This window comes from Natator depressus, chromosome 16 (assembly GCF_965152275.1).
Source record: "Natator depressus isolate rNatDep1 chromosome 16, rNatDep2.hap1, whole genome shotgun sequence".
Taxonomy (NCBI): domain Eukaryota; kingdom Metazoa; phylum Chordata; order Testudines; family Cheloniidae; genus Natator; species Natator depressus.
Window position 1 is genome coordinate 19000368 of NC_134249.1, and position 576716 is coordinate 19577083.

Here is a 576716-nt window from a genome sequence, read left to right on the forward strand (position 1 = left end):
CATCTGCTCAGTGCATGTCACAGTAACCGGGAGCCACGCCAGCCACCCTTGAAGGGAGAAGGAATCCTTTCCCCTTCCCCATGCCAGTGCATGGCTGATATCACACAACCTCAGTGCTGCAGCAGCCCCGGCCGCTGGTGAGCTCCACTCAGTGGTGGGAGCAGATCTTTGTACTTGTCAGCACCCCAGACTCCTCCCCCGAGTGCACTGTTGTAAAGATCGCTGTCATCTCTTGTGCATGTGTCCCGCGGGGGCTCGGGGGGGGGGATTGAAAGCAGCAGCCTTATGCTTACATCTGCTCAGGGGTGAATTTTGCTGTGGGAGAGAGACCTGCATTAGCTCTTGAAGATAATGCTGCATGACCAAGACCTCAGGCACCTCTTGTAAGGTGATCCAGTCTCATCCACTTAGCTGATCGGACATGGGACTATGACAATAAGAGAGACATTAAAGTACAGAGGTTGTGTGGCTGACATCTTACTTTAGGGTATGAATTTACAAAGATCTTCTTGGAAACCTGAAACCTTTGTATCTTCCCCTTGCTGCGAGGGGACATCTTCAATTGCCTCTTTACCTATGATATTGCCAGATATCAGTTATCAAATCTTCCATCCCTATCACAAGATAAACAGTAGCAAACTCCCATCAGAGTGCTTGTTTCCTGTTAGCCCAATAGAAAGTCGCTCCTCATCTTGTTTATAGGTTCCAGCTGCCGGAGCTATCCAGATTGCACATGCTTCTGGTGGCAAGGACTTCAAGATGGAACCACTGACCATGGAGCATAGAGCTTTGGCCAAACAATCTTTGCAGCAGCCCATTATTATAAACCAAGTGAGGATTAAGGGAATTATTATATGCACAGATTCTATCCAACAAGCTGGATCAAACTAGAAGTGAGATTTTTTTTTGCAATTGGACTGCCTGCTTCTTTCAATGCTTTTATATTCAGCTTTAAGGAACCCCATGTGTTGAAGTAGGGTCAGATTTCAGAGGCTGAGGAAAGGGGACCACCTGCCCTAAATGAGCTGAACTTTGAAGGGGACATGCTTAGGTGACATGTTACTTGCAGGTAAGGAGAGGTAAGGGGAGAAGTGAGGCCAAGGAGAGGAAAGGGAAGAAGGCCAAAAGTAGAACTGGGCTCAATACAGAATTAGATAAAATTCATGGAGGACAGATCCATCAATGGCTATTAGCCAAGATGGTCAAGGTGACAACCCCATGCCCTGGCTGTCCCTAAATCTGTGACTGCCAGAAACTGGATGACAGAGGATGGGTCACTCAATAAATTGCCCTGGACAGTCCATTCCCTCTGAAGCATGTGGTACTGACTGTCCTCTAGTCCAACCCCCTGCTCAAAGCAGGACCAATCCCCAACTAAATCATCCCAGCCAGGGCTTTGTCAAGCCTGACCTTAAAAACTTCTAAGGAAGGAGATTCCACTACCTCCCTAGGTAACGCATTCCAGTGTTTCACCACCCTCCTAGTGAAATTTTTTTTCCTAATATCCAACCTAAACCTCCCCCACTGCAACTTGAGATCATTACTCCTCGTTCTGTCATCCGCTACCACTGAGAACAGTCTAGATCCATCCTCTTTGGAACCCCCTTTCAGGTAGTTGAAAGCAGCTATCAAATCCCCCCTCATTCTTCTCTTCCGCAGACTAAACAATCCCAGTTCCCTCAGCCTCTCCTCTTAAGTCATGTGTTCCAGTCCCCTAATCATTTCTGTTGCCCTCAACTGGACTCTCTCCAATTTGTCCACATCTTTTCTGTAGTGGGGGGCCCAAAACTGGACGCAGTACTCCAGATGTGGCCTCACTGGTGCCGTCAAGAGGGGAATAATTACTTCCCTCGATCTCCTGGCAATGCTCCTACTAACTCAGCCCAATATGCCGTTAGCCTTCTTGGCAACAAGGGCACACTGCTGACTCATATCCAGCTTCTCATCCACTGTAATCCCCAGGTCCTTTTCTGCAGAACTGCCACTTAGCCAGTCAGTCCCCAGCCTATGGCAGTGCATGGGATTCTTCTGCCCTAAGTGCAGGACTCTGCACTTGTCCTTGTTGAACCTCATCAAATTTCTTTTGGCCCCATCCTCCAATTTGTCTAGGTCACTCTGGACCCTATCCCTCCCCTCCAGTATATCTACCTCTCCCCCCAGCTTAGTGTCATCTGCGAACTTGCTGAGGGTGCAATCCATCCCATCCTCCAGGTGATTAATGAAGATGTTGAACAAAACCGGCCCCAGGACCGACCCCTGGGGCACTCCGCTTGATCCCGGCTGCCAGCTAGACATCAAGCCGTTGATCACTACCCGTTGAGCCCAATGATCTAGCCAGCTCTCTATCCACCTTATCGTCCATTCATCCAGCCCATACTTCTTTAACTTGCTGGCAAGAATACTGTGGGAGACCGTGTCAAAAGCTTTGCTAAAGTCAAGATATATCACATCCACCACTTTCCCCGTATCCACAGAGCCAGTTATCTCATCATAGAAGGCAATCGGGTTGGTCAGGCATGACTTGCCCTTGGTGAATCCATGTTGACTGTTCCTGATCACCTTCCTCTCCTCCAAGTGCTTCAAAATGGATTCCTTGAGGACCTGCTCCATGACTTTTCCAGGGACTGAGGTGAGGCTGACCGGTCGGTAGTTTCCTGGATTCTCCTTCTTCCCTTTTTAAAAGATGGGCACTATATTTGCCTTTTTCCAATCATCTGGGACCTCCCCCGATCACCATAAGTTTTCAAAGATAACGGCCAATGGCTCTGCAATCACATCAGCCAACTCCCTCAGCACCCTTGGATGCATTAGATCCGGCCCCCTGGACATGTACATGTCCAGCTTTTCTAAATAGTCCTTAACTTGTTCTTTCACCACTGAAGGCTGCTCACCTCCTCTGATTTTGTCTGTGAAGACTGAGGCAAAAAAAGCATTGAGTACTTCAGCTTTATCCACATCATCTGTCATTAGGTTGCTTCCCCCATTCAATAAGGGTCCCACACTTTCCCTGACCTTCTTCTTGTTGCTAATATACCTGTAGAAACCTTGCTAGCTGCAACTCCAATTGTGCCTTGGCCTTCCTGATTACAGCCCTGTATGCTCCAGCAATATCTTTATACTCCTCCCTAGTCATCTGTCCAAGTTTCCACTTCTTGTAAGTTTCCTTTTTGTGTTTAAGCTCAGCGAAGATTTCTCTGTTTAGCCAAGCTGGTTGCCTGCCATATTTGCTATTCTTTCTGCTTATCAGGATGGTTTGTTCCTGCACCCTCAATAAGCCTTCTTTAAAATACAGTCAGCTCTCCTGGACTCCTTTCCCCCCCATATTAGCCTCCCAGGGGATCCTGCCCATCAGTTCCCTGAGGGAGTCAAAGACAGGATACTTATCTAGATGGACCACTGGTCTGACCCAGTATGGCCATTCTTATGTTCTTAGATGAGAGAATGGGTGCGCTATACCACAGCTCAGGTTTTCCATGCTTTTATGGCTTACCATGACAAGGTGTTGCTGCTGGTTCCCTAACACTGACCCAGAAAAGCCAGGCTGGAGTAAACACAAGGGAAAAAATGCAGACAAAGCTGACTTTCCTCTCCATTGAGATGCCTCATTCCTGCTTCCCCCAGACCTCAGCCATTGTGGTTATGTCATTTCTGAAGAACACCTCTCCAGACCTAAATAATAATAATCACAGCCTCAATGAGGGGCTTTGTATGAGGGGCTGATTGGCTAATAAAATAAGGGGATTGAAACCTGTTAAGAAATCTGGCTCATGGGGACAGTTAGTCATAGGAAGTGAAAAATACCAACGCACTGTAAACAGGAGTGCCCCGTAAATACTGCTGATCCATGCAAATGGCATTGTGTTACATGTGGGAAAGTGTGCATTAGGGCAGGCTATAAATTAACTTGATCTAACCATATCTCTGGTGTCTGTTTGTCAGCTGAACTATGATGCTGAGAGACAGATATTGCTGAAAAGCCCCCAAGTCCACAGTCAGCTGTTTCTGAAACTTATCTGTGATTTTTATTCCTTAATGTGGGGCTAATACTCACACAGGGCACTGATTGAATATTGATTGATAATCGTGCCTTTTAAAAACCTCAGTGCACTTATAGAATTACAAACTAGGTGTGTAAAGGAATCCTTCTGCTTGAGCCACCCCTGAAATGCAGCCATTTCGGGGGTGGATCACAGCACGATTGAACAGCGCAGCGCACAGCAGCACTGTAGTGTTCAAAGCAGCACATAGGAAGCAATTTGTAATGCACAGTAATAACTTTATTGAACCTGCAAACTTATGACCAACACAACAGAGGCTACAATTCTTCCATGCCACTATGTTGTGATCTTTAGACATTGGTATTTATCTCTGCTCTCCCATCACACTACAGGTTTGGGAGAGGTGAAGAATAATTCTGTACCCAGTTACACTGCAGGCTGAATTTGTATCTGTGGAATCCAATTCCCCAAAATGGAATTTAACTCTGATGTCCTGGCTAACACTGCTGCTCTTACTTAAAGTACCAGGCATTCTTAGTGCAACCTTTGCCTTTTATAACTCATCAGGAAGAGGGAAACTTCAGCAGTAGGGAACCCTGTAACAGGGCCACTAGGATACATGGAGATGCCGGCTTCTTCTCATCCCACCCTGTCAGAACCCTGTATGAAGAAGCTGCATAAATTCTGCGGAGCCATTGTGGAGGGTGAGGCTTGTTAACTCTGCCAAGATATAAGAGATGCAGGACAGGAGGGTCTTAAAAGAAACCTTGGGAACAGCCAAGCTTGGGGAGAGTGTTCAGGTTGAGCTTTAGGTTCCATTATTAATACGTTAGCTACCAATAAAGCCAAAGTCCAGGAAGGGGGTGCAATTTTGATTTTTACACAGCGCATGTGGACTTTATTTGGAGCAAGTTGGGAACGCCACCTGCTCTCAGCTCCTTTCCACCACGCTGGGACATTGCTCCAGGGCTGACTCAGAGGGGAGGGTGCCAGCTCATGACTCGCTAAGGGCCCCACTCCTGTAAGTTTACTGAACACCTGAATGGTGCTGAGCAAACTCATCTCCCACTGACATCACTGGCAGCTGGGAGTGCCCAGAAGATGTTCATCAACAGCCACTTAGGAGCAAGATGTTCTCAGGAGGACTCCCACACAAATTCTGACCTTGCCAAATCCCCCGTAGCTGGGGAGAGGTGAGGGGAGCACAGGAGGTGCACGTTGGGGTTCCCCCAGGACCTTTTTCACTCAGTTCCCCAAGAACTCAGTCCCATTCCAGTCTTGTCCCTCAGGTTCGTTTTTCTGGCATACAGCAAAGCTATACTGAGACCAGACTCAAGCATTAGGGGATGTGTACAGGGCGTGCCACAAATCCAAAGTTACACAGGAAACCTCTTCCTTTCTATACATTTATACATTACATGGCATCAAACATCTTGGGATGGGCTTGGTCACGTTGTAGGAACCAATCCCTGCACAGCATGCTCTGTCCACGCATGACTTACTCTTTACCCCATCTTACATTCGAGGCTCATCTTACCCATTGTTATCTTGTCCATTGTAAATGGTTCCCTGAGAATTCCCTCTTATCTTAGCTAGTACAGGCATTTGGTTTCCAGCCTGCGGCTCCATTCCCCCGCCCCCCAATCCCACCTCCCAAGAAATGAGCCCTCACCCATGTCCAGTTACCCATGTCAAGCCAGGCCTACATTGCACTTCTGACTACAAGAAGCCTGCCAGCTGCCTGCATCATGACCGGATGTCTCCATGAGTGGAGCTGACTATGGACGTTGCCAGACCAAGGGGTGACATGTAGAAGAAACCATATCTTTTGAAGGTGGAGTTAGCTATTCAATATGAGATGAGACAAAAGGAGCCTCATTGTTTCTGCTGTGGGCTAGATTAAATTTCTGGGATAACAACAGGCTAAAATTCATGAAGAGCCATATGGAAGCAGCTGATTGGATGCCACAGCATGTGTCAGACCAACTTAGCTACTAGGAAAGTCAGGGGCCACAAATGCACTCACAGATCGAGAGAGATGCTAATGGGAAAAATTGTTACTTATGTAGTGGAATATATATATACATACATACATTGAGTAGCACTAGGGCCCCCAGGCATGGACCAAGTCCCCATTGTGCTAGGCATTGTACAAATGTAGAACAAAAAGACAATGCCTGCCCCAAAGAGCTTACAATCTAAGTAATACATACTGTATATACGTCACCCATTTGGGCCACACGAACTTTTAGAGGTGTGTGTGTGTATGTGGAGGGGTGTTCTTCTGTCCCTAACTGCTAGCATAGGATGCTCTTATCTGCAAAACTAAATTCCACTGAAAAAAACAAGGGGAAAATGATTATACCAATGTCAATGAGAAAACTCTCATTAACTTTGACGATGGCAGAATTAGACTCCCTAAGCAGCACATATGTACAGTGCATGTGCATATATGTTTGTGCACACGTGAGGGTGTACTAAAAATAAGACCGAAACTTGATCTAACTTCAGGGAAAGTCAGTGCCAGTTGCTAAGATCTGGGCTGAATTTCTAAGGAGCTGCAAAGAGACATTTATAAGGCAAGGAGGTAATATTAAGCCTGAACAATTAAGGAGCAACTGTGACATAATCACAGAACAACATTCCAAGGTGCTGGAGGCACCATATCTTCTTCCTCATTAATTAAAGGAATCCATAATTACCATGTCTGATTATTTGCGGAGGAAGATTTAGTGTCTGTAACACAATGATGCTGATTGAAGTCCGTACAAACTCCTCAAGTCCCACTGTGATTCAACCAGCAGCCCCTTGTGGTGTCACTGAATACAATGTGCCTTTGCGAATAACTAAAGCATGTAATTCTGAATTAACAAAGAGGGATGGATGGTATGTCCAGAACCTTGGAATGCTGTTCTGCTGATCTTCCCACTGAGGATTTGACATCTATTCTCATAATTATCTCCTCTGCTCCCAGCGCCTCATAAATTAGATCCAGCTATTACCATTAATTGCTAGCTTTCATTGAAGATAGGCTCAGTTTTGCAGCCGGGAACGCTGAAGTCAGAGTTTCTGCAGGCTTGCACACAAAAAGGACTGCCAACAAATTGCATGTGCATCCGTATGCAAGTCACAAACCTGCATTTGTGCATGCCACTGGCACTTGCAAATGCACATTTGGATGCACGAATGTCGCTCTTGTGTGTGCAAACCAATGCAGAAATGCAGTGCCGGATTTTGCAGCTGTGTTTGTAGAGACATGCTTCATATATGGAGCAAATTTTTTTTTTTGGTACGTCTCAGAGGTAACTTTTCTACTGCAACATCTTCTACTCAGCCATTATCAGCTGACACCTCCCCGGGGGCAGCAGGGCAGACACAGGCTTTGAGGAGGGATTTGGAGGAGGAGACGGTAGCGGTTGTTGAATGTTTGCGGGGAGAGCCTGCTATGCCTGGGAGACATAGTGAAGGTGCCTACTGGAGAAACAGGCAAATGGGCCAGAAAGGCTGGCAAATGGACAATAAGAACAGATAGAAAAAATAAAGTCAAGAAGCAGCAGGCTAATTTCCCACATGTGTTTCCATTTCATAGATAAAAAGGCCTTTGAGAATGGTGCTACAAGCTTGTGGAATTTAATTCAGAAATTGCAGGGGAAAATGTGAAGCTGATGGCAAGCATGCAATCAAAAGTGTTTCCTCCAGCATTGCTAAATAGATGGAACCTGAGCTCTTTTATATCAGAGACAGCTGTTGCCTGTCAGGAGGGCTTCCACGCCGATGATACACCAACCATAGATCCATGCTGACAGCAACGTTTTCCTGCACATACAGCAATACTCTCTAACGCAGACACAGGAAGGGCTTCATTTTACCCATTAAACCTACCATGGAACAGGATTATCATGGTGTCGTTTTGCCGCCTCCATTAAAACCACTGCGGTTGGAATGTTGGCATTTGAAACCCTCTTCTTACATATAGCCTGGCGTTGTGTCTAGACAACGATAGTCCACTATGAGGTGTGTGAGCATAAAGACATGGCCAAATTCAACAAAGCTGGGGTAGAACAGCATAAAGTACAGCTCTGTGGTGCTCCTTATTCCAGCAATGCCCAGTGCATGGATGGGAGACTCATCCTTTTAGTGATGGGGAGGATGTGAAAACGAAAGTAAGGATGGCATTGTGATTAAAGAGCTGGGCTGGCATGAAGGCGGGCTGGCTCTGTCATAGGTTCCCTGTGTAATCTTGGGCAAATTACTTAATCCTTCCGTGCCTCAGTTCCCCATCTGTAAAATGGGGATAAAATACTTTCTGACTTATCTATTGCAGTTGTAAACCACTCAGGGTATGAACTGCCCCTGACTATGTTTGTCCAGCACCTCATGCAGTCAGCCCACAAACTTGGTTGGTGCCTCAAGCCACTGCTATACTATGAATTATAACCGCGCTCTCAGTCTTCAGCCCTAGCTCTGGCTGCTTTGCACTGCCTCAGCAGCCCCCCTAAATGTACATAAGTTTAAAAAGCCGCATAAGGCTTTGGATTCAGGTCTTAAGACATCAAGCACATCTGAAGTTATTCCATACCGCTCCTGTTGTCTAATCCCAACCTCTCAACTGAGATATAACACACAGAGTCCAGACCCATCCCCCAGCCAATACAATGTTCCACTCATTAATTTTATAGTTTGTGTGTCGCCTCGCTGTTCTTGTTGTCCTACTTTCCTGTTGAACAGTCTGTTGATCAGTCATCAACATTAACCATTACCAATTGCACAACTTCTCCCCCAATGACTTCATGCTTAGATAACTCTTTAATCATCTCCAGGATCATGCAAGCCTTTTGTAAATCTTCTCTGGGCATCACTATGCTGTAGTTTGGTGGAGGAAAGACTTTTTTATTTTATTTTACAGAGTAGCCTGTTCCTATCGTAAGCCAAAAAGCAATCTTCAAAGTTACCATACAAGAAAAGTCACAGTCCAACTCATTCATTACGGAGCCAAGACATTAAAATGTTCATCAAGCTACACAGAAGACAATGGAACAAAGATGGCCAAAAGCCACCAAAACATTTTCAGCATAAAGCCTACCATTCTAGGATCTCTCTCCCTTCATCCAGCCATGGGGCATGAGGAATATGTACAATGGAAATTTAAAGTATGAATAGTTACAAAATCTTTTTCAGAAAGAATATATACTAATGGAAGCAATCCCGTTCCATCATAGGTTGTATGGTCTTGTATCTATATCCGTCATGTGTCGATCCAACAGAGGCAACATTGTGTATTGGAGAGAGCACGAGTCTGGGGGCCTGATCCTCAGCCAGTGTGACTCAGCATAGCTCCATTGATTTAAATGGTTTCAGAGGAGCCACACCAATGTACATCAGCTGAGGATGTGACCCTGGCTCCTAGTTTCTATTTCCAAGACTGTCACTGACTTACTAAGTAGCCTGGGCCAAGTCACTTGAACCTCATAGTGCCTCACTTTACAAATCTGTAAAATTGGGTGCAGCTCCCTCTTCACTGATTGGCAGTGCTGTAAAGCCTGGCTCTGCCCCCAAAACCCCAACTGGCTGTGGGCGGGCAGACAGGAAAACATGGCCTCTCCACCACCACAAAGCAACTGGTAGGAAATCCCACCCCTCAGTCATACTACCGGCTCTCCTTTGATTGGAGGGTGGGGATGCCATATGAGAAGGGGCTACATGGGCTCCAGGAGAGGGTGTGTCATGCTGGACCAGAGTCTGAGCTTGGGGCTCTGGGACAGGCCCTGGAGCACCTTCCTATGAGTCTGCAGTGCATGTAAGCATCAGCCACCGTCTACAGGGAAGGAGAAGCTTAATCCAGGGCAAAGAGCAAAGGCTGGATGGGTGGGAAGTGAAGACTGTTCGGGTTTTTTATGCAGCTCCTTCAGGGATCTTGGATTTCTGTCTACTCCCATTGACTGACTGACTCTTTTGCAATGACTCGGGGTTCTGTCTGTTCTAATGAAGGTGTTGAGATAGATCTGCATGCTGGAGTAACTCCTGCCTCCCCAAAAGTTATGAGAGTTTGGAGGGAGGGGAGTCCCCACCACAATGACTTGAGTAATATTAATCTTCCTCACCTCCCTCATCTTTCTCTGGGGTTAGGAGTCCTGTTGTGATGGTGTTTAAGGAATAGTCAAATATGAAATAAACTTTGGGTAAAAGAAATTATATCCGGTGGTTGCCGTGAAAAGGTCAATATTTGCTGAGAGTTAACGCAGAGAAGGATCTGAGTTTCCAGAGTTTTCTCTTGTATTTAGATCAGGAAATCAGTGTGCTGGCAATTGTTAACTATTTAATGACCACCACTGTAAATACTCGGTATCATTATGGACCTCCTGCAGTACGACACAAGAGGTTACCAGAGCACAGATACCAGGAGGGCATTTCCATAAGAAACATTTGCTCCCAGCTATTTTTAAGTCAAGTTGTTCAAACGCAAGTGGTGTAAGCAGCCTTATAAACAAAGGGGGACTTTTTTCATCCTGACTCAACTCCTGTAAAATTTATAGAGATGGTCAAATGGCTACAAGTGCTTTCAGCCAGACATGACCAGGTTTGGTTAGTTCTTCCAATGATTTTCATCAAATTTGTTGTTGTTGTTGGGTTGTTTTTTGGTGGGGTGGAGGGAGTGTTTGTGTATTGCCCTTAGCCCAGCGGAAAATACAAATGAAAAAAAAATCACAGTCCAGGCTCTGCCAAGTCAACGGAAGAAAGAATCATCCTTTCTGCTTTGCTTGTTTAATATTCTCCGATGGCACTGAAGGGGACCAGCGGAGAACTGAAACAGTTACTTACTCTTTCCAAAGTTTTTGGACTCTCTTTTGGCCCCGGAATGCCCCAGAATAATGAAGTCTATTTACAGTAGCAAAAACTCAGTCTGGTCTCTTCTGGGATACATTAACTATGCTAAGATTTCTGAGAACACTGTTTTCTGTTTGAAAAGCCAACACTGGCTTGGCAGCTTCTTGCTGATGCCAGTCAAGTTTACTCAAATGCACCATATGATGTGTTTAACAAGATTTTTGGGATCCTTCTTTTCCAGGGGGAAATCCTTGTATAGTATTTATAAATGAAAGACAGTAGCAGTGATACAGAGGTACCAAACTTCCCAATCTATCCCATTTTTGAAGCCAGTCCAGATTACGGGTGTTATACACTGGAAGAAGCAGCGAATCCTAGGTTCCAGTGTAAATCTTTTCATAGTCAGAGAGTTATTCATTTAACTTTTACACCAGAGGAAACTAACTTCAGTTTCTTACACAGAGAATTCTGTGGCCTGAATTCTCAGTTACTCTAAGGCCCCTTTAAACCACACAGCAATGCAAAGGGACACGTAAAGTGAGTGCAAATGAGAACGTCTGTCCAGCTGTCTTCTTTCTGCCTCTTCACTTCCTATTGGATATATGCTGTGCCCACAAGATGGGACTGTATCAAAATGGGCCAGATCCCCGGAAGGTGTAAATCAGCCTAACTCCAGTAAAGCCAATGAAGTTAGGCTGGTTTTTACCAGCTGAGGATCTGGCCCCAAATGATCACATCAGATTTGCAGTACTTATTGCAATGGTCCCACTGTACTTCTTCATCGGTCCTATTTCACTCCCAAACTTTGATAGTAGGGCCTCAATTTAGCTAATCAAGGTGGAGTTAAAACACAGAGCAACAATGTTAATCATCACGCAGTATGTGCCAATTAACAGTGTCCCGCCCTTGTGGTATACACAGCCAATGGGAGCTGTGTTCTTGCAGTGTGTTTCATTGGCTGATATAATGCTCTTGCAGTGTGTTTCGCTGGCTGAGTGTGGGGTCAGCTCATATCCCATTTGGGGAGGAAATCAGAGAAGACACAGTCTCAGTCATAGAGTTGAATTGAGGTTGATAACAAAAGTCATTTCTAAATTTTCCAGTACCCCTCCAGACACCAGGTAACCATGCGCTGGCTAGTCACTGCTCTTGCAGAGGTCTACAAGTTTGGGAAGCAGAAGATGAGAAATCCCTTCCCCTTCTTTGCACTAATGCCCAAGGGGCAGCCAGAATCCTGTTGCTTGTTGTCCCGCTCCTCAAGGTGCAGGAGAGGGCCAGAGCTACTTAGGGCAGCCAGAGACAGCACCCCTGACTTCTGCCCCATTAATTAGTGCAATCCTTGCCACGTCAGAATGCACACATTGTGTACGTATTCTGCTGCTGCTTTTTACCAGGTAGGGTCTATAGGAAGAGTTCTGTTTCTGGAGGGATGAATTTTCCAAACACCAGGGAATATGCTGTAGTTTGGGGGTTTTCTCTGTTTGGCTCAGGAACCCAAAATCCTGGTAGAGAGCAGGGTGTTCTCACAAGATTTAGTTAATCTTACTAAATGTTTGCCATCCTGGTTTTAGTTCAGAGAGGAAGGATGGTGCAGTGGGTAGGGACTTAGTCTGTGACTTGCAAGAGTTCAATCCTTTGCTCTGTCACAAACTTTCTGTGTGACCGTGGGCAAGATACTTAATTGCTCTGTGCCTCAGTTCCCCTCTATGAAAGGAGAATTATGGTACTTTCCTGTCCCGTGCATTAATGATTACGAGGTGCTCAAATACTAATACAATGGGGGCCATATTGAAACCACAGATATGTAGCAAAAGTTTGAGAAACCCAAACAGTTCAATTTGGAGGCCTTTAAGATTGCACTGTGAACAATACACATCTTTTTAATTTGTTTCTGTAAATCTTTCCCTTTTGGAAGTTGCCTGGTTTATTAAAGTTATTATTTTCCTTACCGTACACTCAGTGACATTCCTACACTGATATATTTTTAGTTTATTGTGGCTACTCCGTGGAGAAGTGCCACATATTTTCTCTCTGCTATCCCGATTCATAGATCCATATGATATTTTCCCCCCTACCCCCCACCCCAACTAGATCCTAAAATCTGTGTCAGGAGCAAGCACAGTATGTGAACACTTTCCTCTACTATTAAAATGCCTCTAGCCAACAGTGTGTGTCCTTTGCCTCTATACATACCCCTAATACAGAGTTGTGGCCTTAAAAAGCCACAATATATCTATATTACTCCAAACACAACAACTGTGTGTATGGATGGTGGGACCTTTTCCGTCCCAGCACCATTCACTCTCACAGAGTATTGAAGTTTATGACTTTGTTTGCCCATGCAAAAAATGATCATAACCAACTGACACTAAACCAAAGGGAGATCAAAAGAAACAGGTATCATTTATGCTCTAGCATTCCAGATCAACCGTATTGCATAGCATGCAGACTCCTGCCCTTCCCATCCCCAGCTCCCCACCCTGCCCACCCTGTGGCTTAGCAGGAGTACAGCTTTGCTAGTTGATTCACATCCATAGACTCAAAACTTGACTCTGAGCTCCTGGTACAGCCTCGGTTCACAAAATTCCAGTGATCACCTCACTGGAGGTCTCGAAAGCAGTTAAAAGAAAGGCCTGGAAGAAATGAAATAATTAAATAGCTGTCTCTGTCCTGTAGTGGGGGGTGCCAGGATTTGATATACCAAGTGACAACTGTGATTTCACTTCGGTGTGTGTACCCCAACCGCAGCACACCAGTCCCCAGACTGCTAAAATAATGCAGAATTCTTCATTGCTGCTCATATATTCTAAAGCAAGACAGACGATTTTCCATTACTAAGAAGGCCTCCAGACCGCAGAGGGTCTCTGCAGTTAATTATTCCTAGGGCTAACCAGCTCATAAATTTCATGTTTCATTAAAACGGTTACTGTATTCAAAAACAACAACACCCCAGCTGTTCGCTGTGTCACCTCTGTTCTAGCATGGGAAAGGCAAAAGCTGTCCGATAGATTCTCATGGAGTGTGGCTTTTCCATATGATATCTTCTCATGCTTCAAAGGTCTGGTAGACTCATTACAATATCTTCTAGCTCCAGTGTTTGGCAAGAAGAATGACTTCTATTTCTTTTTGCATCAAAAGAAAGCAATGGTATGCATGTGAAATGCAAAGAGCTGGCTAATTTTGGAAGGCAGCAATAAAGGTTATTGATTGTATCCCACAGAGCAGGAATCAGCCTTGGATATGATCCTTCATCTCATGCACTGTCAGCAGTGATTGTACCACTGTCAAAGCTCCAGACAGACTAAGTGATTAATATGGTAAAGCCAAAAGTTATTCAACTCTTTGGAGACAGCTGCACTGTACTTTCTCTTTTTTAGTTAGAGATTTTTTAAACATAGCTTTCTCCTGGATAGTGTAAATTCTCATGCATTAGTCCTTCCTATGCCAAAAAGGATGAATAAATACACACACACACAGAACTGGCCGATGCATTTTGAATTTTCAAAATTTAGATGCAAAATTTTCACCAGAAAATTTCATGACAAGTTTTTCACCATTTCCTCACATTTTTTGACCATTTCACAAAAATTTTCCAGTTTTTTATGACAAGGTTTTCATTATTTTCACACACACACACAAATCAGCATTTTCACCCCCAAAACATTACCATTTCCTGACCATTGGGAATACAGAGGTGGAAAGCAGAGAGGTAGACTGTAAAATAAGAGCAAAACACCTAAAATAGCAGCAGAATGACATTTTCCTTTGGCTCTTTGGTCCTCGAAAATGTTAATTGTCAAGGTGTGGTTCTATCAGTGATATCAGCCCTGTGTTTACAGACTGGTGACCTGTGGCTGCTCTTCCCCTAAAGCAGTGGTTCCCAGGCTTGTTCTGCCTCTTGTGCAGGGAAAGCCCCTGGCGGGCCGGGCCGGTTTATTTACCTGCCACGTCCGCAGGTTTGGCCGATCGCGGCTCCCAGTGGCCGCGGTTCGCTGCTCCAGGCCAATGGGAGCTCCTGGAAGCGGCAGCCAGTACGTCCCTCGGCCTGCGCCACTTCCAGCAGCTCCCATTGGCCTGGAGCGGCGAACCGCGGCCACTGGGAGCCGCGATCGGCCGAATCTGCAGGCGTGGCAGGTAAATAAACCGGCCCAGCCCGCCAGGGGCTTTCCCTGCACAAGCGGCGGAACAAGTTTGGGAACCACTGCCCTAAAGTATATCCTTACCCTGAAGAGGACACAGGCTAAAATTCAAAATAGACAGCAGCATATTAATTTAGGTTCTCAAACTATTCCTAATTTTCAGGTAGAATCAAAGCTGTTACATTCAGCATCAACAATGGAACTGGGAACGAAGAAAAAATGACACAGTCTTTCGCCGCAAAATGCCACTTGTTATCTGGAAGTAACTAATGACGAATGCTCTAAAATGACCATAACTGCATTTCAATGGAGCCTTTAAAAGTCTCTCAGATCAATCTGATTTGACAAGCCCATTCATAGAATTATTGAAAACTACGGAGAAAGCTTGCAGTTTATAGCCTTGCTATTTACTGACAAAGCCCATAGATTGTCTGCTCTTCATATTACTGTGCTTTAAAAGAAACCAGACCAAGAGCCGTAGAATGCAGCTCTTCTTTTCCTTATCCCCAGGGCCATCAATGCCAGCATTGCATCTATGGAACAAGGGAGCCCCTGTTTAAGCTCATAATGTTAACTCCACAGCATAGCCTAGCCACTAAGAGGTATGAATAACCCCTCTACAATTAATTGCTATTTGACTTACCCACAATGATGAAAACATGTTGTTTTATCACGCCACTTTTATCATGCACGCAGGACAATTGACAGAGTGATGTTCCCATGCGGTCCGGGGCAGGGTGTCGAAAGACAGAGCACTCCAACGGGGGAGAGAGGTCCTTGTTGGCATGAGAACCACAAGGTGAGCATTGTGATGCTAACAATGACCCAAGCATTCTGTTTCCAAACATTGCGGTCTGAGCAAGAGCTTGTAAGAACAAGATGCTACCTGAGGAATATGGCTGGAAAGATAGCGAGGCCTGATCGGAATTGCAGAGTCCACGGTTAAATGGATTGTCTGCAAATGCTGCGGGGGGGAGGGGAGGCGCAGGCGTGTCTTTCAGATGTGACTGTGCCATGCTGATGGCTGGCGTTCTCATCTCCAGGACGGATCAGGGGCCACACTTAGGGTGAGGGATGCAGGGTCTTCAGAGTCATCAGCTGCTGGAGAATGAACCTGCCCACATTGGCCTAACCTAGTTTTCTCTTTTCCACTGATGTCGCCGCTCTCATTACACAATCCTTTTTTTAGGTTCCCTCTCATCATCACAACATAAAAACAGCCCTACTGGGTCAAACCATCTAGCCCAGTATCCTGTCTCCTGAGAGTAGCCGGTGCCAGATGGTTCAGAGGGAATGAACAGAACAGGGCAATTATCGAGTGATCTCATCCTCTGTCATCCATTTCCAGCTTCTGGCAGATTTAGGGACACCCAGAGCATGGGGTTACCTGATCATCTTGGCAAATAGTCATTGATGGACCTGTTCTCCATGAACTTATTTAATTCTTTTTTGAACCAAGTTATACTTTTGTCCTTTACCATGTCTCCTGGCAATGAATTTCACGGGTTGAATATGCATTATGTGAAGAAGTATTTCCTTATGTTTGTTTGAAAGCTTCTGCCTATTAATTCATTAGGTCACCACTGGATCTTGTGTTATGGGAAGGGATAAATAACACTTCCTTATTCACTTTCTTAACCCCATTCATGATTTTATAGACTTCTATCATATCCCCTTTTAGTCATCTCTTCGCGAAGCTGAACAGTCCTAGGCTTGTAAATCTCTCCTCGTATGGAAGTTGTTCCATACCACTAATCATTTTTGTTGCCCTTCTCTTTTGTTCCCTTTTCCAATTCTAACATCTCTCTTTTGAGATAGGGTGACCAGAACTGGACACATGTTCAAAGCATGGGTATACCATGGATTTAGATAGCAGCATTATTATTATTTATCCCTTTCCTAATGGTTCCTAACATTCTGGTAGCAATTCTGTGTGTCATTCTGTAAATTTGCCTCAGTTATTACACTAGGAAGATGGAGCCTTCATATGCCCTGCCTCTATTCCATGTGCTTAACAGAATAAGTTCAGATTTCTGCAGAAATCGGGAGCCATTTCTTTTCGGGTCGCTGTCCCTTGCATTTTTAAGATTCCTATTTAAATTCACTTTTGTCACATAGAATCAGTCGATGTCGTGTATCCCTTTTTAGCAGCAAACAGGGACCTTGACTCTGACCTTCTGCCACTGATATGAATTAACGGGCCTGCTCCTGCCAGGTGCTGAGCATCCTTAGCTCAGTGGGAATTGCTACGCATCTCAGAAGATCAGCCCTATCTAGTAAGCGACAATGCTTCCTGTGCTTTAGTGCTTCATGGCCTTTAGTAAATGAGGAGCCAGAATGGGATGACAAGGAAGATACCCGCAAAAAAAAATGAGGAGTACTTGTGGCACCTTAGAGACTAACACATTTATTTGGGCATAAGCTTTTGTGGGCTAAAACCCACTTCATCAGATGCATGCAGTGGAAAATACAGTAGGAAGATATATATACACAGAGAACATGAAAAAATGGGTGTTGCCATACCATGAAAACTTATGCCCAAACAAATGTGGGCATTTAAGTGACAGTTAAGAGCACATAAACTAGATGCTGGCCAGATTCTTGCCATGTCAGGTGGGGTGAGTATTGCACACGAGAAGGGGAAAGCACAGGAAGCGACATGTCTTTGGTCTCAGTGGTTTGCTGGGGGACATTTAGATGCTGCCTACAAGTGTCAGGGCTTCCCTGAACTATCTTCCTTTAAGTGATTGGGAGAGTTTAGCTGTTTTCTTGCCACAGTTTGCTGCTTTTATTTATGACAGGGGGATGTAGGGATTATGGTTTTCCAGTGGCTCCTAGGCCAATATTTTCCTATCGTGCTTCCAATTAATCTGAGGAATTTGCTCACTGATCCATGATTCAACAGACTATGGGCTTGAGAAACACAGACATTCAGAGACATTTAAACTTATTCAGCTGGGGATGCAGGAGAGCAGGCATTGAGGAGACTAGAATGTATGGTTTTATTAAGCAATGACTCAGCTGCTACCCAGAGATGCTCTTCCTTCCTAGCATTAAAACACAGCTCAATTACTACACCCCATGGGGATGGGAAAGCACTCCAGCTAGGATTAGAGGTGAATGAACTGGTTCAGATTCAGTAAATAACAGGGAGAGAGAGAGAGAGAGAGAGAGAGAGGCTGAACCTTTACTCCAGATTAAACCAAAGTTTTTCAAACATCCAAAAGCTACATTCTGATTCTCTTCTCTCTCACACCAAGTAAACCAGGTATAAGTCCACTAAAGTCAATGGAGATTTATCAGGGTCTTATTATCTCTGTTTTGCAGATGGGGACCTGAGGCAAAAAGTGAGTTGCCAACGGTCAGGCAAGGAATCTGCGCAGAGCTAGGGCTTGAATGGTTAGCTTACTGCAGCGGACTGAGGAAAGATGATCTTGTGGCTGAGCTAGTTGACTGGGCCTTAGAAGATCACTGTTCAAGTGGCGAATACCTGCGCTTTGTTGCTGGAAGACCACAGTTCAATCCCTGCTCACTTCTGCCAGTGGTGGGCTGTTACACAGGGATACAACGCCTCTTGCCACCCACGAGGTAGTCCCTTGAGGTCATACTGAGGCGCAGAGCAGAGTGGGTTAAGTGCTATATCTGTTTTGTGACAGAGGAAGCTCTTCATTATCCACAGCCGTCAAGGTGGCAACTACTACAGCACTGGACTTGATATGGTTACTATTCTTATTTATTTTAAAACGAGGTGGGGAAAAGACACAACAGGATGTTTCCCAACGTTTCTCATGAGGTGGCCGCAGCTCGTTAGTTGGCATCCCTCCCTCCCCTGTAAATTATATTTTCTCAGGTGCATGCAATGTAAATTCCCGGGACAAGTGATGTCAGGCCAGAGTGTTCAAGAGGAACTCCAATATTTTTCTGGAATGTTCTGGAACGTTCTATTAACTCCTATGACAGGGTGTATGAACCCCCTGCTAGGTGAGAAAGGATTAATGAGAGCCTCTTGGCTCAGTTAGCTCCAACCTGCTTCACCTGTGAGAAGTGCCAAACCTCAAGGGAGGTGTTAACAGGGGAAAAGCCCAGCTCAGTTAACGGGCTGACTGGGAAGAGAAGAGGCCCTTTTGTCCTAACCCCTTGAAAGAAGCTCTGACTGGGGCCAGGGTCTATCCTAGGACTGCCTGAAGGAAGGCCTGGCTGGGGCAGGAAGATAATCAGACACTGGTAGACACCTGAGCCTCCTTAGGGGCAGGTAGGCCTGGCAAGGGACTCTTATATGTCCCTTGTTTTCCAGGACACAGGGTTTTTCCCTTTGGGATCTGCGGAGGAGGGGTTGATGGAAAGGCCTAGAGGTAGACTGTGGTAGGAAGTAGCCCAGGAAGGAAGCAGTGGTTCTGAATAGGCAGTCCTTAGCTGTTTATTACAGGGTCACTGGGAGGAGCCTTACCAGCCCACTGGGTTTCCTTAACGGCCCGCTGAGAAAGGTGGTGCAGAGACTGGATATGTCTGTAGTCAGGCTGAAGACTTGGGTCTGATGCTGATGGGCTCTACACATGAGTGACTCTGTTTACCCAGAAAGGAGGGAGGGAGGGCCCATATGTGAACCTGCCGAAGGGCTGAGTCGTGAAAAGAGAGACCGCCATGAGGCCATATTGGTGTTGGCAGGGGGTACCAGATTAGAGCCTGCTATGCTGTGCCCAGCTATAAGGGGTCATGCCAGCAACAATTTAACACTCAGACAACTCCCCACTCCAGTGGGGCCCAGAAATGAGAAGGAATGGGTCAGTGAAGTGACAGATTCTGCCTGTTACTGACACTACATGGGGAAAGCTGCTATCCTGGTATTGCCAGCTAAACTAGAAGCAGGACACCTACCAAATTGTCATGGAGACTCACTTTTCTTGAGATTTCCAGCTGTGTGCCTCATGAAGGTCGGCTAGCTTGGGGAAGCAGCTGGTGTTGTCTGAGGGTTACCAGAGGCATGTCAAATTCTTGCAATGAAAGGCGAGGTTACTTGACATCTGAGAGTGTGTTTGCATTCGAATACAAATTTGAATGTTGCCTGAGTTGGCCATGCTTCCTAAATGTTCTTCTCAAAAACAGGCTCTTTCCCCCTAATTATAAAGGGAGACCTTTGTGATGTGTCATTCCATATTCTTTATGAAAATATGCTTATGATAGGAATATGACATAACTGAGATATAGTTTATGCAAGATGGCTCATGTGAGATATCATTGGAAAGGTTAACCAATTTATTTGAGCATAAGCTTTCGTGAGCTACAGCTCACTTCATCGGATGCATACTGTGGAAAGTGTAGAAGATCTTTTTATACACACAAAGCATGCTACACTTTCCACAGTATGCATCCGATGAAGTGAGCTGTATGCATCTGATGAAGTGAGCTGTAGCTCACGAAAGCTTATGCTCAAATAAATTGGTTAGTCTCTAAGGTGCCACAAGTCCTCCTTTTCCCTTTGCGAATACAGACTAACACGGCTGTTACTCTGAAACCTGTCATTGGAAAGGTTATGATTTACTGAATGCGATTATCCTGTTTGTGTGCATGTATCATTTCTGTATCTGAAATTAGGTATACTGAGTATGTATCTGTATTTGAACTATGCGACTTTGGGTGATGCCCACTGTCAACACTTCAGGTACAACAATGGAAAAGCCAGACAGGGCGGATGGCCCATCAGCAAGGACAATGGAGCTTAGTCTTCCGGTGAACCCTGTGGGTCAGCCTGTGAAGAATGGCTACAAGGGCCCTAAAGAGTCAGGTGGTTTTGCCACCTGATACTAAAACATGACCTGGGACTTCTTGTAACTTTCCACGGTAAGGGAAGTTGGGGTGGGGGGAGGGTCGCTTCCTCACTCCCGCCTTATATAAATCCTATTTAAGGGTGGGGAGTGAGGTAATCCTGGTCCTCGGTTCTCCCCTGCTACCCCACCCAAGATGACTGCTAGAAACAACTAACACTGAACTGGGGGAAAGAACTGGGCCCAGGCTGGAAGGGAGTCTGGCCTGTGAAGATTATTAGACCACATTTAGGGTGAGAACTCACATGTAACCAGTTTCTTTAGTGTATTAAGGTTAGTTTGCGTGCTCTGTTTTATTTTCTTAGTAATCTGCCTTGTTCTAACTGCTACCTCCTTAACTACTTAAAATACATCTGTTATAGTTAATACATTTATTTCTGGTTTATAATACAACCCAGTTTATGGGATTTCTAACTGGGGTGGGGGGGGGAAGAAATTGTGCATATCATACCCTCTTCCACATTGAGGGAAGAGGCGAATTTCATTTATCTTTGAGTCTGTCCTCCAAGGGAGGTGGACATCTCAGTGATGGAGCAAGTCCCTTAAGCTGAGTCTTCCCAGAGCTGATCTGCAGCTGGGTGTGGCCCTGCCTGTGTGTGTGTTCGAGGAGGTTTTAAGAGCCTGGCTCAGCAAGACAGGTTAAAGGGGGCCCACGCTGGCAGGACAGGGAGACTCAGTGGTATCTCTGCACATCAAGTGACTTCCCAAGGGGTTCAGCCCATCACAGCCACTTCTGAGCAGAATGGGGCCCATTCTGAATGAAAGCTGGTTTCATACACCTAGGTTCTCTCCTGTGGCACAGGCAGATACTGGATACAAAGACAGGATCACCCAGTAGAGGGACCCTTCCCTAGTGCAGAATCAGTATAGAGGTTCCTATGCATATATCCTCTCCCAATGCGGATGTAGCAGCATAGCCAGGGAAAGGCGGCATGACTCTGGTGATTCTACACCCCAGTAATCCCCGATTGCCCTGTCAGCCCCTTCGGGCCAGTGCAATTGGCACAAGTTTGAGCAACTCTAAGGCTGCTGTAATTTATGCTGGGGGATTGGACCTTGTGTGCAGCCAGCACAAGGACCACAAAGGCGACTTAAACGCTGCTTTGCACCCCTATCCCACTTCCTGAGTTGTTCTGTGTACTCCTCAGCAGCAGCAAGCTTCTGGCCTATAATCTGATAGAACATTTTCATCTTTTTTTAAATGCAAAAAAAAAAAAAAGAGAGAAAAACCTGACTCCTTTTGTCAACGTTTTGTGGAAAAGCAAATCCGAGAGGTACGAAAATCGCCAGAAACAGAAGAGCGAACATTTCCATGCAATAGTTGTCACCAGTGCTGCACAGCTCTCCCGCTGGTCAGGCTAAATGTGGCTAGCAGGAAGAGGCAGTAAGCTGGACTCACTGGGTAAAAGAATGGTATCATCCGCTTCCCAAATCCATAAGCAACTCTTCAGCGTGTCGGCAGCAGCCGCTGAGTCCTACGGAACAAACGTGTCACATTCTGCCACGAAATACGACACAGGCTTCTTTGATTCCTCCTAATTGCATTTTAGTGTTTTGCGGCACACTTGGACCATTTCTGCAGAAGTTCAGCAATTTTGGTTACTGGCTTCCTCCTTTTGCTGACCTACAAATACCAGTTTGCAGAGGGCGATTTACGACCGAGCATGAAATTACCATCTTGTCAAAGCCCAAGTAAGAACTATAAACAGGGCTTCAGTAGATGCACACAGACAATCCCAAGGGTGGAGTGCCCCTCCTGCTTTGTCTGTGCAGCATAGAGGCATGGTGACCGATATTAAGAATCGGGGACTCAGCTGATGTAAGCTGGTGTAGCTCCATGGAGACTACACCGATTTACACTCGCTGAGGATCTGGCCCCAAATTTATGGGCACAAAGATGGAAATAACAGCTGGTTAAAATGACACTTGTCAGACTTCAGAGTAACCATTAGCACTTAAAACTTAATCCTCCCTAGTCTCTCAGCCATTTATTATGTTGTCCAAAACATTAATGAGACACAGTTTATACTTTCAATGAAATATTTATCAGAGAAGGGATTAGCCTCTGGGCTAATGCTGATTAACCCCTAGATGTCGATTAATGGATTAGTCATGCTTGCTGATGATCCTTGTCAATTTCAAGCCCGGATTTTAAGACTTTCTCTCTTCCTGTTTTTAGACACAGCTATATAAAAGTGGTCTTTTAGTGGCATAATGTAGCTCAGAGAGAAGTATGTCCTAGTGGTTAGAGCACAGGTCTGGATGCAAGCAATCTCTGAATTTCTAATTTTAGGCCTAACGTTGATCTTGGGCAGGCCACTTCACCTCTCTGTGCCGTTTATAAAATGGGGCTATTAACATGGACCCAGAGGATGGAATGGATAATGTTTGTAAGGCAGTACCTAAGAGGTAAGTATGAGCAGGACAAGCAATGGTGGTCCGTGCATCAAGCATTTTGGGAAAGGGACTGAATTTTCCTCGAGATGTCGGATGCCTCTTGAGACCATGAGCCCTGCAAAGGGTTGTCAGCTGCACTACGATATGCTGTCACACAGGAGTTGGAATCAGAATAATGTCAAGTTAGTTGGGTGAACTGTGCAGTGTTAGAGGATAGAAACCCAGCAGGTGTAAATCGACTGAGCTGAAGTGACCTCAGTGGAGTTACGTGGATTTACACCAGCTTAGCAGCTGATCAAGATTTTTTTTTTTAATGTACGAAATAGGTATATGTGTATGCCAGGCCTGCACAAGTCTCCATTAAGTCTCCATACCGGCAAGCCCTAAGTCCCATTGGACGGCCATGAGCCATGGGCTTCTAAGTCACTTAGGCACTTTTGAGCATTTTACCCCAGCTCTTTTGCTATGTAGGACCCATGAACGGCTCCCTGGTAGAATCACAAAGCTTGTTGGAAATGGAGGCACAAAGCCGAAAACACCCGAGATTCTTACACCTTGATTTTGTTGCTAGGTGGACAAAAGGACAATGTACGACATGCTCTGGAAGCTAGGGGTCTACAGGAGAAACTGAAACTCTGTCATATGGGAGCCACGTGTGACATAACTGAAAACTAGCAACAACCTGCTGCCTTGTAGCACCGCGCGATGCTTGGGGAAAGTAAGAGAGGTGACAAGTTCACCCAGCCACGATCTGCGGAGCCCCCCACTTCTGCAGACCAAGTTCAAGGGCTGCATCCTGCTCACCTCGCTGACATATGCAATCCCACTGAAGTCAGTAGCCTGAATTCCCACTCATACTATGGCTCCACTACACCATATAGGTGTAAATTACATTTACATCCACTTTAAGGCCTCTTTACACTGCCAGAGCAGTTTAAAGGCCCCTTAGTGTAAATGAGAATGGGGCCCAATGGGACTAGGCCGGTGAGTAGAGGACAGAAGGATTTCACACCAGATCATCCGCAGACCAAGCGCTGCCACAGAAAAGGCTGGTAGGTGAAGAATGGAGGGGTCGTGGGGGGGCTCCATTAGCCGCATTTAGTGGTAAAAGAGCCGCATGTGGCTCACGAGCCACAGTTTGGCCACCCCTGCCTTAGATTAATGAGAGAGGAAGGATGGTTCAGTGGTCAGCAAGCAAACTGGATACTTGGGAGATCTGGTTTCAATTTCTTGCTCTGCCACAGACTTTCTGTGTGTGACCTGGGACAAGTCACTCGGTCTCTGTGCCTCAGTTTCCCATCCGTACAATGGTAATAATGGTCCTGCCCCACCTACCAGGGGAGATTGTGTGGGGCTTAAATTCTATGGGAATATGAGTACCTAATAGATCGATTTGGATGAAGGAGAGGTGCCTTTTAGGAATGGTGATCTTTACATTTGTGTTTCAAAAGTGTCTGAGTCTGTGACAGAGAGTGGTCTAGTGGCTAGCGCAGAGGACTGTTGGGCTTGTAGTCCTGGCACTGCTTTTGACTTCCCGTATCTGATTCTCCACTGCCTGGCATCATCATTTACACCTGTGCAAAACGGGCACAGAATTAAACAGTGGCAAATAGAAGCTAGAACAATGGAGGATTCGGGTGAGGTAGCATTTTACATCTACTTTGCATAGGTAGAAGTGACCTTATAAGGTGCTCAGCAATGCAGGATCAGATCCTGACACTCAATGGCAGGACTAGAACTCAAAGAGCATGCTCTTACAGACCAGTGTATTTCAGAAACATAAACCAGAAGAACTCATCTTGCCATGATCAGCTTCCATAAAAAGCACCTCGCTCTACCCAATGGCTGCTTTGTTAAAGCCAAATATATCCCAAGTCAGTTTGATCACTCTAAATGTTAATTATGCAAATATCTTTACTTCTCGATGCTCAAGGGTTGACTATATGAGTTGGACGTCTGGAAGGCAGTTACTGTATATGGCACTGCCAGCAGAACCTTGAATAAGCATAATACAATCTCCCAGAGTAAATCAAACCACAAGACAAAAACCTCTGATAGTCTAATTGCATACTTCAGTCAGTGATAGTTTTGAAGTTACATACACTAGTACAGGGAACCTGATATAACCTAGCAGGACAATTATAAAACTCCAGGACAGACATACAGGACTTCAAGGGCTTTGTAAAAAGTTCACTGAAAAGATTTGCTATCTAGGTTGGGGGTATATACAGTCACATCACTTATGATTACAAAACCGAGAGGAACAGCTATGCATTCATGACAGGCTGAAGAACAGTAGACCTAGGGCTGTCTAGTGGCTGTCCCCTTGCCTTTATTAAGACACTGATAAAGAATCACTCTGCTGACTGTCCCTTCAAAATGCCAGGAAAGAACAATTAAATTGGCTATGTTATTCCAAAGATATAGTTAAGTATGTGGTGCCAATATTCTCCCACTTGCTCTTTGGATCAGATCCTTGAAATGAAATGAAACACTGCCAGGGAAGTGCTCTGCATCGTTGATCTTGAAAATATAACATGGTCAAACCTCTCCTGGTTAGTCTGAAATGTGCCCCAAGCCCCCTGAAACATTTGAGCCTCCATGCATCTTTTGGCCAACCTCACCTGAGTTTCAAAGTTTAGTTAATTAGTAGCACGTTCCAATCAGCAAATCTACTTAACGTTTTGAAATCTTGCAGTGGTGGGGTGGGGTGGGGTGTGTGTGTTTGTGAGAGAGAGAGAGAGAGAGAGAGTAGCCATATCTAAAGGACATTTTTGTTGCTGCTGTTCTTAATTGCTTAATAAAACACTTTTTGGTAAAGAACAGTATTGCTGAAGACCAAGCACCACTAGGACATACATCAAGTATGTTGTCATGAATATGGGAAATATCTGTATTGTTTTTAAAATTAACTGTCTGTGGACCTCTATATATTTCGTTACTATCATGTTGTCTGCTATATGGGTGCAAAGAGTGTGTGTTTTTTCAGATTTGCAGGAAATCAAAGGTCAGGCCTTTAGATAGCCCCAGTTACCGGAAATTAAGAAACAATTCAGGTGTCAAGGCCTTTGAAGTTTTGTCTCTGTCCAAGCTGGACACAGCACCCCCTTGGCTTGTGGAAAGGGTTGCGGGGAAGGCAGCACATGAAAAAAGAGAACAAAGATGCTTGCTTGGTTTTTAAAAGACACACTCCATGAAGTTTAGGGGACATGGAGAGGCAGGACCTGCAGAGAAAGAGGCTGTAACCCAACCTCAGAATAGTTGTAGTACCAGGGCTAAGTTGGGCCTACTAAAGTCTTGAGGGAAGTGCTAAACTTTAGGGAAGACTAATATGTGTGTCAGCCTTTTGGTTGTTTTAACCCTTTTCTCCTGATTGCTATGTTCCTGTGGATAAATAAATAATACTTTGTTTTCACTGCATTTACTACTGTTCACAGCTCATGAAGGGAAGTCTATAGCAGGGGCCAAACCCACTTGGACCTGCTGAGGAAACACAGTTGGTAAACAGGGGGTGCTGTAGCCTGCAGACCCAGTCTAAAAGTGGGGTCAAACACAGGCTTCCACTCTGAGAAAAGTGCAAGGTGCTGGGCCTGTCACTTGAAATATTGCCCCTGGAAAGACTGAGTGAGGGGGTCAAAGGTACAGCTAGCCCTAGAATAGGACATGCCATCTTTCTGTCTTTGTCAAGAGATCCCCAAAGCAAATATACCCCTGTTCTGGAAAATTCATCAGTGGGGGGTGGAGGGGGGGAAACATCAGTGTGGAACTGATGAAACACTGCTGATGCATCTCAGAAGGTGGTTTTTTGGAAACTGTGAACAGACAGAAGCACAAATTAGTCATGGCAGAGACCACTTGATATCTGGATCTGATTCTTCGAGTGATTCATCCATAAGAAATCACCACTTTGCCTCACATTTTGCATTTCCCTCTTTATTTAGAAAGTAGCTCAGCTTTACCAAGAATATGTGACCTTTTGTCTGAACTGCTTTTTGATGGATGGGTGCTTGCACCATCCTCGAATTATCATGATTTCTAAATCACTGGTTGCAAGACACAAAAAAAGCAGCAAATTGTGGGTTTTATCACTCCCCAAGTTCTTGGTGCAGTAAAACTATAATCTTGCAACATCAAAGGGGGAAATCTATAGCATGTGTCATTTTCAATATAGATTTTAACACAGCGAAGTTATACATGGAAAGGAGTAGCCAAGTTCTGACTGTGATTTGGTCAATTATTGATTGGAATGCTAGAGGAGTGAAAGAACTGAGTACATAACTGCTTGGAGAAATCTGTAGGTCTGAAATGAGCGAGAATTGGCAATTCCCTTTCTGTTTCTTTTGAGAAACGACTGAAGGAAATAAAAACCAGCGGATCAGATCATCAACTGGTGTAAATGAAAACATTCCATTGATTTCATTGGAGACACACCAGCTGAGGATCTGGCCCAGACAGAATAGTGGTAAATGATGCTTACTTTGGACGTGTTTGGTCACAGAAATTATTTTGCAGCATTTTTCTAAATTATTTCTTATATTATACTGGCATCAAGGCCCCATTATGCTGGGTGCTATAAATACACATGAGAAGAAACCGTGCCTGCCCCAAAGAGCTTACATTCTAAATAAAAAAGACAGAGAAAGGGATACAACCTGCATCATAGCAGAAGATTGGGAACCAGGCACAAAGAGGTTAAATGACTTTCTCAAGGTCCGTGGCAGAGCCAGGAACTTAGTGCATGTCTCCTGAGTCTCTGCTTCTGTGCCTTGACCATCAGAACATCCTCCCAGCTGAAAGTCCCACAGATTTCTCAATGATCATTGAATCACAGAAATCAGTGATCGGTTATTTACTCCATCCTCCTGCTAGGGCAGGATTATTCCCAACATTGCAGAGCTTTGTCTTGGCTAGCTTGAAATGACTCAAGCGATGGGTATTTGCACCACTTCCTTTGGGAGATTATTCCAGAGTCTAATAGATTTTGTTTAAGGATTATATTCCTGATATTTAGCCTCAATTTTATGTTCCTTAACTTCCACCAATAATCCTGTTCATACCCCAATCTAAGTAAGTCACCCTCTTTGGTGTTTGCATCCTTACACACGGTTAGCAAACATACTCAGATCCCAGTTAGCCATCGTCTGGCTAGGGTAAATGGATATGGAATGTATTCTCAAAAGCATGAATGGGGTTTGCAGAACTATGAAACTGCTGTAATACCAAAAACACACAGAAGCTCTTTAAAAGCAGCTCCTCCTTCTAGGAAATCTCTACAGGGCAGAGGGTTGGATTGCCCTCTTTTAAAGCCATACTGGCTAATTTTATTCTAAATGATTTCGGCTAGTATTTGCAAGTGATTTCTGCTGACTTAGACTTTTCAAGATTTGCAGCAATTTACTTTTCTAGTCCTCAGTCTTTCACCGTGGGAAGCAAATCAATTCTTAAAAAAAATTTGTCCATACCCTGTTGAAACAAAGCATAAATTTGGACAGTAAAGTGAGTCATGATGTAATGGGTATGGAACACTTGAATGCTGGTTACCCATCAGCCATGACACAGCACTTATCTTACATACCAGCATTTGTGGTTTCTAGTACCACATAGCCATTCATCAAGTATTTGGCAAACTGAGCTGGGTGGGGACATGAAAATGATGGGGGGAAACTGCTGGAGATAATCAATGGAGATCTGTCTTGATCACTGTTTCAGGCCAGGAAATCTAGGCATGGAGCAACTTAGCTCCAGACTCTAGTTCCCAGAAGAACTGGGAAAGCTTCTCCTTAATATTCTTGGAATAGCAATGTGCAAGAAGCCAGCAGTTGCTGAGAAAATATGTATTGTGGCCTTGACAGATGATTTGCTAGGTGAACTTGTGATCGCCATTAACATGCAAGAAGTGGAGTTGCACAAAATTGTAACATGTAAGCTATCATCTGCTCATTCGGCTGCTGCCCATCCAGGTGGATCCCTGAGGAATGTGATAACAGCCTTTTTTTTGTGGCCTTGTTTAATAAAACAGTTAGAGAATTGCCAAATTCCTCCAGATGAAAAATTTCCCATCAAAGACACACCCAAACCGAAACCCGGGAGAAGTTAGACCTGGGTCTAAACTTTGTGGCTGTGGGCCCACATCTAACCTTCTCAGGCATGATGATGGACAAACCAAAACTAAGAAATGAACCCAGCAATTCTAATTCAGCCAAAACTTTTCAACGAGTTCAACAGGAGTTTAGTCTAAAATACAGACTGAAGAAGAATCGTTCGAATACCTATGCTTGCTGCAGCCATTTGGGCAAAGTCATGAGTCTCTGTAAGGCTATTGCTAATTGGAACTCGGATCTCTGGAGTCCCAGTCCGGTGCCTTAACAACAAGGTCATTCCTACAGCACCTGAGTTTGCCCCATACATATTAGAGAGGCAAAACCCTATGCACCCTGAAAGATCTGACCAGATCACAGTGTATGGGGGTATGGAATACCTGAAAAAAAGTGATGAAGTTCATGCAGATCTCCCAGATTGCAACAAATCTTTGCATTAATTGTAAAAAGAAAAGGCCACATGGAAATGCTGAGAAGGTGAACTGAATTCCGATGTCCCAAAAGGTCATCTTTATGCAAATCACACCTCTCTTGCGTTCTGTACACCAGCATGCTCCAAACACACAGTGGACTTGAATTCATTAGCATTTGGGAATAAACCAAAAAGCAGGCAATAACACTGGAAAGAAAGGAGGAGTGGAAAATCTGTTCTCTTTATTCAACTATTTCCTATTAAAACAAACTTCTTTGATTAAGAGAAACTTCAGCATAGAGAAAAACAAATGGTGCCGTGTTATTTACTGGCTAGAGCATGCTTTCTGTACTACCGATGGGGCATGTCCTGGTGTCACACAGAGGCAAGGACCAGACTCATTTCATCCTAAATCTGGTGCAGCCTAAATCTGGAACTCTCGCCACCGTGTGGCAACGCAATAATATTATAAAGAAGTTGGACTGCAAAGCAAAAACAAGTGTCTTCCAATGGCGATGATGAGTTGGGGTTTTTTATTTGTTTATAATTATCTTCCTGGAAGATGGACTTGAGTCTTCCAACATTAGAAACCTATTAATTCAGTTATATGTTTTCTACATCCTGAGTCTGCGTGCCATTTTGTACGTCACCAGTTGGCTTAAAACTGGCCTGGATTCTCGCAACTTTTTAAACTATTCAGTTCAATACCATATATTTTACTACAGTAATACAACTAGGCCACTCTAGGGGAACATGGGCCTGATTCACTGATGCCCTGCACCTTGGGTAGTTCTATAAATCAGTGCAAAATGGGTGTTAACTGCTACTGAATTAAACCAGTCGTGTTTTACACCCACTTTGCTCAGACGTAAATGGACTGTACAAGGTATAGCGTGACCGAGAATTAAGCTCTGCTTTGAACAGCATCTAGCATGTTTTCAGTACTACTACAAGGGGCCCTATTCTACCACTCTTTACTCAAGTTGCATAGTATTTAAGTCCATGAGTAGTCCTGTTGAAATCAATTGAGTAAGTTACTACACGGTGTAAGTTACTAATTGGTGTGAGTAAGTGTAGCAGGAGGAGGCGCAGTATTAATAATAACTACACCTCTTGCTTCACCTAAAGTTTGTGGAAATTCAGATTAAGATGGGAAGCTGGATACAACAGATATTATATTTATTAATGATAATGTCTGATTAATAAAGAAAATTAAATCCACATGACAAATGGGATTTCATTCATTCCAAAGGTTCTCTGCAACACCATAGCATAGGGCCAAGTCATTCTAATTCATTTCTACCAGTTTTCAATGTGTTTTGATCTCCCTGATTTGTAATACCCTCTTGGCAGCTTGAACAACAATGGCCTTGCCAGCTGATTTTTTATCATTTTACATTTGGCAGATGTGGATTTTTCCCCCCATTGTTTTCAGGGGAACTGAAGGTAATGTTGTTTTTGTTTAACAACCACCTCAGCTGGATGCCAAGCAGACATCTTTCTTTGTACATCAGGAGCCCATGTGAGGCCAGTGCAGATGTGGCAATGCTGACTGATGGTAAAATGGTGCTGCACAGCCAGCAGGGGGACCACAAAGCACTATGATTTTTGTAAGCCCTACAAAAATAGGGATTTTTGTTTCGTTTTCCAGAGATGGAGAGGTAACTTTTGAGAGGGAAAGTCGCTTCACATCTCTGTGTCTGGACTGACCATTCTGTAAAATGGGGATAATACTTTCTTCATTGGGAAAGGGATTTTGATGCTTAATTAATCAATGTTTGTAAAATGCTTTGAATAAAAGGCAATTATAGAAGCAAACTTTCTTTCTAGTCTGGAATCTGCAGACCTCTTGCTAGTGAGATTAGAACACAAATTTGGGACCTGAAGTCTTGTACATTTCCCTTTCAATAGCGTACTTGTCATCAAGAGAACTAATTTTATGTCAATTGGAATGCCTTGATACAAGTACAATGCCCAGGATCCGCATCTGAGCTCATTGGCAGTTTTGCACCATTGGCTTTTGTGGAGTTACTCCTCATGTACACTGCTGTGAGAGGAGAATCAGGTCTACAGTCTGTGTGGTCATATGCATGCATGGGAAGAAAATATATTTTAAAAGAAACTATATTAATGTCACGCAGAACCAGAGGCAAAACAGAGTAGGCAAAACTATCCAACATCATCAGGAAAGGTCTAGGAATGTTTTTTCCATCAATGTAATCTTTTTTAGACTCCTGGTTACATTATAATGGCAGCCGTGTTAGATTTACGATTTTCCGGTTCTTGCCTTGGTTTGTAATTCAGTGTATCTCAGACTTTCCTAAAGTACTTTCAATGTCATAGTATAGACAAGAAATCAGAGCTAGCAGAATTAAAAATCAAGTGATTAATGGATTGATTAAGATTAATTACAAAAAACCATGCACATATGCATGCGCATACCCCTCCCCCCCAAATTGGGTAAAGAATCCTTGTTCTGATCTGAATATTGCTTTTCCCCCCTTCTCTAGTTCATAGATTCATCAGATTTTTGGCACTAGAGGGGAACTGTTAATCCTTTACAAATTGTGTTTAAAGTCACAGATCCGTTTGCAGTGACAGCCGTGTGTTATTTATATAGTTGTCACTATTGCTAATAATCCACAAGGTTTATACATAAACAGCCACATTTTCTCCGTCATCTTCTCCCACCTAATCCAGCAATCCAGTCCTATGTCTGAATTGTTGTTCACATCACATAAAACCATCGTCACACCTGACACTACTTGGCAGGGTCAACAGAGGCCAAGGAATGAATGGGGCCATGGACACTGAACTCCCCACCAATGCGCAGAGGTGGTCCCTCCAGGAGATGGTTGAGATCTTCTGTGGTTATATGGAGGGCTTTAATTTCCAAGGCTCTTAATCCGGGGCCTTTCAACAGCACTACATTCACATCATTTTTTTCTTTAAAGTCATAAGGCTGAATTTATGACAGCAATCACTTCCGTGGCAACAAGGTATGAGGTCATAATTCAGGATGATGACTTCACTGCTGGACAATGTCTAAAGAAGAGCTTGGACTAGTTCACATATGTTCAGGTGCTAGCAATAAAATCAGACAGAAGGCATATAATTGCAAAGAAAGGGGGGGAAAACGGTGCTTGTCTATTTCGCTGTGATATTTATTACAATAGTGCCTATCTGAATAATTCCTGAACGGATTTATTATTCCTAATAATTCACCAAATAGCTCAGAAGACAATTGTCAGCATATGGGATGTGCTTAAAGTATTCGCAGCAGCTGTTTGCAGTGTGCAGTTGGTTACCTAAGTCACATAGCATTGTTTCTGCTACCTGATTGGCTGAGTATAACTTTTCAACCTGCAGAATAATGCAACCATGCAACATTTCATTACACGAGTGGGGTTTGCAAATGTTTTGGCCAATACCGAATGGTTTTTCCAAATGCTACCAAATAAAGTGACCCCCATGAATAACAGCGAACTGAACTCAGTGCGGTTATATGTGCAAATATTTGGCCGATAAAGATTTTTTTAAACAATGTAAATATTTGACCATCTCTAATCAATATTCTCTTTTGCTATTCTACGTTACCCAGTTTGACCCTGGGCCAACTCCCAAGCTGCTGTAAATCAGCACAGATCCCCTGACTTCCATGAAGCTCCATCAGTTCGCACCAGCTGACAGTCCGGCTCATTCAGTCTTAAAGGTTTGGCTCTTTAATCTTGGCACATTCACTTTGGAATTTTCCAGTGTGCCACTGCAAGGCTAAATTCTGTATCTCTCCATTCCTGTTTAGGAGGAGCAAACAGGTCTGCACAAGAACTTAAATCACCTGGAAAACTGCGCTCATCTGAAATCGGGCTGGTAACTACAGCTCCCCCTGTTCAGCAAGATCTTTCAGGCCCAGACCCTCACATGGTGTAAATCAGCACGCCTTCACTGAACTCAAAGGAGCTACTCAGATTTACACCAGCTGAGGGTGTAGCTTGGTTTGATCCCTTGGTTTCCTAATCCAACAGTCAAATTCCTTGGAATGCTGGGTAAGTTTCACTGTTGTATTGCACCATTCTAAGTGTGCCTCTTCTTTCATTCCCCTGTGATATGTTCTTAAACATACTTAAGAAAATATTTTTTCTTCCCCTGGCTGCGTGCCATTGAAATTGCACAGATTTTCAACACAACTGTTAAAGAGACTATTAAAGCCCTAATGGGACTTTCATTTGCAGCTGGAGCAAAACAGAAAAGGTCTCGTTTCAAAACAACGAGCTGTTTGTATGATCAGAAATGCCAACCACACCTGGGACAAGAGAACTAATGAAATTCCGGCATTCAAGTAACTGAGACCAAAGTCAGACAGCACCTGTAGCATCATTCAAACGAGCAATGGTTTGAAGGGTTTGCTGGGGCCTCTACTAAACAACTATCCAGACATTGCTTCCACTCTGGATCAAGTTATTGTTTTGTTTTATTATTATGGTAAAAGGGGTTACTGGAAAGGAGGATCCTGCCGTAGGAGGCTCTTTGCAATCACAGGGGTCGCTGACCCTTCTAAGTGTCCTAGTTACACAGAGAATGCCCTAATATATTGCTTGTTTTCTTCTTCTCACCATCACTATGTGATGAGCGGGGTGTGGGGGGGAAGTGAACCCCGCTCATACTGTTGCGGAGTGTTGCTGTGAGCGGTGACATGGCTCCTGAGCTCCACCCCAGGGACAGCTGCAAATCAGCGGTGAGGAAAGGTAATTCCTGTATAGGATGTCTGTCATTTCTAAAGCACTTTCCCTCAGAAGGAAAGGAGCAATATAAACATAGGCTACCATTATTGCTGCTGCAGCACAAGTGTGCTGAATGCTCTGAAAGCCCCCAGGATTTTTAAGGCTGTAGATGTAACACCTCTCCTGAAATACCAACAGCTCCAGGCGCCCATGAGGTACCTGAACAGTATTCTCTTAATTTGTCCAGTCAGCACCTACTCATTAACTAAGGGGGTTGCATCTGAATAATTTTGGAGGAAGTATCACTGGCATCTTATCAAACCTACACCTGGCTCCATCCAAAGCATTTCTCACTCTTTTGAGCTAATGCATCAAGGGATTTCAGCTAACGCACGTTTCACCTAATCCTTCGTTCAAGTCAGAGGCCACTTTGTCCCCAGTGTCCTGTTTCTCAGGTAGCTTGTGCGCTGGCAACTCCAGTTTCATTGGGGCAAGGGGGGTTGGAATGTAGGGAAAACCTAGCCCCGCAGGTCATCAGCAACGAAGGACAGGGGCCAACCATCACCACGATCACCCTGCTGCTACGGCTACATCTACACTACGCACGAGGGGTATGAGTCCCCGGCTCATGTACATACTTGTGCCAGCTCCCATCCAGCTAGAGCGAGTATAAATAACCGAGTGGCCGCTGGGTAGCACGGGGAGCAGCCGTGGAGCCGTGCCAAGAACAAACCAGCTTGAAACAGACACATACGCCCTTGGCACAGGTCAGCTCTGCCTCCGCGGCTGTTGTGCCATGAGACCTAGCAGGAGTATGTGTACAGGAGGAATCCCACCCCTAGCTTGTCCTATAGATGTGGCCTCTGTTGCATCCTTTTGTCCGGCTTGTTAGACTATCAGCTGTTTGGGATAGGTACAGCACCTATCACAATAGCACCCAGTTTTGATGGGGGCCTCTCGTCTCTACTATAATAAGAATGACTCCACTGGGTCGGATCAATGGTCCACCTCGCCCAGGATCCTGTCTTCCGACAGCAGCCAGTGCCAGGTGCTTCAGAGGGAATGACCAGAACAGGGCAATTATTGCCCTGTCGTCCAGTCCCAGCTTCTGGCAACCAGAGGGACATGCCCAGCAAGCGGTTACTACTGCCAGTAAAAGCTGCTGTAAATGACTTGTGTCCATTTTTATATGAAAGGGGGCAGGAGCTACTCGGACCTACTGAATACTCCAGGGCATCAACACTAACTCCCAGTGTTTCAGAAAACGCTCTGTGTCCAACTCATTCTCAGCCTTGTCGCTTTCTTTCACAGGAAGCTAGGCCATAAGACAGGAAGGAACCTGTGGGGTCAGCCAGTCCAGTCCCATCACAGGCAAGCCCATCAGATAGTCCCATTCATAAATGTATCATGCTCCATTTTAAAAATAGGTTATTTGGCCCCACTCTTTCTTCTGGGAGGCTGTTCCAGAACCTCACTGCTCTAGTGACTAAAAACCTTTCCGGAGAGTAATAAGATCTTAAGTATCTCTCAAAGGAGGCAGTGTGGTCTAATCAACACTCTGATAATTAGGGCCAGAGGACTGCAGGCCAGAAGTGTCCCACCCCCTAATCTGGAATGAGCCATTGACTCTCTTAGCAACCTCAAGCAAGTCACTTGACCTTCTTGTGCTTTGAGTCAAGCCAGCTGTAACAAAGGCTAAAAACAGACATCAATTGACAAAGAGCTGCGGTGGGTGTCTAAATTAAGCTTCAACCTGGCCAAATATATTATAACCCCCTCCACCACCACAAAAACAAACAAACAAACAAAAAAAAAAACCAACCCAGATGCTAGAACCTTTATGTAACTCGTGGTGTGGGCTCGGGGCAATCATTCTGAAACAGGGAAATCTGGCATATTTTCTATCAGTGCAATAATGGTGGGCCATCTCACCTTCTACACAGGGTTTCTCCTAATTAGGGGACAAGAGAAAGTGCGGATTCCTTCAGGTGCATAGGATTATGCTCCCTAAACCATGAGATCCCTCAAACTGCACATGATCTTAGGGGATGTGTGCACAAGTCCTGCCTCCCTTCACTGGCTCTAGGTTCTCATAGGAACCCTATAACCCCCGGACAGTATGTTGCCTGTGGGTTGCACTGGCAGTTCCTCCCCTGAAGCTTCCTTAGGGAGGGGTCACTTGTAGAAAGGGAAAGCAGCTATATGAATGCTGACATGATCCATTTGTGTTTGGTAGTGGAAGAAAATACCCTAGAGAGTTGCTATCTTACCAACCTCACTACCTGCCAGCCCTTTCCCACGGATCCAGCCTGTGCAGAGGCACCTTCTCTGAGGTGTGTGTGGGGAGGAATCGCTGCTTTCCCATTCCTTACTCCTGGAGATCTGGTGGTTTTTCTGCCTGTGTCACTGGAGGGGACCATCTGGCCCAGGAGTGGCCAACCTGAGCCTGAGAAGGAGCCAGAATTTACCAATGAACGTTGCCAAAGAGCCACAGTAATATGTCAGCAGCCCCCCATCCGCTACCCCCCTCCAACCCCGAGCACATCCCGCCCACCGGCAGCCCCGCCAGTCAGCGCCTCCTCTTCCCTCCCCACGCCTCCTGCCTTGAGGGAAGGGGTGGAGTGGTGGCGGGACCTGGGGCAGAGCAGGGGGTTGAGCAGTGAGCAGCCCACAGCACATTGGAAAGTTAGCATCTGTAGCTCCAGCCTCGGAGTCATCGCCTATGCAAGGAGCCACATATTAACCTCCGAAGAGCCGCATGCAGCTCCGGAGCTACAGGTTGGCCACCCCTGGTCTGGCCCATTAATAATACTTGGCACTGCCCAACCCCTTTCATGCCAGAAAGAGCTTTTTACAAACAGAAAGTAGCTAAACCTCTCAATATGCCTTCATTATTCTAGACATTGTCCCAATGGGTAAACTGAGGCGCGGAGGTTAAGTAACATGTCCATGAGCATATGAATCTGGAACAGATCCTAGAAGCCCTGGCTCCCAGCACAGTGCTCTAAAATGCATAAACTACACTACCAACAGCAAAATTACCACAGAGTTGACTAGCTCTGACTATAAACTGCAGGTCAGCAAACCAGTATTGCATAATTACAGCAGAGCCAGGGATCATATCAATACCTAGACAGAGAAGCAAGATCTGAGTCTAATACAGAAGGGACCACTCCACAAGCCAGCAAATCAATGGGAGGTTTGCGAGAGGACGATAGTGGTGAGTTCATGGAGACAAAGGGTGAGATCTCCAAACAGGTCAGTCCCAGGGTCTGTGGGTGAAATCCTGGCCGCACTAAAGTCAATGGGAGTTTGGCTGTTTACTTCAGCGGAGCCAGGATTGCACCCAGTGGGCATAGGCACAACCTAGGTATACTGTAGAGCAGTGAGTCCCAGTGGCAGTGGGAGTGGAGAAGCCTTTTATTGGATACAGTGGCAACCTGTAATAAGTGCAGCCCTACGGGCATGTAAAAGCTTTAATGCCTTTCACAGTTTTTCAAAGTTTTCTTTCTTCCTCAGTCCATTTGCCAACGAGGGTCCGGCCACACTGAACTTGGTGGCTGAGGTTTCACATGCTCAGTTAGCTGTTCGGCTCATAACTGCGATGGGTTGGCAAAAACCGTTTCCCCATTTGTTGTTTGCAGGGTTGTTGATTCCCTGTTGGGCCCAGGATATTACAGAGACAAGGTGGGCCAGGTCACATCTTTTACTGGGCCAACTTCTGTTGGCAGCAGAGTCAAGCTTACCCAGTGCTCCGTGTAAACTCGAAAGCGTATCTCTTCCACCAACAGAAATTGGTCCAATAGAAGATATTACCTCCACCACCTGCCCTAATTCCTCCATTTAACATCCCCATTCACCTTCCACCCACTCCCCTGTTCACCTGTTGCAAACCAATCTTTTACAACTGATCTACAAATATTGCTTTTTATTATGCCTTTCCAATTTTGTTTCTTTTTGCTCTGACACTGTTTACCGCTTGTCCCAAGAAGCACAAAGAATCAAGCAACACTGAACCCAGAATTAAAAAATCTTTAGGCTTCTTGTAAGTCCTTTGGACTCCTGGTGCCGGGGATGAAAAACAAACCAACCCACCCTGCAACATCTCCCACGCACTGACCGCGAACTCGCTGATTCGAAGGACTAACTTAGCAAAAGGGCCCAGGACAGCAGCAACTTGTTTGCAACAGCTCGATTTCCTGTCTCTGGCTGCATTCAAACTTGCCGCTGGGACCTGCCTCCCGTGCAGCCCTCGGATCTGGTTGGAGACAGGCTGGGAAAGAAATCAAGGCTGCCGGAGGAAGGGAGGAAGAAAAATCTCCCCATGCCACACATTCAATTTTTTTTCTCTCTCTCTTTTAAAAACTTCTTTCCCTCTTCCCACCCCCCCCCCCGTTTCTCCTGGACTCCAGTAGAAGGGGGCAGAGCTCCGCCGCCTCCTAAACTCTGATTTGCTGCATGGGATCTCGATTGACAATCTCTCGCATCTGCTTTAAAAGAAGAAGGGAAGAAAAAAAAGTTTCCACTCCTCGATTAGTCAGGGGAAGGGGGACATCACTTGAGAGGGGAGCCCGAGAAGAATCAGACCAAGAGGAGGAGGAGAGACGGAAGGGAAGCGAAGAAGGACCTGCTATACCAAGAAAGCAAGACAAGCCAAAACAAAAATACAGTCACAGAGAAAGTTCAGACCCTCATCCTAGTTAATAGCAATCAAACACAAACCTCCAGCTCATGGCTTTATAAAAGTTGCTTTTTCTGGGGGGAGGGGGGTCTGAGGCTTTTCCTTTGATTTTTCTACCCCAGACCTAAGGTCGTGTGAGCATTTGCTCAACCCCCTCTGCAAGCTGATCCCCCTTTTATTGTGGACCATGGATACACACACAAGGTGGAAAAGAAGAAGTTGGATAAGGACCAAAACGATAGCAATATTTCTACTCTATGCAATTTCTCAAAGCAGAGCAGGTAAGGCACTTTTGTTTATATGGTTCTTTGTGTCCTTAATAAATAGTTTGCCTTCAGGCTACAGAAACAGCTTTCTCTCTCCCTTATTTAACTTAGCCTTGTTAAAACATGATGGCTGTTGACTAATGTGCATGTCATCTATGTCTGGAGCAAATATATGGGTGAGCTGCCCGAAGGCTTCAGAAAACTTGTAACAAGAAAGAAAAGCTTGCTTTCTATTGTGCTGTGCAAAACATTTGTCTTTTCTTACCCAATGCATTCCAAAAAAAAAAAAAAAAGTTCTAGCTGCCCAAGTCCTGTGAATGCCATTTGTCAGGGGGCCCATACAAGGGAGAAAACTTAAAACACAATCTTCCCCCCCCCCCCACCCCTTAAAACAGATCTGCCAGTTGCCAGGCTCACTTTAAAAAAAAAAGAATCAAAATGTATTTTTAATGACTTTTTTGTTGTTTCCCTATACAGATATTTTGAATTAATTGTAAACGTCTCTTCTTTGCATAGTTTCTGCTGGAAGAGAGCAAACTTTTGTCAAGAAATAATCAGTTCTCTTCTCTCCCGGATCAAAGCAAGAGATCTTGGTGCAAAAAGCTTTTGCAAACTTTGCTTTTAGAAACTTTTACGCCCTCTGTTGTATGCTGCCTGTACTTTTGTTAATTCAATCTTGCATTCCTCCCCCCTCCCCCCCCAAATCACTGTTGCTGGGTTTGGTAAAGGAGAAACTACAAAACGCAACTGTTGGGGCAAAAACAACAGCTCCAAGAGTCACCTTTTTTGCATTCTAGAAAGCGAGGACTGAGTACTTGATTTTGTTACTTACTTTTTGAGAAGTTTTTTTATTGTTAATTTTAATATTGACTTTCACAATTATTAACTCTGGAATGCATAGGCAGGATAAAGGAATACTGATGAATCTACCTTGAAAGTTCTTTGAACTTACAATAGCTTAACTCTACTGAGGCTCTAAAGGGCACCTGCAGATGTTTGTGGTCGGCAAATACTAAAGAGCAATATTTATTTCTGATTTCCTTTTACAGTACTGTGGGAGGAAGAATAAGAGGAGGTTTGGGGGCAAAGCCACTTTGATGATTTTAAAAGGTGAGATAGGAACCATGATGGAGTTTTGCAGGAGAGCTGGGGCCAACTGAATGGGTGGCAGCTAATGTCAAACTGAGATTCCAATGTTACTGACCAGTAAAAGCATTTAATACAGTCTGTCTGAGCTTCAGCCTTAATTCTGAAGTTTGCATAAGTTCTTTTGGAAGCCCAACCACTATTTAACAGATTGTGTGTTACCAAGACAAGTCGTGGGGGGATTCAGACCATAATCGAATAATTATCAATTATTGTCATTTCAAGGTTCTTCATTCTAACCCAAGAGGACCTATTTATAAAAAGGAGGGAAGCGACTTGTCAAAAATTGCAAGAAAAAGTTCTTAGGTGAGATAGAAAATATTTTCTTTACTGAAAGATAAATATCTATAGATAGAACCTCAGTGGAGGGAAAATAATTATCACCTCAGAGGTACTCCCAGATGTTCTATTGCATTGCAAATCTATTGGATTATGACCTGGAGCAATTGTCTTTGGCCGGATAAGGACCGGATCTGATGTCCATCTTCATATTTAGATAGAGGAAAGAATATTTTCTGGGACCATCCTCTTTTAAAGCAGTCAGCTCCTCAGATCGTACTTCAGTGGCTACTGTACTACCTTCTTTTGCCATTTGTAGACTGCTAAATCTTTGTCAATTTCAGAAATTTAAATGGAAAGAATACAAAGTTTTTTGCAGTCCTGTTGCAGTACAATTAGCCAGGGATGTATTTCAGTAGTGTCATAGCAGCTTAGACATACTGTCAGTCTCTATATTCTTTGCAGTGCTTTTAGGGAGACTACCCATTGGCTTCAGGGAGATTTGGATCAGGAGTGTGGAGGTATGTCCATCTAAAACTCATTATGGACTAGGAGGTTCCATGCATCTATAACTGTCAGTGTATAGAAATCTTGCTGTTCTGAGTAGCATCTCTCTTTGAAGTGAAAGGTATTGAGTATTCCCAGTGAGCTTCCTGGTATGATATTGGATTACTCAAATGTGGGAGGAGCCAGATTTGGTCATTTAAAGGCAACGTCTAATGTTCTTTTATCTGGTTAACTTCCCCCCCCACCGCAGTTAAGTTCTCTTTCCTCTTTTATTTAATCCCAGTTTCTTAAAAGGACTAAAATAAAACTGAAATAAAATGCAATGAAGTGAAAACTCACTTCTCCTTTGTCCTGCTCAGGAGCAAATACACCTCTACTATTCAAGTGGGAAAAGAAACCTAACGAAAAGAAAATTATTTGCAGACGTTGATTTATTCTAGAGGCTATGCCATAAGTGACATGAGCTGGGCTGTCTCAGTGATTCCTTTCCAAGCCACAGTGACCCCTGTTCTTTTACAAGTGGTGTCACATTAAATTTAACTGACAGACAAAGTTGGAGTCTCTCTTTATTTTTACAGATCCTCATAAATGTGAATCAGGTTTCTGGGCAAATATTTTTGGGAACAGCCATTTCCTTTAGTGGTGGAGAAAAGTGTAATAAGAATACACAGTGTGACCTTTAAAAAGAAATAAAAATTCTGGAAATTATGAAGTATTTTGTTACCATCTGTTGCTTCTCCTCTTGGCTGTTTATAGTAGTCTAGAATGAGCTAAGAATATAATATTCTTAGTCTCTGGCCAGTTAAGACAGTTCAATATTTTTACAGTTGAAAAGGATAGGAGTGGCTATTCCAGGAGAAATATGACCCTGTTAGTCTGGAATGGATGTCAGGTGACAGTTCTGTTGTCCAATGGAAAACGTGCATTGTGGTCTCATTGTTTGTGACACGTTGGTCGAGAAGGGGGAGAATTATACCATCTTGGAACAGAACTTTATGGATAATTTGTTTTTTTTTAATAAGCTACAGTAATAAATGACCCATTCAGAAGTTGACAGGGATGCATCTGTCAGTTGACTAGCATTCAGTGAAACTAGGTATTTTCCGAAGGCAGGATGCAGACTCTTCTCAAAACACTCTCCCTTCCCTATAGTAGTCTCTTTCCCATTGTCACGTAGAATGGCATGTGGCCTGAAATACAGTGTCAATGCCACAGCCAAGGGGCCAATTCTGCCAGCTACCGAGTGGCTTCAGCGCCCAACAAAGTCAATGGACATTGAGCACACTCCATATTTGGCGTTGTTAGGTGCCAGCATCATTATTTTTGCCTTGGCCCTAAATGACCATGGATAAACCGTTGACATGGGATTGGAGAAAGCCCCTTTCATCGCTGGTTTTCAGTGCATTGCTCCTTCTCCAATAAATGTACTTAGGAATTGTCGGTTTTGTGTTGCAAGCAGGCCTGTTAATCAGGGCCTTTTAGCCGCCAGTACTGGACTCTTTACGCCTTTGAGCTGATTTCTGCTCCTCATGGTTTGAAGGCTGATGAGTCATTTGGGGTATAATTATCCTAGATCTGCAACACTGACTCCTACTGGATGAAAAGCCCTTTAATAATAAGGTTAATCCTATAAACAAAAGTATTTTGCCCTTACACCTAGGGCATGCAGAAATAACGGCTCTGTTAGGACCAACAGAAAGGAACTGCAAAGGGAATATGAATCTTTACTATGGAAAAAAGGCCCAAACCTTCTTGTTTAAAGGGACAAAAACTCTCCCTTAGCGGGTTTTTTTTTAACACACCAAGCAATCGAAGCTAATCATTAGATTAGCATGGTGCCTCCTGGTTACTCTGACAGGTCGCAGCGTAGTGATAGTCTGTTTGCTGCAGACATCTGTCAGTTAAAAGTCTTGGCATGAGTTGATAATGTGGTTCCCATTTTCTGACTTTTCATACCCTTGTGCTATGTGCCAGGGATCCAGATGTGAGAGATGAAAGGATAAGAGTGGGTGTGTGCACTAACAAAGGCAGCCATGGAGGTGAGCTTAGATTCCCAGTTTGTGGCATTGGTATGAGGATTAACAGCTTTGAGGATAAAGAGAGTTCTTTCAGCCACCACAAAAAAGTGCTTTTTGTAGAGGAATCATGTGGCTTGTTGGAAAGTCCTGAAGATGGCATAAAAAGTTTCTATCCTGGGGCCGGTCAGAATCAAACTTGCCTTATTAACCAGGTATAACCCACTGCTTGAAACTTAATAGGATGTGTTGTGGGTGGTATTTCTCTGTATGTTGCATATAAACATCTGTACTATACCTGGCATTCCATGTAACACTCTGTAGTTACTGTGTCTGGATTCATCTTTTTTCCTGTGGATCTTGAACTATATATTAAGAAAGGAAATTTTGGTGTGTCTGGTGAAGTCTGAAGTCCTGTAAATAAACGAAAGTGGAGTTAGCCCTTTGTCATGTGACAATGGCAAGGAATCACAGAACTAAATGCTTTCCACCAAAACTCCATAAGGAGTTTTATTAAGATTAGGAAATCAGCATTATCCCTAAGCTATCCCTTTCTCCTCTTCCTTGTAGAGTGCCTGCCTCAAAACTTCCTCACCCTGCATGTCTTCCGGCTATAGATTTAAAGAAACAGTACATATGATCCTCACAGCCTCTTTGAATTTTTTTTTTTCAGAGGGAGGCACTGGCATAAATACAGATATGAATAAGCAAAATACACATGTGGCATATTTACTCCAATACCTCTGCATTAGTGAAAGTACCCATTTGTAGACACATGGCTTAGATAATCCAAGGTTTCTGTCTGGACTTGAGAAATAAATCTGTAAGAGCAGACTTTCCAGGAAACGGCTCTTGGGTCTGTTTTTAAAAATAGGAGATTTGGCAATTTATTTCCTACATCTGTCTCTCTCCCTCTCCCCGCCCTGTCACCTCACTTTCATCTTTGTCCAAAGTTTAAGTATACTTCCTGGAGCAGAAGTTTAATGTTAGTGATAGGAACATCCGTTCTCAGAGAGCCTGATCCAGCTTCCATTAAAGTGAATGGATAGATTCTCATTGATTTCAGTGTGTTCTGGTCCATAAAGCATAACATATCAGTAAATATTTGTGAGTGTCGAGTTTGTTTTAAGATTTCAGGTAGTCTGAGTAATAACAGTGAATAAATTAAAAAAAAAAAGATCACTTTTCCCTTATGATACCCATTCCTTCTTGTTGGATGGGACACCTGCTGGCACTTCTAACAGATTTATCTTTAGACAGCATGAACTTGTCTGTGCATAGATTGTTAGGCAGAGATTTTTCCAAAGCCCTTAGGAAATATGAGTGCACCGTACCTATTCATTTCAAGGGGGGACTGTGTGTCTAAATCTCCTAGGTGGGTATGAAAATCTCAGCCATAGATTTTTAAGACCAGCAGGGATAACTACTCTGACCTCCTGCATCACACAGGGCTTAGAATTTCACCCAGTGATTCCTGAAAGGGAGGGAATTGTTCTTCCCTACTACATTATTGACTGCTCTGGGACCCTATAGTTATTTAATTCATTGTACGTGTTTGCTTGTATACTGTAGACAAGTATCAAATGCAGGAATAATTTAAGAACAGTGCCAACAAGTGCCCTATGTTGCTGATCATTGGAGAGTGGGCAGAACAGTGTCCTGTAGAGATGGAATGGTAGAGTGGGCATACAGGGGATCGGACTGGGAGTCAGGATTCCATTTCCGAGTCTGCCATTGATTTGCTATGTGGCCACGTCATCCCAACTGGGATTTCCAAAGTGTCCTAAGAGGGTTAGACACCTGTCTCCCATTGAATTTCAAAATCCCAGTCATAGTTCCCGAGTGCTCCATTTTATCCATTTGCAAAATGTCTGGGATGATGCTGTTTGTTTTTTAACTTCCTTGCAAGTCATGTTGGAGGGAATGTGGGAGCTGAGTAATCCAGAGATCCCCAGGCCAGAAGGGACCATTGTGATCATTTAGTCTGACCTCTGGTATAACACAGGCCAGAGACCTTCCCCCAAATAGTTCCTAGAGCAGATCTTTTTGGAAACACGTTGAACCTTGATTTAAAAATTGCCAGTGACAGAGAATCCACCATGCCCCTTGGTAAAATGGTGCCAGTTGATAATTACCCTCGCTGTTAAAAACTTACACTTAATCGATGTTTGTGAAGTGCTTTGTGATCCACAAATGGAAGGAGAGTGATGCAGATTCTATTATCGTTCTTGTAACTGCTGCTAGTTGAAAGATCTGGCAACCATCTTTTGGGGTGAAAAAAAAATCTCAAAAATCTGGAAAGCCAGGTACAATGACAATATTTTGTGGTCTAGGTTGGGGTCCATTGCCAGGGTGAGACCCGTCAAGTGGCAGAGGCCAGTGACCTCCGACATCTTCGTTCTCTCCTCTCATTATGCACCATAGTGTGACTCCACTGACTTCAGTGATTGACACTGATCTTAAGTGCGAGGGCAATGAGGTCCTTTGATGGGCAGCTTTCCAACCACACAGCTGCTGAAACAAGCTCTGCTCTGGGTGTTGAGCCCCAAGGCAGAGGAAGGAAAAAAAAAACACAAGTGTCCAAACCTAAGGGCCTTGCAGACAAGAGAAACATCCTTCCAGGGACATGAGATCCTTGTTCTGTTTGATGCAACTTGCAGACATGATGGCTTTGTACTTGAACAGCCTCATTTGCCCACAGGATGGTTGTTAGGAGTAATCATTAGTACAGCCCCATAAATCCCCAAGATGCATTCCTTGCCCTGAACATTTTCTACAACCTAAAACAGGAAAACGGGGACAAAGGTAAGGGAGGGCATGCGGAGAGTTTTGAGAATCGCCTTGGAGGAATAAATTAGATCTCTTAACTAAAAATGAAATTAAGGCATTTAAGCTTAATGTTAATTTGGGATGGTATGGGGCATGTTTAATTCCTCCAGATATTAATTATTATTTGTAGTGAGCCAACAATGTGTGAGGTAGATGGATATGAAGACCAGGGACCTGATTCAGGTCTCGCTTGCAATGGTTTTCCATTGCCGTAGACCCATTGATGTCAAGGGAGTTACTGCCAGTTTGTTTCAGTGCAAGTGAAATCAGAATGGAGAAGGAGATTTCCACTCCAGCTCTTACAGTCTAGCTAAACATTGTGCAACTAAGTATATGGGGGTGAAAAAACCCACCGAAGAGGAATGATGCAAGTGGGGTGAATGAATGCTGAAGTTAGGCAGCATCTCTTTAATTCCATGATTTAGCTCTGTGTGTGTGTGTGTGTGTATGTGTGCGCGCACCTGGAGAATGGGGGAGGCGAGGCAAGGGGTAGGAGGAAAGTTGGGGTAGGGATTGTCAGCCCTTCTGAATAAATCTGTTTGCAGGAGGCTCTTAAAGGAGGAAAGATTCCACGATGTATTTTCCTTCGCAAAACATCCAGAGTGATCAGCTCTCTAGTTCTGTTTGTGGTGTATGTGGGTTGCAAGCACGCAGCGTTAAAGGTTAGATTTGGTATCCTAACTGTTGAGTGAATACCATAGCCTTGTAGAGCAGTTCTTTGTTGTCCCGGTTGTTGTGAATGTCAAAGGGAGAATAAGGGCTTGTCTACCTATGGCATTATTCCAGACTCGGTACTCCAAGTGGATGAAGCTAAACCAGAAAAGGCACTCTTCTTCCAGAATATGAGTGTCCACAGATGGCGTTATCCCAGAATAGCTACTGTGATTTTAATTCACACGCTACCTTAATCCGAATTGCCTTTTGAAGTTTCAACAAGCCCTAAAAAGGAGGGAAACCCTGGCGTGTGTCTGATATGCATGCACTCAGACACAGCCGCAAGTTTGTCCCAGCGTATACTTTTACAAACACGCCGGTTTCTTCTAGTTTTTGGGATGCCGGTTTTCCCCGTTCTATCTTGCATTACCAGGAGCTCCTTTATTCAAACCACTGGGACTCAGTGCCGAGCTATGCAATCTGAGCGTTACCAATCATGGCTGCACTGCATGGGTAAGCACAGGGCACGGATGAAACGCTCAAAGCCCCATCTTGGCCTGCACTTGGTGTAAAAACCGGGGTGGAGTCTCTTGGGGTGAGGAGGAGTCTATCCTGTGGCTGTTCCAAACTCCAGGACAGAACTCTAGAGGGGATTCCCCCTATGGTATCGTATCCCACATGTACACCCCATGGCTCTTTTATAAAAGGGAAATGATCATTCCTAGTCAAGGGCAGTGACTCATCCTATGAGTCATGCAGAAAGAATCCAGCTGTGTCTGGAGTCCTCTGAAGGAGGATTTCCTCATTGGCTCATTGTGATCAGTTGACCTGCTGTTGAGGGAGTCCCTAGGGAAGCTCCCATATAATAAAGAGGGATCTCTTTTTTCCTTTGTTTCATTCAAAGCTGTGCTCACTGAACGTAAATGACAGCGCTTGCAAATTCCTTACTATTTCGCTAAGTCCCAGGGTCAGAGCCGCTGTTGCCCTTTGAGCTGCCTGAATTACTGCTGCTTTTTATTTTTTATTTTTTTAGATCGGAATTTCTCTCCAACGTAACCCATCTAGGCGGTAGCTGGAAAACTGGCAAGAATAGCAAATTGGAAGGCACTGAACAGTCTTTTGTCCTGGTGGTGCGGGTGTGTGTGTGGGTGTGGTTTGGAAAGCCTTCGGCACAGATTGGCCCTTTAAAAGGTCTTAATTCATGAGCTTGTTGGAAGATCTTCAAGTCTTGGTTGGGACCTTTGCTAAACACTTGGAGTCAGTACGGGTGACATTCAGTCCTGTGCAGAGAGCCTTCACAAGGCCCATGTGCCACTGAAATCCTCATTTGGGGAGACTGTATTGATACATAGGCCCCCTGCTGTCTCCCTGCATGGGGGTGAATTCCACCCAAAGTCCAGCAGAAGGTCATGTGGCACAGATGGAGATGCTTTTAGCTGTTAAAAAGTCCTACTGAAGATCTGTGGCCGTAGGGCACTGTATCCAGGCATGGGGGTGTATGCTAAATGGACATGTGCGCTCTGAATTGTCTTCTGACCTAGAAAAGGCCTTTGGAAGATCTGGACTGTTTTATTTTTATCAGCTCTTCCTCCCAGCATGCTCCTGATAGCCTCCCTACATCACGCCTGGTAGAAGGAGGCTATTGCTGGCAATTCAGCGCACTGGGGCAGAGCTGGAGAAAGAGGCTCATCACACACCAAGAGTTTCCGTAGTTTCTCAGTGGGCTTCAGGCGAGAGGAGTATTCCGAGGGCTGCGTATTCCTGCTGTAACATATGCGGGCCCCTCATTCTCTGTGCCTCACGGGGGTCCTAGCATGAACATGAGGAACAGACCTAGTGCCAACTGACAGCCCAACCCTGCAATTGTCTACTCATGAAACCCACACCAGCTTGGAGTGGCTGTCTGTTACCCTCTGGGATTGAGGAGCCTGCTACAACCTTGGGGAGGAGAGCTGGGTTTTGTAGCTCAGGCAGTAAAGTCTCTTGTATTCAGATCCAGAAGTCTCAAGTTCAGTGCCCCCTGCGGATGACCCACCCAGAGGTGTGGCATTACACTCTGGATTTCTTTGGGGGTAAACAAGGACTAAGAGTCTGATCCAGCAGACACTGACATCAATGGCAATATAGCCACTGACAGCAGGGTCAGATAGATGAGTAACAGCTTGCAAGACCGGGCCTTTAAATAGGATTGCATTGAGGCCTGATGAGAAGCCCACTGGAGTCTAATGGGGAAACTCATGTTAACTGTAGTAGGATTTGGATCAGAGCCTGGGTGCTTCAAGGACCCAATCTTACAAGATGCTGAGCAACTTCTGGGAGGTACCAAGTGTCCTCAGTTCCCATTGACTTGACTGGGAGCTGTGAGTGCCCAGTGTTCCCAGGCATTGCTTACACCTTGCAGGATTGATCCCTTCGCTGCTGTAGTGACTTCGAAGTTTTGGTTAGGATTCAGCCTGGTGCTTTTAGGAGAGAGAGAAAAATGCCCAGACCGACAATGAATAAACGAAAGCATTTCTATTGCAGTTCTTCTCCCGCTCTCATCACTGTGGTATCTGAGCACCTTCCAGTTGGGCATTAAACCATGGGACTAACATCTGCCACAAGTGGCTTGTTCTCTCTCTCACCCTCTCCGCAGGGGGGAGAATTGTATATGCAGTGGAGACTTTTGATTGGGTAGGGTTTTGTTTTGGGTGGATTTGTTGTTTTTAGATATCCATGCTGCTCATGTGCTTTACGTGAGAGAGGGCCGATCAGAGAAGCGTAGCTGGCACTGGGAGCAGGTGTGATTTTGATGGTCCTTAGGTCCTGTAGGAATTTGTTCCATAGTCTGGGACTGCTTGAGAAAGCTCCATCTCCTGCACAGATGAGGTTTATCTTGATGGTCAGAAGCTCCATTGTGCCAGAGGAGCAGAGTTCATAGAATCATAGAATAACAGAGTTGGAAGGGACCTCTGGAGGCCATCTAGTCCAACCCCCTGCCCAGAGCAGGACCAATCTCAACTAAATCATCCCAGCCAGGGCTTTGTCAAGCCTGACCGTAAAAACTTCTAAGGAAGGGGATTCCACCACCTCCTTAGGTAACGCATTCCAGTGATTCACCACCCTCCTAGTGAAAAAGTTTTTCCTAATATCCAACCTAAACCTCCCCCACTGCAACTTGAGACCATTACTCCTTGTCCTGTCATCTGCTATCACTGAGAATAGTCTAGATCCATCCTCTTTGGATCCACCTTTCAGGAAGTTAAAAGCAGCTATCAAATCCCCCCTCATTCTTCTCTTCCGTAGACTAAACAATCCCAGTTCCCTCGGCCTCTCCTCCTCTCTCCTATGGTTGTCGACCATAGTCCTCATCTCTGAGCTTTAGGCCCTTTTAGAGATGCTGGGCCCAGGTCACTGAGCACCTTGAAGATAAGGATGAGCCCTCAGACTTGCCTGGGTATTCTGCATGGAACCACACAGAGAGCGGAGGATGGGTGTGATGAGTGTGCCGTCGGCCATGCTGCTGAGGAGACGCACTGCAGGGTTGTGTGCTTGCTGGAGTTTCCTAAGAGCTGAAGAGTTCATGCTCAGGTCTATCGCATTGCTGTTGTCCAGACGAGGTGACAAAAGTGTGAATAATAGTCCACCAGGAGGGGATGGAGTGTCCTAGGCAACCGGAGGTGTGTGCTGCTACGTGAGAGCTCCGCATCAGCGAGGAATGTAGGAGCCCTCCTAAACTATGGACTATATTGAGTATGTGCCTTCAACCAAAGGAGACTGCTGCATCATAGCTGCAAACGCTTCAAAGTCCTTTCCTCTGCTCACCAGCATCACCTGGGTCCTGCTCAGGTTCAGCTTCAGTTATTTGGTAGTTGCATTTTTCCATGCAAAATGTTAACCCTCTCCCTCACCTTGCAACCTCAGCTTGCTACAGAGAGCTCCTTGGAGACTGCATTCTCCAATTGCCTCACTCTACATAAAAGCTTTGATTCTTACTGGAGTCAAATTCACTCAGCTATGTGCTGAGTCTGCAAGCTGGCAGTTGTTTTTTTTTTTTTTTTTTTTAAACTGTCAATGGAGACCTTTGTATGGAAAAAGAAAAAGAGACAAATGTGGGAAGAGCAAGCGAAAGCGGCAGGCATGGACAAGGGAAAAAAAGAAAGGGATGGATGGAAAAACTCCTTAAAATACAAAGATGATATATGGGAAAAATTGAGGTTGGCAGCATGCTGTAATCAGCCACGTTGTTGTTGTTCATTGGTTTCAGGTCCTTGACACAGAGCTGAGCACTGAACGTGCAGTTAAGATGATGTTGTGGTTTCCCTGTGGACATGTCTGGAACCTCATCAGAGCAAAGCAATAAAAAAATAGAGGAAGTGCACAATGGGCATTTTTTAGTTTAGTTTTTCTGAGTTGCGACTTTTTTAGAAGCAAGAAGCTCCTAGCATTGCTTGGGAGTCTTCAGGCTTCTCAAAGATCACAGAATCAGAGAAATGTAGGGCTGCAAGGGACCTGGAGAAGTCACCAAGCTGAGCCCCCTGCACTGAGGTGGAACCAAGTAAACCTAGACTATCTGTGACAAATGTTTGTCCAATCTGTTCTTAAAAACCTCCAATGATGGAGTGTCCAGAACCTCCCTTGGAAGCCTGTTACTGGGTTTTGCAGATGAAGACCATCACTTCTTGTCCTACCTTCTGTGGACACAGAGAACAATTGGTCACCGTCCTCTTTAGAACAGCCCTTAACATATTTAAAGATTGTTACCAGGTCCTCCCCTTAGTCATCTTTTCTCAAGACTAAACCTGCCCAGTTTTTTTAACCTTTCCTCTTAGGTCATGTTTTCTAAAGATGTAGTTTTATGAAACACAAATCTATCATGGCTTTTATATATTTACGGGGCTGGAGTTTTCCTAGTAGTTTAGACAGTAAACTGCATGGAGAAAGGATGGTCTGAGAGTTAAGGCACTGAAATGAGACTCAGGAGAGTTCATTTCTCAGCTGTGGGCAGACTTCCCGTATGACGTAGACTAAGTCACTTAATTTCTCTGTGCCTCAGTTCCCCATCTTTAAAATGGGTATACTACTTCTTCTCTCTTGCTCTTTGTCTTATCTGTTTGGGCCAGAAACTCTTTGGGGGCAGGGACCATCTTACTCTGGGACAGATCCTCGTCTGGTGTAAATTGTCAAAATCTTTATTGACCTTGGTGGACCGATGGCAAATTTACAGCCTGCTGAGGATCTGCCCTTTTTGGCTGTACAGTGCCTAGAACAACAAGGCCCTGATTTCTGGGGCAGGCACTGAGAGAATACAAATAATAATACTGAGCACCGAATTGGCCTATTTATGGCCTATTGGTATGACTCATGTGGGCAGTGCTAGAAATTCAAATCCCAGGAGAATCCTGGCTGCGGGAGTGAAAATTATGACAGCTACCCAGCAGGCCAGACTAGACGATCCCAGGCCTTCTATTTTATGTCACCAATTCATAAATTATATCTTTCTTTAAAAAGTGAAACATAATTTTTTTTTTCTCATCTCCAACCCCGCCGGGTTAAGTAGCTGGTTATATTTGAAGAGGTTGAAGGTTGTTCCTTTGTTGTAGGAAGAAAAACATAGCGTGCTCTTCTGTTAACAGAACCTGTCTCTACGGTACGCGTTGTGTCCCCAAGGGTAACTTCTTTGATTTGTCCGTGTCACTTTACAGCTTTTCTCTGTGCGTTTGATTTAAACAATATATGAGAGCATGGTGCATCGTGCTGTTAAAGAAAAGGCACTATTCTTAGGGCAAATTGAACCACTAAATATGACCAAGTAATTGAAAACAGGTCAGGGATTTCCTGAACAGCATGGTAGGTACCTTAGCTTGCTGGGGAAAAAAAAAAACTCAGCAAGCTAGAGTATGTGCATGTGTTGCAAATGGAAATTGGGGTACTTGATACTGAAGCATCCTAGCATGCAAAGGCCAGTGGGGATATTCTAACACTGGGCAGCTATAAGCCAGGAAAAGAAGGCAAGGAAAGATGATCCCAGTATGTCTTTTAGGCAGTTTTTAGTTAGTAACATCCAACTATTTTTACAAGTGTAAGAAGGTTGGGAAAACGTCGCCAAGGCATTTTGGTTCGTTTCCATCTACTCTTTGGTAATGTGGATGGCCGTAGGAATGCATCCACGCGCCTGGCGATAGCCCTGATTTGTCTGAAAGGGCTCAGCTCCCATGTATCATGTTGCAGTAGGACCCAGAAGCCTCACTGTGGCAGGTGTGGTACAACCATGGAACAGTCCCTGCCCCGCAAAAGTTTACAGTCTAAGGGTGAACTCCTGGCCCCACTGAAGTTGATGGGAGTTTTGCCCTTGACTTCAGTAAAATCGGGATTTCTCCCTAAAACACCTAACTTGAAAATCGAATCATGTCAAAGTGCTCAGAAAGAAAAGGAGTACTTGTGGCCACAAGTACTCCTTCTCTTTTTGCGAATACAGACTAACACAGCTGTTACTCTGAAAAGTGCTCAGACCAACTGTTGTTCTGAATGTCGGGGGAGCGGAGGGATTCTCCATTGTTCTCAGTGAGAGCAGCAGGGTGCCGAACCTTCTTGACAGTCTGGCCACATGACTCTATTTAGATCTCCGCCTTAGCTCAGGATGACCCTGACCTTGCATGCCTGGGTCGGGCGCTACATTTGCAGCCAGAGGGACAGAGAGGGAGATGCTAACGTTCTCAGGATCACCAAAGCCATAAAGTTCCTTTCCTGGCTCAGCCTGGAAGTGAAACGTTCTCTCCGCAGCGTTCTCTGTCCTCGCCTTTCCTGCAAGGTGTGGTTAGTGCTCCCAGGGAGTAGCACGGGCAGTTCCTGCTGTGCTGGAGAAGAAAAGCTGTTTTTGAGTTTCTGGGGAGAAAACGAGACACCGAGAGAGATGCGAGGTCAGCAAGGGGGCTGCTGGAGTGTTTGACTGAAGGGATTGTTCTACAGTTCGGTTGCCAGCGATTGATTTAGAGTTTCATTTACGTGTCAGCTGGAGCTGCTATTATTTGAGCGTGTCCACACAGGAAACATATCAGTCCTGTGGCCGAGCCGCGTAGTGGAGCCTTGCAGAGCAGTTTACTGTTGTGTTTTGTTTTTAAAGACGATGCTACAGTAAGAATTCCAGGCAGCCAGAGTTTTGGTATCAGCTTCCCTGTAACCCCTAGGATGCATTGCAATGTGCACCTTACGCAGGGATTCTGGCAGTAGGGGATGCAAGACAGATCCATGCAGTTGCACCCTTCAGACTCTGGATGGGAAGCAGTGAGTTTGAGCATGCAGATGTGGGTCCTTGTGGACCCATCCCCAAGATGTCCAGTGATGGAATACTAACGTGTCCGCCACATGCTTCGTTTTAGAATTACAACCCTCCGGCTGCATAACGCATCCATCATATGTGTACCTCTTTTTGTAACCCGCACTGTTAAAAGGTGACTAGAAAAGCCCTGGGTGATGAGTCACTGTGAATACAAGTGGAGTGCTCTGCGGGAGGAATAGAAAAAGTGATTTATGAGGTGGGATCCTCAGCAGGTAGCAATCAACGTTGTTCAGCTGACTTCAGGGGAGCTGCACCAATTGACACGAGGTTAGCAAAGGTCCGAGATGGAAGTCTGCTGATGTAGCTGCCTTGATCTCCCTAGCTTTAAAGTAGGATAGTGCTAGATTGAGGGAAGCGCACAAGCGGTAAATAGAGGCCACCGTTTCAAAGGTGTGCAAAACTTTAAAACATGACAGCAAAGCATTAGTAAGCCCTCTCTTGCCCCTTGTTCCCTCCACCAAACACCCCCCCCCCAAAGAAAGAGCTCGGTAGCATGAAAGCTTGTCTCTGTCTTCTCCACCAACAGAAGATTGGTCCAATCAAAGCTGTTATCTCACCCACCTTGTTTCTCTCTCTCAGACTTCCCAACAGGGTTGTTTGTAGATGGTTACATTGCCCTGGCCTTTCATGATTGTGGGGATAAAAGTCTCACTCCCCCATTGTCCCTTGATTTTTTTTTTCCATTGAAAAACAGTTTTGATTGGAAATTTTCTACCAGCCCTCGTAAAGGCCCATCTGTCTTTTCTGCCCAGTGCAGGGTTGTTCCCGATAGCCCATCTCATGTCCTCTTCCCCGCACAGTGTTGATCAGAGGTGTTCCTAAGAGATGCATCTTCTTCCTGAGATACCAGGAAGACAGGTGGGCAGAGCAGGTCAGATCAGGAGGATCCCATGCTGGGCAGACGTCATAGCCAATTAAATATTGGCAGGGCCACAAAAGATTAATCCGCTGGGGCTCCTGCCCTCAGAAGGGTCCTAGCAAGCTCAGCCACTGTAAGGGCCTCCCTTGAATGCTGTAGGAAAGGCCTGAGCATTGTGACATGCTTGGTCTTAACTGAGGGATGAAGACCTTTGGCAACACCGGTGAGCCAGCAAAATTCCGGGAAGCAGCAGCACTGATTCTTGTGTCCGCCACCCACAGCTCACCCCCATCCCCTACCCTGGCTCTGTATTAAATGCCCAGTTGTAAATTAAGCTTTTACATTTCCTGCCCGAAAGCTTCGTTTTGCATGCCCTGGGCAAATGGTTTAACCACATGGACAGAGCCCTGAAAGGAGAAATGTCCCTAGCTGCGTAGCGTCTGATTAAAGGGGATTAGCGAGTTGTGGATGGGCGAGTGCCAAGTGTCCGGGGGGATGGGATGGGGACCTGGCCAGGGTTTTTCTTTAATTGATGTTGCTGAGGTGACTTTAATAAAGCAGTCGCAGGGGCCCATGATGCCAGCTCACAGAATCCCAGTCCGGATGTTTTTCACTTTTTCTTCTTAAGGGACTAGTCTGGCTTTAAATCACAGGCACCTCTTGTAACAGAAAAGTTCCCTTTTCATGTGGCTGAGGGATCTCCGGGGATCTCTGGCACCTGATTAATTGCTTTCACTATCAAGGAGGGAGGTACAGGGGCTATATGGCAGTTCCTGCCTTGTGTCTCAGTACAGTTGATCCAGCAGGGCAATGTGGAGGAGAGACTCAGGACCACTGGCTTATCTAACTTACGTCACGTCCACATGTTCAGATCCATTAGTGATGGACTCTGAAAAGGAGAATCCCATAAAATCATAGGAGCAGGAAAGGAGAAAGGCTAGAGGTGGTCAGGAAATTTTTTTTTTTTCATGTTTGTCAATGTTTTCTGCAGGGAGAAAAAAAATCATCTCAGTTTTTCCATGGAAGATTTTGATTTATTGTTCTTGGTGGAGATCTGAATACTGAACAGTTGTAGCCAAAACCAGAAATATTTCATTTTTTCAACAACAAAAATCCAAATTTTCCCATGGAAAGCAGACACCTTTGATATAAATGTCATTGAATTAAAAACCTGATTTATCTTTTCCCCCATCGAAAAAGAGTTTTGATGGAAAATTTGCAACTAGTTCTCAAAAAGACCCATCTGTCTTGTCTGTCTAGTGCTGGATTGTTCCCAATAGCCCATTTCATGTCCAGCACAGTTTTGATCAGAGGTGGTCCTAAATTGGAACACCAGATCCATCCGACTCCAGAAGACTCTGAACCTGGCCTCCGTCTTCAGTGAAGACAATGAAGTTACCAGCCACGAGTGGAGTAGAGTCACAGAGTTGAAGGCCAGAAGGGACCACCAGCTACCTAGCCTGATCTCCTGTAATACAGCGGTGAACCAAGTCCTAAGGATATAAGATGGATTTGGCTCACAAGTTAGAAGGAACAGGGCCCATTTTGCAGATACGCTCCTTACACTGTATTGTGAGCTCTATTGTGGCTTTCACCACAGCTCATGGGATGTATGGGGTTTCAGACACACATCCTTCAAGATGTGCTTAGCAACAAGGGCATTCCCCTCCCTACTGCTTTCTGTTGGTGGAAAGAGAAGCGCATCAGCAATGAAGTTGAGGAGGAATTGCACAGAGCCTGCCCCATACTGTACTATACAGTGGGATGGCACATGTGGAGGAAGGGTACTGGGATGCTGCCGCGTGGAGTTCAGCATAAGAGAACCTAGCTGGAACAGAAACATCACAGCAGTTGCCATGTAGGATTAGACCACTGGTCCACCTCATGTGACACCCATTCTATGACTGTGGTCAGCGCAGTGTCTGCTTTTGTTGATCAGCTTGTTGCCTGGAGCATAAGGAACAATACCCATTATACCCATATCCTATGGAAGTGGAACCACAGATGCTGTTCTTAAGGATGCCCATGTTATCTTCCTAAAGGTTTTTGTTTGTTTTTGTAAAGGGCAGTCAGGTCACTTAGGATCTCTGTCGCTCTCAGTCGGAAATGACATGGCGGTGGGCAGAAATGGCATTTCTTCTTGTGTGCCAAAATGATAGCAATCTGGTCAATTTCATATCAGAAAACTCCTTGAAATGTTCCCTCCCAAGGGTTCGTAGGCAGCAGGAGAAGCATATTATCATGTCCTTTGTTTTTCTGTCTCTCTCTCTCAAGACTTTAAATGAAAATAATCTGTCTTCTTGCAACAGTTGGAACCCTTCCCTCTTGACCTCAAGAGCTGAGATTGGAAGGAGGAGCAAACAGCCCCTGGTGCTTAAATCTGGCTCTGTTTTTTTGAATTCCAGTCCTGATTCTCAGCAGGATGCAAAACAAAAGACAATAAGAGTCATATTTGACAATATCAATGATCCCAGTGCTGCATAATAAAAAAAAAAAAGGCTGTCAGGAAAAAGGGTGGTCTTCCAAGGCAAAGATTTCCATTCTGCACTCTGGTGGCTATTGTCCCACAAGGGATATGTATAAAAACAGCTCAGTGGGCACACATAACGAAACTCAGACGATCCATGAGTCCTCTGAAACTCTGCACATCAAACCTAACCAAACCACTTCAGTCTCCAAAATTGGGGTGGAACAAGCCTTCTCGTGAGATTTCTGCAGTTCTGCAGAAAAGGAGTTACAGTGGATGAGAAGATGGATATGAGTCAACAATGTGCCCTTGTTGCCAAGAAGGCTAACAACATTTTGGGCTGTATAAGGAGGAGCATTGCTAGCAGATCGAGGGACGTGATCATTCCCCTCTATTCGGCATTGGTGAGGCCTCATCTGGAGTACTGTGTCCAGTTTTGGGCCCCCCACTACAGAAAGGTTGTGGACAAATTGGAGAGAGTCCAGATGAGGGCAACAGAAATGGTTAGGGGGCTGGAGCACATGACTTAGGAGGAGAGGCTGAGGGAACTGGGCTTATTTAGTCTGCAGAAGAGAAGAATGAGGGGGGATTTGATAGCTGCTTTCAACTACCTGAAAGGGGTTTCCAAAGAAGATAGATCTAGGCTCGTCTCAGTGGAAGCAGATGACAGAACGAGGAGTAATGGTCTCAAAGTTGCAGTGGGGGAGGTTTAGGTTGGATATTAGGAAAAACTTTTTCACTAGGAGGGTGGTGAAGCACTGGAATGGGTTACCTAGGGAGGTGGTGGAATCTTCTTCCTTAGAGGTTTTTAAGGTCAGGCTTGACAAAGCCCTGGCTGGGATGATTTAGTTGGGGATTGGTCCTGCTTTGAGCAGTGGGTTGGACTAGATGACCTCCTGAGGTCTCTTCCAACCCTGGTATGCTATGATTCTGTGATACTAACAGATTAAAGATGGGGTGGAAATATTAAGAGAATAACCTTTCTTGGAGTATTTCAATAAACCTTTGCCCAATCCCTACCAGCCTCGGAAAATGCTGTGCTGGGTGAAAATGAAAAACAGAAAATGAAAGTTATCCATCGGTATAAAGATCATTTTTATTATTTACTAGAGAGCGAAGTCCTCTATTGTCTGTTTCTGCACAGAACAGGGGTGACATGGGTCACCGTATTGGAAGCTTTTGAACACAGTTTTGCCCATGTGCCTCAACCTTGGCTTGGAGGGGTCTCCTGTATGGTGGAAAAGAGAGACCACTCCATCCTGGACAGTCTGAGCAGAAGGTACCAAAGTTGTCAAGCAATGCTGGTTATAATAATGAATTTTGCCTTGTGGACACTTCTTCACTGGGAAAATCTGAGACCCTCTTTCACTTCCCTGACTTAGGATGGTTTTGAATCAAGAATTTCCCATGTTTTCACATTTCCAAATATACATGCGGCTAGGTTTAGGTGGAAGTTTGGGTCAGTTCTTATTTTATCCAAATGGGTTCACTAAACTGCCATAGCAGAAGAACATACATTTTCATCATCATGGGGCCTGGAAAGGGAAAGGCACCAGCATATGCCTGGAGAGATGTGGGGTCACTGTTTTAAACCCTGATTGAAAGGGGAGAATTCCAGTTGGTGAATCTCCAGCATCCTTGTGTGCTGCAGTCACTCAAGTGTTAGCTGGAGAGGCTCTCACCTGAGTACCAACCTAGCCAATTCATGCTTAGTGGACAAGGTCTGACGATACTGCAGCACAAAGCTGTCTGGCTGCAGGTAGTTAGTGGCAGGAGATGGAACTGCAGCCTTTTGGTCCACAGGACAGTTCTTCCACTTTATGTGCAGTCTTAATAGCACAGTGCTTGCCATAGCATGATGTGGCTGATGGGACTCCATTATCTGAGTCTTGCTTTTTAGATCTTTCTTTAGAGAGAAAAGGAGGACTTGTGGCACCTTAGAGACTAACCAATTTATTTGAGCATGAGCTTTCGTGAGCTACAGCTCACTTCATCGGATGCTGTAGCTCACGAAAGCTTATGCTCAAATAAATTGGTTAGTCTCTAACTAGTGCCACAAGTCCTCCTTTTCTTTTTGCGAATACAAACTAACACGGCTGTTACTCTGAAACCTGTCTTTAGAGAGAGATTGCAATGGCCCGCTTGTCTTCAGAAGCTTGTTTCTCACTCTCAGCTGCTTTTCCTAGAGCCCAATCGATGTACCGGCTAGAGACAGCACTCACAAGCCAGTGCTGCCCTCGCCCAGACGAAAGTTGGCAACACAGGCTCACTCAAGACCATTCACAGCCTAGTCATGGTGCATGTCATGGTCAGAGGGGGTTAGGAGGGGGACAGTTGTAATACATTTCATGGGCTGTTGACTGTACTTAGTTGGGGAAAGAGAGCTCATAAAACAAACTCCTAACCAAATACCAGCTCGGTCCCCTTGGGAGAGATCTGATAACCGTCCAGAATGTTAAACGGTGGAGATCGGACTAGAGATAAATTTTATTCTGCTTGAGACCCAAGACACCAGATTTTTAGTTTCTTTCAACCATGGCCATTTCCCACAATTAGGGCCTGATCCTCTGAGGTGCTCAACTCCGACTTGCCGCAATGAGAGTCGAGAGCCCCAGCACCTAGCAGGATCTGTCCCTGGACGGGTTGGAACAGATAGGGTCCAACAGATAGGGTTGGAAATTTTCCATCAACACTTTTTGTCCCCAACAGAAAAGAGCTGCTTTAAATACACAAAAATGTTCTGCAGGAAATGTTGTCTTCCCTTGAAAATTTCAGATTTTTTTTTCTATTGGAAAACTGAACAACTGAAAATCATTTTGTTTTCACTCAATGTTTTTTTTAAATCAAAAGTCAAAATTTTCCATGGAGAAAATAACCTCGTTTTCTGACCTGCTCCAATAATAAGCATCACTCAGGAGCCGGGACCGTTCTAAAGGCATCTGCACAGGCTGGGAGGGACCGTACCGCATAGCAGCAGTAGAGCTGTGCACAGAGCTGATTTTTGGTTCGTTGGCTGGGGCGGGGGAAAGGGGGTGTGTGTGATTTGGTTCGAATGAAACATTTGGTTTTGGTTTTCAGTTTTTAAAACTCTTTTAAATAGAAATCAAGCAAAAAAGAGAAATGAAAAATCAAAATGTTTCATATTGAAAATGGCTAACTACAATTTTTGATTTTCCCCCCTCTCCCCCCCGCAACTTAAACAATTTGGCCAATTCACGAATTCGCAAAACATTTTGGTTGCCCTGAATCTGTGCTTTTTTTTTTTTTTTTTAACTGGAAAAAAAGGATTCATCTGAAAAATGTCACCCCGCTGTAAGTAGAAGTGGCTGGAATTGTCGGCTAACCTGTTGCAAAGACAGTGAGATCCTACTCACTGTAAACAAAGGACTAGATCTCCATGTTCTCTCAGCTCTGACACAGCCCTGCCCACTGGCCAAGGCATTCTTGCAGCTTTGATCCTTGTATCCTCTGCCTTGCCCACCCCAGCCAAGTCCCTCCCTACCTTGGGGGCAATCATTCCAAATTCAGAACAGCTGCTGTGCTAAAATGAACACGATTCACGAGATCCCAGAAATAGCTTTGAGCGGGCTGCCTGAGCAGGGCTGTTTACTGGGGTGGTACGTTTTATGGAGTTGAAGGCAAATCAACCTCAGATTTCACTGAGGCTGAAATCTGACCCACCCGGGTCCTCTTCTTGCAGACTAGCTACAGAGAATGGGTAGGATTTTGGCCTGATTTGCCTGCCCTTTTCACTGCAGCCGAGGAAACTGGATTAGTAATTTTTCTAATATTCAATAAATGTACAGTCATGGAACGTCTGTGTTACTCCAGGGAAGGATCTCCAAGATGGGGTTTTATAAAGGTGCAGAACTGTTGATGTCATTGCCCTAAAAAAATAAATCCGATGCCAGCACCACAAAGTTCTGGGTCTGTCTCGCAATATATATCCGCCCCTCATCCCATCCTAGAGGGGCCTTCACGTCCTAAAAGATTTCACTTTCATATTCTTCTGGCTCTGAACAGGAATCGCTGCAGCCACCTCTGTGCGGAACATGGCAGTGGTTTAACTGTGCAAAGTGTAACAGGTTAGGACATGAAGCGCTGAATGATACGGCATCCAGTTCATCTATTGTTAGGCATGGGCTGGTGCTGATCGACTTCTGCATCCCAGTGGCTGCGTGGATCGCTCTTAGTCATGGCTGAGTGGTGGGTGGTAATGGGATGTGTGTACTGAGGAGGAGGAGCATGTTCTGTTTCTTGTGCTGGTTCTACTGAAAGCCCACCACCCATCCCCACTGTTTGTGGGAAAGGATTCCGTGTACCACACTTGGAAACCTTTCCTTTGTACAGGACATAGATTTAGGCTCAGATGTCCAGCAGAGGAGTGGAGATGCCTCACTCCTATTGACTTTCCATGGGATTTGAGTGCCTGACTCCGTCAGGCTTGCTGGAGAATCCCATCTTTCAAGGCTGGGGGGATGGGTTCTCAGGGTTAGGCACAAACATCCCATTTTTGTTAGGGCGACAGATCTGGTCTGAGTCATTCTTTCCATTTTAGTGAGCAGCCAGTGATAGCACAGGGATTAATGCAGCCAGGTAACACATGTCTGGTTCGTGTCAGTTGACACATGATTATATAAGGCACGTGGAACATTCTGCTATGAAGCAAAACATAATAAGGAAGAAGAGGCCTGGAACTCAGGAGGTAAAAGAACCCCTTCCAGGCAAACCACAATCATCCTTGGTGCCAAAAGAATGCGGTTTACTGGTTTGAAGACATCTTGCATCTTTAAGATAGCAGCCCGGCATTGTTGCTCTCAAAACCGACTTATAGCGTATAAAGAAAAGGAGGACTTGTGGCACCTTAGAGATTAACAAATTTATTTGAGCATAAGCTTTCGTGAGCTGCAGCTCCCGTGTGGGTGAGGTACGGTGACTGGAATGGATACACTGCTGTTAGCCAACATATGGGCTCATGGAGCCACGCCCCCTGGAACATAGGGGGAAGGAGGTTTTTGCCAATAGAAGGCCTAATGCAAAATGTTTTGGGGCTGCTATGCCTGACGAGTTAATGTCCCAGGAATGTTTTCCCTTCTGCTGAATGTTTTGATTTGTTTTTTGTATGTTGGTTGAAAAAGCAATGGAATAGTATTTTTAAAACAAAATAAAAAACCCGAGAGGAAAGGAGAGATGTAATTGAAACGACATGTTACGTGTACGCAAAGGCTTGAAGGAGCAGCAGATGGTCGTCTTGTATAAGTTTAATCAATGGTAATATCTATGTATAAATTATGCTCTTGATGTTTTGCACCATTCCAGCAATGCAAAGCAGCCACAGCATTGAGTTAACTCTTACGCTTGGTTCAGGGCCACATTGCATTTTGCAGAGTCACAAAATTGGCCCATGTACTCTGTTTTGTAATAGAGTTATTTTATTTGCACTGTCATCTGGGTAGAGACTTAGAAGAATCCACGGAGCGGCTACATGTTTATCATGACTGGTTTGGACTGACATGGACAGCAAGAGATGAGACGCGAATGTTTGTGTTTTGGAGAAGGAAGGGAATCTGCCAATCTTGGGCAGATTGTGATTCCTATAATGCTGCCGTTGTGGACAGTTTTCTTGCTCAGAATTTGTCTTTCTTAAATGAAAATGAATGTCTCCTTCTTAAAAGAAAGGAGATCTCAGCAGCTGCTTTTAAAAAGAGGTCTGTTAAAGGGAAGAGGGCACATACTGTAAATGACCCCTTTACACGTTTGTAGTAATAAAATGCATTTTCTTGCAGCTGTGACAAGCTGCTCTCCATCTGGTGGATTAAATGACACTGGATTCAACATATACCTAGCACCCGTAAGCTACTGTATATACTCCAGTGTAGGGTAATCCACAGATAGCTGATTTAAGGGACAGTTAAACCGGCAGACATGAGTGAACTTTGTATATAAATCGATCTCCCTAAAACATGCTGAAAACTCCTCTCACTTTCTCTTGTCTCCAGTTTCCCAATGCTTGTCTGACCTCATATGGCTTTTCCCCAACTCCACTGCTCAACTCTACTTCTCTCACTTACATGATGGAGTGGTATCTGGAGTATCGTAATTATTCGAATAGACTGAGCCAGGCAAAAGCAACACCCCCCCCACACACCCCATGCATACACACATGAATGGTGTGAAATGTTGGTGTATATTTCTCAAGTTTACACAATTGTGTTTCTGCCTCCACGTCTTAAAAGGGAAACTCAGTGAAATTAACTGCTGTTGGATTTTCATGGAATTAGTTGAGTGATTCTTCTCTGAGTTACACTAGTCTAGAACTGGAGTAGCTCTGCTTGAGTACATGGAAATTCCACTCAGTGGTGTGAGGCAGGGGGGTATCGGCTCTGAGAGCATGAGCAAACAAGGGCTATGTTTGTTGAGGGAACTCAACACAATCTACACTAAAGAGAAATGCTGCCCATTATTAAGCAGCAGTGATACTCAGACCTTCCAGGTGAAATCCTGACCCATTGAAGTCAATAGGAGCTTGGCCATTGGCTTCAGGAGGCCAGGATTTTACCTGTTATGTTTTGGCTGGAGAGGGGATGGTGGTCGTTTCATTCGACTCCTGCTGGAATGTGGCAAATGGTCTCGCTCAGATACTTAACTCAATCACTTAAGGAGCTGCATGGTCAGCAGCAGGCAGTTACGACTGGACACACCCAAATGTCTGGTTGATTTCAGTCGAGGTCGTCTTGTTGATTTCAGTCGAGGTACTCTAGGAGAGAAAGCTCTAACAGAGCAACTTGGGAGCTTAGTATACATGTAAATGTCTGGATCTTGGCTTTGTCGTGGTCAAGAAGATCTTGGCATGTCATAGATTTGGAGAATAAAACTTTGTGTCTGTGCCATGGCTGGGCAAACCCCACCTCTTTCCCGCACTGTAACACTTAGGAGGAAACTATAAACAGGATTTTCTACTAAAGTTGCATTATGTACACTGATATTAAAAATGAGCAAGGGGTGAGGGGATAAAAAAGCAAATAAACTCGACGGTGCTCGACGGCCTGGTCACCAACAGGCATTCATTAGACCATCCCAACTAACCTTATGAAAAGCATTCAGGTCTGTGAAAGCTCTCCAGGCACCAGGCTTAGCCGTAGCCCTGTGTTCTCCTGTAGTCTTTTTGGTATCCTGGATGGTGGAATCCCTACAAGCTCAAGTCAGCTACTGTACTGCTTCAGAACTAAAGTGATCCGTTGAAAGGCGGGGGAAGCAAAAAGAAAGTTAAGTTGGGCAGGGAACATATTCCAGCTAAACGGTAGGAGAAGGGGACAAGGTTACCCTCTGAGTTCCCCTACTCTGCGTAGTGCATTAACATTCAGTGCTCCTACTGCCCCCTGTTTTGTAAGCAAGGATTGAAAATGTAGGGGAAATTAAATGGAAGAAACCAACACTCCGCAAAAGCTACAACAGGAGCTGCTGGCAGGCTGGAAGTGCTGCAGCACAGTTGAATGCCTGGGCACGAGTTCATCCTCCCCCAGGCCGTGTAACTTGAGTCCTGATCGTACATACACTATTGCTGAGTCCAGTCTGGTTGCTGCAGGAGACATGGGGGCTTCCAACACTTCTTTGGGGGTATGATTCACATGGAAAGACATCCCACGCTGAGGAAGCTGGGCCTGATATTCAAATTGAGTTCCCTTTCTTACCTCCCTCCCAACAATCCCTATGCCATCCTGAGAAACTTCATCCCTCCTGTTAGTGGACACCCTTCAGATGCTTAGACACCTAAACCACTAGGTTTTTGCCACCCACTTTTGGGAAATGGACTCTGTTATCGGAGATTTTCCCATAATGGCCATGCAGGATTCACTCATTTCTAACCCCACGTCTTTTAAAGCATCTTGGGGCTGTGTTATCTGGGCCTGATACTCAGTCTCTCTTAACAGTGTTCAGTTTTTCCACAAGCACTCTCAGTGCTATATACACATTGACTCCCTAGCCTACCTCAGCAGGAAAAATAAATAACCCCTCTCCCCTGGCTCCCCATTCCCTCCCTCCCTTCCTCGCTAAAGGCACAAGAGCTGCTGAGTTAATCTGCCCATTCCTTTTCCCATTCTCCTTTTACATTTTCTCTCTTACTTTCTGATTGCTGGGATTCCGTGAATACGTCCCAGGTTCCCTTCGTTCTTCATGCAGATATCCTCTCCAATTCTATAGTTGTTTATTTTTGCTCCTTTAATTGGATTCGCTCCTGCTTATTTTTGTTAGCTCTCCTGATCCTTCTCTTTACCCCACTGGGTATATTTTGAAAAGCCCTGCTGCTCCTTCGTTATGTGACTTTTTCTGTTGGTCTGTCTTCAACCAAGTTGGCCCATGCTACCCTTTTCTCTCTTTGGATTGAGTCAGGAGGATTTTTAATGGCAAGAGCCCAACTGTTCTCAAATATTTCCCACTTTGCTACAGTAAGATTCTTCTGTTGTGGTGGGATCACACACTGGGCACTTCATATCACCATGCAGTCTGCTTTCCTAAAGCCGGTTGCTATTTGTGTGGCTCACAGAATCATGGAAGATGAGGGTTGGAAGAGACCTCAGGAGGTCATCTAGTCCAACCCCTTGCTCAAAGCAGGACCAACACCAGATAAATGATCCTAGCCAGGGCTTTGTCAAGCCAGGCCTAAAAAACCTCTACGGACGGAGATTCCACCACGTCCCTAGGTAACCCATTCCAGTGCTTCACCACCCTCCTAGTGAAATAGTTTTTCCTAATATCCAACCTAGACCTCCCCCACTGCAACTTGAGACCATTGCTCCTTGTTCTGTCATCTGCCACCACTGAGAACAGCTGAGCTCCATCCTCTTTGGAACCCCCCTTCAGGTAATTGAAGGCTGCTATAAAATTCCCCTGCACCCTTCTCTTCTGCAGACTAAATAATCCCAGTTCCCTCAGCCTCTCCTCATAAGTCATGTGCCCCAGTCCCCTAATAATTTCCATTGCCTCCGCTGGACTCTCTCCAATTTGTCCACATCCCTTCTGTAGTGGGGGGCCCAAAACTGGACACAATACTCCAGGTGTAGCCTCACCAGTGCCGAATAGAGGGGAATAATTACTTCCCTCAATCTGCTGGCAATGCTCCTACTAATGCAGCCCAGTATGCCGTTAGCCTTCTTGGGAACAAGGGCACACTGTTGACTCATATCCAGCTTCTCGTCCACTGTAACCCCCAGGTCCTTTTCTGCAGAACTGTCGCTTAGCCAGTTGGTTCCCAGCCTGTAGAAGTAAATGGAATTCTTCCACCCTAAGTGCAGAACTCTGCACTTGTCCTTGTTAAACTGCATCAGATTTCTTTTAGCCCAATCCTCCAGTTTGTTTAGGTCACTCTGGACCCTATCCCTACCCTCCAGCATATCTACCTTTTCCCCCAGCTTAGTGTCATCCGCGAACTTGCTGAGAGTGCAATCCATCCCATCATCCAGATCATTAATGAAGATGCTGAACAAAACCGGCCCCAGGACTGACCCCTGGGGCACTCCACTTGATACTGGCTGCCAATTAGACATCAAGCTGTTGATCACTACCCGTTGAGCCCGATGATCTAGCCAGCTTTCTATCCACTTTATAGTCCATTCATCCAATCCATACTTCATTAACTTCTGGCAAGAATATTGTATAGACCATATCAAAAGCTTTGCTAAAGTCAAGGTATATGACATCCACTGCTTTCCCCATATCGACAGAGCCAGTTATCTCATCATAGAAGGCAATCGGGTTGGTCAGGCATGACTTGCCCTTGGTGAATCCATGTTGACTGTTCCTGATCACCTTCCTCTCCTCCAAGTGCTTCAAAATGGATTCCTTGAGGACCTGCTCCATGGTTTTTCCAGGGACTGCAGTGAGGCTGACAAGGTCTGTAGTTCCCCGGATTCTCCTTCTTGCCTTTTTTAAAGATGGGCACTATATTTGCGTTCTTCCAATTGTCCGGGATCTCCCCCGATCGCCACAAGTTTTCAGAGAACATCAGCCAACTCCCTCAGCACCCTCGGATGCATTGCATCTGGTCCCATGGGCTTGTGCATGTCCAGCTTTTCTAAATAGTCTTTAACCTGTTCTTTTATCACCGAGGGCTGCTCACCTCCTCCCCATACTGTGCTGCCCAGTGCACCAGTCTGGGAGCTGACCTTGTCTGTGAATACCGAGGCAAAAAAAGCATTGAGTACTTCAGCTTTTTCCACATCATCTGTCAGTAGGTTGCCTCCCCCATTCAGTAAGGGTCCTACCCTTTCTCTGACCACCTTCTTGTTGCTAATATACCTGTAGAAACCCTTCTTCTTAGCCTTCATGTCGCTTGCTAGCTGCAACTCCAGTTGTGCCTTGGCCTTTCTGATTACACCCCTGCATGCTCGAGCAATATCTTTATATTCCTCCCTAGTCATCTGTTCAAGTTTCCACTTCTTGTAAGCTTCCTTTTTGTGTTTAAGCTCACTGAAGATTTCTGTATTAAGCCATGCTGGTCACCTGCCATATGTGCTATTCTTTCTTCTCATCAGGATGGTTTGTTCCTGCACGCTCAATAAGGCTTCTTTAAAATACAGCCAGCTCTCCTGGACTCCTTTCCCCCTCATATTAGCCTCCCAGGTGATCCTGCTCATCAGTTCCCCGAGGGAGTCAAAGTCTGCTTTTCTGAAGTCCAGCTCCCTCTAATTCTTGCCCTCATGAGTGTTTTTATTCTCTTGGCACTGTCATCTTTGGATCCTAAAAACTCCCATTCAACTGTATCTTTGAAAAGTAGCCAAATAAGATAGATAAAGATCGTGTCCAGACCTGAGGTTGTGAACTTTGGAAGAAAACAGTCCTGTTTTCTCCCCAGGAATATGGAGATAGATGCCCACCTGGAGTCATTTGCAGTAGTTTAGTTGATTTTAGTTGAGCTATACTGATTGACACGAGCTGAGCATCTGGCCCATGGTGGTCTTCTATCAGCCAAGCTGCTTCCCATCTAGTCAATATCTCATTAGTCAAAATCTCCCTCCTCCTAATGATCAAAGATCTGGCCTTCTTACAAAAACAGTCTTATTTGTGAAAACATTTCTGGATCTGGTTATACCACCTACTGTAGATGTCTAGAGTGCCGCAGCATCCCCAAATCACCCGACTGCCTTTATTGTCCTTAGCTCCTATTCATACCGTCTCTTGCCCTGTCAGCCAAAATATTTCTATCATATCTTTCATTTCATTGTCATCCCTTGCCAACATTGCCCTCTCCTCCTCCTTGCTGCTTACTTTAACTTCTTTGTAGACTCAGGGCTGCTGTTTTAAATTCATAGCTATGTTCATGGTTACAGCCGTGATATGTCGGGATCAGTTATTCTAATAATCGCACTGAAGTTATCCTGCAAGGAGAATTAGCTCTTCCTTACTGTTCTCTTGATTTGATTTGTATACAGCACTGTTTTCTGTCTCATTCTCCTCTGGATAGCTGTGATCAGCTCTTCTTTGCATCTGGCTAGCTGTCCTTTTGCTTGTTACTTTCTGTGTATGAGGGTGGGGGAAAGAAAGCTCTTTATTGTGTTCTCCCCAAGCCCTTTGGGTAAATTACATAACAATCTCCTTCCTGATGTAAAGTGAACTGCAATCTCTACAGGATAAGTAAGTGCCAGAAGAAAGGAGATTCTGCCAGTGGCAGGCTCCCCTGTGTTGTGAACCCATTAGGTCAGGGGTAGCTACAAAGTTCATGGGCTATGTAGGGCCCTAACGTGTCCCATCTCACTGGGGTAGCAATTTTCCTGCTGAGAGGACGCTCCTCCTAAGTCAGGTGAAGTGATAGCAATAGCAGCAGGATGCAGAAGATGGGTTAAAAATTGCAACAGTCAAAACCAGTCCCATGGCACATCCCTGTGAAAAGGGAGTGTGGATCTCCTGAGATACTGTGGCTGTAGAGACTGGAAACAAACAAAACACGCACATCCAGGTCTGCATGCATATGGGAATTAATCTTGGCTGTACAGTGCTGCACAGCTGGGGTGGTTGGGCCGCATGCATTGCCTTGGTATCTAAGAGCTGCTCTTTATAGACAATGCATGCCAGCAGATTCCTGCTCGATGACCTGGTGTGTTTGAAGCAACCAGGGATCTTGTTAAAAACCGTTAAAAGAGCAATACAGTGTGTTAGTCATACTCCTGATCAATAGATGACTGACACATCAGTACCTCGGTGAGTTGTTTGCTGAATGACTGGTGAGTTGAGCCAGGTTAAATTCCTAATTTTTTAGGATAGATTTGGGACTGTTCAGAAGTAGCTTACAATGTGAATGCTTAATTAGGGTCTAATTGCTATCAATGTAACTGATTAATGGGGAGAAAGTCATTTTTATTTTAAAGCAATGGCAAGGCAGGGGACTGGAAGTCACATTACTTGGTTCTGTGCCTAACTCTGCCACTGACTGCTCCTGTGACCTTGGACAAGTCACTTTCTTTTCATGTCAGTGTACCTATCTTTAAAATGGGGCTAAGCATCCGTATCTGCCTCACTCATACTATATGAGTGGTATCTTACTAAGCAAGTTGCTCCCCAGAAATACTGCAAGCGACAGTGTCAAGCTAAATGTAATATACTGTGTGAACATGCCTACACATGTTTTTAATAATCTACTGTGGTATTAGTACTTGAATTACTCTCCACTATTTATGCTGCCTTTACTTTCTGCATTTCTCTCTTGTTGCAGAAGGAACATATCCTAGTCAGGTTCGTTTGTTGTTGTTTCTAGTCAGTTTCTTTACACTTTCCCATTCTCAAGCTATAGCACAAAGCTGCAGTATTTTGGTTAGTCGGTGGTGGGGAATATTTATTTATTTTTATAAAATTGATATAATGTTTTTTAAAACAGGAAAATATTTCTGTTCATCTTAGAGTGTGTTCGAAACAACGCTTTTTGCACAAGCAACATTTGGTGCTTTGGATTTCCTCTTTGTGAAGCAATTCTTGTAGGACAAGGGAAGTGGAAAGGTTAAAATGTTCACCTACAGACTTGCTCCAGTCCCCACGATGGGGGCGAAGGGGAAGAGGCTTATTGGGTATGTCTGCGCCGGAATCTGAAGGTGTGATTACAGCACATGCAGGCACACCTGAGCTAGCTTTGATTGATTTAGCTCCCTAAAACCGGCAGCCTAGCGTGGGCGGTGGCACGTGATAGTTGCCAGAGTACAATCCCACCACCCGTGCTGCTGTTACTGAATCAAGGCGAGCTTGTGCACGCCGACATCTGATGCGCTGTTTGCAGTGCAGACATACTCATTGTGTCCTCTCTTCCCTCTTGCCCTCTGTGCCGTGCCAAGCACCAGCACCCCTTGCATCAATCTGACATGAAGAATTACACAAATTGCATTTTGGTTGACGTAATCATTTCGGGCCTGCTTCTGCCACTCTGACCCCTATGAGTAGTATCTTACGAAGCAAGTTGCCCCCCAGAAATAAATAGGACGACTTGCAAAGCAAGGTGCTACTCAGTTAATCAGCGTGAGTAAGGGCTGACAGAATGGTGTCGGCATGTATGTTAGGATTCCTAATGGAACAGGCTAGCTCTGTTAAATCCGGCCTTGTAACGCTGGAATTGACCGTCCCGTCCCTGTGAGGACTTCAGTCCTAATTTGAGGCAATGTTGTTCTGCAGCACTGACAAAAACTAATCTTCAGCGGTTAGCCTGCTGAGGCCTCTGCTCCGCCCGACTTAGTTGGCTCTCATTGTAGCTGTTTAGATAGACGTTTGTTTAATTGTCTGAGATTGGGTCCTTGTCGCCAGAGGCGAAAGTAAGCTGGTCCGGTCGGGTATGGCGGCCTGGCCCGGCCCGGCTTCCCGGCTGAAGGGAAAAAATAGTTCTGGGAATATTCAGATGCAAAGTGAATTTTAATTCAGACACCTTGCGATGTGAACAGAACTCAGGAGTTTCAATACGCTGCTCCCTGTTCTAACCATAGAACGGACTATTCCAGCCCTGTGGTGGGATGTGAAAGCTGATTTGCTGTAGCTGCAGTATCTGACTTTGTTAACAGGCAGTGATCAGCAGTTTAGATGGGAGTTATCCAAAGAAGCTTCATGTATATATTTATATTTATTTTCAGTGATAAGCAAAGGCTGTTATTTTTTTGAGGACATCACTGAAGGATCAGGTGTGGAGTTTCAAATATAGTGTAATACATGCAAAAGTGGCTGAGTCAAAAGGCTTTGTTGGTGCCTTGGGACTGGTTCATGGGTAGGTTACACAATGTTTATCATCCTTCACTTTACCAGGAAGGATCATTGAATGCCTTTTTGCTTGAGTTGAATGAGCTCTCAATAAGTCTATTTCCCCGTGTGTATGTGGACACAGAGAGGGACCCTTTTCCACCACTCATTCAAGAAGTGCCCAGTGCAGAGAGAGTGTCACTCTACAAACTCAAAAATAAGAAGACAGAGGGTTCTTCTAGTGTCTTCTTATCAATCAAGGTAAATATTTTCCAAATAAAACAGTTCCTGGCTAGCAAATCCAAGGGCTTTTCTGTCTTAACCTCTGATACAGAGGCAGAAAGATCAATAGGGGTGGGGACAGAGTTCCCTTATTATATCTCCAACTTAGCTTTATGGCCAGAGATAACGTCATTTCTGTTCTTCCTCCAGACAGCTCTTTTGCACTACCTCACTTGCAGTCATCTGAATCCCAGCTCTAGAAGCTATGAGAAAAGAGAGGGCAAAAGATAGCCAAGAAATGATTAGGTTCTGAGACATCCATTGCCAGATATCAGCTAGCCGTCTGATGTGGCAGTGTGTGGTGTGTGTGTGGGGGAAATAAAATATTCATTTGTGCTGCATGTATACTGTGATAGCATGTCAAGAGGCAGATTGTTCATTGTCCCCTCCCTATGCAGCTGCGGTGGGACCTTAACTAGGATATTGTGTTTTGTTCTCACCACCCTGATATTGCTTGAAAGATCAAGTTGGAAGGAGCCGTCCAAAGGGCTGGGAGGCTGGATCTGCGAGGATTGATTCAAACAACTCAGTATGTCTAGCTTAGTATAATGTGAGTAAAGGAGGGGCTGAAAAAAAGGTCAACAAGTGCCTGAAGGGTGTGAACACGGGACAGAGGAAAGCCCAGATCCTCAAAGGTATTTAGGCTCCTAACAACTATCGAGATCAATGGGAGTCAGTTTATGTCTACACTGGAGAGTTCACAACAGCACAGTTATACCAATGCAGCTGTGCTGCTGTAAGATGTCTTGTGTAGCTGCTCTATGATGACGGGAGAGAGCTCTCCCATCAACGTAATTAAACTGCCCCCAACGAGCGGCTGTTGGTGGGAGAAGCTCTGTGCACACTGCCACTTATGCTGGCGTACCTTGTGTTGCTCAGGGGTGTGTTTTTTCACACCCCTGAGTGACTGCGTTTTGCCGACATAAGTCGACATGGCCTTAGACACTTAAATGCCTTTGTGGATCTGGCGGAAGTGTTTAGCGTGATGCAGCAGGATAGAATGCTGTCGCTAAGGGGCCCGTGGACCTTTGGGTGGTGAGAGAGGGAACTGAGAGCTGTGGAGAAAAGACGTGTTGTCACGGGGATTTGTAGAGAAGTGGTGGAAGACCTGCCATTTGAGACATTTAAAACTAGTGGACAAAAATACAAAAGACTAAACTGTTGGAAACAGCTTTGCACCAGCCGGGGAATAGACTGGATCACCTGACAGATTCCTTCCATTTTAGGCTGCTCGGGCTCTGCGGATGCTCAGGGTATGTCTACACTGCACAGGAAGGGTACGTCTACACTGCAAAAAACCCCTCCCGCAGCAGTGAGTCTTGGAGCCCGATCTGCTTGCAGAGCTCCTGCTACAGTGCTAAAAATAGCAGTGTAGATGTTCCCACTTGAGCTGGAGCTCGGGCTCTGGAACCTGATGGGGGTGGGGGTGGGTCTCAGAGCACGAGATCCAGCCTGAGTGTGAACGTCTGCACTGCTATTTTTAGCACCACACCAGGAGCCCGAGTCTCTAGACCTGGGCTCTGGGGTGACCCGCCGGGGGCTTTTTTTTTTTCTCTCAGTATAGACGTGCCCTGAGCCCAGGCTCTGAGCAGCTTTGAGCCCAAGACCCCCTTTCGCCTACACACACATCAGTCTGACTCAGGCCTGGTTCCTAGGACCTGGCTAGGCATGTGGATCAGAGCCCAACGCCTGCTGCGACGCGGGTCCAAGTCCTGTCATTTTGCAGCGTGGATGCTGCTCAAACGGGAGACCCGAGTGAGGAGGTCCCAGTGTGGTTGTGTTAGCACGGCTCTGAGACCTGGGTCCAGCAATTGTAAGCCTCGGTTTACAGCGCGGTGTGGATGCTGAAGCATGGGCTGGCAACACTGAGTCCGCAAGCCTGGGTCCCATAGAGCTGCGTTTACAATGCAGTGTAGACATACTCTTACTCCTCTGGCTCAAGTAACTTTTTTTTTTAATTCCAAGGGGGTCCATCGGGGTATGCGATGAGTTTGCAGGTGGGTGGGGGTTTCTGCCTGGTTCCAGTTCATCATCATTCCTTTTCCATCAGGGAAATGGTAGAAAAGGGGGCAGGGTTTACACCCTTCGAGTACTGAGAAAGCTCTGATGCTGCTAACCTTGGCGGCGAGGCCCCGATATGTTATCTTCGTCTGGAAAGCAGAGACCGAAGTGGCTCAGAGTTGACTTTTCAGTTGTTTCCTACCCCTGTGCCAACCAGGGATCGTTCTTGTCTTGCACGTCGTCATTTATACTCGAAACCTTGCCCTACACTTGGGTGGGGCACGTTGTTCCCATTAAAAAGAGCTGTCACTACATCAGCGCACACTTCTTTCCTCCACTTCCCGTGCTAAGGGGGTGACTTCGAACCATCCTTATTCACGGTGCTATCACACTAACGCTTGGAGATCTCAGTCGGGGCTGGGTACAGCGCAGAATCATAGAAGGAGACAGACAGGGCCCCAGAGAGTTAATAGATAAGACAGACCAGGGTGGGCAGGGGAACAGAGAGGTGAGATGGCTTGCCCAACGTCACCTAACAGGTCAGTGTCAGAGCCTGGACTAGAACCTGGTCTCCTGAACGCCATGCTCACGCTCCATCCACTAGACAACCTGGCCTCTCCAGCTCCTTCTCTCTCTGATGAGAACAGAGGATTGCAAAGCAGTTGTTACGTGCTGCAGGTTGTGAAAGACACCACTCTGCCATTCCATCCTGACGCCTCCCTTGGTTAATCTCTCTCTCTCTCCGTCTCTCGAGGGACTGGTAATAAGGGCTGTCCACCGCCCATCAGTGATGTCCCAGTCTCCTTGGCAAGTGTAATGCCAGGGAGCATAGCCAATCAGTAGCCACGAGTGCTAAGTTAGGGCACTGACTTAGCAGAGCTTCTGGGCCTTATAGCAGGCATGGACACATTGACTTTTGTTTGTTTGTTTTTTACTGGGAAGAGCAGTTCTAGCGAACACTATCTACCGATACCTGACTGGACACATCTCCAGTATTCCAGGAGCTGGCTTGTAGCCAGTCATTTAGAGGATGCTGACAGCTCCATTGCTGCTGATGAGTAATGAAGTCCTCAGTTTTTCCCTGTAAATGTGTCTGGAGGATTTGTAGCAAAATTTAAAAAGCTGCCATTGGCCCCTTTGAGGTGGTTGATGCCAAAATTATAACAATAAAAGGATCTTTATTTAAAACAGATCTGTGTGAGTAATCACACAAAGATTTGGCTGGGCCAGCCTTAGTTCAGTCCCTGGGAATGGGTATTTTGGCTTTTGGATGGGCGTCTGCTTATTAGCTGTTTTAGAAGCAGAATTCGACGTGGGGAATGAAGCTGTCATAGGGCTGAATTTCTCTACTTCTGCCATAACACAAGGCAGGCAGTGGCATTTCACGGATTAATCGCTGCAGCTAGAGCATTGGCAAGAGGAGCCTGGGTAAGAATTACATTACAACCAATTAATGGAAACTTTAGGATGGAAAACAATGGTCTTGTGGTTAAGGCACTGAACAGAGATTTGGGCTCCGTTCCTGGCTCTGCCAGACTCCCTGTGTGGCCATGGGCAAGTCACTCAATCTCTGTGCCGTGGTTCTTCCCTATTTATAACATAGGGATAATGGTAATCATGGGTATTGTGAGAATAAGTCCATAAGTAAATGGGAAGTGCTTTGAAACTCCCAGTGATGGGGAGCCACAGAAGTGCTTACCTAGAGAGGGGGGCCAGTAGTACAGATCTTCATTTCAAGGACGCTAAAGAGTACACGATCGTTCGTGGCTGGTAGTGTGATGGGGTCAGTGGCATGATGTGCATTAATTGTTATATATTGATGATCTTGTTTTCAGTTCACGGTTCGCGTGGTTAATAGGGACATCAGCCTTAGCACTGTAAGGGGAGGAGTGGGTTAATAAGCTAGCTTTTCTCCTCTGGAGCCCAAGGGTCAGAGATCACAGAGGTCACTCGCAGTCAAACAAGAGTGTCTTGGTATTGCCCTAATCCCTAGCCGACATTTGCTTGGATAATTAAAAACCCGTCACACAATTCATTGGTATTGGCAGTGTCTGCTCAGGGCTGTGGGCCTGATCCAAAGCCCACTGATGGCAATGGAAGGAGGAATGTTACAGGTCCAGATTGGTGACTGGAAGAAAGAGAGAAGGTATTGTTAACATGAAAGCCCCTTTCTGCAAAACCTTGCCGTGTGTCACTTAGTCATTTGGGTAGCAGGGCAATACGCTATGTATTCCTGGTTTGTTTACAGGGAGATTTGAAATTGGAAAGGAACAGAGGATGGAGTGTTGTATTTGGATGAGTGTGCCTTTTTGTGAATGTTTGGACGTCGGCAGATTATATATTATTGCAGCTGGTCCAGGAAAAACTGTGAAATGGCCTGAAATAAAATAATGTTCTTACCTTACTGCTTGTAACAATGGAGTCCATTTAAACCCTTTGTGAGGGATGAGATCTGCTAAATAAATACCAGAGCCAAGAAAATAATTTACGAATAATAATTGATTCACGGAACTTTTCCTCTCTTTCTGCTTGTGGGCTGCCCATCAGCGCATCCCAGTTCCCTCTAACTTATTCCACTCCCATTTATGTGACCAGTAGCTTCACTGCAATGTGTTTGTTGTGATTGTTCCTGAGTCACTTGGGCAGTTTTGAAAAGTCCTACCTTTTAGAGCTTGTTTTCTGGGAGTTCTAGCACGCAGGGTTTTGAAATCTGCTTTCTTCCAACCTTTGTGGCAGTAAAACACAGTCGCTCAGATGTAGGCGTAAAGTGAATGTGAAAGTCGTGTGGAAGCTCATTCATTTACACACGTGACTGGAAATGTTTAGTCTGTAATTCACCCCAGTTCCAACATATGCAGATACTTGGCAATGCTAGAGATGCAAAGAAAGATTGCCTGGCAGATCTAAGGTAAAATGTTCAAAAGCGACTATATGCCGTAAGGACCAGATCTTCAAATCTAGTAAGGGGCCTAACTTCCCATGGGGGTTAGGCCTTTAACACCTTTGTGGAGCTGGGCCCACTTTTGAAAATGGCACTTAGACTCCCAAGTAACTTAAGTGCTTTCTACCTCTAATCTGTCTCTAATCCGGTGTAGGATAGTTCTGTACAGCAGTGGTTCTCAAAGCCGGTCCGCCGCTGGTTCAGGGAAAGCCCCTGGCGGGCCAGAACGGTTTGTTTACCTGCCGTGTCCGCAGGTTTGGCCAACTGCGGCTCCCACTGGCCTTGGTTCGCCGCTCCAGGCGAATGGGGGCTGCGGGAAGGGCGGCCAGCACGTCCCTTGGCCCGCGCCGCTTCCCGCAGCCCCCTTTGGCCTGGAGCGGCGAACCAAGGCCAGTGGGAGCCGCAATTGGCCGAACCTGCGGACACGGCAGGTAAACAAACTGGCCTGGCCCGCCAGGGGCTTTCCCTGAACAAGCAGCAGACCGGCTTTGAGAACCACTGATCGACAGTTTATTCTCCAGGGATTCTTTTTATTCCAATTTTTAAGCGCCTACTAAAATGTTAGGTTCCAATGATGTCTTTTTAGCTGACAAATGAACTTCAGTGCAATGCTAACTCTGGTGGAAATCATCATAATCACGTGGGCACTGGCATTAATGCACTGAATTACCCTGATAGATGCACAATTTAACTGGCAGCTGCACAACGGAAGTAACGGGGGTGGGGTTAGGCGAAGGCTTCCCAGAACCCGGGTTGATTTTCAAATTGCGGTGGGGAAAGCGTGCGGTTTGGTGGTGGCGATGGTGCGACAAACTCTTAACTCAATAACGTGCTCACCCCTTCAGTGTCTCTTCGTGTTCTCAGCACAGAGCCTTGTGAAGCACTGAATGTTTATGGACAGGTGATATGCAGCTCCTTTTCCCCCCCGGGAGGTGATGAGAGGGAGCAGCTTATTGTCTCTCTAGCGATATGAACTTCACAGCGCAAAATCTCATGTTAAGAACTGGAGTGATGGTGGTCTCATTTCACTCAGCACAGAATGTTCTGTGTACAAAGGATTCAGGGGCCTGATTGACTCACCCCATTAAGCCTTTCTCCATCTGTTTTTCTAACCTCGAAGACTCGAGGAAGGACATGGCTGTGGCCAAATATTGCACAGATGTGGGCCAGTTGTATACATTCCTGCTCTGCTAACTCCTCTGCCAGTCAAAAGCAGGAGGGGGAAAAAGACCCCCAGAAAATTGCTTATTTTATTCCGTAGCACAATGACAGATTCTCAGAAATCACAGCTTTTAAACACATGTGGATTAGCTGATTGTTTCCATATGTCCTTTATGCATGGAGGACATGATGTAGTTATGGCTCAGAACTGCGAGTCTGTCCTTGCTTTCGTTTCCAGCTCTATCCCTGACTTTCTGTGTGACTTTGGGCAAGTCGCTTATGTATCTCAGAGAGCCGTTGTGAGCCTGAAGTAATTACGCTTGCCGATCCTTAGATGGAAGGTGCTGTGGAAGGACATGAATGTATGTGTATCTGCATCTAGAAATGCCCATGTACAACGCGCTCCTCCTGCCACCAATGCAAACAATCACCATTCAGCAAGGTCTTAAAGCGTGCGAGTTCTACTGATTTCAATGGGACCATGCCAAAAGTTTCGCACGTGTGTCAGTACTTTGCTAAATAGGGACCCATGTGTGCAAAATTTCATTGCTGCAGGAAAAAAATTAAACCGTAGTAAGGAGACAAACTTCCACCCTCCCCCCACCCCGTTTTGGGTAAGATTTTGAGGAGTGCTGATGGGATGAGGTCATGGAGAGTGGACATCGCCCTGATGACCTGAAAAAGCTCCTTCCCCTCACTCGTCTGTAGGTACTGCTCGCTTTTGTGTGGTGCTTCCATTATTTCTGTCCTCCTCATTTGATTTGGTGCCGAGCGTTTTGAATACCAATTGGAGTGCATGTGATATGCCTTGTGGTCCTGGGGGTTACTCTCCAAAGCATAGACGGAGCAGTTATCAAAGCCGGAGGGCGGTAGCGGTGGTCCAGGCAGTGTGAGCTAGCTATTTAGAACAGGGGACTGAGAGTCAGGACTCCTGGGTTCTCTTTCTGACTGTAAGTCGCTGTCATGTCATCTGGTTTTCATTCTGGAAGCTGAAAAACGCCTAGTAACTTACATGGTGGGTTTCTGCTGTTCAAAAGGGAATGGAAAAATGGAAAAGGCTTTGCTCAGATTGAATAATATAGGTTTACATACATGTGTAACTCCTGATATCATTTGCATGTACCTCCCGAGGGAAGAATACAGCCCAAAGCCTGGAAGGCACAGAAATGAGGGCCAAGGTTTTTCAAAAGTGACTAGCCATTTTGAAAGTGTTTTTTGTGTGTGCACAACTTGGGATCCCTTTAACGGGGCCTGTATTTCAGAAAATCAACCCCCCTTTAAGGCTTCTCACTTGGGCACCCAAAAATGGAGGCACCCCAAATGACTAGTCATTGTTGAAAATCTTGGCTGATAAGTCAGTTTGCAGAGCTTAATAAAGAAGGGTGTTAAAGCCTCCCAATGTAGGTTTTACTTTGTTTCTAAAAAATTCACTTTACATATCAAATGTTCCCTGGAATGTTTCCTGAAATGTTTTAAAAGCAATTGCATTTATAACCTATTGTCTTGGGGGAACACTGAAATCCTGTAGTGTTTTAAACCCAAATACAAGCGGTCCCTGAGAACTAGAAAATCAAACCAACCAGAAAACAGTCAAGTCTAGTTTCAGGGTCACAAAAACAAAGTAAACAAACACCATAAATGGTGAAAAGCAAATCAGATGCATCTCGTTCGGTATGGTGCTCTGTCCCCCTCTAGTGGTGGCAGGGCCACAGATAGTTTATTGAGCTTGCTATATTCTTGGCTGACAAGATGGGTGAGGTAATATCTGTTATTGGACCAACTTCTGTTGGTGTGAGAGACAAGCTTTTGAGCTACGCAGTGTAGCTTGAAATCTTGATTCTTTCACCAACAGAAGTTGGTCCAATACCTATGGTTGAGGATGACCTACCTAGGGGTATGGTGTTAAACAGATTTTAACATCCTTTCAGTTTTAATAATCTCAGGTTCTATGAGTAACAGTTAAGGAAAAACAACCATATTTAAAATACTTGAATTTTATCCTCACCGTCTCCCTTTAAGGCAAGGAGGTGACTGTCATTTTAAATTTCCCTTTGTATCTACAAATCCACAAATCGCACCCAAATCTACCTCCAAACACCGGTACTCCCACAAAATTTTTTTGAAATCCTAAATGGGCTCAGGAGCCATCTGAGATGAGATCCCCAGCTCCGTCTAAACTGGGCCTTTAACCAAGTGAACTGAACCGTTTTAAAAGTTGGTTTAAACATGTTTCTCCCCCTCTCCCCCAATTCATTTTAAACACCATTCAGCCAGCTTGAATGGTGTTTAAAAAGAGTTCAGAAACTGAATGCCAGAGTCTCAGCTGGCTGAAATCCCCCTAAGTCCTTTGAAGTCAAAGGAGAGATGCTAATTTACACCAGTCGAGAATCTGGCCCCATGTCCTGGCCTACAGCATACCATAGCATGGCTGGTTACATACTGCTTGGTCAAATTGTATTTAAGCCAAGTTTTAGAGGTCCAGTGTAGAGTAAGCCGGAGAGCGATCCACTCCACCTAAATACCTGAGCTAGCTGTACGGGGAAGCAGCATTGTCCCAGCAACTCTAAACTGCATTGGGACGTGCCAGTGTTGGAAGCCAGCTAGAGCCATAAATGTCATGCTGATCCAGGCGTGCATGATCCAAATGGCTGGGAAATAAAAAAAGACACCAATGGGGAAAGAAAAACAAATTGGGCCCCCAATCTTGGCTTGTTGAATAGTACACCAGGCAGTAATTTTAGACAGGTTGGCTTTCCATTCAAAGCGGAGCTAGGCCAGGCCGTGGGCAGAATGGTATGCGAAGCGTCTCCTCTGGTGCTGTGGAGACGATCAGCAGAGGCAAAGACGGGGATTGCAAAGCTGTTGATTCACCTTGTTCTTTTGACCTTGCTGACAGAACATGGCCCCAGATGGAATCCCTTACCACTGACCAGTGTCCCTAGGGAACGTTCTGGGAGACACTCAGCCTGAGGCAGGGCGGGGGTATGTACAGCTGGGAAAGCTTGCTACAGTCCTGCCTTAAAAGGGCTTGTGTTTCCCTGTGCCTTCGCCAAACGGATGTGGTTTTGTCAGGAGCCTGGCTGAAAGCAAAAAGCCATGTTAGGGCCCCATCCTCTGAGCACCCAGGGAAGTCAGTGGCAAAAGTCTAGTTGATTGCAGTGGGAGCAGGATCGGGTAGGTAATAAGCAATAGGGGAAGGATGCTGGTTGTGTGATTATTGTGACCTCGTATCTTCGATGATGCTCACTTGTGTGATTCTCTGTCTCTGCAATGTTCCTGGGAAGGGCTGTGCATGGCCCCTGAGGGAGGTGCCTCAATGTGGAATGTGCTCCAGCCCTTGCTCAGGGCTCAGACGCTCTGCTTGCGTGTCATTTGCCTCTTCCCATGGGATTGGGCCTGTGAGAGCAGGGACAGGAAGCACCTTTGGGATGATGCAGGCGATCCTTCAAGCTTGACTTGTCGTATAATGAATTGCTTTGTTCACAGGGGGAATATTTGGGATTTTTAAAAATCCCACAAGGGATGATATGACTCAGTGGAGAAACATTCGGTCCAGCTGACATAAATCAGCATAGCACTGTTGAAGCCAATGGAGCTGAGCTGATTTGCACCAGCTGAGGATCTGGCCCTTCAGAGCTTGGGGTTGTTATATGGCTTCCCAGGAGGGGAGAGTATTTAAGTGCCTTGATAACAGGGTGCAAAACTCCCCAGCTTTACTGAGTCCCCTTTTTCGTTGGCTAAATGGATCACTGAGTTCATCCAGCTGGTGGAATGCTGAGTAATTCCAAATGGCCCCTGCAATAACTCATAACATGGTCCACCCGAGGGCAGTCTTACTGTCTTACAAAGATAAGGGAACAGTTGCAGTCTGTTGAGGAGCTTGCTTATTTATTTTCTCTATTGTGATTTAGCAGCTTCTGTCACCTCATTTGGTTGACCTTGAAATTGGAATTATTGAAGAAACGTGGTTCAGAATCGGGCTGGGGTGCTGGGTTGTTGCTTGAGAGCGAGTGAATATTGCAATCCCATGGGTATGAGTGAGCCTACAGGCTCCAGATAAGTCCTTAACTAGAGAGCCAAATTCAACCTTGGTGCAAGGAGAAGCATTTACATTCAATGGGAGTTGTATCCAAAAACACCAGGGTTGCATTTGTCCTCTCTGTCTGCTTAGGTACTTATGTGGATCTCAGAACTGTGATATCTGGCTAATGATCATGGGATTTAAGTCATTTCCCCTCCAATCTAAGGCATCTGTTTAAACACATAAGCATTTAGCTAGAGAGTGCCAAATCCAAGCCTGGTGTAGAAGAGTATTGAATTCAAACGCTCCTGCTTACTCCAGGTCTGGATTTGGTCCTGTCCCTTTGAATCATGGTAATAATGGAGGCAGTGAACTACATCTGCGAATGTGAGGAAAGAATTTGGTGTTTATTAACTCAGTGCTAAACAGACAAGCTTTTAAAAGTAATCCCCCCTTAAAAAAAAAAAGGGAAAAAGAAAGAAAGGGAGAGGGGAAAGGGAGTCCATTCCTTTGACGTTGCTCTGGCTGTTTGATTTCTTTAGCCAGTTTCCGCGCAGAGCTGTAAGGCATTCAGCATGTTGCCCTGACAGTAGCTTTGTCAGTGAACAGGAATTTTAGCTTGAATCTTCCCCTGCAGGGGAACAGGCATCCAGTTCTCTCCCTTTCTTAAAAAAAACAACCACCTGGTGGATTGACCTCATCTGATCAGGCCAGTACTTCAAAGAGAGTTCCATTATGGGGGAGATTCCAACTCTTTCCCCCTCCCTTGTGACTGACAGCCCATTGGGCTGTGGGTGTGGGAGATTCCCACTCTGGAGTCCCTTTCTGAGGGCACATGCCCCTGCTGATGTGTACCAGATTTGGAGGAGAATGCTGAGTGCCAGCTGGCTGGTCCTGTATCTTGACCCGCTGAGATGTCGCTACAAGTAGTCTTGTCTGGACAATTTTTAAGCACTTTTTCCTTTTAAAATAAATAAAAACACCTCTTTCATCTGTCCACGTGAAGAAATTCTCCCTCTGTGTTCAGACTGAACTGTGGCCCCCTTCCCGTCTCCTTGAAGAGACACGAAAGCAAAACTGAACCTTAGTCTCTAAGGTGCCACAAGTCCTCCTTTTCTTTTTGCGAATACAGACTAACACGGCTGTTACTCTGAAACCATACAGTGCATAATGTCTTTCATGCAGAATAAAAACTTTGAGGAATAAAAGTGAATAATAATACTTTGCACCTGTCATCGGAGGACCTCAAAGGGCCTCACAAATACTAATAAAGTAGCCGTCACAACACTCCTGGGGGGAGGGGGCGGTATCCTTTATTTTTAAAGATGAATGAACTGAGAAACAGACACGTTATAGCTGCTGAGGATGTGGCTCTTAAACAGGTACAGCTCCACTGAAGTAAGAGGAGCTGCATCCGTGTATATTAGCTGAATACCTGGCTCTAAGTGACTTGTATAAAGTCACATAGTGAATCAGTAGCAAAGCCATGTCTCGGAGCCATATCTCTTATGGCTGAATTCTGAACTCAGTTCTGATGAAAATCTGGAGCAACATCATTGAAATCAAAGGACTTTGAATTTATACTGGTGTAACTGGAATCATAATCTGGCCCTTCATTTCCTGTTTCCCCCCAAGTCCCTGCTTTAAATGACACATGCAAAACGTTAATTTCTCTGTCCCACAGCTATTTGTTATGATTTAGGAGGCATCTGCAAAGGAGAAAAGATGTGTCTCCAAATAAGATCTGAAATGAGATGGAGAGCTGCTGAGGCAGAGAGACAGAGGAAAGCTGTTCCAGATGATACAAATATGAGTATATGCTTCCAAGCATAGCAACATCACACTTAGCAAACTGTTGGAACAGTGGGCTGGGAGACCTAGATTATTTTCCTTAGTCTGCCACTGACTCACTAAGTAACCTTGGGCAAGTCACCTAACCTCTCTGTACTTGTTCTCCCTATCTGTAAAATGGGAGTAATAGCCACCTTTCTAAAGCTTGAGACACTTGGATGGAAGGAGCTATATAAGTTCAAAGTAATTCTTCTTTCTTCTTCTTTGCTATCATTTATTATTATTATTTACGATGATAAAGTCAGTCCCAGAGACACTTTTTTGGATATCCTGCAGCTGTTGGAAAGTAAAGGACGCCTTGGTCTAGGCTGAGCATTGTTTCTCAATCTCTACAGTTTGGTGACCCGTTATTTGAAAACAACATTTTTCACGACCCCTTGATATTTACTGTAAAAAGAAAGAGTGAAAAATGTCTCGATGCTAAGCCTATATAATTGATTTGGGTGTGTTTTTTGAGGGGCTGACAGCATACTTGACCTTGAAAGGTAAAGATGTGCGGGGAGTGATGGGGGGGTGATATGATCTTCTTTAGGTTGTAATAAAATTTTCAATGCCCCATGACTCCGGCGTCTCTCCGATTGCCTTTAATGACCCCCCCCCCCCACCCCCGGGATCATAACCCACTGGCTGAGAAACACTTGTCTGGAACTTTCAGGCAAGGATTCAGGTTGGAACAGACCAGAACTCCACCCTCTCATGCCTCTGTGGGTTTCTTTTTAACTGTTTGGAAAAACAAAGCTCTGTTTCATTCTTTGGTTGGCATGCATTTAAAATGCACAGGTTAGTCCTGGAAATAACCCACGCCATCAAACAGTGCAGAACGAGCGATCTGCATACATTAGAATCAGAATGGTATTAAACCAGAGATGAGAATTTTAGGAAGGCCAAGATTTCATGGGTGTTCCCAATGGACTCCCCCTCTCTTCCAAAAAAAACCCCAACCAAAACCCAACAACAAAGTATAGTTGGCATTAATTGGCAATGTGGCTGGCAAACTCAGCTGAAAGACTGGGACAGGAAGACTGAACTGTCCCATGAACCAGACAGATAGTCCTTCCAGGCCAGCCCTGAAGGTAGGCAGCAGGGCACTGCAAGCTTGTCCTGTTGCTTTCATTACTGCAAATGTTTTTCAACAGATGGCTTTGATCTCCCAGAATGTCAAGCCAGCACCTTTCACAATCAATGAAATGAACTCGACAGTTTATAAGTGCACACTGGGATAGGTTTTCCAGATGTGTCCCTTTTTTTTTTTTAAACAGAAATATAGTTTGTCTTTTACTAAACACACCCTGTGTGCCCTGTTTGTAAGCAGCTAGTGTCTCAGCGTGGGTAAATTCCTAGTAGCTGTGAGTACTCAGGGAATCCCAGTGAGAGTCTCAGCTCTTCTCTGTTGCTAAATGGGCACTGTTTTATTTCAGAAATTAAACTAGCCTGAAATTATTTTAAGAATTCCTTATAGAACTGAGACTGTTTAGATGCAGGTCATCATTGTGGTATTGCCAGCTCTTGTGATTGTATCCCGAGTCTCATGACATTTGGTGTTTTTTCTTAAAGCCCCTGCTCCTGGAGTCATGTGCTCATCTCAGCTTTCATTAAAAAAGAAAAAGTAACTTTCTAGCCCTCGTGGATGGAGAAAAGTTTGAAAATGTGACCCCTAAAGGTTCAAGAAGGCAAATAAAACCCCCAGAATGCATTACTATGGGCTTAAAAATCCTGGGATTTAAAAATAATCTCAGGATTGTTTGGGGGATTCATGATTTTTGAGCACCTGGGGTTGGCCTTACTGGTATTGTATGCTGCTGCAGTGCAGTTTATACATGAAAACTGATTCATAGGGGTGACTACATGTAGGGTTTGAGTGGAAAACAAGGAAAAGGAAAAAGCCAGTGCCAGTAAATGGCACCATGTAAAGCAACGAAAAAGCAACTGGAAATTACGTCAATCAGTAGCATCTCAGAGCGACAATAATTTAGTGTTAAATTCAGTCACGAGTCTCAGATATAATTGCTTTCCTTGGGGGATAGGCATCTGGGGGCATTATGTATCTGAATTCAATGCCTAGAAAAATAAAGGGAGAGAGAATTGTATAGTGGTTTGTTACTGGTAGATTTGTCATTTTTCAGACAGTGGACTCAGCTCCCTACAAGTAGTTTATAAGTGATTTATGTGTTCTAGCCCTTGGTAAAAAGGCCCGTCAAAGTTCATAGCTTTAAGTAATAACAAATATTACAGGTAAAAATATTGTTTGCTGGGAGTTTCAAAGGGCTCTAGGGCCCATCTCCCACTGAATTTCAATAGAGTTTAACTCTCTTAGTGTCCTGTGAAAATTACACTTACCTCTGTTTCCAAACTGATTCTGATTTGCATAATCTCACTTCCTCCAGCTATTGGCCACAGGCACTGCAGTGTTGATGGTCAGAGACACAAAAAGAACTGGGAAATGTCCATGCAAATTTGGGCTTGATGGGATGACATTTCTTAGTGGAAACACCAGTTTTAGAGAGCATACAAATACCAAAAAATGCCACACAGTTTCCTCAAATGCAGTGAGAAGAGGGATTATTACAAGTGAAATGGGGCATAAGATAAGATGCTTCCACAAATAAAGACATAAATCGGACAGTCCAGTTCTGATCTCAGTTACACTAACATAAATCAGGAGTGGCTCCACTGAAGTCAATGCAGTTTCACTGATGTATGGGAGATCAGGACCATGCCTAGAGAGAGCTGTGTCTAGCTGAGATGGGTGGATTAAATTAGAATCTGTAGGCTCATTCAGGCTTCCCCCCGAACTTGAATTGAACCTGTTTGGAGAACCAACATGCATGTCAATGACTATTTACTCCTATTATTTTTCATGTACACAAACGGCCATTGTGCTTCTAGGCTGTGTCTGGGCCCAAAAAGTTTGGTGGAAGAGGGGAAACTGTAAAGGTGTCATAGGATTAGGAAGGTCTTTTCTCTCAAGATTTCCAGCACAGATTTGCAGGGACCCAAGAGAGCTGGATAGATTGGATCAGCATCCAGACTGTGTGGTCATTAGCCAAACTTAGACTGCAGATCACTAGCGTCTATGTCTCTCGCGATAAATGAGCAGCGATGAAAGCCATTGGATCAAATCTTGAAGTCCTAACACAGCTTTTCCTCAGTTCTTACTTCAGCAAAGCTCCCACTGACTTCAAATCTAAATGTACTGATTTTTAGATTGTAAGCTGCCTGGGGCAAGAACTGTCTTTTTGTTCTGTGTATGTACAGCGCCTGGCACAAAGAAGTCAGTGACTGGGGCTCCTAAGTGCTACTGCAATAGAAATAAATAATAATAATTTCCTAGGTTCAGGCTCAGAGTAGAATCATCAGCATTTAATTTATTGTTAATATCTTACTCCTTGTCCCCTTGTTACATGCACAGGCCTGCATTTATCTGAGCTCAGCTAGGTGTGTGCAGCTAACTGAATGGCATTCACTGTCATAGCTAAACCAGGGTTCTGTTAGAGTTTTAGTCTATATTTTGCTCCTTGACTTCCAATGTGTAATGCCAATGAAAAAATCCCTTGTTATTGCATATGTCCAGAAGGATCAGAATTACATTTTCCCTGCCTAAAATTATATTTACAGTACAGTCAAGGAGGGGGAAAGGTTGGTATTAACAACTCAAATGTGTTGGGTATGGTGTTTACATTCCAGTCGTGTGAATTCATAATGTTCCAATTTTCACCTTCAGACTTCTAATGATACTTTGGTTTCCTTTATAGTTCATTATAGGCTCTTTTGTGATCAGCCTTGAAGCACCGCTACCAAGTCGCATCTGGTGGTTTTGCAGTATTACAGGGGATTACTGTCCACCAGGGGTGGGGCAGGTAATGCAAACCGCTTGCATTTTGGCTGGAGTCTGTGTTCCGACCACCAGCCCAGAAGTCAAAGGACTCCGCTCCAATAATGTTTGGCATCAACACTGCTTGATTTTCTTAAATAATCTTGTTAAAAAGGGCATTGTGTGCATTTGTGTGTCTGCAGCCCGAAGAGTGGAGTTAACTAATTTAATAGTAGCTCCTTCTAACCCCAGGTTTAGCAGGTAATTAACTCAGGAAGGTTGGCCTTGTGGTTAAGGCCCTGGCCTGGGACCTGGGAAAGTTGTTTTATTCCTACCTCTGTCACAGTGTGAACTTGGGCAAGTCACGCAGTCTCTCTTTGCCTGATTTCCCCACAGGTAAAAAAGGGAAATAATTCGTCCTTTGTCTGCCCCCTCTAGAAGCTCTTTGGTGCAGGACTGTCTCTACAGCATCTTGTACAATGGGGCCCTGATCTCAGCTGGACCCTGAAAGACGCTACCATAATACAAAGTAATAATCATAACAATGATTCTTCTCTCATTCACGCCTGTTTTTAAACCAAAGCCAGTGTAACTCCCTCAGCATTCAGTAGAGTTACTCCTGATTTACACTGATTTAAGAGCGCAAAGAAGCCGGATATATTTCTGCTCTTTGCATCCTCTTGCCTGATCTGGGTATGTTTATCGCCCTTTTAAAGTACTTGTGAAAACGGGTAGATTTTAGGACCAAAGCTCGGTTGTCAGTTTTGTTGGCCAGTCTTGCTGCATCTTGATGGAAAGGATGATCTTGTGTTTAATGTTGCATAGTAATGTTATTCATGAAGAAGCAAGCAAAAAAAAAAAAAAGAGACCATTTAGAAGACAGTAGCTAATTCACTTCGAAAATCAAGGCCAATCTCAGTGCCACAAACATAAGAAATACACTATCAAGTCAGTTTTGATTCAGTCCAGTCACCATCCTTCTGCCTCTGGTTCCATTGCAGATTTTGCCATGCTTCTGGGTTTCTCAGTTTTGTTTACAGTGGGCCCCAAAAGCCCAGTGAAATAAAATTATTGGTTCACTGATGTTGAGGGACGCTGTGTCTGGGTGAAAATCACCCCTGTGCAGAGAGGTAGCATTAGGCTTATATACCGCTTAAGCCTTATTTCAAAGGATTGAGTGACATGCAAGTGGTCCATAGGCCCTTGTGCTGCCCCTCAACATGGCATGAATTTCGTCCTCCGTGTGCTGCTTTCAGATATTAGAACCAAGAACAGAGTGAACTGCAACAGAATTGCATTGAGTGATATGGTTCCAGTCACCCTACATCTCTGGACCCTGGTGTAACTATTGGAGTCAGTGGAATTACACCAAAGGTGATTTTGTTCCATTATTTTTAGTCACACCATGTACTTTGAACCTGAAAATACAATGGGTAACTTTTTTTCTCTTTTCACTGACTCCTTCTGCATGGTGCAAAACACCCTAACGCTATTGTTTGTAATAAAAAGACAAGATATTAAAAAATAAAATAAATCAGTTTGTTTCTAAGAGCGGAGAAGTGCTATCCTAGGAATAGTTCTGACCTTTCATATTTAATATTGCTCAGTCTTGCCCCTTTAATATTTTTTTAACTCCTATGGAGAGACAGTATCTTCATTACAGGAAGATCATAAGATCATAGATCTCTGGCCCATCAGCAGGGATCCCAGACCTGGCACCAAAATGATTTCCCCTGGTGCCCACATGAATTGTGAAGGATCCACCTCTCCCCTATGGCCAGCAATTCCACATAGTAACTCAGACCCCCCAAACTAATAAGGTTTCACCAGAAATAGAAGATCATAGGTGTCCATTATGGGTTCTGCTGCCTCTCTTACATAGTTACCTAGGGAACAAAGATAGTGTACAGTGACATCCTTAGGAAGCTGCCTAGGATGTAAGATGGTACTGTAGGCTTTATGGGTGCAAGGAGAGGCAGGTTTAAACCATACAGTAATTCTTGCAAGAGTCTTCATCCTATATAGGAAATATGCCCTACTAAAAGATCATGGGCTTGATTTTACCTTTGGTGTTGGTGCAGGTACTCTCTGTCGCTCAATTTATATACAGCACCTAGCACAATGGAGGTCTTCATCTTGGTTGGAGTCTTACTTCTGTAACACACATAATAACACAATAATGTAGAGCTCATTAACTATTGGGGGACTTTGACGTTCTCATCGAATGATGAACAGATGTCTGTGCATAGTTAATTCATCCCAGAATGGTGGTATTCAACAATCAGTCAAAGGGAATTTTCATGGTCCCTGTTTCAAAGGAAATCCATTTTTGATCAGCATGTTAAAGGCACATGTCATGTTTAACTTCGGACGGTGCCCATTGCCTTGCTTTCTTGTTATATTTAATTTTATCTAGTAATGGTCCAGATATCCTTGAATGCCTTCCAGCTGATGAAAAATCATGTCGGTGCGTGCACTCCTAGCAAATAGGCTGCAAGCATGAACTTTTGATGAAAGCAATCATGATGGCTGGTTATAGAACCTTTCGTTTACTCCAAACACTGCTTCTCGTTGGTAGTCATTTTTAAAGGCATTTGAAAGGAAGGATGGTCTTATGGTTAAAGTTCTGGACTGGGAGATCTGAGTGCTAAAGACTCCTTGTACAACCTTGGCTAGTCACTTCATCTTCCATGTCCGTCCCCCAACTGTGAAGTGGGCTTAATCCTGCCTTTTTCTCACCCTTGGTCTGTCTTGTCTACTTCGACTGGAATCTTTTTGAGGAGGGTCTGCTTCTCCCTATGGGTCTGTACCATGCCTGGAGCATTGCAGCCACTGGAAGCTCCTTTAACAACCCATAGCATTAGCAAGAATGATTGGTGCGATGTTCTCTGGCACAGCAAGTCTCCTTCACAATTTATATGAATAATGATTGGCACTTAGGGCCTTGCGAACATAAAAGATTTGAGCCTCACAACAGCCTTTTGAGGCAGGTCAGTTTTAGCATCTCCATTTTACAGATGAGGATAGAAAAGTAGATATTGATCTGAGCCAATCACCTTTTTGTGCACACTGGAGAATGTGATATGCTATATTCAAACCCTGGGATTGCCACATATGAGTCCCTTTGAAAATGTACACAGCGGGGAAAAGGTGTTAATTGTCAGTTTGCACTTTCCATTTGCCGTAATATTCAAGTCACCAAACTGGCTGATATATCACAGAAATCAGTGTTACTTGAAACGTTGGCTGCTGTTTGATTAAGAAATGACTGCAGACGGAATTGTTCCTAGCAGGAAACCAATCAATTTAGGCCAGTGGATTAATTAAGAAATCACAGTGGAAACCTCCTGTCTCCAATTCGGCTCCTGGAGATGACTTGTTCTCATTGGAGGTAATGGCACCTTTTAAAGATATTTACACTTGCTCCAGATGGCCTTTTAGAGTATCCATTATTTTGCAGCCATTTCATATCTGTTGCGGATGATATATCAGCCCCTCTGCTGCTGTCTTTCCTGGGCAGCGCAGCACACAAATTGTTTTCCCTAGTCAGTCTGGGAAGTTAGTGAAGAAGCAGAAAGAGCCACAGGGTATGTCTGGGTGTCCAGCAGCCTCAAAAAAGAATCCACTTTGTATTCATTACAGCCAAGTGCTACGTCTTCTCTACTGCAAGGAACATTACACAGCATAGATGTGCTTTTCTTTGGTGGTTTTTTTTTTTTTTTAGGCTCTTCTCTTTTACATCCTCAGAAATACCAGGAACTCATGGATGGTTCAGAATATTTCTGGGCTTAATGAAGATGGTCCCCTAATGGTAAATGTCTGTATTCTGAAACAGTGTAAGGTACCTCCCACCATTGCTCATCCCTCGGTCTAATTTAGGCATTTTGTTGAGTACTCCTCAGAGTTTTATCTAGATGCTTTCATGGCATTCCAGGCTTGGATACAGCAGAAACTGGTGGAATAATATTTTCAGGTGGTGAAAACCCTGAAAAGGGTTTTTTTTTTCTAGTGTACTGTACATTAAGGGTCTATTTGTCAATAGTTTTATACAGAATTAATAAATGATTACTAGATATTAACATACCACAGGCAGGAGTGGGGTGTGTTATACAGATGGGTATGAGCACATCAGTAGAGAAGGTGTTATAGACTGGTAGATAAAGTTGGTGTTATAGGCTACCTGTATGTTATAAGCAACTGGTTGGACTCTATAAATCTATAACAGTTGATAAAATGATTTTTGAAAATGTAATCATGAATTAACCCTTTATAAATGACTTATAAATGTAAGCTTCAAATAATATGTGATTTCCACCCAACCCCCTGTAATTTATTTATTTCTGAAAGGAGGAAGAGGGTGTGGGGGTTTTCTATTTATTTGTCATTTTCATCTTGTGTACTGCTCTGAAGCATGGACATAATTTATATGTATAACCTCTGATACCAGAAACATGGGGGTCTAATTTCTGTCTGGGAATGAAAAAATCATTTAACAATTTATGTAGTCTGTAAGTATTAGCTTATCTTATTCATTCATAACTGGTATATGTTCCATTTAAAAGACTTATTTGTCAATCTCTTATCATTTATCTGTGTATTTATTTTGTTCAGATTCTCAAAGTGGTAACCACAGATTATAAAATAGGCTTGATCTTGATATAAGGTGTGTTTTTTCTCTCTTTCTCTCTCCCTTTCCCCCCCTTTGAAAGGATTTCCCATACTTTATTTCTCCATGTCTCTAATGTTGGGAGATCTGTCTTCTTCCAGAGAAGGAGCTATCGCATATCAGGCTGCTGGTAGTAATTGTATTTATCATTGGATCCTTCCCTGAGCTAATAACAAATTGGCACTCTTAGCCACATATATCACACTGCAACACTGTTTCAAAATGTCTGTGGATGCTGGATGCCAGTTTGCTAGAGGTCATTGCTTAGGATGTCAATATCAAGCAAGCTAGCTGATATTTGGTTGCGTCCTTGAGGGTTGAATAAAATATTTCCTCTGGGAAAATAATTTGCTATGAGAATAAAATTGAAATATACTGTCTTGGCAAGGCTAAATAAGGCTGTCAAGCAGAGATTGCTCTGGGTATTGCCAAATCTTTGCTGAGTTAGGTGGTTCATCTTTTTGACAGCTCTTGGCTCAGAGTATTGGGTCAAAATTCACGACAATTTATTGTAAATGTTTATGGTCTGTTTTTGGTGAATCCAATTTGCTTTGGAAATGCCATCTCTGCTGCTGATGGGAAAAATGCCGGATTAGCCAGTTAATGGTATGCGCCAGGCATGCTATGTCACTGGTGTTTTCGAGATTTAACATCTGGATGCAAACTAACCCCCAATTAGCGAGGACTGATAGCTCTGAGTGTAATATAGAACCCTTCCATTAGCGATTTTTTTCAAGATTTTTAGCTAAAGCAAATGCTAAGAAGGATGTGATCCTAATGAGATATGGTAAAAAGGCCCTCTGGGGCATTACACCTTTTGCGTCATGTTGTTAGCAGGAATGATTCCATTGCTTATTCTGATGCATCATTGCACACAAGACTATAGGCAGTGAATTCCACTGAAGATCGTGCTCCAGACTGTTTTATCTGGAAATGAGAAAGCCTTTATCCCACTGTCGTTTATGCTTTTTGTGCGGTATGCACACCTGCTGCAGTCTGCCTTCCCTGCCAACACAGGTACCTGAACTGCATAGTTTTCTCTGAATTCACAATTGAAGTGGCAGGCTCCATGCTGGGGGAGAAAAGCAAGAAATGAGCTTTTCCAGCATAGACAGTAATTGGACATTTCTTGTCTTGTAATGCTCAGGTCCTTTCTATTAATTACAATAATTGTATAATAGTAGCCAGAGGGGATTGATGTGCGGAGGTCAGGGCATGTCGTTACTGTAGGGCCTGTGGTGAGACCTGATTAAGAGAGCGAATTTTATGGTGGTCTTGACTTAAGTGTATGGTCAGACACAAGGCTGAAATTCCATTGCCTTCGGACATTGAAAATGTTCACTATTGCTACTACTACTCAAAACCCACTGTCTGGAGTTTCCTTTGGAGCTGTACAAAGCATGGGACAGGATTTTCAAGAGCACGCAGCATTCGCCTAACTGCTCTCATTGAAAGCAATGAGAGTCATGCCATTGACTTCAGCTGGCGTGGAAGTAGGCTGGTGTTGTGCACATTTGAAATTTCCACCCATCGTGCTTTCAGTTTGCATTGCTTTCTGCAAGCCTTTTTTACTTGGCGAGGTTTTCACCCCTGAGTTTCTTTGAACCAAAGCTTGCAGTACACTTGTACACATAGAGGATTTTTATTAGCTTATAACAAAGGATCAAGAACCTGAGATTTGCTGCTGACGATACAGCATGTCTTTTTCACCCTATAAAATCTAGACACACCCAACTCCTGGGTAAGGATTCTGGGTATGTAGTCCAACAAGCGTTTCTTGTACTATACTTAAAAAGACCACTAGAAGGTTGTCAAAACACTGTGTACACATATTTCAGTTTTACAAAAGTTAACCAAAAACTTCATCTGAAACCAAGTTTTGCCTGACCTGACTAACTCGAAACCAAAAGCTTTGCAGGTCTGGACAAACCTGGCTTGAGTTTCAGATTTCTTAACCTAATCTAAAACTCCATGAGTGTTGCCCGGTTTAAATTGTTACAGAAATGTGCACAGCTCCAGTGTCACAGTTCTCGCTAAATGACCGTGATTGTGCTCAGTACAGTAGCACCTGTAGACGTTTTTCAGGCTACATTTGCAAGACTATAGCAGGGTTCAAAAATAACTAGATAACTTCATGGAGGATAGGCCAATCAATGGCTATTAGCCAGGATGGGCAGGGATGGTGTCCCTGGCCTCTGTTTGCCAGAAGCTGGGAATGAGCGACCGGGAAAGGATCACTTGATGATGACCTGTTCTGTTCATTCCTTCTGGGGCACCTGGCATTGGCTGCTACCACTGGAAGACATGATACTGGCTAGGTGGACCTAGTGTGGCCATTCTTATGCTGGTTTTGTTGGGTGCTAAGTCATAACAGTGGGAAGACAAATACATCATTCTAGGAGAGAGAGTGATGGCTGGAATCTCTGGGGGTCCCTGTGCTCTATCACTGGAAGGGAGGGCGGAGGTTTTGGCAAGGAGAGAGATGAACCAGAGAGGAGTTAGCCCTAGAGGGATGAGTCACTGAGTTGGACCAAGGCTGTGGAGACCACTCCAGCCATTTGGCGTCCAGCTTCAAGCTGACATTGGGAGCGGTCTGTCTCCAGATTTGAAGATGCACAGAATATGCATCCGAGTGATACCACAGACGTACAGTGCAGACAGCTCTTTAGGTTCTATAGTACCTGACCGGAACTCTTTTCTAGCACGACCAGTTAATACACTGAAGCCTGATTATTGATAAGCCCATTATCCTAACTAGTGTGAATGTAGATGCTATTGTTATACATGTATAAGTGCCTAAACTATTCCTCTCTGCAGTGAATTAGCATCTCAGACCAGCAGCTTGTTGTTCTAATTTTGCAGATAGCATTAGCAATGCATTTGCTATACAATTATTAGAAAAAAATCTGTTGTGGTTTAAAACGATTATTGATGATTAGTATTATTATAATGGATCTTTGCAAACACGGATATTTTTGCCTGCTAATTCTGGTTTCTCCTCTTTTCTTGCAGCTGAACCTGCAGATCTCTTGAAGGTATTAGATTTTCATAATTTACCTGATGGTATCACTAAAACAACAGGTTTTTGCACAAGCAGAAGATCTTCAAAAGGTGCAGATGTTGCTTTTCGAGTAACAAAAGATGCTCAGCTCAGTGCACCAACAAAGCAGTTATATCCTGGTAAGTGTAACCTTTTGATTTGGGACTGCCTACGAAACTATCTGATCTTTTCCCCCACGTTCTGGAATTGCACTTGAAACACTGCATGTTTTTTTCATTTTGTGTGTGTTTGGAAGGGAAATAGTCTACTATTTTGGGGAGATACAGACTGTCTAATCATCTAATAATGTTAAAATAACTACACTCATTTTTTCCTCACTTCATCTGAACGGGGTGGTACATTATCCAGCGAACATGCAAACATGGGCTAATTACATCTGTTCCCATCTCCGTTAACAAGCTGGTGTTTCTCATTATCTCAGGGTGGTATCCAGTTGTGAATAGAGACTTGGAAGGTGCAAACATTAAATCAGAACACCCCCCCCCCGTGAGTCCCAGTTCTTGTTGGAAGAAATGTTTAAATTTTAATCAGAATCTTCTTATAGAAAGAAAACAGCATTACCCCCCATAAATCCAGTGAGTAGCAGGGTGCTTATTAAAAACCAGCTACACTTCTGACACATTTTAAATTTTGCATTAGGTGATGAAGCATTCATTACATTTCAAAAACAAAAATTTCTGTAATCTGAGAGCATGTGGTCTTTGCTTTAAAGAAAAATGGGCTAATGAATTAGGACCGAAACTGTCTAGCTAAAGTACTTATATGGCCCAATTTCCTGTAGTATCTGAGTGCCTCACAGCCGTGAGTGTATTTATCCCCACAACACCCACACGAGTGAGGGAAGTGCTAGTATCCACATTCTACACATGGGAAATGGAGGCACAGAGAGAGCAAGTGCCTACAACTTCTTAAGTTCATATAGGAAGTCTGTGATGAATCAGGGAATTGAACTCATGTCTCCTGTGTCCGGGACGTGCATGGTACGCACAGTGGTTGGAGCAGGAGTCATGCCTGATGGTCTGAGCAAGAGCTGGTAGCCAGGAGTTGGAGCCCAGGGTCAGAAGTGGAGTCACAGGCCAGTTGGCGGAACCAAGGGTGAGTGCCAAAGTCAGTGGTCAGGAATTGGAGCTCAGGGTCAGAACTGGGTTACGTGGAGTGACAAGGCAGGAGCAGGACTGGAACAAAGCTGGGAACAAGCAGGCACAGGAGTTATCACAGCCATGGGCAGATGCTTTGAGCATCTGCTGAACTGGTGCTGGGCTTGAGAGTTGGTCTGCTGCCTCCTCCAACAAGTCAGGTGGGGTAGCCAATCGGGCAGCCTACTGCAGGCCAGCTGTGCTCCTCAGGTTGCCCAGAGACTGGCTCTGCTGCAGGTCCTGATTCCTGACATCCTGAGCCCTAGGCTAGCAGCTTAACTGCTGGATCAGTCATCTTCTGTATAGTGAAGCCTTTTCTCTGGTTTTACTGAGTCCTTACTCCGACCAAATTCTCATTCATGTCAGAGGTTGAATCTGGAATTGCCAGGGATCAGTTTAGCCCGCTGTGTTTATCTTGGCTTGTATAAAGGGTGTCATGTGGATTTCAGCAGCAGATGGGATAAATAGCAGCATGAACATTAACACAATCATCCACTGAGAAATACATCTTCCTTGCATAAGGCCTAACAACGAGTAGGAGGGAAAGTGTGTCTGTGTGGGAGCATGCACATATGCAGTGGAATCCTTAATCCAAGGAGACCGATACATACATCCTTCAAAAAGTTTGTAAAAGATTTGATACAAAATCCACTAGCTAAATCAATGGCAACATGGGATGCCACTACCAGTCCTTTTAAATGAAGATGCTATTTCTATCACACCCAATATTTCACTGGTCTAAATGCAAGCCAGTCCTATTGGTGTGACCGTCACTCATGTCCTGTAGAGCTGGATTTGCTTGATAGCAAACTCTAAAATGATATTGGGAGTTCTGTTATTATTCTCATATGACAGAATGCAGGGCTCACTGGTGAATAAGGGATTAACTGGAGTTTAACTTCCACCTTGTCTTGCACAAGAACTGGGGAGCAAAGAGTGGCTGGGTACCGGAAAGAGGGCAGAGGATGCCTTTTAGGGGTTGGAGTCTACACCCAGGGTCAGCAATGGGGAGCTGTTCTGTTTACCTAAGGTCTGATCCAAAGCCCATTGTACTCAGTGGATCAGATCCTTATTGCTTCTATTAAGCTCTTGTTAAAAGAGAAACGCTATCCATTGAGGAAAAGACCTTGCTGCCTGCATCTGAGTTATTCCCCTTCGAACCTCACTGTAATCATTCCATCCGCTCATGCCTCTGTACTCCAGTCTTCATAACAATATTGTGGTGAGTGGCTGAATGTGGGGATATTGGCCTTGCCCTCTTTAATTGCTGTGGAACATATCCAGAAGTCCTTCACTCAATTGCTACTTAGCTGTTACTCATGAAAAGTGCCACTGAAGTCAGTGGAATGTTTTCCTGAATAAGGAATGAGTAAAAGCTAAAGAAGGGCTCTATGGATATTTTGGGGCTTATCAGAATTTGATTTTTTTAAAAATAATTTTGGTGGATGTTTATTTTAAAGCATTTTTTCCAATTTGTGTTGATTTAAATTTTCAGAGTTGTAGGGCCAATGTGGACAGGGGGCGGGGAGGTCAGACCATAAATTATTTAATGAGAGTAGACATTGAAATTAAAAAAGTTAAAGCTGTATAACCATTAAAACACAATGTCAAAATATACAAAGTTAATATCCTTAAAACAAACCCTCATAAGTTCTCAAGCAGTATTTTTGTTACTTTGCCTGTCTGTAAATTTCGATTATTGATGGAAATACTTTTTCATCGGTTTGCGTGTGTATGGTGGAATGGATGTTTATCGACATTTACTGATAAAATCTAATTCTTCCAAGCCTAAATATTTTCAAGCCAAGAAATGCAATGTCATCGCCAGTCTGGAATAATGTAAAATTTTTACCCTAGCTGTGGACATTGTATACAAGAGCCACATTCAAAGGACACTTTTCTAGTGTGCATAATAGCCTGCTCTAACCCCTGCACAGTGGGTTTTGGCTTTCATAGGTTTCCATGCTATGCAATTCAAGTGGCACTTTCAGAGACTCTGGGCTTAAGCAGGTGGACGGGATCTTCTGGGCAGTGAATGCACATGGCCAATGCAGCAAAGGGATTGAATAATGCAGTTTCTGGCCTGTTAATACAATTTTCTCTTGTCCTAAGGAGAGATTTTGATATCCTGGTGGAGTCCTTTATATTTCCCCACCACAGTATAATTCTTTTCACCTACCCTCCTCTCATTCTTGTTTTTCATCCACCATCCTTCTTAGCTGATAAGACCTGGAGGGTATTTCCTTGGCATCCACCAATGCAGCTCTTCAGTCACTTGAAGGGCTGGCTCCCACTCAAGGACATACTAACGTCCCCATCTCTCTCTCCAAAGGCTTCCTTTTGTCTGTGGCTGGGAAAGAGAGTTTAAGAACTGGGTCTCCTGGATACTGTTCCAGAGCACCATGACTCCATGCCAGCATCTTCCCTCTGATCTAGGTGTTGTCTCAATACAGCCCCATAACTAGCTATGACTTTAGGTGCCCCCAGCAAATGAGTGAGAGGAAATATAAAGATAATGAAGTAATTGTAGAGCAATTTACCATGGGAAATGAGGTTTTTGTGATTTCATGTTACTAAATGGGTGGGTGTGGGTAAAAACCTTTAAAACATAGCTTTCCCCTTCCGCTATAAAGGGCTCTAGGCAAACAGATAATATTTTGTGCTAATTAGAAGTTTGTGTTTTTTTAAGCCGGTAATTTTATGGGCTTTCCATTCTGCGTCTGTAGTTACAGCCAACAAAGCAGATTTATTTTTTAAAGTGCATTTGTGCTTTTAAACCCACGAGAGCGAGGAGATCTGCTGAGGTGATCTTTCCCCAGCTCCCTAAATAAATTCTTCAACTTCCTTTGCAAAACCATTTTTCTTCCAACCTCATGCGAGTGCAAGAAAGACAGAGGGAGACATAGTCTTTCAACAGCAGCAACAAAAATGCAGTAATTTGCATTCCTGTTGCAAACTTAACATTCTCTGCATTATTTGTGCACGTATATTTAAGGGTGAAACACCCTAGATGATAGCCAGGACATTTCCTCTAGGAGGAAAATGAATCACACCAGAAAAATCCGGGTCCCCTCAGACGCACTAATAGCAAAGGATTAAATTGGGCCTTTAAAGAACCATTCTGCTCTGAAAGGTGATGAGAGAAATGGTATCTTCTGATGCAGCAGGTACTTGGGGGTATCCAGAGTTGGATCTGCTGATTTTGGTGACACAGAATAAGTTGGGCCTGCTTTTTAATCTGTTAAGCCACACAAAGCCAGCATGGCTAAGAGAAAATGAGCAAGTGGGGGGAGGGATAGCTCAGTGGGGGGGGGGGGAATAGCTCAGTGGTTTGAGCATTGGCCTGCTAAACCCAAGGTTCTGAGTTCAATCCTTGAGGGGGCCAGTTAGGGATCTGGGGCAGAAAATTGGGGATTGGTCCTATTTTGAGCAGGGGTTTGGACTAGATGACCTCCTGAGGTCCCTTCCAATCCTGGTATTCTATGATTCCAGGTTAATCAGCAGAGTTCTTTACTAGGCTCCAGTTAGTTACACCTCTGCAAACTCCTTGGGGAACTTCCCAGGTATCACCGAGGCTATATTTAGAAGACTATGAGATTGAACAGTTGTCACTTAAAGGTCTACTTTGGCCTTAATTACTGACCATGACTTCTGAGAAGGAAAGAACCCAGTCCAACTCCACAGGCTCGAGTCTGGTGGTTGTAAAAAGATATTTTTCTTCGTTATCGGACTGCATTTGACACAGATATCATGAGGGAGACGGAGGGGAAGAAAGGAAGGAATCTCCAGTGTTTAGTGTTTAGAGCCACTCTGTTTCTTTTCAGTGCTCATGCACCAGTGTTAAGGGACAGCCATATGGGATCAGGGGACATGGATGTTAGGTGGAGGCAAAGTACCCTAACAGGCATTCACAGACCTATTATGCCTTGTTCCAAACGCCAGCCTGCCGTGGTGGAATGTGAATCTGTTCTGGTCCCGGAAAGTGAAATGCCAGAGCATGCCGAAGAGGCTGTCGCCAAACTACTTGCTGGCAGCTAATTGTTCCAGCCCGGAGATGGCTGAGTGCAGAGGAATAATCTGTGACTCACTTGTGCCCATCCCCCGCTCCTTCCCGCTTCAATGGCCTTTGAAAAGAGCTGTTGAAGATCAGGGATATTTCAATGGACATTGCCCCATCTGTACAACGGTTCATTCTCATGCTGTTGCTTGGACAGCACAGAGGCTACCACATGCTGTGTGCATCCCCATCATGTTCTGTCCTGTGCCAAATCCGGCACGTTATGAGGGAAGGTGCCTATGAGGGATAGGTGTCTGCTGATGCTGTCCAGCCATTGGGTTTTAGGTCTTTTGGGGCTGAGGGACGTTCATTTTTCCATTCTGCTTTCATTGGGTCAATGATTCTCACAGGGCAGTTGGTGGACAGTTGGATCAGGTGACCGTATCACCTAAGGACGGTTGGACAATACTTTGAGAGAGTGGGACCTGTTTACTTAGAAAACGGTTACCTTTGTTTGCCTTGGGTGGTCTGAAATCTGTAAAATGGGGACATTAATACTTAGTTTTGGCATGCTGCCAAAAGCAATTTATAATGGTCTGAGCTAGAGTGGCACTCAGCCTTGAGGGGATATTGATACAATGGGCAAAATTCATTACTGGTGTAATTCCCTTTATTGGAGAGATGGGTGCTCAACACCTTTCAGCATGAGCATTGCTGAAAATGTAGAATGATGTATAAAGGCCTGTCCCAGAGCCTATTAAAGTCAAGGCGTGTCTTTCCATTTATTGCAATAGAATTTGGATCACGTTCTACGCGTTATTTTGTTATTAGTTTTATTGCATTCTGAATGTAACCCCCTCCACATATCATTGGGTAGCCTGGATCATTTCTAACCAAGACAGTAAATGCATTGTTACTTTGCCAGGGTAACAGAGCAATAACGGATTCATGTCAACCATAATTTATCAGTGATGGTTATTTGAGCTGAGAAACCCACATTGCCATGGAGACATTTTAATAATAATCATAATAATACAAAGTAAATTAAAAGCAGCTTTTTAATGAGTTGGCAAGTCATTGAGGTTGAAAAGTTCTGTACGGAGGGTTCATAATGAAATTCTCCATTTTTATGGATCATTTTGGATGTGACATATTTTACATAAAAGACCCCAAATTGTTCTCCATAATTGTAAGCAGGAACATGTCTGCATTTGATTTGAAACAGCAGTGATAGGAGTATACAGGCGGAAGGAAAGGGACAGCATAAGTCATCCTAGGGAAGGGACAGTTATCACATACCTTCATTTTTGGGACCATGTCTTAGCTAACGTAAGTGTGGGAACTGGGATCAAGCACTGGGCTTGGTTCTCCACTCTGTAACAGTGGGGTTAGGCTGGCATAAAACCAGCGTAACAGTGCAGGGAAACAACTTCCTAACTACATCTAGGTACTTTTAGGGAAAACTATCTCCTGGTCCATATCCACAGCTGGTGTAATTTTGGTGCAACACCCTTGATTTCAATGCCGCTGCACCCCTTTACATCAGGTGAGGATCTCGCCCCATAATCTTTGTTGAGTTACTTTTCAAGATTCTGATCAGTGGTATCCACTTGCAGCGGTATTACCAAAAGGATTGATGTTCCTAAGCTGAGCCAGATCCTCAGCTGGAATAAACTGCCCTTGTTCCAGTGAAGACACCAGCTGGGTGGACTTGGTGACACTCCTGTGCTGAACAGGACCATTTAAGTGCAGGGGGCAGACCTCTGCCTGGGGGCTGAATTTCATTTCACACCTTGCAGGACAGTAATTGTTTTCCTTTGTTACAGGCTGTTCTTTGTGGATTTGGTGGCTTTCTACTTTCTCTTTTGTACTCTGATTATGGCTGAGCACCTAGAGTGGGGGTTAGGTGCTAAAGGAAATGAAAATGAATGAATGAAAGGAGTTTGATGCAAAGGAACTGGCAGATGCAAATTCCCCAGGACATGGAGAAAATTATCTGAGTGTCTCTTTCTCTTATGACAGGTTTCAGAGTAACAGCCGTGTTAGTCTGTATCAGCAAAAAGAATGAGGAGTACTTGTGGCACCTTAGAGACTAACACATTTATGCTCAAATAAATTTGTTAGTCTCCAAGGTGCCACAAGTACTCCTCGTTCTTTTCTCTTATGACTTCCTTGCCTCTGTGTTCAACAAGCCCTGCTGTGGTCTGATACACTCCCCACACTTTGAATAAGGCCCACTGTAGCCTAACTAGGTCAAATCCCTCATTCAGCCCTGGGGCTTCCTTTAAGAAAAGCATACAGTGGGGAAGGAAACTTGTGTGAAGCTGCTGGACACTTGGGTTAACATTTTTTGTGGTTTAGATGGCTGTGAATTTACAGCTTAAAAAATTAGCCACAGGGCTATTACTTCCTCAGGCACTGCCAGGCACCACACAGAGATGTTCACATCGCACACACGACACATCACAGCAACACCCTGTTCCATTCTGGCACTCCTTCACTTAAGATTTCCTCAGTGGTAGGAGCAAGAGGACAATTATGTCCTTCTTTGAAGGCTTTAGCCCGAGGGACAGATACCCTTGCAAGTGTTGTTATATTGTTAGAATACAACATGTTAAGATGACAAAAGTACACACATTTCAGCAGTCCCTATCTCGATAATAATCGGAAAAAGTGACCCAACCCCTCCTTCAGTTAGCAACGCCCCCTACATATTGGAGGAATTAATTTTCGGAGGTGGACGTGGGTTTTGCAATTTGGATTCATCTCTAGAATCTGCAGTGCTGCTGATGGAGGGAGAGGCAGGAAACCAAACCAACCGAGATTTCAGATGCCATAAGGCGTATGCATCTCTGGCAGTTAGAAAACTCCCATGTGCTGCCTTGCAGCCTTGGGTTAAATTGATCTGCAGTCTCTGAGGATGGAACACACCCCTGTCCAAATGACTGGATCAAGTCTATGTACTACTCCAGTCCCACTGAAGCCCTGTTTCCAGGGCTTAATTACAACATGGGCTTTGCAAGAATAAAGATGGGATCCCACAATATCATTGTGCTCACTTTCCTGCCTGTAATCACACTTTAATCCCCATGTGCAGGAGGACATGGGCCACGGTATCCCTGTGGACAATTGGCATGAGAAGCCGTCTTTGCCACTCGCTTTTCAAAGCTCAGTCAAACCAAAGTCTCCATTTTATTGTTGGATTTATTTTTGCTTTTAAATTTTTGCTGCCCATGCTAACATGGTGAGCCAAAGCCACAGAATGCTCTGTTCTTGCCTAAATAGACAAAAACTGATTTAAAAAGCCCCAGCAAAACAACAAAGCACCTAATACGTTGCATGTGTCTACTTAACAGGGGACATTTTATAAAAATAATCCCTGAGTTTCGAGCGTCTCTAGACAACCTCTGGATCCTATGGCACAGCATATCTTGTCTCCCAAGAAGTTCCAGGGCCTACCATGGAACTAAGTGGCATAAAAGCTAAAGATTTACACCCATCACTCGCAGCAGCAACACCTTAGTCTCCCACTGGAGGTCTCCCATCCAACAACATCGAGGCCCTCCTCTGCTTAGCGTGGGAGTTTGAATGTGGTGTGGCTGTAGTTTGAACGGTAGAGGCCAAAAAGGGCTCATTGATCGTTAATGAATGATCCCTAGTAAGGTTGACTGCTGAACTGGAAGACTGACTGAGCCCTTAGAATAGATAACTCTTTTCCATGGTTTCAGAGTAACAGCCGTGTTAGTCTGTATTCGTAAAAAGAAAAAGAAAAGGAGGACTTGTGGCACCTTAGAGACTAACCAGTTTATTTGAGCATGAGCTTTCGTGAGCTACAGCTCACTTCATCGGCTATGCATCCGATGAAGTGAGCTGTAGCTCACGAAAGCTCATGCTCAAATAAACTGGTTAGTCTCTAAGGTGCCACAAGTACTCCTTTTCTTTTTTCTTTTCCATGGGAGCTGCTTTTCACCAAATTTTCTGCTGTCTTCTCCCTGGGCTTAATCTAAGGGGACCAGATGTCCCGATTTTATAGGGACAGTCCTGGTATTTGGGGCTTTGTCTTATATAGGCGCCTATTACTCCCGTCCAGATTTTTCACATTTGCTGTCTGGTCACCCTAGCTTAATCACATAAGGGCTCCTAATCACAATGAGCTGTGTGACTGGGTGGAGCAGTTGAGCCTTCAGAGCGGGCCCCCCCTGCAAGAATCTTTGAAGCTCCATGCTGTCTGAAGCCATTGTCCTCCTTCATTATCGAGTTAGAATCCTGGTGGTATCCGTACACAACACTTTGCCATTTATTTAAGTGTCTTATTAGTGGTAATGGAGGCTGCAGGTCACATTCCTGTAGGATGCGTTGTCCTCATCCACAGGTAGCACTGACATACCTCTCTGCCATGGGCAGCAGTCTGGGGGTTGCTACTATGGACAAATCTGGAAGGAGGAGCAATCGCTGGTTTCTCCTCTGTTCACCAGGTTGCAGGGTGTATGGATTGTGGGCACACCATCACATCCAAAAGAACAGCTAACCCCTTTGCCTTTCCCCTTCAGCTTCGGCCTTTCCAGAGGACTTCTCCATTCTGTCCACTGTAAAAGCCAAGAAAGGAGGTCAGTCCTTCTTGATCTCCATTTACAATGAGCAAGGGATCCAGCAGATCGGCATGGAGATGGGTAGATCTCCTGTATTCCTGTACGAAGACCATACCGGGAAGCCAGGCCCAGAAGACTATCCTCTCTTTCGAGGCATTAACCTCTCAGATGGCAAGTAAGTGCAGCGTCGTGTATTGAGAATGTGGGGTGCACGATAAAAGCAATCATCAGTCTATATGAGTACCTATATGAACACCTAAGTGTGTATAAGATGTGTGTGCTATAAATATATATATATATATATATAATATATATATATATTTTACCAGTGCTCTGTCTCTGCTAACTGAGCTCTTCCATTCTGCCATATAAATAACAGGTATGCAAAAAACCCTTGAACATTAGTGAAATATTAGGCACTTCAAGTCAGTGGGGACTTGTGGCTACAGGGATGACATTCCCCCTGTGCAAAGGGCTTAAACAAACCTGTGTGACACTTAAGGTCCATGTAAATCACCCAGTGTTGGGCTTAAGGAGGATAGAAGAGGGGGACGAGGGGAAAATTGGGGCTCCACCAGGGCCACTTCTCCCCCCAATGCGCTCCACAACTGTGCAAGGGAGATTCCCACTCTGATGGATTAGGAGCCAAGTGGTCCTACCTGTTGCCCCAGCCGTGTGAATTCCTGTCTTTTGGGGATTTAAGTGATGCATGGGCCTTTTACTGGCCCTCTGCCCATCAGTGAATTTCACCCTGATTGGGGACAATGATTGGCCCGTAGTTTTATATCAACATCCTTTCATGATCAAACTAGTTGTTATAAACTGTTGGCTCATTTAATGAAAGCAGAAGGCTCTGTTTAACTAGGTCGCGGGCTGTGTTATTTCACAGGTGGCACAGAATAGCCATCAGTGTACAGAAGAAAAACGTCACTTTGATTCTGGACTGTAAAAAGAAGGTAACTAAGTTCTTGGACCGAAGCGACCACCCCATCATTGACGTCAACGGCATCATTGTGTTTGGAACCAGGATACTGGATGAGGAAGTCTTTGAGGTAAGACACGGATATAAGCAGTGGCCTAGGGGTTTGAGGAAGATGCTGTACAAAGCCTTTGAGCTGCTGTTCTGGTTGATGAATGGTTTATAAAGCTCATTGCTGGGACTAATCATGGGGATTGTTGGATGGTTTTTGTTTTTTTTTGGAAGCCTTATTGTTAAATAATGTCCTACTCTCGACTTATTGGATGTAATGTCTATTTTAAGAGTGATCAGAATTGTGGGCCAGATCCTCAGCTGAGTAAATTAGCTGATTCCAACAGAGTGACACTGATAAATCTGGCCCTTAGAGGGGTGTTTTTTTTTTTTTTTTTAAATTAAGCTGCCTCTGAATCTGGCTTTCACATTCATATGATCCTGTGGAAGGTAAAATCGGGATTTAACTGGCACTGGGGGATCTTTCTCAAGCATTGCATGCATTTGAAACTCAGCAGCTAGGCTGAATGCAATATTTAAGCAGAGTTCAGTAATGTAAAGCCTATAAACTGGCTGTCTGGGCCAGTTGATCGAGTGGCTTCTCTTAAAATCAGAATCCTCTTAAGGCTATAAGGCCTGTCTAGGGAGAGGTGCTACCTCTTCCATGTGCATGGCATTGATCCCTGATCTGGTGCCCTAAGATGCAACAAAGCTGTCTCATCGTCATACTGAATGGGTACCTCCCTTCCCACCCACAGCTGTTGCATAGGAAAAAGCTAAGTAAAGCTGGGTGAATAATTCATGAAGAATTTCAACAAAGTGTAACCTCTTTTTCCAGTCACAAATTGTCCACAAGCAGAGAGCGGCTTTCTCTTAGTACTATTAGAAGTTTGAAACGATTGGCCCAGTAGTTTCTGTAAATAGTTCTTTGTCTGTGGAATATACCTCTGAGCATTTGCTATTCCGGGTTGTGACAGAGACAGCCAGGTACAGGAGTTTAGTCAGATATGGGGGAGATGGAGATCTGTGATTCTTTCTATAGTTCAGCAGCTGGATTGAGATGTGAACGTCACAATAAACCTCAGTCAAGCTGCCGTTTCAGAGATCCTGTCTACTCTTTTGCCTGTATGTGTCCAGGAACATTGGATTCTCATTTGCACAAGAAACTAAATATATAAAATATAAATATAAATCAAGAGTAACACTACTGAAGTCATTGGAGCAAAGCTGTTGTAGGTGGATGCAGAATTAGGTCCATTAAGTTTTGCAGCTCATCCTTCATTAGTTTATTGCATTTGTCTGGAGCTGGAGTTGAGTGCACCTCATGGAGCAAATTGAGCATTGCATGCAAGGTTCCTGCAACAATATGAATAATTATGGTTCAGTGAAGTCAGTTCTAGTCAACACTGTGCTATCTGTGACTTGGAAAGAAAGTCCTACGGCTGTTTAATGTTACTTCCATTTGGAAGGTCGTCTGCTGTAAACAGTTCAAAAATGCATTGACCCAACATCACCAGAACTCAGCTAGAAGAGGGTTATGACTGTATCTCTAACTGCATTAAATTAATAGACATTTGCTGGGAAGATTAACAATTAAAGAGGAAAGTAAAAGCTGGCTCTAATGGGCACTGAAGTTGTTTTTCCAAAGTGTTGGATGTGCTTCCAAAGAAGGTCAGTAACCAGACTGAATGCTGCATTTCAGCAGATTTGTTATATAAAGCAGAGAACTTTACTGGAAACCTGGCCCTGTGCACATAGTAGATCCTCTTAAAGAAATCAGAGTCTTAGCCAAGCTCGGTAAGAAGCTCGCATTTTTATTGATCTCTTTTAGCCATTTGAAAAGGCACATCCGCGCCATTGTTATAAAACCAAACCAAACCACTCCTAACAAACCAACAGAAAACCCACCTATGAAGTAGCCTGGTAAAAAGGGCTCCTGGGTGGAATTGCATATTCTGTTTCTCTGCATTCTGCATTTCTCATTAAACTGTAATGGGATCCTCCATGGTAGTCAATTTATGGGCTTTCTGCTGTTGATATGAAACTATGCACACGAGAAGATGAATAGGACTGAAGTCCTGAGGTTTTCTTTACTGTCCCAAAAGCTTGACATATCTCCAAACAGGCTGGCTTTAATTGTCAGCTGGAAACAAGACTTCACAGCCACCCTACTAAACAACAAGAGCATTCATTTTTGTAGCTGGCAAAGCTTTGCCAATTCCACTGTCAGCCTTTCACAGGCGGTCAGGCATTAGTGCCATCACTTGTAATGAAGTGGCCTTGATTAGAGCAGATTCTTGGGACAAACAGACCCAGTGCTCCTCTTAGCCAACAGCTAAGGAGGCTGTTTCCATGGTGCCGGCACTGATTGCAATATACATATGCTAGATGATTGCAGACACAGAGAAGCCCAGAATAATTATTATAGCAGAAGAGGACAATTTATCAGAATACAAAAGCCTCTCCTTCAAAATATGCTTTTAGTTTATTTTTCCTTTTTTGCCTTGTCTGCCTCGCAAGCAAGATATTTCAACATGCACACACAAAAACATCAAGATGCCAATAGCTATAAATTGAATGTAATTAAAAGGTTTCATGAAGGCAGCAGACTGTAACCTAATTTCCTTCATTTCTCAGTAACCTAATTTCCTTCAGTTTCCCCTTCCCACCCCCGCAATCTGCAGCTGTAAGCAGAAAGTATGTATGAAGACAACCTTGGTTTGGGGCAATGGGAAAGAGACGTGAATCATTAAAAAAGCACATATTTCTAGAAAGTTTCTAATTTCTGGGCCCTGCATCCAGTTACAATGAGACTGAAGCTTCTGTAGCTCCTGTAGGTAACAGTTTTACAAACCTCAAGGAACTAATAGTACGTTTTAGGTGTTTTCTAGTGCCGTGGAGTTTTGTGGCTGTTACAAGTTTGTAGTTTGTGCTGGGAACTTAGAATGACCCAGTTAACTGGGAATGGCAGTGTTTGGAGGGCTTAGGGCCTACGCTGTCTTTTTTTCAACATGGTTCAGTGGGAGCTGAAAGTTAAGGGAGTTCATATCATGTGCTTGTCTGAATCTTCATCAGGACAAACCAAACTTGAATAGATTTTTGTTTTGGAAGCTGAAATTACTTAACTCGGAGGTGGACAGGGGTCACAAGCAAAGTGGAGCATGAGTGGTGTCTTATGAAAAGGGTGGCTTCCCATCGCATACTATGTCACAGGAATTGATTTAGGGGAGTTTTCAAAATATTTCTCTAGCACAGCATTCTTCCAGGGGGAAAATGACTTCCTCTCATTAAAATTCAGTTAGTTCCGAGGCTGTGTGTATCTCTCTGTAAAGCCCTCTGAATGCTGGGTAGGCTTGACAAAGGGCCAAGCCCACAGCCAGGTTACACAAGTTAAGTTTTGTGCTGCGATGTTGTTCAAAACAGATGTTTACAAATGCTCAGAAATGTCAGGACAGGCTGTCACGCTGGGGTTGGAAAGTGGCGGCTGGCCTCAGGCTGTGAATGAGAGGACGATGTTACGAGACAGCAGAGAACCTTGCATGAGAGAGAGAGAAAAGAAGTATCATATGCAGAAAGATAAGTGCTTCTATTTTCCCTCCGGGACTATAGTAACCAATGTTCCTATCGAGTCAGTAATACTGAAAGACAGAAGCCACGTTGCCTGTACCTCCCCTGGTGTTTTGTTTGCTCGGGAGAATTTTTTTATGTACGTTAGAAACGCAATGCTCCTTTTTTATTAGATGCAAATCCCTCTATGAGCCACAGGTTAAGAGCAGAGCTTATTGGAAATTACCCTTTCACCCCAGCCCATAGACATTTTTGACTTCTTTTTTTTTGTGAAAAATCAATTTTTGGGGGCTGAAAACCAAACATTTTGATTCAGAAATGCTGCTGTGCATCCTCACAGTAGTTCAGATTCCTGTCAATGGAATGGGCTTCCTGGCCAGACCACACTGCCCATGATGCACCCCGATCTCCCTTCTTGGTGAGCCGCCATCATGAATGATGGGAGTCCCATGGCTTCAGGGAATCGTGTCAGCTCTGGTCTTTGTTTGTTATGTGCACAGATTGTGGGGAAAAGGAGAAACCCTGATGTTTGAGGACTCTGGTCTGGCCAAATGGTCAATGTTTGGCGCTGATGCTGCTTTCTCAAATGCTACATTTGTGCACGTATCGTGGATAACTGGGTGCATGCCGGGCCGACGCGAGAAGCCCTCAGTCAGTTTTAATTTTTTTGCACCTGCAAGGCCGCCATGGACTTCAATGTGAGTTTTGCCTTGAAAACTTGGCCATTGTGGCACTGTGTGCACCATTGTACTTTTTGGAATGTTATGCAACAAAGTTCTCAGTGCCGTTGCTTGTGTAGCCCAGAAAGTGTATGCTGTTGCCAAGGAATTGTCACCTTCTGCAGCAGTCTCTCCTGGGCTCTTCCTTTCCCATGAGGCTGCAGGGATTTGGCTGGAATGTTGCCTCACTTGACCAGCCAAGGATTGGCAAGGCTCTGACCTCACCCAGGTGAGCGGTGGGTTGCATGCTCCAGGATCATCCTGATGGGCGTTACTCAGAGGGATTCTTTTGTTGGACTTGCCAATTACCATGATTTTTTGGAAAATCAGCTAGGATGGCTCCTGTTGGACCATGTCGCTTTTAGTTGTGGAGAACAAGAAACCCTAGGAGGAAAACAAAGTTTATCGCCCATTATTCTGTAAGGTTTATGGCACTAGGTTTCCTTCCCAGAGGTGGCTGTATTACAGAAGTGGATGAAGTGATCCAAGCCCATACACTTCAAGATCTTTCTGAATGAAACATGCCACAGGATGGCACTGGAAGCCAAGTACGATGGCCATCAATGGAGTGGATCAGATTAGTCAGAATGAGCATGCAGTGCCTTATGAAAAACTCCTACAAAATTTAAAAGAAAATGATCGTCTTTGTTTAGGTGTTTTTGAACCAGTCTTTAGAATTTAATAAAGAATTATATCCCAGCAATAGCGTGCTATTAAGAAAATCGCTACAGGAAGTATATCATTTGCTATTCAATTTGGTGGGCTAGATTCTAACCACACTGCATGATTAGTAATACAACTACACTGATTGACGTGACTATGCTAGGAGTAACTTCTTGTGAGTACGGGTGGTAAAATCTAGCCTTGTAAAACAATTTCTGTAAGACCCTACTAAAGAAGTTCTATTCCATAGAATCTTATAGGGGTCATACCTATTACATTTTGTAGGGCTTTTCCACAAAGAGTATGGTGGTGTTATAACCACTAGACATGCATTTCTTGTTTTGGCATTGTCTTGTTAGAGTAGATCATAATGTTCGGTTCTCAAGACTTTAGTGCTAAATGAAGTTAGTGGGTAACATTAATACACAGAAAAGCGCTACGTGTGTATATGTTGTTGTTAAGCTTAATGTCTTTTACAGTTGGCTTCTCCAGAAACAGAATAAGCTGATTCTGGCCAGTTGAATATTTTAACTGTATCTCATTGGTCTAGTCGGCTCTGTCACACCAACCGTTCCCTTCTCAGTCTGCCAAACAAGGTGCACAATAAAGCAGATGATTTTGTGTATCTACGTACCTTGTCCTGCCAAGGCAGGGAAATTGTGAATGGCTGATGCGTGGGGACCAGCAGAAATGTTTTGTCATTAGCTAATACCAGATCTTTGTCCTGAGACAAGAGGTGTTGTGCTGCTGTTTTTTTGGATGATACTAAAAGGATGGTGCTTTTTATTCCTTTTCCTGTTCTTACTTTTTCTAAGAGCACTAGTGATCTCAAGACATCAGAAATAATGAGAAGGCCTTTTGCGCCAGGTTAAGCCAGAAAGTCTGGGCAAGATGCCAGATGGGCTTTTAAGGTGTTCAATGTTTCAGGGAGCAGCAAGACGAAACAAAATAGAAACGTCAGTGTTCTTAGCTGAAACCTTGGTGCCTTTCAGGTGCTGGGCTGCTATCTCATTGAAATGCCAGTTTATCTTTAATCTTGTGCTTTGGTAACACTTAAAAAAAAAAAGACTGCTGAAGTTGATAATCCCTGCTTTAATCTCACTGTATTCATGGTTCCTGGAGAGCCCCTTCACTCATGCTGGATTTTTAGCATTTCAAACTTGAGAGATGTGTCATATTTGAAGACGCTTACTTGGATTATTTTTGCTCCCCAATCTGCCAGGTTGGTGGCTGGTTACTAAATTAATGTGACGGTTTGGTTTTGTTTCCGGCGCTAGTGCAATGAGATACTTCAGAAATGAGTGCAAACTGAGCTAAGGAATCCTGGCCGTGAAAGCTATCTAATAGGAAACAAGGTTAGAGGATGAGACAGGTTCAGGACTCCATGGTATAATTCCCAGTTCTAATACTGGCTCTTCAGCAAGTATGGAACTTCACTGTGCCGCTGTCTTCCCAAATGGAAGATAATAATACTATCCTCACAGCGCTGAAGGGATGGTTAGATCATTAATATTTGTAACCTGAGAATCTCTGGATACTTTACAGAGGGAAATACGATTTATAAAAGGGGCTCCAGCTACAGGGTTTGTGTCCTCGTCAGATCTGGATCCCAGCTTCCCTAAAGTTTGGGTCTCTTCTGTGTTACCGTTGCAACCATCCGTCATATGAATATGAACAGAAATTGTGATTACAGAGGCAGAACAGTAGGAAAATGTCCTTCTTTTAAAGTCCAATAACAAAGGCCCAAATCCTGTGAAGCCTTACACACAGGAGTGGCCCCGTTGATTTCCAAGAGTATGTTTGCACTTGCGCTGGAGGTGTGAATTCCTGCACAAGGAGACCAAGCGAGCACAGTAGAAATAGCAGCGCAGCCGTGACAGCACAGGCGTCGGGAAGGGCGAGCTGCCCCGCGTCCGATCCCGTCCGAGATGCTAGGCCTGCACTTGGGTGGAGAGCTCCTCCCACGGCTACAGCCACACTTCTATTTTTAGTGGGCTAGCTCTGCCAGGGCTAGTCGTGGGTATGTCATCTTGAGCGGAAATTTACACCTGCTGATTGAAGTCTAGACATACCCAAAGAGGACCCCCCAAGCATAACACTGAGCATGTGCCCACATTTTTGCAGGATTTGGGGCTAATTCTGGGGGTGGAGGAAAGTTGGTTGAACTCTTGCTTATTCACTTTTTGTGAGCCTCTGTAGAGGGGTTTTATTTTTTAATCAAAAATGTACTAACCTAAATTTCTCTGTTAAGATGGACCGCAGAGACATACTCCAGTGTATTTTTCACTATTTCAGTAGACTGCTGCAAGAAGCTAATTTACAGCTCTGGCTACTTGCTTTATTGGTCCTGCCAACTCTGATTTCACCTCTTCTGCTGCAAAGCCTTTAAGGGAATGCGAGGGGAGTCAACATTTTAAGCCACAAGTATATAACATGGCACGGAATGACGGAAAATAAAACATTCTGAGCCAGCCTCTTTTGGGGCTCTTTATTAAAGATGTCTATAACTCTCCCCAACCTCCTAGTAATTCATTATTTTAATAGCTGGATTTCTCTTCACTTGATCTGCTATTGTTATTTTAAGGGAGCCTTTCTGGTGCAATGGTGTGCTTGTAGCATATGGATTAAATCACCAAGTTAGGCTCTTTCTGAGTCGTAGTGCTGCCTAGAAAATGTCGACAACCATCTGAGTGTCTGTCACTGGACAGGCTCACGATTAAAGATGACGTTTTCGTGCCACAATCCAAGTAATGTTGTCAATCCAATCAAAATCAAAACATGTAATATTTGGCCTCAGCTGGTGAGGTCTTACATACAGGATTGCCTTACAGAGGGACAGTGTATTTTTTTTGTCAGTGTGTGTGTGTGTGTGTATATATATATATATATATATATATATATATATATATATATATATATATATATATATATATATATATATATAAAGCGAGAGCTGAATACAGTGCTAAAGAAGAATTATGACTTTTGCCAATTGTTTTCTGGTAACACGGACTTCAGATTAATTGTGTTTGAACACCTAACGTGACACCATTTCATATTACTTGGATGAGCCTATGGACATGAGGCACCTGTGGAAGAGAGAGTCTTAATTTGGGTGGAAACATTAAATTAATTGTCTCTTACTACACATGTTTGCTCAAACTTTCCATTTTGTTTTGATTTACTAGGGGATGAATGGTTTTGAACTCTGGGCTTAAGTAAAGCTTTGTGATTGACCGAGGCAGTCTGTGATGACATAGGCATGTCAGTAATGGTCAGAGAATGTCAAGATATAGGGTTTTTTCTTTGTACTTCCTGATTTTGAGTTATAAAATCCATTTAATAATCTGTATAAAACACTCCATGTTGTGCAGGTGTGGATAATTACTGCCGCTCTCTGGGGCTCAATTCCTCTTGGCCTTTGTGTGCTTATAGTGCCAGTTGAGACATGCCTTATTGTTCAAGCAGATCATAAAAACACTCTTATTAAGGTATAATAATTAGGTCGTGGATAGTTTACCATTTTATATGGCCAAGTTGTGTGCCTAGCCTAGCAAAATAAGTGATCGTATTGTTGTTTCCCTCCTTCCCCCTTCTCTTCTATTGTTTTCTACCCTCACTTGCTGCATGTTATCTTAAACTAAGCCCTAGTCCTGCAATAAGATACGCATGGGTATAGTGGTCAATGTCCAGTATCTTGGGTGGTAAGGCTCTTCTGCAGGGGATGTTTCTTAATGTGTGTCTGCGCAGCACCTGGCATAATCAGGCTTCAGTTGTGATTTAGGGCCTCAGTGTGCTACCACAGTTCAGATCATAAACTTATGCATAACTATAATGATGCATAGAAAGAGAAGGGAAACTTGTCGAGTAGTTAGAGTGCAGAACTGGCGGAGAGGAAATTAGACCTGGCTGAAAAGCGGATTGCCACTTTCGCAAAAAAAAAAAAAACGTAGAAAATTGATTCTTTTTAGTCAAAGTTGGAATGTTCTAAAACATTGGGCCAGTGCGAGAGGGATTCGGGCTTTTGTGGAACCTTGGGAAAGTCACTTAAGAAATCTTCATTCTAGAATGCCCTCCTTAAAGATAGCAAAGCTTACTGCCCAGGTCGGGGGCAGGCGGTGGGGGAGAGGTCTAACGGCTGACATTTTCAAACGCACCTAAGGGAGTTCTGAGTAGAAGCCCCTCTCGCTTTCAATGAGACTTTTGGGGGAGCTTTTCAAAGGCCAAAATGGCATTTAACTCCCATTGAAAGCCTATAGAAGTTAAGCACCTGCCTGAAAATTTGAGTTTAAAGCTCTCCCCTATGCTTTTGACTCCTTTTAGCCCTTTGAAAATGTCATCCTAATGCATGAATGTTCTTGGAGTGCTTTAGGTGATATAGAAAGCATTATTATTTATTATCTAAACCAGTGATACTCGGAGCTCAGTGGTTCAGGAGCCAAATTAGCAATCAGCATTACCCAAAAGAGCCACAGTCATGTGAATTCATGGTTTCATTTACTATTTTATATAGAGATATATATAAACATTTTCTCACAGCAAAATGACTGACCAAGTGTTCTACAGTTAGTTAATAACATAGTAAAAGCATCCTGACTGGTTGTTAATTAAATCGCACAGTGTTTCCATATGTGCTGCAGAGAGCCACAGGAGACCCATTAAAGAGCCAGAACTTGGTTGGTTGAGCTCAGGGTTGTGTCGTCCCCCCCCCCCCCCCCGGTTTCTGGAACGTGGTATATTTGGCAACAGTCTGCCTGCACACTTTCATTTGGAAATTGCCTAATTGGAAAACAAACAAACAAGAACATTCTTGGTATAGCAGAAAGTTTAAGCCTAATTTTGCTTCACTAGCAACCCATGTTGCCCAACCAATGAGCAGTACCAATGAGCTCCATGCAGTCTGGAGGAGATCCATACAGGCATGTGTGAAGCCTGCTAACAGGGAGGAAGCATGGGGAAAACAGTAGTACCATCCATGGTGGGGTGCAAGAACCTTCACTGCCTCTCCACCTCTGGATAATATGATCCAGAGTAGGTTAACCGTCCCTGGAGGCTCACACTTGGGCTGGCCTTTGTCCAGAATTTCCTGAGGTTCAGGATGTCTCCTGCTGAGAATCATCTGCCATGTGAAGCTTTCTAAAACGGTAAGTTTACTGGTTTCATGAAGTTAAACTTCATCCTTCAAGACTACTTCTGACCACCAAAGGGATTCTAAGACTTGGGCAGCAAAATCCTGTATGTTTACTCCTGACATTTGCCTGGCAGAATTCTGCATTTGAACACTGGCTGTTGGCAAAAGATAACATCTGCAGGCTCGTTATATTTGATGGATAACATTAGCTGTAGAATCGTTATTCTTTCAGCCGATGGTTTCATTTGTAATCCACTTTGTCCTGTTAATAATGAGAAAGAGAGAGAGGGTTTAGTTTGTTCCATGGAAATTATGAGATGCAGGATTCTGATCTTCAGCCCAGATGGGATGATGTAATGTTGGAAACCTGTCCCTTTGCAATGACATCATGCTAAGGTTTACAGTGGAGTTTCTGATCTGTATGTCCCTGAGGAGGAGGAGAAGGCAAAAGGGGCTCCCGGGGTGGAAGAGGTACTGCAAAGTGATCTGATGTATTAAAATAACACTGAAGAAGAGTGCAGTTAAAGCATGTTTGGGGTTTTGGAGAGGTCGCTTTTCTCAGTTGAAACAAGGGGGGAAAGCCAAAAGCTCTCGCTGCTGGAATGAGGTTTCCAGCTGAAACTTATTGGCAGCATCACAACGTGATACTTAAAATCTATTATTGAGAGTAACAACAGAGATACCATTACTTTAGCCATAGGGTCAGTGTGTGTTTCCCATTTTTGCTAATTTGGGTACCTCGTGCTCTGCAGGAGGTCTTCATAAATTACTGTTATTTGCATTAAATAGAATTTCTGGAGCATAAGCCCGTTCATTGGAGATACGCCCCCTTTTTCCTTACATTGGAAGAAGTGGATGGACCCCTTTAGTGTACTCACATTGCTGTGCCTACTCTAAGCATCTGCTACAATCTCCCATGAGCTAATTGTCGGGGGTTTGGCAGGAGGAAAAAAAAAAGATGAAACGGAGAGTTGGGAAATGAAGGATAATTTACGACAGCTCAGTCCAGCTATGCAGCAGTGCTTAGGCTGATATTTCTATGGGGGTTTTAGTCCAGGGCTCAGATTTTTGCAGTGCTGTGCTGAGGGCTTGGTCCTGAAGTGGTTGTGCATACAAAACCCGTTGTTGATTTTAAGTGAAAGCCTCCCAGAAGGAGCCCTGGGTGTTCTCCCCATTTCAGGCACTGGTGGATGGAACAGTAGCTCTGGCACTGAGCATCAGGAAGGCTCATTGTGATGCCAGAATAGTACAGGCTGGTAACTTATCATTGTTGGGCCACATCCTGAGGTATTCCCTCAGGGCTAGGTTGTGGTGATGAGAGGACAGCATGGAGCTGCATTGCCCCAGAAGAAGTAGTGAGGTTTTTTTGGTCTCAGTTCTTCTCCTTGCACCCAGAGGATGTGTAGTTTGCCCCATTAGACTGTCTCTTGTTCACCTGTCCCATGCCCCAGACTAATGCAGAAGGGACCCCTCCTTGCCATGTTCCACAGTAGAAAGAGGATTGTGGGGAGCATGAATCAGCCCCCCAGAGTGCAGAGCCTGCTGCTGTGGGAGAAGCCCTTTTGCATCCATGCATGTGGGGGTAGGGGTATCTTTTACATGGCCATGTACACGATGGCTTACTTTGTCTGCAAAGAAACTCCCATTGACTTTAAAAGAAGTTTGCCCTTTGTAAGGACTGAGTAAGCATTGTGGGCCCGATTCTCCCCTGCCTTGCCCCAGCATTGAATTCATTTATACCAGTGAAAGTGGGTATAAGATGCACCCCTTCTGATCGGCCAGCATTTCATACCTTTGTTGCACAGCTGTAAGTGAATTCCCAAGGGACATAACAGGGAAGAATCAGGCCCTGGATCAATACCTCAGAATTTAGACTACTGTTGGCTTAAATCCTACTTATGTATTGAGCTCTGTTGGTTTGTTCCAGTGTAAGGCTTCTTGAAGGTATTAATTACCTAGTAACAGCATTCACTGTATGTGATGAGGAAGGGTGCACACAGTAAGTTAACCAGCAGTTTCTTATCAAAGACATTTGATCATAACAATACACATGGAGTGAAATCTTGTCTCCTTTCTTGCTGGATCCTGAGTAAGTAACCTCCCACTGAAACAAGGACTGAGTGAAGACATCAAGATTTGACCCAACATAAATAAGCTGTGCTTTGTAAGAGCCTGTTAATTGACAGTGTTCTGCCCACTCCCCATGCATTTTGGTATGAACAGATGAAACACATGTTCATTTCACATGGTGGGTTGCTTTTTTTTAAGCAGTCTGGGCTCCTTGCCAAAACGCAAAGGAAAGTCATCGACCACTCCAGACGTCCGTAGCTAGCAGATGTAGTACTTACTCCTAATGGAGACAGTCAGAATCGAATGTATCTGTTTGCAACAAGCACACCACCCCAGGGATGGGAGCTGGAAGGGGATATTCCTAATGAGTTGTGCAGAATATTGGAAAGAACTTGTTGGGGGTTTTGTTGTGTGCATGTGTTTTCTGAATCACCTCCAAGAACATGGAAAACATGGCTCTAGCTGAGCTTGTTGTTTTCAAAGCGTAGCCACATATTGGTCATGGATGAGGAGGTTCATGGCTGCTGCAGTGAAACATACATAGAGATGAGAGAATAACTGGTGGTGAATAATATATTTGCCGAATCTTGCCTTTTTCTCCATGTGGAATGTCTGCAAACAGCAATATTTTCCCTGGAGTTTACGCATCATTTGAGCAAATTTTTTTCTGCAAATGTTGATGACTCGTTACCCCCTTGTTGTTCTGTATATTGAGATCGGAGCTGTGTCGCTTAGCTATGATTCACCACGTAAGTTACGTGGCAGTATTTATGTTGGATGTCACTTTTATAACCAGATTTCTGATGTAAATTTACCAAAGTAATTTTCTTGAGTTTTCAAGCGTTCAAACTAAAAATGCTCTTTTTGGAGGAGATTCACCATGTGTAGAAAAGTGTATGCATTGCTTAAGCCCTGTTCTCACTGGTATCTCGGGATCTAAACAGGATTAGATGTTTAGCCAGGGGGATATCTGTTGATATGTGCAGGGCTGAACATTGCCAAGTTTAAATGGGACTTAAGGGATGTTTGGGTCTTGATGCAAGCCCACTGTACAGGGGTGGATTTCTCCCTCAGTGGACATCAATGCTGCTGAAACTTGATTGAATGAATATTTGTGAACATCCCAAAGGGAAATCATTTAAAAATTCAAATGAATATTTCTGGAATCTCCCTGTCCCCTCCCCTGTGTTAACTCAGCTGTAAATATACACTCCTGTCTCTGTCTGCTGGAAAGCGCTGGCCAAATAGTTGAAATCATAGCAGCATCTCCTCTGTTGGTGGCCATAGCAGATGATCTGTGCTGAGCACTCTGTAGTTAGGTGATAAACCCCTAGGTTCCCTGCCAATATGCTACAGAAGAAAATTCCTTCCTGACCAGAACTTTTGCAATAAATTCAGCTCTGAGCATGTGAAGAGAGAGATCCCCATGGCTAAGCATCTAATCCTCTTTATATCCCGAGATAACTTTGGGAGCCAACTCCCCCCCACCCCCCACCTTTAATCCGTGAAACTGGATTCTGTCCTTTTCTCCTGGCGCAGAAAATTCAGAGCACTGATTAAAAGCCTCTGTGTAGATTTAAAGCTTGATCCTGTGCATGCATAAACTCAAGGTAACAAGTGATGATCAAGCCAGGAAGCTCAGGGGAAACCCATCCTGCAGGGATGAGTGTGCTGCTGTATAACTTCCGAATTACTCCTGTCATAGCAGGATTCAGGCTGCAGAGGGGAGCCAATAGCTAAATGCCTCATTAGTGTGATGAGGACCTCACTCAAGCCCACATCGCCTGAGAGAGGCCCATTGCCTACCCCTTTATAACGTGGCATTCATGAATGCAAGGGGCCAGGCTAGAGGCACACAAAGGACATTGCCTAGTGCTTAACCATATCTGCCCCCTCGCATAGCTGGTGCTCACGCTTGCACTTGGGGTGCAATGACCTTGTTCTCTCTGCCATGTGCCATGCAAGGAGTTGAAGGACCAGTGCTCTAGTGTTTAAGTGTATATGCATCAACACATAGCCTTTGCTGATGCTTGTGGTGCAGTGTAAAACCCTTGCACTCCCAACTGTGCACCACATAAACACTTGCACAACCCAAGCCCTTAATATCACTCCTCCCCCCTCCAACCCCCCCCCCAAAACACCCACCAGATAGTGATTTTAGGGGTGGGAGGGAAGGAATAAGTGAGCAACGTCTAGCATGCTGCCGGCATTATGGATCCACCATTTGCAAAGTGGCTACAGGCCCAGGCATTGGGGAGTCTGAGGCTTTCCAAAAGCAACCACTGGCTTCAGACCTGTCTGAGAAATTGGCTGGGTTTTAATATTGCTGTGTGGGAAGTTCTAGAGTCTTGGAAAAAAATCAAACCATTTGGCTCCATCCGTAGCTTATAGCATGGGCACTACTGACACATTCGCTACGAAGTATTTTCTATCGCCCAAGAAGTGAGCTCCGAGCACCAGGGAAACATACCAAGATGTTTTCTGGCAGTCTTGGGTGGTTTTTTTTCCCCCGCATACACAACCCAACTCAGTGTCTGTGTGACTCATTGTAGAAGAATGTCCAAACAAGTGGAGGGATTTTAATTTGATTTGGTTTGGGTAATGGGAACCTAGGAAACTGGGAATCAGATGCCATGGAGCAGTCGCATTTGTGTTGAAACTCAGGCCTGAAACAACCTGTTGTGCTAGGGAGAAAAATTCTCCTGTTGCCTGGTAGGTTGGTTTTTTTAAACTGTGTGCTAAATGGATGACCGGGGACTGGAGGACTTGTATTGAGCAGTGTTAGTTGGGGGTTTTGGTGACTAAACTTAGCTGACCGCGAAATTAACGTGGCTTAACTGGTTGTGGCGGATGAGAACATACTAGGTGAAATCCATGTTTTTAAACTGTTTGTGACAGACGCTGTCCACTCTGTTTGAAAATGTTTGTTTTTTTGCAACAAACCATTGTCACAGCATTCATCCCGGACAAGCATCGGTCGGGGTGGTTGTTTCCAACACCTGAGAGGAGGTCTTTAGCTCAGGTCCAGCTGAACAGTCACGGGAGCTGTCGTCTATGGTATGGACAGCATCTGCGTCAGTGTTGCTGGTCCTCCTAGCTTCATTCCCCAATGCTGTGCTTTGTCTTTGGCGTCAGCACTGGTACTATGCGTTATGGGACAGCTCCAGGAATCCCAGGATGCCGTGCGCCGCCCGTAGTTACAAGGCAAGCTGTATGCGAATGCACCAAAATGGTTCTGTGAAAAACAATGAGGATTGCAGTGAGCAGCACTGCCAGAAGAAGTGAGACAACAACCCATCTCAAGCAGTCAGTGTCCCTTCAGTGTCCATTTAGTATAGACACACCGGTGGAGGGGTAGATTCCTTATTAAGGAACAGATAAAGAGGGAGCATGATGGGAGGTGGAGGTAGGGAGCTAGGGCCTGATTCTGATCTCACACTGGTTTTACAGCTGTATGATTCTACAGGCCTCAGTGGGGTTACACCTGATTTACACCAGTCCAATCAGATCAAGCCCTGTCACTTGAACGCAGTTTTTTAAAATGGACTAAATGCTACCCCCAGCAGGTGTGGCAGAACCATGATTAGATCTTGGGACTTTCTGCCTCCCAAACTTGTGTTCATTCTTCCGGAGCACACCGCATGCATTGGCGTAAGGAGTGGTGTAACAAGGCAGTAATACCTGTGTGAAACTGGAGTAATGCAGCGCTGAATTATGCAATATTGTTGGGGTTCATATAGCTGGTGCTGAACAACTACTCTCAAGTCTTCTCTGGTCTCTCACTGGCCTCTCTTGTGTCTGCTTTTGAGGTGACAGGGATATTACACCTTTCCACTAGCTATGGCAATGGTGGGTCTGTGACTCTTTTCCTTCTCCAAACATCCTTGCTTTTCCTTATTTTTTCCTTTTGAGCTCTCACCCTAGCCCCTTCATTAGCCTTTCACCTTGAGATTTCACATCTGCACAGTGAAGCACACGTGCAAATATGTTAGCTAGCATTAGGCCATATCCTGCGGTCCTTTCTCGGCCCTTATGCAAAGACTCTGAGCAGCTTTTACTTGCTCTACGGATTCAGTTCACACACCATAGAAAGTCCAAATTCCCTCCTTTCCTGGAACTGGTCTTTGTGCACCAAGAAAACAATAAGATAACATATATATTAGTCTTCTCTTCAGGACCGACTGCTCCTATGGTTCTTCTCTCAAGATTGCTCAGCCCACACCCTAATTCCTCTCTCCTTCTTAGCTATTCCCAATGTCTCTTATATCCAGGTGGGGTGGTGACCTGCTGCTTGAGTCAGCAGAATCCATTTAATCCTTTCCTAGCAGGTCAACACCTCCTCACAGGTTGGGGTATTTCAGGCAACCACTGCTACCCTGTTACCTAGATCTGAGTAAAAACTGAGTGATGACCTCCGCTTTGGCCCCTGTAAAGCATCAGCAGATCTTCAAACCCATAACTTATCCCAACATCTTCTTTTTTATTACATACTAGCCACTGTGTAAGAGTCCCACTTACAGCGACCTCCCATATTCAGCTTTGTGTGGATAGTGTCGCTAGCAGAATATGATCTTCTTCCTATTTTCCATAAACTAAAGGAAAATAAATCAGTATAAAACTGAGGCCAGAAAATGCAAGCAGTCAGAATGGAGCTAGAGGATACATGTTGTTGACCATATTGCCTGCGACAACGTGTGTGGTAGTTTGTAACAAGAAAAATTTTGCTTCCCAAATTGTCCTTCCCTTATAATTTACATGCATGTAATGTTCATGCCATAATTGGGAAATAAAATCTATCGGTTACTAGAAGCTTATTTGACTTGGATACTGAGTAATCAACATTCAGCCCAAGACTCGCTGTAGACCAGTGACATAAAGTGATTAATGGAATGGTAAAGAAAATATAGAACTTGAGTATGTGGTCAGGCGCTGCAGGGCCACAAGAAGCAATGTAAGGCCGGGCAGCCTTTGGCAGCAGTGGTCTCTGTAATTTGGGCTCATTTGGAGTTTTCAGAGGCTGCCTGCTCCCTCAAGGTTGCATCTCCTCTCCAATGAAAACTTTGCAATTTCCTTAGTTCATAATAGAAAAGTAGCCTGGATAAAATCTCATTATCCAGAAAGACTGAACTGATTCCCTCAGCAAAACACCGCAGACAGCAGGGTGCCAACTACAACATCCAGCTCGTTGAGTCAGAGCGAGCTGTTTCCTGCTCCCATGAGCCCGACCAGTGGAAAGGGAGGTAGTATGCCTGGGGAGCACCAGAGATGGTGGAGTCCAATGAGTTACAGGTAACCCTTAGGTAAGGCTTTGGTGGACTGATCAAGGGCTTGTGCTCCCAGGCCCCAGGCAACCCCCACGTTCAAACTAATCCATTTTTGGAGGTTGGAAAATGTTTTGGACCATTTTGCTTCATTACTTTTCACTTAGTGACATTCCTCAGGGTTTGCTAGCTCCGTTCAGGCCAGATTCAGGAATGGAAGTGCCTTGAGAAGAGTCACTTATGTAGTATTTTCAGTCCAGTCAGACGCAGGAGCTAGGAAAAAGTTGGAGAGTTTGTTCGCATGGGATGCTCAGCCAAATCTTTCAGACTCAAAGGTTCTGATATCTGGTATCTCTTTGGGGCTCTTTGTTTGGTGTCTGAACAGCCCTGAGCACAAGGGGGTCCCGGTCCACGACTAGGGCTCTCGGGTGCTACCACACTACAAATAATATGAAATAATCACGCAGGCTTTTGGATGCTCATCCAAGTAAAGTTTGAATCAAAATTGCAAATTTGTAGAAGTTCAGCTGTCACTAACTGGCATAGGTACAAGCTACAACGTTCAGTTTCTGAGCAAGGGCCAAACTTCCCCAGTTTGGACAGGACCCTGAATCACAACAAACAGATGTCGATCTGGGTCTTCAGAAAGTGCCAGGAGCTTTGGACCAGGAATTCCAGTTTTCATTCTCTCTTTCTTTAGGTCCATGAGTGGCTCTCATCACTGCAGGATCAGACAGGTGGACAACCCTCTTTATAAAGATGGATCTGAACAGCAAGTTCAGAACCTGATCTGAACTTCCCCAAAGTTGGAGCTATTGTTCAAGTTCAAGCTCATCTTTGGTGCAGTGACTTGCTCTCCTGGGCTGTTGCCCCATGGCTCAGAGAAACAAAACAGTAATGCATTGAAGGGTTTGACAGTCACAGGGGTTACTGATTGAGTTGGCTTTACATGCTAACCCATATTAATCCATTTGAGGGCTAGATTGTGGGGCATGAGGAGATGACAGTGCAGCACCCAAGAATATTCCTCCACCTACAAAGCCCTAATACAATAGCAGTCCCTATGAGCAGAAATAGGGCCAAGAAGAGGTGGGCAGTAATTTGCTAAAGGATGGCGCTTGATGCCACTACTCCCGTATGCACCAAGCAGTCCCGTGTGAGATTGTGTTTCCTGACAAACTGTGTTTCGCAGTCCTCCTCCCCAAGGGGTATCATGGGTCTGCCTCTGCCACCACAAGGCTTTGTATAAATTACACAATCTAGCTCCTGGCTGGTCAGATGTCAGGGGTGAAGCTTTTCCATTACAGTGCCCAAGCTTCCACACTACATAGATTCATGGAGGATAGGTCCATCAATGGCTATTAGCCAGGATGGGCAGAATGGTGTCCCTAGCCTCTGTTTGCCAGAAGCTGGGATTGGGTGACAGGGCATGGATCACTTGATGATAACCTATCTGCGCATTCCCTTTGGGGCACCTGCCATTGGCCATTGTCAGAGGACAGGATACTGGGCTTGATGGACATTTGGTCTGACCCAGTATGGCCGTTTTTATGTTCTAAACAAATTCTCTGGTTTGAAAGGCTAAGAATGTCCCTGGATGACGGGGCAGCTGCAGATCTCTTTCCGTTTCCCTCATTGGTATATTTAGGGTACCATTATACAGGCCTGATTCTTGTTTACACTAATGCTGCGTTGCATGGCTCTAGCAGTGCAAAGGGGCCTAACCAGGGGTGTAAATAGAACTGGAATGAATTCTGACTGATGGAATAAATTTGACTGATTGTACCTCCTCCCCGCTCTTCCCCCCATCCAGCTGCCACACCCCCTATTCAAAGGGAGGAAGGAAAAAAGAGGTAATGGGAGGACTTCCACGTTCTAGCAACTGACACAACGGGATTCCCAGACAGCTAGATTCATATCTTTCTCTCTGCTTCCTGCAGTCGACCAGTCTCTTCCTGGTGGATAGTCCTGTATTTCTTGATGGGAATAAAAAGCCTACTGAGTCACCCTCTTAGAGACCCTGCTGAGCACTGGATATAAAACCCAGGTCATAGCCACTTGCATTGTGGCACAATCAATGAGCGTACAGAAAGCGGAGGAGAATATTATAGTTCAGAGCAACACTCCCCTCTCACAAACTAGGCATCAAATTTGCCTACCTAAAATGTATCCAGAAAGCCATGTGCCAGCCTTGGAATAAGGTCAGCCTTCATTTATGAACAGTGAGCCCCGAGAGGCCTAAGGGTTCTTTTTAACAGCATATAACCTTGAAAGGTCAGGTGCTGGTAACATGCTGCTGTTCTCCATCTGTTGGTAGCTTGCATTTTTGCTAATGTGTTTCAAAAGACACGTTTGGTCTGAGGCATAATCCCACAGACTTGCAAGACTTCAGAGTTGACTCAGCCCAGTTGTCCTTGGGCATCTGAGCTGAGTGGATCACAAAATATTGAAGAGGTGGATGGCATTGTGGTGACATAAGCTCCCTGTAAGTTTCAGCGCAAAGGGCTCTTCTCAGATAGATTGTGACATTAGCACGAGGAAGGTGCAAGGTTAGTATTAGGAATGGGTAAATGGATCTGGGAAGATGTGGGGCTGGATTTGGAAGGGCTCAGCACCCAAAATTTGGGCCAGATTTACAAAAGAGTTTGGCCCTTATTTCGGTGCCTGGATGGGAACCAGACTTACTAGGGCTTAGCAGCCAGCAGCTCCCATTGTGACCCTTGTGGCTGCATTTTTCCCCTTTTAGATATGGTCATTCATTAGGGCACTGGTTGGATCTATGCAGAGAGAACCAGGAAGTGGGGAGGGTCAGGGATGAAGTAATGCAAGCCAGCACTGAGTTAAGGACAATTATTTCTTAATGAAGTTAATTACTGGAACAGATTACCAGAGGATGTGGTGGAGTCCCTGTTGCCCAGAGTCTTGACCTGGAGATCAGATGTTTTTTTTTTTTTAAAAGGTATCTGTAATTCACCCACATGTTGTTGGTCTGGATGAAGGAGTTTCTAGGTGGAATCCTCTGGCCTGTGTTATGCAGCAGGTCTGATGAGATGATTCCACCAATCTCTTCTGGCCTTTAGATGGATACATGAAATAATGTAAATGTTGACAATCCAGCGTTAGAGTGGGATAAAATTAACATAGAAAAGAGGTGTGTGTGTGTGTGTGTATGTGGAGGGATACTTCTTCTCCCTCCGAAGAAACATTCACGAATGAAAACCAACTGATACAAACCTTTAATCAGTGAGCTGTAGATTGATATTATCTGTGCTAGACATGAAACAGGGATGTCATTTTAGCATTGTCCATTGTTCCATCTTTTCCTCTTTCCCTCTCGTCCCCTTGGCTCTGTTAAACGCTAGCTAAAGTACGGACAGATCATAACAGACAATGATGCCCATTCATTTTGTGCCATTTATTTCTCAGAGGCCTGTTGTTTTTTTTTTTCTTAGTTAGAAGTTGGACAGCAGAAGGTCAAACGGAGACTCCTCCTTTTATGTAAACGTCTGCCACCAATGTGCAGACTGTCAGTTAACTTCTCTTCAACCATCATGAATGCACGTTTTTGTAGGTAAACCCGCCCATGCAGCCGTTGCCCCGACAACACTGACTTGCAGCTAGTCCAGGGGGAGATTGGGCTCATTGCAAGAACAAAGCAATTAGCAGCTGATCTGGGATGTCAGGGCTGGAGTTGCTGCGCTACAGAGCTCTTATCACTGTTTCATGTGTGTGCTGCCTTGGGGTGCCTGTTTCCTAATGAGTGGCAGGCTCCCCTCTTGTTTTCCATGCCCCTCCTGGAGAGGAAAATTAAAATCCCTCATTTCTGACGGCAGTAAGTAATGCTTTGCCCTTATGTAGTAACATTGCTTCTCATTGTGATAATATTGTGGTCGTGAAAACAACGATCACAAAGACACTGTCGCCCCAGAAAGCACACACAGTCTAGGATTTGGACAGTACACAACAGGTGAATATACGGACAAAAGAGGAGGGGAGGGGGAAAAATAGTTTGGAGGAGAAGCTAATGCTAGCGACGAATGCATTTGCATAGTACTTTAGTAATCACAGTGGTCGCGGTAGTCACCAGTGATCACTGGCCTAGCCAGTGGTTAATGTAACCATTTCTTATTTGAGAATAAGAATGGTCAGACTGGGTCAGACCAAAGGTCTGTCTAGCCCAGTAACCTGTCTTCTCAGATGCTTCAGAGGGAATGAACAGACCAGGCAATCGTCAAGTGGTCCATCCTCTGTCAAAGAATCCCAGAGTACTTTGGCAAGATGAATAAAATGCATTAATCCCCTTTTTGTGGATTTGGAAACTGAGGCACAGGAGAGGTGATGGGGTGTATTTTTAAAAAAAACTGCCTCCTTTTCACAAGGACTGACATCCCATTAATTTTCAAGCTCCCATTGGGAGTGGGTACAGAAACGCCCAGATGCCATCAGAAAGGTTAGTTTCCTCATGGGATTTTTCACCTTGACCAGAAGCAGCGGGTACTAGAAAATCTCATCCGACAACTAGGCTGTGAGATTTCCTATCCAGCTTCGGAGACCCAAGAGGCTCGGGGAGTTTTTAGAAATGTGAACCCTGAAAAGCACATGTGTGGGTTGTGGCAGTGGCTGGAGAAGAACTCGCTCCTCTTCAGATATGAAGGCATTGCCTTCTCTGCCCCCAAACGGTGTGTGTCTACAGTAAGATGACTCAATCTAGCGATCTCACTATAAAATCGTCGAGGAGACCAGGCTGTGTAATTTTTACTGCAGAGTAGCTATGCGAGATCAATCCAGGAGGGTGAGGGGGAGTTGAGACCTCACTTGGTTACAGTGTGGTGAAAACTACCTGTGCCTTGTATCCACTGGGATATTACTATGCATTCATGTACGTTACCCACGTCACTGTAAAAAACACCTTCTTTGGCAGGGAAGACTTGGCAGAGAGGAGCGTGGAGGGGCAATGAAGCTTGCCAATGCCTTTGCTGGAGCAGCACTGATGTCTGGGTTGTTTTTGTTGCTCATTTTTTCTCTATCTTAAATCAGTCTGAGGTTCCCTTTGGTTCAATGTGGCAGAAGTTCTGTGCTTACGAAGCAAAGATTTATACTCTGGTTTAGTACATATTTATGAGCTTTGTGAAATCCTAAGAAATCGTCTGTGAATATGATTTTGAATGTTTTCCCTTGCTGCCTGTAATAGTATTAATGCCCTTCCTGTGTTCATTTTCTATGAATGTTCTCATAAACAAGCAGGAATGTTTGTGGAAACAGTGATCTTTTGGCAAATATTGCAGAATATAGTTGGGGGGAAAACATTCAAATTTGTTACTTGCAAGTATTTGTAACAGTAATCTGATTGGATAATCTAATCAGGGAACAGGAACATACCATTTGAATATGTACCCAATCAAAACAGCTCAGAATATCAAATATTTACAAAGAACTGCTTGCAAGCAAGCTACTACTGGACAATAATTATTCACCTCGATTATTTTGCAAATAAATCATTCTGAATAGCTAATAACTTAAAAAAAGAAAACTGTGACCTAACGGTGCATAAACTGCCAAGAGGGATCTTGAATTCCTTAAATAAATGATTTGTTATAAATTGTTACTCATATCTAGTTCTATAAATACCTAGATGGATTGTGTTCGTTAAGCTTTCTGTGAACTCCAAAATCCAGTTTCAAAGCATCTTTAAAGATTCATTTAGAAGGTTCGCTCCAGATTTATACTGTTACAGAATAAACATTTACAGCCTGTCCAGAGAAATATATGGGGTGGGGTGGTCAAAAGGTTAGTTCGAGGCCAGAGCTTAAGACAACGACGGCAGAACATAGTGACTGTGAGGCCACTATTTATAGAGGCACATGCTGTAATTTGTCTAAGTGGAATATGACATAATAGAAGCCTTTTGATTTGAAGTCACAAAATGAAAAGCTTGAGGGCAAAAATCACAGTGCTACAAACTGCTGTGCGGTCTTTTAGAAAAACTGACTTCAAAGGTTTGATCCGAGCATGGTGGGTGGAAAGCCAAGGACGACTAGAAGTCTATTGAAAAGAAAAGGAGTACTTGTGGCACCTTGGAGACTAACAAATTTATCTGAGCATAAGCTTTCGTGAGCTACAGCCCACTTCATCGGATGCATGCAGTGTCTATTGTGATGGGTTAGGTAATTCATTCTCTCTGATAAACAAAGGCTAGTTTGAGGTCACCTGGATGCTGCTGCTGGCCATGAAGGTGGCTGATGCTGACAGGCTAGAAGAGACAGATTACGTGCGGCTGTACAAAGAAGTGCATGTACGTTAGTGATATGGTTACATGTCATGCCGTGTTCTGCGAGTTTCCTATGAGATTGTGTGACCTGTGAGGGACAAATCTCTGAGCATTTGGTTGATGATGCACATAGACGTCTGGATGTTTATCCAGTCCTCTCAGGCCTGGAAAACTCTAGAGAACAGAGGGGTAAGGCTGAGCTGCCATAAGAACCACCCGTCTCATGGTATTTCCTCTCTTCTGCTTCAGACTGTTGTGGGAATGAGAACCTGCCAAGGCACTTGTGAAATGAAAAATGCTTTTAAAAATGTATCTTTGTCCTGATGGGTTGCACTAGAGGATGCTTCTTCCTCTGTCGCCGTGTTAAACACCTCCAGTAAAGAACCCCTCATGTTTTTTTCTGGTGTGCACAGACTGTGTAAAAACTTGGGTGTTGATAGTGTGATATTATATGTATCTGGCTGGGATTCTGGATTGCTTCTTTGGTGACGTTTCCCCTTGAACTTCCTTGCAATGCAAAAACTGGGTAGCTGTTCTAAAGGTGTGTGTGGTGATAGGGCACCTCACAGCGAAGAGATGCTGTGTCATACCAGTTTTGTTACTGCTACCCATACTGGCAAAAGGTCAAGGATTGATTATAGATGGATGATTCAAGGCATGAAAGGGTCAATTAATTAGTCAAGATTTGATGCAAAGAACATAAAAATATCAGGCCTATAAAGTACTTAGTCTGTTTATGACTCTTGCATCTTGCATATTCCAGATGACCTGGCATCAGGCATACCCATGTGCTTGCAGTTTTGCCCATCTGGCCCTGTCTGCAGGGTCTGATCGCCTGTCATCCCAGCTCTTTTCAGAACCAGGCTTCCTGCTTTTCAGTCATAACAGAAAATAAAGCTTCTGAACAGCCAGGTTCTATGTCACGTTCGTGGGAGGTTTGGTACAGCCAGAGAAAACTCAGAATCACTTATGGAAGGGTTTCCTTCAGCCAGGTTTTTTTTCTCCAGAAATAGAAAGAAGAGCTTTTCCAAGCCTGCCTCTTGAAAATCAACCAGGAAAGGAGCTGGTTCTTCCAGCCAGGTCTGCGTCCTGGGACAGTCTACATCAGATTTCCCATCCCACACCAGAGCCCCATGGGGCTTCGGTAACTCATGTGAGATGAGCTGAGGCACAGTTCCCTCCTGGGCAGGTTTTCTGGCCATTTCTGCATTGAAGAGAGACAGCTAAGCCATTTTCTTTTCTCGGGAAAAGTGTTAATCATGGATGGAGGTTTGCACGCTCCCTTATGAACAGGTGAGCATCACCTGGGGATGGATCCCAACTGGTCAGAGGAGATGGGAATGGATCTATGTGGATCTTGGAAAGGGAATGGATTCTCCCTGGAGTTTGGCTATTGCCTTTGATTGGGTGGATGTTGTCCCTTGCCCCTTGACCAGAGGCTCTCACTATAACCAAGATACAAGCGGACTTTGTTCAATGCATTGTGGGGATGGAGGGAGCTGCAATACCAGAAACAGATTTTGTGGTGTGGCATTGTGTCAGCAATGGGTGAGACAAATCTCACATGGAAAATTAAAACATCGTTTGGGAGACCGGTGAAGGGACAGGTAAGCATTTCTCCTGTAGGTAGGTTTACCTCTGGCCTGTTTCAGTATGGACTGAAGCATGTTTGGCAGCCCGTGTGAAAGTGGCTTTGTGGTATCAGTCCAGTGCCCAGTCGGCAGGTGGACATCAAACCATCACAACCAGCCCTGACTGATGTCACCATTGCTGGCTATCCTAGCAGAGAGGGCAAGGAGTGAATGCAATGGGACGCCATCAGATGGTCTTGGGACATCTGCATAGAACACATCACTGGATCATCGTCATCATTGGCAATACCAGGAGGGATGAGCTAGAGTGCTGATGAGAAGCACAGTAAGGAAAGTAACTGAAAGATTTCCCTGATAGATTGTATTTCCTAAATGGACAACCTACCCTCATTCTCAATTACCGAGGGACAATCTCCACTCATTGATAAATTTTGCTTTCCACAACCAAATCTCTGTACAGCTTCTCATGAGTGTTCTACCCAAAAACTTGGATGCTAATATCTAAACTGTATTCTTAAATGTATTCACCTAAATTTGGGTTATTGCTGATTATGTACTCTGTGTCATATGACTTTTAAAAATAAACTCTGTAGTTGTGGATAATCTAAGCACTATACCCAGATGTTCAGACATTCTGTTCTCAAGCTATGTCTAACATAATTTTTGTTTAACATTAGCTTTAATAAAATTTTTAAATATGGAAATGGAATTATCCTCTCACTTTTGCAGGGGTTTCCTCCAGATCAGAGGTGAGGCAGCATGCTCTCCAGTTGTGTCTGCTGTGCATATTTCCCCTGTGGTTAGCTCGAGGAGTCCGATCCTCGGGGCTGTCAATCTGACGCACACGAGAGAGCGTCTGTGCCTGAGAGTTGCAAGACAGCAGGATGGTGCTTCATCCGTTCCCTAGATACCACAGTGCCTGCAGCAAGCGACTCACAATGCATGTTAGGGAAGAGTCTGGCAAAGGATATTTGCAACCTCAGACCTGGATCTGGTGAAGTGGGGAATCCAACCTGCCAAGGCTGTGGAACTGAACTTGATGCTGGCAGCCCATCTTGCCAACGTGAAACAGTTAGAGGGGTCCAGCATTCCAGGCAAAGGATCCGGGCAGGGTTGGAGCGCTGTCATCCTGTCCTGTGAAAGCACTTGCTGTAACTATACTCAAGTGAGATTAGGTTCAGTCTCCTTGGACATTAAGTACCCTTGACATTCCATTGGGAAACTTGCACCCTGCTCTAGGGGAAATGTGCTAATGCTCTGTAAACACACTGAGATAGCTACGTTTGACAGGTGGTGGCCTCCACAGGAAGAGATAAGGCGTGAGATAAGGCTTAAGACCTTGGTTCAGGAAAGCATTTAAGCCTGTGTTGAACCATAAGCACCCTTCTTGAATAGGGATGCTTTCCTGGGTTAGGAACCTAAATGATTAGGGACTAGGAATCTCTAAATTCTCCAGTTTGTGTTTTGCTTCCCATTTCTACCCCACATCCGGTTGCTTTTCTGAATGATGGTAACCCTCTGAGCTTTGTTTCCCTGCCCTGGTACCATGTCTATAACAGGAGTAGCTTCAATTCTATTCAAGGAAAAGGTTGCCCTGACAGCCAGTGAAGGTCCCTTGACTAGGAGGTGAGGTTTGGAAATCAGTAGAGCCACATCATGCTTTCAAGGGGCCTGAGTGTTTGGAGTCAAATCCTTTCTTTAAAAGTGGTCGTGCAAATGACACAGAGTCCTGGTGGGAGTCTGGTCTAGAGTTTCCTTACCATCTTTTGGAAATCTTTGCTGTTGCTCCTATGTCACATATTGTGACAGCAGTGACACTGCCAGTATTTTCCCTTTTGAAGTTCAAGTCCCTCTTAGGTCCGAGGTTGAACCAGATTCGGTGCTCTGTGATAGGATTATCTATCCATTTCCACTGGGCTGTCAAGTAAGTTCTGCACAACTCACAATATTGTTTTGTTTTTACACATGGCTACATTTAAAGGGGAGTTTCTGAAAGTACTTTACCCAAAAACAACCCTCCCACCCTCTGTCTATAAGTTCTCAGCTGGTTATAATTGATATCTGCTTTCTTGCTGTAGTCTTGTCTGTAGTGTGCACATTGGTTTGTGCTATGCAGTTCTCTTCTGCACACATGGACTTGTTGTAGGTTTGGTCCTGAGAACTCAAAGGTTCTGTGTTGCATATGCTAGTTTGTTTTTGTAGAGTTTCTCCTGTCTGATGGGCTGCTGTGCACGGGTTTGTTTGTTGTGGTAGGGTTGCTGGCTGATGCACGCTGGTTGCTTGCTGTAGAGTTGTTCCTGGCTGACATTGATTTTCTTTTTTAATGGGGAGCTTAAAATAAAAAAAGCTGAAAACCACTGGTTTTGAGAAAAACCTCACAAATAATTTGTTAAAAATATAACTTAAAATGAAAGTGTGAGCTCTTCAGAGATGGTCTTGACTTTCTCTTTTTTTTTTTTTTTTTTGTGAGTTTCTGGGATTCTGGAGCACAACGATCCATTTCCAAGAGAATCAAGAAAGATTCCACAGGTAGTCAGTCACTCTTTAAAAACTTGCCAGTTGCCTTAGATGACTAAGCAATATTCCTGCAAGACTTGCAGAATTCTAGTTAGAACCTACAGACTAGCCACTCTTTTGAGAAAGGGGCAGCATGTAGCAGACCTGGGACCAGCTTGCCTCCTTGCTCTGTAATCTGTGCCAGCCCCAAATGCAGCTGGCTCACAGGTTGTAATGGGAATAGTTAAGGCTCTTCTCTCTCCCTGTCTTCCCAGCTGCATGGGCATGGGGAGAAGTAGCCCTGCTAAAGTTGTACTCGCCTTGCTGCTGTGATCCGTGACATGGGTAACCTAAGCATAAGGGGGCACTGCATGGATGTGTAACACAGGGCACAGTTGTGCCCTAAGAGAAGTATAGAGAATGCTCTAAGTACTGAGGCAGTTGTATTGATTTTTCTGCAGCAAAACTGACAACAGTCTTAAGGGTGTCTCCGACTGATGTTAGTAAACGCCTGCATAATTAATTTCCACTTGTGACCTTGGTCCTACTGTGAAAGATTTATGCACTGTTCCTACTCTGCACAAGCACCTTGGTTAGCTGTCTTGACTTGGATTGACTTTCTTGTCAGCAGCAGAGCACAATTACAGAACTGGCCACTGAGGGTTTTCTTGCACCTTCATCTGAAGCATTCTGGGGCTTATGTCTGTTGCACGCAGAATACGGTACAAGACGGACCATTGGTCTGATCCACTCTGGCCGTTCTATGTTACTATTCTGTGTACATACCTTTGTATGTAACTATGGGCCTGAATCCTGCAATGCATAGAACAGCTCTTGCAAAACTCCGGAGCATCCTCAGAATTCACTGGACTCATGTACCAGATCCTCAGCTGGTGAAAATCAGCATAACTCTGTATCTCTAGCTACGTATATTATGCACGCATGTGAAATATTTATGGTAAAAGGACATTAAGGTGGCACATTCAAGCACTAAAAGGCTAGGAAGTGGCAGAATTAAGGTTGCCAGTGGAACTCTAATTTAGCCTGCTGGTGTGTATGTTGCAGTCTTTAATGACATGAACACATACAATTTTTTCCATATTCTGGCCACATGTAAGAACTGTGAGGGGATGGAGCACGCTCAGTCACAATGTGGAGTCTCCAAAAAAACAACGACTTGAGGCAGACACTTGGCATGGAAAATTTCAGCCCAAATGGTTAAAGTTTGATGAAGTTATAAGCAACTGAAAACAGGTCCTTATAATGGGAATTGTTGAGTAACCTTAATAATAAGTTCTATCTGCTGCACCTATGACATGGCTCACCATATCCCATTAGAAATTTTCTCGTGCGTACTTGCATATCACGCTTTCACAGCTCTCTCTCTCTCTCACACAGACACTCACAAATATCTCTTAACTGTCTCTTGAGGCTAACATAAAGTAACGTTGCCAGTTGAAGAAGAAAATATTTACTTGCATTTGATGAAATTTGAACTAAAAATCATGCCTCTTAATAAAAACCTGGGGTTTGGATTCTGTGTTCTTCCCATATGTTTCTAATCTCTTGGGGGTTTTCAAATATGTGCCCAGAACACAGAACTCCTGACAAATGCTTTCAGAATGCTGAATTTGCAGATGTAAAGAGATTTTGCTGTAGGAAAAATGAAATTTGAGAGTAAAATCCTTCCTTTACTGGGACAGAGGGCAGTGGAGCCTTAAATTTTTTTTTTTAAAGCAGAGCTACGAGCCATTAATTTTTTCCTCTAGGTGAAATAGCTATAGAGAAACCACTTGTATTTTTCTTTGCCTGTTTTACCGCAGCCATTGGCCCAGTGATGGAGAACTAAGGGAATACAAAGCAGCTTTTTGTCAAGCTTAGTAATGCAGTCCTGGCCGCTGATGATCTTACCTTACACTGTAGAACTGTGAGTTGAAGTCGTTGATGGAAACATACCTCTTAACCCATTGTTTTCATAAAAGTCCAGAAAATGGATTAGGGGTTGTTTAAAATAAATATATAAAAATGGCCATGGGAATGAGGTTTCTGAGCACATTGTGCAGTGCTGGTTGTTGATTTAAGGCGCACTCTCTCTCTCTCTCTTTTGGGTATTTTAATAATCATTTTTGATTGCTTTACATCTTCATGTTGGGCTGGCTTTTCCTTTTTGCAGCCCTTTCTACTTTGGCTGCTGCTGTGTTCTGGGAACGAAGTCCTATTCCAGCAAGCGGGTTATAATGTTTATACTTGCACAAAAGGTCAAGAATGCAGGCAAGTCCATATTAAAAGTGTTTGCACTTAAGAAGGCTTAGGTTTACATGCAAGCTAGGTTAGAAGTGGAGCATAGAGCTTGAAATAGAAGGGATCTTATGGAAAAAAAACTTCAAAATTTGCACTATTATTCCAAAGTGCTACAGCATACACTAGTGATATTGTAATGTTTCAGCTGTTGCTGTAATTTTGTGTGTGTGTGTAAATATATAAAATATGTTCATTTCCCCTTCTTTGTATCAATAAACCACATGCCCCTCAGACTGGGCATTATGTGAACCGCTGATGGAGTTAATTTAAAGCATCGCATTCATCCCATGTAGTATTATATTTGTCATTTGCATGGAGGGCGTGGAACTGCTTTTCCTAGACTGTCCTACTGGGGTCTTTTTACCCTTTTTAGACTCTGTCGACATTGCTGTTAAAATAATTCCCAGTTTAGTAAGCTGGGTCATTTGATAAGCAGACAGTGTTCTCTATCGATGCATAGAGAACACTGATTTAGTTGGGGATTGGTCCTGCTTTGAGCAGGGGGTTGGACTAGATGACCTCCTGAGGTCCCTTCCAACCCTGATAGTCTATGATTCTATGATAGTACCGTGCTTGTGGGAGCTGGGAGGAGCATGACTGCTCTAACGTGGTCAGTGCTCCCAGTCATGTTGCTTTTGGAGGTGTTCGTGTTACTTGCTGGAGAGTATTTTGTGTCACCCTCTCTGATGATCCACAGAGAATATAAGCAAAAACAACGAGGAGTCCTTATAGCACCTTAGAGACTAACAAATTTATTTGGGCGTAAGCTTTCGTGGGCTAGAACCCACTTCATTGGATGCATGGAGAATATCAGCTGTTCCAGCCACCAAATGCAGCGCCTTACCTCAAGCTCTAGTAGATTATGCTTTTAACTCTGGGGATCTGCTGTGTTGGCTGAGCTGATGGGCATCATATCTACACTAAGCTGTATTGTAGCCAAACGTTTCCCATCGTTGTTACCCACATGTCAGCCCCATTAGAAGTAGCAGTGATGGGGTCACTGCTGTAGGCAGGCCTCCAGATTTTATTCAGCATTTTAAACATCACTTTCACTCACTTGTTCAGATCAGGACTATGAGTAGACTTGGATGGATTAAATTTTCATCGGTAAATGTTGGTAAACATCGATTTCACCAAACACACACAAACCCACGAAAAACTATTTCCATCAATAAGAACTGAAATTTACAGATAGGCAAAGTAAGAAAAATGTTACTTGGGAACTTATGAGTATGATTTAAGGACGTTAACTTTGTCTATTTTGACAATTTGTGTTTTAATGTTTACAAAGCTTTCATTTTTTGAATCTCAACATCTACTGTCATTAAATAATTGTCTGATTCCCCTTATTCTTTCCCAGAACAGTGAAAATTTAAATCAATACAAATAAAAAATGCTTAAAAATAAACATTGATATTATCCATCAGTTATTTTTAAAAAATGGAATTCTGCCATGCCTAACTATAAGACACAGCACCTAATACATCAGTGGTTGCCAGTATTTTGCATCAGCCCTTCCACCAGTGAAGCTGAACCACTGGGGAATCATAGGAAAATTGATCTAGCGTAGATAAGGCCAGAGAGAAATGTAGACTGTCTGGCACAGCAGAGAAACCAGATGCCCCTTGTAGTCCTGCCAGAACCACCTGTTTTCTAAGCAGCATGTTTCTTAAGGACTTCTTTCTCCACCCTGCTCCCCTTTAAATTCCTGAATCTTAATCAAGCAATAGGTCGTTAATCTGCATCACCTGAGTTCTTCCACTGGTTTGGTAAATTTCTGAACAAAAAATGTCCTCCCAGCCCTAGACACTGCTTGTTGACCTGGAAAGACAAGTTGCCCACTGTAAGTAATGTTTATTAATGTATGATCATGACAGCCACTGATTAAACATAATACACATAACCTTGCATCTAAACACTGCATCCCTTCAACAGCCAGTGAAGTTCAGGGTCAAACAAGGTTAAGTACCATTGCCTCAATACATAAAACAACCCCAGCGCTTTTCAGGGTCTTTAAACTGGTGATTAGACGTCTCTTCTTGAAAGGATGAAAGTTTCACATTAGGCAAAGTGTCTGGGGGATAAATCAGCTTTGGCATCAGAGGAAGCTTAAGTTTCTGGGATCCAAAAGCAGAACCAGAGCAAGGAGGATGGAGACCAATTATCATTTTTAAAATACCCTAAATAGTCTGAGGATTTGAAAAGATGTTTCACTGTTGAGACAGGACTTGGGAAAATGAAAGCATTTTGTTATGTGCCATATCTCACCCCTTCTACCTTGTTGCTTCCAAGGATGCTATTGGACTTCTTGTTGTCAAGAAAAGCAGATGCATGTAACAAGCCAGCCTCTTTGAGGCTGAGCTCAGTTAACTTGGAAAAAGCATAGCTTGGTGGCATTGTCATCCAGTGGATTGGGTACTGGATTGGGAACTGGGAGACTTGTTTAATTCTTGGCTCTGCCAATGACTTGCTGTTTGAACTCAATCAAGTGATTTCATCTTTCTAGGTCTCTCTAAAATGAGGATACTTCCCTTGTTTTCTAAAGTGATTTGAGCTCTATAGATGAGCTGAGTATTGTCATGGGATGATGGTTAGGTGGTGGAAAACAGAGTGGAGGGATGATTGAAAAGTTTGGATGGGGGCATTGCCTGTGGTGAGAGGAGGATTTGGGCTCTGTGGGGCTAGGATTTTATTAGGATCTCAGGAAAGAAATTGGGAATGATGAATGGGTTTGACAAACTCAACTGTTTGGAAAGGCAACCAATTTTTCATCCAAACTTTTTTGGAGAGGTGGATGGGCCCTTTAATAGTCTGGAGAGCACCATTGTATAAATAATCCATAATCCAGATGAATACTCTGGATACTGTGCTTGAAAGGGGTGCTTGGAATGAACTCTGCTGTGCTGTTTAAATCAAGCCCTCACCTTAAACTCTGACTTCAGATTCAAGCTCCTTCAAGTTCTGAGGCTGTCCAGAGCTGGGGCTTTGGCTTGATCCAATTGCTGGTTGTACATTATTCACGGGGTCGGTCAAAAATGTTGTTATGAAAGTTGAGATTGCAGAAAATTCTGCTTATCTTGAAGAGGGAGGGATAGCTCAGTGGTTTGAGCATTGGCCTGCTAAACCCAGGGTTGTGAGTTCAATCCTTGAGGGGGCCATTTAGGGATCTGGGGCAAAAATTGGGGATTGGTCCTGCTTTGAGCAGGGGGTTGGACTAGATGACCTCCTGAGGTCCCTTCCACCCCTGATATTCTATGATTCAATGAAATTAGCCCCATGTCAATCTGCATGGTTGCTGTACTAATTATTTCCTTCTGTCCCTCGTCTTGAGTCCATGTTCCACATTAGGCTCTTGGCAGGATGAGAGGTTTCCTAAGAGGAGATTACCAGAGACAGAACAAGCCTCTTCTTCTCAGAAAAGAGTTGCTTGTCCTTTGATGCCAATAAACCAGTCTGTTGCTATTATGATTATAATTTGTGTTATAGTATCACACAGAGGCCCCAACTGGAATCAAGGCCCTAACATGCTGGGCATTGCGCAAACATGTAAGAAGACACAGACCCTGTCCTGAAGAGTTTGCTGTCTAGGGTGACAAATGGGTCATGACGGGTGGGAGGAGAGGATACCTTCCAATGCTATTGATAGAAGCAGCTATCAATAGACCAAGTGCTAAGTATTGTCATCTGCCCCTCCAATTTAACTGGCCTAAATTGGCTGTTTTCTTATAGGCCTCACAGAAGAGTTGGGTCTTGAGGAGTGATTTGAATGAGGGGAGGGTAGAGGCCTGGAGGATGAGGCAGGACATTTTATGCATAAGGAACAGCATTGAGGAGAGCATGAAGATATAGGTGTGAGACGCTGACCAATGGGCAGATGAGGCTGGCATGGTTGGTGGAGGAGAGTGGTGATGTGAGACAAGCAGATAGGTATGGAGGGTGGAGTCATGAGGAATCCAAACACCTCCTTGCACAAAAATAAGAGCAACTCCACCTCCAGGCGTGGGGAGACTTTGGCAGGAAGAGGAGGCTGCTTATGATGTAACTGGGGTTTCGTAGCTGGCAAGGTGGAGAAGAATCTGTGAGCTGGGGGGGACCATCTTCTATGGGAGGGGAAAAGATGGATTTCCCCGCTCTGCTGAAGACTCAAGAACCACAACCCAAAGGAGCAAGGAATTAATAGATCCCACTGCCATAGGCCAGTGGGCTGTTCTCTGGGATTACAAAACAGGAATGAAGAAAAGAACCCGGGAGTCAAAGAATGTGTAGTTTACTTATCTTTAAGGGGGTCTTTGTTTGACCAGGTCATAACAGTGCTAATGTAAGGCAAGGCTAGGGTCAAAGCTAATGGGGGCGGGGCAGGGTTGGTTCAAAATAGGGATACAAAAATAGGTTGGAAATCTAAAGAGGACTGGGTTTCACCTGTTTTTTTCCCTTCTATGTCCAGCTGCAGCTCGGCTCTGCAGAGGCAATGGGAAGAAAGGAAAGGTGTTTAAAATAGAGCTATCCCCACCATTTACAGACTTCAAAGAAAGGTTCCATATGATGCTATTGTGGTTTTAGTCAAACTAGCCCATGCATCCCCATTGGAAACGCCTTGATATGGTTCCTACAAAAGAAGAGGGGCAGAGAATAATTCTTTATTTTAGTGCCAAAAGGCCAGAATGGAGGCCATTTTTTTTGGTACATCCAGCCATCTGGGAAAGGGGGAATAACCGAGATCTCAAGATAAAGCCGTTTCATCCAGTTTGTTCAGATAAGCATGCAAACATCTGGGTTCTATTTATCCAAACCTCTGAGCTTTTTGAAGTTCACTCATGGCTGCTTCTGACTCATCAAGTTTTCAAGGCTGATTTTTCATACACTGGCTTCCGTTTCTGTACTCTCATTGATCTGTGGCTCAGTTTAGGTTATTTAAATGACATTGCAGCATAGGAATTTCCACAGAGTGGCAAATGGCTCATCTACCTGCCTCCAACAATTGCCAGTAGCAGCTGATCTGGAGAAAGATGCAAGAAGTCCTGAGGAAGGCAGTTATGGAATATCCTGCCCACAGGAATTGTTTCTTCCTAATCCCATTAATTAGAGTTTTGCTTATGGCCTGGAACTGGAGGATTGGCACCTTACTGCACCTGCAAATCAGGTGTTTAGACATCGAACTTATTCCCACAGAATTTCAGCTTGATAAAAGGAGACTGGACTGAGATCATGATGAGAAACTGGCTCCCTGTTTCCTTCTCCATTGACTTGTTGGCTGTCAATTTAACTCTGATGGGAGTAACACTTGTAACCACTCACAGCCCTTGAATTATCACAGCTGTTACTTCCCAGGCAGAGGGAATCTCTATCCATAAGCCTGTGCTAATGACACGTTTTTATCAAGTGGAACATCAGAGGGCTGGCAGAGAATCCTTGAGACATGGATTAGGGTTTAAAGAGAATCTCCAGTAGCTGGGTTTTCAAAGCATTCACTTAATCGTGGAAACACATTGATCCACTGCCAGTCTGTAGCCATGTGACTTGGGCTGCATTTATAGAACTAATATGTCTTCCTATAATGATGATAATTAATAAAAAAACCAACAAAATCTAAAATCCTTCTAATTCCTTTTCAGATTATTTTTTAAAAAGTCATTATGCTTCTTAGCTCTGTGGTTATTCAGAGAAACTTAACTTAAATATGGGAGTCTAAAAAACCACTTCAGGCAATATTTTTTTATTGACCTTAGAGTCCCTAAAACTGTTGTGGTAATGCACTAAAACAACAGTCCCGTTAATTACTAATAAATTGCAGTGAGAGTCCCAGAGAAGAGCAGTATTTATGACATGGGCAGCAATGCCAAATGAAGTCACTCCTGTTATTCTCTCCAGTTGTTTTTGTTGAACCAAGGTGCGGGTGTTGATATCATTGGGAGTGATGTGACACTGCGGCACACATGTAAGATGAGCACAGAAAACGATCCAAAAAAGCTGTTTTAACATTTTCCAGCACTGTCTGGGAGCTGCATGATGGGAACTAATCCATACATGAGTCACCCAAGCATACATGGGTATTATACAATAAATGTCAAACAGATCCATATTGGTCAGACCATCAGTACAAGGAGCAGGGGTGGGACTCTGGTAGGGTACGTTTTTTTTTTTTTTAAATGTATATATATATAATTTTCAAAGTGCTTTTTTTAATGGAAATTCTGTTCTACTTTTTTGATGAACTTGAAATTTCTATGAAAATATCGTCAACATTTTGATTTTCTTCCAACCAGTTCTTCAGCTGGTTGGGAAATGGGACTTGAAGTTGACCCTTTTTCCCTCTTTAAATTGCAAAATTTTGTCAAAATTGCAAAATTTTGAATGTCTTTGACCCTGACTGCTGTTGGGTCGTCAGTTTGGTGGAGTCCATCCATTTCGCAGCAAAGAAGAAACCACACCAGAACAGACACAGCTGCAGTTGGCACTACCTGGCATCCTTGTTGGGAATCTCATCAAAGACCAAACGCTGAAGGAACCCTGGAGACTCATTTACCTTTATACCCCTAAAACTAGCCTTCCTTCCGGGACGTCGAGGGGGTGGTCTGAGCACTGCTGCTACCAACGCTGTCCCTGTTTGGTGCAGAAATAAAGAATGCCAGTGGTGCCAGGTGGCACTTTTCACCGCTATATTTGGCAGTTACGTCACTGTAGTGATCATACTGGGCTTTTCACATGTCACTGCTCTCGGATGCAACTTTCAAAATCACCTAAATCATTTCGGACCTATTCTTTAATTGTGACTTAGGGCCAGATTTTCAAAGGTTTTCAGGTGCCTAAAGATGCAAGGAGGTGCCTTATAGGATTTACAAAAGTACCCCTGGCTTTCAGTGGGAATAAGGTGTCTAACCTGCATAGAGGCTTTTGATAATCCCAGTAGCACCTATCTCTGTCTTTAGGGGCCTGAATACTTTTGTAAATATAACCCAGAAGGGCCTAAGTCTCACTGACTTTCACGGAGATTTTGACTGCTATGTGCCTAAGTCACTTTTGAAAATAGCACTTTGGCTCCTAAGTCACTTTTTATTTTTATTTTATTTTTTTTTACCCATTGTTACCCCTTCAGCAGCATTCCAGCACAAATGTAAGTTATACATCCTGCAAAAGAGGTAGAAAGCTTTAGGCTACGGCAGACAAAGTTAATCTGTGGCATCTTCTTTATCACTGCTCCTGTTGAAGAAAGCTGATACTGACATGGAAAGAGAAGAGGTTTGGATATTCTGTGCAACTGTAACAGTCAAACAAATTGACTCTTCAGAGCAGCAAGAGGAATGGGAGCAGAGCCGGCTTGCTGCTTAGCCCACAATAAGGTGAGGGAGGCAGCTATTGGTCTGCTAGTATTTATTAGCGGCATCACACTTGAGAGGACACAAAGGGCCTCTGAACTTCCTAGCACGGCTTGCGCCAGTTAAAGTCAGCTCCTTAAATCAAAGAAACAGGGCTCCCAACAGCTGAGCTGTGTGCATCTTTTGTGAAACCCAGCTCCTTCGTTTTTATTGCAGGCTAAATTAGCCCATTTTATTGTTTGGCACTGAGGGATGAGGTCAATTGACTGGGATTCCTGCTAACAAGATTTTAGTTCTGTCTGCCTTTTATGAGTGTGAACGTGGGGGGCTCCATTAAAGCCTTGCAGTTGTCACTTGCAAAGCAGAGAGAAAGATGAGATACCTAGGAACACCTTGGGACTCTCTCCCCTTCCCCACAATTAAACTGTTCAGCCCATCTTGGTGCACCTGAAGTCTGGTTAGTGTCCCAGCACTCCGATGCCTCCCAGAATATTATCACATGGAATTTCCCGCTGGCTTCATACAGTTGAACACTACTGCTATTGGACCGAAAAATAAGGTCACGGAGGAGAGGTCAGCAGAGCTGGGAGCAGGATCTGGTACCAACAACAAGGGGAAAGTGAGAATGTTAGGCAGAGAAGATTGGGTTTGAGAAGGACGTTAGAAAGGAACGGACACAGTGAATTCTAGAGGAGTTTAGGTTGGCAAAGCTGACACCTCCTTCTGGCCCCTTCAGTGTGTTAATTACACCAGTCTAGACTCAGAGATTCCCTTAGACTCTGAACCTGAGTCTGACTTCAGAGGAGGCTGATCTGGTATGCATTATGTGCTGAGGGGACTCGAAGAAGGTGCAAGTTACATCAGCTTAGATTCATTTCTGACCTTGGCCCATTAATGCATCTACCGGAAAATTGGCAGCAGATCCCCTTGATTCGTCAGACTAAAGAACTGACTTTAAACCTCCCTTTGGCTGTGGAAAAACAGCTGAGGATATTAGCCAGGGTTCCTCTCCATACTTAGCTCAGCATTCCTATGCCACTCAGACTAAAAGCAGAGTGAGCCTTAACAAACGCTGCTCTGCTTAACCTACTGGTCTGTACTTAGCTGGCGAACCCTGCTGAGGTTACCTCCTTTGCGTTATCTGTCTCTAGGGGAAGGAGAATTTAGCCTGTATTCTATAAGTGGCTTGAACTATCAGCCCCCCTTGAGGTGTAAATCCATGCTTATCAGAAAGGAATAGCTTTCAACTTTCCTTCCCTGCCTCTTGTAGAAGAACATCAAGTCTGGGTTTTGTTGCTGGTTTACTATTAATAACAATCAATAATTTAGTTATATAAACTTTCCCGGGCAATGCTAGAAGCCCAAACCCAAAGCCTTATGGCAGTGCATGGGAACCAGTTGTAACAGCCAAGCTGAATGAAGTGCAAAAGGATAAAAAAGAAATAAATGGTCATTTATGGGCCTGATTCATCTGGGGGGGGGCTTTCCCAGATTCCAGTGTTACTGAGAAGGGAGGCAGGGATGGAGGGTTTTGTGGTTAAGGCACTGGAGTGGGAAGCAGGAGATGTGGCTTCTGTTCTTGGCTCTGCCGCTGATTCCCTGTGTAACCTTGGCCAACCGACTTTGCTCATTCAGTGCCTCATTTCCCCATCAGTAAAATGGGGGTAATATTCCCTGCCTGACAGTAATGTTATGAGTAGAGCTGGTTGAAAACTGGTAACAATGTTTGCCTCTGAAAAAGGAGGGCAAAACAAACCCCAACATTCTGGCAAAATAACAGAACACTTCAAACATTTATTCACCAAAGTAGAAAGTGGGGGGAGCGGGATAAGATGGGGGTGAGTGAGTGGGGAAAAAAACAAAACAAAATTCACTTTGGAAAACCGTGTGTGTATTATCTCATTGAAAATTCAGGAAATGTTGTTGATAAACAAAAATGTTCATTTTTTTTAAAGAAAAGATTTGATCAGAAAGAAACTTACAAATGATGAAAAATTTAAACGAGCACTAGTTATGAGAATACGTGTGTGAGTGTTTCAGAGCTGCTCGCATATGCCTATGAGGTGACACGGAAATGGATATGTTCCCCCTTTGCTGGAAGGCCTTAAACTGCTTGGGGCAATGTCAAATTAGGGCAGGGTGGGGCTTGACCAGCCAGCAGATGCACAGAATCAGCATATCTCCCAGAGAGCTCTCTGTTGGCTCATCTCCAGTGGAACTCTGCCAGAAATTTAAGCTGTGTCCTTCTGGAGGAGCCCATGGCGGCTGCAGGGCGTGCGTGCGTGTGCTTGTTTGCATTCGGCGGGTTTGCATTCCTCCTCTGGCACAGCTGCTCCTGTGAATGCAGAGGGTTCAGGCTGCATTCACAAAGGCAGATCTGGCCCTCGGTGTTTAAAAGCATGTTCCAGTTTTCCTAGGGGTTTTCAGACATCCTGACTAGACTCCATCCCTGGTTTCTGGTTCCCATTACAGGACCACATCATCCGCCCAGGTTGGTTTTTTTTGGTAAGGCTCTCTTTTTCTGTAGCTTTAACAATGTTTTCTGCTATTAAATAAACCCTCTTTCCCTAATTTTAAAAAAATCAGTTCTAATCATCTGAGCAGCAAAGCATCTGTCTATTGATTAAACTCTTGCTCTGTGTTTCAAAGTAAAATGGTGGTTCTCTATAAAAGTCAGTCCTATGTTTTGAGCTCATTTTTAGGCTACGGATATTGTGTGCCTGGTTCATTATGGGCTGAACGGTCCTTAAAGCAGGCATGATTCCTAACAAACCTGCAAGGTGCCTGATTTCAAACAGGCCATGTCTAACTTGTGAAGTTTTTTTGGATGTCAGTGTTTCTGTTCCTAGTGGAGCGGTGATAATGTAGAAAGAGACTGGAAATAAATGTCAGTCTGTTTAGAAATCCCTGGATGACTCACAAGTCCAGCTGGATGAGCGACATGATTAGATCCAGACTGGGTTGCGAAGGAGGTCATTTACCTAGGACACTCCTCATCCAAAGCACAGGGAGCCCTTTGACAGGGAAGCTTGCATGTCCCTTGTCTGTATGGTACCTGTCTTGTGGATGTCATTGTCAAGGGCTGTCAGCAGCACCAAACTAGCAGGGAAAGGGATGAGGCTGACCAGGAGATGCCGAGGTGGTGACCTCTCTCTAGATGCAATATCTTCTTGTGATAATGCACCTGGGAATGACAAGCAAAGCGCAGTCACTTCACACCCTTGTGAGCAGCAAGGGCTAAAGCAGATATTCGATGTGCACCCAAGGATAACGGGTTTTGCTGGCTGGCCTGTCTCAGACCAAGTTTCTGAACAATCCTACCTTACTTGAGTGGGGGAGACTAGGTAGCCTAATAGGACTCTTCCTTCTCTAATTTCTTGGTCCATCATTGGGTCTTTTGTCTGCATAAGGACTGAGTACAGACTTCAGTCTTTGGGCCTGTGGTACTGTGACTACATGTGTCTTTGTTGTCTCATGCTTCGGGCTTCAGCTGGTCACCTGTAGGGGTCAAGAAGGGATTTTTTCCCCCCTCTGTGTATTCTGAGGTTTTCTGTCTCCTTCCTCGGAAGCATCAGAGATGGCCACGACTGAAGATGGGGCACTGGATGGGAATTCTCTTCCTTGGGTGCCTGGCTGGTGGGCCTTGCTCATGTGCTTAGGGTCTATCTGGTCACCTTATTCAGGGTTGGGAAGGAATTTTCCTCCTGCTCAGATTGGCTTGGCTGTTTTGTTTTTTGACTTCCTCTGCCACATGGGGCGCGGGTTACTTGCTAGGATTATTTGGGTATATCTCATGTAATTCCCTGCCACTGCAAGGGCCCTCCTGTTCTCTGCCTGTGGCACACAGTTGTTTAGCCTCCTGAGGGCTGTAATACGTCAGTGTAATTTCGGTTGTTGGGTTACTGTGCGGGTGGTGGCGGTGGCCTGTATTATACAGGAGGTCAGACTAGTTGATCCAATAGCCCCTCCTGGTCTTAAACTCTGACTCTTTGACTTATGTCGGACTTCTTTCTTGTTTTTATTCCCCCAGGGGGACATCCAGCAGCTCCTGGTCGTGGCAGACCCCAGGGCAGCCTATGATTATTGTGAACATTACAGCCCTGACTGCGACACAGCCATTCCCGACACCCCCCAGTCTCAGGACCCTAACCAAGATGAATACGTAAGTAGAAAGGAAGAACCTCCACTTGTGCAAGCATGAAACCTTTGGGGTAACTACGTAATGCTCCCACGAGGTATCCCGCCTAGAAGGGACACCCAGGATGGGTACCAATGCACCACGCTCTGTAGGGGGAGTTTGTTCAGGAGAGGAAGAAGGAACACAAGCCAATAGTGGTCAGGGCAGAAGCAGTCGTGATCAAAGACGATAAGGAAACCAGGAAATGTAAGAATAATGAAAAGCAAGCAAGGGTTTCCAGGGACAACTGCAAGGGAAATAAATAGTATTAATTGGGGAGCAGACTAGCCGTAAATAAGCTGATGCACTGTTGCTATGAACTGAGATAGCACGTGTGCACTGTTTCATATTTAACTTCCCTTTAGTTTTACTGTGAGTCTCTCAATAAGTCACTGGCCTGTCTTGGATTGCTTTCCCCACCCCCTGTGGTTGCAAAAATCTGTTGCCTAATAAAACAGTGGAAGGGATCCTGGAGCATGGAAGGTGAAACCCTGCCAAGGTAGGTCAACGTTTTGGCCTTGTAACCTTGAGAATTTTTTTCTTTAAGAGCTTGAATCCAGTTTACAAGACTGGGCACCCAATGCTACATGTGAGTGCTTGGAACAACCTCTGAAACCTCATGGTCAACATGGCTTAGTGGATCAGGTACAGGGCTAGATCTCAGGAATTGTAACTCAGGAGTTCTCAGGAGAACTCAGGAGTTCTAATCCCAGCTTCGTTGCTGATTTGCTGTGTGACTTTTGGTGTATCGCTTCATTTTTCTGCTCCTTGTTTTCCCAGAGTGTGAAACGAGGGCTTGTCTACACGGTGATATAGTGCGTGGCAAGCCATGGTGTGAATCTACAATGCATAAGCTTGTCGCCTTATGCTACCATGCACTAAAAGCTTTTATGCTGTAGATTTACACCCTGGCTCACTGCGCACTAAATCGCCATGTAGACAAACCCTGAGCATTTGAGTGTGCAGGTGCCCATAGGAAGCAAAATGTGTTACCCTACGTGTAGCAGCCCAAGTTTGAAAATTGGGCCCTCACTAACTATTGCAACTGAATATAATAATCTACATATATCACTTTCTAAATGCCAACAGATGTTTCAGATCAACAGTTTTAATAAGATCAACTGATTTTTGAAATGTCAGCTATTAGGGGTGATCAAAATCCGTGGGGGAAAAAAAAATCTCAGTTTTGTTTTTGGTTTTTGGTTGAAATTTCATTTTGACCAAAATGTTCCAAGCAGACCTATAATTATCCCATGAGTTCTTGGATAAACACTCAGCTGTGCCTAGTTAGGAGAATCACTAGAAAGGGTTAGACCAGGGGTGGGCAAACTTTTTGGCCTGAGGGCCACATCTGAGTATGGAAATTGTATGGCGGGCCATGAACGCTTACAAAATTGGGGGTAGGGGTGCAGGAGGGGGTGAGGGCTCTGGCTAGGGATACAGGCTCTGGGGTGGGGCTGGGGATGAGGGTTTGGCGGTGCAGGAGGGTGCTCCGGGCTGGGACTGAGGGGTTGGGGTGCAGGAGGGGGTTAGGGGTGCAAGCTCCAGGCGGCACTTATTTCAAGCAGCTCCCAGAAGCAGCGGCATGTCCCCCCTCCAGCTCCTATGTGGAGGCGTGGCCAGGCAGCTCTGTGCGCTGCCCTGTCCGCAGGTGCTGCCTCTGCAGCTCCCATTGGCCGTGGTTCCTGACCAGTGGGAGCTGCGGGGGTGGCACTTGGGACAGGGGCAACATGTGGAGCCCCTTGGCTGCCCCTATGCGTAGGAGCCGGAGGCGGGACATGCCACTGCTTCTGGGAGCTGCGCTGAGCGGGGCAAGACCCTGACCCCGCTCCCCGGCTGGAGCTCCAGGGCCAGATTAAAATGTCTGGAGGGCCGGATGCGGCCCCTGGGCCGTTGTTTGCCCACCCCTGGGTTAGACCAAGATTTTCAATAGTGACTAGTGACTATGGATTCCTCTTATGTTCTTTTTTTTTGGTGGGGGGCGGGGGTTGTCTTGAGACATCTTAAAGGGGCTGATTTCCAGATACTGCTGACACCTACCCTCTGAAAATTAGGCTCTTTGAAGGTGTCTCAAGTTTGGCACTCAGAATCATTTTTGAAAATTTCAGCCACACTCACGCTCTCATGCATGTACAAAACCCTTGGTTTAGTCATATACCTATGTCTGATCCAACTCACATTAAAGCCAATAGGAATCTTTCCATTGACTTCCCTGGACATTAGATCACCCTCAGTGCCCTACTTCTGTCTAGAGAAACATAAAGGCTCATTTGTTTTTTTATATTTAATGTGCTCTAAAGAAGTGGAAACAATAAATAAGTACAAGCAAATAGGCTCCACTGTGGTTAAAATCTGGGGGGGATGGTAGGGAAATAAACCTATTTTTGGACCCAGTTGCTCACCAATCAAAACTAGTTGCAAAGGGCTTGTCTTGGAAGGGCCGTGTTACTCTGTAGAATTTTGTACAAGAATAGCTGGTCCATGAATGGCCTTTAAATACCAATAAAATCAGTGTACAGTGTAAGAATTTGTCACACCCAACTGTAACAAAAAACCTTGTTTGTATTTCATTTTAAAAAACAGCTGATGCCTTATGGAAAACTCTGAAAATGTTGTATTTTAGAAGTCATTTCTCCTACAGGCTGCTCACTCTCTATTAATACAGATACAGGCATGAGAACCGAAACATTGCTTCTTTAAGAGCTCGTTTGTCTCAAGTCGCTTTTCCCCCATCTGAGTTCATGACACAAAACAGGAGGTTCTGACTACTTTGAGTTATTGAAAATCCCTATGTACTTTTCAACATGAGTGTTAACTCTGGTGTACTGGCCAAATTCCAGTTTGGGTAAATTCATTCCACCTCCTTAAATTCCCCCCAAAATTAAATTAAGTTAAACAGCTGCCAACTTCTTCCTCAGAAGCAGCTGTATTTCAGTGGTGGCTGAAAGGATTTTATGCAATCTGCAAAGCATGTTGGCATCTTTCAGGGCAGAATATGCCACAGGAATATGAGAGATGATTCTTCTTTAGTCACAAATTTCTCAAAAAAACCCAAAAATTATGCCCCAAGTATACATACTGTAGGCAGAATATCACAGGAGCTGATGAACACTGAAAAAGCAAGAACCTGGTAGAAAGCAAATATCCGTAGAAAGAAAGGGTGAAGGAAGAGAAATATGGAAAATATGGAAGGCGCTTAAGTCCTTCAAGCATAGGAGTAGATCCATTGACTTCATTGGAATGACTCACATGCTTAAAATTAGACAGTTGCTTAATTAGCTTCCAGAACCAAGGTCTATATGACCCAAATTTAAAAAATATTTAGCAGTACAAAAGTGTTTGCAAAATATTTGTCTAATCCGCCAACGAAAAGTGAAACTCTGACTCCGTTGAAGTAAATGGCAACGCTCTGGCTTCTGTAGAATGAGGACGTCGCCCAGAATGGGTGATTTGCACATACAAATGCACCTAGATAACCATTTGGACATAACATTAATCCATGCAATTGCTCACACTGTTTGTATTGGCAGGCCTATCTTGTCTGAATGTGTTGTTCAATACTCTGCAACATGCAAGCCAAACTGAATCTGGGTGTCCTGCTCTGAGTTTTGCATGAGGCATCAGTGTCTCTTACAAGACTGATTTTCAACATGCGTTTGTGAGTGATGGCGCCTGAAGGGGTAGTGCATGCAGGAGTGGTTGCTGTATTTGTCTTTGCCAGGCTGCTGAACCAGGAGTCGCCATTTGTTAATTTTTATTTTTTGCAACTTTCTATGAGTGACAGCGGGGGTCAGGCCAAAAAACATTATTAGGACCACTCTGATCAAGGCCACTACATCTCAGTTAACCTATGTTTTATCAGGATTGCTTTTGGAAGATGCTCAACTAATGGTTGCAAAGCTTAAATGAAACTTTAGAGCCTTTTCTCCTAAGGTGCATGGGAGTTTTTTGCTGTACACATCTAAGGCAATAATATGACCACAGTAATCCAAACGATGATCCTTTCTCAACTGCGTCTCTAGGGAATTTACATCTTTTGACGTGTCATTTTTGTCATTATAGTCTGTTAAATGGTCCAGAACCATTAGTCAAGGTCACCTCCAATGGTTTGGTGGCCCAGTGTGGGAGCAACAGGTTCGGGAAGTCAGCTAGGACCTCTGGTATCTTGAATTAAGAGGCGGTCCCCACCGCAGTATATGGACAGGTGCTGTGAGTTTTACATTCAGATGAGTATAGGGTAGCAGACGGAGCAAAGCAGCCAGTGAGGATAGAGGGAGAAAACCATCATCTCGTATGTGGTCAAATTGCAAAGCTAAATTTGTTACAAACATGTTAGTGGCTTAAAAATCATTCCTTCCCCCCAGTTCTTTTGTGGAAATTTGGATGCAGTCTTTCATCAAATCTCAGATTTCTGCAAACTTCAGCCTTCTTTATTCAAGACCCTTTTGTGTTTGCTTTCCCTGTGCTTCACTGTCGCAGATGCCAGTGGAAAGAGTGTCACTCTACATTTGAATATAAAATTCACATGGCCTAGCAATAGCTGGCAAGGAACTTACTTAAGGAGTTGTCTGCCTTCACCTTGTTTCTTGCTGTGGTTCCTTTGCAGTACACTGAGGGGGATGGAGAAGGTGACACCTATTATTATGAATATCCCTACTACGAGGACACCGATGACACAGGAAAGGAAGAAGCACCCACTGCCAAGCCTATTGATGCTGAAGAAGCTGCTAGAGCGGTGACTGAAATTAAAGAGGTAGGTGACTGGGGGGAGGTGGCAAGCTCCTGTTTTGTTTCATCTTGTGCTTTATTTAAAAGCTTGCCATTCTGAATTTTTATAGACCCATAAATGGCATGTGGGTGAAAGGCTGGAGACTTAAAATGGAAGAAACTACTGTAGATATATCTGCATTTGTGCTTTGTGCATGCAGTGTGAGGTTTCCATAATAAGTAATGTGATGCCTGTACTTTGAGCTGAATAAGGATGGGTAACAAGCTTGGTGGTTTATGACACCTTGTCTCTCCAGCAGAGCTGGAAGAATGCGGCTGTGATCTTGCAATCAGAGCATGATTAGCCATGGTCTGCACCTGAAAATATACTTGAAGCAAGGTCTTGCATATGTGTCTACAGGGAAGGTTAACTTTGTGCACTAAGGATGTGTCTACGCTGCAAGTGAACGTGTGATTGTAGCACAGATCGGCATATCCGTGCTAGCATTAATCCAGCTAGCACAGCTAACAATACTAGTGTGGACATGGCAGCACGGGTTCAGCAGAATACATACCCAGGGTCCCCGGTGGGCTTGTACTCTGATTGCTGGCCTGTAATGCCACATCTACACTCGTATTTTAACCCATGCTAGCTGGATTAAAGCTAGAATGAATGTCACCCCATGCCACAATCACACCTTCACTTACAGTGTAGGCGAACCCTACATCACTTCCACAATGGTAGTTGCTTTTGCTTTCAGAGCCTTTTCTGTTGTGCATTTTGAATTCCTGAATCTCAAGGCCTAAATTTTCAGAAGTGTCCATCGGCTTTGGGGCACCCACTCGGGCTGGATTTTCAGAGCTGCTGAGCACCCCCAGGCTCTACTGCCATCAGTTGCTCCGAACACCTGAAAATCAGGCCCATAGGTCTCACACTAGGCACCCAAAATTAGTAATCACTGCTGATGGCGTAGTTCTGAATCCTTACAGCTTTTCACTGAGCTATCGATCAGCTGCCTGCTTGGTTTTAAGGAGCCTTCCTGTTTTAGACAAGAAAGGAATTTTCAAACCCACATCTTAGCTGGTAAGAGAGCGAGAACATCCTCTACTTTCTCTAACCGGGCATTGTTTGTGTTTTGCAATAGGAGCTCACCCCTCTGCCCACACAAGCACCTACAGTGGTGGAAAACGTGGAGGAGACGAAAGAGGATGAGAAGCTGGATGACCCCATCGTGGACGAATATAATTATGAAACCATTAACGAGGAGTACTACACTCCTCTCCCTTACGAGGACCTCAACTATGAGGATATAGACACTCAGGATACCCTTACTGAAGAAGCCGTCGAAGCAGAAGTTCCCGCCAGCACAGTCATCACCCCCACCGCAACCAATGTAATTTCCTCCATGGAGTCTTTGATTTGTCCTTTTCTTTGTTACTTTTAAATCTTGACAGCAAAGGATCTAATGTGATAGTCGTTATGGAAAAACTTGAAGTGTCCAAGGCACTTGTAGAGAAAAAGGCCTCCCTGAAAAATGTAATCCTCCTGCATTTTCCCTGTGTGAGCACAGCACTGCTGCATAGAACTGGTTGAAATTTTTCTCATGAAAAAAGTTTTCCTGTCAGAAAATCTGGGTTTAGTCAAAATCGATGTTTTGTTCAGAAATATGTTGGTTTTGACGATTTTGTTTTTATTTCCAGTCGGGAGAATCAAAACATCCGATGAAGTGAGCTGTAGCTCACGAAAGCTTATGCTCAAATAAATGTTAGTCTCTAAGGTGCCACAAGTCCTCCTTTTCTTTTTGTGGATTCAGGCTAACACGGCTGCTACTCTGAAAACAAAACAATTGTTTCAAGTCAGAATTGTCAGTTAAATTTAAAAAAATTGTTGATTTGATAGAAAATGTCAATTTTTTTCATTTGCACATTTCCTGTTCAATTCTGAGAAATTTTTCAGTATTTCAAATTTTTGTTCCCATTTGGAATGGAAGCTCATTTTGAAATGTCAAAATTTCTCATGGTTTTGAACATTACGTTTTCCTAACAGCTCTACTAATAGTCAGGTGAGATTCAAGCTTCCACAGTGAACATGATGTGGAGTGATTAAATTTTCTGGTGACCCTCTCTCTCTATGTTTTGGATGAAATGTACTGCACTCCCTACAAGTTAGTTAATATTCAAGCAGGTCTATTCCCCTCCCCCTCGCAAATTCTACAGTTTCAGCCCATTTGTTCTTTGTGAAAAATTGTCACCATTTTTTTGGCCAGTTTCTGTTAAATATACAGGTATGGGGAAATTCTTACATTCCCAAAAATAAATTAACTGAGATAAGGAGGGAAACCTTCATCCCAGAAGTTCAACAAAACCCTGCTGCAGAGCAACCCAGTGGCAAATATCTAAAGCTGGTAGAAATTTGAAAAATATGAAATTAAATAAAAAAAAATTCCTCTTCGTTCTGCAGCTAGCTGTGTCACTGTTTGAAATATCTGAATCTTAAAAATTTCAAATTTTAAAGGGTAGTATTATATTTTTTTTTCCAAAATTGTTTCCTTTTTGTCCTGACCTGCTCTAGCAATAACTAGCTGAGTTACTGGGCAGGTCTTGATAGACATTTAGGTAATGTAGACAATCAGTTTTGTGCTGTCTCATTTCGTGGCACCTGTTATCTCAGAGGGGTCCGTCTGTCACCTTTTGTCCAAGAAAGGCTGGCTGTAAGCTTGAACACAGCTGCTTTCTGGAGCTCTTTGGGTTGTTTCCTGATAGCATCTGTGAATATTCCATATTTAATGTGTCCTGCCCTTACCATCTAATATTCATGTTGAGATGGGTCCCTATTGATGTTGTCGTCAAATTAGTCTAGAAGTGTCATGTCTGTGCCTACTAAATTTCTCTACCAACCAGGAAATAACCCTCTTCTGGACTTCTTCTCTGCCCAGAAGCCTTGACAACAAATATCAGTAGTAGGATAATATTTCCCAGGAGAACTGGCAGAGATTTTGGTTGCTTCTTGAATAGAGAGGGAGAATTTAGTTGTCATACTGACAAAAAAACACACCTCTCTGGGAAGCAGCGAAAGGTGTCAAAGATGCAACGAAGGCTGGCCAAGAGAATTAAAGTTTGGAATAGATTCTTCCTTGAATGAATGAAAAGGTGTCATGGAAGCTGGCCAAATGGAGATCCAAGCAGCTGTAGCAAGACAGGAGAGGAGCCAGCAACAGATGAAGGAAAATCTCAAGGCAGAGATCAAATCCAATCAATTGGGAATAAAAAATACAGTGAAGGAGGAGAGTGAGGCTGTATGAAAAGATACAATGGCCTGGGAAAATGTGTTGAAGAACCGAGCACCAGTCCTGAACAAACAATAGATGAGAAGGTTTCCCAAGAAATATAAAATGGCCAGAATTCTTTGGCCAAACTGGAACTCTCTAGGAGAGAAGCTAGAGATGGGATTAGATGACTTTGGATGAGGAAATGAGAGGCTCAAAGATCAATTTAGTTGTTAGGATATGGAATCAGAAAAGAAACAAGCTTCAGGTAAGGAAACGTTAAGACTTTGTGCCTAAGCTCTAACACCAGGATGCTCTGCAGGGCACATGGAACAGCGGCCAGTCTATGCTCATAATATGGAAGCATTCAGTGTTAGAAGGGAAAAAACAGCTTCCGGAGAGGTTTATTTTTCCCAATTTAACATCTTGATGCAAATGAATTGTTGACAAAATGAACAGGGAGTCAGCAGGCTTAGCAGCTAGCTTGAACTAATCAGACTGAATGATGCAGCTGGAATTAGCCCCAGAAAAGAGAATGAGTTATCTTGACCTGATGAATGCCCTTAATGTGAGGTTCGGGCTATCTCCCTATCTGAGTTGATCCAAGTTTGTTTAAAGCCAAGGAAGAAAGAACAAGGAAAATCCATCAGCGCAAGTAGAGGACTTTCGTAGGTTAATGTGTCTGGCATATCTTCAGACCAAGGTAGGCATGCCAAATAAATGGGCAACAGGCCAGTTTATTGGTGACCAAGAGGATCACTTGAAAATTAAAATCAGTGGGTGGAAGCCATAGGCCCTACATGCCACAGTGGACTTTGAAGGATTTGAATTTCCATTGCAATGCAGCAGCGCTCTGCTCATGGGAGAGGTGGAAATGGGGCCCTGCAATCTTGAAGCCTAAATCTGTGTCTAATTTTCGTGATGAGAAATGGAATTCAGGTTGGAGACAAGTTGAGAGGTTTGCAAACACATCATGCTCAGTTTGACACACAGAATGTCAGCAGCAGCACAAAGGCTAGGGGAGACACTTCTTGCAAGCCTTGATCCTGTGAACGAATTGTCAGACATTCAGTCCAGCCTTGCCATCACTCGTGATGTAGTGATCACTCTTCATCCACTTCAAGAAACAGAATGGCACTCAGTCCGAGGAGCAAACCATGGAGTTACTTGGAGTAGCTATACAGTTTTTGTTTACAGCCAGTGGTGGCTAGATTGGGCCTGTCAACAACAGAAAAGGGCAGTTTGCCAGCTGTTGAATACAGAAGTAAAAAGTTGAAATAATATGGGAATTGGGGAGAGTGGACAATAAATCCCACAACCTACTGGAATTTTCTTTTCCTGAGGCAGATGGTACTGGCCCCTGTTGGAAACAGGATATTGGTCTGAATCCAGTGTGGCAATTCCTAAATTCCCATCACAACCCTTTAATAAGATCAGGAAATGTGTGCTGTGAACATTAGTCCAGGCCTGTTAATAATGCTGGGGGATAGGTATTATAAATTTGGACTCCGATGGAAACTGTGATTGGAGAACTATCAGCAGTTCACAAATTGGGTAACTTGGGTTTATAAGAATGAAACTTTTGGAGTCTGAGCCTGAGCTTTTGGAAGCAGATTTAGTCAATGAACTCACATTGGGTTTAGATTTCATTGTGGCTAATAACTGTGTGATAACTGCCAGTGAAGCAATTCTGAACATTCAGTATGGAGAAATACGCCTGTGAAAGATGGGAACTAGGTAAAAATATGCTTTTTTCGATGACTGCTCTGCAGGGAGCAAGCTGTTCTCCTCCTCCGGAGGCAGGTGTCACAGTTTCAAATTCGTATCTGCCTAATTTTCCAACAAAGGGAGTGGTGGAAAATCTGGTTTGAATGAGGCTCTTTGAAAGTGACAAAAGAAATTGACTAACTTTTGGGGGATTTTTTTCAGGCCAGTTTGTGACCCAGATTATTTGAGGGGGGGGTTTCCTCAAAATTTCACCAAAATGTTCATTTTTCACACTGAACCCCCTCCTCTGTCAAAAATTTCAAAAAAAATATTGCTTCTTTTTCAAGCAAATTGATTTTTTTTAATGGAAAAAAATATGAAGACTTCAGTGTTTGAGTTTATAGCATTTTACATTTCAAACAAGAGGGTCTTCCAGGATGTTACGTGTTTATGGCAAGCAACAGGTTCTAATGTCTGAAGAATTACCGTTAAACTGAATCTAGTGAAATGTGAACTCTTGCTAAGAGAATGCCCTGGTCAGCTGATCAGTGAGAAAGACATTTCCACTGGGTGAAGGAGAGGAAGAGGTGGTGCAGAAGTGGCTAAATTCCTTCTGGCTCACAGATATATAGAGTTTTCTAGGACTCTGTTTTCATTTCTGGGTTTGCCAACATAGCAGAATGTGCATATGTTAAGTGAGAAAAGAAAACCCGAGAGTGGAAGCTAAACTGTGATTTCATTGGCGAATACTTGGCCTTTGCAGAGTTAAAAAAGGCACTTCACTGTGTCAGTGTTAGCTTACCCATGTTTAAAACCCCTTTCAGATTAGACACAGATGCTCATGCTTATGGAATATGAGCAGTTTTGGCCCAAGAACAAAGATTGGAACTGATGGTGGCATATTACAGCAGCTCTAAATTCTTCCTTTCTGGTGGTGAAGTAACTTCTCTCTGAACTGTTGGAAGTAATTAAGCCATGGACCATAAAAAGAAAAGGAGTACTTGTGGCACCTTAGAGGCTAACAAATTTATTAGAGCAACCATTTTAATTATTACCTGCATGGGAGAAAATCTGTGCTCAGAACAGACATACTTCTTTACAATGCTCTTTAGATTCCAGAGTGCCATGGGACAGTTGGCCTGGAGGTTACAGAAATTACAGGACTATAAAATCATTGTTGCACACAGGCTTGGCCAGAAGCAAGGAAATTCTGATGCTTTGCCTAGATGTCCTCTTTTGCTGAACCCTTGCATACATTTCCTCTTAAGAATCAGAAGAGGGTGTTATTTGGGTAGGGAGAAATGTGTGCTAATGAATGAATAGTACCCTCTCAGATGCCTAAGTGCAAATGTTCAAAGTTCTGCTTTTGGAACAAGCCTAACTGTAAGGTTGGATCCCAGAACAGTTCGGGAATGAACAAATGGAAGATCCTTGTATAAGGAAACTTTGATTTTCCAAAAAATTTGGGAGGGTCTTTGTAAAATCTGGGATTCATCAGGATAAATTTCAGTTTCAGTATGAATTTTAATTATGGGCCAGATGTAAATTTCTGTATGCTTGTTAACCTGGAGATTTGGCTATCTGGGGTTTGGAATGACCTGGGCTTTCAGCACTTCGTCTCATGCCTCTTAATGTGGAGTGTCTGGAACTTTTTGTCATGTGTTATTGCTCATACTCTGCGTGGTTTTTCACACATGGTATTTTACACATGTAATACATTTCATGAAGCATATAGGAAATCCGGGGGACATGTCATATTGAGTTCCATATGGGTGCAGCATTTTATATCTGTAATTCTGCTGGCAAGTCCCCTTGAAGGAGTTCATTGGTTGTCCCTTGAAGCCTTTAGATGCTACTTTACTAAACATTCTTTTATTATTTCTTTGTATTTGTATTTACTTGTGCCATTATCGTAAAGCTTATTCACCCCTGCTCCTCTTTATTTGGGAGATACACGAGACTCCTCCCCTTAGTTTTTAGAGCATGTGTTGGGTTAGGGGCATCTTTTGTCTGACACAAGCTGCTGTTCTTGTTTTCAGGCCGAGGTGGAAACGGGTCAAGAGGGAGACGACCAAGATAAAGACTTTACTGAAGAGACAATAAAAGAGTATGATGGGAATTACTATGATACCTACTATGACCGAACTGTCTCTCCTGATATTGGGCCAGGAATGCCTGCTAACCAAGAAACAGAGTATGAAGGGGTAATGGAACACTTTCTGACTCCAGACCCTTTTTGAATTTCTTTCCATCTGCTTTCTTAGCCCATTTTTTTAGCCTTTGGAGGGGTAGGAAACCTTGACCTACTTCCTCAATCCCTTTCACTTCCCCCAGGTAATATGTAGGAGTTATAAAAGGAAAAGGCCCATTAGATTCCTAGTTCTTGTCTACATGGGAGCACTCAGAAAAATTAATCTGAATTAACTAAAGTTATGAATTTTAAATAAATTAAACTGCATTAAACCCCTGTGTGGATGCTGTCATTCAGAATTAAAGTGCCTTACTTCTGTTTAGTTTAATTCACTTCCAGAATGAATTAAGCAAAATCAAATTAAGGCCACTTAAATTCTGAAAAAGTGTGTCCACATAGAAATGTAATCCACTTTAAAAGATAATTTGGATTAATTTTCCTGAATGTTTCTGTGTAGACAAACTCGTCGATTCCAAGGCCAGAAGGGACCGTTGTGATCATCTAATCTGACCTCCACCGTAACACGGGCCATAGAACTTCCCCCAAATAATTCCTGTTTGAACTAGAGCATTTTATTTTAAATAAAGATCAAAACTTGATGGAAAAGTTGCCAGCAATTAGGTCGCCCTAATTTATCCTGCTGCATATGGAAGCAATAATTCCCTACAAATACGTGACCTCTGAAATTGCTGTGCACTAGAGAGATGGAACAGAACTTTAGATAGTAACAAAATGAGTCTTTGCTCCTTTTTTAATATGTGTCTTCTGCACCCATCTGCACCAAGTTCAGTCCTTGGGTGGTGTGGGCTCTGCTGACTGCATCTTGATCATGTTTCTGGTTCCCAGTCTGAATCCAATTGAGACAGCAAGTTTATATCCTTTGTTTAACTCATTGCCTGTGTTTCTCTTGTGTGTTACAGATTGGTGGCCCACGAGGTGAGAAAGGACAGAAGGGAGAGCCTGCAATAATTGAACCGGTAAGGGTGCCCTTCATCTACAAAGATATCTTCTTCAGAGGGTGGGCATGTGTATATGGAATTGTATGATACTGAAGCAGAGCTCTGTGTAGCTCGAAAGCTTGTCTCTTTCACCAACAGAACTTGGTCCAATAAAAGGTATTACCTCCCCCACCTTCTCTATGAAATTGAAAAGCAGTCGTAGGTCTGTATGTTTGGTAGTCACTTCTCATGCTCCCAGCTGCAGCTCGTAGGGAAATGGTCAGTATTTTCCATGAAATAATTTCAAAAGAAATAGAAAATTTTTCATTTTATGAAAAAAAAATTCTGTTAGAAATTTTCTGAATTTTTTAAAATAAAAATTGAAAATGCTTGGGGGGGGCATTTATTTTAAGAAACAGGGATAATTTGGAAAGAAATTAACATTTTCCATTTGTTCCTTTTCTCCCCTCCCATACCCCCAAAAGCTATTTTTGTTTGTAACAATTCTTTGGCCAAATTTCTTTTTACCAGTGTTCTGTACAAATGGCGAGAGCCTGTCTTAGGACTCCAATGGCTTTTACTTAGTCATCGGTTTGAATTACAGCCCTCCCATCTGACTCCCTGCAGTTCTGGGAGAGCTTAGATCCAGGTCTGAACTTTACAGCTCAAGCCCATCCTTAATTGTACAACTGAGGAGCACACCTCTGTGGCAAGGAAAGTGTTCTCACAGCACATAGCTGCGGAAGCTGAGAATGATTTTTCCCCCTTCGATGTCCGTTCTCTCCTTTAGGCCTCCATGTTGGTAAGGACCTTGAAATTGCTCTTGTATGATTGTTCAGGAACCAGAATCCTATATTCTCTACTTCTCTGTTTTGTCTGCACTGAGAGCAAGGGTTTCTTTGGCCCAGCTCTGAGGCACTTTTTGATTTTAAAGTGCAGTTATAAAATCAATTGCACTCACTTTATCAGTCAAAGGAATTTTCCAGCTACCCTACTGGGGTCTGAGAATCAAGCAGGGTTCTTTCTGTTTTTACAGCATCACCATTGATAAAGTCTCTTGGCCTTGTTTTCCGAGCTTCTGAGAACCTGCAGCTTCACTTGCCTTTAAGGAGAGATGTCTGTGCTCAACGCCTTTTGAAAATCCAGTCCCTATGTGATCAGAGTTTAGCTGACAATTTAACTGATGGCACATGAAATGGACTGGAATTCAGCTGTCCTGCCCACAGGGTGTCTTACCTTGGTGGGATTAACTGGAGGAACAACTGCTTGTTGTGAGCTCTGATTGAAAGGTTCACAGGGAACGGAACTATTATTACATAGCCCCTTTTCCATCCATAAGTACACTTTAAGATCTCAACTTGCCTCCATGTCTGCATCCCTCTCCGCACCCCCAGGAGAGACCCACAGATATTCGGATCCTTTCAATTACCCCCATTCATCTTGCTCCTGAGTCTCCGAAAGTCCAAGCACACACTCATTGCAGACCAGTAATTCAATTAACCTAATTTTTCATTGGCAGAATGCCAACCCAGTACCAGAAGAAAGGACAACACTTCCTATCTGTTGGAGTCTGTTTTTTTCTGCCCTTTCTCTGTTTCTCTCCTGCGTGATCCTTTTCCAGAGGGTGGGGGGGAGGGTTTGACACCCAGAACCAGTGCTTTTAAAAAGCATTCCCGACCCTCCAAGTCAATTCCTTCCTTTCTGGGCCCTGCTTTCATTCTGCGGACAAAAGGAACAAAATGGATAGTTTGTCTAACTGACATGTGGAAAACTCCGTTAAAATATGGGGGAGAGGGGGGAACCTGCTTAAACTCAGGCTGCCCTGTCCAATCTGAAATGTTACAGAGCGAACAAAATAGTTAAGTGTAATCATCCAGAAAGAATTTGGCTGCCTTGGCTGTTTCAAAACACTGGAGCATATATAGCCATTGCCAGAAAATAAACAAGACCAAATGCTGCATTTCCTCTCTTCTTTTGGTTCCCCTTTAGCTGAGAGAAATGCAGATTCGTTGTGCTCTTTATCTTTAGCAAAGGCACTTTCTTCAGATCGGAGCTGCTGGATTGTGGGGGTGCGGGGGAGGAGGAGGAAGGATTCCTCTGAACTTTGCTTCCTTTCTTTCGGTCCATCTGTCTTTCAATCCTTACTCGGTGCTGACGCTTGCTGGAGGCAGCAGGATAGCACAGTCTTGAGTCTAATAGTTTCTGTGATGGCAAAGGCAGCATTAACGCTCAAGAGCTTCAGGAGGTGCGTGAGAGCAGGGATCTGGGAGTCAGGACTGTTGGATTCTGTTGTTTATTGTTGTACAACTTTGGAGCAAAGCAAAACACAAGAGAGACTCACTCTGTCACCTTGGGCAAGTCTCTCTTCCTCTCTGAACTGTGACTAATAGGGCATGTCTACACTTAAAACACGAGCAGCACAGCTGCCCCATGGTAGTGCTTCAGTGTAGACACTACCGCCACCGACGGGAGGGGTTCTCCCGGCTCCATAGGTATCCATCTCTTAGCCGCTGTCTGCGTGGGGACTTAAGTTGGTTTAACAAGGCCACGCCAAGGGTGTGAGTTTTTCACACCCCAAACAACTTAGTTAAACCCACCTAATTTTCTAGTGAAAATGAGGCCTAAGGTGCCACATTATGGTAACTGTTGGTAAATGCTGACCCTTAGGATAACACCTGACCTTTCCCTCCCCCGGTCTATCAAACAGGCAGAAGTTAGAATACCTATATTAAAATGCTTGGGCTCTTCAGATGGAAGCGAGTAAATTAAAAACAGCATAGTTTTATTTTTATCCCTTCAGATTAACTTGAGGAGCTCCCCGTGTCTGGGTCCCTTTACGAATGGCATTGCAAATGCCTTTGCTCTGAGAGTGCCCAGAAGGGATGGCTGTTGGCACAGATGCAAAATTGGGAAGCTGCTAGCGAGACCCTTCATCTTCTAGCCATGGAAGGGTGCAGGGAAAGAAGGGTGCCTTTGAGATGAGGAGGGAGTTGAGACAGAGGCATGGAATGACTTCATACAAATGGTGAGAACAAATCAGGAACAACTTGCTCACGGCACTTTTGCCATCTTATGAAGCCAAGCCATGGGGCAGAACCCTGCCCCCACTGAAGCTAACAGGAGCTTTGGCACTGAATTCAGTCAGAGCAGAATGGGGTTCCCAAATCTGTGGCTCTCGCTCCACAAGCCAGAGTTTTTATTCCATCCCATGCTCCCTCCTCTTCCCCTGCATGTCCCTCCCTGCCCCCTCCTGTCACACAGCCTGTCTCCTGCTCCCCCTGCCTTGTCGCCTTGCACGGATAATGGAAACTGTTGGAATTTCTCACTGAGGAGACTTTCCAGATGTCCCCACAGCCAGAGCCCAACATAAACAAACGGATAAATGTGGGAGGATGCCCAGGCTGTCTGTATCAGGAATAGGTTAATTAGGCCTTCCTCTCCTGTCCTCTCTGAGGGGCCTCCTTTGCCTCGGTGATTGGCTGTGGGAAGCAGAGCTCTCGGCACCGTAGCCATTGAGGAGACAGTTTCAAGTATTTCCCACATAAATCTGGCACCCGGCAGCTCTTGACGGTCGTGGGGCTCCTTATATGGGCAATGACTCTCTGTGGAGCTGAGGGGAGTTTATCAGCACTGAGCGGAGGTGGAGGTCTGGGGATGGTGCTAGTCTCCGGAGCTGCCACGCAGGCAGATGGGTGGTGCCTTAATCGGTCCAGTTTCTCAAATGAAATGGACCCGGGGGGGTGGAGGGTGCAGCTCCTATGAGCCCACCGCTTTGCAAGGTTTTTGGATTTTTAACTTACAACCACCCTTCCCTTCTTTGCAAAACTAACCAGCGCTTTCTGCCCATCGTTCCCTGAGAGCAGGGAATCTTAAACTTCCACCCTAACTGGTCCCTTGTCAGCAGTCTCAGCAGAGAGCGGCCAATAGCAACATAGGCCATAAAGACTGAACTCTCCTCTCCCTCCTCAGGTCAGGACTGGGGAGCCTTGGTTAGAGCAACGTGAAGAGATTGGCTCAGTGAGGGCCTGTATGCTGGGCACATTCCATCTTCCTCCTACTCACTTCACTTATTGCCCCGGGTTCATCTGAACTAAGGCAAAACAGAGTGTGTCCAGAGCTAGATCATGTTGGTGATATCACTGCACGCTAGCCAGATATACCCTTTAGCCTGTGGACCATGGCCCCTTGAAGCTCAGGTGCACTGAATGGAAGCCAGGTCACACTCAAAGGGTCTCTCCGGAGCTCCAGGTAACGAGCTTGTACTCAGGCCTCTGCTCCGTGTCCAGAAAGGAAGAGATTTCCTAAGGCCTCTATTCTCCCAGCACATCTGGATTCAGCCCTTGTTAGCAGTAGTACTGCTTCCATATAAATCGTTCATCAGTCCAAATTCCACCACCAAAGCCCCTTGCTTCCACTTGTCACATCGAGGCCAAGTGTTTCAAACCTGCATTGCTTCACCCAGGACAGATCAGAGGCAAGGAACAGCTCCCACCTCCTTGCACACCAGGAAAGAGTGGGCAAGGAATGTATGGTCTTGATAGGTTTGTACCCTGCTCGCTCATTCTGGGTACTGGGCCTATTTTCTCCTTCCACCTCCCTCTGTCTCTTGGCGGGTCATCCCATTGCCCAGGCTGCTCTCAGAGTCACCAGCCTTGTCCCAGTATTTAACCTCTGTTTTATTTTTCTGCACCTCACCCGTTGCCATGAAACACATGAGCACATCTCTTGAAAAGCCTGCGGCAACATGTCCTCCAGATTCTGCAGCTGTGCTAATCAGTTTCATACAGCTCAGCTATTCCCCACCCCCCCACATTTATCCTTCCATCCAGGGGGGAAATCTCACTGTCCTAACCCAGGACAAATGAGTACCATTCATGAGTCTCTCCTCACACTCATGTAAATCAGGAGTAACTCTACTGCAGTCAGTGGAAAGACAGTGTTAAACTGCTGTAGGATAAGGTCCATGAACCAAATTCTCCGCTAATGTAAATCCACATGACTGCATTGATTTCACTGGAGTTTCCCCTATTAGATCAACAGAGAATTGGCTCCCCATATAACCAAACAAACCAGCCCTTAAATCAGCTAGCAATGGGTATCAGTAGTATTAAAAAACCCTTGTACTAGCCAAGGGATTTGGCAGCAGAGGGTAAGTGTACATGCCCATATCCCACTGGGGGTGCCATCATGGTATCTGGCAATATAGTGTGATCTGTTTTCTCTCCTGGGGGTGGGTGGGCTGAAGAAGTGCAGATGTTGGGGCAGGACTCCCTGTTTGCTGCATGTACCCTGCCTGCTTCAGATTCACTCCGCTCAGCCCTTTCCACTGTGGAGGACATAGGAAGCTGCGGTGACGTCAGCCCACACTTTCACCGGCTCTGCTCCACCAACTGGCCTTAGCTTCAACCCTGACCTGGGGAGACCACCCTCCTCCAAGGGGAAGGTGTAACTCGATCGCTGGGCTGGCTCCTTCCCAGGCTTCTCCTGACTGAGTCAATTTGACATTTGCTGACTTTTATGGGCTGATTTCATCCTGTAGGAGAATGACTCTGCTGGCTACATATTAGCCGGCAAGAGGTGAAACGGGCTGCTTGGAATATGGACACCTTGCTGGATGACTTTGAACTTGGTCAGCAGCCCAGCGATGGAAGTCTCCCTTCCCCCATTAAAAAACCCCCAACTCCACTGAGTACAACATACCCATGATTTAAAGGAATAGCAAAATATTTAATTTTTTAAACAATGAGATAACATTACCCTGACATGGTGCCCACACAATGATCTCATAGGTTCACTCAGTAAATCACTGCATAAAGTCTGCTAGGGAAAGATATGTAAAGACCCCTGGAAATGCCTTAGAATTTGATTAGAACTAGAGACAGCATTCTAAGCATCGGCTGCAAAACTCACTCCAGCAGAGCTTGGTTTTCTGGCATTCCAGACACAGTGCAAGGCTTTTCATTTGCTTGACCTTGGACTAAGATGAGAGAGGATTCCGCTCTCACCCGGTGTGATTCTGGGATGATTGTTAGGGGCAAGACTTTTATTCATGCCCAGCCTGGGCTGAACTGGTCGACATTTTGCTTTTCAGTGTACAGGCCGTAGTGTGCCAATGGCAATGGACGCAGACTCCGCTGAAGCAATGTGGAAGCTGCTCAGCACCAGGGTGCACAAACATCTGTTGGGCTTGTGAGCAGCCAAAGACTGGATGAGCTAAGAACAGACATGACTGCTTGACTTTTGAGCTCCATTGCGGAGGTTGCGTTGGGGATGTGCCATGCTAATCACCAGTCTCTCTTACTGTTTTCTAGGGCATGCTCATCGAAGGGCCATCCGGTCCCGAAGGCCCAGCTGTAAGTCAATTTTTTTTAATACTTCTCTGGGCTCTATGGCTTCCATCGGCCATACCAGGATATCAGAGCAGTTCACGGTCAATTTTACTCTGCTAAAATAAACAGGCAGTTCCAGTTCTGTTTCTTTCCTTTGTGCATGCACGCTCAAACAAATAACAGCACATTTTCCTTTATGACCTAATGTTTTGTCCTGTCTTTTCCATATTAGGGTCTTCCAGGACCTCCGGGAACTACTGGGCCTGTCGGTCCACTGGGTGACCCCGGCGAGAGAGTAAGTATAGTGGATTTATATCCTTTGGCTGTGGCCGCAGTTCATTCTTGCTGTGTACTGTGGAGCTTTACTGTGACCTGGGGTGTAAAACATAACTGGTCTTAGTGGTGCTGGAAAACAACCACCTCTTGCACTTTAGCCCTTCTGCCTCAAAATGGGGAGAAGTTGTAAGCCTAGCAGAACTCAGCCTGGGGTAAAGGACAGATGTATGAACCTGGAACAAACATTCGGGGAGTGTCCACTCTAGCCTTTACAAATGTGTCAAAGACCTCAAGTTACTTGGCAACCAATTAACTCAAGATTTAAAAAAAAAAGCTTAGTGTAAAGAAACTCTTTGACATCTCTCCATCCTTTATTGCTACGTGACAGGTAATTACGCTGTGTCTCAGTAATAGTCGGAGGGCAAGTGTGGCATGTGTCTGAGAGTTCTTCAGTGGGCAAGTGCAGCCTGTCTGAGATATTAGATGGCGGGCAGTGTTTTCTGCATTATGGCAGGGTCTGCTGGCTCAGAAAGTTTTGCAGTGCTATAAATACAGAATGAAGGTTTCACTGCAGGATTCAGAAGATGCAGGAGCTGGACTGTTGGTGTGAAAAACTTTCATTCAAACACACAGAAGTCTTCTAGCATAGGAAAAGTATAAATTAAGTTCAGACCTGGAGCCTTAATTGAACAATCCACTGGTTAGGAGCAAAAAATATCCACCACTCCTGCAGTGGATGGTGTTTTTCTCACGGGAGCTCCATGATTTCAGTGGATTTCACTCTGTAGCCTATAACTTGCCCCACAGGAATGTGTGTTTCTTCTTGTATAATGGTTTTGTTTTCTTTCAAATTACCTCCAATATGAAGATCCTTCTCCTACAATACTGTGTCTTTCCATTAGGAGGAGCTTTTGCCTTACTGACAGGCACGAGCAACTGACCTGCTTTCTCTGTCAATGGGATTGTTAGGTGGTTTTCTTTATCATTATTTTATTTTATTTTGTTTAAATTCGTTGCTGGGCAAAATACCCTACCCGCCCCCGATATGTTGTATTTGCGTTTTCAAAGCTCCTGGATTTTGGCGTCCAACTTGTGACACCTACAGCCTCATTTTCAGAAACTGCTGAGCACCCTCAATGCCAGCTGAGATCCAGGATGTCTGCAGGTGGTCAGCACCTCTGAAAATCAGGCCCCCGGTTTCTGATTAGGGCCTCCTGAAATCGAGGCTCCCAAACGGCCACCATGCAAATGTGTTCTCCTCCTCATTTCTGCTTCGTTTTCTTCGCCTCTGAATCACGCAACCCCCGGTAAATGCTATTTTTCTCCCAGTAGGAAGAAATTAAACGGCAGAGAAGTAACACGTGCAGTTGCTGTGTTGAAACAAACTCCTGCTTCTGCATACACCATGCAACCGGCCGTGTCTGTAGAGTTAATTTAGGCCTGACACCTAGTGGAGGATTTGGAGTACTGCTGCTTGCTTTGGTTTCGCGGAAGGCCTGAAATGGGGTCACTAGAACCTAACTACTGTAGCAGTCAGCCTAAAGCGGCTGGAATTGGAACAGTCCCTCGGCAGGAATCTGATTTCATAGGCCGGAGTAAATAAATCACTGCATTTCCAAGCTGAAAGCTTTTAGGAGGGAAAAAATTAATATAATTAGGAAATGTTTCTTTTGGTTTTTTTTTTTTTTCCCATTGAAGAACGGAAGCGATACTTTAATTTTAGACTGTTGGGCTTATAGAGGGACTTTTCCTGAATGGAGCAGAAGAGGAAAAGTAGTAATCTCCTAATACAGTGCATTAAAATCCCGCCTGTTTCTCTTGGTTGGCCTGCACGTGCAGACAAAGGTGTAAAGCTGATGGACTCCCTCACCAGCCCAGGAAATACTCAGTGTCATGCCCGGAGTCTTTTCAAACCCTTCCTTTAGGGCACAGTTTACTCTTCAAATGCAATAAAATAGTTCAACATAAGTTCCACATATAAGCCTTGTCTTTCCCTCTCACCCATGGTCTTCTGCAGGGGCCCAGGGCTTTTCCTCCTGCCAAACTCTCTCCTCCCTCAACGGAGCTACGTTTTTTGGCTTTTATAATCACTTGAGCGGTCTCGGCTGGGACATGGCTGATCGGCATGCTGGGCCCAATGGCCCTTAGGGTTACCCCGCCCTGCAACAGGCAGACAATGCATTCAGTAAGAATTAGGGAGAGAACCCTTGGCTCTGAACCTTAAAAACCCAGTCTCCTGACACGTGAGCGATAGCAGGGCCTGCATGACCTGCACCGTAATTAAGACTTACAGCCCCAGTACGCTGCAGCCACGGGTGGGTGACAGACGTTGGCTGTGCATGCTTAAGCACGTTTGGCACCAGGGACAAGCAGGCAGGTTCCGCTTCGTCACCTTACTTGCGCCCCGTCAATTTCAGCCGCCCACGTGAGAGTGAGGCAAGCAGAACTTGGCCCAGTGCCAGCACTGGGCATGGCCGTACAACAGAGATATTTTTAGATTAGTTGAGTGTACTTCTGCGATATTGTTGAGTGTGCTGCTATTTCACAAAGTCACGGGTACTTCTGGGATGGGGATGGGGGTCGCAGACAGCTACAGCACCGGGTTAGGTGTTTACGGACACCCGGGATCGCCGAAGGGAGAGCTTCCCAACAGGAGGTCTGACTCATCCCCTCGCTAGCGAGGAAGAAGGGGGCTGGAGTGCTACTTGTGCTATGAGAGAGGGAGCCATAGTTAAGTCAGGGGCTGAGGACAGGGAGGTAGCCAGGGAGGGACAGGGGGATTGTCTCTCTTTGAACCAATATGAAGCTACAGACATTGGGCTTGGATGAAGATTTGGCCCAATCTGAATCTCTTGGCCCGTCTCCAGTCCAGTCCTGTCCTCCAGTCCAGTCCTGTCCTACTCCTACACAGCAGTGCCCAGATGGCGGTCTCCACTCAGTGGAGACTTGAGGGTGAACCAGCGTGGAGAGCTGCTTCTCACTGACAAAACGTTAGAGTTGGGGGAAGGCAGAGCTGGGCCCCATCTAGGTGTCTTTCCTGAGGTGCATTGGCAGCCTAGTGTGCAGGACCCTCTCCGGAGCTGCGCAGAGTGCATTCCAGGTCAGGAGAGAGGTAGATTGGCACCGCACTCCTGGGGAAGATGGCCATTGGCTCAGCAGAGTGCTATTATGGGCAAACTCGATGAGTGCCAAAAGTTCACCCAAAAATAAAAACAGCACTAACAACAGGCTCTGCCTGTAGCTCGTTGTTGTGGTCAAAGTCCTGGCAAGGATCCTTTTCAACCTCAAAGAGCAAAAAAAAAAAAAATCTTGGAATGGGCCAAGAAACAAAAGGAGAAGAGTCTAGTTAATGCTCTGTTTTCCCTGAGTCTGTTCTGTAACTCTAAAGGAGAGATGAATGGCAGTGACAATACACATGGAAGAGCTGCAAGAATATCTAATGCCTCTGTTCCCCCCAGCACTGTTATCCAGTGACTAGCAAATACCAACAGGAGGACAGGAACGGTTAGCAGAAGACGTTCCCTCAGTCTCTTCGTTAGGATCTTGAACGCATTTTTCTGGCAGGTCATTCGGTCTGATTTCTTAAGCGGGCACTGGTGCAGAACAACTTCTGTTGACTTAGCAGAGCTGCGTGATTGAGTCCCCTTCCCTGCAAGGACATATTGTGCAGTCACTTCCACCTGGGAAGGAGGGGAGAGGGGGAAGACCCATCCCCAGAGGTCCTGGCCGTCTGCTTTTGCAGTGCTCTATATGAGCACTTGCCTCTGGGCAAAAAAAGTTGGCATCTGGCTTCAGTATGTATTCTTAATGGCTGGCTATGGAGTTACACCCGGGGTGTAAATGGGATTAGAATCAGGCTTAATATCCGGGTGGTCTAAAGGGCCACAGACAAAACACTCAAGTGCAAAGTTGAATATCCATTGCACGCTAAGGCTACAAAACAAATAGGGGCCAGCTCGCCATCATAGCCAAACCTGTTCCCCACCTCCCTGTGGTATTTGTGTCTCTACCAGCGTCAGATGTTGGCCATACGTTTGCCTGCCAGCTTCCCCCGTCTCACGAGCACAGCTGGCTGCTTCATTCCTTGCGACTGCTTCAGCACAGGTGCACGTACCTTGTTAGCTGTCTTCACGCCAAGCCATGGGCTGTTCAATTCTAGCTGGACAAGCCAAGAAAGGTTGCAGACCGAGCTAAGACAAAAAGATCTGGCCAGATAAAACCAAGGGAAGGGGAATAGGTTTCCTTTAGTGTCTTTCCTTAGGCTTTGTGCTAGTTAATAGATTCCAACACTTAAGTTCCTTCTGAGGTTTTGGTTATTGGGGCTCTGGTTCTTGAAGTTTGTTGTTTGTTTAATGCCTCAAAATTTGAAAAACCAGATTAAACTGGATATATGTGACGGGTGAAATTCACTTGTTTGCAGAGAGCCAGCACAAAGTCTGTACACCACCTAAGTCTCACTTAAACCCTATTTTAAAGGCTTAAGTAGTACATGAGCTTTGTGCTGCCTCCTTTGCTCAGTAGTGAATTTCACCCTAGGAGCTTAGACCAGTGCAAAACATGGCCAACTGTTCTTTCATCCAAATCCTTTCCCTTTAATTACTACTTCTTGCCTGGCTCCAGGCACCAGAACGCCAGCTGGAAATGACTACACACATGTTTACAAACGAGAACACAAGAAGAAATATATCAAGATATGAGGAACAGCCATCAGGAAGATATGGCTAAATTTTTTTCACTGGCATGACTCTTCTTGGATTTGATCTCATGCATGGATACAGAGCAAAGCCTGAGCCAGACATTTCCTTTGTTTGCACGCTTTTATAGTGAACTCCCATGAGCCTTCTCTTAGGCCTAAGTTGCAATTCTGTCCTCATGCATAGTGTTCAAAATCCCTCCTCGGATAAGCTTGATCCTCCAGTTTCCTTGCTGCAAGCTCTTGGGATCAATCAGAAGAAACAATCTCATGTGTCCCCCGATGTATCCTGTGATGATGTGGCTCTTCTCCAAAGTTGGGTGACTTCCACATTCTCTCTCCAGTGAGTGCCCTCCAAACGCTCTCTTCTCCATGGCTTCTTCCTGTAGCATGTGATTGAGGGGAGTTTTTGAATGCAAGATGGTTGCCTGGCTGCCTTCCATTGAGACAGACTCTGAGCTTGAAGGCACCAGCATAACAGAGATTGCATTCTCAGGTTTCCTGCCAACTGGGAAATGCGGTAACCACCAGGCTGCAGATCTTCAGTATCAACTTCACAGCCTCCCGATCTGCACATGCAAAATTCAGCCATGGAGAGCTGAATGGAAGGGTCTCTGCTGTGGTTTTGAGATGGATTTAAATGGATTATTGGGTATCAGGGCATTCTAGTGGTGATGACACTAATTTGGACACTTTTTTGAAAATTAAGGCTGTTTATCACAGACTCTCAGGGGATCTGGCTGGTATTTCCTGGACACTGTACTCCCCTAACCTCCCCCGTTAAGGCTCCCCCTCACTTAAACTCCTGGTGTATTATTTTTTTGATGGAACAATAATAGTGTTTCTCGTAGTGGTGACATGATTGAGAATGAAAGGGCTGGCTGTGCCACATCGATCCATGCCTTGGAATGCGCAGAATGTCGATATACAGCCACTCATCTCAACCCTAATGCATGGCCTCCGCCAGGAACTTGCCTGAGAGTTGTTAAGTTAACCCTTTAGATACGTTGGTCACAATTCATCCCTGAGCCAGTGCGCAGAGCCCAGCATGGTGACTGAGATTGTGGGAGGGGGCAGAATCCTGGGGCTGACAGGGGCCTTTTGCTGGATAAGGTCAGAACAGCCCTCTCACGTCAAAGTGCCCGTGTCCCCTGCAGCTTGCAGCAGTCAAGGAATAATCAGGGCATCGAACTGTTTTGCCAGTCCCATCTGGTCCCCATCCACCGCTGGCTTGCCCTGAAATTCCCCCGGCAGGGAAGGAATTCTGCCCCTGGGGCATTTCCCCAAGCAAGGGAGCTGTGCAGCTGCAGGGCAGCCACGAACTGTGCCTTGCTTATCATCTATAACTACTTCTTTAATCACCTCTCCATGTACGGTGACCGCCTCTACTCCTAAGAATTCATTTGTATGGCAGGCTGGAAGGTGGGCCGGGTGGCCCTTATTTCTGCTGTTCTTCTGTATGATTGCCAGCATACTCTCCAGCCTGCCTTTGAATGGCCATGCCAAGCCGGCAGGCAGCAGGCATGAAGTCCCTGACCCTTTTCACTGCACACCCAGGAGTGGAAGGCGGCATCTGCATTCAGGAGCAGACCACACATTCCACTTGTTTATAAATATTCTGTGCAGAACAAAATGTAACTGAACAGTATGCAACATATGGGCATAGAAAAGTGATGAATTAATAGAGCCAGGGAACTTGAATCCTTTCCACAAGTTAGACCAGATCGTCTTTAATTCGTCTATTATTAGCATTATTATTGTTGTATACAACTCATGTGTGGAACTTTACGGATGTAGCATAAGACACATGTGGAAACAAAAAAGATTTTTGAAACCGGCCAAGTACATCAAACGAATGCGCCAATGATACTCAGCTATATCAACATAAGTCAACCGTGCTGTTTAGTATATTGGTATAACTTTATTCACCAGTCTGGTTTGCTCATTCAGCACTGCATTGCCTGCCTGTGACGAGGTCTATCAGGCTTTCTCTGCCCTCTGCTGGAGGCATCTGTGGCCTGACGCTCCCCGTCCGAGGAAAATCTGTGCAGACCAGGTGACAAACAAGACAGTCCTCCAGAGGCCTAGAAGGACCAGGAGGAAAAATGACCAATCATCAACCAGCAGGCCAGTTAAGAAGACTTGCCTGCTTTTATTCAGAGAAAGAGCTGGGTGGGACTGGGACAGGGGAATGGTTCCTTGGGGCTCACCCAGAACTTGGGCCCTGGTCAGGGCTTTACCTTCAGTGCTGCAACAAAGTGTTTGCATTTGAAGGGTTTTTTTTCTCTTCGTTTAAGACTTGCTGTTTTGTTACTTGAGTGTGTAGAGACTGGCACCAAGCTTACAGCACAGACTGCCCTGCTCCAAGCTGGAGGCCAAACCTTGTAGACTAAAGGGGGTGGCGGGGGCGGGGAGGGAGTGAAATGGCTACAGTACCACACATGGCCCTGAAGGAAGTGCTACAGAGCAGCTCCACCAGTCACACTGCCCCAAACCATGGGGAGTTCCAGCTGTGGGAGGGAGCCGTGGAACAACCAGTGAGGAGATCTCCTTAAGGAAGGATTTAAGGAAAAGAGGCACTTGGGAGGTGGCTTCATGTATATCCCAATGTTCCCAAGAAACTCTGAACTGGAATGAGCTGATGGAGAAAGGAAGCTCCTTTGGACAATGTGACTTTAGCCAATGGAGCAAGGAAGGGCTCTTCCACATATCCAGGGTATAAATTCACCTGTCATCAGGAAGACCTGGTGTTCTTACCACCACTGGGACATTGCACCAGTCTGCCTTGGACTCTGCACAAGGAATAACAGCCGTCTCTTGGCACCCACGAGGTTAGACGTGTTCAGAAGCTTTGTTCAGGCTGATAGACAGTCCTTCCCCTGATTTTGTGCCGGGCATTGATCACGCCTCTCTCTGCAGATTCCTTTGTTTCTCAGAACATGTGTGTTTCCCGAGCGCTCGGCCCTAGGGTGCGAACAGTTTCTTTCTGTCATTGTGTCTTTACAAGTGGATGATTAAAGAACGACACGCCGCGTGAATGAATGTAGCCAAACAGCAGGGGGACGGCAGCGATTTATTGAGTGTCACAGGCCATCCGAACTGAATTCCAAAGCATTCATGAAGAGAATACAAACACCAACTCCAGAAAACATCCTTCCCGCCATTCAGCAGAGAAACGTATCATGATCCCGGCCTCAGGAGAGCGCCGTGGATTTCTCCAGATCACTCTGCTCCTTGTGAGGCAAATACACAGCCATATTCTTTTGTCTTTCTCCTTTGGGAACATGTTAATTAGTCGGATAACACCCTGGATGCTTCTACCCTTTTACACACTGTGCCATGCAGTGCAGAACGAAATAGAACAATAGGCCAGATCCATAGCGAGGGTATTTCCCCAAGTTCCATTGAAGTAGGTGGAGCTACACTGATTTACATCAGTTGAGGATCTGGCCCTGAGACTGTGCACCCATGCACCTCTTTTAGGGCAGCATTGAGGCCAATGCTAAAACTTCCCTTGGCTTCGCAGGCACGGCACCTGGCTCTCAGACCTTTGCTATGGTTCTGAAATGCTTGTCGGAAGGTCTTGGAGGCCCTTTTCCTTCTAGGTTTCAGGTGGAACCTGGTTCAGAGGTGCTGAAATACCAGGAGAACGGCTTTTCTCACAGCCATTTGGGCCAGCAATGGACGTGTCAGAAATCTAATCCTTTAAGAGACTTCTGGCCCAAATTTGGAGGCCCAAAAAATTGGGCTAGAAAGCTGATCAGCGTCCATATTGCCTTAGCATTTGCAAGCATTTGCAAGCTGTGTGAAGCTTGGCAGCACTCCTTAGCTATTGTGTATCAGCAGAGCAGCATTGACTTCTTTGGAGCCACCCCAATTTGCACTGGCGTGCAACAGGTTTCTTTTAAAGTTACTCAGAGGCCTTTGGAAAACTGACCTGAATTTAAATTTGAGGTATTTTGAAAATACCCCCAGACAAACATGCTTGTGTAAAAATATTTTATCTACACTCGTTTGACAGAATACACGAAGATAGATAAATGAACCCAGAGATGATCAATCATACATCAGGACCATGCGGACGAGGCGGGGAGAAAGAGTTATTATATAAGACAAGTTTGGCCTAAATTATTTATTGTGCTTTTAATCCAACAGATGGGACTGCTCTGTTTACCTATCAACTCCTCATCATCTGAGTCAGGGACTGTTGTGTTGAAGTGGCTAAGTAAACAAAGTGGAAGTAACATCATGAGCTAGTCTTGAAAAATGGACAGGTGGATTAGATATGCAGCCTGCCTCCAGCAACAGAGGGGACTGCTTGTGTTTTCTGCTGAGAAATCACTGGCTGGAGTGGCCGTTTACTGCAGGTTTTCAAGCTGTGTTATTATTCTGGGTCAGTTGGAGGGTGACGCAAACCCTGGATTCTTCATCTGTAATGTTATCCAGCGCCTCTAATTATGGGGTGCCGTGTATATAAATAGTTTAGCTGGTGTGTGTGTAGTTCAGGGTAGGGTTGGGCAATGTTGTTTTCCCTAATTGTGGACTCACTAATCATGGGCTTGAAAATTCGACTGGCATGGTATTGGGTGCCCTTTTAAGAACGAGAAAGGGAGAGGGAGAGAGAAAGAGAGCGAGAGAGCACGGGAGGTGAGAGGGGAAAAAAATCCAAGGAAACAAGAGTGAACAGAGTTTAAAAAAAAAAAAAACGCCACACACAATGCAGAGAGAATGTGAAAAGGGAGGGTGGGAGGAGAAGCGTATTCGAATATAAAAATAGATAAAAGTGCATAGACCATGAAAGGAGGCAGGGTAGCCTGGTGCTTAAAGCACAGAACTAAGATCAGGACACCTGGGTTCAGTTCCCAGTTCTGCCACAGACTCACTGAGTGACCCTGGGCAAATCACTTAGGATCTATTTTTCAAAGCACCTAACTGACTTAGGAGCCTCAGGGTATGTCTACCCTGCAATAAACAAAACCCAGGGCACTGAGACCAAGAGCTCGGGTCAGCTGACTTGGACACATGGCGCTTAGGAGGCGGGGCTATAAAATAGCAGTGTAGATGTTTGGGTGTGGGCTGAAGCCTGGGCCCTGAGACTCTTGCTCCTCAAATGTCTACACTGATGTTTTATTACCCCGCAGCCTGCGTCTCACGAACCCGAGTCCTCTAACTTAGACCTGCCACGGTCATGCCGTGGGCCTTTCATTGCCACATAGACATACCCTAAATCTTGTTTTCAAAAGTGACTTAGGTCAGGTAGGAGCCTAAGTCTGATTGAAAGTCAACGGGAGGTAGGTGCCTAAATACATTTAAAAATCTGGCCCTGCGCCACTTTCAAAACTTGAAAATTTTACTCTTCGTTTCTCAGGGCCTCTCTCTCTCTCCCCCAGCCATCACCACCCTCCCTTTGTCTTGTCTGTTTACATCATAAGCTCGTTATAGCAGAGACCATCTCTTATGACGTGTATTCACAGCACCTGAATTCTAGGCACTTCAATAACAAGAAAGGAGACTCATTTGTGCGAGGGTGGTGGTGTCATCGTTTTAGTGTGTGCCTGGAGTGAGGGTGACTGTGTTTGCAGATTCGAAAATTAGAATGAGCAAGACTCCAGTCTGTGTTTCTTGTCTATCCATTCAGCACCTCCTGAGGGGAAGAGCCTAGACAAACAATATCATCCATGACATGCAAAATCAGGCAAATACATAAAAAAAAAAAACCCCAAAACCCAACTCTTTGCACATACTCAGAGAGTCAGTATTTTTAAGGGCTCAGAATGGCTGGTGCAGTGCACCTATCCTGCTCCAGAGAACTTCCCAAGGGGAATTTATGCAGCTTTCATTGAAGAAGAGGGGAAAAATAAAATGATTATGGGACCTTATTAAGTAACTGCAGGAAGATGGTGGATTACACCTGAGACTAGAAATGTTCCTCAGTTAGAGCCCAATCCTGCCATTGTTGAAATGAATGGCAAGACTCCTATTGACTTCATAGGACGGGATCAAGTCTACAACGCCCACAGCTTTGCATGCAAATGTGAAAATTGGAATTATGCATGCACCTTGCGTAGTTAGATGTTGCCCTCATTTGCATGCTGTATTGCTCAAAGTCTGTGCAAATTTGGACTTTTTTGCAGGCACAGAATTGTGAGTGCAAATAATCTGGAGGCTGTTTTAGGGAAGTTGAATCTATGTTGTTCTTTAGAGTTTCATCTGTAGAACATTTAATGCGTAGGTTGCTCCTACAGAGTGAGATCAAGATACTCAACTGATGGATCAGTGGAGCTTTGCTAATTTGCACCAGCTGATTGTTTGGCCCAAGGCAGATGGAAGTATTTTTGTAGGAACAAAAAGACCACCAAAAAACAATGAAAGGAAAGAAATGAACCAGGCAATTAAACATGTGGAAGAATAAATACATTTCAATGCATCTCTGCTTCACTGCTCTGAGTTATATTTTAAACAAGGTTTTATATACAGTTTTAATAGGGCTTAATATACTCAACTAAACATTGATATCATTGATCTGGAACATTGCAAAGGCTTTTATTGGGCATCTGAAAATTGCTCATGGCAGACTTGAAACTATGGAGGGAAGGGAGCAGGGGGATGGAATTACTAAGGAATACCATATGTGTTTAAGCAACACATACAGGCCACTGTAAACACTTCTGTGCTGCCAGCCTTACCATTGATCTGGATACCATCAAAATGTATAGTATATCTGAGTATACTTGGCTTTGCCAAGGCTAACGAGAAGCAAAGGCCCTTCCAGCTACAGCAAACTATGGGGAAGAATGAATTAAATAACATATACACACATGCTCTAGTGATTTCTCTTTGTTTCTTCCCTTTGTAGGGACCTCCTGGCCGGCCAGGTCTTCCAGGAGCGGATGGGTTACCCGGACCACCAGGGACAATGCTCATGCTGCCTGTAAGTACAATTGTAACAAAAGGGCATGGTTAATAAAGAAGACTGGGGGTCAGGAGTCCTGCACTTTGCTACTGACACCCTATCTGTCGTTGGGACAGTTACTTCACCTCATTGTGACTCTCTTTCCCCTTTTGTGGAATAGAGACACAACACACAACCTGTGGAACTCATTGGCAGGGCATGTTGTGAAGGCCAAAACTATAACTGGGTTCAAAAAAGAATTCGCTAAGTTCATGGAAGGTAGGTCCAACAATGGCTATTAGCCAAGATGGTCAGGGATGCAACCCCATACTCTGCGAGTCCCTAAACCTCTGACGGCCAGATGCTGGGTCTGGACAACAGGGGATGGATCACTTGGTAGTTGCCCTGTTCTGTTCGTTTCCTTGGAAGCGTCTGGCCACTGTTGGAAGACAGGAGACGGGGCTAGATGGACCATTGGTCTGACCCAGTATGGCCACTCTTATGTAAATTATTACCCATTTTTTGTAAAATGCTGGGACCTCTTCACATGGGAAAAGAAATGGGTACGTAGGCTAACATTTTCAAAATTGACCCATGATTTCAAATGCCTCAATTCTGCTGGACCCAACTTGAGACACCTCAGGTGGGCTCAATTTTCAGAAAGTGCTGAACACCGGTCTGAAATCTGTGAAAGTGCTGAAATTCAGGGCCATTTAAAGGGGTCTCAAATTGGACATCCAACATTGTAGGTGACTAAATGAGCTAGTCACTTTTGAAGATCGTGGCACTATTCTTTCTGGATGCCAGTCGAGCCAGCACTGAGTCAGCCCTCTTGGTCCCGGGACACCAAAGGAATGATGACGAGTATATTTTGTCTCTGCTTTGATGTGACAGAACCCAAAGGAGCCTAGCGGCTGGAAAATAAGCAGTTGGGTACTAAGATGAGAGTCTTAAATAAAAACCACTGTGCACTTGTAGGGGTTCCAAATAGCAGGGTAATGCATGTGTAGGTTACTGGCAGAGAGCCGAGTGCTGCTAAGGCCAACTGCACAGCATTGTTACAATGCTTAGCCGGCCATTACAATACCTCTTCTGGCCCATAAAGTAACCGACCCTGGGCCTGTAAATTGTGGGCTTCGGTTCAGTTGGCCAAGTTCATGTTGGAACCTGGTTTCATTGCTTCTCGCTATGCAACAGGACGCCGAGGTGAAACCAGCGTTACCAACTAGGACCTACAGTCTGCAGTTTCCCTCTTGGAATGCTCTAAAGACATTGATAATTGGGCCAGTAACAGGGTATTGCTATAGGAACATAGGTTCAGAGATGTCAAAGGTGGGAAAAACCTCACTCCTCCTGAAGTTGAGGAAAATAATCTCCCAACGGAGGGCATGGCCAATATCAACAGCTTACATTTTCGAGTGCTTTCCATGCCAAAGGATTCCAAAACACTTTCTAAACTGTGGGCTGAATTCTACTCCTTGAAGCATACCTCTGCACTGGATACAATCTGGGACGCTGTCTTTCTCCCTGCCGTAAAATAGATTAAAAACCATGCATCCTCCCCCCCTCAATATAGCCAAGTTTTTAACTTGTGTTTGGAAAGTTCTCTGAGATCCCTCAGAGTGAACGCACCACACAAAGCTGCAGAGCACAGCGAATGCGTCCAGGAATGGGCTTTTCTGCCTGCATACTGCTGGCCCCGTGTTGTTGTTATCTCCCCGTAGTCCGCTGCAGATTGGACTAATCCAAGCTCAAATGTTTACCTGTTTGGACGGTGTCCTATTTTCCAAGCAAACATCAGGTGTCCTGGCATGGGGAGCTTGTATCTCAGGAATAGCTTTTAAAACACACAAGCCCAAACCTATAGCCCTTGTGCTACAAATGTAGGCTATGTACTCTAGTAAACTGGAGACTAAAGCCAAGTGATTTGTTCCCATCCTCATGCAATCACATCTGCAGGCTTTTCCTGGCCAAGAGCAGCTGGGAGGAGAACATCAGACCTATGAATGTTCTGGCTTTAAAGGTTCGAGCTGATGATGAGTCCTTAAGGTTTTAAAGCATATATCGTGATCTCATGCATTTTATCCATGGATTGTTTTGAGCTTCAGTGATTTAATTTGCAGGTGTTTACCTGGGAAGAATGTGGCTTGCGCCATACATACGTAAGATCACCTGTCTAGTTTTCCCATCAGAAGCGAATGTCACAGGGCTCTGAGAGAAGGTGCTAAACGCGTGTGGCAGTTAGTAAGTTTGTTAGAGACCAGGAGGGCAGTGACTGAGCTGAGCTTGCCAATCCAGCGAGGCTGAATAGAAATGCTATAGGAAGTCAGGCTAGGGGGAGAGGGAATAGACGGCAGCATAGTCACATGCATCTGCATCTTCTTCCTTGCAGTTCCGCTTTAGTGGGGGAGGAGATGGTGGCTCAAAAGGACCTCTCGTTTCAGCACAGGAATCCCAAGCTCAAGCCATACTGCAACAAGCCAGGGTAAGTGGGGACATCTCTTTTCTCTAGTGCCGTTGGAAGAAATTTACCCAGGTGATGTGTCTCGACGTTGGCCGTGATTTAGTACCTGGCATGGTAATGTGACCCCTTAGCATACTTTGGCCTATCAATAACAGCTAGAGATGGACCAATCCAAAACTATGGTTCAAAATTCCCCCACACCTTTTGAACCAAATCCTCTGCTGATGTAAATAGGCATAGGCCTGTGGGCTTCAGTGGAGTTCTGCTATTTACAAGACTTGGTTCTTTGTGCTCAAAACCCCCAGCAAAAGTTTTGTATGTTTTTGTTTTTTGGGTAAATCAGTCTCAATAAATAAATGAATGTCACAGATGTAAGTTGTTTCTCAGTTCCATGAATCTCAGCCCGCAGATCACACTTTCTGTTAATGTATTCATTGGAAAGTATGCCATGAGTATCCTTGCAAATATGTTTTTTATATATATTTAATCCTGTGAAATGACTGTAAAAACTTCCCTGTCCGGGTTTGTTATTCGAGCTGTGTTGGTTACCTGTGATTGGTCACACATGTCCCGCAGTATTATATCTGCTCCCTGATTGGATGAACACGCAGGCCCTTAAGGCCCAAATGTTCACACGTTCAGTGCCTACTTAATGCCAGCGTTCGGGCTAGTTCAAAAACTTTTAGTTAAAATTTGTTTTGATGGGAAATGGGCTTTTTGACTAAATTAATTTTTTTTGTGGAAAGTGTCTGCTTTTCTGTGAAACTTTTGATTATTTTTTTTCTTTTTGACAGAAAACCAAAAACTGGAAATGGACATTTTTTCCCCCCTCCCCGGGGAATATTCCAACTGTTCTTTGAAAAACCATAAACTCCCCAACTGATGTTTTTTTCACTCAGTTTTTAGCCAAACTTTTTCAGTTATCAGTTGGTGAAAATAGGGGAACAAGCACACTTTTTTGGGGTTTATGGTTTTTAGATGGAAAGTTAAAAGTTTCCACAACGGGGGAAAAAACAGCTGTACCCTGTGTACAGACCCTGTCATTTGAACTGGGATCATTAATAAGAAAATTGAGATCGAAGCCTTCTGTGGTGAAGACTGAAAGGGTTTTGGGGAGGCTGAGAGAGGAAAGGGACTCCTGAGATGGGTAGATTTTTCTTCTCTTGTTTTGGGTTAATTACATTATTAAAGTGATATATTCCTCTGAAATTTGATTCTTGGTAAAGAGGCCAAATGTTGTCCCAGCTGGCAGTATTTCAGAGCAGCTCCTTTTTATTGGGCCGTGGTACAAAAAACAAAAGTTATAAATAATCTAACATACTTATTTCATTACAAGTGCAGGTACAGGTAGATTTTGATTACTGGAGCACGGACATAATTAGCAGTCTTTTAAAGTATTGAATTATTGCAATGGAACAAATTGTCCAAGCGGTGTTATAAAGTGTGGACAGTCCCATTACCTGCTGTGAACATTATTGACTGGGTGCTGGCTATACGGCTTTTTAATTACTGGGTTTAAAAACCATCAAAATTGAATTGTTCTATTTATGGGATTATTAAATAGCAAAAAATCTGTAAATTGAACTGTCAGGATAAGCCCGTTACTCAGTGGGGAGGGGGGGAAATAATATCAGAAAATGTGGAAATGGCAGAGGTGCTTAATTACTCCTTTGTTTCGGTTTTCACCAAGAAGGTTGGTGGCGATTGGACATCTAACATAGTGAATGCCAGTGAAAATGAGGTAGGCTCAGAAGAGGCTAAAATAGGGAAAGAACACGTTAAAAATTACTTGGACAAATTAGATGTCTTCAAGTCACCAGGGCCTGATGAGATGCATCCAAGAATACTCAAGGAGCTGTCTGAGGAGATATCTGAGCCATTAGCGATTATCTTTGAAAAGCCATGGAAGACGGGAGAGATTCCAGAAGACTGGAAAAGGGCAAATATAGTGCCAATCTATAAAAAGGGAAATAAGGACAACCCGGGGAATTACAGACCAGTCAGCTTAACTTCTGTACCCAGAAAGATAATGGAGCAAATAATTAAGCAATCAGTTTGCAAACATCTAGAAGATAATAAGGTGATAAGTAACAGGCAGCATGGATTTTTCAAAAACAAATCGTGTCAAACCAGCCTGATAGCTTTCTTTGACAGGGTAATAAGCCTTGTGGATGGGGGGAAGTGGTAGACGTGGTATATCTTGACTTTAGCAAAGCTTTTAATACTGTCTCGCATGACCTTCTCATAAACAAACTAGGGAAATGCAACCTAAATTAAGCTATTATAAGGTGGGTGCAAAACTGTTTGGAAAACTGTTCCCAGAGAGTAGTTATCAGTGGTTCAAAGTCATGCTGAAGGGCATAACAAGTGGGGTCCCGGAGGGATCAGTTCTGAGACTGGTTCTATTCAATATCTTCATCAATGATTTAGATAATGGCATATAGAGTACACTTACAAAGGTTGCGGATGATACCAAGCTGGGAGGGGTTGCAAGTGCTTTGGAGCATAGGATTAAAATTCAAAATGATCTGGAGAAATGGTCTGAAGTAAATAGGATGAAATTCAAAGGACAAATGCAAAGTACTCCATTCAGGAAGGAACAATCAGTTGCACACATACAAAATGACTGCCTAGGAAGGAGTGCTGCGGAAAGGGATCTGGGGGTCGTAGTGGATTGCAAGCTAAATATGAATCAACAGTGTAACGCTATTGCAAAAAAACTGAACATCATTCTGGGATCTATTAGCAGGAGTGTTGTAAGCAAGACATAAAAAAGAATTCTTCTGCTCTACTCCATGCTGATTAGGCCTCAACTGGAGTATTGTGTCCAGTTCTGGGTGCCACATTTCAGGAAGGATGTGGACAAATTGGAGAGAGTCCGGAAAAGAGCAACAAAAATGATAAAATGTCTAGAAAACATGACCTATGAGGGAAGATTGAAAAAATGGGGTTTGTTTAGTCTGGAGAAGAGAAGACTGAGAGGGGACATGATAACAGTTTTCAAGTCCATAAAAGGTTGTTAACAAGGAGGAGGGAGAAAAATTGTTCTTCTTAACCTCTGAGGATAGGACATGAAGCAATAGGTTTAAATTGCAGCAATGGAGGTTTAGGTTGGACATTGGGAAAAACTTCCTAACTGTCAGGGTGGTTAATCACTGGAATAAATTGCCTAGGGAGGTTGTGGAATCTCCATCATTGGAGATTTTTAAGACCAGGTTAGACAAACACCTGTCAGGGATGGTCTAGATAATACTTAGTCCTGCCATGAGTGCAGGGGACTGGACTAGATGACCTCTCGAAGTCCCTTCCAGGCCTATGATCCAATGATATGGATAACGAAAGTATGGGAAGAATACTCCTGTAGTCTAGGCATATATAGATTGACAGTGTGCCTTCAACACCTCTGTAGAGAGAGCCTTATTAATCTTTCTCTTGGCTATACACCAGCGTGAGTGAGAGGAGGCTCAGACCTATAGAGCCAGATCCTCAGACGGTGTAAATCAACACAGCTCCGCGGATGTCAAACCTCAGCTAAGGAACATGCCGTTAGTGTTCGTGTGTGTATGTTGTTACAAATTATTCCTTAACAATATGTACATTTATCTATCAAGACAGGTTATAGTTTCTACATAAGAGACAGTCTTCCCTACATAATTAAGCTACATTCCCTATACTACATATAACAGAGTAAACATACATTGTCTCCAAAAATAGTTATACACATATGCTGGAAACAATGTACGTTCTATTCAATAGGATCATGTAGGGGAGAGTTAACACTCCATATCTGTACTAGGCTGTCTGGGGCACCTTCATTCCTGGTGTAACTGCATGGAAGTCAAGGAAGTTGTATCAGCGATGTATTTGGGCCTCTTTGCATGCATTGGACACATGGTTTGTTTTATGCACACTGGGCCAAAGCCCATTGGCTTTAATGATTTTGCACTAGCATCTGCTACTAGAGTTTTTGGTCCACTGTGCAAGATTTCTGGTCCCAGTGGTGTAGAGCCTTTGCTGGTGACAGCACGAGGTGTGGATCATGCTGGCTTTGGTTGTGTCTGGCAGTAGGATGTAGAAGAAACTGGATGATTTTCTCTTTCTATTGCAGTTGGCGTTGAGAGGACCTGCTGGCCCTATGGGTCTTACTGGAAGACCAGGCCCCGTGGTAAGTAAGTAGCCAAACACTGAGGACAAGAAGGCAAAGCTGACACCAGGGCATTGCCTTGGAATTGGATCTCTGATATTATTGGTGCCCTGATTGTCAGAGAGCCTTCATTTTGCTGACACACACATTTGCTCTCTGGCCTCTGCTCACTGTCCCATGCCCCTGTGTCGGGATTTGGATGTGCACACTGCTTTGGGGTAAACAATCTTGTCACAGCTTCCCTGTGCTCCCCCACGTCAAGCAACGTCCCTGTCATCGTCTATGAATGAAGCCTTGTGGCAAACAGAGACGTTACCCCCGAACATGGCCACATACTCCTGGAAAAGTGCTTGTTTCAGCACGCAGGCTCTAATTGCTGGAGCAGCTGTTATTCTAATCCTGTTGCATTTGGTGCTGTGGGTTCCCAGCCAACTCTCGTGGTCCCGGGGGTTAATGCATCCTCCTTGACATCGTTCAAGTCTTGACCATGGCAAAGCCTAACCTAACTGTATTGTGCATCCATAGGGACCCCCAGGCAGTGGAGGACAAAAAGGTGAATCAGGAGACATGGGGCCTCAGGTGCGTATGAGAAAATCACGTAATTTTCAAAAGGGGGTGGAGGTGGGATCTTGTCTAAAGCTACTAAGCCTGTAACCAGGGCTTTTATAGTGGCCCATCTGGAGGAAGAACTCAGGCTTTCTAAAGGGTTAATAAGATTGGACAGACATGAAAATATGTTCTGCACCTACATGAGCATTTGAGTATCCAAATACAGAGCTCAGAGATCCTGAGACAGTGGAATATTCCACATTGCCGGCCTTCTGAAGAGCAGGCCAGTACTGATGATCCAGGACATCAAATCCTGAAAGCCCTTACTTCCTTCTTAATCTTTTCCCAGGCAAACCTACAGTTCAGTACACGGAGAATTTTGCTCCCCGTTTAAGTCCTGTAAGATTCTGGGACGGGCTGACCAGGTTCAGTGGTGTGGGTGGAGAATCATGCCCTTGGCATGCCACGCTGCTCCACCCGGGAAAAGGGAGGAAAATAGTGCTCTTGTCTATTCTGGCTACCAGCACCTCTGAACCTGTATCAGCCTAAACCTCGTGATTTTATCTTCATCTCGAACAGCGCTTCCACTGGAAACAGTCTATCCACACAGCCTGGGCAAACACTGAATACAGGGTGCAACAGGATTCTTGGAGGTCCCACTTTCATAACGCAGGCAATAGTTCCAGTATAGAAATCCTGAAGGCCCCTAGTTAGTTTGTAGCTCACACTCAGGCAAAACTCCCATTCTCTACAGTGCGAAGCCTGAGTAAGGACTGAAGGATTTGCTTCCAGAACATGGAGTCACCGACAAGTGGGGAACGGTTCACATGATTAAGATATCCCTTTGGGGATACACCAATCAGTCCTCATGACACAGTGGGAGTTTCCTGTCCTCATCCCCTGCACAATGGACCTTTCCTGTATTTGATGTACAGAGGACTCTGTCCAGTGAGGTTAATGTCGCATGTTCTGTGATCCCTGCGACCTTTGCTAGTGGCATTGTCTTAGCTGGTACATTACTCATCTCCTTCTCTGGTTTCCACCCTTGTTCTTTTATCTCCACTGAACCACCCGAGGAATGAGTGGCTCTGCCTTTATACATTTGCTTACTTTGGGCCAGGTTTACAAAGGGGTTTAGGCACCTAAACGTACAGATAGTGGCTTACCTTAAGTAGGTAAGGTGACGAACTTCAATGGACTTTCAGTGGGAGCTAGGCACCTAATTCACTTCAGCACTTTTGAAAATCCCACTGAGTATCTCTAGGCACCTAAATATCTTTGTAAATCTGCCCAGTTGAAAAGACATGACAAGATGGGACTTAACCCTTCTTTTAGCTGCACTGGACAGGCCTGGCTAGAGTGGGCCTGTGTCTTGGTCTTGTCCTCTGGAGAATGTGCATACGGTGTATCATCGTCTGCTTCGTTTTTTCTCCCCACTCTCTTCAATCTATTGCAGGGTCCACGAGGCACTCAAGGCCCCCCAGGCCCATCAGGAAAACCAGGCCGCAGGGTAGGTGCACTCAGAATCTCTTTGACGTATTTGAAATCGGCTTCCTGCTGCTGCTTAGCAACTGCTGAGGGAGAGGGGGCAAGGAGAGTGTCACTGAGAAGGTGATACATTGCGGGTGACTAGCCGCCCCATGTCACAGTCCTACCCAGGGGCCAGACTACGTTGGCTTCTGAGCATGGCAGATATCTGTAACAGGGAGGCCTCCCAGTACCTCTAAACTTATATACATATAATGGGGAGGCCTAACGGCTCTAAGGCATAAAGAGAGGGTTGATGGGGTGAGGTGCATTTCCCATTCTATTCCACGCTTCCCATCTTCTCCTATACGGTTGCTCCTCAGTGGTTCAAAATATACCTGCACGCATGCACTGGGCCTGATTCTCTCACACTGCTTTTGCTGTAACTCCATTGGCTTCACTGGGTTACTCCGGATTCTCATTGGAGTGAGCGGAGGATCAGACCCATGGGATATACATACAGGAGATCGTGTACGTCGTACTCACACCCTATGCATGCATCTCCACAGGTGCACGTTAAGAGGTTGAGCTTAAACGCCATGTTGCTTCTGCATGCTAGAGCATCGGCTCCACTTGCTGGCGGGAGAATTAAGAAACTATTTTGCATGACCCATTCCTGGGTTACTAATAAGTTTTTAACTCGTTACAATCTATGAACACCATAATTAACATTTCTTGCAATGTGCCGATTTATATTTTATTCATGTCTTCTCTTTTAAATCAATGGCCATGTCCCGGTATCCAGGGTCCCTACCATTTTACATTGTACCCTTGGTTAGAGAGCCAGGCAAAGATAGGGCTGCTGCTGTCACAAAAACAGACTGTCATTTTCTCCCCACAAGGGAAACAGTCCCACTGCCAGTGGGTTCTGACTTATATAAAACTTCATTCAGCCACAAGCCAAAGAGCAGATGTCCCTGTGGTCTTGCTCAGCTTTTGTACTTGATTTGCCTTTCCTCTCTTTCAGGGACGTGCTGGCAGCGATGGTGCCCGGGGAATGCCAGGGCAGACAGGACCAAAGGTAGCTTTACGCATTTGTATGTTCTTTGCATTCACATCTGCTTTGGCAAATACAAACCAAATGGACCCTAGACAGAAGGAATTCAGTCCACTAGGAAGGGAAAGGTCCAGCAGTGTCTATATAATCATGGGCTCGAAACATTAGAGGTGGAAATGAGTCACCAGGGTCAGACAACAATAATGAGAGATTTTTGGTACAAGGTTTGTTAAACCAAAAAATTCCTTTGAGTAAGAAATATGCTCCCTCTGTTGTGTGGTTGAAGAGCAAAGACTTTGGAATCCCAATTTTGAAAAACACACAATGAGCAATTGAAAACGTCATGAAATCAAACTACAGAAAAATACCCATTAACTGGGTGAGGAAACTTACAAAGTGTATCGTGAAATTTTAATATCATATATGAGATGAAATCCCGTACTTCCCTGTGATCTTGTACTATTAGGAAGCAAGAAAGGAGCTGTTCCACCAAACTGAATGCAGAGAAAGTTTGCCCAAGGAATCGTATATTAGAAATGTTAAGTAGTTTATTATCTGGATACTTAAAACTGGAATAGATGGGAGTTTCTTGATACAGAGAAAGGAGTCTGCAAACCATTTATCCAGTAAAGTGTGCATTAATGAGTGTTGTCTGTCCTCAGAGGAGCGAATGCCAGGGAGACATGAAAACCGGAATAATGAATAGTAGCCGAGATGGTGACTAATCCTATTGTGGGCGGACTTCAAGGGGCACTCTAGAACTTGACCAAAAAAAATAGCCATCTTGTTACTGCTCATGTAGCTTGTGTAGGCAACTTCAATTGCTTGCCAGGTGGATTTATCCTTCAGTTGCTCTGGCCTTACAGACTATTCCTGCTTATAAAGTATAGGGATGGAGAACAGGAGGAGAGGCATGCAACTATAATTCCATTATAAGTTAAATTAGCATGAGAGCGTGTTTAGTGGCTGGCAGAGCAGAATGGGACACAGGATTTCTGGATTCCCAACTTTGTTAGTTTACTAAGTGGCTGGGGACAAGGAATTTCAGCACTTACACAGGGATAACAAAACCTATTTTATGGGTGAGGTGTGCCAAGTCCAGCATCGTAGATGGAAGCACCCAAAATCAGTACTCCCTTTTTGTTTTCCTCTCAAATTCTGATCCTGGTGTGATTTGCCCATGGATGCTCAGGCAATTTATTGTTGCTTTTTAAGCATAAGGCCCTCCTTCCTCCCTGCTTTTATTTGTCTAGCAGGTTGTGGGCAAGAGGGTGGATTGCAGGGGGTCAGCTGCTGGTGCACTATAGAGTACATTACGGTGACAGATGACTACGCCACAGAGTGTGATGCCCACTAGTGATTTTCCTTGGTGAGGTGACTGGTTACTTATATACTCTGCTTTGCAGACCCCAGGGGCTTGTTCCAGCATAGCCAAGCCTCTGCTGAACTGATCCATGGGAATGTCTCTGTTTTAGCTCAGTGGTGCAATTCCCAACTTTAGTCCTACACACAACTTCTTCCTATCAATTAAAATATCAATGGATAAGTGCTACTGTGAGAGATCCTCCATCAGGCTCTGTTTGCACAGGATAAATCCCACCAGCTTCAAATGATGAACCTCTGCAGGGCAGAGGCTACCCAGGGTGCTGAATAATAGATGGATAGGAGTTTTATGATGTGCATTTTCTTTCCACTTGGTTCTCAAGTAAGACCAGAAACCTCAGTCACTTTATTGAAAGGAACATCCACTTAAACTCCAAAGTGAAGTCATCAGATTTAACACCCATCTATTTTCCTTCTTAGACCATAAACTTTCTTGTCTTTGATCCTGATTTTATTAACTCAGTTTCCTGTTTTGTTTCTTTTTTCCCCTTGAGTCCCTAGCAGGATTACAGGGAAAGCTTTGGCCAGAAAGGTGGGATGCTTTCTGAGGGGGCTTAGAGATTGAATTTGAAGAGGTGCTGATGGAGATGGGAAAGTTGGTATTTAGGTTGCTACCCAGGGTTTATGATTAGTAACGGCATGAAATTTAGACAGTGAAAATGTGGACTGAATATCGCAAAAACTTTCCAAAAGGAGGATGTGTTCGGCAGTAGAATACTGTCCCAGGAGAATTGGTGGAAGCCACATTGCTTGAGAAACAAAGATAGGCTGGAAAAATCATTACATGTACAATGGCAGTAATCGGCGAGATGGGTAAGATGGCATCATGGAACTTTTTCATCTCTAATTCTGAAGTCCTTGGGGCTGAGATAAGAAGCTGAAACACTGTCCAATGCCTGTGGATAAAATGGATCCCTCCTTGGCCCAGAGACTAATCAAAGTGGAAAGGGGTACAACAGTGAACAGAAATCTGGACTGACCTTGTCTTTTCTTGTAGGGTGACCGAGGTTTTGATGGGTTAGCTGGTTTGCCTGGTGAGAAGGGGCACAGGGTAAGTTCTCATTTCCACGGCATCCTGGCGACAATCTTAAAAAGAGAAAAAAACAAACAAAATGGCCATGGAACATTATAAAGGGTTATTGAGCTCCCAAATGGACCAGTAGGGGCGTGATACGGTGTTCTGAGTCTGTTGGGAGTTGTGTGGAGTGTGGTTAGAACTAAGAGGGAGACATCATGGGCTGGCCGTTGTAAGAGGATGACAGATCTCTGTAGGAGTGCATAGGACATGTCATAAAAACACATCCAACCACAGTGTCCGCATGGCGGGAAGCCATTGAAAGCTTCTGAAGGCACATGGAAGGGGGGAAAAAAAACCAGCAGACTTTTTGGAGGAGGTAACAAACGCCAGAAAAGTAGAAAAGAAGCAAGAAACAAAACCTGCTTTTATGGGGCTGTTGTTGATGGAAAGGCAGCCCCAAAAAATGGGATTCTTCTGTGTGCTTTGCAATTAAGCAAGAAGCCAGCTCTTTTGGCAGGCAACCCGCCACCCCCACCCAAGAATGTAACCATTACTTTCTAAAGCAAGGGGGGAGTGTTTTTAGCAGTGGAGGAGATTACATGGTGATTACATGCTATGGTGGGGCGGAAAGGTAGCGCATAAGGGCAGTGTTTAACCAGCTAGAAAATGCTGTGCTGTGTTTGGGTTGGAATGGGAACTATGCAGCAAAGCCAAGGTCCCTGTTCTCCGAGAAGCTGCTGTGCGTACCTTCGACACCCTGGCTGGTTTTCGTACCCATTATGAGATGTCATGGGGAATGTCTGTGATGGATTGTGCTAGTCCAGTGAAGCAGGCCCTGTGAGTTCTGAGGCTGCTGTTATACTGTAGAAAGGACCCTGAGATTAAGCTCTAGCCCTGGATGATAGAAAATGTGTCAGTCACAAGGCATTTCCCATACACCCAACGGGATCCCCCCCAAAACCCCAAGTTAATTCAAGTTAGAGGGATGTTCAGATAAGACGATATCCCTGTTTGGTGGGGGAACAGGCAGCTGTTCTTCGGGCAGGGGTGGTTTCCTTCTTGCCAGTTTCACATCAGGGAGGGGCAGCTCAGGAGGCATGGTCATTATTAGTGAAACTGATCATGGAGGACAGGGCTGGCCCTAGGTTTTGTGAAGTGTCACACGCAGAGCACCATCTAGCACTCTTCTAGCTATGACCAGTGCCCCCACCTTTGCATACCCATAATACAACCCAGTTTCTGGTGGCCTCCAGAGGCTATGGTGACATTTCTCCCTCCCCGCACCCGCCACCTAGATGTCATACACAATCTGCTCCTCCATTCCTGAAGCCCTGTGATCTCCCCTACATGGACTGGGAAGATAGGAGGTTGAGAAGAAGCACAACTATCTCCACAAGAAGTGTGGGACTGGAGAGGCAAGTGTGGGACACAATCTCTCACTGTTCCGTGGCAAAAGGGGACCACGGATGTTGGTTGAGGATGTTCCTCTGCCTGATGGATCACATGTGTGCACATGATAAATAGTGTCCTATATGGCTACGGAGTAGTGGCCATAATTCTAATGGGTTTTTGAGTGTACTAGGAGATTGGGAACAACTGAGCACCTGGTCCCACGAAGGTTGGGGAGAAAAGCGGTGGGGCCTGATGCTGCTCTCCCTCACACCTGCTTTACATCATGAGGGAGAAGAGAATCGGCTTGGCGTCTCTGGGGATTTCCTGAAGTGGCTGATTCTAATCTTACATTCCTAGGGTGATCCAGGCCCATCAGGTCCACCAGGAGCACCTGGAGATGACGGGGAGAGGGTAAGTTTATCTCTGAATACAGCTTCCTTTTGAATTCAGAACTATGCCCTGTAAACAAGAAGCAGGTGTGATATCAGACATGTAATGAAAACAAAGAGCAAGCAAGCGCTGGCATGTTATTCAATGCAAAATGCTGATCATCTTAAATGAAGAGAGAGCATCTGTAGGTCTTGGAGTAGACTGGAATTCTGCATCCATGCAACATTAAAACATATACTCGTGACTCAGCCTGCATTACAATGGTTCTGATCATGTTCTCTGTTTGGCACTTGTTTTAACTGGTTAATTCCAGCTGGCACTAGCAATGGCACTGAACGGGGCTCACGATGAAGTAGAACTGGTTGAAATTTTTCATATGAAACCCATTTTGGTGTCTCCCATCCCCCCACCCGAATGAAGATTTTTTGTGGAAAATTTTTGGATTTTTCAGTGTTTCCCTTTTCTTTTTACTAGTATTGAAAACCTGAACAATGTTGAGTTCCCCCCCCCTTCTCTTGCATTTTTCCTTTTATCTCCCTTTTTTGGTGGGAAAAGAAAAAGAGATTTATTATTGGGGAGGAAGGTCGAGAGAAGGGATAAAAACTGGAAAATGTTTTCCAAAAGGTTTTCTTTTTTTGCTAGAAAAATTGACAGGTTTTTTAAAAAAAATTCACAAAAAAATATTAGAATGATTTTTTTTTCTTTGTGAAATACACTTACCCTTCTTCAGTAAGCGCTAGTAAAATGCAACAAGGGCTCAGGGACAGGAGTTCCAGACTGCGCTGGGGACTAAACATTAAAATGGTTTCTAATCCCACCTCTGGAATGGTTCATGTTAGCTTTAGACAAGTGACTTGTTTGTTTCCTCTGTAAAACAGGCATAACACCTACCTTTCTCATTGATAGCTTGTGAGGATTAATTAGTTAAGCATAAAGTGCTTTGGAGTTGAAAAGACCTAAGTATTATTATTGTCCGTCAGCTGAACAATATGTAAGGAGATACAGTAACTCTCTCTGAGTATGTGATCAGTCTTAAATCCCAAGAGGGAAGAGGAATTGTTTGGGAAGGGGATATGACACAGAGAGAGTTTGACTTGGAATAATGGGATGAATTTTATTCAAAGAGGATTTAAGATGAATATCAATATTGATTTCCTAAGAGTGATATCCATCAGATTGTGAAATAGTCTCCCAGGTGAACTGGAGGGAGCCCCATTGTTTGAATAATTTAAAAATGAATCAGACAAAGCAATGAAGAATATTCTGTAGGGAACAATGGTGCATTGGTAGGTGATGGAGTAGATGCCCTAAAAATCACCCCATCTTTAATTTCTCTAATCTAAGGAGCCAACAGGTTAGTTCGGCTAAATTTAATTGCCATGCTGGCTTTTCTGTATTGGCTCCTCCATTCACTTAGTTACTAAGTCTGCTGCTTATTGATCCACAAGCCTTGAAGTGTTCTTACAATATCTCATCTGTTAACAAAATCCATCTTTACAAACAGAGATGAATTATGAAACATCCTCATAGGATTTATAATCTTCAGTAAATTCTGCACACATGACATTAGTCTCCAGGCTTATGAGGTCTTTCTTATGCACGATTACCATTTTATTACTCCAGGGAAGTTGGTTTTGTATGTGATTATTGTTTAACAAGGGTGAATCACCTACGAAGTGACTGAAATGTAGCTGATTTTCTCTCTCTCTCTTTCTCTTTTCCCCTCCACGGCCAAATAGGGTGATGATGGAGAAGTTGGACCCAGAGGTCTACCTGGAGAACCTGTAAGTACTTGCTAGTTCAAAATGTGGGCATCTCATTCTGCAGCACCTCAGTAACTCTGTAGTCCAGGGATCCTATGGCTAGTGCTGTGCTTTGCAGAGATACTGGCAGATAGTCACATAGTGCTACACAGTGTGTTAGATTAAATCTTCAAGGCAGTGAAGAAACATTGGACTCTAGCTGTCACTTGCAGATCTGTTCTGTCTCTCCTGTTCACAGCCATTTGAAAAATCAAGACACATTTCCTCCAATTTATTTATTCTTCAGACATTTTCAGCTAAACTTCTCAGTAGTTTTGTTTCCTCAGTGGCCCCCTAGTTAAAATTTAAAGTCCAGAATTTGGGCTGTGTTGCTTAGCAGTGATTGGTCAAGTCGGATGAGCAGAACTCCTCTAGCCTGGCTGTGGAGTGAATGGTTCATGGAAAGTGTATGTAAGCTTTGGTTTCAATGAGTATTCAAGCACACACAGGCTAAGCATTCGTTTTTCCAGGGCATTCATGCCGGAAAAACTTGATCACACAACTATTTGGGGAAAATGAACACTTGGGCCTTGTCTGGGTTGTTGAGACTACAGATACAAATTGGCTGTTAGACATCACTGTGTCATCTAACCCTGCTCAGAGTAGGGCCAAACCGCATGGTGCTTAAAATGCTAATGGCAGTTCCCAACCCACCTCCACTAAAGCCATGATACTGCAAAGGCTTGCACAGATACTTAGCATGATGCCTTGTGAATTGGAGTCACGTGATGAAATCCTGGTCCCATTGTGAGTTTTGCCATTGACTTCAGTGGGGTCAGGATTCCACCCACAGGGCATAAAGGAAAGTACATCTGCAAATCTTTGCAGGATAAAGGCCTAAGGCTCCTGATGTTGCTAACTTGGGAGTTGCTGAACCGGGGCTAGCAATGGAAGGAATTCCCTATTGTAGACAAGGCCAAAAGGGGATGCTAATGTGACCAAAGCAAATGCAGTGTAGAAGTTCAAACCAATATTGCTAGAGAATGTTTTGCAATATTCACTCAGCTCTCCCAAGAATTAATTTCTGCCCATTTGAGAGGTCCAAAAGCACAGTTGCTCCTGGCACCAAATAATCCTGACTTCATTGGCAACAACAAAAACTTTTTCTGACAATATGGAGATGCCTCTGTGCAATGAAATTGTCATTTCATTAAAATCAGCTTATTCTTATGTCGAAAACATATTTTCTTTGTATTAAAAGGGATGTGAATTACCTATCGTATGCCATCAGTTTTGCTTTTATGCTGTCTTGTTGTGTTGTTGTAAATACCACATTAGTGATACCAGAGTAACTGACGAGAAATGTTGGGAACGTAGGAAAGGAGAGGGTTGGCATTTACAGACTCATTGGGACTAAATTATACATGAGATGTCTGATTAACTTCTGGAAACATTCATCAACCTAGCGATCTCCTTAATACATGTCTAAAGCATGCATGGAAACTATTTTTAAACAAGTAGTAGAAAAAAAGTGTCTGAGGGCCCAGTCGGGAGTAAGTAGAAATTATAATATAAGAAATTTTGGCTGATAAATATACTTCCCCAATCTGCATGGACATCTCCTAATGCCATCAGCCAAATCCTGGTCCCATCAAAACCAGTGCCAGTCTTGATGGTAGGGTATGGCCCTTTATGTTTTACTGGTGGCACCTTAGAATTTGTTCCTGTAGGCATCTAATTCCATTCTGCTGTCATTTGTTAAAATCCCTGAAGCCAATTCAGTCAAAGGAGTTGTTTTTGGGAGGCCCGGGCATGCAAAGATTTAAGCACATGGGTATTTTCCAGCCCTGCCAAGGTATGCAGACTATCAGTGGTAACATTAGTGACCAGTTGTGCTTAGGCGTACGTCTTTCCAGAGTCAGGCCCATGTGTTCTGTTTTAATGGTAAAAACTATCGTGTTTTATCTTTTATTTTAACTCTTCTGTTCTGTCCGTCAATCAAACATAGTTTTTGTCCATGACAATGAATGAACACCGGTATCGAAGGCTACATCTAGACAGCAATAAAACCCCCATGGCAGAGAGTCCCAGAGCCTGGGTCAGCTGATGGGCTCGAGCTGCGGCTTTAAAAATACCAGTATAGACATTCAGGCTCATGGGCTCTGAGACCCTCCCCACTTGTGGGGTTTCAGATCCTGAGCTCCAGCTTGAACCGAAACATCTGCACTGCTATTTTATAGCTCGCAGCCTGAGCCCTGGGAGCCCGAGTCACTTCCCCCGAGCGTGGTGGCTTTTATTTCTGGGTAGTTGTACCCTAAGGTAACAAAGGGCATAGGTTTAAAAATGAGGCTTTCCACAGACCCCATGCCCAGTCTGTCTCCCTAGGGATCTGTCTGAGAGCTGAGCTTAGATGCCTCGCTTTGAAAACTAGCTTCCAAGGATGGGCTTTTCAAAAATGCCCAAGTGCTTTAGGAGCACAATATCACTCCCAGTAGGCCTTGTGGGCCTAAATCACTTACGTCCCTTTGGAAATTCCACCCCTGGTAATTTACCTGTTAAATATAAGACTCAAACGCAATAACTCCCTGAAGTTGCCACTATGCCTCCCAGCGTGAAAAGTCAGAAATGTGAGGTAAACACCACGAGTCGTTTATTACCTTTGACTAGGATGGCTTGCCTTTTGGAAATACAAGTGAAACATACAATTGAGACTGAATGCTTTTTTTCCAGCCCTGCCAAGGCCAATAGAGTTTCAGTGGCACAAATTAAATCCAGTGAGATTTGAAACACCCACCCTAGTGCTGCCTGAGCGGTGTGAGTTTATTTCACACAGTACTGTCCACCTAGCAGTATTTGCTCTGAAGTATTTTGTAGGTCATTGCTTCCACAGCAGGAGAGTGCAGGAACAGGAGTGATTTACTTTGAAAGTTGGTTAAAGTGGGCCCTGTTCGAATATGAAAAATAAATGTCTTCATCTGTGATGGCTAACCTTTTTTGAAAAAGCATCCCAGACACACACACGCTTTCTCTCTCTCTTTCAGTGGTCCCCAAACTTTTTACCTCGTGCCCCCCCTTCCCCCGTCCATGCTGCCCCACAGAGCTGGGGCCAGGAGTGGGGCCAGGGCTCCGGGAGGGGGGATGCGGACAGGGGTAAAGGGGCCGAGGCTGTGGCCACAGCTGGGGCTGGGAGCAGGGTGGCGCTCCCTCCCCCCACCCCTGTGGGGGATGGCCTGGGTCCCAGATGCGTGCCCCTGAATGTTCTGATGCCCCCTAGGAGGGGCACATCTCACAAATTGGGGACCTCCGCTCTATTTTATGGCAACATCAGTTTATAAAATAAGATATGGAGCATGTATTATTGTGGAACATGCTTTAAAATGTGTGATCCAGCAAGGTGCTGAGTAACATCAACCTTCACTGATTTCAGTGGGAGCAGAGGGTGCTCAGAACCACTCAGGAACAGACCCTAAGGAAGGTGCTATGAAGGCTTTGGCTGGGCAATATTTTTTTCCCCCGATTCTCTTAAGGCCTGAGCCAAAGCCCATTGAAGTCAATGGGAGCCTTTCCATCGACCTCAGAAAGGCTTTGGGTTGGGCTCTTCATAATTGGTGTTTCTAAGCATATTTGTTTCCACCTGCAGGGACCCCGAGGTTTGCTGGGACCAAAAGGGCCACCAGGTCCCTCAGGACCGCCGGTAAGTTGCACAGGCTTGCTGTTTCTGCTGTTCTGCTCAACAAGTTCTGCTGAGTTCTCCAGTCAGAGCTAGCATGTCCCACTGAGGCACTCAGGCAGATAATCCAAGTGGATGATTTTATGCATCTGTGTTGTGAAAGCAGGAGGTATAAAGAGAGAGTTAAAACTCTAGGGCCATATTCAGCCCTGCTTTGAGCCAGCGTCAGTGGAGTCACTCCCATGCATACCAAGGTTGAATTTGGCCCATAGAGTAAATTAAACATCTAGCCCAAAGTTAAAAGGAAGAACATAACTTATTAACACTTTGACTTTTCTATTAACTCGTGCCTGAGTCTTTTGAAGCCTGGTTTAATACAGTTTTTTTCACATTTTTCAAGCTAAATCCAAGGAAAGAGCATGCAGCTTTTCAGTCAGGCCTTTTAAGGAGATAGAGCTTAGTCACGTCGTCTGTCTTAGGCTCCTTGTTCCATGAAGTGCTGGTGTAAGGACCAGCTTTAGAGATCGTCATGGGTGATTGATCCCCAAGACGTCAACACCCAATGCCTCTAGCTGTTACTCCCTCCACTGGCAACAGTCATAGATAATTATTCCCTTCATGGACCAGCCACTATAAGAGGCCATGACACCCTTAGTCAGTGAGTTCAGAGGTCTTCAGCTTCCATTGAGACTTGAAGGGAGTTGAGGATCTGGTCCCTAAAGTGGCTTATTTAGTAAGAGTGCCCAATAAAAACCGATCTCTGGTCCTGTGCAAGGAATCAACCTGTCGAAGGCTGGACCCCCCAGCTGGTGCTTTCTGATTGGCTGTGAGCCGTGATGCCACAGACTTGCCTATGATACTCTGTGAATGTATGAAGCTGAATTTTTTTTCCTGGTTTCCATATATAAATTCCTTTCATTGCCGATGGACGAGGCTGCACTTTCTAAAGGACTGCAGCATCTCTGTGGGGCTCTCAACTAGCCTTTAGCAATAACACCATCAAAACACAGTGGGGCAAATCCTCACCTGGTGTAAATTAACATAGCTTCCGCCGACTTCATCCATTGTCTTCTAATGTGCTATCTTTTGGCCCACCATTTCTATAAATCTGTCCACTGTTCAGAAATAATCTTCCTACAGTCAATATACAGCATTTGCACAATGGTGCTGAGTTTTCTCTGCAGGCAGGTAAAACCGATGGAAAAAATGTTGAAATGGCCTTTGGAAAAAAAACCCCAAAACCAAATAACCAAACAAAACAAAATAATCCAACAACCTGGCATGAATCCTTGGCACTAGCTGCTTTGCCAGTCACCTTTAGGAAAACATTCTGTTTCCACTCAGCTGTTCCTTTTAGTCCAGAGGGCCACAGAGTATTTGATTCATTTTTACTGCATCTTCCTGCTATTTTTGGCTCAAAAGAGCCAGATGTTTTCTCAATTTAATGCTGTTTATTTTTTTTAATCCCTACTCAGGGTGTGACTGGTATGGATGGACAAACAGGCCCAAAGGGGAATGTGGTAAGTCTTCACTACTTCTATCTATCCCCATACTCTCTCTCTCGGTATAGTCAATCTTACATTAGATTTGTAATCACTGTTTAGTCCCTGTTGATTTCAAAACCAGTAGAGGCCATGGAGAATATCTTCCATGGTAAATGGATGTTAATTTATTATAGTTTGCAATGAAATTACATATTACATCCCTATGAAGATCAAACATTTTCATCATGATTTATGTTGTTATACCAAACAGCAAAATATAATCATTAAATCAAGAAAGAAACTATAAACGTTGTAGACTTTGTAGTTACATGAGTCAAATTCACCTCTATGCAGAGGAGCCCGTACAAAGCTGAAGCATGGTTTAAATTGGACTTGATTATTGTATAGTCTCGTCCTCTACAATGGTCCTTCACCCATCAATAATGCCTCCCCTGAGAAGACTACCATGGCGGGGGGGAAGGGAGGGAGTGTTGTCTAGTTGTGAGACCAGGACGCTGGCAATCAGAACTCCTGGGTTCTTTTCCTGGCCTTGCCAAACACAGCCTGTGGGATCTTGTTCTCATCACTTTGCTGTGGCATCTGAAGTGAATACAGTGATCATGATTCATAACAGGGCTGTGAGGATTAATTACTTGGTTTGTCAAATCCTTGAATGAAGGGTTACATACTTTTACACAAATACAGAAGTGTGTATGTATGTAAGAGCAAAGTATTTTTTGATTATGGTTGTGATTTAAATAAATTTACCCTTCATGTCAGGATGCACAAATAAAATCTAAGACAAAATGGTTTCTGTGGCTAAATAACTGAACTCAATAGCATTTGGTAGCTGGTGTATTCTATTTCCAGCACTGGCCACTAGCAGCGCTTTGGAGATAGGCAGTCACAGCCCTCCACAGCTGAGAGTGAAGAATCCCTTCCGGACCCCTGCAATAATAATCAGTTTACACCTAATCGCACGAGAATTCATTTCCCTTGCTTTAGCATGAATTGAAGTGTATATAACTGTTGGCCATAACACTATGGATGGACATTATTACTGCTATGGTTTTGAGCTTCTTTCAGCTCTTGCTTTGCTTCCTGGCAGGGTCCTCAAGGTGAGCCAGGACCGCCAGGACAACAGGGTAATCCAGGTGCTCAGGTAAGGCAAGAAACAGCTCTCCTCCTTGATAGGAAAGAGTTGGGTTTATAGTTCTGTATGCACTTTGCCCTGACCTGCGGAGTGGTTCAGATGGGACATCGCACAAAGTGTTGACTAGCAATAAATACATTTCCTAAAGGCGGAGCCTGGGCTCTAAATCTAAACAACCTCCAGGGCTTGAAGAGTGAAACTGAACGTCATTCTGGATCCACATTTTCCAGCTGACTTCTGCTGCTGTGATGGACCAAAGCCAGATCCAAGCATCTCCTTGACTGAGGGAGTCAGTTATCTGGTTCTAAATCCAAATGTGCTGCCCAGTGTCATCTCTGATTTTTAATGTGCTCATTATGGAAGCAGTGGGAGCCGGTGGCTATTGGACTAGGAGTCAGGAGACCTGGGGACATATTCTTCAGTGCTGTTGTTGAACTTCTCCGTAACCTTGGGCAAGTCACATCCCTTTCTGGTGCCTCAATTTCCCCATCTTGAAAACAATTCTTATCATAGAATCATAGGACTGGAAGGCAACTTGAGAGATCATTTAGTCCAGTCCTCTGAACTCATGGCAGGACTAAGTATTATCTAGACCGTCCCTGACAGGTGTTTGTCTAACCTGGTCTTAAAAATCTCCAATGATGGAGATTCCACAACCTCCCTAGGCAATTTATTCCAGTGATTAACCACCCTGACAGTTAGGAAGTTTTTCCCAATGTCCAACCTAAACCTCCCTTGCTACAACTTAAGCCCACTGCATCTTGTCCTATTCTCAGAGATTAAGAAGAACAATTTTTCTCCCTCCTCCTTGTTAACAACCTTTTATGGACTTGAAAACTGCTATCATGTCCCCTCTCAGTCTTCTCTTCTCCAGACTAAACAAACCCCATTTTTTCAATCTTCCCTCATAGGTCATGTTTTCTAGACCTTTTAATCATTTTTGTGGCTCTTCTCTGGACTTTCTCCAATTTGTCCACATCCTTCCTGAAATGTGGTGCCCAGAACTGGACACAATACTTCAGTTGAGGCCGTATCAGCACAGAGTAGAGCGGAAGAATTACTTCTCGTGTCTTGCTTACAACACTCCTGCTAATACGGCCCAGAATGATGTTCACTTTTTTTGCAACAGTGTTACACTATTGACTCATATTTAGCTTGTGATCCACTATGACTCCCAGATCTTTTTCTGCAATACTCCTTCCTAGGCAGTCATTTCCCATTTTGTATGTGTGCAACTGACTGTTCCTTCCTAAGTGAAGTACTTTGCATTTGTCCTTATTGAATTTCATCCTAATTATCTTCATTTGTTCTATGGATGAAATAAGCTATCTAAAAATGAAGTATTAGCATCTTCTGTGAGACATTTCGATAACTATTGGAAATACCAAGTCATTGAAAGTGTTAGAAGGATGCTACACTGAGGTGTTGCAAAATAAATTTGGAATGATTAATTTGTTTCTTAACCCCCCTACCTTTTTTTCTTTTCACAGGGTCTTCCCGGTCCACAGGGTGCAATTGGTCCACCAGGCAATAAAGTATGTTAATACACTGCAGCTGTGACATAAGTCAGCTGTTGCCATTAATATACATTTGTCTCCTCAGATACTCCTGTTTGCCTCATGCAACATCTGTTTACAGCTGTATGCCTGAAAGTTTAATATGTCCTGCTCCAAACAGGGCAGAGAGGAGGAAACAGAGTTTGTCTCTAATTCAAAATATTTGTATTCACGTCCCATTTTAAGAGAAACATTTTGAAGACAGTCTATGTAAAATGTTAGGAGTTGACTTTAAATTGTCTGTTTCTGAGGCTAAATATGCAGAGATGTATAAAGGGACAACATTTTGTAAGATATAAAGGGACAACATTTGTAAGAGCATGGGGATTCAGATAATTTAATGAGGACCTTCCCCCAGGGAGATGGGCCAAGTTACACCGAGTTTCCATTTTGGCTTAATGTACTGTTCTCACTGGGCAAATTCTACCCTCCCACCCATGCAGCACCATGGACTTTAAATCAGGCAAAATGTTGCCCACTGGAATGACGGGACTAATTCATGCTCCCGAGTGCATTTGCGTAATTCCCACTCCACTGACTTCCTTGGCATGTATCATTTACCCGAACACAAGAATTCCCCTTATTGTACAGTATTATGGGATCATTGACCAAAAGCTGTCCAGGAGAAAAATGAACAGAACGGATTATCATTTTAAAGGATAAAGGCATTTCTTGTTTAATTGCGGAGTCACACACTCAAGTTGTGTCAGTACAGCCACTCCTTGACATGGTCAAGGGATCGGGATTCCTATTATTAAAGGAGAGTAACATAACTGTATTTAAACAAGAAGGTGAGGCAGATAGGGCAGTCGTCCCCCCCCCCCATTCTTTCCATTTGTCATAATGGTTTGTTTTTCTGTTATGTGATTTTATGCTCTGTGGGCCCAGTTTTCCAGCACCCTGCACCTTGTGTGGTCATTTACATCAGTGCAAAATGCTGCCCAGTCAGGATGGTAGTGCTTTGTACCAGCCTTGCGCTCAGTTTGCACTGGTGTGAAAGGAGGGGCAGGGTCAGGCCCTTATTGTTGAGCCATTGCATCTTTTCTAAAGGATCTACCTGTACATACAACATATGCGAGACCAGGTTCAGACAAAGCAAAAGATGTGCCTGTAACATGGTGCCCTTTGTTCTCTGACTGTCAGTGTTTAATAACTTCTTGGGGACACTTGTTGCTGCAGTGATTCTGATTGTTTCTGGGTATTTTTTAGGGACCTCTGGGTAAACCTGGTCTTCCTGGCATGCCCGGTGCAGACGGCCCTCCGGTAAGTAGTCTGTTCCTAAGGTACCCCACCCCGCTTACCCACTAGGGACCTGATGCTGCATCACTATTGCACCCAGCCTCCTTGGGAGCTCAGTAGGATCTTGAACGCTCAAGGTTTACAAGATCAGGCCTCAGTCAGAATTTACACAAACGTCTCTGCCACGTTGCAGCGTTTGGTTCTCCTCTAGCCCCACATTACCAGTCTGGTTCTTCCGTAGGTGTGTTGTGCACCTACTTCAAATCCCATCGATTCTAGCCGGAGTGGAGAGTGCTCAGGAGCTCTCAGGATTGCCCCAGTAATAATCATTTTCAGTAAACAATGTTGTTAGTAAGCAATGGGCATCATTTTAACACACACTATGGATCCTGCGAAACCCCAGTAGCTCAGCTGAAAGGCATGCTTAAGTGTATTGGACGGAGCACTAGCACTATGAGTGCATCTCAAGCCAGTCCCTGTAAAGGGGGCGATGCATGTTGTTAATAAAAATGAACCCTTTTACCTGGACCATAGGTTTGAATTCAGTTGCTGTCTCAATCCCCACCTGTAGTGCTTAGAACACCAAGGATATGTCTACACTGCAATTAAAAACCCGTGGCCGGCCCATGCCAGCTGAGTCAGGTTTGCAGGGTGTGAGGTACGAGCCTGTTTAATTGTGGGATAGACATTCGGGCTTGGGCTGGAGCTTGGGCCGTACACCACAATTAAACAACCCTTTAGCCTGAGTCCAAGTTAGCTGGTCTGGGCCAGCCGTGGGCATCTGATTACAGTGTAGACGTACCCTAAGTGCTTCTGCAATGCAGCTAGTAAGAGCAACCTGAATTTCACATGAGAGTTCTCTTCTAGCAGCCTCATGATAATCCTACTTTAAACATTATCCGTTCTTGGAGGCTGGTGTTGAAAATCCCTGGCCTTTAAACTAGATCTGATTTTTTACACTCTAAGGAGACGTCCGATTTTAAGAGCAACAAACATTAAACGGTTACGTTCCTGAACGTAAATGCAGAACATGCCGAAAAATTACATTTTTCTATCTGGGGATTATCCTTCCCACTCGGGGAATTTAGCTGTCTCATAAAATTGTTAGCTGATTCAACAGTACAGAATATCTCTAAGGCTGTTGCTCTCCATGTGAAATTCTCGGAGCAGCCTCCATTGGAGCCTCTCAGTTATAAAATCTGTCCGGTCCAGTTTTTATGTAGACTAAGGGTCATATATCCTCTTCAGTGTGCACACACGGCTCCATTTGTTCTCATGGGGAATGATGTAGCCTGAAGATAGTCTAGGGCAGGTTTTAAGTGTGAGCATTAAGGAATAACAAGATGCCCAGATGCTCTGTAGTAATTGGACTCCAAAGATATATGGCATTTACTAAATTCCTTTTAAAAATCCCCCAAATCATATGGCATCTTGCTGCCAGACCCAACGAAGTCCCTTGTCAGTTATTGATCCCAGGGCTGGTAAGGGAACTGCACTTTTTGAAATGGGTGATATTACGTACCGTGCAGATTTAGACCTCAGCCTGGGCTTCCACTGACACCCACCGCTGCACCGATAGATCTAGAAATGAGCAAGTCGGTGCAGGCACAGTTTTGTGCCCACAGATGTGCGTGGGTGCTGTTGATGTCCTTTAGATATCTGGCTACATCAGGGCACCTTCAGCTATCAAAGTAGCAGCATTATATTTGTGAGTATATAAAGGGAGGGTTTTTTATAAAAAATCCGATCCTTTTAGGGGAGGGATAGCTCAGTGGTTTGAGCATTGGCCTGCTAAACCCAGGGCTGTGAGTTCAATCCTTGAGGGGGGCCATTTAGGGGTCTGGGGCAAAAATTGTGGGGTGGCCTGCTTTGAGCAGGGGGTTGGACTCGATGACCTCCTGAGGTCCCTTCCAACCCTGATAGTCTATGATTCTATGAAATCCTGCTGTTCTGACGTTCTCCTTTATGCAGCGTGATCTTGGGAAATGGTTTATGGTTCTGCTTGTTAAGTGATTGCAAGAAGGTCATTGGCATGTTCAGACAGGAGCTCGCTGATGAAAAACCTACTTACTGCAGAGGTGTTTAGGGCTTTGAGAGCCTGTGGTGTGGTCTGGGTGCCCTCGTGTTCCTTTCAAACGAAAAGATTATGAATACACATTAGGTGCCACAGCTAAGAGGTTAATGTCTTTGTGCTGACACTGCAAACCCCAGAGGGATGTTTTGCCTTGGCAGTGTGTTTGGTCCGTTAGTAAGCAAATCCATTGCAAAGGCACTCATTGGCTCTTCACAATGCTTCGCTAGTGCACTGTGCTCGATGAGAAGCAATTTTTCAGGATGGAAAATGGTACTTTAGTTTTGTACCGATAGAAATCTCAAGAAAAGGCTTCTAAAGACACTGAATAAGAATGTGTTGGAAGCTACAGGATGTTGGGTTATTCAGCTCCCAAGCCCAAGAAGAAAGCCGACCAGTGTCCAGACAGTCAGCATGCAGTGGGGATGCAGGTTAACTGAGTGTTTATCATCAGATCATGCAGCTGATTCCAGTAACTAGCAAATGATTGCAGTGTGGAGATCTGACCATCACAGCCTTCCCAACATACTCTCCAGTACTGTACAACTGGATTTTTTTCTCATCACCAACCTAATGACAGCAAATATCAGGAACAAAAGTGGCCTAGTGATTAAAACACGGGAGTGGAATCCAGAACTTCTGAGTTTTATTCCTGACTCTGCCATGGACTTGTCGCATGGCCTTGGATGTGACATTTAGCCGCATTGTGCCACAATTCCCTCTTTGCAAAATAGATACACTGCTAGTTGCCCAACTCGCAGAGGTGTTGTGAAATGTTATTGATATTTGCAAAATACCTTGTGCTGCACAGATGCAAGGTGGTGTAGCAGCGTAAAGTAGAATTCCACTGCAGTCCCCTTATGTTGGTGAGCACTCATGCAAGTAGATCAGTTGACCTCAACAGGACCACTCACATGAGTAAGTGCTCACTAATGTGTAAGGATCCCCTTGGGAATAGATCAAAACTGATGGTCAGTTTCCAAAGCAGTGATCTGATTATTAATCTCCTCTCTCTGTTTTGTCTATTTGTTTTATTAATAGGGTCATCCTGGCAAAGAAGGTCCTCCTGGTGAGAAGGGGAGTCAGGTATGTGTTAACCAGACCCTCATCATTCTTATTTAGTGTCACTGAACATGGAGGAAGAAATTAATCCCCATGCAACGTTAGACATTGAGCAGATGACTTCATTGCCTTGGAGGCATTAAAGCGCTCTGGTCAGTTCTGAAGGAGAGAGGCCTTGTCTACACTAGGAAGGATTTGCTCAGACAGTTATACCTGCAAACTGGTACTGTACCAGCAGAGCTATACCGGCAAACCCTCCACGTGGAGATGCAGCTCATAGCAGCAAGAGTTCTTTTGCCAACATAACTTATACCTGTTCCCCAAATGAAATAAGCTAGACTGGCAAAAGGACTTTTTTGCCGGTATAACTGCATCTACGTTAGGGCTTTTGCCAGCATACTTATGTCAGATAAGGAGTGTATGGGGAGGTGGGGGGTGAGGGGTGTTTCACACTTCTAACGGACGTAGCTGTGCTTGCAAAACTTTTGTTAAACATATGCTAGGAAACGGTCACATGACTTGGCTGTACTGCTTTTTGAAACACCAATGAGACCCACCAACCCTGCTCCTAAACCAAGTCCAACTGAACTGTCTGTTTGACATTCTTTGAATGTTGAACAGTCTTTGAATGTTCTTTCTACTTCTTTCACTTTCTGGCTTTGTCTAGAAACAAAAGAACAGAAATATTACCCCCACCTCCCACTCTCTGCTTGGAAATGCCCCAGGAACGGTGATCTTGTGAGATTTACAACTCATTTAGAAATCTAGATGAACTTGGACGTTTTTCCTTCCTGAACCTTCGGAATCTAAGATGCGTTTTGATTGTTTTCTCACTTGTGACTTTGGCCACAGGGGATGATGAGGAAGGAGTCATGGGACAATTTCAGCTTGTCTATAAATGTGTAGTTGCACCAGAGGTCTGTTAGCAGCATTGTCCACCCTAGCTTTCCTGGCAAGCAGCACTGAAAAGCTTCCCGAACATGCAAAAGAAACCTGTGAAGGGGAAAGCTGTTAATCAGACACAAATAAATATCCTCAGTGCTGCAGAGGGAATGCCAAAAATTACTTTTTAAAAAAATTAATATTCTTTTCTTTCTAGTTTGCCCCCATGTCAAAATCCTTCTTTAACAATATTTTAGAAAACACTGCTCAGAGTCCTTGAATGATATGGTTGTTAGTTTGTCTGGGAGATTTACCATCTGTGTTCCTGCTGCGTCCCATTCAGCTGAAAAACATTACATTTGTCAAAAGTCTTTTATTAGAGTACAGTCCAGTTTGATTGAAGCTCACCCTAGCATTGCATGGGTACCGTGTAGAGCAGGAAAACGATGCCTGCCACCTTGACGGCGGCCATTCCTCCAGCTGGCATCACGTGAGGCTAGGAATTCAAATGTTCATGTCTGTAGAATATTAAAACCCAATAAACTGCCCTGCGCTCACTTGCTGTGCTAGGAGACATTTAGCAAACCTCCAGAAGTCAGCAGGTGTCAGGGTAAAAGTCCAGATCCAGGCTATAACTTTCTCCATGAGTTATTACTTAAGCAATTATGATCTCAGAGCAGTGTTTGTGCTGCTAGATTTGTTCCAATTGACACTAGCATGAGTTCTGAGACTCCAACAGACCCCAAGAAGCATAGATCCTTCAGCTCAGTCTGGCTGTCAGGCTGGGAAAAATTATCCAGAACTCTCTTAAAGAAATGGAAGAGTATTTTTTCAGTTAGTTGAGCAAAAGAAAACAATTCAGTTGAAAATGTGATTGATGTACCGAGTCATAATACAGCACTCTAGCGATGGTGCAAGGTACTTACAAAGTTACCATGAAGTCTGTCCATCCAGATTTGGCAATAACTACAATTCAGCCCTTGGAGTCAGTGATGACTAGATGGATTCATAGCTCTGAATGCTAGAAAGGACCATTATGATCATCTTAGTCTGCCCTCCGGCAAAATCCAGGCCAAAGAATCTCACCCGAAAATGTCTGTATCAAGCCCATAACTTCTGTTTGAGCTACAGCTTATCTTTTAAAAAGACATCCAATCTTGACTTAAAGATTTCAAGTGATGGAGAATCCATCACATGCCCAAGTAAGTTGTTAATGACCCTCCCTGTTCAAATTTGCATCTTATTTTTAGTCTACATTTGTCTAGCTTCAGCTTCCAACCAGTTTATTAGGGCATAAGCTTTCGTGAGCTACAGCTCACTTCATCGGATGTGAAGTGAGCTGTAGCTCACGAAAGCTTATGCTCTAATAAATTGGTTAGTCTCTAAGGTGCCACAAGTACTCCTTTTCTTTTTACGGATACAGACTAACGCGGCTGCTACTCTGAAAGCTTCCAACCAGTGGCTCTTCTTATAATGATGGCTCTATTCATAACAGTCCTAGAAATCAGAGACAAGCTAGACTTGTGATAGCATACAGTGCATCTCCTTGTACATGAAGGATTGGTCCACGTTGCACATGTGCTAATGTTTCGTGCAATTTAGGTTCACATGTGCCACATGATGGGGTTTCCGCTGCTTCCCTTGGGAGTTTATTCCACATGTTCTAGAAAAGATCTCATTGTCTGTAGTTTTCTGGATCTAGGGACCCTAGGCTCATAAGTCCCATTTTCAAAAGTGATGCAGGAACTTACAAGTCTAAATCTCATCGAAAGTCCTAAATCACTTTTCAAATGGGACTTAGGCCCCTAAGTTCCTTAGGCACTTTTGAACGTTTTACCCATTAAGTCTACATTTTCACTTTTTAATTTTATTCCATTGCTCCATAGGTGCTGGAACTAGAGGTGCTGGGGGTGCTGCAGCATGCCCTGGCTTGAAGTGGTTTCCATTATATACAGGGCTACAGTTTGGGTCAATGGCTGTCAGCACCCCCACTATACAAATTGTTGCAGCACCCTGCATTGCTCCTATTTTATTACTCTTGAAGCTAGAGCTAGTTGAGGGGGAAAAAGGGAAATTAAAATTTTCTGCAAATATTTCCCCTCCTTTTTTTCCAAAATTTTGGCTGTCTAAAGTTTTCAAATTTGACAATGCTGCACCTTGAATTTTGAAAAATTTGGACCGATTCTACAATTGGTTAGAAAAAGGCAAGAAAAGAATTGTGAACATTTCAACGATTTTTTTCTTTTTAAAAATTTCATCATGACTTCGAAATTCAACTTCAACCTGCTCTACCTGAAACTAAGCGGTGAAGTCACTTTTGCCATTGCAAATCATTAGCGGATCCTGTGTAGAAAACCTTTTCTTTGTAGCTAATTATTACAGCCGTCACACAGCTGGTGTCTCCTCTCTCTGTCTTCTGTCCTGTGCTCAGATCACAGACCACAGAGCAACATGATCTCTAAGTTAGGTTTCCATAGCCTCTTCTAAGCACAGCCAACCTCCCAAATGCCTTCTGTTCAGCCAGCCATGCGTTTTCCTGTGCAGTCCAGGACAGACAGTTTATCAAAAAGTTCCACCATTGCTGTATCTTAATGTTGTGGTGTTGTTGTTGTTTTTAAATCACAGGGTCCAACTGGACCTCAGGGCCCACTTGGATATCCAGGACCTCGTGGAGTCAAGGTAAGGAAGATGGGAAGGCAGGAACACACACCTATGTCTTTATTTCTGAGCTGAATTCTGTGTTTTGTGTTCGAGGTAGAGGAGGCCATCTTGGATCTCACTGAGTTTGACAGCAGCCCCTAAGAAGGAATTTCTTCTATTTACTCTTAGCACATCTTTCTCTGGCTTAAAAAGGGTTAGCAACTCTGGTTCTGTGTAAATGGAACTGGGGAATGGTCAGATAGAAGAGGAAGTGCTGCAACAGCACTGGAAGAAATCTAGGAGAACAGGTGTTGAATCAGTTAGTTGGTCAGAAACCTATAGGTATTACAGATGAGTCTAAAGGATACTCATCAGATTTACCACTAAATATGGATGTGATACCTATGGTAGATGTGTTATCAGTGAGCCTAGAAGAAACTTCGATAGCTCACTGGGGAGTGTAGCAGAAACACTGAAGCACTAGTAGTCAGTCATACTTACCATTGATCAATTCCTTTGGCCTGACCTATCAGCTCAGGCCTAGTAGAAATATAAAACTCTGCTGCTTTCTGGAAGAGCTTCAGATGGATTTTTATTCCCACGGAACATGGCACAGTTCCATCACTAGTTGGAAAACAAAACAAATCTCAGCCTGTACATGAAGATTTTAACAGGCTGTGACTGTTAATGAAACAAAATAGCCCAATATTAAAACAAAATACTGTGTCTGTGCGCTCAGAGTACTCTGGAATTGTGTTATTTGAAGCTGAGATTTCTCTGTCATGATATTTAAACTCACATCCCATTCTCTTTCACCGAATTGAATTGCAGTTCTTCAGCTCGCTCCTGATATCTGCAATATGTGTACATTGATAAGAAGGTAGTGGGTATTTCCCCCCTGCCACTCTGATTCATAATCCTGCATCAGAATCTGTTAACTCTGCCCCTGATCTATACAATGCTTCCCACACTCCTGTGAAACTGCAGGGGTCCATGCTTGTGGATATAGATACTGGAGCAGAGGCTAAAGATGAAGTGAAAACCGATTCAAACCCTCCATACATTTTTCCAGCAGCACAAAGCCACTCACTCTTACATTTCCAAAAATTTAACTAGATTTATTTAACCAAAGCATGTTTTCATCTCATGTCTTGCAGCACAGCAGATTGAGACTTAGTGGTCCATTAAGGAATGGTTTTCTATTATGCTTACTGCTAAAGTGGAACTGTTCCTCATTACAGTGATATAGAGAAAGTGTGTTGTCTGCACAATCCTTAGTGTTTACCAAAAATGTTTCGGTTCCCTCAATCAGTGTGCTATTAATTGAATAAAGCTTCAGTTCTGAGAATCAAAGAACAGTGTCTCTCCTTGGACTTGCCATCATAAATCATTAGATCTTGTCCATCTGATCAGAATTCTCTCCTGCTGTATGAATTCACTGCACTTGAAATTCATTTGTATTTTTTGCAGGCAGGAGAGGTTGGGGGAGGACATTAAATACATCTTGGGTAAAATTAAATTCATTTTTAAATAACTCTTTTTGTTGATATAAGAGTTACATTGCATAGTACAGCTATGAGATGTGTGTTCCCTGTGGTGAAATTCTGGCCTGCTTTTCCTGAGGGAAAATCAGTGTGCAGGAAGCTTCTTACTTTTTGCCCCAAGCAAGGCAAGACATGGGCCTAGCAATGCTTTGAATGACAGACAAAGGGACTTGGTCACGCCTTTGACGCCCTCGGCTACTATTAGCTGCAAGCACTAGGAGATGCAGCGGTAAGGCACGCTGCTGAATCTCCCACCTTCCACTCCTTAAACCATTCTGCCTTGACCTTCCATTGAGTCCCTGATACCCAGCTTCCCCCTTTCCGAGTGAGCCTCATGTGCTTAAGGGCAGAATGTGGCTCACAAAGTCTTCAAAACTCAGAATAGAACTTGCAGCCCCCAAGCCGCAAGAAACCACAGCAGCCAATTGAGAATTAGATCACAAAATCCATTAGTATTGAGTGTCTCACATATTGATACTCTCCAGTCTCTTGACAGACACACACAGCATGATCAATCCACTGCAGCTCAGTGAGTATGCCAGACCAAAGGCGAAATCGCAGTAATGATTTGCAGCTGCATATGGCCAGGCTTCCAGATTTCCTTATTGTCCAAGGGCATCTCCTCCTATGTCCTTCGGCCATCAGCGCGTGAGCAGCTAGACTCTGGCAGCTCTAAGCAGCCAAGGGTCAAATAGACAGAGAAGCGTGAAGCAGTTGCACCAGCTAGATCTAGGTGTAATGCAGGCATACACACTGCCATAGCATCTTAGGGCCTGTGCCCCATGTGACAACCACTAAAATAATCTGTTAAATAGCTAAAATAATCTATTAAAAAATTGAGGGCAAAGTTCCACCTTCTGATGCATGTGCAGGACAGTGAGAGGAAAGGGAGCAGGGTGGGTGCATCCACAGCAGAACTCTTCAATAAGGTTGCAACGCGAACCAAAAAGTGCATAGGCTAAATTCTCAGTTCATGCTCGGCTCTGTTGTGCCACATACACAGTGTGCAAGATCACATGCTTAACTCAGGCATCTGGGTAGGAGGGACAAGTAAAAGATGTACTTGAAACCCCCTCAATTAGATACTTAGATTGTAAGCTCCTTGGTGCAGAGACCATCTTTTTGGTTCTCTGTTTGTACAGCCCCTAGCACAGTGGGTCTTGGTCCATGACCAGGGCTTTTAGGTGCTACAATCAAATGATTAATAATAATACGTCATGTTCCTGACGTGTATACTTTGGACTCACTTTTCATTCTTTTCCCTCTCCTTTCCATTCTGTTCAATGCCCTAGTGTTGATTGATTTAAATATCCATACATAAATAAATCCAAAAAGTTTGGCAGGGTAAGAGATCTTGCTTCAAGGCATAAGCCAACTTCCTTAAGTGATAGAGGTTAGGAAGAAGTGTTCCTCAGGAGCAGGTTATTCCTTAACTGCCTATTTCAGGGTTTCCTTCACCTGCTTGTGAAGTAACTGGTACCGGCCACTGTTGAACACGTGATGCAGGGCTAGACAGACCACAGCTCTGATCCAGTATGACAGCTTCCTGTTCTCCAGTTTTCCTGTGCATTCTTCCTAGACAGTAGCCCCTCTCCCAGATGATCAGTCATCTCATTCCATAGTGCTGTTCAGCTTACCTCTGCTTACTCAGTAGAGGACCAGTGATTCAGAAAATAGGGGAGTTGCCCTGCATTCATATAATTTAGTGAATGTGGTACTGCATTAGTAATGGACAGGTATTCTCAGGCTTCATGCTTTCACATGCTGATTTTAGCTTTATATTCACTGCATTTTTTTCCGATCTCTTCCACCCCACCCCCCACTTTCCCAACTGTGTCGTGGATCTTGGTGTCAGCAGTGTTTCGATTAGATGTAATGGCTTGGGGACTGAGTAGAGGATAAAAGCAAACAAGGAGACAAGTCATAGAATCATAGAATATCTGGGTTGGAAGGGACCTCAGGAGGTTATCTAGTCCAACTCCCTGCTCAAAGCAGGGCCAAAGCAGGACCAATCCCAACTAAATCAATCAACAAGTCAACTCCAGGGGAAGGAGCATAGTGCTAGATAATACTTGACTGTGTCTCTTGAATCCCGAGACGAGTAATATTGTCAAGAAAATTACATCTTCTTCACCCTGTCCATTTAGTGCTAAGGATCTCAGCTGTTGGAGGCCGCCTGAAGTAGCAGAGTGCTTAGGAGTGTCCATTTAGTGTCATTTCACACAGCGGCAATCATAGGTTACACATTATGCTGCTTCAGATCCTAGTTGCGCTAAAGATTTATCCTGGTTTCAAAGCTGGCTGGGCTTTGGAGGGACGACTGCTGTGCTGAGTTATTCTATCAGGCTGGGAGCATAATGTGTTTTTACCACAAGAGGGCACTTGGCAAACTGAGTCTCACTCGAGAGCCCGCCAGCTGTAGCCCCTTGTAATGCCTTTCTCCAGAATCCTGACCATCCATAAACCGTATGAACATTAAGCATGAGTTAGAATGCTTCTGATCTGCCCTTGCCAGACATATACAGATGAATAGGTGGTTTAATAATGGTCCTGAACATTTTCATTTGACTGCCGTGGGGTTATGTCCATTCATACTTAGCTGAGGATCTGGCCCTCGGAAAACAATCGCTGCTGTTTAGTTTGAAGTCCCACCTCAAGCGGTGGATCAGTACGAAAGGGAGGAATCCTGGCCCCGTTGAAATAAATGAGTATTTTTCCGTTGACTTTCGAGGGTATGTCTGCACTGCAGCTGGGAGCCTGCTTTCCAGTGCAGATAGACAGAGGTGCAAGCTCTGCTCAAGTTAGCCGGCTAATAATAGCAGTGTAGCCAGGGATCGCATGAGTGGTGGCTTGGGCTAGCCACCCAAGTGTGCTGGGAGGGGTTGTTTTCAGACAGTTAGCCCAAGCTACTGCCTGTGCTACCCCCGGCTACACCTCTATTTTTAGTGCACTAGCTTGAGCGGAGCTAATGTGTGTCTGTCTACCCATGCTCGTAAGCGCGTTTCCAGCTGCCGTGTAGATGTTTCTTTGGGTCAAATTCATTCACCCCTACAGCCAATGCACAACAGAGGCGAGCATCGCACTAAAAAGGAGCCAGAAATCTGCAGACGCTTTGCGGGGTGAATGCTACAAAGTAATAAAGGAAGACGTTGGGAATGTGTGTTCACTATTTTTTCGAATTAATTCACTTCAGCAGTTGTCTGTACCCCTTTTGCACTTAGCTAAGATTCTGGTGCAAGTTTCCTATTTTAAAGTGATTTTTTTGGAAAACCTTTTCAGAAAGCAAACTTCCAATCATGAATGTTCTCCCTGGAAACTTGATTCCGACCGTTGCATTCATCTTATTGAGAAATGGACACATATCACATGTCCCTTCTATCCAATCAAATCAGCTCAAATTTCGAGTAGCAATGAGCAACAGACCAAAACCCCATTCAGCAAATAATTTTAAACCACCAGTACATTTAGGAAAATCACAACCCACACAAGGACAATTTGGCAGCAGAGAGAGTGAGGCAAAATTCACTGTTGTTAATGATTCACCCAGCTCTAGCTGTGTGTATGCTTTACCTTGTGCAGGTGTAACATTGTAACATGCCTCTGTATTTTTTCCTAAGGGGGCAGATGGAGTTCGTGGCTTGAAGGGCACTAAGGGTGAAAAGGTGAGTTACCCCGGTCCGTTGGAGAAAGGTTGCGTGTGTGTGCAGTTTTGCAGACCTGCTTTGCCAATGTAGGATCCAGTCCCGTGAGACATACATGTATGAATATTTCCACTGGTGAATGGAGCTGGACTGACAGTCCCAGAAACAGCTGCTCTCTATTTATTCACAGAGCAGGCTTAGCGTAGACATCCTCCACAGTGCTCAGCCAGCGTGTCTCAGCTCTGAGCTGGGAGTAACGGAGTCTCCATGACCTACTCAATCTTTGGCCTAACTCCTCGGGCCAGCCATTATTATTATAATTTAAATACCTTAGAAGGGAGGGGAGTCTGGTTTCATGTTGGATTTCCCCCTTACACTGGTAACTGAAGCACAATGCTTCCTAACTAATAGCAAACAAAAATCATTTCAATGAACATTTTAGCAGAAGTCCTTTGCCCAGGAGAAGCCTTCTGGTTTTTATTGTTAGCCAGGGGAAAATCCACTGACATAAATGGAATTCTTTGTGATTTACATCTGGGTAAGAAAGATCTGAATCTGGCCCAGGGAATACAGTGTATGGAATACACTGCCAAGACCAGCCATTGGAACAGCTTGTAAAATCTATTTTACAAAGGAGTTTGACAAAGTAGAATGTGCGTAGAAAAAATATAGATTATATTTCAGGGATACAGCTGTGGTCTCCCAAAGCAATATCAGGAGATGGAGATTTGCTCTGCTGTTCCAGTCCTCAGTATCCTCATGTTCCTTTTTCATACCTGATAGTCCATCAGCAGCAGAGCTGGCAATTAGAGGCAAGGAGTTAGCCACAGGGACCTTCCAGAATCCAAAGTTGTTTTTGGTTACAGTGTCTGTGTTTTAGTCTGTTCCTGGGTTTGCTCTAGGAGTTGATACAGTATCGATTTGAGCTCTGCAGTTAAACCATCTTGGCTGAAAGAAATATTACTACTGTCCTTGAGGTTTCATGGAAGGATGATGTAAAATGATCTCCGTGAAAATAAAACCCTGTTATTCTTCAAAATAATTTGTTGCCAGTACCGGTAAATTGCTGGTATTTATACCATCTGAGCAGATGCTCTCTACTGGGAGCCAAGGTGTGATTGGTTGGAGAATGCACCTTTGTAATTCCAGTGGGATTATAGTTGTCTGTTGACATGGTACTCCCAAAGGTAGGCTTTTTAGCACTTACAGCTTGGCTGAGTTGCATGGATATGTTGTTCTCACCATGAATCATTCTTACATTTTTATGAGTGCATTGAAGACCTCTAGAGCCCTCTAGAAGGGCACAGGTGATGTGCAATGTGCGGGGGGGGGGCGGGGGTAGTGGGCCCATCTTGCCGTCCCCCAGGTACAGAGATGCCCTGATGCAGCGGAAATACACAAGCATTGTGCACCCCCAGTTCCGAGTTTCACAGAGGCTGCCTTCATGCTGCCATGGAGGGAGAGGGAGGCAGTGACATGGTGGCCAAGGGAAGGAGTGTATCTGCCACTGCATGGATTCACTGGCCATTGCCCCTGCTGTGGAAGAGTGCATAAGCTGACCGTTCTGCTGCAGCAGCTGACCGGGGGGCTGCAATTGGTTCTTTCCCTCCCTCAGGACCCTGTTCAGCACTCACTACTCTTCCCCAAAGGTGCAGAATGTCACAGCTTATATTTGACCTGTGTTCCAGTATCCCCTTTGGACAATCAGCTGGTTTTCTCCTCCTGTTATTCAGGGTGAAGATGGCTTCCCTGGCTTCAAAGGTGACATGGGCATCAAGGGAGACCGGGTGAGTATTTGCTGATCTGGTGAGGTAGGCTGAATGCACCTTCCTCAGAGAGAGAGAGAGAGAGAGAGAGCAGATTTGGGAAAGGGTCCTTCACGCTGGCTCTGGCTGAAATCAGTCTCCTGTAATGAGGATGGTTCTTCAGGCATGTTAGCATTCCGTGATGATAATAATAGGGGGCGGGGCTTTGAAAGTCCCTCATAAGCACTAAATAACTGTGGTGTGGTGCCGTCATGAAATGCAGCTCTCTCTGGGTTGGAACACAATGGATGTTCTCTTGCAGCTTCAAGGGAGAGCGAGAAGGTTTTTCTTGTTGGTGTTTTCCTGATAAGTGCCTGGTATATAAAGATTCTGTCCCAGGGTGGAATACGTCAGAATTCATTTCACACCAGTATCCTGGAAAGGAGTGTCCTGCAGGCAGCAAACTCTTGCATCATCTTTGTAATGCTTACTCCTGTGTTCACTCATGAGATCTGCTCAGTGGAGAGCAGAAAGTTAGACTGGGTCATGATGAGGCTCTGCGCCCATTCTGTACATTCAGCTGCTATATAGGAACCCTGGCATCTCAGACTTGCTGGAATCAAGGAGGTTCTAAATCTCTCAATTCTTTATCCCCATATCAGAAGTAAAATTAAAGCTAGTGGTAACATAGAACCCAGTCTTGCAGCCCTGATGCCTGCGCATCCTGCAGGATCATTTATTTATTTCCAGTATCTCTTCCCCGCACATAATGTTACATCCTCTTTATTTGTTAAGCCGGATGTTGTTCCGTAGCACCGGAACAAAGTCTAAAGTCACCAGGCATGCACTTCAGTTGAAGTGAGAACAGGGCTATGAAAACCACCAAGGGTGCATTTTCATATTAGACACGTATCTTTAGCAGCAGGGCACATTGCCTGGCATCAAAAGCTTTTCAAATCATCATTCCAAACTAACACGGAGATTCAGACAGCAGCTGCATAGCACACCTGTGCAGGGATCTGCTAGCTATGAAATGGTTTTGTCAACATGCCACCCTCGGCGTTGTATGGATGGAGACGTTCTTGCCATTCCTTTCTGAACAATAAAGCACATCTTAGCTTGGTGTTTCATTAATAGATATTAGGCACTAGGTGAGAAGACCCAAGGGAGTGATAGACAACCGTAATTTGTGACATATTTAAAAAAAATCCTCTTTGTTTGATGACTTGTAAAAAATGCAAAGCAAATCCACCATCGCTCCTGGCATGTAAGAATACCTTGGAGCCATACCAAGGGCCCCATTCTGAACATCATCTTAAAGTCACTCTCCGTTGATCACTTGAAAGCTTTTCCGGCCCCACCTCCTTCTTTTCGTAGATGAAATGAACCTGGTGGCAGACCACGCTAAAAGGCTTGAATCTCACGATGATTATGCATACCCTTGCCAAACAGGTATCCGCCTGAGCCCTTCTCACCAAACATACAAGCCCTGCTGCCTGCTAGCAAGGTCCTTTGTTTGTTTTTTATGATAAATACCAAGCTGCTTGAAGATAAGGGCTACGTGAGAATTTTGCAGACAAATAGGGTGCCATCTCAGTTACTTGTGAGCAAAATATCAGGCTGCCTGTGTGTTTCCACTGTGAAAACTTCTATTGTAACCATGCACAATGCTAACTGCCAAGCCAGTTCCTGGCCTAATTTCCCAGTGATTTTCAGGCTGAGGCTTTCATACCAGTCTTTCTTCTGCAGTTTTTCAGGTCGGCCCTAAATTATAATATCTCCCAGGAGTTGCATGCATATAAACTCATGGTTTGGAGATCAGGAAGCCATAACAAGGGTTCATAGGAGCCAGAGCTAATGAAAGCTATTTCAGTGGAGGGGAGCTGGTATTAGAGAGGATAATTGGAGTGAAGGGAAAGATTGCTGTGCTGGGAAATAATAGCCAGGCTATGTGAGTGAAAGCAGCATGTCTGTTCTAATAACACTCTAACTTACTGCACAACAATCTTGTCTGAGCAGTGACTGGCTAAAGGTTTAACTTCTCCGCAAGTTGTTTTAGTGATGCCAGGGCGAGATGGAACATAGCTGTGTGTACGTTCCTGCCAGCCTCAGGTGATTTGCACTGGGACATGAGATTGCATGAGTGCCGTCTTCATCGTCACTTCCCTTTTGATTAACAGGGTGAGATTGGTCCTCCCGGCCCACGGGGTGAAGATGGGCCTGAAGGTCCTAAAGGTCGCGGAGGTCCTAATGGAGATCCAGGTCCTCTTGGTCCTTCGGGGGAAAAGGTAACAGTGCTAAAGCTGGAACTGTCCTTCAATGCCCAGTCAAAGCAGACAAGAATAGCCAGGGCCGGCCCAGTTTTACAGTGTGCTGCACCAAACTGTTTCCCCAGGATATTCTCTGGTGGATGGTGGGAGGGTTGATGATGGGGGAGTCTGGAGGTTGAGATGAGTCTTCTTTTTGGGCAGGGAAGTGAGGTGGATTTTTGGGGCGATCTATATTTTGTTTGAAGACATTGGGGTGTGGTGCTGTTTATTGGGGTGTGGTGCTGTTTGATATCTCTGGTACACACAGAAGCACTTGACCCAGAGGATACAGCCATGCTGCACTGGGTAGACTCGGGCATGTTCAGATGTCACCAGCTCTAGAGTCACTGCTTTAATTCAACACCATCAGAGTGGAGCTGGTTACAAGCTTTTGTCCAAAAAATGGGATTTTGTTGCAAACAAAGCTATGGTTTTAGAAGAAAATGTTGAGTTTGTGGTTGAAATCCCCCAGTTTTGAAAATATTAAGGGTTATGGCAGGTATTCTGTGTAAAACCCCCTTTTTTTTTTTTTGTTGCAATTTTTTCACATAAAAAAAAAAGATTTCCTGACCTGCTGTATGTGAGAGAGAGGAATCAAACAGAAGGCTTCTCCCAGCAGAGAAGGGGCTTTTGACAGTGCCACTGCTTCTTAAGTATCTTTGGCTTCATGGTATTCATGTGGTCTGATCTCACGTCTGAACTACTATGAAGCTTAGTGTGTTTCCTTCTGCATAATGCAAACCTTTATTGAATCTACCTATACAATCCAGATTACCATTGAAGATGGTGTGGTGAAACAGTCACAAAATACACACTACATTCTGTTTTTTAATTATATTACAGGGAAAACTCGGAGTTCCAGGGCTCCCAGGTTACCCAGGAAGGCAAGGTCCGAAGGTAATTTTTTATTTTACTGTTTTTAAACTCATCTCCAGGAAGCATGGCAGATATCGTCCATGAGAAGTTGCAGGAAATGGGCTGAACTCAGCTTTCTGTTTTATCACTATAAACCTACAAGGCCAGAACTTCAGCTGGTGTATCAGTATAGCACCATTGATTCAACCAGTGGAGGATGTCATCCAAAGCAGTGGCTCTCAACCTTTCCAGACTACTGTATCCCCTTCAGGAGTCTGATTTGTCTTCACCTCACTTAAAAACTTACAAAATCAGACATAAAAATACAAAAGTGTCATAGCACACTATTACTGAAAAACTGCCTACTTTCTCATTTTAACATATAATTATACAATAAATCAATTGGAATATAAATATTGTATTTACATTTCAGTGTATAGTATATAGAGCAGTATAAACAAGTTGTTGTCTATATGAAATTTTAGTTTGTAGTGACTTCACTAGCGCTTTTTATTGTTGCCTGTTGTAAAACTAGGCAAATGTCTAGATGAGTTGATGTACCCCCGGAAGACCTCTCGGTACCCCCAGGGGTTCACGTACCCCGGGTTGAGAACCACTGATCCAGAGTATTTAACCAAGTATGAAGTCAGTAGAGGCTGTTTACGTGAGTAAAATGAATGGCCCCACGCCCTACAGGTCTGATTCTCCATTGCCTTGTGTAGTCAATTACACCTGTATAAAATGAGTGCAAATCAGATCACTTTGCTTGGGTTAAATGGCCACACAAAATGTAAGGCAATAGAAAGTCAGGTTTTGCCATGTATATTTAACTCTTTAATGCACAGCCTTCCTCAGGTTTTAGAGAATAATGTAGACCATCTAACAAATGCTTGAAATTGGTACCTCATATGTGGGAGAAATTTACAAACATGAAAAAAGAGGGACAGATTCTCACCTGGTGTAGCTTACATTATTGATTCTGATGTTTCTTTAGTGTCGGTTAATGTAGGGGGCAAAGCATTTGGGAGAGAGGATTGGAAAATGAAAAGATTGTGGGCCCCCACCCTGTAGGACTTTGCAGGAACCCTTTGATATATAGAAATCAACAAAGTGCATGCGCACTTTTAGGCTTGTAATAATAAAAAAAAACTTAGCCCCCACGTTATGCTTTATGTCTTCAAAGCTCTGAACTACTGTTAACTAATTAATTAAGGAGAATAACTAATGAGGTGAAGTCTCCTTGAAATTAAAATAAAAGTGCCATTTGCAGAATTGCAGGCATCCTCTGTATCTCATCTACACGCCCACCTTCATTTGGGCTGGTGTCAAATGTTCTTTTTAAAATTAAAACCGAGAGTTCTGCTACATAGAATAAAAGCTGCAGCCTGGTTTTATCATCCCCGGAGGCTTTGGGAACTTACGTTTTTGTTAACATTAATTTTTCCCTAAGAATCATATTTTATTATTCATGTTAATTGCTTGAAAAACCAGGCTTGCTTGACACTGGAGACATAATTAACCACAAAAGATTGTTTCCTGTTTTTGTTTTTTAATTTGCATTTTGTGTTTGTGTTTGTTTGTGGGGTTTTGTTTTTTTTTTGTTGGTTTTTGCATGTCTGTTAACACATATTTGAAAACTAGCAACAACAGCTACTCTCTATACAGTTGCATTGGAAAAGGAAAGATTAGGGGTAACATTTTTCAGTGAGCCTGAGACCTATTTTCAAAAGTGATGTAGGCAAGTAGAGACAAATTTTTGGTTGTATTGAGGCACTTAAAGATACAGATAGATGCCTAGTGAGATTTTGAAATGTGAGTAAGCAGGTTAGGTACCCAATGGAAGTTTTGCACCTAAGCACCTTAGGTGCTTTCGAAAATACCACTAGGCATCTCGAGACACGTAAATGCCTTTGAAAATTGGCCCTTCAGAACGCAAGTCCTGCTGGCTTTGAATCAGATGTAGGCTCCTAAATGCCTGAGTCACTTTTGAAAATGGGGCCTAGGCTCGCAAGTCACTGAAGTGCTTTAAAAATGGTTGACCTAGGTGATCACTATTGTTGTACCCTGCAACGGTGTCGTTCTGGGTAAGGAACATTGGACCAACTCATTAGAAAACATGCTCCACTTCTTAACCATATTAAGCCAATGTGCAGTATTGTCCCCTATTCATGTCCCTTCTTTATATACCGAGGGCCACATTCTGGCTGGCGTGTAAGCACAAGAACATATCTGTAAACCCACAGGGGGCTGAGGGAGGAGTATGGATATGAGCTTTCCTACCAGGGGCATGGTCTCAAGTGGGTGGCCCAGCCATTTGTCACTCAAGCCCAGCCGAATCTGAGCCTGTGTAACTGCAGAAGCCCATGTCCATGTGGTTGTGGATCAGGAGCTCGTGGCTGAAGAGCGGGTAGCTCTTGGCCCGTCTGCAGAATGCCATGGCTGGCAAGGAGCAGAGCAGTCTCGCCGGCCCCACCACTTCCTCTACTCAGCCCCACAATTTTCTCCTGGCCCCAGGCAATTTTAGCGACAGCCAAGCCCCATGCAGGTGCCAGCCAGCCCCTTTGCCCTGGCTTAACCCATTCCTTCCTAGGGCTGTGGGGATCACCTCCTGCACTGCCCAGCCAGCCCCCAGGCACCACTTCCCGCAGCTCCCATTGGCCGGGAACAGCAAACCACAGCCACTGGGAGCTGCGGGTGGCCATGCCTGCAGACCATCAATGTAAACAAACTTTGTTGGTGGGGTTGCCCACCACTGATCTAACCCCAATGTAAACACAGTTACTGATCATACAGGGCCCAATCTGAACCCCACTGAAATAAGTGGAACTCCCTTTAACATCAATGGACTTTGGATCAGGGTGCAGTGCAAGCTACCGAGGGCCACATGCTTATCTGGCATAAATCTGCATAGTCCCATCATAATCAATGGAGCTACACCAGATTACACCAGACAGGGATCTGGCCCTCATTCTAAAATAGTAGACCAGAACAGTGCCAATTTCAGCTCATTCTCTTGTTTATTTCCCCCCAGGGTTCAATTGGATTCCCAGGATTCCCAGGAGCCAACGGAGAGAAGGGTGGAAGGGTAAGAACCATTTTGTCTGGCTGCTTTGCTGATTTTCACACAAAACCCAATGAACTTGGAGATAAACCCTTGAAGTGATTATTCCAATCAACAATGCTATAGAGCAAAGAGCATGAGAAAATACAGTATCCGTGAATGAGCTCACAGGATCAGAGCTGGAGGACGAGCAGAAAATGAAATCCAGATATCTGCTAAATAACGTAGCATCGAAAAGGTCTAAAGTCATTAATGAAAGCCAGATTAATCTTTGTCAGCTCAGACGGGGCCATTGCATTGTCCAGTTTGGGAGTTTTCAGTAAAAAAAGAAAAGACAAGACTCCAGTCTCTTAGCCACCCAACGTCCTCAGACATAATCCCCTTTTATTCCATTTCCATGCCACTAACAGGACTTGTCTGGCACAACAAACCAGCTGCCTAGGAAATTTACATGGTCTAAATGTTAAGCAAGATCGTTCCTTACATATTCACATGCATTAGCCCAGTCCAGTGCAATCAGAGCCTTCTCTGTCTCATGCCCCCTCAATCCTGGCAATGAAGTCCCCTTTGGTCACAACTGATCATAAATGTGATGTCATAGCAGGACAAATCCTGGGCTAAATTCAGTGCTGCTGTAATTCCATGGACTCCAGGGGAGTTGTGCCTGCTTTCACCAGGGCTGACTTTGGCCTATTCTATGCTCCATCGTGAAAGGCTTGTGCCGTTCAGAATCTCCAGGCTCACCTGGTAGAGAAGTCTGGCAAGTGAAAACTGGCCCTTCTGAATGGACTTTGTTGTTGTTCACGTAGCCGAAGTTGCATAACTTAGATGGACCCCCCCCCGCCCCCCCGTAGACCAGGGCCAAGAGACCTGCACGCACACAGGGAAATACTGTCACACTGAAAGCTGATCAATTTATGTGAAGAGGAGGTTACCCTCTCTGTAGTCACAAGAAGCTCACCTGTCCATGACAAACCAAAGAACACCCTCTTCTCTCTCACCTGTTCAGTCTAACGGATGGAAGCCCCTGTGAAGACATCAAAATTGACTCTGGGAACATCAGGCTCTGAAAGTAGAGAAAGGATCTTGAGTTCAGCTATTGAGAGAGATGGATTCCAGTAACAGGGCAACTAACAGTGCAGACAGCAGCTTGTCAATTAAATGCTGGATATTTCTCCCTCAGGATAGTCCAAGAGCTTTTTCTGAATCTTGATCCTTCCCACACCATGAAATGCTGCTTTGGGCATGAGGAACTTTTTAGTTAACAGTAATGATTAGAGATGGGTGAATCTGTTCCGATGCAGTATGGACCACCAGGAGCCTAACTTTAGGTTCAAAATTCAGAGTTGAAAGGTTTTGTTAAATGTGTTTTTAATTTTCCAGTGCCTCTGCACTTCCTGATTCCTGTGTGGGAGCTGGTGTTATTATTTATCATTTATATTTTCATAAAGCCCAAAGGCATTGATCCCAGCTAGAACCCCCTTGTGCTAGGTGCGGTACAAATGCTTACACTCTTATTTGTAAACAGAAATGCCACATGGCCCAAACAGAAATGGGAAGCACTGGAAAGCTGATCAAGGAGCCCATTTCTCAATCTGATTATGCAGAAGAGGTGTTCAGTGGTTCAGATAAGCTTCTGGAGCTAGATCAGTTAGACTGGCTTGAATCTGGAGCAACTCTAATAAAATCTTCCCTTTACTCAATGGACCTATCTCAGATTTACAACTCAGCAAATGAGCTCAAAATCAGATCCTTAAAATGTGGGTGTCTCACCTGCAAACTTAGATTTCTAAGCCTGTAGATATTTGCCCATCACTTGTAATGAAGGACTATCAGGGCACTGGCCAACTAACATAAAGGGTCTATTTCATGCAAAACAAACTTGGGTTAGATGATTCAAAGAACAAGTAGAAAGTCATTTTGTGCACCGGATCTGTCACAGTGAAGAAGGGCAGGGGCGGGGGAGAGGGGACGTTTAGGAAAGTGAGTAGCATTACTTTCCTTTTTATTCTCATTTAAATACAAATTACTTTTAACAGGCATGTTGGATGGGAGTGCAGAGAATATAAATTACTTTGCACAGCATTAATACTGTGCCACCTAATTTTAGTTTATATCTTTGAGGAATTTTTTTATTCTTTTCTTCCACTGAGTAATTTTCATCTGATTGCGAACTACAAATATGTCTCCTTTTCCCTCCCACCCCTCTTTGGCAGGGACTCAGTTGCTGAGCCACGCGGCTGCACTGGGATGGAGGGAGGCGTGAATAAGGTAGCTCTCACGACAGGCGAGTCTCAGTCGGCATGGCCCTGTAATTACCAAGCCACCTATCTGAAATGCAAAAAGAAAATCCCAGGGCCAGAATCTTGACCTGGTGTAAACTGACACACCAGCATTGTAGTTGCGGGAAGCCAAGCCTGTTTACACCAGCTGAGGATCTGGGCCCCCTTAGTTTCATTTGCTAATTTTATTCCATCAGGAGTTACAATGGGACTGCTGGGTTCACAAACCTTTTGATGTCCCTTTTTTAATGCAATGTGGAGTTGGAGCAAGCAGGCAGTGCAATCACCACCCAATTATCTCCAGCACTCTGATAATTCTTTCGGTTTAGACAGAGCTGAAGGATTTTTTTTTCTCAGTGCTCCAGAAATGATCATAGAATCATAGAATATCAGGGTTGGAAAGGACTTCAGGAGGTCATCTAGTCCAACCCCCTGCTCAAGGCAGGACCAATCCTCAACTAAATCATCCCATCCAGAGCTTTATCAAGCCTGACCTTTAAAACTCCTAAGGAAGGAGATTCCACCACCTCCCTAGGTAACCCAGTGCTTCACCACCCTCCTAGTGAAAAAGTTTTCCCTAATATCCAACCTAAACCTCCCCCACTGCAACTTGAGACCATCACTCCTCGTTCTGTCATCTGCTTCCACTGAGAACAGCCTAGATCCATCCTCTTTGGAACCCCCTTTCAGGTAGTTGAAGGCTACTACCACATCCCCCCTCATTCTTCTCTTCTGCAGACTAAATAATCCTGGTTCCCTCAGCCTCTCCTCATAAGTCATGTGCCCCAGCCCCTTAATCATTTTTGTTGCCCTCCGCTGGACTCTTTCCAATTTTTCCACATCCTCCTTGTAGTGTGGGGCCCAAAACGGGACACAGTACTCCAGATGAGACCTCACCAATACCAAATAGAGGGGAATGATGATGTCCCTCAATCTGCTGGCAATGCTTCTACTTATACAGTCCAAAATGCTGTTAGCCTTCTTGGCAACAAGGGCACACTATTGACTCATATCCAGCTTCTTGTCCACTGTAACCCCTAGGTCCTTTTCTGCAGAACTGCTGCCTAGCCACCCGGTCCCTAGTCTGTAGCGGTGCATGGGATTCTTCCATCCTAAATTCAGGACTCTGCACTTGTCCTTCTTGAATCTCGTCAGATTTCTTGTGGCCCAATCCTCTAATTTGTCTAGATCCCTCTGTATCCTATCCTTACCCTCCAGCATATCTACCACTCCTCCCAGTTTAGTGTCATCTGCAAACTTGCTGAGGGTGCAATCCACGCCATCCTCCAGATCGTTAATGAAGATATTGAACAAAACCGGCCCCAGGACTGACCCTTGGGGCACTCCACTTGATACCGGCTGCCAACTAGACATGGAGCCATTGATCACTACCCATTGAGCCCAACGATCTAGCCAGCTTTCTATCTAGCCAGCCCATACTTCTTTAACTTGCTGGCAAGAATACTGTGGGAGATCGTATCAAAAGCTTTGCTGAAGTCAAGGAATAACACGTCCACTGCTCTCCCCTCATCCACAGAGCTCCACCATGATATCCAGCTCCGCCATTTTTGCATTACTGTCAAATTGGATGAGCTCTTTCAAAAGGCGGAAAGACATATGATGGTTCAGGTTGAAATCTGACCACATAAACACTGAAAGGGCCAAGGAAGGAGTAGCCAGGAGGGGAGAGCTAAATTCTCCTGACTCATTGTCCAGGAAAAGGAACAAAGTAATGTGCAAAACTGAGACATGTTTAAAAAAAGGTTGTGGTTTCTGCTCTGAAAAGTGATTATTTCCCAATGATATTGTGCAACTCCTTGTTTGTTGTCCCAGCAAGTCCAGATCTAATCTGTTCAATTTACACGTTAAAAAAAGAGATGGCTTCTGTAGTTGAAACTCCACATGGCATGGGAAAGTTAAGCTACGATCAACCCGTAATAAGATTTTGCGCTTGAAACTTTGCTAACAAATCTGATATGGATACCTTTCCATGGCTAGTTGGCTCTATGGGGCAGACAGCAGTAAAAAGTGTAGCTAGGACTCTGAAGAGAGAAGGGGTGAATACTATATGCAGGAAAGCCAGCCCAAGGCCTATGGCCACATAAGCCTTCAAGAAGCATTTAAATGGAACTTAAATGGTTTGTAGGCTTCATACTGGGATGAATTCCACTTACTGGGATCAACTGTTAAATAAGAAGATGCTGTTTTTATATGGTCACTTTTTTGGCTGTATCACCACTCCATCTATTTGCCCTGCATGCCGTTTGTCCTTTTAAACCATCTTTACAAACGGTTCAGCAGGTAAAGCTAGTTCTACCCCTTAGCGTGTGTATGTATATGGAGGAGTGCAGCACTTGTTGACAAATCTGTTCTTTATATGAAGCAGCCGAATGTACATCCAGAACGCCTGGGTTCCTCAAAATTACAGCTGGAAGCAATTGTGAAACACTGATGAAAATTTTCATGGGTTTTGGTGTTTTTCAATCAGCTTGACTGAAAATAATCCGCTCCCAAGGAAGATGTTGGTTTATGGATTAAAATAACAACAGAACATGGCGTACATGAAATCAAATCTGGGAGTACTGCTCTAAGAAAGCATCTTTGGTAAAATATATTCAGTCTTTGCTGGGCTCAATGATGATATTATAGCTTCCCTGAACCCTGTGTGGTTGAAGAAAGAGTCCCAGCACCAGTGACAAGGGAATATCAGTGTAAATGACAGATTTCCTTTTCTATTAGGCCGTTGCATTTGGGTGTAGCTCACAAGTAAATTGGAAGAAATCCAAATTGAATTTGTATTTGATTTTCATGATTTTCTATTTATTTATTATTTGTATTTGCCTCTGGCAACTATCTATGGTATTTTCATCATCCAGGGACTGACCTAGTCTTTCCAACACTCATTATTTAAGCTACCCAAAGGCTCCCTGAGTCATTTAAAAAAAAAACAAAAAGAAAAAACAAAACATGAAACATATAAGCACCAACGGCAGAACCTGCATACCTCTCTGACCTCCATTACTGACCGCTGAATTCCAATGCTGTTGAAAACATACAGATTTGTGAATGCTTTCAACCCTTGAGAGACCTCTCCTAACTGTTTAAACTACACAACAGTACCATGAAACTTCAGAAAAAAGAACCTTTGGCGTCTTATGAATTTCTTTAGCTCTAGAATGTTGAATATATTGATAGTTTTGACAAGTGCATATAGCAGGCAGCATGCTCATTAGACAGTAGCTTCATCTAAGTTCTGTTTTGTATGGCAGATACATTTCCTTTGAGCTTCAGTAAGAAGCAATGTTTCAGAGAGGTCGAGGTCAAACCCACTGAATAATGATGCGCAATTGCACTACTAATCAGTTTAGCAAACGGGGCCTAAATCCATCTCGTTTGGGAAAGACCTTGAGCTGATTTTGTCAAAGGGAGGCTGCCTCGTTATTCAAGAAGAAAGACTGGCATTTCTAAGAGGGCAATCACAGGGACTAAAACATACACAGTAGCATTTATTTGTGTATCCGTCCTTCCCAATGGACCAAACGGATTTGGAACCAATCGCACTCAGAACAAATGAAAAATCATCAATGCCTCTTAAGAAAAAAAGTCACATTAGTCAACAGGTCCATGTGCTCCACCAGTGATTTAGCCTGGAAACCCCAGGTGTTCCTTTCTGGTACTCCCCTCCCTACAGCTTCCTCTCAGCTGCCCCCTGACTCTTCTATTCCTCTGACAGCACCCCCCCCACCCCGCCCCCAGCACTCTCCTCATTCAAATCACTGCTTCCTTGGTACCCAAAAGAAACGAGTTTAGAATAATCACAACAGACAAGCAAACAACCTTCTAAGATACCTGGATTTCTCAGGGTAGCCTGGTTTCTAGCCTTGAGTTAGAGACTATTTCAGCCGGTATTGAGAAAAAAGATGGCTTTTGTGGTTTGGGAGATCTGGGTTCGATACCTGTCTCTGCCACAGACTTCCTCTGTGACATTGGGCAAGTCATTTTTAAACTCTTCATGCCTCATTTTCCCCATCCATAAAATGGGAATAATAATGCTGCCTTTTCCCCCAGCCTTGTCTGTTTGGATTGTAATCTCACTGGGGCCGTGAATGTCTCTGACTCTGTGCGTGTACAGCATCTAGCACAATCTCGGCTGTAGTTTTTAGGGGATACCACAAATCATAAATATTAACAATACACAGATTGGAAGAGCTTGGGGCTGGCACGCTCTTTATTACTGTTCAGGTTACAGCCAGGTCCTGTGTTCACTCCTGTACTAAACAATAAATTATAAATGGTACAAATAAATACATTTATTAATATCTTGGTTGGTGTGGAGAGAAGCACAGATGTTTCAATGAGGGCTTGTTTCTACAAATGTGCTCTGAGTTTGGATTTCAGTTGTCTTGGTGGCTGCAAACCTCTATTCAAGTGATGCATCCTGACTCGGGATTAGACTCATTGTTTCAACTTGGCCACCAAAGGGTGGTATTTTTCATAAGCACTGAAAACAGTTGTCTCCTATTCCCATTGAAAGCCAGTAGAAGTTGATTCAATGACTCCCTTAGGCAGTGTGAAAATCTCACCATAAATCCATATTTAGACACCCAACTAAGTGGCTTGATTTATGGGGCTGGCTGGAAAACAACAATTCTGTTTGTGCAGAACATGTTGAGGTTTCTGGATTTGTTTTTGTTTTGATGTAGAATGAAATTAAGACATTTTAAAATATTTGGCAAGAAAGTTGTGCTCCCGGATAGCTAATAGCTTAGTGGTTAGAGTATGCACCTGCGAGGTAGGAGATCTATGGTTCAAACTCCTATTTGCTTGATTTGGAGCAGGGACTTAAATCTGAGTCTTTCACCTCCTGACTGAGTTCCCTAACCACCAGGCTATTGCGGTCTCTCTCTTGGACCAGAAATTCCATCCTGGACCTGAGAAATCTTCTCAATGAAAGTTCACTTGAAACTGTTACGTTTCGGGGGAAAGTTCGGTTTCAACAAAAAGAAGTTTAATCGGCAAATTTCCATCCACCTTTGCCAATTTTCAGTCAGTGAGTTCCCACAGCGCTCAGTAGGAGAACAAGAAGTCCTAGCAGATTATCCTCATCCAATGGGTGCTGTAGGTCCTCAGCTCTTCTGAAACCCATGTCTAAAGGTGCCTAAATAATAATCTTGTCCTAGGTGGATTGCTTTGGGCATACATATTTGAAAAACTTGGCCAGTGTGCCTTTACAGTGCTATATAAATTATTAGTAATAGCAATACACAGTGCTGTATAAATGATTAGCAATAGTGAAAAGCAGTGCAAAAATTGTTTATAACTTCAACAGTTTTAACAAAGGATCGTATGGGATAGGCGGCAGTGGGGATGTATGTACCCACTTACACCATGTCTGAATTTAGCCCACTATATTTAAAGAGAAGCCAGACAGGAAATTTCTTCATTTTTGTTGTTGTTGTTGAAGTGTTACCGTGATGATCATTCCAGGAAAAGTGAATTCATGACAAGCAGAATACGACACGGCTCATTTTAGTAGACTTAAAAACAAGCTGACTCCAAACATGCTCTAGCACCTGTTTTGATGGTTAATAAATGCCAAATAAATGAAGTCAAGATGGTGGAATTTGGGCTGAAAACCTCAAGTAGGAATGTAAGCACCTATAATGCCACCATGGGAGATATGTCACTCATTCTCTTCCTTCTGAATCTTATGCCCAGATATAATATTGGACCAAAATAAGAACATTCAACCCACTGCTGTTTTGTTGATACCTTGACATTAGACAGAACATTGATTTCAGAGAGAAAGAACAAGGCCACCAGTTTTCTTCTAGGCACATGGTAATGGAGTTTAATATGATGTTAGATTTAGGACCCAGCCATCTCTGTCTTTTTCCTGTCAGATTTAATCATAGTCTCCTGTTGCAGGAAACTGAGTTCATCTGTCAGCTCTCATAACCCGGCTGCTGTGTCAGTGCTGCACAAACAGTGCCTTAAATGACTTATTTAGCACCAAGTCTGCAAAGATGGAGCAAGGCGTGTAAACATGTGGGGTAGCTTAATTGGCTTGTGTTGCATAAAATCATTGCCTCGGTCAGGGTTCCAGCACTGCAGCTGTCATTTCTAAATATTTAACTACGCAAGTCTTACCAACATGCACTTAAATCAACCTGTAGTCTTCATGCATCTGTACAATCCAGCCCACCATTGTTTAGTATTGCCTGGCGGAACTACAAGCTTTCCAGGTGCAATGCAGTAGATGCAAAGGGAAAAGAGGAGATCAGCAAAATAGTGAAATAGCTGCTGTAAGTAATTAAGTTTATTCTTTAACTTTGTTTATTTGCTATTTCATGAAAGGGACTGGCTGGTGCAAGAACCTGGTAATAGGATACTGTATTTTTCACTGCTAGGTCACCCATTCATATCTAGTCCAACAGTTATTTCCACCTGGTGACTGTTCACTGGAGTGAGATGCATTGGTGGGACAGAAGTCAGTCCTTCTTGGACAGATGACTGCAGCTGGTACTAACTGGCATTGCAGTTGGTAAAGAGACCAAACACTTAAATAGGCCTGGAGAATAAACTGTCCCCTGTCCTCTGAAGGTGGTCTCATCAGGTCAGGATATAGACTCATTAGCTGGGCATTTAACTACTGTTCCCTATGTTCTGCCAGAATCCTTTTTAGGGGCCTGATTCAAAGTGGATTCACTTTGACATCAGTGCCCTAGAGAAAGGGGAGATACAGCTAGAGCTGGCTGCACTTTGTTTCATGGACAAATGCCCTTTTTTAATGACTTTTTTCATTTAAAAGATTGTCAACATTTTTCATTTTTTTGAACGAAAAAGTGCCTTTTTTCATCAACAGTGTTACCTAAGCGTGTTAGAAATGTTTTGATTGGTAGATTTAAAAAGTTTTATAACTATTTTGATAACATTTGCAATATTTAAAAGCAAAAAGAAGCAAAAAATTGATGAAAAGCAAATTTTGAAAATTCCAATTGGAACCTTTGAAACAATCCTAAATCAACCCATTTCAAATGCTTTGAAATGAAAACAGCTTTCAGATGTCAACATGTTTTTGTAGAAATGGGTTTACATTTCTTTGACCAGCTCTAGAAATAGCTGTTCCTCTGGATTTACCTGTTTGTTATGTCATTGTAAGCATGTGAAGAAAGACTCTCATGCAGGAGAAATTTTTTTAAAAAAATCCTGTATCCCTCTGTGAAAGATAATACCCCCCCCCCCCCCCCGTGCAGCAGAATAGATTAGAGAGGAGAAAAACAGATGTTCTACCCGCCAGTTCCAATTATCATGTCAAGTTTCATCAGAGCATTCACATTACAATCTAGCCTGTTCAAACATCACAAAAGGCAAATAAATGTAATTTGAGGTTTCAGACTGCGTGACCCTTTTTTTCCTTTTATCAAAAAACAAAAATCAGAAGGAAAGTGCGTCTCAGAAGCTGCTGGGGCCCATCTTCTGCTTGTTTCCTGTTCAGTGTGTTCACTCCGTGCAAGCTCGGCCATTGAATGAATGCTGCAGCACAGCCATAAATGTTGTGTAGTTGGTTACAGACTTCTTCTCTTTGATTCCAGGGTACGCCTGGCAAACCAGGTCCAAGGGGGCAACGAGGTCCAACGGTAATCATGCATTTTTCCTAAAAATACCTTTCAAAGGCATGTTTCTAAGACTATAAATGTGGGTGGAAGAATTAGATAGGTGCCCTAATCCTAGTGAAAACCATTAGGAGTTAGGCACCTTTGTGTCTAGAAATCTCCCCATAGTGGAAGACCCAAGCCAAAACCTGCAACTGGGGGTGTTTAGAAATATAAATCTAGATCTGAATTTTGCAAACTGCTTCCTGTCCATAGGAAAGGCCAACCAAAACCAAACCCTTTAGATTTTAGGAAAGTTTGAAACCCAGGTATCCAAATGTGGCTCATCTCCACTTAAAAATATGAAACATACACTGTGACTAGATCCTGAACTGATGTTAATCAGTGGGTGAAATCCTGGCTCTCTGGAAGTCAATGGGAGTTTTGCCATTTACTTCGATGGAGTCAGCCTTTCATCCAGTGTCTTGAGTGGACATGTGTTGATTGTATAGGCTGAGGATATGAACAAGCTTAATTCCCGCCTTGATTTTTTCTAGGGTGTCTGTCAAATGGAGATGGGCCAGAATTGCAATATTTTTAGCCTAATTCCTCTCTTTTTCCTTTCCCTCACCTCCCATGAACATTGATGGTTTGGGTAGAATGGAACCCAGATCCAAACCATTATAGCGAGTGTATGTAACTGAAATCTTCTGACCCAAACCCTGCACGTTTTACACATGTGAGCCATTGCATTGAAGTCTATAGAACTATTCCTGTGAATAAAGTGAGCAGGATTTGGCTCTTTAGTTGATTTCGATGGTTTGGGGGTAGTGGAACCTCGGCCTGGCTTTTGCTTTGGTAAATTGACTAACTGAGATTTTACCAAAGTCAGATCTGGTTTCCTTGGCCCATGCTAAGGTTTCTATCTAGCAAAGTATTTGAGCTCATGAGTCGTCCCATTGATTTCAGTGGGACTACTCATTGTCTTAAAGTTACTCATGTGCTTCCCTTCTATGCTAGATCAGGGCCTGAGAATCAAAATATCACTTGTGCAGCAGGAAGTGCTGGAACGTTAGGTGACTTGTTCATTTGTCTTTTTAAGGGTCCACGTGGTGAAAGAGGTCCGAGGGGCAGCACTGGAAAGCCTGGCCCTAAGGTAGGTTTTAGGAGACTTTGAGTGTAATTGAAAATATAATTGTGTTTTAAGAAATAGCCGTGGATAAAATTTCTGGTCCCATACTATCCATATTCCTTTCCTCCTGAGAAAATGTTCCACTAAGAAAGTCTAGAGTAACTAACAATCATGACCCAACCAAATGTCTCCTGGTCAGAGACTATGAGCCGGGAATCCTGGGTTCTATTCCCAGCACTGCCACTGACCCAAAAATGTGACCTTGGGCAAGTCACGTAAATTGCCTTCGTTTCTCCAGCTGTAAATGGGATGATAATACTCACCTGCCTCACAGGGTTATAGGAAGACTTAATTAATTTGTGTTATTAACTCATGTTGAAATTATTTGCGAGAAGGCTAAATAGAAGTGCTATGTAGTATTATTACTTAATGCTTCTTTTCATAATAAGCAGAATTTGTCAGCTATTCACTTCGTTATTATCTGATAAAAATTCTTCAAAAAACAACACACCAGCATTCTTATTTTGCAGTCTTGAGGTGGGCAATAACACTCCTTAACAACAAAATCAGGCTTCAGATTGTTAGTCCGGGCCCCAGACTTCAGCTGGTCTTAAACGCTCGTCTGGAGGGACGTTGACACCTTACCCGACACACGACTGTAAAATGAGTGTAAGGTACCTTGATAGTTACGGACACCTGAAAATGTTACTGGCTCACATTGTGGTGGGGGAAGAGTGTGTGCCTTTAGTGCATGAACTCAGTTCCTTCATGAGCTTTTATTCCCCCACGGTGAGATTCACCCCCATGCTGAGAACCAGCCCAAATCCTACTTAAGCCTTTCTGTGAGGACTTAGGTAGAACTTCAGGTGATGCATAGACCTTTTACTGGCCCCTCTAGAAAGGAGCAAATTTCACCGTAGGGTAACAGGAACCACTTTAGATGACCACAACTGTAGAATTCTTTAAACAAAACAGTGCTGTTTATGAAGATTGATGGTCTCTGATTGGCTGGCATACGCAATACACATTGTTCTCTCAGCCAACCAGGAGTCAGAGGGTCAATTACACCCTGGGCAAGCCACTCTGCTGTGCCAGAATCCGCTAGATAAACTGATTAAGTGAATATCAATCGCTTGGCATAATGGAAATAAAGCCTTTGTAATGAAACATTGTCACAGCAGCACTGGCTGCTTTAAAAATAAAAATGTCTTGGCTTCGTGTCAACATTAATTTTTGATAAGTACCTCGGCTTTGCTGCAGCATTTATCTCACAGAATGAGACTATTATCTGGTAGAAATCGCCTAAGCCCACTGGCATTATCTATTCTATATTTGTATTCAGAAATGCAAGGGTTCGGAGGGGGCCAGCCAGGGGGGAGGTGAATCAGTCTGTTACTCATTTGTTATAGGCCATTGTTTCCGATACAGATTTATTAATAAATGGGGGGGGGAAGAGGATCATGGACAGAAGCTGAGTGATGGCTCCATTTCGCCTGGTGCCGTTTAGGATCTTTGTGTGAAGTGGCTGAAATGATGGTTAATACCATGTTTTATTTATTCTTAAAAGGGCAACTCTGGTGGTGATGGGCCCCCTGGTCCTCCTGGCGAAAGGGTAAGATAAGCCAGATGTGGCTACAGCAGAAACAACTGAAATGGCTGTTCCTTTAGCAAAGAAGAAAAAGCATGCCTAGAACAGGCAGTCTTTAACCACAAAACTGATCTTGAGTCCTGCCAGTACCTACCTGAAACTGGGATCTGTGGACATCTCACCAAAAGTCATTCAAAAATGTGAAATTCTGGTTAAAAATATTTCAACCCTGTGCAGGAAGCCAACACAAAGCCTAGGTACCACTTAAATCCCACTTGTCCCTTCAAGACAGGGCTGAAGTGAGACTTCAGCGGTGTATAGTCAGGGTACCAGACTCTGTAGGGATGAAGGTCACCCATGGTGAAAAGGAAGAGGGAGGAAGACCTATCCACATTCGTCTATTAACCAAGTTGGGCTCTAGTTCTGTGGAGGCGTGGCACCTTTAGAATTCCTGTGTCCCTTTTCCAGGTGATCACTACAAAGTATAGCTTGAGAACAGTCCAAACAATAGGGGAGTCTTGTTTTTTTTCCTTTGTTTCTACGTTCCTGCCTGTAAATTGTCTATTTGCCAGGGGCAAAATCAAAATTGCGTTCATCTTCCTCACATAAAACAATGTCTATATTCTTTAGTTACATACCCCCAAATTTGACATTGTGTGTGAGTGAGTGGGGCAGGGAGAGAATTTTTGATGACAAGAAAAAAAGTCAAGAGCCAAACTGAAACCTGTAAACATGCTGAATTACTTAGAAGATATTCTATACTCCCCAGTTAAACTGTTGCAGAGAGTAATGGCCCTAAAGTCACAAGACCAATTTGTTTTAGTAAGTCTTTTCATAACATGTTTGAGATACAGATTTTGGTAACTCCTATCTACCTTCCACATCAATCATGGTGGGAAAAGACCTCATTGCAGAAATGCGAGGAGGTAATCAATAGGCCTAGAGACCCACTTATCATTTACATCCCCTTTTCCAGTTAGACCAAAGGCTTTGGTACTTTTGCCCAGAGGTATTTTTCATTCATGCACTCCCTTTAAGGGACAAGTTTACTCAGTTACTGCATGCGTGTTGTTGATATTTCTTTGGTTGCAGGGCAAGTGCTCCATGTCTCTTGTCAATTTGCTTTCCAAACTCCTGAAATAGTTCACAATAAAATGTGTGTTACATCTAATGCACTTTTACTGGATTATTTTGCATCCCAGGGACCGCCAGGACCTCAAGGACCAACTGGATTTCCTGGACCAAAAGGCCCCCCTGTAAGTAACACTCCTTCCAGAATGAGCAAAGAAACGTGCTGGGTGTTTTCCATCCAGCTGCTATCGCCTTCACGAACTCAGTCTTAGCGTCTTCGCTGACAAGTGGTCACATACCCAGCGAAAGGCATTTGAGAGGCACCCGTGGTAAAAGCGCAGCCATTTCGGATTTTAACTAACCAAACAAGGTGCTACTAGTAGTATACAATCCACTCCCTAGGGACTCAATAGCGTTTAAAAACCGTCAGCCCTCTCCCTGCATCGCCTTTACTCCTACAACAGCGATGTGCCCAGAGAAGCTCTTCTGGGAGTTGATTTCCTTGCCTCGGGTGGAGTCAGGACTATTCTCCACCCTTTAATCTAAAGGAAGACTCTCCATTGGATTCACTGTCTTTGGAGGGTCTGTGAAAAAGGGCCAGCTCTTGCAAGGCTCTGAATGAGGCCACATCCCATTGAAACAAAGGGAGTTGAGGGTATTTGGCATTTTGGAGGACTGGGTCCAAACACACGAGCAGATCTGATTCCATCCGGCGGAGAGCGTTGGTACCACTGTACACACACCAACCAGCAGGGTACAATTTAACAGAGTACTATTGGAAACCTGTTCAAATTCCTTGTCATTCTTTTTTTCTTCTTTAGGGTCCACCAGGGAAGGATGGATTGCCCGGTCACCCCGGACAGAGAGGTGAAACTGTAAGTAGCTGGAAACCTTGGGTAGATCATTAGTTCTGAGTCTGTCTTGCTGGTTAGTTCATCTAAACCCTTCTGTGTAGCTGAGGAGATGTTGCCACATGTTTTATTCCAATGGTTTGTGTTTCTTCAACTACATGGGAAGATCTATGGGAATCAACACCTTTTTGAGCAGGACAGATCAGTCTAATGATGATTTGCATGAAGGCCACACATTCTGCTTCTTTCTCTCTCTTTCTCCCTCCCCTCCCCCCGTCACCCTATGTCATGCATAGAGAAGACACCAGCAAACAGATACACTGAGAGCAATCCTTCAGCTCTTACACTTACATAACTTGCACTTAAATCAATGGGAAATTTGCATGTGTAAGAGCTGCAGGATCAGGTAAGTGGGTATTGACTTCTGATTAGGACATTTCAACTTCCACTCTAGAGTGGTAAAAATTTATTGAGGTCATCTTTGTATCAACAGAATAACACAAGTAAGAAATTATCATATTGTTGGCACTTGCTTTTATAGTATAGGAAAATGGAGAAAAAGATGCAAAGTCGTACCAGTTGGTTTCCATGCAGTCCCAATGGTCATACTCCCTCTGTAACTCCAGTGATCTACAGTTCTGATCTTGCCTTTGCCACTTAAGAGGGGAAAGATAGTCTATTTCTATGGACAGCTCTTTTCTGGACTTTTATGGAAACTGTCCATGTTCTCTCTCTCTCATTACTTCCCAAATTTTAAAACGTCTGTGCTCTGATTACATTGTAAAGCTATTCCAGGTCTGTGATAGCAGATGTTTTAATTTGAATGGGATTCATCCTTTACATCAGAGGAAAATATTTAACACTACAGTTGCTTAGGTCAATGGTCAGTTTTCTAAGCACTTTTATCTGTTCTCCCACCTAGAACGCTGAGAATAAATTCTGCTTTTCCTCCTTAGTACATCACACTACAAGTATGAAGAACTATTGCACGGCAATAGGGAATTCCAGCACAGTTTTGGTGTATGCATATCTGGAGGAAGGCTAGTCGTTGCCAAAATTATTGGCTGTTTTGTCTGCTCATTTTAATCAGGGAGGTGAAATCCTGGCATCGTTGAAGTCAGTGGGAATTTGGGAACTCAATAAGTCTGTTTGCTGTACATGCCCGTGTATGCAGCACACTCCCATCTGCCAGCTTTAGCAGACTAGTAGGAATGGCACCCCCACTGATGCTGCCCTTTATCTAAAGCAACTCAAGGGGACCAGACAAAGTTTTGCCCAAGCCCTCAAGATAACCATATGCTAAATGTGGCTGTGACTCAAGGAGTGGCTCCTGGCTGTCTAGTTCCCCTGCTGTGTATTCTCTCTCTTTATATGCATACTGCTTTATCAATTTTAAAGGATTTTATTGTGCAGATGTAAGCATTGTTTCTCACCAAAGGAGAATGATGAGGCATGAAGAAGGTATGACTATATGGCTCTGTTTTCTTTGTCCTTTGGGAAAGTTTGCATAAAGGATGTTCTGCAGCAAAAATGTATATTCTTCCAATGTAACTTTTTGGATGCAGAAATTCATATCTTTCTGTTTTGCCTTTTCTGGGTGCCTTTTTTCTGCTGGTGATGATCCAACTCCTTTGCTACTGTTATAATTATGCTTTCGTCAACATTGCATGCACGGCCGTGTGTTTGGTATTTCATTTACGGGAGAAATAAAACCTCTCTACTGAGCTTTGCATTTTTCTTCACTGCCCCTCCTGGCAGATAAGCTTTAAAAAGGCTTTGCATATTATGCATTTTCCCCCTGACTTATCACAGAAACGTTTAATTAATTTGCCTGGCATTTGGATAAGCACAGCAATGCAAATACTGTTCCATGCAACGCTATACATTTATGTACAGTCCTTAAGAGTGGCTTTGTAGTGACACAAATGGTACTTTAGATCACTAAAGCTATATTCTCAGATAAATTTAAAGGTGAACTGAAAGGTTTTGACCTGCTGAGGTTGGAAGGTGGCATTTAGTTTCCCTGACATCATCATTAATTCCAGGAGGGACACCTGAATTCAAGTAAGAGCTGCAGTCTTTACTCTGCTTGCATCTGATGTCATCAGCTGTTGTAGAAAAAAAACAGCAGAGCATCACACTCCAAGCTTGGCATGCAAATGAAGGAAGAAGTGGCTTTCAACTAACTTGTTCAAAAACTTATTTATCTGTCGTTTTCTTCATCTTATTCTGCTGATGATTTGCCTATACTAGGCAATTACTTTCAGAAAAAAACGTTTCAATTCACCTTTGACTGGAACAAGCCCTTCAGGTTTAATGTTCATTGTATACTCTGCTAGGAGATCAAACATACACATCACGCAAGGACCAGTTTGCAGAAGTAACCTCCAATGTTGTGCCTGGAGTTGTACAAGCCCAAAGACTTGCAGGCCCATTTTTGTAACTCGTGCACCAGCTCTTGCTGCCATTCAATATATACTGTACACTAACCTGGCAAGTACAGTGCTTGAATTCACAGTACTTGAATTCTCAGTATTACTGCACTTGACCAAATCCATATTATTAAACTAATTAAGGTAACTTTTTTTCATTGTTGATCTGTTTCCTTATGCCATCATGAGAAAGGGATGGGAAGTAGGAGGGGGCGAACAGAAAAGCAGATGAAATAATGGTTCCAAACTGGTAGCTGAGCTGGAGCATTCTATACCTGCATGCAAGAGATCCCAGTTCGGGTCCATATTCCACTTCCCTTTCAGCCCAGCATGCATTAGGGATGCTGAAGCATCTTTGGATACTTGGTCATGATGTCAGGTTTAAAATTTGAGGTGTATAAAATGGGGAGAATCATGGGGATCCTTGCTCAAGCTTCAGGCAGGGACCTGGAGAAAACCCGTCTTCTGCCTCAAAAAGAAAACCTGTAGAGATGGCTGAAATATTTTGAATTTTCCAAAATTTGCTGATATTTATTTTTTGTGGGAAGTGCTCACCATTTTCCCATCAACTGCAACACACATTCTGTGGTCCTGCAAGCAACTAGAGTTGTGCTCAGTAGCTTTCTAGCATGTCAGAGTAGTGATGGGTTAAAACATATTTATCCATCTCCTGTGGCAGAAGGAAGCTCCATCTAAGGCCCTCAAAAATAATGTGGGTTAATGACAAATACAGGCTACAGAATGAATGTCAGTAGTGCATCCTCTGAAGAATTACCGAGGTACCTTGTTACCTAAGAAATCTCGGAAACAGTCTTGATGGCTAAAGTACATGGAATGTAGTTGCTCCTTAAATAACAACTTAAATCATTTGCTCCTAGTGTGAATAACGTGCGTTGAGGTCAGTGGAGTTATTTGTATCATATACTCCGTCCTGTGTCAATAGAAGTTACTTGCACGCACATGCAACACATGGCAATGTGGATTAGGAGTTTTTTTAAGCATGCTTCAGAGCTGAGCTGTATTAATTTTGCTGAACAAGGGCCTTCAAAGTTTGTGAATTCGGTACTGCTCACCTGTAGAGCCCACAAGAGAGTAAGTGTCCAAGAATACCTCTGCATCAATGAAAGGAGAGAAGAATGTTTTTGCCGTTTTTCAAGGGACTGCATTAAACAGCTTCAACTGGAAGCTGCCAAGATTTCCAAATATAATTTCAGAAAGACACAAAGAGAAATGTATTTATGGTTTGTTGTCAACAAATGTTGATTTAAAAAAAAGCAAATAGCATTTGGAAACTCAAACACATCATCCTTGTGCTACCCCATTAGAACCAGGAAGTGAAACTGACTGTAGGCGGAAAGCGAAAGGCAGCAGTCCAGTCTCAAAGCTGGGACTGAGTGAAGCACAAAACAGAAACCAACAGCATAAGAAATAGGAATAAAGGGAATTAGAATTTTAAAATTCCTTCAACTTTAATAATCTCACGTGTTATTACTAAGACCGATAAAGATTTCTTTTTTAATATCTCCTCCAGCTTCACAAATTCTGGGGAAAGTGTTTTATATGTATAAAAGTGCTTACATATATATGTAAGGCCAGATCCTCAGATGGGGTAAATCAGCATAGTGCCATTGAAATAATAAAGCTCTGCTGATTTATGCCAACTGTGGGTCTGCCCTGTATATTATAAACAACTAGTTCCTTTACTGAGTGTTTCCCCCGGGAATCACAGCCATAGTTGATAGGGTTTGATAATCTCTTTTTCTTGTTTTGCCCCTGTGAATAAATAGAAAGATATTTCCCATCTCCTGTTTGATTTCCTCCTTTTAGTGTCTTTTGGGATTTCCATTTTTTTGTAGTCGATAGTAAGTTTTACCAGAGCATGCTGAGCTTGATACTCTCAAGTAGCATGCTGAGATTCTTGTATTACTATGTCTAGTGGCTAATTATGATTCATTTTTCTTTTAAAACAGGGTTTCCAAGGCAAGACAGGTCCTCCAGGCCCTCCAGGTGTTGTTGGCCCGCAGGTAAGAAATGAACGCAGCATTCACAGCAGTCCTGCCCTGCTCACACCTGTTGACAAACCAGATCAGATTATAGACGCTCTTGTTTATCTTAGCTAATAGGACGATGAATAGAATATACAGACCAGAGGCTGGGATTTTCAAAGGGGGGCTATGGAACAGCGATAGGTATTTGGCATCCTTATGTTCCTGGTCAGACATGGTTGTGAACACCCAAACCTCTCTTTTTTTCCATTGTGTGTGAAATTTAACTCTGAAATTTTCACTCACCAGCCCAATCTGTCAAGGCATTAGGTATCTCTCAGAATAGAGCTTTTAGGAAAAACTTCCCTCGAAGTCCTGGAAAGTCGTCATGCTCTCATTCTGCTCAGTGAAGTGACCAGATTTGCATCTGTATAAATGAGAGTAAAAGTCCCGGCTCTGATCTCCCTAAAGCTGGTGTAAATCAGGTAATGCCAATGAAATTAGTGGAATTACACTGGTTTAAAAATTGGTGTAAGATCACAATCAGGCCCGAAATTGGCCCATTTCTCATCCTGCCTCTGATTATAATAGACACTTGCATAGAACCATATTGTAAGATTTTAAGTAACAAAGCTTTAAAAGCAATATTGAATGGCTACACAAAATATGGCCATGTTGGTACATTTCGTGGCAATGCAACATTTCTGTTAAATGTCATCATAAGGAACTGCATCACTATTTAATATATTCTTAAAACACTGCCGGAGTCTGCCCTAGTGAAGTCAGTATAGCTACCTACTTGAATAAGTGTGTGCTGGATCAGTCTCTATAATATCATTTGTATTGCTAAGGTTTTAGAATGAATGGGGACTGATTATATACAAATTCTCCTTGCTTTGATTATATGGGAAGGCGTTCACTGTTTAATTACATAGTAATTAACATGTCCTCTCAGATAAATGGCAAAGTTCAATATTAAAGGGCAAGTATATGATTATCTCCATCTTCTAAAACATAAAGCAGATTGCGTGGCAGTTGCACTTGGATCTACTAAGTAGAATTAGTGTAATATGCAGGACTGTGACATCACTGTTTATCATTCAACCTAGAGTAAGTGTCACCCTGCAATTTATCAAGACACACAGAATCCCCTTACAATTACAATTCAAAGTAAATACATGATTCTATGTGAATCATATGTTATCAAATACCATAATTAAATGATTAATTACCACCAAGTAACATTTTTCTTCATATCAGAATCTACTTTACGACAGAAATTGCAGGATAATTACTGTGTTGTGTTCTAGTCTATATCGGTTGTTTATTCCATGCTCATTACCATTAGACCCCATGTATAGTACTTAGGTGATCAATAATTATCTCATGTAGTCATAAAGTTAATCAATTATTTGTGCCCAGTACAAGAAAGACATGGCAGAGTTATCGTGCACTTTGGAAACTTTCCAATAAAACCTTAAGCATAATAATAATGTTGCACATTTATACAGCTACTTTCATTCTGAAGGATCCTACCACACCTAACAAATGGATATACAAACTGCATAGAGATGCAGTTTTATCCAGCACTGGAATGAAGTCGCTTCCAAAGTAAAACTGAGTGTCTTGTTAACGGTGCACAGTGACACTGTTAGGACAATGACATGAAGAAAATGCTGTATCCAGTTGAAACTTCAAGGAGAATTTAGATAGAACGAAATTGCCTTATTTGGATAACAATGCAAAACAAGTATGTAACTGAAAATAAGACAAATGATAGCTGTCCATTGTGGTCAATAAAAATACTACAACTGAGCAAAACCAAGTAGGAGCTATAGGAGCCTTCCTGGTGTTTCATTTCTAATGTTGGTGCTTGAGTAATAAGATGGTGATCTGGTGTGGCCCCTCTGACCTAGTTTAGGTGATCCCTACGAGGAATGCTCCATGCATTTGATATGATGGTTTTCAGTTTTGGGTGGTAAAAGTGGCCTGAATGAATATGGTAACCTTTCAGTGCGCTTGTTGTTTCAATGTTATAGGCCCTGGTAATGGAAATGCTGCCTTAGTGAATTAAAAGTGGCAGCTGTGGTGGGAGAACAAAAGACACACACAACGAACGACATGCTTCATCTGATTGTGTTTATTGAAGAACTCCAAGGAAATTAGCTTTTCATTCACATTGCCTTCCCAAAGACTGCACTAGCATCCCCCTAAAGCATCGCTGGTGGAAGAAAAGGAGAGTCTGAAATGGGGTCCACATTTTTACAGAGATAAGCCGTGCTTGGGCACTGGCATCTGCAGCTTTTCAGTCATCAGTGAGGGTTGCCAGATTTAACTGGGGCCGTCCTAAGAGTCACTGGAGTTGCTGGAGACTTCCCTCACTCACGGTGCCAGTGAGCTTGACAGCATGTCAGTCCTAGCATCTCTGGGGGTGGGTATTAGCAGGTAGGCAGGAAAGGGCTGCCCATTAAAGGGGGTGGATGGCTACAGCTGTGAATGGCATTCACTGATGGACAGATTTTTCTCGCTCTTTGTCTCTCGAGTATTGAACTCTTCCCTCTGTATCTTTTGGTCTTCTTTTAGGGTCCTACTGGAGAGACGGGTCCAATGGGTGAGCGTGGGCATCCAGGTCCACCGGGTCCACCAGGTGAGCAAGGTCTACCTGGCCTGGCTGGAAAGGAAGGAACCAAGGTACATTGTTGGTACATTTGATCTGACTTCATATTTCATTCAGAGCTCAGGTATGCATTGGAGCATGATGTTCAGGCAACAGGGATGGAGGCGAGGACCAGTCCTGGTTAGAATCAGGCTCATTCATTCTGTCTGAGTAATAAGTGACCCCTGGGGGGTCTGACTGGATAACACTGAGAGGTTAATTTTCAGAAGTACTGGCTTCTTTTTTTCAGGTATGATTTGTATCTGCCATTGTGCTGGGCATGCAAGTCTAAACACATACATCTCTAGCGACCTGGCTGCAGGTGCAGACTAGGTCATGAGAGCTGAAAGGGCTGAGATTTGCATTACAATGCTCTTTGGCATGAGCTGATCTGAGAACATCCCCCTTTGTGAGCAAACCATATCAGGTTACATTTCTGTTTGTATGAGGTTGGGATGGGCCCAAGCCAGAAACCCCAAACTGTACCACCTGTCCGCCACCTCCAAATTTTGGAGTGGCTGGACATGAACCTGGGTCAGAATTTCACTATGAACACCTCTCTTGAGAATGAGCTGAACCAGAATGAGGGACCTGAACATGCCCTGAACTTTAGGAGCACAGACCTTCAAAATACAGATTCCACATCCAAACCTTTATTTGAACTCTACAGCGCCATCCCTGTCCGTGACTTCTGTAGACAATTAGTAGGTGTTTCAGCTATTCATGTTTAACAAGAGGCCAGTATGACACGCTGCTGATCGGTTGATCCTGGAGTCAGGAAGAATGTAGATAGATCCTAGGCTGGACGGATGAAGAGATCAGATTCAGAGCAGAAGCTTAGTGTTCCAGATCCTAACAAGAGACTGTATACCATTACATCTTGGCCAAAGAAGCTAGGCTCTTACTGATTCCAGAGATTCTAAACTATTAACCTATCCCGTTACAGGGTGACCCGGGACCTGCTGGCCTTCCAGGAAAAGATGGCCCTCCTGGCTTAAGAGGCTTCCCTGGTGAAAGAGGTCTCCCTGGCCCAGTTGTAAGTAAAAGCTCCTCTTGTCCTTCCCACTGGAGTGATGCAATAGATAGTGTTATGTGATGCAATATACAGTACATCATATTTTCCAGTGAATGATGCTGTTTCTTCTCTCTTTTTGGTTGCAGGGAGCTCTTGGGCTGAAAGGCAGTGAAGGTCCCCCTGGTCCACCAGGCCCAGCAGTAAGTATTGGCTCTTTGTCATTTATCGGCACTACCTAACACATTACAGGCCTAATAAGTAACTACTGAGGCCTAATCGCTGTTCACAAGCAGTTACCCATTTTCCCTTTTGGTGTTAACTAATCAATATTTGGGTATCCCTTTATTTTACGAGACACATGTATGATAACTTGGTCACTGCCCTATAACTCTGTTGACCATACATGGTGTGCTGAGGGGATGAGATGGCTCAGGGCATTGGCAACATGGAGACTGAGCCTTTAGTTCTTCTTTGAGTGCTTGCTCACGTCCATTCCACATTAGGTGTGTGTGCTCGCCACATGCACCGGTGCCGGAAGTTTTTCTGTCAGCAGTATCCGTAGGGGAGCGGCTCTGGCGCCCTCTGGAGTGGCGCCCACATGGCGCGGTAGAAGGGGCACCGCTTGCTCTCCCCACCCTCAGTTCCTTCTTGCCCCAGTGATGGTTCACAGGATGTTCGCTGCTCTTACTAGCGTTGCTTCGGCTTCGTTCGTACGAACTAGAGTTCTTGTAAAGTTAGTGTACATAGTTAGTAGTTGAGTTAGTTAGCCCTTAGCAGTAGTTAGAGTTTAGTTAGTTCTGTCGGGGACCTAACCAGGGAATAGGGCATGCCCCAGTCCTCAGGCTTTAAGCCCTGCGATCGCTGCGAACAGCCCATGCCCATGAGCGATCCACATAGTAGCTATCTCAGGTGCCTTGGTGAAGGGCACATAAGTGATAAGTGTCGAATCTGCAAGTCCTTTAAACCTAGGACCAAGAAAGAGTGCGAGATGAGACTCAAAGCGCTCCTGATGGAGTCCAGCCCCGGAGCAGAGGTCCAACTCAGCACACAGCACCCTGGCATTGGTGCGTGGTGCCCCGCCGGCAAGAAGCCGGCACCAATCCCAATCCACGCCCCCAGCAAGAAGTCGAAGAAGGCCGGTAGGGGACAGTCCCCTACTTCCTGCAAGGGGAAGGACAGGGCTGGGGGCAAGCTAAGACCTGCGCCGGTTGGCTCATCTCCGCCATCAGGAAGTCAGGCCTCGGCTCATGTCGAGCGATACAGCCCAACCCCGTTCCTTGCCTGGAAGCTTGGACACAGAGGCGGGCCTTCTCAGTGTTGCCAGTGTAGACTAGCCCTCAGTCACCAGCTTGAAGCCCACCCAGGTTTTAGCCCATTGAAAGCTGTCCCAGCTGAGATTCCCTATTCAGAGCAGTCCTTCCAGAAGAGAATATTCATCATTAAACCCTTATTGCTCTGCTACATTAGCAGTAAAATGGCTTGTGCGCTTGTTCCAAGCTCTGATAATGTTTACCCAGCAACTGAGCTCCAGTGCCATCCAGAGAAGAACCCAGCCATTCCAGTGATGTTAATTAAAATTAAAATAGGCAGGATCCCTCGGACTTATAGTGCAGGATCATTGCATGGCAGTTGCACCATCACACTCGCTCTTTTACCTGCTGAGTTTTGCACATAATACATTTTCTACATCCTAATTTTTCTCCCTCTGTTATTTTTAATATATGAGATGCCTAATGACTGTTTCCGTTCTCCTCCCCTGCCAACAGGGGTCTCCTGGTGAGAGAGGTCCGGCTGGGTCAGCTGGCCCAATTGGTTTACCAGGAAGACCCGGACCCCAAGGACCTCCAGGACCTGCTGGTGAAAAGGGTGCCCCAGTAAGTATGGTATCCAAGTTCAAGTGGGTGAAATATGCCTCAGTGTGTGTGTCTCTCTCTGTGCCCATGCGTCCCTGTGAAAACTCCATGGCAGGCACAGTTGGGACAAATTCTCTGATTCTCTGTTTTTCATGTCTTCTATGAGCCACTTATCCCCTCTACTAAAACCCCAGGCACATTTAGCTTTCCTGAAGGCAGCAAACATGTTTCAATCTGTAGCAGTTATAGAAAAGAAAATCGAACCAACCTATTCAACTGCTTCCCAACTCTGTACCAAGGAGGGATTTCTCTAAGGTTGTATTCTGGGAGAGTTAGTAGGTGCTAACTGGTTCTTTTGCTATTTTCTCAAAACTGGTGCAAGTAGGAGGGTAGGCCTGTGTATAGTAAATCCTGGATGACTCAGTGGTAGATGAAAGTCAAGTTGTTTTCTGTTGTCCGCAGCCTTGCCAGCTTTTCAAATCGAAATCCTGCTGCGTGGGTGGTGGCAGATTTTGCCATTGTAAGCCCAGGCACTGGAACTGCCACTGTCTGTGCTGTGCGTGAGACTAAACAAGTGAGGCAAGCACAGGCAGAAGAGAAAGGCAGACGCATTCCCCTCAGAGCAAGTTGCTTTAGGGAACCATCTTTAATGATTGTTTTCATTCAACTGGAGGTGTAGGGCTCTGTTGAAGTGGATGGGAGTTTTGTAACTTCTAGGAGAACAAAGCTATGCCAGCAGTGACTGCTTTTGAAAATCTCACCTGTACTGTAGTGGAACTATTGTCTGTCTCTCCACTTTTCTTAACCGTGTTAGACTGATGCCACAGGTGAGCCCTGCAGTAGGAATGTGATCTTGCAACGCCTTGTTGAATGTCTGTTCTACAATGTGTGTAAGGTCCAAAGGTCAGAAATGGCTTCAGGCAGAGAGACAGGGTGTGTAGACTCTATTCTCAAACCAGGTGGTGGAGGTTGAAATGACAGGGCATCACTCCTCTTGGTGAAAACCACTCTTAGGATGTGCTCCCAGGCAGTTCATTTCACCCTCAGCATTACACACGAGAACCAAACCACGGCATCTTTAATGTAGATGTTTTCTTCTCTTCATTTTCCCATGTGTCCTTGCATTTCCTCCTTTTTTAAGACGTGCAAAAAAATCTTCTATTAGAGTCTGAACCTGAAGAAAGAGGAAAATAATTGTTGCAATCTACAAAATAGTACAGCGCTGACGGTGTGTGTTTGGATAAATACAGACCTGAATGTGGGCTAATGTATCTTAAACAAAAATGTATATAACTGAATAAGTCACCTTACAATAGTGGTGTTGTAGGTAGAACATAAGAATGGTAATACTGGGTCAGACCAATGGTCCATCTAGCCCAGTATCCTGTCTTCTGACAGTGGCCAATGCCAGGTGCCCCAGAGGGTATGAACGGAACAGGTAATCATCAAGTGATCCATCCCCTGTCATCCAGTCCCAACTTCTGGCAATCAGAGGCTAAGGACACCTAGAGCATGGGGTTGCATTCCTGACTATCTTCACTAATAGCCATTGTTGGGCCTATGCACCATGAACATATCTAGGTAAGCAATGAAAGTAGCAACAGCTGGTTTCATTATGAAAAGAATGGCCAAGAATGGTCTAAAAATCCTTAGCCCTACTGTCTTGCAGCCCGGATCTTCCTCCTTCCATCTGTTTTATACATACAGTGGTCACCCTCAACTGCCTTATGGTGCCCTGAGAGCCAGAGCCTGCATACCGTTGTGCTGCCCAGAATGTATCTCCATATGGGGGCTGAGGGTTTGGATGCCTGAAGCAGTGAGCGGATGCTGCTTGGCGCTAACACTTCACCAAGCTAAACCATGCTTGGACAACTGTCTGCTACTTCCATATAGCATGTTCACCGCAAAACTATGCTAAAGCTAGTCCAGAAGAACCAACTGGGATTATCATTTTCATCGCTGAAAGGACAATGCCTCCTTGCACCATAGGGACAACTAAAATCCATTTCTGAAAGGAATAACTATCCTCTTCCAGATATCCTGGCAATAGTTCTTCCACTGTCCCTGCCTGAAAAGCTTAGTCCATATGTATGTAAAGTGGGATCCCAAATCCAGTTGGGGTCTTTGGGTGCTCCTGCATTATAAATACATGAAATCATAATAATGGTGGTTTGTTTAAAACAGTCCACTTTGATGTCAAATGTTGAGTTGTGATTCAAAAATTGCACTTTTTCTATGGAGTGAGGAGGGAGAAACGCTCAGGAATAGCTATTTGCTTAGATCCTACGCTACAGCATTGGGCCTCAGTATAAGAATCTACCTGATAGATGGGTGGGAAAGTAGATACATAGATAGAGACCTGAAGTGGACTCTGGCTGTGCTCCTGCAATATATTACTTTGTGCATCCACAGTCCTGAGAAAACCAACAGCTCTTTCATTCTGTAGGAATATGTCGTATCATTCCATGTGAGAACTGGATAGTGTGTAGTTCATTATTTAAGGTTTTAGAGTAACAGCCGTGTTAGTCTGTATTCGCAAAAAGAAAAGGAGGACTTGTGGCACCTTAGAGACTAACCAATTTATTTGAGCATAAGCTTTCGTGAGCTACAGCTCACAGGCTATTTGCCTATCTCATGCCACGCCTAAGCTGCTGTGAGGATGTATATCACTGACTGTTTGCTTTTGAATCATGCTCATCACAGTCAGCCTCACGTCCAGGGAAATGGCCAAATGCTAGCCTCAAAGATTTCAGACAGAAGTAGGACATTTGTGTTGATTTATTTGTGTTATTCAAGGTGATCTTTTCCCCACTGATTCCTGCATTTGATGGTTTATTGAAAGCTTTAGCAGCTAGACCTGTAGCAAGCATTTCCTCTTGAAAAAGCTTTATGAACATCTATGCTGCAAAGCATATGTATAACGTGTTATTGGAGAGATGAATATGCAATTTATCTGGCATCTAATCATTTACAGCGGGATTCAGACACAATTAAATTTTGTGCTAGGGACGTGGAGAACATCAGCTGTTCAGCTCATATAAACAAAAGTGAATTCAATTGATGACTCCCTCTGAAGGATACAAAAAAGTAAATATTTAAGCAAGAGGCCAGCAGTGGTTGCCTTATTCACTTAAAGTATTTTTCAGTAGTTCACCAAACACAGGAGAGAATAGGTCAATGGCTCTGGTACTGAAGAAAGAAGGAACTCTGTCTATTCCATATGTAGAACTAGCATTTACTCTTCATTAATTAGAGTGGGAGTTGGTATCAATAAGATTTGGCTCTTGGAAATGACAAATGGTTGAAGAAGTTTTGTTCATCACTCAGAGAAAGAGACGGGATAGAAAAGTCAAGATAAAATGTTATGATACCATTAAAGTAGCAAAATCTTTGTATTCACAGTCAGATACACTTTTTCCTTTCTTTATCTTTTGAGATGGAAATTATGGCTAGCTTACGACCATGAGCCTTATCGACCTATAAAATGTCTGCCAGATACTGGTTCTACTATATACATGCAAACACAAGGAAAGGTTACTGGCTGATGATAAGCAGTGAAGTTAATGGGATTTTATGCTTGAATTAGAGGATGGAAGAGAATATTGTTTAACATGCCTTGTTCATGGTACCTCCAGGGTGAGAAAGGCCCGCAAGGCCCAGCTGGTCGTGATGGTATTCAGGGCCCAGTTGGACTCCCAGGCCCAGCAGGTCCTGTTGGCCCTCCAGGAGAAGACGGGGATAAGGTGAGAAAAATCTCCTCTTAAGTACCGTTCTACTCCAAGAAGCACCCATGCAAAATAGCCCCTTCCCATTTGGCAGACCTGTTGCTTCTGTGTATTCGGACTCAGATCTGCTCCATTTAGTGACATAATTACATTTTTACTGCTTTTTACGTCGCGCTAGCCCTGCAGAGTCAGTATAGCTGAGACAGAATTGGCTGGATTCTATTCCTCATCAACAAAACTATGTACTAAGTTCCAGTCAGTTACCCTCCTGTGAGCCTATTCTACTTGGCCTTGCTCCAGTTTGCTATCTTCTCCAAAATTAATTACATTTCCCCAACACCTACAATAAGCTCCTTTGGACAGCAGGATATTCAGAGATGGTTAGCACGGAAATATGCCTCTCGCTTTCGCTTTCTCCACCAACAAGCTTAGCATAATAAAATTTTTGTTATCTATCAGCAGGTGAGAAAAGATTTCAAAAAAGGTTTCAAAAAACTGATTGCACCCTGGGGGCCCGATCCTGCCTTCCTTCCCATAACTCCCCTGGGAAGTTCTACATGAGTTGGCTTCTCCAGGATCAGGCTGCAGACATGCCAGAATGTAGGGGGAAATGTCATCTGAGTATGTAGATACACAAGTAGTTACTGAGGTCTGGACATATCTGTACACATTTGTGTCCAACAGGGCGAGATTGGAGAACCAGGCCAGAAAGGAAGCAAGGGTGACAAAGGAGAACAGGTAAGCTGGAACTTTGTTATAAAAAAAGATGAGCCTTTTTGTATTTCGCAGTCCCTTTTGTCCTCCACGTGTCCTAGACAATGTCTTTGGCAGCAGCTAGTCTGATGGGACCTCTGCAAGATGGGGATTTTCCATTATTTGATGGAAATATAAAACTAAGTATTTAATTATAATTTCCTCTGGTATTTACCCCTTTTTTTACACATATTATAATGTGAGAAGGAAAAAGTAAAGGTTAAAAGGTAGAGTATATAAAACTGTAATTTTAACTAAATTAATGTATGGAACAGAGACTTGGCCAGCTACAAGAAAGGAAATCAGTGTGCTCTCCACCATGGAAATGAAGATGTTGAGGTGGTCAGATGATTGGACACTCCATGACAGGAAATGTAATGAGGTTGTAATGAGCCTAAAGTTGAGGGAAGCTAGGCTACATTGCTATGGGCAAGTCCAGCAGAGATCTAAGAGCTTGCAATGATTGGGGATGAAAGATAACGGGGGAGATGAGAGCTCAGTACATGGACAGGATATCAGTGAACCTCAGAGAGACCTATCTGCATGTCAGTTTGGCAAATGATCACGTGTTATGGAAGAAGGCTATGAAAGTCACCAACCCCAAATAAGGGAGTGGCAAGAAAGAAGAAGACTGGAATGTAAAAAGAAAAATACAATGGAGGGTCTTCCAGTGGAATACATTTAAATGGGCCTCGTATAATGCCCCCTTATTTTAACATTGCAGAAATAGCCCCATCATTACTATAACAGGAGTAGCCCCTATAGCTGAAGTTGCATATTCATTTGGACCCCTCTTTTCAGTTGTTCATAGCATTCCAAGACTTTCCCCTATCAGTGAAAATTTCCAGGAGTGGAAAAGATGCTGCACATGAGTAGTTAAGCTTGTAAAAAAAATTAGATGGCATTATTTTACATTATTGGAGAAATATCATATGATCATAGAGTAAAACCCATATTGTAGCGCATATATACTGGGGGGCAGCGGTGAAGACACTGAGAGCAACCTTAGCTTTGGCATTTACTGTCCCTTGAGCATTTACCTCTGCTACCTTAATCTTCTAGTCATACAGTTTTCTGAGGTAGTGTTATAACTATTGGCCACATATTATATTACACAGTAATACATAACTTTGTTCCTCACTTTCCAGAAAGATTTCTGTCCCCTAATTGTTTTGCACTATATAGTAAAAGTTATGTTAGGGTGTGATTCTGTTCACACTCATCCTAGATTGCAGTAGTGTGATTCTATAGACATCAAACTAATTGACACTGGCGCATGTGAGAGCCCAATTAGGCCCTTTCTCTTTTATTTGTTTTCAACACTTCAGAATTTTGGTGAGTTGATTCTTAGGTTGTGCACATTTGTGTGGTCCATACCTGATGGTTACTTCAGTCTGTATTGCTAACCATACCATTGAACATCTTTTTTCTAAACAGGGTCCACCGGGTCCTACTGGACCACAAGGTCCACTTGGTCAACCAGGTCCAGCTGTGAGTATTATTGCTATTATTAATAACTACCGTAATTATTGACCCAGCTTGCTCCCATTGAGAAAAGTGGGAGCTTTGCCATTGACTACAATGGAAGATGGGGATGAGTGCCCAGATATAACATGTATTTATAATTAAAGAATGCTAATCTCTTTCCCTCTAGGGAGCTGATGGGGAGCCAGGTCCAAGAGGACAACAAGGCCTCTTTGGTCAGAAAGGTGATGAAGGTCCAAGAGGTTTCCCTGGTCCCCCAGGGCCAGTGGGCTTGCAGGTAATTTCCGATGACATGTGATATTTGGGGTTATAAGTCCCTATGTTGCTCTTATGATGTAACCCACTAAAAATATCCCATATAATCATATTTCCACAGGGTTTGCCTGGACCACCTGGTGAGAAGGGAGAAACAGGTGATGTTGGACAAATGGTAAGTGAGATCCAATTCCTCAGCAGTTTCATAATTAATATCAGCATCTGCTACCAAAGTTTTATTGTTTCACCAATTACTTATGCCTCTCCTTTCTTGTAGGGCCCACCAGGTCCCCCTGGGCCCAGGGGTCCATCCGGACCACCAGGAGCGGATGGTCCACAAGGTCCTCCGGGTGGAATAGGAAATCCTGGAGCTGTAGGAGAGAAGGTAAAGCATGCTGAGCTGGGCCTGATTCTACTTCCATTGAAATCAGTGAGAGCCTTGCCATGGACATCAACAGAAACATCCGATGAAGTGAGCTGTAGCTCACGAAAGCTTAGACTCAAATAAATGTGTTAGTCTCTAAGGTGCCACAAGTCCTCCTGTTCTTTTTGCGGATACAGACTAACACGGCTGCTACTCTGAAACAGGCCTGCAACTTGAGCTGTGGTACTCATGCTGCACAAGGGCCTTGTCAACCAAGAAGTTCTCCATTAAGCTACCAGCAACTGTTTAAAATGGAGAGGGGACGTAGAAAGCTCTGTCCACTGGTAATGAATATAGACCAGGTGTTCCAAACTTCTTCAAATCCAGCCCAGCTCGGTAGTGACTGAAAGTTTTACCATCTAAGGACTGTCCTGATTACAAAACAAATATTGATGGGGGTCTCTCTAGTTCCTATTGGACAGGTGTCCAAGAACTGCCATCACAATGGGAACTGACTAACACTTTTGCTGGTGGTCTTATTAGAGAATCTAAGGATGTAATTGTCATGGAGATTGAAGTGTACTTTCAGATAACACTGTGCAGTCAGGGTTAAGACATATCATGACAGGGCGAAAATGCAGTCAATGATGGGTCCATACAGGCTGGCTAGGAATATTAATTCTAAAGAACATTTTAACAAGAGCTGGTTGGAAATTTTTGACCAAAAACCCCACAAATGACCAGTTCCCCAGAATTTCCAGGAATTTACTTTCCCATTTACTGACCAGCTCTATCTTTTTCACTGCTGGACATGGGTGCCTGCTTTGAGTTGAAGAGGAACTTTCTACACACCCCAGCATGGTGTGCTATCAGCAGCAATCTATAACCTTGTGATTTTCCCCCTTGCCCCAATCTATAGGGTGAACCTGGTGAATCTGGTGAGCCTGGTCTTCCTGGAGAGGGTGGTCCCCCGGTAAGTGGTACATTTATATGTATAGCATGGTTTTAACTGAATTGAATAGGATTAGTGCCTTCAAGAGCAGTTGCAAGGCAGGGTAAACAATATGACGATCCCTCTCATTATGGTGAGTTTGGCCCCACATGTGTGAATTGCCTTGAAAGCTCAGCAGATCTCCTTTGTTTGCCAAAGCATGGCATTTTTGTTTTACAATGGACTTCTCAGGCAAGTGGTTAGACTTAGCAGAAATATTAAGAGAATCAGGATCGTGCATCTGAATGTAGAAGGTTTCCTGTCTCTCTGGAGCCTTTCTGAAACATGTATAAAGGCTAGTGGACAATGGAATTCATTCCCCTCCCCCCCATGCTCCCTGAAAGTCTAAGGTTTTTCAGGCCTGTCTTTCCCCAGGCTTTGCCTTGAGGGGTTGGAAATTCAGGTTTCTGTAGAGTGCTGTGTGGAATAATGGTCATTGATGGGTAAGGATGCAGAGACTGAACTCATCCTCCGTTTTGGAAGGAAGGGTTGTGGACGGCAGTGGGCAGAACAGACTGTGATTGGCTGCAGCTTACAGCAGGCTGGCCTTACCATGCTATGGTACGTTTAACCAAAAAGAACAGTTGTGAAATAAAACAGGCCTTAATAAGAACAACACAGGGGCCGTCTAATTATTCAGAACAGGAGGTATTTATAATAAATAATGTCCAGGTGTTCTGAGAGGTGTAATTGAACATATAAAACAAATAAGTAAATACCAGCTTTTCTCTACCTAATGGAAAATCCTGTTTTCCCTACAGGGTCCTAAAGGAGAAAGAGGTGAAAAGGGAGAAGCAGGCCCCTCCGGTGCTGCTGGTCCTCCTGGCCCTAAAGGTCCACCAGGTGATGATGGACCTAAAGGTAGCCCTGTAAGTAGCCCATCGTATAGGAAGAGTGTTAAACGAAGGGTTCCTTTTTGAAAGCTGTGTTCCAGAGATGCTCAGGAAAGTTGAGATGGCTTAACAGTCAAGTGAACCATACTTCTAGTGGTGCCCAATTTCAAACCAATTCCATTGGGATTTTAAGGATAAATAGTCCTAGTTTATAGTATATTCAGGTAATACTAGAATGATCAGTCCTTTTCTCACAGATGACCGCCTCAAGCTCTATGTCCTGCTCACTTCTTATGTCAAATCCTATCGTAAGGTCTAAGCGGGGCATAGGCTTTCTGCACAAGAGCACACTTTGCAGAACAGTATATGTGCGATTTAAAAAGCGAAGTAAGTTTTGTTTAAATGACTGTATTTAAATGACTGTATTTTGTTTAAATGACTGTATTTCCTCATTTGGGATTTGCACCTCTAGGACCAGATCCTCAGCTGATGTAAATCATCCTAGCTCTATTGACATCAGTAGAGCGAACCAGTTTACACCAGCTGAGAAGGGCATGGTGTTTTTCTTGCTCTGATGCTCACTGGCTGAAGAACTATAGTATGTGATAAGCAAGGATGGTATGAAATACTAGAGGAGGTGGTGGAGTTATTAATATGTCTTAACAGATGGGTCTTAGGCTTCTACCAATAACGTGAGATTCCAATCGCCTGAACACCATTCCGGAAGTCATTTAACGTATTCTGTAGGCATTGTACTGGGAAGTATGGCAGCATGTTTGAGCCATTAAATGCTTTGTGATGCTCCCTGTGTGAAAGATGCTCTACAGAATGGGCCAGATCCTCAGCTGGCGTAAATACAGGTTGCACTATTGGCTTCAGTAGAACACTGTTGATTTAGAGCTGCTGAGGAGTTGGTCCAATGGAATTAAATTCTAGTGATATTTATGTTTTTAAACAGCCTGGCAGTTCAGTTTTATCACTTTCTATCTTCACATTCTAAGCTGCTGCTAGAGGCCTGTCCCAAACCTCCAGGTATCATCCCCCGCCCCCGGCCTTTCCTGAGGCTCCCCCAACTTCATTCATATCTGGATCCAAACTTCAATGATGACCCTTAATTAATCAAAACAAAACCTCCAGCTCCAAACAGTCTCAAAGTTTGGAAAAGTTTTTATGACTTGCCCCATGTTTATAATGGGCTAACCCGAACATTGTTTATTAACACCCCTGAACTTTTCAAAAGTTTGGATCCTGATCTGAACTTCACAGCTCATCTCCATGTATGATGGCATGATCCAAAACTTAGGATCCTTTCAGCTTTGGGGATCTGAACATGTCAGAGCTGTGTGGCTCAAGACTTTCCTGTGTATAGTAGCTCTTTCAGTTGTGTCTGTAATAACAGATATATGTTGCTTTAGAGTTCTCCAGTAACTGTCCCGCAGCTGACCTTGGGATATCTTTCTCCTTCCTTTTGCAGGGTCCAGTTGGTTTTCCTGGTGATCCTGGTCCCCCTGGAGAACCTGGCCCAGCTGTAAGTGCCAATCATTCAGAAATGATCTCAGTGAGGCAGTCAGAATGAACTGCTTTCACACTAGACTGGAGAAGGGCAATTCTTAGTACTGTATATAAAATTCATTTTCCTCCTCCTAGGGTCAAGATGGTCCCACCGGTGACAAAGGCGATGATGGTGAACCTGGTCAGACTGTAAGTACATTCTGGTATACAAGGTCTGTTAGGTATTAGGAGTGTTGTATTCACATTCTGCTGCTCCTTGTTCCTAGGTCTAGCTTTTGCCCAAATCACTAGAAATGTAGGAACGTAGGGAGAGATTTCCAAAGGGACAAATGGTAGTTACTCACCCAGCTCCCATTGACTTCTACTGGGAGCTAAGTACCTGACTTCCATTTGTGCTGTGAAAATCCTGCCGTCTCTTCTAAGTCTAGCTGTCCAGTATTTTACTGGACCCCAGCAGTGGACTCTGTAGCTTGAGTATACTATGTGTTTCCTTTTATTCATTTTAAGATGCCTATTATATTTCAAGTCACCCTTTTGTTCTTGCATCATAAAATGGGGTAAAATAAGATACCAGCTGTCTGATTAGCAGTCAGACCTCATATTGTCTACCTCTCCTTAATTCTTAATTGTAATGCAAGCTAGAATTGCTCAGGTCACATGTAAGACACCTGGTCTGTTTCTTTTACTTGTCATGTTACAATTATGAGCTGTTTTCTTCTACTTTTAACCTAGGGATCTCCTGGCCCAACTGGAGAACCAGGCCCATCAGGTCCCCCGGGGAAGAGGGTACGTTAATTTGTTAGAATGTTGTTTCATGTACATTTTAATGAGATTTCTGAAATTAGTATCATCATAATGCTTTAATTCTAACAGGCCTTATCCAATCAGTTCACTTAGTAGAGTTCTTAAAGTTCTGATCAAATGGTAAATATCTGCTTTGCATGGCAACATTTGTCATTTCAATATCAACCGTGCAATATTGTCATATTGAGGTATAGAAATATGGGGCCAGAGCCTCCACTGGTTCCAATGCGCAAAAGTCAATGGTGCTGTGCCTTTTTATACCAGCTGGAGTTCTGGCCCATGTGCAAAATGGTCAGTAAAAATAATATACACTGAAAACATTGATCTGCATTTGCCTGTCTGTTTATGGACTGATCCTGCAAACACCAACAGGCAGAAAGTTCACTGCTCTTGGAGTCCACAAGACAGTGGAATTTGTCACCAGCTCTCCCAAAAATGTGTGCATGTGCATCCCGTGTGTGTACACGTGTGAGCACCCCCCAAAAACGGAATCAGTAACACAGAATAATTTATTTTCTGAAACTAAGAACAAAATGTGAGAGAATTCACACACTGAAATGCAATAGTTTGTTGGCAGTGTTTAAAGATGGTTAGAGGTCAATCCAAAGCCGGTGGAAGTTAATGGAAAGGTGCCGATTGAATTCCATGGGCTTTAGATCAGGTTATTGGTATCCAAAATAAAATGAGATAAAACATTTGGCTCTCCCATCCTATTTCTGCCAAATGTTCATCTGAGGGTTAATTTATTAGGGTGTTAATTTTGAAGGCCATTGGCAGATAGCCACCTTGATGTTATTTTCCTCTTTGTTTACAGTATCTCTGTAAATACCACCACAGCCATTCCAGACGAGCTGTGGTCTAAGATGCTAATGCTTCTGTTTCATGTTCTCACTAGGGTCCTCCTGGTCCAGCAGGTCCTGAAGGAAGACAAGGAGAGAAAGGAGCCAAGGTAAGGGATGAACGTATATTGATAAAATCAGGATCTTCAGATGTGCCCTCTGCCGTCCTTTGCATGCAACACCTCATAAAATCTTGTGTGGGAAGAACAGAATGTCATTTCACTCTGTATTACAACAAACCATAAACCCTGGAATTTGGGGCCACCAACTTCAAAGGAAGACTTGTCTTCTAAGTGTTTGTTTCGCCATTTAACAAATTCCACTGGATATTTATGGAACTGTAAAGGGCTTTGGAATATGTTTTTGGTATCAAAAGTGTCATTTACTGTTTTTATAAATAGTACCGTGTATACAGGACTATATAATGTCGTAAAGCAAACATGATATTCGCAAACAGTGATTATCCCAATAACAATGTTGAGCCAAAATTAGAATAGTGTTGTAAATGGTATTGTAAGTTACATTATTACTATTATTAGTTATGATGTACATTGTGGTGGCACTCAGGAGCTCTAGTTGCACGCTATTGCGCTAGGTGCTGTACAAACACAGAACAAAAAGGTGGTAGAGCTTACAGTCTAAGCAGTACTACAGCAAGTTGGTCAGTAAACAGGTGGAAATGGAAAAAAGTACTGCAACTCCAGGATTTGGCTTTCAGTGGGTGCACTAGAGAGCAGGATGGGGTGTGGCAGGAAGAACAGATCATTGGAAGGTATAAAAATAGGGAGGGAGTTGCATGCATCACACTAGGTCTGATCAACTGTAATTAGACTATTTAAAGAACAATTTGGTGCTCAATTGAAAACTGAATCACTTTGTTGCCTGCCACCAGGGTGAATCTGGCCTGGAAGGACCTCCTGGGAAGACAGGTCCTGTTGGTCCCCAGGGAGCTCCAGGGAAACCTGGTCCCGATGGCCTTCGAGGAATTCCTGGCCCAGTGGTGAGTATTTAAAAACTGAGGATAGCCCCAGCAAGCTTTTGAACAGGAATAATGACCAGGCCTTACAATAAAGCATATCTCGAAGAGGAAGCTGGGCCACAGAAGCGAACAGTCTCCAGACTTGAATGCCTGATGTCTGGTGGGTAGGTGATTTTAGTAGAGGGGCCATGGCTCTAGAATTCACTCCCCCACCCCCCAGTGGTGCAGTAGAGGCCAAGTCTGCTAACTTTTAAAGCATGATGGTATATCTGTTCTTTTCCATGGCTTTTGGCTGAGTTTTGGGGTGGGTTGGTATTTATTTTACTTATGGTGGGGACAAGGAAGTCAAGGGAAACCGTGTTTGTTTGGTTTTCATTTTTTATTAAAGGCTGAAGAAGCTTGAGGGTAAAATTTTCCAAAGTGCCTACGTCCCATTTTCAAAAGAGACTTAGGCACTTGGGAGCCAAAGTACTATTTACTTTAGTTTCTTTGGTTCTTTTAGTACTTTTAGTTCTTTTAGTTCTTTTAGTACTTTAGTTTCTTTGGTTCTAATAGTACTCAAAGTACTATTTACTTTAGTTTCTTTAGTTCTTTTAGTTTCTCATTGGGTGTTAAAATTAAGATTAATTAAGATTAAAATATATACATGTAATAATGGTTATAGAATGAATCATTTTTTCTAGAGATGGGCCCAACCCACAGAGTTCATATATGGAGGGGTAAAGTTTGGGGTGCCCAGATCTAGAATTTCACCACTGGACAGCCTCTACTATGAATGCCTAATCTGAGTGGATTGCATTGTTTTACAGGGTGAACAAGGGCTCCCCGGTTCCCCAGGCCCCGATGGTCCTCCAGGCCCACTGGTATGTCTTTATAATCCCAGTTGTTTGGTTACTTATATACTGAATCTTGCATTTGGTGTATATTATTTTTATCTGAGTTTCCTCTTCCTTTATTTTTTTTAAGGGCCCACCTGGTTTACCTGGTCTTAAGGGAGATTCAGGTCTTAAAGGTGAAAAGGTGAGACTGCTACATAAAACATGTTCAGATACTTTTATTTTCAAATTCATTGATCTCCCCCCTCCCCCCCCCCCCCCGCAACTCTAAGGACAGTACGTAATAGATGTCAATAGTGATGCTATGGTGATGACATGTATATTATAACAGATTCTATAGCTTTCGGGGTGAAATCTCCCCCCGTGAAGTAAGCTGCACAAGGTCTCGGCACTGCTTAAGTCCAGTATAAACACTATTTTGAGGTCTTAAATGAGACTGAAGTGGTGCATAGGCCTTGTGCAGTCTCTCTGCATGGGAATGAATTTATCCCTCTGTGCATAGTACACAGTAAGATTCCACATTGGTCCAGAATTCACTGTTTTCACTACAGGACGTGCTAAAACAGAAAGAGGGACTGTTGAGGATATCATAACATCAGGATATAATAGTGTCAGGCAGTTCTTTAGAGCAGGCCTCAAGCATACAAGAGGTGTCTGTCACAACAACTACCTCAGTTATGAATCTTCAGGGTATATATGTTGAATATCAGATGGGTTCATTGACCAGGAAGACCTGTAAGTGGGTCAGGAAGAAATTTCTCCCCATAGTTCAGTGTGTAGCACAGGGGTGGGCAAACCTTTTGGCCCGTGGGCCACATCGGAGTGCGAAACTGTATGGAGGGCCAGGTAGGGAAGGCTGTGCCCCCCAAACAGCCTGGCCCCCGCCCCCACCCCCTATTTGCCCCCTCCCACTTTCCGCCCCCGACTGTCCCCCTCAGAACCCCTGACCCATCCAACCCCCCCGCTCCTTGTCCCCTGAATGCCCCCTCCTGGGACCCCCCCCCTCCCCAAACTGTCCCACCCCCTGGGTCCCTCCCCCATCCAACCCCCCACTCCCTGTCCCTTGAGTGCCCCGACCTATCCACACCCCTACCCCATGACAGGCCCCCCAGGACTCCCATGCCTTATGCAACCTCCCCTAACTGCCCCAGAACCTCTGCCCCATCCAACCGCCCCCTGACCCCTGACTGCCCCCCCCGGGACCCCCTACCCAACTCCCCCACCGCCATCCCTTTTCCATGCTGCTCAGAGCAGCAGGAGCTCACACCCCGTTGCGGGGAAGGGGCCAGGGGCGAGCCTCCCGGGCCAGGAGCTCAGGGGCCAGGCAGGACGGTCCCGCAGCCCAGATGTGGCCCGCAGGCTGTAGTTTACCCATCTCTGGTGTAGCATTACATGTTGGAATCCATGGCTAATGTGTTATACCTTCCTGGGCGTTACCTGGCATTGATACATTATGCAGGAAACTAAACTGATCCATTCTGTTATGCTTATGTCCCTATGCAATCTCTAGTTATCAATGCTGTGTAGCGCACCCAGTTAGCAAGAGGCAAAGAAAGAGACAGTAACTTGGTAGACACGCTTGCTTGAGGTAATGGTTCTGAACCTTATTTGTAGAAATTACCATAGCATATGTCAATGTATGAAAAGAACAGACTCCAGAGTACAGCAGTGCCACTTCTGTCATCATCTTTACAGCATTCCTTTAGCAAAAAGCTCGTGTTTTTCATTACACTCGGAGTTGTGGGCATTTTTGGCTGCTTTTCATGCTCAGCTACAAACACTTTCCTTGTGCCTGCCCATCCCCAGATTCCCAAAAGGTACAAACACTTTTCTTCCACTTGTTTAGTTTCTTCCTTTTATAGATGGGTCTTCTGGAGGAGTTTCTGGTGCTCAACATCTTCCAGAGTATGACACAGCTGATCTTAATTAACCTCTGCTATTTATGTTCTCTAGGGTCATCCAGGTTTAATTGGCCTCATTGGGCCCCCTGGTGAGCAGGGAGAAAAGGGTGACAGAGGTCTCCCAGGACCCCAAGGTTCATCCGGACCTAAAGGAGAGCAGGTAGGTGTTTTTTAGGGGCACTTTGGAGTCATTCGTGAGTCTTTCATTAAATGTGCCTGGGAAGCGATGCTGAGCCTTCATATGGGCTTAAAGGATTAAAACCTTGTTACTTTCATCAGGTGGCTTTTTAATAGCGGAGTTGGCCTTCTCTGGTCAGAAGCATCATCTCAGCATGACACAGGGTGCTTTTGCTAACTTTTTAATGACATTTCCTATACAAATATACTATACGGTACCTATAGAAGCTAGAGATGGACACCAGCTGGAAGTTATTCAGCTTAAAGGAATTCAGTTTAAGGGAAGTTCTGCTCCAGATCCAAAACTGGTTTTGGTCTTAGTGATTTGGGCCTGTCCTTCTAAAGAGATGCTGAATCCCCGTGCTCTGAAAGGTCAGGGAAGTGGGCAACTTGGGCCTATCTCTAATGGAAAAAAGTGAGACCTGGATATGAGGTGGCTCTTTTAAAGAGTCAGGCCCTGGGACGGTACACTGATCTCTGTGTGTAGACCCTCACACCTGCATGGATAAGTCCGCAGGATGGGGGCTTTATTCCATACTTAGTCATCAGTCACTAGGCACCCAAATTTGAAATCTGAACTCATGCTACGTAGATGATGACCAACATGAATACATTGAAATAAACTTTATTTTGCCTTTACTTTTTAGGGTATCACCGGTCCTTCTGGTCCAATTGGACCTCCAGGTCCACCAGGATTACCGGTATGTAGCTCAAATCAAAAAGCCATTTGGTCAAACAGCAAAAGCACAGAACTGCAAGTCAAACAATCTGGGGTCTATTTCTGGCTCTGCCACTGTTGCAATGTGTGACCTTTGACAAGTCACGTAAATGCTCTGTACCTCAGCTTCCATGAAATATGGATAATTGTGTGATACACACCTCCCCGGGGTATTGTGCAGCTAAGTTCATCAATATTTGTGTAGCACTTTGAAGTGCTTTGTTATTATTAATAATACATTTCTGATGTTCACTAATAGGCAAGTAAAGTCAAACTCTTCAAATGTCCGCAGAAAATGAAAACGGGCACAAACATGGCTGAAGTGAATTCATTGAAAAATTCAAATGACTATGAAATGATTTCACATTTTTTGCCCAATGCTAATGATATATTTTTCTCTTTCCTCTGTTCAGGGTCCCCCTGGTCCAAAAGGTGCTAAAGGGTCATCAGTAAGTATAGACAATACAAAATAAAAATTCCTCAGCCTTTTAATTAGGTGCATAACCTACTGTCACCATTACAAATCAGTAGAGTCAAGGCAATTAGCTAAAGATTATCTTAGCAAATACAGTCCTTTCAGGCTGTTTAAAATGAAAAATTATAATTGGAAATATTTCTTTTAAGCACATTGTACTTTCTGCCACATCACTGTTGAGAAGATCAGAAATATGAAAACAGTAGAAAGTAAGAAGAAAACCTATTGCTGTAAAGATGGAGACCTTAAAAATGGACAGTGAGAGAGGGAGGGAAAAGTGGTAGGTGTGACACAGAGTGAAGAAATGGGTGGAAAACACCCAATTAAGTTAGTTTAATGTCACCAGTTCCTCCTCTGTGAAGTTAGAACTATAGCTGGTTGAAAAATGCCAGTTACTTTTAATGGGGAAATTTTTAAAAAATGTGTTTATCAGTATGTTTTATACACAAAATTCAGTTATTCATTACACAAACAAAAACCTAAAATTTCTGTTTCAGTTTCTGAAAACCTTTTTGGTTTAAAATGTTCATGTTTTGGGGAGAAAAAAAAAGCCTACATAAATCCTAACCAAAATATGGACATTTTGCCAAAAACTTTTACTGAAAAAGTTTCTCAGCTTCTATTTTTTCAGCAAAATATCAGAAAATTTCTGCCAAAATGAAAATGTTCTGCAAAAATATTCATTTTGGTTAAAATGCTATTTTTCATCCCCCCAAAAAAATATTTTGACAAACCCTAGTTAGAACCATGTGTGGTTGGTATAGCTGGAGGCTGAGGAAGAGCCCCTCCTTCAGAAAGGAATTTAAAGAAAGAATGACATGCATGGACAGCTGGTATTTACTGAGTGAGCCACTCACACTTGCTTCTGTTTTTTGCACTCAGGGCCCAACGGGTCCAAAGGGTGAATCTGGCCATCCAGGCCCACCAGGACCTCCCGTAAGTATAACCCATTGTGGTGAAGCGTATGGTGAAATGAGAGCTAGAATTAGTGTGCGACATACCCCTGGGAACCCCGGGAGTTCTTGATAAGGAGGCAGAATGCAGTGAGTCCATACCGAGGAGATAGGTGCCTTGGAAATACCAGAGAGGGAGGTGAGGCAAGAAGGCTGAACAAAAAAAAGGAGAGAGGTATGCGTGGAAAGGTTCAATCCACAGGCTGAAGGTGAAGAATCTTTCTTGAAAGACTTTCCAACTAGGGTGGATATTTTTAGCACCAAAAGACTTTCCCAGCAGTCTGCACGCCTTGTCCAGACTCTCTCCTACTACACAGGTTGAATGCCTGAGCCCTGTAAAATTCACTGGTGACTGAGGACTTTCATTAGTACCATAATGGACCTTTGAGACCTCCTGTGTGTGCATGTCCTGTGGCGGTGAATCTTCCTGTGACTAGTGCAGCATGTTCGTTCCTGTGGCTGTCTCTTCTGTTCCTTTCACATTTCCCCCATGAAGCTAACGTTGCAAGTTCTTTCCTCACACCAAGGGTCCTCCTGGGGAAGTAATCCAGCCCCTGCCTATCCAGTCCCCCAAGAGGACCAGGCGTAACATTGATGCAAGCCAACTGGTTGATGAGGGAAACACCGACAACTACATGGATTATGCGGATGGCATGGAGGAGATCTTTGGCTCCTTGAACTCTTTGAAACTGGAAATTGAGCAAATGAAGCATCCTTTGGGCACTCAGCATAACCCAGCTCGTACCTGCAAGGACTTGCAGCTGTGCCACCCTGACTTCCCAGATGGTAGGTTCTTGGGGCTGTGAGTGGGGAGTGGGGTGGGGGGCAGAAAGAGCTCCCAGCAGAGTTCATAAATCTGCAAAACCCTGTTAGTACAACTTAGTGCTGGTAGGAAAATAGGATTTTTATTTTCTTGCAAACATGAGGTGAGGGGTATGGGCTTGTCACAAGAGCCCCTCGCCCTGTTGCACCCTGGGAGGTGTAGTTAGGACGGAGAGCCTAGCCCATAGAGGAGAATGGGAGCAGAAAGCACTCAAACGGCAACTCCCATGAGGCAACACAGCTCCATTTTGAATCAAAATACTTCAGTTTTGGCCGAAAGTCAAAAATGGGGGGGGTGTTTCAGGCATTCCATTTTTTTCAGTGAAACACTGAACATTTCCACAGGAAGTAGACACACTTTTCGTGAAAAATTTAGTTTTGTCAAACCCCCAGTTTTTCCACTGAAACACAGTTTTGACGGAAAATATCCAACCAGTTCTACTATAAATCCAACGTGTCAAGCATGAAGTACTGTATAGATATATACTGGGGGCCAGATTGTGGGTCTGGCCACTGGAGCCTTGTCTACACTATGACTACCACCTGTTCCAATAGCCACGAGTAGGTGTTGGAATTAATGAAGCGTTTATTTGGAAATTTTTCAGGTGCGTAAAAGGCTGCAGTAGGATCACTGTAGTAGTGTTCCAGTTTTGAATTTGTAATGATGACACTGTTCCACATACTGCACTTTGCATGTTGACTGTGGAGCCTTGTTATATCCAGGTCTCTATTACTATATAAGGAGAAACATGTTGGCTGTCCACACACATGTAATATAATCTTATCCCTGGGATGGAAATGGTTGGGTTTGATCCTGAGGAAGTTGTGGAAGTTCTGATACATTCTTAACTTCATATAGGCTAATCACTTTTCCTCAACTTCCAGGTGAATACTGGGTTGATCCTAATCAAGGATGTTCAAGGGACTCTTTCAAAGTTTACTGTAACTTCACAGCTGGTGGAGAGACCTGTATCTTCCCTGATAAGAAATCTGAAGGAGTAAGTTCCCACAAACAGTATAGTTTTCTTCTGAAGCTGGTAATGGAGTGTTTTCTATTGTGCATATTCATAGCTAGTCACCTTGATCAGATAACCTCAACAATGGAAAGTAAAAATTAAAGATCCAATGCATTTTGTTAATGTCAGACTCAAGACTGGTTTTGGAATATGTTTACTGAGCGCATTTCACTGGATGAGTAAGCACTTTTTACACTGTTTTAGGGCAAGGTTTTGATGGTCTCTGAAGCATGATGAATGCTGATACCTTACTTTTTTTTGCATTACTTTACAAAGACAAACTTCTCCATCATTGTCTCTACTGTAGTTCACCATGAGGTTTATTTAATCTACTCTTTTTATCCCCAGTTCAGCAGTTGCTGCTACTCTGATGGTTTTGTCCCTCAGCACTGCTGGTTCCTCTTCTACTTTGACCGAATCTTCTGACATAGTGGAGAAATGTTGTTCTGCTGTAATTTCTCCTGTTGTTCATGTTGGGTACTTGGGTGTTCCAAACTACCACACCGAGGATCAGGACAGTTCATGGCATTCAGTTGGTACACAGACGGGGTGTGAATCAGTTTAGTTAACGGGCAACGATATGCTCTCCCATCCTCATAATTCCAAGGATCCCTCCGGTAGTAACTCAGCCAGTCACATCTAGTTGACCATGACAAGTTCTCTAAGTGTCTTTCAGTTGCAGTAAGGTGCTCCTCCCTGCCCCATATCCATCTGCTTTATATTATGGGGCTGATCATCAGGTGTAAAGTCCTGCTCTTAAATTTAGTTTCTCCACTAGGTAAATGTGATCTCTTCCAAGGCGGCTGCCAAGGATCCTCTCAGTACCATCAAGAAGGACTTCACAGGCTGGGTTAGGGTATAGACAAGAGAGATTCATCACTCCTGTGCACCCCAATATAAGCTGTTCACTTGCTGAGATAATTCAACCCCTAGAAATATACATCAGCATGGAGCAAGCGATGTGCAGTGCAGAATTTCCCAGGGGTTCTTTTGGGGATTGTTTAAACAGAAGATACATTTCTTCTCTTTGGTGTTAGACCACCGTTGTTCTTCTCCAGTCATTGATTATTAAACTATCAAAATCTGAGTATGATTTTGTAGTTTTAAAAATTCTTACAGTGTTGACTTTGCAAGTAGATAATGTTATTGCAGTATTCCCAGTGGGACTGATTCTTCTAACACATTCAATGGCATAAGTGAGAGGAGAATCCAGCCTATCTACCTCATTAACATTAATTACTTGCATAGGTATTTGTGGCTATTTTGTTATGGGCCGCTGCGTGGCCTGAAAAATGTATCCTGTCTCAGTGCATCCACAGCATGGCAAAAATGCACTGTTTCATGTTATGGTTCTCCTCCTGTGCAGGAGAGAATAATCCCACAGCACCTACATCTAGTTCAGTCATTGTTCTTGGAGCAAGTGAAAGCAACAATGAGGAAGCTGGTGGAATAATGAGGGAATATTAACTAAACTCTATCGCTGCCTCCTCCCCCATTAACCACATCCCTTGGTCTGACTGAAAAGAGAATATTCAAATTCACAGCTGTAAAGGGTCCTCCAGGAAGGATGGTTTGGCAACTCTTCTCCTTATCAAGGTCACAATCTGGATCATTACAGACTGTTCAGTTGGGACTCCACCATGTATTCTGGTTCATTACCTGCCAAGGACTACACATTCCATTTACAGTATGTTACTGGTGCTCAAACACACAAAGCAGATGCTGGTGTTTTATTAATTCGCCTAGCCTAGCCTCTCCTGGCCCCAGCACATCTGGATTTGACATTGGACTAACATCAGCCTTCTCCATTCTCAGTGTTGCTTTTCCATCCTTGCCCCCCACCAATCCCCATGTAGATAAATGGATAGTTTTCCACTAATACTTTTTTCTCTCTTTTTTTTTTTTTGCCATCCTCCCGCAAAATGTGCTGCCAATTTTCCATCAGCAGATATCTAGAGGTTACAGATCATTAACCTCGTAGCAATGAAAGGTGGTACCAAGGCCGTTTATACCTGTGTGCAGTGGTGGAATGTCCTAACCCCAATGTCAAGCGATGAACCTTCTAATTTAGAAGCTGTCAGGACCCTAGGGCTCAGCAGACTGTTTTTATGACCAGTGTATAAAGTTTAAGAAACTATGTGTTAAAGTTGGACAGTTTCAGTGAGACAGACAGACCCAGGATGTGCAATTGAATGTAACCTTTTCTTTCTTTGTTTCTCTCTTTCTCTCTTCCACTTTCCCGCCCACAATTTAGGCTAGAATTACTTCTTGGCCAAAGGAAACCCCGGGCTCCTGGTTCAGTGAATTCAAGCGCGGTAAACTGGTAAGAGGCACCCTACCGCTTTCTGTTGGTCTTTAACCCGTCTCATATTTTACAGAGCAAAATGGCTCGTTGGCCCAAAGAGCAGCCTTCCACCTGGTATAGTCAGTACAAGCGGGGTTCCTTGGTAAGTGGCTAACCTTGGCCCTACAGTCTGAATCTGAGCACGTCAGCCACGTCCGCTTTGGTTATGGCCAAACTGTTTGCACTCTGCATGTTGGACTAATAACCATCATAGGACACCTTTAAAAAAAAAAATTAAGGTGGAACACTGACTAAAATATATTGGAGGCACATTTATATGACTCTCTTCGGGGAAGGTGCTTAACACTAGGCATTCGCTTGAGTACCTTGCTGGATCAGGGTCTCTGATGGGAGTTGGTAGCTTCTTTAGTACGACAGCCAAATCTAGCAGCTGGAACTGGCCACTGTTCTGAATCACAACCAGTCATCACTGTGCTACCAAAGCCTACTAACTATAGCCTAGATCAACACTTACATACTGCAGTGATTGGGTCTACACGAATACTAGACTTGGCCATAATTTTTTTTTCACAAGGAAGTTTTCCAGTGGAAAAATGGGAAGTTTTTCCCTCAAAAATGTCTGTGAATTATTTTCTGTATTTCAGCCAACTCTAAGGGCACATGTGGCATGTAATAGAGTAATAAGCCAACCCACTGGAGTTAGATCCTTCAGTTTCATGTCCCGATATTGTTGCTGAGTCCAGGGCATCATGAGTCTGTCTTCAGTACACTCTCCTAGCAGAAGTATCCCACTTCCCACACCACCTCCATTAGTCTTGGCGAAATGGAGTAAAGCCACTGAAGAAGAAGGGTTTCAAACCACGCACATATTCGCTAAGCCTGTGTGAACTAGAACTTGGCCTAGAGACACTGTTAAAGTTTTAAAGGGAAGAAGAATCTCTGTCAGTTGAACAATTCATGATATCTCCATTCTACAACAGAGAAACCAAGGAAGTGAGGAATTGAGGAAAGAAGGAAAGCACAGATAGTTTACAAACAAACATCTACAACTGGGGCTCTTGACCTTTTTCTTCCTAAGGCCCCCAACATGCTATTAAAAATTCCTCGGCCTGACTGTGCTGCAGCTGGTTTCCTGCATATCCAGGAGCTCAAAAGCCAGGGCTGGCATTAGGGGGTCGCAAGCAGGGCAACTGCCTGGGAACCCCCACCACAGGGGGCCCCTTGAAGCTTTGTTGCTCAGGCTGCAGCTTCAGCCCCACATGGGGTGGGGGAGGGCTCGGGCTTCGGCTTTCTGCCGCGGGCCCCAGCAAGTTCAGCACGGGTCCTGCTCTCTGGTTTATTTTGGTGGATCGCTTGAAACGTCCTTGCAGCCCCCCAGGGGCCCCATGGTTGAGAACCACTGGTCTGCAATACATGCCCCAGAGGTGTTGGGGGCTGGGATGTAGCTGCACTTCTTGGAAAGATGAAATCTACTGTAGAATGACTGCGTTTTATGGAAATACAGAACAGTATCCAAGGGTCCATAAACTATGTTTGTAGGTTTCATTGTGGAATTATTAGCATGAACAGGGCCCTTCAAAGAACAGAGAGCTCCTGAACGAATCTCAGGTCCGTTTGGACTTGTGAACAAGCAAGTAATGAGCTCTGTGGAAATCAGTGGGATTTGGGAAGAAAAGAATACACACTGGGCCAGATCCTCAGCACCACCGGAGTAATTAGAGCAGTGGTTCTCAAACTTTTGTCCTGGTGACCCCTTTCACACAGAAAGTCTCTGAGTGCGACCCCCCCGCCCTTACAAATTAAAAATATTTAACGCTATTATAAATGCTGGAGGTGAAGCAGGGTTTGGAGTGGAGGCTGACCGCTCACGACCCCCCAATGTAATAACCTTGCGACCCCCAGTTCGAGAACCCCTGAATTAACGCTACACCGTTTTGCACTAGCGGAGGAGCTGACCCGCTGTATATACCCAGCATCTCCTTAGAATCCTAGAATATCAGGGTTGGAAGGGACCTCAGGAGGTCATCTAGTCCAACCCCCTGCTCAAAGCAGGACCGATCCCCAATTTTTGCCCCAGATCCCTAAATAGCCCCTTCAAGGTTTGAACTCACAACCCTGGGTTTAGCAGGCCAATGCCCAAGCCACTGAGCTCTCCCTCCCCCCCTTCCTTCCTCACACACAGAGTCAGCCTGCTCGGGCTGTGTGGGCCTCCTGGAACTTCCTCTGCAGAGTTTTGCTGCAGTACACATCAAACTTCCACCTTAAAAACCAACCAATAAACAAAGACACTGCCTTATTTTCTCAAGCCATATTCTTTGTCACTAAGCGCTGAACACTCTGATTCTGTCCATGAGAGAGCAACGGCTTCCATAGCTGTTCCTGCAGCGCACACCCCAAACAGCGGTGTTGTATTCTGAACGTGTCACAGAGGGGCTTAAAACCAGCACTTCAGCCTCTTAAGCATCTTGAAGGGGAGGGGCAATTTCTCATGACTTAATTTCAAAATACTTCACTAATTAATATCTGTATCTGTTTTACTGGTGTTTTTTTGTTCAGTCCATTGAGTATTAGCCACTCACTTTAAGGGCTGAATAGCCAGTCTAAAATTTCGGTTATGGGGTGTTTTTGTTTTGTTTTTTGCTAGGAACTTCAAAGCTATTTGGAGTCCTTTGTTTCATCTCTCTCTCTGTTGCCTTTTTCTTGCTCTGTACCTATGCTACCCATTCTTTTGAAAAGAGCCCCCAGCACCTAGAAGATATTTGTCAATGGAATACCCCAGGGTTAAACATGTGACCCATAAAAACAATGCTTTGGTTCTAAGAACACAGCCAATGTCAGAAAAATGGATGGAACAGAATGCTGGTACTGGTAAGTGGAGGGAGTTAGTGCACTTTGACTGGAAATTGAAATCCTGACTTAGGTGAAAAATGTAAATGAGTTTGGTGGGTCTCTTCTAAGCATCCAGTCCTGCTTTTGTTAAAGTCCATAGCTAGATCTCCATGGATTGAGTGCCTGTCTGCACATCCCAGACACACTGGACACTGGGAGTTTGAGCCAAAGGCTGTTGAAAGGAATGGAAAGACTCTCCAGGGGCTGTGAATGGAAGCTGGTGGTTCTCAGTACCGCTGAAATCTCAGGACACTTATTTAGGTGGCTGAACAGGAATTGAAGTGCCCACTCTTAAAAATGTTGGCCTTTCTTTTGGGACAGTTTGTAGAACCCCACAGATCAAAAAGGACATTACCGTAATAAACAGAAAAATCATCTGGTGTGATGTTTCCATGCCATTATCTCTTACCCACTGGTTAATACCAGTGAAATACAGACAGATGACCAAGTTAATTCCTACCACTTCTCAGTGATGGGCACAGTTAAAAAAGTAAATAGATTGCAGATCTTTTCTTCTGGGGTGTGCACTCCAGCCCTGGCATGTGTGTATGACTCCTATTAGAGCTAATTATGCTTTATACCTATCCAAGCCTATAATCATTTATTGCCATATGGCATCCATCATGAATTGTTATTGTAAAGCATAAATAAGGAAGGGACTAATTCTGCAAAGCCACGCTTCCACGAGCAATTCTTCTGCACATAACTCACCCCATTCGCTCCAGCTGAAAGGCTTCAAGGCCGGACCCTAGTGCAGCATCTAAAGAACCACATCTCTGCCCACTTCAAAGGGATATTGGATGCCAAGGTTAAACACAGCTTAAAAAAAAGAGAGACCTGGTGGAATTGGGCGATGCCTATCAACTCTGTGTGCCCCTGAACAGGTGCTGGGCAGTTAGCACATGTGTTCATCTCCTTCTATATCCTGGTGGCTCACTCATATTTTCTCATCTGGCATGCATGGCTTTCTCCTGTTCAGTCATGTTTAACACTCAGGAGGAGATGCGCAATGGGATCCTGACACCCGAACCGGTTGGTATAAGTATGTGTATATATTATTATTGTTGTTGTTATTTATTATTATTATTACCTATTGCTGCTGATTTTATTGTCCGGCTGTGAATCTCTCCGACTGTTTGCAGTGTGTACTGTACCTTGAAGTTTGATGACACCGCAAGGAACACTGCACTGTTTGCGTGTCTGAATTTTTCTCCAGATTATTTCAAAAGGAAGCGCCTGTCGATAGATCACATTTGTAAGTGTCAGCTCTCCTGGCTTGGCCATGACAGCAGATGCTGTCTCTGTATAATTAGTTTAAAACCACGCTGGAATGGGTATATTATGCATTCGCTCATCTGGCCTTTGATAGCCTACAGGATGAGGTTCCAGCTGCAGATGAAAAGCCTTCCAGAGCAGTATTGCTTTCAGGTCCATCAAAGGGTCTGAGTTGTAAGGAGCTGTAGAGGATTTCACATAGCTGTGTATTGCAAAAGATATATAATACACCATAAGGGGAGAGAAGGTGATTTTCATACCTTTACATGGAATAGGGAAGGAATGGGAAAGAGTAAATGCATTGCCATAGATTTCATGGCATGCAGTAAAAGGTTTTAAAAATTGCAAACCGATAGGCTCCTTGACTGGGTGGTGTTCCCCACCAGAGTTCAGTGGCTTTGCCTGTCTCTTCTCTAGGCCCTCTGCATCTTGCTAGTGTCACTCTGTATCTCCCTCTCTCTCTCCTTCCTCCCCAAATAACCTCTGTTTCTCCCTTCCCCCTCTTCCGCCCACTCACCTTGTCCAATCTTACCACACTCAGGGATCCTCTATCTGCTGTCATCTGCCTATACCCCCATATACCTGCCCAATCCTCACTATTGTTCCTTACTAGTGCTACAATTGTGCCTCTTTCAGATTCTGATCCTTTTCTTGCACAAATGCTGCTGGCAGTAATAGCAAATAACCAGGTTTCTTGGTGCATTCAACTTGGCAGCTGTTGGTGTTTCAGTGCCATTCTCTGGGAGTCTCAGCAGCACTGGAAATGTAAAGGTGTCTCAGCCATGAAAACGAGGAGTCTATTGAAAGGCTCAGTTTCTTGAGTCCCTGCTGAAATGTATAGTGGATTTATCATTTACTCAAAGGCCAAACCACCCTCCCTAGTGTCCAGGCCTGGTGCTGCTAGTTTGGTGGAAGAAGTTCCAGCATTAGGCTAAACAAGAGGTGAAAGCTGAATATTTTTAAATCCTTCTACCCTCAAATTTAGCAGATGACAGGGCCTTGATCGCTGTGTTGTCAGAGGCTTTGGAAGGATCCCCCGGCAGAACCTCTGCATACATACTGTAAACTAGCACATGCAGAGGAAGAGAACGCATACCTAGCCATGAACAGGACTGTGGCTCCTTTCGCCAGGAATATTATGTCTGTATGACACATTGCAAATCAGTTTCAAAGGTATCTGATGGTGGAACACCAGCTCCTGGTCGAAATGAATGGCAAAATATCTCAGCCCATACATCAAAAGATGTCCTCCGGGATCAGAAGATCTCACATGCCGAACTACAGACAACACTAAAGATGCCCCATTCGTGTCGACAATGTTACCTTTAGCAAACTCTTTCAGAAGATGGAAGGTAGGGTTTTCTGAAGCCCTCAGTGCTGGCCTAACTCTGCTCTCATTGAAGTCAAGGATAATATGCCCCATGACTTCCGTGGGACCAGAGCTTACTTAGCACCGGACCTCACCCATTATTTCCATGTTTTTCCAACAGGATGGAAGTCCTGGAGACTTATCTCCCCTTGACCATATGCCCCACTTTTGCCTTAGTTTTTTTTATTCACAGATGGCCCAGAATCAGCAGGAGAAAGAAAATTCCCTTCAGAGCAGCAGGGATGGCTGGCATCCAAGCAATGGCAGCAAAACCATGGCGACGGTCCTGTAATAGAAAGTGATAACGTAGCAGGGGCCTATAATTTGACCTTTTCGTTGGTCGGTAACTGTCTTGTGCAAATGGCTGGGTGTGTGTGAAATGAAGTACTAACCACCCAGACAAAGGGACTGTCTCGTCTGTGACATGTATGCCAGCTGCAGTGGGAGTGCAAGTGTCCATTGACAGGATGCTGATAAGAATGGGTAGAGATGACAGGGATGGTGGCATGCTAATGACAGGTATCAGTTTTCCATGAAGAGATTAACTCTCCCACGGAGCATTTTTGAGTCCATAATTCTGTATCTGTTGCGTTTCCCAGAGGCATGTTTCACATCACTGCCTAGCATTTCCCCTTCTCTGTTTTCCATTTCTCTCAGCTTTCCTACGTGGATTCGGACGGCAATCCCATCGGAGTGGTGCAGATGACTTTCCTGAGGCTCTTGAGCGCCTCCGCAAACCAGAACATCACCTATAATTGCTACCAGTCTGTAGCATGGCAGGATGCCACCACAGGCAGCTACGACAAAGCCATCCGCTTCCTCGGCTCCAACGATGAGGAGATGTCCTACGACAACAACCCTTACATAAGGGCTGTCCTAGACGGTTGTGCAGTAAGTACACACGCTGACAGAGTTAGGCATAGGAGGAGCTTCTACACACAAAGCAGAGTCAGTCTGGCTTAGTAACTAGAGCTGCGGGGGTGTCAGTCAAGACTCAGGGCTTTTTCTTCTTTAGCTCTGCCACTTACTCAGTGTATGATTTTGGGGGAAGTCACTTCAAAAATTTTCGAGTGTCCCCTGATTTTGGTTGCTTCCGTTTTTTGGTTCCCAACTTGGAAGACTTGGGACCTGATGTTTTAGAGGTGCTGAGAAGTTAGTTTCCACTGTCTTCAATTAGGAGGGGGAGTTCTCAGTACCTATGCTGAGTTCTCAGTGTTTCTTGTTGGGCACCTAAAAGCAAGGTGCTTAAAATGGGTGGCCACTTCTGAGCATTTTCACCTTAACCTCTCAATGACTCAGTTTACTTATCTGTAAAGGGGACAATAATTACGTACCTACCACATAGAAGTCTTTCAAGTCTTCTTTAATTAAGTATTTAGGAAGCAGTTTATTTTATAGTTACACAATGGTATGATTCCACAGAGGAGTGAAGTCTGTAAATCTATCCTGAAAGGCTGGGGTTTGGGAGCATGCAGTCGAAAAACCAGAGCCAACTTCCCAGAGTGGGGAGTGGTATTGTGATGGATTTGTACATCTGAAGCATGCAAGCCTGGTGATATTTGATCAGCCTCCTGATTTAAAAGGATTGTGTTACCATGTACCTCAACTGCATGACTTCATTCTTAAAATTGACAAAGGATCTAGGAAGCGAAGGTTCAGTTTGCTCAATGCTTGAAGCCTTTCCCCTGGTTATAGGGCAATCCTACACAAGGCCCAATCCTGTAGGAAGGATGATTCCAGTGGTTGGGGCACTAGCCTGGGACATATGAGACTTAGGTTCAGTTCCCTGCTCTATCATGGCACCCTGTGTGACCAGGCACTCTGTGTGATCAGGAACAAGTTTCTCTGGGTGTCAGTATCCCATCTGTAAAATGGGGATAATAGCAGTAATAAGTAAAAGATTGTGAAGTGTTCCAAAACTATTTTAACAGGGATCATTGAAGTACTTTAGAGAGAGAGATCATGGAGGCAAAATTTCCACTGGAGACAAGAATTGGAAATATAGGTGCCTAAATTTAACCACAAAAATAGCACGCACCTTGCCTGCATTTGTATATAAGCAGGTATTGGTGCAAGTAAATTGAGCTGTGATTCACCCAGATGTAGGTATGCAGTTTTGCCGTTTGTGCATGTAATTGTGGGATTTGCATTTGCACATATTTTGCAGGCTCATCTTAGATTCTAAGGGCCTGATTTTCAAGAGTTCAGGCCAGATTTTTAAGTTTCACTACCCAAAAAATTCAGGCCAAATTTTTAAAAACTCAGCTCTTTCTTTGGTAGCTAAAGCAGTGGACGTGTTGTTCCTTGACTTTAGCAAAGCTTTTGATACGGTCTCCCACAGTATTCTTGCCAACAAGTTAAAGACGTATGGGCTGGATGAATGGACGATAAGGTGGATAGAAAGCTGGCTAGATTGTCGGGCTCAACGGGTAGTGATCAATGGCTCCATGTCTAGTTGGCAGCTGGTATCAAGTGGAGTGCCCCAAGGGTCGGTCCTGGGGCCAGTTTTGTTCAATATCTTCATTAATGATCTGGAGGATGGTGTGGATTGCACCCTCAGCAAGTTTGCAGATGACACTAAACTGGGAGGAGAAGTAGATACACTGGAGGGGAGGGATATGGTACAGAGGGCCCTAGACAAATTAGAGGATTGGGCCAAAAGAAATCTGATGAGATTCAAGAAGGACAAATGCAGAGTCCTGCACTTAGGACGGAAGAATCCCATGCACCGCTACAGACTAGGGACCGAATGGCTCAGCAGCAGTTCTGCAGAAAAGGACCTAGGGGTTTCAGTGGACGAGAAGCTGGATATGAGTCAACAGTGTGCTGTTGTTGCCAAGAAGGCCAATGGCATTTTGGGATGTATAAGTAGGGACATTGCCAGCAGATCGAGGGACGTGATTGTTCCCCTCTATTCGACATTGATGAGGCCTCATCTGGAGTACTGTGTCCAGTTTTGGGCCCCACACTGCAAGAAGGATGTGGAAAAATTGGAAAACGTCCAGCGGAGGGCAACAAAAATGATTAGGGAACTGGAACACATGACTTACGAGGAGAGGCTGAGGGAACTGGGATTGTTTAGTCTGCGGAAGAGAAGAATGAGAGGGGATTTGATAGCTGCTTTCAACTACCTGAAAGGGGGTTCCAAAGAGGATGGATCTAGACTGTTCTCAGTGGTAGCGGATGACAGAATGAGGAGTAATGGTCTCAAATTGCAGTGGGGGAGGTTTAGGTTGGATATTAGAAAAAAAATTTTCACTAGGAGGGTGGTGAAACACTGGAATGCATTACCTAGGGAGGTAGTGGAATCTCCTTCCTTAGAAGTTTTTAAGGTCAGGCTTGACAAAGCCCTGGCTGGGATGATTTAGTTGGGGATTGGTCCTGCTTTGAGCAGGGGGTTGGACTAGATGACCTCCTGAGGTCCCTTCCAACCCTGATATTCTATGAGTCTAAATAAGGGCCAGATTTTCAAAGGTGCTAACCATCCTGTATTTTTGAACCTAACTGGGAGCTGAGCGCCTCTGAAAATCTGGAATCTAGTTTTAGGCACTGAGCCCTTTTGAAAATTGCAGCTACCTGTCTGGAAAAATTGGTGTAGTGTTTGCCAATTCAGTTCATGCTGGGACCCAGGTTCCTAAGGCTTGGACATATGCAAAACCTCTCCTCCCGCCACTGGGATGATCAAAATCCACAGGACTAAAAGAAAAAAAGAAAATATTGAGACGTCTAAGGGAGTGAACCCTTAATAGAATTTAAGAGATTAAGTCGAACTCCATTTGGAAGCCGGAGTGTTTTTGCTACAGAAGCATGGAGGGAAAATTCAATTAGAGTCACTCATTCTCTTAATGCTGCTGCAGAGAGATGAAGAGTGCTTATCCCATAGCTGAAAACACTCAGAAGCCACATGGGGAAGTTTATTCTCAAGTATTTCATATCTCTTGACAATATGATGTGCCTTAGAAAAATCACCCCCCATCTCACCTTTCTGTACTAAGTCTCAGGGAAGCTGGAAGAGCATGCATCCCAGATTTAAAAGTCCATATGCTTGATGAAAAACATTACAGTTAGAAATTATTTTGCTCGGGTGGCCTACGTTTTCTACATTCCTGTTCCCGTGTTCTTTCTGTAGCTGCGGATATTTGCAGGAAAACAGGCCCTCTTAAGAGTTTATTTGCCTCTGTTGTTGTTTGTTACCAGAAACTGTAACATAACCTGTTATTAGAGCAATCCGTTTGGATGTCACAAATGGAAGAATATGGGGCTGAATAAACAGCAAGAGCACAAGGGATTGTGACTGGTGGCTATCGTTACCACTGCAGTAGCACCTAGAGACTCTGAATGAGATTGAGGATTTATTGTGCTAGCCACTACACAGGCACTAAGAGACACTCGCCGGCCCAAAGAGCTTACAGTCTAAATAGACAAATTGTGGGAACAGAAATGGGCACAGAGAGGTAAAGTGACTTGCCCAAGGTCATAAATCAAGACAGTCGCAGAGTCAGGAATCGAACCTGAGTCTTCTGAGTCCCAGTTATGTGGCCTATCCATTGGACCACACAGCCCCTGGAGAGATGGGTCTTCAAAGGTTAAGTCTCAGATTAAATTGTGCTATGCTACTGTACTTGAAAAGAGTGCAAAAAAGAGAAACTAGTCAAAACAGAATGGGCCGGATCCTGAGCCGGTGTAAATCGCCAGGCTCCCCTGACTTCAGTGCGACTATGTCAGTTTACTCCAACCAGGCACCTGGCCCCATTCTTTTTTCAGTTTCTCAGGCTGCACCTACAGCAAAGATTATTATAACATGTTATTTATTACTTGTTCCATGCCCAGAGGTGTGCTAGGCTCCTGGCCGATGGGGCGGACATTGTCCCTGCCCCAGAGACCTTGCACTCTAAATATACATCTACACCTATGGAGGCCTAAAGAGGACGCACAGTGCACACCCAACTCGCACAGGTATAGCTGGCAGGATAGACAGGGAGGCCGAGCTTCGGTAAGTCGAGTAGTGTGCCCTACATGCCTCGCTCCCCAGAGTACAGACCCTACATGGCTCTCTACGCGCCCAAGCAATGCCTCCTACGTCCACGCCGCTGTTTTTAGAAGGGTAGCGTCCCGCTGCCTCCTTCCTGCCAGAGCCTTCCCTCACCCACCGCTGTGAAAGTCTCCAGCAGCAGGGAGCTCAGAGCCTTTCCCCACTGCCTTCCCCGTGCCAGATCCTTTCACTGTGGCATGGAGCTGCACAAGCCCTGCGTGCTGCCATGTAGACATAGCCTGTTGGTCTGGATTTGGTGAATTTGCTTAGTCTTCATGACTCGGGCTTGGGAATGTCACTCCTGCTCTGCAACATCCACCATTTCCAACTCCATCCATCTGAACCTAAGTGCCGTGGCTGCTATTCAGCCACTCATGTCAGAGCCAGCCAGTCCCTGGGTATCTGCGGGTGCAGGGAGCCAGGACACAGTCTACACACCTGTGAGGCTTTAAATGGTGCATGAACTTGTGGTCATCTTCTGCACAGGGTGAATTTCATCCTGCACAGCACTGGGCACCCTCAACGCACATTGATATCAATGGGAGTTGAGGGCACTCCATTCCTTGCAGAAACAGGCCACAGGCTTGCTAAGGCAAAGCTCCCAAGTTCTTAAATACAATTTTTGCCAGAGTTAGGCCAGCAAGGATTGGGTCCTAGCAATAATGGCTCTCTAAGCAATGTGGCCTTGCTGCAGAGTTCCTGTGGAAGCTGATCAAATGCACACTCCTGCCATGATTCATTCTGTTACAGCGAATACCAAAGGAATTCCAGTGCTAATGTTTGGGCCATTATTTGAATGTGTTTTCACTGGTCTTATAGCCCTTTTTTGGTTGCTGTGATATAGCCTGTCCTTCCGAGACACATGAATCAGAGGACACGGTAGAGCCAAAAAAAGCCCCTCCATAAATTCACTGGTCTGTGCAGTTTTGTATGCCCGTGGGTGCACTTCTGCCCCTCTGATACTTATTTATATTTCGGAAATAACTGTGTGGCCAGCAGGCATGATAAAAAGACAACATCACCTTGCAAATTCCATCAGACTTTAAATGTGGTCTTTTTTTGTTGCGCTTGGATAATAGTCAAACTAATACATTTCAATTAAATTGCACACATTTGCTCAACATCCCACGAGCATCCTCAGGGAGTTAAAACAACAATACTGCGGCCACAACAATTTTACTAGTCTCCTGTCCCAGCCCTGGTACGTGCTGAAGCCTGGGGTAACGTCTCTGCATGCACTCAGCGGCTGCTTATGCTTCTCCAGAGTCATTTTTCATGACAGTAACCGCTCCCCGTTTTTGTTGAATGGGAATGAATCGCCCCATACAATTGTGTGCGCCAAGGACAGTGGAACATATATATTCAGGGTAGGGGTCATTCTGTTAATGAGTCTTGGAGCTGGTGAATAGCCTGGCCCCTTTTCCCTTTTAGAATGTGCTCGGTTTAACCTCTGTAGAAATAATCCACAGCGCAACCGCAAAGAATCCCCACAGTCTGGCCAAAGATTTTTGAAACTGCGTTGCCTCCCTTTTTGGATGACCGACAAGGATGCTCAACACTTTCTGCAAACTGGGTCCTTTAAGGTTTCTTTCGTGGGGACCTCCCAAAAATGGAGGCACAGAAGCATGAGTCGCTTCTGAAAATCTTGGCCTGAGTCAGTGTTCACTGCTTTGTTTTTCACCTCCCCCACTCCTTATGTGTCGTCCATATTCCAGTTTCCCCCCTATGTTAACCATTCCTTCTCATTTCCTATTTTAACCTCCTACGCTTGTCCGGTGCTGGATGAGGCAATCTTCATGGCTTCTTCTGGCCTGGAGTAGAGAGATCCTAACTAGAGCTGGTCAAAACTTGGACTGCCCAGTTTGTGTGAAATTTTGTCACTTTGCAATTTATTTTCATTCCAGTTTGGAACAAATCCAAATAGTTTTGAAATTTCCCATAAACCAAAAGTTCTGGGGAAAAAAGTGTTTAAAAAAATTTTTCATTTTGAAATTTCAGTTTTGTGGCTTTTTTCGTTTTATATTTTTATTTTTACATTATTTCATGGCATGTCAGTAGTATAATATGTATGACAATAATATGCACTATTATCCCTGTAATATTATCGTATGGCACAATAGTTAAAATATTTTATTTGCTGATAGGTTGGTACAAATGCACACTTAGCTATTTACTGACATGATATTTGTTTCCATTGGAGGCACAAATGTACTCAGCAGAGCAATTGTATTAATGTATTGCATTCAGACACTGGGCCCAGTTCATTCCTGCTGCAAGCAGGTGCGGTTGCATTTACTTGGTGAAATTCCACCTGCTTATATCTGGGCTGAATTTGGTACAATCATCTCCATGTGCCGGGTAAGCCACCCAGTATGGCTTACGATTAGCATGAGGCTCATTCATACACTTGGGTTTACTTTAGTATTAATAAAAAGAAAAGGAGTACTTGTGGCACCTTAGAGACTAACCAATTTATTTGAGCATAAGCTTTCATGAGCTACAGCTCACTTCATCAGATGCATAAAAGTGGAAAATGCGGTGAGGATGTTTTTATACATACAGATCATGAAAAAATGGGTGTTTATCACTTCAAAAGGTTTTCTCTCCCCCCACCCCACTCTCCTGCTGGTAATAGCTTATCTAAAGTGATCACTCTCCTTACAATGTGTATGATAATCAAGGGAGGCCATTTCCAGCACAAATCCAGGGTTTAACAAGAACGTCTGAGGAAGGGGGGAGGAGTAGGAAAAAATGAGGGGAAACAGGTTTTTCCTATTATAAAAACATCCTCACTGCATTTTCCACTTTTATGCAGCCGATGAAGTGAGCTGTAGCTCACGAAAGCTTATGCTCAAATAAATTGGTTAGTCTCGAAGGTGCCACAAGTCCTCCTTTTCTCTTTGCGAATACAGACTCACACGGCTGCTCCTCTGAAACCTGTCATTTAGTATTAATGACACTATTAGCTCATCTGAGTTCCTTTTTTTTTTTATCCCACCTTCCCTCTTATTAGACAAAGAAAGGCTATCAAAAGACTATCCTGGAGGTCAACACACCCAAAGTAGAGCAAGTACCTATTGTTGACATCCTGTTCAATGACTTCGGAGAAGCGTCACAGAAATTTGGATTCGAGGTGGGACCAGCTTGCTTCATGGGCTAAGGAGCCACCTGGAAACGAGTCTCCAAATGAGCAACCGCGTAACCTCATTGCGCCATTTAAAAAAAAAATTGTCACATGCACGTGCTGAAACTGGACAGTGATGGGTTAAAATTTTTTGGGGGGGTTTTGTTTTGTTTCTTGTTTTGCCTGAGTTCCACTGCGCCACTGCGCCCACGCCTACCGAATCCACACCAAAGGGAGGGAGAACCATTCCCACGGCAGGCTCAGAATCACATGACCTAAACACACCACGGGTGGCAAAGCAACCTTCCAAACCGGTCAAGGGCTACAGTACATTTTTCTGCATGCTCCTTTTCACAATCACCGGCGGACTCAACTTCCTCCACTCGGATGCACAGAAATTAGCACAGGTCAAAGACTTTCTTGCCATGAAACTACAGCAAGTGCTTGTTTATGGATTTTTTTTTTTTAAAGAAAAACTTGAAACTATGTTTTCAACTTGACCTTGAAATCACGTGAGAATTCCGGGCCTGATCCAGTCCCCATTGAAGTCAAGGATCGCCTTTCTGTTGATTTCAGTGGGCTTTGGATCAAGCCCATAAATTAGACTTAAATGGTCATTTCCAGAATGTTTAGTTTCTCCATTTAATTATTTTCACAAAAATTAACAACCCGGATCAGTGAATTTGACAGTGTAAAGTCACTCTGTACATCTCCTTACCATGTATTAAAGGTGCTTATATTTTTGTATGTTTGTAAGTAAATATTTGTATTGTATATTATTTTAAATGTTAAATGTTTTTGGCTTCCAAACATGCATGTGACCCTGTCTGCAGTAAAAGAACAACCTTTCTCACCAGCACCCCACACAAACAAACAACCTAGAAAGGGGAGCAGTTAAGGTTACTTCTATTGTTTGTGTCCACGTCAAGGATCTTGCCAACACCTACAGCACATCCTTAAGTATGTCCGTAATCAACGGAACTACTTGTGCTTAAAGTTAAGAATGTACATAAGTGTTGGCAGGATCAGGGCCCAAATTAGCGGTGATCAGTCCACACCCACAAATGAATTTCAAGATCATTTTAAAAGTCACACAACTTGGATGGAGAAGTTTTGATGCAAAATTAAATATATATTTTGTGCCACTTTCTGAGAGCCCTGTTTGTAAAACCCTGATTTGGAAAATCAGAGTCCCATCTGGTTCTTTGCCTTTTTGTACACTCACCTTGATTTTTTTTTCTTTATTGTTTTAATTCCATTCCAAATGGCAGATTGCACATGGCAGGGAAATCCGCTCTCCCCCCCCCCCTTAAAAATAAAATTAAAAAAAAAAAAAGGTGCTTTTTATTTTTACATTTCTCTTTGTGGTGCTATCTATTTTACTAACTAATACAACACTGGTGATCCCCTGCCATTGACCAATCTCCCAGCGTTCTTTGCTTTAGCCACTTTCAACACAGACTGCAAACGTTTGCTACAGTCTTTGATATAAATGCATGCTACCCTCATATTTGTTATGTAGAAGAGCTGCTTCTTTTCTTTAAGTGTATTATGGTAGCTTATATGGCCCATGTAGAAAGTATTAAATGTGCTTACTTGGTTTGTTGTTGTTTTTAAGAACATTCATACACTTTATATGGTGGTAATTATGCCAGATTGTACTCAGTCGCTGAATTTTTGTGGTGCTAATTTATGTATTTGTTCAATGTACTGAAGTGAAGATGAAACTGCCCAATTGTCTTTCTTGTTTGCTGCCTCAGCTGTAATTGCCGACAAAACAGCTCAGAGAGCAAAAGAGAGAGAGGAGAATGTGCAAATTTCCTTTGTCTTCCCACATGGCTGGCAGGAAGGCTCTTCACATAGCATTAGGCAATTCAGATTGCAACCTGCAGATATATTGGTTTTCCCCAACTGTTTTCTCGTTTGGGTCACTGCTGGAAAACAAATATTACAGGCGATTATTTGGCCTGGGGTATGGCCATGTGCTTCAGCCAAGGGGGGGGTGTATCATGGTAAAGGAAATGACATCACATTTACTGTGAATAGAAGCCTATATATGATGTCCTTTCCCCTCACCCCCCATCCTAAGCAAAGGAAAGAAAAATTTGATCCAAGGGAGGTAAGCAAAGCATGCCGAGACCATCAGTCAGTCGCAGTGCTAGGGGAATAAACAAGAAGCTGTGACATTGCAATGGGTTGTGGTGCTTTTCATTCCGTGAGAGCCGGTGTAAACGTATCCTTGTTTTTTTCCAGTTAGGAATAAAAGGTGCTATCCAAGGAAATCACATATAAAACCAGCAAGGCAGTGCAATCACATCTATGTATTATAGATCAGAATTCAGATTCCAATTGAACAAGTGGGAATCTCAAACCTGTTGCGCATTCATCTCTTCAATAAAAAAAGCCATATAGAGCTACACACACACCGGTGATTCTGTCTAGGTCATGTGATTCTGTTATGAATTCTCATCAAGGGAGCTTTTTTTTTTTTAATTTCATGTCTTTGCTTTTTCTTAAATTCCTCTGTTGAATACTACAAAGTGTTGTAATTGTACTGAAGTTCCAAACTCTTCCAATTCCCCCCGACCACTTAGCTATGGTATATTGCAATAAAATTACTTCTTGTATTTGCAGACTTTCTTTTTGTGTAATTTTATTTCCCCCACCCTTTAATATATATATGACTTGAACAAATGTTGATAAGAAAAATAAAACCTATGGAAAAAAAAAGTTTTTAGTGCATAAGGCCCTTTTTTAAAAATATACTGTCAAATGACACATTGTACATTTTTTCAAAGTCCAATAAACATGTCATAAAATTTCAGTGTAATGCCCATAAGAGGTATTTTTAAATATTTTAAACCTGTGTAATAAAGGAATAAATGTAATAGATTTTTTCAATAAATCAAGTTTACTGTTTCCACCTAACCCAACGTGATGTGAATGTCTTCTTGAAGTACAGCATGATTTCCCCACACACCCTTCTGCTCAGTGAAGTGTGAGGAGTTCAGCAGAGGAGTGGAAGAGGGCTCACAATAATATATGCTGTAAAATAGAAAATCAAGCTCATCAGAGAGATCATTTGGAATTCCAGACGTCCAATATTTTTTTGCCGAGCTGAAAGTGACCCAACAGTCGGAGAAGACAACATGAGGCATTTCAGATGGTAGTACTTTGCTAAGGTGGCAGTATGGCCTATTGGCTTTTATTCTATTAATTATAGTACCCCAGAAATGTACTAGGTGCTTTGCAGAGGATGAAGGAGGGCCTGGCTTACCTCAAGTGCTGCATTTGTTTAATATCTGGTACAGGGCCTGATTTAACAAAAGGTATTTAGGCACCTAAAGATGCAGTTAGGTGCCTGGTAGGATTTTCAAAACTGCCTGGGTTCCTAACTAACCATGGCCATAAGATTGGCCCATAGCCATTATCAGAGGTCTATATCCAGCGCTTGCAGGAGGATGGGCTCAGAGACCTGGTACGGTCGATCTTTTCTGTCTCTAACTCTTATATTGGTTGAAATAAAATCCTCCGAGTGCTAGAACTGCCAAGTTTCTCACGTTGGCTTTTCTAAATATGAAAGCCGGGTCTCAGAGGTTCCCCAGCACTGTCAAAGATATAGTGAGCGATTTTTAAAATGCTGCAGCAGCTTAGAAGCACAATTCCTACTGGATGTCAGTAGGTACATCTACCCTGGGTGGGGAGGAAGCCATGACAGTGAGTCTGGGTCAACTGGATATAAACTGGCCAAATTTTAGACTTGAAATAAGACAAAGGTTGCGAACCATCAGAGGAGTAAAGTTCTGGAACGGTCTTCCAAGGGGAGCAGTGGGGGCAAAAGACATATCTGGCTTCAAGACTAAGCTTGATAAGTTTATGGAGGAGATGGTATGATGGGATAGCCTAATTTTGGCAATTAATTGATCTTTGACTATTAGCGGTAAATATGCCCAATGGCCTGTGATAGGATATTAGATGGGGTAGGATCCATGTTACCACAGAGAATTCTTTCCTGGGTGTCTGGCTGATGAGTCTTTCCCACATGCTCAGAGTTCAGCTGATCACCATATTTGGGGTCGGGAAGGAATTTTCCTCCAGGGCAGATTGGCAGAGGCCCTGGGGGTTTTTCACCTTCCTCTGCAGCGTGGGGCACGGATCACTTGCTGGAGGATTCTCTGCACCTTGAAGTCTTTAAACCACGATTTGAGGACTTCAGTAGCTCAGACATAGGTTAGGGGTTTGTTATAGGAATGGGGGGTGGGGTGAGATTCTGTGGCCTGCGTTGTGCAGGAGGTCAGACTAGATGATCATAATAGTCCCTTCTGACCTAAAAGTCTATGATTCTATGAACTGACTTGAGCTCACGGGGTCAAACTTTGGGGCTAAAACTACCAGTGTAGCTGTTCCAGCTTGGGCTCTGAAACCTGGAGTGGAAGGTGGATCTCAGAGCCCGAGCAGGAACATATACACTGCTGTATTTAGCCCCACACTGTGACCCTGCAAGCCTGAGTCAGTGGCCCTGGGCTCAGACTTGCTGCTGCAGCTTTTTATTTGTATTTTGTTGGCAATGTTGATGTACCCAATGGAGTTTGTGCTTCCAAATCACTCAGGTGCTTCTAAAAGCCTTGCCCAGAAGAGTCTGCACAGTGCTGATCAGGATTATCATCAGGAGAGTCATCTGTTCAGCTAAGCCTTGATCCTGTGAGGTGCCCACTGCTCTCCACTCTCATTGAGCTCTGGGAGCTGAGTGCACACAGCACCTCGCAAAAGTGCGTAACACTTTGCACAGTTTGTAACCAGAGAGACTTCAAATAGCACTGGAAAGGGGGTGGGCTTCTACAGTGAAATGTATGTACTGCATCTGAAGCTTCCTAAGTGGCTCCAGCTGGCCCTTACACTCTCCCCCGTAGTCATTACTGCTTCAATAATAAGACAGGCGAGATGGTTTTGAGGACCGGCTTCCAGAAATCAAGGTTGAATTCCCAGATCTTTTGTTTTTCCTGTGTGTCTTTTGGGTAAGTCCCTCTGCGTTTCGGTTCCTCACCTGAAAAACGTGCACAGTAATACCTCCTTTCTCCAACCCTTTGTGCTATAATCAAAACTGCTCAAACTCAATGGGGCCCTGATCTGGGTTGGGATGCACAGACACTACTGGAATTAATTAACAAAGGAACTAATCTGACTTAGATCATTCAGCAGCCAAACACATTATTTACCTCTGCTCACGCCTTTTTAGTAGGTTATCACTTGTTCCGCAGCCAGAAGTCACAGCAATAATGGCACCCAAAGAGTATTAACCTTGCTTCCAAAGGCATTCTAGATCCTTTTTAATTAACGTTCCCATCAAGACATCAATTCAGAACACTCTACAGCAAAACTCAGTTAGTTCTCAGACTGCAGTTGTTCCCTTTTAGCATCAAGAGGGTTGGGTTTTGTTTGTTTTGCCTTTTCGTGTTTGGCTTCAAGGATGTGTAAAAAGATTACTCTATGTACAAAAACAGGTTTAATGGGTTATACCTACTCTCTGTCATGGAAACAACAGCTACTGCTGCTAAGGTTTAGATTGCTGGGTTTCAAAAATGCTTCTTGGCAAGACTATGTGGCTCGCGTTGCTGTCTCTCAGGTCAAGTGGAAAGATGCCATCTCCTTAGAAACTTGCCCTTGGTTGCAATGTACCCCTTTTTGAACCAAGGTGTTTATATATCTGTATGAACCATCTCGCTGCTAAACCCTGCATCACACCTATCAGTCCCCTCAACTCGTATTCCCCTGAGCTAGAGCCAGTTTTGGGTGGGCCTCAGATAAAAGGGAAGTTTGGTTAAACTAGTCAGATGTTCTGATACTTATTCTAGGGGCATGTGTCCACAGTCAGTGAGTTCACGGCAAGCAGGGGTGTAAAACTACAGCACCCCAACCTGCCATGTATAGGGTGACCAGATAGCAACTGTGGAAAAAAAGGGACAGGGGGTAATAGGCTCCTATGTAAGAAAAAGTCCCAAAAAACAGGACTGTCCCTTTAAAAACAGGACATCTGGTCACTCTAGCCATGTACTAACTGGCCATGGACTGTCCTATATCAACTTAAGGCTCTGATGCATGCTTTGGTTGACTCTCGTTTCAAAGCAGAGCCGAACAAAACACACCAGGGAACTCTCGGGGCACAGCAGCCGGGACCACAGGCAGTTAGCATGCGGCAAGCTGGTGTGTTAAGCTACAGCGCACGGGTCTGCCACTCACTAACTGGTGACGTACACACGCCCCGTGTGCAAGTGAACCTCTTGGGACAGGCACAGAAATCTTGACAGCATGTATTCTTCAGAGATTATGGGCCGGCTCTCCTCTGGATGGAATGAGGAAGAGCAGAGGTATGAAGAGCAGGAAAAAAACGTTTGAAAAAATTTGGGTAACTGATTTTCAGCCTTAGAGCAAAAGCTTAACTCAGGTTTTAGGTGACACTTCAAGATGGCTCTTTCTTTATCCAAATTGGTTTGCCGATCCCTACTTTACAAGCAGTAAAACTTTGCAACTTGTAGCAAACACTTATTTGCAAATACCTCAAGGTCTAAGAGTTGGACTCTGTGGGCAGGGCCTTTGATCTACAGGTTAGGAAAAGTTTCAGAGTAGCAGCCGTGCTAGTCTGTATCTGCAAAAAGAAAAGGAGTATTTGTGGCACCTTAGAGACTAACAAATTTATTTGAGCATAAGCTTTCGTGGGCTAAAACCCACTTCATCCACTGCATGCATCTGATGAAGTGGGTTTTAGCCCACGAAAGCTTGTGCTCAAATAAATTTGTTCACCTCTAAGGTGCCACAAGGACTCCTCGTTCTCTTAGGTTAGGAAAAAGTCTCCCAAGATTCTGTTGCTTAAGATCCAAAAGAGGATTTGAGCGTGTCAGGGAGCTGACAAGTGTGGGAAAGAGATGGAATAAGTCTCATGACTTTTCTTGTTACACAGCCTCCAGAATTTGGTGCTATCGTTACAACAAAATAGTTACCTTTTGCAGAGTAAAATTGTTGCCCTATTAAATGGAACACTCAGGTTAACCGGTGGCAGGATCTGTAACAAGAAAGAATTTATTGCTGCAATCAATCAGTCTTGTGTGTCCAAATTTGAAGTGGGAAAGGGGCTTGGATAAACAGCGTTGGCAATTTCCTCTTCCTCCCCCATGAGGAAGAGCAAAACAGTATGAGCCACAGAAAAGCTGCTCTGGCACTCTGTGTATGATCTGAGGAATTATTCTTCTCCCACAGCCCCAGTCCCTTCCTGATTTGCCTTGTGCACAGACTGTTGAATCTAGAAGCAGGACTTGGCTCTAATTTTAGCTGGGTCATTGTAATTTTCAGTGTGAATGGATCAGTGCTCAGTTGCCTGCAGCCAGATGTGCCCAGTGCACCAGCCTGAAGGAAGAGTAGCTGAAGAAAGCTCCCATCACTCTCCTCTCAAACTCATGTAGCCTGCTCGGACTCCGAGGTGCCATGACACAAGGCTCACGGCGCTGCACCTGGGCAGAGGTTTTCCATGAGCACAGGTACATGTCACTTCCCCTGCTCCTGTCCAGCATCTCATTTGTTTGAGAGTCACAAAGAGGTGCTTTAAAAGGGACAACTGTAGCTGGGCATTCACCAGGGAGAATGAAATGGAGACCTAAAGGGAAGTTTAGTAGCTGTATTTCTACACTGGCACTTGGAGTACCAGAATAATGTGTGGGTATTCCAGGGAGGATCTGCACAGGGAGTGGCTGCTAAAAGCTTGCAGGCACTTACTCAGTTTGGAAGGAAGTAAATGGCAGAATTTGCCCTGGGTGGGGGGGAGGAAGAGGGTAGACAGCAAAGCGTTCCCTGTAGCTGTGAAAAATAAGGGGCATGCCATTCTGCCCCCTTTTTAACTTAGGGCTTGGCTACACTTGCGAGTGACAGCGTAATAAAGGAGTCCCGGGCGCACTCGCCCACTACCCATCCACACTGGCAAGGCACGTCGAGCGCTCTGACTCCGCGGCTACAGCACTGCTGGGACTCCACCTCGGCGAGTGGAATAACGTTTGCTGCGCCCCCGCTGGAGCGCCGCGGCGCCAGTGTGAATGAGGTGTTGCTCTAGTGCGCTCTGATCAGCCTCCGGAAACGTCCCATAATCCCCTTAAGTCAAGTGGCCAGTCTTGTCATTGTTTGCAATCGGCTGTAGGAATGCAGAAATGCCCTTTCAAAGCTCCGTTTCTGACAGCCGGCTGCTTATCTGCTCGGGGACAAAGCAACCATTAGTGTGGAGTGCTGTGTGAGAGGGGTGAGGGGGGTCTGCTGCTGTTTGAACTTACAAGACAGCCCCCCAAAAACCCACTCTCTCCCCCCCACATACACACAACACACTCCCTGTCACACTCCACCCCACCCCCACCATTTGAAAAGCCATTGCAGCTGCTTGCATGCTGGGATAGCTGCCCATAATACACCGCTCCCAATGCCGCTGCCATGGCCGCAAATGTGGCCACACCAGTGTGCTTGAAGCTGTCAGTGTGGACCGACTGCAGCGCTTTCCCTACTGCGCTCTCCGAAGGCTGGTTTAACTCAAAGCACTCTACATCTGCAAGTGTAGCCATGCCCTTAGTGTATTTCACCAGAGCTTAGAGATCCTAGTTAAAATCAGGACCACATTGTGCTAGACTGTGTACAAACACATAGTGAGAGACAGCACTCCCCATCTAAACAGAGAAGACAAAGGAGGGGAGGGGAAATTGAGGCACAGGGCAGCAAAGTGACTTGCCCAAAGTCACACCACAAAACTCTGTGATAGAGTCAGGGACTAAAGCCCAGATTTCCTAGCCCCTGCTTTAACCACAAGGCTCACCTTCCTCCTTATGTGATGGCTTCCACACCCAATAAAAGGGAGCCACTGGAGGTGAGGGATACTGCCCCCATCTTATCTGCACCAGCAGTGGTATCATGTGGTATACAGATCTCTTGGGGTTCAGTGAAAGGAGTCCCATTGCTATTATTATCCTCTTTCCACCAGCAGCGCCTCTAGGAAGAGGCCTAACTGAACCAGACAAGGGGAGGTAAATTAAATCCCAGCAAGGGTTTTCAGAGTCAGGGCAGGGAAACATGCCCAGCTGGGAATTAATTAGGTACAGCTGAGCCTCATTAGACTCCAAATGCCCTTTAAAAGAGGCAGAGAAAAGATGGGTGCTTTTTTTTAGAAGGCAGGATAGCAACTGCTAGGAACAAAGAGCTTCTCTGGGTCTATTTTTTTTTTAATTCATAGATAACCCTGGGCTTTCTTGTAGGTCAGGATTTTAAGCTGTATGAAATGGAGGTGGCTAGAGACTGTTATGGCCTTTTGTGTGTTCTGATTGTACAAGGGCCTTATAGAAATGAAGCAGAAACACTCTGGGAGGGTGACCTTAGTTTGCTAGGCAGAGGTCTCTGATGGAGTTTCTCTCCAGCTGCTTGGCCCCTGACTCTGCCTTGAGTGCTGATGGGGAATTACTCTAGCAGGGGCAGGGAAACCTAATGTGTCTTGTGGCAGCCACGGGGGAATTTTCAACAGACAAGATGAAATGAACTCTGTTGGAATTTGTCTTGGGCATGAGGATTATCCCTTAGTCCTGCCAATCCCAAAGGTTCAAAATTAAAAATAAAAGGTGGGTGTGGTTTTTTGTTTTTTTGGGTTTTTTTGAATAGCAGGTTCTTTGGAGTTGTCAGCTGGTTTCTGAGCCTTTAGGGATCCCAGTTTCAAGGTTTTCTTTGCAAGCACAAGGGCTCAAACGGTAATTCTTGTCCTGAGCCCTTCTGCTCCGATTTCAACTGGAAGCCACTTAGAAACCCATTTCGAAAACAGCTCTGCTGTAGCTGTGGAGGCTCTGAACCATTTCTCAAACCAGGTGACATCACCCCTGAACGAGAGCTGGAGCCGCTGTGGGAAGCCGCTGCAGTGCTTCTGGTAGCAGGCCAGGGGCATCAATAATACAGATGTGTTCCACACTGGAGGGGGGAAGGGAAGAGGGAATGGTGGCTTGCTGAATCTGAACAGAGGAAATAAAGGTGGAGGGTGTGCAGAGATGGAGGGGTAAATCAAACCAAGCCAAATCTAAGCTGGCTCAGCCATGCAATGTAATTAGCATCACTGAAACTGAGCCAGGCCAGCAAGGTTAATGCAGCTGCTGTTGCAAATAAGCCACTTCTAGAGGAATAACCACAACTTCTCTATCACCCCATGCAGCCGCTGCTATACCAAATGGACACTATCAGCAACTGGGGCAGCGGGAGGGGCGTGAAATCTAATCAGGGAACAGATCTAAACGAGGCACAGTGAAGACTATCCCCATCAAGGCTGCTGCTGCTTTTTAGAAACCGCTTGGGCTAAACGCTCCTCTCACTGCGGCTGGTGTAAATCAGGAGCGTTCCACTGGAGCCAGCGATGTGAGTGCTAAATCAAGCAGAGGGAGGCTAGTGACAGCAGGCAGGGCATTTGTTTTTATCTTTCTGATGCTCAATTGTTAGAGAGAGAGGAGGAAAAAGATTTTTTTTTTAAAGAAAAAGCTTTTTCCAGCCTACAAATGAGCATGATTTAATTGTCTTTTTTCTTATCTTGCCACAAACTATTTAACGCTAGTGTAGCCCAAACCAGATAGTCCCTATTCCACCTAAGCCAGGAAGCGTTTGAAAGAGACCTTGTACTTCAATTAACAAAGTTGTCATTTGTATTACAGTAGCACCCAGAAAACTCATTCAAACATCAGGGCCGGTTTGTGCTAGGTGCTGCATAGACAAATAACAAGGACTGTGCCTACCCCAGAAAGCTTGCCAGGGGGCCAAGGCAGTCAACGGAGTGGTGCTTTGCAATAGACCATGTTGCTACTTGTGGATATTTGCTCCTAGGATGGGAGAGGCAATTCTCAGATTTGTTTTTCTAAAGTCTGGATTAGTCTCTAGATATGTCCAGTGTTCAGGTTTAGAACTATGCTTTTCACTATATATTATGTAGGGCTGGTGATGTGTCTCCGACAACCCTAATACAAGCAGTGGGGTTTCTAAAGTGCCCAAACTGACAGAACTTTCTCCAGGACAAATGGGTCAAAACCAAAGCTTAGGGCTCAGGGTCGAAAGAAATATTTTGGACATCAGAGTCCTGGCACATGAGAACCTAACTGTGAACTGACCAAAAATGAGCCTAGTCTATTTTCATTTTTCAAGCTGAATCATGAGCAAAAAGGGCTCAGATTGAAAGCTCTTTGGTGCAGGGATCAGGCCTTTTTTTGTATTTGCTGTGTACTCCAAAGGTGCTGTCAAAAGAGGAAATCTATGGCAATATAATAACAATGCAAACAAAAAGAAACAGATGTTGAAAATTAAATTAGGTTTTTAAAATTCTTTGCTTTCATTAGCTAAGGGTCTTTTCTTTCTGTAACACAAGTAAGGAAAGCTGTGGTTAAAACACAGGAGATCTGGGTTCGAAGTTTGTCTCGGACGCTGATTCTCTGTGAGACCTTGGTAAAATCACTTAATCGCTCTGTGCCTCGGTTTCCCATCTGAAACATGAGGATTATATTTCCCTTCCTCAGAAGGGTGATGGGGTCATAGAGGAACCCAGGTAGACTGCTTTTAAAAAAAATATGTGGAGTGAAGTCTGGGCTCTCTAAAGTCAATGGCAAAACTCCCACTCATTTCAGTGGTGCCAGGATTCCATTTGTGGCTTTTAACCTCCCAGGCAGTATCCCTTCAACTATGGGGTATTGCTCTGACTTTTGCAGACATTCAGGGTACATCTACACTGCAAGTGTTAGTAGAACTCAAGTTAGGAGACCCTGGGTGTGTTAACTTCAGGCTTGAGTGTCTCCACTCATTTCTAACGCCAGATTAGGAACTGTTGAACCCTAGGTCCCAATCTGGTGCTCCAGCATCTACATTGCATTGTGTGGGCCAAATCCAACCACCCATACCATAGACTGCTTAGTGCCCCGCAGATGTGCCCGTTTAGCCCTTGGTTCATGGGGCACTATGGGAAAACTAGACTGTCCAGTGGACAAAATAAGTCAGCTCGTGGGATACTTTTGGCAGACTTGCAAAGCAGAAGTTCATGGTACTGTGTCTATGCTGCAAAGCAATAGGGCTTGAACCTGAGTTCTGGCTTAACTCAGGCTCAGACCTCGACCCCTTGCGGTCCTGGGATCCTGGGTCCGAGCCCTGGGTTATTGTGATTTGTGTTTGGCTTGAGTTTGAATTCGAACTCTGTTCTTACACTGCAGTGTAGACACACCCTCACGGTCCTTTCATCCTTTGATCTTGGCAAGGACTTCTGCATGGATGCAGGTGCCAGGCCAGGATTCTCGGGAGTGGTGTGCAGTAACAACCCAGCATATGTCTGCAAGACAGACACACACATTGTACAAAAGATGATTGGATCAGGACTGTACAAAGTGAAGGGTTCCATCTGTCCCAATGCCTGCATTGCAGATCCAGAGCAGTGGTACTCTGTGTTACAGAGCTGGCATTTGAGTTGCTTTCTCTTTTCCCAAATACAGCTCCCTATTTATATTGCTGCACTGGACAACTGCAGTACTTTACCTGCATTCAGGTAAGCCCTTGTGAGAACTGGTATGCAAGCGCTTAAAGTGTCAGCTGTACCATGGCCTTATAGTGAAGAAAGAGAAAAAATGAAGTCACAGCTCCAGTACATACCGCTGACAGTCCAACATGTGCAATGCGTGGGAACTGTGATGATTGCATCCTGTTGTCTCTCTAAGCTGAGACAGCTTCAGATGAAATGAGCCAAATACTATTATTAACTCACTAACTCATGTTCTGCCTCCCAGCTCTTTAAATACCTGTAATTATTTGAAACTGGCCTACGGATAAAAATAAAAATTGGTAAAAGGGAAGTTGTGTTGATGGTTAAGTTGGATGGAATATCAGGACTCTTGAATTTTATTCCTGATTTGCTGGATAGATTTATGCAAATAGACACTGAACCTGTATGTAAAATCGATGTCTCTAATAATCGCAGGAAGAGGCTGGGCTAAGAGCTGAGCTAATTTTTTCAGCTGGAAATTTTTTCTGGAGGAAAATGCAGATTAGGCACCACTGAAATGTTTTGTAAATTTGTGCTGATTTCACTGATTATTTTTTCTGATTTTTTTTTAAAGAAACAAACCTGGTTTTTTGTTTTGACGCTTTCTAACCTCAATGGTTTGGATTTTTTTGACTTGAAACAACTTTTTTGGTTTCAAAATTTCATTTAATTTTCAAAAATTCAAAACCATTTTAAAAGGGTCAAAATGAAACATTTCACTTTTCTCAAAATGAAACATTTTGTTCGCCCCCAAATGTGGTGGGGTGTTTTGGTTTTTTCCAGCTTTTCGACTTGCTGAAAATTTTCATTTTGGGGCCAACCCCAAACAACGTTTCAAACTTCTAAAATGGTCAATGAATGGGAAAGTCCCTTATTCCCCAAGTTCTAGCTGAGCTTCCTTAATGTTCTTAAAGCACTTTGAGATGCTCAGTTGAAAAGTGGTGTAAAAATGACAAGTAATATTGATAAGGTGGAACTAGAGGGGACAAGAAAAGTACTTTAATACCTACAGAATATGTTTAGTATTTTGTAAACTGTGGCTTTCATGAGTGTGTTTATTCCCCTAACCAGAAGGAGCGGAATGGGGAAAAAGGGAGAATATCTTTCCAATATCAGCTGACCTGTGTAGCATCTTTCCTTCCACAATGGGTTCAATACTGCAATGCTATTTTTACTGACTTTCTAATCATATCAACTAATATTTCCAAAACCTCTACAAGATACTGTCTATGAACTGCAATGAGAGAGAAAATGGTGAAGACGGGTATCGGCAGACCACGACCATCTGTAAATGAAGCTGTAGGCCTATTAGTGATGGAAAATATAGCCCAACCAAAACATGCCCCATGTTTTTCAACACCTGACAGAATGGCAGTGCCCTGTAAAAATTCATAACTTTGCCCTTTCTGCTAATGGGACACTCCTCTGCACATGCTCACCTAGAGTTCCCGGATTTAAAAAAACAAAACAAACAAACAAAACTGGATCTAAAACAGTGAAGACAAATTAAACTAGGGTTTTCATGTGTGTATATAAAGTTCTTTACCATTTAATTTCCTGGAAGAAGTGCCACAGTTAATGTGTGTGCAACAAAACTAATTAAGGACAGTTTAACTATTGTTTACATTTCTGGTAGCACCTCTTCTGTTTGCTCTGTTTTGCTCTTCTGTTTGTTCTGCTCTTCTGTTACAGGAGTGCTCTACAGCTGTCTGTGTGTAAATAGTTAAGATGCCAGTAAATAGCACACAGGAACATGTGGGTGGATTTTGTAAGACCAATAAGACTTGTGCATTGCAAATAGCTCCCTCTGGCTGCCCTTTACCGCTTCTCAAATGTAAGCGTGTATCAATGAAGTAATTAAAATTTAACCAGCTGTAGAGTGGAGGATAGCAATCAGGTGGGTGATGATAGGAAAGGGAGATTATGGTCAAAATTTTACTCCTACTTAGAGCTTGTCAGGAGCCTGATTCTCCATTTCACAGGAAATGTTGCCATTTCAAAATGTGTTCCCTTCCTAAATGGAATGAAGGCACAAAAAGGTGATATTTTCCCCCAAAATTAAATTCTGAAAAAGAGCAAAAAAATTGTTTGGGGTCAATCAGAACATTTCATTTTGATCAAATCAAAACATTTTCTTCTGATTTTGACCTTTTACATCTTTAAAAAAATTGTTATAAAAATAGAGCAGTTTTTTTAACCAAAAAAATATTGAAATGTTCCATTCCAAAAACATTGAAACAGGGTGTTTCAACATTATCAAAACCCTTCCTTTTCCTTTCAGAGCGCAATTTTGTCAAAATTGATGCTTTTAAAAATGTTTTGATATTGATGAAAATGAATTTTTTTGGTTGATAAACCATTTCAATGAAAATTTTCTGACCCCCTCTATTCCTACTCTTGTGTCCACACATGGCAGCCAGAACCCTGTTTTCTTTTTTAAATGTTTATACAAAAGACCCACATATTATAAACTACTCCGCTTTAAGGATGACTGGGGGAGTCAGCTGTGTCGGGAGTTGAACCTGTCATTCCAGGGTATCTAGGTATTCCAGCCCTGGCTGAATGAGTTGCTTTGTGGCTCCATCTCTCATAAGGTCTCTGTAATTCAGCAGAGCTTCACATGAAACCTCATAATATTCCATGAGAGAATATGCTGCTGGCCTGGAGGTAGAGGGAGAGAGTTTGCTCCATGTGCCTGGCACACTAAGCAGTAGTACACAGCTTGTTATATTATAAGAGTGGGTTTCTCTGAAGGTTCCTTACAGTTCTTTGAGGAATGAATAATTCCTTCTCTAACCATTCCTCCTGGACGCTGGCAAACCTATTTTGGAGAATATGTCCGTTTTTACCAGGGGATGAAATGGACTTCCTGCAATCTAGCAACAGCTCTCCCCAGGCAAAACTCATCTCTCCGGCAATAACAAAGAGCTCTCTTGCATCCCTCTAGCACATGCATGAGCAGGACTGAAGAAGTATGTTAGCAGAAGAGACCTCTTTTGAAAGATGGGTTGCAGCAGTGAGACTCAGCATCCGGTTGATTCTTGCATCACTTTATATTACGTATTGTGTATATACACATATATATTATTATATAGTCCTGCTGCTAAAAGCATTGGATTAAGACTAGAGCCATCATATGGGAAAGGCCAGCAAGATGTCTGTGGCAGGCACAGGTTCTATCCTGCTTAGTCTACCCCTTACAATTAAAACTCATGTTTTAGGCCTTCGTCCTTTCCCATCATCATCTCTTCGAGCCTCCCTAATACGCACTCCACCCCTTTCAAGACCAAACAAAATGCGGCCACTAAAATGATCTTCCTTGCCTATCATCGGAACCACATCGCCTTCCGATTTCACCAGCTCTCGCTCCTTCACGGCATCTGACACACACTTCTTATCAGCTCGGTATGACTCCACCCTTCCCCCCCACCCCCTTATCTGCCCTTGCTTCCTTTCCAGAGCTATTTCATGCAGACAACTTTACACACATACACATTCACTCACTCAATGGGAGTTGCTCACAGGTAACCAAGAGCTGAAATGGCCATTTGGCTCTACCCAGACTGGTGCAATTCCTGTTCTCATTGGCGCTCATGACTTTGGTGGGGATGCTCAGAGATCACTGAGAGCTGAATTTGGGTCACTGTTTGACGAATCCTGTTATAACTCTGCCCTGTGGACTGCTCCATTTATTTCCCTTTTTTCTCCCTTCTCTGCCACACGGCATACTTCTAAGGCAGCAAGTGGGAAGCAATGTGTTATCATATAATTATCCATAAATCAGCATGTCATCACATGAGGGCCTTTTCTTTTTTGAGACAAAAATGAGACAAAAAACCTCCAACTCAGGTTGTCATAACCAATTGGAAATCATTAGGCCTGGGCTGATGATTTCAACAGCTGTCAATAGCTTTTTAACCAATGCCACTTTCTTGCCATTAGGCAATGGTACATGAAATTTCAGAGCTTTTACAAGGCACCTGATTTAATCTGAGGTTTTAATTCAGCTGGGAGGTTCTGATGGCATTACAGACTATGGAAGTACAGCTTGAGTACTTGATGAATGGCAGTAAAAACTACAGGCTTGAAGAATAGCTTTGGTGTCAAGTCCTTAATGCCCAGTATAAGGATTTGGAATAAGTTTCTACCTGTGTTTCTACCTTTTCTACCTGTGCCTGCTTTGTCTGTCTGTCTCTCTCAGAATAGCAAGATGGGATGTGGTAGCTAGAAGCCACCTTCAATAAAGTTCTCATAAATCACCATTTGCCTTTGCATCTTAATGCCTTGTGTGTAATGTACTTTCCATCTGCCTCATTGCACTTTCTACACTCGTTGAGGTCAGTGGGGCTATTTCGATGGACTTCAATAAGCTCTGCATTCGACCCTCTTAGCTGGCTCGATCCAAATGATAATAGGGATCCAAGCAGGGTGCATATGTGCTTCCTTTACACTATAAAGGCTGTGGGACCCAGGGGCTATATAGAATGGGGAGGGGATTTACGCCGCCAGCTGGATGGAATGTTACAATGCCCTAAATGGGGCGTTTGAGGTGGTTCCCTGAGTGACAGCTCTGCAGAGACATTTCCAACACCTGCTCCGCCTACAAAATCATGCTTTTTGCACGCCGTTTTCTGAGATCAACACAGACGTTGGGTTTTTTTTTTCCTGGTTTGACATAAAAGGCAGTTGCCTCGGGTCAAGTCCTGCCACTACCCAAAGCCAAAATTGGTAACTTCATAATCTCTGGCCAGTGTGGCAGCTTTTACACACAGTCGTGAAGCTGCTGTATTTTCAGGTCTTGACACACCCCCTGCAGACTGAAGCTATCTGATATTTCCCCTCGTAGATTCAGCATAGGCAGTGGCAACACAAGCTTCCTCCCCTTGTCCCACTAGCGCTGTTCTGGAGGGACCACCTCCAAAGGGAGCCATGGGAATGTAATCTTCTCGGATTCTTCTAACTTTACTTTCAATTCTGGGATTTCCAACCAAGGATGTCAAAAGTGGTGGTGGTTTCTTTGTGATGTGGACTGTCATCTGTGAGATTCTGGCCTGTGATTCACATGGCATTTGGCTTCAATGTGGACTTTTCTCTCTGCTTCTTGGCCATGAAATTTCCTCATGTCCCTAAATTGAAAGATATATTTTGGCTTCTGATTTCTGTGCGAAAGAAAGTATGATAGCGGGCTGTAATTTAATTTGTGGTGCCTTTAGCTTTCTTTGTTTCTTTCTTCTCTCCCAACCCCTGGCTGCAGTTTTTCAGTCCTTGGGCAATATGACAGCAAAGGTTTTTCTCCAGAGGAGCAATCTCTACAGTTCTGAGTGTGGCTGGTATGTTTCTGCTTCTCAGAAAACAAAACTTGATAACTTTTATGCTTATTTTAAATGGGGTTTCTCAAAAAACCAAGAGCAAAAAACACCCCGCAGAAAACAATGCCAATAAAATGCTAATGAAAGGGATATTTCTCTCAATCAAATAAGAAACCAACACGCTGGTTTTTAAGAGATGCATAAGTAAGGGAGAGCTGAAGCACTGAAATTACATCTTGTAAAACACAGGCTGTCACGCTCAAAGGCACCCCGGAATGGTTGCTTTGACACAGCTGAATGCGGCGAGCAAACGTGCCAAATTGGGGCCCTGTGCTGGGATTTATGTTTCACTCTGCCTAATTATTAATATGTTAATTTGAAAAAGAGACTTCCTTTCTGCAGATAATGCTTTCTGCACCATGGCTGGTGTGTGACAGAGGCTTCTTTGCTTTCTCTTTGCCTCCTTGACTTTTATTTTCCCTCAGTCTTTTCAATGCAAAGGTTGTTTGCAAAGCTGAGGGTAGCAAACAAAGTTAGAAGCAGGGGTGGGGGGTGTTGTTTCGCAGAGCCATCCCTAAGCAAGAACTAGCATGTAGTTTCATTGTGCCAACAGTTAGGGCACTGCCCTAGGACTTTGGCAGATTTGGTTCAAGTCCCTGCTCAGACACTGTGGTAAAAGGGATCATTTAGATAGATTTTGCTGTGGGTAAGCACCCCTAGATCTATGCCTTTCCCTGCTCTCTTATCTACTATTGTATCCTTGCTATCCACAATAACACTAAAAATATGGGGAAACTTTGACACAGATGACAGGGATATTATCCAATTCCTATACACTACACCTACCATGACTACCCGACTCCAGGAGAGAACCCCTGCTCCTCAGGAACTTCCAAACCCCTCTCTCCTCCCACCCACTGGCAAGTGTCCTGACGCCCCCTCACAGCTAACAAAACTCTCCTGACACCCCAGCCTAACACACAGGCACTTTCAACTAAAGTTCCATATAAAGATGCGCCTGAAACAAAACACTTATTTCAAACACACCCATCATTGGAGGGGTGTTCAGTACCGGAGCCCCGATGTAAGTCTGCGTTTTGCAGGTTGGGCTAAACCATCCCTAAAATGGGCTGAACCAAACCTAATCTTTAGGGATGTCTGAAGCTTGAATCAGATTTCAGAGTGGTAGCCATGATAGTCTGTATCAGCAAAAAGAACGAGGAGGACTTGTGGCACCTTAGAGACTAACAAATTTATTTGGGCATAATAAATTTTAAGCTCACCTTAATTGATTCTGAGAAGCAGAAACATACCAACCACACTCAGAACTGTAGAGATTGCTCCTCTGGAGAAAAACCTTTGCTGTCATATTGCCCAAGGACTGAAAAACTGCAGCCAGGGGTTGGGAGAGAAGAAAGAAACAAAGAAAGCTAAAGGCACCACAAATTAAATTACAGCCCGCTACCATACTTTCTTTCGCATAGAAATCAGAAGCCAAAATATCTTTCAATTTAGGGACATGCGGAAATTTCATGGCCAAGAAGCAGAGAGAAAAGTCCACGTTGAAGCCAAATGCCATGTGAATCACAGGCCAGATTCTCACAGATGACAGTCCACATCACAAAGAAACCACCACCACTTTTGACATCCTTGGTTGGAAATCCCAGAATTGAAAGTAAAGTTAGAAGAATCCGAGAAGATTGCATTCCCATGGCTCCCTTTGGAGGTGGTCTCGCTAGAGTTGGTATGGCAACACCCATTTTTTCATGTTCTCTGTGTATATATATCTTCCTACTGTATTTTCCACTGCATGCATCTGATGAAGTGGGTTTTAGCCTATGAAAGCTTATGCCCAAATAAATGTATTAGTCTCTAAGGTGTCACAAGTCCTCCTTGTTCTTTTTGCTGAAGCTTGAATGCATTTCTAATTCTGGATGGGTAGCAGGATGCAGGTCCATCTTGGTGGAGAATAGAGGAATGTTGGAATTACAAAGTCTCATTTTAAGAGTTGGCGGGTGGGGAGTTTCCTAGTCCTGCTTACAGGTTTGGGGGCTCTGTAGGGGAGCATCAGTGTGTGATCAGTGTCTGTCTGGAAAGACCAACCTGCAGCAAGGTGGGGTGAGTTGTGCCTCATGGCCTTAGTAAGCAACTTTCAAACTTTCTCTGGTTTTGGTTTTTGTGTGTTATCATTCTGGATCCTCAGATGGAAGATTGCAACCTCCCCACAGGAGTATTTAATGTTAACTATCTTCTCTATGTGTATGCCATGAACGCAACATATCTTAAATGGAACAAACCACCCATGCAAAACTCTCCCAGGTTGGGTTCGTTATGACAACTTCGTCCTCCCAAAATTTGAATACTTCCAGTGTTGCCAACTCTTATGAGTTTATTGTGAGTCACATGATATCTGGAGTTTTTCTTCAAGGCCTCAACTTCTGGAGTCAGAGGAATATGGGAGACTCAGCTCTCATTTAAACAAGTTTCCAGCTTTCTTAATGATGGAGAAATGGTTGAAAATGAAGAGTGTAACTTGAAGGGTCAAAACCCAGAAGGCCAATAAAAGGAAATCCAAACTATTTATCTGTGGTTTTTAAGCCAATCCCATGGTAGTCTGGAGCCTGACTCATGGCTTTTGAGTGCTTGGGGTTGGCTGTACTGTATTTATCAGAACTATCTGAACCTCTGGAGCCTATTCTGTTCTCAGCTCGTTGGTGTGAATCCAGAATGACACACGGACTTCACTGGCGCTACTCCAGATTGTCACAAGTGTAGCGGAGTGCAGATGCTGGCAATGAAGAATCACATAAACACAGGCTGTTTTGTGAGATTTCCAAGGCCTGAGCATGGAAATACCACACAGACTAGGGTCTCCATCATATTTCAGCGCGACCACTTCCCAGAAAACTAGGAGGTTCCATTTAATCTTTAGGCAAATGTTTGGACTCTGCTTTACTAGAATTGCTTTCTACTGTCTCTAATCAGGTCTGCTGTCTGTTCTGCTCTGTGTGTCAGCCCTAGCTGCTGGTTGAATCCTCGCTGCCTGGCAGTGCGTCACTTGTCATCTTTAATCTCCATCAGAATTAACCCAGGGGGCGAACCCTTCCACATGCCTGTCCTCAGCTCTGGGGCTGGCAGAGCAACTCCCGCACAGGAAGGGCAGAGGAGAGTCTGCAGTCGAGACAGCATGCAAGTTCTCCCATCAAAGGAGAACTGGAGCATGACGTTGCATTTCCACGCACCTAGACTGCTGGAAAGTGCCACTTCCCATTCATTTTCCAGAGGCGGTGTGAGACTCTGAATCTGGAGCCATGCACTGGGCCAATAGTCAGTCTGTGCTGACTTGTGTGTGTGGGTAGCACTGCCCTTTTCTGGACGGAATGAGAGCGGCTCAGCTGTGTGGGACCCATAGAGTGAATAGCTGATGGAGATTCTCTTTAACACCAAGCGAAGGAGTCTGGGCTTTTAAAGGATCCATGTTCTATCCCATCTGTGGCTGTGAAGTTCTGAGTTGGTGCAGGCTGGCTCTGCTCCTGCTACAGATTCTGGAAGGGAAGATTTACCTTAGCTTGCACCAGCAGAGTTCTCTCGAGCCTAGCTGAGCTACTGAGACTGGGGTCCAGGGGGAGGTTTTAGGTCTCTGAATAACAGGCAGGAGATGACAGGGTAGTATTCTTGGCAGGAGATGTACAACTGATGGCGGGGGAGGGGGAAATTAGTGAAAGAAATCGCCTGTTACACCCATTTGGCTGGATTAAAATATTTTAGGCTGAGGTATGAAGCATTCCTCACATTCATTCCCTTTATAATTTTCCTAAAATAATAATGTCTGGGTAGGTAGATGCGTCAGCCGGCAAAAGACGGATGCTTGCTGTTTGCAGGGTAATAGTTTGTATCACCGTAAATTGGAATTTATATCTGGCTAGACAATCCCTGTTGTGCCTGCTCTATGCTTCTAGGCCAGAATGCATTTACACAAGACACCTCCCTGCTCCACAGAGCAGCCTCCTTTTAACTTCTGCATTTGTCTTCCACGGAGAAAAGGCAGAACACGGACTGCTGTCTGAAAAGGCACCTCGGCATGTATTACAGAGAAAACAAATGTGATAAGCTTGTCAGGCTGCAATCAGTGGCCCTTCATTGGAATTCCTCCTTCTCAGAAGACCCATGCTGCTGTCCAGGGGGCTGTGTAACTGGGCAGTCGCATGTAATTGGGACGAGTCATTGCCCTGGATGGATCGAGGCTGAGCTTGCTGGCTGCCCAGGGCCACTGGCCAAGGGTATCTGTGAGAAGCTTAGCATATGTTATCATGGAATGGCAAGTGAAGAGCCAAGATGGCACAGAAGTGGAATCAATGCCTGTACTTTGACCCGTTAAACTTTTACCCCCCATCGAGGAGATTGCAGATTATGTATTTCTTACACCATCCGTTCCCAAACCGAATTTCGCACCCCTTGATAATCTGTACCTTATTCCCTGATAACCAGAAACTTCTATGCTTAAACTCTGTACCGTTTTCTTTTTACTTCAACATCATCTGAATAAAATGATTAAATATGTTATCATGGAATGGCAAGTGAAGAGCCAAGATGGCACAGAAGTGGATGAGCTCAGATGCTTTCTGCGGATGGAATGCAAACTGCTTGCTAGAGGAGCAAACGGAGTTACAGCATCTAAGCACCGCCCCCCGCAGAAGGCATCCCCATTAAGCAGAAGTTTTGTCCCCAGTGAGTACCAGTCATTGGTGTCATGTAAGGCTGGGCAGGAGCTGGATTTTCCATTTCATGGGAGAGTCTAATACTGCTGGTTTTTTCCCGCTCTCAAATGGAACAAAAACCAAAAAAAAAAAAATTCTAAATTTCCTGCTAAATTAAATTATGAAAAAAATGGTTTGGGGGTCAATTGAGATACTTTGTTTTGATAAAATCAAAACATTTTGTTCCCATTTTGACCTTTTAAAGCTTTTTTTCCTTTTTTTTTAATATAGAAGCAAGAGGTTTTTGTTTTGAAAAGTCATTTCAAAATGAAAAATCAAAACGTTCCATTCCAAAAAGGTCAGCCTTTTAAATTTGACTTCATTGAAATGCTTTGTTGAATTGAGATCTGCCCAAACTTTAGGGCCTTCTCCCCAGGCAGAATCCCCACCCTCCAGGCAGTTGCCATACGCCAGGCATGGCGGCCGAGTCAGTCACACAGGTCTGTCCATCCGTCATGTCAGAGACTGCCTGGGAAATGTGCTGATTCAGTGACTTGAAACTAGAGTCTGCATCCCCTTCTAAGTGCAAGGATCATGCATGAAGTAGATTCTTGCACATACCTTGGATCATCCATGTGTGATCCTTGCAGTTGGGTTGAACTCTGGCAGCATTTGTGGTCCATCAGCTGGGCCCCCGTTTGTAGCTCTCTGCTTCACTTCAACTCAGTCTGTTTGTCCAGATCCCTGAGATCCGTGACTCAATCCACCCTGTTCGTGAGCCTTCAGACATGAGGAGAAATCTTGACACCAAACCACAAGGGATAAGAAATGTTAAGGATGGAGAAACTGGATTAGAGCCAATAGAACTGTGCAAGATCCAGACCATGTTTTGCAAATATTTTCACTGACTTTTCCTTCAATTTCATTGTACATGATTTTGGCACTCACTGACATTTAACTTTCCCCCTCCTCCTAAAATGGATTTTTTACACAAGAAGAAGAAAATTAAAAAATTAGATGCCCAAAAAAATTATTTGTCTGAATGAAATTCAGCATTTTAGAAAGATCTCAAAATTTAGTCTTGAAAATATATTGCATGTAAACGGGCCTATTTGCCATCAAGATGATACTATGTTTATGCACAAAATAGCAGGGTTTTCTAAGGATCTTTGCTTATTTTTTGTCTGTTTTTAATTGACCCATTCTTGCAAAGTTCGCAGTAAATAAATAAAATAAAAATGGCAAAAGACTCAACTTTTGAGGATTTCCAGTTGTGCTGTGAATATTTTATGTGGTCTTAGTTGATGAGCCTCTGGTTAATAGTAATAGGGCCTTTTATGGGAGCACAGCATGGGCTGAATGGAAGAAACACCAGGAAGGAAACTTTGTTGATAAAAAAAGATGACGAAGGAGGGCCAGGAGGATGGGTGAAATAAGCTTATCAGAGAGGAATTGCCTGTAAAATTAATAGGCTGTGTGCAGTGGCAGCCAAAAGGCATCAGGGAGCAGATACCACAACAGACTAGCTTAAAGGGGACAGGATAATAGTAGATATGAGACACGAAATTCACTCCAGCAAATGCAACAAGGGCAGTTTTGTTTCTGTTCTACAGACCTGCTGCTGGCCAGTCCTGAAGGGAAGAACAGAGGAAGCCTGGCACCAGACTCATTAGATTCCGTTCTTGCTTGATCCTTGCAGCTGCCTTCATACTGCTGAGCGAGCCCATGGATCTACTAGAAAGGGCTAGTTTGAGGCTAACAGCTGCCATGTCATAGCATGCTCCCAGACAGAAAAGCGTGATGGGAGCTAAAGGCTTTGAGCCAGTCAAATGAAAGAGTAACAGATGAACAAAGCTACTGGAGTGGACTGGCTGCTAGACATGGGAAAAGCTGGCTCAAGAAATCCCCTGGAGTATATATACATAGATGGAAAGCTTGGGTTTTACATAGCTTCGCTGAGTTTTGTGAAATCGTAGCCATATATAGCATCCTTCCTTATTTAAACAATCTCCTGCGCCAAAAGCTTCGGCAGTCTAGAAGGCAAATCCTCAGCTGAGGTACATGGCCTTCAGTGGAGCTACGACCGTTTAATCCTGGCTGCCTGACCTTGATTACACTGTCCCTGTTTCTGGGGGCCTCTGCTATGTATCATTTCTATTGCGGTAGCACTCGGAGGCCCTAACCAGGAAGAAGGCGCCATTATACCACGTGCTGTACTGACGTAGAGTGGGAGATGGTCCCTGCCCCAGAGAGCTTACAATTGCAATAAACAAGACAGACAAAGGAAGGATTATTTTTTCTACTTTACATGTAGGGAACTGAGGCCTGGGAAGATTTGGTGAGGTCACACAGGGCGTCCACGGCAGAGCCAGGAATAGAACTCTGCTTTTCCTTAGTCCAGGTCCGATGCCTCAACCATGAAGTCATTCATCCGCTTGATACTTACAACATCCTTTTAAAACCTAGCAACGAGGGAGCCACGAAAATATTTGCTGCTGGAGCTTTGGCTTTTACAACCAAACCATCTCCAAACTACCCCGTTCTCTGGGCCTGCACAATTAAATGGGGGAATCTTGTGAGGAGAGATTTTAGGTGTGGGTTTTGGTACATTCTTCTTCTAAATGGGCTGGATGTATCAAAAATACAGCCCGTCCGATGGGACTTTGTTACTGCAGCTCCTGCTTGAAAGCAGGCGGGGCAAAGGTGGACAAAAATGACAAATAGGGATATAGGAATTTAGGAATTGCAAGACTGGATCAGACCTGCGGTCCATCTAGTTCACTATCTGGTCTCCCACGGTGGCCTGTATCAGCTGTTTGAAAGAAAGTTGCAGGAAACCCTAGGGAAGGTGGCTCTGGGATAACCTGCCCTCAGAGAAAGTTTCTTCCTGACCCTCATTAGTTAGAGGCTGGTTGGTGCCCTGGAGCATGGGGATTCTGATCCCTTCTAAAACTTATTCCATTTTTTAAATAATAATTTCACTCGTAATACTTTTAACCAAAAAAGTGAATGCTTTTGTTTTTTTTTTTAAATACAACCTAATTCACTCATCCCCTTTAGAAAACTTTTTAAAAATGTTGCTGATGTTGGATTACATAGATTCTGGTGGGGTTAAAAATCAAGTTGCTGTTGTTACTAGAAATGGGTCTGGGCTACCAACCCCAAGCCCCAGCTCTAAAGCTCCTTAGACAATGGGGAAGAGAGGTCTGGACCTGAACTTGCAGCTGTCTCCTGTTTCTTCACATTAATTTCTAATTAAGGTATTTCTCTGCCCCACCCAACACAATAGTATCTGAGCACCTCACAAACTCTCTACGAGGTAGAACAGTGCTATTATCCCCATGGGGATCCAGGCACAGGGAAGGCAACATGATTTGACCAAGGTCACACAGAAAGTCTGTAGCAGAGCAGGTATTTGAACCCATGTTTTCTGGGTGCTAATCAGTGAACCATCCTTTCTTTGTCCTGTCCCTAAAGGCCGGGATCTAAAACCTCCTGATTTCTTGGAATGTTTAAGTGCAGGAATCAGAAAATCTAGACGCATTTCCAGATTTTCTGTCAAACTGGCTGATCAGAGGCCTTCCCGAAATGGAAATCAAAAAGCTGCCAGACTTGAAACATTAATTAAACTACACGACAGCAGGAGAGAGAGAGGAGGGAACAGGGAAGCTTCTATTAATAAATTATCTGCTCTGAGAGGAAGCGCTTGTGAGTTTGATGTGCATATATCATTTTGGTCGTGAATGAAAGAAATTGAATCAAACTACACAGGAAGTTTGTACACCATGCTGGATTTAATTTTCAGACTTGCAATGGGCAAAGATTAACCTTGCTGAAGGGCATAGCTGTACAGGCGCAATGTGTAAAATTAATCTGTGCTATGAGTTCCTACAGGAAGACGCATTGAGCAGAATTAAATTGTATGTGAGTATGTACGTTCTTCTTTCCCCGTCTGCATTTCGGTTGCTTCTTCTACAGACCTCTGTCTGCTCAGTGACGTGAAACCACTGTAGCATGCTGTAGACCGGCTGTAAGTGCCTTTTGTAGAATGCAGCTGCTAATCAGTCTATTATCACTTGAGAATATAAATGTTGTTCAGGGTAAAAGCCAATGTATTTGAACTTGGCATTCCTAATGCAGTAGCTGCCTGGAAGCTATTCAATTAGACTTCTCGGATGGCAAAGGCTATACGGCATAAATTGAATGCACAAAAGTGTGTGTTCAGCATTTGTACGTGCAGTTATTGCGATGGCCTGTGTAGTGGGAATAAAAGCGTTCGCAAATGTGCAGTTAGGCATCCATTTGGGCATTTGCACATGTATCTGCTGTGATTGCGTGCACACATGCATGAATTGCCCTGAACGATCGCCCCGGTGCAGTTATGAAAATTGGGGTTTATATTTCTATATGTAGCTAATGTGTATGCTAAATAGATGGGCTAAAATATATGGTGCCCAAGTCTCAACTCCAAGTATGACCTTACCTTGAGGTATATTATTCAGCCACTGAATTCTCTGTGCTATATTGAGTTCCAGGCAATGCCTGTCAAACAAAGGAGACAAAACCGATACTCAAGCTGTGTGAAAACCTCTTTGTTTCTGCTGTGGATGTAGCTGTTTTCTTTAACAAGCATCTCCTGTTTTAATACGGACTGTGATTTCATACAGCATTGCTCCGTTACACCATTTTTATGCCTATGTAGCTGCCGTGCTTTCAGTGGTGTTACACCAGGTGAAATGAATGTAACTAACAAGTGGAGCATCAGGCTTTTCTTTTGTAATGGGAGGAATGTCAGTGCCTGGGAACGATAAGGGATTAATCAGAGCTAAACACTACATGGACACACTTCTTTTCCCTGCCACTATACTCACGATGACTTGCAACCTCTCAGCTACTCCAGAGAGCGGTTTCTTCCAAATAGAAATTGCCCACCTTGCCAAATGTTCTAGTCGTTCACTAAAGATGAAGGGCACAATTCTGATCTCACTTACACTGGGGTAAATCAGGAGTAATCGCATGGAAGTCAATGGAGCTACACTGGTATGGAAGAAAAAACCAATGGGAATCCAGTCCAAACTCATGCTAATTGTCACCCAGCCTGAAACATGACGGCAAGTCCCTAAAGGTGAAGGGTCAAAATGCAAGGCTGCACTGTACCCCAGCCTCATCTTTGGTACCAAGTGACCTTGGGCAAGTCCTTTAACCTCTGTGCCTCAGTTTCTCCAACAGTAAAGCAGGGATAATAAATATACAGTGCCTCCCTCAAGGGTGCACAAGCTTCTCAAGGGGTGAGAGTAGCTCATTTGCCCGGTGTTATTGACTGAAGCCCTGTAATGCAGTAGAGTGCCTCTAGATATATATGTTTCATTGTTTGTTCTTTGTCTTTATGTCAGCTGTGTGTCTATTAAGTTAAACCAGCTGCAGTTCTTGAGCCCTGACTCTTTCCTTTACCCTCCTCTGCTATTGTCCATGATGGTAGTGCCAGGAGATAAAGTCCCAAGAAAGCCTAAAGGCACGGTCTTTTCAGATGGCCGAGAAGTGAAGAAAACTCACCTCTGAGTCCTGAATGCCTCTACATGTTTTCAGGAAGAAAGAAAGCCGTGCTGAAAGAAGACTCACAAAATGCAGTTTAGTGCCAAATGGCTTCTGTCATCTCTGGCCCTCCTGGCTTCTATATTCCAAGTTCATTGGTTTTCTATCAGCATTTGTGCTGCTACATTTGTTTCATACCTTGCAGCCCATTCACCTCTGCATGTGAGGAAGGAGCTTACTCCACAGGAACCCCCCTGTAAAAGGGCCATGCTGCATTACCAGCTGAGAAATGGCCACGATGAAGCACTCTCTGAACTACCATCCCATTACAACATACGCGCACACAAAAAGGCATGTGCAATTTATGGCATCTTTCAGACCAACTGTCTCCAGCCACTGGATTTGCATACATCATTTTTCCATTAGGGACAATGTTTTCTGATGCTTTTCTTCCTCTGTCTTCTGCCCAGTTTGTGTTTACTGGTTAAAACCGCACAACAGTTTCTTGTGCTGCTGGTCAGGATGGGAAGATAGGGCAGAAACAAATTCCTGCAACGTTGTTGGAAGAGAAATGAATGTAACAAGCGAATGGGTGGATCGTGTCTGGTCCAGGCACAGAGCAGCAGTTTCCCTGGGATAATGTGATAATACCTTGGCACTCCGTTCTGGTATCGCTCACCTTTCTTTTATATTTCACTCTTTTTTTCTTCCTTTCTGTTTTCCTTTAATCCTTTGGGAAAATGGAAATTGAAACAAGCACAGGAATTGCACTGAATTCTTCCACTCACCAGTCTAGGGTGTGGGGCAGGCAGAATACAAATCCTTCCAAACTAACCTTTCTTTCTGTTTTTGTCTGGCTCTATGTGACCATTCACTGATCAACTGAGTTTGCCAGCTCCAAAGCCCAGGGAAGCCAGCAGCAAGACTCCCATTGACTTCAGCCCTAAGTAGGTCCAGAATGCATCATTCCCCAATTAGCCGATTCTTTCTTGGTGATGTGCGAGGATGACACATGCTGGAGGAAACTGGCATGTTCAGAAGGGATTTCAGTACAGCTGGAAAGATTTTTCAAACAGACAGCCTGACCCTCCAAATACTTACCAGATGAGCCATTGTACCCACATGAATAGTCTCGTTGATTTGAAAGGAAGTACGCTTGTGAGTAAAGTTACTTGCATACATCGGTGTTAGCAGGACTGGGCCTATATTTAGCCTCTGAATTCCACCCACAGCCAGGTGACCACAAGGCTGGGAGTCTGAAAGCCCTGGGTTCTAATCCCAGCTCTGTTACTGCTTTGTTGTATGGCCGTACGAATGTCACCTTTTCTCTCTGCTTCTTCCTGATCTGCAAAATAGGGATAATACAACCTACCTACCACACAGGGGCATTGTGAGGATTAATTAGTGTCTGTGCAGTGCTTTGAACAGGCAGAGCACTGGACATGTTATTATCTATGAGAGGGGCATGCAAGCCGTATCTCCATGCTTCATACCCTATCCATTTTCCCAGCTGCAGTTCCCATTTAATGTATAATCCTTGGCAAAACCTCTGCAGATGAACACACCCCACCAGATGCTGTGCGGCCTAATTAAGCTAATGTTTGTAAAGTGTTTGTCGGCCCTCAGATGAAAAGTGCAATGTATTTACGAACTCTCTTAGTATTAATGTGGCGTACGCTAAGGCACTTGGTCTCAGATATTTATTACAAATTGGAAACTAATAAATAATCATTCACTTTTGTAATAATAATAATTAATTCACTTTTCATCCATCGATCACAAAGTGCTTTAAAAAGACAACCTTATATATCCCCCATCACCATAGCATCTCACAGTTTTTAATGCATTCGCCCTTATAATACCTTCTGAGGTAGGACAGAGCTACTATCCCCCTTACACAGATGGGGAAATTGGGCCGCAGAGAGGCTCAATGACTTGTCCAAGCTCATAGAGGAATTCTCTGGCAGATCAAGACACTGAGCCCAGGTCTCCCAAGTCCCAGCCTAATGTCCTAATCATTGCAACATCCTGTTACCTCCATATCCTGTACATATGGGGAAACTGATGCACAAGGAACAGAAGGGACTTGCCCAAGGTGTCAGAATAGGTCATTGGCAAAGCCCAGACTATCATACCCAGGTCTCCCAACACTGCTGCAGAGTCTGCTACCCCAAACCTTACTGATAAGAAAAAAGACAATCCTTGTTACTAGGAATGGTTCCAAGAGGCATCAGGGATGTTTGGATTTGACCTGAGGTTTTTGGTCCAAGTTTTTTTGGAAGTAGGTGGCTTCAGTGCTTAGACGCGAGTCCTAGTGATCAGCTCTGGTTTATGCCTCACTCTATGTGTGGTATGTTCAGTTGTGTATCATTTCCTTTTTCTCCCAGGCAAGCAGAAACAAATGTGTAATAATTTGTTCACAGCCTGGATCCTTCTATTTGCTCTTCTGTAAAAATCAATACAACTTTATTAAAAGAGGGGGGAGAGTCAAGTTGCGTTGGTCTGTGAATAGACTGTATTTACTCTCCTTGCTTACATCCTGTAATTTGTTTGGCACCTGTGGAATTAAAACCCACTTGCCATCTCACAGCTAGTAGAAACGTGCAGAGGTTTGGTTTGGTTTTTTTTTTTCTTTTCCACAAATGCCTTTTCCTTGCCATCAGGACAAAATGCTGTAAATAGAGCACATACTGTTTTGCACTCAAATAGTTGTGAAAGTTCTGGGCTGTAAATAATGTTCTCACATGGCTAAGGCAGAATGATTTTTTTTTCTTTTCCTTTTTTCTCTCTCTCTCCAGCTCTTGGAATGGGTGATAAATTAATCATTTCTTCCCCCGTAGCAACTGCCAACGTACAATATGGGACTGATTACTTCGCACCTGTGATTGAGACTTAAAGGTGACCCTGCAAATGGCAAAAAAGAGACTGCCGTTTGGATTATGTGCTGACTGGCAATGAGCGAAATAAGCAGGCAAGGAGGTGCGACTCAGCACATTAGTAACAACATAAAAGCAGCTTGCCGTCCCCTGTATTTCTTCTTTGCTATATGTCCCAGCATGCCTGGATCCCATTGTAAGTCAGCTCAGCCTATGCTATGCTGACAGTCTCACTCACCTCTTTCCAACAGAGGCAGCTTTTGAGTGTGTTGGTGGGGGGTTTTCAGGGCAGAGCCACGTTCGTTTCTGCTTTCTGTGAGATTTGATGTGGTTAGTTGTCCATATTTTCTACTCTGTGCGGTGATGGGGAAATGGTGGTTTTGTTTTTAATTGTATACAGAGAAGCCTTTATTTTGCAGACGCTATACTCGGACCTTCTCCCTATAGTTCAAGCCTCCATGGCAGATGGGACCTGATAGGGCAGAACAGCACACCCAGGTCATCATGTTAACTAGAGATGCAGGGCAGGGTCTGGGCAGGGACAGCTAGATGTGGCAGGACCTGAGCTGAGGATTTTCTTAGCATTTGACCCTGCAAGATGCTGCTTACTTCCCTCAGCTGCCACTGGCTTGTTGGAACTCAAATGGGAGTTGAGGGTAGCCACACTTCACTGTACAGGGTCCTTCTGAGGGAGTTTTAAATAGAGCTGGTTGAGAAATGGGGCTTGAAGGGCTGTGCGGGGAGGAAAATTTGCAGTTTATCCCCCTGATTTTTTCTTGCTGAGATTTTAAATGTTGCTAATAAATGTAATCAAAATTTCAATTTTTGCAAAATGTCAGCCAGCTCTAGTTATAAGTAAGGGGCTGAAGAAGGCCCTTCTAACTCGATTAGAACCAAGCTGCCTGGCCACCAGGGGTCACTCAAGAGCCCAACAGCTGCTTGGCCCCCTGGGAGGTGAGATTTATCCATGTCTTGCTTGTGTGGAGAGCTTGCCCATGCCTGGCTGCAGAAGAAAGAGTCTGAATAAAGCAAGACAATAAAGAAAGCAGTCACCTGTTAAAATGCATCTTCTCAACACTCTGCAGCTCTTGCTACTGCCTCTGGCTATATCTTACTTTAGTTTCTGGTGCAAGAGACAATTAAGGCCAAACGATCCACCTGAAATATCTGTCCCATAGCATCATTACCCAATTAAACTGTGTGGCTGCAGCTAATCCACCCGGCTTGCCCATCTTTCCACTGGGGCATTTATATTTATTTTTAAAGTTCAAAATGTTTTCTTTTGTTTTCATTCTCCAGAGACCTAGCAGGATTGGAGGAGAGAGAAAGGAGTTTGCAGCTGCTGGGTGTGTAATCCTGGTTTACCCAGAGCCTTATTAAGTTCTAGATGTTTTATTACAGACATTCATCCAGTTTTGTTTTTTTTTCCCCCTTTCCTGACATTTTTTTCCCCTACAGTTTGCTGCCTTTTGCTGGAGGAAAGAATCTTGTTTAAGTGGTACACAGTGAGGGATGTACAATTTAAATGGAAATACCAGCAGTAACAAACAAGCAGTGTCTCCCCAGGCTCAGGATAGGGTTCAAAACCTATCACTGAATGGGGCAAAAGCCAGAGCCCCAACCCATTTGCACAAGGACAGACATAGACCTTATGCAGAGGTCATTTCACACAATAAACTGGCACTGCTGTCCATTTGTTCTCAGCCAAAGAGTGTCAAATGTTGAATAAATTATTAGTTGTTGAATTATTTGTTCAGTTCTAATTAGTACAGAAAATATACCTAATGCAGGGAAATGATTTCCTATTATAGTTGCAATTGTTATTTATTATTTCTATTACAGTAGTGCCTAAGGGTATGTCTACATGGCACCCTAAGCCTGGGATTTTTTATTTTTTTTTTATAAAACAGCAAATTTTTCAGTTTTCAGGTTTTCGTCCAAAACTTGAAAACCTTTGGTGAGAACAGAATATTTTTTGGCAAAGGTGTCCATTTCATGTTAAAGAAAGCATCATTTTCTGTTTTGTTTTAAAATGTTTTGATGGAAATTTTTCAACCATCTGTGAAAAATAAATAATTGAACATTGCCATCTTTCACTGATTGGATTTATAGATGATATGTTAAATAGGCAGAATCAGACAAAAATGTTTTCTCAACTATACAAAACACCGATGTCTTAGTCAGATCCTCAGCTGCTGTCAACTGACGATGCTCAATAGCCTTCAGTGGAGCTATGTCCCATTACACCAGATGATGATGGGGCCCTTTGTTTTTATTTCCATAAGAATAATGTGCTCTATGCTCACGCTAGAGTTTTATACACACACTCCCTCCCCTTCCTTACCTCTGTTACTGGCAAAGCTCTGATCATTCATAACTCAACCTTTTAATTCAAGGAGATAGAGTAGGTGGGGTAGAGGGGAAGAACTTCTCCCATAACCTAAATCCAAGACGCATTCTTGTTAGTTTTCTGGTAAATCTGCCCACATCAACGTGTAAGACCTTAATGAGAGTCTCCTCAGAGTGATCTGCCAACGTTCATTGGACCAGAACCCTCAAGGGTTGAACCCAACAAAATCTGTAACGTCTTTACACATTGTTATGCGTCAAGGGTGGGTGATGCATGGGGCGGTACTGGGACTAGAATGGTCACGGTAATTGTTAACGTTGGGAAGCTAGTCATGTCTTCACTTCTTCATCTGCTCCTTTCCTTTCCATGACAGAACTTTTACTGCTGTCCTCATTTTTCAAATCCAGGGTTCTGAAACCAGAAGGCCTAGAGGTGGAATTGCCTCATGGATCTATATTCAACAAGGTGAAGGTTTCCCAAGAAGTCCAGCTGTGACAGCTGTGGTATAGGTGCCTACAGAGGTATACAGATTTTTTTTTTTTAACCAAGATGTTTTGCCCATGTGGTGCCCAGAACCCATTTAGCTCAAACAAGAGGCTGCCCCTTCGTGTCTCTCGGACATGGCTATAATTACTAATACTAATACCAGCTCTTATATAGTGCTTTTCATCAGTAGTTCTCAACATGTCATTCTCCCCATTGTAATTAACAAAGGATGGATAAGCAGCCTGGGCATTTTGTCCTGTGCAAAGAACCATTTCTGTTGGCTGTGATGGATCCTGCCTCAAATATACCTTCCTAAGCCCTTTGGACACGACCGACGTAATGGACCTGGTAACTAGTGGAGGGAAACAATTGGTTCAGCACCCTCGGTCAGCTAGGTCTCTTTCAGGTCTGACTCCTGAGAGCTAGAGGCTGGTGTGAACAATGGGAAACGAAAATGGCTGAGCGTAAGCATAAAATGAATTGACAAACAACCCAGCATGGGGTCTCAGGCCGCGGTGTTCTTGGGCCTCCTTGCAGCGCCTCTCACTGTCAGGGAGCAGCTGCAGCAGGGTCAGTCTCCAAACAACATGCTGGGCACAGCTGACCTCGGCGGGGGCTGCCTGGTGGACGGCACTTCCTCAATGGCAGGGAATGGAGCTACTGCTTGACCCAGCAGCAGCCAGAGCTTGCTCAACTCCGTGCCAGAGCTGCGCTTGCTCCTGCCTCCTGGGCCTTGCTCCCATCCAGTCCAGGCCTGCTCTTACTCCTGCGTGGCCGGCTCTTGTGCCTGTTTCAGTTCCTGCCCTACCTCATCCCTGACCCCCTCGCCTCCGACCCCCGAGCGGCTCCACTTCCCAACCAAGTCACTGGCTAGCCCATTGGCTCAGGTATTTGGCTTCTGATTCCTTGCTCTGACCCTTGGTTCTGCTGTTGGCTACACCTCTGTGGGTCCTGGGCCTTGATTCTTGACTCCAGCTTCGCTCTGACCTCCAAACCTAGCCACCCCCATGGCTCTGACCATAAAGCCAGACCGCCCCGTTGTGATCCTGACTCTCTCTTCAGGTAAGGCAGCTATCTCTAGAGACATGACAAACTACCTATAGCCCTTTTGCCTCCTTGTGAGATTTCTCATCCAAAGACTGCAGGTCATCATCCGATTTCTGGGATGTTTGCTATATCGATAAGTCCTTTGAAATCCATCTATCATTAAACTACAATCAGCCAATTGCCCTCACAACCAGTTATCCAAGAAACGCAACCTTGCAAATTTCTACTCAACCTGGGTAAATAATTTCTGTTGACAGGCAAGTAAAATATCATTAGATTTTTCATTAGTACTAACAACTATGGGAAAGGGCTGGTGAGTAAGTAGTTTTTATGCCTGGGTTGGTAAATATTCATGATGACAATTTTTAAAGGCCGTACAAAGTGCTTCATGATTTTCTATTTCACCGCTGTCTCAGTATACAAATGGGTTGCATTAACAATGTTTGCGAACCCTAGCACCTTGATTTAGAATAACACATGCAGGAGTTTGTTCTGTCCCCCCTCCCCGTCTCATAAATCATAATGAAAGAAATGACATTATGGGAGTTTACTACACCCATCGGGTCAACATTGTTATTGAATTCATCACTGTCATGTCCTGTCCATTGCTGCGGATTTGACTTGGGCCTCACAGCTGATATTTTAAGTGGCAGATATTTCAAAGCTTGCAATAATAATCCTCACGAATAAAATGCATCGTGTCTGCCTATATCAACTGCATTTCAGGAAACACCGGAGAAGCTGCCTGTGTGAAATAAAAAGGTTTTAAGATTGGAGGAGTCAATTTTATCCAGAGATATTTCCTCAGAGAGTGAAAAAAAACCCTTCGTTGGCTTAACGTGCATCTCTGGTGATAGCTGGAATGCTTTTTGTGAAGCATAGTATAAAAAAATGACTGCCTTGCTCAATAAATAGAGGTTAGGAGGGAAGGGGAAAAAACCCACTTTCAGATGAATGAGACATCCAGTAAGAGCTTTGCCACACCTTCATTCTGTGTGCAGCATCTGCCAGTCATATTTCCTTTTGGGCCTTTCTGAGGTGTCTACTATCTCCAGCTGAATTTTTGTCCAGTCACGTTTGCGTATGGGGAAACACAATCTACGCTACAGTAAATAAATAAATGCCCTTTTAAACAAATAGAATAGCCCATCTCTCTTTTAAGGGGAGTTGTCACTTGAGCTCTGTGCTTACTAGAGGCTCTGACCAATATACTGCTCTGTTGTGTGGCTGGGTTGTTTATTTTATTTTATTTTATTTTCACCTTCAGCAAGCAGAAGCGTTTCTCAGCATAACCGATTTCTTATGCTATAACTTATGATGATATTGGCTGGAGGCATTGCATAGCCCCAGGGCAACATTTATTATTGACCAAACGAGGAGATGTAATTTGTTGGTGGGGGCTGAGAGGAAGGCAGAAAGGTCAACACTTTATTAAAATCTTCATTAACATGTTAATGAAAACTTACGCTAAGGGTCATCTCTGATGGGCAGTCTTCCCTTCCCCCCCAACACCCCACCACTGTGTTAAGTGGACACTTAAAAGCATCCCCAAAGACTTCCAGAACTAGTTTGTTTTGTGTTTAATTAAATATCATGCGGCATATCCTCAGCTGCTGCTGAGCTGACGAGAGGGCTCAGAGATGCCCTCTGTGATGGCTTCTGTCTCATCTGCTGGCAGAGGTTTCAGCAAGCTAAAGGTGAGAGCCTAGAACTGCTCCAACGTGCCTCTGCTGCCAATAACCCCAAGAAGCTATTCCAGCCTGTAAAGGAGCCTTGAGTGTAGGAGCCATAACAGGGGCTCTGCATCATTCAGAGATCCTCTTACCCAGGGGAGATCACAGTTTCGGAGGCTTAGCCGGTTTGAGACACAAAGCGACTCCTACTTATGTGCCACCTTCTGTATCCCTCCATTTCCAGAGGAACCAAAACCTCCAGGTGGCTGGCTCAATATCTAGCTATAAAGGGAATGACCACCCTCCTGTTCTGCTAGAGAGCCCTGCTCGGTGACCAACAGAGCAGCGGTGGCTTAGAACACAGGCGTTCAAACTGTGGGGGGGAGGGGGGGCGATGAGGTTATCGGGGAGGGGAGGTGCGAGGCCCCGACCTGAAGTAGAACATTCCCACATCCTTGCTGCTTTCTAAGGATCAGGAGCAGCTGAGGCAGCAGCCAGCGCACGAAGGGAGGCCTTAGGGGGAGGGGTTGCAGAGTGAGCCCAATGCTGCCATGCGTGTTACTGCCCCGACCCACCCCTCACACCCTGCCCAGAATGTGCCCCGGGTGGGCTGATGGCAGCAGATTGCAGAGCGGGGACCTGCCGTGTGGAATAAGCAGCTGGAACCAGCCTGTGGAGTCAGCAGGCCCAGCCTGGTAGGGGATTGCAGCTCAGCCACAGGGTGAGGAGGCTGGTTGGGGGCTGCAGGCTGCGAGAGCGAGACCAAGGTGTCAAGGGGGAGCCGAGCTGGGAGCTTGCGGGGGCAGGGCTGGCTGGGAAGGAAAAGAGGGGAAGAAGGAAGAGGTCGTGCGTGGGACATGAATCTCTGAAGGGGAAGGGCGGGGGCAGCAACACAAGTTTGAACCTCTCCATTAGAAGACAATGGATGGCATTCAGCCCTGTGTGGAGGGCCAGCACAGAGCCTAGGCATTACCTACATCCCACCTCAGGCCAAGTTTGGAAATATTATCAAAAACCATTGTGACAGCAGGGACTCCGAACACGCTCCCATCAACTTTTCAAGGCAAGTATAGACAGAGGAAACTTGGCACTCAAGTGCAGTTCATTAAAAAGATACATTTCTATTTAAACACATTTTCTTTTGAGTTCATCTGAACCAAGCCTACAGTATAATCCCCTGATATTAATTACCGAGGTATTTATAACAAAGATAAATAAGAAGAACAAACACTAATAAATTATGAGAGGAAGCTGATTCCAAGCAAAGAGGTACATTAATCTCCTTTTCTTTCACTCAAATCTATTTGGGCAGGCGACAAAAATGCTCCTCCACATGGTAAAAGTGCACCTGAAAAATAGAAAGTACCTCCTGGAATATATATTTAGTTTGCCATTTACAAATAGAGCGTCAGTCTTGTGTATCCTATAGCAAACCATGTACTGGGCAAAGGTAAACAATTCAAAGCCCTGATCTTGCGATCACTTATACACGTGTTTAGCTTTATGGATGTGACTAGCTGCATTGACTTCACTGGGATTGCTACTCACCTGCCAAAAGTTACTGATATGCCTGAGTGTTTGCACGGTTAACATCCAGGGTAGGAAAGTGGTCTAATGGGCAACCAGAAGTCTACTCTGTATCAGCCAAGTCAGCTTTTGGTGCTCAGCTATTTGCTTGAGGTAGCTGTGCATTTTATCAGATAAAACTGATTTTTTAGATGCAACTTAACATTGTTATCATTTTTATTTGTATTCCAACAGCATCTAGAGGCCTCACCAAGATTGGGTTCCCACTGTGCTAGATGCTGGGCCAACACAAAGTAAGACAATCACTGTCCCACAAAAGCTTACACTTTAAGCAGACAAAATAGACTAAGGGAGAGAGAAAGAAGCGCTATTTTCTCCATTTTACAGATGGGGAACTAAGACACAGGGAGGCGCCGTGACTTGTCTACAGGAAGTTAGATCAGATCAGAATGATGACATTTCACCTGCACTTTGCACAAATGTAAACACTAGCAAAGGGTACAGGGGAAAGGCGCATCCAAGCACCTCTTCTTTCCCTAGTCTCCTTTCTGCTCCTTCATCATTCTCAGTAGCCTTCTTTCTTGATTGTGGCTCTTTGGGTAACTAGTAAATGCGTCCGATGAAGTGAGCTGTAGCTCACAAAAGCTTATGCTCAAATAAATTTGTTAGTCTCTAAGGTGCCACACGTCCTCCTTTTCTTTTTGCGGATACAGACTGACACGGCTGCTACTCTGAAACCTGTGACAAAGTCAGTGATTGAACCTGAGTCCCAATCCTGTGCCTTAAACACAACACCATCTCTTCCTCTTCCTGGGATTCGATTTTTAGAACTGTTGACTCGGTCACTGTTTCTGCAGAATTTAGAACCCCAAAACGAAGAAGCCCATCTTAGTCTAGCCTAGGCTACAAGGTTCTTTATCGACCTGTTCATTACTGCTGGGGAAATAAGAAGGTTGCCAAGTTATCTAGTTGTTTTTCCTCGCCTAGTACAATACTATCAGAACTGCCTCCCCTGTGATTTATAGCCTCTAATTCATCTGTCTCCATCGGTTATTGTCCATGTTTATTAAACTCCAGAAGTTACTTTGCTTTTTAAAAAATCTCCCTTAAAAGAAAAACTCATCAGCTCTGGGGGTGATATTTTAAAATCTAACTACTGACTGCGGCTCAGTCTTTTGCTTGAAGGGGTAATCTCATTACGGAACTCAAATGCTGCTGACTCATTTATTTCATTGCTTTGAAAATAGCTATATATATTTCCACAATAAGGCATTCTGTACATTTCAAGAGGTTTCGTGCACTTCTTGAGGGGAGAGAGGATTAAAATAACTCTGCTTTCAGCTTCATGCCTGATCATATGGACACGTGAGGTTTTCCATAATGGCTTGGAAATAAGCTGCTCTTCCATCAACACCTGTTGGTTCTGGAGGTGTATTTGATCTCTCTGTTTCTCCAGTTTCAAAGATAATGTAAACTTCCAAAGGATTGGAAGGAAGCCTGACAGGTTGTTTAATTTGTGAGTGCTACTTCATGGGATGTTCCCATAAAAGCTGGATCCATTGCCCCATATAGAGATTGACTGATCTTCATAACCCTCTCTACGGAGTTCCTTCGGCCTATCTCTTAGACTCATATATTCCAAGGCCAGAAGGGGACGACTGGGTTCATCCAGTCAGACCTCCTATGTAATGCAGGTCATAGAACTTCCCCCAAATCATTCCTCGTTGCATTAGAGCATTTCCTTTTAGAGAAACAGCCAATTTTGATTTTAAAATTGCCAGTGATGGAAAATCCCCCACTTTGGCCTTGATTCTTCTGTGCCCTCAGCTCCACAGGTGCATCAGTTCACAGCGGTGCAGTGTGGACGGGAAACCCCGCCAGATCAGAACGACGACAAGCTGTAGCTCACGAAAGCTCATGCTCAAATAAATTGGTTAGTCTCTAAGGTGCCACAAGTACTCCTTTTCTTTTTGCGAATACAGACTAACACGGCTGTTACTCTGAAATCTTCTTTCCCTAGTCTCCTTTCTGCTCCTTCATCATTCTCAGAAGCCTTTTTTCTTGATTGTGGCTTTTTGGGTAACTAGTAAATGGATCCGATGAAGTGAGCTGTAGCTCACAAAAGCTTATGCTCAAATAAATTTGTTAGTCTCTAAGGTGCCACAAGTCCTCCTTTTCTTTTTGTGGATACAGACTAACACGGCCGCTACTCTGAAACCTAGTAAAATGTTCTAATTCTCCATTATCATTCCTATTGTTCTGTTTCAATTCTTTCTCCCAGCTGTCATCCCTGTGCATTTAGACAGCACAAAATCTGTGTGCCCTTGCGGGTTCAAGTGGAGTCTAAGTGGCATGTAGGCTAATCTCCACAAGGGTGAAATTCACTCAGAATTCCCATCCCGGATGCAAAACTGAAAAGGTTTCAGTGCTTATAGAATTGAATTCCCTGGTTCTTGATCACCATCTGTTCAGAGAAGAGTAAAAAGGCAAGTGGAAGGATACAAACAAGAATCAGATCTCTCACCCCGATACTGGAAAAGGTGTGCAACGAGGCTGCAATCCAGCAAAGCACTTAGGCCCTGATTTACTTGAAGCGCATGCCTACAGCGAAGCTGAAGTGGTACTGAAACCTAGTTAATCATGTGCTTAAGAGCTGTCCTGAATCGAGGCTTATGGGCTCAATTAGAAACTTATTGAAATCAATGGAAAAATGCCCCTTGACTTCAGTGGGCTTTGATCCTGGCCCTATAGCACAGGCTTAACTTTAAGCATTGAGAAGTCCCATCAAAAAGGATTTTGCGCACATGCTTAAATGCTTGGCTGGAGTGGCTCCCATACCTCCAACTGCCTAATGACCATATCAGGTTTACATAATGGCCGAATTCTGCTCTGGATTAGATCTCGTTAATTCCCATTGAGTACCCTGGGGTTGCACTGGCACTGAGAAATATTCAGAAGAGAAATCCAGCTGTTTTGGTTAAACAAAATTCACTGCAAAGCCAAAGAGCCTCTTTTTCACAGGGTCTCCTTTCCAGATGAAAGGATATTGGAAGAACAGTCCACATTGTTTTAGAAATGCATCTCGGAGGCAACATGGCTCTAAAATTAAACCAATTTGAATCAACAGGAGCTGGCTTATTTCCCCTTTCCGCCCCCCAACACACACACATGAAGATGCACATAGGGATGGATAATGAAGGCCTGTGGAGCTGTAAAGATTAGTATTCCTGACTGTGACACCCACCGATGTAATTAGTCATTGGGTCTTTCTTCAGGGCCATGTTAAATAGACATGGGCATGCTGACCTTTTCATTGAGTTCATTATAGTTCCACTGATTGCCATAATGTGTTACAGTTGAGTCATTGCAGCTGCTTTTAAGGGAAGGTGAAAGCTGTAACCAGGGGCCACACCAAAGGCATGACAGGCACACAGCTTGCAGCTGAGCTTCCTGGACCAAAAAGTCCAGGATTTTGTTTCTTTGCTTCCACAGTTGGTTCTTTGCATCGGTAGTTTGGCTCAGGAGAGTGAGATACATTACAGATACAGGCTAGTATTTTCCAAAGACCCTAAGGGAGTTAGGCACCCAATTTCCATTTGGGAATTGTGGATACACACTTTCAAAAGCACCCAAGTGACTGAGGAGCCTACGTCCCATTGAAAGTCAATGGAATATAAGCCCCTATGTCACTTGGGTGGTTCTGAAAATGTTACCCTGTGCCTAACTCCCTTAGTCTCCTTTGAAAATACCATCAACAATGTATAAAGCTAGAGTGTCAGATTTCCTCCTGTCCCTCTGTTTTTGTATGCTAGCTGGTATTTCCCTGTCATCTACAGCTTCCAAAGCTATGCCTTTTTGGAGGTCTACCCCTACTCAGCTTTATAGTTCTGGTACCTTCAGCAACTCTTCTCTGGCTTCCAGCTGTGTCAGTACATTTCCTGGAAACCCATTGAAGTGTGATACCTATCGACTACTCAGCATATTTCTGAGTCTTCTCTAGAATGGCTATGTACTATGAGAACAACCCCTTATACTTTCACATGGCTGACACCGTGTGGTTTTGGATTTTGTGTTTGTGTGTATTAGAAATAAGCTCAAGCTGCACCTTTTTGGATCCAGCTGCAGCTCCAGATTTCAGATTCCCACAAGTTTGGTGGTGTTTGGATCCATGTATTAGATTTGACCCATTATAAAAGTCTGCAACATTTGTATCCGGATCCAAAGATCAGGAATGCTTGGATCCATGGATATGCATATTCTATCCATCTCCAACCTTTTATATACAGTATTTTATATATACACACTGGTGAAAAACTATGTATTATATGTTTCAGAGTAACAGCCGTGTTAGTCCGTATTCGCAAAAAGAAAAGGAGTACTTGTGGCACCTTAGAGACTAACCAATTTATTTGAGCATGAGCTTTCGTGACCTACAGCTCACTTCATCGGATGCATACTGTGGAAACTGCAGAAGACATTATATACACAGAGACCATGAAACAATACCTCCTCCCACCCCACTCTCCTGCTGGTAATAGCTTATCTAAAGTGATCACTCTCCTTACAATGTGTATGATAATCAAGTTGGGCCATTTCCAGCACAAATCCAGGTTTTCTCACCCTCCGCCCCCCCCACACACAAACTCACTCTCCTGCTGGTAATAGCTCATCCAAAGTGACCACTCTCTTTACAATGTGTATGATAATCAAGTTGGGCCATATCCAGCACAAATCCAGGTTTTCTCACCCCCCCCCCCTTTTTCAAAAAACCACACACACAAACTCACTCTCCTGCTGGTAATAGCTCATCCAAAGTGACCACTCTCCCTACAATGTGCATGATAATCAAGGTGGGCCATTTCCAGCACAAATCCAGGTTTTCTCACCCCCCCCCCGCCCCCACACAGAAACTCACTCTCCTGCTGGTAATAACTATTACCAGCAGGAGAGTGAGTTTGGGGGAGGGGGGGTGAGAAAACCTGGATTTGTGCTGGAAATGGCCCACCTTGATTATCATGCACATTGTAGGGAGAGTGGTCACTTTGGATGAGCTATTACCAGCAGGAGAGTCGGGTGGGAGGAGGTATTGTTTCATGGTCTCTGTGTATATAATGTCTTCTGCAGTTTCCACAGTATGCATCCGATGAAGTGAGCTGTAGCTCACGAAAGCTTATGCTCAAATAATTGGTTAGTCTCTAAGGTGCCACAAGTACTCCTTTTCTTTTTATGTATTATATATACATAATGGCAATGTTAGATATACAGATTTAGCTAGCTACAGAAAAAAGAGTGAGCGTGGGATTTGTCATTCCTTCCTACTATTTGTATATTGAACCTTATTTTCTTTTGAAAGTAAATAATAAAGAGGTGCAGTTGATGTAGGCTTTCCTAGAGCCGTGGTTTGCAACCAGGGGGACGCAGAGGGGGTCCAGGGGGTACATCAACTCATCTAGAGATTTGCCTAGTTTTACCACAGGCTACATAAAAACCACTAGCAAAGTCAGTACAAACTAAATTTTCATACAGACAATGACTTGTTTATACTGCTCTATGTACTACACACTGAAATGTAAGTAAAATATTTATATTCCAACTGATTTAATTTATAATTATATGGTAAAAATGAGAAAGTCAGCAATTTGTCAGTAACAGTGTGGCTGTGACACTTTTGTATTTGTAGGTCTGATTTTGTAAGCAAGTAGTTTTTAAGTGAGGTGAATCTTGGGGGCACGCAAGACAAGTCAGACTCCTGAAAGGGGTACAGTAGTCTGGAAAGGTTGAAAGCCACAGTCCTAGAGGTTTATTTTTGAGGGTGATGTTCATGACAGAGGAGTATACAAGACGATAAAGCTTTTTGTAGCCGATAAAACATAGAGGTTGAATTCAGGTTGCAACCTCATGAACATTACATCTCTTTACAAGACTAAGTAAGATTCAGCCAAGCCCCATTTCAAATAAGAAAGGGCCCTGTTTTTCTTGTGTGCTGGGGATTTGGCAGTTCTATAGGGCTGTCTTCTTGCATATTACTTTGGGAGTGGGGCTTAAAAGAAAAATATTCAAGGGCACATTCATAAAGCGTAAACTTCTCCCTTGTGCACAAAGCTTATTGCACCTCAAAAGTCCTACTTGAAGTCTAGTTTCAGGGCTCCAATGGAGCATAAACAGTGCATGGAGTTGTGATTGTACCTCAGGGGTGAACTTCATAGCGTATATAGCTTTCACAGCTCAAGACTTGGGTAAAAATGTGGCTCGTTGCTGCAGAAGCTGGTGGTGTCAATGTGGATGCTTTTCCGGGTTACAAAACCACCAAAACAACTGGCAGTATCCAGCAGAGCCGGAAGTGGTTTCTGTGCAGGAAATGCCCATGCCTGGAAGAATGAAGGATAGTAAATCAGGCATGAGACATAAAGCAAGTGGATGTCCAGGAGCGGAAGAACATGGGGTTCTGCGTGGGCGTGTGGGTAATTTTGCAAAGCACCTACTGTCAATATACTCAGCCCTGCTAAGCGCTATTATCCTGTCACTTTCACAGGTCCTAAATGGTTATGAAATCCATCCCAGCCTTAAAAAAAAAAGATAAAGGAAGTACTTTTTTAATAACATGACCCACCTTTTCCTCTATTAGCCATTTTCTAAAGCTTGGATCAGTTTGTGTTTGAAGAGTTGCTACATATATATGAACTGGCTATTTAGCACATCCTCATTCCTTAAGGATATATCATGTAGAAGGATTATACCCAGGTCTATCAGAATGAAAGGATCTGGCTTTATCCATTTGGTACCAAGGGGTTCAATTCTCATCCCATGCTGCTGTAAATCAAGAACAGCGATTTCACTGAAGTCATTGCTGTGATGCTAGTGTAAATCCAGTGTAAGTGAGATCCGAATCAGGTCCAAAGCCTGACGGTAAATGGACTGCAGCCACAAAAGCAAGTTTAATGGATATGTACAGCTCTTGTTTATTGCTAGGCTTCAGGAGGATGCCAACCATTTAATTGACTTCGATGGAAAAGGGCCTGCTTAGTACTGTAGTCTAAGGGAACACTGATTATGAAGCTAATCAAGGCACTTATTATCAAAACTGTACCTATTCCTCTTTTCTGGAACTCTTGTAATGCAAACTTTGTGTGTATGAATGGAACACTCTTCTGTAGTGCTGGTGAAAAGTTCTGTATTGAGGATCCTGAGGGATTTAGTAGCCTCGATACCCAGATATCAGATACAGCATGGCCGGTGACAGTGCAATCTTCCCCTTTGCGCCATTTTTTAAATGGAGTTTGACAATTTTTTCACTGGCCTTTTCAATTTCAACGTGTTTTCACCTACACTTCATCCTGGGTTTCTACCGACTGCTACTTTTCACTGAGATGCCTGTTGCAGTCTCCCCATCAGCATCCTCCCAAGAAGCTCTTCAGGATAAGTGACAACACCAGGTCTTGGGTACAGTCTTGGAGCAGCAAGCTATACCGATAACCAAGGTGCCTCCGTCCCGATCTAGAGTGTCCATTTAACAGAGGTAGTTTCTATTCATATTCAAGTCCTTTCAACTGAGTTCACCACTTAGTTCCCAGTGTGATGGTGCCTTCACTGTTTGATGGGCTGGGAACTGGCCATTACCACAGAGGCCACCTACGTAAGGCCCAATGCACAGCAACAAGGTAAACTGTTGACTAGTTTTCTGAATTTCAATTTTTTGAGGAAAATATTTGTTAAAATGTTGAATATCAGTAAAAAGAATTGGGGAGAGGGGAAAGGGAAATCCCATTTTTACCAGTTCCAAAAGTAACTTTTGGTCATTGTGAAGCCTGGCCTGCATTTCAACCAGCGACGTAGCAGCTCCATATTAGCAAAATCCTTGGTCATGCAGAAACCTATGGAATACTCTACATTTATATTCAAGGAGCTGATGTTTTGTTGAAATATCTGGAGCACTGGGCTGAACTGAAACCCATCTTTTTAATAAAGAATCTCTCTTGTCTCTAAGGTGACATGTCTGAGATGGTTTTCTTTTATATTTTCTTGAAAGAGCATCTGAGGGCTGAAGGATGGGGAGGAGTTGTGTGGGTGGCTACTGGCAGCTTTTTGAAGCAAACTGAGTACTTAAATCTGTATCTCAAATCCCCTTGGGTTCACTGCACTCAACCCTTTCACATTAAATTTACCTTACGTTCTAGCTACATTTTTTTTTATCTGCGAATCACCAGCTTGTGCAACTGCAGAAAACGTAATTCCATGTTTCTTGTGTTATCATTCCAGGCTGGGATTTTCAAAGGCATCTAAAAAGGATAGGCACCCAATTGTCACTGAAAGCAACCAGGATGGACAAGGAGCCAATGGGAGTTGGGTTCCTAACTCATTTAGGTCCCTATAAAACTCCAGCCTTGTTCTTAAGGGAGGCACAACGCTCAGGTGGGACCAGCAGGAGAAAGAATTGTTTTTCCTGCCACTTGTTTCCAGGCTGGGATTGAATGATTTAATCCACTTTAAGCATCCTAAATACTTTTAATTACACATTTCAATTGGATTTGTTAAGATCTTGGTATGGTGGATCTAACATGTGGGTGGATGCCATTAATATTTACCAACATTTACTATGCTACAGCTTAAGAAATAACACCAGTATTTCTATTCTGTGTGGAGGACAATACCATGGTATCACAGATATGAGGGTGTGGTAACTGTTGCTGACATTTTAATGGTAATCACTGTACTACATATTCTATTACTTAAAGCCAGTTTATGGTCATCTAACTCAAGCTGAATATTACTTTACTTCACAAAACATAATACCTAGGTCTTGTACAGCACTTTTCATCAGTACATTTCAAAGTCCTCTACCAAGGAGGTCAGTATCATTAATGGGGAACCTGAGGCACAGGGAAGTGAAGTGACTTGCCCAAGGTCATAGAATCATAGAATACCAGGGGCTGGAAGGGACCTCAGGAGGTCATCTAGTCCAACCCCCTGCTCAAAGCAGGACCAATCCCCAATTTTTGCCCCAGATCCCAAATGGCCCCCTCAAGGATTTGAACCCACAACCCTGGGTTTAGCAGGCCAATGCTCAAACTACTGAACTATACCCCCCCAGACCAGTGTCGGAAATTGAACCCAGATCTCCTGAGTCCTAGTACAGTGCTCTGTCCATTAGGCCACACTGCTCTGAAGAGAGAACAGAGTAATACCAGTGAAATAAATGGCACTACTTGTGGAGCAAGGTGGTACTCAGCTTGAGTAAAGATATTAGTAAACTGATGCTTAGTAACTGAACATTAAATAATTACGGGCCTAAATCTCCACTCCCTTACACTTTGGCTTGTCATTTACATCTGTGCAAAACGCATCTAAAAACACAACCAGATCACAACGGCAAGATTTTATACCCATTTTGCACTCCCTTGATAGAACTGTAAATAGTCCTACATGGCTGCCGAGAATCAAGCACATTCACAGTAATTTTGAATCAATAACGGAACTTACTGAATCTAAAGTTATACATCTACATTTGTTCGATTTTTTTTTTTTTTTTGCACAATAGACAGTTTTCTAAAGCACAGAGCGAACCTGAACTAATTCGTCTGCAAAGCTCGCCTAGGAGACAGGTAAGTAAACATTCCTCTTCTTTTGTGGATGACTTACATGACTTGCCCAAGGCCATGCAACACAACGCTGGCATGGCTGGATTTAACACCCAGTCCCAAATTCTCATTCCCTAGACTGCCATTCACAAGCTCAACCCACTAGACTGTGTGACTTTACAATGCCTCACTTTACAATGCCTTTCATTCTCCAAGCATCCCCAGTTGCTCCAATAACTATTCTAATGGCTGCGTAGGGAAATCCAACGGTGACTTTCCATTCAGCAATAGCTTGCACAAGCTGGGTCGTAAAGAGCTGGATGTTCATAGATGCACAATTCCAGTCGAAGTCAGTGGGATCTGCAGTTGTTCAGCTCTTTGACAATCCAGCCCTAGAAATCTATTTTATTGAGAAATGTTGTTTGTGATCCCCTCCTTATTGCAAAAAAATTGCCCGTGGAATTCTTTCTTTCTTTTCTGACACTGATTCCATCACAGTGAAATGTGAATTTTTACCTTGAGCAGCTACCGAACAATGGGCAGAATGGGCACAATACAAATAATAAATAGTAATGAATAATAGCAAATTGCAGAGAGTCCAGGGGAGAGCATGTTTAGTCTAGGGAAGAGCAGGGTGAAAGGGAACATTACAACAGTCTTCAAATAGGTCAAAGGTTGTTTATAAAGATGAGGGTGATCAACTGTTCTCTGTGTCTCACAGACTTTAAGGCCAGAAGGGCCCATCGTGATCATCCAGTTTGACCTTCTGCAAACATCGCAGGACACAGATTCTCACCCACTTGCTGCAATAATAGACCCCTAACCTCTGGCTGAGTTACTGAAGTCCTCAAATCATGATTTAAAGACTTCAAGTTACAGACAATCTACCATTTTCCTCTAGTTTTAACCTGCAAGTGTCCCATGCCCCATGCTGCAGAGGAAGGTAAAACCCTTCCCACCCTCACCCTCCCCCAGGATATCAGCCAATCTAACTTGAGGACAAGACAAGAAGTAATTGGCTCCGTTTGAAGAAAGGGAGATTTAAGATGGATAGTATTCAACATTGGTGAGGCCTCATCTGGAGTACTGTGTCCAGTTTTGGGCCCCACACTACAAGAAGGATGTGGAAAAATTGGAAAACGTCCAGCGGAGGGCAACAAAAATGATTAGGGGACTGGAACACATGACTTATGAGGAGAGGCTGAGGGAACTGGGATTGTTTAGTCTGTGGAAGAGAAGAATGAGGGGGGATTTGATAGCTGCTTTCAACTACCAGAAAGGGGGTTCCAAAGAGGATGGATCTAGACTGTTCTCAGTGGTAACTGATGACAGAACAAGGAGTAATGGTCTCAAGTTGCAGTGGGGGAGGTTTAAGTTGGATATTAGGAAAAACTTTTTCACTAGGAAGGTGGTGAAACACTGGAATGCATTACCTAGGGAGATGGTGGAATCTCCTTCCTTAGAAGTTTTTAAGGTCATTATTTGACCTTAAAAGGTTATTTGACAAAGCCCTGGCTGGGATGATTTAGTTGGGGATTGGTCCTGCTTTGAGCAGGGGGTTGGACTAGATGACCTCCTGATGTCCCTTCCAACCCTGATATTCTATGATTCTGTGAAAAGCTTTCTAACTATAAGGCTAGTTAAGCACTAGAATCAGGTTATCTCTGGAGATTTTTGGAATCCCCATCACAGAGACTTGTAAGAACAGGTTAGAAGGTTAGATAAACCCCTGTCAGGGATGGTCTGGCATACTTAATCCTGCCTTCATGTAGGGGGCTGAAACAGATGTCCTCTTGCAGGCCTTCACATCCTTACATTTCCATGATTCTATGATCACTATAGAGACAGGTCACTTGAAAGAGGGAGACCATTGCAAAACTCTGGTGCTGGAGAAAGCAATGATTATGTGTTAGTTTTTCAATCACACTTAATAGTAAAGTTTATAATGGGGAAATAAACCACTGATAGAGGTATTAATGAACGGTCAATCAATTATTATAGAGTCCAACAGAGCGACAGTCTGCTCATAGCAATGGCTTACCACTAGATCTGGCAGAATTAGATTTTTTTTATTTTTTTTTTTATAATTTCAACAGATAAGATCAATGTTTATTTTTTAAGCATTTTTTAAAATTTCTATCAATTTAAATGTTCACAGTTGTGGCAAATTATGAGGGGAGGTCAAGACAATAGTTATTTCATGACAGGAGACATTGTGATTGAAAAGGTTGCTTTATAACTGTTAAAACACAAAATGGTCAACATTGCATATCAAAATATACAAAATCACTATTCTTAAATCAAACTCTAATAAGTTCTCAAGTGGCATTTTTTTCTTACTTTGCATATCTGTATATTTCACTTATTATTGCTGGAAATTGTTTTTCATTGGTTTGTATATGTACAGTGAAATCGACATTTACTGACAAAAATCTAATCCTCTCAAGCCTATTTATAACCATCGAAAGCACCTTCTAATGTTTAACACCCATTCCTGGAGATATTCCCATTTGCATGAGTCCATTCTGCCTTGCTCAAATTCCCTCTGCAACTTTGCATGGGTACGTTACTTTTCTCACTCTCTTTAGCTGTTGTGTAGTGCTGCTGGGGACAGTTAACCAGTTATTGTGCTTGACCACAGAAGTGGTTGCAGTTCAGTAATGGGTGGGATCATCCTTTTGGAGTAGTGCTTTGGGATCCTTCTGTAATGAAAGTCGGTATATAAATGTAAGATAATTATCATTCAATTAATTCTGGGCCCGTACCCATAATGCTCTGCCTGACCTTATTCACAGGCACTTGATCTTCAGCTCTTTAATATTTCAGGTGACCTTTTGGGGTAGAAGGATGCTGCTGTTTCTCACCAGCAGTCCTGAGTCAACTCCTGTTTCAACTCAGAGCGGTAGGCGATACCTCGTTTATCATTCAATTTCAAGAGTCAGCACAGCCATTATTCAAATGACTGACTACACATGTAATCAATCTTTAATGAAACAATAATTGCACCTTCCAGTCAATGAGCTCGCTGGCTTTTCTAAAGGCATCTCGTATATAAATTATTAATGGCAATAGTGTTATTGCAGGTCTAAGTTATGTTTCATAAATTGGCATTTTTCAAGCCAGTTGCATCAGAAGATTTACAACTACTGTTTCAAGCAAGGCTAGGTAAACATCAGGATATTCCACTAGCCTTTCTCTAGCCTTGGTGTTCCTCTGGCTTAAAACAGGATTTTGCATCTTGCCAGGGACTGCAAAGAAAGAGATTGTGGGCTGTGCGGTATTGAAAGGGTTACGCTCGTAGGGATGGATTTTGTAGGTGGTGCCGCAAGGTGAATTTACTGTATGTCCCAGCGCAAAGGACCCAGTGTTCTGCAACTTTTTGTGATTGCAGCCAAGTAAATTAATGGCTCCACAAGTCATTTCTGAGACAGGGAAAGACTTCAGAGCTGAGTTATTTGTTTTTCGCCTGCTACTTCTGAAAATCATCCAGATATACTGTGCTTAATGGGATTTGAGAAGGTTAATCCAGAGACATGCACTAGGAACCCAAAAGGGTTTGCATTGTAATGGCCTCTTAATGTGCTTGTAAAAAGAAAAAGATGATGGTGAGCATGACTCTGACAAGCATCTATAAAAGACATTTACCTGTTGGCCAAAGTATGTGACTTTGTGCACCAGAAAACTAAGCAGCCACACACTTGGTTGTCTCTTGAATTCAGAAGGTCAAGAGGAATATCTATTATACAGCTCTTATTTAACCATTTTGAGCCAGTTCATCTGCTCCAGTTCATGTGTGTGGGAGAGATGGGGGTAAATGGGGTGAAGGCTTCTTTTATTGGCTCATAGATTTTAAGGCCAGAAGGGACTTCCTGCACATTGCAGGCCACAGAACCTCGCCCACCCCCTCCTATAATAGGCCCATAGCCTCTGGCCGAGTTACTGAACTCCTCAAATCATGGTTTAAAGACTTCAAGTTACAGAGAATCCACCATTGACACTAATTTAAACCTGCAAGTGTCCCGTGCCCATTCTGTAGAGGAAGGCGAAACCCCCCCAGGGTCTCTGCCAATCTGACCTGGGGGAAAATTCCTAACTGACCCCAAATATGGTGATCAGTTAGACCCTGAGCATGTGGGCATGACTCACCAGCAAGATACCTGGGAAAGAATTCTCTGTAGAAGCTCAAAGCCGTCCCCATCTAGTGTCCCATCACCAGCCATTGCACATTCACACGTGGACCTATTTGACCTGAAACTAGGGTTAGGTTCACAGCAATGCTCAGCAACACCTAAAGCTAATGCTCTGAGTTCTTGAGCTGGCAGAGGCTGATTGAAACAACACAAGATTTTCTGAAGGTCCCTGTAGCTGAGAGTATTTATTTCCCCTTCCAGAGGTGATCAACAGGCTCATAAAAACCCCACCACATCAACAGCAACATAATGGCATGGAACCTTATTTCCTTTGACATCCCAAGGAAGGAAGCAAGCTGGGTGAAAGAGAGAGATAAACAGTTCTATTTGTGCAGCAAAAATGATTGTTAATGCATGTATCTTGTTCCAAAAGGAACAGCAATTTTGCATTAGTTTTGAGGAGGAGGTTGCATCTGATTCATTAACCTTTCCTTGCTACTGCTAAGATTACCTATGGTTCTCCTGGACTTGCTCTTGGCTGCAGCCTCACACCTCCCTTTATTTAACAAAAATGTTGTGGGTGAACTTATGCCCCTGGATAATGCTGGCAGGCAAAGTGTGCCATTAGCTTTCTCCTCCTACCCTCCCCTTCTGTCAATGCAGCTCAGCTCTGTAATGCTCCTTTCTGTTCTAGACCTGGGTTTCTCCCTTGAGCAGAGACAGCTGGATGGACCAAGTTGTGTGTTGCTCTCATGTCTGCTAGGCATTGAATGAGACTGACAGTGCAAACTGTGCAAAAGAATCTGTAGGCTTAGAAAACACTTATTGTCAAGGTATTGGATGGCCTGTCTCTAAAGATACAAAGCTGGGCCTTCTTCAGCCATGTCCTACACAGAGTGAGTTCGTTTCACTCATCCATCTGCCACAGCCTTTCTCATCTTATCAACAACCCACTTCCTAGAGTGTTGTCAGTCTAGCACTACATTCCTCTTCACCACACCGTTTTTACCTGCTCATGTGGTGAATGAACCTGAGATCTTGCAAGCTCTATCTGCAAATTCCTCTTTGGCCACAGTTCACATGTCCTGTGTGGGACTTTGCAACATCCTGAGCTTGGTTCCATGGGAATGTCTGTCATTGCAAGAAATCACATGCTAGGAACAGCCGTCAAACTCCAGGTCACCAGACGATGCAAAAACAAAGACCACTGAGCAGAAATAATGAACTAGCTTCTAATCTCCCCCCTGTGTGTTGTGATAGGATCTATTTGCCGGAGATTCTTTCCAACCAAATCATTCCAGTGAACAGGAGGAGTCAAATTCAGATACTTAGTGGAAGGGTATTTCATGCAAAAGTAGAGATTCTCGTGTGAAAGCAAGTCTTGCCTCCTTTCAGGATGACTAGGGGAATCAAATGAACAAGCAACAGCTGCCCACCAATCTTGTTTTGCTCGAGCCATAACTGAACATGGCTTTAGTTCTGTTCCAAAGGTAGGAGCCACGATTTTCAAGTGGATTCACAAGTTTCTCTCTTCACTTAACAGCGAGGTGAAACGCCTTATCTACCCTGATGATTTGCTCCAATTACAGCCATGGATGTAGCTTCACCAATGCACCCTCCTAGTGTAGACAGGAAAAGCCCTCACTTGTAGTGGTTCAGCTTACTCTGGGTTCAAGCAGCAATAGGTTCCAGTGGTGTAAATAACACCTTTGCCTGTCTACACTAGGGGTTTGCATAAGTGTTGCTATTCTGGTTGCTGGCACCACTGGTGGCCTTATTCCTTAACGTAAGGTCTAAGGTAGGGATTTTCAAAAATGTGAAAGTGAGTTAAGCACCCAGATCTCATGGGAGCTGGACACACAGCCTCAGTCACTGAGAATAATTTCAAAGCAAAGTACCTAGATTCATGAAATGGGGAGATTGGACCAAACCATTCCACTAGGTTCTAGAGCATGTTAGTGTAAGGTGCAGTCCTGCCAAATGGAAAAGGTGGATCTTAGGGTGACAAAGGATTTGGTTTCCAAATAATTAATTGTTTTAATGCTGTTGTTTCAGGGCAAAAAAGAAAAGATGAAATAAAAGGAAATCTGTCCCGTTTCCCTTACGACTTGAACTCCATTTGCTGGGAAAGGATTTATAATTTTCATCATAATTTAATTTTCCAACATACCACTTAATTAAATGGATTTATTGATATCCCCCGGCACTGCCTTTTTATGATTAGTTTAGGATTCATCTCTTGAATGTCATGGAGAAAATTCATCAGCTGATTTGTTTCATACTGAAAGTCTCATCTCCTCTTTGCTCTCACCTGTTCTGACTTTCAGCTGAGAGCTGGGGAAAGAAATCTACAAAGATAAGAAATCTAGATACAAGATTGTTTTGCTGGTTTTATCCTTTGTCCCATGCTCCCACTTCTCCGGGATTGATTTCATGGGCCATTGTTAATAAGTCTATTTGTATTAAAGATAGAGTATGGAGTTGTCTGTCTGTCTGTCGGAGATAACTAGAGGGATGATCGCTAACTCTCAGTAAGCTGTGCTCCTCCTGACAGTGCTAATCTCCTAGTTCCTCCTGCAGCCACGTAAATGCCACTATTGAAAAGACCATACAATTTGCCCTGCTATGCAAAGGCATTTGAAGAGGAAATACAGGATTGCTCCACAATGTGGCATATATGACATCCACCCTTTCTGTGTTTGAACCTATATCATGCTGGTCTGAGTTAGACACAAACCCTGCAAAGGTTTATACACACGGATATCATAGTCCCTTTAAAATCAATGGTTTCAGAGTAGCAGCCGTGTTAGTCTGTATTCGCAAAAAGAAAAGGAGGACTTGTGGCACCTTAGAGACTAACCAATTTATTTGAGCATAAGCTTTTGTGAGCTACAGCATCCAATGAAGTGAGCTGTAGCTCACAAAAGCTTATGCTCAAATAAATTTGTTAGTCTCTAAGGTGCCACAAGTCCTCCTTTTCTTTTTTTAAAATCAATGGCACTCCTCATAGTGTGTGAAGTTAAGCAAAGTGTTCCGGTCTTTGCAGGATTCAAGTCCAGTGCCTGTAAGCTTTTTGGCGCAGAATCATTTTTAAAAAGGTATCATTCACAAACTTTGAAAGTTTATTTGAGCCTATAGAGATGAATTCATCTCTGACATAGACTCCTCCAAGTTCAATTCAGCTGTGGCAGCTTACACCAATGGTCAACTTGGCTCCTTGTATCTAATAAATAGGCTCACACACTCATAGATTTTTAAGGCCAAAAAGGACCATCATGCTCATCTAGTCTGACTTCTTGTACATTGCAGGTTACAAAACTTTACTCACCCACCCACTCCTGTAATAGATCCATAACCTCTGACCAAGTTAGTGAAGTCCTCAAATAATGATTTGAAGACTTCAAGTTACAGAGAATCCATCATTTACATTATATGCTTGACAACGGTGTTTCCAGCTCTAATGATTATATCATGAGTCTTGTGAATTTGGTTTATCTCTTAAAGCCCCAGCTCCTGGAGTCATGTGAACAAATGAGATTCTCCTGAGGATTTCATTTAAAATAAAACATCAGTTTCTAGGCCTTATAATTGCAGAGGAGAGATTTAGAATGTGGTCCAAGTACACGCTAAAAGCTCAAAAATCAGAAAGCAAATAAAAAATAAATGAGGAGAAAGTAAATAAGGAAGTATTCTTTACTCCTTCTCATAACACAAGAACTAGGGGTCACCACATGAAATTAATAGGCAGCAGGTTTAAAACAAACAAAAGGAAGTATTTCTTCTCACAATTCATAGTCAATCTGTGGAACTCTTTGCCAGAGGATGTTGTGAAGGCCAAGACTATAACAGGGTTCAAAAAAGAACTAGATAAATTCATGGAGGATAGGTCCATCAATGGCTATTAGCCAGGATGGGCAGGAATGGTGTCCCTAGCCTCTGTTTGCCAGACGCTGGGTATGGGTGATGGGACGGATCACTGGGTGATTACCTGTTCTGTTCATTCCCTCTGAGGCACCTGGCACTGGCCACTGTCGGAAGACAGGACACCGGGCTAGATGGACCTTTGGTCTGTCCCAGTCTGGCTGTTCTTATGTTCTTAAAAAGAACCCCTAAGGTAATCTTTTAACAAAGATTTTTAAGCCAGTCTCATGATTTTTGAGTGCCTTGGATTGGAAACACTGTGACAGTCTCATGAGAACACGCAACAGAACTGGTGTTACCTCTTGGTTAAAGTTTCCCCTTCTTCTGACACTGTCACAGACTTACAAGTAGCTGCCTACCTGGGTTGACAGAAGGTGCCCACACGCTGCATGTATCTCTGGGTGTTTGCCCTGCTGCTGCTATCTCTTTCCTTACAGAGTCACTTCGACGGTCACTTGTATCCGTCCTTTTGCTTTAGAGAACAGTGGCCTGCAAAACCACCGTTTCTGCTTATTTTCCCTTTTTTTGGAAGGAGTTCTAGGAATAATGGAGGAATTGTAAATGGGGACCCTACCTAACCGGATGACTCCACAATCCAGTCGAGCAGACTCTGGTGGTCACCATCTGTCTCCTGTGAAGTTATCCTCTTCCGATTTCAACTTTGGACAGGATGTCTCAGCTCCAAGCATCTCTTCTCTGAACACAAAAATCCTTATATAACCCCAAAAGTGGGGCTTATTAAAATGCTCGTGAATGAGTTCAAACTTCCTCTGAAGACATTGTGCCTGTAGCTCTTTTAAGTCTTCTACTGTGAAATCAGGAGCTTCAGTTTTGAGCTTGCGTTTGCTTGCCTCGCTAATGTCTCCCACTGAATACAAATGAATGCTTAAGGGCTACCTCTCCGGATTCTCATGTCAGCCTTAAATGCAGTAAAGCTTTGGATGTAGCTCTTAGCCCTTTTTATTAGAATTGGAAAAACTTGGGGAGGAGAAACCCCACTCGGGGAGTATATTTTCTTTCCTTTTACTGTTATGTATAGGGATATAGATAGAAAATGAAATAAAGATTTGTGAGATACACCAAGTTTGCAAGCCTACTTTGCTGATATTTTAATAGGTCCCTTGCATATTTGCAGTGGCAGGTCTTCAACATAATAGCACCTGTGCGCTCTCTCTCTCTCTCTCTCTGTGCCTTAACCCTCTCAGCTGCAAAAAACTGGCTTTGTTTCTATTTTAGCCCCTGATGATTATACAGACTGTTTATTTATGGTGGGATTTAAAAAGCAGCTAAGTAATTTAGATGTGCAATTGCCATCAAAAGTCAATGGGATTTAGGCTCCTAAGTGTTTTAAAGTAACTAATGTGCCTTTCCCCCATCCACCTTCCAGATACAGAATCCCACTCAGATGTTAGCTTGTGCATCCAGTGCCTAATCCAAATGCCAACTGAAATCAACGGGAATCTTTATATTGACTTCAGTGGGCTTTAGATCAGGCCCTTAGTACACAGAAGTATTTATTTTTAAATGCAAAGGTCAGATTGAAAAGCCCGCTTTTCCTACTGCTTCTCTCCTCCTTCCCTCCATCTCTCCAGATTTTAGACCATGCTGTCTGGTTTTGCACAGCAGGTGAGTGCCATGCTTGAGAAGGGCCAGAACGCATGTACCGGAAGTGCCATAAGATGAAGGAACGGCTCCCAAAAAGATTGCCAAAGTGGCATCTTGGAGTGTTCTGGCAGGACTCGAGCACAGGTTTTATACCATCATGCTCCTCATAACTCAATGTGAGCATCTTCTCCCAAGTGCATGAATTCCCCTCCTGCTCATATCACCTCCCTGCACCAGAAAACTCTGTGCCAGAAGCCATCACACCACAGTCCATAAAGACTGAAGACGGGGCAAGAAGGAGGTAGCTCACATGTTGTGAAGCCTTGTTTACTAGTGTTTGAAGTGCAGGCAGATAGCTTGCTGTAGCACTTCTCTGCAAAGCAGATAATTCCATTTGCCTGCTTAGAGGCTTTGGTCTGAAGCTTTCCACTCTGCATCTCTTTGTTGGGAGCTGAAGGTTGAGAGTGTAGCAGTTCATTTGCATTACAAATTGTGAGTTAGACATTGGCCTCAGGCTTATGAAGTACTGTCAGAGGACTGAATTAAAATAAAATGCCCTGACTCCCTCTCGGTTTCTATTTAATTAAGGCCTTTCATTCATCATTTATTTTTGCATCCCATCATATTTAGTGGTTTGTTAAGAAGGAGAAAGGAGGTTTCCTTTCGACAAAGTGTTTTCTGAAGTCAGCAAACTGTTTTATACTATTATAGATAGATACTGTCTATCTATCATGATATGGACTATTTTTGCTATGGGCTGGTAATCTTGAAAACCTCACAAGAGGAGTTTTGTTATATCTAGCAAAGCTGATTAACTGATTTATGCACTCAGGAAATCACACATCTAGATCTTCCTGACATTTGACATTACTGACATTTGTGCCCACAAATGCAAAATTAGATGCTGTTTTTAGAGATACCTCAAAGCAAATCACTAAGATACCAGTGTGGGTACATGTTGATTTTTTTAACAGCAACCACTTTAGGATGCAGAAGCTTCCATCTCCGCTCACCAAATGCTTGTGCCGAGTCTTCATCTTTATGAATTTTGGATGAGAAAACAATGTTGCGCATGGACCTTGGCCTGAATATGGAGTATAAAAAGGAATTCTCTAAAGGATAAAAATATCCCTATCCTATCCTCTTTGCTCTAGTTACTCAAACACATGGACTAGAATTGCAGTTAAAAATATGGCCACATACACAGAGCAAAGCCTTTTTGGAGTCAGAGTGAATGCATTTGAATTTAGCTTTAAAATAGTCAAATGCTATCACTTTTATGGTAAACAATTTCTATTCCACTTTGTTGGCTTTGATTCTTCCTTAAACAGAAATTATGGATGAATTTACTGCTCAGGAACATGCCTGGTGGCAAGGATAAATGCAGACTTTTGTGAAAAGGATACCTTGAGCTGCCCCATAACATTCTGATCCTAATACCCACATAGCTCCACCATATGTGGAAGGATGGCTTTGTGGTTAAGGCATTAGGAGATCTAGGGTCAATTCTTGGCCCTGCCACAGACTTCCTGTGTGGCCCTTGACAAATCACTTAATGTGTCTGTATCTCAGTTTTCCTGACTCTGAAGTGGTGATGATTATACTTTCTTTAATTCATGCAGGTAAATTTGTTCATGTTTCCGATGCACTGAGAGATACTATGGTGATTGAGGGGAGGGGGCATATGAGTACCTGGATAGATAGAGTACTTCTCAGTCTTTAGCTGATGTATTCTACGTGATTTCAGTCCTGGTTATCTCTTCACCTTTGCCAATACACCTCTTTCTGGATCTGCTGGATCCCCCTTTTATTTCCCTGGCCAGCACACTCCAGAAGTGCTATATTCCAGGGAGTGGTGACTCAACCTTGTCTCCAGGACAGCAACGTGAACTTGGGCTAGGAATGCATCTCTCCACCTCTTCTTTTTTTCTGGAGATGCATTATTTAAAAAAGCTAAAGCCGAAGTGTGTGTGTGTGGCCCACCCAGTTTCCCAGGGAGTTTGTCGGCATAAAAGAAGCTTCTCTTGTAAAGGCCTGTTCGCTCAGCTGCCTTTATTCAAATCTTTTCTGGCAGTGCTGCTCAATTATTTGAGTCTGCGTTACTCGGGAAAGGCTCCATGTGGTGACACCGGTTGTTGCTGGAGAACAGCACAGTGGCTGACAGTAGAATTCATGAATGCTACACTGGTTAGAGAGTGACATTTATTTCTACCAGTTCCTGCAACATTTCAGACCGCAGGCAGCATATTTCTCCACTACATCTGTGTGTGTGTGAGAGAGAGAGAATTTTTCACTGAGTCCCATGGCCCACATATACAGCAGTTATCTTCCTTGACAATTATCATTGCATGTTCTTCATTGTTAATACCAGAAGGATGCAACATAAAGCACCGGGATTCCTACAGGGGGACACACAATCTCTCCCATAGGCACTGGAACAGTAAGATGTTCTTCCCTGTCCATTTATAGTCAGTGTGGATCTACTACATGCCAGCTGCCATTGTGCATTAGAAGTGGAAAGAAAAAGAAAAAAGAAAGGAAGGAAGGAAGGAAGGAATTTCAGAGAGAAAAAAAAATTCAATTTTTTTCCCTTTTTTTTTTAAAATTAGAAACATTTCAACCAGCTCCACAGTTGGTCAAAAGCACAAGGGGAAACTTTCCCGCTTGCTTTTCTTTTTTGAATGTGTGAAATGTTATCAAAATTTCAAAATCCAATAATGTTCAACTCGAGGAACAAGAAAGACTGGGAATGCCGTCTCCCACCCGTACGACGCTGGTTCAGATCCAGCCCAAGTGGGTAGTGAGTAACCAAAAGCCATACATGTTTGAAGACTCTTCTACAGAGTGGGTGAAATGGATTTGCTGGTTCTCAGTCCAGTTCCTAGTGGCTAGCTTACCACAGGGCAAAAGCCACGACCACAAGTGGCACTAAATCTAATTTGCTACCTATGTGACTATCTCAGCAAAGGACTAAAGACCAAATGGGCCATTATGATTTATTATAAACCATCCCTTCCTCTAGATGTACTGTCCTTCCCTCCTGGGCAGGCTGAAATAGATTGGTGGGACAGAGCAGGAAGATTGTGTCACTGCTTCCCATGCTGTACCTGCTCGGAAGATGAATAAAGGCCATCAGTCTCCCATGCTGTAAGTCTGTGACCTTTTGTCAGCACAGTGAGGGAATGGATTTTGTGTCTGTCTCTCAAGAAGAGCTTGGGAGATGGGGCTGCATTGTACTGGGTTTCCTAATATAGGCTGCAATTCACGAAAGCATCACTTTCAGGGAAGCACTTAAAACTAAGCAGGTGCTTAAGTACTTTTCTGCATGGGAGCTATCAGGTGCTTAAGGATGCATGCCAATCTTTGCTCTTTTAGATTACACTGAGAGGAAGAAGGTGTTATTCATCTTGAAATTTGCTTGTTTTGTCCCATAATTCAGAGCTTTAAAATACACAGGATGCCTCCGATTAAGTTATGAAGTATCCTACTCACTGTTAATCTGGGCTAGAATCTAATATCCTGAGAAGGAGCCGCTCATGAGAAACTCTCTAACACAACGAAAGGGACCCTCCAGGTACCATAAAATGGTATATTATCTTCATTTCACATTAAATAAATTCCATCTCTTCTTCTTTACCCCTTCACTGATTCCTGAAACATCCTCTGTTTGTCTCTTATAAAGTCCTTACTCAGCTGAACTGAGTGGGAGGTTGGCGTGAGAAACATAAGAACATAGGACTCACTATACTATAGGAGACCAATGGTCCATCCAGTCTAGTATCCTGTTTCCGACAGTGGCCAGGACTAGCTGCTTCAGACGAAGGTGCAAGAAACTCTACAGCAGGCAGTTACAGAATAGCCTGGTCATGGGGAAGGTTTATAGCAGACGAAGCGTTTATATCTCTTCCAAACTCGATTTTGAATCCTTACAGATACATAGGGCCCTACCAAATTCACGGCCATGAAAAATGTGTCATGGACCATGAAATCTGGTCTCCCCCCGTGAAATCTGTATAGTATAGGTTAAAAGCACAAAAAAGACCAGATTTCACGGGGGGAGACCAGTTTTCTCAAATTGGGAATCCTGACCCAAAAGGGAGTTGCAGGGGGGGTCACAAGGTTATTTTAGGGGGGTCGCAGTATTGCCACCCTGACTTCTGTACTGCTTTCAGAGCTGGGCGGCTGGAGAGCAGCAGCGGCTGGCCAGGCACCCCGCTCTGAAGGCAGCACCCTGCCAGCAGCAGCTCAGAAGTAAGGTTGGCAACACCCGACCATGCCACCCTTCCTTCTGCATTGCTTCCTTTCAGAGCTGGGCGGCCGGAGCGTGGCGGCTGCTGACTGAGGGCCCAGCTCTGCAGGCATCAGCACAGAAAGAAGGGTGGCAACACCGGACCAGGCCATCCTTCCTTCTGCTGGCAGCGGCGCTGCCTTCAGAGCTGGGCCCCTGGCTGGCAGCAGTTGTTCTCCAGCCGCCCAGCTCTGATGGCAGCACCGCCGCCAGCAGCAGCACAGAATTAAGGGTAGTGGTACTGCAACCCCCTCTGGTAGACCCACAGTAGAGGTCTCCCTACGGGATGGGGAGCAAAGAGATCCCGGACACAGTGTTAGTATATAATACTCTAAATGCTATTTATTGATTACAAAACAAACCTTACTCACTCCACAGTCACACCCCAGACATACTATACCAGAGTCCAAAGGTCAGAATGGTCACGATGGCCAGTCAAGGTTCCTTCCGTCAGGATAAGATCATAAGATGTGGGGAGCCAGCGAAAACCACATCTATAGCCACACGGGACTCTGGATCGATAAACAACTCTGATCTGCAGAAATCATAGGCACCAATGTATAGTCCATTTTGCCGCGTCATTGGTTTTTTGCCTTTTTTTACTAGGCCTTCTACCCACACAATTCCAAAGAGACAATCCTGGGTGGGCCGCCATGATCCAAGCGTGCAATTTCCTCCATTTATATCAGTCCAGCTGATGTTATTTCCTTTTCTGCTGATTTTCCATATTTTGCTCAGAACATAAGATTGTTTTTGCACAAAGAGTTCCAATAGTCCTTGACCTTAAGTCCTTGCTTTGGTTGCTAACTTGCAATGCACGCATTCATACCAAGCACGCATCATTCATACGAGGCCTCAGTGACTTATAACATATAATCACAATCTATCTATCTATCTATCTATCTCCCAACATTCCCCCCTCTTGATACATGATTAATCCCATTAATTATTGTATCACTTTATAATTTTGCAAGCAATTCAATTTTATATATCACTGCTCCAAAACTTCTTGTCACTTTCTTATTCGGCAGTATAAACATAGCATAATAAAGGTTAACAAAATCATTAATGCAAATAATATCACAATAGGATGTAGCATTAAATTTAGCAGAGCTGTGACCCTGGGAGACTATCCTTTAAAAACATCATACCAATGAGAAATTACCAATTCTTCTCCTTCTTTCCCAAATTTTAATATTTGACCATTGTGGATCAAAATGTTTATTTTCCCCAGCTCAGCAGACTTTGATACATCTTTTGCATATTGCCCAATTTTTTCACTTTCATCCATCAATTTTCCCCATTATCCCCAAATCAAAGGCCCAGTCCGCATCTTTTGGTTCCCAAACAATTTCCCTTTTTAAAAATAGAGGACCTTGGGAAATAATTCCATTAATAATGACCTCTGTTACATAACATTACCATGACTCAATTGGGCCTTTTTCTGTCATACTTCCCCCAAATACATGTTTTTCAGTGGTTACAACACAAATACACTCATTGCCTAAATCAGTTAGAAGCTCAATATTGCATGGTACATTGTCCGCTTGAATGGTTCAAATGACATCCCTCTCGGGACCAAGTTAGTTGTGGGCACACCCATTTGCTTCGTCCCCACTATTCACAATGTTTCATTAATTCTACTAATTTATAATCCCCTTCTTCTTGAATCAAGTGTGTCCCACTTATTTCTATTTGCCATAATTCTCCATTAATAATTTTTGGCAACACCCAGGCCATCGCTGCTTTTCTTTGCTTCCCTGTGTTGTGTAACAGCATTCTGCCTTTCCAGTCTCCCCTCAGAGTGGCTTGATCCCAGTTTAAACTCCCTATATTTCTTCCTTCCTGTAATTAGTTGATTTCATATATGAGGATCTCTGACCCATTCAAAAGGCCATTGCCCATTACTTAACAAATTAACCATTCTCTCTATGTATTGTATCCCATAAGTTTGCATCTGTACACATCATATTGCTAGTACAGTTTTATTGTCAATCTCAAATAGATTTACATTTAGAGACGTTTTCGAGGCTTGGGCTTGTTTCAATTGGAGTGCCACACTTCTTATTCCTTGTTCCGGTAATGCACCAAAATCGTGTGTCACGTGTCTGTATAGCCCCCAAAATCTTACCCAAAGCTGACATTTTCCCTTGTAACGTCTCAATATCCAATGAGTTTAAAACTCCAGCACCAATACTACCTACGATATATTCCCCTAAACCTCTCTTATTTCGTATAGTCCAGTCTCCCCAATGTTGTTGCCACACTTGTAATAGAGGCAAGGCATATGGCATACACTCTGGATGTTGTGCACTTATGTTTACTTGTGCTCCTTCCAACCAGATTGTTTGATCCACAATAGCTGGGGCTTCGATTACTTCTCCCCTCCTATATGGGTGCTTGTCTGCCATGATTCTTGGTGCAATCTTGTTTACTGGTATCTGATTAATAAACATAAAAAAGCCAACCATATCCCCGAAAATATATTTCCCCATTAATTTTCCTAAAGCAACTCAATCTTATCATTGTGGAAGGATTTGCTATTACACCATATTCCCATAATTTAAGAGCCATTGACTCATTCCATCCCACATGAGTATTAGCCAGTTCTTGTTCATTCGTCACATCTAGGGTGACTACATCAAATCCCAAACTCCAAAAGGTACAGTTCAGAGGGCTCAGATTCAGATTGTTCTCATCATAACTTAATTAAGGGTAGCAGTACTGCAACCCCCTCTATAATAACCTTGTACCTCCCCTCCTCCCCCCGCCCAACTCCTTTTTGGGTCAGGAGCCCTACAATTACAACATTGAAATTTCAGATTAAAATAGCTGAAACATGAAAGTTATGATTTTTTAAATCCTATAACCGTGAAATTGACCAAAATGGACCATGAATTTGGTAGGGCCTTACTGATGTAACTATGGCTGTTCTCAATAGCAATATAAATGCCCATTGCATTTTTTAAAATTCTGCAAGGCCCATAATCTCAATATTGTGGCAGTGAATTCCACAGGTTGATTTGCATGACCTTCTCATAAACAAACTAGGGAAATACAACCTAGATGGAGCTACTATAAGGTGGGTGCATAACTGTTTGGAAAACCATTCCCAGAGAGTAGTTATCAGTGGTTCACAGTCGTGCTGGAAGGGCACAATAAGTGAGGTCCTGCAGGGATCAGTTCTGGGTCTGGTTCTGTTCAATATCTTCATCAGTGACTTAGATCATGGCATACAGAGTACACTTATAAAGTTTGCGGACAATACCAAGCTGGGAGGGGTTGCAAGTGCTTTGGAGGATAGTATTAAAATTCAAAATGATCTGGACAAACTGGAGAAATGGTCTGAAGTAAATAGGATGAAATTCAATAAGGACAAATGCAAAGTACTCCATTTAGGAAGGAAAATCAGTTGCATACATACAAAATGGGAAATGACTGCCTAGGAACAAGTACTGGGAGTCATAGTGGACCACAAGCTAAGTATGAGTCAACAGTGTAACGCTGTTGCAAAAAAACTGAACATCATTCTGGGATGTATTAGCAGGAGTGTTGTAAGCAAGACACGAGAAGTAATTATTCCGCTCTACTCTGCGCTGATTAGGCCTTAACTGGAGTATTGTGTCCAGGTCTGGGCACCACATTTCAGGAAGGATGTGGACAAATTGGAGAAAGTCCAGAGAAGAGCAACAAAACTTATTAAAAGTCTAGAAAACATGACCTATGAGGCATGATTGAAAAAAATTGGGTTTGTTTAGTCTGGAGAAGAGAAAACTGAGAGGTGACATGATAACAGTTTTCAAGTATGTAAAATGTTTTCAAGTATGTAAAAATGTACAAGGAGGAGGGAGAAGAATAGTTCTTTTTTACCTCTGAGGATAGGACAAGAAGCAATGGGCTTAAATAGCAGCAAGGGAGGTTTAGGTCAGACATTAGGAAAAACTTCCTAACTGTCAGGGTGGTTAAGCACTGGAATAAATTGCCTAGGAAGGTAGTGGAATCTCCATCATTGGAGATTTTTAAGAGCAGGTTAGACAAACACCTGTCAGGAATGGTCTAGAATAAATAATACTTAGTCCTGCCATGAGTGCAGGGGACTGGACTAAATGACCTCTCAAGATCCCTTCCAGTCCTATGATTCTATAAATATGGGCTGTATGAAAAAGCACTAGCATATTGAAAGGATTGGGTTCAGAGTCCAGTTCCAACGATGCTTTGTGCTAGCAATGATCATTCTGAATATCATCCTAGTTAATGATTATGGTATTAGTCTAAAGAGGTTGAAATCTGGTAGTGAGTCGTGTTGTACCTGTGCTGTAGCTGTCCCACAAACCAAAGTGAAATGCTCAGAACAAGAGCAACTGAGTTTAATGGTGTAAAAATAGTGATTGGCTTTTTTTAGTTCATTTCTCGGCAAGTTATTTTAATTAACACCATCTAATGCTGTCTGAGAGGTATTTTGCAAATGTCAGCACTCTGTGTCCCCCCCTCCCCCCCCCCAGACTTAATGTGGGAAAGTTACAAGAGGAGGCTAGTGCAAAATGATTTGAGTTGATTTAGCAGTGGGAAAGTGAGTCACTTGCAAAGTGTTTTATGAAGCTAAAAAAGGATTTAAAGTCCTTTATAGGGTTCCTGAGGAAAATGTTCATTACAGAAAATTGTGCACTGCACTATTCTACCATGGTGAACAGCTACAAAAGAGTAAATAAATAACTTTAGGGCTACATAATGTCTTTAATTCAAGAATGTTGCTCCTATTGAAATCAATTCAAAGTTCGAATGCTGATTCAACCTTTGCCACTTGTGACCATTGCTACATAGAACCGAGTTTCCTATTCAGCTCTAAAGTCATATCATGTTATCAGTTTTTATGCAGACATTTCTACTGAGACCAATAGGGCCTTCTGCTTAAAAACTCAGGGTATGATATAGCCCCTAATTAAGAGCAATAACAAATAGAAGCCAAGTCCAGCTCTCATTGTTTTCAGGGAATGCTGCATCAGACGTTGACTGCATGATCCTAGGCCCACTGAAGTCAATAGCAAAGCTACTAGTAAATTAAATGGTGCAGGAGCAAGACTTGAAGAGCAACTTTGGTCATTCTAATTTTTGTTTAAATTCTCCTCTCAGTTTCACTGATGCAGCCTCTTACCATTACCAGGAAGGAAAGTTTAGCTCAGTGTGAAACTGGTGGCAGAGTTTGCAAACTGTGAGAGAAAATTCCCAACCTGTAATTCTCAATAACATATTGAAGCCCAATGCAAATATCCACAATCTTGGGAGAAAGAGGTTGAGAAAGAATTGCATAGACTTGTCAAGAGGCTAAGAAGAGAGAGAGAGAAAGAGAAAGAGAGACAGTGTGTGTGTCTCTGCAACAGCTAAATTTGAGCCCTCTAATATAGCCCTTTAATCAGTAATGCCTCTGAAAATATTGCACCTTCCTTTTAATAGTTGTCCAAAGGTTTTACTTACAAGAAGATATTTATGGCAGCTCCATTTACAAGGCAAAAATATCAGAAACTGTACAATGTACCTGGATAGTCACATTGTAATTTAAATTGGGAGAGGGAATGTGGGGAGTAAAGAACATATAAAGGTGTATGCTTATGAGAATTCTTTTTCTGAGGAAATATACTAAGTAATTTGCTATGTCCGAGCACGCTCAGAGCCGCCAGATTTGGTTTGATGAATAATAGTCAAGTGCAGTTTACAAACTATTATTTTCTCGTATAAGAGTCCCCTACCCATTAAAGCTGTGTGACTGACGACACAGTGCTGCCAATGTGTTGGCTCCAATAGACCTCATGTACGGCCTCATGCGGCTAGCTATATTTCCTGTGTTTCTCTTATACATCCAAAATATTAGGCCTCTAAGTAAAGTACACTAGGTGATGTAGTCAGTATAGTTTCCTCGTATCGCACAACAGTGTGATGTTTCATAGTTTAAACCTATTCAGTGAACATGATTTAATGTGTAACTTCACTGACTTCAATTCTAACTTAGTTAGAAATGACTATTATACACAACAAACAAGGCTCTATAGTGTATGATGAATTATAAAGGCCTGAAATTCCTCCTGATCTGCATCTTCTTGTTTGTTGTACGTGGCTACTGGTATATCGGTTCTTTCTTTTCCTTTGGAGGGCATGAGGGCTGTATTAATTTATGAATACTGTATGTCACTGGGTCATGGGAAATGTTTAGTGTACACTATCTTGGAAGGTTTACTGTATGCATGTGGAGGGAAAGTAACACAATGCACAAAGTAACACAATGCATGTAGCAGGAAAGTAACACAATGTATGCCTTAGATTGGTATGTCTTAAACAGTATATCTTACATCAGCTTCCCCCTGGAGGGAGGAGAAGGCGTGCAGGACAAAGAATGACTTACCATGGGCTGACTGGAAAGGATGCTGCTGTTATGGTGACAATTTATGAGGGAGTCAAGCATCTTGCTCTGGACAGACAGCAAAGGGAACAATTGTTGCCTCAGGAGAGTCTAAGCCTCCACAATGGTTCCAAAATCACTTCCCTGTGAAGAGGTCGGAGATTAGGGAACAATACCTGTGCTAATAGCAGTAAAGATATTAGTTCCAAGGTCTGGCCAAACTCAGGCAGGCTGGGAACTAACAGATCCAAAAGACACAAAACAGTTAAAAGGTCTAGAGACAGGTGAGGGCAGTTGCCAGTGAGCTCTTCAAGGAAGTCCAAGGTCACACACGAAGGTTGTGGCAGAGCAGAAGTTTGCATCCAGTTCCAAGTCTTAGGCTAATGTCCTATCCACTGGATCATCTGTCCCTGCTTTCATGCGCCTCTCCTTTTGTATTAACAAGGTTAGGGCTCATCTGAATTGTTCCTGGTCACTTGAAGTAGCCTACCTCTGTCTCTCTGCTGTGGCACACCAAGTTCACCAATATCGAATACACTAGAACCAAGGATATACCAAGGCCATGATCCTACCAGTCCTTGTGCGGTGTGCAGCAAGGAGTACCAGGTTACTGCACTATGCCTCGCCCTGCTCACAGGAGAATGGGATGGAAAGGCTGTGAAGGGAGAATGGGCCTCTCTGAGGAATCGCGGGTCTAGTTCGTTACACACTCCCCCTTCTTGGCATTGGGCACCCTTACATTCCCTATCCTGCCACTCTCTTTTTATCATGCCCTTGCACACACAGCTCTGTTCAGGATCAAGCCCGAAGAAGTCTGTGGTCCCAGGGACCTAGATTCTTCCAACAGCAATTGCTCCAAAGCTGCCCCTTGTCTATTTGCTTCCATCTCCTTTCATGATGAGACAAGAGTCTTTTAAAAGTCCTGGATCTACACCTGCCCCTCTCAAGCACACACAGGTCTGATCTATGTCCCTGTCTCCCAGTGTCTCTCTGTTCTTGTCAGAACACTTTGGCAAGGTATTCTCCGGCGGGTTCTGTGATGTCTCTTATTTATTTGGCTGCACAGAATCAACATAGATAGAGTTGCTCCTTCATTAAACAACAGGCTAGATAATTATATGCAAATGAAACAGCGGAGGACACATTGTGGATTCTTGTTAACCAAAAGGTGTTCCAGGAATCAAACAGCTAAAAGCTCTCCAGAGACTTATGCCTGTGCAATCCCTTTGAAGGCAGGGCAGTTGCACAGGTGCCTGTGACGGGCCTAACATGGAAGGCAGGACTTTTATGAAGGGTGATGATGCGCAAGGTGGAAGGAACCCATCCTGAGTCTGAGATCCCATGTTCAGCATCCAGGACCGGCAGAAAAACAACAGGAGCACCCTTGAATTGCTAACTGAGCACATGCAGAGGACTGGACTAGATGACCTCTCGAGGTCCCTTCCAGTTCTATGATTTGGTAAGGAAATAACTGAGAAACAATAAACACAAAGCCCCACACAGCCATTTTTGCCTCATTGTTTTCCTCACATGGAATTGCCCTTTAAATGTTTCTCTGGCAAACTCCCAAGGTTGTTCCCATGATATTTCCATCTTACTCTTCCCCCAAGGAATTTTCTGTCCAGTTTTGCAGTCTTGGGGGATTTCTCATACTCTGGGAAGATCTGGCTGTGCCTTGAAAAGGCGTGTTCATTGAACAGACCATAACGGTGATCAGGTCCTTTACCCGGGTGGTGGTAGTTACTTGAGACCCCATCAATTTGTGTTTGAGGATTTTCAACTCTAATTTATGAATTATGGATCCTCTAAATTAATATGGTCTAGTGGGTAGAGCACTCAGAAGACCTGGGGTCTGTTTCCAGAGACTTTGGGTAAGTCATATCACCTTTCTCCACCTCAGTTTCCCCATCTGTACAATGGAGATAATTATACTTCCTTAATTTCTAAAGCACTTTGAGATCCACTGATGAAAAGTGCTATAGAAAAGCTGGGTACTATTATTGTTATTTTTATTATTGAAGGTAGAGAAGTGATCATGTCGGAGGATTAGGCTAACACCCCAGTAATATTCCCCAAAATGACTATTCTTCTCATAGTTTAGCTATTATTTTAAGGAAAGGGTAAATCCCTTTTTCCTGTCTCTGCGCCATCCCTCACACTTTCAGCATTGCCATTAAGTGTTTGTTTTTCGAGTCAGCAGTCCCATCTGAATACTCAGACTCAGGCAGCTGTCACGTACAGCGTATGCTTTTATCTCTAAGCTACATATTCAGCGTCTTTAATGGGATAGCTATGTTGTACTGCAAGACATGTCAGCATACAGCCCACGCTGGAAATGTACTTGACCTAAATAGAGGAGTCTAAATTTTAATCTTCATTTGCTGCTGTACATTTGCATGTTTGCACCTGCAAAGCTCTTACCGTGGATAACCTGGAAGCCATCTCTTCCTAAATAGTTTTCCTAGTATCATGCACTAAGAACTCGTGATTTATGTTTGTCTTCTTTTTCCACTCCTGTTTTCCCATCCTTGTTAGAAAGATACTGTGAAGGTGTGATTATTTTAAGAAAGCACATGGAAGGGGCCCTGGGAAGTTAAAAATTGAACAGTATATTTTTTTAGAAAATCAATTCCTCTGTTATAATAAATGCCTTGGCTATTAAATTCATCAATATGTTATTTTCTGCATTTTCTTTCATTGCATTCACTTCCACTTTGCCAATACACATAGATTCATCGATTACACATTTTAGTTTCTAGTCAGTTTCAAGTTCTGGTTCTCATGCACTAACCCAAAGCTGCAGTGGGTGGGGTTGCAAATCCTGTAGGGAAATGCTTACTTGTGGGGTTTTCATCAGGCCCCCATAAAGCTGTTTCCATTGCAATAAACTATATTGATTATGGGCATATTTCCATTGATTTTAGAGTCTGTAAAAGCTTATTTTTACAATGGTTCAAGGGAATGATGCGCCAATGCTAGTGAAATCAGGGTTGCTGATTACTGTGATATAATTTCTCAAGTGCTTTAAGATCTCTGGATGAAAAGAACTAAGTATTATTATTATCTTTAAATACCTTGCTGGAAATGTTCCTAGTGATAATTAAAAAAAAAAAAGGCAGAGAGAGAGTTGAAATTGATAAAAGAACAAAAAATTCTGATAAACTTTATTTCTTTGTCAGCATTTTCAGAGTAGGTGGGTGAGACATGCAAAGTGAGATTGATCTGCCACATTTTGTAGTTCCTGGGGGGAATCCGATTTATTGGATTTATTCATAGTCATTTCTATGGCACTCACTACACTAGTAATGTGCTGATGTGTACAATATATTCCTGTGCCATTAAATCCCAGGCAGGCTAGTTTTGTAGGTTACATTGTAACTTTCAATGCAGATGTCAGTGAAAAACACCCCCACTGCAAGAAACACGTGGTTTGGTTTGCAACTACCTAATTCAGATTCTGTTTATTGTGGGGTTTCATTTAGGGGGAAAATGGGGGTTGGGAATGGGCTTGATATTCCTGCAGTGAGATCTGGATCTAAATCTTCCTACTTCCTTCTTCAAGGCAACGGTCAACCACTAATTTCCTGAGATAAGAAGAAAACTTCCCTGTGGACATACTGTTCCATAATTGTACAGGTTCTTTTTCCTTCCTCTGAAATGTCTGGTACTAGTCACTATCAGAGAGCTGATTGGGCTAGTTGGACCACTGCTCTGCTGTAGGGTGGCTACTTGACCTAATCTGTCCATGTATTTCATAGTACATAGTAACTCTGACTCAGCAACCAATCCATGCAACAAACCTCGATGCCAACTCTGCCCACATATCTACACCAGCGACACCATCACAGGACCTAACCAGATCAGCCACACCATCACCAGTTCATTCACCTGCACGTCCACCAATGTGATATATGCCATCATGTGCCAGCAATGCCCCTCTGCCATGTACATTGGTCAAACTGGACAGTCTCTATGTAAAAGAATAAATGGACACAAATCATATATTAGGAATGGCAATATACAAAAACCAGTAGGAGAACACTGCAACCTCCCTGGACACACAATAGCAGATTTAAAGGTCGCCATCCTGCAGCAAAAAAACTTCAGGACCAGACTTCAAAGAGAAACTGCTGAGCTTCAGTTTATTTACAAATTTGACACCATCAGCTCAGGATTAAACAAAGACTGTGACTGGCTCGCCAACTACAAAAGCAGTTTCTCCTCCCTTGGTGTTCACACCTCAACTGCTAGAAGAGGGCCTCATCCTCCCTGATTGAACTAACCTTGTTATCCCTAGCCTGGATTCTTGCTTGCATATTTATACCTGCCTCTGGAAATCTCTACTACATGCATCTGACGAAGTGGGTATTCAGCCACGAAAGCTCATGCTCCAATACTTCGGTTAGTCTATAAGGTGCCACAGGACTCTTTGCCGCTTTTACAGATCCAGACTAACACGGCTACCCCTCTGATACATGGATTTCATGTTTTTCACTGTCCCCACTGATTACAGCATACAACAGGCTGGTTGAGACGATGCAAAAGAATGAAGCCATAAAACACCGTACACCAAAAACATGGGCATCCATCAGGGACAGGCTCTGACATCCATGATTTGCCAGTAGGGTGTTGATTATAAACCAGGTCAAGAGACCTGGATGTTATGTCCGTGTATCTAACAACAGTGTAATGAAGAGACCAACTGAGCACGCAGCACACTTGGGAACAGAAGGCCCGTACTAGAGCTCAGAAAGGGATTAAGGAGGACAGGCCAAGAACCAGATTGTTGTTAGTAGATGGGATAGGATAAGTGTTCCAGCAGGGAAAGGGTTAAAATGTCATCTATCTCTCTCTCTCTCTCCCCGCCAGCTCCCCAACCCTCAAAAGCTAGTGCTCTCTGCACTCTGCTAATGGGAACGAATGGCTCTGCAGGTAGTTTGATAGGAATGGTAGGAAGCCCAATTGGCATCAGGCAGCTAATTATCACAGGGTGGCTACATAAGACTTGGCCAGCGGGGAAGGAAAAGGAGTTGGGGCTGGGGGTAGGTTTTCTGTCTGCTTAGGCTGAGTTATGGCTGAAACAAGGCTTTAATTATTTTGCTTCAGCAACTATGGCAGCAGCAAGCCCTGTGTAGCTCTGTGTTTGGGACTCAGAGGCCAGGAAATGCTTTGCTATTGCTCCTCTTTTTGAATGCATACCAGTGCTTCAACTTGAACTCAACCCTGCGGTGCAGGGTCCCTTGCTGGTGTCCTTCTGGAGTGCACCCATGCTGTATTAAGCAGCTCCCAGAAGGTCTGCAAGAATGGGCCCCCTGCGGGAGAGCATACGCTCTAAAGGGAGTCAGGACATCTGAACCCAAATAAAAGGTTAGGGGGAGGGGAGGGAGACCAAAGATAGGGCAAGAGGAGCCCCTTACTGACTTGTGGTCTCCTCCTCCTCTCATTTATCATAAAACCAAGAAACAAAAACCTAAGGCAAACTCCTGGCTGAGTACCTTGCATTCTTTTTCCTGCATGACTTGCATTTCCATGCACATGTTTAATCAGAGCAGGGTAGTTACTTAGTTGTAGGGATCAGAGCCTATGCAGGGTCAGGGGCTCTGTCTTTAAAGAGCTCATTATATGATTGAGGCCTGGCTACTTAAGTGAGCTGATGAGACCCCACCGTGATTTTGGGAATACCTTACCAGGGATTTCGGGCGGGGGGCGGCATTTTTCCATAACACAAAGCCAGCCGTGGGAGGTACTATAAAGTGAACCCCTTGCTTGTTCCAGTCGCCTCTGCTGGAAATGGTGGTGATTTATTCTATAGTGGCAGGGTTGTCTACCACCCTGTACCTTGCAAAAATAAACCACTAAGCATTGTACGTCCTCTGCAATGTCAAAAGAGGCTAGCCTCAGTCATTAGGGAATTCTCTCACATTCGCATGCGTGGATAATCCTGCAGTGCTTTAGGCTTAAATCAGTGGATTTGGTGTTTGTTTAGAGCCATTTTATTACTTGGGTAATTACATGCTGCCTGCCTAAAATTCCCCCTGTATTATAATTGGATTCATTCTTCATTTCCCCTCCTTAACGGGGAGAAGTTGCCTAGCATTGCTGGTGCAGAATGGCTGCTGCCTTCTATCTCAGAGGGGGACTGTGATTCTCTGTAGCTATCAAGCACTTGGGGATCTTTCTGGCTGAAAGGTGCTAAACAACTACAGATGGTTATTATAGGGAGGAAGGATAGTTTTGTTTTTAAGGCACAGGGCTGCCATTTGTACTGTCTAATGGAAAGTAAACACAAGAGCACACACACACGGGCAGGCTTCATGCTGGTTGTTTTAGCAAAGCTCCAGCAGTCTGCTCCATATGCTCACTAATTTTGAGCTCCCTACTCACAACTTGCCACACTGGCGTTCTCCGGTTATAGCCATACAAAGGCACGGAATTGCACCTTGGACATGCCGTGTGACTTTAGGCAAGTCCCTAGATCTTGATTTCTCAGAGGTGCTGAGCACAGTATTCCCTGCTCCAAGTGCTCAACACTCATGAGTCACCCAGTTGCCTTAAAAATCAGGAGATTAAATAAATAAATACATGGTGGGTTCTTCTTGTTTCCGTTTCGGTGTCAGAACCTTTAGGTTACCCTCAGGTCACGTTCTCCACCTTTTCTTTGCAACCATGAGGGCTACAAGTGTATTTGTTTGTTTAAATGACAGTTGAGGTCGTGATCATCTGACTCCAGGAGCTGAGGCTTTGACAAAAACACCAAATATCACAATAAAATAGCAAGAACTGGCAACACCAGGTGTACCCACTGCCCCCATTAATTGCACTCAGGGTCTTGAACACCCAGTGCTTCTGACAATCAATTTCTCTACCTGCACCTGCAGTTAAATGTAGATGCTGGTTCTGCCAATTAGAGATTGAAGTATTTGATGTAGGTGTGCAATGGTGTGGCATTTACACGCACAACTAATCTCACAGGTTCTGTATTCTGTGCACAATCAGTTCACCTTGATCACCTTGATCAATCGGTCCTTCAGCCCGTGTATAGATTGTGCTGATCACAACACGTCTTCCATTCTTCTCGTAACCTGGCCTTCCTTCTGCATGTGCGGCCATGGCTTTTCATGGTAATGTCTTCCCATCTCTTTGGAGGTTGGCCGAGTGGTCATTTCAGGACCTGTGGGTACCAGTCAGCGACAGCTGCAGTCCATCAATTGTTGGACAGACAATTAAGCAATCAGTTAAGCCCAGAAAATTGCACCTACAACACTCCAAGCCATTTCTCCCCACTGAGCACGTAATCTCTTTTGGCCTCAGTTTTCTTTTGTGCATAATAGAAACTATATTTACCTTCCTCATGAGATGATGCAAGGCTAAATTCCTGGAATAAATGTTTGTGAAGCTCACTCAGATCCCTAGCTGGAAGGTGGAGAGTTTTATTCTGTTTTTATTATATTTCATTTGTACTGATCTGTGGCTAATGGTGTGTTTTGAACCTGAAAGGAAGGCTTGTGGTTAAGGCACTGGATTGGAACTCAGGAGATCTAGATCTTATGATTTGGCACAGGCTCCCTGTGCGACCTTAGACAAGTTATTTACCCTCAGTTTGCCTTGGTTCCCCATCCTTACAAGGATCCTTCCTTTCTCTCACATTTCATCTATTTCCACTGCATGGGGCTGGGACATGGTACTGGGGTCTTGCAGCACAATGGAGGCCCTGTCGTGGGCAGGGCTTATAAGTGCTTTGGCGACACAAACCATTAAAGCTGATGAAAAGCTTGAACATTGTCTATGCATTTTTGGGGTGCAAAAATCAAACTTTCCACGAACATTTTCTTCAGCACTTTGAAACTCAGCAAACATTGACTGGTTGGCCAAAAAATAAATAAATGGGGATGATCATTGCACGATCGTGCCCTCCCCCATTTCTGAGGGGGCCCAACAGAAAAGATCTCAGTGCTGACTAGAATGACAGCAGAATCTTTAAGTTGCCCTTCAAAGAATAGGGGGCTCATTCATTCAGTGCTCAGGGGGATTCAGAGATTTCAGCTTGATCAGCTCCCTGCCTCTCCATACATCTGATGAGCAAAGGCAGTGGGAGTGAAATAAATTGAGCTAAAATCTGTACTAATGAAGCCTGAAGACTATGCTTTTCATGGCTGCTCTGCCCTTTTCAAATATTTATTCCCCAGCACTATCATTCTTCACTTTCAAAGAGGGGCCTGTTCCTTAAAATGCGAGCTTAATTTAATACTAATAATGGCAAATATCTAAACCAGGGCTGGGGCCGACTTTAATTAAAATGACAAAGAAGGGGAGCCACGGGGATGAATTACAGAAGGAAAATGTTATATTTCCCTACAGCTCATTTAATTAAAAAAAGCAAACGCGTCAGGCCTGGAGGGATTGCTTCCCCACCAATTCAGTGGGGTCGAGGCTGGCACAGATGTTCTGAGATTGAATCGCAGTGTGAACATTTTGTGTGAGCCGCTTGCCCGTGTTATTAAACCCAGTCCCAGAAGCAGCTCGAGTGGGTCCACTGACTGTGGTAGATGCATCTATGCCCCTGCATTTGTTTCAACCAAGGCGCCCAAGGGTTCAGTCAGCAAAACACGCTCTGAGTTCAGCCGAAAGGGAGAAATCAGCACAGGTTATTTCCTCTTTCCAGGACACAGTCATGGGAGGTGCTCAGCTCCATCAGCCCTGCTGGTTGCAGAGAGGGCACTCTGCAAGATCCAGCCTTCGCTGTGTGTGGCTTTGTGACTAGCTATTGATACATGCTGGCACCAGGGAAACTCTGTAGTGAAGGTTTATCTTGTTTATGTGGGGTCCCCCCCGCACACTTTTTGGCATATTTTAGGATTTTTAAAGACACAGATGAAGTTTCTGGAAGGCAGTGTTCCTTCTGTTGTTCTCAGGTGGGCAGCCAGTGCCCGCTTGTTGGGCGGTGGAGCAACGGTGGAGTGTGTCCACAGAATCCAGTGTCTGCTTTTTGCTTGCCGCTGGATAAAAGTATTAACTGATGCACGTCTGGGGAGGTTCTTGGCTCACTGTGGAGAAAAGTGGAGATAATGACCTAAATTCCATTTCTCTTTCGTCCTCCCTTTCCTCACCCATGCCTGCCCATCCCTCCCAACTGCCACAGAATCAGAAGGAGTCTAGGGGCAACCGACTAGAGACTTAAACATTCAAACCTACCAGGAGATGCATGTAAAATCACAAATAAACTACATGCAGCTACTTAGTTACTAGCTTTACTCCAGGGGCACAGATGGACCCCATTTTGGAGTGAGTGACAAAAAAACCATGATCAATCCTTTCATACCCTTGCAGAGATATCCTAGTCAGTTGTGCTTTTACATTTTAAGAATGGCCATACTGGGTCAGACCGATGGTCCATCTAACCTAGTATCCTGTCTTCTGACAGTGGACAGTGCCAGATGCCTCAAAAGGAATGAACACAACCATTACGTGATCCACCCCCCTGTTGTCCACTCCAAGCGTCTGGCAGTCAGAGGCTAGGGACACCCAGAACATGGGGTTGCATCTCTGACCATCTTGGCTAATAGCCATTGATGGACCTATCCTCCACGAACTTATCTAATTCTTTTTTGAACCCTGTGCATTGTGAGAATTTCCCTCCACTCACCAGTGACTATGGGAGGAGAAGCCCAGTTATTAGACAGACATGTCAATATCATCAGTCTGATTTCCAGAAGTTTTCAGCACCTGCTGCGCTCACTGAAAATCATACCGCAAATACTCTGCATTGTCACATCACAGAGCTGGAAATGATTCCTGGGCCCATTCTCACATGCTAAGTTGCTTGTAAGGGGGCAGAAGAAACATAAGTATCTTGAGTTCGTTACTTGGGGAAATACCAGTAAATGACATTAGAACCCTTCTCATTTGCCTCTTACTGGCCTCTGCTGTTTTCTACTGAAGGAGCAGTAACCCATATTGTAGCAACCAGGCAAGGTACTAACAAACTTCAACAGGACTTTATTTTTAAAGTGGAAACCTCTTTACCAAGCTGCTGCTGCACCCTCAGTAGCTCTCCCTCCTCCTCCTCAACTTCCCCCCCTTCCTTTCTGTTTCCTTTCCTTTCAGACTCCCAACAGCCAGTGCTCCCAGTTAATTACAGGCAGCATCTAAACACCACACCCCAGAAACTAGTAACCCAAGGAGCAAGTTGACCAAATAGATTCATTCATCTGTTCCAAAACCTACAAGGCCTCTGGAACCAGTAGGAACTAGATGCAAATATTCAACTGGAATTTTCACTAGGGCCAAATACCACAGGCCTCAGATCAGAGCCTATCAGAGCTGCTGGTTAATTAGTCAGACTAAATCATAGTTGTGTCATCTGAGGTGCTGCCTACCAGAAGCTGAGTACATTGTCTTTGCAACACTCCTTATACCAGCTGGCCGGAAACATGATCTTGCAGGATGTTGCCTCTACCACCTAGCCAGAAGTACAGCCACAGTAAATTACTTTAACTGAAGTCACTGAAGCAGCTAATCGACATGGACATCAGGCAGACCCACAGGACCTTTCCTTACCTGACATTTCCCTTTAGAAGTACCAACATGTGTCCAAACAGGCAGCAAAATTACTTAGCAGACTAGAAACTTACAAGTCTTTAGAAGCACTTCTCTTTATCCTTCCAGGTCTTCACTTGGTATCATCTACAAATCGGGGGTGGGGGGTGTTACTGTCTCACACTAATGAGATGCATTTTCCAACCCAAAAGGTTTCTCCAGCTCCTTTAGCGACCGTCACTGTTCCCTGCTTGCTCAGAATGCTGCATGCAGCATTTCCATGTTTATTTGTGGGTTCCCTTTGGGGACAGGAAAATAGCTCTGGGTAAATAATAACTGACCCGAAGCTTTGGATAAAAATTCCACTAACCCTCAATCCACAATTTTCCTGGAGCTTCAGAAATGCTTTTCTTATAAAAAAGCCCAACCCAACCTTGTATTCATTTTCTCACACCTCTGAATTCCACATTTCCCTCTGGGAATGCATGAGCCAAAACCCCACCAGAGCAAGGTTTCGGGAGTAGCAGCCGTGTTAGTCTGTAGCCGTAAAAAGAACAGGAGGACTTGTGGCACCTTAGAGACGAACAAATTTATTTGAGCATCAGCTTTCGTGAGCTACAGCTCACGTCATCGGATGCATTTTCCCAGGCTGACCCTGTGCGGGAAGCACACAAGAGCTTATTCTCCTGAGATTCCCAGCCCATGTCTTTTCTTTGTGCCGTGTCTCAGAATTCACTCATCCCCTGACTCAATACAGGCCTTTCTGTCCCGACGGATAACCGTGCAACCATGGATCTTTGGGGCAGGGACTGTCATTTGCTGTTTGTCTGTCCATTGCCTGGTACAAGGGGACTCAGGCCTGGATGACGGATCTAGGTACTGCTGCTGTATAAATGCTAAATAATAGTAATGATGATAACCACACAGGCGTCCACCTAGGCAGCAGAGAAGTAAGGAAGCATCCATGAGATTCGGGGCTCATGATCACAGGAGGACCCTATGACAAGATGTAATGGTACTCCTCCCATCCCAGCATGGAGGGGGTTACACCAAGTCCCCCGTCTTTCACATGGCTGTTCTGGGGCTATAAAAAGAAAAGTGAAGCTGTTGCAGAGTAGGCTATCTAAAAGAGGGGCATGATCTGTCCCCTCCCTGCTTGCAGAAAGCCAGGAAGACTGGTGCTTGTGACCAGATGTTGTGTGTTGCTTTGCTCATGTTTTGGATAGTTTGTCTGGGTTAATAAGCCAGGCCTTGAACGTAATGTCAGTGATAACTACATTTCCTGTTCACTGGCTGGTCTATCTGCTCAGTGGCTCACGTACTCTCTTGCGTGGCAGTGAATGAGTTAGAACGATAAATGGCATCGCACCAGCAGCCGTATTCTGCTCATCCATGTGACATGCCTACTGCCACTTTTCAGTTTCTGCAGAATAAAATTTCTATTTAAAGACAAGACAAATTATGCAAGAGAGGAGCTATGCTTCTTTACCATGGTTTGTGGTGAAAAATTACCGCCAGATTGATAACTCGGGGTACCCGTGGATCATTGCCAGCTCCTCAACTGTGAATAGATTAGTCCCAATTAAATCATAGATCATAGAAATGTAGGGCCGTTAAGAGCGCTTGGGGAGACTTCAAGTCCATCCCCCTGTACTGAGGCAGGACCAAGTCAACGTAGACCATCCCTGACTGGTGTTTGTGCAACCTCCAACGGGTATTACAAACCTCCAGTGACAGGGATTCCACAACCTCCCTAGAAAGCCTGTTCCAGCACTTAACTGCCCTTAAAAGTTTTTCCTACTATCTGACCTCCACCTCCCTTGCTGTAGATTAAGCCAATTTATTCTCTTCCTACCTTCAGTGAACATGGAGAACAATTGATCACTCTCCGCTTTCTAACAGCCCTTAACATCCTTGAAGACTGTTATCAAGTCCTCCCCTCCATCTTCTTTTTTCAAGACTAAACCTGCCCAGTTGTTTTTTAATCTTTTGCCATAGGTCAGGTTTTCTAAACCTTTTATCATTTTTGTTGCTCTCCTCTAGACTCTCTTCAATTGGTCCACATTTTTCCGATAGTGTGGTGCCCAGAACTGGACACGATACTCCATCTGAAACCACCACCAGTGCTGAGTAGAGTGGGACAAATACCTCCCAGGCCTACATACGACACTTCCATTAAGACACCCCAGAATGATATTCGTCTTTGCAGCGGATAATACAAAAGGGAAGGCAAACATATGAGGCTTATTTTAACATAAGGTTTAGTAGCAAAACACAGTTCCTAGAGCTACTGTGGTTGGAAAACATGCCCCACCCATTGATTTACCATTAAAGCAGCCAAGCTAAGCCCAGGTCTATAGATAAAGAAGCCTGGGAGCCAGCAAACTCAGACTCAGAAATGGATTTAAATAATTATTCTTAATTTCCTCAATTTCAGGATGATCTTATTAAAGGAAAGAGCTGGATTACTGGCTGGCTGGCATTTCCCCTGAGCCTGTCTCCAGATTGGATTCTGCTTTTATCTCCTAATCCCCAGAGCTTTTTAATGTAGAAAGTAATGGACTCCAAAAAGCCAAATTTAATTTTGACCAGTACTCTGACTTTCTCTCACTTTCTGGAGGCAGGTTTTAACCCTGTTTGCTGTCGGAAGCTACTTTGTATGGCTGTATTGAACATCCTTAGCACTCTGAAATCTTTCCAAGGGGGAGGAGAATATGAGGAATCTTTGTCAGTCTAGAGTCAAGGAGCAGTTTTCTTGTCAAACGCTTGGCGATATCTCCGAGTTTCTGCTTGTGTTTTATTAAATTTCACACATATCCATTTGGGTTCAGCTTTGGTTTTCAGGTTTTGGGGAACAATTGCGCTGCAAAAGCCTTCATCCTGGGAAGAAAAATGCAGTGGAGAAGAAGAGGGGAAGGAATTAATCGAGGGTCTGATCCTGCCTCCACTGAAGTCAATGGCCAATATGCATGTGTGTTAAATAGTGCTGGATCAGACCCGTAACACTCCAGGAAGCCATTTCCAAATGGCTATGAGAAGCTATATACTAGTCCTCAGCCTTTCCAGTGCTGTGCCCCCTGTTACAACGCAACTGAAGACTGCCCTTCCGCCTACCCATAAAGAACAGGAAGGCAATTAGGACCCCTGAAACGTGTTCTCTGCCGCTGGGTTAACATTTTTCAGATGGAACATTTTTTTCCACTAGAAAATGCCATTTTCTCAAAAGCAAAACTTTCTGTGCAAATGACTCACATTTGACAACATTTGGTTTGGGGCGGAACTTCAAATGGAGTGTTCTGATCACGTTGAAACGTCCTGCTTTGATATTTTTTGAATGGAACGTTTTGTTATTTTTCAATTTTAAAAGGCTTTTTGTTTAATAAATGTTAAACAAAAAAATACAGATCAAAATGAAATGTTTCAGTTGTATCAAACTGAAACATTTTGATATAATGTCAAACTTATTATGTGACAGGAAATTTTGACATTTCCAGCAGAACTGAAAATCGGGTTCCTGACTAGCTCTAGCATTCATGTCCAACAAGTTGAAATTAGAATCCATCTACTCGAGCACGATATCATCTAGCACGCTTATGGCCCTTTATTTAATCTGCATTCCATAGCAGAGGAAAAAGATTTGTAAGGACTGAGGGTGTGGCATTCATTCAAATGAGAGCTAAAAAAAAAAATTAAACAATTAAAACACATAATGGGGAGGGGAGGAAGACTAACAAACCCCAGCATCCTAGGGGCGTGCATAACCGATGCATGCAGAGGATGTAGAATTTCACCTTTGTTAGGCTTCTTCAAATCCAGATCCCAAATAACGTCTATTTTGAATCAATTGACCTAAATACTGAATATTTCCTGCATATAAATATTTCTCCCTCTGCCATTCTGCTTAGTTGACACCAGCTCCAGGTTGACCTGATCCCTTTAAATAAGACTAGCAAAGAGGGGCTTGCCCTCTGGAAAAGCTACACTTACTATCTGGGATTTTTTCTCAACCAGCCATAAAATGCATTGTGTCCTTGCCACTTTGCACCAATTCAGCTGACGGCTCATTATTCTGGCACATAAATACCTTACTCTTGCAGAAGGGAATTACACAGCTTGAGGCCTTTGCAGTTTCTACTTATTAAATAAAAATGTACAACATCTGTCTCACTCTATCTTGGTTTAAAACAAATCGCATTGGCAAAATAAGGGATTAGATTAAAATACGTATATTTGCAAGTGACATGCTGGAAATAAAAACCTTGCAGCAGCAGCAGCATCGGCCTCTCGGAGATGAAAATGGATCGGTTTTACTGAGCAAAATGTCACATGATCAGAGGTAAAACAAATCGGGACTTTGCTGCTGGTGCATTTGTGATGTAGCCAATTAGGATAATCTAAATCACATCCCAGTGTACTAACTTGCTTTATTATGCTGCAGAACCGGAGGCCACTGGCTCTCTGTAGAAAACACATGTCCTAGCAGGGTTAGCTAGCCTGAGTGCTCAACATCACAGCTAAATTCATTTGCAGTTCCAGTGTCGTTTCCAAAGATTATGGTCCCTAAGGGACAAGTTTATTTCACCAGGGGGTTGTTGTGATCCTTGGAAGTACTGCCCTCTGTAATTCTGGGATGTAGCAGTGTGTGACAGTTCTGTGATTGGGGCAGCAGGGGTCCTACACTTTTCAGAGAGAGGAAATCCAAGTACTTCCCCCTTCTCGCCCCCCCCCCCCCAATTCTGTGCATCACTCACAGGTGTGTGTATAATAGGCTGAAGATCCAGAATGGTGCTGTGTGCTAGAGGCCCAGTCCAGTGGAGAATTTGCATACCTCTTGACCCTGCGTCATCCTGGAGGGATGTGTCACAGGTGAAGTGCCAGAAGAGATGGCTTGAGCACTGGTGGCAAAAGTCAAGCTCAGAGCCTGAAAGGCTGCACTGTAGAGAATCCTTACGTTCCTCTACCCTTGCTGTGACACGGGCTGAAAAGTTTGGTTTGAGATTCAAGTTAATGGTCAGGGAGGGCCTTATTTTATCCAAATCCCCACTGCCAATGAAGTATCAGCTTCACAATTACCATGGGCCAAATTAAACTCAATCTGGGTTGTGCAGTGTGGCAGGACTTATCCTACAACTTATCCTAAAACTTTTTAAAAGTTATCTACAACTTATTCTAAAAGCCAGCCGGTGCATACTATTCTAAATGTTTGAGTTCCTGATGCTTATGCTCATTGGATAGATATCTCTGCAGGAAACAGATCAGATCAACCCATGCACCATATAGCCTCCGTGTCTTCCGCTTGACTGGTAACTTGGGCATTAAATATTGTCACTCTTTACTCTGTGGATGACTGATTCCAGACACATAACTCAGCCTGCTGCTACCCAGTGTAAGTAAATATGGTTTCTACATAGCTAACACAAATGATCTAACAATTACAATAAGAAGAGCCAATAAACAGTAGCTGGTTTGTTTATTACACAGATATTTTCACAATGTTTTATTAGATGTTAGCCCAAGCTACAACCATCAGATACAACTTCGCCAAAGTTCAGGCACATTTGGGTTCAGTCCATATTAGACAGGTACTAGCTATAAAGTTTGGATCCAGATGCAAACTGCCCCAGAGTGAGAAGGTGCTCAGATCCGGGTTTTTGGTTTGGGCCCATTTCTATTTACTGTATACTCTAATGCTTATGTTAGAATATGGCCACAGTCCTGAACAAATCATGGATGTTGGATCATGCATTACAGATACAACTGATGATATATAACAGCTCTTTCCAGTAATCTACATAATTGTAAGAAATCAATTCCCTTTTTTTGGTTGTTGACATTTTAAACCTGAAATATTAATGTTAACTTTAGATACACCCATTTGATTCTTTTGTAGCTGAAAATAATTATGGATTTTTAAAAAATATTCTCTCACCTCTTTTGGTTTTTTTTACATCTGGTGCAAAAATAAAAATATAAATCCACTTGTGTGTATATATATATGTATGTATATTGGATATATGAATCACAATGTATAAATATATATTATGTAATATGTTATAGGTCATTGAGGCCTGGTATGAATGAGGCACGGCCATCGGGACCATTCTGACCTTTGGACTCTAGTATAGTATGTTTGGGGTGTGAATGTGGAGTGAGTAAGGTTTGTTTCGTAATCAATAAAGAGCATTTAGAGTATTATATACTTACACTGTGTCCGGTATCTGCTTGCTCCCCATCACATAGGGAGACCTCTATTGCGGGTCTAATACACTAAGATACCATTGCTGCTAATAATCCAACACAAATTGTCTGGAGGAAATCATTGTCAATTCAGTGATGACTATTTCATAAAATATTATTTATTAGCTTGTTTTATTCCATTACAACTTCCAGTCCTGAGAGAGAGAGCAATGGTAGACAAGCATTTAAGCCATCCCAAATTCAACAATCTACAGCCAATAATCATGGGCTGCTGACAAAGCAATAACAAGCAGAAACTGCAGTCCTAGCAAAGGAGAAAAACGCAGAAACTCAGGGTCCCTTGTGAAAAGGAATGGGAAAAATAAACCCTTTACACATGCCATGCAAGTCAACTCTGAACCCCCGGCGGGAAACCTGAGTTGCGTAAAAACCCGGGCCTCTGGTCATTGTATGTGTCATGTCTCTTTCTGGTGGCTGAAAATAAGGGACCTTCTATTAGTGCTAACAACCAGAGATTTCCTTTTCCTCAAACGGATGGAGGACTATGTTTCTGAAGAGGGATGACCTGGGTTCTAATCCCAGCTTCCCAATTTTGTGTGTGTGATTTATCTGTAGCTCATAACTTTTTGTTTCATTCTGCTATAATCCAGCACTGCAGAGATTGCTTAAATAAGAAAAAGCAAACTACCTTTCACTGAGTTTTTTTAAACTGCTTGAAAATCTTTGTATTCATATTCGGCTTTTGTAAAAACCCTTTTAACAAAACCCGACGTTTTAACTCTAAAAGAACTTTATAGAATCCCTGAGACCAGGAAGTCAGGCCTGGAAACCTGTGTCTCACAGCAGGCAGGCTACAAAACTAGCACAGATACTCTTTCTAACAGTAAAATATTTTGCTGTCAGGGCACACAGTCCCCTCTGCCTCACCCTGGAAACTAGTGACTGGCTATGGTTTACATGGAGCATTAGTGCAATGGAGATATGAACATGCACATTTCAAAATACACTAGAGCGTTTGCATTTAACCTGGAACTTCGTCCTCATATGCATCTCAGGGCCAGGGCACTGGAGAGACGCAGAGTTGAAGAGATTACATTAGACAAGAACATTACACAATGCAAATACAACTGGACTCAGCCATTTAATTTTAAAATGTTGTGAGGACCCCAGACAGAGATCCTGTGAACCAATGGAAACAGCAGATTTTTGCATAGGCTGGTCTCGGCGCACGCCTCCCAAACCCCAGTGAACGCAATTGGCAAACCCCAGTGCCAACAGGAGCAGCTGTGTCAGTGGAGGCCTTCTCCTGCTGGGGAGGGCAGGTGGCAATTAGCTACAATTGCCCTCCCCAAGAGTTCTGCCCAGGGAAAGGCAGTTTAAATTCCACCAAGGGAACACGTGTGGGAAGGCTATACTGAACTGCCACTGCTCGGAGGTGCCCTGGTCCTGCCCCCTCTCCTCTCTGCTGCTGCCCACTTTCCTGGGCTGTGCCAATGCACTGTGGACCTGTCTCTGGTACATCCTTGTCCCAGGAGCACTTTCAGTCTGCTTTCCACCACTGAATGAATTGGGCCCTGCGACTGTAAAGGTGATTTCCTCCCTGGGTTAGATATGAATTGCTTCAGTGTGGCTGTCGAGTTGTGGGGACAGGGGCCCTAAATGGTGATTGTCCATTAGCAGAGACAGTGCCACTCATAGTACAGAGATAACTGTCAAACACCAAGAAAGGAAAGGTTTATTTGAATGGTTTATATAAACTTCCCCCATCCCTGCCAATGATCCCAATTTAACCTCTCCCATGCTATAGGATAGACAGCTTATCCCCTGCAAAGCTGTCACTCATCGAGCGCTGCACACCATCTGCGTCTTGCCGTTTGCAAAACAGAGCCCGACAGTACAGTCAGTTGTGACAGCCAGAAGATAAAGCTGAAAGCTCAGCCACAAGGGAGGACATGATGGGTCTCGCCATCCCTCCCTTGGGAACGGATGTGATTCTCCAGCGTATCCTACCTCCCGAATCGAGTTCTTCAGCATCTGCAGATTCAGAAACAGAGAAGAATTCAGGTTAAGGAAGCCTTCAAAAAACAAAACAGGAACTCGGGATAAAATTGCTGAACACATGCCAGTAACAACGCAAATCAACTGTCCCCGATCTTTTGTGTGCTGAAGATCCCCACTAGCACCCACGTGGATTTCCTCAACAAAATGTGCCTCGCTAATGTTAAACAAGGAAAAGTCTCCCAAAAATAATAGAGACTGTGGGCTAGATTCCTTTGCTGATGTAAGGGGGTACAGCTCCTTTGATGCCAGTGTTGTCTCCCCCATTGACACCAGGTGAGAAATCGGCCCCCAAACAACAGTCCAAATAACAAAGACACCAGCAAATGCTTTTGTCTGTTCTGCAGCCATTATCTCTCCTCTAATTAATTCTACTTGTATTATGTCTCTGAGGGCTAAAGTGGCGCCCATAAGTGTCCTATCCGAGTTTCTCCCACACGTTTAAAAACATAAATAAGTGTAATAACCTCTCTCTTCCTGGCATCCCATCCCGCAGGAGAAATAGCCTGATGAGTTTTTAGGGCTTTTGCAGTCGGTTGGTCGTGTGCATGAGTGAGTGGGGGTGTGTTGCAGGTCGGTGAGTTTGGGTGTGAAGATGTTATCGAGGGGAAGATAAACGAAAGGAATAACTTTTGTATGTAGCTTTGTGGTCTTTCTTCCCTCCTGTTGCTCACCTGTTTCATTTGTCTGCGAGAACATAGCTATCTATGGAGGTCATGGGCCAGGAAGGAGACAGGTAGTGGGGATCAATCCTATTGTAGTGGGGCGGCTGCCCCACTCCATTAGGCAGGGGATAAAAGCAGCCCTGGAGAGGGCTGGGGCTGGGAAAAGGGAGTGAGAACAGCTGGGGAAGCTGACTGAGTAGCTGACCACAGGTGTGGCCAGCTCAATCAGGGCCCAGCAGGCCCGATAAGAGGGCTGGGGGCCAGGAGCTGGGAGTCTCACTCTAGCCCTGGAGTGGGAAGGGCCTGGCTGCCTGGGAGCAAGGTACCTGAAGTGGAGCAGTGCTGGGGAAGGGCAAAGGGAGCTGGGGTGCTCCAGCCGGGTAAACCCCCAGGCGGCAGGCCTTGGTGAAGGCCCAAAGAGGTACTGGAGCTGCAGAGGAGCAGCCTGGGGATAGGCAAATGCAGCAGGTCCTACCCCCTTGCCAGTGATGGGTGGCCAGTACAGACTGCAGTCTACCCCTGGGAAAGGGGGCTAGTTGATGACTAGTAGTAGTCACTGAGGCGAGAGGGGTTTAGGGCATTGGGGGTTCCCCTGGGAGGGGAGACCCAGAGTGAGGGGGTACTGCTGGGGCAGAACCCCGAGGTAAAGGGGCTCCGGGGTCCGGGAGGGACCCGGGGCCAGTGGCAGGCGAGACACCAGCCTGCAGAGGATGCTCCGAAGGCTGGAAAGAGCTAATTCCCAGGACGACCATCAGGAGGCGCCGCACCGGTGAGTCTCACTATGGAGATCTTTGAATATCAGGACAGGAACCTGGAATGGGACTCTGTATTCGATGGGGAGCAAGTACAGAAAGTGGACTGCCCGGGTGATGAGTTCACAGTTCACTGACAGCAATCTAGGTTATCTGTGTCCTGTTGCCACCATTCCTGCTTCACAGAGGTGTTGAATAATATCGGGGAGAAGATTGACGCGCGTGGGACTGGGGGACCGCCGTTCATAAGTGCTCTAGGTTCAGCCTAAAAGGAAGGATCTGAGACATTTCAGAGTATTCAGGTGCAGTTTCTTGAAAGCCAGGATAGGAGGATTTGATGCTGAATTGCCTCACATTTAAATCCCTGTGGTGGTACAAAATGCAACACTGTATCTTTTGTCTCTCCCAGCTGACCTCTTGTGCACAGGGATATAATAGGCCTGGCTTTCTTGTGTATAACAGTAAGATCAACAACTCTGGGAATGATGTCCAACTCCCACAGATACTTTGCAGCACACACCTGGTAGACAACGGTTACCAGCAGTACAGTTAATATCTCCAGATAACCACGGACACATTTCCTCTCATGATTTTTACAAACTGTTGCAAGGTCTGATGGAAATTAACATGAAGCTAGTATCAGCTCATCCCTGGACAGAGAGCCAATCCCAGGAGAAAAACATGCATATTTGCCCCATTGATTGCTGCTGGCCCGCAATGTGGGGAAATTGTCCCAGAAAACAAGACAAAACAAAACAATCAGTTGCAAACATTTGCTTTGGAAGCTTTCCCAGTAGGATTTTCAATGGCATTTGAACAACACTCATCTGGCATTGTGCTGCAAATGCATTTAAAATACAACAGCCAGAACTGAACAATGAACACTCTCTGCCAGCTTCATGAATCCCAGGAACTTTCAAACAGTGCTGTAACCTTGGCTCTTACTCAGGTTAGATTGTTGCTGGTCTGCAACAGTTGGACCAGGTGCAGTTGACCAGCAAACCCTCCTTAGGACCCCATTGGCCACAGATGGTCTTCTGTCCTGTTATTAAACTCAGTTTCAAGATGCATGTAGACGGGGACCTGAGAGAATCCAAATCCATTTCTACTTTCTTGTTCCAAAGCTGAAAGGACTTTAAAATGAACAATAGCATGACACGTTGGTCAGAGGAAGGAAGGTCTTGCACTCAGGAGTTCTCATTTGAATTCCCGGTTCTGCCACAGACTTGCTATGTGACCTTATCAGGGGATCTTGCAATGACTCATAGACTTTAAGGCCAGAAGGGACCATCATGATCATCTAGTCTGACCTCCTGCACGTTGCAGACCACAGAACCTCCCCTACCCAATCCTGTGATAGACTCCTAACGTCTGGCATACATACCTACGTTCAGTATTTGGCCAAATACCAGATACTCACTGGAGTAGCACTCACCTGAAACCAAATCCAATGCTGTGGCTGACATATAGTAGTAGTAACTGATACAGCTACAGAGTTACTGTGTATGAGCGTTTGTCAAACTAGGGTGTTCAGACTAAAACAATGAGCCTGACTGACCCCACTTCAACTGGTGCAAGTTCAGTGGACTAACCCCATGGAAGCCTGTAGGAGCCAATCCTTCCAGTCACGTACCTGAGCGCTGCAGTTCATAAATGGAGAGATTATCATAGTCACAAAGAGCATGGCAGTAACTGGTCACTCTCTCCCCAGTCAGAACATATGGGCCCTAATGGCTATCCCTGGTATCTTGCAATTCTCATCCAAACCCTTTGTCTGGAATATTATTATTTATACTGTGGCCCCACTGGGCTCGTCATTGTACAGACACATAGCAAAGCAATGGCTCCTCCCCCAGAGAGCTTGCAATCTAGAAAAACAGATGCCAAAGTGAAAGCCAGACATGAGAATCTCAGCAGGCTTTTGGCATTGGAAGGGGAAACTCTCTACAATGCTGTTGTTTAGCTATCCAGTGTATCCTCTAATGGGCTCCATGTAGGCAGCACCCCACTGACATCGACGGGGTGTAGCTGGGAATGGAGGCTCCTCACACAGGGCTCATTAAAGCACCGGAGCCACTACCCTTGGTACAGAGCAGCACTCAGGTGATGATATCTGAACAATTCAGGGCAGGTCAGAAGCAAAACATCCCATCGTGATATACTGCAGCCAGTGCCTTTCTCCCAGGACACAAGGCAGTGAGGGGCAGGCTTTGGAGTTGGTCTGTCCGCTCAGCACTCAGAGCTTTTATTCCTTTTTATATCATTTGCTTTGGCAGGCAGAAGAGGACTTTTGTTTGGGGGTGCAGGGGGAAGAAATGAAAAGAAAGGAGAAGAGGGCATCCATAGCAATTATCCCAGAAGGACAAACTTTTAATTTTCATCTTCCCAGGTTGCTGTCACTTCAGGGGATTTTTGCAAAATGCCAACTTTTGTGTTGGTGCACGCTGAGCTTTGGGGCGTGGGGAGTGTCACTGCTTTCATTGCACGGAAAAAATTCCCTTTTTCTTTCTTTTTTTAATATGCAACTTCATCAGACAGGTGTTTTCAAACTCCCGACTACAAGCAGATCTGAAGGGCCTTTGAGATCTTGAAAGGCTCCTGCCTCTTTGTCTTAATTTGGATGCTGTGTACTCCCTTCGCTATTCTTCAGCTCGGAATCCAGTGTGAGGTCTGACCTGTGACACCTGGCAGCTGATGTTCTCTCTGCCTGGCCCCAAGTCGATCTGGCACTGATGCGTGACTGCAAGGATGAGAGGTTTCTTGACAACTGTAAGTGCAGAATACCATTCCCTTCAGTTGTACATAAAGCATTCCCCAGTACATAGTTTGCTAGCTGCTCCTTTCATTATAGCTGTTCCTTTAAAGCCATTGTTAGTGTTGGTGAAAGTTGTTGGATTGATGGCACAGGTGACACTGATGAAAGTTGTGCAGAAGATGCATACAAAATCCAGTAAATTAGCTAGAGCAACATGCGGTCCAGTGGTGTGAAAGCCAGTGACCTCTCATCGGAAAAAGCAGGGCATGCAATAATCTCTGTTCTGCTGAACTATCCTTAACAAGTGCAGGAATTGATCTCAGTTTTGAGTATCACTTTCACCTATTCCCTTTCTGATTTCACTAGCAGAGCTGTCTGGAAAATGGCAGTTATTTCTCATGGGAAACTTTTTTTAGAAAAATTCCCCCCAAAATTGTCCATGATTTTTATAAACACCTGAAATAAATTCAGTTTTCTTTAAAAAATAAAATAAAATAAAAAGTTAATAATGCCAGGTTTGGGGGAAATGTTCAGTTTTCAAAAAACAAATGTTTGTACTGAAAACCCACAAATGTTACTGAAAACTAAGTTTTGTGGTAGAAACCAAAAAAATATTACTGATTTTTTTTGTTTTGGTTTATTTTCCTGAACAGACAGAACATGTCAAACAAGAATCAAAATTTTGACAAAAATGTCATCAAGAATATCAGATATTTCAATTTTTTAACCAGCTCTGATCAAAGAACTTAGCTATAGAGGGTTGTCTAAAGATACTCCAGTTAAAGTCAATAAGGCTCCAATTCGGCAAAGACTTACACCCAGACTTAACTCTACTACTGTAAGTAATCCCAGGAGATAAGGGTTTAGTAGTAGCAGTCAGTAAAGTTGAACAAAACAAACTTTACAAAGACATCATCTTTATTAGTGTTACTTTAAGAGTAGCAAATATGTATTTTCTCACAGCATGTGCCATCCAAAGATCTCAAAGCCCTTTCCCAAACTTTCATTACTGTTTACAATACCACTGGGTAATAAGTATACGTATCCCCATTTTACAGGGGGGTAAACTGAGGCACATATAAGGATTAATGATGTGCCCAGGTTACGCAGTGAGTCACAGTAGATCTAAAAGTCTTGACTTCCAATGCATCCCTCCAATCACTCGCCCCCAATATTTTGGTCTTGATGTGCAAACCTTTTGCTTTCGGTCCTAGAATATACATTAAGAAGAGACTGAGCCTTGGAAATTAATTGAAGTTTCCATTTATAGCACTCTATTTACTGCAAGGAAGCTTTCAAAACTGCTAAATGTTTAGCAGGAGGTTTCAATGCTCATTTCATTCCCAGCCTGACCTCTGCTATACCATTTTATAAGCCTATTTTATGTATGCCATACCCCAAATCCAAAGGTCAGGTGTTGGTGGCCACAAATATTCCACGCACACAAACTGGGCCTTTTAAACCTCCTTTTAAATATTTATGACCATGCTTCTGTGGCTACTGGAGAATCTTGTAATGTTATTTTAAAAAAAATCCTTCTGTATCTAAAAGCTCAGCATAAGCCATTTTCATACATTATGCATTGCTAAGTGCTGTTTATGGCCATCTTCGGCAGCATTTATACAGTAACAAGCTAGAGTTCATGAATTTTGAGCTTTGAGAGGATGTGGGTGTCTGCAGCATTACGTGTATGTTCGTCTGGCATGGGAGAAAGGTCCAGGAAGTGTCCTACGTGCCATGGCCCAGCACTCTTATTTAGCAAATGGGGGATGGATCAAGTTTCAGGCCAGCCTGTTGGCAGTTGCTGCTGGAACGTGCCCAGAACTGGCTTCTCCAGCGAGCTCAGTGTTGTCATCGTAGCAAGCCCTTTTGCTCCCCACTTGGGTCGGGATCTGCTGCAAGTGGGATGCTGCAGAACCTGTGCTTGGTGGTGTCAACAATAAAGACACGGCTCCCATTCCCTCACCTTGGCAGATGGAGTGAAGGGCAGTCAATTAGAGGGAGGGCCTTTGCAAGTGCACTGTAGTACGTTGGTATAGTGTGCCCATAGTAGAGAGGAGACAGGACTCGACTGAAATGAATATAAACGAGGGGGATTCTTGACTGAAACCACTGGGCGCAGGCAGACCCAGTGGTTCTCCTGCTCTAAACACAAGATCCCCCTAAATCCTGGCCTGAATTACTCCCCTGCCTCACAGGATGTCCTGAGGATAAATCCATTAAAAATTGTAAAGCGCTTTCAGACCTACTGATGGAAAGTGCTACATAAGAACTAACCACTAAACAGCCCTGGAAAGGACTACTAACTACTCTGCAGCTGGCATTCCCTCAGGATACCTGGGTTTCAGCTACTCTCCAGCTGGAAGGCCCCCAGTGATGATGTGTGTTAACATTCATAAAAGGCTCGTGTCCATACAGTGACAGTCAGCATCTACCACCATGAGTAACAATGAACATCTGTGGCAGTTGTCTTAAGCTCCTCTCACTAGTGTGTTGCTAATTTTTAGGCCACGTGCTGCATGCCACCCTGTGCACAGGCTCCAGATGCAGATGTGCATGTCATGCCATTACACAGTGGGGGGCTCTGGCACTTACCCATTACAGTTCCACGGCTGGGAAGAGCTAAAGATGTGAGGTCTTTAGGGCCAAATTCTGCACTCTCCTTCACCCATGCAATCCTTTTGACTCTCACCACTTGTAAGCCAGCTCAGAATCTGAGCCAAGATACTGACTCTGGCTCTTTAGAAATGCTATCAGAACCCCAGTGCTCATGCTTCTTATTTCAAAGCGGCTTCTGGTCTGGAACCTGATGTAATTCATGGAATGTTTTCTTTAAATGTTGGCTATTCCAAGAAAAATGACCCAAAATATTAGCCTGACTAAAGCCAAAGGCAAAACTCCCACTGTGTCCTGTAGCACCAGGTTCGAACCCAATGTAATGTACGGCTCGCTAGGGCCTGGCCCAAAGCTCATTGCGGTTAATGCAAAAACATACACTGATCCAAATGGGCTTTCAATCAGGCCTTTGAAGAGCCAATCTAAAAGCACTGGAAACGAAAGCTCTCTGGTTCTCTGCGGGACAGATGAGGTATTGTGTAAGAGTGGCAGACAATGCAACCCTCCCTACACCACCCCCACCAGTTTGCCTACATCTTGTTCTGGAGGGACCTAGGTGCACCTCCAATGGTGAAAGAACAATGTAGTCCTTGTACCTCTACAGTCCTACGGCTTATTGGTGAGGAGACCAATAAAGATGATGGTGATATGTGCTATGGGCACCCCATTTATCAGATATCAGTCTGAGGCCACCCACCCTTTCCCACCGGGCGCTGAACACCCATCAAAGATAATGTGAATCACTTTTAATGGTTGGAGCAGGAGAACAGAACTCAGCACTCCTGGATTCTATGCCTAATATCACACCATTGCTGATCCAGGAAGTCACTAAACCTCTCCATTGAGTTATCTCTAAAGTGGGTATAAAATATTTATTAACCTCACTCTGATGATATATTTATTTGCAGCATATTGTCCAGCCACTAGGTTTCTCTGTGTGCTGTACAGAATTCCAAGAGGGTCATGGTCCTTGGTAAACAAGAGCCACAAAGCTGGGACTCAATCTGTGTGGAATCTTGTTTGTTTGTGTCAATAGATGTATCTGTTTCTTTCCATAAACACCTCCTGTTTAAGGTAGACTGTAATTCCATATGTCAGGGACCTCACTGCGGGTTTGGAAGGCATAATTAGCCTGCTGGTAAAATGCTTTAAGACCTTCAGATAAAAGGTGGTAGAGGTATGCAAAGTGTTATTCTGTAACTGTGTAAAAACATGTTGTCTGCCCTTTACAGTGTAATATACTCGTCACCTTATAGCATGCCACCTTTGAAAAAAAACTCCAATAAACGTGAAGTGTTATTTCTAGAAAGAGGCTCTAAAAGTGCTACCAAAAGTGAGAGTGAGAAGAAATGCTTTGGATACAGCCAGCTGGAGGGAGTCAGTGCTGCTGCCAGGTGTCACCCCCTTTAACACAGCATCTCAGCCTTACACCGACTCAGACGGGAAATTGATTGGTGTCACTCAAAATACAGGGACGCTGAGAGAAGCTGGCAGAGAGGCCAACAAAGCTGAAATCACCTGTGTACTCGCAACAACTTCTAATTAACGCAGAGATGGGCTTTTGTCTCCATGCAGCGCTGTCTAGTGCAGGCTGACTGATCTCTTTTTCCAGATGCTACTTGGAGAATGGCTTTATTAGCCCTTTCTTTGCAATTGTTGTGTGCAAAATCACTTGTGGTTCTTTGGGAATGCGCTAGGTGAGTTCTGCTTCTCAGTCCTTGTCATTTCTGCCTCCGACAGTTGTTCTTAACTCCAGATAAAACAAACGCCCCCCTCTTCACGGACATCCTTCCATCACACAGCATTGCTTGTGCCAGTCGTAAAATCAAATGTGTGTTGATAACAAAGGGTCTGTCTACACTGCAATAAAGAACCCAGGGCAACAAGTCTCAAAGCCTGTGTCAATTGACTGCAGTGTAAATGTTCAGTCTCATTCTGGAGCCCGGGGTCTGAGACCCCGTAAAAGGGGAGGATTTCAGAGCCGGGGCTCCAGCCCAAGCTGGAAAGTCTACACTGCTATTTTTCACCCTGAGAGCCAGGGCCAGCTGTGGCTATGCTGCAGGTCTCTTACTGAAGTGTCGATGTACCCTAAAGCACCACAGTAAAAATTCCACTGTGGATAAATGGCCACATAAGGAAGCAGGATATGGGAGTAGGGAAAAGAATGGATTTAAGTGCATTTTACAAAAATTAAGGCTAATCAGAGTTAAAAAAAGAAAAACACGTTGGTTACTTTAAAGCAAATGATACTGTAATGTACTTGGTATATTATGTCTTCAGTTGCAAAGTAGCAGCTGCTACATAAAATGAAATGAGTGAGCTACCATATGTAGGCAGCATAATGCGGACCCAAATTCAATAAAAACATTTCAGGGTATATGGTCCAATATGCAATCTGGGCCTTGGAAAATGCTGAGGTTTGTGCTATACTTGCTAGCAGTTGGCTAAAGTGTTGAACTTGCAACAACACAAACACATTCCATTTTTTAGCAACGTAAGCTGTCATCTGCGCAGTCCATCTCCGTGTGGCATTAGCACTGGGAATTCAGGCACGTATTGTTTTAACTTATCGTCTGTTTTTATTTCTTACCATTTTTTGGACCAGGCTGATTGCAAATTTCCATTTGCTGCAAAAGCGGAGCCCCAATTCAATGTATGCGCCTGTTAAGAGAATACACTTTCTATTTAACCAACTGCCGTGACAGAAATACAATGGAAACTTTCCCAAAGAACACCCCATGAAGAAATAAACCTGTTAAAAAAATACATTGCTAATATACCTAGAGTTAAACTGAAATAGACAAAGATATCTGAAATGTATCTGGCTGCCACCTTGCCCAAATTCCTGCCCTCTGAAACAAATACCTCTTAAAGGAAAAGGCTTATTAAGAGACCAACATTTTTGTACAGCCAGGTGTTATTCTTTTAAGAGATCAGTCTAAAGCTGCAAAAAAGAATCCTTCCTGCATGAGTCCAGTTCACTGAGTCCATAACATTAGAGGTTATTCTTCTTGACCTCCACTTGTTTGACTTTGGTGTGACGTGGAAAGACTTAAGAAGCTGCAGGAGCCTCTCCATTGCTGGAAACCAGAATCACTGATCCTTGTGTGAGTTCAAGGCCACTGAGAGCTTGTGAGACTTTTAAAAAGTGCTAATGTTATATATCATTTTCTTTTTAACGGGATGTATCAGGTTGTGAAAAGCAAGGGGGAAAAAAGCCACATTGGACTAGCAATAAATAGTGGCGGTGTTTTGCATAATGCTTCATGTCTTGATGGCTCGGGTAATTATGCCCTCCCAAACCAGAATTGCATAGTCTGTGGTTTTCCTCTGCTTGCTCGCATCCTAATCATTTGAATAATGAAGATGCTAGCGATGGCACCATTCTGCTATTTAAAAGCGATGACATAGATTCACCAACTGTGCAGCATGGACTGAAGTATCTGATGAATAAAAATACAACCTTAGTAGAAAGCAAAGGGAAATGCAGTGTCTGCTCATGCAACTACCTGTGCATCCGTCTGTAAACTTTGATACGCCTGTAAAACCCGTAGGAAGTTACTTAGTAAGAAAGGCCATTTACACTGAATTTGCAGGCCATTTGCACCATGAAATGGAATTCAGTGGAAGACTTATGGAGAATAGTATTGTAACAAAACGGTATGTGCTGAGGACATCACAGTTGACAGTACGCTGCACACTAGGTTCCTTTAGGAATTTATGTAGCTGTGGGGAAAGAAATTGGAACCTTCTAGAAATAACAGGCTTCTACTATTTAGAATCTCCTTCAGTATTCACAAAAAGAAAAGGAGTACTTGTGGCACCTTAGAGACTAAGCAATTTATTTGAGCATAAGCTTTCGTGAGCTACAGCTCACTTCATCGGATGCATCCGATGAAGTGAGCTGTAGCTCACGAAAGCTTATGCTCAAATAAATTGGTTAGTCTCTAAGGTGCCACAAGTACTCCTTTTCTTTTTGCGAATACAGACTAACACGGCTGTTACTCTGAAACCTTCAGTATTCAGCGGTATCAGGTCTGAGACACATGTTGCAGTTCTGATTCCATCCATTAGTGGGCAGTAGGTTCTAAATATCCACCATCCAGTTCATTCCAACGTCGTCAGTAGAAGAGGTGGTTGAATAATGCAAAAAAAAAAAAAAAAAACACCCAAACCCTCCAAAAAACCCTGATACTTTTTAAAAATAAATTTGCTTCAACTGTTCTCAGCCCTTTCCTCCCCACCGATGTTCTATCAATTATTAGTATTATTTGTATTAAAATTGTCCTTAAAGGCCCCAACTGAGATCAGGGCACCGTTGTACCAAGGGCTGTACATGCACACAATAAGAGATATTTACTGCCCTGAATGCTTGCAGTCTAAGTAGACAACATGTTGGGTAGGAGAAGGAGAGTATCATTAATCCCATTTTACAGATGGGGAACTAAGGCACACAGAGATCGGTGGCAAGCCCAAAGTCCCATGGGAAGTCTATGGCAGGGCTAAGAATCGAAGTCAGATCTCCTTAGTCCCCATCACAGGGCCATTTCTCCTTTCAAGTGAATTTACTGGCAGGAATGTCGGTCAGATCAGAAAGTTATTGTTGAACGCTGCAGAGTATTCATGGAAAGTGTATTTCTCATCAACGTGTTGCTTCCTTGTAGCAGTTCAGTGTTCCAAGGGATGGAGGTCTCCTGTCAAAGTACGGGCCAAGTCCAACTTTGCACAGCTTACGAAGTCTGGCAAAGTGGCATGACTGCAAATCTTCTCCCTAGCTCAGGATGAGGAAAATCTCCCACTGTCCCCTGTGGAATCTCATCTAGTCAGCCACAGGGTTAACACTGAAACTCAGTGGCTCAGTCACCAGCCACATCCAGTTTCGTTAATGCCAGTAATCGCCATCGGATGGGAATCCTCTCTATGCCGTTAGATCTGCCTTTTCCAGGTACCTTTTGTTATCAGCCTATCCACTTCCTCATTCCTTCAGGTGCCTGAATATTTGTTCTTTCGGAAACAAGAGTGTTAGTCTTGTCAGTCCTCTGAGTCCTTCCAGGGCTCTGATCTGCTCTTTCTTGGTCTCCCTGAAGCATTAGTGAATGGACTGAAGTCTGGCAGCATCCCCACCCCCCCGTCCAAAAAGAAATGTGACGCGCTGCAGAGAAAAAAAGACACATTTTCTAAAAATATGAGCAAGACATTTTTCCACACGTGAGCACACATGGTTCCTTTCTCCTGTCTCTTTCATCCGTGGCTGCATTCCACACACGTAGTAGGCAAAGCTCAGCAGCCGGCAAGAACACGTGGAAAATATCCCTGTTCAACCTAGTAGCTATTGCACCAAAGGGCCAGACCCTCAGCTGATGTGAATCAGGGCAGATTGGCTGAAGTCAGTGGCCCTGTGCCAATTAGCAGTAATTCAGGTTTTGGCCCTAAATGTTGTAACAATGGGATATGAATCTTCCCAAATGTCCCACTATGTGTTAATCTCTGCAGCCGCCTCGTCCTTACTGATGTAATGACCTTCATCCTTGGGACCACCTTCAGTGTCTGAGGTAGCCTGGGATGTGGGGGGAGAGGTGGCTTTGCTCAGCATTTGGACCTGGCTACTCAGAGTGGGGAGAGGCCCCGCCATGAGGCCAGGGCCCTGCCCAGAGACTGGGACACATGGCACCATTGCCCTGCCCGCTCCCCGGGAACCCTGTGCCTTTGGGCCTCTGTAGCGGGCTGTGACTCTGACATGGGGCCCGGGTTCTGGAGCCACATGCAGTTTCTTGTGCAAAGGAGCAAACGCAGCTCCCTCCCACACTCTCCTCAGGGTGTTTTTGCACCCTTGATTTCATGATTTCTGGGGTGCAATTGAACCCACAAATCCCCACTAAAGCCAGTCCCGATCGGCTCCCTTTATTGTTCTGTGTCCTGAAAGTCACTATCACGGACAGCTGCTCTGTGACATGAGTTAATGAGTTTGATGCCAAGCCCATCAAAGTCAACGGAAGGGAGGCAGGGCGTTGTCAGGGATACGGCACTGGACTGAGATTCAGGAGGCTTGGATTTGATTCCCAGCGCTGCCACTGTGCCTCAGTTTCCCCTGTCAGTGTCACTTTTGTGTGTCTCGTCCACTTAGACTGTGAGCTCTTTGGGGCAGGGATTTTCTCACGTGTTTGTACGGCACCTGGCACAATATGGCCCCAAACGTTGTTGGAAAAACAACAAGGAGGCCAGTGGCACCTTTGTTGGGGCATCTAGCTATTATTACAATAAATAAAGACTGCAACGGAAAGACTGCTACTGACTTGAATGGTCTTTGGATCAGATCCCAAACTCCCCACAGGGATAACTGACACTGGAAAGGCAGGGAGGGGAAAACCTGTATGAAAGTCACTATAAATAAACAGAGGATCTTTCACCAGGACTAAATTCATACAAAACTGAACACAAATGACAAATCCTGCCCTCACTGGGCACCCATTGACTTGGCTGGAGTAGCCACTGGTGTAATTAAGCAGAGTATGTAGCTCTAGGAATCTGTGCTACCTCTTTCTCTGGAAGCCCAGCACAGAATCTGCTGCTATGGTTTTTTAATGAACTAATAAAATGGCCCCATTGTTCCTTAGCTCTAACTGTTCCCCTTATTGTTTGTAAGTGCTGGCTTTGTTTTCCATGTTTCAGATTCGAAAGACGGGAACAACAGGAAAACAAAAGTTGCTTTTGCAGAATATTCGGCAGGAACTATTTGTACCTTGAGTCCAACTATGAACGGTGCTGAAACATGGCAAAATGCATTAGCTGACAAGCTGTTCATCTTCTCTTTCACCTGAGGCAGCCAAAGACCAAAGCAAAGACAGAAGGGTCAGGTGTCCGGAATTTCTGAAGATCAGAATGAAGGCATTTCTCATGTAAAGCAGCCGGCTCAAAGAATTAGTCCAGTTTCTAATTATAAATATTCTAAAAATATTTTGTATCTAAATGATACGCGCGCACACACACACACACACAGACACACACACACACACACACACTTGTTTTTCAAGGCAAAAGAGCCCATAAATGATTGCAACCCTGGGGCAGCACTAACATATACACTGGCAACGTATGTGGGTTTTATTGCTGTCTGCCAATTTACTTTACTACTCATGAAAAAAACCAAAGTTGGTGCTGTTACCTTAGCAACCGCCGCATCCCATTGTGGTGCTATTCTGCCCGAGGTACGGGAAGTCTTTTCTTAAAAGAGCATGCACGTATTTATTGATTTCTTGTTTCTTTTTCCTTGACAATGTGCTAAAAGTTGATAATGCCTCCTCAGTGGCAAATGCACACGTTCTGGTAATGAAGCAGCGGGAAATGTGATTATTAATGATTCATGTTTATTATTTGTATTGCCATAGCTCCGGGACCTCTAGTCAAGAATCTGGACCCTGTGGCGCTAGGCACTGTACAAAGACAAAACCCCAATGTAAGTGTAAGATAAATGATAACCGGTGGAAACAGAGAGCTAGGGGAGTGCAAGGGAACAATATTGGTCGGCGTGATAGGTGGTGGGCTCACTGCTAAGCTGCTAGGGGAAATAGCCCATGAATAGTGCTGGGTGATACTCCTGGAATCACCATTTTTTGCTTGCTTTCAGGTCATTATCATACCAATACACAAACAAAAAGAACAAACCCCATGGTGTTCTGTGGATTACTGTATTTTCCACTGAATGCATCCGATGAAGTGAGCTTTAGCTCACGAAAGCTTATGCTCAAATAAATTGGTTAGTCTCTAAGGTGCCACAAGTCCTCCTGTTCTTTTTGCGAATACAGACTAACACGGCTGCTACTCTGAAACCTGTCATTATGCAAGGCACTGCATTTAGCTGTACGGAGTGGAAATCTATCAACTTCATGAAAAAACTCGTACAGATACAGACAGACATCATCTTCCTTTCCAAATGTAAACAGATGGACATCGTACCAAAAGGACTGAAGGTAAAAAATCCATTACAATCTACACACCACACTGACTGTGCTGACAGCTTGTGCCACACGCTCTCAAAGAAACTTCGGAATCACCTGATCAACATCCTCTACAGCAAACAGGGAAAGATTAAGAATGAGCTCTCAAAAATGGATACTCTCATAAAAAACCAACCTTCCACACAGACTTCCTCGTGGCTGGACTTTGCAAAAACTAGACAAGCCATTTACAACGCACACTTTACTTCTCTACAAAAGAAAAAAGACACTAAACTATCTAAACTACTACATGCCACAAGAGGCCACAGCAATGGTTCCCTCAACCCACCCAGCAGTATTGTCAATCTATCCAACTATACTCTTAGCCCAGCAGAAGAATCTGTCTTATCTCGGGGCCTCTCCTTCTGTCCCTCCACCCCCACGAACATGATACAGTTCCGTGGTGACCTAGAATCCTATTTTCGACGTCTCCAACTCAAGGAATATTTCCAACACACCTCTGAACAACATACTAATCCACAGAGACCTTCCCACCAACACTACAAAAAGAAGGATTCTGGGTGGACTCCTTCTGAAGGTCGAGACAGCAGACTGGACTTCTACATAGAGTGCTTCCGCCGACGTGCACGGGCTGAAATTGTGGAAAAGCAGCATCACTTGCCCCATAACCTCAGCCGTGCGGAACACAATGCCTTCCACAGCCTCAGAAACAACTCTGACATCATAATCAAAAAGGCTGACAAAGGAGGTGCTGTCATCATCATGAATAGGTCGGAATATGAACGAGAGGCTGCTAGGCAGCTCTCCAACACCACTTTCTACAAGCCATTACCCTCTGATCCCACTGAGAGTTACCAAAAGAAACTACAGCATTTGCTCAAGAAACTCCCTGAAAAAGCACAAGATCAAATCCGCACAGACACACCCCTGGAACCCTGACCTGGGATATTCTATCTGCTACCCAAGATCCATAAACCTGGAAATCCTGGACAACCCATCATCTCAGGCATTGGCACCCTGACAGCAGGATAGTCTGGCTATGTAGACTCCCTCCTCAGGCCCTACGCTACCAGCACTCCCAGCTACCTTCAAGCTCACTGTATTTTCCACTGAACGCATCCGATGAAGTGAGCTGTAGCTCACGAAAGCTTATGCTCAACTAAATTGGTTAGTCTCTAAGGTGCCACTAGTACCCCTTTTCTTTTTGTGGATTACAATGAAGATCATAAACCACCTTATTTCATTCCAGACTTGGCCCAGTGTCATATCAGGTCTGTAGGCCTGGTGGAGAAGATGCCCTGAGTTTTGGGTTTATCATGGAATCTGGAGGTTTATTCACTCTGCTCTGTTGCCCCCGGGCTTATCACCCTTACTGAAAAGTACTACATTAATGTTCCAAAAACCAGTCCTGCTTACAATAGCAATAGGGCAGTGCCCTTGGCTGTCGCTGAAAGTTGTTTCTATATGAGAGGTCTTGACATGTTGTTTCTATATGATATAGTTGTTTCTATATGAGAGGTCTTGACATGCGAAAGGGTTCTATAGCTTTGCAACTGACGGAGCAGCATACTGAGTTACTGTTGCAGGAGGAAGACTGCAGTGTGGAAACCTTAAACATCTCCACATGTAATGATGGAATGTAGGGAGACTAGGAATCTAAATAGCCCAGAATGAACTCCCTCTGAACTAAAGAAGGGACACAAAAGTCCCCATTGGGAATGATCTTTTTTGATCTCAAATACTTTTCTCCACTCCTTCAGTGACCTGTGGCCATTGCCCTTATGTCCTCCTGTCTTGTCCCCCTTGCATTGAACAAATGCTTATGCAATACTGGACCAAACCACAGCTCTCTTTCCCCACCCCCACCCCCCAACATAGAATGGGTCCTTGTCCCTGCTACCTCCACTGGGGACCGATCATCAGGAGTTTCCAAGGTCAGGATCTTTGAGCGGGTTAGAGCCTTCATCTTAAAATGATGGCTGGATTAGCAGCAGGGATTGTCTTGTTGAGTTTAGATTGAATGCTCTTCAGAGCAGGATTCCTTTCTCTACTTGCTGTGGAATGTCTTGCCCATTTGGGGGGTATCATGGCCGGTTTTACGCCTTCACCTGTAATTTTAGTTTTTCCCAAGTGAGAGGGTCTTTCTAAAGAATAGCTTTGATTTGGTGTTAATGCTAGTTCTAGTTGTAAGTGACTTGCCAATGGCCATACAATGAACCAGTGGCAGAGTGAGGAAGAGAGCCTAGGAGATCATGCCACACATTCCAACAAAATAAGAGTCCTGGACAATCCTGGCTGCTTCCACTGGGAAGGTGGAGCTTTACACCTACAGCTATGTCAGACACGATGCTACTACACAGCATCTCAGCTGAAACTGCATATCCGAATAGCCAAGAAATTTGGATCAGGAACTAACTCCAAACTTGACAGCTGTCTGCTATCTCTGTCAACGTCCCATATTCAAACACCACCTTTCCCCATCCTTTGGAGAAGTTCAGATCCAAAATTTGTGACTTGGGTCCTGAGACCATCTGTAACCCAAAAGAAAAAGAGTGTCTCACTGCACAGGAAATGCAATTAGCATCTACATCCCAACAGGAAGAGAATATGCTTTCTCTGTCCTGCCTGTACATAATGGGATACTCAGAGATATCCTATATGAGACTACTCCAGGTTAGATCCTCTGCAGTTCTATGAGTGTCACCACATACAGAGTGGTATCAAGCACTACGTTTCCCTGGGAGTGCTCAATTATCCTGTCACAAAGCATGAGGAACCCATGACAGCTTTGCTCTTGCCGGGCACCTTTCTCCTGTCTCTTGACACTTTTCAGATAGGAGATCAATAATATGGGTCAGCTTGGAAAGTCAATTGCTCTCTGGACAACCCTTAGCAGACAGCCTAAGAAATGTCAGCATAAATAATAAACCTCCAGAGCGGCTTGTACGTATCTGGGGTTGCTTAATATACGAGGGTTGTGAGCCGGGGATGAGATGAGTTGGGTTTATAAACAACTATTCCGAGGTAGGTCCATTAGTCAGTCTCCTTGGCTTTTTGTTCATCAGTGCCCCTACGGTGCAAACAGCAATACCTTCCAGTGTAGTTCAAATGTATTCCTATACCAGTCAGAAATATTTTTCAGAGTACAAGATGGTTCTTGCTGCTTTGTGAATAGTACACAACTTCTCTGGGGGGCTGGACAGCTTAGGGAAGTAACAAGTGACTATATAGAACCTTTCATCTCTAGGTTGCTTGTTTGAATCCAACCCAAGCCCGGAGAGAATGAAAGTTGGTGTCATCTCATGGATGTTTTGCAAATGGCTTTGTTAGCCTCTGTTTCATCCAACTCATAAATCAAAGGGTTGTGATTGGTCAGAGAGTATTTTTCTTGTTTCCCTGATCTTACAATTGGGTGGGTATTGGTGCAAATCCTTGTGGGAGGTGAATTTAAAATTTGCTCTGTGCAAGTGTTCCAATGTGCAAGCTTAAAATTTGGGCTCCCTGGACGATCATGAGGGTAAAACTTGACCGCATGATCTTTGGGGAAAAGTGAACACAAAAGGGGCATGAACAAAGCAGAAGTGAATTTGCATAAAAACAAATACAAATGGCCACGGAAAGGTTTTTGCATTTTTGTTCAGCTCTGTAGGTAGCAAAGCCTTGGAGAGGTTGTTTTCACCATGCCTGGAATATTGTTACTCTCAATGGGAGAAGAGAACCAAAATATGGGGGTAACAGGCAGCTAAAGGAGACAGCAGGACCAGCTTTGAGGGAAGCAGTCAGTCTGTTCCTTGAGAGGAAAATGGAGGGTTTTATTTGTTTTCTCTAACATACTAGTAGCAAAGGGGAAAGAAAACTAGGCCACATGAATTAACAGCAGCCATGTGGCCAACTGGAGAAATACCCACACCAGTAGATGTGCCTACTCTCAGTCCTTTAAGAGGAGCAAGATTGTTTCACATATGCTATATCTTACATTCAATATGCAGGAGTACTGAATGGGACAGGCACTGGTAATGCGATAGAGAGCTTTATACCTATTAGATGCTATTTTGAATCCAGCCCAGCATGGGCCCTCACTTGAAAGAAATAAAATTAGAGGAGCCCTGGGGCTGCTCTTACTTGTGGCACAGAACTGCCAGGTCAGGACTGAAAGATTTTTCCCTCTTGCAGCTGTTTGATGGCTGATTGAAGTGAATTGTGTGCTCTAGTTCTCAGTGGAAGGGGGTAGCACTACCATAATTGGTACTAATTGACAGTCTGATCAGAGATGCTAAGGAATTATTGAAACCTGAGCTACCCCCTTGTCCATCAAGACACTCAAGTAAAGAGTGAGGAAGCTGCCACTGCTAACAGCTTTGTAGGGGAATAAAAGATCTTTGTGTCTAGGGTTGGGCAGTTGATCCAGCACCTTTCATGAGCACTAATCCAACAAAGCAAAGTCATCAATGGCCAGTAGGCCTAGCCTGCCAATGCTGTGAATTCCTGAATAATAAAGCGCCACATGCCCAGAGCCAATGGGCCACTTCATTTCCTAAGGATGCTTAAAAATGGTTCATGGCCAACCCTTTAAAAAATGGAATAGGTAAAGTGTAAAAAAATATGTGAACATTGATGTATTCGCTGAAACGTCTTCTGATTCCAGCAAGACCATTTGCATGCTGGCCTACAGTCCCCGCCCCGGCACCTCTGTGAAGTCTCTACAGATTGCCAAGGTATATAGACACTATAAGGCCTGGTCCACACTGTGTGTGTGTGTGTGGGTGGGTGGGGGGGATCGATCTAAGTTACGCAACTTCAGCTACGTGAATAACGTAGCTGAAGTCGACGTACTTAGACCTACTCACCGCGGTGTCTTCACTGCGGTGAGTCGACTGCTGCCGCTCCCCCGTCGACTCTGCCTGCGCCTCTCGCGGTGGTGGAGTACAGGAATCGACGGGAGAGCACTCGGGGGTCGATTTATCGCGTCTAGACTAGACGCGATAAATCAACCCCACTGGATTGATCGCTGCCCGCTGATTCGGTGGGTAGTATGGTTATACCCTAACCATCCCACTCCTTCAGGTGGTTCCTCCTAAATACGATTCATTCCTCTGGGAAGGGTTTGGCAAGGCGATGCTGTGGGAAGGCAGCAATGCCTCTGTCCCGGTTATACTTTTTCAGTGAAGCCATCAGTCCCCAGACCTGTCCATCTGGCACCCTTCGCCAACGATACAATTGCTTTAAAGAGGCAGTGTGGTCTACTCTAGTGGATAGGGCATCAGATTGATTCATAGATTTGGAAACCAGCAGGGACCAGTATGATGATCTAGTCTGACCTCCTGCAGAGCACAGGCCCGAGAATTTAACCAATGGCATCAAACGCAGCATTTCTGGGTGAACTAGAGCATAGCTTTCAAAAAGACATCCAGCTGTGATTGAATAACTTCAAATGGTGGAAAATCCACCACCTCCCTAGCTAAGTTATTCCAACCCTCTCTGTTAAAAAGGGGAACTTTATTTCTAGTCTGATTTTGCCTAATTTCAGCTCCCAGCCACCAGATGCCTTGATGCCTTTGCTTGCTAGCCTAAGCAGCCCTTTGCTATCAGACATCATGTCCCCATGTCAGTACTTACGTCTGTGATCAAGCAACTTCTTAACTTTCCCTTTGTTAAACTAAATAGATGGAGCTTCTTTAGTCTCGCACCCTAAGGCAGGTTTTCCAGACCTTCTGTCATTCTTGCAGCTCTTTTCTGAACTCTTTTCAATGTGTCAACATTCTTTTTAAAGTGTGGACAGCACAGCACGAGAGTTGGTAGACCAAAGTGCTATTCCCAGCTGTGTCATGGATCTACTGTGTGACACTGGGCAAGTCACTTCCCCTCTCTGCACCCCTTTCCCTTTCCCCACTTCACCTGCTTTGTATATTTAGCTTGTGAGCTCTTGCGGGGCAGAGACTGTTTCTTACTTTGTGGGTGTGTATTGGACCTGGCACAATGGAACCTGGAGCTCAGTTAGGGCTTCCAGGTGCTACTGTTTTACAAATAATAATAGTAAAAAACCAAACCAGATTATGGACCAGATTCTCCTCTCGCTTATCCCAGTGTAAATCAGGAGTAATTCCACGGAGGTCAGTGGAGTTACACAGGTACAAAATGTTAGAAAAGAATCAGCTCCGTACGTGCCCCGTCACTAACTTTTAAAATGTGTCTTTGCTTTGTGCATGACCTAAAGCCTCCTTTGTTGTTTGAGCAAATACAAACGTATCCCAGCATAGAACATTGAGCTCATCTGCTGTTCTGAGATGCCAAAATTGGGGCCACACAGCATGGCTCCCTGCAATGTAAAGGGCAAGGTGACACTGCTGTCCTCATGTGGTGCTGCCTGCATGTGGCAGGCTCACTTATTGCTTTGCTGATATTTGCTTCAGGGTTGTGTGTTTTCCAGCTGTGAAGTGACAATTTGACTTGCTACCCAAAACTCTTAAGGAGCAGCAGCTGTGCTCCAGCTCTTTACAGAAGGGTCAATAGGACATGAGAGAGCTTCTGAAAGAGCTTTAGATGGTGCAGATTGGTGCAGTTCCAGTGACAATACTGCAGCTACATGAATAGCTGCTGAGGATGAGGCTCTGTGTATTGAGGGTGGATGGTCTAGCCATTAGGGCCCTAGATTCGGCATTAGGAGACCTCCGTTCAAATCCCTGCTAGGCCACAAACTTCCTGTGTGACTTTGGGCATGTCACTTGTCCTGTCTAACTTGAATCCCCCTGTTGTGAGGGTTGTTATGCAATGCTTGGATACTATGGGGTAGGAGTCATACAAAGACCCGAGAGAGAGAGAAAGCTTTTATTGTTCATTCTAATATGAAGTGTCTCAGCCTATCATCACTGCCCTTGGGGTACTATCCCGCTGCTCAATGGTATGGGCTACCAAATTCACAGCCATGAAAAACATGTCACAGACTGTGAAATCTGGTCTTTTGTGTACTTTTATCCTATACTATACAGATTTCATGGGGGGAGACCAGCATTTCTCAAATTGGGGGTCCTGACCCAAAAGGGAGTTGCAGGGGGGGTCACAAGGTTATTTTTGGGGAGTCACGGTATTGCCACCCTGGCTTCTGCACTGCTTTCAGAGCTGGGCGGCTGGAGAGCAGCGGCTGTTGGCCGGGCACCCAGCTCTGAAGGCAGCACCTTGTCAGCAGCAGTGCAGAAGTAAGGGTGGCAATACCAGACCATGGCATCCTTCCTTCTGCGCTGCTGCTGGTGGCGGTTCTGCCTTCAGAGCTGAGTTCCCGACCCGCAGACACCGCGTTCCAGCTGCCCCGCTCTAAAGGCAGAGCTGCCACCAGCAACAGCCCAGAAGTAAGGGTCGCAGTACCGCAACCCCGCCCCCAGCCCCCAAACTCCTTTTTGGGTCAGGACCCCTACAATTACAACACGGAGACATTTCAGATTTAAATAGCTGACATCATGAAATTTATGATTTTTAAAATCCTATGACTGTGAAATTGACCAAAATGGACGGTGAATTTGGTCAGGCCCTAGCGATCAGGCTATTACTCCCTGCACTCATACTGAATCATCTCTCTTCTGCCTTTGTGTTTTCTGCCATCAGTCATCAGTCCCCACTATGCACGCACATGCTGTTCAGCCAACATATCCACCTTTCCTCCGGTCAATCCAAGCATGTCCATTGCTCTTCTCTGAATTCTAATTCATCTACACCTTTCTAGGAAAGCCTCGCCCAGATCCAAACACAATACTCCTATTGAAATGCCAGCTCAGGGGGACTGTGACCTCTGTTTTTTGGGACGTGAAGCCTACGTACAAACAAGCCCAAAATTTCACGGGTCATTATTCCTGCCACAATGCGTTGACAACTTTTGTCCCATTTGCTTACTGCTGTCACTGCGAAATCTTCCCAAATGTTCTCCCTTCCACTGATTTGCCTGTGCTTTGTACTACTTTAAGAACAGGAATTGTCATACATCAGATCAGTGGTCTATAGACTCTGGTATCCTGTCTCTGACAATAATCAATATCAGAACCTTCTGAGGAAGGTAGAAAGCTCATGTAATGAACATCATGGGCTAAAATGCCCAGGAGGGAATTTTCTTAGTAAAACCAGGGAGCTGCTGGGTGATATATGTCAAAACATGTTCAGCATTAACTTTTCCACCTGTAAAATGGTAGTAATAACACTGAATTAATTCACCAGGGTATTAACATTTAGGCCCAGATTTTTAACGTTATCTCAGCATTGCTCCCCTCAGCGTTGCAAGGCCTAAGTGGTTTAGATGGCTAAATCCCATTGATAAAAGTGACTTAAGTACTTAGGCCCTACGTACCATTCACTTTCAGAGACGTAGGCGGCTTAAGTCAATTTTGAAAATGAGACTTAGGGCAAGTCTGCACTTAAAAAGCTGCAAGTCTGTGGCGCTTTAATAAAGACGCCCTAAGCCACCGGGAGAGGGCTCTCCTGTCGGTGTAGTTAATCCACCTCCCCTGGAGAAGGTAGCTAGGTTGTTGGAACATTTCTTCTATCAACCTAGTGCTGTCCACATCGAGGCTGAGGTTGGCTGAACTATATTGCTCAGGGGTGTGGATTTTTCACAGCCCCCAAGTGATAGCTGTGACCTCACTTTTTAGTGTGTACCCGGCCTTGGGCTATCTCTACACTACAGATGTCACAGGGACACAACTATGGCACTGCTGCTGTGCCTCTGTATCACGGTAGTGTGGACCCTTGCTACAGTGAAGGGAAGGGGTTTTCCACTGCTGTAGTTAATTCACCTCTACAAGAGGCAGTAGCGAAGTCAAGCGAAGAATGTTTCCATTGACCTTGTGGTGTTTACACTGGGATTTAGGTCTGCTAAGTATGTCTTTTAGGGGGGTGAATTTTTCATGTCCCCGGAGCAAGACAACTTTCAGCCGTTTGCTCAGACAAACAAGTTTGTTTACATTTGTAGGAAATAAATGCTGCCCACTTATTATTTACCTGGAAGTGAGAACAGGCATTCACATGGCACTTTTGTAGCTGGCATTGCAAGGTATTTACGTGCCGGATATGCTAAACATTCATATGCCCATTCATGCTTCGGCCACCATTCCAGAGGACATGCTTCCATGCTGATGATGCTTGTTAAAAAAAATTAATTAATTAAATTTGTGACTGAACTCCCTGGGGGAGAATTGCATGTCTCCTGCTCTGTTTTACCAGTGTTCTTCCATACATTGCATGTCTCAGATGATGACCCAGCACATGTTGTTCATTTTAAGAACACTTTCACTGCAGATTTGACAAAACCCAAAGAAGGTACCAATGTGAGATTTATAAGGACAGCTACAGCACTCGACCCAAGGTTTAAGAATCTGAAGCGCTTTCCAAAATCTGAGAGAGACGAGGTGTGGAACATGCTTTCAGACAAGTTAAAAGAGCAACACTCCGATGTGGAAGCTACAGAACCCGAACCACTAAAAAAAAATCAACTTTCTGCGAGTGGCATCTGACTCAGATAATGAAAATGAACATGCATCGGTCCGCACCACTTCGGATCATTATCAAGAGGAACCCATCATCGGCATGGATGCACGTCCTCCGGACTGGTGGTTGAAGCGTGAAGAGACATGAATCTTTAGTGTATCTGGCACATAAATACCTTGCGACGCTGGCTACCACAGTGCCATGCCAACTCCTGTTCTTACTTTCAGATGACATTGTAAACAAAAAGCGGGCAGCATTAGCTCCTGCAAATGTAAACAAACTCGTTTTAGTGATTGGCTGAACAAGAAGTGGGACTGAGTGGACTTGCAGGCTCTAAAGTTTTACATTGTTTTATTTTTGAATGCAGTTATTTTTTGTACATAATTCTACATTTGTAAGTTCAAGTTGCATGATAAAGCAATTGCACTCCAGTACTTGTATTAAGTGAATTAAAAAATACTATTTCTTTTATTTTTTACAATGCAAATATTTGTCATAAAATAATAATATACAGTGAGCACTGTATACTTTGTATTTTGTGTTGTAATTGAAATCAATATATTTGAAAATGTAGAAAATATCCAAAACTATTTAAATAAATGGTATTCTATTATTATTTAACAGTGCAATTAATCATGCGATTAATTTTTTTAATCGTGATTAATTGCAATTAATTTTTTTAACTGCTTGACTGCCCTAATTGTTTCCCTTGTGGGTGGAGGTTTTGGCATTGCCACGACCTAGATCAGAGACATTCCTCCACCCCCACCCTCCCCAAAATCAATCAATTTTTTAAAAAAAATCTCTGAACCCAATGGAAGATGCATGGCATATGGCTGAATGCCAAGAAGGTTGAAGTTTAAATGAATTCAGGTCCCCCATATGCCTGCAATCCTGAGTCTCCTGAACAGGGAAAGAATGAGGGGTGTGTGTAGAGGGGTACTGTTAAATCAAGAAAAATCCTCTTTGCCTTGAAAATACAGCAGCTGGCTCCTATTTGCATCTCTTCCTTTAGCTCCCTTCTTGCTTCTGTGCATTGGAGTTTCTCACTTTGGAGCCCGCTGCAACTGGGCCAGGGCTTGCCTTAAATTCGCTGCAGAGGGACCCTTCCACGTTCATCCTCAGTCCCTTTTGTCTGATTTCCTCAGACCCCCAGTACCAAATCTGACCCCTCCTCCTTTTGTGTCTGGCTGCATTTTTGATGTTGCTGCTTTACCTCCCCCCACCCATTCCCTTCTCCGTGTCTAGTTAAATTTCCCCCGCCTTTGTTGATGTCACATCCTGTTTCAAACATCCATCCCTGCTAGTAGCCCCTGCCTTCCAATTCCTTTCCTTTTTTTTTTAATCCCTGTCCTCCCTCCATCAGCCCCCCTTTTCAAGGCAAACTTTTGGCAATTGCAGAGATAATCATTTCGTGCTCCGTTGAATTTCTCCTCGCCAATGTCTTTCGATCAGGGGCGCCATTAAATAATCATCATCATAATAAAATTTGTAAAAAAAAAGCCCGAGAGAGGCAGATCAGAGAGAAGAGGAGACACGGGGAGCTCACTAAATATGCAAAGTGAAGGCTGTGCTAAGCAGATTTCTTGCATTGCCTTCTTGGGGTACTGAGAGAATCATAATAAAAAAAAAATTGAAGGACCCAAAAGCAACCCAGGGGAGCCGGTGATCAACGCAGCAACAGAAAATAACCCAGGAGGAGAGGGGGAAATCTGCATGCCAGGTACCTGGAACTGTGTGCAAGAGATGCAACCTACAAGCAAGCTTCTGAGTCTCTTCTTTCTTCTGCTGATGGGCACAGAACTAACTCAAGTAGGTTTATTTCTCTCTCTCCTCTCTCTCTCTCTCTCTCCCAACGCCATTTTCTGCTAAAGCTGTAGGACACAAAAGAAACTAGAGTAGCAAATTGCATCTTTCTGTCAATTTCACTCCCCCTCCCCCATCCCTCCCCCTTCCTTCTTTTTGGAGCATGCAATAGAGGTCATTCATCAAATTCCTCTCCTGCGATGCAGGCGAGCAGTGAGGGGGAGCTCAGGGTGGAGGGATAAAGGTGTTCGTGTGCCTGGTGAAGAGATCGGACTTAAAGGGGATTTTTTTTTTTTAAGGCTGCCTTTGTGCCTTCAGATCTGCTGTAGATTTTTATGGCAGCCAGATTTGGAATGGGGTAGGGTGGTTGAATTCAACTTTTAATTGGGGAGGGGGGAGGGAAGGAGAGTTGAATTTCAGGTAAGGTGAAACTGGTGACTCTGTAATGTGACTGCCTTTTGCTTCACTAGGGGAGGAAGGGAATTCATCGTCATCTACCACAACATTTCATCACTGGGGGTCTTGAGTGTTCAGCTTTTTTAAAAAAAAAAATTTTTTTTTTATTCCTCCTCCTTCTTTGAGAAGTCCACAATTAAAGATGAGGTTGCTACAGTCTCAGTGCAATTCTCAGCTGGCAAATGGACAGGATTTGGGGGTGTATGTGATGTCTTTAAAAATGCAATAGTGTAAGTAGCTTGAAATGCACATTCTGTTATTGGTAAGCTAGGGGTTGGTCAGTCAGTCTGTCTACTTGTGTGTGTTCTATTTTCCCTTGTAAAATATGTAATTTGCACCTGCAATCACTTCTGTTTCATTCCCGCTCATCCCCTCCCCTTTATATAGATAAACGACTGGTGTGGCGGTAGCTTTCCTGATTTAGGGTGACATTTAAATGTCTCTCAGTGTTTCCATTTGTGGCATGCTTGGGGGCTGTTTCTTTCTTTATTTGATTGCCTTCCTGTACTTTCCAAGCCCACCTATTGTTGAGTTGGGGGGGAGGTTTTTTTTGAGGGAGTAGAAATAAAAGTCCATTCCACTTCTTTGAGAAACAAGGATGGTTTTGCTTTTTCTTAATCACGCAAGAAAGGAGCAAAAGTGATCACAAGGGGATACTCTATGTGGCGGGGTGTGTGTGTGTGTTAATTGTAATGTTGCCTGGAAGCAATAAATAGAGGCTCTCGGATATGGAACCAATTAGCAGCTGGACTCTCATTCCAGATATTTTATGTTTTTTTTTAATTATATTACACACACACAATAGCCTCTTAAGTCACTGTCCTGGGAACAGAAATGTCATGGCTAAAGCATGTTTTACCTACAGAATATTTCTGAGCTGCTGCTGAAAGGAAGAAATCTCCAAAGCAAAGTCTTAAAATGTTGGGTCCAAAGGGGAGGGGGGAGGCTTATTAAAAACAATTCCAAGTTGCCTGTAAAGTGGACGGGCTGGGAAGGAATTATAGCTAAAGTGACTGACCAATAAAAATCTGTTGTGTGCATTGAGAGAGAATATGCACCAGGGTATATACTCGCTCACATACACCTGTATGGCCAAACTGGGCAAAGCAGGGTGAAACGTACAAGAATTGCCCTGAAACAAACAAACAGTGCTTCCTGGTGAAGACCCTGCCATCCTCCTTTGGCATGATAAACACCAGCGATCTTGGGCTGCCTTCTCAGCAAGCTTGTATCTTCCCTCCTCTCTCCCTTCTTGGTCGCCCCCAGGCGAGCATGAGAGTATCTGTTTCATGGGGAATTTGAATTTCTTGGCTGCATGAAACTCTTTCCCCCAACTGCTTAATGGCTTCTTTCTCTCTTTCAGCACCCACCTTCTCTGCCTTGGCATTTTCCTGCAAGGACACCTTAGCTATTGCATCTCCTTGTGCTGAGGCAGCTGCTGGTGTTGGTAGAGTATCAGATTCTGTTTTGCAGGTGTGGAAGAACTTTTGTCCCAACTTTAGTCTGAGCAAACTAAATCAGCCCACTCCAGCTACAAGCTTTGGGCTAAAATAATCCCTGACTGACTTCAGTGGAGCTATCCCAGAGCAGTGTTTAGCCCACTGGTTTTAAATAAAAACATATAAACCTTGGCTAGATTTTAGCAAAAATAGGAGCTGAGTAGGTACCCTCCTTGCTTGCTTTCACTGTTTACCTTGAGCTGGCAACACTGATTTAGGCTCCTTTCTCCGAACCGCCCTCCTGTTCTATGGGAATGGAGAGCTCTCCAGCGTAGATATGGAATTGTTTGGCTCTGCAGATCTGTTTCACAGTTTTTGCATCTCATTTCCATGGCACAGCTGCCAGATGCAATCCCCAAATAGGCCTTTCATCCCTGACGCCGCCCAGTTCCCTGCCTCCCACGTTTAATTTGGTGCCAAATTAACATCTCTATCACATGCATTGGAGTCACGCTCTCATCTGCATTCCCCTGCCCCCTCCCGAGAGCCCAATGGGGGGGCCATGGTTAAGGGAAGATTCATTTCTAATTAGGCAGCTTTCAGTGACAATGCAAAGGCTGTTGTCAACCCCCGCTCCCTCCCTTTAATAATACAAAGCATGCACATCAGCCCCCCCAGATACTCCCCATAAGGGGTGCTAGAGCAGACTTTGCAATGGTAAGGGGTGAGTACATTGCTTTCCTTTAACAACTAACTGCTGCTGTTCTGTGTACAGAAGGGTAACCATCTCCTGGTGGGAAGGGAGAGCGTTGTTTCCAAAACAACCCACTAATCATATCTGAGCACCTAAACTAGAGTTGAATTCTCAAGTAATCCCAGTCACAGCTGGCTTCTGAAAAGCAGGGTTAGTTGTGCCCTACCCCTGAATTCGCTCCTAGAGCATGCGGGACATTGCAAACGGACACTGTGGATTAAATCCTGAAAAAGTAGCACATGCTTGGAATCAAGTCCTGACTAAAAGTTAATGGGATCCCAAGTCAAAATAACAGGAGTTGGCCAAACTTCTGTGTCACAGAGTCTTGTCATTGTTATAACGTCAGCTTGCCCTTTGTTTCCCCACTTGTAGTTTTATCCCTTTAGACTTACATGTTATTGTCTTTCTAATTTCAGAGTTATTTCCATATGGAAATATTCAGAATATTAGAGTCCGAGGCTTATGCTAGCCCAAGTCCTTAAATTGCATTTCACGTTTTTACAGGTCAGTGATCCAAATAATGAAATGATGAATATTACAGTTGAATTTGAATGGACTGGATTTTACTGGTACCTGTTGCCATTGGCAGGCAAAACCCCAATTCTTCCATCTACATGCATGCAAGTTTAGCCAAAGTTCTTCTGAGTTCAGAAGGAGAGCTTTCTTTCTTTGGCAGCTGGAACCCCAGAGAGATAAAGGGTTACATCCTCAGATGACTTCAGTGGAGCTATGGGAATTTATACCACCCGCGGATCTGCTTCACAAGGTTTATTATATATGGCTATAGATGCAGATTTAAATATAGGCCCTGATTCTTACACTGATGTAAATCAGGAGTAACTCCATCCAAACCAGTGGAGTTAGATGAATGGAAAACAGGTTTAAGATCATAATCAGGATTACAGACTGGACCTCTCCTCCCCTCCCCAATCTTGGTTTATAATGTATTCAGTCTCTCTTGAAACAGGGCTGTTAACTACACATTGAGGTACTTATGAAATTGCCATAGCTTTTCCCAGAAGTTTTGAGGGTACATAGAGAGGTAAGAAACACCTTGATATTTATTTAACCAATAATAATTCAATCCACAGAAGAAATATACATTCCCTGGGGCAGGGAAGTTATTGAATATTTAGGGCTCCCATTTAAGGGTCTAAGGGAACTTTAGCACTGATTTTCAAAATAGCATATCTGGTTCATTGGTATACGGTTTTCATCCCTGGGTGCCCTGGCAAAAAAGTGTGCATTTCCAATGGATCTGTAAAACCCCATAACTGTGAGTGCAAATGCTATCAGTTTGCACCCCTTCCACAATTTTCCAAGTGTCCAAAGCTGGGGGTTTTCTGGTTCATTGACACTGGAGTCAAACAGGAATAACTTCTTTACAGTCAATGGAGTTACACTGCTGGTGTAAAAGTGAGAGGAGAACCAGGCATGCATTTTTGCGATCTCACACGTTGCTTTGCCGTTGAAAATGTGGCTCTTAGATTTTGGAGCCAGAGAGCAGGGAAGGAGGATGGTACTTCTCTGACTCCCCCTGCACATTGATCCCCCTGCAGCTCAGTTCTAACTCACTTTAACGCCAGGCCTTACACTGTGCTAGTTTAGCTGTAACTATTGAGGTGATTTTCAAACGTTCACGCTGATTGCTAGGCTCCTTCATCCCCTATTGTGGAGCCACATTGTAGAATTAAGCTGCAAATCTGCAGCCTGTAACATGAGGCAGATGCCTCATTTCATAAACCAATTAATGTCTCGTTTCGCTAACTTCAGCTTTCACCAATAAAAAAGACAGGTAATTGTCAGCCTTGGGTTATATTTATTACTCAAGTTATCAGGCCTTGTAATCAGTATTAGAATCACTGTGTAAAGTAATACAAAACTAATTACTATCTAACTGAATTAGGTAGATGAGGACTGTAAAACTGCATTGACAATGGAAGAAGCCAATTCTCAGTTATGAGTGATAAACTGCGGCTTTTGCTTGCTATTATGAAATCATGAACCATAGGGCCATAGTAATGCTCGAGACAAACACTAACATGGCTGTAGAGATGCAGAGGTGGGGAAGGAAAGGAAAAGGTTTCTTTTCAGATTTGTTATTTAATAATTATTAAGCTAAACTCTTCACGAGGCAAAGGGTGTGCATAAACCATTGTGAAAGGGAAGAAGTTTGCACTTTGTTTTTGCACACACCTTTTCATCTGAGGATCTCGGAGAGATCTGCAAATATCAATGACATTAAGTATCATTACTCTTGAAGGAAGTGGGTTTTTTTACGCACAGGTAAACTGAGCCACAGAGAGGTCATGATGAGTCCCAGGTAGCACAGCAAGACAAAGCAAAGCTGGAAATAGTGGTTTCTAATCTCTTACATGCTTTAACTATTATACCACCCTTCCCTCTCAGAGCAGAGTCCAGGAGTGCTGACTACCAGTCTCCTGCATCTTCTCACTACTAAACTTCACTCCTCTTTCAGAACTGGAAGTAGAACCCAGGAGTCCTGACTCTCAATGCCTCCTGCTCTAATTAGTAGTCGATGCTCTAAATCTAGTGAGATCACAAGAGACCTTGTGGGAAGGACAAGAACAGGGAGAAGAGGATTAAAGCAGGTGCTTTGCCAGACTTCAGTACTAATTGTGACAGTATAAAGCAATTAACACACACAACAATGGGATATACTTATTTATTAATTTAAAAAGACTTTCTGGACAGTAGTTCCGAACCGACCTATGGAAATATTTCCCCATCCACACCCCAATATTGACCTTAAGGAAACCTGCTCCTAAAAGATATGCTGATAATTGCTCCTAATACAAACCTCATCTATTGAAATCGTTGCAAAACTCCCATTAACTGTAATGCTGCTATACTGGGCTCACAGACTTCTGTGACATATATTGGCATTTGCTATGAGATTGTGGGTTTAGTGTCAAGAGCAGCTTTAGCTAAACACAGATTTAGTACAAGGCAAAGATCTTAAAGGGGGATTATTCTGTTCAAACGTAATACTGAGAGCATGATCTTTCTGCTGCAAAATTCAGGGTCTTCTGCACTGTGTGTAGAGAGTAAAACTCACATGGCACTTACCATGTGCAAGGAATTGTCTCATGTTGATAGCTAGAATTTAACCTCCTCATGACTACTGTACAGCATGCTGTGCCTCGCCCCAGAAGTGGCTGCATTTCAGTGCTGCTCTATGTGTCGAAAGCCAATTGTGCATAGCTTATGCAAAAATGGGAGTTTAGTGGGGGTAAGGTCTGCTGAATAAGGTCCATGGTTTGTGCAGCACATTGGGATCTTTCAGGATAGGGAGGTGCAGGGTAAATATAAAACAGGAGTCTCTCTTATAGGTGAAAGGAAGCTAGGAACGTTTGTATTGCTTCAGTGCAGTCCTGCTCTATTGAGGCATTTCTAGTGCTATGAAAGCTCTTAGGTCCAGCTTCTCAAAGGGAATTAGGGCCTAAATTCCCTTTCAATGGGAATTAAGCTCCTAAATACCTTCTGAGGATCTGGGCTCTGCTGACTTCAGCTGGTGGGACACAAAGACAGCAGCGTGAGGCGCTGAACTTTGTATTGCTTTCGGTGCTCAATGGAAGGATTAAGGGGGAAATCATGCTCCTTGCTGGCAGTCAATCCCACCGCCCAGTTCCTGGAGTCTCTTCTCAGTTCATTCACCTCCCTTGCATTCTAATGGGGCCATGCACAGGGGTCACAGTCAATTGAAGCAGGAGGGGGTAGCCCAGCCAAGGAGTGAGGGAACTGTGGGGGAGCACTGCTCTCCCACTCATGCCTGGAAGCGGGGGAGCTCCCTTCTGCTATTAGCCACTGAGTGGGGAGTTGTGGTCCCCTTCCTGTGACTCCCAACCCTGGTTATACACAACGATTGAGGGGAGAAGCACAGAATGACCCCTACTGCCCCACTGTGCTTCTTAAGGCCCATGGCAATAGGGGTGGGGTGAAATGTGATTATTACTTATTTGTATTGCTATAGTAACTACGAATCCTGGTCATGGACCGGGACCCCATTGTGCTAGGTTCTGTATAAACACGGGGGGTGGGGGGAGAGAAACTTTGCAAAAATATTCTAATAGAAACTCTGCTGCCCCACCCACCCCACATTCATGTGCGTCTCTGTCTGTCCACTCACCGATGAACGTTGATATCCAATATACTGTGCTGCCTTGTACTTATCACGTTAGAGATGCGCCCATGGTAGAATCCTCGACCTGAACATCTCACCCACGGAAGGGTTTGAATCCAGACCAGGATCCAGGGCCAGAGCTGTACTTTGCAAGTGGTCCCTGTCTGTGTCATAGACTGAACCAAAGCCCCACAGGCAAAGAGCCCCTGAAGCCTGATCTGCATTAGAATGTTGTCCTTTGCATCCGTCTAGACCATCTGCAGTACACTATTATGCACCTACGTGCCCAGTGCAGTCCAATCTGTTTAATGGGAACATCGGCTTCCCACCGCATTTTCCCCACTCGCTGGGATTTCCCAAAGCAGGGGCCGGTCCACCTCACTTCCAGTTCTCAAAGCCTCCTTCCAGTCCAACCTTGTGAACTTTCTGCACCTCCAGCTAGGCTGATAGCATCTAGTCAGTGTCACTTTAAAAGCAAATAACAACTCCTGTGATAAATGACACTAAGGGGCAGATCCTTTTCTCTGCTCCCCAGGCCCAGAGGCACTGGACACAGTGGAAGCAGTGTGTGGGTGTGTTGCCCAAAGATTGGGGGAGAGGCAAGTGTTCTGGAAACACCCACAGGGTGTGTGGTCCCTACCATGCCGCAGAACACAGTCCCTAGAGGAGCTTGGGATTCCCCAGCTTGCAGGAAGTTGATGGGGGAGGGGAAACACATGGGCGTAATGCTGATGGATCTATTGCTACATGAACCCATCAGACATTGCCCCTCAGAGGGGGCATGACTGCAGCCCTGAGGTACCATAGAATAACTTGGCTGCTGCTCCGTGGTCTAGGAGTATAAGATTCATTCTCCTAGCCTCAGTACACCCAGCCTGATTACTCTGGGCTGTGCTCGTCAGACAGGATTTGCCTTATGGGGCAAGTTCTCCCCAGTGCACGAGGCCTATATGCGCCTCGTGAGCCTCATTCTGAGGAATTGAGTGAGACTTAAATGGTGCGTAAGTCTCATGCAGGCCCTTTGCACAGCGGTGAATTCCACCTAAGGGTTGTGTGGAGCAGGCAGGAGGAATCATTCTCAGGTTTCTCCCTTTCAAAGGAGCATTGATGTGGGATGTCACCGAGCTTTTCCAGAGCACAGCTAATAAATAACTACTCTACCGCCCACTGCCATCCTGGTTTTGGTGCTCAGCCAAGAACGCTACAAAACATACCTCAAAGAGATGTTTAGTTCAAACCAGGGAGTCCTGTGGCCTGTGTTATACAGGAGGTGAGACTAGATGATCACAATGGTCCTTATAATCTATAAATCTATAGGGCATTATCACTGCTGACCTCAACCCCGCTTCCATATCTACCCCTGCATTTATGTGCACACTCTCGTTTGTGAACACAAGGAAGCATGAAAATAGTATGTGAAAATAACAGTTGATTTGCCAGTCAGGCAGTTGCTGAATTTGCACATTATACATAAATACATGTTCGGCTCTGCATGTGTAACTGACACAGCTTGGGACAGCAGAAGAGTTTGAACCCAGAACCTTCCCTGCTAAAAGGATGAGCCTGTATCTCTTGAGCTGAAGAACAGAGCTAAAAATCCCTCTGATTCAATAGGAGCCTTTCTACTGGGATCAACAGGATTTGGCTAGGACCCCAAGTCTCCACCTGGTAGCTGTGGCAACTTCATAACCTCTTATGTGGGTGGACCAGCCACAAGAGGGAGACAAAGATCTATCCTGTATTAGTGTGTCATGCATAAATACGGGCACAAATTTACTGACCATATTTGAGAATGCTGGCCTCTTAGGTCAATTGCAGTCAGCTGCGTTCATTTTACATTATGCATGGACAACAACTTTTCCATTAGTGAAATTTTCCATTTAGTAGTTTGCCATTAAGTGGGATCCATTCTATACCATATATTTTTATGTCTTTCTTTCCTCATCCTTTATTACTAAGGATATATCCATGCAAATGAGATCTTTTGTTCCCTAACAGTTCATCTTTCCCTGCTGCTTATTATCTCATTACAGCAGTAATTCACTCATTGAGACATCAGAATTGGCTGCTCTGGAAATGATTGATGCCATGGAGACATCAGGTGTAGAATACACAACAGGAACAGATAAACTCAGAGACATAAGGAGCCTCTTTTCAAGCCAAATAACCTGTGTGATAAACAATGAAGCAGTCAGAAGAGAGGCGATCTGAGATATCGAGGAAAACCTAAGACTAAGAGAGGTTTTGTCAAAAATTGGAAGAGGTGTCAGTTTCTCTTTAAGGGCCAGATCTTGCTTTGCACTGGAAAGCTTCCCTAAGAGGATGCTGTCAGGTTGAAAACAATGAGCCTGATTCTTCTCGCACTTACACCACTGTATCCCCATTGACTTCAGTGGCATTACTCCTGATTTACTTTAGTATAAGTGAATGTAAGTTCAGGCCCAATGCATTTAAACATATGTCCTTGTGGCTTTTTTTTACTATCACCTTTCAGACCACAACAGTTGAAAGAACCTGTCTCTAATGTACACTTGAGCAGTAACAATGAGGGTTTCATTTTTGCATTTCACTTAGCTTGGGCAAGGTCAATACACTGGTCATTTTCACTTCCTGGAGCTCAGGCCTTAGCATAAAGCTGCAGTGTTGGGGTTTCTAACCCTGCATGATAATATTTAAATCTGAACAAAAAAAACTAATAAAAAAACTCTTCTGACTTAATAATTGCCATTTAAAAAATAGAATAGAGACATTACAATTGATGACGGATTTTGCAAAGCCTCCATTTGGGGCTGGAATTGATGTATCTGTGTGTGGCCCTTTCCCCTACATCCAGGTGGGACTGACTCTTTAGAGAAGGTGCTGTGGCAATTTGTTGCCATGTGAGGTTGAGCTATAAATAATGGAATTAAGGTCTGATAAGGAAGGCTCCAATCCAGGGATCTGGAAAGATAGTAAATGCAACAAGTCATTGACTTTTTTCAGAGAGCCATTGTTCTCTGGATGGCCGTGCATAACTCCCGTTATGTTAACAGGCTCTTGAAAGAAGAGAATAGATGCTCTGAAGCATATGGAAACAAAGGAGCCTAAAAATTCAAATGGGTTTATTCTTCCCTTGATTAGCCTAAGCATGGCCACTTCCTCTGCTGTTGTAAATCAATGTAGCTCCATTGAAGACAGTACAGCTATGCTGGTTTACACGAGCTGAGGATCCGGCCCATAATTTTCATAAAGGGAAGGTGGTTACAATAGGGATATAGGAGAGGGAATAGATTGGGAGCCCAGACTATGGGAGTCTGTGTCTTTGTGTGATCACAGGCAAGCTCGTCAGCTCCCCGTGCCTCATTTGCTCTATCTGTGAAATAAGTCTAATAAATTCCTACCTCACAGAGGCCCTGATCCTGCGCCATTAAAGTAGAGCTTTGCCATTGGCTTCCACAAGAGTAGGGTCAAGCCCAGAGGTGTTACAAAGCTTAACATTTGGAAAGCATTTTTCAATCCTTGGATGAATGGTTCTGTATACTACTGTTACCACGACTGAATACCAGTAACAGTACCTATGTGTACTGAGGGGGAATGAATCTTTATACATTCCTGGGGGAATAAAAGCTACAGAATGCATTTTTGTTAGCTTTTTTAACATACTTTATTATTTAAAAACTGTATGTGGGTAGAAGGTGAAGGTCTAAAAAAGATGTTAATTTCTATATGCCTCTGAACTAACTCTTCTATGTATTTATTGAAGACTAGCATGAGAGGTGAGTTTTACGTCATACCCTGCTTTCCAAATGAGCACTGAAATGATATAAATACTGCACTGGTAAGTGTCGTACGGATCCGGCGCTCAGATACTGTGGTGATGAGCACAGTATAAGAACCTGAACAGACTAGAATAGAACAGAAGGATGTGATTTCCTTTAAGAGCTCTCTGCAGATGGCATTTTACCTTCGACCTAAGCATTCACTGCTACCATCCTAGTAAGAATGCTGGGACAGATTTTGATTGCAGTGACACCAATGTAAATCTGAGTTGTTCCAATGAAGCCACACATTTGCATCTAAGTATTTGTTGGATATTTGCACCGAAGGAAAAATATTCCACCATCCACCAGTATTTATGGAAGCCTTCCATGGGAATTAATGAATCACGGGAATTCAGTATAGGAAATATCAGTAGGGTTGGACACTAGGGTTTGGGATAATTCCCCCTCCCTCCCTTAGTGAAGGTCTTCTAATGGCAGCAGCCCGGCAATATGAGCAACCCTGTCATAATAAGCCATGGCATGCACATGTGGGGCCATAGCCTCATTTTAATTCAGTTCATACTTGGGCAAAGTGCCATTAAAGTCAATTAGAGAAACAAGGTGGGTGAGGTACTGTCTTGTGGTGGACCAGCTTCTGTTGACGAGAGACAAGCTTTTGAGCTTACACAGAGCTCTTCTTTGGAAGAAGAATGTATTTTACTTCGTCCAACTTGTCTCTTCAAAATCTTGGCAGTAACATGGCTACAACAACGCTGCGCACATCACAGTCGATTATGGTTTTGCCTCCATTGAGGACTGAGTGACAAATGAGCAATGAGCTCGGGATTTGGTGAGGTGAAAGAGGTCAAGAGTGACAGAGAAACTTTAGTTAGTTTCAGGCTTGCCAGGGTTATTGGGTCTGACCCAAAGCATAGTGGGAATGTGGCCTTTGGATAAGGCCAATCGTGAACAACAATGACACACTTCTACCCTGAGAGGGTCCTGCTAGCTGTGGGAAGAGAATCATGTTTAAACTCTTTCAATCTGCAGCCATTGGTTGTATCCAGAGATTGAACCCAATCATGTTCCAGTCCCACTGAAAGCTCCCACTGCCATCAAGGGAGAGGCGGCAGGCCTGGAGTCAGCATGTGCACACAGCCTCACCTCTCTCCTCTTAGGGGGTCTCGTGAAGTGTCTGCTTGGCTTTGCTCTGTTTCTTAAACCTCCCCTGATGTCACTTACGGGCAAGTCCTGCTTTCCTCTCCCCTGCCCACAGCAAGAGTGGTGGGGATCCTGTAAGGGTCCAAAGTTAGGGCTTCTTCAAACATGGCTCAGGGCAAGGTAGAGGGACCTCACTGTTTGTACCCATTTTGAGACTTTGATCCAGCACTGGTGAAGTCAATGGGAGTTTTGCCAGTCATCTAATAGAAGCAGGTTGCAGGCAGGGTAGAGATTACTACCATGAAACAGATTCTTTTAGCAGCCTGGGGAAGGAATCTAAATGCCCACTCAATGGGGTTCTCCTGGGCAAAGCCCCCGTACTCAGCCCTGGCTGATCCCCATCACTGGAGGTTTTTAAGAACAGGTTGGACAAACACCTGTCAGGAATAGTCTAGTCTTACTTGGTCCTGCCTCAGTGCAGCAGGCTGGATTAGATGACTTCTCGAGGTCATCCCATTATGGGAAGGATGGAAATATGGTCCGGTGATTAGGACACTAGTCTGCAACTCAGAAGAAATGCCTCGGTTCCCTGCTCTGTGTGACGTTAGCCTGTGTGCCTCAGTTCCCCATCTTTAAAACCGTGATAACGGCACTGCTGTAGGGCACAGGATATATCCATTAAAGATTGTGAGGTGCTCAGACATGACGGTAACGGGGGGGTGGGGGGGTGGGGGCAATAAGAATGGTAGATAGTGAATTTGTGAATGATTATTTAGCTAAAAAGTTATGTAGCAGCAAGTTATCCCTACTTGCAGAAATAGATCCTTATTTTCACCAGTGTAAATCTGACCTGAGAGATACCAAAAATGTGGATGACATCACCAAACTTTCTATATTCCACTGCCAACATCTGCTCTGCAGCTCTTACGCTGACAAAGGCAGACTGGGAGTTGTCTCTTAACCAATCCATTTCGGAGCTATTTAGAAATTCCCTGGGGGGACGATGAGTTATCAAAGAGGAGTGGGAGTAGGATGAGTCATTGTTCCACTGTATTTATTATCACTGATGATCCACTGTATTATAAAGCATCTTTTTGAAGGGGGGCCTGCAATACCAATCTATGCTAGAAGGTGGCACTCGAATCCAACAATTGCAGAGGCTCTCTGATGGCAGAGTTGCATAATATGCATGTCAGTCACTGGTTTGCAATTGCACTTCAGCAAGAAATTAGATCTTTTTGCAAATACAAAGTGAAACACCTTTAAATCCCCTCCACACACAAACAAAGGTGAAAACCAGAGTGTTGCAGTACTAAAATGTATGCATTGCAGAGCCTTGAAAGAAGTTACAGACAATTGCATATAACTCTCCATCTTACCTTAACTGTTTTGGTGTTTCAAATCTTGAGAGGAGGAAAGAGTTTGTATTTTTATTTTTTTTAATTACTGTGATTACTTCTTGTTCCTCTTGAAATCTCAGGAAGCAGTGGGATAAGCCTCTGATTCCCCCGAGGCCGCCTTTATTACTGTGGAGCAAGAGATGTGACTTTTATTCTTTTGGGGAATCCTGCACATGACCAGAGGATTAATTTTGTAATCTCTCTTCTGCACGTGGTATTTAAATGTTAACCTAGAAAAAAAATAAGATGGAATTGTGAATTTCGATCAGAGGAACACTTCCTTTCTGAAGTCATATAAGCCCCTTGAGGAAATCTTTTTTAATCTTGAATGAGAACTGTTTCCTTATGGAGAAGCCACTTTCAGTGAAAATGTTTTGACAAAGCCATCAGCACAGTCTGCAATGAAATGGCCATGCGGCTTCCTACTTACAGTTTGGTTCACTGTGGTGCAAGCAATTGCAATATGAGATTTTTCTGAAAAAGAAACCAAGCAGCCAGATCCCCTGCTGGTGTAAACCAGTGTAGCTCCACTGACTTCAGTGATTTGCACCAGATGAGGATCTGGCCGATGTGTATAATCTGATTTAGCCTGCCAACTTTTGGGTTGATCAGGGGTTTTGAAAGCTGAGGGGGGAGGCTGAGGTGCTTGTGTGCTTACCTTTTGTTCCCACATCGGTCTGTTGTATCCAGTGGTCTGTCTCATCTTATATTTAGACTGTCACCTCTTTGGGGCAGTGACAGTCTTCTTGTGGCGTATTTGTGCAGTGACTAACACAATCCTTGATGGGGGAGCTACTGTAATACAACTAATAATGATGATTAACACTGAGGTACCTTACTCACCACCCATGGGAGACATCAGATTTGCTGGGGCTGAGGTGGGGAGGGAAGCTCATTTCCTCAGTGCTGGAGAACCTCTCTCCCAAAGTTAAGACAATGAAACAGACATGTTCAGAATGCAGCAAGCTCCCCACTCAGACAGGGAGGGTTGCCTCTCTCCAGCTGATGCCCCTAATTCACCACTCCATGAATCACAGGTCTTCCTTGGAAGAGGCTTGTTCTCCATCACATCTTCCACCTTCTGCCATCCTGCTCTCTTGACCATTCCGTAGAGAATCAGGGAGGGCTCTTTGAAGTCTAACATGGCTGGATTTTTCTCCATTAGGGTGGGGTTGGGTTTCCTTTGGAACTGGAGCAACTAAAGGTTAAGGAAAGAGAAGTCTACCTGGTGTGAATAAGATTTTGATTCTGCTGCCTGGTTGGGGGCAGGGCTATAAATGAGGCAAGGAAATATGAGGGACTTTTCTATTTAATTTGTTTTCATTTGCAAGGCTGGGCAGGTGGAGGAAGAGCCACCAATTTAGGCTTAGATTGACTCTGACCCTCAGCACTCCCCTCCTATGTCTACACAGTCATAAAAATCCTGGGGCAGCGAGTGTCAGGCTCCAGCCCAAGCCCAAATGTCCACATGGCTATTTTACAGCCTCGCAGCCCAAGACGAGTGAGGCGGGCCAGCTGCGGCTGTGCCATGGGTCTTTTTCACAGTGTAGATAGACCATAAGTAACAGTGGCTCAGAACATCATGCAACAGCTGGGTCAGAGGACAGAGAAGGTGACAAGAATAACGAAGCCACAGATCCCCCACTATGACTGTATGGGCATCACAAGTAAGGCTGGGTCAATGGAAAACACACCGTCTTGCAGAAAAATAGATAGGTACGAGCGGCACTAGCCTCTCTTAAGGGGGGTGGGGGATGGGGAAGAGCTCCAGTTAAAATGAGAGCAGATGGAGTGCCGTGCGAACAGGACAGTTAATACCTGGGGAAGGTAAGCAGAGTGTCTGAAGAGCTCTGTGAAGCTGGAACACTTGTCCTTTTCACCAGCAGAAGTTGGTCCGATAAAGCCGTGGTTTTCAAACTTTTTAGGCTGCGTACCCCTTTCCAAATAACATAATCTACGCCATACTCCCATCAGAGATAGGGTCAGAATACACTGATGAAAACAGGGGAAAAGACGGTCTGTAAGGGGTAACACGATGTGTTGTCTGTCTGGACAGGATTATTCCCGCGTGCCCCTAGCGTACGGGTACCCAGGTTCGATATTGCCTCACCCACCTCGTCCCTCTCATATCCTGGGCCAACATGCTACAACAATCGTGCAGACAATTATCGTCTGGCTTCAGGACTGTACAAGGAAAAATATGGCACAGCCAGGCAGAGAGCATTGCTAGGGGAAGGCTGCGCTGGTCTGATTATAATCCAATTCCTCATCCTCCTTATTTTCTTTTCAACTGACTGGGTTCTTCCTAATATTTGTTAAGGCAGCGCTGGGGGTAGCCCTGCTTCTCTCGCATGCCAGCAGAGGCGAGTAAAAGAGAGCCCGGGAGATTTGTGCCACACTTGAGCTCCCTGGCAGCTCCCCGACTAACCAGCCCTTCACCGACGCCTCAGACACCGGGCTGAGTGTGGTGCTGATGCAAACTGATGCTAAAGGGGGAGAGACACCCCATCGTGTACTTACCCACCTGGTCCAAAAGTCCAAAAAGGCTTTTGCTGTCTGGGCGAACCAGCCCCCGACGGCGGCCAGGGGGCGCTGGAGAGAAGCAAAGGGAGAGAGAAACTAAAAAAAACCAACCCCCCCCCCCCCCCCCCAGTTTGACATCAGCGTGCGTTTGATTTTCACATCAGCCGCTGGTCTCCGCCCCCCCCCCCCCCCCATCCATTTCATCCCGCCCCATCGTCCGTGTCAGGCATGTGCATTGCACGTCCCAGGGAGACGCGGGGTTTTGGAGACCGGGCTCCTTCCACCTTACAAAAAAGCACCCCAGCACCCCTCCCCAACTCCTTCCCCCTCCCCACCCAAACACCCCTCGCCGTCCACCCGGGGCAAACCCTCCGGCTGGCTGGGCGCTCCGCTCCGCCCTCCCCTGGGACTGGTGTGCCAAGCGGCGGCCCCCCCCCAGCAGGGACCGTGGCTGTGGGGGTGCCGGGGCCAGCCCGGGGGCGTGCGGGCGGCAGGGAGCCCCGCAGAGGCGAGACCCCGGCGGGAGCCAGCGGAGATGCCTAGGGAGCGCTCGGCCGGCGGGGCGGGGCAGCGGGGGCCGGTGAGCCGCGGGCAGCCCCGGGCCGGTTCGGAATGAAGGGCGGCTGCCGCCGATCCCCGCCGCGATGTCGGTGCCTTTGCTCAAGATCGGAGTCGTCCTGAGCACCATGGCCATGATCACCAACTGGATGTCGCAGACGCTGCCGTCCCTGGTGGGGCTGAACAGCACCAAGTTAACCGCAGCCTCGGGGGGCACCTTGGACAGGAGCACGGGAGTAAGTGTCGGGGGGGGGGGAGCTGGTGCGCGGGGCACGTCTGTGCACTTTGTGTGAGTGTCGGGGGGCTGGTGTGCAGGGCACGTCTGTGCACTTCATGTGTGTGTCGGGGGGCTGGTGTGCGGGGCACGTCTGTGCACTTTGTGTGAGTGTTGGGGGGCTGGTGTGCGGGGCACTTCATGTGTGTGTCGGGGGGCTGGTGTGCAGGGCATGTCTGTGCACTTTGTGTGAGTGTCAGGGGGCTGGTGCGCAGGGCACTTCATGTGTGTGTCGGGGGGCTGGTGTGCAGGGCACGTCTGTGCACTCTGTGTGAGTGTTGGGGGGCTGGTGTGCAGGGCATGTCTGTGCACTTTGCGTGTATGTCGGGGGGCTGGTGTTCAGGGCACATCTGTGCACTTCGTGTGTGTGTGAGGGCGGGGGGGGGGAGGCCTGGAAGCACAGATCCTTAATTTGCAGAAGGGGTGCAAAGTTTGCCCTGGATCAGGGCTAGATGCTGCTGGCCCTTGTCTCCTGCGCCAGGCGCGTGTTCTGTTAGCCAACAGGAGGGTAGCGTGGCTGATCAGTTTCAGGTTTAGTTTGGTTGGCTTGGCTTGGCTTTGTTTTGTAAAGTGGAAAGGTCTGGCCTGATCATGGGAGTGCAGGGAAGCTAAGTGAGTGGCGGAGGCCAGTCATTGGGGTGGGGAGGGAAGGGAGTAGCACTGCTCCCAGCTTTGGGTGGTGGTGTCCTGCACCTGTGCTGGGAAACTGACCGGCAGAGGGTGTGTGTGTGTTTAAATACTGTTCTCAGAGGTTTCCCAAGGGCAGTTCTCTCATCTTGTAGAGCCTCAGGAATGGGCCTGGTAGAAAATCCCAGGGGTTTCTTTTGGGGGTGGCTGTGTGTGTGTGTTGGCCAGGGAGATGAAGATGTTTTGCAGTTGTGCTGGCAAAGGATTTGCTCTTAGAAAATCTAATCATGCCATGCTCACTTGTCCCATTCCCTTCCTCCACCCCCTCCTTCTCTCTGTCATGTGACTGGGGGTTAATCCAGGAATCTTTTGGTTTCTCATTAAATAGGTTGTCAGGGTGGAGCTATTAGGAGTTGAGCTACAGCCTTCATTTGCATAGCAGTAGGGCGAGGTTGCCATAGCTAGGAGACGGGCATGGTAAAGGCACATTCCCAGCATGACAGATTGTTTGGAAGGAAAGGCAGAGCTGGTGGGTCCTGCCACTCCTCTCCTTGCAAAGCTGCCTTTGTGCTTTGGCTAAGGTGCCCCTCTTAGACCGCTTGTCAAAAGTTCCCTTGTCATGACATTTTGCCATTTCCCTATAGCTTGCTGTCAGGTGTAAGACCCACAAGAATGGATGCACTCAGATGCCTGGAATCAATAGTCATTATTGGGATGGAAAATGCATCAGGGAAGTTGCAAATGCATTTCAGTCATGCCTTATGGATCCCCTTGCCTTCTCTGAAAGGATGCTGTAGACTGGATTCTTATCTATTGGAAATGGCTGAGTATAACAATCCTCCTTTCTCCCCTTAGCAGGAAAGAATTGACACCTCTCATCTCCAGGCTGCATGCTTCTGTCTTAAAAAAATTAGCATTTTGCAGCCTCACTGTTTCAAGATGAAGAGTATTTGATACAGTGTCTCTGTTAATTGTGAGTGGATTTGGCAGTTTGTTCCCTGTTACAAGAATGTGATGTGACCCAAGATCATTTTAGCTGGAGTCTGTCCATCTACCTATCTATCTAATCAGTCTGGCTGTTTGCAAGGTTATTTATTACATATTTAAGCACTAAACCAGCATCTTTCCTTCTAGCTCTTCTAAATGATGAGGTCTCTTCTAAATGATCAGAGACTATGATTGAATAATGTATTTTGCAAAATGTTGTGTGATTAAAGGGAAATGAAGGTCAGAGATTCTGCAGGGGCTGGGGAATGTGTTTAACTTCGTTGCTGGGCTCCCTTTCCACGTATGCATTCTGAAAGCCCAGATCATAGTGCTGATTACATCTTCAAGGTTGTATTCCTCATTAGCTGGCACGCTGTCTCATGGTTATTCTGGACTCTCTCTCCTCCTTGGGTTAACAGAACAGTTTAAGAAATATTGCAGTGCTCCTGAAAATCTCCTGGGACACTTTGAATAGCAGAGGGGGAAAACCAGTAAAAACGCTGGTTGCCTTTTCCTCCTAAGAGCTAATTTCTGTTTCAGGATCTTGGAGAGCTCTGCAGATTCCCATTGGTTGCTGCTCAGTTCATAGAGTCAGGAGAACACTGACTAGTACATCAGGATGCACTTCATTCTCTGTGTGTCAAGGAGAATTGAGTGTGTGTCTTAATAACAGATTGGCGTCAAGTTTCACACAGGCTGGGTGTGCATCAGAACTCACTTTAACTAATGATGCCAACTGATCCTATTGCCCCTGGATTTTCCATGCCACATACCCCCAATTTTCCCCATTGTGTCCATACTATCTGCTTCAACTCTTGCTCTCCTTTTCATGCCATCAAACTCTTTGTTTATCTGTCCCCAATCCATATTTTTGCATTAAAAATGCATCCTATCCTACATATTTACTGGGTCCTCAGAGGAACCTTTCCTTTATTTATTCCATGGTTCCATTATCTTTCTGTGGTCTTGCTCTACTGCTACTTTTAAAAAAAAATGGTTTTGGTTTCACCAAATACTTCCTGTGCATCCATTTCCCTACACTCTCGCTATCCCTCTAAGTGTCCCCCTGTCTTACTTAACCCACCCCCTTTTCCATGTATCAATTAGGTGTTGCCTACCAACCCTGAGGAAAGCTGGCAGGTCTACAGCTCTGCCCAAGACAGCGAGGGACGGTGTATATGCACAGTGGTGGCTCCTCAACAGACGATGTGCTCACGTGATGCCAGGACAAAGCAGCTGAGGCAGCTCTTAGAAAAGGTAATGGGATGAACCATCCTGTGGGAAGGAGGGAGGATGGTCTGGTAGTTAAGGCAGGTGGGATTCAAGAGATCTGGCTGCAATTTGTGGTTCTGCTATGGACTCCTTGAGCAATTCCTTCTGTGCCTCATTTCCCCATCTGTAAAATGGGGATAATGATAATACCTTCCTACCTCACAGGTGTGAGGATCAATTCGTTCATGTTTGTAAGGTGCTTTGATGTTGTGGCTATGAAAGGTGTATAAGTATCCAGATAGAGGGAGGTTTGTGAAAACCTTTGTGAAATGTAATAAGATCAAAGATACATGACATTACCCTATGTAATTCAGTGGGGGGGGGGGAAATTCTGCAGTTGACTCTAATCACATTGGTTTTCATTGAATTAACACTTAAATATTTTCAAAGGGTGAGTCTCAAAAACATGAGAGAGAAGCCCAATTAAAAATGAAGCTCTTTTAGCTGGATTGATATTAAAAAGGCTGGATAACCCAGCATGAGCCAGCGACATCAAATAACACAGTCGTGAGGGCTTGTGGTTTTCTTCTTAACATTGACATTCATATGGTTCGTTTTTAATAGTCTGCTGTCTGGAGAGATCAGAAGACACATCCCTGATATCAGGAAATTCTCCGGATAATGGATCCCATTGAAGAAACACCATTTCTTGTGAAATGATGTCATTCTTTTCTAAATCTAAGGAGACTCTTGTGTTGGGGCATGTAATTATCCCTCATGTCTAAATACTGTACTATGCCAGCATCTGAAGTATGTGACACAATAATTTTTATCCTGATACCTGGAGAAAATTGACATGTTAGAGCATAGTAAAACACATTAAGTGCGGGTTTATGAATGTTTTGAGTGACTAAGTACTATAAACTGAGACATGAGACATTTCTCTTTTGTTTGTAGCATAAGCTTCTGGCTTTTGTTTCCTCACATAATAAAGAGAACGTGCCCAACACAACGAAATCTGAAGTAGGAACAGGAATTGTCATATGGTGCAGCATGAGTATCAAAGACCCATTGGCTTCATATAACTACTCACATGAACAAGACAAGCAGGTTTTGACCCAAAGTCCTATTCAAATGGGAACAGTGGGTGTGGGGCGAAAGACCTAAAATGTGATAGTTTCCAGTGCAGAGGGTGCTGAAATATAAATGTTCATTGTTTTTCTTAGACAGCAAGCTGCTCTTGGGATGCCAGGGTAGAAAGTAAGGGAAGAATGATGTGCAAAGTCAGATGCTCATGTGTGTGTTAACCTATCTATCTCTACACATACACCATTCTGTAAGAGAACCCAGAAATAAAGGGGTGAGTCTCAGCGGCCGCCATGAAGTTCCAGACCTCTGATCTGGATCTCCACTGAAACAAAATCCTTGTAGTAAAATGTAACTGCAGACACCTTTGGAAAACCTCCACGCTCACATTCCTGCCCCTTTCAAGAATCTAGCATCTCAACTCCCCTGTTTTTGTGACGAGAACTAGCCTTGCATTTTTCTCACCACAAATAGCAGAAGAAACCCAACATGTCAAAGATGTAATTGTGTTTGGATTTCCCAAGGAGGAAAGCAAACCCATAACCTATTCTTCACCTTTGGGGATAATAAAACATTCCCGTAACTGGTCCGAGCAAACCTGCATTTTTTGAGTGAGCAATCCTTTTTTTTTTTTTTTTTTTAAAGTAGAAGAAATGTCTGCCTTAGCAATGGATGCTAGCGGCTTTGCATAGAGGTTTGGGGAGTTAAACAAAAGATCAGATTCAAAGTTGTAAAAAGCCAATGTGTGCTAAAACACATTGACACCAGCGTATGAAAATTAAGGTAGGGCCTTAATTAAGTTCAGGGGGCCAGTGAGGCCCCCCATCTCATTCTGCTTCAAAGGGCATTGACATCATTTGGCACCTCATGGTTTTTAACCCCTTGTGAAGGCCAAGTTAGAATAAAACTTGAAAAAAATCTGGGCGTGCCCCATGCGACCACAGTGTAGCTCTCTATCTCCCTCTAGTGGCTAGACCATGGATGGAGGATTATGAGTCCTACGGCTTTCAAGTGAATGAACTGGTCCTTTGCCTCAAGTGCAGCCACATGCATTTAGCTCCAGATGGCCCAGGCAGGGGTATTGCTCATAGACACTACCCCAAAGGATAGCACCCACAGACTGGGATGATCAGGATCTAGGAGATATTACCTAGCTGAGGTAGCTTGCTAGAGTCACTAGGCCAAATTCTGCTCCCAGTTACACAGGTATAAATCCAGAGTAACTCCATCAGTGTCAAAGAAGCTGGCATAACTGGAAGCAGAAATTAAATTCCATCTTATTAATTTTTTGCTTCCCTAAGGTAAAATCAACGTTTTTCCCCCTGGGCAACTGTTAGCTTGTCTATGCCATTAGATTGCTACAAAATGAGGTTTTGTGAGCACTCGGAATATGTGTGTTTCATAGGTGAAAAAATACTCTTAACTAAGGTTCTTCAGGGGTCGTAAGTGATTGGAAGAAACTGAGGGAAATTTAAGACAGAGAATGTATTTCAGCCTCAGGTCCAGTAAAGCGCTTACGCACATGCTTGACCTTAAGTACATGAGCAATCTCATTTAAGTTTAATCATGTGGTTAAGTGCTTTGCTGGATCAAGGCCTTAAAAAGGTAATAAAAATAAAAGATGTAGATCTTTAAGTGATGAATTTTACGTTATTGTCAAAGATCAGGAATAATAGTAATTGATATTTAAAAATGTTCACCATAGGTTGCTACTTAATTTTAAAAAAAACCTTATTAGCAATGAATGGAATGGATTTGAACTTTACACCAAGCACGTCGCTGAAAATAACTTCATAGAATCATAGAATATCAGGGTTGGAAGGGACCTCGGGAGGTCATCTAGTCCAACCCCAGGACCAATCCCCAATTTTTGCCCCAGATCCCTAAATAGCCCCCTCAAGGATTGAACTGACAACCCTGGGTTTAGCAGGCCAATGCTCAAACCACTGAGCTTCCCCCCTGTTTAACTGTATGTCCTCACTTAAGCACCCTTCCTTATTTGCCATAAGTTAATTCGTGCACAGTTGGGCTTTTTATCGGGAGTGAGCGCTGGCAGAATTAGTTGACCCAGTTTTGGGCAACTTCAAACATAATCCCCATTCCCATTGGCAGATGTACAAAGCGATCCCACTAGGTGGATGCAGGTTTTCTCAGGGAAGGACTGGCTGGGTCAACAGGAAAAAAATGTTGTACAAGTCCAGGCTGTAACAGACACTCCACCCAGGGCAGGCAAAGCTCCTCAAATTCGTCCCCCTCCATTGCAGGCAAATTACTGCCTTACTGTTCATCAGCGCAGAAAAATACACACCTCTTTTTAAAAAAAGAAAAGGAGTACTTGTGGCACCTTAGAGACTAACCAATTTATTTGAGCATAAGCTTTCGTGAGCTACAGCTCACTTCATCGGATGCATCACGAAAGCTTATGCTCAAATAAATTGGTTAGTCTCTAAGGTGCCACAAGTACTCCTTTTCTTTTTGCGAATACAGACTAACACGGCTGTTACTTTGACACCTCTTTTTGTCCTCCTCCCCATTCAGTGCAGTCTACCTAAAGGCCTTGGCAATGGCCTACATGAGGCTGGGAAGGTGTTGCTGGGTGTGGATGGGTGGTACTGCTGGAATTAGGTACTGACATTCTTTCTTCTGCTCATAGCCCCCAGACCAGAGCAGAGAGAAATTACTAGCCATGAAACCATTTTCACTGGTTGGACAATGAGCTTCTCCACCTTAGCATGTCACAGACCATCAGACCTTGATGCATGGGTCCCCCTTAATTATTTATTTGAATTGTTACTTTTCATATTGTCCTTGTCATCAAATGTTAATGATGGTCAACCTCGATCATTTCACAAAACTTAGAGAAAAGCTGGCATTTGTCCCTTGGCTGGCTCCAGCAAAGTCCAAGAGGCCCGTGCTTCTGGTAACACACACATTTCCCACAGCCATCTTCAAGTAGTTACACTGGCTCAGCAAAGCTCCCTGGAGGAAATATTGAATGCCAGTCATCTCTTCCCCATCCCCCAAGTCCAATATTATTACACTTAGCTTCACTGAGCATTGAATGTGGAAACAGGAGCTAACTGTGATGGCATTGAATTCAGAGAGCTTATGGAATTTGCTTGCAGAGGAAGTTATGGGCAAGGTACAAAGAGTAATATTTCCTTAAGATTTGGGTTCTGATAAGAATTCCGTTAATTTCACTGGAAGGTGAACCAGGCTGTCATTGACCTAACATTGACCTAAGTCCCTGGTTCAACAAAGCATTTATGCACAGCTTAGCTTTAAGAACTGGAGTATTCCAAACTGAAATCAATAGGGTTCTAATAATAGTTATTATTATTGCATTGCATAGCATTGTATTTATTTGTATTGTGGTAACATCTCAGGAGTCCCAGGACTCCATTGTGTTCGGAACTGCACAAATACAGAACAAAAAGATTGTCTCTGCCCCAAAGAGCTAACAGTCTATTTGCAGGATTAATTGCTTTCCTGAATTGGGGTCATAGTTAACATCCCGTAATGGCACAAATATTGGGAGGGGGGAAATGGAATTTAGCGTATCAATTTAAGGCCATTCTTCAAAATCAAGTCATTTTGATTATCACCTTGCTTCCTTCCTCATCCCTATTTCAGTCACAGCAGCCAGTGTTCTCACAACACTTCTCAAGATGGAGATAAATGTTTTAAAACGTTTGAAAACTGATGGTCTCTGCTGGTATCTAGCACTGATTCCAACCTTAAAAGTTATTGAGATGGTGACCACTAAAATCAGAGGTCTCAAGTTGGTCAGCCAAAAATGACAACCACCATAATCAGAGGCTACATTTGGAAATATTAGCCTTTAATTATGAATGTGTGTATTATTTGCCAGTGTATATGGCATTGCCTACTTCTAAATGTATTCTTTGTGACTGATGACATACAACTAGTAATAAAGAAAAGACCATGTTGTTTGAATAGTGAGATTTTGCTAGCTGGGTCTAAAGCTTGCACTTAGGCAATCAGTGAATGTCTCCTTATGTACATGAAGCAGTGATAATTCATACCTGAACAGAAGTATTATTCTTAGTCAAATATGCTTCTGTTTAACTAATAGTCTTTCCACCTGCAAAGGCAGGCATCGTACGCTGGCTCAGCCAATCAAAGAGACCATTAAGACTCTCATGCATTTTATACTTGACTACAATCCTTATTTGCATTCATGATTGTTGGATTATTTTCTGGAGCATGGCAGAATAAATGTTTATGAAACCAATTTGCTCTGTTTTGGAGCACATGGTCATAATACCATCAGATGCTGCTGATTAACTAGTAAATAATGCATCTGCTGATTCCTCTGTAGCTTTGTTGACTGAGTGGGAAAAGGTCAGTGCTTTGTATTATGAGGCAAATGATGCTGCCTAGCTCCTATGAAAGCTTCTTCCTTTGACTGTGTTGTTCTCTGGACAGGTGCAGAACATGTCTCAGTCAATAGAGGTACTGGACAGGCGGACTCAAAGAGACTTACAATATGTAGAGAAGATGGAGAACCAGATGAAGGGGTTGGAATCGAAATTCAAGCAGGTGGAAGAGAGTCACAAACAACACCTGGCAAGACAGTTTAAGGTATGTACATCCTCCAGCCTGCTAATGAGGCTGCAGTGTCTCTTCCTCTGCCCCAATATACTGTGGGCCACATGATCAGAGAAGACAAAAGCAATTCTCCAAACTTCTGTGTAGATGAACCTACCGTGTGGGTTCTGTTCCCACTGCATTCTGGGCCTTACTCAGCAAAAATTGACATCCAAAAAAGTTTTGCCTGAATAGAATCGTATCTTGAATGCATTGAATTTCCAGGGAAGGAATTTTCAAGCATGCATTGAGAATAGGTCCCCTAATGTACACGCTTACTTTGTAAATATAAGACCAAATGACCAGAGTGATATGGCAACAATGAGGAGGGAAAAAAGGCTGGTAAAGTGTATACGTTGCTTATTTTCCAATACTTAGCCCAAAGTCCTCATGTTAAGTCACCTCAGTAAACAGGTAGGCAGTTCCTATATTGGAGGATCAGTGTCCTCACTCAGTGAAACAGATCATTCATGGACCAAGGAGTGGGCAAGGATCTGGGGTGAAATCCTGGTGCCACTGAAGTCAATAGGAATTTTCCTGCTGATTTCAGTGGGGTCAGGATTCCACTACTGTATTTCACTGGGTTTGGGGAAAGATCCCATCCAGACTGACAGCGCGCACCCATTTATTCTCTTCTGAAGCAGTCCATGAATTGGAGCATTGCTACCATTTAAGTAGCAAATGGAATACAATGCTACAGTGGCACCAGAGAATTTCCCCTTCACATTCTTTGAGAAATATTTTGATTAAATTTTCTTGAAACATTTTCCCACATTTTTTAACAACTAGAGAGCTGGTTGAACTTTTTAATTTCAAGGTTTAAGTGATGTTTTCAATTTTTAAATACCAAAATTTTGAATTAAAAAAAAGAGAAAGATGTCAATTTCACCCACATTTTTCAACCAGCTCTGATCCTCAAGTTCAGTTCTTCAGCTTAGATCTAAGTTTAGAACCTGCTAGACTGAGAAAACCTTCAGCTCGAACAATGTGATCTTATTCTCCCCCCAACACACACATACACACACACACCATGGTGATACATTCATTAGAGAGTGCAAATAATAACCTATAAAATATAGGAGGGGAACTCATCACTTGAATAGAGGAGCATGGAAAACAAATATTGTTTCACTACATGGGCTAGTTTCCAATCTCATTCATGCCAGTATAAATCCAGAGTAATTCCACAAGACACTCAGATACCATGGTCCTAGGCATTGAGTAAGAATCTGAAATGGAACTGTCACTGGTGCTATTCTGGATTTACATTGGTTTAACTGAGATCAGAATCTGGCCTATTATTAGGCTTGGCAGAATACAATTTTTATTTATTTTTAATAATTTTGACAGATAATATACATGTTTATTTTTAATCTCCTCCCCCCCCAATTTTTATCAATTTAAATTTTCACAGTTGCTCAAAATTTTAAGCATTTTTTCTGATTTTTATCAATTTAAATTTTCACAGTTGAGGGAAAGTCTGAGGGGTCAGACAATGGGGGGCACAAAGACAATCATTATTTAATGACAGTAGACACTGAGAAGCAGAAAGTTAAAGCTCTATAACCATTAAAATTGCCAGCATCATTTATTGAAACATACAAAATGAATACCTTTAGCCCAAACTGTAGTAAGTTCTCAAGTTGCATTTTTCTTACTTTCCCTATCTGTAAATTTCAATTATTACTGGTGGAAATATTTTTCCTCGGTTTGTGTGTGCATGGTGAAATCGACGTTTATCAACATTTATCGATAAAAATCTAATCCTTCCAAGCCTACCTATTATGAATACTGTCCAATGCTTCATTAAATGGTAAGTGCATGCATATTTACGTGTGCATTATTGTCTAAGGGATCTCAGCATCTTCAACAAAATGTTGTGCACAATGCCCTTAAAGACAGCCTTTCTTTTCATTAAAAAAAAAAAAAGTTTGGAGAAATAATGGTTGTGTTTCTGGAGAACAAAATTAAAAAGAATATTTTTAGCATGATTAAATAGCATTAAAGAATTTTCTGTATAAATTGCTGCCCAGGCATGATTTTAAATAACAGTCACAGCATTTTGTTTCTACCAACTCCAGCATTAAAATGTGAGTGGTTTGGAGTTGTGTTTGGGGTTTTTCTTATCATAAGAGTATTTATGAATGGATGTCTGCGTAAGGCAGGTTAGTGAGCTAGCTCCTCAACAGTATTTCATTTTCTTGCTTACAGGGCTAACTTAAAAGAAAGTTTTTTCAATGCTGCAGTGACTGAAGAAGCAGTTCACTCCCATGTAACCATGAAAAGAGGGTCACAGAGCATTTTGCACCATGCATTTATTTATTTATTTTTATTTTCCAAATTAGTACCATATCTCACTAAGGAACCTTGAACCACAACTGAGATCTTCCTTTGCATGCAATTGTAGTTGCATTTCATGAATAGTTTGAAACCCTTGTCAATGCATATATATATATAATTTTTTTTAAAGAAAAAAAAAAAACCAGAACTCTTTGTGTATGTGATCTGAAGCATGTAACCGTAAGATGTTGCATTCTAAAAATGACAAATAAAAGCCTTTCCCAAATATTTTGGTGTTCTGCAGACTGTTTAATATACTCTTTCTAATACATCATTTGGACCAAAAAAATAATAATGATAAGAATGATTGTGGGGATAAGAACATTGCACTCACGTAGGAAGCAGCCAGATCAAGGCAGAGTGTTGCAGATTTTTGCACGCATAGCACTGAACCAAGCTTATTTTAACCTTGCAGGCAATAAAAGCGAAAATGGAGGAACTTAGGCCTTTGATACCAGTGTTGGAAGAGTACAAAGCCGATGCAAAATTGGTATTGCAGTTTAAAGAGGAGGTCCAGAATCTGACGTCAGTTCTAAACGAACTCCAGGAGGAGATTGGCGCCTATGACTACGAAGAGCTTCAGAACAGAGTGTCAAATCTTGAAGAAAGGCTCCGTGCATGCATGCAAAAATTAGGTAGGCTCAGAACAATATGGTGGCACTGGCAAAACACCAGCAATGTAAAGTACATATAACATCTGGAGATAGCGGTGCTGACCTGGACATCTCCTTGTGCCTTCACTGCACTGGCTATAAGAAATGAGCTCACAAAGCAGGGTCCAAGCCTGTAAACACGTGCACATGAGTAACTTTTACTGCCATGAGTAGCTACTCACCTGAGTAAAGTTACTCATGGCGTAAGTGCATGCAGGAGCATATCCTTAGTTGGACATGAGACTTTGCAAAATTAGCATAAATGGACAGTGAAATATGGTAAACAGGCTATTTTAAATACTGCTTATGCGATGCAAACACTGGGTCTCCATTTAAATTATGTATCAATGTCCAATCTTTCTGCTAGCTAAAATTGGGACATACCATTTTAAATAATATGTATGTGGGGCATGACTTTTTACCAGAAAAGAGCACGCCCTCACCAGTATTTGCTCATGTTTGTGTGTGGGCTGCAGCTGCTATAAAGAATATAACCCCTCCTCCCCCAACCCATCACTTCCTTTCAGTGAAGGAGTAGAACATTTGTTGACCTAGCTCCCTTCTGATTTAATTGCCAGTTACATTATTGACTTGCTTGTTAAGCAATTTAAGGCACCTGAACACATTAACCGATCCACCTGTCTATTTCGGTAACACATTTGAAATTATACTCTCAGGTGACTTCAGTAAAGATCAGCTCCCTTCTCGTCGCTGTATATTTTTGGCAAGGTACCATTTTATTTTTCTCCTGTCTATGCTATTGGGATTGCTTCTGTTTGTTTTTAGATCTTTCCACTTTTGTTAGGAAGCTTCCTCCCTTTAGAAATAGATTGCTGTTATTATTTTAGGTTGCTATCTGTTACCTTGTAACCCACCTGTCAGCTAAAAGCCCACAGAGGAAATTGAATTCATTTAGAATATTATATATGCACAGACAAATTTCTGTGGGAGCTATGGGTAAAATTTGCAAAAGTGTTTAAGTGACTCAAGTCATTAACACACAGTCTCTAGAGTATAAGTCTAATTAAAAGTCAAAGGGACTTAGGCTCCTCCACGCCTAGCTCATTTTGAAAATGAAGCTTGGGCTCGTAAGTTTCCCGCGCACTTTTGAAAATTTCACCATCTCTGTTGGGGAAGGGAAAAGCCCATGTCCAAAGGAAACTTAATGAGATTGGCCAGGACCTCAGCAATCGGCTTAGTCTAAAGGAATGGAGCTAGGCTGATTTACACCAGCTGAGGATCAGGCCTCTTGATTTAAAAATAAAAGCACTCGGGAAAGCTTCTTTCTCCCCCTCCACCTGCTGAGGAGATACATGCAAGGCATGCCACTGCTGCTCCTTGTTATTTACCATGTACAATATTGCAGTGGTTTTTGGATTGTAAAGAAAAATTCTCCACCTCTGTGCTATACAGGTGAAATTCACAGCACAAAGGTCTATGCCCCATTTAAGACCTCAAAGTATGGCTTCAGTGGCAAATAACTGGTGCATAGACCTCGTACTGGGCCCTCTGAGTTTCACTCTAAATGTTGGAAAGAAAGATGAAACCTGGTTATTAATTATTATTATGGTAGCACCTACAGGCTTCAGATGGGATTGGGCCCAGTCCCTGCCCTCAAGAATTTACAATCTGGACAGGCAAGAGACGGGTAGAGCATGAGGAAGGAAGTATCATTATCCCCATTTTATAGATGGGGAACTGAGAGACACAAAGATTAAGTGATTTGTCCAAGATCACATAGTAAGTCTGTGGCAGAGCCTGGAATTAAACCCACATCTCCAGAGGCCCAGTCGAGTGCCTGAGTCACAAGACACTTCTGTTGTGAGGAAGCAGCTGTCTTTACTTCTTCTCTTTTGAAGGAAGAGATGGGGTTTCACATGAGGTAACAAATGGAGAGCAGTGATCTATTTTCTGTCTCACAGTAGAGAGAGTCTCTTCAAATCTACCGCTTTTGGTTGTCTCTTATGTTCCCCTCCTGTCTCTTGAGAAATAAGAGACTCTTTCTGTTTTCCACTGCCAGCCCTCTGCTGACCTTTAGTTACTTTAACTATAGGAACCGAAGAGAGGGCATAGTAGGAAAAAATAACATTCTAGAGCAGAAAGAAATCACAGCCGTACCTGAAAGTGGAGCAGTATTATGCTGTCAATATTTTAACCAAGAGCTTCTGTAAAGATGCTCTCAGAACACGTGATAAATACCCCATGGACCAAAGGTGTGTGTGATTTCAAGGAGAAGAATGGAGGGACTGGGGAATCTAATTTGAGCTAAGCAAATAATTTGCAGTGAATAATTATTTAAACAACACAGCCCTCTTTGTCTGTTGGCAAAAATTCTTTAGAACTAGTTGTTACCCTAATGTGTGTGTTTGTTCAAGTTTCATTAGCTAAATAACTTACCTAATTTTTGTTTCTTTTGTAGCTTGACCACAAATATTCAACTGAGGAATTCAGTTGCTTAGTTGGGATTGGTCAGAGAAGTCGCATCATATTGTTCCTCTTCTCTGACAGCATGACCATGTGTAATCCCATATGCAAGCACTTCTTAGCAGGAATGCTTGCGTGCATGGATGTAAAATTCAGTTTGCATGAAAACTCACCTGTGCAGCTTTGAAATTAATTGTTTTATTAGGACCAACATTTGTATACCTTGATGCTCAATGTTAGTCTCCTAAATCCCTGTTTGGGAACCTAAATGCAAATAGACTGAGCATCACAAATACTGAGCATATACAAATCCCATTGGAGTTGATGGTACTTATAGGAACTCAGCATCTTTGATTGTCAGGCTGCTTTTATTTAGGTGCTTGATAGCGTTTTAGAAAACTAATTTTAAATACTCAAGGCTGGCTTCCTCCACTGGTGTGAATCAGCACAGCGTCACTGACTTCTGTGGAGCTATGCTGTTATACACCAGCTGAGGATTTGGGCCCCAAGTTTGCAAATGTTAGCCTGCCGTTTTAGCCAGTTGCTTGATTCTATGATTCTATGAAAGAGGACACGGGGAGGAGGGGAAAGGGGGCATTGAACATGGCTGAGGTGAGCCAGTTGAAAAATACAAGTGCATATTTGCAGGCTGCTGTATTCACAGCTCTCCTCCAGGAGGACGTCTGCGGCACTTGGCAGACAAATGTGAAGTGCATTTGTGGGAAGCATTTGCACCTTTTCCCTGAGAACCACCCTGGGCGCACGGAGACGTGTTTCTACTGCTCCTTTGAAGGAGGAGGTGGGAGAGAGCCATTGCTGACAATGCCTGCTCCAGGGAGAAGTTGTCCCATGCGGGGATATGATGCAACAGGACCCAGAGAGAAGGGGCCAGCTTATTTCAGTGGAGCTATGGTGACTGACACCAGCTGAGGATGTGGCCCAAGGTGACTCCATCAGATGCAGGGAGCCCATGTTGACCTTCCCTTGAGTTTGGTGGCAGAACTTTAACAAGTGGCTCCAGATCTATCCCAGTATATCACTGACCTTGGGTTCCCTGAGGGGGGCAAACTGGGTCTTTTGAAAATAAGCCTCTTCGCATGCTGCTCATTCTGCTTCCGATCTCACCTTTACTACCGGTTTAGGACCAGACTGTGAGACACTCACTCAAATTGAGTAGCACCCGACTCTGTATGTAACCCCACCCTATTGATACCACTGGAACTATTTACCGAGTGAGGTACTACTCAGCATGAGTAAGAGTATGGCAGTCTGGCCCTCAGTGGAGTTTATTAATACTCCACTCCTGGGGTAACAAAGAATTCCTTTGTGCCCAGCCCCAATCTCTGTCAGTGTTGGGGTCCCATTCTCTGCTAGGTTACATCAGTTTTACGCCACTGTGACTCCACTGATTTCAATTGTGATAGACTGCTGCAAAACTGGAGCAGCTCAGCAGTGGAATGGGCCCTTTGATTTCAAGCCCTGAAGATGCAGGACTTCTAGTACATTTCAGAGCTGGGTTCAATCAAACCCATTGTGTTCCCCCTGGAACACTGCTGAGGAGGCATGCGTTTTGAAAGCTAAAAGAATGGCTGTCAGAGATGCTGGCAGCTGTAGTTCACATTCATTTCAGCACCTCTGAAAATCAGGCAATTGCAACGCCTGCAGGTATGTTGCTGCTGGGGAACTGGTGGTGTAAAATGAGCACGAAGGTGGGTGTTAAGAATGGCAGGTCCTTCCCACAATCTACACCAATTATCCCCCCACTGGCTCAGCTCCACGTTGGGTAATTGCATTCTCCCTACATGTGCTCAGATCCTCTGCTGCTGAAAATCGGTGTAGTCCCATAGCTAAGGCTCTGGCCTGGTGCTCTTCGCTGTTGTTGAGTGGTGGGGTGTGTTGTTTAACATGTTCCATCTCAGAGGTGGTTGCATTTCAGCGATGGATGAAGCGATTCTTCTACGTTGGTTATAAATGTTTTGGGGATCTGCAACAGGGTAAAACATTCGAGAAAGGGTTAAGGGCTCCCTGCCAGTCACATGACTCAGCAGGGGATTTAAGGGAGAGTGTGGGCTCTTTTAGGGGGAGATGAGCGAGGCAAGGGGAAAAGATTGTCTCTTGGTCTGGGGAATTGATTTATTTTGATGTCGTCTCCTGAGTTTTGTGCTTGGATGATAAATGGGCTCAGACGCAAGCACCTGAAACTGACTTAGGCGTGGCCCTGATTCCTTCCTGCACTGATGAGAGAGCCCAGTAATTTACAGAAAACTTTGGGATAAAAAATCCCACGTAGACCAGCATAGCTGGGCAAATCATGCAAGCAACCTTCTGCAACTAGGTACTGGTATATTTTAAGTAGGTTTGCGTTGGCCATGCTTACCCACTTTGGTTTTTGCTTTCTGTCGCCATTCATGCATCTGAGTGTTCCTGGCTCAGCTATTTGCAGGGAGTGAATTCTACAGCACACGTTTGTGGGAATAGATTTTGCAATTTGTGCTTGCAAGTATTTGCTCTGGAAGTGTTTCTGTGCTTGCCCTGTCATGTAGTTTATGGGGTAAACTGCAGCTAACCAACATGGATTAAATTCCTAAGGTTCCTTGCTACTTCAGAGTATATAAAATGTGAATGTAGAATTAATTGATTAAATTCATAGAAAAAAATTCAAGGAAATTTTGATCTGCTCACCGATATTCCACCGGCATAAAATGAATCCAAATTTTCTGACTAAGTTAGTTATTTGCTCAGCTCTATAACTGGGAAAAAAATATTTGTACTGGAGACATGCAAAGGAACCTCAGTGCAGGATCGGGGCTCTGTTGTGGTAGGCACCGTACATACAATAACAAGGAAACCAGTCTCTGTCTAAGCCATGCTCCCAGTCTATAGGATATTTACAGAGGGTATTACTAATTTAAAATGCTACCAAGTACCTGGCGCACATTGGCCTGGCCAGCTTGAAGGTGCTAGACTCGTGACAGAGACGTCTCACAGTGTCTGAGCGCCCCCTCCCGTTTCCTTGGTATTTTTCCTCCCGTAGCCCCCATTGCTTTGAGCTCCACACTGCTGCAGAACTATTTGCTTTAAACAAAGTCCTTCCCAACGCCCCCCCCATGCTTTTTAATTTCTCCAAAGCTTTACTGAAGAATCAATACTGAGAACATTGCCTGACCCTGGGGGTGGGGGGGGTGGGTGTGTGTGTGTGTGTGTGTGTGTTTATCTGTCCAAAGGCAGGTTGAGTTTGTTGTTCTGTTCACATTTTAAAAAGCTCGCTATTTATATGGCGATGTGAAGGTTTCCATTCATGCGCCGAAGAGAACTCTTGCAGAAGGAGCGAGAATATCACTCGGACTTGCTCCGTGAACTAGAGAGCAGGTTTAAGATAGCAGCTGCTCTCTGCAGGTTTGGAATTCTCTCCCTTTCCAAGCTTGCCCTTGATTCTTAAAGTGCTCCCTTTACAGGGATTAAGAAGCATGTACGCACCCTAATATGAAATGGCGCTTGGCACAGAACAGGGAGCTGATCCCTAAAACAGAACAACAGCAACAAAACTCTGCCCCACAATTTGTACAATTTAGGGACTAGAGGAGTGTGCTCTCCCCTCCCCACTACACATGCATTCATCCATCCCAGCAGCATTTCGATTAGCAGTCAGGTTAGAGGTCTCCCCACCAAAAGACAAAGGCAAGATCAGTGCTGAGCTTTCTAGTTGCTAAAGAAAAGTCAATTTCCACCTTCAGAACTGTCCTTGCAAAGGAAGAGAGTCGATCCCGATGCCCATAATGTTACAATAGGGGTGTGTAAAATCACACTGGACTAGATGCATCTCCAATGAGTGAAAATGGAAGTGAACAAATTCAGGGCAAAAGTCTGACAGCCTTGGGATGGATTGGGTAGTGGGGATGAAGACAAAGGGGGCGTCTCCCCATGCTTCCACACAGGTGCTGCAGCCTGTAAATCCACTCCCTGGCTCCAAGGGACATAACCCTTTCCTCGCTGCCACCTCCATGCCCTGAGCTGCCTGCTGGCATCTGGGTGAGTTCCTGTTATTCCTTTAAAAGCAGATGTAAAGAGCTCGCAGTTCGGAGCACTTGTAACCCGCACACCTCCTGGGTTGTGGTGCTCTGTCCCATCTAGTGGCACCAAGACCACTTAGAAATTAATGAGTCTGCTACAGCCTTAGCTAAAGGCATGTGGCTTTTAGCTTGTGCAGTAGAGGCTCATACACTAAGCTCCAGAGGTCCCAGGTTCAATCCCGCCAGCCGACGACCAGGGTGTTTTGGCGTTACACGCTCACTCAGGTCACAGCAGCAGAGTGCCTGCGGTGATTGCTCTACACCCCGCACTAGAGCCCTGCCACTGTCCTGCTGCAGGATACAAATAACTTCCTTTGACTTCCATGGGATTCCCTTTGTCCAGGGGCTAGAATCTATCCCCAGCAGAGAAGCAAGACCCCAATTTGGCCTGTCATGCTGGCGATTCACAATAACCGTTGATTCATGCTGGCGATTCACAATAACCGTTGATTCCAAAATCAAACAAGCCCTTTGCCGTGAATCTAAAGATCCGATGGCTTTAAAATGGCTGCTTGGCCACCACACCTCACACACTGGCTGTGTAAAAAGAGGTGTTTTAACCCCTATTACAAGCCTAGTGAAGACATGACAGTTGTAGCTGGAACCCATGTTAGATGGCGGAGGTATGTCCTCGCCTCCCTCGAGGGTGATTTAGTGAAGGCAAGGCCAAAAGAAGGGACTGTTTTACACAGGAGAGCTCATCATATGGAACACCAGTGAACTGAGCCTTGAAAATCTCAGCCTTAAATCATATTTGCTGAGCCAGCCGGGATTTTAATGGCATGAGTCTGACTCCCATTCTCTAGCCCTTTGCAGTTGGGTTCTACAGGACCCCAAATAAATCTGACAAACAGTATTTGGGGAAATGTAGGGCTGGAAAGGACCTTGAAAGGTCACCTAGTCCATCCCCCGAGGCTGAGGCTGGACTAAGTGTGCTTAGACCATGCCTGATAGATGTTTGTCTCACCTGTCCTTAAAAACCTCCAGTGACTGGACTTCCATAGCAGTTGTTCAGTGGTGTTTGTTTTTTCAAACCTCCTCTCTCCCTCCTTTTTTCCCCTGTATCCGGGAATAATTTGTGGAGACAACATAAAGCAAACCCAAATCATCTTATGCTAGTCTCACCACCCAGTGATTTGAAATACCCTCCAACTTGCATAACTTAAGCACCATAAATGGTTCCCTGAAGCACTAAAAGAGCAAGAGGAAAAACAAGCAGAAACCCTGAGCTATTTGGGGGTTATTCGGGTTTATCTGAACACTGGGATATTCAGTATGAAAAACATGAGTGTGAGTATAAAGAAGCATAAATATGACTGAGCCCTGCACATATTATTATTAATTATTTCTATTGTGGTAGCACCCAGGACCCCCGGGTAGGACGCCATTACGCTAGGTGCTGTACAAACACAGAAAAAAGAGGCAGCCCACGTATCCCTGCTGCTCTTATTTTCTGAGCCGAAAAGGGCTGAGTTTGCTAGGTAGACAAATACTCAGCACCTAAGAGTTTGAATGGGTTGCTCTTTGTTGCTCAAGAGTGAGCCCTAGGGTGCGATTAAGAAGCCTAATTTAGGAGTTCCAAAAAGAAGGCCCATTCAGTGAGGAGCTGGACATTAAAAGGCTCTATGACAGGCAGTATAGTTTAGTGGTTAAATCAGTGGCCGCGGAGTTAGGAATTTTGGATTTTAGTCCCAGCACCGCCGCTGACTCATTGCACAGTCTCTCCTTGAACAAATCAGATAATTTCTTTGCGCCTCAACTTCCCAAGATGTAAAACGGGACGACAAGAGAGAACCTTAAATCACCGGGGCCTTTTGAGGCATAACTCATTAATGTATGCAAAGCAGTTTGAGAGCTGAGGTTGTATATGCGCAAATTATTTATAACCGACGGGCTATACAAGGATCCTATATTGTGAGATGCTGAGCTGGATTCACGCTGAGGGGTTTCCATGCCTAGCAGAAAGAATTCAGCACCTCACAGAGTTTTTTCCCAGCACACAGTTCCTCACAGCTTATGTCAAGCAATCACTGAGCACATGGCAGGAAAAAGACCGTGGTGTAATGTCTGTAGTTGCTTCTTGGCTGGAATGAACAAATGCCACTAAAAATTCCCAGTGCAATGCAAAGATTGGAGTTGCCCGTCCAGAACAATAACACCTAATGGCTGATGTTGACTTACCTTAAATGCAACTCAGGGAGCTAAATCAATTGTACATCTGATTTTTAATCTGAGGGTCCAGTCTTGTTCAACTGGTAGGTTCTTAATCTACATGATAAATTTGTGAATAGGATTGCATGATGGGGTTATCTGTGACAGCAGGGACTGGACTCAGAGACCCGGGGGAGTCCTTCCAGTCCTATGTTTCTAATTCCTGACAGCGTAGCTCAAATTTTTTAGATTTTGCCCACTGGCATCTGAGGCTCGTGACAGATTTAAACCATGAGAGAGACATCTAGCCTGGAATACGATCAGCCCTTGCGCCCCGCTGGGAAACTGTTATAAATGTGTCTCCAGCTAAATGCGTAGTGAGCCTTAGCCTAACTACTTGCAAACAGCACCAGTTTACCAGTATAAGCTTTTTTTAAAAAAAAAAAAAAATCAATGGGCTTTATACCAGTATTCTTTCCAGGAAAATAGAGGGAAAGTGATTAAATTGACAGCAATGGAGAGGTATGAGAATTGCAGGGCGCAGTAGACAGAGGCTGGTCCTGTGCAGGAAAATTTGCAAGAAATTACCCGCATATTCTTTTAACTCTTTTTATACTTCCACCAATACCTCATCCTCATCCGTGGCTGAGAGGGATTTAGGCTGAGTTCAGTCCGTGTCAAGAAGCGTTCATCGTTCAATCCACATTGTGGGCTGCATGGACGCTCGGCTTTTTGGCTGGTGTAACTTAGACAGTCCTAGAGGCCTAAGTTATAGTAGCCTCTCTGGGCTGGCTGATGGGCTACAGGGTGGCCCAGAATTTCCACAGAGCTGCATGATGTGTCTGTGTCCCTGTCCCTGAGGTGTTCCTCCCACCTCCAGCCACACCCGCAGCATGTCCCTCATGCTAGGGCTTGGGAGGGGGGCCTCGGAAGGCCGCTTTACGGCTATCTTTCACAGCATCTCTCAGCCACATACAGGGCTTTTAGGGAAAATTTAGGGTCCTTGTTCACTGCTCAGTGTAAAGGGGCTGGAGCAGAGGTAACAATCTCAGCCACTACTGAATAGCTAAGAAGCCCTCCAGTTGGCTAATTAGAACAGACCAAGTGGGAACTCAAAGAATAGATATCCCAGAAATCTTAGGTGAGTACTTAATAACAGCTTCAGATCAAAGGACTGATCTGAACTGCTGTAAACCAGCACAGCTTCATTTACTTCAGTGGCGCTACAGCCAACTTACACCTGAGGGATCTGGCCCCGATTTCCAGTTTTGGCTAAAGAAACCATGTTTGCTGCAGTTCAATTCAAGCATCAAAATCCATTGACCATAGCCTACGCTCCACTTTGCTACTGAGACCTTCTCCTTGACTGAAGTGTCACAGGTGTAAAAACCTCAAGATAAGAGCCAGTGAACACCTTCCTGAGTTTAGTTTGCGTTGTTATCCATGTTCGTCTACCCTTATGCCGGCTCATTAAGGACATGGTTCTACAAGGGCTGCTTTGCAGAGCTGGTGCAAGGGTTTTAAATGATGGCTCCTATAGCACCAGTATGTTCAGTCTCAGTCTGCAGATTCTTCTGCTGCATCTTACTTTGACTTTCCCCTTGTTCTCTCATGCGTGTATGCGAGCGTTTCAACAGCCTGAGGTGGCAGTGTTCGTGAAACTTGTGGGCATTGTTGTAAATGTGACATCACCATATGGCTATATTTTAGACATTAAGATTGAAGCGCGGAAGACATTTATTCATCTGAATCCTGAGAAAGATACAAGATTATATTTTACTATGTGGAACCATGGAAGAGAGAGATTGATACAGGAAATTGAAGCAGCAAGGAGAATGGATGAGTGGTTAAGACATCAGAGCCAGATTTTTAAAGGTATTTAGTCACAGATAGGTGCCTTTTCAAAAGGGTGTAGGCATGGAACTCCCCTTGAATTCAGTGGGTTTGAAGTCAATGGGAGTTAGGAGCCTAGGTGCTTTGGAAAATCCTGAGAGGTGCCTATCCACATCCTGAGGCATCTAAATACCTTTAAAAAATCTGGCCCTTAGACTTTAGTTCCAATATGCATGTGTCCAAGTAGGTTCAAATCCCAGTTCTGGTAAGCTCACTAGCTTGGGCAGTGGTTATATCACTAGACTAGTGATCGGGAGATCTGGCCACAATTCCTGGCTCTGCCACAGACTCACTGCGTGACCACGGGCAGATCACTAAGGCCAGATTTTCGGAGATGCCGACCACCTAAAACTCCAGGTAAAGCCAATGGCAGCGGCAGGGGTGCAGTGCCTCTAAAACTCATGTCCTTAATCTTGCTGTGTTTCAATTCCCCATCTGTACAAATGAGGTAGCAAGAATTCCCTACCTCACAGCGGGTTGTGTGTGAGGAAAAGACATTACTGTTTGTGAAGTGCTTAGATACTATGGTGCTGGACACCAGAGAAGATGACCGATAGGTACAGGTAGATAGTTTTGCTGGGAAGATAAGTATATTTATATAAAATGCCCCACTTTTTTAACCTGTCAGAGGAATGTTTGGAGACTCAGAATGAGCAGCACCAGGTCTATTACAGCAAAACTGAGCAGTCACTATTCAGGCTAATTTCTCAGCCTGACGCTAGCTAACTCTTCTCCTCATTTGCTAGTCTGCAACATTCGCAGCACGTCTGTTTTCAGGAAGGTTCATTTTCTTAGGGGCACTGCGGTAAGGACAATTGTTATTGAGTGGAATGAAACAAACAAAAGCATCCGACAGCTGTTCGCAATCTAATTGCCCTTAATTAAACTAGCTCCCTCGCAACTGGAGAGAGGCAATGTCCCAGCAACACGGGCGAGTCTTAATGCCCGTGTCACTCCTCAGAGCTGCGAAGTTCTGAATGTCTCAGGTCTGCCACACACGCTGAAGCCTAATCGTTGCTCACCGACTTTCCGCTCTTTTACAGCTTGTGGGAAGCTGACTGGAATCAGTGACCCAGTCACAATAAAAACCTCTGGATCGAGGTTTGGATCATGGATGACAGACCCTTTAGCTCCAGAAGGTGAAAACAAGGTAAGAGTACAGTATTCCCCTCTCCCCGTCCCACACGCAGCATGTCCCGCGTTACTCCGAGCTCTTTGCGTCAGAGCACTGGGACTCTGAATAGAGGTCCACCATCACATGTCCAGTCCAGTGCCCACTGAAGACAGTGGAAAGACTAGATGCATCTGAGCTTTATTGACCCTGTCTGCACTGCATGCATATCCACACGGCACTTATTAAACTCATAAGGTCCCTGCTCAGCAGGTGCTGGGCTGCGTGTCAAACCTGGAATGGACTCTCTAAAGGCTGCCTCTTCTGCGATTGGCCCAAAGGCAGGGGAGTTGGAGGGATTGATCACAAGTCATTACAACCCACACACATTGTAACGTCTTGAAGCTTTGCCTCTTGGTTGGTTTTTTGGGTTTGTTGTTGTTGTTTTTTGAGAGGGGGAGATTTACTTATTTATTTTATTCCTTACATTATTTTTATGTTAATTTTATTGCTCATGGAAAAGTTCCAGACTCGCAGCCACTGGAGTTCTCTCTTTATCCATTGGTAACGATGGGTCAAATTTTCCCCCCGCCCACCACAGTCTCTCTCAACTCTGGCATGCAGGCGGTGCCCCCTTGGAGGAGAGGATAGTACCATTTCCATGGGGGTCAGTCCATCCTCAATCTGTTGACTGAGAATGCCAACCAAGCTTGCCTGTTAGGGCCGATTACCATTGTCTTCTTAATGGAGAGGACATGAGCGCACTAGGAACTGGACTGAGACCCATCAAACGCATTCTAGGCAGGGCCGGCTCCAGGCACCAGCTTAGAGCAGCAGTCAGACAGGGGCGGCAGAGTTTCTGCGGTGGCGGCAATTCGGCTGCAGCTTCTCCGTTCCGCTGGCCGCGGCGGCAATTTGGCGGCAGTTTCTCTCCCTCCTTCCGTCCACGGCGGCAATTTGGCGGAGACAGGTTTTTTCACTGCTTGGGGCGGCAAAACCGGTAGAGCCAGCCCTGATTCTGGGCAGGCTACTCAACATCTGTAATTATTTTTATTAACTTATGAAGCACATTCCTAGGGGGCTCAGTAAAACAGTGGCCTTATTTCTGGCTGGATACCTGGATGCAAATTCCAAGTATGTTACAAGTGCAAAATGTGCTCCAGGAGCTTCTCATGATCAGCTTTGAGTTAAAATCCATTTGCTGTTTATTGGTCTGATGAGTACACATTTCTGTGTAGCCAGCTCATGGCAACAGCCCGCTCTCTATAAAATTAATGTTCTCTTAGATTTTTTTTTAAAGGCCTCCCTGTCTGAAGCTTCCGTATTTTCTAAAGCATAATGAACAGATATGTGTCCTCTACAAAGCAGATGAGAGGGAGACTCCAATAATTGGCTCGTGGTTCAAGTCTAGATTTATTTGCCATGCTTTGACAAAATTCACACAAGTGTAGATGATGGCTCAAGTTGCAGGTCCATATAGAATCAGGCCCATAGTTATTAGCCAACAGGAAGGGACCATCAAAGTCCCATTAATTTCTATAACACTGCTGCTCATCTCTCAGATAAAGTCATCTGACCAAGCTACATCTCCCCTCCTCCTTCTTCCTCCACCTTCATTGTTGTGTAGAATTAATTTGCTGCATCAGGGGAGGTTTTTGTTTTGTTCTGTTTTGGTCTTTTCAGTTCAGACTGTGCAGCTCTGCTCAGAAGGAGGTACGAAGCGAATAACTAGCTGAAAATCAATCTAGGTTTCCAATGAGTGATGGAATGGAAAATATCGAAGGCATTTGCTGAGGACATTGTAGGACGCAAAACAAACAAAGAAAAAAGCTTGGCTAAATGGAAATTCACTATTGGTTAATGCAGCCTTAGTCAAAGGGGGGCGGGGCAGCAGCACAGTTAAGGCAGGGTGGGAGGGCAAATTAATTTAATAGCTCGCTCTTTGTTTAGGTTCTCTGGCTGAGACTGGGAAGAAGCCTACTAGAAAGAAGATACCTGCTGATGATTCCAAAGTCAATTTCAGTTCAGAGAAGCTTCTTAGCTCTGAACATGTGCATTAAACCAAGGGCACTATGCAGAGGGAGAGACAGTCTGTCCCTTCCTCTCTCCAACTTAATCTGTTTAGTTTATTAAAAAGAAGAAGGGGCGACTTGATTATAGTGTATAAATATCTTCACAGAGAGACAATATTGGGTACTAAAGGGCTCTTTACTGTAGCAGAGTGAGGCATAACAAGAACCACTGGCTGAAAGCTGAAGCCAGACAAATTCAGAGTGGAAATAAGGCAGAGGTTTTTTAACAGTGAGGGTGATTAACCAAGGGGAGTGGTGGATTCTGCATCTCTTGGTGTTTTCAGATCAAGATGGGATGCCTTTCTGGAAGAGATGCTTTAATGAACAAACAAGTTATTGAGTTCAATACAGGGGTAACTGGGAGAAATGTACTGGCCTGTGATATATAGGATGTCAGACTGGACTTCCCTTCTGGTCCCTTCTGGCCTTAAACTCTATGCATCTATGAAATTCCAGTTCCTTGCCCGCCCCTTAGTTGCCTTGCCCAAGAGACTCTGAGTCAACTGCAAGATCCAAAATCCCGATGAAAGGGGTTTTATTTTAGTCCCAGGCATCCCTGTTACAGGCATCAGTGGTACAAACCTTAAGAAATGATGAGAGATTATGTCAAAAGGAACAAGCCTCTGTTGCCATATAATGATAAATGTCAAGCTGAAGCTAAAATGCTTATTTTCAAGGCTGGGACACCATGATCTGGTGACAAACTTTCATTACAAGTTTATTGCTGTTGTACCTTCTAACTGATGCAGATTTAATCACTTTATCTGATGGAGGTTGGTGCAACAGAGCAACAGTATCTCGTTGCTCATTATTCTTCTGCTGTGTGCTGTTTGGTTCTCAGAGCAGACCTATTGTATTCTGCCGTCAGTCTGGGCCTTGCTTATTCATAAGCTTACAGGGATTTTTAAAGTACATAATCAATGAAGTTGTCTGGCTGGCTTGCTAATTTAAGGTCTTATGGTCAGCTGTTTAGCAAGAGGATTGGCTGCACAGGATCCGTCTGATATGACTTCTGACAATAACTAAACCAAATTTTATGCTCATCATCATTAAAAATGTAATTATGGAGCAGAACCAGAACCCTGTACCCTTATCACTTCTCATTTCACTCTCGATAAGACACAGGATTATTCTGCTTAGGCTACATTTTGGAGTATTTACTCAGTCCACTGATGTTAGTGCAGCTACTCCAGATTTACACTGGTGCAAGAGGAGAATCCGGCCCATTACATCTTCAAAACAAACTCTAATTGGCTGATTGCATTATAAGGGCCTTCCGTGGTTCCTAGCGTCTTCAGAAAGCTATTTGTCTATCATTATTATTAATTATTTGCATTATCTTAGCACTTAGGAGGCCTCTCTTTAATAGCCGTCACACATAGTTTCTTTTCTCCAGTAGACAATATTTTTTAGTGTAGGTAGGAAGGGAGCAACAAGGTTTTCTAAGGACTTAGCCCAAGTTTAGAAGTACGTGTATTATTTACAATAGATTTTATTTAAAACATACACATCTATGAATTTCATGGGTTAAGTGGCAGAGTTTGAAGTCGATGGTGGGTGGTGACCAAAGTGTTGGTCACCACTGAGTTACATCACAATGCTCAATACGTTTGGTGGGTGTTCTTCTGTTCAGGTCCCTAAATGACTCATTTGTTCATGTCATAATATCCCTGAACACAATTGGGCAGGATTGTGAGTCTCTCCGGAGAAGTCCGGCAATGAAATGGCAGGCGGCTGTTGAAGGCTGGGATTGATGTGTGCTGGCAGAACTGTGTGTGGAAGAAGCTAGTTCAAAGCCAGATTGCACTACGCCTGGCTCGAGACAATGCTATCAATCTCTTGTTTTCTGAAGCAAGGAATCTCAGCAGATTCACAAAAAGAAAAGGAGTACTTGTGGCACCTTAGAGACTAACCAGTTTATTTGAGCATAAGCTTTCGTGAGCTACACCTCACTTCATACTGATGAAGTAAGCTGTAGCTCACGAAAGCTTATGCTCAAATAAATTGGTTAGTCTCTAAGGTGCCACAAGTACTCCTTTTCTTTTTGCGAATACAGACTAACACGGCTGTTACTCTGAAACCTGTCAGCAGATTCAGCCACCCTAAAATGTTAGCATTATAGCAAGGTTTTCTGCTTTTATGGTCTTAAAAATATCCACAGAGTTTGGCATGTATTACTTTTTAATGCTAAATAATGAAACAGGAGCTGCAGAGCAATAAGATGGCTCAGTTTTCATTTTTTTATAACATTGCCATTTCCTGGATAAATTCAGTTTAAGGTAAGATGTTCTTTAACCCCAAAATTGGAACCCCTAATTCAATAAACTCCACCTTTGAAGGGGGAAATTCCATATCCCTTCTCCCAAGATGTCCTGTCTCTACCATCCTGCTGACGGGCTCAGAGTCTTGTTCCATCTGGGACCTTCTGACACCCATCTCAGGCCCATCAAAGGAGGTGCATGGAACGCTGCAGTTGTGCATACATCCTTCATCCATGTTTGCAGAATGTTTCAAACCTGGGCTATGTTTGAAATTCAGTGCAGATGTTTTGCAGAGTTCTCAAGTTAATTTGCCATTCTAAGATAAACAACCAAACACAATGTGTGGATGTTTATATCCATATGAGAGCAGATGACTTCATAGGACCCTGGCAATGGTGGCCTGGTGGGATTCTGATCAGTGGATGTTTTATGCATTTACAGTTACATCTACTGTATGTTTGGTTACACAAAGCAGTGCAGCTTCTTCTGGAAGTAGCATAATTATCTTTTACATCTTTGATCAAAACAAGGGCTGTGTGAAATTGACAAATACTTCGCGGGACATTTTTTGAGGATAGCTAATCAAACTAGAGATGGGCTCGAAGCAGGGGGTTCAGTCCAAACCCTTTCAAAATTTCAGATGGCGATGGAGATTAGATTAAAATCTCTGGGTTTGATTCCACCCCTTACAGTTCTGATTCCAGGGCAGATTCAGAATCAGTTTAGACTGAGTCAAAATCTCATGAGATCAGTCAGTACTCTTCAATTTAAGTCTGAATTCCTGGGGTGAAATCCTCACCCTAAAAGTTCTGTTGTTGACTTCATTGGGGCCAGAATCTCAAACTAAAATCTGAATCCCAAACCCTACTCTAAGCCAGATATGGGTTTTAACACTGTCTTCTTGGCAAGTTCTTCAAAAAAGAACTAGATAAATTCATGGAGGATAGGTCCATCAATAGTTATTAGCCAGGATGGGCAGGGATGGTGTCCCTAGCCTCTGTTTGCCAGAAGCTGGGAATGAACGACAGGGGATGGATCACTTGGTGATGACCTGTTCTGTTCATTCCCTCTGGGGCACCTGCAACTGGCCACTGTCGGAAGATAGGATACTGGGCTAGATGGACCTTTGGCCTGACCGAGGATGGTTGTTCTTATGTTCTTATGCATATCTGCAGTTAACATGAATTTTCCCATTGATACCTAAGTGCTCAATCTTCCCGCACAGAACTTGATGGAGGTTTTGCAAGGACCATACAGACAAAAGTTGTATTTGTTTAAGACATGTATAAATACACCTTCTAAAAGTCATTTCTACTCCTATTTCATATATTATCTCTCCTCCAGCTCAGACAATTTCTGATCTAGAAAACAGCTGTCTTTCTGTTAGGCAGCTGCATACAAAATGTCATCAGTAGGACAGATTTTTTTTTCTCCACGCTCACTGTATTGCTTGATAATTTGCTTCAGTCTTGGTTGCAAATGACTAACGCATTTTGTAAGGAGTCTAGACCGTGTCCCTAGTGAACTGGCATTTAAGGAATAATCTAAAATATCTCCACCATCAACTAATGATCTAACAATAGTGAGATTTTGATGTCTTTATCTATTGTGTTGTAACAGCCTCGCTTTGAGCTTTTGATGCAGGAGAGCATGATTTTTAAACGGATAAGGACTTTCCAATGAATTTCTGTGACACTGAGCGATTGCATTCATATTCTTGTGTATGCCAAATTAATGGAGTTCCACGCATCAGATGATATAATTTAATAAATGCTGCCCTGATGAGGCCTACAGGAAGCAAAAAAGAGGCATCAACATAATATATTGTTTTTATCCCAGCAGACTGAGATGTTATTGCCCTTTCAAAGGACAAAGACAACTACCTGGTACTTCAAGGCAACAGCTTAAACTACAGAGCTGCTGGAAAGATGTTAGCTTCCCCGTCTTGGAAAGCTTTTGTGTGCTAGTTAATTCAATCAGTTGTTTTTTTAGATTGTGGACCTATTTTTTTGATCATTGGTAGCATCCTCCAAATACATCATTTTCAAGCAGGTTGTCAATTACAGCCTCTCTTCCTAGCAATTTGCGCTGGATTTCTTGTGACCCTTGGTGTCTGTCCATGAGAAAACCTACTGTTAATAACTGCAGGACTCCATGTCATCTCTGAATAAGCAGGGTCTTGGAATGTGTGTTCTGGTGATGAGCTGGAGGGCAACACTTCTAGAACCAGTGAGGCCAGAAAGAGTCTGTCCATTCCTCGCGGGTATAATGAGACACAGTGGGAAAAGAGTGACAGGCTTTTCTCCTCAAAGTGAGGCTTCCTTAGTTTAGTCTTCAGAATGTTCCCTTTTAACATCTCGTTTAATTTCTAAGGTAACTTATGACGCTGTCGCGCTACATATCTTCTAGAAGAGGGGGTGGAAAATCTCTCTCTATATTGCTCATTTGTTATGGTGGTTCTCTGCCTGCTGCCTTCTAACATGAAATGTTTCCATTGTTTGCCTAGGTCTGGTACATGGATAGCTACCACAACAACCGCTTTGTCCGAGAGTACAAAAGCATGTCGGATTTCATGAATACAGACAATTTCACCTCTCACCGTCTCCCTCACCCCTGGTCTGGCACCGGCCAAGTGGTCTACAATGGCTCGATCTATTTTAACAAATACCAAAGCCACATAATCATCAGGTTTGATTTGAAAACGGAGAGCATCCTCAAGACTCGCAGCCTGGATTATGCTGGTTACAACAACATGTACCACTACGCCTGGGGTGGCCATTCTGACATTGACCTCATGGTGGATGAAAATGGCTTGTGGGCTGTTTATGCTACCAATCAAAACGCGGGGAACATTGTTATTAGCAAGCTGGACCCCAACACCCTGCAGAGCCTGCAGACCTGGAACACCAGCTATCCGAAACGCAGCGCTGGCGAGGCCTTTATCATCTGCGGCACGCTCTACGTCACCAACGGGTACTCAGGAGGAACCAAGGTGCACTATGCTTACCAGACCAATGCCTCCACTTACGAGTACATTGACATCCCATTCCAAAACAAATATTCACACATTTCCATGTTAGACTACAACCCTAAGGACCGAGCCCTCTACGCTTGGAACAACGGGCATCAGATACTTTACAACGTCACCCTCTTCCACGTCATCAGGTCTGATGAATTGTAGTCCACTTTTGTCTAGAAACTAATTAAAAAAAAATTACTAATATCAAGGAAACACACTTATTAAAAAACAGCTGCCAAAATAAAGAACAACTTCACAGAGGATTATACAGCATACACCTGACATCAGCATTACCTCTACATTTCTAGAAGTCCAAGCCCGTGTTATATAGACTTAAGAATAATCAGATACTTGCAGCTGGAACTGCACTTAAAGAAACACTGAAGTTTTTGTTTTGCTTTTGGTTCCAATAGCAAATCTCCAGTATATGCTAAAGAAGTAAGGCAATGACTGTTGGAAATTATCACTGGGGAGTCTCTCTCTGTCATGTGAGTTGCATGGACATTTTCCTACATCAAGGTCAGCTATGATGGATGTGTGATTTGTATTTTAAGTGGAAAAGCTGACCCCCTCCAGGGAGTGTTTGGTTAAGACTAACACTGGTTAGTTTTACTTGCATTCCATTGCAGCTACTGTCTCTCAACTGTGTTTTTGTCTCTTAGATTAACTGTGCTGAGACCCAAAGTAGCTCATGGATCTGTGTCTTAGTAACTATTAACCACGATGGTTTAAGTGTGTATTATGAACAAGTTGTTGTATCCATATTGTTTGAACTTATGTATTCAGCAAATATACTGTATCATGTATGTCTGTTATTTACCAGAGGTGGCAAAACTTGGTATGTCTAGTTTATGCAATGAATGTTGTAAATGCAATGATGTAGTTTGGGTTAATAAATGATGGTTTCGTTTCTAAAAAAATGACAATGAATCAGTGTTCACCCCTAATACACAGGTAACCAATTTCATGTTGCTCATTTTAAAAATATTCTCTTACTATTATAATATCTACACAGCATTATGATTGATGGAAATAGCTTCTGTGGATATTCTGTGGCATCAGATTCCCATAGGAAGTCTTAGGAGGATGGACTTGTGAAGGAAATTAATTTTTTTAAAGAGGAAAACTTTGTACTATCCACAGTTATCTAAGGAACAATAAAACTATTAGGAGACTTCCCTGTTTTGTTTATTGTGTACTGGCTCTGTGTATGTAGGGGATGGAACAGTAGTAAATTAGAGAGACAAATTCTGTTCTCAGTTATAGCTTTGTGCAACCATCTTGTGTTGGGGTAACTAAAAGGGGGAAAATGGCCTCCTGTGTACAACAGCTGGCACCAGGCAGCAGCATCAGGAATTTCAGAGGATAGTCTGCTTTGCAGTGTGCATCATTCAGAGAATCAGGCGGATGCTCTCTCAGTTGCAGGACTTATGCATACGTTTAGATTATGGTGTATGCAACACTGCCCGTGAGCTCTGCCTGGTGTGTACCTGCCTTCCACTCAGCCCCTGGGATTTGGGCAGTGAAAAGCAGGCTGAGTATCTTCTGCTTTAAGGAGTTAAATTCCTCACTTCATTCATATAAACAGTCTCTACTACAAACGGAAGCAAAGCATTGATGCTGTATTGATTCACTGCCAGCGAAAAGATGGCCTCTTTTGCTGTTCCAAGCCTTTCCTGTTCTGCATCCTGACTAAACCCTTTGGATTTCAGAACAGCATTTGACACGTGGCCTCTCTACACCATATTCGTCAGAGGTGAAGACACTGAGCCTTGGACTTGAAGACTGAAATGAGGGTGTTTTCATAGCCTGGTAATATTTTGTGAAAATTTTAGGATGATGAAACTGCTTGAAAGTTCTGCTTGAAAACACAGAGCCCCAATGTTCGTTAACGGCTCACCATTGCCTCTGATCATCCTCAACCCGGTGTCAGAGACACTAGGTTTAATTCAGCGTAAGACTGTCTTGTCTTGCCTTTGCCCATTGTGAAGAGCTCATGGGGCTGAGGAATGTCATGGCATACCAACTCTTGCCTTCAAATAATCCCAGGGTGTCCGACAGATGAATCTGCTAATGCTCTGTGTGCCCCAACACCAATACTTCCCCTGTTGATCACCCATCACCATTACCAGATTCACTATCCTGCCCTCTGCCGACTGATCACTGCTCAGCAGATCCAACACACCAGGTGAAACACAGGTGCCCATCGCCATTTTCTCCCCAAGGCCACATCTCAGTTGCCTCTGACCATCAGCAATAATATTAAGGCTTATTGCAATGTACTGGAGATTAGTGCAGGAGAGGGACAAATCGCATATGATCCAACACTGGAGTCTGATATCCCTTTATTGAATCCATATAGGGCAGGCTGGGAGAGTGTTCTTGTAACAATTAAAGAACCAGTCTTGCATTTCGTATACATGTGAGGAGCCTCCTTGAATTCAATCCCCAGCCTGCCCTTACACAGACTATAAGAATGTTTCCTTTCATTATCATAAACTAAGCTTATATTCTTTCAAAAAGAGAGAGAAGCGGATAAACATGTCTTGTAGCACCAGCAATCAGGCTTCTCAGCTAAGTCTGATGAGTGCAAATATGTTGCTTTCACCTAAATAAGGCTTCTAGCAGAGAATTCCATAAAGGGATTTCCATGTCAGTCAGTACTGACCACTTCAGAAGTAGCAAGGGCTCATCAGTCGTGGGAAATTGAACATAATGAGAGATGCAATCACAGCAAATTGAACGTATGGGATTCGTCCTCTTGACCCTAATGCATAATCCCTGCTCAATGTTTCAGCAGAAGATGAAGGGGCGAAAATAAAGCATGACTAGAACACTGTTTCCTCACAAATGAATGGCATCATGGCCAAAGAATGATTCTTCACAACTAGATTTCTGAGCCAGTTGTGTAAATCTTGGAATCCCACCTGGGTGATGACTTACTGAAATGAAAGCTCAAATCGGGAACAGGGACTGCTTTCTGGGGATTTGATTATATATCACACAGCACATTTCTAATGCGCTGAATTGCTACATTATGGGTCTCATAGATTTATAGCAATGGTTTTCCTTTGTAGAAGCTAAAAAAGGGAAGAAAGAACCATGATATAATTGGCAACAGTATCGATTTTCAATGTGCAGTAAAAAATCTGTTAAGCAGGGAGCCTTTAAAGCACCTGCATTGTATCCACTTAACAAGTGCATTCCATGAGCAGGGACTCATTTAGGAAGAGCTCTGCTGTTCTTTGAAAGATTTAGGGCCAGATCCAAAACCCACTGAAATCAATGGAAAGACTCCTATCAATTTCAACAGGCTTTGGAGCAGGCCCTCGCTGCATAAAGAACACATGAATTGCCCAACTATTTATGTGCATCAGGACATATCTTTCTTTGTCTCTCTCATTCCCTTTATAGATTTGAATTATAGTTGTTACTATAGGACTATTATAGAATATTTCTCCAGCATTACTCAAGCGCCACACAATATACACTGGATTGCCTCTGCATAGACACCTTATTTAAATTCCTTTTTCTAGTCCAATTCATTTAATACAAAACTGAACCAACCTAGTGTCCTTGAACATTACAAAGACCGAACAGCTTTCCCCATCACATGTGCCAAAGTTAATGAGGTGAGAAAAGTGGTCAAACTGACTGCACCTTTGTCCGATTAGCCTGTTGTGCGTATTCTATAAATGGACACCATATGGTAATATATTTTTGGTGTGCATTATTTTTCAAGTGGATGAGCCATTCTGAGGCAAATGTGTCCCAGAAGGATAAATTTCTATCACAATTGACTTATTTGGTGCATGAAGTACACTGGGCCAAACACACTGCTGGCATTTCCCCAAGGAAGTCAATGAATTGCAGCAATGAAAAATTTGACCCTGTATGCGTGTGAAGTTAATATTTTAGAAGGTGTTGCTTTCAAAGGACTTTGCTAAATATTTGTGCTGGCTTCAGAGACTGCATTGTGCTAAGTGGACTCCAGAGCCTAGATTCTGCATTCGCTTACGACAGCAATATTTAGTCCCAGGTGACGGTTTATAGCTGAGCAATAAATTCAACTGCCTTAAATTTGCCTATATTTCAAGTCAGCACTTAGCCTACCATTGTCATTTGATTCACTTGACCAACTGATCTCCATCCAGCTGGTTCATCTGTAGTTCTGGATGAGCTGGGTGCCAGTTAATGGAAAGATGAGCGAGCCATTCACGTGATCATCAGATGATTCTACAGAGGAAAGAGAAATAATCTCAGCAAGACTCTGATCTCTTTCATTCTTGGGCTTCACCAAGCCACAGTGCTTTCCTGCCTTTGCTAGAGTCATTGGCTTCCACTGCACTGTACCAAGTTACCTCACTCTCTTCTATGGGGTCAGAATGATCAGATATACAAGGGACCAGGAGTATCTATCACTCCTCCTCCCACTCAGGGAAAGCTCTCACTGGCAGCCCTCTTTCAATAGGTTTTGAGTGCACTGTGCCCTTCTCTCTCCTTCAGCTGCAGCTTTGAAGTAGACAAGAACATGCCTAGCAAATTTTTTTTTAAAAAAGACTGGTCCAAAGCTCATAAACCAAGCAGGGAAGATCAGCTCTGACTATTTCTCCATGCAATACCCCTTTCATCTCTACTCTTATCCTCTTCTCCCTTACATCTCATCTCCTCCTACTGCTTTCTGTGCTGCACCTTCCTTCGGCCCAAATCTCCCTGACCAATTCTGTATCTCTTTTCTCTATTTCTAGTCTTTCTCCTCCCCCTTTTATTTTTCCCTCTCTCCCTTGATTTCTTTTTCCCCATTCCTTTTCTACATTTCCCCCTTTGAGTCTTCCTCCCTGCCTTTCACTCACTCCCTTGCCTCTTTTCACTTTGTTCACCCTCTGAGCTCATATCTTCCTCTCCCTCTCTCCAGTTTAATTCTCTTTGCCTCACACATCATCCGTGCTTAGAAGGCGTGATCCAGCCAGACTCACACGTCCCATCATCCCCAGAGAGGATGTAGGCACAAAGCAAGAGATTGGCTTGAACCAAACACCAAAATTGGAGGTGTTTGTTAAATGAACACCTGGGCCTTGGTTCAGATTTCAAGTAGCCTCTGTCTTTATAGTGGGCTGAACCAAAATCCTGTATTGGCACACCCTTGCACTTTGAAATCCAGATGTGAACTTTTGTGATTAAGGCTCATCTGATTCTAAACTCCCTATCTGTGTGCACAGATGGCCGGTTTTGTATGCATAGGGGAGCATGACCACTTTTGAGGACTCAGTCATAGGCTGGCATATGTATTTGGAAGCCAAGGCTGATAATGTGACACACAAGTTGCAAAGTCCATGCTCAATGCATGACGGCTAGTGAAATGCATGCGTCTCCTCAGGAATGTGTTCCACACTAAGATATGGAGAATGAGTCCATACCCTTAGGTTGGGCAGCAGTTGCTCGATTTCAACAAAGTTCATGCCGGCATCTGTCCCTGTCCCAGAGGTCTGTTTCTTGGTAACACAAAGATTAATGCCTAGCATCATCATTACATTAAAAGCTAAAAAAAAATAAAAATCATTTTTCTTTCCCATTACTTGCATGACCTACAAGCAGTGAACTCGGAGCCCATGTGGAGACAGATATCATTAAAAAAAAGGAATCTTCGCCCCTTAATTAGCTCCTCGTTATCTGAAAGCTCCATACTGAAGTATAAAGATGTTGCAAAGCAATTTGTGGAGTTTCCAATTAAAATTTTTAGAACTGTTGAGCCTTTTAATACTTTATGTTTACAAATTACCTTGGAACTAGACCAATGCACACATTTCCTTCACTGGGGAAATATGGCTGTGGATCCTAGAATTATTAATATAAAATCCCCACTTTTAATAAAGTCATAAAGTATGTCAATGTAGCTGCTCTTTTTATAGCTGATACAATAGAGATGAGTCTCTTTTGAATGAGTGCCGAAGAGTGGGAATTATTAAGAGGGTAATTGTAGGCTGATTTCATAATAAATCTACTTTTACAACATAGTAAAAACAAATATACACATCCCTTTTTACATTAAGTCACTTTGGGTCTGATCCTGCATGATGGTGTTAGGTGCTGAGTGTTTTCAGTTTCCCACTAAAGACCATGGGAATTAAGAGCATTCAACATTTCCCAGGAGATGAATAGCTCATTGCAGATTCAGGCCTTTTATGAATAAATTATGGTCAGCTGGGCATGGATTATATTCACTGTACTGCGCAAGCTGAAGGCTGGGGGAGTGGAGCAAATAGATACTAAAAAGGAAAATGGATTCCCTCTATGAAGCAATGAAACTCGCACACATCTCACTAATACGTCTCTGAAATTTCTGCTGTCAGTTCTAACACCTGGCTGACAGCAAAGGGGAGAAAAAACCTCTGGGGATAATGTTCTCTTATTGAAAGTGCTTCAAGCAAAGCGGCATGCTAGAGCTGTGTGAAAGTCTAGGTAACAAAATTCTGAGAGACTGTCATGGGGTGGCTGGCCCCTGAAAGGAGAGTCAGGGCCCACTCTATCTGTGCTCTGGCTTCGTACAAGAGAACAAGCCCATCTTGGCATATCTGTTAAGTAATTAACTGCCTAGGTGGTTGCTTGGCAGCTTAATTGATTAATGAGCACCTGGCCCTATTAAAAGGCTACCAGAGGTCACCTGGGGAGGTGCTTCTAGACACACTAGGAGAAAGACAAACTCATAGGCTCCAGAAGGAAGAAGGAGAAGGTGGTAGCGGTAGCTGTGGTTTCCTGATCCAAGGAGAGAATGACTGTTAATAGCCCAGCCCCAGGAAAAGTGCTGTGATATTGCTGAATATAAGGAGGGTAAGCCTGCCTGAATTACTACCCAGGCCCAGGGGGGAAGCTCTGGGATTCCTGAACTTGGTGCGGGAGGCCTGCTGGCAGTGACACCTGGGCTCCCAGAAGAAGAGGAGGCTAAAGAGTTTGTACTTTGAATAAGAGTTAATGAATATTCCCCATGTAGGGGAATCTTGATTTAAGGAGTCTGGTCTGGGAGTAAATCATTGCAAGTTTAAATCCCCTCGCTCTCTCTTTCAGCTATTTTCACACACTCAGCTGAGTCCAAATTGCAGAAATGTCCACCGAGGTGCCAGTGGAAGGTTAAAGTAACCTTCCCCCTCACCACCACCACCCCCCTGCCCCCGTTAGCTTATATCTTCTTCAGGCTCCTTGGTGTTTATGTTGCACCAACTTTGACCCTTGTAGACATCACAGGGGAGTGGATGCAGAGCTGCCTGGGAGTTTAACTTGCCTATCACTTCTGCTGTATCAATCTGGACTCCGATCGCCAGCATGCGCCTCCAATGCTTCAAAGCAACTCACTAGCCCTTTACCCTGCTCCCATCCAGGTCTTTGGTGGAAATTCAACTCTCCACCAAGCTAGCCTGGTCTCCCACAAGTTTTCTTGCTGTCTATGATAGGTGTCAGGTCTCAAACAGTCACCAGGTTCCATCACACTTGCTGGGGCCTCCCCCATCAAAGAAACGAAAGAAGTTATTGGTAGAATTTCCCATATAATTCGTACAGCATTGTTCTCAGCACAAGCAGTGCAATCTGGTTCTCCCAGGGACTCTAAATAAAGGCACTTTCAAGGACACACATACGTTAGGAAAACATGCTGGTGCTAGATCAGAAATCAGCTTGGCTCCTTTTCCAGGCAGCTGGAAAATTCTGGTTCCTGGTGAAAGCAACAGCCACAAACAGAGCTTCCGTGTGTTGCCAGAACTCAGTGGATGGCTCCTGCTCACTTTCTTTTGGCTGAGGGACTGATAACAGCAGACATTCTTTCAACGCAGGAGACAAAGGAACAAGTAGGTTCTGTAATAGGACAGGCTTTCCCTCTTGGAGCGCCGCTGGTGGGGTTCCGTCTTGTCGTTATTCTGGAAATAGTAATTTTCCCTCCAGTAGGACTTTCCATTGAAGGATCTGAAAGTGCTTTTCAAAAATCATAATTCATACGTGAATGTTGCTACAGTGTCTTTACATATGGGTGAACTGCTAGTGGAATTAAGTCACATACCTAAAGCCTCTCGGGATTGATCCCATTTGGAGTCAGTGGGAATCTTGGCCTTGGGTCAGGTCTCTAATCAGTCAGTGGCACAGCAGAAGTTGGAATAGAGGAATAACAATCCCTGCACTATGCACTGAACTGCTTCCTCCCCCTGAAAAGTGGTCCCAGAGCCAGATTTAATAAGTGCCTTGTTATTAGAGGCCATTGCAGAATCCCAGGAATGAGGGTATCACTTAGGGGAGCAGAATGACGGAAGCAGCTTTGGTATGTAGCAGGAATGGAGAATGATCTGTGGAATACATGACAAACAGTAGCTCTTGGATGCTGCGTGCATTAGGCTTCTGTTCTCAGGCTGTGCTGAGGACTTTTGATAATGTGATACTTATGTTCTCTTGGCTGTTGTAAAATCACGAGCTGATCTGTATTGAACATGTCATTTATATTCCCACACTGTTTTTAAGTGAATCTGTGAAACAAAAGTTAAATGTAACTAAAGACAGAGAGAGAAGCAAAGGAGAGACTATAAATGATTCACTGCACTATCATCCACAGCTGATTAGGGCAAAGGCAGCTTGATGCTTCCACTATCCTCTTAGGGAGGGGAACTCAGTACTTCCACCAAGTAGATAGGGTCCAGAGTTACAAAGGCAGCAGTCTGATACATAGGATGGGAGTATTTAGAGCCAGTTGTTTTGGTTCAAAGCCATCTCTATCCACTTTGACACCTGATTTCTCCATCGGCTTTGACGGATATGTGTCTGTCTCCTCACCTTGGCAGTACATGCTGTGCAATCAGCATCCTCTCTGCTTTGGAACTGCTTCTCCCTGTTTGAATTATCATCCCTGGCTAGCTCCTGGCTGAAACTACCATGTCAATAATGGGCCAATTCTGACTTTCAAAAAGTAGTGCCCTCCCTTGAGATCTTCCTCTTTTTTTCTTAAAGGCACTGTAACCTACATGCGGAATAATTTATCCCTTACATGCGTACATTCCTATTTCTGAGCATCCCAATGCTGGGTTTTCAGATGAGGGTGCCCACCTTGGAAATCTGCTCCCTACCAATTCATCTATGTCTGCACCCAAACTATAGGTCTCTTCCCAAATAGGTACATCTAGACCTCGAAGATGAACAAGTGACCTTGGGGGGGAAAGAGAACATAAATCTGCCATCTCTGGCAATTTAGCATTCACCAGTTGCATTACGCTATAGCACTCCTCACCTTTAATGAATGTTAAAGTCTTCCTGTCAATAGATCATGCAGTTCATTTCACTTAGGGCAGTCTCCTTTTTCTGTCAAATTGGCTATGGCATGCTATAATAAAAAAGAGAAACTATGGCTGTAAAGGGTCATTCAGAGAAGCTGACATTAACTCAAGGAGGTCCCTTCTTGAAGGAGACATTCAATTAAAGTTTTATTGCGTTTTGGCAACACAAAACCATGAGTGTGAATCTCAATAGCTGGGTTGGGATTTTCGATTACAAGCTGAGTAGTAATTTTCTGGAGATCCTGACCTCTAGCAAAGGGTGTGCAGTTGTGCTCAGTCTGGGAAAATCCTATTCTGGCAAAATGTGGGTTTTTTTAAAATGGGAATCACGACTTTGAAGTATGAGTTTGCCATTAAGGCCGGGTCATAAGGCTAGGATGGTCAGGGAAGGCAATGTGGTACATGGCCCAGTTCCTCAAAGGTATTTAATTGAAATCAGCAAGTGTTAGGTAACTAAATAGGCCCAGCTCCTCCTTAGAGCACTGAACTGGGAAACAAGATTTCTGGATTCATTTATTTGCTATGTGACCTTTGGCAACTCATACTATCTCTGGGCTTTACCATACCCATCAGTACAATGGTACAGTGATAAATTACTTCCCGGCTGTCAGAGGGCATTGTGCGGCTTAGGTAATTAGTGACTTTGAAACCCTAGGATGGAAAATGCCAAAGCCTCCTATACAGTGAGAAGTCTTTGCCTGTCCATAAGCACATAGTACTATTGTTACTTCAAAGCAAGCCCTGCTGCAAACCAATGAGATAATGCTGCTGTGTCTTAGATTCCTGACAACATCTGATTACTAATTAGTAGACCATGACCCATTGTTAATAGTCTACACGTACAGTGGTTCCAAAAACAGAGAGCTGAAACTGGGGGGGTTCCACAGTCAGACACGGTTGCTGTAATGTATTAATTAGCATTAAGTATAATGTAATATTTGCATTACATTAGAGGAAAGAGGCCCCACTCAGCACTAGGGACCCTCCTGAGTTAGGTGCTGTACAGACATAAAGAGAGACCTTTTCCCTGTCCCAAAGAGTTTACAATCTAAGAAGAGCAGCTGTGTGCCCTTTTTTCCTCCTCTAATATATCTTCTAATTCAGTGATATACGCTAATTGAGGCAATGTAACAGCAGTGAATTTGTTTTAGGCAGCAAACTTCAGTTACTGGCCATTTCACTGGGTCAAATCCTGTGTCCTTGACCCAGTTTTCAGCCAGGCACGTCGGAGAAGCTACACCCTTCTACTTGTCTGCAGGGCCGGGAGTGTAAAATTCCAAAACAAGACAAAGCCAGAGTGTTAGATGAGTGTTTTGGCAGAGTGCGAACACCAGGACTTGAGTCAGTGTCTGTACTTTATTTAAGACATGTCGATCCCTCTGCCTCTTATGTTCTTCCGGCAGATTCTCTTTGCAGGGGTTAAGAGGTGGCCGGGTGCCACGGTGAAACTTCATCTTCCCAGCTAGCATTGATTTGTGGTTACTGATGAAGCAGCATCTACCTTTCTTCGCTGCTGCAGTATCTAGAGGTCAGTAGTCAGGTGGCAGAAATGACAGGCTCTGTGGATGTTCCCAGTAACCTGCAGAAATCTGACACCTCTCATGCCAAGGCCAGACCATTAATACATTTAACCGAGAGCTGTGCTGACATTTTGAGTTCATATTCCAGCTCACTTGGACCTGTTTCCAGAGCTGGGCCCGGATCAGAACTCTGGATCCAGAGCCAAATTGTGAGGGTCAGAGCCTCTGATTTGGTTTATTTGGTGGCAAGTAAAACATGTACCTTTATGCAGGGGATACTTCATGCAGATGTCCACCAGGAACTAATGCTTATATGATAAGAACAGCCTATCTTTTTATAGTGGTTTTCACATTAAAAGATCCCAAAGCACTTCACGAATTATAGACCAACAGCACCACTGAAATGGAGCTGCATGTGGCATTTCCCTTGAGAGAAGAGACAGGATTAGCTTGTAATAAAGGGGACTCTTTCTTGAGGCCACCAAGGTGGCTGAGTATCACAGATCCTGTCAAGTGCCCCTCTGGGCCGCTCACCAGATTACTGTGAAGGGATCCTGCCACTGGCTCCTGTGTGTTTTTAAGTCTCTGGGGTCTGAACAGTGCCCTGGTACTGTCCTTGTCTTAGAGAATCCCCTCCCCCCACCCCGGAGGCTTCATCTAGCACCCCCTTCTGAGAGCTGTGACCACACGGCCGAGCCCCTGCAACCAGTGATGTTCCCCTCAGACTCCCTCCTCCTCCCCATAGCTTAAACATACCCTCTCCCAAAACTCCAGCTGTGGGGGTGTGCTGGGTCCACAGTTTACCTCTTCAAGGGGCCTGTGGTACATGTGACATGCAAAACACACAGACACTTTGCACAGGATTTTGACACCATTGCTCGTTACATGATCACTCAAGAAATACACAGATCTGTACAAAAATAATAAACCCTGCATGCACTCCCCTGCCTCAGTTTCCTCAGCACTCCAGGGCTGGGGTCAGCATCCTCTGAGGCCTTCCATTGTCCTTCTGTTGCACGCATGGCTTTCTTCTCCCACATGGAGCGTTCTCTCTTCAACTTGTCTTCTTTGACCTTAGCTGGTCTGTCACCTTCCTTTCTACTGCCCAAAACTTACTGGGGGGCTCTGAGTCATTCCCCTGGGAGTCCTTTTTAACCCCCTGCTTTCGTCACCTTTCTCTTGTTCAGGAATTTTACGCTCTCCCCTCACCCCCTGCAGACAATAAGAGGATGTAGCTTCTCCTAGGCTCCTGCTAACCCATTGTCCCAAGGTTCTTCACCCTGATTGGGCAGTTGTTGAGTTCTAACAACCTCCCACTGACCTGCAGAGGGAGAGTCCAAAGGCCTAGCTAGCAATGGTGGCTATACCTAGACAGAGAGGAATTCCATAATACAGCAATTTCATAATAGCAATCGCACAATAGAAGCTGGAATTCCTAAGCTGCATGGACAGATTTCCTAAATGTTGCACCTGGTTTTCAGTTCTACAGGTCCAGATTTCAGCCCATAATAATTGATTGTAAATAGCTGAGCTTAAAAACTCAAGAATTGGGGCTTTCCACTGGAAAAGCTGGCAGATTTTTAATTAATAGCCATTGTTAGTGAATTATAATAATGAGTGAATGGAAGCTCCTTCCAGCCTGCCAGATGTTCCTGTTTTGTGAAACATTCACTCTCGTTGCATCAGTGACGTGTCTGCAAATATATCCCTTTCTGTTTAGGAGCTCAGAAACAGGACATGCTAAATTCAGCCCGGTGGAAGTGGACAGGATAAAAGCTGTGACACACCAGTCTTCATGATAAAAATAGCCTCTGCAGATAAACCAGCAATGATAAAAATTGCATAAGGTCATCAATCCTCATGTATCAGGGCACAAGAGGATTGTTAGCTCTGAGTCAGGAAGAAATTTCCCTATGGGGCAGTTACTACCTAGTTGAGTATATTATGGAAGCTTATCACCATATACGGAAGCATTAGCTGCTGTTGAAGGAAGAACACCAGACTTAATGGTCCACAGTTCTGTTTCAGTGTCTCTTATGCACATGGATCTTTGGGGATTCTGAGGTACAAAGGAGTATCCCTGGAGGGGCCCCAGGCTTTGGCTGCTGCTCTGGCACCCTGACAGCATGTCTCCATTGGAACTGCATTACCAGGAACTTTCCATGGGTATATCACCCAGTACCACAGGACCCAGAGGGCTCCTATGTGGTATTATCATTTCCAAAGACTCTCCATGGGGACAGTAGCTCACTTATTCTCCACCCTTTTCCCTAGTGTAGACCCCAGAATCACAAAGACACCTGTAGAATCTGGGGGGCGGGGGTCAGATATGGCTCCACTGAGGTGGCTAATCTTGCACAGGAGCAAGGAGGGACATGCATTTAGAACTCCCTCCCCATCTACAGATCTGAGGGACGATCCTGCCCATCGATGGCAGTAAACCGGATCCTTAGCTGGTGTAAAGCAGCATTGCTTAGAGTCAATGAAGCTATGCTAATTCCCATCAGCTGAGGAGCTGCCCCAGTGCAGTTACACCAGCCTAAAGCTGGTATGAGGGGAGAATCAGGCCCTGAGGAAGGCATTCGAGATCTGACCCACGGAAAGGAAGCACATGTTCCATGTTTGTTGGCATGAAACATGGAACAAGCAAACCTGAGGGGAGACGGGATATGGAAGACACAGTGACGGATGTAAGAGTGTAAGGCTTTTGGGACAGGGCGTGTTTCTCTCTGTTTGTACAGTGCCTCGCAACATGGAGCCCCGATCTGTACTGGGGCCTCTTGGTGCTACAGTATGAATAATGTGTAAGTAAAGAGGAGGAGAGGAACAAAAACCTGGGAAATTGGACAGCTTTATCCCATAGCAACAACAGTGCTCAGAATCAAGGCAGGAATGTACTCACAGGCAGAACCCTAAAGAAGAACCTGTTAAAAGAAACACTTTGGCATATCTAACACCTCCCTCTTCACCAAATGATGTGTGCTGTAAGCAGCTGTGGACGCATTTCAGAAGGAAAGAGAAGGAAAATACTGTGGGGGGGGGGGGAGAGAGATAAGAGGTACTCTAATTGCGTGTTGAAATTAATCCTCCGCTTCCTTTCACTATCCAATATGTTTAGTCATGATGGTTTCTCTGTTGTTCATTGATGATCCAGTTGTCTCTTTCAGAGCATCTGGCTTGTATTGTTCACTTGCTTAATGATAGCAAAAGAAAATCCGGCTTTTTTTTTTTTTTTCAATGAAGTTTGTCCCACATACAGAATGCCACCTTGTATACAGGTAATGAAGGGCCCAACAACTAATAGATTGCCGCTCACTGGGTTTCTGGGCTTAATACATCTTGTGTGACAGGTTTGTATAGGCAGACATTCTAATATATTAGCCCAACCTTGCAAACTCTTCACCACAGCAGTAATTGCTTCTTCATGTGACTAGCTCCACGAAAGTCAATAGGACTGTGGGCATAAGTGTAAGCAGAGTCAGGATGAGCTCTACCCTGACATCTGGTGGCAAGTCATGGTGAGTTGTGGAAAAGAACTTCAGGGGCTGATCTCATTTGCATAGGCACACCCACCCCACCTAGATGGTCATTTTGGCTGCTGTAGGAGCCCCAGTTTCTCTGTTGTTGGGGCAGGAATAAACTGTTGTTATCCTGATTATGTGAATCAAGGACAGCGGAACTGTACTTGGCCTTTTGTTATGATGGAGGGACTCGCCATCAACTAAGCAGCACTTGCTAGGCAAGGGTCATGGGTTCCAAAACCCAGTGAATGGAGAGAGGCTGGGAACAGGTATTGATACCTGGGGGTATGGGTCTTCTGGTGAGGTCCATTTTTTTCCACTGTAGAATATCAGAGCTAATTTTGATTCCATTAGGAGTCTACTTACAGGCTGTTAAGCTGAATTTATGTTGGGCCAATGGTGTACCAGCACTGAGGCTCCCCTACTACAAGCTGAAATCACAAAAGAGCTAAACTTACTAAGAGCTGAAATCACTGAGTGTTGTGTTAAGTGGTGGGGGAGCCTGAAGATATGTGCAGAGCAGTTTGCGGGACAGTTGGCAGAGTAGAGCGGAGCAGTTTGTGGGATGCCTGGAGCAGCTCATGGGGGGCAGCTGGCAGAGCGGAGTGATTTGTGGGACAGCTGGAGGAGCGGAGTGGAGCCCCATGGAGAGGTGGGGCGATTGGCTTTGGACCATGTAAGGTGCCCCTTAACCCCCCCATCTCCACCCAGGTTGGGAGGTAAAACTCTGCAGATAAACTTTCAAACTCTGGTGCTGCACTGACCAGGGGAAGAGACTTTTGGGACTTTGGGGGACTTTGGGTTGCTGGACTCAAGAACCAAAGGGAAAGGACACACCCCAAGTTGCCTGGGGTGGGTTTTTTGCTCATGGGTTGTGTTATGAATCCTGTTGGTGGTGTTTCCCCAACATAATGCCACATTGTTTTTCTCTGTTATTAAAAGGCTTTTGCTACACTCAGACTCTGTGCTTGCGAGAGGGGAAGTATTGCCTCTTGGAGGCACCCAGCGGGGGTATTATTATATTTGTCCCAGGTCACTGGGTGGGGGCTCGAGACAGTTTTGCATTGTGTTATTGGAATGGAACCCCCTAGACACTGAACCCGGCCCTTGTTGCTGCCAATTCTGATGGGCAGAAGGGTTACATAAGCAAGGACTGTTTGCATGTGTAAGAATCTGCCAGATCAGGCCTGGTGGAGTAGAGCATTCTTAAATGGAGAGCGTACAGACCAGATATTGCCCTTTGTAGTCTGACGTGACCTGAAATCCCGCTAAGGTTGAGAGGCAGTCTGCAGGCAATCGGAGAGTACTCACAGTTAGTTCACTAGCATGTGATGTGGGAATTCATTTCTGGAAGAGTTGAAAGGAATGCATGAGCTCTCTTTGTTTGGAGGAATGATGGCTGATTCAGAGGCCTCTGCATGCTGTCTGTCAGCTTGCTATACCAGGAAGAGGATTCCATCTTTCTTTCAATAACCAGGATGAAATGAGTACAGCCTTCCAAACAGGTGATGTTCCTTTTCATTTTTTCTTGAGGACATTATGATGTCATATGTATAGGCTGTAAGCTCTTTTGGGCAGACACTGTGGCCTGGATACACAAAGGGACTTAGGCCCTTGGAGGATCGTGCTGGGCCTTAGGCATCCCGACACCTGCCTGAGGTAGCGGTGTGCGTGCCCAGAGGCAGAAGCTTAGGTGCCTCGGGAACTTTTCAGCAGAAAGTTCGGCAATGGTGAGTTTGGATGCCTGTGGGGTGAGGTGGTAGCTGAGTGGTGGTTTTGTGGATCACAGTAGCATCTGAATCGGGGATTTAGGCACCTAAGTAAATCCCCTTGTGAACCTAGGCTTGCATGTACAGCACCTAACACAATGAGTGTCAATCCCTGACTGAGACAACCTAGCTCAGTGGTTCTCAAACTTTTGTATTGGTGACCTCTTTCACATAGGAAGCCTCTGAGTGTGACCCCCCCCCATAAATTAAAAACACTTTTTAATTTATTTAACACCATTATAAATGCTGGCAGAAAAGTGGGGTTTGGGGTGGAGGCTGACAGCTCGCGACCTCCCCCTCCCCCATGTAGTAATCAGGCTACCCACTGAGGAGTCCCAACCCCCAGTTTGAGAACCCCTGTCCTAGCTGGTTCTCCAATACAAACAAACAGTAACCATAAAAATGATAGGCAACCAAAGTCAGGAGGTGATCCAGGGACACAAACCTGTCTGTGCACCTCAAGGTACTAAGTTGTGTTTAATAAATATTACAGGCCAGATCCTCCATTGGTATAAATCAACACAACTATTGGTTTCGATGCAGCTATGCTGATTTACACTGGCTGGAGATCAAGTCTTATACCTATTGGTGATTAGTTATAAAATTTGGAGCTTTTTAATCACCAATTCGCATCTCCAGTTCAAAGCATTCCTGCTTCACAGTGCACATACTGACCGGCAGTGTGCCATACTTGCTCCTTGGTAAATCCCTGGACCTACAAACACACCTGTGTAACTTTATACACCGCAGTCTCATTGCCTTCTCGGATGCTTCGTGTGCACAAAATTACATACTCGATTGTTTACAGCATTGGGGTCTTCATATGGGATCATACATGTTTAAGTTGCCTGTTTATTGTACTATTGGTTGTCTCTGGGAATCCGTGAATAAAATGAGGCACAGCATGAGGGCTTCAGGAGAACGTTGTCTCATTAGCCGGTTCCCTGAAGAAAACCAGAGTATTTTAAAGCTGGACTTGCACACAGATTCTTAATGGATTCCCCCCCCCCCTTCCTATTTTATTTTATTTATTTATTTATTTATTTTTGCATAATAGGCTGAAATACAGAAATGTCACCGCTACTGAGAAGAAGCTACAGTAATGGAAAATGTGACATGATTAGAGATCAGGACAATAATGAGAGAGTTTATCTTCCCTACACATATAGTCCTGGCTAAACCTGTGGGAAATAAAAAAAGCATCAATAAATCATATTGTCTCCGCCATGAAAGTAATAACACAGGCAACTACAGGTACAATAAAAGTTTGTTCTGAAACTGGTCCTCAGACATCCCCATTAGGTACAGTAGATGAGACAGTGAGCAATATACCACATTATATTTTCATGACTCTTGGTTCTTGGAGTGCCCCCTCTCCCATGAATTAGGCAGTTAGGGTCAGCCTTAGATGAAAGCCAATAGCCGTGTATTTGGTATGTGTGAGACATCCAGAGGCACGCAGGGAATTTAGAAGTCTCGTTCTCATTAGGTTTACAGGGAGACTTTGACTCTCCCAGCCTGTATCTATAGAGGGTGGACCACTTCCTTATTCTGAGGAGATTCTACTCAGGTGAGTAGCTAGTTGTTTGTGTGAGCCAGTGAAATTCACCTCTGGACAGAGGGCCAGCATAACCCATAGGCCTTAGAGCTGGTTGGGTTGTTTTTCTTTTCCTAATGAACAATTTGTCAATGAAAATTTTAATATCAGAATATTTTGGCTGACCACCAAACTAATTTTGATGTTGTTGATATGCTGCTGTGGTGCCCCATGGGAGTTGTAGTTTGGATGTGTGATACTCCTCTCCTCTATATGGGGCTGGATGCTCCCTTTGGCCTCCCTGGTTGGACTACATCTCCCATGGTGCACCACAGATTTCTTTTTTGGAGAATAAAAGCTGTCCATTATGGGAGTCCTTGAATGGGGTGCATCATAAGAGATGTCCAGCTGGAGACAATCTCCCAGAGAAGAGAGGGAGAGACTGAGACAACTAAACTACAGCCCCCAGGAACACTGCAGCTGCAAAGCCAAACAGAAATATTTTGGATTTTATAAGTTCTGTTTTTCAACACTTGATTTAGTCAAAAACCCAATTTTTTCCCATCATACAATGGTTTAAATGGAAATGTTTTGACTATTCTTAATAGGAACCCATTAACGGTTAAGCCTTCAAAATATGGTATACTTGGACTTAAATATTATATAGGCCTTGGGCTAGTCCATTGCACAGGAGAGAATTCCAATGTGAAAAAAGTTTGCACAAAACTCCAGCTGAAAAAGTCATTTTATATTAATGATTAGTGATTGGCGGCAATATTATTATTATAATACACACACTTTTGGTGCCCACTAACTTTGTACCTGGATGCCACTAAATAATTAAACATGGACATTAATACTACCTATTAGTCAGCATTGCAAAATTGTTCTGTAAATTTAGCAGCTCTGGCTCAAATCTTCTCTTTGTGATGACAAAAAAGCAACAAAAAGGGATATTTAATTTTCAGGTCCAATCTTTTCCAAATAGCAACTTGCCCTGCTTGAGTAGAATATTGTGAGGCTGCCATAAATAGGTAGTAAACAAATAATACTGCAACCCACTGCCATCTGCTAACAGACAAATCCTATCCAGCTGAAAACTGAAGTCAAGGAAAAGCTACAGGAATAGATGCAGCCAGTCTAGCAAAGGGTTAAGTGCCCTCAGCACCTATTTGACAGGAGTTGAGTGAGTTCAGCAAATCAATGTGTGGTCGATAATAGGCTTTGCATAGGCTTCACTGAATCACATGGATGTGCCATAGCACACGTGAGACTATTTGCTTAAAGAGTGTTTTAAAAAGAAATCCCTCCTGTATAATATTTACAATGTTATAATTAGGCCTAGATGAAAAACACAACAAATGCATGAGAATTTTCAAAACTTCAAAAAACTTGGAAATGGTAATGTTTTTGAAAGAGACCTGATTTTGAAAATGTTCACAATTTTTTTTAAACCTAAAATGTTAGTTTTGGTGGGGGTTCCCCTCCCACGTCCCCCCCTCATTTTCAAAAAAACAAAACAACAAGGAAAAAGGGAGAGAGAGCAAAAACAGAGACCAATGAAGAGGGGAAAAATTGGTTTCACGGGGGGGAGGGAATCCAGAAAAATTTAAAAAATATTTGATGTATTTGTGTGCAATTTTTAATTTGGGGGGGAAAGCCACTTTTTAATTATTTTTCCAAACAATTTTGACCAGCTCCAGTTTTATAATATGTATTGCAGTCCTTGATCAAACATTAAAAGTCAGATCATCAGTTAATGTAAATCAGCACATCTCCTTTTAAATCCATGCCAGTTCACACCAGTTTAACATGTGGGCCTTAATTTTTTTTTCCCCAAGGATTACAATGCCCATATTACAATGGAACTGCACTGATTTACAGATTATGGCTGCGAGGAACTAGTCCAGAGAGGCCTGCCGCATCTGCCATTGCTGCTGAAGTCGGTGGGGCTTGTACATGCTCAGCACCTTTCCGGGCCTGTCCCTGAGTGATGATTCACGGCAGTGACCAGATGCCTTGCATTATTCACAAAAAGAAAAGGAGTACTTGTGGCACCTTAGAGACTAACCAATTTATTTGAGCATAAGCATCCGATGAAGTGAGCTGTAGCTCACAAAAGCTTGTGCTCAAATAAATTTGTTAGTCTCTAAGGTGCCACAAGTCCTCCTTTTCTTTTTGCGAATACAGACTAACACGGCTGTTACTCTGAAACTTGCATTATTCAGTCTTCCAGTGAGCACAACTGGAGTGAAATTAGTTTTGTAATAGATCAATATTTTTCCCCCCAAATTTGAGCCACCGTTCAAAGCCAGATCTAAACGTCAGCCAAAGCTGCTCCACCGGCATTCATTTGCAGTGATTTTCCTTGGAGCACTTTGCAGAACCCACGAGAGGGGCAGGATTATGACAGAGAACAGGAGAGAGGAGGCGAGCAGAAAGCCTGTGTGCTACGCTGAACAGAGTCCCTTATGTGCTGTTCTGCACTTGTTTGCTGAACAGGCAGCAATGCTGCTCGGCTGCTACTGTAGCCTGATTTTCAAAGACTCTGGGCGCCCGCAGTCCCCACTGAGTTCCATGGGATTTGTGGGTGCTGAGTGCCTCTGAAAACTAGGCTGCTGGCCTTTATTTCTTAGCTCCATACCTTTTGTAACCCGGATCCCCATGAAGATAAGACCCCCCCTGCTTTACAGCAGCACTCACCCTGATGCCAATGGCTGCTGTTACGTGTATGTGTGTGTGTGCGTTTATCTGATATCTTCTGGTATCCTTACACCGAGGAATAGCAGAGGTAAGAGAACTCTCTGCACCAGCCTTTTTCCTTAGTGGACCAATAACCAGAACAAAGAGGGAAAATAAATCCATCTTGTGCAAGCAGGATTGAGAATCCAGGGCCATATGTTCATGTAGCTGCATGCAGAATAGGAAGGAAATTGCTCTGTTTTACAATAATCAGGAAAGGAGGGAAGGGGGAAGAGAGAAGGTTAATCACAAGAATCCGCTTCATCTGCTTTCTCTAGCTCTTCTGATTGACAAATTGTAACAGCACGAGCTTCAATTGATCTATTGTAAATCCCACAGATGAGGGCAGAGGAAAGGGATGAATTGCTAGCTCTGCTCCCCTACCACTTCTGAACAAACTGATCCTTCTCAGGGACATGAAGGGCCTTGGATTCCTTTGGCCCGAGGCATAGTCAATAATGTGATTATGACCTTGTTTTTTAACTGCGAACAGTAGGGATGTCAAGAAGACACTCTGGCTGCCGCTGAAAATAAGGTGAGAGAACACCAGGCCGTGTGTGTGTTGAATGACGGAAATGTTGCGAGGGGGCTTACTGACGTGGAGATGAAGGTGAAAGGCGTGACCCACATATCCTTCTGTTACCAGAATTAAGGTAGCTGGGAAGCACTTTTCATTTCTAGGCCCTTATCTAGTTTTCAGAAAAATTTGACTGCACGACTCTTGGGAGTTAGTGCTGATCTGAGACCTTGCAAAAAAAAAAAATAATAAAGCTGATTTATCTTGCTGCCACTTGAGACAAAAGAACATCTAATTAAGTTAGTGGCATAAAAATAAATATACAAGGTGCAACCTCAGTAGCAAAGCACAACACTGGAAATTTGCAGCCACTGTCCAGTATTCTTTACCTTGCCCTCAAACAGGACTGAATGCCCACCAGGGACTAATCCTCTGTGGAGAAAATGACAGCTAAGGTTTTGTTTATATACTAAGCAACTTTCTTTTTTTATCACAGTGTGGTATATCACAGGGTGAGTCAGGCTTTTAAGAGTTTCATAACTTAGCTCTGACTTGTGCCTGGTTTCCATCCTGATCAAGGGATTTCTGGGGTCTGTAGTCTATTTGGGTGACGCAGGCCTGACTGCAAGGCCTGCTGGGAAAGGAAGTACTATAAAAGCAAGCCACTGGCAGTGCTGTCTAGTTGCTGGGGTCTGATCAATGTCTGTGGTTGGCTTCTTAGGTGATGAAGGACCTCCTGGCAGGTTGTGCTGAAGAAGCCTGTGCAAAACTTGGGTGAAGGCTTGGAGGCAAGCAAGCACAGGAAAGAATCCTGAGGAAGGAGTGAAGTGAACATCTGAGGCAAGAGTGGGAAGAGTCTCAGTCTAGTGTCTTGGGGTTGGAACCTGTGGTAGAGGAAGGATATGGGCTTTCCCCCATATAGTGAGCAGGGGTGAATCCCTGATAAAAGGGGAGAAGGTTGAGGTCCCACAGATAGTGGTGAGAGGGCTGTGGCCTAGGTATGGAGAGGGACTAGGCCACAGTCCATGGGTGGAAGGTCTGGATTTGTGGTGGTTTCTCCTGGACTTCTCTTTACTCCAGAAAGAGAGGCCCCTAATTTGGCTGGAGGACTTAAGTATCCTACCAGCCAAAAGAAACTGAGGCAGCAGCCATCCCTTTTGTCAGAAAGGTAAGGAACCGCCCTGGCAGTTAAAATAACTCTCATAACACTTCAGTAAGGTGAACTATATCCAAACCCTGTTTAGGGGCCAAGCCCAGCTACACCATAAGCTGTGATGAGATGCTGAGCTTATCAGGGACCGGGTAGGCTCTTGGGGGTGGGATTGGTCTGTGCAAACATCATTGGCCCTGTTTCCCTAAACATTATGTAACCCACATGCCTTCTGGATGTGGTATTCTGTACCATCTAGTTGCACCGAGACCACAGAGAGAGAGACAGAGATAATGAGTCTGCTCTACAGCCTTAGTTAAGAGACATATGGCTTTTAGCTCATGCAGTAGAGGCTCATGCACTAAGCTCCAGAGGCCCCAGGTTCAATCCCACCCTCCAATGACCAGGGTCGTCAGCATTACACTTACACTTGAGAAAATCAGTCTTGGGTCATAAGAAAACCCCTACAGATTTCCAGGGGGTTCTGTGTGAATGTTATTGACAGCAGTAAACCTGCAGTATAAATAACAAAGCTGGGGAGGTCCCTGGTGCAGGATGTTCCTGAGATACATAACTTTGAAGTATTCATAAAGGGAATAGTAGGAAGGGGAGAGATAGGAAGCAGTCCTGGCAATATGAACGGACAATCTCCTAGAATAAATCCTTATTTTCAAGCATTTAAAAAGGTCTAAGAAACTGCCAACACAACAAAAATGAAATAATTAATTAACCGTTTTGCTTCAATTGCCAACAGTCCAAGTTAGTTATTAATGGCAAGGCCAACAGACCAGTAACTGCTGCATGGGGCTTTGAGTCTCCACATGCTAATTAGTTCTCATTAAATGGACTTTGCCTTCTGCTTGGAAGGATGTCAGGCTGCAGTCTCTCCTTTCACAGCACCTCCATGGAACAAACGGCATAGGAACAATGATCCAAAGTTTGGGAAAGTGCCCAGCCCCTTCAGCATTTCCACCTTGTGCTCACGCCTGAAAGCATGGAAGTGCCCAATAACTAAAATGTTAATGGGCATTATAGAAACAAACCATATGTATTTGCAGTTTTGAATGACAGCTGAATTCTACTAGCTGGCACATCGGAGGGTGGAGTAACCGCTCCATTCCCTGGCCACCCACTCACTGGGCAGGGGAACAACAGTAAATGAATGTGCAGCAACCTGTTCTGAGACCGCAAATCTGGATAGTCTACCCTGAGCAGTAAGGGGAGATTTTGTTCCCCTGCCTGGGTGTACAGTTCAGAATCCAGCCCACACACTGTAATCCCTCCATGGCAGGGCCTGCATCTCTGGTTTGTCTCTATGGTGCCTTAGTCTATCCTGGAATGGAATTCCTTTGGTGCAATTCCATGTTACTTCCTGCACCAAATCTCTTCTGAATCTAATTATCCCTTGCTGTGAGCTTCTTCATTCCAAAGAGTTCAATGCCTGACCACCTGGTCTTCACACGGGGTCAACTTCAGAGCTTGGTGCATGCAATACCCTCAGCTTAAACCCCAGCCAGCAACTAGCAGAAAAACACAGATAGACCCATCTGTCTATCAGTCACAGTATCCACATGAGACCCATAACTACAGAGCTAGAACATACTATAGTCCATGGCAGAACAGCACTTATTTGCATGGAAGAACCACATGATAGTTGAACTCCTCTGTTCTCAGAGCAGTGAACCGTCAGTCTCCAAAGTGTTCGACACATACAATATGCTAAAATACTGAAGAACATTCCTAATTCCCCTGCCCTACACCCCCACCCCCTTGCAAACCAACATTTCTATAGCCTGGATGCAATTTTTGTCATTCTCCATGTGGAATCTGAAAGATAGAGACCCTGAGAAAACTGACCCATTTTCCCCCAACTTGATGGATGCAGGCAGGGTGAACAGACGCTGGTCTGAATCTCCATGGCAACTAGACGTGCAGGCACTGTACATCCTCCCTCTTGGCAGTTTCTGTTTATCATAAATTTATAGTTCAATATTTTTATTCTCCCTCCGCTTAGAGCAGTTGCTGTTAAAAATACAAAAAGGAGGCCTCTGTTTGTTTTTCATGGATGCTGGAGTGCTCAGAAGCATTCAGCCAATTTATTTTTACAGCACAACAATGTTTATACTCTACCACCTAGGGGAGGACCTTTGGGGACTTGTCTGAGAATAAGGCCCTTGGCTTTCCCCCTATGTACTCCCAGGCTGACTCTGGGCCCCGGGTGGTAATGTCTTTGCCCTAATAGAAATACAAGCTGATTTAAAATAACCAAAGTGACAGGAGTCAATCTCATTGAAGCCAACTGAATAGACCCTCTAGACTGGAGCAGAGGTGGGCAAACTACGGCCCGCGGGTCACGTCCGGCCCACGGGACCGTCCTGCCCAGCCCTTGAACTCCTGGCTGGGGAGGCTAGTCCTTGGCCCCTCCCCCGCTGTTCCCCTTCCCCCACAGCCTCAGTGCGCAGCGTGGGAGGGGGCTGCACTGCGGGGGCAGGGGAACAGGAAGCGAGGCTCACTTGCAGCCTCCGGGGAGCAGGCGGGCGGTGCGGGTGGCGAGAGCGCGGCGAACGCGGGTGGAGACTCGGGAGGAGCACCGGGGAAACCACCGTTTCTCTCTGGCTGCACGGCTGCCGCTGCCCCTGCTGAGTCCTCCTCCCGCGTTCGTAGGGCTACATGCTGAAAGGGGCTTTGGGGGGGGTTGGATAGGGGGTGAGGTCCCAGGGGGCCTGTCAAGGGGTGGGGGTGTGGATGGGGGTCAGGGCAGTCAGGGAGCAAGGGGGGTTGGATAGGGGGTGGGGTCCTGGGGGGGAAGGGGACCCCAGGAGGGGGTGGTCAGGGAACAAGGAGTAGGGGGGGTTGGATGAGTCGGAGGTTCTGAGGGGGGCCATCAGGGAGCAGTTAGGGTTTGGGGAGGCGCAGCCTTCCCTACAGGGCCCTCCATACCATTTCGCAACCCCGATATGGCCCTCAGGCCAAAAAGTTTGCCCATCCCTGCTCCAGAGGAATCTGTCCACCAGCCTTTGCATCAGGGGGAATTGGCCGGTCCTCTTAGCTTGGAACCTGAGGAAGTGGGCTTCCAACAATTCGGATGAATGAGTAATGGTGCCTCAGCAAAGCATGGCAGAAGAGCAAATTCCGAGGTCAGGCTTTTAGTGGGATAAGGCAGATGAGCTGATGCAACAGTCTCCAAAGGGCCTGGCATTTCCTGGTGCATGACAACTACTTAGCTGGCTTGTCTGTTCAGGGTTTGTGAGCGGTGGTGCAGTGAGGTTTTATTTTTGTTTTTTGGAGTGCTCATTGCAGGGTTTCTCCATCATGTGCAGGATTATGGGAAAATGCTTGTCAAACAGCGTTTGCCTGAAGGACTCATTTCCCTAAGTGGATGTGTCAGAGTAGTCAGTGACAGAATTTCAGTAAGTGACTTCTATAATCTCTCTCCTCCCCCACACACATACTTTATTAATTTGAAACAATCCTATTCTATTGAGACCTCTCTTGGCACATTTTTGAGACAGCAAAGCACAAACCATCATCTCCAGTGGTTCAGGTGATTTTTTTTTTTAATTAAATTTATTGCCGTGAATGTGGGTAATCATCTACGCCTTTTTCAGCTTTACGGGATGGGCGATCTAAGCAGAGACAAGCCACGCCTGCTGACAGAGGGGGTCAGAGTGAGGGCAGCCAGCTTCAGCAGTGTTACTGAGCATGCTCACTTGGATTGAGCATGCTCAGTACAAGCCAATGTGGCCGGGGGGGAGATATGACCCCACATGCCACGACCTCCCCACGTGTCACCTCTGGAAGTGACTGTAATTAACTACATAGCTTGTGTGTATGTCTACCACTGCCTCCCGTGGTTTCCAAACTGTTTGCCTATTTCATAGGCCCTGATATTGTCCAGATTACAAGAGTTTATATGTCCCCCAAATTATATGGTCCTTGCTTTTGTGCAGTGGGATACAGGTTTTGTTGCTCTGATTTTCCAGATAGTGACTTCATCCATGTAATGTGCATGAAGCGCTCCAAGGCCCTCCAAAGTTAGGGCTACAGAAGAGCAAAGTGTTATTAGGCATTCAAAGAGAAACCATTCGTGGAGCTGAATATGCCGGGAAATGCAGACGACCTAGCGATTTGCATTCAGAAATGGACTAGCCCCAACTGGAGACCAAACGTCTCTGTTGATCCAAACTGATATGCATCTGCCTAATTCTTCTGGAAATCTCATGGGAGAAGGCTTTCTCCTGTTTCCTGCATCAGGTTGAAATTCCTTGAACAGCAGCTTTTGTGAGTATTTTGGCACTTCTGGTATTGTACAGAATCAGGAGGGGCAGAGCAGCTCTTGATACTTGTGTTTTAAAAACCGGCTCTAGTTGGTTAAAGAATGTAAGTGTATTTAGCAAAAAACGTTGAAATGAAAAAAATGACCCTTTTTGTTGTTCGATATGAAACCTTGCAAAACTTGGAGGGTGGGGGGAGGGAAGGAAACACCATTTTTTGTTTTTTAACTCTCCCCCCCCCACACACACACACATACACTGAAAAGAGGAATGGGGAGTAAGAAAAGTGAAATGAAGTGGGGTGTTTTCCCAACCCAAAAACCATTTTTCAAAATTTTTAGTTTTGATGATGTTGTTGAAAAGGCATTTTTTTCATTGGGGGAAAAAAAGTATGGAATGAAAATTTTCAGCCAGCTAAGCCAATTTTGTGGGGTGGCTTTGTTTGGTTTGTTTTTTAAAAGCCCCCAAACAGTTTTGGGTGAAGACATCAGCTGAGACCTGCTGATGCTTCTGGTCTCAAGGGACATTCAGTGGGTGTGAGAGCATGTTTAGCCTTAGGATTTATGGCTTTAGGCCTGAACTTTTGGGATGGTACCAAGTGCCTGCGATTTCCTTTGATGTCAGTTGCAGAGGTTCAGCACATCACAGAATCAGGCCTTTATTGTAGATCTGAGTGAGTCAGGATCCTCCTCCATCCAACGCAAAACTGTGGGCCTGATTCACTTCTCACATGCTCTGGTGCTAATTACTGGATTAACTCTGCTGAAGTCAATGGAGTCGCACCAGTGTGAGAGGAGACTTGAGCCCAGGGAAGCCTTATCTACTAATTGAGGAATAGGAGAGGGGGAAGGGTTGATGTGTTTTTTAATTTCTTGTGAACCAACTGAATGTGAATAGCTACAGAGAGTTGAACGCGTGACCCAATTTCATCTGGGTGATGGATACAGGCGTTGGTAAGAGCTCCATAGCAACTGGATGTGCACAGTTTAATTATTAAATCCCCACGGTGCTTTCTTTCAAAGATAAATGGGTACAGGATATTCTCACCTTTCACAGCCATTTGGAAGAAAAAGCATCTATATTTAGAAGATGCTGTTCCAATTCACTGTATGTCACATGGTAGCATGGCCTAAGGAAGGGCAACAGCTAGAACAAATGCAGCTGGGGAATGAGTGCCTTTTAGGGAGACTTGAAAGCTCCAGGAGTTTTTCTCTATGGCCCTGCAAGTAGGTGTAAAATGCCTTGACTTCAGTGTGGTAGAACAGTATACTCACTTTGCCCTGTGTACATGGCTACACACGGTGCAGGGCTATAGAGAACCAAGCCCCCCAGCTTTTATCACAAGGGGAAGTCTGATCCAGTAGAGTGACTGCTGATTCATGACGAGTATTGGATCTTTGATGCACGTGAGAAATGTCCTGCATGTACAAAGTGCGAGTTATTTTCTTATGTTCGTAGTGCTGATGAAAGGTGCTGAACTAACAGCCCTAGAAACCAAAGTCTTCTGTTTATCTACAGAACAGGTACAACGCAGTTCAAAGCTGACCAGAACAGATCATCCTCATAGGTAGTTCGGTCTTCACAGTCCATTCAAGTTTTTGATTTTCTGCTAAGTCAGCCGACAAGAAGCTAGCAATTGCCAGTCCTTTGGTGGCTTTTTTTTGTGATTTGAATTGCACAGTGTATAGGATTAAACTTCAGACCAAAGCAAAGGACTTTTTTTTGTCCTGTGACTCAAATGATTCTCCACAATGAACTGGAAATCTTATAGGCCTCTATCTACGCTGTAGAAAAAGTTGGGCCCAGTTATATCTAGAACAGCACAAGGCTGTTCTCTTTTTGGCTTTCAGTTTGCATTTTGTGCTGAATATAGTGCCGGAGTAAATCTCACTTTCTTCTTTAGGAGGAAAGTTGATCTTGTGGTCGAGGCACTGGACTGGGATTTTGAAGGGCTGGGTTCAATTCTTGGCTCTTCCACAGACTCCTTGTGCAATGTTGGGTAAGTCACTTAATTTCTCTAAGTTCTCCATCAGTGACAGAGAATTATTTGCTGTCTTTGGGACAGGGACTGTCTTACTCTGCATGTGCTCAGCACATTTCACAATGGATCCCTGATCTCAGTTGAGGCCTCTTAGTGCTACTAGAATATTAGAATAACTGAGGTCAGAAGCTTCATTGTGAGGTGCAATCTAACTTGAATGCTCATAAGAACCTGGAAATACTCTGAAAACATACTTACTCATTATTTTGGATTTTTCTCTTCCTGTTCCAGTCAAAAACCCAAAGTATGAGGCAAGCAGCACTGAAAAACAGTGAAGATCTGTAGTATTCAGGCTTTTATAATCCTCAGACAAAAGTTCTGTTCCAGTTTTGAGTTCTGAATAAAGTGCCAAGTTAGTGCTTCTTTTGTCCCAAGTGCTCCACCCATCACAAGGTGCATACAATAGTTTTCCACACAAGGAAAGGACTTCTAGATGGAATAATAAATGAGAGATGTTGTTGTTAAAGCATTATCCCATGTTCTACTGCCATGGTATTTCTCTCCCCATCTGCCTTATTGGTAATGTCTTGCGTCAGCCCAGCTTGACTTGCTTTGGACGTTTGATTTATGGGCCGGGGACACAGAGTAGAGACAAGTGGAAATTACAAATTAGATGGTTGAGAGCAATATGGCCAGGGAATAAAAGTGGAGATGACAGGAGCTTGAAGATAGGCTCCCCCTTCATCAAAGGGAAAGAATTTTCAGGGGGAGGCTGTGGGTATGTCTCCTCCTACGCTGATTTCTGACCAGCTTTGACAGAATTACAAGGATGTAATAAGCTACAGCACACAAGTTATTGTCTCCATGGGAATCTTGTCTTACTGTGGCACCCAGGATTGGGACCTCAGACATGTAACTAACAAAATCTGAAACACCGTCCACATGCAGTGCTGCTATTATATAGGGAGACACCCTAGAAAATGAGCATCCAGCCTACTCATGAATGACTCTAGTATAGTACAGTGCCTGTTATTAAAAGCAAGGGTGTCACTTACACAGTGTAAATCCAACAAAAGGAAAACATACACTAAGGCCAGATCCTCAGCTGGTATAAATCTCCGTAGCTCCTTCAGCTGCAAGGGGCCCATTGTCTTCTGCATATGTAGACAGAGAACATTAACAGGAGTTATGATTATACCTGGGAGGGACCCCAAAGTGCTGAGTGTATTCGAAAGCTGGCCTTGCTGATAGAGGATATAATCTCAGCAGGATTCTACATTAATTATTGCTTTTATGGCTCATGATAATTAAAAGCTGGCCCACTCGCTCCTGCATCACCAAGCCCTGGGCTCTTTCTGCCCTCCCCCCCACCCCCGCCACTATAAATCCCTAGAGGAATTTCAAATGTGCCAGTAAAAAATGCCCTCTGATTTACAGTGACTGGTATTCCTTCTCCCATCGCCATTAATAAAGGGCCATTTTATTACTTCCTCCAGCAGAATGGGATTAAAATTTCTCATTAAGGAAAACAAAGAGATATGTTACTTTGGGAATGATTTGTAACTCCAGAATATTTTCCTTCCAAGGGCCAAGCATAGTATTATTCATTGGGGATAAGGGTGGTGGAATCGCGTCTCAGCTTAATAGTCTCAGTGAACACTATTCGTAGAAGAGCAGCTCCAAGAAGCTCCAGAGTGCTTCTACAATGAGAAAGAGTTTCTTCCTCTAAGACAGTGGTTCCCTAACTTGTTCCCCAGCTTGTGCAGGGAAAGCCCCTGGTGGGCCGGGCCGGTTTGTTTACCTGCCACGTCTGCAGGTTCGGCTGATCGCGGCTCCCAGTGGCCGCGGTTCGCTGTTCCAGGCCAATGGGAGCCGCTGGAAGCGGCAGCCAGTACATCCCTCGGCCTGCGCCGCTTCCAGCAGCTCCCATTGGCCTGGAGTGGCGAACCGCGGCCACTGGGAGCCGCGATCGGCCGAACCTGCGGACGCGGCAGATAAACAAACCGGCCCGGCCCGCCAGGGGCTTTCCCTGCACAAGCTGGGGAACAACTTTGGGAAACACTGGTCTAAGAGCTTACCATCTAATAAACAAGACTCCCAAAGAATGGGAGAAAGGAGTTATTCCCTAGGCCATGTCCACACTACAAACTTTGGTCAGTGCAAGTTTCCCCAGTGTTCGGCCGCTGAAGTTTGTATATTTCTTGGGTGCACTTATTCTTGTGTCAATATAAAATGTGGTGCACTACGGGTAGGTTTCCCAGGATGTACTGCACCACGGTTGGGCGCAATGCATTTTGGGATATCTGCGTGGGATAGTAGTGATTTGGCCAGGGATCTCTGCATGTTAGGGGTCAGATTCCAGCATGCCACTTTCTCCATCCCATAATACCACCCACATCCCCTAATTTGTGTCTTTTTAAAAAAAAAAAAAATCGCACAAACCCATGCAGCACTTTTTGGTATCTGCCATCTCTGGAAGAAACATGGAAGCCGTGAACTACCAATTAAGGGCTAGATCCTCAGTTGGTATAGACAGGACTAGTTCTGTGAACTATAAAACTTTAGCGTTTCACGATATAGCTTTAGGCCACACAGGGAATTTGTTGGTGGAATCAGAAAATGAACCCTCATCTCATGAATCCCAGCCCAGGCCTTAGCAACAAGGCCCTCCTATATAATTGCAATAAGAAATTTGGCTCATAAAAATCATTTTAAAACAGAAATTGGCAACTCTTTTCTTGAGGAAGGATGTGAGTGACCCAAGATGGATTGTAGCATATGAACACCTTTGTGAGGACCCACTGAACACATTCATTTAGAAATGCAGGCATAGTGTTGTATTTTCTACTATCGTTTTATGTAAAGATTTCACAGATGCTGAGCTGTTCAGGGCCACTTCGTGTAATCATCACTGTGGATTTCAGTTCCAATCAATTATATCCTGGAGAAACTAGCAAAAATCTCAGTCAGGTTAAGGTAACTATACCTTTACTTTTTTTTTTTTTTTTTTTTTAAGGCAGATATAATTTAGGCATGCTCACATACATGAATTTTCCTTGCACAATTGCACCTGCAGTCTGATTCTGAAAATCAGCCCCTGCAGATATGTCAGTTTGCATAGGACTGTGGGATCCTTCACAATGAGTGACTGGTATCCATTTCATCTGTTCTGTTAGAATATTAAAAATGGATTTAAACCACAAAATTTCTACCTTTCATTTCAAATGCCCCAAAAGTTAAAGGAGTTTTCAAACAAATCTGTAAATCTTGGATCTAGAAGTCGGTTTGGATTTTCACTATCCACCCAAAAATCAGACTGAAGTTAAGATTAAGGGATTTGGTTTGGTTTGGAATACAAATTAAAATAATAAACACCATCTCATTTTCTTGCATTAAATGGTATAGAAATTCTAAAGAACATTTTGAAGCAGATGCAATTCCTTAATCTCCTATTTTTGCCAGTTACAGACACACACATGTACTAGTCCCAGCTGGATTACACTTTTGCATCCAGGATTAGAGTTCCAATCCAACAATGCCTTTAAATCTTGGAGCCAGCAGGCAAGCCAATGTTAATAAATTTCCACACTGCGAGAATACAGCCAAAGGGTCAGGGATTATAAACTATTATTGAGGATAATAATGTAGGCTGAAGAAATCACCTGCACTGGTTAGTTTCCAGCTGTTTGCTTATTTTGGGCTATCTCATTGCTGTAGTGCGCATGCTCTGGAGTCTGAAGAACTATTTCATTTCTCTTTAGAATTGATAATTCCATTGCAGGAGCTACCAAAAATCAAGGTATGGGAGCAGTGATCCACCGGCCAGTTCTAAAGATGTTAACTAACAAATGCTAATCTCTAGAACAATGGTCAAGATTTTCAGAAGTGACTAGTGATTTTTGGGTGCCCAATTTGAGACCCCTTTTAAATGGATGTTGAAAAGAGTTCAGAGAAGAGCAGATTTGAGATCTTGAAGAAACCTGCCGTATATTGAGAGATTTAAGAGGCTTAATCTATTTCATAGAATATCAGGGTTGGAAGGGACCTCAGGAGGTCATCTAGTCCAACCCCCTATTTAGTTTCTCCAACAAAAGGTTAAGAGGTGACTTGATCACAGTTTTTATAAGTAGCTACCTGTGGAGATTTTTTGATAATGGAGGTCTCCCTAATCTAGCAGCCAAAAATATAACAAGATCCAGTGGCTTTGAAGCTAGACAAATTCTGGTTGGAAATGAAGTGCAGTTGTTGTTTTTTAATGGTGAGGGTGGTTAAGCATTGGAACAATGTGATTTGGGATGTGATGCATTCTCCATTACTTGAAGTCTTTAGATCAAGTCTGGATGCCCTTCTAAAGGAAGACTCTAGTTCACTGAGAAGCATCCGATGAAGTGAGCTGTAGCTCACAAAAGTTGAGGCTCAAATAAATTTGTTCGTCTCTAAGGTGCCACAAGTCCTCCTTTTCTTTTTGGGCTTGATACAAGAATTACTGGGAATAATTGCATGACTTACATTTTGCAGCAGGTCAGACTAGATTATCATAATGATTCCTTCTAGCCCTAAAATCTATTAATCTAAAGGGACCTGATTTTCTGCCCTCTGAAAATCAGGGGCCTTTAAGGTTAAGGTGTCAAATTAGACACCCCAAACCACCAGCCACTGCTGAAATTCTTGACCTGTGCCTGTTGCTAACATCTGGTGCAGAGACAGAGGTCTTGTCTACATGGGAAAGTTGTTTCACTGTGACCTAAGGTGTGAATGTAAACTGATGGTGAGTTATACTGGTATAACTCACCACATGGAGAAACGTATCATAGAAGGGTGGCTTTTTTGTGTTTTGGGACGCTCAACTGAACGAAGCCCCCTCTAAAAATGGAATCATAGTGTCTACCTGGGTCGATTATGGTTGTATAACTGGTGCAGCTTTTCCATGTAGACAGCCCAAAATAAACCAAAGAGAAATATAACCTTTAGCTGCCAGTATCTTCAGTGGATGTTGAAGGAATTCAGAACCTTCAAGATCAAATCCTCTGTTTTCAGCAGTAGGAACTCATACAGCGCCTGCTAAACAGATGGATGAACCAGTAGGAACTCAGTTCTTTCCTAAGTGCTGGAGAGGCAGCCCTGGAGCACACCCTTTGCAATCAAAATACAAGTGAAGCATCCAGGAACTGCCATCCTAGATATGGACCAATGTACCAATCAAGCTGCACTCCATGGCTTTATTGTAAGGAATGGAATTGTCCTTGCTGTGGTCTAACGCCATCCTTCTTTTGCTTTGTTTCAGTGATATGTTAATTCTCTGTTTGTTTGCCAGGGTTGCTTCTCCACTCCTTCCCACTGGGGAGAGTGCATGCTAATTGGGCAAGCTGTCTGGTCCAGGGATTAGCAAGCGGAACAGGTGAGAATATAGTTGGTGAGAAATGAAAGCTAATTATCATTGACTAGCAATAGGCCACCAGGTTTTCTGAGACTGGAACACCGCTCGGAAGGGTGGGAGCTTGTCTTTGACCAGAGACTGGAGTTGGCAGCTGTAATCTGCCTGTACTTTAACCTAGGAGAACATTTTCTGTATTGATGTTTGCTAAGACAGGAGCCTGTAGATCTAAGTGGGTAGGAGGCAGCATTGTCTTGAGGTTAGCAAAAGAAATGGGGAGCCCTGACTGTTTGTGACGTTGGCCATGCTCTCCATTGCAATGCCTAACTTTTAGTCACCTAGAAAATCACTGGAACACCAATAGGATCCACAACACCCGAGTTAGGCACCTAGCTCCCTATACAATTCATGGGGAAAGACCAGCACCTAAGAATCTGGGCTAAGTCTCTGTGTCCCTTCACATCACTCTTTCTCAGTTTACCCACCTGCTGGAAAGGGTAATGATCATCCCTACCTGCTTCTTGGGGATTTTGTGACTAAAGCAGGGCTCTTCTTAAAATCACTTCTGTCCTCTGTATCTCATGGTGTTGGCTGCTAGTGCTGATGGGATCTCCTGGCAAAGGAAACTGTTATCTCTTGAGTTAATGAGCAGACAGATTTCGCCCCAACATTGGTGAGTCTTAATCATCAAGGTGATTAAAACACAAACCCACCAGATGTTAATAAGCAGCAGTGATGCAAACTGTAATAAAGGATCCTCCATTGCTGCTGTGCCACGCTCCAAGTCTGCAAGTGACAGGCTGCATTAAATAGAACTCAGCTTCCCCGGGTACTGGTAAACTAGAGACTGTTGTTAAACTGTCTCAATTATAAGTAACTATGTATTGTAGTTTTAACCCTTACTATGACATCATGATAAACTAGATTCATATTAAACAACATCTGTAGTGTGGTTGGTTTTGTAAGTATCTTGGTTAAAACATTTCATCCTTCTCTAGTGGTTCTGCAGGAAACTTGGAAGTAGATACAAATTAAGTTGTAAATGACATCATACAGTGTCTCTGGACAGTCTCTTCCGGTGGAGAGCATGAGACTCATGCTCTAATCGTTCATGTGGTAAACACTGATCCATTGCCCCCATCTTTGGCTATTGGAAATTGACTTAGATCCATTGGCTTCAGTGGGTCAACTGAGAATTTAGCCCTTTGATTTCAGCTGCTTTTGTAAGTACAAACAGTCTAAGATGGCTATTCCATTGCAAAATAAATAGAGTTCAGTCGTGGACTTTGTCTTGTCCTCTTGGCCGAAAAGCACTCTGGGAAAAACTTTCTATTTCAGTAGATTTTGCAAAACAGCCTTTAAACTGCTTGGGATTTTCTCTGGTGGCAGAGGATACTGAAGATAAATACTATCGGTAACTTAAGGATTGATGGGAGAGCTAAAATATTGAAGGGGCAATTTACCTGTAACATTGAAAATGGCAGGGATTGCCGTTCTATTTCAGGTGAACGGCCACCTGTTGGACACAGGATAATTAAATTCAGAAGGCGCACCTGTAACAAACTGATGGAGGTTAATAAAATACTTAATAGGGCAGACATCTTTGTGTTCATCTTTTAGCTTGTCGATTTTTGGGGTGACCATTTAATATTGAGCAGGTGAAAATATTCCATTGCAGACCATGGAAATCCCTGCAGTAGTTGCATAACACCTGGAGCAAGACTGCATTCTTTTCCTTGACATAGTTTTGACTTAAGTAGGTTGGCTTAATAAACACTTAAACTAAAAAAGAAACTTAAGGGGACTGTTTCCCTATTGTTTACATGGTGGTATAGAACTAAGGAAAATATTGTACCAAAACCATGGTCATAGTTGTTATGATGCTATTCTTCATGGTCACTAGGAACTTCTGTGTTGGCAGTGGGGATTAAACTCTGTTCCTCCTGCTCCAGAAGCACAAGGCCCCACCACTTTTCCTAGAGGAGAATCTCCATTAGCTGTTAGCAGTATAAGGCTCATGACAAACAGAGATGAGCTGTTCTGATTTCATCCAGTAGAGGGCACTGGTACACTCCCAAATAAGACGATGCTATTGTGAGATACCGTATACCTCCTAACTGAAGGGAACTATTGACCTATTGAATCATCTGCGACAACTCAAAGCAGTGGCAAAATGTCTCCTCCCATTCCTTCCATCATTATCTTGTTAAAAGGCCTGATTTCTGGAGGATGCTCACCATCCTCAACTCTCCCTGATGACAATGGGAGTTAATGGTGCCCAGCTCCTTGCAGGAATTAGGTTCATTGTCCCTGACTTGCTGCCTATATTCTAAGTTAAAAGAGCAATACACTCGGAGTGTTTGTAACACTGGAAGGATAAACTAAAAGGTATCTGCTTGCCTGCTGTGGCCTATAGCAAAGGATTCCTGATGCAGCTGAAGTATGTGATCAAATCCTCCTAGAGAATAGAACTATAAATAGAACACTTTGATGTATAAAGACATTAAATGGATGACAAAAGGGGGAATACAACAAATACAGTGCTGAAACAGTTGAAGTAGCTCAAGGCTTAAAGCTCCTAAAATGCACAGCGGAGTAGCAAGAATGAACCTTAAGCATAGCTGCATGCCATAAAAGAGAGCAACAGCTGAAACAAGCCAGTAGAGGGATTCTAATAGCCAAGGATGAGGAAAATAAAACCTCACAAGACCCTGTTCTTCTTTTTCTCTTTCTGGCTCTGCCTGAAATGGGTTTGGAGGGGGTGGGGAAGCATTGCAAAGATAATCATCGGCCAGATCCCCAACTGGTGTAAATGGGTGGCTCTCGATTTGGCTTCAAACCCAGGCTGATTTACACCAGTTGAGGTTCTGCCCTGTGCATTTTTTGTAAGTGTCTATGCCTGTGTTATTGATCTCCTCCCAGACCATTAACACTGGAAGAATGTTCTGTTATGAATCTAATTCACTTTTCACTGCTGATGCTCATTGTGTATATTCTCCACTTCCCTTGGACAATAAGCTGAGATTTTAAAAAGCGACTAGCAATTTTTAGGTGCCTCAGTTTTACGGTGCCTAACTTGTGGCACCTTAAAGGGCCCGGATATTCAGAGGCCAAGTGCTCAGCACATTCTAGTCTGTATAGAATATTTTTATACCACACTCGCCACTGCAGAATTTGATCCCCTTCCAGTCATGCAATATGACTAACTCTGCCATGGGTGGTTTATTCTTTCCTCCTCTCCCCAGGCGGAGAACAGTATGTGCAGTGGAGTGTTTTGTTTTGATAGGGTTCGTGGTTTTTTTTTTTAAGCACACATTGCTCTCTGTTTACATTATAGATTCCAAGGCCAGAAGCGACCATTCTGACCCCCTGTCTAACTCAGGCCATAGGACTTCCCCAAAATAATTCCTAGAGCAGATCTGTTAGCAAATCTTGATTTAAAAATTGTCGGTGATGGAGAATCCACCACAACCCTTGGAAAATTGTTCCAATGGTTAATTACACACTGTTAAAAATTTACACCATGTTTCCCGTCTGAATTTGTCTAGCTTCAACTTCCAGCCACTGCATCATGTTATATCTTTTTCTCTGCTAGACTGAAGAACCCTTTTCAAATATTTGTTCCCCATTTAGATACTTATAGTCTGTAATCCAGTCAACTCTTGACCTTCTCTTTGTTAAACAGATTGATCTCCTGGAGTCTATCACTATAAGGCATGTTTTCTAATCCTTTAATCATTCTCAGAGCTCTTCTCTGAACCCTCTCCAGTTTATCAACATCCTTCTTGAATTGTGGATACCAGAACAGGACACTGTTCCAGCAGCAGTCGCACCTGTGCCAAATGCAGAGGTAAAATTAAACCCCTACTCGATATTCCCCTGCTGATAAATCTCAGGATTGCATTAGCTCTTCTGGCCACAGCATTGCATGGGGAGCTCATGTTCAGCTGATTATCCACCACAACCCCCAAATCTCTTTGAGTCACTGCTTCCCAGGATATAGGCCCCCATCCTGTAAGTATGGCCTATGTTCTTTAGAGAGAAGGCAAGTCTAAGAAGCGTGTTTTGCATTTGGAATAGAAGGTGCTGTGTGCCATTTAAGCGTAGAAACTTTGAACTGGTTATTCTGACCCACTTGGGAGAATTAGCCTTGGCTATAAAGTATTCTTATAGAGCAAGACTCTGCAGCCCTTACCCAGACTGGGCACGTCTTACTCAAGTGATTTGTTTCCGATTTAAGTAAGTGCTGCTCCAGTAGACCTGATCCCAAGCCCACTGAAGTTTAATGGAAATATTTCCATTTTCCTCACTTTCTTTGCATTATGATGGAGAGTCCAGGAAATACCCTTACACATCTTAATCACTGGATTAGTGTGGATGGTTCAGCCATATTAAACGGGTCACTGGAAAACCAGGTACAATAGGAGATTGAGACTGAATTTCTAGATTGCCTATAACTAATGCATTGGTTAGGCTATCGACTTGGCAAATGAACTAGCCTTAAACTCATAATTCATCTTCCTGGTCTGTCCACCTGGGTGTCACTTAATTGAAAAATTAATTAATTGGCCCTTGTGATTACAGACTTTCTTTCGTTGTTGATTAATAGCATTTGCATTAGAACACTAGTCTTACCACACATTTGCCATGAATCTGAGCTTTACAAGATGACTATAATATGTTTAATCACAAAAATGGTCTTGTTTTCTATAGGATGGCACCAAGAATAAGACAGGCAAAAAACCCAGGTACAGAATTAGCCGTGGTGTGGCTCGTTCCAAAGGATACTTCCATAGATGATGTGTGCACATCTGATCTCACCAGAAGCCACAAGCTAAGTGGGGTTGAGCTGGTTGGTATTTGGATGGGCCAGTCAGGAAGAAAAAAGCTTAACATTCGGAGTTGAATTGGGTCTGGCAGTTAAACCAAACATTTACTTGTAAACTGAGCAAATCTGATGGAACAGGGTGCCCTATAGATTCACTGGGCAGAGTAGAACCACACTTCAAAGGAGGAAGAAATGGGTGTGATATTCCCATGCACTGGGCCAAACTGATTCCTGGTGGCGCGGCATTGACCTGCAGGGTGATAGAACAGGGCAGGATTTAGCCCTCTCCCTCTTCTTTCCTTGCAGTACATTAGGGTTGTTGCTGTCTGATTGCCATCTTTGGCAGGATGTAGAATGAAACAACTAATGTGTTATGACAAGAAAAAGACTGCCATGGGGTAGTTAACATCCTTGCATGGTGGTGATGCATCCTTTGTGTGTGGGGGGGTTTCCCTATTACAATATATGGTTTCTGTGACAGGGATGCTGTTTCTGGCATTTCACTGTGCAGCTCATTATTATAATTATTTAAAATTAGAGGGTGAGTTTAAATGCGCCTGACAGTGAAGGATTATTAGTGCTCATTAAAGCCAACGACAGTACAGGCAGGTATGATTTAAAATGTTCCCCATACGTTTCTATCAATGCACCTTACTCCTGACTTGCAGCTATCACACCTGTTCTAGTCCTGCCAAACCGCCACCACAACTTTGCCGAATATGGCCCTCAGCACCTCTCGCTCTTCCAGCCTTGGGAAAATTCCTGAGCGAAGATCCAATGCACTGATCTGATTGGTGGATGGATGTTACACGTCCTGCTGTGTGCTGATTCACAGAGGACATGGGTCTGTTACAGCCTTAGCTAGGGAGGGCCATCTTTTTAGCTCCAGCTGTAGCCGCTCGTGCTTTTAGTCCTGAAGGTCTCCGGTTTGGTCCTTGATATGTTGGCCAAGATGGCGGCCATCACGCTGGCACTGTGGTCAAAAATTCCACTGGAATGAGGGTGAGGCCACCAAACTCATTTCACTTGTGACCTGAACCATATTTGAACTGGAGCTCAGAAAAGCTACTAATTTTTCTCTAGCAAATATTCCCTTGAAATAAAGTCTGATATTTTCAGGAACACCTCTGCTTGTGCAGCTGCCTGATTTGAAAGTGCAATCGAAGAATTACCATGTACAAATTTTGCGCATACAATTGCAATCCTAATTAGCTGGAGTTTTTTTATATCTGGCCCTTAGAATTATTCAAACGAGCTTAAAAACCAGTAGTGTATAAAGAAGAGGCATTGATTATAGAATGATCTGGTCTAGTAACCACCCCTCCTCCTCCTCCTCCTCCTCCTCCTCTTCCCCAGTTATGTCATCAGGGCAGGGGGTAAAAAGACTGTCATGAAAAGAAAATCTATAGACCTGAAAAAAAAGTGACAAAACTGTAGATGTGTATTCAGAGAGAAATATATAATACAGTCATTTTGTAACTGGGCTTTTAAATGAAGGTCGGGCTATTCAATTACCTCAATTTGAAATGTGTAATAAAGCCAGACGCACATGTGAAAATGGCGTGCACTGGAGCTGGAGGATAACAATATGCCCTAGAACAAAATGACAAGTGCATATGGAGAGGATTTAGATGAAAGATACAAATAGTAAAGCATGATTATAGGCAACTATTATAGGCTTCAGGAGCAGAAAGAATGAGGATGCAGATGTGGGATTGCTGCAGAAAGAGCTACTTCATTCATCATGAGGGATTTCTTTTACCCAGCTAATGGAAGGAATAGCAAACATGCAGTGACCTGGGTGGATAGGTTGGGGAGGGGGCATGCTGTGGCAGTGAAGGTTGGAAGAGGTCACTATTCAGAAAAAATGAAGGAAGGTTGTAGAGTATTCCTATTCTATTGCAATTGAAACAGAAGAGGATGCATAAACCTCAAGTGCTTAAAAACAGACAGTTTTCAGAATACTGCGCAGAGAAAATCTATGGGGAAATAACGGTAAGTGTGCGTGTGAGAGAGAGATGGTGGGTCCTCAGTGTTGCTTTGGAAAAGGTGCCTATTGTAAGGCCAAGGCAAAACAATGAGACGAGTTGAGTGGAGGTTCAGATGTGAACACAAGAATTGCCCTCTCCATGTAAGATCTATTGTAGGGGTGTTGGATTAATCCAAATTGGCACCAATTTGGTAAGTCTCTTTCAGCTGCACTTCCTCCCCCACACATGTACAAGCAGTAAACTCCCAGCGCAAGTCACTAAGTATGGGTTCATTTTTCTCCCCCAGAGATCCCTGCACTGCCTTCTGGTGAGCACAGTCCCTGTTTCCCCACCCCTCTGAGACAAAGGCACTCTTTTTCTAAGGCGCAAAGCCTAAATAAACTCAGCTGCACTTGATTCACTTCCAGCAGCTTAGTAGTGCCTTTCTGAATGCCGGCTAGGAATTAACCACCCAAGACCCCAGGCTTTTGGATAGCTCAGAAAGGTCTCCTCCAAGGGACACCCATGGGGCAGGGAGTATTAAGGTTTTGGGACCATCTCTAGGACCTTGTCTTCACTAAGGAAAAATGTGTTCTTAACTTGAGTTAACAGACACCAAGTAAATTCCTAATGAAGACAAGGTTGTAGTTTTCATGTGATTTAGCAGAGCAGAGTAAACCCTAGGCTCCCCCACAGTCTTTAACCTGACCTGCTAATTTGTGTGAAAACAACAAAATGCCTTGTTTTCATTAGGATTTTACCTGGTGTCAGATAACTTAGCTGAAGAGCACACATTTTTCCTTAGAGAAGAAAAGGCCTAACAGGTACTGCAAAAACCTGTCCCCAGTGCCCCCAGGGCTGAGCAGTTTGAGATGTATTGGAAGACATGTTGAGGAAACACACTTAACGTGAGTTCAATACGTACCTAGCTGCAGAGAGAGAGAGTCAATAAACTGCAATTGCATAAAACAAGCAGCATCTGAACTAAGTAGTCAATCCCTGCAGTCCTTTCTCCAGTCCCTGCTAAATTTGGGGGAGCTGCACTGACTACGGTCCAGCTGATCCAGATTCACACTGGTACAGCTGAGAGTAGATCTTTGCCCTCATGACTTCAATGGGGATTTTGCCTAACTAAGACTTAGCTGGCCATTTCTTCCAGCGGTGTCAGATTGAAGTCATGGTGGGACTGTCGGATAAAGACTTGATCTCACCCCCAGTGATGTTGATGGAAAGACTCCCAGTGACTGCATGGAGCTCAGGGTTAAACCTGGGATGTTGTTTCTGTTCAGTGTGAGCTGCCTCTCCTAGGCTATCTCCTAGAGATAAGTTTATATGTGTGACCTCATGTAAAAGCCAAGGGATGGGCTGGGAACCCTAGCCATCAAAGCCTTTAACAGTGACTGAGTGAGATTCCTGGAGTATTACAGTCACACGAGGCTGTATCTTGTGAACTCTGTGTGTGTCTGTCTCTCTCTCGTTCTGTTTTGTGTTCTTGTGTCATCATCCTGAATTCTTTAAGCAATACGGTAGTGTTACTTTACAGACTTCCAGCCAGTGTTTATGATTTTAACTTCTGTGTGTGTGTGTGTGTGTGTGTGTGCCGTGAAAATAACAAAAGGCGCAGCCGTGATCTGGTAGAGCAGAGCGGGAGAGCCTGGGAAAAGTTGAGGTGGTGATGGGTGAACCGCAAGTGCATCAGATAAGCATCCCAAGTTTTCAGTAGAGAGGCCACGGAATGAATAGACTTTGGAGACAGAGCTGTCCTTTTGTTATAGAGGGTGAAGTGGAATGGGGCAGGGAGGGTGGGTTAATCTTCCTGTCTGGCAGCAAGGCTAGAGGGGAAAGTGCAGAGGTCTGGATTCCTACTTCAGCAGTGGAACCCAGGGTCTTATTTTAGAGGTGTTGAGTACCCAGAACTCCTGCTGAAGTCCATGGAAACTGCAGGGGTGCAGCCCTCTTGAAAATCAGGCCCCAAATACTCATTGTGGATTCTGGGGCCTTACATATCTTCATTCTTGCCCTGTTCGAACATCGAGCTTTGGGCCTTTGGCAGAGCTGAGCATGGTACAGCTGTCCTAATGCCTGCCTAAGCTGCGCATAGCTCTGTTCATCCCTGTTAGCCCGTCAACTCCCAGAAGCACCAACATGTTGCTCTGGTTAACAAACAGGGATATGACTCTAGATAAGTGAAGAACCCGTGCCATCTTTCTGCATGCCTTTGGGCAAGTCCTTTAACTCTCAGTGTCTGAGAATGCCCATATGTAAACTGTGGAGCTTGCTGCAAGGTTTAATTAACTAACACTTGCAAAAGGCATTGAGACCCTGAGAAGAGAGCCGGTGCATAAACGAAGTAATGTTATTACTAAGCGGGTTTGTGGCACTGAGCAGCTTTGCTTTGCGGAGGCCTAGGCAAACATTTTCCTTGACTTCACTCCAAGTGGGCTCAATCATCCTGAGCTTTCATTAGACTTTTGCATCGGAAGAAAGCCACCAATCCAAAATTAATCTTCAGTTTTCAGGTCAAGTCCTCCCCCCCGCCATCCTTTTTCCATTCCTTTGTCTTTCCTTTTAGCTAAACCCCTCCCAATGAGAGCTGGGCGGGAAATGATTTGCCAATCTTTTTTTTTTTTTTTTTTTTTTTTTTTTTCAGATTTCCAAGAGCTTTCCAGTTCTGCCTCAGGACAAAACTGAGATTTTTCAAAAATGTTCACGAAAAATGAGAGAGGATCTTACCCCCGACCCCAGAAAAGCCCAGTTGTTAGGGGACCCAGAATGTGGCAGACCCAGGTTCGAGGCCTTGCTGTAGATCAGAGACTTGAATCTAAGTCTCTCACATCCCAGGTGCAGGAAATATTAGGCTATTGTCTCTCCAGTTTTTACGAGAAATTCCACCCAGGGCCTGAGAAACCTCACCAGCAAAAGTTTTTCATAGAAACTGCTATATTTCCATGAAAAGTTTCAGTTTTGACAAATCAGCATTTTCTGACCAAAAAGTTTCATCAAAAAATTCCCGACCATCTCTACTCTCAACAAAACTCCACTCAAAGAATTAAACACCCATGACCTCTGGAGGCTGGGGGGAATAATGGCGCTAACATGATATTTACAAACTATTCTATCCTTTTCCCCCATCCTTTGTCTTTCTTGTCTCTTTAGATTGTAAACTCTCTGGGGCAGGGACTGTCTATTGCTTTATGTATGTACAGCACTGAGCACAATAGGGCCCTGCTCTTAGTTGGCCTGTAGGCACTATTGAAATACAAACAACTTCAGGGCAAATATCAATATAGGTTTTGGTATAAAACTCTTAATTTGTTCCAGGTTCATTTGAAACCAAGGCCAGGTGTAAATAGAACAGTTCATTAACTTTGCATCAAACTTGCTCTGAGCTTCCAGTTTGTAACAATCCCTCCCCACCAAGCCAGGTGATGCTCATGTGGTTTCTTGCTTAAGTTGCAAACACTGTGGACAGCTCATTGTGCCAAGTGCAGCAAAGGAAACTCTGGCCAAGTGTACACTCAAAGGTTAAGTCGACCCAGCTTTGTCACCAGGTAAAGGGGAGGCCCAGATTGCAGGCTTGTCTCTTGCGTCCTGTGGGATTCCATCTGACAGCGTCGGGGAAACAAATCGCCAATGCACAAGCAAGGAAGGAGGCACCAGGAACCTTTTCAGGAGCATACGGCAGAATCATTCTTCTTGTTGTTTTTATTGCCTTCAAAGTGGAGAAAAATAAGTGCATTAGGGACTGAAACAGTGGCAAGGCTAAAGATTTGGTGTCAGACTCCTTCGTGTTTTAACTGGCTCCTAATGCCACCTTCGCATGGAAGGGGTGGGGTGAGAGGAGTCATGTCACACCACTAACTTTAGAAACTGGGTGCTAAGTGGCTCTGCAAGCACGCAGGAACTCCATCTGCTGAGCAAGAGGTCACTCACGGAGGTCAGCATGAGCCTGTAGAGAGCAGAGTGAAAGGCAGTAGAAATAACTCACAGGCCAAAGATTTAAAGGGAAGACTCAGGGAAGCACTGATGGTGCTATCTTCATGGCAGCTTTAAAGGGTCAGATTTGCACAGATGACTCACCTACCTTCTAAATGTGGAAGGCCGAGTGGTCTAGAGCAGCAGTTCTCAAACTGTGGGTCGGGATCCCAAAGTGGGTCACGACCCCATTTTAATGGGGTCACCAAGGCTGGATTTAGATGTACTGGGGCCCAGGGCCAAAGCCCAAGCCCCACCGCCCAGGGCCGAAGTCAAAGCCTGAGGGCTTCAGCCCTGGGTGGTGGGGCTCAGGTTACAGGCCCCCGGCGTAGGGCTTAAGCCCTTGGGCTTCGGCTTTGGCCCCTCCCTCCCATCTGGGGCAGCAGGGCTTGGGCAGGCTTAGGTTTCGTTAGGACCCTCCTGGGGTCATGTAGTAATTTTTGTTGTCAGAAGGGGGTCGCAGCGCAATGAAGTTTGAGAACCCCTGGTCTAGAGGATAGGGCATCCAGCTGACCTATCATGTGAGCTTGGGCAAGTCGCATCATTTCCCTGTGCCAATTTCCCCTCCCACTCTTTTTGTCTTGTCTGTTTAGATTGTCAGCTCTCTGGGGCTAACAACTGTCTCTCTTACTATGTATGTGTGCAGAACCCAGTACAATGGAGTCCTGATGTCAGTTCGGACCTCTAGGTGTTATTACGATACAAATAATAAGCGTGCATGCCCAAGATGATGTGTGCAAGTTACCCAAACCACTTGGTTTTATACCTGCAAATCAGGCAGTTGAGTGTCTATGCTATTCAAATGCACAGATCAAATTTGCACAATGCAGATCCAAATATTTGAGCGTGCATACATCTGAGCACCCAAGAAAGTTGAAACTCAACTCATCTACTAGTTTAGAGACTGATTTTTTGAAAATTTGACCAGCAAAGACTCCCTTGCAATATGGCAGCTGTCCATTGCTGACTGGCCCCTTAGATGTGTAAAGGGTGCTACAGAGAGAAAACAAAGTCACAACAATTACAGCTACTTACTTGAGCTGGTTGGAAATTCATCAACAAAACATCCATCAAAAATACAGACTCATCAAAACAAACTTTTTGCAGGAAAGGATTGGTTTCAATAAACTTCCAATTTTCAAAAAATAATTGGAAAAAAGTTTTGAAATGTTGTTCAAATACCTTGTTTCGACATTTTTAAATGAAAAGTTCTGTTTTCCAGCTCAAAATGACTTTTTGTTTTACAATTTGTTAATTTATAGTGTAGAAAAATAAATAAATAAAACATGAAATGCTTCAAAATATTGAAACAAAATGTTTCAATTGACCTGAACCAAATGTTTTTCAGGTTGTTGTCATGAACATTTTCAAGATTTCAACTTTTTGTCCCAATTCAGGATGGGAACGTTTTTTTTGAAATCTCACAAATTTTCTCAGGGTGGTAAAAACATTTCCATCTGAGTTCTACTTGTTATTCTTTTCCCATCCTTTGCATTGAGATACCACCTATAAATGAATGACATGCATATGTGAATGGATTCCTATGTGTGCACAAAAGTCTGAACTGGGATTCTGAAGTCACAGCTTATTTCCCTTCAGCCCAACCATTACATGATGAATCGTTAAAAGATGGCTTACAACTCCCCCCTCCCTCTGTATATTCTTTAGTGATGGCCTGAAAATTGCATGTTACGTTCAGAAATTAAACCCCTTTTTGGAGTCTTTCATCATTAGCTGTTCATCACTTTCAAGTGTCTTCTAGGTCGAGAGCATTTCATCAGAACCATTCATCAACCAGGCGTTTGATGTACTGTGTGGGATTGTCTCTCAGGGAAGCAAAGATCATGCTGCAATACACCAGTGAGGTGCCCTGCTCATTATTTTTGGAAAGACTTTTTGTCAATGAACAGCCCTAAGTGGGCCTTTAATTTAGATTTAATAAGGCATCTAATGTTTGTTAAAAAGGACACTATACCTTGAAGATATTTGTCATAATAAGAAGGAATTTTTTTTCCTCTTTATTAATGAACCCCTTAGAAGATGGAAATTGAAATCAGTTTCCTTAACTATGTTTCTCTCCCTCCACTTACCTACCATGGTTTTTCATGAAAATGGACTGGCCTCCTTTTTTCCCAAAGCACCACAAAAAAAAAAAAAAAAAAAAAAACCCAACAAACCCCCCCCCCCCCCCAACATCTAACGCCATTCTACAGTGGGAGGTCTGGAATAGGAAACAAAATTTTTGGGCCAAACCAAATCTACTGATCCTGATGCCCCTTGAATTTATAGATTCATGGATTTTTAGAATGAGAAGGGACCGTTCGATCCTCTAGCCTGACTCCTGTATAGCACAGGCTCTGTACTTCCATCCATTTACCCGGTGTTGAGCTCAATAACTTGCTGTAGCTTCAGATCCAGGTCCAAGCATTACCCTGTGGCTCATCTCTAGTTTGTTTTGGTAGGGTTGCTTGTGATTTCTGGAGTTGTGTATGGTGATTGATGGTTATAGGATTATTTATATATGGTGTGCTAACGAGTGGTGTTGTAGAGGAGATTATCGGCACATGGGTTTGTTAGTGTTGGGTTGCTCATACCTGCTAACTTTTTAAAAAAGAATACCAAAGGTATTTGTTTGGAGTAGGGAGAAGACTTATACTCATAAAGAATTGCATGGACCAGGACAATGGGAAGAGCTGCATCAAACATGGTGCTTTAGCAATCAAGTGAAACCTGTACAATGTCAGCGATCACCACACTTTTGCCCTAAGGGATCACCCCAACGTATCCCCACCATACTGAATACAGTTGTCTTCCACCTTGATTAGAAGACCAGCTCTGTTACACAACCACGTTTCACTGGCATCTGGAGTGGTCTCTTATGATAATTTCATTGTATTGTTAACGCACTTCAGAACATAAAATCTTCCTCTTTCCTCAAACCCATCACCCATTTCCGTAGGGCCTGAATGCATCAGTCTCTGAGACATATCTATGGCTCTGCCCACTGAGGGTATAACAAACCCCTACAGGTGTTTGCACATGAAGATCTCCCATGGCATCCTCTGTCCTGCTTCTCTGCCACAGAGTCAGTGAAATAACCTCTTTTGTTTTCCTTACATTTGAACGGGAGCCTAACAGCCTGAGTTGTGTTGTGACGCCACAGAAAGCAAATAATTTTTGCAGATTATATGCAACAGATTCTCAAAGACTTGGCATCTTTTAATTCCTCTCCGGCCATGGAAAACTGTGACTTGGACACATGGGGGGAAAAAATGCTTTCATGTACCTACTGATCTAGCATCCTTGACAGATTTGTATGTAGAAGGAAGACAGCAGCATCATGAACGGGTTAAAAATAGCTCACACTCATTAGGTGGGAACATAGGCCGAGTGTGCAAACTGGAGTGAAAGCATGGCCTGGTGGATCAGGCACCAGAATGGGAGTCAAGAATCACTCTGTCCCTGATTGCTCTGCAACCTTGGGCCAATTACTTGACCTCTCTGAGTCTCATTGCCCCATCTTCAAAATAGGGGAAGTTAAGATAGCCCATCTTCGAAAAGTGCTTTGAGATGCATGCATAGAGGGTACTAGCTAGTGTTCTGTCTAACTATGATTTGCATTACAATAGCTCTTAGCAGTCTCAGACACCTCAGAGCCCCATTATACTGAGCACTATTGAAATAGACAGTAAGATATCCTTTCCCCACAAAGCTTAGAGTATCAGGCCCTGGGCTTGCAAGTTGTCCCCACAGTTAGAAGCTGCTGTCACCCAGAGCAACTTGTGGAATCAGAGCCATGGATATAGTTACACTATAGCAGCCCCAGCAGCTCAGCTATGGAGCTGCCACTGTGCTGCTTGTGAAAATACTTCCTACGCTGACAGAAGGGATTTTTCCATCACTGTAGTTAATCCCCCTCTCCCAGAGGCGGTAGCTAAAGCAGCAGAAGAATCCTTCTGTTGACTTACCTGCATCTACACCCAGGGTTCGGTTGACCTTACTATGGTGTGGAATTTTTCACAGCTCGGCGCAATGTAGCTAAGTGGATCTAATTTTTAAACGTAGACCAGGCTTTAGGCTAAGATAAGACACAGCAAGAGGGGGAAATAAACAGAAGTGGAGTGGTAGAGACAGAGGATTCAATAAGAACATAGTTTAATTTTGTTCATAGACTAGGGGTAGATCCTCAGCAGCTGTAAACTGTCCTAGCTGTCAAGTAGAGTTATGACAATTTACATCAGGTAAGCAGGTACCTCTGGGTCCCCATTTGTCCGTATAAAGAGGGTTTTGTTTGTCGATGGAGAAAAATAATGAAAATGCCAGGAATCCATTTTTCCCATAATATTTTACTTTGTTTTAATGTGCAAGCCCCCAATGTTAAATGAAGAAGCCATTCTGTGTTATGAGTATATATTTTTTTAAAAAGTCAGCTGATGTTTAATTCTAAAACTACATTGCAAAACAGGAGAAATTCATTTTAAAGTCCATTAAGAAGAGGCTTAAAATGAAATGGGCTAATTTCACATTGAGTCTCTTTGTTCTGTTGTTTGGGAAGAGCTGACAATGAGATAGATGTCAGCGTTAAGCTATTAGAGAGAGCAATTCATTTTTAATCCGATTACTTTGACACACATCAGTTATTAAATCAAGGGATATAACTTTCCAGATGATCCTGCTTTTATTAGGTACTGTCTATTGCTTAAAAAAAAAGTACAATTAATTCTAAATAGGAGCCGGAACATGAGATTGATTTCTTTATTAGCACCTTTTATAGTAGTTCTCTTCATCAAAAAGCTCTGTTGTATCTCCTGCTGAAATAAAAAGACAGCCATGATGTCTTAAAATTAAGCTAATAAATGTATACATTTGTGAACGGAGGATATTTAACAACAAATCATTATATATTGCCCAACAAACTGGGGAAACAGAGATTGAATTAAGCCTCTTGAGAGCTGACATCTTATTTGCAAGATAAAAGGCACCAGTAGAAGCCTGACCCAGGACTGATGAATAATTCTGATGTTTTATGCTACCCTTCCTGGCTTTATAATGACTCCTTCTGTGGAGTTCTGCATTGTTTCAAATTGATGTGTCACTCCAGAATTTCATGTTCCATCTCCAGCTCAATAAATGGGTTTCATTTTAACCTTTTTCCTCCCCCACCACCACCACCAAAGAAGCACAGTACATTCCCCTTGAAAATAAGCTTGTACCCATCAAACATCCCAAAGGTGAAGAAGCAGCTGAAATTTATGATCAAATCCTCTATCTTTCTTATGAGACACATGAAAATATTACTAACCCATCTCCTCCTCCACATCTTTAACACAGGGTTAACAACAAACATCTGCTAACTGGAGCTGAGCAAAATTTGGAATTTCTATCCCCTGGGAAATTCCAACATTTGTTTCTGTCCCAAATCAGGATGGAAAGTTGAAATTTTCTGCAAAATGGAAATTCAAAAAATAAATTTCATTTGGAAACGTTAAAATCTTTCTTTTCAACATTTTTGACCACAATGAAGCATTTTGACATTCCAAAATCAAAATGTTTCATTTCAGTTTATTGAATTGTCCTGAAATGCTTCACCCTGAGTCAGTTCAATATCAAACAGTATTTTCCCATATTGGTACACTGCCTCTGGAAGTTGTAGTCCAGGAAGCTGGTGCCTTGGTTCTCCCCTATGAGCCAGACTCCATCTCCCATAATGCACCCAGCATTATGTGACGTCCATGATGCACCACCCAGGTCATACTTGCAGTGCTTAGTGGGAGATGTAGTCCTCTGGGGAGCCTGGCCTATAGTAGAGAAAAGGGTCTCAAATTACAGCTCCAATAAGGCACCACAAGGGAAATTCAAAGCAAAATGTTTTGGGTCAGTTCAAACAATGAAATAATCTGATTCAGGTTGAACCAGCCCCAAATGAAATTGTCTCTGTCTTTTTCATATCATGGGACCAACACAGCTACAACACTGCAAACAAAATGTCAATTTCATTTTGATTTTTCCCGACAGAAAATCATCATCTGGCACCAAAATCAAAATTCCCCCCCCTTGAAAATTTTGATTTTTGTAGCGACTGCATTTTCTGCTGGAAAATCATTCCAATGGGGAATTCCTCACCAGCTACACTGCTACCTGAGGCCCTTTTCCTGCAACCTGGGCAAAATTCACATGGAGATCCGCTGACTTCCGCTGCCATCTGTGTGGCTACAGTAGTGTGCCCCCAGGCTCTTAATTTCAGAGGGACTAAATTAAAGCATGAACTTGGATACAGATATGTAACATAGCTTTGTATTACAGTAATGTGTAAAAGCCCCAACGTCTAATGGCTCCACAGGGCAAGGCACTATAGACACATCAGAGATAGTCCTTGTCTTGAAGGACAGACAGACAAACAGTAGGAGGGGAAACAGAGGCACAGGGAGATGAAATAGTTTCCCCAAGGCCACACATAGCATATCAGTGGCAAAACCAGCTGCTGAACCCAGGTGTCCTGGCTCCTAGTCCTGTATCCTACCCACTAGACCATGCTGCCTTTCTACACCGCTGCTAGTTTTTCATTTCTGAGCCTCTCCCAGTTGATCTGATACGTTTTCCAAGTCCAAACAAACTCCCTTGATTCATGAAAGAGGCATAATGGAGCATTTGATCTGACCAAACATCAAGGACTAGTTCAGAATTGCAACAAGGTCTCACTGCGCAGAGACATAGATCTTCATTAGCAGAATTCTCCACAGAAACTCATACTGCAAGCCAGTGATTAAATTCTTATCCTGGAATCCCATTCTGCAGTGAAAGGGTGGTTACACTTCTGTCGGCAGGACATGTGCTGAAAAGGATTGGCTCTTTGGGGCAGGGACGGCTTTACTGTTCTGTGTTTGTACAGCTAGCACAATAGGGTCCTGGTCCCTGGCTGGGGCTCCTAGGTACGACCAAATACAAATGATATAACAAGGTCTGAGTTTTCTGGGGAAAGCCTTGTGAATTTCTGGCTTTAAAAGCAAACAATGGGCTATAAACTTTAGAGCTGAGCAGAAATTTTCAACCAACATTTTTTTCAATGAAAAAAAAAAAATGAAGATTCGGTGACACGGAAAAATTCCCCAAACGTGAGTCAGTTTTGCCCAATTGTTTTGGTTGGGAGAAAAATTGTGGCCAAAAGGTTGAAAAAAGAGAAACATTTTCAAAATGAAACCTTTCTAAATGTTTAATTTTATTTTTAAAAGTCAAAAAGAACATTAAGTGCTCAAATCAGAAACGAAACATCTTCTTTGACCCAAAACAATTTAATTTTCTGGAACTGCCAGTCAAACAAACCTTTATTCGCACAGCTCTAGTATCAACCTTACCAGCTCTTACTTTGCCATCAGCACGACCACACCTTGTTCTTTTCCTCCGTGTCCTGCAGCACAGACTGTTGCTACTGTCTTGTGTCATTTACATCATTGCATAAAAATTGCAGTGTCAGTAGTACCAGCATCCTACAGTGCAGTGTCGTGAAACAGCTTTGTGCACTCTTCAGTTAGTTTGTTATGCCTTGTTCCCATTTAAAATCAGCTACCCTAAGATCCCCCCCTCAAAACACACACACACCCAACTTTCTGATTTGTGTTCTTCTCCTGGTAATGTACTGAGGTAAGGTACTTTCTGGCATAGGAAAGTATAATTTATATCTCCCTGTGTGCACTAGTGAATCTAGCCCATAATGTCTAGCAATACTATGATGGCATGCATGGGTCTTTCACTGATCCCGGGAAAGGTATGTCATGACACACCCTTAGGGAGAGGCTGCAGCAAGTTTTCAGAGTTAAACCGCAGCTGGGGATTTCAGAGGCTCTGCCAGCTGGGAAGCAATCAGATACAGCTGAGCCTGGCTGGGCTCAGAACCTTCAAAAGAGGCTTGGCTACTTCCCAGGAGGGGGAGTGGGAAGGTGTGTGACTGTGTAGAAAGCCAGGGTAGGGTGGTCTAGACTCGAGAGGAACAACATTAGCTCTTTGGGGTGGAATGGAGGAAAGAGGTTATTGATAGTTGCTCTGTATGCATGCTTTAAAGATTTAACATTCATAAAGGGAATATGGCCTGGCCTGGCCTTGCCTCTGATTGGATTTGTGCATCTGTGTGTGAGAGTGAGAAAGAGAGAATTCATTTGATTGCCCCAAGGGGAGAAAAAACTGGAAAAATAAGCTTGTACTCCTAGAACAGTTCCACCACCCCCAAGTCTTTGGGATAGTTTCTCTCCGGGTGCACGGACTTTGGCCCTGCCACTCCACGGTGCATTTGGCCAGATAAACTCTTCTTTCCCCAATACTAAAACTGAGCTTCTCCCTCCCTGCTTTTGTATTTATTCTGCAAGTTCAGAAAAGTTTTGCCAACTTTTTCTATCTTTTTTTTTTTTAATGTCCTGATTTGTCGGGGCATCTCTGCATCCCCCAGAATGAATGGTCACGTTCAGTGTGCCTTGAACTGCATATATTTATTCTCTGTCTGTCATGGGTGAAGCACATTCATAGCAAAGTCAGCGAAGCAATGCAAAAGTGAGGCTGCCACTACCCAACTGCGTGTGTAGTGGGGAATTCCCATCATGGCATAGCAAAGTGACTGGCCTGGGGAGCTGCTTTTCCAGAAAGGGAGCATTAATGTTCCTAAATTAGGCACAAGGAGCAACTAACTTTCCCCCTGTTATGTTTTGATTATAAGGGCTGGGTGTTAGCTCAAAGTTGCACAGAATAGGGTGGACCCAAAAAAGAGGAGGATTTCTAAGAGGCATACAAGCTTCACAAAAGCCAGAGCCCTCATGGAAAAGCAACGTTGCCAACTTTCTGGATTTTATCACAATTTACTTCTCCCAGCAAAGTTAATGGAAGTATTTCAGTCTCTGACACTGGGGGATGGAACAGGCCCCAAGCTTGCTGCTTAAGTACCAGAACTTGTGTTACTGAAGTTAATGGAATTTTTTGCTGTCGGAGTCCATAGGAGTAGGGTAAGGGCCAAAAGCTACCATTTTCTCTGCTGCTCTGCCTGTGGGACAATGCCTTTCCACCCTCCCTCCCACCCCCTATAGAACTCCCCTTTCTGCTCCCCAGCCCTGCAGCACAGCGGAGATGCATAGCATTTACACTGCATAGTCTTATTCAGGGGCACTTACCCTCCTGAAAAGCTGAATTCTGCTTCTCACACATGCAGCCCCTTGGGGCAATCAGTAAGAGGAGCAGGAGTTAGCCCCTGTTAAACTAATCACAAAGGGCACATTTTTTGATGGGAGAACTTGAGTCATTGAGAAGCCCCCACTCTCTTTGGTCTATACTTAGATTTTTTAATACAGTGACTCTATGGGTGGAAAAAATAGAATAAACTGTCTGGACTTGGTGCTTCAGCACTGGCCATGAAGCATGTCAGCAAGGAGCAAATGCAATCTGGGAGCTCTGGCTTCCTGCAAGACTCAGAAGGGAGACAGCTGAAGAGGGACAATTCTTCAATTGCCAGGCTGCAGGATCTAATGAAACACAATAGTTTGTAATCTATGTATTTGTCATGTAAATTAGTGTCCTTATAGGACTCCAACATGTGTCTGAGGTTTTTATTCTGGTAACTAACAGCAACATAGCAGGAAAGGACATTCATCATTTTGAGTAATGGATTTTCTATGACTAATATACTTGCCACTGCATTCTTCAAGGGCAAAGTCTTGATTCTCCCCTCCCTGCCCCCGAGGAGTTGAATACTATGGATTTCCAGAATCAGTAGGAGCAACATGGTTTACATGGAGATGAGATTACAGCTGTTTTTCATCCCAGTAAATAGGGGTGCAGCAGCCACAATAAAGCTGCGAAAGGCACTAGGGTTTCCTTAATACTCTGAGCAAGGTGAAGCCCGGGGGGAGTAAGGGATGACACACTGGGTGATTGCAGCAGCCTCTCTCATACCACCTGGTTGTCTCCTGTCTCTGGGCCTGATTCTGCAAAGATGCAACATCCCTTCATCCTATCTGCATCAATAGCCGGTGATTAATCACCTTGCAGGGTTGGGCTCATAAATTGATTCTGCCCTCTTTTAATGAACAAGTAGCAGGGGAGTAAAATTGGGCCTGAAATGATAACTCCAGTAACGTGTCTCCCTCCATCAAAGCAGATTCATTCTCCGGAAAATGCACTGGAGAGAAAAGTATTGTATGTTCTCATGGCGTTTTGTATTAAGCATTGTGTTCTCATGGCATTTGGGGGGATTTAACTGGGGAGATGAGTCCAACACCCACATCCCATTCCTCCACCCCCATCCCAACAGGAGTTAAACTGCAGTACAATCATTATACTCTGAATTTGGGGTCAGTTTCGGGAAGGCAAAAAAGTTTGGAAGGAGCATAGCCATTGACAGCAGTGGAAGCAGGAGTAGCCCATTAATTGGTGGTTAGGCCAGAGAGCTAGAAGTCAGGACTCCCGGGTTATGTTCCTGGATCCACTGCTGCCTTGGAAAAGTCACTTAATTTGTCTCAGCCTCAGTTTCCCTGTGCTTAAAAAATGGGAATGCTAATAGTTACCTGCCAGTTAATTAATATTTGTAAAGTGCTGCAGGTGCCTTGGATTAAAGGTGCTCGTGTAAATGCAAAGCAGCACTATTATTGTTAAGTGGCAAATTAAATAAAAGCCTTTGCTAAATTAACAGTGTTGCAAGACATTGCATTTCCACCGTTCTTTGTAAAAATGAATCCACTTTTTAATGTTTCTTGCTTTAATCCTAATTCTTAAAGATTTACAGTCGCACAAAGTCAGGAAAGTCAACCTTGAATTATTGTAATTTATGCCACATTATGTTACGTTAATACATGTCACATATGGTATGTTATGTTAATTTAGGTAATTTATGCTAATTTAACGCTGAATTTATGTTGCGGTTCCCAGATAGTATGGAGATTGATGCTGTAGAAATTCATGTAATAATTAATAGTGATAATACAGGGGCTCTGTTTGCTGTGTTGGAATCCCTGAATGCTTGGATTGGGTTTATTGTCATTCTGTGTTAGGATACAGTAGCTACATGGAGAGAAAAGAAAGGTCTCTCTTCTTCATAGGTTCACAGTCGGCCACATAAAGCATCAGCCCCATTCTAGATTCCCCCCATCCAATCAACAATAGTGTCAGAGGCTCAGGGCCTCTGAGCACAATAATCTTTTGCATTTGTAAACTCTACAACATCTGGACTTTAAATCTCTGGATTAATCCAACAGGTTTCCCTGACTCGCTTCTACTAGTAAATAAAGGTTCCTTTCCTAAAGAAGGTGCTTAATATTTAATGGACACGCAAGAAAGGAATTTTTTTTTCCACACGTCCATTGGGAACTCTGTACTGTGTAACTCAATGGAGTTGAGGTCTGGTGGCTACTAAATGAGGGAAAGCCAGCAATTACAGTGGATCAATAAACTTTCCCTAGCTGGAGTAACTTTTTTATTTTATTTATTTATTTTACACCTCAGCAGCTCACTGCTCTGAAGCCTGTCTCCAGGCTTGGGTGACTCAATTTGCCCCAACATTGTGGTGTGACTTGAAAATGAAATGTGAGCCTCCATTGCTTTTCCTCACACTGCTATAATGCTAGAGGAGAATATACTACACAGCGCAGACTGCAATTGCTACATGCATTGAGGGGAAAGCTATGTCTCAGCCACCCATAGTATAACATCCTCTCTTTCATGCAGAAAATAACTCCTACTTGCTTGTACGTTCCAAATGGTTTTTCCCAGCACATTGTTCACTACAATCCAAGCATTGTCATTTTTCTCTTCTGTTTGAAAACTCCTGTTCTTTATAGCAAATGGCTCTCACTGTAAACAAGTGTCGTGACATGCATGTTGTATCAGGGTCTGATCTTGGGAGGTGGAATACCCTCAGCTCAAAATGCAATGGGAAACAATATGGACTGGTGGTTCACGGAAGATATTGGGTATCAGGGGGTCTATGTTTAATTCCTGGCTCTGCCACTGACTCACTCTGTGACTTAGGACAAGTCCCTTCACCTCTCTACATCTGTGAAACTTGGATAATGAGATTCACTGTCCTTTACAAAGTGCTTTCAGAGCTATGGCTGCAGAGTGCTTTATCAGAGCTCAGAATTGTTAATGGGAGTTGAGGGCACTCACAATATTGTAAATCACTAATGTTCAAAAAATCATGACATTGGCTTGAAAATCATCCAATTTTTTTTTAAAAGGTGATCAATTTCGGGTTTTTTGTTTGCTTTCTGGTTTTTGAGCCTTTAGCGTTCACATTTCCAAGCCTTTTTTTTTGCAACCATGAGGGCTAGATAGGCTTTCTTTCTTTCTCGGATAGCTGAGAGCCTCACTTACAAGACTCCATCTTAAAGCTGAGGCTTATAAAACCTTCAAATATCATGAGACTCATGCTAAAATCTAGTGTTAACAACTTTGTAGGGGGATTTTGGCAATTTGTAAGGATGGGCCCTCTGCCAGGAACCATTTGGGGTTGCATTTTCTGGGTGAAATTCCATTTTCCAAGTTCTTCATATTAAATGTAGGCTGCCTTTCAGGAATTTTTAATGTGAACATTAATAAGAAATGATTTAATTAGAGGAGTAGACTATAAAAGCAGATTATCATCCCCCTAAATTCAGCTTTTACGCAAAATTATGTATGCCCCAGCTTAAAAAAATAATAGGACAATAATAAAATAAACCCTCCTCCCTCCTGTAGTTAAAGCCCTAACCCTCCCCCTGCACTCCCCGTTTAATCTCATGGCTCATTTTTAGGTCTTCACTGCAGATCAAAAGAATTTCATCAGTTATTCTAAAGGTCTATCTTTTGTTATTATTTAAGAATATGTAATCCCAAGGCAAGCAAATAAATATGAGATCAGCGCTGTGTCTTTTGTCCTACGTCTATGGCTGAAATGTCATTATTACAGTTATTGTGATATGTAATAAAATGGAAATATTGTTTAAGAAATGAAAACTCTAGCAAGTCTGCCATTGTTATAGGAGAGCGGCACTGGGTTCAGTCGTGATCGTTCTTACATGCACTTGTGCACAGGAATAAGGGAGGTAAAGAAACATCCTTTATAGGCTACCTCCTACACAACTGGAAGCATCAGTCCTTAGGCTGCTATTCCCCCATCCCATGTGGGTGAGAGGGCAGGGTGGAGACTCTAGGCTCCTTCTCCCCAGTGCGTCAGCCCAGGCCCAGAACTGGTGCAGAGAGGAAAGCACCAGACTGTGACTCATAAACCAGCTGTTGATCTGCCGCTGGGGCAGCGCAACTGTGTCTTCTTCAGGCCGGACTGTCCAGTTACAATCCAGCCCATTGTGATCAGTGAGGACATTTAGAAGCCGTGGGCCTGAAACTCCACTCACTTGTACACCAGGGGTTGCTCCATTAACTTCAGTGGAGCAACTCCTCATTTACATGGGTGTAAGGGAGGAGAAAGTCCCAAGTTTTTGGGGTGGGAAGAGAAGAGAAAGATGAAGGTGATTTTCCCTACAAAAAAACCAGTCAAGCTTCTTCATTCTGCCTTGAAAGTGACCTGAAATCTAGCCAATTGGGAATGTCATCCCTTGACACGAATGTAACCACGGTCTTGCTGCAGATCTGCTCCTTCAGAGACACTTAAAAAAGAAGAGGATAAATGATTTCTCTCTGTGTTTTGGTAAGCAGGTTATACCCATTATCTGACTGGCGATGACTCACATAATGCCTGCATCACGGACTTGCTGTATTTTATTTGCAAGGGTCGCAGCTTGCTGGATGGCAATTATTATTGTGCTGTTTTACGGCTGCTGGGTGGCTTGTGTTAAATGAGTTTGGGGGTCACCGTTCAGGTCCTGCTGGGTAGATAAAAACAAAAAGGACACACAAAAAAAACAACCCTCCCACTACAACTGGCACTAATTGGCCATCAAAGACCATGTGGCCCATAGAGAATGAAGTACCCCCTACCCAGCAGTCCCTACAGATCATGGTAGAGGAATACTGGTGGAGTTTACGTCTGATGCCATGTTAAGAGCCTATGTAAAGGGCAGGCAGAGAGAGCCATTTGCAGCACACAATCTTTTGCTGTCCCAAAGCCCAAGGACTATGTTACATATTCTCCACTGCCATCTATTTGCACTTGATCTATCCACTATTTACATATATACAGCTAGAGCTCACCAGTAACCTTATCTTTCACCAGCATGAAGTTCAAATAAAATAATAAGTAAAAAGAACTTAAGCTAGGGAGGAGCAAGGGGTGGAACATACCATGTTCTGATACTATGCCTCTTAGCAAAATTGTTGCAGGATGATCATTCGAGGAGCATAGTTTCCCAGGAATAGCTAAAGAAGATGGCAAGACTCTCTTCTTACTAGGAGTGTGCTCTCACTGGATGCATAAAATCACTTTTATTTTTAGACACATCCCACCAGCCCCCAGGCCTCAATGAAGGCACGGAGCTGGTTGATATTTTGTTAGACTCAAAATAACCAAAAAGAAGCTGGTTGATATTTTGACCCCAAAAAGTCAATTTATTTGCAACATTTTTCTTGCCAATTGTCTACTGTCTGTGCCTTAAAGCTTCCCTTAGAGCTACCCCCAAAGCTCTGAGACAGTGTCCACCCGCCGCTGAATCCATCTGACTCAAATGTAGTTTTATGGCTGACTCCAGGGCCCATGGATCAGGCCCTCGATGCCAAGAGAAAAATCTACAAAGCCACTAGCCTCACCTTCCAATCTTAATGTTAGATCTGCGGAGCCATATAGTCTGTACTTCCTTCCTAGGGGGGAAAGAAAATGCATTTACTTTGGAGTACTATATTTGCAAAACATTGGATATCTGCTTCCCCAAATCCCATTCTTAAGTGAATAATAGATTTTGGAAATTCAGTGCAGGCAGCACGACCATGACTGATGATGAGGCGATACAACTTGGCATGAGGTCCATTTTTCAGGAGCACTGGTGATACTTTGCTCAGTGACAATGATGGAGCTTTTATAATCGAACCTGCTTATTATTGGCAGGCAGTCAGCCCCTCGTCACAGCTAGATGTGCCTTAGATAAGAAAACTAGGCTCCCTTTAAATGCAGCCCTTGCCATGTTCCCTGACAATAATATTGCTTTTAATATGTGCATAGGTTTGCAACATCTTCTCAGAGTTGTGCCCTGCCTTCTAACCTCCTTCATTTTAGGATCCAGGGATATCATCCACCACATTCCTAAATCCACTCCAAACATCCCTTTATTTCTCTTTCACGTGTGCACTACATTTTCTTTAAAGAATAAAACTTTAAAAGGCATCATTATGGCAGACTGAGTGATTTGGTGTGACTATGTGTTTTGAGGAACCCCAGGCTGCTTACAATTCTTGAGTTCTACTTTGAGTTTCCAATGGGAGACCCCACCCACCCAAAAAAGTCAGTCCCTGAGTTTAACCCGGGTTTATAAATTCATAGATTTGAAAGCCAGAAGAGACTATTATAATAAATTAGTTTGACCTCCTGCATAGCACAGGGTATGTAATTTCATACAGTGGTTCCTGCACTGATCCCAATAACTTTTGGTCGTATCTTTTAGAAAGATATTCAATCTGATTTAAAGAATCTAAGATATGGATAATTTATCATATCCTTTTGTTATTTACCCTGATTGTTACAAATATGCATCTTATTTCCAGTTTGAAATTTATCCAGCTTCAACTTCCAACCATGGACTTACAAATTTGCTGGGTTTGATGGAAAAACCATACATTGACAAGAACTAGACCCAGTTTGCTGACAACCTTGTCAATCATTCAACACACCTGGATGAGGTCCGTGTTTCTAATGAAAACAGTAACTGAGTGTCAATTAAAGGAACCCCAGAATTTCTGATTTCAGGGCTATGGTGTGACAAATTCCTATCTACCCAGATTTCAGTGGGACTATTCATGTGCTTAAACTTAAGCATGTGCTTAACTGCTGTGCTGGATTGGGGCCTACATCAGACACTTTAGCCGTGCCGACTCTTGGTTTGGTTTATTAGTTCCATGAGTTCATCAAAGGGGATCTCCTGAAAATGCTAGAGTCATCTTGGTTCAGCCTTCCCTCTTAGATTTATCAAAGCACTTTACAGATGAGGTGAGGAGTTTGAGGTCAAGCAGGGACATTTCTCTCAACGCTGTCATATTTGTGGTCACAAGGAGTATCTCTACAGTGATGAAAATGGGAATGGTACAATTGGGGGCAGGGGGGGCCCAGCTCAATACAACAATCTGTTTCCCGCCTCCCAATGTAAAAGAACAGACTCCGTGTAACACACACCTCATTGCAACAAGTAAAAGTCCTGGCTCCTAACAATGTACCCCTCAGATAGCTCCACTGAGATCAGGGGTGTAACAAGAGGAGGAATGTGTCCCTAAGCATTCTGTGTGAAGAGCTCAACACTCTTCTATTCTGCATCACTGGGTAAAATCATCTGGTGTGATTGGATGTGGAAAGATGTGGAAAGTTTATTAATTTATTTCTCCTTCCAGTGGGGGTGGGGCAGAGAAGACGTAGCCCTTCCAGCTCAGCCTTCACGCCAGAGCATGTCAGTCTCTCTACTGATGTCTGATCACCTTGTGCCAATTTCTGAGTTTTGCCTTTCACCCTAGGTTAGGCATGCGAATGCTACATCAAGGCCTCCCACTTAATCCCTTTGGATGGAGTATGTGGGCCCCTCTCTCCTGGGTCTGTACCATGTTGCTGGTGCTAAATAGGTTTTTGCTCTTTAGAAACTAACTTGGTGTTCCATAAATTCACTGCATTTTGCTTCCTGGCAAGTCCTCTTCTTGACCGGATTTCAGCAGCTCCTGTGCGGGTGGAGGTTTGAACCAAGGACCTCAGATGGAAACTGCCAGGGCTGATTTTTTAACGCCATTGTCCATTTTATTTTTCTCCAAGATGTGTTGCAAGATCAACATAATATAAAAGCAATGGCCTCCTCCGCATGCAATGCTTGGAATTTGTAAGTGGAAGACAGGCTGCCCTCTTGGTTCTTTCTATACTAATTACCATCATTATCAGCTGTCTCGTATACATACATGGCATGATTCAGCTCAAAGGATCTCTGTATCGGGGACTAGTTCACCCACCACTTGAAATGCAGCCATCTCTAGGGTGGAAAGTTCCAGCTCTAAAGCGGTTGAAGCTGTGAGCTGTGGCGCTCCTGTTTTCTGGTGCAGAGTGCCCTCAATTCCCATTCGAACCAGGGTCCTCATCGCTTCTCAGTATTGGGCCCTAGCAGTACTAACTACAGGATGCAACCGGTTAGCAAAGGAACTGAAGAGAAATGCTTCATCTAATTGGAATTGCTTAGCAATTTAGTGGCTTGTGCAGCCAAATGATAGAGGCACCCCAGGGGAGTTTTGTGAATAGGTTAGTACCTGCTATGTTTGTAAACTGTCATGCAAAATCACTTCACCAAATATTGTCTGCTGGAGAGCACTACACGTAATGTCTCATTTGATACCTTAAAAGGGGATTTTCATCCTGAGTTGTACTTGAGGTAAAAGGACATTTATGCAAAACAACAATCTGGTGTTTACTAGTAACTTTTCTGTATTCCCCTATCGCAGGAGATATTTGTGCTTGAATAAAGGCTCCTTCTACTCTTTGATCCTGCCATGAAGTCACACTCCTGTGTTTATGACATCAATCAGTTGGTATGAATGCATTATCAAATAATCACTGTGTCTTTTTATAATTATTATTTAAAGGGAATTATTTAGTGCTCAAGAAAATGCCAGATCAAAATCACTGGAATCTAAGGCTATACTTTTGATCTCCAAAGGAATCCAAATAAAGTCAAAAATAGCAATATTTGGGTAAACCTGAATACTGATGAATATCTCTGTATTCCTGGTGATGTTTACAGTATTCTCTGTCTTTTTAATGCTGCGGGGAGCTAGTTAGGATTCCAAAATAACATGAGTTCCCATCTTCTCATGGAATTTCCACTTCAGAGGCACTAAAATACCATGAGGAGACTAAATATTGTTCCTCAAGGGGCCCTGCTTCAGCAATCCATCCCAACTCTACAAAGCACATGCTTAACTTTAGGTACAAGCTTAAGTCTCACAGACCTCAGCCAAAGTCACATGTTTCTGTTTGCTCTTTCTGATTGGATGAATGAAACTTTTTAAAGCTAGAGAATGACAAATGGTGAATAAGAAATAATGACACACTGGTGCACATTTTCTGACAGTTAATGTTAAACGTCATGAAACTTTCAGGATTCATGAATATTTTCAGGAACACTGGGCAGTTGTCTGAATAGTCACAAATGAGGTATCCTATCACCAAGCCAACAACAAGGAGCCACACTTGGCATTTAATATTAATTTAAAAATAATTAACCCCAGCTCTAATTACTATCAAGCTGAGTCATATGTGAAGCCCTGGCCTAGTGGGGAAGAAGCTCAGTGTCCTACTCCTGCTGTTCCTCAGATCGATCATTTTAACTACAATGTAGGATCATTTGGTTGGTTCTTATAATCATCCTGCAGATTTACAGACTAAGGGACAGATTTTGAAAGGCACAACTGGCAGACAGGGGGATCTAACTTCCATGGTTCCTAGGTCTATAATAATCATAATTCATAATAATAATATTGACTTTCAGTGGGAGTTAGATACATTAAAAAAAAAGTATCCTTTGAAAATCGCTCCCTAGACCCCGATGCTGCAAAGAACTTACACATATGTTTAACTTTACACAGGTGAGTAGTTCCATTGGCCTCCGTGGGACTACTCACATGCATGAAGTGAAGCTTGTGTGTCAGTTCTTGTAGGATCTAGGCCTAAGCCAAGAATGAGAGAGGGCAATACATCCCTCAGATTGTGAGAAGCACTGCTCCTTCTGGAGACATTATGGCTAATGGGTAAAGACGGCATTCTTCTACGGATCAGAATGAAATGCTGCTGGCATCAGCCTATTTTTCTCACTGCTGACGTCCCGCTTGGTACAGGGTTCCAGTTTCTGAGTGTTTGATACAGCGTGAAGGCCACGCCACAGCTAACCATCTCCCATGGATGGACTGTTCCCTTTGAGTTCGTTTCTCTGTCCTTTCACCAGGTTCCCTTGCATCACCTCTACAAGAAATCTCAGCTGATGTTTTGAATCAACGTGACTAAGCCAGACTGATGCCAATGGAATGGATATTTCACAGCTCTCTCAAGCTCCTGACCCACTGATGTCATCTGGCTTTTATAGCAACACCAAAGAGATCTCTGAACAGCTGCGATAGCTCACCGTGGCAATATGTCTCGTCTTCGCATACCAAAGTGGGCTCTGGCGATTTTAGTAATCATCAAACCATTTTGCATAAATGAAAGGGTAATTTCTCAGCAGAATAAACCTTGCCTGCTAGGAAAATCCTGTTTAATACTGCATGTAAAAAAACCCAAGTCCAAATGCTGGAATTACAACCTGTCATAAAACATTGGAAGCCATGTGTCGACCGCATGCGAGAATATTGCCATTTCTTCTTGAATATATTATTTACTTGAAAAATAGAGAAGAAAGTAAATAAGGCGCTCGGTAAGATAAATGCATCTCGGGTAACTTTCCTGCATGCAGTCACGCACCCCACCTACACTCTCTGCAATAAATTGTAACCCTAGGCACTTTATTCCTTTCTCATGTCAATATGTTCTTTTTTTGCTTGGCAATTTTGACTTCCTCCCACTTTTGTTGGCTGGTGGGAGGGGGCAAAAACCAAGCGTTCCTATATTTTCTGAGTGACAAATGACAGTTGATTTTATTTCTCTCCGGAATGTCCAACGATAAAGAAATGTGTTTGTGTTCCTGTTGAAGTTGTCCCTGAAAGGCCGGAGGTAGCCCGTGACTGCGTATTTCATATTCCTGGGTACTCTAATCAATCTCTACGATGAAGCACGAGCAATGGAATGGAAGGCTGTCGAGAAGGGATGGGGCTGTGTACACGGGACTGTTCTATAGGACTGTTGGGAGAAGCGGACAATGGGCTGCCGTTGAATATTGATGAGGGTCTCTTTTTTTAATCTTCCTTTCTGTTCACTTAATCGTGTCATGTAAATTAAAGTGATTTTCTGCCTGAGGAACCGCTACGGGCTTGTCGACACGTACAGCGCTGCAGCTGAGCTGCTGTATCGCTTTGGCGAAGATGCTGCTACGCCACTGGGAAAGCTTCTCCTGTCGGCGTAGTTAATCCACCCCATCGAGGGGCGTCAGCTGTGTCAGTGGGAGACGCTCTCCCGTCAACATAGCGCTGTCTGCACTGGATGTTAGGTCTGTATGGCTATGTTGCTCAGGGGGGTGGATTTTTCACATCCCTTGGGCAATGCAGTGATACCGATACAAGCATTGGGGGAGGGGGGGGCAGGTATAATAGGCCAGGAAACTTTCCTGGTGCAACTGCCACCAACCCGCTGCCGGACACCTGGGCCGTGATGGCCCTGCCCCTACCCCTTCTCCGAGGCCCCCACTGGCTGCTACTACCTGCCTGTGTGCCGCTGCGTCCCTCCTCCTTTGGGGCGGGGGAGTGAGGTGGGAACGCGGTGAGCCAGCGGTGGGCAGGAGGGTCTGGCGGGGGAGCGAGGTGGCTCTGTGCGCTGGGGCTGACAGGGGGCGGGCCGGCGCTTGGGGTGGCCTGTGGCTCGGCTCAGCAGGGCTGGGGGCTCAGGGGGGCTGGCATGTCCGGAGCCGGCCCAGCGGCTCAGCCCAGCTGGCACCTCAGGTGGTGGTGGCCTGGCCCGGTGTGCATGGGGCCAGCCCAGGGCTCGGGATGGCCAGCAGCTCAGCCTGGCCCTCGGCTGGGCTGGGGGCTGGTGGCATGGCCCAGCTGGCAGCTCAGGGGGTCGGCATTGCTGGGGCCAGCCCAGTGGCTCGGGGTGGTGGTGGAGGCTCAGCCCGGTGTGGCTGGGACCTGACTGGCGCCTGGGCAGGGGGGCGGCCCGGCTTGGCCAGGGTCGGCAGGCCGTGGCTCCTCCAGGCGTGGGGCCCTCAAGGATCCTCCTGTTACAGATGGGTTCGGGGCTCCCGTGTATGGGTGGGCAGGGCCTCGGGAGGAAGGGGCATAGAATCATAGAATATCAGGGTTGGAAGGGACCTCAGGAGGTCATCTAGTCCAACCCCCTGCTCAAAGCAGGACCAATCCCCGACTAAATCATCCCAGCCAGGGCTTTGTCAAGCCTGACCTTAAAAATTTTGAGGGAAGGAGATTCCACCACCTCCCTAGGTAACGCATTCCAGTGTTTCACCACCCTCCTAGTGAAAAAGTTTTTCCTAATATCCAACCTAAATCTCCCCCACTGCAACTTGAGACCATTATTCCTTGTTCTGTCATCTGCTACCACTGAGAACAGTCTAGAGCCATCCTCTTTGGAACCCCCTTTCAGGTAGTTGAAAGCAGCTATCAAATTTCCCCTCATTCTTCTCTTCCGTAGACTAAACAATCCCAGTTCCCTCAGCCTCTCCTCATAAGTCATGTGTTCCAGTCCCCTAATCATTTTTGTTGCCCTCCGCTGGACTCTTTCCAATTTTTCCACATCCTTCTTGTAGTGTGGGGCCCAAAACTGAACACAGTACTCCAGATGAGGCCTCACCAATGTCGAATAGAGGGGAACGATCATGTCCCTCGATCTGCTGGCAATGTCCCTACTTATACATCCCATTGGCCTTCTTGGCAACAACGGCACACTGTTGACTCATATCCAACTTCTCATCCACTGTAACCCCTAGGTCCTTTTCTGCAGAGCTGCTGCCTAGCCATTCGGTCCCTAGTCTGTAGCGGTGCTTTGGATTCTTCTGTCCTAAGTGCAGGACTCTGCACTTGTCCTTGTTGAACCTCATCAGATTTCTTTTGGCCGAATCCTCCAATTTGTCTAGGTCCCTCTGTATCCTATTCCTACCCTCCAGCGTATCTACCACTCCTCCCAGTTTAGTGTCATCTGCAAACTTGCTGAGGGTGCAATCCACACCATCCTCCAGATCATTAAAGAAGATATTGAACAAAACCGGCCCCAGGACTGACCCCTGGGGCACTCCGCTTGATACCGGCTGCCAACTAGACATGGAGCCATTGATCACTACCCGTTGAGCCCGACAGTCTAGCCAGCTTTCTATCCACCTTATAGTCCATTCATCCAGCCCATACTTCTTTAACTTGCTGGCAAGAATACTGTGGGAGACCGTGTCAAAAGCTTTGCTAAAGTCACGGAACAACACGTCCACTGCTTTCCCTTCATCCACAGAGCCAGTTATCTCATCATAGAAGGCAATTAGATTAGTCAGGCATGACTTGCCCTTGGTGAATCCATGCTGACTGTTCCTGATCACTTTCCTCTCCTCTAAGTGCTTCAGAATTGATTCCTTGAGGACCTGCTCCATGATTTTTCCAGGGACTGAGGTGAGGCTGACTGGCCTGCATGGCCACTGGGCTGGCCTCCCCAGCCGCCCATGGATATAAGTTTGTAGTGTAGTGCTGGCCTAAGAGAAGGCATCATTACCTGCTGAATTAGGTGCCATTCTCACTCATGGGAATAGTCCCATTGACAACAGAGCAACTCATGTTAGTACAGCCTGCAGCACTGTGCCTTTGAGCGAGAGCAAATAGAAAGTCTTTGCCATCACATATTGCCACAAACTATACATTCATCGGGCCCGATGTTTAAAGTGACCTTAAACCAGCTTCCCTTTTGTTCCTGTAAATGACTGTTGGCACAGTCCAGGAGTTAGCTATTTACAAGCTCTCATGCCAGTACAGATGTTCCAGCACCAGGGCAATCTATCGCTTATGTCTCATACACGCTGACCTCTGCACAGGGGTGAATTTTACCATGTTGGCATGAAAAGGAGGCTGAGTTTTCAGATTTGGGCCCTCAAAGTGAATATAGTGCTAGAACCTGCACGCCATAAGCAGCAGGCACATTTCCCAACTCCATCCCATGAACGTGCCTTTCCCTGGAAGGCTCCCCACCACCTCTCGGGTAAAGAGGCTAATAAAGTCTCCAGGCCAATTCAGTCTTGGGCTTCTCTGCTTTTGAATGTAATTCTAATGAAGAGCATTGTTATTATTATTGATTTGTATTATCATCGTGCTTAGAAGCCCTCGTCATGGTCCAGGACCACACTCTACTAGGCACTGTGCCAACAGAGAACAAAAGAAGATGGTCCCTCAGAGCTTATAATCTAAGCATAAGACAAAAAAGAACAGATGGATACAGACCGACCAACAGGAGAATACCAGGAAAAAGCTTCCTTATATCCAGACACTTGGGGCCAGATCCTAGCTGGTGCAAATCAGCATATCGCCATTGATTCCATCAGCTGAGGAGCTGACTCTTGAAATGTGTTGTCTTCTGCTTTGCAAATATATTTATTTTTAAAGTCACTAAATGCAAAATTCTGGAGTCACAAAATGGCGGGGCGATGAAACTGGTTGTCAGACGCCTCCCAGAATCGACAAGTGGTTGTTGGGATAGAAAGGGATTCAAGGGGTACAAACTCTGAAAATCTACCCAAGTTAAAGAAAAGTTCCTTTACATCAATCAATAAATAGAACGTCAAGAGATCTTAAGAAGTTTAAATTGAAATACTCTATATAACTGTGCTAATCCTGGCCCACTGGCAGATTTTCATTACCCAAAGTTATTAAAGAAGCTGTACTCGTAGTCTTTAAATACTTTTTCATGTGTCTTAAAGGTGTGCCAAGAAAGGTGCTTAGATCAACCCACTGAAGGTGTGAAATGAAAACCTATTTCCTCCCCCATTCTTCTCTCTATTCATTGCACATGTACTTGTTTTCACATCGCTGCTTCTTGAATGAGTACTGAGCTGCCGGCATTGATTTTTTTAATGGGGGGAACAAGAACATTGCAGCATTTATTTTGAAAGGGGGAAAATTGCCCCCTTTGGGAAAAAATTACAAGGACATTCTAACAGACTAAAGAAAAAGTGTTTGTATTTTGGGCAATTTGACCTTTGCAATGTTCATATCGCTGGAATTGCTCCAAATTTACAAGAAAGAAACTGAGAGCAGAACTGATCATTAATTATTTGTAATACAACCAAGAACAGGTTGTGCCAGGTTCGGTACATACACGTAGGAAGAGACAATCTTTGCCCTGGGAAGCTTACAGTCTAAATAGTGAAGACAGACGAAAGCAGAATGTCTTATTCCCATTTTACAGGTGGGGAACTGAGACACAAACGGATTAAGTGACTTGAACAAGATAGCATAGCGAGTCAGTAGCAGAGCCAATAATTGAACCCTGATCTCCCAAATGCCAGTCCTGTGCCTTAATCACAAGACATCCTTTCTCTTGATTAGTTGGGCCACTGTCCTGGCTCTGTGTATGTCTGTTTTGCTGTTGACTTCAGAGGTAACAGGATCATACCTGTAATTGCAAGTTAGTTGTGGAGGAAAAAAGGGTTTCTTAAATATTTTGGCATTGGTACTGAAGCTAAAAGCAAATGCCAAAATATATTAGTGCTAAACTAACTTAGCTATCAGCCTTTGCCAAGGGATTTCATGCCAGTTAGATCTATTTTATCATCAATATATTTCAACCCTATCTCTAAAGCATATTGCAGCCATCTGCACCTGTAGATGGGTTTGGACTGGAAATAACGACCATCTGCCCAAACTTGTCATCTCTACATAATGCCCTATTATCTACAGGTAAACAGAACAGCATTTGGGTCATTACTCCTTCAGCCATGCAGCCTTATGTTATGATCCTGACTGCTCTTGAAAAGTAAGCTGGGTTAGACCAGCTCCACACTTGCATCGGATCGGAGACTTCTCAGGCAACCAACAGTCAGTGTGATGGAGGACGTGGTGCTGATGTTTCGGGGGTGGGACAACTCTCTCAGGAAGCATGCTGAACCAATCCCCAGCAAGTGCGTTCAGAGGCAATGAGAGGCTAGAGATATTTCTGTGCACAAACAGCTGCTGCATTTCAGTGTTGGGGGAAGGGATTCTTGTATAAAGCTGGTGTGTCAATTTCAATTTGTTAAAAGGTATGGGATACTTAGGATTCAAAAAGGGATGCTAAGCACCACTGTATTATTAGTCCTCTCTCACTCTTTCTGGAAACAGTGCTCGGAAAGTGGTAGTGCCTAGTCAGTACAGAAGGGTTTGCAATTACCCATGGCTGCTAAGATAGCACTATAATCTCTACCACATACGTCTCTTTCCTCTGAAGTTACTTCTTTAAGCTACACCCAGAGTGCCGGGCATCCTGCATCTTCTTCTGCAGCAAGGCATTAAAAGAGGACCAGACATTCCTGGGTCTCAACAGATTCCCACTGAGTTCAGCAGGCATTGGATTCGGCCATCGGTGCTGAAACTTGTGGTGTGGGGGGAGGCTGCCACACCACCTGGCTTGATGTTTTTACCAGGTTTACAGTTTGGTTCAACAACTCTCAGGATCCCCAATATAAAAATTGCTCCAGTTCCTCTGAATTAGGCCCAAAAGATAGAGGAAGACACCAAAGTGCTTCCTTACAATCAAAGACCTCTCCTCTCAAGCAATCTACACAACACCATCTACAGTTCTGAGCGGGAGCCTTTCTGGGTTTATCAGTGTAGACAGATGTATTTGACTGATGCTGATGCTATTTAATGACCAGAGTGGAAATAGCTGAGAAATATTTCCTAAATGTAGAGGATAATGCTCTTGCAATAGCATTTGGGGCAACACTAAGAGGTGCAATCTTCTTTTTGTTTATTTTGGCTCGGTGTGAGATGGCTTTTGCATTTGGTAGGGGACTGACAAGGCCACTGGGGTTAACGTCTTTGGCGCCCTGAGATCATGGGATCTAGCCTGGTGAGTGACACCGATAGATGGCTCTCATGGTGCAAACAAAATATTGTGTAAGGTGCATCTGAAACTGCAGACTGGGAATTTAATTTGAAGGACCAGCAACCCAAAACCAGAATTTTACTATTTCAAGTCTCAAGTGGTTCTTCTTATTTACCATAAAGATTTTCTAAGCCAAGTCCAAAATCACTCAGAGTTTTGCACCTCTCTCAGTAATATAACATTCTTTCAGCTCAGGGTCTGCCTTGGCCTGTCATCCCAGCATCTGTCAAATCCTGCTCCCCACCTATGGGCATCTCTAAATGTGCTGGATGCTAAAGGAGCTGCAGCATTTCCACCTTTCAGGAAGTGAAGGAGAGGGTGGTAACTCACGGGGTAGAGACTCATCCAGCCCCAATGCTCACCACAGCATGGCCCTGACCCTGCCAAAGGGTGTGCCAGCATGGTCTTTTACCCGGACCAGATGTCCGTTAGAGTCATTGATTGAATGGCTCCACTCTGGTGGATCCCTTTGCAGAGTAGGAGCCCATAGCACCAATCTAATCAGAGCTGCTGGGGACCAAATTTGACCTCTCTGTCACAGGAAGCTATGCCAGGGATGTGTGTGGGGGGTAGGGGGCTTATAATTGCTATTTCTTATTGATTATTAGCTTATTGCACCAAATGCTGATTCCTCCCCCCACTTCCCTAATCCTACAAAACTCTACTACCAGTTGTAGTTCCAGGTACAATGACTATTGAAGTCAATGGAAAGCTTCTTATGGACTTCAATGGGCTTCAGATCCAGACCATAGGTGCTTACTTCAGACTACCTTCACTTTGGGGCACTACTCACAGTAGATATTAGGCCTGCTAGTTGCAATGCTGGGCCTTAAGTTTTCACTCTCTAATTTACTCAGTCCCTACTCAGGCAAAGCTCTCATTAACTGAGCAAGGACTTCAGGATTTGGCTTGCGGGTTATTATTTTATGTTGTTTCATTAAGACAACTAAGTCCCCTTTTCCCAAACAGACACACCCATACATACACAGATCATTCTTAAGCTAAACCCCTGCATCCCATTCTGCAAGGACTGTTAACTTTCCCTCTTAATTGCTTAATTAAGCTGTCATGATCCAGGTAATAATTGCAGACTTTCTGTCTGGAAAAGGTTTGCAGAGTTAAGCAAGAAGTGATTAAACCTTTACGCTCCTAAGAGAGCTGTCTGTCCTTTTTTGTTGTACCCCTTTGCTGTGGAAAGTGTCTTGGTAGTCATCCAGGCACTTTCCCTCTGACAAGCATTATTTCTCCCAGATATAAAGGTGAAGAGAAGCCATCAACCCACAAGTCAATCAATGCCAGGGAAGTGCACAAAACAAATCCAGTCATCACAATTTTCTATGCCCCTGGAAAACAGGTAGTGATGGAGGACGAGCAAGAAATACAGTCAGCCCTGGACCTGACTTCATCTCTGAGGGTAGGAGACACTTTGACAGCAATAAAAATAGATTTAATAGCTTGACAGCAAAATTGCAATTTTGTTTTAAACAAGGCAATAAATATTCATTTGATGATCCTTGGGAGTGTGTTGGGGTCAAGTTTTAAGCATAGATAAAACCCCGTACAGAAGCTTTCCACCTTTCTAGAGGAAAACATTGATTCTGTATTATAGTGGAACAAAGTGGGTTGCCATCAACTTTGCGTAAACTCAGCACACACACACATACATGTTGTAAGACTGAAATTATGGCTTACTATTTCTTTTCCATCTTTAATTTCTTTGATTCAGTACAACTTTAGGACTCTGTCCATCGAAGATTTGTGGATAGCACCTGCCACTGTAGTACGTAAGCAGAGCGTAACATTAAAGCGTTCAAAATTAGAGCCAGTGGGAGTTTTAGATGAGCAAGTATCACAGGATCACCTCTTTCTTTTTTGAAATAGAGATCCCAAAATGCTTCAGAGGTAAACAGTGTAAGCTGGCAGACAATCTAAAATAGCACTGTTTTAGTAAGGTTTCAGAGTAACAGCCGTGTTAGTCTGTATTCGCAAAAAGAAAAGGAGGACTTGTGGCACCTTAGAGACTAACCAATTTATTTGAGCATAAGCTTTCGTGAGCTACAGCTCACTTCATCGGATGCAACAATGAAGTGAGCTGTAGCTCAGGAAAGCTTATGTTCTAATAAATTGGTTAGTCTCTAAGGTGCCACAAGTCCTCCTTTTCTTTTTACTGTTTTAGTAAAAAGCCATGGGGCTAAATTGTGCTTTAATTTAAAGCAGAGGAACTCCATTAACTGCACCATTGTATGTTGTAGTTCATGCAAAATAAAAGCTTTGGACAGGAAAATAACTCACCTATCAATGGCTTAAACCAATCTCTAACTACTAGGGATTTGGATGAGACTTTAATAGGAGGCAGGATATACCACATCTGCCTACAATGAGTTTTCTTTGCAGCATCTGTTATTGGCCGCTGTTGAAGACAGAATACTGGACTAAGCGCACCATGAGTCTGATCCGCTGTAGCAATTCCTGTTTCCGAGGAATAGATTAAAGCATCTGATCACAAGGCTAAGATAGTGTTAGGCATGGGCAAATGCCACATTTCAAGATGGAGATCTGAAAAGAGAGAGAGCATTTTTCAACGAAGTATTTAAGGGTAAAATTCTCGCTAATTTAAATTAAATAAAGTCAAATCCAGCCCTAAAATGCGTGGGGATGTTTCCAGCTTCACTGGAAGACTTTTTGAACTTCCAAGGGGAAAATCTGACTCTAAGGACTCTGATGTTGAAAGATTTAAAAAAAAAAAAAAAAAAAAAAAAAAGGCCTCGAAATGAAATAAAATTAACAGGACAGAAAGGTGAATGATTTGACATTTAAACAAAAAGTGCTCCAGAAACCCAGCACAAACTTTTAGATGTCAAGTAATCTAAAAGCCATCCAAAGGACAAGGCTGGTAGGTTCAATTTCTAGTAAGCATCCACAGTGTTGACTTCCCTGAAATTCTTTAGTCTCACCATTGGGCTGGAAATCTCACAGTGATGGGTGGACGAGCCACACGAAAAGATTTAGGCTGAAATTTCCAAAGGGGCTCATCATTTTGGCTATTGCAGTTTTGCGGGCTCAGTTTTCAGAAAGTGCTGAACACCATGCCTCTGAAAACCAGGCCCCCTTTAAAGTGCTTCGAGCGGAGTGCCCCAAAATTGGGCATCCCAAGTCAATAGATATTTTTGAAAATCGTGACTGTAATTTACCAGGAGAAATGGGGATTTAATACCCTAGGGATTACCCCTCAAAATTCCTGACCAGAAATTTGGAACAAATAAAGAAAAGACTGACCTGACAACTAGATAATCCATCCCAGGTTTTCAGAGCCCAGTGCATGCTGGATTGGGATGTTAGCCATTGAGTCAGTGCTGTGTGAATGCTGCTACGGTGCAGACATGATCAATAAAGCTCATAGCTATTGATTTTTACACTGTCTTTACTTACACTACTTCCAATAACCCAGGACATGAGACCAAAATGGGATTAAAACAAGCAGCCACTTGGCAAATTTTGCTGTCAATTACACAGACATAAACTCATCTTAACTCAGCTGAAAAACCTGCAGGGACCAATCTGGTCTCAGAAGAGTATTCTGCCCATTCAGCTCTAGCCAGCAAAGACTTATTTGCTGGAGTTGGTTGAAAAAAAAATACAAATTTTCACCATTTTTTAAAAAAATTACCTTTTTTAATTTCAATTTGTTTTGAAATTTAATAAAAAATTTCAAAAATAAAATAAATTATCCATAACGCCTTGTAATTTTTTTTTAATAACAGCCCAGTGTCCCACGGTCAGGTTTTAAAAGGTGAGCTCTGTTCTGTTCTATTCAATCACACCCATTGCTCTGTTAAATGAATGTTGCCTTCTGCAACGATCTTGAATCAGAAAGAAAAAAACAATGAAAGTTTGTTGAATTTGCCCCTCTGACTTTGGCAGACTGTGTAGGAATCTGACCTTGAGCTTCTTGTGTTATCCAGCAGCACTTCTCTTGATCATCCCTGGCCTGTGACCTGCATTGAACAGGTGAGATGGGCAGTGCATTGCAAATGTTTCTTCTGTATTTTTTATGATCACATTTAACCATTAGTGTTATAAGTTACATTTGTTTCTACAAAGAGGGAGTTTAATTTTTCTGCCACTTCCAGATTTTTGTCAGGAAACAACTGGCTGAGGTTTATAATGTGATGTTCTGACTTTCATGGTGCCTTCTGAATAAATTTCCTTTTATTAGACACAAAGGCTCCCATTACTGATTCTTTCCTCTCATTATTCCTGAATAAGCTTTTGCATAATAGGCCTCAAGTTCCGTTTTTGTTTTCAAAGTCCCAAGTCTCTTAAGGCTCCTAGTCATGCATATGTAAAAAAAAGGAAGGAACAAAAGGCATTTGGAAGGTTCTGCACCAACCACCTAAGCTGTGTATACCGCTGGCTCTGTCCCTGCGAAACCATAGGGTACCATAAATTACAACTAGGCAATAAATTCTCTCCCCGTGCTTTAAATGAAGATGGGGTAAAATGTTCTTCCAGATGCATAAGACAGGGAAAGAACACATTTCCCAGCTGTGTGAAATCAAGGAAACATTTTTAATGGTCACCTAGTGTTTTTCACTGATTCTAAGGCCAGAAGGGACCATTGTGATGGTGTGTTGCAAGCCAGAGAACTGACCTCTTGTATAACACAAGCCAGGCAACTTCCCTGAATGAATTCCTTTTAAAAGTAGACCATCTCTTTTAGAGCAATATCCAATCTTGTCTTTAAAATGGCCATTGATGGAGAATCCACTGCAAATCTTGGTTAGTTTTTTTGATGAATAATTAGCCTAGGTTTTCATTGAAATTATCCCATTTTCACCTGGGAAAACTGTGCTTCCTGGTAGAAATAGTTGAAATTTTGTCCTGGCTCATAGGTGAGAAGAAATCCCGCCCCTCTCCCCGCCCCCCAACATCAGTTTTTACGTATGAAATAATCACAAAAGCAAAAGTTGGATTAGAGAATCTCAGAATAGAAGTGCCCAAGTTGCAATATTATGACAAGGGTGCTATGTAGGGTTTGACAAGAGATACAATCCCAATTAAATGCATGCTAATACACCATACACTTTTCTGAGAGACACAATGAGAGAACTGATGCTAAACATAGGAGTGAGATCCTTAGCTGGTATAAACTGGGGTTGCTCCACTGAAGTCAAAGACTGTTCCTGCTACCTAGGAACACCTGGCAAGTAAAATAACCATTGCTGAGAGTGAAGATTAAATGAGCCTTGAGAGGGCCTCTTAGTTAGTGGGGAGCGGGGATTTCCTTTGAAATAGCCCAACAATGCCTTCAAAATGCTCAACTTCACTTTAGAATATCTAGCTCTTATTGTTGCTTTAACGTCATGGTACTTCTTTGGTTTCCAGCAGACGGGTTAGGGCTAGGAAGGATGAGATTGTTACTGTCTGTGTTGCTTATTGATCTTACTGGGTGTTGTATTAAATATAGAGAAACTGTGGGCCTAGTCCGGTTGGCCACTGGTAGCCAAGTATGGGGAAGGAGTCAGCAGTGGGGGTCAAGAAAGTGCACCTAGAAAACATCAGCTGTCTGAGCATATCACCTCCACCCTGTACTAAAATCCTGGAGGTTGGATGCCACCCCCAAGGAAACCATTTGAATTCTGCCGACTGAGAAATTTGTCTATCTGCAGAGGCATCTTAGAAAGCAGAATAGATACAGTCATCAGAATGTATTGTCTTTTTTTAAGGCATCCTTTGATTCTTTCCTTGCCACCCCATCAAAATCAAGAGCCGCTCTGAAGTTCCTAATCCCATGAGACTCTCTGCCTGTCCCCATCCTACAAGGAGAAAAGGGGGTGTGAGAACTGAGTAGCTGAAAGGATTAAACAAAGGGGAAGGCAAAGTGCTTAGAATGATTCAGGGGCTATCATTAGACATAATGGGAAAGCAAAGGAAAATTTAGGCTAAATATCGAGACACATTTCCCAACACTGAGGTCTATTAGACTATAGAATTGTTTCCTGAGGGACCTGATGAGTGGTCCAGCACCTGAGTCATTTAAAAGTGGATTGGGCAGAACACTGGAATAGAAACCAGGGGGGACAATGATACAATAGCAGGGCACTAACAGATCAGTTCCATCTCTATTATTTTGTTCCAAGGAAGGTAATGTTTTTCAGTGCAGAAGGCTTAGCATAAAAATAGCCAGGACCGGTTGATTTGGTTATCTTGCTGTGCATTCCATGTCTTGTTATTGCAGTAACATCTGATGATCAGGCAAAGCTAATCACCATAACAGTTTCACCCCCTGGGTACAGAGAAAGTCAAGTGCAAAAAAAAAAAATCATTGCATTTTTTAAAATAACTTGAGTTTCAAATTGTTGAAATTAGATTGACATGGGAAATGGGAATGGGGGGAGTTATTTTCTTTTTGGCAAGGCCTTTCTTTGCAGATGGAGAGAAGTTGGCTGAAATGCATGCAGAAGCATGAAAGAGCTTGAAGAAAAAATATTAGATTCAGATCCTGGATGAGAAGAGGTTGGAAGTGGGGGAAATACAAACAAACTCTGTCCCTTCTGCTCAGCTCAGCAATCTAACATGCCACAAGGTGAAAAACACTCTGCACCAGGAATGGATCGTGCAATGTATTTGAAAGGGTTAGAGCCAACCAGCCCATGTCTGAATCTGGGTTAAACACCCTGGAGGGTGGCTGTGGAAAAGCTGCTGCATTTCTTCCCACTGTGAGATGGACCGAGCAGAAGGCATGGCCCAAGAAACATAGACAGCCCAACCATTGATATGAAAGTCCCAGCCAGAGTGAGTGGATCTTAGGACCTCTGTACACATCTCTAGTGCCCTCCACCCACGCTCCAGCAAAGTAGCTATCTCCCACGCAGTACTGTCACTAGCTGGAGGGGGAATAAATTATACACCTGCCAGCTTTAACTTCTCGTACTGTCCACTAACTTACAGTGTGGGTCCCAGGGCTTTGTGCCCTATTGATAACAATACTTTGCATTTCTATGTTCCCGTCATCAGAGGATCTCAAAGCACTAAGGAATTAAGTCCATAACACTCCTGTCTGATAGGTGTCCCCGTTTTACAGATAGGAAAATGGAGGTAGAAAGCAGTTTAGTTTCACGAATTCACATGGAGCATCTTTTGATTCCAGGAGTCCTCCGGATTCCCAGTCCCCTGCCCTATCCATTAGACATTGGCAGGGTGGCATGGAGGAACCTTGTACTGCCATCACCTGTTCTGTGTGGGTAGATTTCACCCCTGAGCAGGGGAGCCAGAACAAGGCTTATGTGCCACTCTAGCCCTTCCACTTAAGTCCCCAAAATAGGATGTAAGTGGTGAAGAGCCTTTGTGCTGACTCTCTTCCCAGGATGAATTTCATTCTCAATAAACAAAGGACTGTGATCTCCAGGCAGGACCATCTGACTGATAAAGGGATAAGATCACATTATGTTCAACCGCCCAAAGAGAGGGCAATGTCTTCCCTTTTCATTTCCTATGCAGTCCGGGTGGCAAGCAGCCTTCTTCTCATTTTGACACATTTCCATAATCACATTTTCCTGGCATTTCCTGTTTTCTGGTCATTTCAAACATGATTACTCTCCCCAGCACTCAACCCAAAATGTCACATCAGCAAGTTCTTGATGTTTTGACCAAACGAGGGTTTTGTTTGGTTAATAAAGCATCTCGGAAAGCCCTACACGCCTGGCCTGCAACCGTAAAGGAGCGAGCCTGTCAGCTCTCATGAACAGAGCAGCATTGGGCCGGGTCAGGACCTGGACTGGGAACCCCTCCAAGTTACACTTAGGGCATGTCTACACTACAGCAGCACAACCATGGTATGCAGCTATGCCACGGTAGATGCTTCCTACGTCAATGTGGATAATCCACCTCTCCGAGAGGCAGGCTCCAGGTTGACGAAAGAATTAATGCAACCACCTAGTTGTCTCTACAGAGGGGTCAAGTCAACCTAATTACATCACACCAAAAAAGTTTGGCCTACGTGTTAAGTGCAGACCAGGCATTAGAACGATGTGGAGGTGGTGTTGGTGGTTCATTTTCCCCTCAGCTCAGCACTCCAGTGTACCACCATGCCATTAGCGCACACGCTGCTGCTTGACACGCCATCTTTTCAGATGAGAGGCAGAGCCAAGATCCAGACTGTTAATAGCCACATAGGACTCACACACACGGCGATACCCATCGATGGCCACTTCAATGGTGACAGACCTGACCTTCTGGCCAAATTCCAGCTTGGGTTGTTCAATTCCACTGACTTAGACCTTCCCTGTCATTTCAATTGGATGCAATATTCCTCTTCACTTCCAGTCCTAAAATGTTACTAAACAGCTTCTAGGTTCCATACCAGAGCTGGCTGCATTTTGGGAGTGGGTGAAATGCTTCACTGCTTTCTTTCTGCCTGAAAGGGACGGGGCCCCATCGCAACCCTGACTCATACATGTGAGCTCACTGAAGTCCTGCTTACTTGTGCAAGGTTTGCGGGATGATATGCACACCTATTCATTTGCAGTTTCAGCCTCTTCTAATGTATTCCATTGGTCAGATCTTGTGCACTGCAGCATGTGGCCATAAAATCTCAGCGAGTCAGTGGAACTATGCTGATTTAGATCTGCTGAGGATCAGACCTTGAATGTTTAACTACAAGCCTGGTATAAATGTGTTTAAGCAATCCCGAGCCGCTGCAGCCTTTTCCAGTCTTCCAGGTATGAATCTAATCTGTATTCTACTCAAGAAGCTCGTAGAATGACTTCTGACAGCGGGAGAAGCTGCAAGCCCCTTGGCCTTGTAGGCCTCCAGAATACAAGGGCTAACCCATCCGGAGATGGTCATTTTATTAGCCCTGTTAGGGTGGTGGAAACCGACAAATCCTGCAGTTGTACAAGGATAAAATTTACTGTAAATGCTCTGCTGACATCTGAAGTGTGGTCTGCTCTTCTGGGGGGGCTCTTAAGATTCAGACAAAAGGATGGTGGAGCTAGTTCTCGACTCAAGCAAAAAGCTAATGTTAACCTTACTGAAGATCTCAGGGGCTATTTTAAGACAAATCAGACCTGGGGTGACACTGAATGTCTGAAGAACTTATGGGCTCCCAAATAATTAAGTCTAGAAGCTAAATCCAGTGCTGTGAAGGAAAGCAGGCTGCTTTCTACATGCAGCAAGACTGTGCCCAGAGGGAAGAAAGAGAGACTCAGACATAGTGCTGAGCTGTAAGATTGCAGGGGACCATAATATCTCATGAGAGTTTAGGCTGGGGCATGATCCAACCATTTAGGACAAGTTTTGAAGGCTCCCTCCAGAAGTCCGACAGACCTTTGAACTTAATTGAAAGATTAAAGCATGTTTCCCTAACATCTTGGCCTTCTTAGTATGAGAACTACCTAAGAATACTTTGAGAACTCAGGCAGGAGACAGGAGAGAGAGAAATCTCCCTGTGGCTCAGTGCAGGACCCAGCACAAAGGTGACAATGGTGATTGTACTGCGTGACCTCACTTGTATTCCCCCAGTCCCCAGGATTGCTAGAATTTGTTCAATCTATGGTATAAATTATAAGAACATAAGAATGGCCATACTGGGTCAGACCAAAGGTCCATCCAGCCCAGTATCCTGTCTACCAACAGTGGCCAATTCCAGGTGCCCCAGAGGGAGTGAACCTAACAGGTAATGATCAAGTGATCTCTCTCCTGCCATCCATCTCCACTCTCTGACAAACAGATTACGCCAGTTGAGGATTGCTGGCCATGCCCCGCTACTCTAAGCATATACCCACAATTACCCCTATGCTGTAAGGGACAGGAAGGGGTAGTGTACAGCTGACTACCTTTGGTCTATGTCGGCCTGGGTTTCCCTAGGCCCAATTATGGCAGCCTGGTCCCTTTGCATCCCTGTGCCTCGAAGAGTGAGCCAGGTAAAAAGGCTGCAGAATGGGCCAGGATCTGCCCCCGTGGATGTAGAATGCTACCAATCACCTGGTAGAGTTCTTACAGTCACTGGGCACAGGGCGCAAAGCGGGAAGAGAAATCATTGTATACGCAGGGAAAGAGCAGCAATGACTTCCCCACATAAGAAAAGGTTTGGAGAGACATTTTAAATCTCTGTTGCTGGCTGAACTAACCTGTCCTCCTTGCAGCTCTGCAAGGCAGGCCATCTAGGTGAGGGTGAGTGAGTACGCCCCATGACAAAAGCTCCCATTATGAAATCGAGTCCTCTAACAGGTGAGTTGAGTAAAGAAGCAACAGCCAAAGTGGAGCGATGAGGATTTACTCCTGTTTTAACTTGTCTGCTCTTTTAAAACCATCCTTAATAAAGAAGGCAGAGGAGCAAACATACACATCAAAGGAACTTTTCATGGAACTGAAAGGGGCGGTGGGCAGCTTTAATACCCATCACAAGCAAATGGATCTTCTTGGAAAGAAAATGGATCAGAGATGCGCTCTGATTCTTCATGCTGGCAAAGGAAAAAGATTAATGGGCCGGTGGTTGGTTGCAAGGAAGGAGCAGACGGAGTGGAGGTGGAATCATCTCTGAATAACTGGCTGGTGTAACACTGTCTGACTCCATTCCGGCTCCAGTGGGTACAGAACAGCGTCTGGTGGGAGGCTGCGTCTCCGTATTTGCACCCCTTGGAATACCATTAATAGAAAAAGTGATGGGTCCTGGTACCCTTCTGGGTGCTGAGTGAGGACTGCTTCCACAAGGTTCAAGTCACCCTTGTGCAGAGAGCCAGTTCGGGCCGGTACCCCACCCCAGCCCTATTTGAAGTGCGACTCTTTCTCTGCATACACTTCTGCAGGAGGGCAGAGCTCACCCTTTGTGACAAGGAAGGCGCTTCCCTTAGTAGTTGCGTGCAAAACCCTGATAGATTCAGCTGTGGCCTGACTGGACAGGGGAACTCTGCAAAGACCTCCACACCCTGCCCTTTGCAATGCCAGCCATGTTGCCTGTAACTGGCTGTCCCTCTGACTGACCTTGTTGCTGGCTGTTTGCCCTGTCCAGTTCCTGCTGCACCCTCGCAGATCTCCCCTGGTAGCCCTGTTTGTGTTCTAGAGAAATAAGCACATGATGCTGTTGAGCTCCACAGATGGGAAATAATTAGGCAGACTACACCTCTCTGAACTCATCAAGGGATTTTATCGTCACTGCTAGAACTGATCAAAACCCCTGATTCCTTGTGAATAAATCATCCGGTGACTCTACCCACTTAGCTTTGCTAATCTGCATTCATTATTTACTGAATCATTTATACGAACGGATTTCTGCTTCTGAGTTATTCTCTCTGTCTATGTACTGTTCCCGTGGGATGAAACCCACCCTGGCACAAGGTCTAGGCACTATTTAAGTCCTATATTGAGGACTTACACAGAACATAAGCTCTGTGCTGGTCCTCTGCATGAGGGAGAATTTCACCCTAAGTCATCGGTCACTCTGCCCAGGTACAGGATGCTCCCTGCTCCCTGGGAAACCAGAGGGTCCTTCCAGTTTAGCTTTCCCTTCCTCTTCCACAAGTGCTCAGGGGAAGCACTATAGGACCAGCAGCTTGGGAGGCAGAGCGCATTTCAGTGGTAATTTATGAAGAATACCTGATGCTGTGGTACAAATGCTCTATTGGCACAGCCACATCACTTACAAGTGGGCCCAACTTCATGGGAGATGAATGATCAATGGCAGTGCGCTAGAGTCTAACTAAATGGCCACGTGTCAGGTACCATCACCATGGTCTTGGAGTGACTCCCAACCATTAATGCATTTATCCTCACAACACCTCATAGATTCATAGATATTTAGGTCAGAAGGGACCATTATGATCATCTAGTCCGACCTCCTACACAGCGCAGGCCACAGAATTGCACCCACCACGCCTGCAAAAAACCTCACACCTATATCTGTGCTATTGAAGTCCTCAAATCGTAGTTTAAAGACTTCAAGGAGCAGAGAATCCTCCAGCAAGTGACCCGTGCCCCATGCTACAGAGGAAGGCGAAAAACCTACAGGGCCTCTTCCAATCTGCCCTGGAGGAAAATTCCTTCCCAACCCCAAATATGACGATCAGCTAAACCCTGAGCATATGGGCAAGATTCATCAGCCAGATACTACAGAAAATTCTTTCCTGGGTAACTCGGATCCCACCCCATCTAATATCCCATCACAGGCCATTGGTCCTATTTACCATGAATATTTAATTACCAAACATATTATCCCATCATACCATCTCCTCCATAAACTTATCGAGTTTAATCTTAAAGCCAGATAGATCTTTTGCCCCCACTGCTTCCCTTGGAAGGCTATTCCAAAACTTCACTCCTCTGATGGTTAGAAACCTTCATCTAATTTCTAGTCTAAATTTCCTGGTGGCCAGTTTATATCCATTTGTTCTTGTGTCCACATTGGTACTGAGCTTAAATAATTCCTCTCCCTCTCCAGTATTTATCCCTCTGATATATTTATAGAGAGCAATCATATCTCCCCTCAATGAGTCAGGAAGTACCTTTATTCCCGTTTTACAACTGGAGAACTGAGACACAGAGAGAAAAAGTGACCTGCCCCAGGAAATCGGCGGCAGAGCCAGGAACTGATCTTTGATATTCTTTGCCCTAGATCAGTGCCTCAAGTGCAAACCCATCCCTTTGGGGAGCATAGTCTAGAAAACCCAGAAGCACCAATGATTGGGACCCACAGCCACACAAATTGTACCACCTGCGGTAACACAATGGTGGCTGTGAAACAGAAAACTGCATGTTAAAATGTAGTTGCAGTGATATTTACATTACCAAATAGCCCACCGGGACCAATCAGATCAGCACCCCACTGGGCTGGGCACTATCCAAACATATCGGAAGAGCAATCAGACAAACTCAGTTGGTGGGGGGGAGGGATCCCAGACTTCTAAGGCCATTTCCTCATTAGTTCATTCGTCTGTGAACGAAAAAGAAAATGACTTTTGTCTCCTGTCGTAGCTATTTTTCAGTCAGGTGAGAATTGAGTTTCAAAATCAAACCTTCGGCAATAAAATGCAAATGGGGACACACGGGGCCAGGAGTGCACTGCAGAGGAGTGAACTGCTGCCTTTGATTGTTTCTGCTTGGGTCTCATAAATCATCTCCGCCTAAATCCCACATCCTGCTCTCTGATTCCTAGCATCGCTGCTACATTTATCCGCTCGTGTACTTGGTTTGAATTCGAAATGTTGGTTTAATGTGGTGTTGATGAGACGGCATACATTTATGAAGAAGTACAGTAGCAAACTGGTGTGTAGAGACTAAGACTTTTACAAGGGAAAAAAAAGGAATCCGTACTATAAAAATCTTTGACTGAAACTTCAAAGGAAATTGGAACAGGTTTGCAAAAAGTTGTGCTCTCTCTAGTCATTTACTTCTTTTTATTCTTTTGATTTCAGCTTCCCTTCAATATTAAACCAAAAAGCCCTAGCGCCGAGTAGAAAGCCTGCATTTTGGGGACATGGTCCTTGGCCCATTTTGCATGCTGAGATTATATGCATCCGATGAAGTGAGCTATAGCTCACGAAAGCTTATGCTCAAATAAATTTGTTAGTCTCTAAGGTGCCAGAAGTACTCCTTTTCTTTTTGCGAATACAGACTAACACGGCTGCTGCTCTGAAACCTATGTTGAACATGAAATTGAAATCTGGTTTAAGTGGTTCCCTTGTGTAGCTGGGTCTAATTTTTTTTTTAAATGCATAGGGTCACATGATGTAATCCATACCAAGGTCTTGTGAAGCACACAAGGCCAGATTTGTTCCTGGTATCAATGGAGATATATACCACGGTTGAATAGGATCCATAATCTCTCTATAAGAATTAAGGGGCATGAAGAATAGAAAAATACCAGGCTGGGGAAATGCTATCTGAACCAGATTTGCAAAGGAAGGAATTCAGCTGATGCTTGTAATCAGGGATTTGAGTTGGTTCTTGTTTTGACCAAAATGTCTCCTGCTCATCCCTGATATATACAGTGCATTTAGATCTGCATCTGTATAGTGCTGGCTGGTGGATGAACTACTCTCTCTGCTTCTGAGAATGGTGGACAAAGACATTTTAATTGTCTCCTGCCTAGTCACTGATCTTTCCTATTGCCTCTGAGATGCATTGGGTACTAGCAACCCAGTACTTCGTTATGGAGGGTTGGCAGGTTTGAGTACTGTGCATGATGGGAGGGACAGACCCAAAATATAAGACAAGTTCATTCACATGATAGGTGTGTGTGAATACAGTGCAAGTGAAAGCGGCTAGATTGCTGACCTCTTGCCTAAAGGATTTTTCCCCATGGGATAGGGACAGCCTGGGCAGCAGCAGTGCAAGCTTCCATTACAAGGCCCTCTCACTGAGTCCCAGCTCTGAGCTCGGGGCAGGGGAAGGCAGCTCAGTCTTCATATCCCCAATCCCACTCTGATTGAGGCTCCTCTGCTGGGATTGCCAACTAGGTTGCCAGTTAGCACCAATTATGGTGGTGGATTTTGTGATCCATCATCCACAGGAACTGGCATGAGACCATCAAACTCATTTCATTGGATGGGTAACGAGTGTCAGTCACTACAGACTAGTGACCTAAAGGCTCTGTATCCATTTGCCAATCCCCTGATCCATCCATTTTCATCTTTAAACAGGTGAAAGATTTTTGTGGGCTTTTATTCATCTTAAATTCGAATATGTCCCCCCCTTACTGCAGTGTCTGAGCACCTCATAATCTTAATGTGTTTATCCCCATAACACCCCTGTGGGGTAGACCAGTACTATTATCTCCATTGTACACATGGGGCATGGAGAGACGAAGTGACTTGCCCGAGGTCACACAGAAGGTCTGGGGTAGACTTGAACTAGGACCCCACAATCCCAGGCCAGGCCCCCAACCATGAACCATCCTCTTCTCTGGCCTCCCAGTGTTCAGTTTGCTGGTACTGCTACAGTTCAACAGGAAGAAGGTAGCTTGGTATTTCTGTGTGTATTGGACTGAAGTTGGATTGAAAAAATGTAGCAGGTGGGACCAGACCCCTTTTGATGTCACCAGGGCAGCTGAGAACATACCTATTCCAGTGAGAGAGTCCCCTTCCCGCTAAAGAAATCAGACCTTAAGCATAGTTAATCAATTGCTGTCAGCAAGTTCCCCCTTGGTGTCTCCCAAATTAACTAAAGGCTTTTGATCAGAAATGTCAAGAATTCACACCATGCAGAAGTGCCAGAGCTAATCTTCTAATGTATTGATCACATGTCCAGCCAGCGTGGCTAATCCCACTTGGAAAGGGGTGGCACAGGGGGTTATTTACTGAACACAAAGGTTGTATGATTTGATTGAATGTTTATATGAACATTTTTTTAACATGTAGGTGAGGCTCCCTAGGTTGTGCTGTGTTGCATTGTCCCTTCCTTCTGCTAGTGTCTGAAGGGCTTATCCTCGTATGCCCTGCCTGCTCTAGGGAAATCTTCTAAACATTTCCCACCTTTGCTCATAACAGTTCAGCCACTGAGAGAGTGGTACCACTAGGAAAGGGAGGAGGTTGGTTGCGGGGGAGGATTGGTCGTGTGCTACAGAATCTTCCGCCCATCTAGCTCATTAGCCTGTGTCACCAGTCACCAGAAGCTGTGGCTGTTTTATGGATCTTCGGTGACCAATGGCCTTGACATTGACTTGTTGCAACAATGGGATTCAGCAATGGGTGCCCTAGCAGGGACCACAGCTTAGATGCAAAACGTGGCTAAACTGTGTTTGGTAACATATCCGACGCTGCTGACCTGGGCTGCTCCTAGGTCAGCCATTGTTTCTAAAATGATGGTGAACAAGGATTGGACCTGTCTACACTCGCAGCTAAACTGTGTTCTCCACCAGTTCTCCACCCATTGTAAGTAATGCATAAATCTTGTGTGGACACACCGCCAATGGGAAATATATGTGGCTTCAATATAATTCCTAATGTAAAGGAGCTACACCAGAGTGGGCAGCTAGTTGGCATCCTTGCTGAAAACCCCAGAGGAGACCAGCAACAGAAGAGGCCCTCTCGTATATCTACAGGTCAAGGTTGAGTACTTTAACCTGGGACCAGTGTAGGGGAAGCTGGTGCTGCCAGCCTGCGTGCTTGGTATATAAATTGGGCACCCCGTCCTCTGGCACTGGGACCTTGGACACGGTAGGACAGTGCTCTGAGGTGGTACTGAGCATTCTCTGCCTCAGGTGCTTGGTAGTGGGTCTTGCACACATGCTCACGATCCAACTGAGCACTATATTTGGATTGGGGAAGGAATTTTTCCCCCAGTCAGGTTGGCTGGGACCTTGTGGGATTTTGCCTTTTTCTGCAGCATGTAGGTGCAGGTCACTTGCCAGGATCACTTGGGTGTATCTGACTTAATAATTTCCCTGTCACTGCAGAGCCGTCAGGTATGGGTGCTCCTCAGTCCCTCCTATTCTCTGCCTGTGGCACATAATTGTTCGATTGCATTTTGGTGGTTGGGTTAGCGTGTGGGTGAGGGTCATGTTGGTGGCCTGTGATATACAGGAGGTCAGAGAAGGTGAGCTGGTGGTCCCTTCTGGCCTGAAACTCTATGACTATAACTCTATCCCCAGCACTAAGGAGATTCTACAAATTAAAAAGAATATGATTGATGCCCTATTCCAGGTTTTGTGCCATTCAACCCATGCCCATGCTACAATAAGAAGGGAAGTAATTTCCCCTACACTGCTGTGATCCCTCAGATCCAACCCACCTACTTTCACTGTCACCAAAACTCGAGTTTGGTTTTGTTTTCAAACAGCAACAAAAATAAATTTGCTGGAGGCCTCAGAAAGAAAAACCTAACAGAAAACATTTACATTTCCCTCTGATGTGTCACTCCTGGTGTGGGCTAGTCATAGCGCTCGCTGTGATGGCAGGTAACGCGGTGATGGGCAAAGGAGCTGTGAGTCATCGGTTGGGCTATCTCCTCCCAGCGTGACTTCAAACGTGGGAAGTGTCAGGTTAACATTCCCACAGACAAAGATATAGAGATAGACACACACAGGGATTATCAAATGGTTCGAAAGTTAGGTGCCTATGAGAGTTATGCACCCAGCTCCCACACACTTTCACTTTTAGGTGTCTAGGTCTCTAAGGTACTTTGGAAAATCCCACTCATATTTCTTGATCTATGCAGTGTTTAGTAACACCTTGGGCTAGTCAAACCGACTATTTTAGCACTCTACTTTTCACCCCAACGAGGGGTGCCACCTGACCAGGTTTTCCCAAGATCACCCCTTTTTTGAGGTAGCTGTCCCAGAAATCTGTTAGAGGTCTCAGTGCTCACTGCCAACTGCCCAGTTTGATGGGCTCGGGATCGTCCCAGATGTCCTGTTTCTTTGTACCTCAGAGGTGGCAACACTAACCACAACTGATGTCCATTTGCTGTGTGTGCAGTCCATGCGACGCGGCCATCCCCCTCCCCCCATGCCCTGCAGGAGGCTGGGGAAGCGAATGGCACAGATCCCGCAGAAGAATCCTCACTTGCTCCCTTAGGGCAGCTGTCCAGGTGCTTTGCACTGCTAAGGCAGGGAGTTCTTGAGCTCAGAGTTGAGCCCTGTATCTTTTTTCCCTGCTACCATCTAAGCTGGCCATGAATATTGCAGCTTGAGAGGCTTGTGGACTCCATATTTCCAAGCCTGAGGCCTGGTCTACACTACAGAGTTAGGTCGAAGGAAGCTGCCTTAAATCGACCGGTTAATGTATGTGTCTACGCTACAGGGCCCTTTACGTCGACCTAAGTCGTCTCTAATGTCGAGTTCTGTAATCCACCTCCGCGAGAGGCGCAGCACTTAATTCTATTTTCATGGACGACTGCGAGGTAGTGCAGATGCAGCGTTGTGTAATTTGATTTAATTGGCCTCCAGGTGGTGTCCCACAATGCTCATCTGTGACCGCTCTGGAGATCATTCTCAACTCCGCTGCGCTGCACAGGAAACAGCCCCTCCCCTGCTAAAGCCCTGGGAACTTTTGATTTCCCATTTCCTGTTTGATCAGGACTGGGAGCGTGCCAGCTTGAGCACAGCTGATCTTGGAGACTACACGGCCCAAACGTGCTCCAGCCTGGTCTGCACAGGAGGTGGTGGATTTCATCGCTGTGTGGGGAGAAGAGTCTGTGCGGGCAGAGCTCCGATCCAGCAGAAGAAACGATGACATCTATGCCAAGATCGCTCATGGAATGGGGGAGAAGGGCGACACGAGGGACACCCAGCAGTGCCTTGTGAAAATAAAAGAACTTGGGCAAGCGTACCAGAAGCCAAGGGAGGCGAACAGTCTTTCTGATGCTGAACCCCACACATGCCGGTTCTACAACGAGCTGCATGCAATTCTCGGGGGTTACCCTACCAGCACCCCCACAAGCAACGTGGACACCTCACAGGTGTGTGAGTCTAGGGACAACAGGGACGACGATATGGTGGATGAGGCGGAGGAGGAGAATGGGAGGCAGGCAAGCGGTGGATCCATTCTCCCCAAGAGCCAGGAAATATTTTTAACCCTGGAGTCCTGTGGCTCACAGGACATCACAGTGGCCGACTGCGATGCCGGGGAAGGCACCTCTAGTGAGTATACAGTTACAATCAAAGTCCAGTTAAACTTTAGCGGACACACACATTCGGTGGTATTGCACGTTTACTGTGAAGAAAAAGCAAGGTGCTGTGGTTCTCTGCTTACAAGAGGCCGCTCCAGCTACACAGAGGGTGGCCCCCGGAAAAGACTGTTTATGTGGACTGGGATAGCCTGGGAATCCTCCATGAATATCTCCAGGAAACTTTCATGGAGGTACTCTGCAATTCTTTGCAGAAGGCTTCTGGGGAGGGCAGTCTTATTTCTTCCACACTGGTAGGACACTTTCCCATGCAACTGCTGAATTAATTCTGCTGGCATCATTGCGGTGCACAGCATAGCAGCATAAGGACCAGGTCTATACCCAGATGCTTGCAGCATCTCCTTCCTTTCCACCTCTGTTACCCTCAGGACACTGATACCACATAGGGTCTCCAAGGGGAAACAGGGGAAGTTCTCATTAAAAATGCTCTTACAAGAAAAAAAAGAGCATGTAGACCTACCCCACCTCCCCCCATTCTGGATTGCTAAACCATGCAGCCACTAGTGTACTTTTACTGTACTCAGCATGAGTCGGCAAGTAGTTTAAGTGGCTAATAGGGGAATAGGGCCCCACATGTGAGATTCCGCAATTTGGGAGTGAAAACGTTCCCCACAGCTCCGTTTGTAAACAGCTTCCGGTGATGCTATGGGGAGGGGCAATTGTTCGACTAGCTACCTCTGCTCCTGATTTGAGCCTGCTATAAACTTCATTAAAAGTGTGGTCATCCATGACTTGGGGGTGGAGGGGCTACTTACCTTGCCTGGAACAGCAAAATGGCTCAGTGAATGGTTACGGATTCTGATTATGTTATGGCTTGCACCTAGTGTAATAAGTTTTTTTTTAAATGAAAATAGCCTTGATATGGAAACATTTTATCCATGTACAATAGTCCCTTTCTTTTTTCCCTTGACTGACAGCTGGAAATGTGTCCTTTGGCATGTCATGAACACCTGAAAGTAGGCTTTCGCTGATTAGAAGGAGAAGAAAGAGAACGCAGGACATGTTCACCAAGATAATGAACGCCTCTGGAACAGCTGACACAGAGCTGAGAGCGTGGATGATTTCACTGTCTGAGAAGTTAGACATGGACGTGGAGAGCACAAAAACTTCCCATAAGCATGAGTGTGCGGTGCAGGATGAGATGCTTCAGATTATGAGGCACCAATCAGACATGATGAGGCATCTGGTTGAACTGCAGGAACAGAAGCAAGAGGGTAGAGTCCCTCTGCAGACTATGGTGGGCAGCCAGCCAGCATCGCCTGGTGCAGAATCACCCTCTCCCAAGAGTTACATGAGGCATGGGCGAAAAGTCCATTATCCCTTTCACTTAACTCAGGGGAGGGTACTAGGAATGGGAGGCACCCATTCACAGATCTTTGATGGTCTAGAATGCGGTGTTATGTTACACAGCTGAAAGTGTTTCTCCCGTTCCAACTTTACAACCCCTTTTCCCCAAGGCTGACTTTTTTTCTGTTCTCCCTCTTTATTTATGTTTGTTAAATAAAGTAAATGGATTCAAGAAATAAATGTTCTTTATTGAGTAGAAGCAGTGGGCTTAGGTGGGGGGTTGGCTTTACAGGGACAGTGACACAAGCCAGGTGAAGCTTAGGGAAAGCACAATGCAGACAAGCAGCTCTCATTACTGTGACTCATTATTGAAATGGCTTTTCAAAGCCTCACAGATACGCAGTGCCCCTTGCTGTGCTCTTCTTATTGCACTGGTGTCTGGCTGCTCAAAAATGGCTGCCATGTGATCTGCCTCAACTGCCCCCCCCTGCGGAAAATTTCCCCCCTTTTTTTCACAGATATTATGGAGCACACAGCAGGCAGCTATAACCATGGGGATGGTCTCTTCACTAAGGTCCAACCTTGTTAGTAAACTTCTCCAGCACCCTTTTAAATGACCAAAGGTATATTCAACCCCCATTCTGAACTTGCTGAGCCTATAGTTGAACCGTTCCTTACTGCTGTCCAGACAGCCAGTGTATAGCTTCATGAGCCATGGGAGCAAGGAGTAGGCTGGGTCCCCCGGGATAACTAGAGGCATCTCAATGTCGTCAATGTTCACTGTGTGGTCTGGAAAGAAAGTCCCGGATTGCAGCTTTTTGAACAGACCCGAGTTCCTAAAGATGCGCGCGTCATCCTGCGTTGATGTCGGTGAAATGCCCCCTGTGATCCACCAGAGCTTGCAACACCATTGAAAAGCATCCGTTTCAGTCTATGTACTCTTTGGCAAGGTGGTCTGCTGCCAAAATGGAGATAAACATGCCATCTATCGCCCCACCACAGTTAGGGATCCCCACTGCAGCAAAACCATCCACTACGTCCTGCACATTTCCCAGACTCACTACCATTCACAGCAGAAGTCAATGAATGGTTCTGCACACTTGGAGCTCAGCAGCTCCCAGGGTTGATTTACCTACTCCAAATTGATTCCCCACTAACCATAACTGTCTGGCGTTCCAAGCTTCCAAATAGCAATCGCCACTCGCTTCTCCACTCTCAGAGCAGCTCTCATTTTTGTGTTTCTGAACTGCAGGGCAGGGGAAAGCTCTGCACAAAGTTCCTGGAAGGTGGCCTTCCACATTCAAAAGTTTTGCAGCCACTGCTCATCATCCCATACCTGCAGAATGATGCAGTCCCACCAGTCAGTGCTTGTTTCATGGGACCAGAAACGGTGCGCAACAGATTGCAGCTGCACTGTGACTGCCAACAGCAACTGTGAATTGGTTTTTCTTCAGTGGCTTGCAGCAGGGCTGCTTGCAGGACCTTACTTCAGCTCCGGAAATATTGCAGGAGAAGGTGCGAGGTGTTTGAGATGCTCAAAGTAAGAGTGCACAACTGAGCAGGCTCCATGCTTCTGGGGTTATGATGTGTGCGTGGTGGTTTTAAGGAGCAAAAACCACTGGGTTGTTTGCCGTTGATATGATGGAGGGAGGACAGTGCATCATGGGATGCCGATGCAATGTTCCCATTCTTCCCTGCGACAATGTTTTGGTCCCATGAGGCATTGAACAAACTTCCCAAAACACACTGCAGTAAGTTGGAGTTTGGGAGAGCTACCCACGATGCTTTGCTAGTGAGGTCACACTCCATCGAGAAAATGAGCATCGTGGCTCAATTCGGAGGCTCGAGGTCTAATTAGATAAAGTTGACTTAATTTTGTAGTGTAGACAAGCCCTGTACCTAGGCTTACAATGGCTGGACCTGTATCTCTCAGCCATACTAACACGTCCATACTGCCCTACGCAGACCTTCTGACTCAGGTATGTGACTTGATCTGCGTCCACACTGCAAAATGACAGGGCTTGGACCTGACTCACAGTGGGACTCGGACTCTGATCTACCCCCATTGCAGGGTCCTAGGATCTGGATCCTGAGTGTTTGCTGACCCGAGTCAGATTGATGTATGTGTGGACAGAAGGGAGGCTTGGGCTCAAACCTGAGTCAGAACCTGGATTGAGCATGCAGTGTAGACGTACCCTAGCTCATGAAACTTTTGACCTGAGTACACAGAATATACAGTCTAAAGGTGTGAGTGGGATTTGAGAAACATGTGTTTTGCCTGACTTTAATGATGGGAACTTACCTGCCAGCTATTTGACTAATAAAACATTATAAGACAGGGACCAACATCCACAGGGTTCTGCCAATAACTTGAAATTAAAAAAAGAAAACCATGATGATCTATTTATTTATTTTTGGTCTGCTATTTTCCAGCACAGATATAATCCTGACGCTGGCACTGATTGACAGCATTGTCTAGAAGGCTGATGGATGAGAGATGTCCGTTGGGAAATTGCATGTTATTGGCATGTTAATTGCATGTTGCATTCTGGGCAACACTGAAAGTCCCAAGCCTTTCAAACCCAGAACTCGGAGAGCAACCATATGCCCTGTTCTGTGATAGAAGAGTCTGCCTGCAAATATCATAATCACTACATGCTCGTTCTTATTTGGAAATCTACACAATACAGTAACACAGCTACATATCCGATCAAGTATATTGCATCTGTGTGTCAGATATCTCAGATTAGATATTCATATCCGCAGTGAAAATGGTGTTCCATAGCACATGCTGCAGAAACAGAAAGACATAAAATAACATTTCATTCCTATCATTAAACCCTGCTGTCATGTGGATCAATTTGAAAAAAAGGTCGGCTAGTAAGCAGAGCTGATGGCTGAAACGTTCTGGGTAACACTGGGCCAAGTCACTTAGGCAAAAAAAAAATTTCCAAGGTGGCTTGGAACTGCTGCTGATTTTGGGTGTCTGTTTTTTGGTTGCCCATTGTAAGACACCTAGGGCCAGATCCTCAGCTCCTGTATATCTGTCTAGCTCTGTTGGCTTCAAAGAAGATGAGGATCTGCTCTGGCCCCTCCTACTGACTCTCCAAAGCTCTCAGGACCTATTTCAATTTAAAGCAGTGGGAGCTAGAGGTGCTCAGAACCTCTGAAAAATCCAGTCATAGGGGCTCTAAACCTGAAAATGGAGGCATTACAAATTAGAGGCCACTCTGAAAATTCAGGTCATATTCTCCTTGTGCCTTAGTTACCCTGCCTTAGATACACTTACATATGAACCTTACAGTGGTGATGTGATGTGATGCTGAATGTTTGCAAAGCACCTTGAGATCATGGCATGCAAGGTGCTATATTAGTGCCAGGAATGATTAATCACTATTTGTCTGTTGTTTGTTTTCTATCAGCCTCCTTGCTCTGCTCCTCTTCTGCAGCCGAATCCTGGAGCCAAGCGGTGATATTTTAGGAAATGCGGGTTATATAATATTTACATCTGTCCCACTTGTTTATTCCTCTCTGTGAGTTAATTTTATTCCTGCATCCCTCTCCCTAAAGCCGTGATTTGCAAAGTTGAAACCATGTCATTGTTTTTAAGGAAGTATCAGTTTTAATCACTGAAAAGCTGCTCCATTCCATATGCCCAGACAATACTGAGGGATGGCAAAGGGGTTAGTTTCTTGCATGTTGTGATGTGCCAACCAAGTGCCAAGATCTATTCTCTTGTTAAGGTCACTGGGTCAAAATGGCCTCTTATCTGATGCAAGACACACATCTCCATCTAAGCGGCAGTGGACTTGCAGTTGAAGCAAGAGCGATGCTTACCCCATCTCTCAGCTTGACATGCTGCGGGGCACAGATTCTGTACTCTCACCCAAAATGTGCAGTGCATTCAAGACATGCCATTGTGGTTAAAGCACAAGAACGTGGGCGTCAATAAATCTTGGTTCTGTTCCTAGCTCTGCCACAGACTTGCTGTGTCCTTGGGAAACTTCTTAACCTTCCTATGCCTCAGCTGAGCCATTTGTACGATAGTGATAATAAACCATGTGTTGGGAAGCATGATGTGGCAGTAAGAAGGCTGAATTCACTAGTGTTTGGGAAGGGCTTGGAGATTAGAGCTGATTGAAAACCAGTCTATATTTTCTGCATACACAAAAATAAACAAAATGAAAAAAATTTAGTTCATTTGAAATTTGTTAATCAATTTTTGTTTCTTGATTAAACAAAAACTAATGTTTTGCGGGGACTATTTTGTTTAGTTATTGTTTTCTTTTCTCTTTCTCTCCCTTTTCTCCATTGGAAAAGGGAAAGGAAAAAATAGAATGAAGGGGGAAATTTAAAAAAAAAACCCTGGAAATCTTTCAGGGTGGTTTTTAAGTTGAAAAAATGAAAATTTAAACTGAAATGAAATTTTTGGGCAAAACACTGTTTTGTTTGGAAAAATGTTTAAATGAGAAAAATGATGACCAGCTCTATTTGAGATCACCCACAGGAGGTACTGTTAAAGTACAAAGTAAGACTCTCCTATTGTTTTTTGTGTGCCTGTCCTACATGGAAACATAAGGGAAAACCTTAAGAAAGAGCTGAGAAAAACTTATGTATGTATTGATGACAGATAACGTTCCGTCAGCTTGGTTCAAAGTCAGATCATTGGTTTATATAACCCATCATTAGTCATTTGATCCACTCCACTTGTGACTTAAGTCAAATTGGATGTTGGGTTCAGAGCAGTGAAAGGAAGCTGCCCATTGAAACCTCTTATCCCATAACACAGAGATGTTATAAACAGAGAACATTTGGGAAGTGCCCAGCTCAGTAATAGGGAAGAAGTAGGAATGAAATACACCTATGTCCTCAAAATAGGGTTTACATGGGTCTTAAGTGGTGCATAAACCTTGCGCTGGACCTCTGTACAGGGTTAACATTTCGACTCCTAGAACAGTTCTTGGTTAATTGCAGACAGTACTGTTTGAAACTCTTCTGGTTTTGTCACTTTGTAGATGAAGATAGAAACCATCTGGAGAGGAGGATGTTGCAAAGGAGTTTGCTGACTGCAAAACCAGAGCAACAGTCGCCAGGTCTCTGTTAGAGTGGCTGGGTCACAGAGATAAGAGGTTTCAGAGTAACAGCCGTGTTAGTCTGTATTCGCAAAAAGAAAAGGAGGACTTGTGGCACCTTGGAGACTAACCAATTTATTTGAGCATAAGCTTTCGTGAGCTACAGCTCCACTGAATGCATTCGATGAAGTGAGCTGTAGCTCACGAAAGCTTATGCTCAAATAAATTGGTTAGTCTCTAAGGTGCCACAAGTCCTCCTTTTCTTTTAGAGATAAGAGGGTGAGACAAGTGGCAAATAAGCAGGGGCTCTGGCAGAATGTGCTCCAAGGGACAAACTGCTGAGAGCTGCTGTGGTGGTGCTCGGGGGCACTAGTTATGACATAACACCACATTGTGGCGCATCTTCTCTCATGTGTCTGGGGCCCTTTTGCCTCTGGAAGAGCAAGCCTGCTAAACGAACAGTTGCGAATGGTGCATAGATCTGGGATAAAGGACCACTGTTGTTCTCACTTTTCTGAGTGGGGCAGCACCCAGGAATGAAGTGAGTAATGCGGTATCACGTCAGTTTGTGCATATCTGGGTAGCATAAAAAGCATCACACGTTCAAACAAGCCCCTGGTGGTTAACATGTGTCGGTCTGGTCCAAACCAAAGCTGATTTTGTGCGCTTCAATAGACCACGTTGCACAGCTCTAGCTGTGACCATAAAACACTACAGAAAGAAGCAGAAAGCTAGACTCTCAGCTCTTTGAACCTTGCACACTAGATCATGGCAAATGCAAATATAAATCAATCAATTTGTCTTCTTTCAACCTTGCCTCTCCAGACTCAAGTTGGGCTCTTGCTTGCTTATTAAACCAGGTCTTTTCTGTTTTAAAAGCTTCAGGCATTAACCTCCTGGACTTAAGACTTAACACAGCTGCTCATTACCACTACAGAGGCCTGGTAGATAAGACATCTCTCCCTCCACCCTGCCTGTATTCAGAAGCTGTGTTTGATAGCAGTCCTACGGGATTCACTCTCTGATAACAAAAGATATATCCGTAGCACATGGGAATTTATAAGACAAATAAGAGCAAAAGGTTAACAGCATTTAGTAATAAAGAATGGTATTATTATCACATCTAGGCAAGGAGCCTGACTAGCATAATCCAAAGAACATATGAAACATACAAATCAACATATACAGAAGGACAGTGGGTCATATGGTAAAAGCGATTTCTCTCTGGTTTAAGTGCTTTGCCAGAGGAGCAGATGTGTTGGCTGTAAGAAAGGGGAAACGGAGATTTGTTTATTAAGAAAAATAATCCCTTTACTTTGGCTTTGGGCCTATATCAGAAAAATATATACTCAGAAGGGTTCTGTCTGCATTGAGTCCTCTCCTAGCTAAGGAAGTAGCAAAACCAGGCCAAATCATGCTTACACCAAAATCAATACAGGTTTAGTACCAGTAATTACCAGATAGTGCAGCTTGCTGTGGGATTTAGCCGCAGAAGCATTTCTTGATATGACAAGGCTCTGCCAACACTGAGAACCAAGAGAGGGGCCTTTAGTGGCTCTGGCACTATTAGCTGGGATTATTATTTTCTTTTGGTATCAGTGCTGGGCAGGTAGCGTGGGGAATGTCCCCAGCTCTCAGGAGTTCTAGAAACCCTGGGATCCGCAAAGGAGGGAGTTTGCCTTTGAAGACCTTAAAAAGCTACATGGGGGAAGCCACAGCTGACAGGGAAAAGGCAGTGTGGTCTAATGCATGAAGCAAGGGAGCCAGGGATGCAGGAGGTCTAATTCTCCTTCCAATACAGCTTTCCTCTGTGGCCTTGGATGAGTAGCATAAAGCTGGAGTCTTCCCAGTCCTTGAGTTGGTGTGCAGTGTGAGGAATGGGAAGAAAAGAGCCTCCTGCCCTTATACTGAAGAGCAGATAGAAGTGCATTTCCTTTGCACAGGGGAAAGCAGAGACTCCACCATAATTACTCCCTCCAGTAGCACATGATGCCTGAAAGGGGGCAGGGAGGGGCTGAGAGTAGGTATAGCCTTGGTCAAGAGTGGGAAGGAGAATGTCGCTTGGGTACTTAGGATCAAAAGGAAGTGGTTTTCCCTCTGCAGCAGTTGAGCTCCTGCCCCAGCCCCAGTACAGAACTATGCTGAAATGGTGTAGTCTAGTCCTTTGTCTCTCTGGCCCAAATTCATCCCTGCTATGACTCCCTTGACTTGGATGCCTTTGGCTCAATGTCCTTCAAGGTTCTTTGGGATCCTTCTGGATGCAAAGCCCTGCAAGAGCCGTACAAGGTAAAGTTGTTATGATTGAATTGCCAGAGGAATGTGTGATGGGTTCCCTACCCCAAGATGCCACTTGGAACTGAGGTACCACTGAACCCACCTTGACTCACCAGCCTGGGCTCCCTTTACACTGTACTGCTGTGACCAGCCTGCCAAGCCCTCTCCCAGGCTCCAGCACACATTCAGGTAGGGACACGCCCAGCTGCAGTACATACAGACGCAGTGATCAGCTCTGCATGGGGAGGCTACAGCAAAGGAACTGCCCCGCTACTCAAGTGCACCCCGCACCACCCTGGAGTGTAAACCCAAAATTATACTGTCCTGCGCTGCACAGAGATCTCTACAGCATAAACTCATGAAATTTGCCCCCTCCCTCAATGTGGAGAAGGATAGGCAACAGTTTTCTGCCCCAAGTTATGACTCCCACACACTGGTTTTAGACAAAGCAAAAATAAGTTTATTAACTACAAAAGATAGATTTTAAGTGATTTAAGGGACAGCAAACGGATCAAAGCAGATTACCTAGCAAACAAACAAAACACACAAACTAAGCTTAATATACCAAATAGATTGGATATGAGTAGCAAATTCTCACCCTAAATGATGGTTCAAGCAGGCTGCAGAGATTCTTAAGGGGCCAGCTTATCACTTAAAAACCCCAGGTGTTCATTTCACAGGCTAAAAACCCCTTTAGACTGGGTCTAGCACTTTCCCCCAGTTCAGTCCTTGTTCCTGAGGTGTTTCCAACAGTCTCTTTGAGCAGGGAGTCAGTGAAGAACCCTCTGTAGGAGGGTGGTGAAGCACTGGAATGGGTTACTCTAGGGAGGTGGTGGAAACTCCATCCTTAGAGGTTTTTAAGGCCCAGCTTGACAAAGCCCTGGCAGGGATGATTAAGTTGGGGTTGGTCCTGCTTTGAGCAGGGGGTTGGACTAGATGACCTCTTGAGGTCTCTTCCAACCCTATGATTCTATGATGATGTCACTCCTCTGCCTTAATATAGTTTTTGCATGTGGCAGGAACCCTTTCTTTCAAAGCTTGGTTCCCATGCCAGTCAGCGGAAAAACACTGGTATCCCAAGATGGAATCCAGCACCAAGTGACCTGTAGTGTCATAGCAGCCATGAGTCAGAGGCTGTTTGTAGCGTCCTCAGGAAGCCCCCACCCCGGTGGGAGATAAACTTCTTCTAAGGCCTATTGTTTTCTCTAATGGCCCTTCCCAGCCAGCCATCTAGACTAAGTGCTTTCTGCCTAGTGAGCATTGCCCATATGTAAACACATTTGCACCACAGATACATAGTCAATATTCCTAACTTCAGATACAAAAATGATACATGCATACAAATAGAATAATCATACTCAGTAACTCATAACCTTTCCAATGATATCTCACATGACCAATCTTGCATAAAATACATCGGAATTATGCCATACTCATCTCATAATAATATCACTGTGGAGAATATGAGGTGCAGTGTCACAAAGTGTGTGCCGAGGCCCAGGTAGGCCCTCCTAACCCTGGAGCTGTATTGCCATTCATGTCTGAGGCTTCAAACAGAGAGGACATAAAAAAGATCGCGCATGATGTATTACTCCCGTCAGATTTGAATCATTTCCATCCTACGGCCCTAGGAAGTGCTGGCTTGCAAGGAAGAAGGAGGTGCTGCTAAGTATATTAAAAAATGTTTTCTGCGACAGCGAGGTGATAATTACATGCAATGCTAAGTGCAGAAGCAGTTCCAAGGCTCCGTTGAGACCAGTGGCAAAAGGGCAGGTTGTTTTAATTGAAAAATGTACTAAAATGTAAGCAGATATGTTGTGTTCCCTGGGAAGAGCAGGATGCTCTGGCAGTCAATACTTTATCATTACAAATGAAGCAGACTGTGTTGTCTTCTCCATGTCACACAGGTAACTCAGCCAGATGCAAAATGTTCTGCATTGCAATGTATCCTACGCCAAAGGGAAGTAGAGCAGAACGGAATTTGGGTTAGTATAGCACTCTTTGTGTGCCAGGAATCTCAGGGCGCTTTTGAAAGATTTGACTTTGCCAAAGCTCGGTGAAATGCTTGAATTGTTACCCCTCACTTTCAGTTTACAAATTGTCTGTGGAGAGACTTTTACCTGTCCTTTCCAAGGAACATGCCATGATAACAAATTTCAGCCTCTGAGCAGCTTGTGAAAAAATCCCATTTTACTAATGAAGAGCTGAGACGTAGCAAGATCCAGAGTCTGGTCCACAGTCCCATAAGAGAGTCTATCGCAGAGCCAGGAGTTGCATCCACATTCCACCCATGATCTTACTCATAAGCCCATCCTTCCTCTCCCCTTTAAAACACCCTTTTCCTCCTACAAGTCGGTGATGATGATGAAGTTGTTGTCTATTTATTTTTAAGGACCATCACAGCTTGCATTGGCTCCAGGTTCTTCCAGTCCTTTTCCTGCAGCTTTAAACACACTTCATTCCTGGGAGCTGACTTGAAATGTAGTTCTATGGCTTTATTAAGGTAAAATTTTCTGTATATTGTTTGACATTTAACAGATCAAATGAAGTGTGTCTTATGATACACTCGCTTGTCATTTTATATGAGCACACTGATCAAAATTACTAGTTCTGTTGCAGCACAACACTCAGAATAAGGTAGCAATTTCACGTTAGAGCAGATGATTTAAAAAGCAACAACCCCATGACTTCAGATCGCCCTCTTCATATATATTACATGAAAAATAAACTCGTCTCTTCAACAAGAAATAACTGTAGTTGACACAACACTTTAGAGACCGCTGACTACGTTTCTCAATATCTTCTAAAAACCTACAGAGCTGTGTGGCAGAGGGCGCGTACCCAAAATCTATGCACACATAGGGAGCAGGGGTGTATTTCCTGCTACAATACTCCCAGCTCACCCTCCCAGTTCTAGAATTTTTTTTTAAAAGCCTGTGGGTGGAAGCTACCACTGCAATTGGCACAGGTAGGTGTGAAAATATGCCATACGTGAGAGGGTGATGTCTTAGTCAGGCAAATGGTGCATTTACTTATCCCTCACATTTGACCTCCTTACCTGCTTTCTACCTACTAGCCAGTTTTGTGAGATCCAGACTAACATTCCAAACAGGCAGCTGCCGTGTTTCAGGGATTAGCTGTGTAACTCACCAGCCACTATAGCCTCTATACTGCACAATCATGTGTTCCCCAGATCTGTGTGGAGGCAGTGTGTTGTCTAGTAGATAATAATGCTACACCAGGAGAGCTGGGTTCTATTCCTGGCTCGGTTGCTGGGTCACCTCGGGCAAGTCACATCACTGATCTGTGACTTGGTTTCCCTATCTGTTTAAGTAGGGATGTTAATAGTGTAAAGCTCTTGAAATCTACTGCTGAAAAGTATGATATAAGAGCTGGTATTTTCATTATTATTCTAATGTATTGCTCCAAGTGCGCAGCCTCGGTTCTCTGCCTGTGGACTTGTCCTGAATACACTATCCCTTGGCTTCCACTCCAATGGATGGAGATTTGGTATTGGAAATAGGCAATAGTCACAGAATCATAGAATCATAGAATATCAGGGTTGGAAGGGACCTCAGGAGGTCATCTAGTCCAACCCCCTGCTCAAAGCAGGACCAATCCCCAATCAAATCATCCCAGCCAAGGCTTTGTCAAGCCTGACCTTAAAAACTTCCAAGGAAGGAGATTCTACCAGCTCCCTAGGTAACGCATTCCAGTGTTTCACCACCCTCCTAGTGAAAAAGTTTTTCCTAATATCCAACCTAAACCTCCCCCACTGCAACTTCAGACCATTACTCCTTGTCCTGTCCTCTTCTACCACTGAGAATAGTCTAGAACCATCCTCTCTGGAACCACCTCTCAGGTAGTTGAAAGCAGCTATCAAATCCCCCCTCATTCTTCTCTTCTGCAGACTAAACAATCCCAGTTCCCTCAGCCTCTCCTCATAAGTCATGTGTTCCAGACCCCTAATCATTTTTGTTGCCCTTCGCTGGACTCTCTCCAATTTATCCACATCCTTCTTGTAGTGTGGGGCCCAAAACTGAACACAGTACTCCAGATGAGGCCTCACCAATGTCGAATAGAGGGGAACAATCACGTCCCTCGATCTGCTCTCTATGCCCCTACTTATACATCCCAAAATGCCATTGGCCTTCTTGGCAACAAGGGCACACTGCTGACTCATATCCAGCTTCTCGTCCACTGTAACCCCTAGGTCCTTTTCTGCAGAACTGCTGCCTAGCCATTCGGTCCCTAGTCTGTAGCTGTGCATTGGGTTCTTCCGTCCTAAGTGCAGGACTCTGCACTTATCCTTATTGAACCTCATCAGGTTTCTTTTGGGTTTCTTCTAGATAATAGGCAGCTCTGAAGAAGTTACAATATAGCACAGCCAAAGACTTCTTGAACAGGCAGAAGGAACCTATCTCTTTTCCCCGTGACCTTTTCACAAATTTGTTAAATGTTTGATCAAGTATATTGCAAATATTTTTAAAATATTCATGTCCATCTGAAAATACTCTCCCTCCCTCCCTCCCTCTCTCTAATATTTAAAACTGACCCAAAGTCATGAATAAGTTAGAACTAGATCTGAAATGTTGGTGTATTCACACTTAAGGTTTTGTGCTGACCAGTTATAGCGTTAAAATTGAGCCAGGAAATTTGGATCTGAATCTGGATTCCCCAGTGTTCTTGGGTGTTTGGGTCCAGGAATTTGGTCTGCTCCCATTATACTTTATGGATTTTGCAAGCCTTGAAAATTGTACTAGAGAGAAAACAAACAAAACCAAAACCATTCAAGAAATATTATGGCAACTGTTGTATTTATAACATATTTGCATATTAACCCATATTTGGAGTTTCCCGCCTGAAGAAGGGGCACACAAATAAACTACGTTTTAGAAATGAATGAGTTATATTGGTTGACTTTGTCCTTGCAAATTGATGCAGCTCCAGCAAATCAACAACAAATCTTAAATTTGTTTGCAGATAATCTGTGCAATTATATCCCATGGCAACAGGGTCATGGCTTAGTTCAGATCTAAGGTCTTATTGAGTCCCAACCCAGTGCTCTGTCCATTAGGCAATAAGCTACCAATGCACTCAACCCTTGTCTGGTTGAAAGTAAATGTTAAGCTTTGAAAAAAGAAATGGGGGCCAACTTCTCAGTAGATGTCAGTGAGCATTAATTCTGATTTACACCAGCTAAGAGTCAGGCCCTACCAGAGGTGCAAGCTACCAAGAACATAATGGCCAGTTCACCAGCCATTCCTGACAACTCATGAAAGGGACGTTCCACTTAAGGCATAGCGCAATTCCGAGGCCAATTAGTAGGGCCTGACCTTTAGCAGGGCAATTAATTGAAGACAGTTAGAGGACATTTGCCTGAGTCAGGTAATGGTTTTGCCTAACCTTGAATCACTGACAGATAATAAATTTATAGTTGGTTCGCTTATCCAAAAGCCCCAGTCCCTTAGGAGTTTTACATTTGGGAAGTTTTCAAGTCAATGTGTGTCCTCCATGAACTGCTGCTCTGTGTGTGTGTGTGTGTGTGGGCGTGCACGGAGGGGGGGTTCATTACCTCTCTGCATAGCAGAGTTTATAAGCTAGCATCTCAATATAGCTGTATCATCAGCCTCTCAGTTGGACTAGCTGCTGACTGTAACAGCCATCAGGGTCTTACTGCATTAAGGGTGGTGGGGGGGATAAAAACAAAAAAATCCAGCAGCCTCTGGGGATGCAAATAAGGAGAAAATCCAGTCTCATTCTGAAATAACATGGGGCTCCTTTTCGAAAGCACAGGGTCCTAGCGGAGCTGGGAGAAGCAGTCTCACTGACGTGTGAATGACTATATCAAAATGGACGTCTAAACAGGGCTAGAATATAACATCCTCTTGAAGAGATTTTCTTGTGATGAACCATTACGTGAGGGTCCATATTTGTTCATCAGAGCGCATTAGAGGGGCCTGTCCCTGTCACAAATATAGTGCTGGGTTAGCACAGCTCTCGGGCCAATTAGGGGCGCTGAACTCTAACAAGGATGTTTGTTGCTAGCGTGAACATGTAGTTCTGTGCTTCTGTTAGGGCACCGTGTTATAGCCTTGGTCAAGACCTAGGGGCAGCTCCTCTGCTATTGATTGTCCCATCTCCATAGCACTTTCCCACACTCACTCATGCGGAGTAGTGCCTTGCCCACAAGTTCTTCTCATTTGTCAACCTCAAACTATTATACAAAGGAAGTTGTGTCTCGTTAGCCATAGCTTAATGATGGGGAAACTGAGGCATTGAGCCGCAAAGTGACTGGCCCACGGTCACACAGCAAATCATTGGCAGAGCCAGGAATGCAACTCACGGCTTATGGGTTGGGTGCCATATCCACCGCATGGTGCAGTCTCAGTAGACCTGCTTGTGGAGTAAGGGCGCTCCCTGTAAATAGGGGAGGCAGAATCCGGTCCTAAAGGTGCCTTGTGTAGTCCATGAAGATGATCCTGAAGCATCCTTTGAAATGTCACTGTGGTTAGTGCGCTGGAGCCCCTGAGAATACTGGCTAATGCAGCTCCGCAGGAGACAATGAAACTACTGCAGCTGAGATAGGAAAGGCAGCATGCAAAATGTCAGCCCTAGCAAACCAGCATGCAGAGAGGAGGGAAGGACAAAGGGTGCTCTAGGATGGGGGGAGGAGTTGCTATTCTGCCTCCTCTTTGTATAGTTAAGGGTGTCATGAATTAGATAGCAACTTGAATGTTTGGCTTATGTCCAGATGTTGCTCTGGCCATGGAACGGGTCCTAGCGGGCAGCCATTATGCCATCAGTTATAGCCCATTGATGATTATAGCCCATTGTCACTTTTGTCAACTCACGTCAACGTTTACTTTTCCATTGCCGCCCCAGAGCTCCACGTCAATACATGCGAGGCATAAAGTGAAGAAAGAACCCGAGATCCCATTGATCGATGTGGTGAAAGAGAGAGAGAGATCATTAAGTATTTAAATGGAGACAAATGAGTCTCCTTGGCGTTGACATCCAATAACCTTACAGCCAGCAGCCCTAATTCTGCATAAGTACAAAAAAAAATCATTAGTTCAATCAAAGTCATTAATGAAGCCATAAATCATTAGGATAATAATTTCTCCTGAACTGAATTACTCCTTTCAATTATTTTGCTTTTCTTCCCTTTTTTCTTTCATTTCTTTATCCCTCAAGGAGCCAGGCACTGTCAAAGCATTGGAATTAAGCTCAGCCGGGTTGATGCTGTTAAGTATCTTTCTTTCTTTCTTTCTTTCTTTCTTTCTTTCTTTCTTTCTTTCTTTCTTTCTTTCTTTCTTGATAAAAAAGACTGGAAACCATGATTTCAAAGCTAAGGATTCTCTCTTGTGAATTGCTCGATAGCTATATTTATTCATTTATTTTTATATTATGTGCCCTGTGGAAAAGAGAGAGAGAGAGAGAGAGAGAGAGAGAAAATGTCTTTGATTTTATCTTAATGAACATTACTGATCCAGCAAGCGCTATCTTGCCAGCTTTCAAATCTTATCATTCAACTAAGCCATATACAGCGATGATGTGAAGCCACAGTGAGACAAGATTTAATCTGTACAACGTTTCCACACTAGTGCATCATCCCTAATGTAATCTAGAAACTGTTCCTTGCTGACAGTCCAGTACAAACAAGGAATGTACAAGTAGGCAGAATAAAAATCAGAATAAAAATCCTTCCCAATTCCTAAAGGGTTACATTGCTTCAAATCATGGGGAACAAGATCAGAAATCTGCCTCCCCCCCTCCTTTATTTATTTATTTATTTGGGTAGAAAATTCCTGGACTAATTTTAAGAAGGAAGATTATTACTATTGTTTGTTTGTTTGTATTGAAATAACACCTAGGGAGGCCTAGGCATGGATCAGGAACCCCACTGTGCTAGGTGCTGTACAAACATAGAACAAAAAGATAGTCCCCACCCCAAGGAGCTTACAACTGCAGTGGTAGCAAAATGCCTATTCCTGTATCATTGAAGTCAGTGGGATAGTACGTACGGACTTCAACAGTGCAGCATCAAGCCCTGATCTGCTGCTTGATAAACAAGATAAATGAACGGCTTTGTTCATAGCTCTCAGGGTTCCATTTCCAGCTATGCCACTGTGACTTGGGGGGGGGATCACGTCTCTGCCTCAGTTTCCCCTCCTGTAAAAGGGGCATAATCACAGAGAGGTGCTGTGCAGCTTAATTAATTTATGTTTGTAAAGCGCTGTGAGAACCTCTGGTGAAAGGCGACAGGTATGCAAAGTATTAGTACTATGCAAACCTTAGTACACCTTTCAATGAGCCTGGTTGGTTTAGAACAAAACTCAGGGGCAGGTGACTACTCTTTAATTTACATAAGACATGGCAGAAGAAAAAGGATAATCTAATGAGGTATGTCCTTTGCTCCTAGGGACCTCTTCCATTCTTGTGGGCTTCTTTCACATGAACTGATTTTTGTTCAGTTCTCTGTTTGCTCCCTGTTTTCTAGTGTGTGGATTATAAATCATAGACTCATAGAAATGTAGGGCTGGTAGGGATCTCGAGAAGTCATCAAGTCCAGCTGCCTGCCCTGAGACAGGGCCAACTAAACCTAGACCATCCCTGACAGGGGTTTGTCCAACGTGTTCTTAAAAATCTCCAATGATGGGGATTCCACAACCTCCCTTGGAAGCCTGTTCCAGAGCTTAACTGCCCTTGTAGGTAGAAAGGTTTTCCTAATATCTAACCTAAATGCCCCTTGCTGCAGAGTAAGCCCATTGCTTCTTGTTCTGCCTTCAGTGGACATGGAGAACAACTGATCACCACCCTTGTTATAACATCCCTTAAAATATCTGAAGATTATTTTCAGGTGACCCCCTTCAGTTTTCTTTCCTCAAGACTAAACAGGCCCAGTTTTTTAAACCTTTCTTCATAGATCAGGTTTTTCTAAACTTTTTACCATTTTTGTTGCTCTCCTCTGGACCGTTTCCAATGCTCACTTTGCACTGCGTGTTGTAGGGTTTCTGTCATACACAACTGAACTGAAAGGTTCTGTATTTTCTGTATTCCCCAGACTGTTCCGACGCTGGTGTGGAAGGACTAAAACTAAGCGTTAAAGGGAAGGTGAGCCTCCTAGGCGTATGCATGTCAAGGCATCTCTCCTATAGCTGCCAGCATGATTGCCAAATGGTGCTGATTTCTGTGATGTGGACACTTGTCCCCTGGGAACTGGACAGAGACCAACCACACTCAAATCACACTTTGTTGTTATTGATTTTACATGGAAGGTGCCCAGAAACTATGGTGACGGGCGTTGGTATAAAACCCTAGGATAGGCCACCGAACAACCAGCAAGTAGGAACAACTTTTGCTCATTGCCACCTGAGACTGGATTTGAACTGGTGATCTAGTGGTGGAAAGTTCCATGTATCATTATGGATACATAGATTGCCAGGCTCGAAGGGATCATTAGAGCAGCTAGTCTGACCTCTTGTATATCACAAGTGTGACAAAGTCAGACCTGACCATTCTAAAAGGGTTCTAAAATGGCAGGTATATCAGTCGTCGAATGGTTAAAGCCCTTTCTCCTATGAACTGAAAGAGGTTACCTCAGGTTAAACATGGACACCTGAGTCCCATAAAGGGCAGCCTGTGACCTTTAAAAACCTCTTCCAGGAGCTAGAGGAGGAGTAGACTGCCAAAGGGCTGGGTGCAGCAAGGGGGGAAGGCTTCTTCTAGATCAGTGGTTCTCAACTGTGGTCCACCGTTTGTTCAGGGAAAGCCCCTGGTGCACCGGGCTGGTTTGTTTACCTGCCGCATCTGCAGGTTCGGCCGATCGCGGCTCCCACTGGCCGTGGTTCACCGCTCCAGGCCAATGGGGGCTGCAGGAAGGGTGGCCAGCATGTCCCTTGGCCCGCGCCACGTCCTGCACCCCCCATTGGCCTAGAGCAGCAAACCGCGGCCAGTGGGAGCCGCGATCGGCCGAACCTCTGGACGCGGCAGGTAAACAAACCGGCCCGGCACACCAGGGGCTTTCCCTGAACAAACGGTGGACCACAGTTGAGAACCACTGTTCTAGATAAAGAGCTGCTTGTTGCTAGCAGGGAAATCTTGGGTTTATTTCTGTCTGAGGAGGAGGCCTTAGTTCCCAGCATAGCTGGGACCAGAGTGGGTGGCTGGTAGCCAGCATAGGAGGATGCAATCCTCCAGCAGAAGTTAGGAAAAGTATTATTTTGTTTGTTTGTTTTTGTTCTTGGTCCCCAGGGCCTACCCTTAAATATGATAAATAAACCAACATTAAGAATCATAGAAGATTAGGGTTGGAAGAGACCTCAGGAGGTCATCTAGTCCAATCCCCTGCTCAAAGCAGGACCAAGAATGAAACCTCCAGAGCAGGACTGATTTCCTTCAGCCCCCCACGGCGCCAGAGGGAGAAATGCTGTCTTGATGTGACAAAAGGGGTGCATTGCCACACAAGCCATTACATTTCATCCAGTGACCCTTGTATTGAGCTAAAGCATACCTTCCAGGCAGGTCTTCATTTGAAGACATCAAGAGATGGAGAATTCACCAGTTCCCTTGGAGTTTGTTCCAGTCACCCTTACTGTTAAAAATGTGTTTTGTTTGAAATTTTGAATTTTCCCGTTGTGTGAAAAAGAGATAATTTTGGAGAGAATGTGTGTGATTTCCCCAGCCCTGTTTTTTTTTAATAATCAGCTTTATTTATCACATAGCTATCTCCTCCCCAATGTGATGTTCTGTGTGGGTGTGTATGCTCATGTGTCTACACACAAACATGCTGGTTTGGCTTGTGATAGTGCTGTTTAGAGAGTCGCAAAACTGCAATGCTCTCCCCAGCCTGTAATACACACATCAAACAAATGTGTAAATGCAGTTCTACCCAAAATAGTAGAATGGAAGAGTTATTCCAGTCTTCTGGGTAAGTAATACCTATCTTAATAAAGTACATAAATACATATTTATTTGCTAGACTGGAACCAAAGAGGCTGTTCTGGTCTGTTGGAGGAAAGAAATACACATTCTAAGACTGTGTAGGTACATAATTACCTTAGACGGAGAGTGAAATAAATCATAGGTGTCTTATTACTTTCCATGTAGGATTTCATTTCTATCCATCTCTTTTAAATCCCTCTCCTCTCACTAACACATCCCTACACAGTCTGTGCAAACCGTCCCAATATTTAATGAGAAATAATGTTGGAGAAGAAAATGATTAAAACCCAGTAAATACAACCGTAAGGCTGGTGCGTTTTCATACTCTGGAAGCACATCTGAAAATGGTTTGCCCTTACGCACCATGGGGCTTGGTATACACTTAGCTCCCATTAATCTTGATGGAATGCAACATCTGAAATGCAGATTGTGCCTCAACTGAAGGAAAGGAAGAATGGACACCTGGGTTAGAGGCCGTGGACTGAGAATCAATAGACATGGTTCTATTTCTGGGTTCTGCCACAGACTTCCTGTGTGGCCTTGGACAAGTTACTTTATCCTTCGGGGGGCTCAGTTTTCCATCTGTAAAATGGGGGAAATAATCCGTCCCTACTACAGGAAGGGGATTGTCAGAAGAGTCATTTGAGGTTTTGGTCATGCTTTATATTAAGATTCCATTGATAAAGAGGCTATAAAGGGTTAATTAATAGATGTTTTAATAAATGGTTCATCAATTAGTATAGATCATTATAGAGTCCAATAAGTTGCTTATAACCATCAACCGTAACTTCTAAGGATGATCTTAAAACCATCTGCAACACAAACTGCTCATGCTGATGACCTCTATTAATAACTTGTTAGCCCTTTATAAACCATGCTACTCAATCACCCCCTTCGTTTTTAAAAACCACGGACCAGGTCCTGTGCTGGTGGACATCAGCATAAGTCCATGGACTGCAGTGGAGTTCCACTGTTCCCACAAGCTGAGGATCTGGCTTCATGTTTGAATTACTCAAGGAAAAGAACCAGAACGATGAAGATGTGAACAGATGCTGATGCTGTAGCACGTCAAACATTACAGAATAACAGCAGTGCCCTGCTCTTCAACTCCAGATCCCTGAAGGGGAGGGCAGGGAAGGCAGATACGCAGGAGAGGAATAAAAGGAACAGAGTTGCTACCCAAGGAGTCCCCTTCACCCGATGAAATAGGAACAAGATGGGGCAAAGGACTCTGTACACTGAGGACTCTCTAAACCCCTCTGAATGTGTAGTGTTCACAACCAGGTTATACCTCAGATCTTAGTGGGGAGTTATTTTCCTTCTCAACTCTGGTCTGAGCTACAACCTCTGAAAAGAAAATGAATTATGTATTGAGAACTGAGCCAGGAGATCACTGGTAATAAATAATTATAAGTTACAGTTCCATTAATTAGCTGCACAGTTCACTCACAGACCTACCCTGCTGGCTTTAAAAAAAAGTAACTTTTTTCATGCCAAATGAAAGAAGAGGTGCCCAGAGAGCAGAGTGATAAGGAAATAAATAGGCTTTGCAATTGTCCATGAAGCTGACAGAGCAACTTTGGTGACATTGTTTTCAGGGGTTCTTGCAAATAGTTCTTTGATTTTGCTGCAGGTTAGCATCTCTTGAAATTTGAGCTTTGGATCAGAATGAAGCCCCAGAAACTCATAGTGAATGTCATCAAGAGTGCTGAGTTTCACTGAGGGCCATGTGAGGTAGGTCAGTGCTATTATTTCCATTTTACAGACGGGGAACTGAAGTACAGAGGGACTAAGTGACTTGCCCAAGGTCACACTCAGCATCTGGGAGGCTAATATGAGGGGGAAAGGAGTCCAGGAGATCTGGCTGTATTTTAAAGAAGCCTTATCGAGGGCACATTAAAAAACCATCCCGATGTGCAAAAAGAATATCAAATATAGCACGCGACCAGCTTGACTTAACAGAGAAATCTTTGGTGAGCTTAAACACAAAAAGGAAGCTTACAGGAAGTGGAAACTTGGACAGATGACTAGGGAGGAGTATAAAGATATTGCTCGAGCATGCAAGGGTGTAATCAGGAAGGCCAAAACACAACTGGAGTTGCAGCTAGCAAGGGATGTGAAGGGTTTCTACAGGTATGTTAGCAACAAGAAGAAGGTCAGGGAAAGTGTGGGACCCTTACTGAATGGGGGAGGCAACCTAGTGACAGATGATACGGAAAAAGCTGAAGTACTCAATGTTTTTTTTGTCTCTGTCTTCACAGACAAGGTCAGCTCCCAGACTGCTGCACTGGGCAGCACAGTACGGGGAGGAGGTGAGCAGCCCTCAGTGGTGAAAGAACAGGTTAAGGACTATTTAGAAAAGCTGGACATGTTCCTGGGGCCGGATCTAATGCATCCGAGGGTGCTGAGGGAGTTGGCTGATGTGATTGCAGAGCCATTGGCCATTATCTTTGAAAACTTGTGGCGACTGGGGGAGGTCCCAGGCGATTGTAAAAAGGCAAATATAGTGCCCATAGTTCAAAAAAAGGGAAGAAGGAGAATCCAGGGAACTATAGACCGGACAGCCTCACCTTAGTCCCTGGAAAAATCATGGAGCAGGTCCTCAAGGAAACCATTTTGAAGCACTTGGAGGAGAGGAAGGTGATCAGGAACAGTCAACATGGGTTTACCAAGGGCAAGTCATGCCTGACCTACCTGATTGCCTTCTATGATGAGATAACTGGCTCTGGATATGGGGATAGCAGTGGACATGATGTATCTTGACTTTAGTGAAGGTTTTGATACAGTCTCCCACAGTATTCTTGCCAGCAAGTTAAAAAAGTATGGATTGGATGAATGGACTGTAAGGTGGATAGAAAGCTGGCTAGATCATCAAGCTCAATGGACAGTGATCAACGGCTCGATGTCTAGCTGGCAGCCGGTGTCAAGTGCAGTGACCCAGGGGTCTGTCCTGGGGCCAGTTTTGTTCAACATCTTCTTTAATGATCTGGATGATGGAATGGATTGCACCCTCAGCAAGTTCGTGGATGACACTAAAATGGGTGGGGGGAGAGGTAGATATGTTGGAGATTAGGGATAGGGTCCAGAGTGACCTAGACAAATTGGAGGATTGGGCCAAAAGAAATCTGATGAGGTTCAACAAGGATAAGTGCAGAGTCCTGCATTAGGACGGAAGAATCCCATGCACTGCTACAGGCTGGGGACTGACTAGCTAAGCGGCACTTCTGTAGAAAAGGACCTGGGGATTACAGTGGACGAGAAGCTGGATATGAGTCAATAGTGTGCCCTTGTTGCCAAGAAGGTTAACGGCATATTGGGCTGCATTAGTAGGAGCATTGCCAACAGATCGAGGGAAGTAATTATTCCCCTCTATTCAGTATTGGTGAGGCCACATCTGGAGTACTGTGTCCAGTTTTGGGCCCCCCACTACAGAAAGGATGTGGGCAAATTGGAGACAGTACAGCAGAGGGCAACGGAAATTATTAGGGGGCTGGGGCACATGACTTATGAGGAGAGGCTGAGGGAACTGGGCTTATTTAGTCTGCAGAAGAGGAGAGTGACGGGGGATTTGATAGCAGCCTTCAACTACCCGAAGGGGGGTTCCAAAGAGGATGGAGCCACGCTGTTCTCAGTGGTGGCAGATGGCAGAACAAGAAGCAATGGTCTCAAGTTGCAGTGGGGGAGGTCTAGGTTGGAAATTAGGGAAAACTATTTCACTAGGAGGGTGGTGAAGTGCTGGAATGGGTTACCTAGGGAGGTGATGGAATCTCCATCCTTAGAGGTTTTTAAGGCCCAGCTTGACAAAGCTCTGGCTGGGATGATTTAGTTGGGGACTGGTCCTGCTTTGAGCAGGGGGTTGGACTAGATGACCTCCTGAGGTCTCTTCCAACCCTAATCTTCTATGATTCTATTATCTGTGGCAGAGCTTGGACTTGAACCCCATTCTCCTAAGTCCCAAGCCAGTGCATTATGCACATACCTGTTGCACAGATATGAACCTGAAAGACAGGTAACATGCTCATGATGTCTCCATACAGGTGCCAAGTGCCTTCCTCTCGGGCTGAAAATTCTTATCTTCCCATTGAAACCAACAGGAATTGAGGGTTCCCAGCATCTCGCAGGTTCAGGCCCTGAGGGAGCAGACTCTTCGAGCTAGTTAGGAATATTTTAACTAAAAGTTTTGTGTCAGAAAATGTAGATTCATCAAAATGCAAACTTACTGTGGGAGACGCTTGGTTTTGACAATTTTCCGTTTCAAAACAAAATTTGGAAAGAAAAACCCAGTTTTGAAATCGTTGAACCATCCCATTTTGACAAAAAGTTCTGCTTCTTGGCTGGAATGACTTCCCCCTTTGAAATTTAAGTTAATTTATATTAAAAGATCAAAACAGAAACAAAACATTTCGACTGGCCTGACCTGAAAAAAAGGCAAGATTTTTTTGATTTGTGGAAAACTTTTGATATTGTGACTTTCTGTCCCAATTTGGGTCATGGCTCCTCTTTGGAATCTTGAGAATTGTCACAGGGCAGAAAAACTGTTTCTTGCCCAGCTCTAGAGAATATGCCCCCCTTAGGGAAAGGCATGATGAAACACTACCATGTACTGAAAACTAATGTCATTTTGCCCTGGCATCTAAAATATGTTCCTTAAGCCACAGTGAGCAAGCCAAAAGCATACTTGTGTGCTGCCTGATCCAGCCACGAGGAGCTGGGATGTGCATTATCCCTAAACGTGCATTAGCAAGCTAACACCATCAGCCAAGAACTATTTTTCCAACACGAGGAGAGTTCCTAATGCAGATCCTCCTGGCAGCCAAGCCTGATCTCACTGCACTCCAGTGGAGTTACCTGCTCTCAACAGTTACCCAGCATGCAATGGGGGAAGAGGTTGCATTGTTCTCCTGGGTCATTATTATTTCAAGATAAAAGCTTCTGTTGCTGCCCCACAAGGCTCGGCCAAATACGTGTAAAACCCACGCCATTGTCAGTTACCACAGGATTGCTTAGTCGCTAAAGTGAAGCTGCATCCACTTGATTTCTCCATCCTTCTTCCAATTAAGAGTTAATTCTGCCAACAGGCTATTGCAGATTTATGATTATGTCGACATCCTCTGCACTCTCCCACCCGCACTAAATGTACTCTAGCTCTTGTCTACTCCCAGCCCAATAACTCAATGGGCAGTATCAAGGGAAAGCTGACTAAGCCATAAAGCCTTATAGAGTGAAGGGCATGTTAGTTTGTTTGTTTTTCTCTTCCCCTAAGTGAAATACATGGTGGGGCCCTCTGAGCCTCTGTTCTGTATTTTAATGCTTTAAAAGCCTCCACTTTCTCTCCAGGTCAATTTTCTTCAAACCAAAATCAGAATTAAGTTTTGAACGCTTGCCATCGTTTAGCATTTAATGAGTCTGAAGTATAGCATCTGTCCATCTGCGGACTGGAAGAGGCAGATCTCACAGTGAGGGCCCCCTGCAGAAGGGATGGAAGGGAAAGACAAAGGAGCATAGTGATCATTGCAATAACCAGCCATCCCCCCGGGATTTCACCTCACCCTGCCTTTGCTGGTTACTGTACATTTCCTGGATGCAGTCATCTGTGGCCTTGGAATGTCACTCTAATGGGACTTCATCTGACAGGGAGGGGATGAAAGTGCCATCAGTGTTAAACCACCAGCAAGGACAAGGAGAGGAGCTGGAAATAAGGGCCACAGAATGCGATTTAAAGTGTGTGTGTGTGTGTATGCATTGCGCGGGAGGCATAGATTTGCCCTCTTCTGGTCTCTGATGCCCTGACTCCACCAGCCTGACCCCTCGGCCCACGAGTCCCTACACTCACCACCTCCAAATTTGGGTGAGTGGAATTGTGAGCTGCTGCACAGAATCGTGAGCACCACTCAGGTTTCGCTCTGCCAAAAAGTGATGGGCCAGGGCCCGAGTGTCCCACTCCCCTCACCCCAGCTCCGCAGTCCATGCCTTGGAAGATGATGTTCTGGGTTTGTACAGCCCAGTGCTTTTTATGAAACAATTATATGTAAATATAGCATTTTTCTGGTCTGGGATTTATTATACTTTTCATAATTTTGACAATGGATGATTGACACTAAGAGTGATGGAACTATTCACCATTATCTCACTGGATCACTGCCAAGCAGAAGAATCTAGAGAAACACAAAGGCAAAGGAAAGAATGGAGCAAAACTTAAAGTGGGTGTAACTTATCTGACAAGGATATCACTTAGAAAGAGCCCTCCCCATATCGCTCTGGGATCATGCATCACTTCTACCTACCAGTTTCAAAACAAGCCCGGTCTGGCAGAAGAAATTTTAAAATAATAGGCCACATCTCCTCCTGAACAAAATGTGTGCTGCCAATTTGAGCTCTGACAATTATTTTCTAGGCAGAGGCGAACTGATCTGAATTAGAAATTTTCCGGGATGTGCGCTGCACATTTGCTACATGATATTCAAAAACAAGAGCTAAGAGATGTACTAATAAGCAGCTCACAGCTGACCCAATGAACTCTAAGTGTCCGCTTGAATGCCTCTGTCCCTTCTATGGACATATGCAAGTATGATGAGTGTTTCCTACTCCCCACTTCACTGCTAATAGATGTGAATAGTTATTTGCCCAGTAGTTGTCATGGTGGGTTGTTGTATAATAATTAGGAACATAATGGTCATGCCAGATGAGGACTATATAAAGGGTAGACTGCCAACAGCCACCATATTACACTGGTCAAACGGGGAGTATCTGTTTACTACAGTTATCTATCTATCTATCTATCTACATATGTATATGCACCTTAATATCAAGCATAATATAACAATACAGCTTGTATACGCACATATGCCATAATCATTAATCAGCCCTACAAACAGATTATCAACCGAATTTGAAATTGAATCCTTCAGCTGACCGGCGAGGCTTCCTCACTTGCATACTAAGGAAGCTGTTTGACTAGCTCAATTACTAGAGTGAACAGTTATATATCCAAGCAGGTTATTACATTCCAGCAGAGGTCACCCATTCTACATAGACACAGGATAATTCATCACTACATGCTGTAAGAAATGTACAGCTACTGCTCATCTGGGTCATCCGTCTCCATCTGTGTACAAGAGGGGAAATGGTTGTTAGCCCTCACCTGAAGTTCACGCACAGACAAAGGATGTCTGGAACGACTTTAGAAGCCAGGCGCCACAGCGTGACCCGCCTCACCACCCCTACAGTGAAGACTGTTATGTTGTGAGATACTGGATTTGCCCGTTTTGCTTTGTTAATTCAATAGAAGTATTGTGTGTCTGCTCACTTTTTGAGTGATTAGTAACAAAGCTGAGCTTATTTTGAAATGGACTCCCTCTCTCTAGCAGCTACCACTCATTTATCTGACCTGAGACTCCCTAAAGTTCATAAAAATCAAAACAAGACTGTGCAAGTGGATGGCAAAACCATATAGGATGGCATCTATTTGTGCAAGAATGAGGTGTCTGTAATGCCATCATCTAGCTGGTAGGTATTTTTGTTTCTCCCTCTTTATAATAATGTCTGCCACTGCTATAACGCCATTTGTCTGTGGCCACCACTGCACCTTACAAACATGGTGGGGTCTGTTTTAATGGTTTACAAATCTAAATAAATGCATAAGCATTACAAGGCAGTTAAGACTTTACCCAGGGTAAGCTGAGGCACAGCCATTAATGACCTGATTTTTTTTTCAGCGATCCTGAGCACCTTGTTGCTCTCATTGATGTCATCTGGGGTTCGGAGAGAGCAGCATCTAGGAAAAATTGACCACAAGTATGACGTCCAAAGAAACACAGCAAATTAGTGACAGAGCTGGAAACAGAACCCAAGAGTCCTGATCCCCTCTCCCATGGTATATTCACAAGATAAAATTCACCCTTTATGTAACGCAAGTACACCAAAACAGAAATGAAGCTTTGCAATGAATTGCAAACTTTCTGAGTAGCACATGCGTGTGGGTGGTCATTTATCTCAACTTCTTCAGATTTCTGTTCTACTCCATCTGTTGAATTTCATTTATCTTTGGAAGTCTGTATGGACAAAATGTCTTGTGTCTTTTACCCCTGGCTTGGCAAGAGAAACTGAACCAGGGTGCTTTCAGTGCTACAGCACTGAGCATGCCTTATGCCTGCTTGCATAGTCACCCTTTTCAAGGTCAGGTTGTATTTTGGAACCATTGCCTGAGACACAAAAACTGTATACAGTCATACTTGCAGCCCGTAGAGGGTTCCTTGCTCAGGTGTCACAGTCCCAGGGAGAGGGGGAAATGCCACCTCAGGGGAATCATCTTCCCTCAGTGGGATCTCAAAGGAGCTCCTCTCCTCAAGGTTTGTGGGTTGTGGGATATGTAGGATTTTGGGGGTCAGGCAAAGCAAAAGGCTAAGTGTTTGTCTATTACTGTCCCTGCATGACTCTTACAGACCTGCAGTCTGACCACTGGGTCTCCTCACTGGTTTCTGCTGAATGGCAGAATGGGATTCAGCCAATATCAGCACATTCAGGAGTGGTGCTTCTGGAAAAGGATGGGTGCCATACAGTACAAAGGGTCAGCGCTCTTCATAAATGATTTCAAATACTGACCTAGAACTTTCCTGTAAATATTCATGACCCATTATATCAGGAGGCCACAACCCCTGCCTACTCACTCCTACCTGAGATAACAATTACTCTACAGTCTCAACTTCTTGAATTCCTCTGATCTCTCTGTCCCACTGTGAGACGTGTTTAAGGAATGGGTGATGGTCTAACTATAGGTCTTAAAGGGGTACAATCGAACTGGAGCAAATTTGGAAAGGGAGAAGTTTTACTCAGCTCATGTGGTATGGAGAGGAATTTTCTGACATCCAAGATAACATTTTCATAACTGTAAAAATTCTTGGTGTCACTAAAACATGTTTTGATCTTGTCAAGTTGAATCAAATTTAAATTGTTTCTAAGAAAGGGTCCAGTAACTTCTGGGTCTCACGAAGAGGCTTGGCTCAGTTTCGAATAACCTCGGTAAACTAAATTAAGCTCTAAGGAGTACTATGTAGTGAACTTCCAATGAAGTAAAACATGGAGGAGAGCAGATCTTTTCTTGAAGCTGTTCTAATGGTTAGTGCAGGGAATCAAGCTTCCAAGATTTTACAAATGCAAATGATTATGAATGATATTAATACCAAATCTATTACTAACGGATACTTGTTCAGACTGGAGACAGTGGTTTCCTGCAGATTTCCACATTGAAGAGTTGAGAAATGACTCCGTTTCAGTTAATTAAATTGAATTTAAATCCATCAGATTAAACATCCTGCTATGTCTAGAACAGGTCTGTTAAATTTAAAAACAACTATAGAACAGTTATCACTTTCCATTAAATTCAATAGGATTTTTCTTTAAGGGATTGCTGAACAACTAGTGCTGCTGTAGTTAAATTCTAGCTTCCAATCTAAACCTCCTATTTCATTGTGACATAACTTTGTTAAACAAATTGGGCTGAAATTATCTATCTGTCTTTCTGTCTACACACAAACACAAATGAAGAGCAAAAAGGTGATCCGTGTATGGCACAAGAGAACAGGAATGGAATTAAGGCTACTGCACGTGTGTGACCTAACTGGGCAGCAGACTCACGTAACTTAGTGGCCCAAACAGTGTAGAAGAGGGTTAGTGTGATGTTTTTATTAATGTATTCAATTATGTCTATATTAACATGTCTGTTTCAAAGTACACTTACCTTGTTGTTTCAGCATGCTTCACTTCTTGTCCTAAATGGTTGGGTGTTGCTGCTGTGTGTGCATGGGGGAACATCCTCCACAAATAACTGGTCCAATGATGGACAAGAAGAACCTTCTACTTCTAAATAGCATATGGAGTTAATCCTTTAGTTCTAGTGACAGAGGTCTGGCCTTTTCCTGCTGAAGCTCTGGGGTTTTAACTCAGCTGACTGTCTCTGATGGGGTTGAGAGATTTGAAGCAGCTGCCACAATCCATTCTAGGAGGCAAGCACAGAGTGGTTTTTTTCCTTTGTACATTTGGTAAAAAGCTTTGGAATCTCTAGGATGAAAAACTCTGTACAAATGCAAGATGAGGCCTTAAGATACATTGGCTGCTCTTGCTACAGTGTCGGCCATTTCCAAAGGGTGAAAAGGCAGGTTCTTCCTGCAAACAGAAGCACATGGGATTTAAATTTTGCCAGCCACTGCTGCTGTGCTCTCTCAATATATCAGTTTATACCAGCAATCTCTGCTCAGGAGATTTCCGTGAGGATTAAACTGCAAACCCCTTTTCCAGCATCTGCTGCTTGAAGAGAGAGCGTTGCTATGGAAACCGCATCCGGCCTAGTCACTTGAGTTTTATAAGGAAAGAAACAAATACAAAATAAAGCAAAAACAACACATACACACACACACAAAAGAGAGGTTGTCTTTGCCTACATTCAGCAAAGGGCAGATAGCAATAATCATAAATAATACAGGCTAGTTATTTATTTATGTGTGCCTGTTTAAGACCCATCATTCCTGGTTCTTTTCCAGAATTTTGGTACTGGGGAGAGAGTCAAACACTTGGCAGTGTAAGCAACATGGGATGATCAGAAGGGAAGAGATGTATGTCTGGGTGTGCATCTGTGTGCTTGGTACATAGAAACTTGCTGTGTGAGGGTGAAATAAATTACACTGTGTAAAGGTCAAGACAAACTGAGGATGACAACGCCTCATAAAGAAAGCATCAGTCAAATTGACTCACTGAAGAGTGCTGACATTTATTAACAAGCATCTCGACTAAACCCCCTGCTTATTTTACTTCTGTGTGCTTTCAGGGCCTGCCACGCCTACTCCTTTCACCAATGAATTCAGAAGCCACTGTATTTATTGCTGCTGCTAAGAGGGATTATTTAATATTTGTACTGCTGTAGCACCCAAAGGCCCCCGTCAGGATTAAGTCCCCATTTTTCTGGGTGCTGTACAAACACACAGGGAAACACGGTCTCTGTCCAAGGAATTTACCATATAAGGCTCCATAGAAATTCCATGGAAGTCACAGTGCCTGAAGGTAAGCAGCCACCTACATCTTGGCAGGACTGGGGCCTAAAGGGCCGGATTCTACCAGCCTAGCTCAAGGTGAGTAATACTTTGAGTTCCATTGATATCAGTGGGATGATTCCTGGAATCAGGTGCTACTCAATGGGCCAGAGTCTCAGCTGGTGTAAACTAGTGTAGCCCCCTTGACATCAATGCAGCTAAGAGAGTCGCACCAGCTGAGGATCTGGCCCAGTGTGGCAAATCTGGCACCGTCTGGTTCTTAGAAGTCAGTTGAGCTAAACTGATGGAAGCTGGTGTACCTGAGATTGGAATCAGGCCCTTAATGGTCATGTAGCTCTGATAAACCACATTCATTAAGGTTTCATGGTATCAAGAAACACGACCACACTATGCTGAAATAGCCTGGAATTGCCCAGACCTTTGCACTATCACTATTGTAGGATGTAGTGAATTAAAGCTGTCACGGTGGGACACCATAGTACTTTTTATCGTAGGAGAAGTAATAGGGAGGGTGTTGTCTGGAGGCAAAACCAGGACACTCAAAACCATGACTTCTTGGCTGTTTTCCTGGTTCTACAACTGATTCACCCTCTGATCTTCAGCAAGTCACAACCTCACTGCAGCTAAATCTTCTCGTCTTTAAACTGTGTCAATTATTGGGTTTACTGACCGCATGGGGATGTTATTCAAGTCAATAGGAGTTCAGAGGAACTCAACAGCACTTTGGAGGATCAATCCTCTTCTTCCTCAGAGCTCCTCAGGAGAAACGTACCACCACTGTTCAGTGTGAAGTGTTCACTGTACTTACAGCTACCTCTTTACTAAATTAGTAACATGAACTTTAATTGAACAGTCATAGAGCCACTGTAACTTCTTCTGCTTGCTAACAAAAGAAACATCAGGAACTCTTAAAACAATGTCATATTTTGAGCACAGCTGAATGTCATTTCCCTGCTACAGCCCAGTGTGGCACAAGTTTACTCCATTGCTTCTCTTCTACATGGAGAAGACTGAATATCCTCCCATCCCCCCATCTTCCTATGGATTTCAGAGTGGGAGGAAGAGGAATATCAGAAGCAGTAATACTGGGCAGATTCCCAGCAAATTAAGCAAATTCTTTCCTTACTTCCCTTGCTGGAACAATTGAGAAAAGAGAAGGAAAGGCTGAATGTTAAATGACAACTGCCAGATGTTCCATTTCTCTTCTCCAGGTGTCCCTCGGGAAAAGGATGAGATTTTAAACTACTGATGTCATTGGAGAGATTTTGATCAACAGCCTCTGGAATTGTTTTCTTTATATGCTGTATTTGTATTTTGGGAGTTTCTTATTTTGGGCTTTATTGCTAAGTACTAGAGATGGCCTCAAGTCACCACATTTGGATCAAGAGCTAGGGAGATTCCATTGAAGTCAAGGATGCTACTCCCATTTACAATGACAGAGAATTTGGCCCCTGGAATTTTAACATCCCAACATTCACTTATGTTCAGAGCCAAGGTTTTAGATGAACTCATTCAAAAGACAGGGTACAGTTGCACAGTTAGATTCAGATACAGATTCCAGCCACCGCCAACTTTTTGACATGTTTGGACCCAACACTGAAGAAAATGTCAAAAACACAGAGGGCCTGGTTCTGATTTACACTAAGGCCCCCTTATGAATTCTCATCCTTCCTGCTTTCAGGCCAGGATTGCAGATCAATAAGCTCTTAGCTAAGCACTTCAGAATTGTATTCCAGTGCCTTGACTTAAAGAACTCCAAGCAACAATGATCACAGTTGGCCCAATTCTCCTATCATTTAAGCTAGCTTTCACCAGAGTAACTCAACTGATGTCTGGAGCTCCTGCTAAGATACACTAATGTCACTGAGGCCAGAATCAAGCCCCCAAGGTCTTTGCACCACTGTTTTATGGAATGTATCCAATATCTTTTGTCTGACTTACCTCTGTAGCACATTTTGAGACTTTGAGACAGATATTCAGGTGGTGAAAATAAGTTTCGTTGCCTTCAGGTTACCCCAGGGCCCTATGTGCCAGATTCCGATTTCAGTCACACTGGTGTAAATCCTGAGTAACTCCCTGAAGCCCGTTGACTGGTGTAAGTGAGATCAGAATCTGGCCCACTGTTTGCAGGAGAGATGCAATGCAAAATTAAGTCTCTCCAGCAGCCTAAAATGAAGAGGTGACAGCAGCTCAGGTAGTCTTCAAATGGGCAGCTGAATTATAATGGAAAAATGTCTCACAACAGATGTGCCTGACCCCCTTATGCTGCCAGATGGTAAAAGAAGCGCCCAGGTGAATGCCAGACTGGTGTTTGGTGAAATGCGGAAGCAGACATGCTGGCATCCTTATCAGCAGATGCGGACTGAGAGACTATAGGAATCAGGACTGTGTGAAATTCAGTGCTGAAGAACAGCGCTGTGGAAATCTGCTGAGGGGCAACTTCCAAATCTATCAGCAAGCTGGCTGCCTGCTTCCTTCAGTGTTCACAGCCAGGCTCCTTCTGCAAGGAAGGAATGAAGTGACAGTCCTGAAAATGCTGCCTGAAGATTCGTTGCAGGTACTGCTCTGCATGGGCACAAATCTGCAATAGCTGGCAGCAAGAAAGGGGCTGCAGGAGAAGTAGTCTGCAGTCACTCCCTGGGGGAAGGGAGGCATGTTTGAGGCTATAGTGCCCGGAAGCCTGCAGTTACGTCTTAGGAGCAGAGAGTTTGGGCTGGTAAATCTAGGGAGGGGGGTAGCTAGAAGATAGCGCCGAGAAGTAGGAAGATGTAGGAAGTAATCCAGGGGGAAAGCAACATGGTCTGGGAGTGAATAAACCACCACTGCTAGAGACAGGATCCCTGGACTAGAATTCAGAGTAGAGGGTGGGCCCAGGCTCCCTTACCAGCCATTGGAGTGGCACAGTCAGGGTGTTGAAGGAAAGACTGCCATTTTGAATAGAGGGACTTTGATAGGGGAAGACTCTAGTGACCTGCTGGAGGTCTGAGTCATGAAGGAGCACCCCGAGTCCCAGAGGAAGAGAGATGGGAAGGGAACTGACAGATGTGGATGCTGGACCTGTGAAGAGCTAATCCCCAGAGCCACCAGGAGGAAGCACCCTACAGCTGCATAGACCCCATGACACCTACTCCCACTGAGGTGGAATATTTTAGCAATAAAGACATAAAATATTAATCATAATTTGTTCCTGTAATTAACTGGCTTAGGACATAAGGTTCTTCCTCACATCCTCCCTTAAACTGTTGTGCAGCGTTGCAGTGTGTTGTGAAAAAGCAGAGGCATTCCAGCCCTGAGGTGGTTGCACTTCAGGAGTGAAGCATTTTGGGGGCATTGAGAGATTTAGCTCAGTGTTTGCAAAGCACTTTGAGACCTTCAGATGAACGGTGGTGGATGAGTGTTGTAGTTATTGTTATTTAAATGTAGTTCATGTCACGTGTCACCATCGAGACACGTTATTTTATTTGTATTGTGGTATCAGCTAGAGGGTCCATGCAGGCACCAGTGCCCCTATTGACAGGCACTGCACTGAGGAACTTATATTCTTAACATATGACAAAAGCCAACAAGTGGCTGCAAGAGGCAAATGGGGAGAGAAGACGAAGGCAACATACATCAAGTGGCATACATGGGGATCTGAGCCCAGCTGCCTAGCAACAGCAAATGTCAGCTGTTTTATACTCAGTCTCCTGAAGTTTTATACCTACCACCAATTCTTCCAATAATGTTATAGCAATACGATAATCACAAGTCAGTGCATTCTGCTATGTACATTTCAGTGCATTTCTGATCAATCATGTGACATTTATTGTTGCCCATCAATTTCCATTGAATCCATTAAAATCCTCCTGTTTTCAAAAAGGATTTCCCTCCCAAGTATAGATATCCCTTTGTAGTTAGTGTTTTCCAGTTAAAGAAATTGGGGACAATGTACTTCCCTGCGCTCCATTAAATTAAACCAGTTTACTTAATCCAATAGGCCAAATTCAATTCAACTCAATGACAAGCAATTCAATTACATGCCACGTAAACCACTAAGCTTTGTTCAGAGCAGCGTAGGCATTATGGAGCTCACTGGGATTTAGTCCAAGTCAATGAGACTCAAATAAAGTCAATCAAATTAATATAAATCAGCAGGTTCCATTAGAAGTGAAGGACTGGCCTGCTGCTAATCAGCTGCTGATTCCTCACAGTCCCACTCAAAAAGCTTCCCACTCCCTTCCCCAGGATCTGAAAGTGAAGGAAGTGGAGCTCTATGAAGCTCGAAAGCCTGTACCTTCCACCAGCCAAAGTTGGTCCAATAGAAGATATTACTTCACCTACCTCATCTCTCTCATATCTAAAAAGGTCAAGCCAACACATTTTATGACAATAATGCTCCCCTCCCCATTTTGATTTGATTAACTAAGCCTGTAAATTAACTAACGGGACCTTCTCTTTTGATAGTTCTTCCCACCTGGCTCTCTGCTAATACTTTTAAAGCATGAGATCTTTTTGGAACTTTGAGACTGTTTTCAGATTAAATCTGAGTCAAACATATTCTGGTCCCCGGGGCTAGAGCACTGTGGAAGAACGAGTGGGATGGGGTCTGCAAACTCAACTGAATTCTCTTCACCGCTTTTCCCAGAAATATCTCCTGCAGGGGGTGGAGTTTGAGCTTTTGGGTTCCAGGAAGCGGGCAAAGCTGTGGGCCCTTAAACCTGAGTTTTCAGAAGAAAGAGAGTACGCCAGATTCAGGTTGGCTGGAACCACCATGAAGAGATAACTGCACCTCCAGGCCTGACAACATGACTTGTACAAGAGACATGATGGGAGTAGCTGAGCCAGCACCTCCATCCTCCTCAAGCTGCTCAGCAGCAGCCTCAGAGGGCTGTGCATCAGTAACTCCTGCTAGAAAATCCACCAGGTCTGCTGGATGACTAGGGAAAGATCCAGGGATGGCCAGCTTCTCCTTTGCATCTGCCCATCCTGTATCAACTCCCCTGAGCCCTGGCCTTCGGCCACATGCAGGTGGGGGAGCATGCGAACTGTGCCACAGAGACAGCATCCTCTCCCCTGTCTTCTGTATAGGTGTAGGGAGTGGCACCTGCACCTGCTGGCTCTCCCTCTCGCTTTCAATTTCAAAGTCACAGGAAACAATGTGTTTGATGGGATATCATTAGATATCGTATCACCTGATGAGAAATGTCTGTAGAACTGCACAGGGGTGAAATCAACAGGGTCAATCAGAAATCATCTGTAGAAATGGCTCTTACGAAGCCTATGGAACAGCATAGAGAATGATGCCCCAGCTATCCAGTTTTAAGCCATCTTACACAATTATATCCTGCTATTGAATTGTACAGGATGGTTTAAAAATTCTCTCTCTCTCTCTCGCTTTCTATCTAGGCTTTTTTCTATCTCACTCATCACAGTCTATTAAATCCGTTAGGACTTTTCCATAAGGGAACCGCTATGGATCGGTCCAGTCAAGCGAAATGCTTTGGAGTTAGACACTACCAAAGTCTTTGCCCATAGACTGATTTACACAAATGGCTTGTGAGTGCATGCTTGTATATTAGGGCCAGCTCACGCTGCGCTGAATGGCAATATTTCTGGTGTATTCCTGAGCTCTGGCACGTTTTGGAGCTAATAAATTCCGCGGGCAGCCTGCTTGACTCTGCCTGTTCATCCCCAAGTCAAAAAAAAAACAACAAAAAAAAAGAGGTAAAGAAATAGCATCACCATAGCAACAAGCTCTTTTCTGGAGCTGCAAAACCTTAAAGTGCCAGCTCCCCATTTATCAGTTGTGTTTGATCAGGCAGTGATGACAGTAAGGATCATTAAACATTAAGAGTGTTAGTTGTACGGGGAAGGGAGTCACATATCAAAGAGAGCTGCACGCTTTAAAAATCCTGCTTCTCTTTTTCACTTTGGAGAGCCCTTTTGCCTCAAACAGGTGGCCTGGGCTCCGTTTGCTGTGAAATTTCATTGTCTTGAAATCTTCCTCATTAATCCGCAGAACCCCAATCATAGCACCAGACTGGAGAGAATTGCAGGTTAGGCAGCTCTGACGCTTCTGGGCTGACAGCACATTGCTTTTAACTAACTCCTTGTAACACCCACCCCCCAACCCCCCAATAATAGCAAGCCTGGAGAGAACATAAAGGAAGGAAGGAAGCACAGTCCAGAGCGGGGACTAGAGTTGAGGGTGGTGACCTAGATAGTGGCGTATTATCGCCTAGGCCAAAAAGGCCTAGGCCTAGGGTGGCAAATTTGCAGGGGCGGCAAATTTATAATAGCAGCCAGAGGCGCCAACTTCCCTCGGCACTGGTGGGTGCTCGCGCCCCCCGCCTGGCCCCGCCCCCACTCCACCCCTTCCCCAAAGTCCCCGCCCCAACTCCACCCCCTCCCTGCCCCTATTGGTCCCCTTCCCCAAATCCCCGCCCTGCCCCACCCCTAAGCACATGGCGTTCCTCCCCTCATCCCCCCCCCTCCCTCCCAGCCACGTGAAGCTATTTCGCGCACAAGCGCTGGCAGGGAGCGGGGAGAAGCAGGACCCGGCAGCGCGCTCGGGGAGGAGGCGGAGTTGGAGTCGGAGCGGAGGTGAGCTGGGGGGGGGGGCACCCATGGAGTCGGCGTCTATGGACGCCGCGATTCTACCAATCATAGCGCGTATTGAAACCACCAGTGACGGCGCGAATTTGTAAAAAAACTAAAACCAAGTTCATATGGGGGCAGCAATTATTTCAGGGCCTAGGGGGCGGAAAAATCATTAGTCCGCCACTGGACCTAGAGGGTAGAGGTTGAGCTGCTTGCTATGAGCTCAGAACCCAAGGAGCAACCAAGATTTAGATGGGACACTATGTTATTGTTGTTTGTTGTTGGCTGATAAAGTCAATCCCAATGATAGGTAGCAGACTTATGACCCTGCCGAGGGTCTGCAAGCAGATCTGTTGCAAATCCTGTGCGATTATCCTGCTGGGCTGTGTGTTTAAATGATACATATGCTGTGCCTTGTAGGTATTTCTAGAAAGATAATGGGCCACAGCTTCTGCTGGTGTAATTCCGCTGGCTCTCAACATGCTGTGCCGGGTTCTGCATTGGCTTACATCCTGTGCTATTCCCGTGAAGCCAATGGAACTGCACCGAGGATAGCTCAGTGAAGAATTTGCCCCATTGTTTATAAAGGGATCCTGGAGTTCCTTCATGCTGGGCTTGTATAAAAGGACTGAAAAAGTCTATTGTCGATCTACGGAGTGCTGGCAGGGGTGGCTGCAGCAGTGGATGCTTTAACGGGCATGCCAGGCTTCGTTATATCTTGTTTGTAGCTTATGAGTGGCCCAATGTGTGTAAGAAATCAGGCAAAGGTGTAAGTAACTGCTGTTTCTCTGGGACAGGGAGTTCTGTTGAAGTGATGCTAACTGGGAGGGTAGCCAGGGTCTTTTTATTTTTTCTAGCAGCCCAACGTGGTTAACATAAAGGTGGCTACTTTCCTACAAGAAAGCTCCATGCATAGGAGCTGTGAAAAGCTGGCCATCTGAGAAAGTCTCAGGGGACACCAAGAATTACAGGGGACACAAAGGCATTTTAACTAACAGGGAGTAGGCGGGTATAAATTGGTGTCATTCCATTCACTTGATCTCCAGCTAATATAAATCAGTATAGCTCCACTGATGTGAAGTCAGCAAAGCTGTGTAACTATGTTGCTTTACAACAATTGAGTTAGTAAATTTGGGAGTTACCTGTCTATATGGGATCTGCAATCTGTTTGCATCCTAAGCAAGAGTGGGCCCAGAAAGCGTGGCCAATGTGCCAACAATGAAAAATAATTGTCTTGCTTCCCAGATATTTAATCTTTTTTATGCTTGCAAATCTATTTCTTTTTGCAAACAGAAAGAAAAGCAAATGCCTTCTCACCATCTGCCAGATGGACTTTAATTCTGAAAGCAAACATGCTGGCACATTCATAGATCTCAAACTTTAATGGTTTTGATGCTAAATCTGACTTCCTGTTTTACACAGACCATAGAACTTCCCCAAAATAATTTCTAGAGCAGATCTTTTTGAAAAAAAACCCATCCCATTGTGATTTTAAAATTGCCAGTGATACAGAATCCACTACAACCCTTGGCAAATTGTTCCAGTGGTTAATTACAAAGGCACCTAGGCCCAGAGTCTCAGACGTATTTAGGCTCCCAACTTTCATTGGTTTCAAGCCCCTGGTGTTTTTGAAAATCCCGCTATCATCTATCTGCATCTTCAGGAGCCTAACCACCTTTGAAAATCTGGCCCTCTGGGGCTCAGCTGGAAATACAATGTAGTCTGCTGACTCGCAAGCCTGCAATCTTACCTTCCCTCCTCCCTTTAAAGATGCTCTTTCATACCAAAAGCGGCATAGATGTAACACACCATTGGTATAACTAAGCACATATGAATCCCTTCACCTGCTGCTCAATTCAGGGAAGTCCTATGGCCTGTGTTACACAGAAGGTCAGACTAGATTATCACAATGGTCACTTCTGGCCTTGGAATCTATGAATCTAGGCTGGAATGCAGCCAGCGCTGGGGAGGCGAGGTACAGCCAAGATGACAACGGGCACACAATGTGCTGCACGCCAGTGGGGGGCAGAGAAATATTTTCACCAGGGACAATAGGGCAAGCCACTTCCCTTACAAAGATGCAATGGGATCTTCAGTACTGATAGAGAACAAACAGGACCTTGGACATGGGGCAGCCTAGAGGCACCAACCATGACTAGGCCCTTGTAATGAGGAGTATGGGCCTTTCAAGCCTAGGGGAAGCCAGAAGACCCTGTCACAGGGTTGGGAACTGGCTGAAAAGAAAGACAGGAAGTGGTCCTGGGGAGTTTGCAGTGGGATGGGAAGATCTCAGGACACTTACTTTAAGGGCCTGGGATTGGGAGCTCTGTCGTGCAGGGTGGGGCAGGGCTCCTCTCTCCCAGCCAATCAGGAGGAGCTATCAGAAGGAGAGCACTATATATGCCGTCTTCCCTCTCAGAACAGGGCTCCTGATGATAGAGGGAGGCCAGGCCAGGCCAGGCCAGCCCAGCACAGCACAGCCCAGCCCAGCCCAGCACAGCAGCATTGGAGATGGGTCTGAACTATGGAGTTGCTATGATGGACCTTGTGTCTGGGACACTGAGGACTATTTTGAATTACTTTTGGGTTACTGACCCAGTTTTCAAGAGGGGGCTGATAATTTCCCTGAGCGAGACTGTATGGCATTTCGAAGGGGCCCTGAAGAGAGGGGACAGATGGAGGGCCACTGTGGAAACACCTCTGGCCTCAGGAGAGAGCCAGGCAAATGGTTTCCCTTCTACAGCCCCCATGGCACTTGGTAGATTTTCAGCTCTGTGGGGCAGGGATGATGTTTTTGTTAACATCTAGCGCTGAGCCCAGTGGTACCCTAACTGGGGCTTTCAGGTGCTGCCCACACCACAAATAATAATTAAGGAGGCATTGTGCAGACAGTGCTTAATCTGATGTGCTTACAAGCAAAATAGCCAAGACAGGCATAGGTTTTATCATGAAAAACTGACAGGCAAAGAGATTAAGGGATTTACTCAAGGTCACGTAGGCAGTTTGGGCCAAAGCTGAGAATTGAATCCCCTTCTCTTGAGTTCTAGTTCAATGGTTTTTTAAGAGCAATGTTTTTAAGCTCTCATCCACCAAGGGCCCATCCAGGTGCCAGTGTGTGGAACTTGAGCTGAGCTAGGAAATCGATTTTAATTGCTGTGGCAACTCTTCCCCCTCCCTCTTGTGTATTTGTGCCAGATCTAGTTATTCTGAAACAATGAAACTCTCACTGGCAGCTTAAAGAAATGTTGGGGCGGGGGAGCGGAAATCGCACAACAAATTACAGCACTTCATTAGTCTTTGCACACTTTGGCATTTTAATTCTCTTCTCTTTTTTTCCATAGGCAATGTTAGAAACTTGCAATTCTTTTGAAACAGCAACTGGAGAAATTAACAAATTAGCTCAGTGCACTTCTCACTAATGAGCCCATTGCACGGCAGTCCTCCATGAGAGCAGAACATTTCCTGCTTTTTATTTATTTCATGCTGAGCGTTTTGCTTGGTTGTGAGGTCTAAAGTGGCTTTCGGTACAAGACTGCTGTTTAGCCATCATGGTAGGGATTTCTATGGCACCTCTGTTATCTGCGGGCTGATTGCTCATTCTAAACTGGATGGGGAGTACATGAAAGTAGCCCTGACGTAGTCCCCAAGCTGGAGGAAAGATAGCTGGATGCTTAATTAGCGTGGATTTTGACGCGGTTTGTGAAAGGGAGGCACGGGTCACTATTCTGCTTAGCAAATTTCTCATGCCTAATTCTGCAAACCCATCTCTGCCTACCCCTGAAACCCTTTACTAAAGTGACTCCTGCAGGTCTCCTACAGGCACAACCAGTGATTCCAGAGTAGTTTAATTAGTGCACAGCAAGGTCCACTAGAAACTAGGGTGAGTCCACCAAACTGGGTTACCAAGCACTCTGCGATGTTCAGCCAAATCATGCGCTGATGCCTTAAAGAGCAAGGCCATGATCCTGCAAAGACTCACATGATTAACTGTACAAACTGTGAAGTGACTCTTATGTACGGTTTATCCTGGAGTAACTGGAGGGTCCTAAGTGAGGACAATTGAGAGATGGAGGGATAGAGGAGGAGAAGAGACTGGATGAACATATAAGGAGTGTGGAGTGAGCAATAAAATATCCAGGAATTATTTCTGGTCTAAGATGAAAAAGGTGGGGGTGATGGGGACCAAAATGTGTAACCACTTTTTTTGAATATCTTTGCCTTTTTGAAAAATTTAAAAATTCAAAAAATATCAATTAGCTCTATTAAAGAAAAGGCGGGAATTCTTTTCACAAAACAAATGAAATTGTTCCTGGATTTCAAAATTTCATATTTAGAAACTTCCACTTTCAAACTTTTATCAAAATTTGCAACTTTGAAAAAATGTTGACCAGCTCTTCCCAGAACAAGCCCCTCAAGTAAATGTTGTTAAATATTCCCCAATGTTGGCACTTGCAGTCTTGAACAAGACTTTACCCTTCTAGTAGCAGCTGTGTCTCAAAGCCCTTCACAAACACTTATCCAAACCTCAACACTACTCTGAGGTAAATATTAATATTCTCACTTTACAGATGGGGAAACTGAGGCATCAGAGGGGTGAAATGACTTGCCCAGGCCATATGGTGAGGCATTGGCAGGGTTAGGGACCATGACTCCCTAGTGACCTGCTCTATGACAAGATCACCCAACCTCCTGTGAGCTATTCTTTAGGATACTTTCCTTTCTCTATTAAAGTCAATGGAACAGGGGAAAGACCTTAGGGATGTCTACATTTCAAGCTGGGGGTGTGTGTGTGAGACTAAAAACTGAGCCTAGCCATGGCACCTAGGGTCTCAGACAGGTATATTCGTGGGGCAGCTAGCCCCGCTGCCAGTCACTCTGTTGTGACTACGCTCTATCTCTAGTACACTAGCTCGATCAGAGCTAGCATGAGTGTGTCTCCTAGCTGGGAATCACATCCCTAGCTCAATGTGTAACCATACCCTTAGTCTTGATCCTGCGAATGTCTAAGGTCCAGATAATTCATAGGAGTTAGTTGCCTAAGCCCCTTTGATTTCAATCCTTCAGATCCTACTCAGAAGCAGGAGCTACTCAGCAGTTTAGCGAATTGGGCCTCTTCCTTTTAACTCTTAAGGGCCTGATTTTCCCCTCAGAGAAACTTTACCCTGCTGCAACTACTGCTGATTTACTGTGCACTGGTGTCTGTGAGAGAAGAACAAGACCTTAATCTTTAAAGCCTTTTAAGTCCCAAACATTCCTTTTAGAGAGACAAACCAGCAGGCAGTTATGTCCCTCGATCCGTCCAATCCCATCATAATCTTCCTGTCTTCCCCACCCTTGAACCTGCAGCTCCGTCCAGAAGTTTTTCTCTTCCTCGGAATTCTCTGCCCATTAATGATCAGCTCAGCATGGCTCTTTCCACCACTCATCTCCCGGGACTAGCTAATGAAGATTAAAGGAGCACTGCCATAAATATGTCACTCATAAAATAACCTAAAATAATACAAGCAATAAAATGCTCCAGCTACCAGCCCAAGTGAAAGTAGCAATTTGCAAATATATCAATCACTGATGACATCTTAAACATCTTTTATACTCCGAGCACTGCAAAAATGATTTGCAATTATAGGGATGCTTTGGCATCTTTGCAGGAAACAGACCTCCCAGAGTGAGCAGCGTCTCTGAGTGCTTGTTTCTGTAATGCTTTTGCCTCTTCCTTCAAGGCTGTGGGCTCAAGTGTAGAGGCCAAAGTTCAGACCTAGTGTGATCCATGGAAACTCCACAGACTTCATTGGAGTTGCTTCCACTCACACTAGGACTGAGTTTGCCCTGAGGCTTCAGCTGTGGGGTGTAGAACCAGCAGAGAGGATGTTAGTTTGAAATAAAACCATCCTCTTTTCAAGAAGAGGTGAAATGTGGTAGAGTTCCTGGAGAAGATTCCATCAGGCATGAATGGAATGAAGTATGAAGTTACCTGAGAATCAAAGTGGGGGAGAACAGAAGTTAGCAACGAGCCAGCAGTAGATGGAGAAAACACTGGCTACTAAAGGAAAAGCCAGAACAAAAAGCGGTGGCTGGTAGCTGACAACCAGACAAATTCAATAAAGAAATTAAGTACACATGTTTAACAGTGAGGGTGATTAAGCATTGGCACAAACTAACATGAGGTACCATGGATTGTCTCTCTCTTATTGTCTTCATATCAAGACTGGATGTCTTTCTGGAAGAGATGCTTTGGCCAAACGCATGTTATTGGGTTAAGTACAGGATTAACTGGATGAGATTCTATGGGCTGTGTTATGCAGACTAAATAATCTAATCATCCCATCTAGCCTTAAAATTGATGACGTTATTTGTTTCTCACTGAAAGGAGCAGCCAATGTATTCACTAGGATTAGCCTCCCCCCCTCCCCGACCCGACACACTGTCTATGAATCAGTCCCTAATTTTTATTAATTTCTTCTATATTCATAATTGCCCCATAAATTCATGAGTGAGGCCCCGCAGCACGTGCTCCTTGGGAGCTGTGGCTGTTCAGAATTTGGTCTGTCTGACTGGTCACCTAAACCACATGGGGTGGTGTCTGTTCCTTGACTGGATGATCTAATGTTTTTAAACAGCCACAGCACCTGATGAAATTGTTGGAGCACTGGCTCACTCAAGAAAAGTGGGGAAGGAGTGTTTTAGAAAGAGACAGAGACCGAGCAGGCAGACACATGTGCACACACACCTAGGACATTCCTGGACATTAAAAACATTTCCCTTTCATTCAAAAAAACCCCATAGCATTATATTTGTCTATATACATGGACCTCAGATTTTAAAATAGATTTTGCATTTGGTTTGCTCTTCTCATATTTCCACCAAATAATTGTATGAATATAGAAATAGAGATAGAAATGGAGGGCTGGAAGGGGCCTTGAGAAGTCCATATATAGCAGAGCTGGGCAAAGACACTTGAGTATGCTCATTGACTTGCAGATATTGTTGAAATATGCAGTAGCCCTAACTGAAATCAGGGCCCCCATTGTGCTTAGCAATGAACAGACATATAGTAGGAGACAGTCACTGGCCCAAGGACTTTACAGTCTTAAAAACAGAGAAAGGGTGGGAGCAAGGATTTGGTTCCAATGGGGAACCAAGGCACCCAGAGATTTACCAGCCCACCCAAGCTTACATAGGGAATATGTGGCAAAATTGGGAACTGAACCTGGATCTCCTGAATTCTGGACAAGTGACTTAACCGTAAAACTATCTTCCCTCTCTGAATACACCTTATCTACCTCCGATAACACTAATTAATATTCCAATAACCACAATCATGTAAATAAAAGCTCATTCTCAAATGCTTGTGTGACTAAAAGCGTACATATGTTCATGGAAACACAAACGGGGAGCAAGGGTGAAATCAAATGACTAGTTAGCATCAATCAATGGCTTCACAAAACCAGTTTTCCATTCTGTGCCCAGCTCTCGTCAGGAGCCTCTGTGAAGGCTGTGCTTCATACCCACTCAGAAAGACTGGCTTTGTTTTAGCTCAGAAGGGGACATTTGTTCCTGTGGGAAGGAGACTCTGCTTGGTTTTAAACCTGCCTGCCTTTAAAGCTTGTGAGAAAGTTCTCTCTCTGCAAGGCTGTGCTGTTGGACTATACCAGGCAGTTCTGCCAGTTGACAGCCACAGAACTGACGATAGAGAAGAGCTAGGTGACGTGGTGCTGTTTAGAGTGAAGTTCACTCCCAAGCATGGGGCCAGGACAAGAA

At 44.1% G+C, this 576716-nt stretch overlaps 2 protein-coding genes and 1 long non-coding RNA gene across 6 annotated transcripts; 2 read left to right on the plus strand and 1 right to left on the minus strand.

Annotated features, from left to right (window-relative positions):
* The first annotated feature begins 38824 nt into the window (after positions 1-38824).
* Positions 38825-286017, plus strand: COL5A1 (collagen type V alpha 1 chain). 2 transcript variants are annotated; one of them, XM_074973666.1, is made up of 66 exons: positions 38825-39374; positions 95382-95549; positions 105114-105327; positions 106042-106204; positions 147534-147665; positions 152287-152433; positions 153533-153781; positions 159400-159564; positions 160472-160528; positions 166801-166842; positions 167051-167113; positions 178644-178718; positions 181072-181164; positions 185252-185308; positions 185813-185866; positions 187293-187346; positions 188331-188384; positions 190741-190794; positions 192511-192564; positions 194283-194327; positions 197926-197979; positions 199431-199475; positions 200548-200601; positions 202083-202127; positions 203358-203411; positions 206500-206544; positions 210028-210081; positions 215204-215248; positions 216961-217014; positions 219153-219260; positions 220125-220178; positions 223168-223221; positions 233075-233119; positions 234177-234230; positions 235774-235818; positions 236997-237050; positions 237687-237740; positions 242119-242172; positions 244717-244824; positions 245736-245825; positions 245951-246004; positions 247571-247678; positions 251293-251400; positions 252067-252120; positions 253573-253626; positions 253790-253897; positions 253997-254050; positions 254153-254260; positions 255159-255212; positions 255992-256099; positions 257538-257591; positions 257711-257764; positions 258308-258361; positions 259275-259328; positions 260111-260218; positions 261007-261060; positions 261164-261217; positions 262987-263094; positions 263759-263812; positions 264243-264278; positions 265187-265240; positions 265785-266043; positions 266965-267077; positions 269474-269542; positions 275591-275824; positions 282979-286017. In XM_074973666.1, the coding sequence occupies exons 1-66, from the start codon at positions 39281-39283 to the stop codon at positions 283123-283125; spliced, it is 5520 nt and encodes a 1839-aa protein (XP_074829767.1). In that variant the 5' UTR covers positions 38825-39280; the 3' UTR covers positions 283126-286017. The 2 variants fall into 2 exon arrangements, with proteins under 2 accessions (XP_074829767.1, XP_074829766.1); XM_074973665.1 differs by lacking the exon at positions 269474-269542 and adding an exon at positions 269350-269418 and having other exon boundaries at positions 38826-39374.
* Positions 286018-395421: 109404 nt separating this feature from the next.
* OLFM1 (olfactomedin 1) lies at positions 395422-443997 on the plus strand. Of its 3 annotated transcripts, none has more exons than XM_074974202.1 (6): positions 395422-395867; positions 415032-415181; positions 420672-420827; positions 423589-423808; positions 435408-435514; positions 442315-443997. In XM_074974202.1, exons 1-6 carry the CDS (start codon positions 395772-395774, stop codon positions 442987-442989), a joined length of 1404 nt encoding a protein of 467 aa, XP_074830303.1. In that variant the 5' UTR covers positions 395422-395771; the 3' UTR covers positions 442990-443997. The 3 variants fall into 3 exon arrangements, with proteins under 3 accessions (XP_074830303.1, XP_074830302.1, XP_074830304.1); XM_074974201.1 differs by lacking the exon at positions 395422-395867 and adding an exon at positions 412029-412272; XM_074974203.1 differs by lacking the exon at positions 395422-395867 and adding an exon at positions 413419-413466.
* A 103648-nt stretch (positions 443998-547645) lies between these two features.
* LOC141999820 (uncharacterized) lies at positions 547646-561547 on the minus strand. Its single transcript, XR_012642086.1, has 3 exons — positions 561074-561547; positions 559005-559111; positions 547646-547807 (listed from the first exon to the last, which is right to left on the minus strand). It is a non-coding gene; the product is annotated as an uncharacterized LOC141999820 (long non-coding RNA).
* Positions 561548-576716: the final 15169 nt, after the last annotated feature.

Bases quoted from the DNA above. Each gene is read 5' to 3' on its own strand.
- OLFM1 (XM_074974201.1), top strand. From the start codon at position 412,123: ATGTCGGTGCCTTTGCTCAAGATCGGAGTCGTCCTGAGCACCATGGCC. The intron at 423,809-435,407 runs GTAGGCTCAGAA...GCTCTTTTACAG, and splicing joins TGCATGCATGCAAAAATTAG to CTTGTGGGAAGCTGACTGGA. The intron at 435,515-442,314 runs GTAAGAGTACAG...TTGTTTGCCTAG, and splicing joins CTCCAGAAGGTGAAAACAAG to GTCTGGTACATGGATAGCTA.
- COL5A1 (XM_074973666.1), top strand. From the start codon at position 39,281: ATGGATACACACACAAGGTGGAAAAGAAGAAGTTGGATAAGGACCAAA. The intron at 253,627-253,789 runs GTGAGTATTATT...CTTTCCCTCTAG, and splicing joins TTGGTCAACCAGGTCCAGCT to GGAGCTGATGGGGAGCCAGG. The intron at 275,825-282,978 runs GTAAGTACACAC...CCCTCTTATTAG, and splicing joins CTGTCCTAGACGGTTGTGCA to ACAAAGAAAGGCTATCAAAA.